At 42.8% G+C, this 516,530-nt stretch overlaps 1 protein-coding gene, 1 long non-coding RNA gene and 1 pseudogene across 5 annotated transcripts; 2 read left to right on the forward strand and 1 right to left on the reverse strand.

Moving 5' to 3' along the window:
• The first annotated feature begins 61,194 nt into the window (after positions 1-61,194).
• Positions 61,195-470,698, forward strand: Tnr (tenascin R). Of its 4 annotated transcripts, none has more exons than XM_029479707.2 (23): positions 61,195-61,657; positions 270,720-271,022; positions 388,918-389,477; positions 390,930-391,406; positions 397,261-397,524; positions 400,265-400,380; positions 402,984-403,134; positions 407,358-407,627; positions 413,484-413,669; positions 424,070-424,159; positions 425,375-425,638; positions 426,194-426,463; positions 427,581-427,700; positions 428,609-428,755; positions 431,379-431,498; positions 434,330-434,473; positions 435,070-435,200; positions 436,125-436,257; positions 451,886-452,037; positions 453,805-453,901; positions 458,060-458,221; positions 462,383-462,546; positions 463,218-470,698. In XM_029479707.2, exons 3-23 carry the CDS (start codon positions 388,979-388,981, stop codon positions 463,335-463,337), a joined length of 4,077 nt encoding a protein of 1,358 aa, XP_029335567.1. In that variant the 5' UTR covers positions 61,195-61,657; positions 270,720-271,022; positions 388,918-388,978; the 3' UTR covers positions 463,338-470,698. The 4 variants fall into 4 exon arrangements, with proteins under 4 accessions (XP_029335567.1, XP_021016648.1, XP_029335584.1 ...); XM_021160989.3 differs by having other exon boundaries at positions 270,720-270,820; XM_029479724.2 differs by lacking the exon at positions 390,930-391,406 and having other exon boundaries at positions 270,720-270,820.
• On the forward strand, positions 89,121-94,258 carry LOC147006178 (uncharacterized). The gene is made up of 3 exons (XR_015046545.1): positions 89,121-89,152; positions 93,352-93,437; positions 93,875-94,258. It is a non-coding gene; the product is annotated as an uncharacterized LOC147006178 (long non-coding RNA).
• A 41,243-nt stretch (positions 470,699-511,941) lies between the features above and the next one.
• On the reverse strand, positions 511,942-512,051 carry LOC115032495 (small nucleolar RNA SNORA17; annotated as a pseudogene).
• Between the last annotated feature and the right edge of the window lie 4,479 nt (positions 512,052-516,530).

The following is a 516,530-nucleotide window of genomic DNA, read 5'->3' on the forward strand; positions in this document are numbered from 1 at the left end:
AATTTTAGCATGAATGCACATGAATCTTTCTCTCAATATTCTCTTAAACAACACTTACATGATCTAAACCCTGGAAATGTGGCTTTTCTGGAAAAGACATTAGAGAAAAACAAACTTCAAACTCCAGTGTAAATGGTATTAGATACTGCTAAGAGATAGCTAGCACGATAGCTGAAAAAAAACCCTTTTGTTTGCTTGCTGCCATTTGAGGAAAAGCCTTCCTTCCTAATGGTTTCTTTTTGGTCTGTACCTGTAGTCTCTTACATCTTTGGACCAGTGAAGATATACCAAATCCTTCTCACACTTACCATTTTTTTCAGACTTCTCATCCTGCCTCACCTCTTCTACTTCCATATGCAAGGAAGTTTCCAGCTTTTTAGAGTCCTTGTGGTTAAATCACATCACCAAACAATAGCTGATAAACTCTTTCTTTCAAGTCTGTAACTTCATATATGCAAAGTTCCCCTTGCGTTGCCATGTAATGTGGCCTATTTGTTTGTGCCAGGGGTCAAGATATAAGCACCTTGAAAGGCCATTATTCTGCCTACTATCAACAGGAAAATGTAACATTTATAGAAGTAAAACCAATTATAATTTGAACCTGACACATGAATCTGTCACCTCAAATATTAGTGCACATATGAATGATCACATGACTAAAAGATAACCATTGTTGGTTAAAGCCATTCTCTATTCTCCAGCTCATGCTGAGAAATGGCTAAGGGGTATGTGTGTGTGTGTGTGTGTGTGACTAAGAATCAGACACCTGTAATGTCACTGTTCATCTATCAGTTGATTCAGGCAAGCAGTTTTCTCAGCTGGACAAACAGCTCCCCTATCCGAATGCTAATTTGCTTATCTCACAGATAACTTGCTTACAGAGCAAGAGTTTGCATATCAAGACATATCAGTACTCTTTGTCATGTCCACTAAACTTTTTTAAATTAGATATTTTCTTTATATAATTTCAAATTTCAAATGCTATCCTGAAAGTCCCCTATACCCTCCCCCTGCCCTACTCCCCTACCCACCCACTCCTGCTTTTTTTTGGCCCTGGCATTCCCCTGTACTAGGGCATATAAAGTTTGCAATACCAAGGGGCCTCTCTTCCCAGTGATGGCCGACTAGGCCATCTTCTGCTACATATGCAGCTAGAGACATGAGCTCTGGGGTTACTGGTTAGTTCATGTTGTTGTTCCACCTATAGGGTTGCAGACCCCTTCAGCTCCTTGGGTGCTTTCTTTCGCTTCTCCATTGGGGGCCCTGTGTTCCATCTTATAGATGACTGTGATCCACTTCTGTATTTGCCAGGCACTGGCATAGCCTCATTCGAGACAGCTATACTAGGGTCCCTCTATCAAAATCTTGCTGGCATATGCAATAGTGTCTGGGTTTGGTGGCTGATTATGGGATGGATCCCCAGGTGGGGTAGTCTCTGGATAGTCCATTCTTTCGTCTTAGCTCCAAATTTTGTCTCTGTAACTCCTTCCATGGGTATTTTGTTCCCTATTCTAAGGAGGAACGAAGTATCCACCCATTGGTTTTCCCTCTTCTTGATTTTCTTGTGTTTTGCAAATTGTATCCACTAAACTTTATTATCATGGGACTTTAATTCCAATTTGGTCTTCAATCGAAAAGAGTCACCTTAATTTTTTTGAGCCCATACAGCATAAGGAGGCTTCTTTCAAACATCGCTGAGAGTCTGTCAAGATAGTGTTCTTTGCTGCGGTAAGCTTAATACATACAGTTTTGCTCCTTGGACAGGTTTATCTGATAGACTATACAGGACAGTTGACATTTCTCTCTTTAATTCTTGAGCAATGTGTATGGGAGGAGGAAAAAGAATATAACAGAAACTCTCCCACTTTTCAGCCAATGTCAATAGTCTTAGCTGTGACATTGAATGGATGGACTGCCCAAGGGGCCATGTCTGCATAAATCATTATAGCTCTTCCATCCCATAACAAGTCTGCATAGTGCACTCAGAATCAATCTCATCAGCATAGCACCACACACACACACTCAGACCAGCCTGACCTTCTGATTGTCCAAGGAGGATGCTGTATGAGGAACTGTGCTATTTAGACATGGGGTTGCCAAGTAAGCCTGGCTTCTCTTGAAAAACTGATTGAGTCTAAAAGAAATGAAGGTGGAAAAGGTCTTTGGCCCTTGAAACAAAAATAACATCCACTTGTGGGGGACTAGAAGAGGATTCTTCATTGGTAAGCAGGAGTTTGACAATTGGAGATCAAGGCAGGAACATGGCAGCTTCCAAGCAGGCATGGTACAGGAGGAGCTGAGAGTTCTATATTTTCATCTAAAGGCTGCTAGCAGAATACTGGCTTCCAGGCAGCTAGAATGAAGGTCTTAAAGCCCACACCCACAGTGACACACCTACTCCAACAAGGCCACATCTAACAGGGCCACACCTTTTTAATTTAATTTTACTTTATTAGATATTTTCTTTATTTACATTTCAAATGCTATCTCGAAAGTTCCCTATACCCTTCCCACGCCCACCTTCTAATAGTGCCACTCCCTGTGCTGAATATATGTAAACCACCATCCCTACAGTGAAATATGGGTAAGAGCTCAGGTTTGAACTGGGGGCAGGTAGGGTGCGGTTAGAAATGGATTTGAGAATTCTAGAGAAGTCCACATTAAGGGGGAAGTAATGACTGATAGAACCAGCAATTTTTCCTTGACTCTGAGGATCCAGGGCTCCTGTTTTCTTTGAACACTATTCCCCTCTCTCTATTTTTCCTTTCCTTTCTTCCTTCATTTTTTTCTCTCCTCATTTCCTTTCCTTCCCACTCACCTTTGCCTCTTCTCTTCTTTTCTTTATTGCTTTCTTCTATTCTGCCTCTCCTTTTCTAATGCCCAGAAGCCATGAACAAGATACAGGAATTGGGAAAGCAAGGGAAATGATAAGGCTGTGTGATTTTTTTTTTTTTAAATAAAGGAAAGAAAGACAGAATGTTAAGCCCTGGGGAGCCTGGGAAATGTGTGTGCTTAGATAAGAGAAGTTATCCATGGACTGATGACTACTCCCTTGGAAAAGAGGACACTTTCTTTTCCCATGACCCACCACTGAAGAAATCCATCTCTTGGTATTTTCTTTTTTTTTTCTTTTTTTTTTAATTTTTGATATTTTTATTACATATTTTCCTCAATTACATTTCCAATGCTATCCCAAAAGTCCCCCATAGCGCCCCCCACTTCCCTACTCACCCATTCCCATTCTTTTGGCCCTGGCATTCCCCTATATTGGGGCATATAAAGTTTGCAAGTCCAATGGGCCTCTCTTTCCATTGATGGCCGACTAGGCCATCTTTCGATACATATGCCACTAGAGACAAGAGCTCCGGGGTTCTGGTTAGTTCATCATGTTGTTCCAACAATAGGGTTGCAGATCCCTTTAGCTCCTTGGGTACTTTCTCTAGCTCCTCCATTGGGAGCCCTGTGATACATCCAATAGATGACTGTGAACATCCACTCCTGTGTTTGCTAGGCCCCAGCATCGTCTCACAAGAGACAGCTATATTTGGGTCCTTTCAGCAAAATCTTGCTAGTGTATGCAATGGTGTCAGCATTTAGAAGCTGATTATGGGATGGATCCCTGGATACAGCAGTCTCTAAATGGTCCATCCTTTCATCACAGCTACGAACTTTGTCTCTGTAACTCCTTCCCTGGGTGTTTTGTTCCCAATTCTAAGAAGGTGCACAGTGTCCACACGTTGGTCTTCATTCTTCTTGAGTTTCATGTGTTTAGCAAATTGTATCTTATATCTTGGGTATCCTAAGTTTTGGGCTAATATCCACTTATCAGTGAATACATATTGTGTGAGTTCTTTTGTGATTGTGTTACTTCACTCAAGATGATGCCCTCCAGGTCCATCCATTTGGCTAGGAATTTCATAAATTCATTCTTTTTAATAGCTGAGTAGTACTCCATTGTGTAAATGTACCATAATTTCTGTATCCATTCCTCTGTTGAGGGACATCTGGGTTCTTTCCAGCTTCTGGCTATTATAAATTGGGCTGCTATGAACATAGTGGAGCATATGTCCTTTTTACCGGTTGGGACATCTTCTGGATATATGCCCAGGAGAGGTATTGCTGGATCCTCCGGTAGTACTATGTCCAATTTTCTGAGGAACCGCCAGACTGATTTCCAGAGTGGTTGTACAAGCTTGCAATCCCACCAACAATGGAGAAGTGTTCCTCTTTCTCCACATCCTCGCCAGCATCTGCTGTCACCTGAATTTTTGATCTTAGCCATTCTGACTGGTGTGAGGTGGAATCTCAGGGTTGTTTTGATTTGCATTTCCCTGATGATTAAGGATGTTGAACATTTTTTCAGGTGCTTCTCTGCCATTCGGTATTCCTCAGGTGAGAATTCTTTGTTCAGTTCTGAGCCCCATTTTTTAATGGGGTTATTTGACTTTCTGGAGTCCACCTTCTTGAGTTCTTTATATATATTGGATATTAGTCCCTTGTCTGATTTAGGATAGGTGAAGATCCTTTCCCAATCTGTTGGTGGTTTTTTTGTCTTATTGATGGTGTCTTTAGCCTTGCAGAAGCTTTGTAGTTTCATGAGGTCCCACTTGTCAATTCTCGATCTTACAGCACAAGCCAATACTGTTCTATTCAGGAATTTTTCCCCTGTGCCCATATCTTCAAGGCTTTTCCCCACTTTCTCCTCTATAAGTTTCAGTGTCTCTGGTTTTATGTGAAGTTCCTTGATCCACTTAGACTTGACCTTAGTACAAGGAGATAGGAATGGATCGATTCGCATTCTTCTACATGTTAACAACCAGTTGTGCCAGCACCATTTGTTGAAAGTGCTGTCTTTCTTCCACTGGATGTTTTTAGCTCCCTTGTCGAAGATCAAGTGACCATAGGTGTGTGGGTTCATTTCTGGGTCTTCAATTCTATTCCATTGGTCTATTTGTCTGTCACTATACCAGTACCATGCAGTTTTTATCACAATTGCTCTGTAGTAGAGCTTTAGGTCCGGCATGGTGATTCCACCAGAGGTTCTTTTATCCTTGAGAAGAGTTTTTGCTATCCTAGGTTTTTTGTTATTCCAGATGAATTTGCAGATTGCACTTTCTAATTCGTTGAAGAATTGATTTGGAATTTTGATGGGGATTGCATTGAATCTGTAGATTGCTTTTGGCAAGATAGCCATTTTTACAATGTTGATCCTGCCAATCCATGAGCATGGGAGATCTTTCCATCTTCTGAGATCTTCTAGAATTTCTTTCTTCAGAGACTTGAAGTTTTTATTATACAGATCTTTCACTTCCTTAGTTAGAGTCACGCCAAGATATTTTATATTATTTGTGACTATTGAGAAGGGTGTTGTTTCCCTAATTTCTTTCTCAGCCTGTTTATTCTTTGTGTAGAGAAAGGCCATTGATTTGTTTGAGTTAATTTTATATCCAGCTACTTCACCGAAGCTGTTTATCAGGCTTAGGAGTTCTCTGGTGGAATTTTTAGGGTCACTTATATATACTATCATATCATCTGCAAAGAGTGATATTTTGACTTCATCTTTTCCAATTTGTATCCCTTTGATCTCCTTTTGTTGTCGAATTGCTCTGGCTAGGACTTCAAGTACAATGTTGAATAGGTATGGAGAAAGTGGACAGCCTTGTCTAGTCCCTGATTTTAGAGGGATTGCTTCAAGCTTCTGACCATTTACTTTGATGTTGGCTACTGGTTTGCTGTAGATTGCTTTTATCATGTTTAGGTATGGGCCTTGAATTCCTGATCTTTCCAAGACTTTTATCATGAATGGGTGTTGGATCTTGTCAAATGCTTTTTCCGCATCTAACGAGATGACCATGTGGTTTTTGTCTTTGAGTTTGTTTATATACTGGATTACGTTGATGGATTTCCTTATATTGAACCATCCCTGCATCCCTGGGATGAAACCTACTTGGTCAGGATGGATGATTGTTTTGATGTGTTCTTGGATTGGGTTAGCAAGAACTTTATTGAGGATTTTTGCATCAATATTCATAAGGGATATTGGTCTGAAGTTTTCTATCTTTGTTGGGTCTTTTTGTGGTTTAGGTATCAGAGTAATTGTGGCTTCATAGAATGAGTTGGGTAAAGTACCTTCTGTTTCTATTTTGTGGAATAGTTTGTGAAGAACTGGGATTAGATCTTCTTTGAAGGTCTGATAGAACTCTGCACTAAACCCATCTGGTCCTGAGCTTTTTTTAGTTGGGAGACTATTAATGACGGCTTCTATTTCTTTGGGGGATATAGGGCTGTTTAGATCATTAACCTGATCTTGATTCAACTTTGGTACCTGTTATCTGTCTAGGAACTTCTCCATTTCATCCAGGTTCTCCAGTTTTGTTGAGTATAGCCTTTGGTAGAAGGATCTGATGGTGTTTTGGATGTCTTCAGGATCTGTTGTTATGTCTCCTTTTTCATTTCTGATTTTGTTAATTAGGATGCTTTCCCTGTGCCCTCTAGTGAGTCTGGCTAAGGGTTTATCTATCTTGTTGATTTTCTCAAAGAACCAGCTCCTTGATTGGTTGATTCTTTGAATAGTTTTTCTTGTTTCCACTTGGTTGATTTCACCCCTGAGTTTGATTATTTCCTGCCGTCTACTCCTCTTGGGTGAATTTGCTTCCTTTTGTTCTAGTGCTTTTAGGTATGTTGTCAAGCTGCTAATGTGTGCTCTCTCTAGTTTCCTTTTGGAGGCACTCAGAGCTATGAGTTTTCCTCTTAGAAATGCTTTCATTGCGTCCCATAAGTTTGGGTATGTTGTGGCTTCATTTTCATTGAACTCTAAAAAGTCCTTAATGTCTTTCTTTATTCCTTCCTTGACCAAGGTATCATTGAGAAGAGTGTTGTTCAGTTTCCACGTGAAGGTTGGCTTTCTATTATTTATTTTGTTATTGAAGATCAGCCTTAGTCCATGGTGATCTGATAGGATGCATGGGACAATTTCAATATTTTTGTATCTGTTGAGGCCTGTTTTGTGACCAATTATGTGGTCAATTTTGGAGAAGGTACCATGAGGTGCTGAGAAGAAGGTATATCCTTTTGTTTTAGGATAGAATGTTCTGTAGATATCTGCCAGATCCATTTGATTCATAATTTCTGTTAGTTTCACTGTGTCCCTGTTTAGTTTCTGTTTCCATGATCTGTCCATTGGTGAAAGTGGTGTGTTGAAGTCTCCCACTATTATTGTATGAGGTGCAATGTGTGCTTTGAGCTTTACTAAAGTTTCTTTAATGAATGTGGCTGCCTTTGTATTTGGAGCATAGATATTCAGGATTGATAGTTCCTCTTGGAGGATTTTACCTTTGATGAGTATGAAGTGTCCCTCCCTGTCTTTTTTGATGACTTTGGGTTGGAAGTCAATCTTATCAGATATTAGAATGGCTACTCCAGCTTGTTTCTTCCTTCCATTTGCTTGGAAAATTGTTTTCCAGCCTTTCATTCTGAGGTAGTGTCTATCTTTTTCTCTGAGATGAGTTTCCTGTAAGCAGCAAAATGTTGGGTCTTGTTTGTGTAGCCAGTTTGTTAGTCTATGTCTTTTTATCGGGGAGTTGAGTCCATTGATATTAAGAGATATTAAGGAAAAGTAATTGTTGTTTCCTGTTATTTTTGTTGTTAAAGTTGGCATTCTGTTCTTGTGGCTGTCTTCTTTTAGGTTTGTTGAGGGATTACCTTCTTGTTGTTTCTAGGGCGTGGTTCCTGTCCTTGTATTGGTTTTTTTCTGTTATTATCCTTTGAAGGGCTGGATTCGTGGAGAGATAATGTGTGAATTTGGTTTTGTCGTGGAATACTTTGGTTTCTCCATCTATGTTAATTGAGAGTTTGGCTGGGTATAGTAGCCTGGGCTGGAATTTGTGTTCTTTTAGTGTCTGTATAACATCCGTCCAGGATCTTCTGGCTTTCATAGTCTCTGGTGAAAAATCTGGTGTAATTCTGATAGGCTTGCCTTTATATGTTACTTGGCCTTTTTCTCTTACTGCTTTTAGTATTCTATCTTTATTTAGAGCATTTGTTGTTCTGATTATTATGTGTCGGGAGGTATTTCTTTTCTGGTCCAGTCTATTTGGAGTTCTGTAGGCTTCTTGTATGTTCATGGGCATCTCTTTCTTTAGATTTGGGAAGTTTTCTTCTATAATTTTGTTGAAGATGTTTGCTGGTCCTTTGAGTTGAAAATCTTCATTCTCATCCACTCCTATTATCCGTAGGTTTGGTCTTCTCATTGTGTCCTGTATTTCTTGGATGTTTTGAGTTAGGATCTTTTTGCATTTTACATTTTCCTTGATTGTTGTGCCGATGTTCTCTATGGAATCTTCTGCACCTGAGATTCTCTCTTCCATCTCTTGTATTCTGTTGCTGATGCTCGTATCTATGGTTCCAGATTTCTTTCCTAGGGTTTCTATCTCCAGTGTTGCCTCATTTTGGGTTTTCTTTATTGTGTCTACTTCCCTTTTTAGGTCTAGTATGGTTTTGTTCATTTCCATCATCTGTTTGGATGTGTTTTCCTGTTTTTCTGTAAGGACTTCTACCTGTTTGATTATGTTATCCTGTTTTTCTTTAAGGATTTGTAACTCTTTAGCAGTGTTCTCCTGCAATTCTTTAAGGGATTTTTGTGCTTCCTCTTTATTGTCTTCTACCTGTTTACCAGCGTTCCTTTGTATTTCTTTAAGTGTGTTATTAAAGTCCTTCTTGAAGTCCTCTATCATCATCAGGAGATATGCTTTTAGATCCGTGTCTAGCTTTTCCGGTGTGTTGGGGTGCCCTGGACTGGGCGAAGTGGGAGTGCTGGGTTCTGATGATGGTGAGTGGCCTTGGTTTCTGTTAGTAAGATTATTACGTTTACCTTTCGCCATCTGGTAATCTCTGGGGTTAGTTGTTGTCGTTGTCACTGTTTAAAGATTGGAGCAGAAGCTGTGTTCCACTCACCAGCAGTCTCAAAATCCTGTGGCTGGGGTCGTGGGTAGCTGGCGGTACCCCGGTGCTGGTCCAGCCGGAAGAGGCCTGTGGTCCTACTCAGGCCGGTTTTCTGCTTCCCTAACTAATGCAGTCTCAGGTCCCGCGCGCAATTGGATTGGAGCAGAAGCTGTGTTCCACTCTCCAGAAGTCTTAAGATCCTGTGGCGGGTGGTGTGGGTAGCTGGCGAGTGTCTGCCGACCCTGAGCCCTAGCTTCCCAGGTGCTTTTCTGACCGGAAGAGGCTTGCGGCCCTATGTAGGCCGGATTTCTCTCTCCCCAACCAGAGCAGTCTCGGGTCCCGCGTGATTGGACTGGAGCAGAAGCTGTGTTCCACTCACCATCAGTCTCAAAATCCTGTGGCGGGGGTCGTGGGTAGCTGGCAGGTGTCAGCCGACCCTGCGCTCTAGCTCCCCTGGTGCTGATCCGGCCGGATGAGGCCTGTGGCCCTACTCAGGCCGGTTTCTGCTTCCCTAACTAATGCAGTCTCAGGTCCTGCGCGCAACTGGATTGGAGCAGAAGCTGTGTTCCACTCACCAGAAGTCTTAAGATCCTGTGGCGGGTATTGTGGGTAGCTGGCGAGTGTCTGCCGACCCTGTGCCCTAGCTTCCCAGGTGCTTTTCTGACCGGAAGAGGCTTGTCTCTTGGTATTTTCGATTGGAAAGAGACTCTTATCTCTGGTTTCAGGGGTCATGAGCAAATTCCTTGCTGGACTGGGACTGAGGTAGGGTGCCCTCTGGTACCTATTATTCAGGGCCTATTCTGTGTAGATGTTACTTGTGGCAAGCATTCTAGGTGTTGATGTAGTGATGGCCTCTCTGTTGCTGCTGCCTCTGCAATCATGTCTATTTATCCTTCGTGATGAAGTAAATAGCTCAGAGCAGAGGAAGGATGAAGGAAAAATTCCCTGGTTCTCAGCTTCTAGGTTGTTGGCTGGCATTATAAACCCTAGTGCCAAGAAGCTTGACTGCATTTAATGATAACGTCCTTACAGGGATCATCAACTTACAGTGAGTTCATTAGAGTGGCCTCTAAGACTATGTGGTTGACATCTTCATAAGAAGAGGACATGAGAATGGAAGCACACACAGAACATGTGTGGAACTGACAAGAAGACAGCTGTTTACAAGCATGGAGGGAGACCTCAGATAAACCCTGCCTACACTTTGCTCTTCTAGCCTCAGGACTGAGAGGCAGAAAATTTCTGCTGTTTAAGTCACCTAACCTATGATACTTTGTTATGACACCTCTAGGAAGGGAATCCAAGATGTGTGTGTATTCATAGCTCTGGGTCTGGAAGCACACTGTCAATTACTGCTCTCTTTTGGGCCTTCCCTTCTACTACTGTGACTTCCGGTCCTCCAGACTCCATTTTCTTACACCCTTCTTCCCTTTTATTGTCCATATTCTACTCTCAGATTTGAATATACATATTCTGACCCAGAGATAGAGGAGACTGATTTAATTTTTATGAGTCAGAATAAATGGAGAAAAGAGAGCAAAATGAACAAAAGATGAAAGAAACTGAAAACATGGAGTTAAACGGAAAACCACATTTAATTTTCTCTTGACTGTTACCATGGACCCTGGCAGCTGGGATGAAAGTGGGTGGGAAAATGACTATTTAGTATGAGGGAAGGGTATCAGTTCTGAAGTGTTGATAGACCATTTTGCTGGAGGGAATCTTAAACCTGTCAGCTCCAACTTGTTTGCATCTTTACTGTTGAAGGCATTCTCGTCAGACAGTTGACTAAGATTTCTTCCCTCTTGCCTCTTGCCTAGCTTTGCCTAGAGGAGTACTATCTGGAGTTTAGAGGTGCCATGCCAGGCTATGCCAGCAGAGATGCTTAAACTGAATACAGCAGGTCCATTCTGTCCGTGACTCCCTTCTGTCTCTCATGGCCAACCATCTATTACTCGTGTGCTCTGGGTCTACCTGAGAAAGATGCACAGAGGAACCCTCTGTTTGATTTGGTGAGCATCCAATTTTTAAACATTTTTCTTACTAAGGAGCAGAAAAATGAGAAGAGAGAGTTCAAAGAGAGCCCCATATTCCTTCAGTTGACTTTGTTGGAGATCAGCCACACTGCCTTCAAGGGTTCCTCCTGAAGCAGTAGCCAGTGTATCTCATTTCCAACCTGGGTGGGCAGATGTTGGATACCAACATGAGACCTGTCCTCATTTCTCCCAGGTTGTCTGTGTCACCTCTCTAAGCCACATTGACGATGCCATGTGTGTGAGTGTGTGTGTATAGTGTATAGTGTGTATATGCATGCATGAGAGAGAGAGGTGGGGGAAGCATTTAGCATCACCTGATACATCTGAGGCCTCTGCTGCTGTTTTCTGTGGGCACTGGACAGTTATCTCATTGGGAAGTAATCCTATGAGGGTCTGTGCTCTGCTTCATTTATTGCCATGTTTCCATAATATGCCTGTGACATAAAAGAACTATTTCCTGAAGGAATAGGTGGACTAAGAAATCTGAGCTATATAGATCTTCAGGTTTCTTTGTTGAGACAACTTTATAGGCAGGTAACACTTTTCTTATCCACAATCCCTTTCCCTTCACTAATACTTAGCTTTTGTTATTATTACTTTTTTTTGAGATTGTCTCTAGTAGCTTATTTTGGCTTTGACTTCACTATATGGCTGAGAATGGATGACCTTGAACCCCTGATCTTGCTGTCACCTGCTGAGAGCTGGAATTATGGGTATATGCCACCATTCCTGATCTTACACGGTGTTGGGATTACATGCTAGGCAAGTACTCTACAATCTGAGCTACATTAACCCTTATTATTATTATTTTATTTATAATAGTTATTGTAATCCACATGGTATCTCATATGGTTTGGGTCTGCATTTTCCTGATTAGTGATATTGAACACATTTTTATATACCCAATGGTTATTTTTATGTAGTGGAGTGTCTACTCAGACCCCTTGCTCATATTTAATTGAATTGTTCATTGATTTACTTGATATTGAACCATATGGGTTGCTATATTTCGGATATTAACTCCTTATCTGATGTCTTAGTTCACTCGGTTGCTGCCTCTTTTGCTCAGAGGAAGCATTAGTTTGGTGAATTCTAGTAGTTAGTTTTGGCTTTTGTTGTCTATGGTTGTTTTGATGTCATGTATAAAACATCATTGTTAATAGCAAAATCTAGGAGCTTTCCCTTTGTGTTTTCTTCTAATGGTTTTACAGTTTAGGTCTTTATGTCATTATGAGTTGATTTTGGGGCATGATGTAAGATAAAGGTCTAGTTTAATTCTTCTGCATATAGATATACAGTGTTAAAAAGAATAAATGTCCTTTCCCCACTGTGTATTATAAATGATAATGTTGAAAACTAGCTGACCACATATGTGTGAGTCTATTTCTGCTTTCTCTATTCTGTACCTGGTTTTATGCTGGTTCTCAGGTGATACATTCTTGTTCTCATGTGATATAATATGAAGTAAAGAATTGTAGTAATTGTGTTTATTTTCCTCAAGGTTTTCTTTGGGGAAGTCAATGTTTGGGTCTTTTCATTGTTTCATATAAATGTTATGATTAATTTTTATATTTATATAAATATGCCATTGAAATTTTGATTGTAGTTACATTAAATCTATATATCATTTTAATACTATGAATAATTTAATACAATCTATAGACACAGGTTATCTTTCTACCTATTTTGCTGTCTTTAATTTCTTTTATTAAAGTTATATTTTATAAATTTGTATTATATGAATTTTTTTCTTCTGTGGTAAAATTCATTTTCAGGTACTTTGTAATACAACAAATAGAATTTTCTTGTTTTATTTTTCTGATAGATTTTTTACTAATACAATAGATAATTTTTTATGTTAATGGGCCTACACTCTTGCATATTGTATGCTCTCCCTTGAATATGAGTTGTAATTTTCCAACTCCAGAAGGAGCTGACCAAATCACAGGAGTAATGGCAGTCAGCACCAGTTTTGGTCCATCCTCTCTCTTCTATTCATCCAGTGTTAGGATCACCATATTATCAAAACCAGACAAAGCTACGATTCCTTCTCTGGTGCCAGTGCTTAGATGTCAGTAAGTCCAGAGAGCTTTAAAATGTTCCATTCTGTTCCCTACTTTCCACAAAATCGCTTTTGAGCCTATGCTTCATGAGTTGTTAGTTGAGAAGACAAGTGGGGCAGGAACATGTCTTGTGCCACTGATTGTGGAAGATGAGCAGCGGAATCTCAAGCTTGGTATTTTGAGTTTTAATTTAATTTAAGGTTGGGTCTCAAGTGGGGTTGAATGAGAGATGTTGCCTATAATCATGGCTATTTGAATACTCAGGCCTCAATTGGTGGCATTTTTTTTTTTTTTTGAGAGGTTTAGGTAGCGTTGTCTTGCAGGAGCAAGTATGTTACTGGGGATAGGTCTTGCTATTAAAATTCTACTGACCTTTCCAGTTTGCTCTCTCTGCTTCATGCTTGTGATTGAAGGTATAATCTCTCAGCTTCTTGCTCCTGCCACTATGCCTGTTCCTTGCTCATATATCTCCACCATGTTGGACTTTTATCCCTTTTAAAGTATAAGCCAAAATGAACCCGTTCACCCTTAAGTAGCCTTGGTTATAGTATTTTATTATAGCAACAGAAAAGTAACTAATGCAGTGGAAAGGTCCCCTGGGCAGGAGGAAATGAAAGGATGAGATCAACCTTGAAAACTGAGTTGGGAACGTCCTCGAGGAATAGCAACCGTCGTCAGCAGAGGCAAACCTTTTAAGTGTGAGAGGCTACTAAACGATTTCTTCTCTACTGCTTCCAAGAGGAAGGCTGTACAAATGATTTAGTACACCAGATCCATTCTATGGCCAGATAGATCAGGCTCAAATCAGAGACCAAACAAAAGCCCCGTGCCCCTTTGAAAATGATCAGTCTACTAAGTATCTCACCTAGGACCAAGGAGGCATCCAGCCAAGAGAAGCTGCGGAGCTTCCAGAATAAGGAATGTGTAAGAACAGAGATACTCCAACGAGCTCAGGGGACTGAGACTTATCAGCATCAACCAGGATGAGGCTTCTCAGTTACACTTACAGATTTTAATCCCTGTCTCTATGGAGAGGATCTTTCCCCGAGTGAGCCAATGTTACCAAACTGAGATGAGACATCTGCCTGTTGTGCAAGGGCATGACGGGATTAGCAGCCGCAGAGGCTGGAAGCTTGTTCAGTGAGTGGTGGAGAGGGGAGGAGAAGAGTGTCCAACAAGCTGGGAAAGGAGCTGTTAGATAATGGATCTGCATCTATGAAAGAAAGCCAGGATGGTATAGGGAGGTATGGTCAAGTGATGGCACCTAGGGGGGAGCAGGGCAAAGGTATCATGATATGAAAAGCTTTCGGACTTGGATGAGTAAGTGCCACAATGTTAGGTCACTTACCTAGTGTGTACAAAGCTCTGAATTTGATCTTCTGTACAAAGCTCTGAATTTGATCTACAGTAGCACTGCCGTAATCAAAACCAAACCAAACCAATAAACAAACCAACTAGCAATAAGCAAGCAAGCAAAAACAAAGACCTTTGAGTTGGCTGCTCCATCATAGTTGTTTAACTCCCTGAAAATTTACTGGGCAAGGAATGAGATTTACTAGAAATAATTTAAGGATCGTTTACACAGGAGTCAGTCTTTTTTCTTTTCAGGGTGAGGAGCAAGACTGAAGGTGGAATTCAAAAGTTTTTCACATGCCAGACAAGAGTTATACCATTAAACTGTATTTCAAGCCCTATTTCAAGCCCTAAAAAAAAAAAAAAATCAGTCTTTAAGAGGGTTAAAGCATTTCCTGATTAGTTTTATGACCATGTGTAGCTCTGTCCTCAATATGCAAGGGAAAAATCAATGAGGAAAAAAAAATCAACATTTTCCATTCATTGATTTTGTTGCCCTTCAGAGCTGTAGTCACTTTTTATACTTATGGGGCTCCTTATACAGAGTCCTGTCAACATTTGGAGCACCTCTGGAACATCAGTGGCCAGGGCTTCTCTCCAGAGGAAACTGATACTGCTCCCCAGGGCAAATAAGCATGTGTTCCCAGGCTACTACATGTCTGAGAAGCAGATGCTTCCAATGGCACTAACTACTTCTGATTGTTGCTTTTCCATCTTGCACCATTACTTTCTTCCAAATGGATATGCATGTTTTCTTCTCCAGGCATGGAGACCGCCTGACCATTGCACGTCCCTACCCCTTGCTTTCTGCTGGGTCCTTATGACATGATATGACTGTCCCTTCTTTTGTGTGCCAAGACTCCTGTATGCAACTCTCAGTGGTGGTGTTTTGTTTTGTTTTGTTTTTTTCCTCCTTCTTCTTAAGATTCAGGTCTATGATTTCTGCCTTTTTGAACTCCCATTTTCTTCAGCAAGTCAAGGCTTTGCTCTGACATTTGTCTTTATCTCTATAGATCTCTCCTCCATACTCAGACACAAGAAGTTTGGAGTAGTGACTGCAAATTACTTGAGGCTATTTACTTCCTATGTGCCTGTGACCCTTGAAACATACCCTCCAATTAAGCAGCAGACTCTCCTCATCTCTTGAATCTGGAACATCTTTGTCATTGTGACATGCTTAAGTTGGGAACATGACACTTCAGTGTCAGCCTTGGTATCTCTAAATGGCTTCTCCTCTTCTCAAAATTAGACAGGTGAGAGTGCATCTTCCCTGGGACAGTAGGATGAGAGTTAAACCTTACTAGAGTACTAAGTACTTGCCAATGATAAACTTTTTTGGAAGCCCCCTTTAACATTAATTTATTCTTGCCCAGATGCTAACTGTTGGAGGCATGGTGGTCTGACTCCATGACAATTGTTAAATTATTTCCTTGTGCCTGGCTATCTTGAGAAGAATTCTTTTTTTTTTTTTTTTTTTTTTTTTTTTGGTTTTTCGAGACAGGGTTTCTCTGTGTAGCCCTGGCTGTCCTGGCACTCACTTTGTAGACCAGGCTGGCCTCGAACTCAGAAATCCGCCTGCCTCTGCCTCCCGAGTGCTGGGATTAAAGGCGTGCGCCACCACGCCCGGCTTCTTGAGAAGAATTCTTAATATCTGGCGGGACTGCCCTCATGGCAGCTTGGCTGATTTGGACACTCAGGGGATGTCTTCAGAAAGCCACAAGACCACTATGTTGCTTGCTTTCTAGCATAGCCCTAGTACCAGAATACAATGTCCTAGCTATGATGGCTTAAAACAACTTACATGGGCCTTTGTCATAGCAAGATTTTGTGAACTCTGTTATCCATTTTCACCCAGGTGGGATGGGGGGCACTTTTCCTGATGGATCCATAGACTTGTGATTGATGTATGCATGGTCCTTCATGTGCATGAGAAACTGCTGTGACATGTGCAAACACCCTTGCATACCTTGTTTTAGCTATATGAGGAGACTATTGCCTCATTTGATAAGTTAGCTAGGAGACAACACTGTGCTGCTTCCCGATGTTATAATATTGGGCCCAGTGGTGGGTGGAATCTCCCTACTGATGATCTTTTCTTGCCTAGTCCTGCTTTTTATTAATAGTGGAGTGTGCTGAAACAGCAACATGAAGGGAAGACTATGGAAACAGTGGTAGAGTATAGCAGCCACTGCCTTAATGGCAATAACAGTAGCATATGTGAGTAGATGTAACAAGAAGAGATTAATAGTGAAGACAGGGTAGCTGAAGAGCCCCAGAGAGTGACAGGAGACTAAATGTCAAGAAGCAAACGTGGCAGAGTGTCAAGGTTGGAAAAAGAAGGCTGAGAAGAGCTGAGATGAGACACCCTTCCCCCCTCCATCCCCATCCCTGGAAGAGTTCTAAAGAACAACTAAGTTGACAGAATAAATGTCCCAGAGTTCAAAACTATAACACTAACCAGTGTCAAGGCCTAGACTCCCAAACTGTATGCCTTATTAGTACCTGTAATACCAAAAGTCTCCTGCTCCAGGACTTAGACCTTTGGCTCTAGGTTAGATGTATTAATTAGGCTTTAACCATAAGTCACTCCAGAACAAGAAGCAGCAGACGGTGCCTGCTCATGTTGAAGCTTACAGAGCGTGTAGCTATAAGCTTTTGGCTACCCTAATATAGTCTCCAGGCTCTGGCACTCAAGGACCAGGACTAACTCTCCTACTGGTGTAGACGAGATGCTTCTCATCTGCTCTTTAAATCCATCCAGGTAGAGCCAAAAGTCAGCTAATGATAAGAGAATCCCCTTGGTCATGACAAGCACAGGCTAGCTTGCTGGAAGATGGTAGCCAACATAGAGGGAGGCTGAGGTGTAGTAGCAGAGACCAGTAGAGGCCACCCCAAGGTCCTAATTCAGTAACTGGCCACAGATGCATAAACAAATCTACATGACCTCAGTCAAGCCTGGTCTAGAAAGAACTGCCTAATCTGCATAGAAACTCAGAATCAAAATGAAAGGTAGTTTCCATGGCTTATTTCATTTATTAACTGACTAGGTCATAGCATCTAGGTGTTTGCTATACAATATATGAATGCCTCTGTGAAGATATTTTTCAGATATAATTAACTTTTAAAGTGGTAGACTAGAGCAAATTGCCCCTTGTAATGTGGGTAAGCCTCATTCAGTCAGATGAATACTTTAAGGAAAAAGATCCTCTCACCATTTCCAGGAGTTCTAGCTATGAGTCTCTGATAATTTTGGAGCCTCTTTTTGTACAATTTCATGAACAAATTCCTGACAACACCCCTCCTCCCCTTTACTCCTTTCCACCCCTTTTATTGGTTTTACTTCTCCAGAGAGCTTGATTAACACAGTAGTGCTTTAAGCTAATGAACTGTGGGTGATTTGTCATGCAGCAGTAGTTACCTGATAGACATTTTCCCTCCCTGGGGCTAATCTGTGCCCAGCTATGTCCCTTCCCATCTCTGCAGGGACCTGGACCCCTCACTTCTTGATTTGCTGAAAGCCTTACCCCTCCCCCAGCTGCCTCTTTGGCTCATGCCTTTAGGGGAGAGACTCCCACCCCATCACAACTTCAATAGTCCTGCATTTTTGATCTTCATTGTTGATTTTGATGAGGTGATGGGGGATGCTCCCTTCAGGTTTTTAACCCTGACTTCTAACAGTTTGAGTGCTTTTCTGCAGACATCTTCAAGGAGGTTTTCGGGGATCATGGACCAGTCTGCTCTCTCAGAGGATCCACAAGGTCTCTTGAATGAGGGTTAACAGACAGCCTATGATCTCTGCTCTCTGCCCGATTCTCTAGCCACACCTTATTCTCTGACTACGTGGCTCGTCCTGTTTGTGTAAATACAGGCTTCTTCAATTTCCTATCACATGCTTGAACTTACTTTAGGTGCATGACTCATAAACTCAATCTAAAATCCTGGCTGCAAAGCCCATCCCATAATTTTAATGGTCTAATTAGACACCTCATTTGGCTGTTACCTCAGACCCAGCACTCAGAAGACCAGCCTATCTCCTTAAAATTATATTCACCTTCATTATTTCTATCTCTGATGTCTCCTCCATTAGCCCAGCCTGTATTCTTTGGTTTCTTTTCTGGGCTTTATAAATGCCTTTTATGAAATCTCACTGGATTTATCTCTTCCACCATCAGTACAGTCATCTTGGTCATTTGGGGATTTATGATTCTTGCCAAAGGACCACAGAAGCCAGTCAGCACCTCCCTCTGCTCCAAATTTATTCATTGCTTACTCCTTCTGACTCCTGGCTAGGGTCTCTTCTTTTCCCAACCAGTACCCTATACTTTCCATAACTACTTCTTTTTCTATCTCATTGCCCAGGTCCCTACTTTGGAGAGCTAATTATATGGGAAACCCTCCACTAGCGATGCCCAGGAAGATGTAATCTGGTTCACCTCCCCCTCTATGAGTCAAGTTCATTAGGTAAGCTCTGGAAGCTGGACCCCACTGTGCAGCCTCAGTTGTGAGACTCCTTAGAGACCTCTTCCTGACCTTTCTGTCTTAAGGAGTCTCCTCCCATCCCTTCCTCTCATCCCTTCCTCCCTTCTCCCCTTACATGGGTCCCCCTTTATCTAGGATCTTGTCTAACTTCTGATTTTCCATCCTGATGTTTGAATAACATCCCAGCGTATACCATTTGGATTAGATTTCATCCAGCCGCCAGTGAGCACCCCATGGAATTGCAATGCTTACATCAAGATCCTCCTCAGATCCGGGGATGCACAGGTTCTCATCATTGCCTAGCCTCTGAAACCCTACTTCTACAGAATGAGCACATTTTATGGATTGTCACACAGTCCCTTGGCATCAGATGCTTCTCTTCTGCCCTATATTGACCCAGAAGGAAACTTGTCTATTTTTTGTTGATTTATGGTCATGGAGTATAAAGCTGATTCTTGTATCAGTGTGGGACAGGGATGGAAGTGAAGATGGTTATTTACATTGCAACAATCTTGCCACTTTAAAATCAACAGCTAATATTTCTGTCCTGCAATGCCCTTGGCTGTCTGCCTTGAGACTTTTTATTTTTGTGAGCTTCTTTGATTGTGTGGCATCCATCCTCACCCCTCCCTCACTCTGGACTAGTACCCAGGCTCTGACTTCTTCTTTCTCTGTTTATACAGAGCCAGGCGGAGAGTGGTAGAGAAGGATGCCCAGGACACCCATGGTTTATCCACCTCCACCAGAAACTCAGCAGGCCTGCTTCTGCTTAGTGAACACTCTTTTCAGAAAACTGCAGGGCAAATCCCCTCCATGCTCCCCTTGGTTAACCATTCTTTCCTATGTCTGGGGTAAATGCTGCTTCTTCTAGTCTCTTCCTTACTGTTTTCTTTCTGATCATTGAAGCCCCACTGACTCAGTGGCACTAAGCATTATCTGCTCTGTGTATGTGGCCATTAATTGGAGTAATTTTCTCCAAGTTCAAAGTGTCTGTATCTACTTGAGAAATTGGCCTTATGAGCCTATTCTGTCCTCAAAGCTGGCACTCTACTGAGGTTAACTTGCTACGAGAGAGGAGCCCTAGGCACAGCACACCTGGCTTCATTGACTACAGGCTTTGGAGATAAGCTAACTCCCTGCCTCTGTCACCTGAAGTACTAGAGTTCTTGTCAATGGACGAGGAGCCTCTTTCCTTCAGGAGATCATTTTCCTTGAAAGGCAATGCAAAGGGCTCTTTGTGAGTCCTAGAATCATAGTGGACTGGATTCTTTTGGAGCATTCCTATGACACAAACTGACATGTTTATCTTAGATTGAAAAACAGTCAACAACTTGGGTGAATTAAATAAAAAAAATAGACACTTGCCTTTATTTTTATTTTTTCAAACAACATTTAACCATTTATTGAAGACATGGCCATAATGCAGAGCATGAGCCAGTGGGGTCTGTGGTTTTTCTAGAATTGTCAGTTTTAAAAAAAAACAACCATTTCTGAGCAGACAAAATGTAGGGGAACTTCATGGAGGGTTTGCAAGGCAAAGACTCAAGCAAATTGGACATGATATAAGAGCTACATGGTACAAGTCTAGCCTACAACTACAGGCAAATCACTGCAGTGACTGGGTGCCTGAGGGGAGCCCCCATCGCCTCTCTTCTCTCCCTTAGCCCATCAGCTGGAAGGTCACGTGCTCAGCTGATCCACTGTCTCCCTTTGCTCACTACACTGTGATGAGAACAGAACGCTGCCTTCTACTAATTGCTCAAATGTGCCTCTGTAGTTTTTCATTTGTTTTTGCCTTTAGGGTTCTTGATGCTTCTCATAGATCCTCAATGGATAGGGGCTGAGGCATATGTAGGGATTTTTCCTCTGTCTCTTCAAAGGCAGAACTTTAGATAATCAGGGGATGAGAAATAACCTCTATCAGGGCCTCTGTCATCAAGGTGAGGTGATGAGACAACATAGTGTCAACCTTCCTGTTTGAGTTGTTCATGCCATACAGCAGAGCTCCAGCAGTTGGACACAGGCAGCTGAGTGAGAAATAAGTTCTGCCCTCAAGCAGCTCACATGGAAATAGAAGACATGGGACTGCAAGGGAATTACCATATAATATGGTAAGGGCTTGGGTTGGAGCGTCTAAGAAGATTTCATAGGAGCAATGAACTTAGGTTTAATTTTGAAGGATTAAATGAGTTTTGCTAGCAGAGAAGGTGGTTCTGCCAGCAGAAATAACATCCAGAGCTGTGGAAGCATGTTGCCTGCAGTAGCTTCTAATGAGAAATAGAGAAATGGGGGCAGGAAAATGCTACATAGAGGACCTGCACTTAGTATAGGCAGGGAGAACAGATGGGAAGATGGAGGGAGAGAAGGAACAAAGTGAGATTAGTGCTTTAGGATGAGGACTGGGGAGAGGGCAGTGTGAATGGACTGGTGGGAGTGGAGTTAAGACAGCTTAGAGATGGGATAAAGTTATAATTACCTATGAATAGACAGGAAAGATGCCCATGTGATGGCACCCTCAGGGTTTGTGAAGTACTCAGATGTGTGACAGGGGAGAGAAGGGAAGAGAAGGGAAGAGGGGAAGGGAGAGGAAGTGGGGAGAGTTGGGGAGGGAGGGAGGGAGAAAGGGAGAGACAGACAAATAGAGAAAGAGAGGGAGAGAGAGAGATTGGGCAACTTGGTCAATCTGAATAAAAGCAGAGAGGGCAGAAGGCACATGAAATATTGATAATATTCTGGGAAGGTGAAAGGGGTTCCACAGAGCTGAGCGTACACTGAAAGGGGGTGCAGCCGGGCAGCAGGGAGCAGTGAAGGCTGATCTTGGAGTGTTTCACATGCTCAAGAAGAAACATCGTCTTCATTCAGCGGGGTTTCAAGTGCCACTAAAGAGTTTTAAGTAGAAGGAAAAAAAAAAACCATGAATGGATTTGTGCTTCTGAATTGTGATCATTTTTTAGGGATGGTAGATGAGACTGACTAGCTTCAAGAGGAGGAAGGTCAAAGACAGCCTTGTGAAGTATTTCATCTCAGTATAGCATGGGAGACTGGGAGAGTAAAATGGCGAGGAAGTGGTTGAAGTTCTGAAGTGAGAGAATCTGAGAAGGACAGGGGTAGATAGGCAGCCAGGACCTTATGAGTAGCAAGGCCTTGAAACATGGAGGCTATGAATGTGATACACATATCAGGGACTAGAGAGAGATGGGCTAAGAGTCTCTGTGATTTGGCTGTTTTCTCTGTGAAAGAAACTATGTGAACTCTGAGCACTGGCTGTTCTCTGGTGGGTGGCCTGGGCTGGTAGGTGATGGAGGACTCAGCCAGAGAAGTTCCTCAAGAGGCTCTGGTTGAGGAAGAACTCTTGAGTTTTCCAAAGGGAACCTGTATGGCTCCCTTGCAGAGTCTTCCTAGTTCTCAAAGCAACACAGAAGGTTTGATGCATCAGCTCCTCACCCTGGAGGACTTTTGGCATATAGCAGTGGACTGGTGGTGAGATGAAGTAGAATACTAGCATCTCTCAGAAAGGCATCTGAGGTGTGATGAAGAGCTGGGGGGTCCATAGAAAAGGCAGGGCTCTTTACTCTAGACGGATGCTTCTCCCCAGTCTTGTACACTCTGGCCTCATTTGTTCCTGTTGCTTTTGTGGCCTGACTCCTAGTTCATTGGTGGGTCACTTCAGTTCTGCCAGAGTGACTGCAAGTTATCACTGATGCCATGGGCTCTGTTTAGTCTAATGGCTTCTTAAAATTCTGGTCCCATTCCAGCATTTACACAGCCATTTCTGTTGAGTACTTAATCAGTAGGTCCAAGATGTGAGCTAGGACCACGGACAAAGGAAGAATCTTATCTACTGGGTTTTTAAACAAGATGTTGACTGGTCTGGGATCCATGCCAGTCCAGCCTGGTAACTTCCTCTCTTTAATTTAATAGCATATCAATGTAGCAAATATCAAGAATCCACTGTGTGCCTTGGGTCATTACTAATAATTTGCACCTTTCTCACTGTCTGTCTTCTAAGACATTAGACCCAAAGCTGTAGAGAATAGAGAACATCTATTAGAAATAGCTACTGCTAGGCCATAGGCTATCCAACGGACTAGCATAGTCTGTAGTACTCATAGAGTTTGGCATTCTGGGGGTATGAACATTACTCTTGGATGAAAAAAAATAGTCCCTCTCCTATTTCACATACTTTTTCCTTTTCTCCTAAAGTAAATAAACCTAAAAAGAAGATACCATAGCGCAATGTCAATGATGGAAGTAAGAAACAACGGGTAAATTACCAAATTGATTCATTATAGGAGCAGATTGTCACCTTCCAAAATAAGGTTTTTGGGGGCAGAAAGGTCAAGGATCATCTCCCACCTTGATCAATTACCAACTGTTGAATATAACAGTTATATAATCTTTCTTATATATCCTGAATGGTAGCCTTTGTTATAGGCCTTACAATAAGCTACTACATTTAATTCCTGTAACAGGTAGATGCTGTATCATTGGTTATATTAACCTTCATTGGGTGGTGATCAGAGTTAAAGGGGGTTTTGCTGAGAATACCAACATCACACCAGCATACCTACAATAAAGTGTAGCTAGGAGGAGAAGCAGGGCAGCTTGTATAGGGGACAGAGGATGAGCATGAGGGTGTTGTAGCTGTAGCTTACATGGTAAGATTAGGTAACAATGGGCCAGGAGGAAGAAGCACCATGAGGAGGTATTGAAGGTAACTTTGCTTATTTCATACATTTTATCCAGTTCTGTATCCTACTGGTGGTAGCAGAGACAGGCTGTGGTTAGCTTGGCTTCTTCATCATGAAGTAGTGGGTAAAAAGAGGGACACTGTGGGGCAGTTGACCATGCCAGGAAACTTGGTAAAGTTGAGTGGGTTCAGACACCCAGGCACCCATCTGAGGACGATAGGTTTCTCCCTGTTCCTACCAGGATTACTAGTCCGGAATATGGGACCACACTCCCAACAAAGGGTTGTGACTGATGGTATTATAGCTTAGAACAGAGTTCTCCATCCTAATCAGGTATCTGAAGGCCCTAAGGGTTTAACTAATATGCTTCCCTTCTTGAACATTCTTTCCTGCAAAAGGTATTTAAATTTTGGTCCACTCTGAGGAGGTGGCATGCACTCATTTTCCACAATAAAAAAATCAATAAACAGTTTGGAACCAAAGACTATTTCTTTCATCAAGGACTGCTGTGGGAACATGGAGGAAGCCTTTGTAAGTCTCCCGCAGAAGGCCCCTCTGTGCTCCCAGACAATCTCTGATAAGCTAAGGACAATCGTCAATGAGCTAAGCTGGAGTTCTTCATAACCTGGCTCCAGGCTTGTCCTCAGCCTGCAGACCCCTTCTGTTCTCAATTCCTTGTAACTTACCGCAGTGTCTGGGTTCCCAGGAGTTTGAGAACCCCAGGTTCAGCCTCAGCCCATGTTTTGTTTCACTTGGACCTGAGGCCCCCACCCAAGGCTGCGTTTCCTTACATTGGCACTTACCACAAGCCCGGAACTTGATGGTAGGCATAGGGTAAATGCAGTCTAGTGTCTCCCCATTTGCCTGCTCAAATGAATTTCCCACACCCCAACAGTGAGGCAGAATGTGTGACCACAGGACACTGGGCCATGAGTGCCCAAGTATGTATCCCAGCTCTGCATCTTACTTTCTGGGTAAATATTGGCAAATTTCTTAAACACTTTGAGTTTTAGCTTCCTCCTCAATGAAATGGTATAGTAACACCTTAGATTCATTTACTAATTGTGTGGGAGAGATGCAATCAGACATGCCAAGCTGTAGTGCAAAGCTAGGTATATGTTTGTTAAAAAGCCTGAATTCAAGGGAATCTGATATTATTTATTCACACTGGATTTGTCCAAGCCTCTGTAACTGCTCAGCTTTGTGTTAGGTTGTGTCGGAGGTACAGATTTACAGCATTTATACTTTCTTCAATAACTCTGTTCTCTTGGGTTGATTTACATACAATAAACTGTACAAGAGAAACAAGGACACCGTTCAGCTTCTGAGGCAATTTCCTCAATGACATTCAAGGGCTTCCAACCCCACAAATTTATTCTTGTTTGCATTTTCTTGGTCTACTTACACCTGGAAATAGAGAAATCTTAGCGTTAGCCTCCAGTCAAGATCATTTGACCAAAATTATCTCTTCAGGGAGTATTCTAGTTTTCTTTAATTTCTCTATTTTTCATTTTTGGGAAATTTCATATATCATATAGTGAATTTCAATCATGTTCATCCCCCTCTCCCCCTTCTTGCTCCCTCCTCTCCTGCTGAAACCCTTCCTCCTTTCAACAAGTCTCTCTTCTACTTCTGCATCTTCTTTTGAGTGTGTACCACTGCGTTTAGGTTGAGTAGATCATGTGGTCATGAGTGTCTGGCTATTTATAACAGCATGGGCAACTTACCAGTTAAGACAGTGCTGAACAATGCTACCTCTTTCTGAGTAAACACTGAGTGCCAGCAGTCCTTCAGGGAGAGGTGGGGCCTTAGGGCTCCTCTTCCATCTGTATGGAATGTTGACAGGCCTAGCCCTGTGTAGATAACCATAGCTGCATTGGCTATGCTGGGCCCAGAAAATGTCCTCATGCTGTGAATCTCCTGACCCTTGTTCTTCACAGTCTTTCTGCCCTCTTTTCCAAGATGTTCATTCCTTGAGCCTTGGAGAGAGTGATATATACACCCCACTAAGGAATGAAGAGTCCACCACCACTTAGGCCAGTTATGCACTAACCAGTTCCTGCTGCAGTAAAAATCATCTTTGATGAATACAGAGCACAAGATAAACCTCAGATGCCAAATGGGCTCCAGAAACTCTCAGAATGGAGCTTTTTGTCTGCTACTTTATTGCTTTGACATTGACTTTGCCTAGTAACTTTATAAAATCACTTATTTCTCTTCTAAAATACCTCTGTGGAAGAGCCCCTGTCTCCCTTCCCAACTTGCTTTCTTACTGGGACAACAGAACAAGACTATTCTGTGTGTGTGAGATATGTTAAGATCTTTCTAGTCCATTTGATTATTTATCTTACTTCCTTAATTCCCATGAATTAAAGTGAACAAAGAAATGACATCCTTGAACCCTTGTACATCTTTAATCTTGCCTCTGATCCCCTGGTTCCCAGCAAGGCTGTTCTCCCTTACATCCATTATCTCTTCATCTCATTAATTAATTTGAGTACCCATCAAGCATCTATAATGTACCAGGTATTTTCACAAATGATGGGATTTTAGAGATAAAAAGATACTTCCTATAATCTCTTGGAGAAATAAGTATGCAAACAGAAACAGGAAAAGACAACATGTCCTACAATAGAGATAGGGGAAACCTGCTGTGGGGACCAAATGATTGTGTCCCAAGCTTAAGGAAGACTTCCTGGAAGAGCTGATGCTTGAGATGCATTTAAAGGCTATGAAGTTGTTTGGGGATGGTGACAACACCAAAAGCAATTACAAATAGGAACTCATTGAATCACAAGAGTTCTATATTGAACAAGCTAACTATGTACTAGGAAGAAGGAACAGGGGTGGAGAGATGAACTAAGACCAGCTCACAAAGGAGGAGACCATGTGGACTGTTTCTTGAAAGCCAAGGTGAGACATTAAGAAATTTTAAGTAGGGCATAAAAGTGCTCTATCATTAAGAGTTTAAAAGTAGTATAGATAGGAAAATGTCTTCTTACATGCTTCATCAGGAGTTTTCATTTTGCTGACTATTATCAATGTTGGCTTTAGCAAGGGAATTCTGAGAGTCTCATATTAATGGATCTTGGCCCTGACAGCTCTACGGATAAACTGACTATACTTGAATTTGAAGTTGATACATTGTTGACCTCACCCAGCATCCCGCCACGTGAAATGAAGATGGGCAGATTATCTGTTCTGGGATAGAAGATGATTTCCCCTTCTTCCCATCCCCTTTCCCTTTCTTCTCCTCATCCTTCTTTGTTATCAATGTCATCATGAAAACCAGGGACCACTGACCACCAACATAAGCCAAACACTGTACTAAACACTGCTTTATATAATTCTCTCCCTTGAAGTTGACTGAATCCCAATGGGTAACTCTAAAAGGTAAATAATAAGTAATTGCAGCGCCATTGTCCGTTGAGAAATATAAAAGTGCCTTCAGTAGCCACACACTTGCTTCTTCAGCAATACACCACCAATTACACATTTCATAGGTTCTCCATGTGGATACACCAATAGAGATCCAGCCATTAGAAACATATGCATTCAGTTCTCACCACTTGAAACACAGAAGGGAGGAGCAGAACGTCAGCCAAACAAAGGTAAAAAGAGAGACTTCAGGTTCTAAGGCTTTTGTGAAGGAGAATCCAGGGAAGAAGCCAACAGAGCCATTTACTGAGTTTACTGAAGTCCAGCTGTTAGGCGCACTTTCATGACCTGTGTTATTTTCAGTGTTTGTTGCCTTGCACACTTCCATTTTCAGAAGGCAATAACAACAAGACTCTGAAAGATTTAGGTCGTGAAGACAGTATTCAAGCATTGTTCTACCGCAGAACTATCAAAGCTGCAGGGGTCTGAGAGGGTGGGCAACACAGGGGAGAATTGGGGGCCACTCCTGGCAACATCTGTCCTAGGGTCTTCACTGGAAGGAACTTCCTTTTTCTACTTGGTCCTGGAACCAACTCTAGGGAGTTTTTTTTTTTTTTTTTTTTTGGAAGATTTAGCCTTTGCTTTACAGTGGAGAAATTTACATGTACAGCAGCCAGCTGCTTTCAAGTGAGTGTGTGTGCTAGCATGTGTGCGTGCATGCCTGTGTGTGATGAGTTCTCTCCTAGATGTAGGCTTTGCAGGTAAGGAGTAGACATAACAATCTGGGAGACTCTGGGCCATGGGAGATGCTTATGCCAGGGCCATCCCTGCTCTCTGCTCTCTCCATTTTCCTAAGGACTGGGATTCTCATTCTTCCTTTCATCTGCTGGCCATGGTCAAGCACTTTTTGCCTGATCTCCTCTTCTACCCATTACCTCGGCACACCCCTAGGCACTGCCAAACTTACTAGTATTTTATTACTCACAGTTGAGATGATTCTACTGCTATTTATAGACAGGACAGAAAGCAGAGCTGGATGGAGGGCAACGGTGCTTCCATGTGGAAAGCAGTGAAAACCAGAAGCTAGAAGTAAAAGGGAAAAAGAAAATACAAAGTTCCCCACATTTCCTTATTTTTTTCTGGATAGTCTTCCATCTTTGCATAAGAATTACTGTATCTCCCACCCCCACCCTCCACCCCCTGCACGCTAGGACTTACTGCATTGTCTTTAAACATAGATTCTAGGAATATACAACCCAGCTCCATGTATCTTAACTTGGATGATGCCGTTGGAAGGCACTGAATATTTATAGTGGGCTTAGTCATATGATTGTGCTCAGATCTTTCACTGGCTGAGATATGGAATTAAGAGATAACTAAACAGGACTTCTATACCAAGATTTCCTCCAGATGTTATTTTCAAGGGTAAATGGGCACTTGGAATGTTCGAACAGTGTTACTAGGTTGCCTCCACTACTCTAGGGTTTGGGCTAAAGTAGGGGTCACAGATAAATAAAATATACCCATTTTCCTTCAGAAACCTGCAAACAGGCACACAGATCATTTCCATTGACTGTGGCAAAAACCTTTGAGTGATAGAATCAGACGCTTCTGTATGGGCTCTGTGGATGAACATGACTAAGAATTCTGAATATTTTTTTAATAGACATAATGGGTGGTTTTTATGCTCACTGAAATTTGAGAAAGATCACTCAAGTGGTAAGGAAAGAATTGTCTTTTGAGTCCTAATTATTTTTCACATAAGAATTATATATGTGTGTTCATTTGTGATAATGGTTGTTTCAGCTCAAAATTATTGCTGAATGGAAATGTAGTACTACGTATTAGTCACTGCTCACTATGCTCTAGGTATAGATAGCATGCTAGTCCAGCATAGCTTATCCTGCCAATAATTACATGACATGGACATTTCCACCTCATTTCAAACATGGCTGATAAGCAACACTGAGCAAGTCTTCTAAGGTAGTCTTCCATCTCTGGGTATAAATCTAGGACAACTACCCAGATCTTATGGTCTCCTGGGAGGATCAGCTTATAAACCTCAAGGCTTCCATATGGAGGAGGAAGAACACTGTTGGGAAAGTCAGCCATGTATATGTGACATGTTCAGTGTGTGACAGCTATGGGCCAGAACCCAAATGTCCGGGACCACTGAATGAGTGCCAACTACCCTTAGAGTCCCACTTCCCAGTGCTGTTTGTTTCCTCTGTTTCTCTATTTACATTTCACCTTGTAATTAAGCAATCAGCTTTTTCTCAGTGATTATTCACAGTGGCAACTGGCAAAAGTCACTTGATCTTTGGCTCTGAGCCTTCTAATCAGAATGTCACCAATACATATGCTAATCGCAGCACCTCCATGGCCTGCTTGGCATGCTCCCCTTGCAGTCAGGCCAAACAATGTGCCCTCTTTTGCAGCTGTCTTTCCCAGGTTGGCCAAGGTTATTGGTCCCCTGAAGTGTCTTCTGAGGAGGATAGACTGGGTGGACTTTGTCCATCTTGGCCAGTGCACCTCGGTTGAGGGTAAGGACATAGGACTTGTGTCCACATTCTTTTTACCCCGCCTTTGGAATGGAGCCAACCTGGGGGAGCAGGGAGGGGCTGCTAGTTAGGATATGACTGGCACATCTCTGCAGAGCTCAGGCTGGTTCCTGACATGCTTTAAATGGCACCAGACAAAGCACTGCAGAATATGCAGTGCCAAGCCAGGGCATTACAGCCCCTGGGAATAGACTGAATGAGAGCTGACCACCCTTGACATTTATGTGGCTCTGAACAAGCAGTCTACAAGCTCACAGCCTGAAGTTTCTCACCTGCTTACTAAATAGCTTCGAGGTAGCAGGTTTTAAATATATTATATATACTCAAGATTCAAAGTGCAAAAATTTTATGGTTGTAAAAGCCATGATTTCTCCCCACTTCTCCCTCGTTCTTTTCTTTTCCTTTATTGCTACATTTCACCCTCCCTTTGGCCCATGTGGTCAGCTCATATTCCCCAATTTCCTCTTCTCTCCCCCCACCTTTTTGGAGGCAGGGTGCAGAGAGGGAGAGTTGAGCTAAGATCTCGAATTATTGCCCAAACTGACCTGGAACTCTGTATGGAGCTAAAGCTACAAATTCACAGAAATCCTCTTGCCCAGGTTTCCACCGTACTGAAATTTCAGGCAGAAACCACAGCTGGCCTCCTCTCTGCTTTAATCACATATTGACACTTCCTCAATGATCAAAGAAAAATATTATGGGGGGCTGAGGTATATTTGGTTTCTGTGCTTCCAGGTTTATTGCCTGGGCATCCACAAGTTCCCCGAGGGCACAATTTCTTTCTTATTGCTTTCTATATTGTCTTCCTACTCTTCTGTGTTACTGGCATTTCACATATGCACATTTAATTAACAAAGGTGTAGAGGCCAAAGCAAATCTGAGCTCATTTCTGGTCTAGTGTCATTTAGAATCAGAAGCATGCATCTTTAAAAGGTGATCAAACTGAGCCTCTAAGTAATCCACGGGACCTTTTTATACCTGAGGCTCAAGAACTGACAAGTGAAGAAGATGATCATGGGAGCATGTGCTTGTTTTTTCTATGCACGGTTCCTCTCTGGAGCTACTGGGACTCCACACTTCAGCCTGATCTTATCCTTTATGCAGAGGAAGAGGTGGAAAGGGACGTTAAACCTCATGGAAAAGGAAGCAGACGGTAGAAGCAAATTAGAGTGCATGGTAAAACAGTTTACAGAGAAAGCCTGGAAACCCACTCTTTAGTTACTGAACAGCTAAGCACAATGGTTGGTTCTGAGATTCAGTGGGGCAAAACTGATCAAGGTGATAGCTTTCATGAGTTCATCTTATAATTTAAGGTGGGGCTCATCAGTCTGTCTCAGTCAGTGTTCTATTGCTGTGAAGAGACATCACGACAATGGCAACTCTTACCAAAGAAAGCATTTCATTAGGGCTTGCTCACAATTTCAAGGCCTAGGCCATTGTCATCCCGGTGCAGAGCACAGTGGCATACAGAGAGATACAGATACAGGGGCTAGAGAAGCTGAGAGTTCTACATAAGGATCAGCAGGCAACAGGAAGAGGGAGACTCTGGGTTTGGCTTGGGCTTCTGAAAACTTGACATCCATCCCCAGTGATGTACTTCCTTCAACAAGGCCACACCTACCATCAACAAGACTATACTTCCTAATCCTTTTATATAATGCTATGCCCTGGAGACCAAGCATTCAAATTTATAAGCCTATGGTGGCCATTCTTATTCCAACCAACACACAGACTTTAGTTGCACACAGGTTGCCTGGGGGAGGAGGTTGTTATATGCCTTTTCTGATATGACAGGTCTACATGGGATTTGAGATTCTGTATCTAGCTAATGCTGATTTCCTTGGTCCAGGGACTACAGATTGAGTAAGAGGGGTCAAGAGGAGATGAGTAACAGAGGGGTCAAGAGGAAGGGACAGATGACCATCATGGGTCAGTAAGCAAACTGGACAGAACAGCATGGGATAAAAGTAAAGGCAGACACAAAGGTAGAAATTGAAAGAGAAGTTATAGATAGATAGAGAAAGGAAATCAAAGAAAAAGATGGTGGATATAGCAACCTAGAGATGGAGAACGGCTTTTGGAAATGAAATGAAATGGCTCTTATTCTAAAAATAGTCCTACCACTGGCCAGGCCAGAGCTGATACAGTCATCTTTGGGTAGAGCCAGAAGAACTGCCAAGATAGGAATGATGAGGGCTTTTGAATTTGGAACACGGAGGGATGAGACTTAAGATAAGCAATTCAGTAATGTACAGATAATGTATGCTAAGAGCTATACAAAAAAGAAAAAAAAAGCCAGTATGGACTAGTGAAAAGTTCTAATTATGGAGGAAAATGATGCGTCCTATTTTCAAGGGGATACTGTAACTCTTTGTGGGTGAAACAAGCTTAGGTGGCTTGTAAACAACGTTTTAAACTAGAGAGATAAATGCTGTATTATTAGCCTGCTCACAAATAGAACTAAGTAAATGATCACTGTACTGGCTGGTTTTGTGTCAACTTGACACAGCTGGAGTTATCACAGAAAAAGGAGCTTCAGTTGGGGAGATGCCTCCATGAGATCCAACTGTAAGGCATTTTCTCAATTAGTGATCAAGGGGGAAAGGCCCCTTGTGGGTGGGACCATCTCTGGGCTGGTAGTCTTGGGTTCTATAAGAGAGCAGGCTGAGCAAGCCAGGGGAGACAAGCCAGTAAAGAACATCCCTCCATGGCCTCTGCATCAGCTCCTGCTTTCTGACCTGCTTGAGTTCCAGTTCTGACTTCCTTTGGTGATGAACAGCAATGTGGAAGTGTAAGCCGAATAAACCCTTTCCTCCCCAATTTGCTTCTTGGTCATGATGTTTGTGCAGGAATAGAAACCCCGACTAAGACAAATTGGTACCAGCAGAGTGGGGTATTCCTGTGACAACCTGACCATGTTTTGGGGAGGACTGTGAAAGGACTTTGGAACTTTGGGCTTGAATATCCATTCATTGTTAAGAGCTCTGTCAGATATTTTGTAGGAGCTTGGAAGATAATGTTGAGAACAGTGCAGAAGATGGAGGCCTGGCTTATGAAATTTCAGAGGGAAAATTAAAGACTCTTTTCAGGGCCATTACTGTTTTGATTGTGAAGATTCTGTAGTTCTGGTTAGCTGGGGCTGAAGAATCAGCTATGATTAACAAGATACCAGAACTACTAAAGCAAAAACTTTGCATTACTGGGACTATTGATGCTGGTTAGCTGGAGCTAAGAAATTAGCGGTGATTAAGAAGAGACCAACATCATTGAGGTGACATCTTCGGGGAAGTGTTTTCTGAAAGCACAAAGAGGCTGTGTTCCAGAGATAGCCAAGGTTGTATTCCTGCTGCAGCAGGACTTGGTAATATGTAAGGGTCATCCAGGTGGTACTGGTTTTGAAGGCATGAAGGGGTCATGCAGAACAGCTGAGGCTCGGCACTGTGAGAGGGCATGGAAGGCCATTGGTGAAGGTGCAGCCTCAGTTCCAATTGAAGGCCCAGGACTGAAGGGGTCATGCAGTGTTTTGGAGATGCCAGTACCATGAGATGACCACCAAGAGCAGCAGCAGCAGTGGAGTACAGCCATCTGGAGCCTAGAGGACGACGCGTGTGCTACAAAGGGCATGGCTGGAGAAGTGACCCAAGCCCTTGGAGGAGCCCAGAAGATCGTGAGTTGGATCCCAGACATTGGACGGTTGGAGATTTATTTTTGCTTTTGATTGTGACTGTGCCCTGATATTTTCACTCTTGAAGGAAGAAACTGTTTTAGTGGAGCCCACAGTTAAGAGACTTTTAATTGTAAAAAGACTTTGAATTTTAAAAGAGATGGATATTTTAAAGAGATTCAAAATTTAAGAATATGTAAAGACTGTGGGACTTTTAAAGTTATTTAGATCTTGGGGATGAGTAAGAATGTAAGGGTTGAGGATTACTAGTGATGTGTTTGTGTGTCAAGTTGACAAGGGGTTAATTGTACTGGCTAGTTTTGTGTTAACTTGACACAGCTGGAGTTATCACAGAAAAAGGAGCTTCAGTTGAGGAGATGCCTCCATGAGATCCAACTGTAAGGCATTTTCTCAATTAGTGATCAAGGGGGAAAGGCCCCTTGTGGGTGGGACCATCTCTGGGCTGTAGTCTTGGGTTCTATAAGAGAGCAGGCTGAGCAAGCCAGGGGAGACAAGCCAGTAAAGAACATCCCTCTATGGCCTCTGCATCAGCTCCTGCTTTCTGACCTGCTTGAGTTCCAGTTCTGACTTCCTTTGGTGATGAACAGCAATGTGGAAGTGTAAGCCGAATAAACCCTTTCCTCCCCAATTTGCTTCTTGGTCATGATGTTTGTGCAGGAATAGAAACCCTGACTAAGACAATCACTAAGGTACTCAAAAATAACGACTTCTTATAGAATCAAAAGCCTCTCCATATAGTTGTGAATGTTTGTGTATGCAGGGCTGTGTGTGTGTAAGCCAGAGGATCAACCTTGAGTGTTTTACTTCCAGAGCATTATGCCTGTTCTTTGAGAGAGAGTCTCTAACTGGTTTAAAACTGACAAAGTATGGTAGGCTTGTTGGGTGGTGAACCATGGGGCCCTGCCTCCCAAACACAGGGATTGACAGTATAACCCCATGGCAGGCTTTTTAAAATGAGCATTTGGTGGGATTGATCTCAGGTTCCTGTGCTTATAAAGCAATCATTTTTTGACTTTCCATTTATCCTTTTGTGTAGTTTAAATTTTATTAATACCTGTGTCTGGAGAAAGAAGGCTTTCCTGGGTCCCAGTCACCATGGTTGCCATCCCAGGCAAAAGTAGATCAGTGAACTGGGGACCAGTGACCTCTAGATTTGTTCTTTGTGGATCTTCCTTCCAGCCTTCCATTCTTCCTTTCCTATCCTTTCACCTAAGGCTTCAGTGGAACTTATCAGTCAATAATAACCCTGAGAAGAGGTTGGTGTCCTGTGCCCGGCTCTCAGTAATCAGAAAAGCCTATGCAACTAAGAACAGAGTTGTTAGAGACTTTGCCACCTATTCTTGCAGCAGAGAACACGCATCACGGACATCTGGAGAGGGAAGCTAAAGTCTGTTTATCTGTGTACCTGGCTAGTGTTGAACCCTTGGATATTTCTCTCTCTGGCCTCACAGTTGGGTTCTCTTGATCAGCTTATCACACACATATAATTAGAAGGATATAGCAGCACATGAGTACATTATATAGGCATATAGCCACATAGAATGGCAAAAGCAAGCCATCCAGGTTGCTTTCATTTCCTACAAAAGGGAAATGGCATGTGACAGAGATAGATGACATGTGTCAAAAGGTGTGCAGGAGCTCAGGCTACTATGGCACTGTCGTCTTTGAAGCCCAGGGTTCTTGAAGTTCAGGAGGAACGTGGTGGCTGAAGTGTGATCTCATAATGATCACTGAAGGCTATATCCTTCTTTCTCATGCTGCATTTCTTCATCCTGTAATGTTTAGGAATGACCAGGGATCTTACCAGCTGCAGAATAGGCAGAATCCCAGATTCCCATGTGATACATTTATTCAAGTACCTTTGCCTTCCTGGGTGAGTAAATAAGTCCCAGAGGCAACAGTACTAGGCTCCTTGGTCCCAGCCATAGTCATGTACCGTCTGATCATGCGAATGAACTGAGGTCGTAGATTCCCAAGGCTTCCTCAGCTACTAGCATGGCCTCTAATTCTTCGCTTAAAGAACCCAAGATAGAAATAAATCAATAGAATTCTGCAGTGACCATTTACAAGGCTTGAATCGGGGATTTTGAGGTCCACAGAGAACATGAGATCCCATTCTTATGAGAGCAATACAATGAATATGGCCTGCCTGAAAAGTCCACCCATATCCCTGAAGAGAGAAAACAAAACAAAGCCCCAAACCCAAACACAAAAGCAAAATATAACAAAACAATCTGTTAAGTAACCTCACACAAGGGCAAGATGACATCATCATGAGCCCTACACAAGAGCAAGATGCTGTTATCACACAAATGCCCGAGTCAGCATTGGCTCTGAATGGAGGTTGTAGTCTGTCCTTGGGGTGATCATACTTCACTCTTGTGAGTCAGCTATTAGCTTGGGGCTTCTGAGCCCTATAGTATCTGCCATGACATTCTTTGAATAAGCCTCAATTGCATTATAGTTCATGAAAGTTTGAAAATCTCCTGCAAGATTTTTGATGTCATGTGATCTACCAATCTAGCATGGTAATCTCTAATTATATATAACTGTAAGTTGTAGCTTTCATCTTTATGAAAAGAAAATTATCCCTCAGTCCATCCAATCAGAAGGTAGAAAAGTGATGCTCATAGCACCACACTAGCTGGGGTTATTTCTCTTCAAAGAGGGCATCTATTGAACGTAGGATTTGGTGAGCACTTAGGATAGAGACAGTCCTTCCTTACCATTCTCCACCAGGCTACATTGGTAAGTGGGAAACACAAGGTTTGGGGTCAGGCAGAATTAGTTTTAATCTTTACTCTGCAACTTAGTTTGATGTCATGTAAACTGCTTGATCTTTCTGAGACTTACTTTATTTCTTTATGGTTCCTGCCAGCCCTGGCTTGTTTTAGGTCAACTTGACACAATTTAGAGTAATCTGAAAAGGGAGAATCTCAACTGAGAAAATGCCTCTATAAGATCCAGCTGTAGGGCATTTTCTTAATTAGTGAATGACTGGGGAGGACTCAGCCCATCATGGGTACTGCAATCCCTGGGCTGGTGGTTTTTTCTATAAGAAAGCAGGCTGAGCAAACCAGGGGAACCAATCCAGAAAGCAACAGTTCTTTCCAGCCTCTGTGTTAGCTCCTGCCTGTAGGTTTCTAGCCTGCTTGAGTTCTTGTCCTGACTTCCTTGGATGATGAACAGTAATGTGGAAGTGTAAGCCCATTAAACCCTTTCCTCCTCCTGTTGCTTTGGTCATGATGATTTATCACAGCAACAGTAACCCCAAATAAGACACTGTTTAGCCACAAAATTGAAAGGAATAACTATGCAATGCATGTGAGTAGTACAATACCTGGCATAAAAGGAGCTTGGTTCATGATATATTTGGGTCAGACTCAAGGCCCAACAATGGCAGGCTATGTTTCCTCATGGCCTGACTGTGATAATACAATTAGCCTCATTTAGAGAAACAAAACCAAGTCAAGATATACATTATGTAATTTATTGTAAGAAATTAGAATATTCAGTTATGGAGACTGATTGACAAGTCTTAAACATGTACAGCAAGCCATGTAGCAACCAGGCAGGGTTGCTGGAATCCTCAGACATGAGTTGGAAACCTTTGCTCTGTTCTTGAAGCTTGTCCTCTGATTCAGACCCACCCAGCTTATCTAGAACAAGCTTCCTTGAGTAAAGCCAACTTTACTGGAGACCTTAATCACATCTACCAAGCAATTCCTCAGAAACTTCCAGGCTGGTATTGGGTGAGTAACTGGAAACTGTGGCTTGCCTTAATTGACATAACAGACTGACCTCCATGCCCAACATCCTAAGAACTCCCTGTGGGCAGAGCTATGATTCTGCCTTATGATTCCATCTGTGCATTCACAGGGCCTGGTGCCAAGTCATCACAAGACAGATATTCACTGTTTATTGAGTGATGTTTATCAGTGGGAGTCATATGCTAGAACCTCTTGATGGTTGTTTTAAACAGGTGAGCTTGCACACTAAGGGCAGCAGGGAATCACTGCAGGATGGTGACAGGAGAGGAGATGGGAGACAGTTTCCCTCTTCTCTGTTGAAGCCCTGTGTCTACTGATGGCTTTTTTCTGAGAGAGGAAAGAAAAAAGTGTGATCCCCACATCCCTGTGGGTGGACTGTGCCTGCTCAGGGAGACATTTCTCTTGAGTTTTCGCTAAAGGGTAGAGACACCCTTGGGAACACATTCCAGACAAGCTGCTAAATTTAATCCTCTGCCTTTTTACGGAGCAAACCCAAACAATGATATTTTACCCTAAAAGTACATCCAGGCTCTTGAAGAGAGTGAGCCTCCACTGTGGCTGGGGCAGAGGATCCTCTCCGCTATGACCTTGGAGGGCTCTTTCCTCATAGATCCAGCTCTGGAGGAAAGAGTTGATTATCCTGCCTGGTGGACAGTGGGACAACAGCCTGTGAGGGCAAGGACCTTGTGCAGAGCAGAAGCAGGAACAACTGCTGGCCTGCTGGGGTTCTGGCTCTTCAGGATTTTTATCCCAGGAAAATTAGTCATGTTCCACTAGAGAGTACAGGAGCTTCTTCATGCCATTCAGAAAACAAAGGATAAGGTGTCTACTTCATGGCTATCCACCCCCTGCCCTATCATGTGCAGACTACATACACCCAAGTCCCTCAAGGGAACTTCCTTTGAGACAATCACTGGTTACATGAAGGAGCCATGGGTAGTGCTAGAAGAAGGGAGCCCATGAGAGCCTTGTGGTACTTGAGTAAGATAATAGAGTTACTTAGACTCCACTAGTGAGGGACAAGTGTGAACATGCAAGTTCGAGTTCTAGTGAGCGAGCCATCTTCTACTCTCAGAAAAAAATATTTTTTTGCATTTGAAAAATACTATTATTTTCAGTAACACCTTTATTGTAACCCTGAATGAAGTTTTGTGTGTGTGTGTGTGTGTTCTTGCTGCGCCTGCAAATTTTTTGAGAATGTTTGAAGGTTCTCTTCTGGGTCTAGAGACCCACACAAAGGAACCCTACAATAAGCTCCAACATTTGCTTCTCCTGAACTCTGGTACATGGAGACCCTTGAGAGGAGGATCAGTTCATCTTGTAATCCCAGATGATCCCAGACTAGAATATCAGTGCTTATTAAATCCTCCCATTTCGTTCCCTTCAAACCAACAGATGAACTGAATATGACCACTATCATGTGGGGATAAATATGAACTCTATGATGGCAAGAGATGGTGCCAAGTGAGCCTGTAAGAAGGGCTCTGCACCCACTGTGGCTGTGGAAAGCTATCTAGTGATAGAACTACCCAGAGTAAGCTTTGAAGATTAGGTAAGAGCTTCCACATGATGGAGGGGGTTGAGGTAAGTCTGAGGAGAGGAAGTGCAAAGCACAGAGTGCACGATAGACACCTCTTCCTGCTATGAGAATGACTTTGCAGCCAGGTACCATGCATGCTGTCCTCAGCAATAGTGATGCATTTCCTGTTCATGGGTTTGAAGCAGGTCTAGAGCTAAGGTCTTAATGATTTCTCCACTGGACCATTTCCTTTTCTAGGATTTGCTGTCATTCAAACAGAATATGCTAAGCGTGGTCGTGGTCGGTAGAGCAGTCTTGGCTTCGTGCTTTGGGGAGTCCTGGATTCCTTTCCCAGTCCCGATGTTCCCATAGTTAGCTTCTCAGGAGAGCCATTGGCTATGTCACATGAGTGTGCCCCCTTCTTCCCCCCACAGACAAGAGGGAGCTACTTTCAGTCAGATGTCTCAAACTACTAAAACTTGGTGCAGAAATTCCAGTATGTGGGAATCTGCCAAAGTCTCAGTGTTGGAGACAGGCACAACCCTTATCCTTGTTGGACATCTGTTTGCTCATCTGTTAACAGAGCTAATAATATGTTCACTGCATAGATCTTACCAGAATTGCTGGATCTGAAATTGTGCCTATAGGGTGACACACATGACTGAGATTTTAGGATACTAGGTAAGATTTGACCTTTTTTGGTCACTTGCCCTGAAGATCCTCTCTTTGCTCCTCTAAAACCTGGGACACTCAGGTGAAACACCCTGGGTCCTACAGACATCCGTCATCTGGAGACAGGGGAGAGAGTAAGAAACTGCCTTACTTTCTGCCCATTCTTAGACCTGTGAATGAGATCACAGTATTCTTAATTCATCTTTCCCCACCCCCTAGTTTTAGGAAGCGCCATACTTTGTGGGTCTCACAGAATACCCAAGACTGTATAATCTGTAAAGTAGATTCTTGTGGTTCTGGAGGCTGAGATGATCAAGGTTGAGGGGCCCACATCTGGGGAAGGCCTTTGCTCATGAGTGATCTGTTGGTGGGAGGCAGGACAAAAAAAGGAAGTGTGTAGACATGAGGGAGAAAAGGCCAGACTCATCAGGAACCCACTCCAGGAACAGTAATCTATTCCTGTGCTAATCACATTAATGTGCCCAGGTGGGCAGAGCCCTGGTGAACTTCACCTCCCTGTGTCACTACTGAAGGAATTAAGTTTCTAATGCAGGAACTTTGGGAGCCACACTTCTGCCTCACTTCTCCCTCAGGAATGAAGGTGGACTGTCCCTCGTGTGTGTTAATTGAAGCTCTGGGCAAGCAAGTAGCTGCTCAACTTCTCCAAGAGGCAAACAATGAGATGAAAAGGTCCAGCTGTGGAGGGAGCTGAGCTCATTGCAGGCAGCCCTGAGTGCATAGGCAGCTCCTTACCACTAACAGCGAGGAAGTGGGGCTTCTGAGAGTTTCTAGAGAAACCCAAAACTCCTTTTAAATAGTGAGGAGACATGCTTACAGAAAGGAGGGAAAGTCTTACACATTATGATTTCTTTGAGGACACTGGACCTCACTTTTATGGCAATAATCTCTCTTCTGTGTTGAGTTGGCCAGCGTTCACATGGGAGAAGTGGGGAGTATTGCATAGGTTTTTAAGACCAGAACCCAGACTTCCCTTTGCATACATGAAGACAAAGAAGCAACACAGAATAATTGGAAAAGCATCACCCACTTTGATTTTTTCCTCACTCTATCAGAGCAACAAGAAGAACTTAAGGTGTTTCCTTGTGTTTTTACATTTCTCTGATCTCTAAAGAATTCTTTGGAGGTAGGCAGTATTATGATTCTGCCATTTTCTAAAAATAAAAAAATTAAATCATAAAATAGCATCGTTTGTTGAAGAGAATTACGTTGTGGATCAGAACATATGGGCTATGGTCATTTAAAGGGGTGAACCTGTTGACAACCTGGTAGGTGAGATCCATGGCTTTCAAATCACTCTACCTGGCATTCAATGTTCTGAGCTTACCAATGGGATATAGTGTAGCTGGGTGACCATGGCTTTACAACTACAACTTCTATGTCTAGTTCAGTCAGAACACTCTACTCTGGCCTGTTTTATAGTAGGAATTCCACATGGGATTTCACTTAAGAGATTATCTGGCTGAAAAGTTTGGAAACTTCTGGATTAAATAGTCCTTAATGTAGCATCACACTAACCTTTGTGACTCTCCTTGAGTCAAATCTTCTCAGGTCTCTAATGTGACCTGATACCTTTTCTATAACTTCTAGACAAGTGTCTAGAAAAGACTTGACTACAGGAAGGGTTTTCTTAAGAGATGGGACAGATTGCCACAGTCTAGTGGCCTTCATTTTGCTCAGAAGTGCATCTCCAATGGAGGTGGAAGATGAATTGCCAAGCTTTTTACCTTGCATTTCCAGTAGTCACTGGAAATAAGGCAAGGTAATTCTACTAAGAATGAAAAGACTCCTGGAGGATTCTCGTTACCCACATACTCACTTGATTGGTCCAATCCAGACTTCTGTTGTTTGTTTGTTTGTTTGTTTGTTTGTTTTTAGAAGTGAGGACATCCTAGGAGCCTGTGAAGACTGAGAGAGACTTGAGTATCTTTGTGCTCAAAACTCCTGACCTTCATTGCTACAAGGCCGGGGTAGACAGTAGAGTTGGCGGTAGTCAACATGTCTATTATGCCATTGTTCTTTAGGTTTGAGCATCTTTAATCTCTTTGCCACTGGCTTTTGTCTGATTAAAAAATGGAGGCATCTGTAGTAAAAGTGAAGACTGAGTCTTTACATTCACAAGAGAGAGCGGGTGGTGAGAGTTGACTGAACTTAAATCATACATCTTATCCCTTACTGTATACTCATTTCCAGAATTCTTGCTTTCCATAGTGAGAGAGAGAGAAAAAATGTAGAAGAGGGAGCTATGGTGGCATGTTTCTAATCCCAATACTCAAAAAGTAAAACAGGGTAGTTGTGAGTTCAACATTAGCCTAGACCACATAGCAAAACTTTACCTCATTCCCCACCTCCTACAAACTAGGCCAAGTGTTAAGTATACATAAGTAATTCAGGACATGTATCCAACATTGCTAGTTGATTAATGAAGCTCTTTTCTTCCTGAACATAGAGCTAAATGATGCCTCCCAAACTCCCCAGTAGTTTGTGTAGCTGCGTGATAAGGTCCAACCATTGAACATGAGCACAGAGATATTATTTCTATGTATGCTTTCCAGGATACCCTCTTGTGTTCCTTTCACCTGGCTACTGTCAAGATAATCACCCAGAATCATCTTGAGAGTCATATGCTGAAGATGTCTGAATCAAAGGAGCTTAGGCCCTGAATTGTATTCTGCAGGAGAGGTGCTTTCTTCGACTTTCGGGGGGAAGAGGGAAGGATGCATTTATTGTATAAAGCCATTGTAACTTTGAGGTTTATGCGTTTCTGGATGGCATTACCTTGACTATAGAATGTTATTAGGAAGAAGAATGGGAGCTGGGTAGCAAAACAATTAGCACATTTCTGCTGCCAAGACAGGCAAAATCAATAAGGGAGGCCAAGATCAGTCTCTAGAGGATCCTAAATGTCTAGGTGTTCAGTGCTAAGCACACAATGAACAGGAGGTATTTTCTGTCTTTGGTCACTGTGACATCAAGCAGAAGATTGGTAATACTCTTCCTACTGAAGGTGTTTACCTCTCAAGCCTGTGGGGCAAGTGGAACCATGTCACTAGACAAAAACTGGGAAGGTCCTGTGGGTTCAGAAACCCTGGTACTCTCATATCTGAGAGCAGTAGGTGTTTCATCTGCTCCCCACCTGGGGCCTGTCCTGGAGCAAGTGACTGTGACATCCCCTACAAGGATCATAATCACTAGTCACATAGCACAGAGCACAGAGTTCTCCATGCTAATAAGATATCTAGATGGTCCCTGAGGATTTAGCCAAAACAAACAAACAAACAAACAAAAACAAAAACAAAACAAAACAAAACAAAAAAAACCCAACTTATCTTCTTGGGCATTCCTTCCTATAAAAAGTATTTAATCTCTGGTCCATCCTGAGTAAGTCCTATGCATCTATTTTTACCATCAATAAACAATTTGGACAAGCAAGGACTGTCTCTGTCATCAAGAACCACCGTGGGGGAAGCCTTCATCATACAGAGCTGCACGGCTTAAGAAGAAGGCCCCCTAGCACTCCAGACACTCACCCCAGAGCTAAGCCAGACATACCCCTCATCCTCCTTCTCATCCCGGACTTGTAGCTGGCCTGCACCTGCACTGGCCCCCTCATTCCTGACTCCATGCATCCCCAGCAGTGACTGTACCCCTGGCAGTTTGGAAGCCCCTGCCTCCTCAGCCTTAGCATGTGCTGTTTCTCACCCTGGCTGGAGCCCCCCACCCCCACCCCCCCGTCTTAGGCTGCATTCCACCACCCCCACAATGGCAGTGAAATAGAATGTGGCCTAGTACCCCTGTTTTGTCAGCCTAGAGGAGTTCACACACTCCAGTGGTGAGGCGAAACTCAGAACCACACAAGCCAAGCTTTTCTTTTTCTGGGTGATGGCTAGTTTGTTAACCTGTTGCATGGATAAAACTCGACTAGGAAGTCAGGCAGTGGTGGCTCATGCCTTTAATCCCAGCACTTGGAAGGCAGAGGCAGGTGGATTTCTGAGTTCGAGGCCAGCCTGGTCTACAGAGTGAGTTCTAGGACAGCCAGGGCAATACAGAGAAACCCTGTCTCGAAGCGCACCCCCCCCCTCAAAAAAAAAAAAAAGAAAAAGAAAAGTGACTAGGAGATTAGGAAAGCTTGATTCTGGTTATGCCTGAGGAATCTTTATAGAGATGATTATATCACGAGGGTTCAGATATAGCCAATGGTTCATTCCAATCCACTGATGGAGGTGGAATCTGAATAGCGTCCAGGGAATGGGCAGAACTGTGGGAGGAGGAGCCCTGACTGGGGGAAGAGGGTCTCAGGGCAGGCTTTCTATTGCAGCTGTAAGCCCTGGCTCCTACTGTTTCTTTTTCTTTGTTTCTTGGCTTCATGCAGTAAACAGCCTTGCTTTTTCAGCACTGTCACTGTGATTGTTTTTTGCAAACACAATGGGTCCAGCAAACCATTGTCTGAAACCTTGAAAACCATCCATGAGCCCAAATAAAATTTTTGTTCTTCAAGTTGTTTCCCTCAGGTTATTTGCCACAATAACAAAAGCTAATACATTAGGCAAGCAGGAATACCAACAATGGAGACCCATTTGAGTTCCTCAGTTAGCAATGGTGTAATAAAACTCGAAGGGAATTGCTCTCTAGCCACTCAAGGTGATACCAGCTCCTAGGTGCTCGTGGGCTGGCTACCCATCATCTTCCTTTGTCTTACTACAGTCCCTAAAAGAGCACTAGAGGTGGAGTGTGGAAAACTAGCTTTGAGTTCCATTTCTGTCACAAGGAGTCACGGCCTTCCAAAGTCAGTTCTCTGGATTGCAAAATGAAGATGCTGGGCTTAAGTCAGTTTCTTTATTCCTCTTCCATTTTACCAAAATGGGTTTCTTAACAAAATCCCAGTCGGTCTCTTGGTCCTAGGAGCATAAACAAGCAGACTCCTTGGGCCTGCACAATTCCTTCTTGTACAGATTCATTGCTTCCTCTCTATCTAGCTCCGAAAACTTGCCAACTGGCAGCATTATTAGGTTCCCTGGAGCATGGCATTCTGAGGAGTGACAGGGGAGGGAGGCCCCTCCATCTTAGAAGAACTTGAGTTGGCTGCAGCCTTCCTTGAGTTCTTGCTGTGGCTTAGAGAATTAGAAAACGGGCCAGTACTTATACGTGTGCCCATTATACTTTGAGAGAAGGAGTTATATAAATAAATTCCACAAGGGCCATGAAAGCAAACCTCTGGGTTCCATCAAGTGTGCAGGCAGCTGGGCTCTGCCTGTAGAGGTTTTTGTGCTCTAAGAATTTCTTACTTCTACTCACTATGATTTTATGAAGTGGCATGGATAGACTCACAAGGGAGTACTGAGGGACCTTAGCTGCCAATTTAAAATTGGAGCGGAAGCCAAGGGGGTCCCTAACAGCTCCCATAAGTCACATTACCTTTCAAGGTTGTCTGACCTAGCTTTGCATTGGTAGTGTTATGGGTACTTCCAGACAAGGAGAAAGGAATGGCCTAGGAGGCCCTCTGAGACTGTCTTGGCTTGGAGCAAATAAACAACGGTTCTTCTTCCAATGGCCCCTGCCTTCAGTATCCGGTTTTCTCTTGTGAAACATCAACATCATCTTAGTTGTGTGTGCATGTGTGTGTGCACATGTGTGTATACCTGAGGTGAGCAAGAATCATGATAGAGAAGTTGGGGGAGTATATAGATATCTTGTCCAGTCTATGTTTTGTCATAGGTCTAGTGGCTAGAAAACTCAAGGTACGCAGAACCATGCTGCCTCTGAGCCCTGTAAAGTGTGTGTGTGTGTGTGTGTGTGTGTGTGTGTGTGGTTAGATTATCTTCTTAGGTTCTGCTGGTTAGAAGGACTGCTGGGAATTTCTTTGTCTTGGGAACATATCCCTCCATTTCTGTCTTTATCATCATTTGGCATGCTCCTTGTGTGTTTCTATGTTCAAATTCCACTCTTCTTATAAGAAAGGACACATGCCATCAAATTAGAGTCCACCTAATCATGTAGAACTTAATTTTAACTAGATTACATCTGCAGATTCTTTACTTCCAAAGAAGGTCATTGTAACAGATAAGTAGGATTGGATTCGAACATATCTTTGGAGGGGGAGTATAGTTCATCCCACCACACGACATCATCTATTTAAGCAATATTGTACCCCCAGTGAGGAGGGACCTGGTGATCTTTCTATTTTACATAGGCATTGTAGAAAACTCTCTGCAGCCTACTGAGAACTCATCCAAAAGGAAGGCATGGAAAGTAAAAAGTGAAGATATCTCTTGTAAACGGAAGTTCACAGAAACAACAACAACAACAACAACAACAAAAGGCCTTACCTATGTGAACAATCTTACAAGGTTGATGGACTGATTAGCATCTTGTGATTGTGAGGAGTTAGAATGTGGCAGGTCAAGACCTCAAATTATCTTAAGTTTTTTTCCCCTTAATAGCCATTTAGCATCGAACTTCTGTATCGACCTAACATCCTTGCAAATATCAGATAAAACCTTTGGAATGTATTACCTGAGCAGACCACTGGCTTCCACTAACCCCAAAGCTAAGTATGTCATCAGATAATGTGTGAAGCATATAGCAGAGACTTTATACTTTATTGTAATATACCTACCTGATATTTCTCACCACAACTATTTGGGAAATGCCTTGATTTGGGATTTTATTTTGTTTTGGAATTATAAAAACTTAATGAAATATAAAAATTTCTAATTGAAATTTATTATTTGGGATAGCACAAGTCCATAGTTCTTGTGGCAGCCATTCCTATTGGGCTCAGAGCACACTACATCTTATGCCCTTTGAGCTGATAGGTGTGTTTTGCACCATGACTCTCCCTGATTTTCTACCTTTTGATGATGCAATCATAATTTGAAAAGGATGAGTTGATAGAATTTCTGTACAATGAAACTATGTAATGCCAATAGTGGAATGGTGGACACATTATATATTTGTCCAAACCCATAGAATGTGCAGAACCAGGAATGAGTCCTGATGCAAACTAAAGACTCTGAGAGATAAAGATGTGTTGAAATAGGAGTTCAAGAGTGGTAACAAATAATACTCCACTCTGCTTGAGAGTGATGATGTTGAGGGGCACTGTGTGTCTGATGGGAAGAGGGTGAATGCAAGATCTTACTCTTTTTAGCATTGTTGAGAATCTAAAGTGATCTAGAATAAAGTGTATTAAACAAACAACAAGTAGTAGAGGGTTTGGCTTATGTGTCCATTCATTCACTCACTCACTCACTCACTCACTCACTCACTCACTCACTCATACTTTCTAGTGTCCCATGGGTCTTGTTGGTTATTTAATTCACTCAAGAACTTTGTGCCTTTTAAAGATAGGAGCCACATCTGAAGCACCCTGCTTCTCTGAGACACAGACTCAGCACTGTATAGACAGACTGAGTTCTCTATGTTTTGCCAAGGGAGACACTAACTTCACATTTTTTCCATGTCTGTCCTTGTTGGGCCTACCCAGAGACATATGGAGAGCCCTGCCTTGGCCCAGCTCTGTCAACAGGACCTGCATGTTTCTGCAGTGGTGTTGGCTCTAAGAAGCCATTCAGGGACAGTACCAATGCCATACTGCTGTGGTTTGGCCATGGCAGCTCTGCCTGCCTGTGGAAGTTCAGATGCAGCAAAGCTGAGGATTCTGCTGGTGGCTGCCCCTTACCTTTCTGGAGCCCATGGTGACTTACAAGAGTCTTGACAACTATGGCCATCATGCAGCAACAGAGCAGGCATTAGAAAGAACTTTACTTTAAAAAGAAAAGGCAGTGTACAGAAAACTGCACAGAACTCATGCCCCTTACTGGGGACAGTGAGACCCTTGAAAAGATAATATAAAGGACAAGCTAAGTAGACGGCACCAATATGGAGGCCACATTACTTTAGAAGAATTTTCTCTTCTCCTGGCCTTGCTCATGCTTTAACCAATTTCTTGATTTTTTTTCACTTTCCAGAGACTGAAGGGACATTGGCATAATGTGTTCCCCATAGCTCATTTTAGATTTGTCCAGTTGAATTCAACAAATATTTATTGAGTAAAACAAGCCCTATGCTTGAAATATGGAGATGACACAAAGAAGCCAGACACTGTTCTCGCTCCCCAGGGACTTTATGATTTCCTGGGAATAGAGGTAGAGTAAACCAAGCTCACATGTCTGTCTCTGTCTCTGTCTCTGTCTCTGTCTCTGTCTCTGTCTCTGTCTCTGTCTCTGTCTTTGTCTCTGTCTCTGTCTGTCTGTCTCTCTCTCTCTTTCACACACACACACACACACACACACACACACACACACACACCCATCACCATTCCGGATCTGGGATGCTCAGAGGCTCCCAGCTTTCTTGACTAAGAGTCCCAAAGTCTTGGCTTGAGATTCTGACTGTATTACCCATGCTGTGCTATCTCCGATTGCCTCTGACGCCTAACGACTCTTACCATGTGGGCTCTTTCACAAAACAAAAACAGTTAAGTGACAGATTTAGAATGAGAACTCCTTGGAGTAGAAGACTCTTTAAAAGCTGCTATCATTTTGGAGGATATTCAGGTCACATATTTCTCCCACTCTGCAAACATATGAACTGAGCAGATGCCTGAGGTGGAGTATGATTGAGAGGCGTGTGATCTTATTATTGGACTTAGTGACCTGGGAACGCATAGAAATGAGAAGATTTTTACTCCTGTTTTTTTCTTTAAACCCCAGTTTCTATTCTAGCTCCTCCTCAGAGGTGGAGCCCCACTCGTGTTACAAACCACAGGATATGTGGCCCTGCCAGCATACTATTCTTGAGGATGGTGTTCTCAGTACAGATCCCCAAACATGACTGCTGATGGCTAGGCAGATCCTTGCTGGAGCTGGCTGGCTGTACCAAGTTGGTACAGGACCAGACTGTTCTCATAAAACCACATTATGTCCCTCCCCCATCCACAGCCTGGCTCTGTTCATACATTTCATTTTCTCTCCTGGGGCACCTTGCAAATCCTGTGTTGATCCTACTCTTTCTTTCCCACCTGTTGACTGGCACATTCTTTCCCCACCCAGATTTCTCACTCTGCTGTGCCACCCACCTTTACTTTGTCTGTATTTTACTATCTATTTGGTTGCTCTTGATACAAAATCATCTGATTTTTGATTGCAGGGCATTAGAAGGATTTAAAGATGTCAGTTTATTCCCTTCTAGACTACAGCCAAAGCCCTGTTGAATGTTTAAATACAGTCCCCCATCTTCTCATGCTGCCACTTCCCTGGCCTCAATAGTCATTCTCTGTCAAGGCTTTCTTCTGAGTCCTGTGGACTGGATGCTCTGAGGGGCCTGGCTGGTGGGCAACATCAAAGGGACAAATCCCAACCCTCCCTGGCTCACACTGAGCAGAGGTCCCTACTGCCAGCTTTCTGCAGTTGATTTTTTACTCTTCGTTTTTTTAAGCTTTAAACAACAGAACCGTGGTGACCCAAGGAAATGACAAAGGTTTCATGACACTTTTTCAAGGGTTTGGCTTAGTTCTGTTTTTTACTTAAAAAAAAAAAGTATGTGTTTGGTTTGGTTGGAAAATGTTAAGAGAAGAAAAGTTCTATATTTGACAGCACAGGAACACAATGCTGCAGGCATATTTCAGGAATGAAAGTCCTGAACAAGGCATTGCTATTTGAATACGACTTTGAGCTTTATTTTAGCTTGCCTGTCCCTCAGTATCCTCATCTAAGAAATGGATACCTACCTACTTCAAAAGGCTCTTGTGATAAATGAATGAACAGAATATATAGTTACCATATATTTGTATTTGTGTGACTATATATATATATATATATATATAAAATGATGGTATATATAATATTTTATATATATATACATATATATATAATGATGGTGGTACTTGGTGAATATTAATACTAAATAAAAATCAACATAACTACTACATAACTACTTTACATAGAAAGACATTCACAGAAATATAGGACCTCAAGTTTTGTGGCATTTACTATAATAAATTATTTAATACTAGGCCATTATTATTTATCATATTAAGCCTACATTTTGGTCATAATATTGTTTATTATCAATTATTTGCTATTTTGAAACCTCTGCAACCTCATTGGGAATGACATTTAAGAACTGCTGTGCTGTGTCCTTCATAAAGGTCAAATGAGGTGTGATTGGGCTGTACAATCTAAAGTGATTCCTGAATCCCTTATGAATGCCAGGTAGGGGTGCTTCTGGCAGCCTCATGGAGATTAGTGTGTAGTGTGCTGTAATTGGTCTGTTTGAGCCAGATGCCAGGGAGATTCTACCAGCAAAGAAGTTCTTAGACTCTAAGATGCTAGAGAGTACCACTACATTCAAATGACAGATGCCATATCTGTCTTTCTGGATCTATGCCAGATCTCAGTGATGACATTGGGACCATACTGCACGGTGAAGTTGGTTGGTCCCAAGAGCACATGTACATAGAAGCTAGGGAAAAGACTTTCATCATAAGCCCTGGATCAGTAAGTCTTATCACCAGCAGTGAGACCTTTCCATCCATTGAATGTCAGTGGAGATTACCCAGTATACAGGCTGATGGATGGATAAGAAAGGTCTTTATGGTACTAGTAAAAATTTAATCTTTTGTCCATGAAACATGATGAATTAACAATCTGGTTGATGGATGAATGGGGACATATTTTCCTGAAAGACGAGTGGACAGGAAGTGAACATTAGCTATGTCTTGGATGGATATATCACTTCCTTTCTTGGGCCTCATCTGTAAGATGAAGCCAACAATGGCTGGACTACATGTGTTCCAGGGCACCTTTTAGCTCAAACATTCTACAAGTTCATTATTTCTTTTTTTCTAGATACCCCTGGCTAGCAGCCCAGACTAAAAATGGTCTCTATGAAGGATGACTTTACCTACTTTCTTACAGGGCTTTTCATTCATCTTCATTTTCTGGTTCAGGATAAATGTATGCTCTTAGCTACTTAGAAAACTCTCTTCCTTGATTTTTCTTCTCAAGCACCAAAATAAATGAAATCTGGTACGTGAAGTGCTTAGCACAATGTCTGACTCATAATAATGTACTCATACATATGTGTGTACAGTTTCCTAATACTTCATCCTTTCATTTTTTTCTCCAGTCTAAATACCCATGTCACTTAAAATACTTTATTTTGTAAAGCCCATGGTCATTTACTTTGTTATTTTCAGGAGAAGGTTTATTGTGGTTACTCTAAGCAGCTCATATAGTCAAGAACACTGCAGTATGAGTCTCAGTCTCTAGACACTGCTCAATACCAAATCAGGGTCTGAAGCTTTTACCCTCAGATTGCTGCACAAAGGCCTTAGGCATATATGTTTTCTGGAGATCCAGCCCTGACTCAATTCAAATAGGTTTGTGATGTTGGGCTGCTGATAAAGAAGGGACCCTTGTTGGGTCAGAATCTAACTCTGAGCTGTTGAGCTAATACCTTCCAACAGTGCTATCACATATGAGAAGACACAGATTTATCTCAAGTGAGCTTGTAAGTCTGATTCTAAGTTTTCCTCGTGTTGATAGAAAATATGGTATAGTCCGTATAAACCACAGGGAAATCAGGATGTTTTTGCTAACCCTTTATCAGGCTACTGAAACCCCAGTACACACTCTCAGGGGTTTAGACACAAACACAGATTATTGTTCTCATTTTTCAGAAGAGGAAGCACGAACTCAAGAGGCTATAAATGAAGGATAAGGGCAAGGACAACTAGCTTTGGGGACACTAGCAGTTGCTAGTTTGACCAAGATTGCTGAGCATAGTTTGTAGAGGTCTTAAAGGTGCTTCGGGTAACTTGGGAAGGCTAGGATAAAGTTAGCCTCAACCCAGACACTCCCTTTTCTTATTTCAGAAGCCCCCAGAAAGTACCTAGTCTTTGTATCTTGTGATGATTGGTGTTCACTGTCATCTTGCTAGCATGGAAGTATACCTTTGGATGGGTCAATAAAGGCATCTCCAGAAAGGTTTACATGAGCATGGAAGACCTACCCTAAATGTGAGTGGCACTGTCTCATGACCTAGGGTCCTAGAATCAATAAAAAGATGAAAATCAAGCTGAATACCAGCATCTATCTGTCTCTGATTCCTAATGCAACATGACCATCTGCCTCATACTCCTACCACCATGGTGGACTACTCAAGCTGTAGTAAATCAACCTTACCCTGACTTGCAACAAGAAAAGCACATAATATAAATTTGTTATAAGGCTCTCTGCTTGTTCACAAAATAATGAAGAAAATCCCATGGCAGTTATAGCCCTGTGTTTTCACTTCTTCAATATCTCGAGTAGGGAGAAAAGGATCTGCTTGTGTTTTTTAGCATCGAATCTTCTACCTCACCTCACATCTACATCTTAGAGTTTGACCACACTCCTTACACTTGGAGAGAAGCAGAGGGGAAGGTGACGGAGGAAGTTGAGAATAGCATGAAGGGCTTGCCTTATGAGATAATAAGAGGACAAGAGCTAAAAATAATAATAATAAAATAAAAAGCAATAAAGGATAGGGGACATAAAAATAAGAGAAAATGTCTTCTGCTAAAGAACGATAGATAAAAAGACGAAAAGAGATATAAATATTAACAATCTTATAAAAAGCCCAATGTAGAGTCAACATGCCAGTGGGTGTTGGCGATACTGTTGTGAAAATTGGAAAAATGTTCCTTTGGCCATTCTGGTGCCTCTGGCAAAATTTGTTCCATCCTTGTGGCACTTGAGCGAAAATAGTGGCCGACCCTTGCTTCAAAGGGTAATAACTTCTAATACTGATCCAGATTGCTGTTGCCAGCAGGGACTCGGCGAGACAGATGCCCTGTGGCTGAAGGATTAGCAGGATTTCCAGTGTGCTTGCCTTCGGGAGAGGAAAGAAGGGCCGAAGAAGTAAGAAGACCGACCGTAAGGTGAGAGATCAGAAGAATGGATTCCTTCAGTCTTTCCTTCATTTACTCACTCAGCAAGGATATAATGAGTTGATTCTGAGTGTCCGTCATTTCTGAGCATCATCATCTCCATTTACCTTCCAAAAAAACTCATGCTATATTTCTTCTGTTTTATAGAAGAAAACACAGAAGCTCAGAGTGCATTTCTTAAGGTAAAAAGAGAGAGAGAGAGAGAGAGAGAGAGAGAGAGAGAGAGAGAGAGAGAGAGAGAGAGAGAGAGAGAGAGAGAGAGAGAGAGGGAGGGAGGGAGGGAGAGAGAGGGAGAGAGAGAGAGAGAGAGAGAGAGAGAGAGAGAGAGAGAGAGAGAGAGAGAGAGAGAGAGAGAGAGAGAGAGAGAGAGAGGAGGCTTAAATTCTGTTCTGCCCAATTCCAAACCTTGCTGCTTGCTATAAAACATGGTATGAGGGAACTAAAAATGACTAGGATATAAAATATGTTCTCAAGTGGCAATATTTATGAAGCATGTTTGTGTGAAGCTTGTGCTCTTCTAGATTATGGCAGCCCGGCTCAGGCCAAGGCCCTGCCCTCTGGGAGAGGAACTGTGGTGGAAGATTGGACAATGAATAAATGGAGAGATGGGCTATAAAATGCTGACTGGTGCTGAGGGCAATGATGGAAAATATGGCTTGGGGAGGTCTTGGGGAGTTGGTGGCACTGATGACCATTAAGAAAGACCTGGCTGAGGAATGGTGTTCCTTCATTGAGGTGAGGAAGATCAGGCTTATGTAGGCAAATGTTAACTCTGCTAACACATCTATTGAGTTCGGACTGTGTCTTTGATGCTCTCAAGCTCTTATCCAGTGCCTCAGTTGACTAGTGCAATGTCATGAGAGGCAGACGGCATCAGAATTCTTTCTTGATGAAGGACTGGGATGTGGAGAAAGGTATGCGTGGGCAGAACTGCATAGCTCATCAGTGGCTTCACGGAAGCTTAAATCCAGGCCCACTCAACTTAGTCCTAGGCTACTGTTTTGCCCTTCACAGAGGTGCTCTTGCAGCATCTGACAAGGGTCCCCAAAGCCAAAGTCATAGCTAAGCAAGAGGCAAGTAGGAAGCTGCTAAATCTGCAAAGGACATTGATTTAAAAAGTCAAGATCAACCTAAGGTAAAAACATGGGCAAGGTTCATCTAATGCTCTCTACAGATGGATCTGCACAGATGTCCTAAGATGAGGATGGGACTATTGGGATTGCTATTGGATACATGAGGGAACTGAAAACAACCTTTTCTAGACTTCCAGAGCAGAAGTTCTGGAGTAAAGATCCATCTAGGGATGTAATTCCTTGGTAGAGCAACTTGTCTAACACCAGCAAGGGCCAGCAGCCCCAAAGCAAGGATCTGACCCCCAGTCTCCCAATACAGGAAGCTGTGATTTCCCCAGTAAGCATGAAACTTATTCTGCTCACATGTAGAGAAAGTGCTGAAGGAATTGTGAACATGGCCATAGCAAGGGAAAGATTCAGCTTCTAGAATTCTGGCTAAGAAGCAGGGAAGGCTGGGGAATCACAGAACAACGCCAACACTCCACAATGGCCCCTCAGTCTTTGCTCCCTATCCCTACACCATATTTGTGCTGCTGTAAAAACAAAACAAACCAGAAATGTACCCAAGACTGTTTCAGTTCAGTTACTTGTTCCCTTGCTGTGATAAAATACCACAACTAAAGCAATCTGTAGAGGAAAGGGTTTATTTGGCTTGTGGTTACAGAGGGAGAGTCCACAACGGCATGGCACTAAGTGGCCAGAGCAGGAAGCAGACTGATCACATCATTTATCCACACAAAGGAAACTGAGAAAACTGGAAGTTGGACAAAGCTAGAAACCATCACAGCACACCCTTGGAAGCATTTCCTTCACCAAGGCCCTGCATCCTAAAAGTTCCATAACCTCCCTAAATAGCCAACTGGGGGTTAAGTGTTTAAATAAATGAGCCTGTATGGAGGGCACAACATTTTCCCACTCAAACTACCACAGACTGAGTATAATTTATAAATATAGTCATGGGCTGCAAAATGTCATTGATGAATCAATACAGGACAATGATTCTCTAAGATTATACTGCCCAGTGACACTGTAGCTGTCTTCGCTTGCGTAAGCACACTCTGCAGTATTCACACAATGATGAAATTGCCTAATTATGCACTTCTCAGAAATTAGCCCTGTCACTGAATTACGAACGATTTTTAATAGAAATGTGTTGCTCTCTTTTCTGGAGGCTAAAGTTCAAGGTCACACTGCCAAAGATTCAGTGTCTGATTAAGAACTTGGTCTCTTTTTCTAGGATGGCACATAGAAGTGCCCATGGCAGACCCTGGCAGAAGTGACTGATGTTTAAAGAGGGCTTAGCTAGTTCCCTCAAGCCCCTTATTTGGCACCTAATCCCATTTCTGCCTTGTTTGGGGGTGGTGCTCTGTAACCAAAGGGCTTACCTCTTCATAATGTGTGGGGAACAGGAACTAAGTGTCAATTTCAGTACTGAAAGGGACCGGGACCTTCCAGTCACAGCAGATCTTTTTACTTCTGGTGAGTAGCTTAGCCTATTAAGCAAAAGGAGAAGAGCCAAAAAGGGAGAGGAACTGGTGTCTCCCCTGGGCAAGAGTCCATCTGGGAGAAAGGTGGGGCAAGGACTTAAAGTTTTTAAAGTGGCTGATGCGGAAGGTAAGACCTAAAATTAGGCCTCTGTTTCTCATTCAGAGGCCACAGAAAATGAAAACTAGGAATCTAAAGACAAAACAGAGAGTAAGTGGCTCAGAGGGGAGGAAACCCTACACAAAGTAGTCAATGAGGGGTGGGCATAGATGTGCTGACAGCCAGCCTAGCTGTGAAGAAGTCCTGGAACAGGAGTGACACCTACCCTGGGTCCACATCATTGCCCTTGTCTGCAACAAGAGTCGACCGCCAATCTAATCCTCTGCTGCACTGAAAGCAGACATCTGCTTTGCTCTCGCTAATTTAGTGTAGGAAGCCTGGCTCGCTCTCCGGTATAGATAACAATTCCTAGCTGGCAGGCAGGCTGGGGAGCCAGGAGCTCAGCTGCACCCCTCCTTAGCTAGCATTCCATCACCCAGAAGTCCTCCCTCCCCAAGCAGGCTGCAGCTGGCCAGGCCCTATCTACAGAAACTTGAGGTGCCAGGGGGAAGGGCAGGGTTAGTGACTCAGAGAGATGCTGCATACTTGCTCTCACAGGCACAGGACTGCAGTTCCCAGAACAGACTCTGCTCAGAACCGTCTGAACCAGCTCTGCCCTCAGAGGACCCAGATGAACTGGGAGGGAGGCGGTGTTTCAGGCTGGGCACGCTGGAAGTCTGGATGGAAAGATTTGTGGTACATTAATGGGCACTCTGGGACTGTTGTCCTCTTGTAGCTAAGCATTCCACAAAGGGTCTTAGAGCCTCCTAAATGCTGGCAGGTCCTGAGCACAGCATTCTTTCATCAGAAAGCCAAAAACCAAACAAAGTCCATAACTAATATGGACTCGGGGTCAGCTCCCTCCATACCTTCTACATGGGCACAGCAGCGATTGCCTACTTTTCTATACGTCCCACTGAAAGTTAGGGGTCTCATTACTTATCCCCAGTGGAATGAGAAAGAAAATAATTAGCTTTCTGCCTTGAAGCCTAGTTCATTCCTCAGTTCTGCTCTTAAACTCATGGTTCAAATGACAGTTCTGCGATTGCTAGAGTTTGAATTTTCCAGGAACCTCAAAAGGTTTAACTATTAAGCTATAGCTGGGTGTGGTGGTATCTAACGATAATCCTATAAATATAATGTAATATAAGATAATATAAATATGTAATATAAAACTAACTATAATATAAGTATAACTATAACTTTAACTTGGGAAGTTGAAGTAAAAGGATTACAGTTTGGAGGCCAGCCTGAGCTACATATAGGGATGCTGTCCTAAAAGACAAAAGGGGAAAAATAGTTAATCAAATAACCACCACATATTAACTTAAGTAAAGGAGCATAGATTACTCAACTCACTGGGATTCAGATTCCTGCTGGCGTTGGCATCTCAGACAGTATTGTCTGGAGCTTTCTTCCAGTCCTTGGCTCTACTTGCTTCTGGGTAAGTGTGAATGGGATCATTTTATAAAGCTTAGGAAATGACTGTGGTTAATTCTAGGCTCACATGATTGCTGTTTGGTAAGCTTTTAAGAGGACAATTCTTTCTGAACGTCTAGGATTCTGTTTGGCTATGTTTGGGGCACGTGCTTAGTCTTGAATCCAGTTTTAGATGTATTCTGCAGGTAAGGTAATAGGTCTACAGTCTATTGCAATGGCATCAAAGTAAGTAAAGGATTTAGGGCAAGGGTCTTTTCTATCTGCTGCCTAAACGCAACAGCAAATTCTACCTTTTCCTGGGGTTGGCAGTGTTTGGAGCTGTCCAACAGTGCTCTTTCTCTGTTCTGTCAAGTCTCTGCTCATTCTCCTAGGTTCTTTCAACTCAGTGCTGTTTTTTTTTTTTTTAAATATTCCCGAGCCATTTTCTACAGTTCTTCCCCTAGCCAATGTCCGCCTGTAGCTCCAGCCTTCCTGTCTCCATAGCCAGCAGCTGTCCCTTCAGAATTCTCTCCAGACATTATCCTCATCATGCAATGAGGTCACCAAGTCCTGCTGAGTCAGGCTGGGACAGAACCCAAGTGCAGTCTTAGCATGCAGGACCTTCTCTGCCTCATTGTGGGGGTGAGCACTTGAACCACATTGTCCTTATGGAAAGCTTTAAAAATCCATCTCTCTACCTCCAAAATCCTGAAATAGTTCCTTCTAAACACAACTTACAGAGATGAGGGCAATCCAACTTATATCATCTGAGTTGAAAGGCAGTGAGTGAGCCATTTTCTCCAATGCCTAAATGTCCCTACAATGTCTTGACAAGTGGCAACTTTTCTTGAGTTGGACCATGTTTAGAAGTCTCCATTATTGGATAACTCTCCATGTTGGCAACTTTCCTTTCAGCTCTTCTCTTCAATCAGACCACAAGAGCAAAATGAAAGGTGAGTTCCTTATGCTAAAGGTTTGAGAGTCCAAGGGCAGCTTCTACTGCATGGTCTGTATATGTGATGTTTCTTGATTATCTGTATCATAGATACTGAGTACCCATGAACTCACAGTCATTAGAGTGGAAGGACTTATCCAAGTATGCCCACGGCCAGGGTCTATGACAAGGAACTATACCTAAGGATTTAGAGACTGTAGACATTGCACACTCTTGTCTCTCATGCCCCAAGAGAGGACCTGGCTATTTCATTGCCTTAGAGGAACTGCTCATTTCCTAAACATTAAGCTCCCTACCTATATAATGTCATCCTGGACCTTCTACCTACAGAATATGGGAGCTGGTGGTCTGCTGTAGTCAGGGAAGAAGGTGCAGGTATAACCGGGATTTTCTTCCCAGTGTTGGGTAGAGCCATCTTAAAGTGACACGGGGTATGCAGGGTCCCTGACCTCCCCTGTGAGGAAAAAGTTGTGGAGCAACAAACACAAAAGAGAAAATTCCCACTTCTCGCCTCCCTCTATTTCTGTGCTCATTTGCTCTTTCCGTCTTCTGAAACATCGTCTTTATCCTGGACCCACAGAACTCCACAGTTCTTCAAATACTCCCTGAAGTCAAACATTGTCTTGGCCATCATGGAATTTATGTCCTCATAGGAGAGAAGGACAAGTATTTATAACCCTATAACACTGTAGCCATGTAAGCACAAGATTCTGGAGAAAATATTACAAAGAAAAGAGGAAGAGTTGCTCTTGACAACTTCTCCCATAAGATACCCTTGGGTAGTAACCACATAGACTGTCCAAGAGCCAAGTTTCTTGTCCCCTTTGTCTCATGTTTACAACAAGCTGTTTTCTTCTAGCTCACAACACTGCCGGGACAGCGGTTGGCCTTGGTTACCCTTGAAACCTAGAGCTTTCATTGCCTACTCTATATCTACCATGCTCCAAAGTGGAACCCTCATCTTTCCCCATTCTTATAAAAAAAAAGTCATATCTATATCTTCTGAGTTCTGTGTCTACCCTTAAGTTCCAAAACTATGGACCCTAGAACCTTCTGGAATGTTGGGTGGGGCATAGCTTTTCTTTAGGAAGGCAAACCATTGTGATGAACTATAGCCTATGGCTCCAGAGACTAGAGGGACTAGAGGTAGTTGGGTACCAAGGGTGAAACTCTATTTGTTCTGGATGCATAGGTGGAAAATGACAATATAAAGGAGGGTTTGGCAGCTGGAATACTGGCCATTGAGTCCCAGCTTCCAGAGGGGACAGTGTACCAGAGGAGCCTCATCTTTAAGGGGGATTAGACAATAAGGAACTAGTAATTGAGCTCAGCCCAATATTAAGTATAATTTACTTAGGCTACACTTATGAGACAGCAATGTTCACTTCCATAGCTATTTCCTGAGTATCCACCACTTTAGCTGCAAGGGTGAAAGAAACATAAAAGTTGACCCAGATTAAGAGTTGAGATCCTGTCTTCAGTCTTCTTAGCTCTCTTTCCTGTTGAGGTCTCCACTCAGTAGCCGTTATGAATAAGTAAATGGGTTTGAACCTATATATCCAACACCAGAGCACAGTATGAGCTCTAGACATACTCTAGCCAGCATCTAGACATCTCAAAGTTTGGACTTTCTTCAAACTTGACATATCCCAGACTAACTCATCAGTCTCATTTCATTTACATTCTTCCCAAATCTGTCCACCTTCCAAACTTTGGTATTTTTATATATATAGTGATCTACCCTCTCTTTCTTAAATGTTCCATTCTTCTTTCAGACAAATCTGATCTCATAGTTTCCATTCATGGATTGTAGACAGCAACAGAGGATAAGTTTCAGAACCCAAATTCATTAAGGTCCAGATTAATGACAATTTCCTGGTTGAAAACCTCATCAGCCTTCCCAGATCGAACTCCCTCCTCCAGCTCACAGAAGTTAACGTGAAATTCTCTTATCCTCTCTGTATCCTGCCCCACTCAAATCCAAGTTTCCAATATCTTAGCTGCTCTGAAGTAGTCCCACTTTTTTTAAAAAAAATGCATTTGGCAATTTTACATGTAGTAAAAACAGTTATTTTACCTTTGATTGATCCTGTTCTGAACTGACTAGTGTTTCTTTGTGGCTTTCTCTCCTGAAGTTCATTGATCACTGGTTCTGTGTTTTTGCAGGTGCCACATGCTTGTTAATGTGTGTGCTAGAATCCTTACAGAGCTGTATGTGCGCTTCAGAAAAGAGAAAGTGCATCTTACATACAATGATTTTAGAGTAAAACACACATGCTTTTGATTTGAGTCTACTCTTACAGCACAAGAGATCATTAGAAAGCTAGTTAATTTGTGTGACCCAGCCTCCTCATTTGTACCTTACCCTGGAAGGTTCACAACCCTCTCTCTTCATCCCCTTGAATTTGCCATGCCTTCAGCTTCAGTTTCTCATTGGCCCTTTGCTGAGATAACTCTCATGCTTCCAGTCTCAGCCTAGATACTGTGCTCTGTGGAAGCCTGCAGCCCTCTGGTCAAGTTAGTTTTCTTGCCTGTGTTCTCATTTATTACATTGCCTCTGCCTGTGTCTCGGCATCAACCTCTGAACTGCCTGGTCTCTGCCCTTTCTTTCCACTTTGAGAAACTGCAAACTCCATAAAAATGGGAACTGTGATTTGCAAAAACATCAAATCCCATCTTTGCTCTTCCTCATTCCTTTTAATCCAAAGATTTCTTAAAGCAAGTTATATGAGGTAAGGAATTCATGACTGAAATTCTGAAGAAAATACCCACGTCTTACTTGATTCTCATTAGCTGGCATTGCAGGAGTTCAGCTCACCAAATTGCTGGCTCCATCCTAGTACTGTATGAGGCTCCAGGCAGTGAGCTGCTTTAGGTGTAGAAATTAGATAATGTGTCCTGTGAATTGTTACTAATACCCAGTACTTTCCAATTTCATGAGATTCACAACTGGTTTTTGTATCTGTGAAACTGCCCAAATCACTAAGAGAATGTATTTTCTTAGCGGATTTTCAAAAGTAATAGCAATCCCCACAGTTCACTTGGCACATATAGTTCTAAATATTTTATTAAAAACTCAGCCACATGCAAATTCATTGGAACAACCTAGGCACTTTATTTAGAATACCAACAATGATCACTTGTAGGCATTATCTCATGTTTACCTTAAATGTTGTTACTTCTAAAGTGACATAAACGTTAGCTCCAGAAGAAGCAGCTCCAGGGTCCGTGGCCAGTGGCCCAGCCTCCTGATTTGCACTGGCTTTGTTATCTTGGACAAGTAATTTTATCCCTTTCTGCCTCAGTCCTTCAGTCTAAAAGATGCAATTGGAGCATTTGCACTGTAGGATTAATGTATGAGTTAAATGAGATGTTACCTGTAAGGATTAGTAGCAATGCTTAGCACTTGGTACAAATGCTGTATAAAGTTAGCTATTATTATATGTCAAGGGTGAATCAAATGTAAGAAAAGCCTTTGGACGAGACTGGAGTTAAATTTCCTGTCAGCTGTATATTACTCTGTTCCTTCAGCATTTCTATTCAGTAGGGAGGGGGCAGCATTATCCACATTTTACAAACAGTGGAATTGAGCCACAGAGAAGCAAAATATATATAGTGCACGCGTGGCAGCCGAAAACTAAGACTGACTTTGTAGACATAAGTTCCAAAGCACTTTCCAGGTGGCTGAGTGACTGGGCAGTTAACAACGAGTGTAAGCCTTTCCAAGTCTGAACAGAGACCTCCTTTTCCCCTTTTCTGCCAAACATTTATCCTAAAGACATACCCCTCCCCAATACCATATCATGTTTTCCTACTGCAACCACAGAAAAAGGATCAGCAAAAGACCCTGATTCTCCCTCTGTCTTCCTACACGCTCACCAGAGGGAAATCTTTGTCTCCATCAGGACCGGGACTGTTTGACTCTTTAGAAAAGCAGTCTCCAAGAGTTTGTGGGTGCAGGGTGCCTGAACTCAGACTGTTCAGGAGGACCAAAGACGCGTTGCTTTTCTGTCCACTAGGGGGCTACTTGTAGAAGGCTGGGAAAAAACAGCTTAAAAATATGCTGCTGAAATTTCAGTAAGAGGGGAAAAGAGAGAGCTTGTGAGAGACAGCAGAGCGGTCCCAGGCTTCCTCATCTCGTTCACGTCAGAGGCAGGAACCGACTGTGCTAAGGCTGTTGGCTCAACACGCAGAGACAGAGCCGGAGCAGCCTCAGAGATAGGGAAAGAAGAGGTCCTCCCTGACCCAAGAAATTACCACGAGTGGAGTAAAGCCATCTGACTTTTTGGTCTTATTTTGATTGCTTCTTCTCTCCTTCTACTGGTAGACCTACCAGCTGCTGTTTCGTTTCTTTCGTGAAGCCTTCTCTCTGCCTCTCAGAAAAAAAAAAAGAGGAAGGCAAGAGAGGGAGAGAGGTGGGCGCTCTAGGTGAGCGCATCAGCTGGCTCCAGCCCGAACGTACAAGAATTCTCTGCTTTGGAAGCTGCTCTAGCTCTCTGCTCTCCGGCTACCCACCCCCCAACCTGGGTAAGTCCGGAGTACTGCGCTCCTCTGTTTCCTTGCTAGCGAGATTTCAGCACCACGGAGAGCGATTAGATGCATGTTTGTTCTTCAAGCCATTTGGCTGTAAGGTTACATCTCCTTCGGCTGCCGGTAAAGCGGGGTTCTGCGTAGGGAGAAAAGAAAGGAGAAAGGCGCAAAACTGTGTGTCTACCGAATTAGAGGGGGATGTGGACCTTGGCCTTGGGAGTGAGCCTGAGCAAATGTATGTGTGTGCACTGTTGCATAAGACAGGTGAGGTCGGAGCTAGCAGGCTTGTAATTGTGCTAGTCTCCCGTGTGAGGCTGTCCTTTTTATATGTAGCTGGGAGGGAGGGTTTGGGGAAAAGAGTCCTGGGTTTTCCTAAATTAACTCTTTCATACCCAGCCATAGGTGGTGGGAAAGTGTTACAGGAAAAGCCTGGGGGATAGGAGTGGAGGTAGAGTTAAAAGTTGTGCTTCCATGAGGGAGCTTGGAGAAGCAATATTTTAAAATGCCACCCCCCCCCCCAGGATTACCTGGATTCTTGATGTAGTGACAGCCTAACCTGACCTTTTGCTTCCTTTCCTGGTGTCAGTTCCTGGTGGGCAGGTGCAACAGGTTAGCCCCAGGCTAGGGGTAAATTTGGGGCTGAGGTCTCTAATTTCACGCTTCAAGGAAAATACTCAGCCTGGCAGGGGCTGGCTGACTCGAATTATACTATATTTGTAAGCAGGCCGGGAAGACCATCCACTTCTCTCTTATCCTTGGTTGGAGAGAGGAAAAAAGTCTACTCTCCCGTTTCCTGGGGGCATTTGTCAGAGGCAAACAGCCCAGAGGAAAGGGTTTGTCTTCACTTGTCTATGGAGTCAGGAGAAAACCTAGACTGGCCCAAACGTGAAAGTCTCTCCTCCAGCTCCCACCCAGGGCCCCCAGGGGCTCACAGATGGTACACTGGCATTACTGCATTCTACTGCTTTTTCATGGTCTCTCTCCCTGTCTCTGTGTCTCTCTCTCTGCCTCTCTTGTCTTCCGGTCTCTCTCTGCTTCTGTCTTCCTGTCTGTTCTCCTCCCTCTCCTCCCTCCCCCATCTCCCTCTCTCTCAATACTTTCAATAAGTTACTTCTACCTATCTTGCTTTTTTCCTTAGAGACACTATCTGTCTGCCTTCATGTCCCTCAGTTCTACTCAAGCCTACTACATGAAGCTCCTCAACAAGTGGCCTTGGGGGCTTTCTTCAATCACCAAAGTTTCCTGGGAGCCAGTATCCCAAGAGGGATGTGCAGCTTCTTGCAAGATAAAGCCTAAACTTGGCTGGTCTCTAACCCTTTGAGGTTCTGCTCACTCTTTTCCTAATGGGGCGGGGGAGGGACAGGTAAGTAGAGTTAGACACAGACCTTCTTCCCAGTGATGTCTTGTGTTACGGTTTTTAATTCAAAATCCTGGGCTTTTCTCCAACATGAGGAAAGTGTTCCCTACTTTGGATTGTGGGAACCTTCTAGGTGGGAGATATAGTTCTGAGAGAAACAGTACCACCTTCCTAGCTCCATCTCCACCCTGAGATGCAGCAGATCTAGAAACTTCAGTGTGTCTTGAGAATGAATGGCAGAGAGTAGTTTTTAGAGATGGGAAGACAGAGATGTCAGAGGTTGTTATGGTAGAAAAAGATGGAAGCATGCAACTCTAGAGAATCAGAAGCCCACACAGACTCACTCATACTCCATCCTTTCCCTTCACATTCCCCCAGTGTGCACCAGTAAGTGGATGATTTCTCTACCCCAGGTCCCTGAATGCTTAAAAAGCAGCGCCCTTGCAAAGGAGCCTCTCTTAAAGACATCATTTGTTATAGATGTCACAATTATCTTATTAATGCTCCTAGATTCTCTCTGAAAAAAAGTGGCCAGTAACATTATTGGGTCCATTTTTAAACAAGCATTGGGTCAGAGAGTGGCAAAAGCAGAAACAGAACTTCTGATATACTCATCTCCTCACCTGTAAGTGCAGAAGTGCTCATGTGTGGGAGAGTGAGAGCCTGCTGTTCACTTATACCCGCAAAGCTTGTTAGTGAATTCACTGTGAAACAGTGGGCTCTTCCTGGGGAAGAATCGGAACCAACCAGACAACTTAACCATGTCGCTGATGCCCAGAAACCAAGTGAAGAGCTCTCTGTGCTGATGGTGACAAGAGTCCCTGGGATGCCAGCCTCCAGGATGAACTGAAGTCACATGCCCAGTGTTCACATTCCCTTTACCTCAGAATGCCAGGCAGAGGCCCTTTTCCTAGAGCACTTTGCCATAGCTGTACGAGTTTGGATGTTTGTTCACTTTGCTGACATGGGAACCTTCATGGGGCCACCTTCATTGAGTCCTCTGTGGTTTGGGATGTAGGAGGATGACCAAGGATCAGGTTGAAACAGTTGAACTTCTTTCACCTAGAGGAGTGAGAAATGGTACAAACTAACTAGACACATAAAGACTCTACTTTCCCAGAAGCCTCTTCTCTCACACCTGCCAGGATTCTGGAAAGAAGGCTACCACATACTCACATCTGTCTTCCCCTCACTGAACAAAAGAAATTCTGCTAGGCTGCTTCTGAGACAGAGTAAGGAGACATTCTAGGAAAAGATGAAACCAGCATCCTGCTTTATTCTCTGTAAATCACTCTAAGTGACCACCATTTACCTCACATGGGTAACCGTTCCCTTTTGTAATAGGCATATAATTCGAATTTAACAACATGGACAGAGGGTAACTACTTAGATTAGAGAGTTTTGACAACTGTGTCAAAATGAATATTTGACCTTTAGCCCAAATAAAATATACAAAAGTTTCTGCATGCTTCTCTCCAATTGACCTTTTTTTCTTCCACAATCCCTTTGCTTGTTCAAAGCTACCATCATAGCTCAAACGGCTGCACTGTGCAATATAAATAATGCTGACTGCATTTCATGGTAGATGTGTTATGTGGACCTTGGACTTTCATATGGACATCTCAGGTTCTATGTTTACTGATTCTCGATGGGTGGGAGGAAAGGTTAGAGAGGGGTATGTTCTGCACCTCAGCTTGTTGTCATGGTGGTAGTCCTTTCAATTGTGTGTATGAAGGCAGCAATTAAGTCCAAATAGTCTCCCCCAGAAGACCCTGCAAGTTCCCGCCTTTGAGATAATCTGAGTTCATTTGATGGTACTACTCGGGATATGAGGTAGAAATCATTATTAAAAATATAAAGTTAAGTTTCAGGTGTATGGCCATGAGTCACTCCGACTGGTCTCCCAAGAGAGAGCTGAGGAAAGAGTGCCCACATGAGCTTAGTAGAGAGAGAAAAGAGAGCTCATTCCCAGTGACAGTTCTTACCCACGAAATCCACTTTCATTCACAAAGACCTGAGTGGGCTGTGTGCATTTATCCTTATTATTTAAGAGTGGCTTTAAAACCAGAATCTATATGTTGGCCTCATCTATATCTATATCTATATCTATATCTATATCTATATCTATATCTATATCTATATCTATATCTATATCTATATCTATATCTATATCTATATCTATATCTATATCTATATCTATACCTATAATCTATATCTATATCATCTATATCTATAATCTATCCAGTGACACTCCATTCAACGTGCTTCTATCTCTGGGCTTCTTGCTCCAGTAATAAGTGCAGTTTCCTATCCATCATTAAGAAATAATGGAGTTATCAAGTTTTTGGTAACTTTGTGAAGTATTTTTGTTTGTGCAGATACGTGTCTCTGTGTGTGCGCGCACACGTGTTACTTTATTTTTTTTTTTTCTGATGCAAACCACAAGAGGACTTTTTATTCCAAGAGTGCTCTGGGGCCCACAGTCATATACCACGCAGGGGTAGAGGACTGTGGCACCCTGAGTAGCTGGATAAGAGGATATTTAAAGGAAGAAACCACAACTCAAGGGCGTGTTATCATGGCATCTTGCTAATTTTCTTCCATCCTATCTCTACTCTAAGGACCACTGGTTAGAGTTGAGGTACCATACACAATTGAACCTGAGGTCTTCAACTAAGAACAGAGTTTCTTCCAGATCAATCAGCACACAAGAGTCCTCAAAATTTGGCTATGTGAATCATAGATCCATTTACATGGTCAGTAGATAGCTCAGCCCTCTGCCTCCCTCTATTTGAAGATGTTCCTACAGTGCTGTCTTTCAGGATATTGTCCTTCTGAATTCACCTTACTCAGAGGATACATCAAGCCAGCTCTTCTACAGGAAGGGTCCTGGGTTATCTCTCTCAGACGATATCTCACAATGGGTAGTGTAAGTTGCTAAGCTACACAATATGAAGAACTAAAAGATGGCCAAAGGGTAGACTCCCTAAATCTAGGTAGAAGAGTGTGCAAAATTTCAAAACGTGAATGATGTCCCCAAAGGCACTTGGAGTAGGTGACTTGGCAGAAGTCGTCATTGCTTTATCTTGCTCTTGATTTTCATTGATAAAGACGAGATTTGCCACCTAAGTAGTATTGCATCTTCTGAAGAGAAGGGCAAGAGGGAATGTACGAAAGTTTTTTCACATCTATTTCTAACCACATGCAGGTCTCATTAAAGCTTGAGTGTTATTTTTGGCTACAACTGTATTGATACATCTTTATCATAGGGAGTGATATGTATATCAGTTGACAGATAGACCAATAGACCTTAACAGCCATACTTTCTTTGCTTTGCATCTTTTTATTTGCCCCAATTTTCATTTATTTATTTATTTATTTATTTATTTGTCTTTTGGGTGACTCCAATTTAGTGGCCTACAGTGTTCTCACTTGGTGTGTACCCATAACCAGCACACACATTCACACCATTTCATCACCCCAAACTGATACTGATAATAACTTCCATTCCCTCCTTCCTCAGTCTCCACCAACCACCACTTTGCTAGTCTAATTTAGGTACATTATATAGATGGAATCATCTAATTTTATCCTTTTGTATCCCACACTTACAAATTGTTATATTTATTACTAGCTTGTGTGTATGGAGAGGGTGGGGGCACACATCCCATGGTACACATGTAGAGCTCAGAGATAACTATGGGAGTCAGTTCTCCCTACCACCTTGTTTTTGAGGCAGGATCTCTTTCTGTTTCTGTCATACAGCATACTCTAGTGTAGCTGGCCTGTGAGCCTCTGTGATTCTCTCATCTCCACCTCCCATCTTGCCATAGGAGTGATGGAACTCCTGATGCTGATGTATCCCCCCATACAACTTTTCTTTGTGGGTTCCAACAATCAAACTCAGGTCAGCAGGCTGAGTACTTTTATCTTCTGAGACATCTCTTTGGGCTCCCCACTATCTATCTCTAAGTATGATATATTAAAAAATTCATCCATTTTACAGCAGGCATCAGAATTTTCTTCCTTTTCTCTCTCTATATATCACCATTCATCTGTGCATGAACACTGAACACTCAGGTGGTTTTTGTCACTTGCTTCTGTCTTACTCTCCAGACAATGGGCAGGGCACCTCCCTAATCAAAGCACTGATCTAAGTTTAAATCATTCCCTTTCCTGATAAACCTGAATAGGTAGTTCCTAAAAGCAAATGGGAGAGGCTACATGGAGCTACTGTATATGAATGGTCTGGTTCTGTTTTCCATGCTTAGGTATCACTGGTATGTGCGATAGAGACAGTTTAAGTGAACTGGCGTCCTAAATTTCTATCTGCTGACATGGCCCAGCTGTATCCCAGAGAAGTTCTAAGAGGCAGAAAGAGGCACATTCCTCCTACTTGAGCTTTGGACTGAGTAGTTTAAGTCCAACGTCCTAATGGCAGAGGGGCTTCTGAGGTCTGCACGAGGGAGTCCACAGACTCATTACAGTATTCTGAAGGATGCTACCCTGATCACCTAGGGACTCTTATCTTTTGGGAAGGGCACCTCCAAGCTCACTTGATGTGGTTTAATAGACGTCCATGAATTGGCTGTAGATGATTCAGTAAAAGGCCCTCACTCAGACATAGGAGGTGGGCATGTGTTCCTGTCATGCTATGTTGTGAGAAAGAGACAAAAAAGAAGACTCCTGGAACACTGATTCAAGGACAGCAACAACCAGGGTGGTTAGTACCTGACAGCCACTTAACAAAATCTCTAAGCTGGAATTTGGCCTATGATCCAAGTTTAGCTAAAAAAAAAAAAAAAAAAAAAGTTTCCTTTCTGGGTCCTAGCTGCTTGTAATTTTTCTATTGATTAGTTATAAGATTAGCCAACACTCATTGAGTATTAATAATGCAAGTTAATCAAGTACTTGGCATGGAGAATGCCTTTGATATATGCTTTTATTACAATTAATAAACACTTTTAATACTCTATATCATTTAGTTGGCTAGTCATGATGATAGATATTATTATCCCCATTTTACAGATGAGGAAATTGAGGCATTGCGGTTTCAGATATCTTGCTCAGCTAAAGTACAAGAGCTTCCACACTTTCCCCCTTTTTAGTAATAACAGCCATGATTTATGGAGTGTTCATGGTTTGCTTGGCTCTGGCCCAGGCCCTGCAGTGTTATATCTCACTTGGTTCTCACAGTTGTAAGTTCATCCACTGTCAAGCTGAAGTTGCTCCATGTGATTCACTGTGATGATGTTGCGTAGCAATTCTCTTATTTAATCTTTGCAACCCTGGAGACAAAACATCAAGGAGAACCTTATCCAGCCAAAGGAAAATGGGAGACCCCAAACTTGAACCCTTGTGATGGTTATGTAAGAGAATGCATGAATGAGCAGTGCAAAGCCGAGAGGTTCAGAGAGGTTCGCTTGCCTAAGGCAACATGGCTAATGGGCACAGGGCTGGCTTGAACCATTGACTAAGCTCATATTTCTTTCCAGACTGTGGCTTGCCTCTGTTTTCTTTCAACTTAAGTTACACATATACAGAACCCACAGAAGAAGAGACTGTAGGGGCATATACCAGTAGGTCAATGCTGAAAAGGTAAAGGCAGGCTTGAGGCCAGCCTGGGCTATACCTTTCAGGATCTGGAGAGATAGCCCATTCTTTAAAAGATTTGTTGTACAAGAATGGAGACCTGAGTTCAATCCAAAACACTGTGTGAAAAGTAGGTGGCGAGCAATTTAAAAAAAACCCTGGACTTCACATATACATGCACATACATACAGACATGAGTAGGTGTATTCACTAAAAAACACATATGCACACGAAGAAGCAAGAAACAGACTTGAAAACTTGACTTTAAGTTCCTGCTCTACCACATACTGATCTATGATGACCTAGGACAATTACTGAATCTATTATAGTCTGAGTTTCTTATCAAACTTCCTGTCCTCCATCAGCCTTCTGAAGCCATAGATACTATCATGTTATCTATAAGGAGATCTCGTGAGAGTTAAGTAAGGAACAAGTCCCAGTGCCTAGGACAGTGCTGATATGGTACCTGTTCCTTAAGATTGATGGTATCATTTGCTATTCAATGTGACCTGCAGACTGAGTGCAGTCCCTGTGTACTTGACATCTTAACAAGTGAACAATTATCTGGGTTGACCTGGATTTTATACCCTTCTCAAGGGCTAATGGGCTAGACCACCCTTGTTTTACATCGCCTTGACTTTAGGAGTATCTATTGAGCTATGTTTTTTTTTTCCTATTCTTTTAGCACACACTCACAAAAAGAACAGGCTAATATTTAAAAATATCTGAAAGATGCCTTTTGACAATTAATTATGGAGAAACTGTACCAGACTGAAATTAATTTGAAGCTTAAGGAGACACTTGGGGTTTGAGCCCTACTCTGCTGGAGACGTCAAGCCTTTGCCTTTCTTTCTTCCTCCTTTCCCCTCCCTCCAGATTCTTCTACCATTCTGAGTTTTATTTATGAAACATTTCCCTTCCTTTATAATTATGTTTTCCATAAGAAGAACATCTAACAGCCACCTCCTGGCTGGGCTCTAGTAATTGTTTGAATTTTTTGACGGTGTGCAGTTTCAAAGCCTTGGGTTTATATAGATTACCTTGAATTTATCTCCTCAAGTGCATCGGGAGAGAAGCTGCTGCTTGCCTGATAGAGTAATGTAAACCACGCCACTGCTGAGCACTAGCGACGGTGTGGATGGACGATTTATCTAAATGGATTTCTGTAGAACACACACTTTAATAAGCTAGGGTTTGCCTGCCTGTCCTGCATAAGTGCCTCCCGATGTCCCCTGTGGATGTGTCAATGCCAAGGTCAACAGCAGTGACTGACCAAGGGACAGGTGGGGAAGGAGTCAGCTGACAGCACCATCCCCTCTTTACCTCCTCTGACAGCTGGCCAGCTGTGAACAGGGGTGAAGATGCAGGCAAGCAGAAGAGATGGCAGCCCCGGGGCCAGAGAATTATGTTTGTCCTGTGTTGGTGGTAGATGTGGACATCCAACTGGGCAGAGGGACAGGGTCCTGAATAGCAGATGATGGCCTTGCAAATGACTGTGTGTTGAAAATGGTAGAGGCCAGTGCCATGGATAAAGAGGCTTTTCTCTCACGGTGACCTAGGTTGTACCACAGAGAGATGGAACTTATAAAGCCAGCCATCAAGGCTCCCCCTCAAAGCCATATATATTTATAGAGATATAAATGAACTTTAATGCTGGTGAAACTCACTATAAAAGCCAAAGACTTCATCTGTATCTACTTTAGGTGCAGATCAGCACAGGGCCTTTTGCCTGCTTCCAGCTGAGGGTGCACACCCCCACACTCTTTCAAGAGCCAGCTGCTTGGGCTCTGGAGCTACCAGCAGGGTAAGGAAGACAGAGATCCCTTGAGCATCTTCAGAGAGGCACCCAACAAAGGCACACTCCCCTTATCATCCAGGGCTGTTTAAGAACAGCAGCAAATAGCATAGACAGGCAGATGCATTGCCCAAATCAAGCAGCTTCAAACAGTCAGGAGTCTGGCTTTCAATAAAACAATTTGAGAAAGGTTTGCTTTTCATCTGCTTTGGAAGCTGCCAGTTTCTGCTCCTCATAGCTCCAGATGGGATACAATTGCAAAGCCCAGTTGAGCAGTCCGTGTGCTCTGTGTGCCTCTTCTGGCCCTGTCTCTCTTGCCATGCATGTTGGGCATGTGGCAACTCCGTGAAACTGTGCCTGACAGAAGTTGCATCCTGCCTCTGCCAGCTATCCCCGAGTTGTCTGGGGGAAATCAATCGACGTTTCTGAGCTTCTGCTTCCCCTCACTAGGGATGTGACAAATAGTTGCTGCCTCTCCAGATTGTTGACTGTCTTCAGGAAGATGCCAATTTCCACACGGAGACTTATAACATCCGATAGGTAGTGAGGGGCTTCAGTCCATGGAGTTCTCAGCTGGTGGGAATGCCTACAGCTGAGAAGGTACGTTTTAAGGGAGAGGATTAAGGGCTCAGACTGTCTTGACATATTTTCTCCCTCCAGGCTGGAGATGCACCATGTGATCCCAACCTGGCTTCAGGAGCAAAAGCCTCCAGGCAGTGTTGAAGCATCTTTCCTTTCTTCATAAGGTTTATTGACTTTTTAAAGTATATGTGTATGAGTGTTCACATGAGTGCAGGTGCCCATGGTGGACAGAGGAGGGGGTCAGATCCCCTGGGGCTGGAGTTACAGTCACCTAAATAGATGCTAGGAACAGAATTCAGGTGTTATTATTATTATTATTGATATTACCATTAATTGTTACTTTTTGGCTCTATAGAGATAGAGTTTCTCTGTGTAGCCCTGGTTGACCTGGAACTTTCTCTATAGACCTTGAACTCAGAGATCTGCCTCCTTAAGAGCTGAGATTAAAGATGTTTACTACCATTGTCTGGCTAGAATGCAGGTCTTCTACAAGAACACCAGTCAGCCAGCCAGCCACCTTCTTACTGTTCAGAAGACCCTGACATCCGATGCAGCAGCTTCCCTGGCCAAACAAGAGTGCTTATCTTCATGTGGAGGGGTGGAAGTAGGGGTCACCCTCATCTTGAGGGCCAGTCAGTGTCCTAACTGACTCATTGGAAAGATTAGAGGCAACATTATAGTTTCCTGGAGTACATTTCCCTGAGTGGGAAAATTTTCATGTTCCTTTGAACTTGACTATTAAGAAGGCAGGAAACTATAGCTGGGGTATAGATTTATACTTGGGTCACCCACCATCTGAGGGATGGACGGGGGTGGAGTTTTCTGGAAGAAGGACCAGGAGCTACTGATATGAAGTCTGATGGAAACTGAATAGGAGGTAGGGTAGAAAACATTATCAGTCCATCACTTATTAAAAACGGTCTGAGACACAGTGCCTGAGTGATTAAAATGCAAAGTAAGAATGTGTTGTCCCCACGCCCTATCCCTGTCATCTCCTTTTCTTATTTGTATTTTATCCACTTCGTGTAGTGAGAATGGAAAACAGCAGCTCTTCTTAGGGACCATGAAGGAAGAAAAATCAAACCCTAGGCAGAGTGCAGTGACTTCCCTTAGCGCTACCAGGCCTTGTTGGGATGTTCAGCGTTATCCTTCTTTGTGGCTCGAGGTTCCAGAGACAGCAGACAGGTGACCTCTGTATGCTTACTCTCTCCTTGCTTCTCTGCTCTCCTAGCAGGGTCTCATGGGCCTCTACTGACCACATTAGACAGAGGGGCCATAGGAGCCCACACAACATCCTCAGACTCTGAAATATGGGTATATTGGGAAGACACAGATATCTTGGGACTGAGTGACTATTGAGAAGATATGACACCTTGGCTCATGCATCTTGAACTGTACTGTTCTCTCTTAGTTCTTAAGGTTAATAAAGGGATTCCTCATCAGGGGAAAGACCTTTTTCATGTTTGAAGATTCACATCTCACTCTGGAGTCAGGCTCAGCTACCAGCCTATGTAGGCCCTGCCAGTGACAAGTTAGGATGTCTGGGGAGTGGCAACTAGACATGTTGGGGGCAGATGCTCATGGTGCCCTGGGTTCCTAAATCACAGGCTAGATCCACAGATATCTCTACCCAGTGTTTAGGAACACAGTCATTGTTAGCAAGAATTCCCATGAGGCTCCAGTACCTCTTGTGTGTGAACACGAACAAGTCTGCACAATTGCCTTTGAGTGCAGGGTTACTTTACTTCCTGTTTTATAGGAGGAAAACAGAGGCACCCAGTTTCTGATTTTCCTGAAGACCACACAAATAGAAGAACCTGTATTTGAACCCATGCCCTTCCTTAGTTCTTATTGACTATACTGCCTCTGTTTCACTTGGGAACATGGTAGCATCCCCTGGTTCTTGAGTGATACAGGAAAGCTGGAGAGTCAGTTCTTGCAAAAGGTTTGTTGAAAGGAAGACCATAGCAGCTGTGCTTTCTCTGGGGCTCTGAGCAGCAATCATCGCAATTCTTGACCTTTGTGGATTTTTTTTTTTAAACAAAGCACCACCAAACTCCACAAGATGAGGGAGATGAGGAAATCTCTGCTTTATGCAGCCTCACAGGAATAGGGTTCTTATCCAATGACAAAGCCTCCCTCACCTTGTGGCTTAGCCACCTGGGGATCATCTGGGACACTTTGTAACTAGCCCTTTGTGTGTGGAATGCTTCTTTCAACTCTGAAATGACATTGTGCAGGATGAGATTCTCACAGTGTCTTCCCAAATGACTGATGCAGCTTAGGGATGGGGGAGGGGGAGCTATGACAGATGCCACTTTACTCAGTTTGTTCCTTTTGAGGTTATTATTCGAGTACCAGTGGTAGCCAGGACCCTCCCCCCAGAAAGCTAAGGGGAAGACAGGTAGTGCTGTCTGGGGTGCAAAGCAGCTTAATGGCAACTCAGCCATGTCCCTGTCCTGCGACAAGGAGTGGAGACAACAGCAGGGAGTGGGACAGAGGTAGGTAGATTGTTTCATGCTTCTTAGCCACCTACCATGTGTCAGACACAGTGGAAATGGAGCCCAAAGCAGACTCATCCCAGAGGAGACATACTTGAAGATAGGGCTAGCCTGAGACTGGTATTTAGTTCTTATATTAGGTACTGGGTGGAAACTTTTGGGGAGGGATTTATCACAAGTCAAGGTGAGAAAATTCATGAACAGGACCATCACAGGGTTGGAATAACTACCTGCACGCAGGAGGATACAGACTTGGGAATAAAAGACTATGCATTCTGGACATTACAAACTTGAGCATAGTTTTTAACTCTGCCTAGCTATGCCCCCTGAGACCTCTGGGGCCTCGAATTCCTGGTTTGAAGCATTGGGTGAAGAGGAAATTCAGATTGTAGCCACTGATGAGGGGCTACCTAGATAAGGGGTGATTGTAGCGGCTGAATAAGGAAACATTTACTAGCCCCCAGTGTTCCTTTCCTGCTGTTTTTACTTTTCACGGTCCTGTTAAAATTTCACAGAAGATGGCTCAGTGAGTAAGAACACTTGACATGTAAGTGTGGGGACCTGAGTTCCTGTCTGCAGCACATGCACAGAATGCAAGACATGGCTGCACTTATCTGTAATCCCAGGATGGGGGCGCAGAGACAGGATGATGATTGGGGCTTGCTGGCAACTAGTTTCGCTCTAAACTTGTGTCAAGGGGATAAGGTAGAAGTGATAGGTTAGGATCCTCCTCCAGTTTCCAAGTGCACGCACAGGTGCACTTGCATGTAGATATGGACATATGACACACAGACACACAGAAACACAGACACACACACACACACAGACACACACACACACAGACACACACACACACACACACACTCACACACACACACTCACACACACACACACATTTTCAAAGTTCAACAATGTGACCATTTAGTTGCTTCTCTTTCTAGACTTTCAGTGAACTGTCCAAGGTGGTTCAGGTAATATGTTGCAGGATGGAGATTACGGCCGCCTGACCTTGTACCTTTCTGTTTAATTATGTATAGTCTCCTTTCTTGTGCTGAGATTGAGCTGGCCATCAAAATTATGATGGTCAAAAGACTCACTTGTCTGTGCCTAGAGGACAGAACTGATTCCCTAAGGCACTGCAGCAGCTCTATGTGTTATGGATAGGGCCTGGGGCAGCATTAGAGCCCCTCCTCATTCTTTTATTTTCAGTATTTTCCAGGGTAGCCCCTTGACAGATCAGTGGCGAATGTCTATGATGAGGCCATCTCCTGTGGCCTGGGTAGCATGGGCTCTCTTGATCATCACCACACACTGCAGTACCTCCACAGGAGCCTAGTCCCCTCCTTTGCATCAGAGCAGAGGCCAGGAGGCCATCAGGTCATCATCCTCAGGTGTCATCCCACAGAGAAGCCTCCTCCCATAACAGCTGTCTATACACCTTCCCCTGTATTTTCCTTTAGCACATTTATCACCAGTCAACACAGGACATCTCTCTGTGACTTCCTTTTTATTATCCCTTTCCTCCCTGTAGAATGCATCCTGGAAGACCTGGACTTTAACTGATAGTTGCACTCCCTGTTCCGAACTATCCTTGAGCAGTACAATCTGCCTGACTGAGTCAATGAGTGGGTGAGCCTTCATCCAGCATTATCTGTTCCAGCCAGTGGTTGCTCAAGGCTGGCTCTGAGCCACTCACTCTGCCAGTGGCTAGATTATGAGTTGGTTCTTTGTTTTTTGAGGAGCATCTTGTCTGGATAAAGTAGAAAGAGAGAGGTACATTTAGGTAACTTCCTCATTGTGTGAAGGCTAATGCTTCAGGAAAAACTGTATGTGTGGTAGGAGGGTAGTGTAGGGTGGGAGGGAGGGAGAAAGACTCATTTTGTATAGCTTCTGCAAAGGAGGTGGTATATGCACTATTCATATTAAGCATTGGGGTGGGGGTGACTACCAAGGTGCTGTGTTTGAGTAGCAGTACTGGGTCATGGTTGGGTAGCAGAGGGGATGATGGGAGATTATGTTGTGGAAGGAGACTAGAATTCATCTTTACTCTCACAATATGCATGAAGGAAAATTGCCAACAGCTTGGAGAACTTTAGCTGTGAAATCTGAAACTATTTTGTTCACGCGAGCTTGTCACCTCTTTCATATGAGAACAAAAGGCACAGCTTAACCAAAGCCTACCCACAATTGAGGTGTTCTTTTATATTAACCGTTGTCTCTAATCCAGAGACTGTGGACTTGGGGTTGTTGGGGGTTGGGGGAAAGGGAGACTGCAGAGCCTCCGGGCCCCTCCCATTGCTGGAAGGCTCTTCACACTTTAACAAGAGGCCAGTTTTCAGCCTTCCATGCTGATTCCTCCAGTGTCCTCAGAAAATGGCAACACTGTGATTGGTATCACATAAGTTAAAGACAACTCTGTTTAGTGAGCATGAGGAAGGGGGAAGGGGGGGAGAAAGGAGCTCTCACAGCAGATGCCTTGAATGCCCATTCTGTTTCCTTTAACTGTGAGTTATTGAAGAAAGTTGTCCATTCTGTTTACTCAACCCTTTCTCTTCGAGAAAGATGATAAGGCCGGAGGCTCCCATGCCAGCAGCCCCCACTCTAGGAAAATGTTTCACTATTGATCTGAGTGTCAGTAACTCAAATACTGGTGCTTACCCTGTGCTTGAACACCTAATAAAAATTTAAATTATTATTTTAAAAAATACACATGGTAAGATACAAACATCACCAAGGAAGAACTTCTTAAGCATTGTACAAAGCCAGGCACACCCACAACACAAGAGCCTTGGCAAGGAGCTGGGGGGCGAGTATTGTGACTTCCTCCATGATGGGCCTCACTGTCTCTTCTCTGTGAATGCTTCTTCTTTGATGTGGCCTCTTTGCCTGGCTCCATAGCTCTGATCTAGACCCTGGTTTTCACACTCAATAGTACCAAATGTGTGTCAATAGCAGTTATTTCTTTCTAACCATTTCTGTGATAAATAGGAAGAAAGAGTGGCACTGTGAAAGAACCATACATGCAACTTTTATGGACAGACCTTAGCACATAGTAGGTGCTCAGAAGATGGCCCTTCTTACCCCTGTAACGTGCTTCACAAGATCGCATATTCAGTTCCTTCCTCAAAATGTCCTGCCCCGTAGCCTATTAAAATCTGAGCCAGCCGCCGTCTTACTTGAAAGGCTCTGAGCACTAAATCACACCTATACATAAATGATTGATAAGGAATTAATAGGTTAGGTGGTAGCACTTATGGAGAGCAGCAGGCAAGAAAAGAAAGAGGCTTTAATAGCAAATGTCAAAAACCAGATAAAGGCCTCGGAGGGGACATTTTCAGTGACAGGTCTGCTGTAGAGTTCCTTAAATCATGCCCATTAGAAAACTATCTCTTGGGTCCTGAAAAGGACAGGTGATGCACAAGGTCAGGAAAGCAGAGAGTGGGGTCAGCATAGGATTGCATGGCATGGCCCCGTGGCCTTACCCTTAACCTTGCCTGTGACACTCTCTGCTCTTCTCTGCAGTGCTGAGTCCAGTCCCTCATGCTGGTGGCTCACCCCCACCTCCTTTTTCTCCTTCTGGCTTTAGATATCCAGCCCCTGGCTTTGCCTGTCTCCAGCAGCCATTGTTCTCCAGTAACTCACTTTACCAGAAATTGATAATCCCACCGATCATGATCATCAATCAGTGACTCGCAAAACCTTTCTGGACATTTTTCCTGTGCTCACCCTGCAAAACTCATGCTTGGTTAAACCCAACTGCTGGCTCTACATCCACTCTCATGCTTATATCCAAACAAGTGAACTCCATGAAGAGAATTGGAGCTCTGTTCCCTGTTATCACAACAAAGACCGTAACTCCCAAATGAGCATGAGAAACTCCCTGGCAGTCTCTCCATGCTCCAGTGAGTTCACTCTTACTCTCAGGATTTTATGTCTCCTTTCTGCAGGGACAGCTTGCTCATTCTTTTAAATCTCCTCTACCTTGCACTTTACAGGTAGGCACTCCCATGCCTCCCTTCCAGACTATTCTTTATGCCCAGCCTTTGGTCTGCCCTATTCATTTAGAAATGCCATGGTCCTGCTTTTCCATGGCACCCAAAGAACTGGCTCTTGTACTCATCACTGTTCCTGTCCCTCATTACTTTGTCTTTTTAAGAAGGAGAGGGATGTGCCCTGATAGTGTCCTCTGAGAAAATGAAGTCTGCTTTGGTTTTGCTTCTCACCTCTACCTCATTTCATAATTCTCATCCACAACAGAAGTGAATTGTAAATGATCCTAATTCTACTTTGTGCTGTCTTCACTCTTTAACATATCTACAGCTACCATTTTAAAGACATTCCACAGATCATCAAAGTTCCCAGGACCTTCATATTCCCAAATCTCCCAAATCTCAAGATTCGGCCCACCTTGTGTGTGTGTGTGTGTGTGTGTGTGTGTGTGTGTGTTTGATTAACTCTTTTGCATCATGGAGCAATTATTATTATCTAAAACCACTATCTTCTATTGACTTTGTGGCATGAACTTGCTATGTTTTCCTTCTGTCTTGTCAGCCACAGATATTCTGGCTTCTATCACTGTCTTCAATGGCTAAAACACTGAATATGTGATGGTTAATATTGACTGTCAACTTAATTCCTTGGCATGCCTGTGAGAAATAACCTAGATTAGGTCTTTTGGCACGGAAAGACTCACTGATTGTGTACAGCACTACTCCATGGCTTGGGGAAGGAAGAGAAACACCAGTGTTCATTTCTTCATGCTCCCTAACCATGCATGAGATGTGGTGAGCCGCCATGACTCCCCCACCAGTCCCTTTGTAATATGTGCTCTGCATTCACTCCCTCCTTCTTATTGATTTTAGGATCCCAGCCCATGGCTTGGTGCTCATCATATTAAGGGCGAGCTTTCCTTTCTTAGTTAAACCTCTCTGGAAATAAACACACCCAAAGTGATGTCTCCTAGAAGATTCCGAGTCCAATTAAGTTGATGATGAAGACTCTAGAATCCACAAAAATTTTGGCAAGTACACCATTCATTTTCCTGATTTTGTAGATTTCTTCTTTAATCAATGCCAAGGAAGGGTCATTTCACAGCAAATTAGGAATCTTGATTGTCTCCCTTGCTTACCTTCTGGATGCTGGTCTTGGGCTGGGATACAGGATAATGGAGCCACACTGGAGAAACCACAAAGAACTGGGTGTCAGCACATAGGCTTCGAGGCTTCTGGGTGAGACTTCTGAACCATAACAGGTCTCCCAAGAAGCTGGACTTACTGCTACCTCAGAATTTTGTTTGGAGAAGCTTCTTGTGTCAATCACCTGGATTTTTTCCAAACCTGAACAGGGCTTGACTGTACTTAAGTGGCTTCTGTCATCCTTTGATTTATTTTCTCCCTCTCTGCAAGAAGAAAAGATGTGAAACTTATGACTGTCTAATCCCATCTCTTACATGGCAAGAGGAAAATGTTCAGCAGGCCCTGCTGTTTTCAGGGGGGTGATTCAAATCAATTTTTAATTATCAAATGTTAAGTGAAATGCCTTCTTTAATTATATATGTATAACTGTGTGTTTGTGTGCATATAAACAGTTGCATACATATGCATCTGTTTCAAACATAAAGAACAAAAGAAAAGATTTTAAAAAGGAATTCAGACCGTCAATTTGTCACTTGTTCTATTCTAGCACACTGGGTGATCTCTGCCTATTGAATGGTGTATCAGTTATGGGTTACAGAGCCTTTTGCCTAAGTAGAGATGTCAGCCTGGGAGTTTATACAAGGCACACCCTACTGTCAGGAACATGCTCTGACTCTTATTTGGTCATCTGAAAATTAGTAGATGGGGATACTTGGATCAAATTTTCTCATATATTAGGATCTGGGCATAGACTGCAGAGAATTTCTCCATTCAAATATTTAACCTAAAAAAAATTAAGCACTGTGTTACTGCAGTGATTTGAATGAAAATTTCCTCCATAGGCTCAGATATTTGAATCCTTGGTCTCTAGTTGGTGAGGTGGTTTGGAGAGGCTAAGGGGGGTTGGCTTTGATGGAAGAAGTATATCACTGGGGGTGGGCTTTAAGATTAAAGCTGTGCCCAGTTTACTTTCTCCCTGCTTCATGCTTCTGGTTAAGGATATTAGTGCTCAGCTTCCAGCTCTGGCAGACACGCCTGTTGCTTGCTGCTATGCTTCTCCACCATGATGAACCCTCACCCCTCTGGAACTGTCAGCCCAATTAAGCCCTTTCTTCTATAAGTTGCCTTGGTCATGATATTTTTATCACAGCAACAGGAAAGTAACCAGTACATTTATTTTTCTCCTTTCTGTCATGAAATATTCAACAAAAGCAACCCTAGGGTGCATTTATTTTGGCTTACAGTTTGAGAGTGTGGTCTGCCCCGATGGAACGATGGGGTAGTAGGAACTTGAGGAATTGGTCACAGTGCATCCAAAATTAGGAAGCAGAGAAAGATAAGCATTATTGGTACTCAGCTTGACTTTTTCTTAGTCCAGTACTCCATCTCATGGGGTGGCCCACATTTAGGACGAGGCTTCCCACCTCAACTAGTGCAGCCTCACAAATCCCTCACAGACTTGCCCAAGGATTTGGCTCATATTATTTTAGATCTTACTAAGTTGACAATCAACATTAACAATCAGCATCAACAACAACTTGGACATCATTCTATTTCCAAAGAACCCCTTCAATTATACAGCCACTCTCTCTTGGATTCTCTGGCTTCCTGTAAGCCTACCCCCCCCCCCACACACACATACATACATGAACTCTATAGTAAAGACTATGGTAGATAGGTGTTATTTGGGTCCTTTATTCTAGTTTGGGAAATCTCTGAGACACTCTTGATGATTAGTGTTTTAGCATACTCCAAACTCCAATACCACTAATAGCTTTATGTGTTTTTCTTTGATCATGCTTATTATCATTTAAATAATCCATTTTCTGCTTCATTTATTTGCTTATTTCATGAAGGAAGTGTTGAAATCCTCGGATGCCTCTGAAATACTATGCATTCCTGGTCCTCACTGTGTGTTTTAAAAATGTATTTTACTCTGCAGCTTCCTCTGATGAATCTGGTTTCACTCCCTTGGCATGCCCTTGAATATGAAAATCTAAGTAAGACTGTGATTTCTGAGGTAAGGGGAACCTGGGTCCAGGCACTATCCTAAGTTCTGAACTTCCGATAGAGACAAAAATCTATTAGCTCACCCAACAAACGTTACCCACAAACGAGACAACATATCTATTGCCACACTTCCTTTATTTTACCTTTTCAGTTCCTCTCCCATATACACTTTCCCTTCCATCTCTAACTTGCTAGCATGTTATTCAAACTGGCATTATTCTTCTCTGTTATTATGGGTTACATATAATATTAGGCTATATTTATGTGTCATATGTTACTATATAAAAATTTGAGGTTATGAAGAAATACCTATAAGGTTCTATGAACATATATAGCGCAGGCACCTGACTGGGTAGGAGAACATTGTCATATTTTTCCTTCTTCTCCATCACCTCCTTTCTCTTCTTTCTTTTTTTCAAATTTTGGTCCTTTAGGTTTTCTTCTTTTGTAATGATTAGTTTTCGCTATTGTTATCAATGAAGGGACAGGTGCCATTGAACTTTTGTGGGCTGTGGTTATAACAGACATTGTAAATGTTTTTTGCAGAATAAACTGTATGGTGGTGGAAATCATATTTCTCTAGATCCCTAATGTTCCATTTTAGGTGTGTAGTGAGTGTTACTGTGGGGATTTGAGGCTAAGAAGAGCTACATTTTGGTAGCTACATGTTGGTAGAGTCGTTTGTATAGCCAGAAGGTGCTGACTTGATATTCTAATCTGGAGGCTGTGGAATCAAGGTGACAGTAGATTTGGTGCCCAGTGAAGATTTGCTTTAGTTTTAAGTATACTATTTTCTTATGTGTCCTCATGTTTTGAAAGCAGGAGAGGAGGTGTTCCCTTGTCCTAATCCATTCTCTACCTTTAGTAAAGACCATAGCAGTGTGGTCATCTGAGCTTGTCACTCTCCTGCTTAAACCATTTAAGCACTTCCTTAAAATACAAACAAAATCCTCAAAGAGATCCACCTAGCCTTCCAAGCTTTACCCAGTCCCAATTCTGGGCTGCAACAGTATTGGGCTGAGCATCCTGCATGTTTCTAGCTTCTGTTTGTTCCTTTGTTCTTTCCTTGTGGTCTTCCCCTTCCTCCATGTCCTCTCTCCATCTCTTCCTTTCTTTGCCTAATTCTTCAGTATGTGCAGGCCTCAGTTCACATACCTCTTTATACAGGAAGCTGTCCCTGGCTCTCCAGACCAACCCATGTGCTACACATGTTCATAGAACCTTCTAAGGTTTTCTTTCTAATCTCAAAATTTTACATGGTAACATGTGTTGCATAAATATAACATAAACATTAAATAAATAGTAATTCATTAGGCTCTCTATAACTATACTTCAGGTCAAGCAGTATGATACTAGCAAGACTCCATGGCATTCCTAGGTACCTCTCCTGCCCATAAGCCCCTCCACTCCCACCACCAACAGCCTTCTTGAATTTGCCAGTATGAATTTCTTCACTTTCAAGGATTTAGTATTTGTCAGCTTAGACACATGTATAATTTATATATCTAATGCCAAGTTTGTCACTTTGTATTAGAATACTAAAAAACATCAAATTTCATATGCATGTCAAATTTATGTGTTTTAACAGTTTAGAAACACATATGCCAATCATAAATACATAAGAACCCTCATTTGATGCACACGATTCCATCAATAGAACAGGGCTCATGTCTCTTTGGCTCTCCTTTGTATCCCCAGGGTCCTGCCTTACCCTAGAGCATACTAAATCTACAATAGCTATTTGGAAACTAAATGACTAGAGGTGACATCCACATTGACTCTGGATAAAGGCTGTGTTGTTATGAGAGTCCTGCTGTGAGCCCCTTTCAGAAGGAAACTGCAGAGTATTGGGGTATCCGTTGCATAGGAGAAACATGTTTAAAATCACATGCCATTTTCTCCCCAACAACTTAAAATAAGAAAAGTGACTGAGAGAGCCATGTGGGGAAGTGCTTACATCTGTCTACCTATTTGTGCATCTATCTATTTGTGTATCTAACCACTCATTTATTTATCTATCTGGCCAGCCAACCGTGTAATATTATACAAACATACATCTACTGAGGCAGACTAGAAAATTTGAGCCCATAAAAGAGCAGGGTAGGGGGATGATAACTGTCTCATAAGCAGGCATAAGTATTGGCCCCCATTCGTGACCTACAGGAATAAACCCTGTCCCTGTCAGCAACTCAGACAAGGAGATGGTGAGAAAATAAACTGTGTCTCGGGAATTTGATTCATGAGGGAGAAAAAACAATGGCAGGATCATGGAAACACATGAATTATTCACAATTCAAACCAGGCAAGGGGAAGGAGGAGGGGAGGGGAATGACCAGGAATTGAAGCTCTTGGGGCCAGGAAGGGACCCGAGGTGGCAGAGGTGGCAGAGAGAGTGCCCTCACCGGGGACTAAACCAGACAGGCAGAGGCAGAAAGGCCAGCTGGCTACATGAATAGGTAAACTGAGAATGCCTGGTGGAGAGAGCAGTTTGTGTGTAAAGTGAGGAATATCCCTAAGTCAGAAAGCTGGTTACAGCTGGGCAGCTCATGATTGAGTTTAAAAATAAATCCTCGTGCCAGGCTCATGGCTGCCCTGCGATTGCAAGAGAGGCAAAGCACATCTGCTGGGCTGGCAGTGTGGTGGGGGCGTGTGGGCACACAGCACTGATGGAGGGAGCCATGGCCTAGGGAGGAAGGGCAGGAGGAGGTCACCTTGTAGTGTGATGAACCTTGCCCCCCTTGAGTTTGGCTGTGTGAGGGAAATATGGGGGCAAGCAAATGGGAATGTTTTATTTTCTCTCTCAACATCACTGACAGACCTGGGTTATTCTAAAATGAAAGGGAACCCCTTGTGAGGACAAAGTACTGAGGGCAGTCAAAACTGGAGGCCAGGAGATGCTCAGCTCCTGGGCCATTGAATGGATACAGCCAGCCAGCCAGCCAAGGAGCTTTCTAAAACAGAACTACAGCTTCAAATTAGTCAGCTGGGAGCTAGTCAGGTGGAGTGCAGGCAGACCTGTCCAGTTTAAAATCTTTGGGGCAGACAGTGATATACTTTTGAGGGACCTGGAACTGCTTCTTGAACCTTTACTGTGTCCCAGTCTTGGCCCCCAAGAGAGGGAGAAGGGAGAGGCAAAACAAGTTATTTCAGATTCTAAAAGAAACGTGGAAACTCTGAGTTTGAGAGAATGTGGTGTGTGTTAGGAAGAAGAGGTAGTTAGCCCAGCCTGGCCTTGAATTCCCAGCATCCCTCCTGCCAGCCTCATGAGTGCTGGGACCATAGGCTTGAGCTGATTGATGCTCCTTGCTTAGGAGGTGTCCTTTGAGCACTGAAGGATGCTCTGGAGCCAGCCACAGACTGGGGAAGCACAGAGCTCAGCATGATACAGGCCATGAAGAAAACAGCGAACCAGCATGGATTCTAATCTAGGCCTGCCCTTATCCATTCTCAGTCCATGGAATGGGAAGGTTGGGTGGAATGATGGCTAGGACCTGTTTAGTGTGAAATAGTCTCAGCAAGTCTCAGTTTTCTGAGGGAAAGGCTGGATTTGACAGGCTAGGTCTTGAAGAGGGATTCCCAAGGCCCAGGGAAGTCCCTGAAACCAATAGCTAGGCTGTGCGGCCTTTACACACTGTCAGTACTGTGGAGGGTGAGTGGGGTCTGATCTTTACTCTTTATGCTCCTACTGTATACAAGAATGTGAATAACTCCCACGTTGTGATTGAGACACTAGTCACTACAGAGTGCTACCCAAGGCTGTGGCCTCCCTATCCTGCTTACCTTCCAAAGGATGTGCTTTAAGGAATGGTTGCTGAGGGTCCTGTGCTAAGTAATAGCCTGGGCTTCTTAGGCTTCATAGTTGTCATTCTCATATACAGTCAGAAGGGGAGACCAGGTGGGCACAGCCAGCCTTTCTGGGGCTGGGTGGACTAGACAGGAGGACTGAATCTTCTCTATAACCTCTCCTTTGAATTAGGGTTTTTCCCTCAGCCAAGCCTCTGTGATGGAGGGCAGAGGAAAGGAAGGGCATGGCAGGGAGAGGAGAATAGGGGCAGTGTGTGCAGAAACAACTAGGGAAATAAAGCTGCATAAGGGACTTCATGACCGCTAATAACTGGGCATGCCATAGACAAAGAAAGGAGAAAGGAGTGTATATCTTTGCCTAGAGAGTTCAGAGGAGCATTTCCCTTGTCCAGCCTGTAAGATGGAGGTGCAGTCGGATATTACAGACCATGTTACAGGTGTCACCATCCATCTTGAAGAGGCACCAACAGAGCCAATAGACCTTAGCTCTAGAGGTCTCCACCTTGGTCATGATCATATATGCACTCATAAAAATTATGTTATAGCTCCTCACTTGTTTAGATGCAATGGCCAAGAGGCAGCTCTCTGAGACCCTTCCTACTTTCACAGTATCCTGGGTTTGACCCTCGTACTAACAAACTCTCAACTCATCAGTTTATTTAGGAATAATGTGAGTTTTAATAGATTTGAGAGGAGAGCATGAGAGTCTCTGTGATTTTTGTCACGTTTCTCAATGAACCCAGCCTTTAGCCTGTCTTGTTTTGAAGCTCTGGCCAAGAGACACGTTGTAGCTTCTGTCTGCTCACCTCTTGCTTTTGCTTGACTATGGTGCTGGCTACCTCACGCCCTAGACCAGACTTCTGGATCCTTTGCTTCACCCTAGTCCTTGTCTCCCTCCTCTGGTTTTATAGAAATGGGCTCCTAGCACTCCTCATGGTGTGACTTCTGGGAGTCAGTTTAAGGGACCCTTCACTTACTTGTTTTGAGATATTATTCATCCATAAACATAAACAAGTATTTAAACGAGAGCAAAGGCAGAAGCAGGCAGTGTGGAACCAAACTAGGCCAGGGTGGCCGTGGAGGCTGACTAGCACTCTGGGAGCTGCTTGGTGGGTATCCTCTGCTACCCATGACATTTTGTTTGACCCATAATGCTAGGTTTCTAGAGCTCTGGCTTCCCTGATGCAGGCTTACACCCCTCTCTTGCAAAGTATATTTTATTGACTTACTTGCTATTGTAGCAGAAGGGACAAGCCGCAACCAGCTGAGGGTGGGAATGCACGGCACATACAGGGTGCAACACTTTGCTGTGGGTTACAGACAGATGTCGGCCATGATCTCTCTTGTCTTGAGCCTTTATGTAATGTGCTGGTTATGAGTTGTTTTCTGCAAAACCTGCCTTTCCTGATGGTGTGGGTGCCCATTAGTTGCACACACATGCCTTTTTCTGTGTGTACATGTGTATGTGGTTGTGTGTTGGTAATAAGTGGTAACCCATTAGTCCAGCCTGCATATATAGAAAAATAGTGACATCTATGTCTTTGGTTTTGATATGTAACACAAAGACCATGATTTAAATCTCAATGTTTCACAACTAGTGGCAGAGCTATTTAGGAAAGCAGATAGCAGTGTACCTGACTACTGTAGGAGGTACAAGGTCTATGACCCTCAATGTCATTCTTTAGCATATTCACTTTTCTATTACGTGATCATTTTCCAGTGGAGAAAATATTTTGTGATTAAAAACCCCAAACATATTTCTTTCTTTCTCCAGCACTCAGTCAGTAAGTACTTAATTTGTCTAAGCCACCGTTAAGCAACACATCAGACTATAATAATAATTATTAGTATTTTTATGAAAGAGATAGTAATCATGATTCCCATTCTACAGAACAGGAAATTGAGATTTTTTTTTAAAAAAATAATCCACTCAATATCTCATAGCCAAGGTTTTATTTGTGAGACAACAGGATGAAAACATAGGTCTTCCAACTCCAAGGTCAGTGCTTTGAGAATAGCTTAATATTTCAAGGAGGTGATGTTTAGTCAGAGTGGATGTGACAAGACCACAGACAGTGCAACAATGACGAACAGAACATGTATCATGAGATATGTATGAGCAAGGGCTATCAGGATTTTGGGGATCCTGAAACTTCCACAGGCAGTGATGTTTGGACTCAGTGTGGGAGAGTAGAGAGGATTTTCACTGGTGGAGAGAAGAGGCTGTTGCCCTAGGCAGAGAAAGGCGGGGAAGGACAGAACTGGTTGTACACAAGAAGCAGTCAAACCTTGGCTTGAATAGTGGTCCTCAGGCTGACAATGTAGCAACACCTGAGCCATCTGTAAAGTGATGAAAGTGTGTGGGCTCTACATCCAGCTATTCTGGTTTAGCTGGTTCTAAACATTGGTCTTGTCATTGACACTTTATGAAAAACTCCCTACGTGATTCTGTTGTATAGCTTGAGTTGAGACCTATTGGCAGAAGGGAAAGACTGGGACAGGACAATAAAGGGATGGTGTCTTACAGTAGCTGTCACAAGCAGGATCTGGATCAAGGCAATGATAAGAACCAAAGAAAGGATGGAGTGGCTTGATGATCATTGAAAGGCAGTGTCTATAGCCCTATATATGAAATATTCAAACTGTGAGGACTAAGGGCACTATTCACGAGAATGGGTTACAGTCGTGGCACCATCCTACATAAATTCCTAGCAAGTTATTCACATTAAAAACTCAGGTGTGGAATATGGGTAGGGGAGAATTCTGAGCAATCCTCTCTGTAGGTGTGGCAGCTGAGGTGACAAATTCACACTCGGAGACAGAGGAGGAAGACAGAGTGAAGGATTTGGACAGTAGTACCTCTGTTTAAGAGGCAGAAGGACAATGAGAAGCTTAGTCTCCATAATGGAGACTCTTTTCATTTGCATGAGCCAAGGCCAACGTCTGGAGGGGCGGGTTATGGGCAACAGAGTCATTTTTCATGGGTCTGGCTGCCAGCAACTCGAACATTGATCAGCCAAGTCAATAGCTCCGTGCTCAGACAAGGAGCTCTGGCTCAGATGTGTGCTGAAAGTGGGGCAGATACAGCCTAGTTCTCCCTAACCAGCAACAGCCAGCTCAAGTCTCTGGCAGAAAAATCGAGTCAGCTTTGCCACTCCCTTGAAGGAGCAATGAATCTCTAACAAACATAGGTTATGGACCCACCCGTCCCAGTGAAGGCCTTTATTTTGAACCAGCCTCAAGATGAATCCTAGCCTGCTGGAGAAAAATTCCACCAGCATGATTTTAAGGGAACCTCACCAGAGCATGATTCTAATGGCCTGACATCACATCATTGGACCAATTTAGCTTGAGCAGAACCCTGAAGATCTCCAAGAGACCCATCCTTTGAGGATTCTAAGAGTTGAAGAGGGCAGAAATGAAGACTTTAGCAGTAGTGGGGGTTGGGAACGAGAACCTATGTCTAGGCAGACGTTAGGTTTTATCTTAGAGGATAGAAGAGCCAAGGTTCCAGCATTGATGACTATTCATCAGTCCCTTAGTTTACTAAAAGAGAAACTGCAGAAGTGGAGAGAGAAGAAATAGTGATGCCACAGAGAAAGTACGTCTTAGTATCAATGAGTCTCCCTCATACCCAGGATGAAAAGATCTCCAAGAAACCTCCTGGGTGGCATGGATATTGACTGGCCATGGAATTGGACTGGAACATGGGTTCTACTTCCTATGAGTCCTAGTGAAGCGAAGGACAGCAAGCATTTTAAAGCGGTGCTTCTTATGCTTAGCATAGGGGCCGTGTTAAATGCAGAATCCAATTTAGTGTCTATGTTAAGTCTGCATCCATTAGGATGCTGAAGATGCTCAGTCTTCAGACTAGGCTTTGTGATGCAAGGCTCCCGAATCAAGAGCTAAGGAGATGGAGCTGAGGAATGGCTTTCTGCCCATCCAAGGACCCGCCCAGTTTGCCTTAATTTTTTTTTTTTGGGGGGGGGGACTATTTCCTTTATCTTCTGACCACGGAAAGGAGATCAGGAAGCGGGTAACAGGAAGATGGGCTGGTGGTCTCAGAAGGCTCCCCCTCAAGCCAGAGTCACAACATCCTGCACATTGCCCGGTGCCTAGCTGTCTCGGTTTATTGGGTCCTGAGGCTCTTGGCTCAGGCAGAGTAATTACAGTTGAGGCCCTGATGAATTGGGGGCCAGTAATTAAAGCGCCTATTGATTTTCTACTTAGGAGTTCCCTGTAGCTGGAAACAAACGTGGGGAGGGGAGCAAAAAATACAATTTGAGGAAGGTATTTCAAAATGGGGGATGATTCGGTAAGCATTCACTGGGTCTGGCAGTCACTGGGGGGTGGCTATGGAGGTGGGAGGGTGACCATTTATCATTAGCCCATCTCTCTGGAATCTGAGAATTGATCGGTTAATCAATATGCTTCTGGGGCACAGTGCCAGCTGAAGTGGGGGGAAGGAGGTCGGTCTTCTGCAGAGGGTTCACCCTTCGAGCTCCAACCCATGAATCTGTCTTGTTTTGCTGCTTCATTTAGCTTATTTTAATTGTGTGTTAAAGCAATTGCCTCGTTTCTATCCTCTGCCTTCATCAGGCCACATGGGTTTTTCCTTCACTAGAAATTTAGCTTCTGGGGCCAGACACTCCGGAAACTGTGGGCATGCTGGGAAATAGAAGGTTGCAGAAGAAGAGGGCCGCGGACAGAGCTGAGGTTGCCGGGAGAGGGGAGAGGCTTTGAAGGCTGGTCAGCTCTGGAGGCAGAAGGCATCTTTGGAGAAGAAAGTGTAGGACAGAGACAGTGCCCTGGATAAGGAAAAAGACTAGAAAGCAACAGAGAGAACAGGGGCAGGGATGAAGAAGGGAGCGGGAATTAAGTGAGGGAAAGGCATAGGGGAAGCAGGAAGACCGTTTGTGGGAAACGGCACATTTGAGTTGTAATGACTGCTTAAGTTATTTTGGTGCATTTAACTCTTAATTCATCTTCCTTTCACTGAGCTAATGGGAAGTGTGAAAGAAAAACTGATGAGAAGAGGGCCTAACCGGCAATTTTATTTTTGTCAGCTTTGGAGCGGGCGGGCGGGCGCTCTTTCTTAGCTCACGCTGGGTCACTTGATCAGAGAGGAATTCTTTTGTTTCTGACAGAAATGCCTGCATTCTGTTCTTCCCCTCAGCCTTTTTCCTTAGCCTGCCTGTTTTCAGGGCTGCAGCTGGTTTGCCTGCCTAATGATGAGGAAGTTAGATTAGGATCTGGGTTTGATAATGACTGAAGCTGGGCAAAAGGAAGCAGTTTAGTGTAATGCGTGTTCAAACACAATTACCCATTATTCCAGTCAGCACAGACAATGGGTGGTGGTGGGAAGAAGTAAGTGGTGGAGAAGTAAGCGGGCTGTTACTTGTTATAAGTTGGGGGTGGGGGGGATTCCATAGAAATCCTGAGTGGATTTATTCAGTGCATTCATCCCAAGTGTACAATGTGCTTGCATCAGAAAAAGAAAGAAAGAAAGAAAGAAAGAAAGAAAGAAAGAAAGAAAGAAAGAAAGAAAGAAAGAAAGAAAGAAAGAAAGAAAGAAAGGAAGGAAGGAAGGAAGGAAGGAAGGAAGGAAGGAAGGAAGGAAGGAAGGAAGGAAGAAAGAAAGAAAGAAAGAAAGAAAGAAAGAAAGAAAGAGAGAGAGAGAGAAGGAGGGAGGGAGGGAGGAAGGAAGGAAGGAAGGAAGGAAGGAAGGAAGGAAGGAAGGAAGGAAGGAAGGAAGGAAGGAAGGAAGGAAGGTATACTATACACAGTAAATGGCGCAAAAGGGATAAGAGGGGAGTGTGGCTTATTGTGTTACGTAGCTGCTGTGCAGAAATGGCTGCCAGGGCCTTGCACACTGCAGACCAAGGCCCTGTCCTCACAGAGCTACAGGGACAAGAGGCCTTGATTCTCACATATGCAGGGCTTAACTGGTTAGGGTCTTAAGGGCATGTTCGCCTGCAAGCAAAGTTAGGTTCCCAGACATCACAAAACAGGTCTTCCTCTATCCATCCCAGCTTCCTGCTTGATACTCTCTCTCATTGCTTCTCCACTTTCCCACTTTGTATCACCCACCGACTGGCTCCTTAAGTCAGCTCCCTTCCAGAAAGGCATTCCAAGTCCCCCAACTGCATGGTCCCCAAGCCTTGTACTACCTGGTAACTCTTGGGTATTGAGTTTCCTCTGCTCACTCCACACGAGTCTGTGCCTCTTGCTGAGACTCTTAACTGACCACAATGGTCATCTCACCGGCCCCACACTGTCCTCCTGTGCTGGCTGCTGTGCTGGCTTCGGTGAAGTTTATCTACAACAAACATTTGACAGCAGTGTTTTCAAATTTTAGTGGCTCCCCACTGCTGCGGCAGCAGGTTCTCTCCAGCTGTGTAAGCTTGGCTGTTTGTTTCACCTAAGAGTGTTCATCTGGGACCGCCACTGGTGGCTGCTTTGCAGGGTGGCTGTGAGCAGGGTTTGGCACATAAAACCTGCCAAAAGTGGGTGAGGGCGTTGATGGCAAGAAGCAGGAGAGTTGCTACTTTGCTGTTATCACAGAGGCAAGTCTATGTTTCTGACATTTACAGCTCCAGCTCCACGTTCTCTTGAACTCCAGATTCACACACATTATCTGTCACTCAGCATTTTCTCCTGCATGGTGAATAGTCATCATAAATTCAAAAAGCTCAGAACTGACCTCTTTATATTCTGTCTATCTCCCAAACAGGTCTGCTCAGTTTTTTCCAACAGAATGTATAAAGATCCCTTTTTATGTGGTGACTCTGATGGTCTCATTCGTCCATGGATTCCTCGTCAAATTTACCTACAAATCTTCCTTTTTATATCTGCAAAGGCCATCCAGAACTCAAGTCTTCTCACTGGCCCTCTGGCCCCGGCTGCTCCTTTGGCCCCCATCCACTGTCACCTGCCAGGGTCTCTACAGCAGCCTTTGTCCCACCTTTGCATCTCCTCTGACCTCTTCAGGAGTTATTGTCTTCACATCAGCCAGAGGTTGACTTTTACCCCGGAAGTGGGATCGCTCCTGTATTCTAAGCCCTCCGACCCTGCCATTACCACTCTTCATTCATGGCTCCCACTGTCTTCCCTGCCTACTGTAGACATATGCGCTTCCTTCTTGCTTCTTGGTCAGGTTTAGCTAGGATTTATGCCTGGCTGTGCCTAGTGTTGAAACACTCTCCAATGCTAGCAAAAGCGTCATTCCTCACCCAGGTCAAGTTTTTGATGAAATAATACCTTTGTAGTGTTATAGCCCCTTCCTGATCCACAGTTTTATTTCCAGGATTCCAGTTACTCACGGTCAGTTGCGGTTCAGAATGACTAACGCGAATAATGCCATCCTAAGTAGCATAATCCAATCTTGCACCATTCCATTCTTTCCTGTTATGTGAATCATAGCTTTGTCTAGTATGTCTACAATGGATGTGCTACTTACCCATCAAGCTACCTCAATAACCAGATCATCTATGGTAGCATCACAATGCTCAGAAAACCCTTGCTTTACTTACCAATGGCACCCAGACATAAAAGTAGTGGTGCTGGTAGTTTTATGACAGTATGCTTTTGTAATTGATCATTTTTGTATTAGTTATTGTTATTAACACCTATCTGTGCTTATTTTACAAATTAAATGTCCTTTTAGCTGGGTCTGCATAAGAGAAAAACAAGGGTTTGCTAGTCTCTGTGGTTTCAGGCATCTACTGAAGGTCTTGAAACATGTCTCCTACAAATAAGAGGAGACAACTATAAAGCTATAGTCTTTATCTCAGTGTTTATAAAATTGACTTTATATCAAATTGCAATCTCTAGCCTACCTTGGCACACAGCTTTGGCTCTGTATTTTCTATGTGGCACTTGCTCGTTCTGATAAAGTGCATGATCAATGTATTGGATATGTTTTCACCTGTCTCCTGACTTTCGTCCCAGGAGCACATTGGTTTTGTTCCTTTGACCACTGTCTAGAATTGTTCTGAAGATGTAGTGGATGGCAGCATTCCTGCCAGGCAAGTGTTCTGACATTCATACTCCTTGTTAGCCATGTGTGCTACCACTGGAGCTCTCATTGTGTGCACTGGGACATTTGCTTCAGCATCTTAGTTCTAGGAGGACTGTAAGTTGCACTTCTCCTTTAGGTTGCCTTATAGTGCCACACTAGTGTGTGTGTGTGTGTGTGTGTGTGTGTGTGTGTGTGTGTGTGTGTGTATGATTGACCACAATAACTCAAACAATTAAAGATACAAGTAGAATTTTCTTCCATAATATTCTTTCAAAATGAACCAAAGCTTCAATTTTCTGAACTAGATGGCTGTCAGCTGACACTTTTATTAAGATCTGCAGTTTGTTCCATTTGGCATCTCTTCAAGTCAGTGGTTCACTTGTCTATTGGCATCAAAGCAGCAGAGCTCACAGAGTGAGGGAATGTAGTGCCCAAGAGTAGGAATCCATCTCTAAGGGCAGAGCCACACCTCTCTCTCATTCTGAATATTTGAGTCTTTTCAGAATCCTCTGCAGGGTATATGAGATGAAGTATGGAAGAGGAAGTTAAGTGACTTAATCAAGGTCACATGTGCCACCTTCAATGGAGAGCAGAATTGATGGCATTAGCCAGGGCATGTCTATGGCCATATGAAGCTTGACTCCCAGGTAGAGTGACTGTGTTTTATTAGGCAGGAAGTGGGTGACAACGAAGGATTTTGGAGGAAGCAAAAAAGAAAGGAATCAAGCTTTAAGAAAATCAGTGCAGCAAACAGAAATGAAGATGTAGAACTCAGGAGCCCAGTTCATCCCCACCCTTGCTCTTCCACGTGCTCCACTCACTCAGCAAACCCTATGCATGTGCTTTATGTACATATAACAGCCATTTCTTTCTCTCTCATCTACCTTCACGGTAGGCCTGGCAATCCTCCTTTACACAGTTACAGAAGTCTCCTACATGGTCATCTGCATCAAATTCTTACAATTCTCCAGTCAATTCATGGTAATGTTATGTAATTTATTCATTTAAAATCCCTTATGCATGTGTGTACACATGCTGGTGTGCATATTCAATGTATGGGAGTGTGGGCATGCGTAGAGGGCAGAAGACAACCTCAGATGTTGGTAGTCTCTGCCTTCTTTGATGTTTGAGGCAAAGTCTCTTGTTAGTTGCTGGATCTCCACCTTTTAGAACTTCTCTCATCTCTGCCCCAGCTCACTACTGGGATTACAGATGCATGCTACTGTGTTTATCCTCTACATGGGTTCTGCAGTACATGGATCCAGGTGCAAATATTCATGTTTTCTCGGCAATGTCTATATTCCACTGGAGCACCTCCCCAGCCTTGAGCTATCCATTTTTAACATAAAGTATCTGAGAAGTGTGCTTCATTGTCAATTTTCCCCATGAAAACCCAGAGATTCTCATTGTCCTTGCAGTGGTCCACAAAATCCTTGCTATGACTTTGAAGTCCCATCTCGCAGCCTTAGCCAACATGTGTCTCCATGGTTGCAAGGATGCCAAGAGGACTGAACAGAGGTCATAGGAATTGGCATGAGCAAGAAAAAGACTGACGTCATAGGCATGGCACAACGGCGAGTAGCAGAAAAAGAGGTCAAGGAGCGAGCAAGACTTTGATTACTACATACTAAGAGAATGAGCTGAGCAATGTGTCTGCTTTGAAGAGCCAAGTCTTTCAATTTCAACCTTTGTTGGCAAAATTATTTCTTTCTACAGAAAAAAGTATTTCTCTAGAAATTGTATGAAGCAACTATCTTCAGGAATTTAACTAATTAGTAAATGGGGGATGTTCCAAGGCTCATAAGGACTTTTATAATCTATGCTTGAAGCAAAAGTAAAGAGTGTGCCTTAGACAGATTTTGAATACATTTTAAATATCTGCTTTTGTATGCATGGTTTTACTTTAGTGTGTGTTAGTGTGTGTGTGTGTGTGTGTGTGTGTGTGAAACAACTTTCAGGATCCAGTTCTTATGCCCTATCACATTGAGGCAGTGTCTCTTCTTTCTGCCTCTGCACTCCAGGCTAGTTGACTTAAGAACTTAGAGCAGATTCCCGTCTCCACCTGCTATCCTGTTGAAGGAGTACTGGGACTCCAGATACATGCCATCACATTTAGCTTCCACAGAAGCCTGGGGATTGAGGTCAGCTGTCAGGTTTGTGGGATGAGTGCTTTTATCCTCTGACATACCTCCCTGGCTCCAAATCTGAAATAAATTTTATGTGGTGTGTGTGTGTGTGTGTGTGTGTGTGTGTGTATTTGTAGACAAAGGCGGTCTTCCACTACAGCTGTGTGGCCACAAAGGAGCATGAAATAGGAAAAAGGCCTCTATTTTCTCTGTGATCTAACACTTGCCACACTAACAGCATAGACATGTTATGAGGATCATGTGAGTGACATGCCTGTGGGCCGGTGTTTAACACATGATTGATGTTCCCATTTGGTTACATGCACGATGAACCCAAAGTATGTGGGGAAACATGAACTGACACAATATACCCCTGCAAGATGTTCAGTGAAATTAATTTAGCATCTTTCTTGCTTTAAAAAAATTCCAATTTGCATATTGAACTCTTAAAAATTAAGAACACAACAACAGCAGTGAGGAAAGAAAAAAGTTAATTAAGGTTCTCGTTCACCCTCACCTTGTTTTTCATTACTTCATGAGAAGTAATGAAGTTGTAAAGGAAGGAGTGTTTGGGTTGAGTCATTATCCTCCTGCTTGCTCTACCCAGGAATGGTACCCCAGGATATACAGGCAGGAAGTAAAGAGAAGGTAAGGAGATGTCTGTGCTCAGGCTAAGGTAATTGTCACTGGGTGCCTAAGGCATGGTGGCCAGAGCTCTGCCTGACTTGTGCTTTTGGTTACTGCTGAGCCTCTCTGTAAGAGGGAAACAATAAGCTCTGCTGTGTCAAGACTTGCCCAGACTTGCTCCACTATACAAGATAGAAAGTAATACTTAGGTGGATTTTTTTATTTGCTTTATTTTTTTTTTATTTTTTTTTTTTAAAGAAAAGAGAAAACACATTCCGGTTTCTTTGTACCTGTTCTTAGTCATTAAAAATGTGTTTTTGAATTGCTAAATTTGTAGTTAATTGCACAGTTAATTCATTATGTAGCCCTATTTTATTCCATTTACAAAACACCAAACTGAAGTGAACACAACCAATTACTTGAAGTCTCTGAGATATCACAAAAGAAATGACTTAATTTTGTAAATAATTTTAACTTAAATAATTATTTATTGAGAGGAAGAGCTTGCCGAGTGCCCCAGGAGACAGCTCATTATTGGCCTCCCAATAAATGGTCCATGTAATTCTTGATTAATTACTTATACAAGCAACATTCTATTTACTAGGAACACGCTAGGTTTTTAAAAGGAGGTGGGAATATAATCAGGGCCCACAGCAGTATCTCCTGGTCTCTTGCAGACCTGTGCCACAGAGAGTAGGGGTGGGCTCCAATCCTGCCATCCTCGAAGGCCAAACATGAGAATTATTTTTTTGGATGGTCTATAGCTCGGTGTTTCTTTATAAATTGATACAGGAAAGTCATCACTGTTTGTGGTTTTTCACATGCCTCGAAGTCTCATACAAATGCCAGTCACTCAGATAAACAATAGCAAACACCAAACAGGTAGAATTTGCCAGTGGAAGCCTTTATAAAAACCTATAAGGGCTCATTAGGGTAGGGTCATTAGGATAGAGGCTAGAAATCAACGGAGTATTCAGAGACTGTTAGGAAAATGCGAGACAGTTACACTGGTAGTTTGGAACTGTAAGAGTAGCAGAGCAAGCTGGTGATTTCAGCTTGTTTCAGATTGCAAGACAGGCATGTTGCTAGTGCTCCTAAGGTGGTGTCAAGAATACATTTAGTTTTGAAGTTAGTGCAAACTAAAAGAATAGTCTAAGAATTTTATGGGAAGCAGAAGTGCTCTAAATTATGAGGAAAATCACACTTGGGAATGACTGCTTCATTTTCTAAAAGGCCTCAGATGTATGGTCAGGTGCTATATGCCCAGATCAAGCCACAGGAGCATCTCAACTGGTGTTTGCCTCTGAACTGTGTGGAGAAAAGACCAGGAGCCAAGCCTGGGCTCTGAGGCAGCCAGTCTGTAACCCAGAAAGGCAGGGAGTTCAAAAGCGATCTTGAGGCTTCATCTTTAAAAACATCCTTGTGAAATTTGAAACGTTTCTAGTTTTATTATTTATTTATTTAGCAAGAAGTGGGGTGGCAGAGATAATTAACTGCCTGTCTCCTCAATTCGTTGAAAGGGCGGTTTATGCAAAAGAGAGATCAAAGTTGACTTGTGAACTAGGTGTGGTGGTACACATTTTTAATCTCAGCACCGCCAGCAGGCAGAAGCAGGAGCATCTGCGTGAGTTCAAACCCAGCCTAGTCTACCTAGAAAGTTCCAGGCCAATGGGTTGCATAATGAGGCCAGTCCTGGAAAAAAATATGTTTTTGATTTGTGAATGCCAGGGTGCAAGAACCAAGAATTTGATCATGGAGAATGAGATTCCTACTCAGGTAAGAAAGGATTTGCAACAGATCTGCCAGGTAATATGGCCTTGGGAGCTAGTGTTGTCCTATCCAAACCAGGATGGACATCTCTGTGACAGAGCTGGGTGAGGATGATGAGAGGGAGGTGTCCTGACCACACACCTTTGAGATGTCTCACAAACATCTTGTCTTTGGATAGTCTTGGTCTGCTAATGACTTTCTTAGTGCCTGATACTAAACATGGTCTTCCCAATTCAAGGCAGGGTGTTGAGGAGGATGCTGTATTTTATTCATAAACCCTACCCTGTTTTAAGTTTCCTGTTGTACACAGGGCTGACAAACACCATTCTGATCTTTGTTACTGCACTGTGTTTAAAGCTGATTAAATCCCAGTGACTTCTTTATTTGGGCTGATGATAGATTCACCTTATAGAATGGACTTTTAAACCTCAAACTTTATAGCATTACGTTTTATGTCATTGATTTTAAACTATGATGTTACTGACATTGGCTGGGCAGAGTGATAATTCTGAATGCCGATTCTGTAATCCAGGCAGTACATTTTCTACCCCCTTGAGTCTTCCTGGCTTTATAAATGTGTCTCTTACATCTTATGTTAAGTCAGGATGGGCTTTGACAATTCTCAGAAAATATCTCTTAAAATCTTCTCTGAATAACACAGTCACAGGCTATGAAATATCCAGATATTCATGAGTATCTAACTCAACTAGATTTAGATAATTCACACTCTTTGGGTAATACTGTTCAGTCAACCTGAATTTGTTAATATCCTGATTCTACCCCTTGTCTTTTGACTCTAATTATGAAATAGAATTGATAAAACTCTGGCTGGAGTCGAGACTCATTGTCTTAGGACTGGGATGTAACTTAGTGGTAGAGCACTAGACTAGCAGGCATAAAGCTCTAGGTTCAATCCTCAACACAATACAACACAATAAGGGGTGGGAATCAAAATACACAATAGGCATGTCATTTGGTATGGCCATGCTGTAATATGACATTTGTCTAAGATCAGTTTAATGACTGAAGACAAACACAACTCCCTCCCCTGCTCCAACTGCCTGTTTCTTCCGCTGCCATTGGTTTAGCCTTTTTTTTTCCCTAAAGGTTGACATCCATTTCTTCATCTCTGTAGAATGAAGATCAATGTTGATTGTAGAGAACTTTTTTATATTCAATTATATATATCATGATAAGGGACTTAAGATTTGCAGTGCATGTCTTCAGGATTGACCATTTGGTGCTAGACAGCTAATCAGAATGCTCAAGGAAAAAACACCTTACTATTCCCAGGTTTTCTCCATTGCCTTTAGTTCTTTGGGTAGGGTTGATGTCCAGTAGCATTACATAAGGACTGTTCATTGATGTCCTCCTTGTTCAGCTCATGCTTGGGCAGTCATGTTGGTGAGACACTATGACTATAGCTTCTGACAGTCCTAGGAGACAAAAATATACATAAAAGTAATGTTACATGGACTGAACAGGTTATATTTAGGGATGTATATCTACATACATGTATGCATACAATAACAATTAGTGGGGGAAAGGCCATAGATTTGAAAGACAGAGGGATATATATGGGCTTGGAGGGTGGAAAGGGAGAAATATTGTTATTAAATTATAATATCAAACTCTAACAAAACAAGTGAAAGATCTAAGAACTTCAAGTCTCTGAAGAAAGAAATCCAAGAAGACCTCAGAAGATGGAAAGATCTTCCATGTTCATGGATTGTCAGAATTAATATAGTCAAAATGGCCACCTTGTTGAAAGCAATCTACAGATTCAATGCAATCTCCATAAAAATTCCAACTCAATTCTTCATAGAGTTAGAAAGAGCAGTTCTCACATTCATCTGGAATAACAAAATACCCAGGATAGCGAAACTATTCTAAAGCGGAGGCATGGAAAGGAGAAAACATTTGAAATGTAAATAAAATATCCAAGAAAAATATATAATCTCAAAAATAAATAAAAATAAAAGATTTTCAGTGACTGAATTCAAGACTCTCCTATGTCTGTTGAGCTTTCTTAAAACCAGTATGTCCTTGGTGTCATTCCTTGTTTCTTTTTTTTTTTTTTTTTTTTTGGTTTTTCGAGACAGGGTTTCTCTGTGTAGCCCTGGCTGTCCTGGAACTCACTTTGTAGACCAGGCTGGCCTCGAACTCAGAGATCCGCCTGCCTCTGCCTCCCAAGTGCTGGGATTAAAGGCGTGCGCCACCACGCCCGGCCATTCCTTGTTTCTTAAGTGAAGTTAGCTTAGGGTGCTGAGGAGTGGGTAGAAGTTTCCTGCATGAGATAAGGATTTTGTCATGTCTGTAATAAAGAACAAACCTGACCTGACTCAGGGATGAGCTTGGCTTGGCACGGTCAACTTCTGAGACGCCCTTCCTTGTGCCCACTGGAAGAGACACTAGCCATTTGTTCTAGGTCCACTCCCATAATCTTCTCTGTGCTTTGGTTTCTTATGTAGGAGAGAAAATATCGTCTGTTCTCTTCTTCCTCTCTGTTACTCAGAAACATGCATAGGAACCTAAAGGGCATGGAGGGGACTGTCGATAAGCCTCTGCAGGCATCTGTGAAGCACAAATCATTTGAATGACAGGTTTGCATGTAAACAGTCTCAACTCATGAAAATAGTTTTTAATCTGCTTGAAAGGCATATTCTCCCAAGGAGATCAAGCTCCCTCCAGGTGTGCAGAGGCTCCTTGGAAGAGAAGTAGCAGAAAGACAAGCCATTATGTAATGCTCCTATTTATGACCCATTTCTTTCCTGCTCCAGCTCCTCCCCATCTGTGAAGATGTTTCTAGGGATCTCTGACTAGGGAAAGAGGAAGCCAGGAATGAACAGAATGCCCTTCTCTCTCCTAACAGACCAAGTCTGTGTTCTATCAGTGGCCACCACTGGACATTCCCCTACAGTTTCCTTCTCCCCATAATACTCTCCTTTCTTTTCTCAGACCATGTGCTCTGTTCACCGAATCTCCTTTCTTTTTCCCTCTCTTTCTCTTTTTCTTTCTCTCTTTCTTTCTCTCTATCTCTCTGTCTCTCTCTCTTTCTTTCTTTCTTTCTTTCTTTCTTTCTTTCTTTCTTTCTTTCTTTCTTTCTTTCTTTCTTTCTTCCTTCCTTCCTTTCTTTCTTTCTTTCTTTTGTTTTTTCAAGATAGGCATTCTCTGTGTAGCCTTGGACTGTCCTGAAACTCATTCTGTAGATCAGGCTGGCCTTGAACTCAGAAATTCACCAGCCTCTGCCTCTCAAGTGCTGGGATTAAAGGCATGCACCACCACTGCCCGGCTCATCAAGTCTCCCTTACCCACTTTTAAAGGAATCTGATTGTCTGTGTCATAGACCAATATCTTTCTGGTCTTTTGTAATATGTTATAGCATGGAGCTATTTTTTTAACCTTAATTCTTATAATGACAAAGTACATACAACAAGACTTTACCATTTTTCCATTTCTAAGTGTATAGTTTAATGTGCATGTACCTAGTAGGACCCTCATATTGTTGTGTGGCCATGTTACTATCTACCCATCTCTAGAAAGTACTCATCATTTCAAACAAGCTCACTGTCCACCAATTTTCCATTTCCTCTTCACTAAATTTTAATTATGAAAATAAAAGGATGCAGTCTTTTAAATAATGGTATAAACCATCTCAAATCCTATTTGGTTGCTATCCGGGATACTGACTTGCACCTGTATATAGGTCCACACACACACAGAACCTTTAGGCTTATTTGGCATAGACATTGTATTGGCTACTTTTCTCATTGATTTGACAAAATATCTGACAAGAGCAACTTGAGAGAGAAAGAGTTTATTTCATCTTACAGTTCTAGGGGAAACAGCCTGTCAAGGTGAGGAAGCCACACCTGTCAAAGCTCTAGGCAGCTGGTCACATTGCATCCACCATCCAGAAGCAGAGTGGTGGACAGTGGTGCTAAGCTTACCTCTCTTTCACTCTCTGTAGCACCTCAAACAGAGCAATGGGACCACCCACAAGTAAAGTGGCTTTCCCCATCTCAATTAATCTGGTGTAAGTAACCCCTCAGGCATGCTCAGAGGCATGCCTAGATAATCCCTTATAGATGTGACCAGAGTCCCGAGTCTTAGGTGATTATAGATGCTATCAAGTTGACAATATATATTAATCAGCACATACATCCATATGGTTTTGTTCAAACACTATCAAAAGTTGTATGGATATAGGCTGTTTTTATTAAAACATATTAGAAACAAGGATATAACAGGACAGAGACATCTGTGTTGTTACATAGTATATAGTCAGTTATACTGTAGTTGGCGAGTGTTAAGTGGTTTACAGATACTTCTCATGATTCCTGATGCTGGCAGCTATCTGAAAAGTGAAACAAAGAAAAATGTTCCTGAGGGTCAGGCACCCAGAAACCATCTCAAGCTTGTGGAATGGACACACTCTTACTTTTAGCAGAGGGTATTGGAACACCTTCTGAAGTAGACAGTAGTAATTTATATTAGAGCAACCGTATCAGAAAGTTTAAGTGTCTTATATTATCAAAGCTGCTTCCTCCTGAGCACAATTCTGGATGCTTTCTTTATCAGTGTTAAAATCATTTAATGAGATAGATAATGCCGTTATCCCATTACAGGGCACTTTCAGGTTAAGAATCTTGTCCTGGCACATACATTAGCCAGTGGAAGGGTTAGGGTTTGGACTTACACTCTCTCCTTCCTTGGCCCCTGCTCTTTTCCTTAATGGATTAACTGTACAAGTTAATGGGATTCACTGGCACTTTTCCCCCCTTTCAATGGCTAGACACTTTTATTAAATATTTTCTTTATATACATTTCAAATGCTATCCCAAAAGTTCCCTATACCCTCCCCCCCACCCTGCTCCCCTACCTACCCACTCCTGCTTCTTGGCCTTGGCATTCCCCCGTACTGGGGCATATTAAGTTTGCTAGACCAAGGGGCCTCTCTTCCCAGTGATGGCCGACTAGGCCATCTTCTGCTACATATGCAGCTAGAGACACGAGCTCTGGGGGTACTGATTAGTTCATATTGTTGTTTTACCTATAGGGTTGCAGACCCCTTCAGCTCTTTGGGTACTTTATCTAGCTTCTCCATTGGGGGCCCTCACTGGCACTTCTGCTCACAATGCCACAGTGCAGTGGTGACTTCCATTTACCTGTCTTCTATCTTTCCACATCTGTGTTCACAGCCTAATATCCCTCCTGATCATTACAAACCACTCTTTGAATTACAGGTCATTATTTTTTGTTTTGTCTCTTTTCTCTTCTTTTTCTTTTTTGTTTCCATGTGTGAGGAATAATATGGCATATTTGGTTTTGTGGATTTCATTTGTTTGCTCACTGATATATCCTCTGTGCCATCAGCTTTTCAGCTTGATGTTATAACCCACAGCCTTCTGCTTTGTGTTGTTGTTGTTGTTGTTGTTGTCATCGTCGTCCACCTGGTAGATTAAACACAATGATTTCTGGAAGTTTTAATTTGCACTTTTTCCTGATGGCTAGTTATATTTACTTGTATTCTTCATTTTATGTCTTTTTTCATCTTTCTATTGGCTGGTTTATTGATTTGTAGTTCAAGAAGACTTCTCTGATGACAGATCTATATGTACAGCTTCATTAAGATGATAGCAATAGCCAGGTATAAACTAAGTCTACATCCTACCCTAGCTATAAATGCAGAGGTTATGAAATTCAAACATTTTATAGACATTTATTCAGGAAATAGTCATAGAAACATAAACATTGATTCATTCACTTAGTGAGCAATCTTTTAATTGAACGATGCCTCTGAACCAAGCACTGTGCAAAATATAAAAAAAAAACTATTAAGATTTGGAAAGAGTGTAAAGAAACATTATGGATTACAGAAGGGTTGGTGGAGATCTTACATACGACAAAGTGCTATTAACCTTTACAGTAAATTGATATGCAATGAATGTGTTACTAATTGTTTCCAATTGCAGTTGCCAACAGGCCTCTACTAAAAATATGCCGACTTTCAATGAACTAACCCAAGAATCTGCCAACATAAATATTTTTAAAGCTTATGGATTATTACCCTTTCAAGAGGAGAAATTACCCTTGGAAGATATTTATTTTGGTCTTCTCCCCCTCCTTTCTTTTTTTCCCTTTTCTTTTCCCTTCCTTTAAAAAAAAAACTTTAAACAATTTTCTTGGAATGTCAAAATATGGTGCTTCATACAGAGCAGATGCTGAGAATTATGGGTGGATATTTTGAATTGCCATATTGGAGCAGGATGCTGTCTGTGCTAGCAGACTGAACAATTTGGGAATTATGGTGCTTTTTAAACGACGGCAGAGGGTTTTAGGTGTTTTGTGAACATTTTCATCCTGAGCAGGAAGAAGAAATCCACCTCCTCATTTGGTATTGATCCAGAACAGCCCTGGAATACAGAAAGAACACTTAATGGCTCCAGATGTTCTCTGTGTATATCGAGCAGGTGCACCCATACCAAACCTCAAATACGCATGCACACACATGCACGCATGCGCGCGCGCACACACACACACACACACACACACACACACACACACACACACCTGTACCCTCACATACACACACACTGTCTGGAAGTAGGACCTCTCAAATGCATTTCTAACTCTGCCTCATTTCAGCAAGAGATATCCAAATCTTGCCATCTTCCTAGATTAATTTTCCTGCACTCACTTACCAAGGCAGAACCTGGATTGCTCATCTACAATAAGTCTGTCTTCTTACCCAGAAGTCTGGAGCTTGGAAGTTGCTCACATATCAGAAACCAATGTTTCTAACATCCGTTTTCTTTATATTATAGAAACTACTGACAGGTAAGCACCCAGAGGCAGCATGTCAGTCTAAGAATAGCTTGGGGCACTGTGCACTTGTGGGTGGGGCAGGGATCAGGAGTGGGATTCTGCATTTACCTGGCTTCACTGGTTTCTTTTTCACCAAGTCTATGCTCCACAGCTGTATTGCCCGTGGCCTCTTAGCACCCGAGGATGGTACCCAAACTACAAGGTTAATCCTTAGAATAGCTTCTTTTGGAAAGAATCCCTGCAAGAATACCTTGGCTAGTCATTATAGAGAAGACAAAAATAACTAAGGCATAGGACTGCTTGATGAATTTGTCAGTAAATAAAATTCATTCACTTCTGTTGTTTTAGAGAGCGCCTTCTACAGGTGACTACAAACTGCTAGCCATTTTCCTGGGTCTGTAGCTTTTCAGTGGGAGGTGGAAGTGCGGCTGTGGCTCTCTCCAGATTTGGCTTTTTAAATTTTATGGGCCTACAAATCAGCTGGGGAAGCCACTGAAATGCAGATTGTGACTCAGTAGGCCTAGTGAAGCCAAGGTTCTGCCCTTCTGGTCAGCATTCCCACAAGATTCTGGTGTTGAAAGCCACATGTACACCAAAACTAAACTCCACTTCATTGAAAGCATTGTTAACTTGGTTAGGATGGGACATCACAGACACCGATTGTAGATTTGCCAGTCAATAATGTGGAACCTTGGGAAGTCTACCCACAGTGGCTATTCTCACTTCCCTACGACTCCATCCGAATCCTCTGTATACCTCTTTCTTAAGGGTAAATTCAGGCTTATTGAATATTGGCCCTTCTACTGTTTTCATGTGTCCGGACTTGAAAGGATTTTTTTCCCATTTGTTTTGTTTTTGTTGGGGAAAGTAGTTCTAGGAATTATGATTATTTAAGGCCAGGCTGAAAGGAGAAAATGAGTAGGTCACCTAGAACAGTGAGATCCAATTGGCTGTGGACGGAAGACCGCTGAGCCCTGACTCAGAGAACACAGAGCAGTGAGGAAAAGGATTCAAAGTGGACTGGTAATGGCAGGAAGCAATAAATTGTGTTAGCGGAGGAGAGGCACAGCCAGAGCGTAAGCCGTGTTTTGGCAGCAGGCATTAAAGGGCAGGGATGACTTGAAGACGCTGCACAAATTACAGACCAGGCTGTGTTTGGAAAAGTGGAGTGCAAAGGGTTCCAGAGGGAAAGAGGAATCAAAGGTGTATTTTGTGAGGAAGATGCAAAACTGCCAGGGTGGTGAAGGGGGGTGTTTCTTTGGATGCCTGGCCTCTGAAATCAGGCAGAGAAGGAAGGACAAAGCCTTTAAGTACAGTTCAGTGAGGGCTGAATTTTCAGGTGTCAGAAGAGGAAATAATGGGTCCAAGAATCTGGCAGGACACAAAGAATACAGAAAAGGTAGAGGGAAAACAGCCCTTTGGTCTTCATGGAGTCTGCTAGTGTACACAGAGGAATAGCAAACAGAATTCCTGCCATTTCTGCTTCTGCCTCAGTAGGCAGCTGGGGTCTCCCACACCTTGCCAGATTCTCCAAGCTCAGCTGTGCAAATCCAGGGTTTATGCCCAATTCCACACTGGTGGGGCACACTCACATTACAGGCAGCCTGTACATAGTGCTCCTGTCAAAGGCACATAGACTTTCCAGAGTGTGAGTCAGTAGTAAGGCTGCTGTGTGTGGGGGGGAATTGTCTCGGCCTTCTCTGGAGAAGTTCTCAGCATCCAGATCTCAGCAAATGGCTAGATGACAATAATGAGCTAAGAGTGGTGGCCTTCCTTCTATGCACGCTCCTGCACTGAAGCAGTATGGTATCTATGAAAGCATGTTTCCCATGGATGGTCAGCAAAATGGACCAAGGTTCTCCCTTGGCTGTGCTCAGGACCCCGAGAAAGCTCTGCCTCATACTTCGCACAGGCTGCAGCCAGCTTAGAAACAACTGTGTCAGGCAGGAAAGGCAGACTATTTCTGGGAAGGAGAATCCTCTGACAGATACCTTACACTAAAGGACTCCTCAACAGACTTGCAGAACTTTTGAACCTTCCTCAGACTGCATAATCATCCATTCTCCTTTGCCTAGGGTAGGATAAGCTTGTACAGTTGTATGAGAGCTGAGTCAGCTTCCTCCCGCTCTCTACCTATTGCCTTCCACACTAATAATGCCTCTAATGACAAGTCTTGTGCAGTTAATCCATCTTTTATGAGGTACCAGACTAACCCAAGGTAGGATATAGGACACAAGCTAAATTTATATCAGCTAAGGATAATGAACAGCAGAATAGCAAAAATGGAGTCTTAGGAACACAGAGACACGGAAGAAAAGGAATTGGACCCTAGAAGGAGGTATCTGAGAAGATGATTCCAGAAGCCAATCACTGCCATTCCAATTTCTTTTAGTATTCAACCACTAATTTTTACATTTCATCAAATCTCTATTTTAAGCTTTTTATTCTCTGGCCACCCACCACCTTCTGTCCACCCAGATCCCTCCTTCTGTCTATGCCCACCCCAACAATTCTACCTTCCCAAAATGCACACCCCATTCACTATCTGCCAAGACCCCCCTTCCCCTGTTCCTGCTTACCCCTTCCTTATCCTGCCTAAATTCCATTGGTTGTATTTAGTTTCCTTCCTGTGCATGTAAACTCATTCCTTCCCTGCCTTGTCTGGGCACTGCAGACTTACTCATGTGTAACTTAAAATGACTAAAGAATCAGAACACAATGAGCAAATACATAAAATACTCACCCATGATGTCACTTAAAACTCATAACCACAGATGTAGCGTCAGGCCACAGAATTGCTAGGCAATCAGACTCTTTCCTCAATGGTTATTTTCTAGGGATGTCCCCTCATCCTCTTCACTATCACTTAAGTCTTCCTCTTTCACTATTCTCTCTATTTTTCCATCACTCAGACCAAAACTTAGGAGCCATTCACATCCACCCCTCTTCCTCTTCCTCTCTCTTGCTCTCCCTCTTTTCTCTCCATCTCTTTACATTCAAGTTACTAGGAGACCCTGATAGATCCACCTTCTAAACAGCTCTAAAACCACCCTATGTTTCTATTGTCTTATGCCTGGAGCTTCCCAGGTGAAGTCCCTGCACTGAAGGGGAAGTTCTTTGTTTTCTTGCCGCATTGAGGATCACACCTACAGCTTTGTATTTGCTTTTGTTTGACAAGTGACAAGTGCTCTCCCATTGAACTACAGTGTGCTTGCTACCCTTGCTGCCCCAGGATATTTTTAACACAGCAAACAAAAGGATCTGGACCTTCTTGTACAGATAACTCCCACCAACCCCCCCATCTCTGTTATTATAAAAAGCAATCTTCATCTTGGTGCTTAGCCTCCCTTCCTGGCTGATCTAATTATTCACAACTGGCTGTTTGTCTCTCTTCACTCCACTCCTGCCTCACCAATCCGTCCTCTGCCAACCCTTCTGCCTAAACTATGACTACCATGCCAGTCTCTTCCACTGTTTCATAGACACACCAGGGCCTTTAGCATCCTTGCACTTACTGCCCTCCACCAGTGGTGGATTCCCCAGTTCCTTTAAATCTACTTTCGAGGTCACCATCTTGATTCAGCCTTCCTGGCCCCCAATATTGAAGAGCAAGACCCTGCTCCATGACCTCTCCCTATGTCTTCCCATAGCCTGCTCTAACTTTTTGTACATTTTTTAAAAACAGGGTCTCACTCTATACCTCTGGCTAGCTTGAAACTCTCTCTGTAAACCAGGCTAGCCTCTACTGCTGCCTCTGCTTCTCTCTCTGTAGACCAGGCTAGCCTCTTCTGCTTCCTCTGCCTCTGCTTCCCTAGTGCTATGATAAAAGACATCTGCCATCACATCTGGCCCGCTTTTCTTCTGACTGCTGCCTGACAAGTGACCTGTTTTCTTGTTTGTTCTGTTTTCCTAAATCAGGGTATAAGTAGCATCTGTAAACCCACATGGCAGCTTCTCTGTTTTACAAAGCAGTGTGCAGAAATTAGTTGACTTACAAAAAGTTAAAGGAAGAAGTGCCGTCCTACTGAGAGGAAAGATACAAGAGAGACATGTTCTCATGAAGATATTTGAATCTGGGAAAAGCAAAGACAGTGAATTAGAGTCAGAGAGCTCAACATTGAATGGCAGAAAGCCAGGGCTCTCTGGGGACATGTAGCTACTTCTCTGAACCTGGAGTCTCATACTTGCAAAAATAATTAAGATGGTAATCTACCTCCTAGGTTACTGGGAGACTTAAAAGACGATGTTAGCATAGAATGGACATGTGAGTCAGATGATAGGAGTTTCTGGGCCTAACCTGGGTCCATCAGTTAGCTGGACTGGTTTATTCTAAGGGTGAATACCAACCATCATGAACAATTAACCAGTTTATAGACTGGTGAGGACCAAATTCCTTAGCATGGAATTTGTGGGGTTTGAAGTCAGCTGTAATAGAGAATGAAAACTTGGTTGCATTGAGATTGGAGGCCCATTTGGCTGGGTAGATCTGGGGTGGAGGTTCTCACCCCCCTGTCTGGGCCAGGGGAAGGAGCAAGCAGGGACACATTTCCTGTTCAGAATGATAAAGTTCTTCCAGAAAGAATTGAGAGGCTGTGTTGCAGCAAGGGAACTGCGTCTGTCATGAGCTCCAAGAAAGACAGGGAAAAGGGGATGTGGAAAGGAGCTGTGTGTTGCTCTTTGTTCAGGGTTTTATCTCAAGAGTCTGTTTATAAAAATGCTCTCTTTACCCAGGCGCTTTCACTCTGACCTGGCTTCCCTCCCTCCGTTCACCTCCTCCCCCTCCTCCCCTGCTCTGGTTTGTGCTAAAGCTCTTTCCTTGATTAAATAAGGAATAAAGGTTCTTCCACAGCCTGGCTTTCCTGGTCCTTGGGAGAAATTACAGATATATGTCCATATATATACATGCAAAACAGCCGGAGATAAAGAGGCTCTGGGTAAACAGCTCTACTCGTTTCTTTTCTTCCTTTCAAGACACATCGTTCATAAACCATACTCACACAGAACACGGACTTAAACTAGGGCCAACCGGTCCAAGTGCCACTAGATTGTGTGACTTAATTAAGGTTTAATTTAAAAATCACTTGTTTATTTCAAATTATTAAAAAAAAAAAAGATGGGAGCCTCTTTCACTAGTTTACATAGGCACTAAACTAGCTGTGTTGTCTGTACAGGAAGGATGAGCCAATCCCTGGCCAGCATTTGTAGCTGCTTTTATTCTTGAGACTCATCAATTAAAGCTCTTATATGTGTAGTGTAACATTTGCCCAACTTCCGTATCTCTAGACTAGAGGAACTTGCCTTGCAGAACCTCTCCTATATCAAACCTCTGCAACAACCTGTCCCATCTTCAAACAAGATTAACAATCCCAGATGCTTTTCCTATCTACCGATGGGCCTTTTCCCTTTCAGTCAGGGGGAGAATCCTTTTCCTATCCTGACTCATAAACAGTGGCATAATAGGATTTCAAAAGGAAACTTTTCTAAGATATGAACAGAAGGCAAAAATATTCTTAATGACATTAAATGCAAGCTAACCATATATGAATTTTTAGAGCCTAATTTACTCATGATTAGCTACAGCTGGTCGCAGTATTTGTAAATTCACAGAAGGTATCCCAACCAGAAAACAATAGTGAACTATGGGACTGTTTCTCTCTATATAGTGGTTCACTCCCACTCATCCTTCCATCCTTCAACCCCCCCCCCATATTCCCATCCTCCCATCCATTCATCCATCCATCTATCCACCCATCCATATAACAGCTATGTCTTAGATAATGCTATGGACAAATCACACTTTAGCGAGCCAAAACAGCTTCATTCCTGAATTCAGGGGCCTTTAGGCTAATGGGCAAGCAAGTCATCTGTCTAATAATTGCAATAATGAACAAATAGCAAGCAACTGGAGAAACTGCTCTGAGGAAGAGAACATTATTTAATGAGAATGCATCACTATATTTGGGACCAGGAAAGACTTCTCTGAGAAAATAATGCTGAAAATGTGATCGAAAGGACAAGCAGGGCTCAAATAAGGAAGACTGTAGGGGCGCACGCCAGAAAGAGGGCTTTGAGGACTCATACACTTCTAATTCCAGTGAGAAACAAGTGAGGCTGAGTTCAAAATGTGAGGGCTGGGGTGAAGGACACAGAGTTAACTTAGGAAGTTATGTCTGAAGAACAAAATGTTTCAGAGCTTAGGGTCCTGATTATCTTGGGTGCAGATTATCTCCCATTTCTGTTGGCCAGGAATTGAGAAGCAATAAGCTGAGATGTTTCAAGCCAGGCTCTCCATGAAGTTGTAGTTAAGACATTGGCGAGAGCTGTGAGAATCTGAAGGTTCATTGGCTCTGTGGGCCTGCTCACATCTTTGTCTGTGGGCAGGAGGCCTCGCTCTGCCTTCCTCAGACAGGTCTAGCTAGGGAGTTTCTTAGCACTTCTTATAAAGCTGGCTTTCACCCAAGAACAAGGCCCAAGGCAAGACAAGAAGGAGGCTACCATGCTGCTTGCTTCTATCTCAAACTTGGGGATCACAAAATGTCACTTCTTCTTTTGCATTCCATTTTTTTTTTAGAAGAAAGCATATAAAAACTCATCATATTCAGTGGGAGGAGCCTTTTTTTGATTTGTTTTGTTTGTTTGTTCCTTTGTTTTGAACAAAGGGGTATTAGAACATTTGTGAACATATTTTAAAAACCACAGGACCAATTATGGAAGACTCTGGAGGACTCTGGTTTGCTAGTTTGCCATAACAAAGAACCACAGGCCAGAAGGCATAAACAATAGAAACTAAGTTGCTTATCATTCTAGAGACTGGAAGTCTGAGAATAAGATGCTGATGGGTTTGCTTGTGGAGGCCAACTCTCTATTTGATTTGTAGGTGCTTCCTTCTCGTCACATCATCTTCCCTCTGCCTATGTCCTGATCTTTTTTTTACACTAACATCAGTTATGTTGGATTAGAGTCACGCCAACATCCTCATTTTTACCTTAATTACCTCTGTAAAAGTAAATATCAAGTATGGTTATATTTTTAGATGCTGGATAGGTATGGAGTAGTATTTCAACATCTGAATTTAGGGAGCTACAATTAACATTATAATGTGTGGGCTTTGCTATTTATTCTCAACGACAAGAAACAATGAGGCAACCTAAACATGGCCCAATGACGCTAGATTTGTATTTCAGAATCCCTCTGGTTGCAATACAGGGATCTGATTAGGGGAGAAATGTATAGGATAACTGAAAGTCCTTATAGAGGTAAGTAAGTCAGATATTATGGGTAGGTAGCATTAGAGGTGACACTAGAGACAAAAGTTAAATCAATAGATTCAAGAGGTATTTAAGAGATAAATTTGTTGGGACTTTGGGTAAATTGACCATGAAGGCAAGAACAAGACCAGTCAGCCAGAATGCTTGGGCTTTTGATTGTGCCCCCAATAATGGTAGAGTTACTGTTGAGATAAAGAGCAATGGGCAGGGTTGGGGGTTGGAGGTAGGGGGAGTTTGTGTTGAGTATGCAGTGCTCAAGAATCTACTAACAAATTCAGTAGAGATAGCTTTTGGAACACTACATTGTGTCTCCTTCTAAAACAGAGGGGAAAAAATTGAATTTCAGATATAAGTTAGTGAAGCACTGGCAGAGAGGCAATATTTGGCGAGAGGTCATGGGTGAGACAGGACAGTAATATATAAGTGAAGTGGTACATGCCTTTAATCCCAGAGGCAGAGACAGGCAGATTTCTGAGTTCAAGGCCAGCCTGGTCTACAAAGTGAGTTCCAGGACAGCCAGGGCTATACAGAGAAACACTGTCTCTAAAAAAACAAAACCAAAAACCAAAAAACAACAACCCCCCCCAAAAAAAACCAAAAAAAAAAAAAAAAGAAAAGAAAAAAGAAAAAAAAAGTCAGAACTCTAGCACAGACACAGACAGGGCTTTAAGCTTTGTTTATTTTATTTATTTATTTTTGGCATGCATTGAATTTAAAAGCATTATTTAGCTGGATATTTGTAAAACTACAGAATTTGATTATATATATATATATATATATATATATATAGGCATTGTGCTATTTATTCTTAGAGCAACATGTGGCAGTTGAAGTAATGTAAGCATGATGGCAAATGCACCCCCCCCCATGCACATACACATCTATCTATCTATCTATCTATCTATCTATCTATCTATCTATCTATCTATCTTTCTATCTATCTATCTATCTATCTGAATGTCCTGGCCCAGTCTTGGCCTCCCTGGCTCTCCTCAACATCTCCTATAAGACTCTACCCCAAGGTTTCCTGGTACCTCATGGCATGTTCCCCTTTCATTGTCATGTCCAATTTTAGTAATAATGCTTACAAAGTATGTCATGGGAACCCAAGTTCTTTGTGAGTACCAAGTGCAAAAATTGGACCTAATTAAGTATAAAAATTAATTATATCTGAGATAATTTCTGAGAGACTATAGAGACTAAATAGGTAGTTTTCTCATATGTACACATATACAAGAGAAGAAAAGCAGTCTAAACACACAGCAATGTGGGCCATGATTTTGTTGTGCAAACATGTTTTCATATACATCTCCCCTGGTACTAGACACATGGGATGGCATTGCTTTTCCTCTTATGACACTGTGCATGCACATGTGTGTGTATGTATGTATACATGTGTGCTAGGAATTGGATAAAATTAAGGCACTTTTAGTCCTTTCATATGACTTTTTTTTTTTAAAGAGCGCCAGTGTTTCACAAAGAGCACAGTGTTTACCTTACTGCCCCCATCTCTGTCTAACCTAACATGTGTCTAACCTAACGTGTGACCCAGGAGAGGAGGCCTGAGGGGTGGAGCAGAATCTGGTTCCTGGAAGACCTAAGTGGGAGAAATAGAGAAATCAAAGCAGGAGTGGGAGTTTTTTTTTTTTTTTTTCTGTCATCCCTGTAGTTATTTCTAGTCCCCCAGGGTAACATTTCTCACACATGACAGGATGTGAATGTAGAACTAGAATTCTATGTCCTGGAACAGATGAACAGATTCACTCACAGGAGGATTTTTGTTGTGGATGGTCTATGCCAAACTAGAAGGATTGACTTTGCCACACACATGACCACGCTCGGTCTCTGTACAGAAGACACGAGTAGGACAGAGAGTGCAGCTGAGGAGGGATGTGGCTGGAGGGAAAGGATGCTAATGGGGTAAGAGAGGTGGGGACGATGCTATTCTGGTCTCAGAGGTTCCTGGTAAGATACTAAAGACGAGCTGAGATTATGCACAATCGCGTGGTACTGGAGATATTCTTCAGAGGGGAAACTGTCTCTTATACAGATGTGGCTCTCCTCACCCCTTGCAGCCTACACAGTTTACTCATTATCTGTGTAGTTTGCTGCCCTGGTGTCACACTTGAGTTCTAGCTCCACAAATACAGACATTTGCAGCTGTGGTATCCAGTGGTATATTGCCAGCTCCCAGACAAGTACCTAGTCTTAGTAGATGTTTAACAAAATTGGTGTTGGGGGAATTGGTGAATGAGAAGACATGATGGAGGTTTCCCTGCAAATAAGGATGACTTTAAAGAACCTCTCCTGTGCCCAGAGTCATGTGGTATAAAAAATGTCTCTTTCCCTATTTGTCTCTGTACACAGGGGAGATGGCCTATTCTGCAGGCTTGCTTGGTTCTGACTCCTTTCCCTTGGTCTCCTTCTGCCCTGCATGAGCCTTTCCTCTCTGACCCACCCACTGATGAGCCACAGTCTCCTCTGGTCACTGCTGTGCTATTATGCACCAGACTGACTTTCCTTTTGTCTTCTCCCAGCCAAACCATGATGATTTGGGCTGTTCTTGAAGTCTCTTGACCATTGCTACGACTCGTTCCATCTGCCTATATATTAAGTTTTGGAAGAATGTGGCAAGTGGTGGGATACTGTAATGGACCCACTTTCCAGAGATCCCATCCTTCCTCTCTGGAGAACCAGCCAGTGGCATATGTCACTACAGAAGACTATGTCCTAAGGACTGCCAGAGCAGAAAGTCTGGCCCTTCACAGGACCTGGATATCCTGACCCAGCCTTGGTTTATCTGGCTCTCTATAATGTTCCTTGCCCCTGTAGGCTTCTACAACAAGGTTCAATGATACCTAATAGCAGTTTTTCCATTACTAGACATTTCTCCAACATTCAGGGGTACATTTTCCTCCCTTCACTGTTGAAGTTGCCTCTGGTAATAATGTTTTCAACTGGAGTATCATGGAAACTCAACCACTTTGCCAATACCCATCACAAAATTGAACCTTATTCAGTATGAAAATTAATTATATATGAAATAATCTGTGAGGGATCATTGTGTTTAGCACTGTCAGAAGAGGTGAGATTTGGGTGACTCTTGGGAAAGTATGTGAGACAGTGTTGGGGTGGTGTGGACAGCCCAAATGTCACATGAGGGGATTTAGCAGCTGAGGAAAAAAAGAGGCAGGAGAGAGATGATTTTGCTGCAGAAGAGAGAAAAATAAAAACCTGTTTACTCTCCCTAGTTGCTGCCTGCTGTCTGTCAGCTAAGCTGGCCAACTTCCCCTGATCTAAACATTGAAACCGACAAAGAGACTAATAAACCAAGTTCAGGGCTGAAAAGGCCAGGACCTGCAGAGAACTCAGTCAGTACCTGTTTGAGGCTCGGAAGTTGACTCACAGACCATGGGAGGAGGCACTCATTGCTTATTCCCCAACGAGCGCAAGGGGTAGAAAGACTGGTTGGCTTTTGAATGGCCATTTCTGTGTCTCTGTTGCCTCAGCTACAAAATGGAGAAAGTGATGTGTTTCCTTAGGCTACTGTGGGGTTAAATGAGGGCCTACAAGCTGCTTAGAACCTAGCCTGATTCATAGCCAGCTTTTCCTGCCTTCATGACCACCCTCTACCCAATGTTTATTGTTGCAGTCATTATTATCTTGAAACCTTTCCTTACACACTCTCTCATTGTCCTGGCATCCCATTCTCCAAGGTCTCTTCTTGGTTTTGGCCTCTGAACCTCTGCCTACTCCGTGATCCCCTCCCTTTCTCTACCTCTGCATGTCCTTGCGTGGCCAGGGAAGAAATGGGTGCTTTTCCTTTTCTGTACCTGAGATTTGGCTGACATCTTAATCAGAGTCCACATAGCAATATCCAATTCATTATCTGTATGTCTTTTTAAAAGTTATATATTCTTAATTCTTATTGTCTCAGTTTCATATATACATATGATGAATTTTAGTCATTGGTAACTCCAACTTCCTCATTCTCTCCCTCTCCCTTTCCCTCTGGGACTCTATTAACAGGCTCTGTTCCTACTTTCATGCCTTCCTTGTGTGTGTGTGTGTGGCCCAGTGAGTTTAATTAGAGTCTCTGTGAGTATTTAATTAAGATCCGAAGTTTTAAGTGGCCTGAACACATCTTTAACTCACTATCTCAACCAGCTTCCCATAAATTCATCTTGCAACATTCCCACCCCCACCCCACCCCCCACCTTGACAAATGGCACCATGATTCACAGAGATGATCAGTTCTAAATGAGGCTCGAGCCTTTTTTGATCCTCTTCCACACATCCGGTCCACCGGCCAGTCTGATTTATGTAACTTCCAAATACCTAGCTTGTACCCAGCCTTCCTTCATTGACTCCCACCCTTTCTTGGCCACCACACCTGCCGTAGCCTTCTAATTGACCACCTGTCTCTCCAGTGCTTCTCCCCTCAAAGCCAGAGGGAACTTCCACTAATTATATCAGATCAAGTCCAGTGACTTCTTATCACAAACAAAATTAAATTCCGTTGGCTTTTCTCTGAGCAGAGAAGCCTGGAGTAGACAGTCTGCTTGCTTCTGCTGTGTGCTTTCCTCTCACACTGCTGTGGGCTACTAGGCTAATTGCAAGCTCACCCAACTCACATCTTCCAGAAGCCAACAAGCCTGTGTCCAGGGGGTCCTGTTGCAGGCTGATTCTCTGTACCTGTAACTCAGATGAATGGTATCTCTCCTAGAGGGCTTTCCTGGTCACCCTGAGTAACGAAGCCACCTAGCTACTCAATGTCACTGTATTTTCCTCTCTACACATCTTTACCACCAGCTAATAGTTTTTTATTTTTATATTTTTTTGTGTGTGTGTTATGATGCCCACACTTTAAATAGATAAGGTACTAGCTTTAGTCATTTCAATATCCTCAGATCTCAGAAGACTACCTCGCACAAAGTAGATGTTCAATAAATATTTATTGCATGTATTGACTTGTAAGGACCCAAGGCAATATAATCATGTAAAAGCATATAAAGTTTGGGTCCAGACCTCAGCTAAAACCTTCGTTATAACTATGTGACTTTATTGTACTGCCAGTAACCATAGTGATAGCCATGTGACCACCCTGAGCCTTGATTTATTCATCTGTTAAATAGCAATACCACTTACCTTGATGGATTTGTGAGAATCACATGAAACAACAGATGTTTGGAAAGTAACCTTGTTTTCCTCTCTATTTTGCGTCTCCGACGACCAGTGCTCATTCTTATTAATGTTGAACCTTAGAGTAGCAGTGAAAATTGAAGCTTCAGGTACTGGTGAGAAGGAATTAGAGAGAGAAGCCCTTTCCCCCTCTAGTGAAGATGAAGCAGAGCATGAAGGTAGAAGAGCACAGCCTGAAGTCTTCCCTTGCTGCCAGGGCTGGCTACCCTGCTGTGCTGCTGCTGTTGGTAGTGCTGTTAAAATGTATATAAATATTGGTGCATTCTAATGGGGCCAGCATCGAGGCCAATAAAGGCAATGAGAAGCAAGGTTATTGATGTCTGTCTGAGGGCCTCCGTGGGCCCTGAGCCAGGACTATAGCAAGAATCCAGAAGGTGCATCAAGCCAATTGATTCTCTATCACCCCAGGAAGACAGGCATTTGGGGAGCTGGCAGCCGGGTCCACTACAGCTTGTGTTAATGAAAGCATGCAAATGGCCCTGCTCCCAGCACTTGTTCCCTCCCTGGAAGATTGCAAGCCTGCAATCTAAGAGGCATTTGGCATCTTAGATTTCTACTGATGAAAATAATGGAAGAAAATTGAAGGCGGGTCTCGGTATTTGGTCATGCTGCAGGTGTGTGTGCCTTCGAGAAAACCTGAGCTCCTTGTGATTCTTTTCAGCAAAAGGAAATGGTCTGCTGTGCGGGCAAAGGAAATGGTCTGCTGTGCGGGCAGGCGCTGAGGATTGCCCTAGAAGTCTCAAAATGACTTGCAGGTTGTTGCACTGCAGCCGCTAGCCTCTGGATTTAAACTCCCCATCCCTTGACTCTGAGCTTCGACATACTCCCTGTCAGTGAAAAGGTTTCAGACATGATGCCGGAGCCTTTGACCCTGCAGGGCCTCCCACACTGGAATGGCCTTGTGCTATCTCCCCTCTGGACCATGTACTCCTTGAAACCAGGTGTTCATTTTTCATTTATGTGTCTCAGGGCCTGGCAGAGTGCCAGGGATGCAGAGGTTCCTTCATCACTTTTGGTTATTTGTTTTGTTTTGCTGGCAGTGTAGAGTGAATGCACACACACCCATCCTCCTCTTACCCCCCACCGCCCCCCCCCCACCTCTGCCCCGGGCCCTGTCAGCTCGTGAGATAGAGGCTTACTAAATTGCCCAGGGTATCCCTGAACTGGCTTCCTGTCTCAGCCTCTCCTACAGCTTGGATTAAAAACCCAGTCTACCAAGTTTGCTTCGTAAAGGACAGATAACAAGTCTCTGTCATACACTTCGTGGCCTTGGTTTTGTGATATGGAGAAAAGACAAAAGCTCCTCTCTGAGAGGAGTAGGAAGGAGAGCCAGGGATCTGGCATCAGGGTGGGTGGAGGAGGGGAGACTACTTGAAGGAAACAAAGTAGCAAAAGGCCTGGCCTCACCTACCCCACCATCACCAAACACCAGTAACACTTGCAAAGTGCCTCTGGGTTCTGCTTTTGGCCACAGTGATGCTCTACAGGTTCAGTGGTGTCTTTCTGCTCCTTGGAATCAGTGCCATCCCCTCTGCCCTGTGCTACCTTGACTGAAACCAAGCAAACCTCTGGCTTGCAGAAAGCAAAGGCATTCTGGGTCTTTAACAAGTGCACACTTTTCCTTATTCAATGCACCATGCTCTAGACAGAGGCTTCCTGGGTCCTCCCCACACAAAGAAACAGCAAACCTCATGATAAGGATTTGGCAACTCTACTTTTCCTCCTGGCCTCATATTACAGGCAGAACTGGTTCTAACAGGTGCCTTCTTGAAGCCTGCCTCTTTGATGGAGCCAGGCAGTTCAGGCAGGTTTAATCATCACAGTTCAGCCCTGTGCCACAGGCCCTTGTTGTCCTCGGCACAGAATGCTCTGGAACCTCCGGACCTGGAAGAGTTATGGGCTAATATGTCAAAAGGCACCTAGGGGTTTAGTTGCAGAAATATCAAAAGGCACTCATTGGAAGTTGGTTTCCTCTCTGAGACAATGGGGCTCTCATCTTGCTAAGGGTTGAAGATGGGGAAGGGAAGCTCAGAACTGTGGCTTATCAGACTTAATTTATAACTTATGTCACAACAGCAATTAGTATGTATTGTTTACATTACCTCTGAACACTTTTCCCAATCCCTGGGTGTCTGAGATGGCTGGCGTAGTCACGCTTGGCTTGTTGGAAGATTTGAGTATGCTCTAGGGGAGGGGAGATTCAGTGAGGCAGGGGTACTGACAACAAAGATGGGAAGGACCAAGCCAGCTTCAGCCATCAGCCATATGGGATGTGTTTTGCTTGAGGCATGGGGCTCCTGACAGGAGCATCTGCCTCATATTGTCTGCAGCTCCTGTTTTCTCAGTGCAGGGGAGCTCTCATCTCCTTAGAAGAAAGGGAGGAACGCAGGAGAGAAGACTGGGCATGAGGATCTCAGCACATCACATCTCTTGTTTATTTTGAGTTAACAGTAATCATCTAAGTTTAGGAAGGCGGGAGACAAGGAAGAAGCAAGCTGGCAGTTGCCCGAGAAAGAAAGGAACATCATGTTGTTTTTATTTTGAAGGCTGTGTTCTCGCCATTAAAGCACAGTTCGCTTCTGTTAGTGGAAAGAGTTGATGGGACTGATACAGACTGAGATTTTGGTAGAATAAACATTTATAAGACCAATGCAGGGCTAAAGGTGGGCAGTGGACAGAGTGGGTGGATAGGTCCTTGAGGGGTGCACTGGGTATGAACTGAGCTCTGAGCAAGAGAACTGAGAAGAAAACGAGATGGTTGTTTGACAGCAGAGTGTGCTGTTCTTATCTTCCTCTGCTCAAGGTTCAACAGAAGGAGGTGGCACTGTGGCCAGGGGACTGAACAGAGACTGATCAGGACAGGCACAGCTGAGTCCACGAGGAGGATTTCCAGTCTCCCAGTGTAGCACTTGTGGTTATTGTGTATGTCTGTGTGTATGACTGTGTATAGGTTTGTGTCTGTCTATGTCTGTGTGTGTGTGTGTGTCTGTGTGTATGACTGTGTGTTTGTCTTTGTCTCTCTGTGTGTGTATGTGTCTGTGTGTGTGACTGTGTATATGTTTGTGTGTCTGTCTCTGTGTTTCTGTGTGTGTGTGTGTGTGTGTGTGTGTGTAAGAAGGGGAGGGAGGATTCTGCATCTCTGGTTGTATCTGAAGGGAATGTATTGTAAAAGAATATTAGCTAGACATGACCTGAGACTGTGTACGGTCTTTAAATTAATGTTTGGTGTGGATGCTACTAGTGTTTTCTGTAGCACGTCTTAATGATTCTCTGCTGAGAGTGTTGTTTGTCTTATATTTTAGATACTCCCAGGTGCTGTTGGGAGGCAGGAGTAATAAGCAATGTTGTTCAAAAATGATTCCCCAAAGGATTCCCTCAACACTTAGGTGGAGAAAAAAATCAACTTTTGCATTTTTCTATAAGGTACTGTGTGAGTACATACAGATACACCTATGTGTAGAGTCAACACTGTGAGAGCCAGTCACATGCTCCATGGTGGCATGTTTCTTGGGCAAGGGCCCTCAGCCTGGATAATCCTTCTTTAGCATTTCTTTAAAGACTTTTTTCTTCTCTCTCAGTTATTCAGGGCCAACTGGAAAATCTGGAAGCAATGCAAGTGAACCACATTGTCAGAGGAGAATAAAGCAAGCAGACAGAAACAGAAAAAGACTAGCTTTGTTTGAGTAAAGACAATGAAAAACTACTGTTAACCATTTCCTGGCAAAATAATTATGAGGTTTGGCCAAGGGTAATGGCGTGAGAAGGTAAACTGGAGAACTGGATAGAGGGGCAAGCAGAGAGAAGGGCTGATGACATTTCAATTGTGTGGCTCTGTTCCCAAAGTGTAGACTTCCTGTTGTTATTATCTTGGTTTTCTTCTTGTCATTTTCTTCAGAGATAGGAAATTGAACTCTCTTATACTGCTTTTCTCATGCTCAAAGACACCCATGTGAACATGTTTACCAGGATTCAAAGGGCAGAAGCTGAATGAAATTCAGACACAAGCAGAGGTCAAAACCATGAACTTAACCTTGTCACCATATTTCAATTGGAGGGATAAACTGAGCAGAGACCGTGGGAAGTTGTTTTTAGTGGGACCTGTCCACCAGCACGGAGTAAGTACTATTTAGCTCCATGAATGAACTCTCTAGAGAAACTCATAGTGGAAAAAGGTCAAAGGCCAAGTACTGGTCTGCAATTTATCCTAAGAACATGACTGATGACATTTCAAGTCCTTTCTTTGATACCTTTAAGAAAACATGGTAATTACTGAAGGGCAGAAGGATTGAAAGGCCTCAGAAGTAATTCAAAAAGAGCAGAAGGAAGGGAAGTCAAGAGGCTAGGAAGCCCTGATGCCAGGAAAGTGGAATATGCAGAAATGTGCAGATTAGTGGAGAGAATGAAGAATCTCAGGGATTCAGCTAAAAGGGAGGCACCAAAATTCCTACTGGAGGTAGATGTGGGGGTTAGAACAGGACCAAGAAGAAGCCAGAAAAGTCTGAATGTCTGAATGGCTAAGCTTTATTGATTGTGGGTGTCCCAGTGTTCTGAGGTAGAGAGTATGGGGTGCTAAGGTGTGTTGTGTAAAGATGTAGCCAAAGCAGTGTGAAAGACACAGGATTGAACATGATGAAGTGAGTTATTGCCATAGACCTGGGGCTTCAATACAGAAGATAGACATCTGACATTTCTGAACTTAGCTAACTCCTGTACATCCTGTACATGTGTTGTTTTTATGGTTGTTGTTGGTGGTGGTTTTTTGTTTTTTGAGGTTTTTTTTGTTGTTGTTGTTGTTTTCATCGAGCATTTGACAGAGTGGCTATTCCAAGAACATACTGCAGAAATGTTACCTATGCTGCAGATGTTTTTGTGCCTCTTTGATTCATGGCGGTGTAGTGGGGCATGATAATTGTTAAAGGGAGAATGGGATCTGACAGTCCTGTCCATGCTGTCTACTGCCTGTGTGACTTTGGATGAGTTCTTCTAACTCCCTGGGATTCAGTTTCCTCATTTGTTGAACAATGGCAGGGTAGATGTCTTAGTCAGGGTTTCTATTCCTGCACAAACATCATGATCGAGAAGCAAGTTGGGGAGGAAAGGGTTTATTCAGCTTCCACTTCCACATTGCTGTTCATCACCAAGGAAGTCAGGACTGGAACTCAAGCAAGTCAGGAAGCAGGAGCTGATGCAGAAGCCATGGAGGGATATTCCTTACTGGCTTGCTTCCCCTGGCTTGCTCAGCCTGCTCTCTTATAGAACCAAGGCTGCCAGCCTAGAGATGGTCTCACTCACAAGGGGTCTTTCCCCCTTGATCACTAATTGAGAAAATGCCTGACAGTTGGATCTCATGGAGGCATTTCCTCAACTGAAGCTCCTTTCTCTGTGATAACTCCAGCTGTGTCAAGTTAACACAAAACTAGCCAGTACAGTAGACAATGCTGATATTTTAGGTTTCTTAGTTCTCATTGGCTCCCTTTGGATACTGGAACCATTATGGGATAGATAGGGAAACCCATTCATCATAGAAATGTCTTCCTCATTTACTATGAGTTCTACAAGGGTATTATGGTCTGTATCTGTTTTGGTTCTGCTTCTTCCCACCCCAGACAGGTTCTTATGTAGGCCTTGAACTCCCAATATAGGTAACACTGGCCTTACTTCAGACCTTTCTGCCTCCTTCCAGAGGTTGGTACTGTAGTCGTGAATCACCACACATGGCTTGCATCTGATGAATGAATGGTTTCATATCTGACAAGCTGTTATGTGGTGATGTCTTCTAGAAAGGCAGATGAGGTGCTGATACAACAGATTCCAGCCTTCTCCTAGTGTCTGAGTCAACTGGCAATACTGGACCCTCTCAGGAACAGGGAAGGCCAGGCATGGGCATGCATGGGAGAGGCATGAGTCTCTCCTAAGCTGGAGGCATATTCTAGAGAGCATTCGAGATTTTATCTCCAGGATCGGAGTGTTTCCTCATTCAGCAAGTTGAGAACTAATACCCACTGCCATCCTATTGGTACATGAACAGGAAGCTCAGGAACTGCTTTCTCATAGGACAAGGCTGCCTGACAGCAGAGATCACTGCTTCACTGTCAGCCTCTGCAGAGTTGGTGGCTGGCAGTGAGAATCTATTTTCTCTTTCTAAATTAATCACTGCTGGAAACTGATCTCCTGGGGTTTCCTCACATGCTCTCTCCTGCATGTCTCCTCTCCTCCCTTGTCCTTTCCTTGTCTGGATACTTCTTCTCTGTGGCAGCTGCTGTTCAGCCTGAAATGGGACATGGCCAGACAGGTGGTACGTGGAAACCCAATAGATCTCTGTGTGACTGTACAGTTTGGGTTGGGGATGGGGAAGGGTGTGTCCACAAATCTCTCACAGATGGAAACAGGCTGACAAGTAGGCTAAGAAGTCCCACATGCTGGACCCACTCTTGTTCAATGCACATGGACCCATAGCAATTTCTAGCGATGGTAGAAAATCATTCCTAAGGAAAATGCTTCTACTCAAAGGAACTCTGATATGAAGATTGGAGGACTGGTCACTCCCAGATTGAATTTCATTAGTATTGATAACATAGTACTACTACTGCATGAAAGGAGCTGGGAATTAACCTGATTTTTCTGAGATAAAATTTTATTATCTTCCTTGATTAAACATCTCTGGAGTCTAATCTCTCAAGGAAATAAGGTTTGTGGTATCAGGGTGTGTCTGAATCTCTGTGTGTGTGTGTCTGTGTGTGTGTCTGTGTCTGTGTGTGTGTCTGTGTTTGTGTGTGTGTTTGATCTGTGTATGTCTCTATGTTCATAAGTCTGTGTGTATTGGTGCATGTGTGTGTGCCTGTGTGTGTGTGTGTCTGTGTTTGTGTGTGTGTTTGATCTGTGTATGTCTCTATGTTCATAAGTCTGTGTGTATTGGTGCATGTGTGTGTGTCTCTGTGTGTGTGTGCATGCATGTGTGATGTGTATGTGCATGTGAGTCTGTGTATGTGTATCTCTGTGTGTATGTGTTTATACACAGAAAGAATAGAAATATACAGAATTATAAATAAAATTCTAAAGAATTTCTATGAAATACTTTGATCATGATGGTAAGTAGACACTCAAGGCAGAGAGAGGGGAAATTAAGAACAGCTGTTCCAGACTCACGGACCCATATCATGATTGTGTCAACCATGAATCCAACTCCTCCATTCTTTCTGTAACAGTGGTCTAGAGCAGTTTGATCCTGTTGCAAAGAAATGGAGCCTCATGATTTTGTTTAACTATCTCTAGTTATACAAGGAACACTCCATAGAGTCATGAATCAGATCTCAGTCAAGGAAAAGAAATATTAGTTATCAGCAACATGCACAGCAGAGACCTTGTGTGGAGGATGCCAAAAAATTTTTGAACACCTTTTGATACTTCAAGCACTTGAGAAGGGATTCCTTGGTACCTGTGTGTCCTGCTTCCCCAGAAATGCAAGTTATACATGAGGGAGGTGGGCATGGAGTGAAATGGCATCCAGCTTCAGGCAAAGGCTCTCCTTCCCCTCAAAGTTCTGTGCAGAGGGTCTGATACCTAAGGATGCCAGCACATCCCACCAGAGGAGTGAAAGGCAGTCTGGAGTAGAAGTGCTATACAGGGATTCTGAATTTCAAGCAGATTTGGAAAAAAAGAAAGTTCATGTTCCTTGAGAAAGTGGGAGGCAAATTTCGTTTTGGAGAGTGGAGTCTCTGCAGCCACCCTGAGTGTAGAGGCAATTCCCTTGTCTGAGCTGAGTCCTCAGAACACAGGAACTGGCCTCTCTCCTCCGGGGTCCTGGAGAGGATTTGGGAGCTTATGGATATAAGTACCTGCACCCCAGGGAGGTTTGCAGTAAGTGACAGCTGTGATTACAATATTCATAACCGCAAATAAGCCCTGGCAGTTAGTAATTAATACATTAAAACTTTTTCCATTGTGTTCTTGCTCACGATGCTCCAGGCTCAGTTCCAGAACCCCAAACTAGCCAGGTTTAGCAAATGTGGACACATTCTGAGGAGAAATGTTACAGGGTCAGGGGAGTCTCACTGGATTCAAGAATCAAGCCTGATGACAAAATGCCTTTCATGGAGTATCACCCATTATATGCTGGGTACTGCTCCCTATTTGGTGTGCCACTGGTATGAGGAGGTACCCTCTTAAGGAGCGTGGAAGGAGAAATATTCCTTCCCTGCTAGGATGCTCACCCATGCTGGGAACATGAGCAGCAACTTCAAGTAGGGCTGGAGGATGAAGCTCAAACAAAACAAGCTTCTGATCCCTTCCCATCTTTCTCCTGTATCCCAGGTCTGCTCTCTGCACCCACTCCTGCCTCTCCCCTGTCAGTGGTTGAGGTCCGTGTGTGATCCTTCCCACTGGTGGATACCAAGGAACTCATTTCTAATGTGTGTGTCACATAACACACAGCCTGGAAGGCAGGGCAGAGAAGCAACCCGAACTCTTCCGGGGCTGTACAGGAGGACTCATGGGACTGGTGCTGCATCTCCTTACAGATGGAGTCTGAGCCCCTCTGGAGCACCCTGCCCCCATTCCCACCCTCTTCCTTCCTCTGTGTGGTATGTGCTGGCGTGGCTCTCCCTGACTTCATGCCCCCCTGTTCCTTCTGGCAAGCTTTGCTCTCACTTCTAGAGATTCTATTTGGACACAAATCTGAGCTTCCCTTTTCCTCATCTTTCTGACTTTCTCGGCTGCCCTGCTGCCCTGGCATATAGTTGAGAGTTTCTCTTTTTTTCTCTTTTTACCTCAGCTCCACGGCACACAACAAAAAGCCTGTCTACTAGAAGGAACATATTTATGCATGGAGGTGTAGCCAGTCTTTTACTATTTTGTAGGTTCTTCTTTCTTCTGCCCTTTCAAACCTCTAGTCCTAAGAAGAGAGACAAAAGGATACAGAGGAAAGGAAAGAAATCTCTGAATGAAGGCAGGGGTAGGAAAGGGGGTGACATTATCATTAGACTTCTTGACGATTAGGGGAATCAAGTTTCTTGGGAGCAAGTTTGATCTTCACCTTCGGGATATCTAATTACTTCTTTGTGCACAACTACCTAACAAACCATGAGCAACAACCAACCCCTTCTCCTGGAGTCCTAGGATTTATATACCCTCTAAAAACATCACACAATTACAGAAGCTATCTGCAGCTGCCATAATCACACTTGTACTATAGCACAAGGCAAATCATAGTCAGCTGCTGTGGACAATCACACTTGGGATTAAGACAACAAAATGCCCCTATATTCTGATGATTTTTTTCTGTGTGTTTTTTTTTTTAAATAAAGAAACCAAAATTCAAAAATTCTCATTGCAAAGAGGTGGACTCACCCTTTGATATCCTTGCTTTCAGCCTTCCTGTCCCTTTGAATTGTGTACACCTGCATCCTGTCTGCACTTGCAGACCCTTCAATGTCTTTTTATTATGCCAAGTACTGTTCTGCTATTCTAGATGTTTCCATTGTATCTATGGCACTATCTAATCTTCATGACAACCCTGGAGCTGGCAATAATATTCCCCCCATTTTCATGGAGGGAGAATTGAGGCTCAGACTAGTGTTACACTGTTGGGAACTGGTAGTCCCAGGTCTTACCTAGATAACCTTGGTTAATGGTTCCTATTCTGACTGCAGCATAAAGTGGTTTTCTTCACCTAAGGTCATAATACAAGACAGACAATGCTGTACTTTTGTTTTTAATGTGTTAGTTAGTTCTGACCCCTGAGACTCCACGTGACCACAGGGTCCATCTGTCCCTCCCTTTCTTCTCTGCACAATCCCTCTCCTCCCCATCTCTTTTTGCAGCCCCCCCCCCCCCACCTCTCAGCATGCTTGCTTACAACTTCTGGTTGTCTCTGTCCCTCTTGGTTTAGCCCCAGTTTCTCTCTTTAAGCTGGCTGCCCCTGTGTCTCCACCCATTCCCCTTCTTCCATTGCTAGGTCTGTAGTTTCCAGTTGTGACCCAGGTCCTGCCAGCTTTTCCTCTCTGTCTCTGTCAGCCTCTCTGTCTTCCCTATGCCCATTTCCACAGCCTCCCACCCTCCTTGCTCCTTCCCTCCCATGCTTCCATTTGGTTTCCCTCTTGTTCATTCAGTGGCCTTACTTATTGTGAGCGTAACCAAGTGCATGGCTGTGTGCATCTGCACCTCTCTAGCACCCTCTTTCCCGTCTCTGTGCTTCTCAGCTGCAGATGGGAACCATGTTCAATCTAAGCCCTGTTCCTCCCCAAAGAGTAACAATGAAGTCAGGAACCATAGAAGAGAAAGAAAGAACATCTCTGTATTTCAAGAGACATCTTGGCCTCTGGGACAAGAAAAAAAAAATAAAGACTTCTCTTGGTTTATTTATAAACTCTGAGGCTGGAGAATGCTATGCATACAGACACAGGCAGGCCAGCTGGCTGCTGGGCTTGGGGGATTGGTGAGAGGCTTGTACAGTTCTCCATCAGTACACCCTCATAGCTTTGGTTATACAGTCATGAGGTAGCCCCATCTCTCCTTGGGACACTCAACAGAGAGAAGCATGTGCCCAGAGGCTCTGTGAAGAGTGTCGTGACCAGTTACCACAGACCATATGCCATAGATAACTGTGTCACCATGCAGATTAAGTAATGAGTCCACAGCAATATGGAGACTTGAGCTGGAAGCAAAGTGAGGCTTCTACCCTCTGCAGCTTCCCCTGTCTTCCACACAGCCTTCTGTGAGAACCACATTCCCCGTGGTCTTTGTGTGAGTGGCCTGCAGTAGGACTCACTCACACTTTCCTGAGCCTGGCCTCTCCTGCTCTCTCCAGTCCCCCTCTTTCCATGAACATTGTTCACACAGCCCTTTGTCTATAGTTTATACTTTGGGGTAGGGATTGGTGGCATGAACTTAACAAGTAGACACTCTGACTACCCAGCTGAATTGTGAAGATGCTGAAGGCATAGATCATATCTTCTATTGCCATCTATCTCCTGGAGCAGAGTCTGCTAGCATCAAAGCACCCAGCAGATGTTCAGGCCCAGGAACCCTGAAGCTGCTGGAAGTGTGAGTTCCTCAGTGCATCTTGAAATGCCTGGTCCAGAAACCTGCCTCCCAGCAAAGAGAGGAGAGAGAGAGAGAGAGAGAGAGAGAGAGAGAGAGAGAGAGAGAGAGAGAGAGAGAGAGAGAGAGAGAGAGAAACTTTAGTGACTCAAGAGCTTCATTCCCAATCCCAGCCATGGAAACTGGGACTTTTATTAAATTCAGGCAACACTGCCCAGATGCTCTCCCTTACCTCCCTTGGACCCGCCCCCCCCCCCAGGCAAATTGGGTCAATAGCAAAACCCTGCAGAATGAACTGGAGAGTCCCCTTTCCTTAGTCCTTCTTAGAGCTGCTTTGGGGGGGACTGTTTTCCCCACCCCAGGCAATAGACTGGAGCCCAGACAGACAAAAGTGGAAAAGAGGAAACTGAATTAGGGTCCAGAACCAGAAAGATGCCATAGACTCTCCCCTCAAACAGTCAGTGTTTTACCTGTACTCTGGTGGTGCAGATGGTCTTCTGTGAATCTATTCAAATTCCTAGATCCTACAAAGTCTAAGGAATAGCCCTCCAATTTCTCTTTCGCTTCTCCTCCTAAACCAGCAACTCTTAACCTATGGTCATGACCCGTTTGGGAGTTGAACAATCTTTTCACTGGGGTTGGCTAAGACCATTAGAAAGCACAGATATTTACATTACTATTTATAACATTAGCAAAATTACAGATATGAAGTAGCAACAAAAATAATCTTACATTTGGAGGACACCACGACACGAGGAACTGTGTTAAAGGGTCGCATCAATTAGAAAGGTTGAGGGCCTAAACCCTTGTGGCTTGCAACTTGACCTTCCTCTCTCTACCCAGGCCTTTGACTTTAGGCTTGTTGGCTTATTTCTTGCTAACTCCTTTGCCCCCAGGCTTGATCTTTGAGTCTACCTTCACCTGGTGCCTTGCAAGCAGCCTCCTTCTCAATTATATCTCCCAGGACTGTTTCCGATTTAAGAGAGGCAAGTTAAGTATGAGAATCTAGGCAGGAGAGCTCGGCAGGGCAGGAAGAAGAATGTCTCAGGACTGTGTTCTCTGGTGGTTATCACTTTCTGTGTACCAGGAGTTGGCAGGAAGTTCGGCATGCGTGCACACCATTGTACTTGCAGAGTAGTTTGCATCGTGGAGAGATAAGGACATTTTCATGTGTGATTGACTGGGGACCTGCAAGAACCCAGGCTTCAGTCTTGAGTGAGGTTTGATTTTGGTAGGTTGGGCGTGGAACCAGGGAAACCTGCGATTTTAATATGTATTGCCCCTCCCCTTTTCACCTTAAACCAGAATTTCTCCAGTCCATCCCAGCCCAGCCCAATGGGGGCTCCATCCCTTCTACCTCCCTCAGTCCTAGCAGTGCCCTTTCCGGAATGGCAGAAGATAAGAAACAGGAAGTGTTGTGTACCAAGCTGGGGCTGGGAAATAATTGCAAGGATTGCGGTGATAGCTCCCCATCACAGGTGCCACGAACTAACTCTTAAGTCTCATAATTGACGCCCATTAGGAATAGCTTTCTCTTTATCATCTTCTAGAAAAAGAAGGAACATTTGAAAGTGCCTAATGCATTTCTCGGTGGGAAAGCACTCATTTCCGCTGGCACTTACTCCTAGCCCTCTGCCTTCTCCCTCCTCTCTCTCCCCGTCATTCTTGATCTTCCTTTTTCTACTTAATAAAAAAAAAATACCTTTCACTTTGGAAGTCCTTTGCGGTCTCCACTTTCCTATATATGATGTCTTCCGAACAAAAAACCAGTAAGCAAAGATTTTTAAATTTCGGTTAATAGATGCATTTCAAAAAGATATTTAATGACTTGGCCAAGGTCAGCATACTGGAGGTAGTAAACACCGGCAGGCTTTGTTCTAGCTCGAGTCTTACCCATCATCCTGTTCTTTTCTCTAGCTAGTCTTCCCATTTCTGTCTGCTTCCTCTTTTCTCCCGGGATTAAGTTGTCAGACAAACCGTTGTTAAAGGTTTTCTGCTGTAGGGAAAGGCCTGTGATGTTGTACAAAAAAGGGCCTCCACCGTGGTTGCTCAGTCAGAGAAGGGATGTGTCCTGACACTTGGTCCCCATGTGACAACGCCCTGCAGCTGCTGCTCGAAAGCAAAATAACAAGAGCCACTTTTCCTGACTCCACCTCAGAGTTGGTGGTGACAGGGAGCAGAAAGAGTAAGGTGAGGGCAGGGAATGTCAGAAAAAAGAGCAGGAGAGACAAACAAGAGGCAGAAACACATTCCCAGGCAGCATCCCCGAAGGTTCTCTGCCCACTGTGGAGCTGTGCCACTCTCTCTAGCTTTTCAGTGATGCAGATACATGAGGTAGTTAAGGAGCTACAGAGCACATGGCTTATCATTTCTAACTGGGTCCTCCTTACACTCCTCTTGGCCAACAAAGAGGAAGGAAGAGAAGAGGTATTCTATTAGGAATCCTCACACTTGACTGCAAGTCCCAGCTCAGCTTTGAACCACACAAGTGTCCTTTGATGTAACTGGTTCCCTATCTTGAGTCTGCATTCTCTCTTCTGTAAATGGGGGAAAAGACTGATTTCAGTGGTGTGGGGGAGGTTGGTGAGCTCTCAGGTAGAAGAACTCTCTCTGATGAGATTCAAGATTTGGGGGGGGGGGAAGAAGAGTGTTTGTTTTTGTTTTTTGTTTTTTGGATTTTTTGCTTTTTTGTTTTTTTAGTTTTTAACAGTTCTAAGAAGTTAGGCTCAGCTGCATCTTCCCAAATGCCTTTTAAAGAGATGAAGTGATGGCAGAGAATGAAGATTTACTTAGTGTGGCCACACTAGAAAGAGGAACAAATAAAAGTCTAGTGACTTCTACCATATCTGTCTTTGGCTACTGATGCTTTTGAGTTAAATGGCAAGTAAGGGGTATTTATAATTGAACAGTCCTGGTTACCTATTATTGTTTGGTCCCCAGGTAATCAGATAAATTTCCAGAAGTGTGTGAACTCTCTTGGAGGCTAGTTCCCCAGTCTTATTTTTTTCCCCCTTCATCGTGACATTTCTGGAGAAGTCCTAATTCTCTGGGGCTCATTGTTTCAGTAGTCTGATAGCACAAGTGTCTTTTGTCAGAAAACAAAACAAAACAAGACTAGTGACTAGGAGATCTAGGTTCTTGGTGTATTTCTAACTCTAACCAGCCCCATATGCTTTCTGGCATTGGCATTCAACAATCCCACCCATGTGAGAACTTCAAAGAGTGGAGAATCCCATGCCATTGTAAGGAATGCAGCTCAGTACCACTTTGTGACTTTCCCATCAATGATGGACCTGACACACACCTCCCATCAGATGGCGTCTCCTAGTGATATCAGGCACATCTTGCTGAGAGTGTAAGAGAGTATGGTTTCAGAACGGCAAAACAACAAATCACTGAAATTTGCATAAGGACACAAATTTTCTCCTTTGTTAGGTGGTGGGCAATTATAATTAGATATTGAGAAGAGACATGTAAAGAATAAAGGTTGAAATGAGATCTTTTCACTTCCTGGCCTTTGTGTGTGTGTGTGTGTGTGTGTGTTGTTTGTTGTGGTTGTTTCTGTTGGTTTCTCTATCTATGGTTCTGTCTTAGGACTTCTATTGCTGTGATCACACACCATGATGAGAAGCAATGTGGGGAGAAAAGGGTTTATTCCAGGTTACAATTCCACATCACAGTCTGTCACTGAAGGAAGTACTAAAGTCAGGGCAGAAACTTGGAGGCAGAAACAGAAGAAGAAGAAGAAGAAGAAGAAGAAGAAGAAGAAGAAGAAGAAGAAGAAGAAGAAGAAGAAGAAGAAGAAGAAGAAGAAGAAGAAGAAGAAGAAGAAGAAGCGGCACCATAACTGGCTTTTTCTCCAAGAATTTTTCAGCCTGATTTCTTATAATCCAGGGCCATCTGCTCAGGGGGTGGCATCACCCATAATGGACTTGGCCCTAATGCATCAATTACTAATCAAAAAAATACACCACAAACTCACTCACAGGCTTGTCTGGTGGGGTATTTCTTCAATGAAGTTCCCTTGTCTCAAATGATTTTTGGCTTGTGTCAGTTGGCAAACAAGACAAAAACAAACAAACAAACAAACAAACAAAACGAAAACAACACCCCCTGTCCCCAAAACCCTACCTACCCCGGATGATGTTTCATTACTGTCTCTTTTGGGTACTACCAGGAGATCTGTTCTTTGCTTTAATCCCATAGAAAGCAGCCTTGCCAAGTGCCCCAACAGCCAGATTTGTATGGCCCTGCCAGTGTGCTGGTCCCAGTCCTCATCTGTGTGGCAATGAGAAGCCCTACTTCTTTCCAGTGACCAGAGAGCATGGCTGTGAGGTCCTGATTTGACTGATCTGAGAACGGAGGCAGTGAGGTTCCCGGCCCAAAGAGCATCTTGTTCTCCACAAGAGAATGTTCAAGAAGCTCACCTTTCCTTCCTCTGAGACAACAGGCAGCTGAACCCCAGACACATTCCTAGCAGACTTGACAGATTAGTGCAGACAATGGGTAGCTGAACCCCTGTAAGATATCCAATGCCTGGGAATGCTAAATCACAGCTCTCTTGCCATATTCTTATCACCTGCCATTAAAGATCAGACTATAAAAAGCACAGGTTTGTAAAGCTCAGTGCCCGACATGTCATTGTGCTGAAGCAGAGGCTCAAAATAGTTCTCCCTCCCTAGCAGTTACTATGGCACCCTGTACATTAGGGACTAATATCCCCCCTCCCTGGAAAGCCAACCTGTCAATGATCCCTCCTTTTAGCAATCTCCCACTAGCAGGTGAGATGCTAGCTCATCATGAACTTCCAGGATACTCTACTTACCCATGATCTCCACATGCTGGCCCAGCATCTCTCTACCCTCCCATTCCTGGTGGTAAAGAGGGAAGGAGACACCTACCAGGATGAAGATCACACACAGCAGTCCCATCCAATGGCAAGCAGGCACTTAGATCTCAAGGATGGTGGTAAGATAGACCAACTCAGATAACAGCAAGTTTGGACCAGCTAGATAGGGAAAGATACCTGAGGGGACTTTGCACTAGATTGGGTGTTCACTGATGTGTGAAATATGTATTTCTATGTCATTAATTCTATCCACGTGTCACTCTCATGTGTTTGGGAATGCATGTCTTCTCAGTGGAACCACAGACAAACCCTGGTAGGTACAGAACAGACAAGTGAGCATCTATGTGTGGCAAGCTCACATGATATGCGCATGTGTGAGCGCTCTATGTAATAAAGGGAGTTACAAATAATATATTTGTGTTCACCAAGGGGCCATGGGGGGGGTGAGAGGCCCATTTACTCTGCTTTGGCAGTGCCAAGGCATACTAGCCTCTGTGAGGCAGGTTCAATAATGAGTCTCGCGACACTCGGCAGTTTTCCATACAGCTTTCTGAGATCCACAAAACCCTGTTCTCTCAGGCATTGCTAACAAGCCAGAGGCAACAAGCCAATGCGTACAATGGGACTGAGAGAGAAGCTGGGAAGAGAGGCTCCTGTCTGCCTGGCCACTCTGAAACTTGCCAGCATTTTGCTTCTCTCTTGCAAACTCAATGCATCCTCTATGCATTGCTCCAAACAGAAACAAAAATAAGCTCAGCAGGCATCTTGCAACTATAACTACCCCTGTCTCCCCCTCTCACACCAAATCCTGCTCCCCTCTCTCCTGGATCTCCCTTCTCTCTTTCTCAGCTCCCACTGAATTAGATTAGTCACATTCTTAATTAACTGTGCTGGTAAGAGCTCTATTAGGTATTAAATGTTTGTCACAATCCAATTAAAAAATCCATCACAGCAGGACAGGTTTTCTGAGGCCCAGCAGACCAATGTGCTGGGGCCCCCCAATATTCTGCTACCTGAGGAATGGAGAAAAGGACTAAGAGCCGAAAGAGTCAGAGAGGGCTGCTCGAGGGAGGTCACCAGGCCTGTGCTGGGGTGTCACAGGGTGTCTGAGTACCCCTAGTACCCTGAGGAATATCATAGGGACCAAGCATCCTTAATTGCCTACTGCTATCTCTACTTATCATAAGAGGTAGTTGTCCACCCTAGTTAATAGCATCCCAATATCCCATCTCCCTATGGAATGAGGGTGTACACTTATTATAGTGTGCATACGGACAAACCCGTGTATACATGCACACACAGGGAGGACTGGTACGAACTGACCTGGAGAAGGGCCTGGGCCAGATGGACAGCTTAAACTTGGTGGGAGAGAGTTTGATGTATGTGTATGTGTGTGTGTGTCTGTGTGTGTGTGTGTGTGTGTGTGTGTGTATGTATGTGCGTGCACACACACACGTGGGCAAAACATGGAATGTGGTGGCTACAGGTAGTGGTTTTAACAAGTCCAGCTCTAGTTTGTCACATACTACCCTTCCGAATCAACTGTTCCAGTTATGTTCAATAATAATAATTATTAATAATAATTTATTTTACAAATACTTACTCCAGAGGGGAGCTAATGTCCCAGGCCCTTTTCCTGGTGGGACCCTTATCCACTCCACCTCCTTTCTGGCCAGGCCACACACCTTTCAGCCCTGTTTACTGAGCAGTGAGTTTAATGAGCAGATCTCTAATGCTCCACATCATTGCTGCAGTGCCCTGTGGTTCTGGCAGCCCTGAGGGAGATGGGGAAGGAAGCTCATCTCTGTGCTGGGCTCACTATTACCACAGAAAACCTTGAGCTTTGCCAGTTTGAACCCTACCCTTGTATGTTTTTTGAGTTTCTTGTTCTTTGGGTATAGGTTCTGAGGCTTTGGGAATAGCAACAAATATACAATAACTGTGTGTAATCATGATTGGTATGCGAAAAATGCCTTTCACTTTATTTTTACTGTAGTATACTGTCTGTATGGGTGCATCTTAAAATTCAGCGTTTTACTGAAGACTGCCTAAATCTATTTGGCCAAAGGGAAGTTGTTTATTCATTGGGTTGTAAGGTCCCAAGGGACAGGAAATATGACTCATCCATTGGTTCACCCTCTGCACAGGATGCTGGGCAGAGTTCACGGGAGATGCTTCAAAGCATTTGTTGAGTGACTCAATGAATGAGCTCATATGCAAGAATCATAGTTTTAATTCTCTCGGAGCTCCAAGAAAACCTGCCATTGTGGGTCCTGAGCCTGCTCATTGGGCAAACCTGTCATTGTGGGTCCTGAGCCTGCTCATTGGTCAGAATGCTTCTGGATTCTCCATGAGAGTCACCTGGTCTGTCTTGACTTATGAGTCCTGGAAGGGCAAGATCCCTGTCTGTTTAATTGCCTTCTCTCAAGTTTAAGCCATGCTAATTCTCTGAACACATTACTGACCTTCTTTGTGACCCTTCTATTGCTTCTCTGCTCTCTAGTCTTCCAGTCGGTGTTTGCCCTAGGGGGCCACAGGAAGGAACTCCAACTGGAGGATGCAGGAAAGAGCCAGCAAATTCTATGCCCTTCCCACCCCACCCAAGTTTACAATCTGATTAGGAGACAGAATATTTGGAAGAAATTAAATAGCAAAACGAAGGCAGAGGGACAGTGAGATGAGTCAGTAGGTAACAGGCACCTGCCACCAGGCACAACAACTTGAGTTCAGTTCCTGGGACTCAGATGTTGAAAGGAGAGAGCTGATCCCGACAAGATGTCCCCCAACCTCTGCGTGTGCACCCTGGCACACATACACAGATAACTAAATATTTACGAGTTCCTAGTGAAAGACGTCAAGGAGACATTCTTGGGAATTTAGAGATAAGAAAGGACCTGTGGGTCCCAGATGCTGGCGACCCCTGTCAGGCGGAAGAGCAGAAGTTAAGAAAATGTCCCAATGCAGAGCAGCGGTGGCATTTCTGGGCAGAGGAAAAGCGCATGAGATATGCAGACTGGGAGTGAGCACTAAGTATGTTGATTGAGCAAAAGGATGACGACTGTAGCCTAGCAGGAAGCAGCTTTTCCGAATTGAGAGGGGATTGTGAAAGCATGCTGATGACAATGATAAATCAGACAGAAACCTGCAGGTTGCACAGCTCTCTCCTCAGCAAGCTCAGAGCATGCTGGGAGCCCAGGGTTGCAGGGCAAGGACAGCAATGTGAAAGTTTCTCAGTTCCTGAGAAAAGGGGCTGTGGAGTGTCCTCTGGCCTTGTTAGAATTCACCTCTAGGCCACATGGGCTTGTAGCTTGTGCACTGGGGATCTTTGCTGAGCTGGCTCGCAGATTCTGCCTTAGTAGGGACTGATGGCTGTCAGTGAGCGGATAGCAAGTGACAAAATCAGTTTGACAGAAGAGTGACATTTAGGATGGTCCCATCTTCTCTATGCTACATTTAGAAAATAAAATAAAATTGATAACTGAGGTTTGGTGACATGCAACTGCAATCCTAGTACTTAACAGGCAGAGACAGGGGAATCAGGAGTTCAAGGCCAGCAGTGGCTGCATAAGAAGTTCAAGGTCAGCCTGAACTACAGGAGACTCTATTTCAAAAACAATACAAAGCAAAACAAAACAATAACTACAAAGCCAAAAATAATAACATTGTTAATGTCATCATTTTTCCTCCTGAGGATAAGACCCTAAGTCAAAATGCCTTATTTGTGAGAGTCTCCCTTGTCAGTGTTGGTCAAAGGTGGACACATTAAGGACCAAAGCAGGTAAGGCAGGCTAGGCACAAGCAAGCGCCTGTGTTTGGCACTTTACTCAACGTATTTCATTTGGTCTTCACAATATGTCTGGAAAGAAGGTTTTATTGTACCCACGAGGAAGTAGCAACTGAATCTGTATCACTCCATCTGTTTCTTTATCCAAACATTTGTTGGCTGTCTACTGTCTACAACGAGCCAGCTCCTCTGCAAGAGCCAAACCTGTACCCTTCATGGGAAGGTCAGCATTCCTTCCCACCCCACCCCCCACACCACTGCATACAGAGAGCCCTAATTCACAGAGCTTCTTTGGATAAGCAGGGGCACAGACAGGGCTCTCAGATCCAGTTAGTTACTCAAGGCATTATTTCCTACTAGCAAGTACAATATTCTGAGCTTAATATAACCAGGACCTAAGGTGGACCTTGCTCTATTCCCTCTGGGTTTAGCTATTACGTTTTCAGTATAAATATATCCTGTTCACTCCTTGGGACATAGTTATACTAAAACATATTGGTTATATGGGATGACAAGTTAACTGGATGTCCCGTATTCTATTTGGCAGCCTTATCTCATTGGGTGTGATAGAGTTGTGTATATGCATTCAGGTGTCTTGGCACTGTGATAGAAGTTCCTGGGATGTTAAGTAGCTACTGCCTATGCATAAATGAGACTGGGTGCGACACCTTCACTCTGCTCCACATGGCCAGCTTTCCACCAAGTGGCTGACCTAGATGGGATTTGTTCTTGCTCCTTCTAGGTTCCTAGTGACTAGGAACAAAGGAAGAATTCTGTGGATTCCCCTACCTGAATGACCACAGGATCCTCAAAACTCAAAGCCAACATGTCCACAGTGAACTGCTCAGCTTCCCCCCAAACCTTCACTTTCCCCAGGTATCTGGACCCAACCTACAAACCTGAGTCATTCATTCTCTCTCTTGATGCCAGTAGGTGTTCAGTACCTACAACCTCCTTCCTCTTCCTTCTCAGCTCCCATCCTATTCTCTTCTCCTCATCTCCATCCATGGCCTTAGTTATAACCATCGTTGTATTTTCCCTGAATTACTTTAGCAGTCTTGAACTCATGTCCTTCTAATCTAACACCAAAGAGAGTACTATCAGGATGAAAATCACTAGATGTAAATTTGATTCTGAATTGGACCATAATCATATTTCCCTGTCTTCCCCACCCCATAGATTCCAGAATGCCATTAAAATCCTGAGCCTTGCACACAGGCCTGTGATGAACTGTGACTCCAACCCTTTTCTCTATTCATCTGAAACCACGTGCCTTCCTGAATATGGTACTGTCTTTCTTCACTAACTTCAATTTTAAACTTTAGCATAATTGTACTCTTTCCATGTGCATGTCTCTGGAACCAAGGTTTTCTAGATATTACTCCATGTCTCTCCCCTTCACCCTGGCATGCTGGTCTCCATCCCTTAGCATGGTCACCTTGCATATAGTTTCTCATTCCTGTGTAGCACTGAGTCTAACATGTGTTACAATGTACAATTAATGGTAGCTGAGAAGTGAATTAAGAACTACTAGGCAAGGCTAACAGCTCATTTCTTTAGCTTGGGATAAAATGCTTCTCTTCCCTCAGTTCCCAAATGCTACCCATTTCTTTGGTGTCCTTTCTTGTGCCCTAATGTAGGTGGCAAGAGCAGCCACATCTCAGTAGCTTTCTCTCACCTGGCTTTGTGTCCTGGATCTGAGTTCTCCGGTGCCACACGACTAGATCCATGCATTATTTCAATCCCCAGACAGGCTTTGACAGATCTCAGGGGTTAATGAAGCAACCAGCTTTGTGCCCCAGAAGGCAAGAAATACTGCAGTGGCAGAGGTCATAGTGTGAGTGAAATGAATTTCATGACCCCAATCTGGTGCCTGTGAGGACATTCTCTAGACTTTGCAAACTCAGAGTAGACCATTAACTGTTGGCTAGCCACAAAGGAGAGAAGATGGCTATGGAATCCAGGCAGAGAGAATGGTTGTACTGCAAGCTATAAATATAGAGAGGAATACTGCAGAATTCCATAGGGAGAACAGGGGCCCTGTCCTGCTCTGACACATTCCTTCCACAAAGTGTAGGCTGTTGGTAGCTGCTCTGGACTTGAAGATTCTCAGAAGCCAAGGAGGTTTCTGAGAATCTGAGGAGGACACCTTGCACTGCTGTGCTTAAGCACCCCCCAACTTCTCTCTCCTTGTTTACCACCAAGACTTCTCTTCACAACCAGCTCTATGACCTTACATCTGACGGCTCTAATGTTTCTCTCAACATTACTGGTCATTCACCAGAAATCCCAGCCTGGTTGGTGGTTGCTAATATTTGTACTTGTGTAGAGACTTTTTTTATTTTTTAAAAATCATTTAACTCAAGTTTCCCCTGGAAAACACCCACCTGGGTAATTACATGCTCTTGACGGAAGCATGTACAATTTTACTAAAATGTGGTTTATCCCTGAGCAGTGCATTGTGTGGAGGGGGGGAAGGAGGAGCTCTAAAGTCACCTCACATTGTTGCTGATTGCACTGCTGACCTGTTTCTTGTGGCCCGTGGCATATGGTTCAGAGAAGACCCAGGCCTGGAGTTGGATAGACTTTAGGGGTCCTATTCATTGGCTTCCATCCACCCTACTGCCAGCCAGGCTCTATGTTTGACTATGGGCTTCTGGGGAATTTGTTTTGTTCTCTATTACAGGGGAGGAGGGAGGTCTCTGCAGAAGCTGTAATTATGGTGGTTACTCCACTTTATTTTTCATCTGCTCTGCTCTCATTATCTCTTCATCACTCTCGGCCCCTGGTGAGATAATTCATTATCACTTACTGCTGCCTGCTGGGACAATATGGGGGAAACCAAGGCAGGAGCAGATGCTCAGGCTTCTGATGAGATGGGGATCTGATGACTCTGGGGCAATCTTGGCCAGCAGTGATTCCCAGTGTAGACCTTACTCAGCTCTGAAGCCTTCTCCGCTGCAGAGGCCTGAAGCCTTGGACTTGTGCAAGTGAACTGCCATCCCAGAGCATCTGTGCTGCTGGCAAGGAGACACGGGGCCACAGGAGACCACAAGATTGCAAGAAAGCAGGTCAGAGTGCAGCCTCACCTCTCACCATGCAATGGAACTCACATAAGCCACTTGCTTCTTTCTGCTTGCTCATTCTTAAAAGGGAGGCTATGCCTGTGCCTTGTAGAACTGTTGCTATCATCAGAGAGGATATATGTACTATTTACATGGTGCTAGTCATTGCAGGTATTCAAAACAAAACATAACAAACAATTCTTTCGCCTGTTAGAGTAGCATCCAGTGCTACCCTCTGGCTTCTTTTGAGATGCCAAGTGACTCTCAGCATAATTTGCCTCTTCCACTTTCTACTCTCAAGCAGTTGAGGCATTCTACTCTTGCCAGAATGGATTGTATCCTGGGACCTGGAAAGTTAGATTCAGATAGGCATGGTTAAAGGACATCACCTCCTTGTTGTGGGGACACAATGCTGCATATGTGGGCGGCATTGAAGGACCCATGACAGTTGTCAAAGAACAGCACTGGGCTGCCCACAACAGAAGACATTTCTCCTCAAACAAGTACCATCAAAATCATATGACTGCTTAGAAGTCCATCAAAGGGCATAGGACCCCTGCTTCCTTACCCTGTGTCTCTCATCCTGGATTCTTTCCTCAGACAGGATGCTTATAGGTATCTTAGTTAGGGATTCTATTCCTGTGAAGAGACATCATAACCAAGGCAACACTTATAAAGGAAAACATTTAATTGGGGCTGGCTTACAGTTTCAGAGGTTCAGTCCATTATCATCATGGTGGGAAGCATGGCAGCATGCAGGCAGACATGGTTCTGGAGGAGCTGAGAGTTCTACATCTTGATCAGAAAGCATAATTTGCCTCTTCCACTTTCTACTCTCAAGCAGTTGAGGAGGAGATTCAATTATGCAGGCATCCAGGAGGAGGGTACCTTCTGCACTGACCAGAGCCTGAGCAAAGAACCTCAAAGCCCACTCCCACAGTGACACACTTCATCCACAAGGCCACACCTATTAATAGTGCCACTTCTAATGGGCCAAGCACAATAGGTAATGTCACTCATACAGATTTCTTTGGTACATGGTATGTAGGATGCACCTAACCCACATCCCTACAGGGGAGAATTCAGAATCCGCTCCTATTAAAGCTGATTGAAATCCATTGATTATCCCAGAGCTTCTCAGATGGGAAGGAAGGGACTAGATATCACTGGGAGAGCCCATTATGCATGCAACTTCAGATCCAATAGGTCTAGAGTTAGGATGAAGAGTCTCCACCTCCTTCTACCCTTCCTCCTCCTGTTTGTCCCATTTCTCTTCCTTCTTTTCTTTTTCTTCCCCTTCTTCCTCTTCCTCCTTTCCCATCATCCTTCATTTTCTTCTGTTTCCTTGAGACAGAATCTCAATATATAGCACTGGGTGGAGCCTGAGTCTCCCTTCTCAGTCTGACCTTGAACACATGATCAGTGCTCTGACCTCAGCCTCTTGAAAGCTTGGCTTACATACAGGAGCCATCATTCACAGCTTGAGCTTCTACATTTCTAACAAAGTCTACTGGTGCCAATGCTACTAATCCCTTGGCCATACTTTGAAAGTGTGTTTATGAGGAAGTTTCTGGAATATTTTTACATAAAAGGGAAGACCCACCTTGAGTCTAACCATCCTGTGCATTCTGGTCTTGGGCTGAGAAAGAAGAAAAAAGCAAATAGAACAACAGCACTTATTTCTGTCTGTGTCTTGACTATGGTCTGTGTCCAGAAACCTCAGATGCCTAATATTGTACATTTCCTTGCCTGATGGACTGCACCCTTGAACTGAGCCTAAATCAGTGGGTCTCAACCTTTTTGATGCTACAACCCTTTAATATAGTTCCTCCTGTTGTGGTGACCCCCAACAACAAAGTTATTTTCTTTAACATTTCATAACTGTAATTTTGCTACTATTATGAATCATAATGTAAATAGCTGTGTTTTCTGATGGATGGTCTTACGCAATTCTTAGAATAAAGTCATTGGATCGCCAAAGGGGTCATTACCCTCAAGTTGAACTGCTGTTCACTCTTGTGTTTTCAAGTTGCTTTTGGCAAATATTTTGTTACTGCCATTGAAAACAAAGCCATCCTTGGGACCTGTGTGCCTGACTCAGGACACACAGACAGGATTCTAAGTCACGGGACCTTCAAACATGGGAAGGCTGGCTGCCAAGAAGAAAAACAAGTCAAAGAAGTTAACTGATCATCAGATAGCTACTGAAGCTTAGAAGTGACCTCTCAGGCCAGCCAAACTTCTTCCCCAGGGCAGGAGCAGCCATGTCTTTGTCCTCCATCAAAGAAGGTCCAGCCTCTGCTCACAAGACACCCACAAGAACCCACTCTCTTCTCCATACTCAGATGGCAGAGCATCCTGAAGCATAGGTGAAATGTATACTTCCTGGGTCCAGAGGACAGGCCAATGATTCCTTGCAACACTACTAAGTTTGACATCATTGTGACAGCAGAAAGAAGACACCCACTCCTGCCTTATATACCAGTTAGCATGAGATTCAAATCCATCCATCCATCACACAGTGTTAGCCATCTGTCAGATGCTCATACCAAGTCTGACTCTGAACAGGTACAAAAGAAGCACTTAGCCTGTCTGATTCCTTTCTGGAAGATAAGAAGACAAGTCTAGAAGACAGGGCAGTAAATTATCAGGATCTATATTGTGGTCTGGAGATACTCAGAGCAATGGGCATCTGCCAGGCTTAATGAAAGAGATGAGTCATGGTAGTGTCTGGGGGTAAGAAGGTTATGTCAAAGCAGGGGGCAATCAAAAGAGATCATCACATCACAGAAAGAAATAAGATACATAGGAAATAAGACACACACTCTGGCAGAGCTATGTGGTGAGCACAAGACCTATTAAATATCATGATTTATTGCCTTGGTCATTCTTGCCCAAACCTGGATATCTGACACTATCCTAAATATTCAAGACCCAAATATGCATCCTCTCCTTGCTCATCTGTGGTTTCTGATTGTAATCTCTATGCTCTAACCCTGATTTGTTCCTTAAAACATAGGAACAGGCATATTCCTCTAAACACTCACCTTCGTGTTAAGTGGTATTGGGTCTGGGGATGAAAATTGTAATTTCCCCTTGCAGATTGCAGATAGATTAACTTTGCATGCTCATAAGTTTATGAACATCGAATTTATCATCCGCTCCTGGCCAGAGAATGGCAATAGAGGACATTGCACCTGCTCTGAGAGGATGCTCAGCTGAGATGCCTAGAACCGGATGGTAGGAAGAGGTACAAAGAAGTGAGAATGGAATCCAAAGTCCGATAAAATGATTGGAATGAGTCATGGAGGGAGGGAAATAGGAGAGAGGAAGGATAGAGACAGTAAATATAGAAGAGAAGAGAAAGATCAAAGTCAGAAGAGAAGGTTCTTGAAGGGAGAGAGACATGTATGCATGATCATGGATGCAGCCTTAATCTCTTTAAAGTTTCCTTCATTGGTTGGGGATTTGTATCCCAATGCTTTGCTAAGGGAAGGCATTTACTTTACTTCCACTGTGCTGGCCTTGGGTGGAGTTGGAGGCACAGTGCAAGACCAGGTGAGAAGGAATTCTAGAAACCTCCCTCAGTAGAGCTGTCCTAGAATGTCCTTGGAATAAAGTGTCACTTGGATGCCCCACCCCAGTTTTGACTTCCTGTCTCACTATTTATCACACCACCATAAAGCCACTGAAAGCAACCTTTTACTTTGCCATTCCTCAAAGCCCAAGGATCAGGGATTCAGATAGGGCCAGTGAAATGGCTCGCTATCTCTTACTCCTCAAGTCAGTTGAGGCCGGTGTGGTCCAGATTTACTTTTTATGATTGCAAATTTAGCACCTCTGTGCAGGTGGTTCCTTCCACAATGGCTCTGAAGCCTCTACTCTTGATATTGATTGAGATTCTTGGGATACTGTGAAGCTGGTGGAGAGCAGGGGCTCTGTGAAGAATGCTGGTGACAGTGGGATAAACAAATCACTGGAGACACTGCCACAGAAAATGCTCTCAGACATCCTGACTTTCTGGACTAAGTGCTGTGATGACAAGCTAGTACGACCAACATAATAAATATAGTATATATTCAATATATACAATATATATACACATATACACATATACACATACATACATACATACATACATACATACATACATACATACATACATGTGTGTGTGTGTTCTTTTGGCCACCACTGCCTTTTTCCATCTCTTGCTCTAATCTTCTAATTTTGCTGGTCCTCTCTTCTGCTTCTGTGCCTCAACTGTTCCATTGCTTGCCTCTCTAATCTCTAAAACCTCTCTAATCTCTGTCAGGTCCAATCTAACAAATGCTCCATACTCTGAGGAACTGGGGCCTTCCCCTTCACTCCTTCCCTTCCTCCATCCCCCCTTCTTCTCTCTCTCTCCCTCCTTCCCACTGTCTATGATTATAACTGGGAATTTTTTGGTGATTTACGTAAATACTCAATGAAAAAAAATGATGAAGGCCCATGCTTCTTAAAGACCTTCGATAACCATCCTCACTTGTTACGCATGGAGATCCCAGGGGTAAACAAAGTCTGTTACTGATGGAGAGACTGGGGTATATGAAAATGAAAAGATTCAACTGGTCACTGACAATAAGGAAATGTACATTCTGTCCTATAGGTCTCTTTCTGCTGGTTGGATGGTCACATTTCCATGGGACTCGAGGGAGCTATGCTCAGTTCCTGTGCTGACCTGAGCACTGTAAGAACCAAAGAAACAGCTCATTGGCAAATGCCAGTCTTTCTTTGGTCAGGACTTCTGAGTCACATCTCATATAGCTTTCTTCAGAGCCTTGGGCTAATTCAGTGCCCTCATTGTAAAGGCATGGAAACTGAGTTGGAAGAGATTGGTGTGAGTTTCTGGAAGTCACTTAGGTTGTTGCTGTTGGGAGAAACATTTCTCTGGCAAACAATGAGTGTCTGGGACAGGGATCCTTAATTTTCTGGCACTCACCACAGATATATCTTTAAAATTAACTGTAGAAAAAATTTACCATGACAAGTTAATATTACTGATGAAGGAAAGACAAAACCATCAAAATTACCCAATTACGTGAACACCTGTGTTTTCCTAGCACCCGGCTACTTCTCTCTACCCTTCCTTCCAGGACATTGCCAGCTGCCAGGTTCTGCAAACCTAGGCTTTTTGCAGTTGTGGTCTCTGTGAGGCACCCAGGTCTCTGGGGTCAAAGGGAAGCTTTCTGTGGGAGCAGAGCTTGTGGGCCTATTCATTTCAGCTCCTCTGTCCCTCAAAATGTCTGTGATGAGAGTAAACCAGAGAACACGGCCCATCTGACTGCAGTGCATGAAGGGAACGGTCCTCTTCTCATCTCTTTGCCTTCTTCACAAGTTCTGTCTCCTGAAGCTTTTGCCAAGAGGGTTCTATGCTGTCTTTCCTTGTTTCCTCTAAAGGGTTTTATTCCCTGAGAGTATTGAAGGGAGGTGTTTAATGAGTTAACGTGCTCCATCAAGAGAGAAGCAGAGACTAGGAGCCTCTCTGCCCCTCCTCCCCATCCTCACAGCACATGAGGCCCAGAACATGGCTTCTGCCTAGTTACTTTTCTTGACAGACTCCTTGGCCTTTTCTTCTGTCTCTACTAGACTGAAGAGGGTCTTTTTCAGTAAGTTTAGGTTTCATTCTTTCCTTACCCCAGATGCTTGGCACTTTCTGATCTGGGTTTCTGCAATCTCAGGCCTCCTGGGAACCTGATTTTTATTGGGGGTGGAGGGGGAGGCTCATCTTATTTTGCCTCCTGAGTCCTGCCCAGCAGAGGCCTATAACACTGGTTAGGGCTTCTGGTTGCCTGAAATTCCCAGCACTCTGAAAATTGTATAAAGGAAGTGTAGAGGCAGAGACTTCTATACTGTCCTCTTTCTTCCCTCCCTCTCCCAACCTGACAAGTATGGATTTGTTTGAGAATCTCTCCCCAGACATTTGGTACCCACCTTATTGCAGTCTGGTTGGGTTCAGAGATTTTGAAAAAAAAAAATCTATGTGAAAACCAGAAATTGTACGTCTGGTCCACATTTTGAATTTGTTATCATTCTTCTCTCTCCTCCTCCTCTCTAGTTCAAGTTCTCAAAATGGGCTCCGGGGATTGGCAAGGGAGTGAAAGAGAAATTCTATCTTTTCCTATTGATTGTGGAGAGGAGAGAATTCCCTGTTTCTGAACCTCTGCTTTTAAGGAATCAATGGGGATGTGTTTATCACAAAGTGTGTGTGACCCAGTCAAAGGTTTGAGTGCTGTAAACAACTGAAGAGAGCAGGAGGGAAGAGGGGCTGCCAACTCTTAGGCACTGAAGAAGTCCTAACCCCCGGGAACACTTGAGAATGGTATCATTATTTGAAAGAGGGTCTTCAATGTTTCCAGCCAGGACTTTGCTGTCCAGGACTGGGCAGTTGCACCGCAGGTGGGGTATCAAGGATAGGGTTTTACTTCCTTCTCAGGGCAGGCTACTCTGGACCCTCTCAGCAGTCTATGCAGAGCACAGGGGCTGTGTACCCACCTGTAGGCTTGCCTTGCCTTCTAAGTTGTCATTTCTTACATCCACTCCCTTCTTGTCCTCAGGGCAATGGAGTGGATAGACCCAGCTCATTTGCATCACTTCTCCTACCCATTAAGGCAGAAGGAAATAGTGCATCCTTCCTCCCTGTCCTGTGCCTGATGCAGCAGATGCTCACACTGATAGACCAGAGAGCCGGGCTAGAAGGAACTGAGTCCTGATTATGAGTGGGGCTGCTGGCTTGACTGGGGCTGAAGTGGGGGCTTATCATCTGTCACAGCCCATGCTTTCTGAATGCCTTCTGCTGCAGCAGCAGCTGCTGCTTTCTCTCCCATTCATTAACCTCGGTCAGCAACGGGACCTTCAATGCATCCATCTACTTAAGTGTTCCAGTAGATGTCTGCTTCTAAGATCCATCATTCCTATAGAGTAATTTTCCCCTTCACGTTATCTTTCCATCCTTTATTAGTGTCCTTCTTCCTCCTTCCTGTGCCTGCCTCTTTCTGGCCTTCATCACATGTCCTGCCTCTCTACCTCACTCTCACACCTAGCTCCCTAGAACAAACCCAACAAAGACATCCCATAACTATACCCATAACTATAGGCATGCACAATCATGCCCACATCCTGTTATAGATGACCACAACCACATACACATACAGTGCTAAGCACGTGCACTGCACATAACACACACCATATACACAGCCATATACAGCCTTATTTGAAAAATGCCCCGCACCTTGGGAAATGCCACATACCTGCATTGACCTCACCTCACCTTTGCCAGCTCCCAGGGTAGGGCTGTCACACTATGTGCACTGATTTCATTTCATCTGGTGATGTTCTTATCCCTAGACCAGGCGAATGGGAACAAGAGAACACACAGGTGGTAGAATGGATCCGTTGGGGGATCCAAGCCTACCCAGGTTTCTGTGAGTCCCAAGCACAAGTGGTATCAGCATGGGGACTAGCCATCACCAGGAACAAGGCTGTGCTATGCTGGCTGCCTTAATGGGGTCAGGAGATTTGTACAGTGGGGCCACTGGTTCCAACCCAGCTCCGGTCAGCAGGAACTGACAAATATTTTTGTCTGACAGCTGATGACTGCCCTATATTAGCTGGCAGAGGTTTTTCTGCCTGCCTTACCATACAGGCAAGGTCATTGTGGGTCTGTGCTCACCTCAGGGTTCATTCAGGGCCGACAGAGCTTGGTGTGCTGATGAGGGTTGGGGGAGAGGGGGAAATTCGACTTTCTTCTTGCTCTCTCCCTGTGAGGACAAATTTTGAAAATCAGTCTTGTCTGGGCAAATGGAATTGTAGTTTGGTATATTAGTGGGATTCTGTTCTTTCCTCTGAGAGGTACCCTCCTGTATAAGACACAATGGATTAGTTATAGAGCCCTGACGATTGGAGAACTTGACCCTCATGCCTAAACCTGTGGATAAAACAGCTGGCATAATCATACAGGGCTTCCCACAACAGGAGTCACCATTACTCTTCCTTTCCTGAACTTGATGAGATTCCTTCTCAGGATGACCAACCTCCAAGATCTCCCTGCCCCCTCTTTTTTTTTTTTTTTTTTACAGGTTAGAGCATTGGGCCCTATGTACAGAATGGCTAGAACAACTTATCAAGAGAGGTCAGGCTGGGTCCTTGCTAACAGTAATGGGAGATGCAGTGGTAATTACAACCATTATAATAGTTACACGGATAATATACCTTCACAGTGTTCCAGGGGCTTATTGCACATACCCCGTATTTTTTGAGGTGGACCAAGACCTTGACGATTCCCACAGAATTCATTGCATCATTCTCTTTTGTCTATTGTGGTGGTGGTGATAGGAGAACTGAATGAAGAACTAGGCAGAGCTGGGTTTGAGTCTCAGTTCATGCCAATGACTTTCTGAGTAATAGCTTTTAGCCTCTCTGATCATTGGTTTATTTGCAAAAAAGTGACAACAATGCTATTGGTCTTCTTACAAAAATTAAATGTTTTGTGGTTATTGTTGTAGAGTTGGACATGGGATGAATGAATGAGAAAACATGGGGCTCCAGTAAGGAATTAATGTTCCAGGGGAAGGTGCAGAGATTTGACAATTTAAAAGAGACAGGAGAGAGAGAGAGAGAGAGAGAGAGAGAGAGAGAGAGAGAGAGAGAGAGAGAGAGAGAGAGAGAGAGAGAGAGAGAGAGTTTTAGTTTAATTTATTTCATGGGCCATTTGTGCCTATAATGAGTTTCATGTACATGGGTATATAGGCTGGGACAATGGGTGTGCCACCATCCCTGACTTGCAAGGGATAGCACTCATGCAGTACCAATGTACTGCTGCCCTAAACCAATCATTAGTGTCAAACAGGCTGAGGAGTAAAGAAGGAAGTCCCACATGCTCAGTGGAATAAAGAATGCTTTTGTGGAGATGGTTGAAGAAATTCATGGAGATAAAGTTAAATCTTGTTTGACAGATAGAAGCTAGATAGGAAGAAGGAGGTAGTATTTCCAAGGAGGGATGAACCCATAGAGAGTGAATGTGGAATGGTTCACTTTTACTGGTCCTTGGGGTCTGTGTAGCATGTGATAGTCCTCACTGCAGCAACGTGGAAACTGAGTGCTCCCACAAAGTCAGGAGACTCAATGCGAGACAGCAATATTCCTCCATGAATGATTGAAAAAAAAAGGCAATATCCCATAGAGGTTTAGACAGGCCACACAGCACTCATTCCCCAGACAAACCACTTAATAAAATCCTTCTATTTTTTCTGCATGTATTCATTCTCTGTTGTCCACTGCTAAGCTACTTTTAGATGTTTGGTTTTTGGTTTTTTGTTTTTTTTTTATATATCCCCAAGTTTCTGCATGTTGCCTTTGAATAATTCCATTTGAAAACAAAAACAAAAACAAAACAAACGTTTACATGAACAAATCAAATTGGGTGTCTTAGAGTCATGCAAAGCAATATGCAAGAAGGATTTGGGAGAATTTGAAGAAATATTCTCATGTATGGAAGGAACAAGAGGCTTATCTGCACATTTGGGGGCATCAAACCAGCTTGCCTGAAGACATCACTCAAGCCCCTAGGGGCACTAAAATTTGGCTTCCGAAGCAGCATTTGACACAAGGTAATAATGAAAAGAAATCCCCATGGAAAAATATTCTGAGTGACTCAGCATTTAGAGTATTCTTGTGATCAAGGAAGCTTACGTTCTTATGAACAGAAAATCAGGTACACATCCCCGGTGCTCGGAAATCTTGTGTAATTATAAAGCAAAGGCAAATTTATCAATTAAATCAAGACAGGAAAAAAAAAGGCCTACCTTCAACTTAATCACGTCAGTTTAATTTGGTATTTCCTTATCTTTCTCAGAATAAATGTTTGCATGCAAAGTGAGTGGCAAGGCTGACTATGGAGTAACACAATGCCAATTCTTTTCCCTCCCAGAGAGCCCGTAACTGCTATAGAGTGGCCCAGTGTCTCCAGCACATGTGTCTTTTTCTGCAAACTCAAGCTATAAAAATCGAATTAATTACATTTCTCAAATCATGGCAGACTATCCTCACTCACCCATAGCCAATGACTCTCCTGTGCTTGTCTATTTCAATTTTCTCTTCTGCTCCCTGCTCTCCGCCTCCCCAGCATTCCTCCCATGCCCGCTTGCTCTAGCTTGACTGTAGGTTCTCAGACATCTTTTATAAATTTATTGCAAAAATAAATATGTGCAGTGTTTTGTGGCTTGGTTTTAGTTGCTCTATACATTGAGAGATGGATAGAGTGCATGCTGCCTCTCACGTTTTCCATGGACTGCCATGTTTTCCAGAATTAACTATGCTACTGAGTATTACTAACCCAGGCAGCGTGAGAGTTACTGAATTGAAGAGGTCATGGAGCGCGGCTGAGGGTTGACCTTGTGAGAGGAGGACAAGAGGCCACTGGTGACGGAGCATCATATCATAAGGCACCTAGGTTCCTTCCAGTTTCTGGCTGTCACAAATAGAGTTCTATAAGTGTCCTTGTAGATCCAGGTGAGTGTTTCCCTCAAGTGTGTCTCCAGAATGGGCCGGGTGGTCCTCGAACACCTGTACATAGAGCCTTCAATGCACCTGTGCTCCGGAGTGAGGATGCACATTTGCACTCGCAGCAGCAGAACGTGTAGCATTACATTTGTCCCCCTTTCCCTGCTTCCCAACCAAACAGTGTCTAGTGCTCTAAAATGTTTGCCGACTTGATAGGTGTGCAGTATTAGCTCACTGTTTTAATTGGCATTTTAAAAATCCATAATGGGGTTCACTATCTTTGAAGCCCATGCTAGCCTGTTTGTTTTCTCCTGCAGTGAATTCTCTACCCACAGGTTTTTGCCTACTTTTCTGTTAGCGTTCCTTTCTGCTAATTGGCAGGAATTATTTATTAATGCAGATGTTCGCTTCTTGCTGCTTTTATAAATTGAAAAAATTTATTGCTGTGCTCCTGACCTCTTTGTGAATTTCACTCATCATGGCCACCAGTGAGGAGCGATTTTTAATTTTGATGTAATTGAATCTATTAATTTTTCATCTTGTTCCTTGTCCCACTCAAATCTTGTTCAAAAATTCTTTTCTCTGACTCAGATAAATATGCTCTCATTCAGAAATATAAAGTAATCTATTTACTTACGGGCACTAAATGTCTCCAGCCTTTTAGTATTCAGCTCTAGCAGCCTGAGAAAGTTCTGTTCTTATATTTTAAATTATTTTTAAATAAGGATATGTATGCTTCTGCAAATACTTTTACCATATTAAAATATTAGTACAATTATTCTTTCATCCATCATCAGTGACTTGAAGCAGATCCTCTGATGTTTAAATACTTTCTTCATGTGTTAACTCTTACTTGGTGGTAATCTTTCAATTCATCATTGTATTTCAATAACTACTATTTCTCCTAGCAGTTTTGTTTCTATATGTGTCAAACATAATGAATCTGTTTGGATTTGTCCCTGCCATTCTCTTTACTTTATTTGAAGCTCACAATAATATCAGCTTTCTGAAATAAAATTGGCTATCTCTCCTGTTCTACTTTCCAGAACAACTTTTACAATGCAGACATTATAACATGAACATTTACCTTCAAGTCTAGGACTGAAGTGCCCCAATTATCTCTTTCAGTATCTGAAACACACACATGCATACACACACACATCCAGAAAGAGAAAGAGAGAGAGATCAGTTCTATCTAGTATTTTCAATTTTATTTGAAACATCTTATTTTTCTTATACATATATTATGCATACATATTTGCTTGGATGTTTCTTCTTAAGGAAAATATTCTCTAGTTCCTCTCTGGATCTGATCCTCTTTATTTGCCACTCAATCTTCTCTGCCTGGATGACAGCCCTTTTCCAATGACTGGGTCTTTCGATACTAAGGGTCTCAACTTCCTCTTCTGATTGCTGAGGGGAACTTAGAAATGTGATTGGGGAAAGATGGGGCAGAGGTCTTATTGAGAGAGGAGGGATAATAATGAGGTGGGGGAGGGGTAATAATGGGGTGAGGATGGGGTAAAGGTGGGGAAGGGTAGAGAGGAGGTGTCCTAGCTTTCTGGTGTCAGGTCTCTTGCAGCTTTCTTAGTTTATCACATAATCTTAGCTTCTTTGTGGCTAAAGTTGTGGAGCAATAATACAGTATAGGCATTACAGTCACTGTGAGTACTTAGCTATGGTGTGGCCAATTTGATAAAGCAATGTACCCTTTTTTGTTAACTACTTTTAAAAGAGTGATCTCAAAATGAAAGCATAAAGTTTAAAACTCCCCAGGGTTCTGTTGACTGCAGTTTGAGAGGCTCTACTTGACTTCTTCCTGCATTTCTCTATTTGTTTTTGATATTAATCCTTAATCATCTTAATATATTAACAGGGGAAAGTCATAATATTTTACCAGTTTACGAAAAATGAAGAGCCACATCTTCTAGGTGAGTGTGGGGTGAGGTGTGACAGTGTTCACGGACTATGGGGGTGAGTGATAGCAAATGCAAGTAGAGACAATTCTCCACAGGTACACACAGAGTGATCAAGGTAGCTGGGCAGACAGCTGTGTGCCACCACATATGTGTGGAACACTGTGGAGATGAGAGGAGCCACTTGCCATATGCATGGGAGAGGGCACAGCCCCAATGCAAGGCTCAGTCCTTGGTTCTGAGGTAAAGTCAGAAAACGAAGGTGATGTCTGCCCTTACATGACAGAATGGTGAGGGAATGGGCTTCACACAAACAAATAGCACAATAACATCATTATGTCAGATAATTCCAAAATAGTGTTGAATGCTGATAAGCAAACAGCAGACTGTGTCATTAGGAGAGATACCAGGTGGTGGGCTGGGTGTCCTTTAAGCAGCAAGAGAAGGAAAGACTTCTATGGAGAGCATTATTGAGTTGAGGCTTGGCTATGAAGGAGGGTACTCTGGGAAGGAGTTTGGGACAGGAGATACTGCAATTCTATAACCACAAGAAGAGAGATGCAGGGTACCAGAGCAAGTCAGGAGGCTAGAACAACTGGGAAAATGCAAGTTTGGAAGAGAGGTTAGCTGGAAGCCTGCCCAGGGAGGCCTTGGATTCCATCTGGAATGATGGAAACCTGCAGAGGACTTCTGGCATCGTGTAGCTTGGCTTTGCCTATGGTGCAATCCCTCTTGCCCTTGGGAGTCAGTAGGGCCCCCAGGGTCAGAGGATAGCAGGAATGGTGTTTGGATGCTGTTGAGGTAGCATAGGTTGAAGCTACTGGGTATCTTTTTTGTGTGCAGAGAGTAACAGTAAGGGAGAGGAGGAGAAGGAGGAAATTTGGAACTGCTGTCTAAAGGCAGAGCCAAACTGGGATGGTCACCAAAGGGAAGGGTTAAGGTCCTGAAGTCTCAGGCTGAGCACCCGTGAAGAGCAGCCATGACAGAGGCAGAGGACATGGGGAGCTTGGCTGGGGGCTTGAGGGGAAAGGAAGACTTAAAGGAAGGTCGTTTCTGCCTCACTACTACAGAGGACAGTCTGTTTTTCTAGAAGGAGACCAGACAAGTGTGAGGAAGAGCAGCTGATGGTGTGGTCTGACAGGAGGGTTGTCAGGGTGGCTGGATACTGAGGCCTCAGAAGGACAGCACTCCCTTCTCTATGCTGAGAAAAGACACTGGAATGGCAAAGAATACAACTGGCTCATTCACATCTCTCACATAGGGTGCCAGAACATCGGCTACCATTTGGGGACAGCTGTGGGGGACGGGGAGGGCAGCGCACTTGAGTTGCGTTAAGCTGACTGAGTGACCTCGGGTATATTTCAGGATGAAGCACTATTCTCCCTCCTTGGCCCTATTCTCCCTCCTTGGCCTCACATGGCTGGTCCTTCTTGTTCCAAACATACAGTGCGAAAGAAAAGAAGAAAGAAAGAAAGAAAGAAAGAGAGAGAGAGAGAGAGAGAGAGAGAAAGAAAGTAGAGTCCTATTTCCATTAAACATTTATCAAATGCTTATAGTCAAAAAAGCAAAACAACAACAAAACCCTAGAGACTTGGGGGTGGGGGTGCGGGCATAAACAGCCGAGCCATTGTTCCCATCTTGAGAACCTCACAATCTAGTTAGGGATGGTGACAGCTGAGCCAGAGCTGTGCAGTGAGGCAGAGTACAATGTGTGTCACGAAGGAGTTACAACATCTCAGCAGCGAGAAGGAAAATGGAATTCTGATTGGTGGGAGTGCCATGGACCAAGCTTTGTGGAGGAGATAACTGAAGAGAAGGCTGGAGTCTTGCCTGCAGGTTGAACCCGCTGGAAGGAGGGATGAGGAGAACGAAGAAGGTTCCAGCCATGTGCAGTGAATGCAGAGGGGAGGGTGCTGTCAAGAGACTCGCCTGGGAAAGGCGGGGAACCAGGGGTGTGCTCCAGAGAAGAAGCCAAGTAATTAGCATGGCAGAAGGGGACTGGTGGGTATCCTTTCTGGGGAGCTGCTTTAGGGCTTCCTATCTGACTGAGGCCCTGGAACCACAGGGCTCCAGGAAAGGGAAGCCTCAGTGTCAAAGGCACCAGCGCAGGAGGATTCCGTCTGCCAGGCACTTGAGGCTTTCCAAAGCGCAGTGTGGACTGCTGTTAGGACTGTTTCCATTATAGTTCCCATCATAATTGGCATTTCACACACTGCCTGTTATCTCCTTCTGGTGTTTAGCAGCTTGGAAACGTTCTGCCTGTGATTTCTTCATCTAGGCAGAGCCGTTTCTTCCAGCTTCCCCTCCTCCTGTCATATTGCTCTGCTTCTAAATGAGAGCCCAAGATCATGAGCTTTTCTTTCTTTCTTTTTTTCTCTCCTCCTCCTCCTCCCTCCCCCTTTTAAAAGCACAAAATAGTGACAAACGCACTTTCAAATGTTCTAACAAAGAAAAACATTGTGTGCTGGGCAAAATGTTCTCAGAGAACCAAATTCTCATATACTTCATATTTAAATGTCCCTCCTCCAAGAAAACATACATTAACGATTTTGTTGTGTATGTGTAAATGGTAAATAATTCTGCTTGTTCATACATTAGAAAGGGCTTCCTTCTTTGCATATGCCAAACATTTTCACCCAGAGTGAAATCAGTTGCTGTTTTAAACAAATTGATTTTTCTGGAGGATGCTGTCAAATATTATTTCAGGCAAAGCCAGCCTGGGGCAAAATTGTGTGAATGGTGCAGAGTTTGTCTCGGGTGTGCTCCTGAGTCCTTTCCTCATCAAGAGCTGGCATGGTTCCATTCAGCCTGTTCAGGGTTTCAATCTGTGCTGCAGAGATCGGGGAGGCCTGGGAAGGCAGTGTCAACTCTTGGCTTGGTCAGGCATTTGATATATGACCTTGACCAAGGTCTCTTTCCCTGTTTGAGACAAGAATGAATGTACTGGATCAAGAATTAAAACTCAAATGCCCATAGAATGTGGCAGTTCCTGCAAATAGATAAAATGACTCTTGCAGAAGACTCTGGGGAATATTGGAACTAGAACAAAATAAAAGAAGCCTGCTGTGACCCATGGGCTGAGGTTATCCTGCTCCATCTGATCGACTCATAAGCTAGTAGCAGGCTAGGAACACAGCTTACTAGGTAAAGTGCTTGCCCAGCAAGCATGAAATCCTGGGTTGATTCTTAGCATGGCACAAACTGGGTATGTTAGCATAGATATATCTGTAATACCAGCACCTAGGACATGAAGGCAAGGAGATAAGAATTCTAAGGCTATCCTCAGCTACTCAGAGGATTCCAGGTCAGCCTAGGCTCTAAACATTTCTAAAACCCCAAGTCAAACCAAACCAACCAATCAAAAACCTAACACAGGAACATTGCCAGAGTTGCAATTTTTAAAGATGTCTGGAAGTTTTGAATTTTATGTGAAAAAATATATTGAAAATTCAGTCTTTAGGTCTATAGACATAATTTCATTTGTAGGTAACAAGTAGAAGTAGGTCCTTTGGTCTGTCTCTTTTCTGAAATTTTGTTTTTACAGTAAACTCTTAAAGACAGGAAGCTTGAAGAGTGAGCCCCTAGTGGGAGAACTGGCAGGTGTACCATAGGCCACCTCAAAGGTTCTTGACAGGAAGGATTCTAGGAGGCTCAGCCCTGCTGCCCCATCAGAATCAGACAGTGCAATCCCGGCAGCTTAGTGTTCTGCCATCCCAAAGGCCACCGTGACTGGGGCTTTGTTTCCAATAAAAAGTGATCTAGTCAAGTAAACAGGAATCCACTGTGACACTTTAACATTTCACTAACGGTGTCAGATGAGAGACCCTTGAGTCACCTTGGGTAGGAAATTTGTAGAGACCTAAATTGCGAATGAAAAAGAAAACCTTTCAAGAAATGTTGGATTATATGCAGCTGGAATATCATTCCCTCCCTCTTTCTCGTCCTAAACACATGACTCTAATTTGGGTGTTCGAGTGCAAAAGGCCCATGTTAAAGGCTTGGTCTCTAGGCTGGTGCTCCAGAGAGCTGTGAAACTCTTAAGAGCTGGCTCACATGGGAGGATCTTAGGTTATTGGGTCTGTGCCCTAGTGGGGAGTTCTGAGACTTTGGGTTCTCACTATTTCTCTCTTTGCTTTTGGGCTATGGACAGTTTGCTACACCCTGTGTTCTTACCTCCATCTGCTGCCTCCTTGGGCCCTAAGCCATGGGCACTGGTCATAGGCTGAATCCACCAAAGCCTCAAGCCTTTTCTAAGTTTATAACCTCAGGTATTTTGTTAAAAGTCTACACAGACACTCTTTAATACGGTAACCAAAAAACTCATCTTTCTGTCTTGGTGTGTGGGCACATTTCTACTTTAAGCTTCCAATAAGGTCTCTAGCAAAATAGCTGTCAGTGTTCCAAGTTTCATAACAAAATACCCGTTGGCCCTGTGTTTAGGGCTGATCTCTTAAACACAGTACTCTTCCCTTAGTATTGTTGTCCTTGTCAGTATTCAACGGTAATGCAACTGTCCTTTCAAATAGGAGGTTAGGTGTGGTAACTGGAAAGTGTTAAGTTGGGTCAAAATATATGCCAATTGTGTATTGCTTAATACTCCTTAAACTCTTGCTGGCTGCTCAGAAAGCTAACACCAGGACATTAACTTTATTCCCTGCAGAAATATCTTTATTGAGTCCTGTTGGCTATCCTGTGACTTTTATACAGTCACCTTAAGAAGTAGTCAAACGAATATACCATTTCTACATTTTTTCTAAAAATTGTTGTGGAAGGTATTGTTCATTATGTTATTCTGTGTTCCTGCTAGGATGATGCACATTATACATTCCCATAGCATTTAGTAGCAAGAAAGTGTTTGCTTCTCCTGGCAAAATAGAATATTCCCTCTTAGGTACACATGAAAACGGAAGACCTCAGGATGCTCATTTCCTTTTTTTGTCTTGGCTTCTAGGAATCTTAATTTATTCCTAATTTTGGCTCACAGTTATATCTCTGCCTCATTTTCTTTGTCTTTTTCAGGCTGCTGTTTTTCAGTTTGTTTTCTGAATACATGTGCTTTACTGTGTTCATTAAAATAGTTTTGGAAGTAAGCCACTGTCTTAGTTAGGGTTTTACTGCTGTGCACAGACACCATGACCAAGGGAACTCTTATAAGGATAACATTTAATTGGGGCTGGCTTACAGGTTCAGAGGTTCTGTCCAGTATCATCAAGGTAGGAGCATGGCAGCATCCAGGCAGGCAAGGTACAGGAGGATCTGAGAATTCTATATCTTCATCTGCTGATCTCTAAAAGAAGAATGACTTCCAGGCAGCCAGGAAGTGGGTCTTAAAGCCCATACCCACAGTGACACACCTACTCCAACAAGGCCATACCTCCAAATATTGCCACTCTTTGGGTCAAGCATATACAAACCATCACAACCACATATAAATTAAATGTGTCATGGTGATTTGAAACACGCTATTTTATTATTGTTTTCAAATTACTTCATTTATCACCCTTTAATCTTCTCAGCTGGAATTGTAATTAAAAAAAAAACCTTTCAATTGTACTTAACATGAGTTCCACACCCAGTTAGCATTCAATAAGTACTTGTTAATTTGCTAACTTAGCCATTGACTGATAGCTCACTCCCAAGACACTGAAATGGGAGTAAGAGTTTAAAATATGCAGAAAATGAAAGTTTATTCATAAATATGAAGTGAGAGAACAGGGAGTCTTCCCATTCACTTCCTCCTCAGAAACGAATTACGAACCAGGCGTCTGATATGGAAGTCGGAGGTGTGACTTATACAGGGGTGCTTCAAGAACAGAGAAGAGATCACACTTCTTTTTAAGATTTTCTATAAATATCAAGCTGCACTTCAGATTTGCCAAGTGTCATGGAAAAGCAATGATGATGGGGATTTGTCTGATCTGGAGGGCTGCAGAGAAATAAAAGCAGATCTCAGGACCATAACACATAAGCCATTCTCAGAATGTTATCAGTCAGGACCCCTCCCTTGTAGTTGCCCTGCTTTGTGGAACTGGGTCAGGGTCGGTGAAGAATAGAAGCAATGAATTCAACCGCAGGCCTTCATTACATCACAAGCTCAGTCCATCTTCACTTCTACCACGTCTGCCACCACTATGTTCTTGACTACAGCCATGGATATAAGGATGCCAGGCTAAGGCATAACACAGCTCATATCAGGACCACATAAATGCACATGTTCCAGTTGGGGATTATGGTGTGGTGTGGCACTGATTAGATCTGCAATAAACTGAGCCATCCCCTCAGAGCTAAGCAGTCTGCACTGCCAAGGGAGTAATGACATGCTGGATGGTGTGTCTGTTGATGCACAATTAAATTGTTTACTGACCCTTTGGGGTAACATGAATGCTAAGTAGCTCATACACCTCCTAATTTATCATGCACGCTAATGTATTAAGCAATTATTACCTGTGTACTTTGTCTGTTTTAGTAATAATATTCTTGGGTAAATACCAAATCATGATCACAATGTATTTCAAAGGGTGTTTAGTATTTTAACACACATCTGTGAAATGTGACTTAATCCTGGATGGTCTGTGTGCATAATTATATTTTAATTTGCACATGATTGCTGACTCTCATATCACATCAACAATTAGGATGCACCAAATGACTGGCTGTTGCCTTATAACATTCCGTTTTTCCCTTTGGATGTGTTGGAAAGAGACCATCTCATCCCATAACTATCTGCAATACCACATGTGTATTGCTGAATATTGAATAGATACTATGAGTATTGAACTTGGCATTGTGTCTGTGATTATATTTCTATATATTTTTCATTGCCTACTGAAAAGAGGGAGAAGAATGGATAAAAATTTCTCTGGGTTTTGCAGAATGGCCCATTTCTAGATCCTTTTTGCAATGGCTTTTGTTTTATGCTGCTCTCCTGTAATGACAACACTAGGGCCTTACCTCTGTGTGACATGGACATTTCAAAAGCATTGTCTGGGGAAAAGGTATGGTTGTTCTCACATTGACACTGTGAGATAGGGGGCAGGTCTTGTCAAACGTCCATTGTATATATTAGAAAATTGAGGTACAGAGAGTTGGCAGTTGGTAGAGACAAATATGAATGTTAGTGGTTGCTTACAAAAAGGCAAAAAAAAAAATGACTCTTATTTCCAAAATTTTCCTGTCCAGCTGAGTGCCTTCTAAAACAGGTTGGTGGATTTTTGGTCCTTCCTATCACTACATAGAGGAACAGGGAGCATAATGTCAGAAAGTCAGCATGGTTAGGAAATTGAGTGAAAGAGGCCAGCATCTATCCAAAAGAAGTCCCTTTGCACGTGAAGACCAGGAACATGGGTGTTCTTCTTTTGGGTTGCTTTGGTATCCTATCACAAAATGACAGAAATATCTTGGACCCCACATTTCCACCACTCAGCTAATAGGTCACAAGAGTCCAGTTACTACTTCTTTCAGGATTCTTTAAACTACCCCCTTGTTCCTCTTTTCAATGGCCATTGCCCTCTTTCAGCCCCCATCGTGTTTACTTGTTTATTTGTGAGATAGAGTCTTGCTATAAAGTCCATATTCAATTTATCTTCATAATACTTCTGCATTTTCCTCTAGTGTCTTGGAATTACAAACAAAGGCCTGTCACCCCTGGCTCAGCTCCAACCTTTTAGCCGGTCTCCAACTCTTCACTTTCCTCTATCACATTTGACTACCAACCTTGATTCTTCCTCTGTAGGACTATAGTGCTGCATATGAGCATGGGGAAAGCCATATCACTTCTTCATTTAAAACCACTTCAGTGACTTGACTGCTTACAAAATGTCCAAATCTCTTTCATGACCTAGCCTCTGGCTATTTCTCCAGCCTAACCCTCTATGACTCTCTGTCTCTAATATAAAGTTTCAGCAGTAAACAAAATTTCTTGCAGCATTATGGTTTTATGCTTTTGCATATACAGATTATTAACTTGCAACACTACTCCCCTCTACTCCCAACTACAAACACAAATACACATGTGTGTATGTGAGCACAGTACCCCTATACCTTTCACATGGCTTGTTTTTCTTTTGTAGACTAGCAACAAAACAATAATGGGAATGTTCTCAAATATTTAACTTATAGATCTTCTCATTAGAGTTGCCATTTCTGACCCCTCAGGCCTGGGATAGATGATTCTTTCTTTACCAAGTCCCTTTTAGGTTTGACATGACCCAAGATTGCTATTATTTGACCTAGCTCTCTGTTTCCTGATTATGAGCTACTTGGTAGCAGGGACAAGGTTTAATTCTTCTTCATCGTGTCAGCTTAACAGTACCTAATACATATTAGTTCTCAATAAGTGTCTGGAGCTGAAGTGAATTGAGCATGAAAATTCCATTTCCTTTCTGGTGTGATGGACTTCAGCACCTTGGATAGCTCATTTCTTTAACCTGAGCTATGAGGCTTTCCCAGTCAATAACTGACTCACCCATCTCCCCTCTGGGTTTAATAGAGAGGATTCTCAGCACAACCCCAGTGCCTGCAGCAAACCATTTGTAACCTAGCTTCATGAACAAAGGGCTACATTAGTGGAAAGTTGTTTTTTATTTCAGTGTCAGACTTAGGAAAGACTGTTTTTTGTTTTTTATCTTTTAAATTGTAGCTGAAAGACAAAAGCGTATAAGGAGTCTCAGCACAGCTGATCAGCCACTTCTCCTACCCACAGGGAAACTCCTTGCCCTTTATGACATCCTATAGCATGGTGAGTGATGGAGGATGCTGTTGAGCACATTAATCCTTACATTACAGTGTCTTCCCTAGAAGACACTTAGAGGCATTGTATGATATTCTTGTGGACAACTTATTTATTTTTTGTTTTATATACAATGCAAGCTACAAAAAAGATATTATTCTCTCTCTTTTCCCATCTCTCATTGGATTCTATGAAGATTGAAATTAAATGTATGTTTTGCAGCATATTATATATGAGATCCCAAAGCATGAATTCTGTTTATTAACTTTACCTCCAGAAACATTTTGACCAATTTTCAAAATTTTCGCCGAGTTCTATTTTGCTTCATGGGACACCCCTCACCAGCCTTGTTGAGATATTTACTGTCAGGATGAGACACTAATTCAGGAATACATGCTACAAAACATGTATTTTAAGTTAGAAAACCAAAGAACACAACATGGACATTGTATTCCAAATTATGTATTCCCATTTTCAACTGGAGCTGCCAAATTATATGAACTCATATAGTTCATATGCACCTGGTAGGTCACTGAAGAACGTTTATTTGGAGAATATTAAACTATTATATGCATTATTTCTTGGACTTGGTAATTTTTACTCTTACCATTCACACACACACACACACACACACACACACACACACACACACACACACACTGAATATATGTATTTTTACCAGCTAATTAGATGAGACTTTGCAACAATGATTGCCTTTTTTTCCCTTTGGTTTTTCTGAGACAGGGTTTCTCTGTATAGCCCTGGCTGTCCTGGAACTCACTTTGTAGACCAGGCTGGCCTCGAACTCAGAAATCTGCCTGCCTCTGCCTCCCCAGTGCTGGGATTAAAGGTGTGTTCCACCATGCCCGGCATGAATGTCTATTTTTGATCCCCAAAAGGTGGCCACATTTTTACTCTGCAAAGAGGAGACCATGTATTTTATTGTAAATCCCCTGAAAACCCAAGTGGAATCAAAGTAGGCTACAGAAACATGAAAATGAGTTCTTCAACATAGTGAAGAACCATTAAGCTAGGGCTCTCAATTAGTGTCTTCTAAAGTAGGCAAGAGAAAGCAAGCTTTCATAATGAGATTTCTCAATTAGGTGGACGGGCAAGCTTTAGATCAGTCATAAGCCAAGATGCTCTGGTTGATATTGGTGCTGGGAATAATGGTGCCAGTTCCTGCCTTAACAATGAAGCCTCCAAAATTCTTCTTCCAAGGAAGATGTCCAAATATTTTAGTGTGCCACTTCTGTGCAGTGATGATTTCGCTATGGTATACCCAGAGTTTGCTGGTACACACAAGCCTTGTGTAAGAAAGAGAAGCATGAAGCTTGAGGACCACAAACCCATTATTCTATGACCCACATCTCTACTGAGGTCATTTGATACACAGATCTAATTTTTTTTGAATTCTCTCTTAAAGAAAAGTCTCTTTAGAATGACCTACTGATTCACACCACCTTCCACTTTTGCAAGAAACTTTATCTCACTGACTTTATTTAGGTAGTCAATGAGTATTTGCTGAATATATGCTACCCTCCAGGTACTATTCTGTCAAGAAGGGACACAAAAGTAAAGTAAACTGAAAATACCAATGTAGAAATTTCTGTACAAGACTCTAAATAGCCCAGGAAATAATTGCAAGAATCGACTAATGTGACTGAATTAATGTAAAAAGACTCTTAATTGGATACAATGATCAGAGTTAAGAGTCAGATCATAGAATTTGAGATGTTTCCCACATTTGGGAGAAGTTTAGAATATGTACAAAAAGATACTCATAAAATTAACCAACAAAAATCACATAATAAATAAATGGGCAATTGATTAAACTTTCACTTCTCAAAAGAAGAATTACAAATATAAAAAATATTTGAATAGATGTTCAACATTCTTAGCTATCAGGAAAATGTACATTAAAATTCTATTGAGATACCTTCCTGTCTCTATCAGAAGAAGGTAGATGACAGTGAATACTGGTGAGATATAGGAGGGGAGGAATACTCAGTCACTTTTGGCAGGAATGTAAACTTGTGCAGCCTCACTGGAAGCCAGTATGGATACTCCTCAGAAAACTAAAAATAGAACTACCATATACTCTAGCTGTACCTAAGTCATCATATCTCAGAGATACTAAAACAGGAATGATCACTACAGTACTATTCACAAGTCAGTATACAGAATCAGTGTAGATCCCCATCAACAGATGAACTAATAAAAAGAATGTGGTATCCACTGCATTTGGCCATGGAGATGGATGAAATTATTTAATTTTTAGACAGTTGTTGAAACTAGAGACCACTGCATTAGTTGGGATGAGCTATCTCTGTGAGAGAGAGTTACCATGTCCTTTCTACCATAATACTCCTCCCTCCCCCTCTCTCTACGTCTACATCTATCTGTCTGTGTGTTGACATATGCACACATTTGTATATGATAGATGGATATAGATGTAAAGATATAGAAGGAAGATTATGTTGAGGTACTATGGGGACCAGTGGGCGTGAGTATAGGATCAAGGGGAGGGAAATGGAGGGTGTGCACACTCTAAGTACAGTCAATGTTATATACACATAAAAAAAGGTTAAAATATAACTCTTTGTTTTGTTTGCTAAGCAGAAAGCAAAAATAAAAGAAGTCTTTGTACTCAGTGAACTACATTTTTATTAAACTCTATAGAGAAAATTGAGCAAGATAAGGGGCCAGAGAATTAAGCTAAATGGTATGAAAAGAGCTTGTAAAAGACATTTGAGGAGCAACCAAAATGAAGTGAAAAAGGAACAATATGAGTGTTCAGAATATTATTTCAAGCAGAAGGAAGAGCAAGTTCAAAATTCCTAAGTGAACCTGGAAACCTATGGAGATGAACCAAAGATCTTGAGGGAGGTTGTAATGTTAGCTGAGACAAGGTCATGGAAATTCATACAGGTCTCGAGGTTCTTCCCTAATACTTTGTGGGAACTAAAAAGTCATTGAAGAGGAGTTACTTGATCTAACTTGGAATATAAAGGAACCACTCTGGCTGGATGAGTTGGCTCATACTCTAATTCTAGCACCCGGGAGGCAGAGATAGGAGGAGTACTGTGAGATCAAGGACACCGTTGTCTATACAATGAGTTCAGGGGCATGTAGTATTTAATAAAAACAAAACAAAGAAATAAATAAAAGAACCTCTCTGGCTATTATGTAGAAAATAGATTGCAGTGGAACAAAGTGTTTATGAAAGATGCTAGTGGCCCAGAGCAGGACATGTACAATAGTAGAGAGACCACATTTTGGTTATATTTGAAAATAACATTGTAAAATTTGCTAAATTTATGTGGTTAGTGTTGAAGGAAAAAAGTCAAGAATGATTCCATAGTTTTTGCTCTGAAAAACATGAATAAATTTGTGTGTCTTGCTAAGAATAAGTGAGAACTTAAAGGCAAATGAAATAAAGTGGTTGTTTTATACTTTCAATACTTTCATTTGGAACAAAGAGGTATTCTAGATGAGAACAGAGATTCTTTGCCCTAATTGTGCCATCATGTGTAACTGGTGAGCTGATACCCTGGAATTTGGACTTAATGACTATGTGTTTCTTACAGACACTTAGCCAATTAACAGAGGGATCTTACCAAAATGGCAAAAGTGATTAGTGACTTTCTAATATTGGCTATGGGTTTGGGCCCAGCTTTTTCTTTCACTAGCATATATGGACCCTTGTGTCTGGCAACCCCAGATTCCATATCAGTTTTAACTTCTCTCCCACCTTCACCGCTAAAGTTTAATTTAGCATTCAGCTGTATATTTGATGCTGCTCTTTGAGTAGAAGCTATATGCCCAAGACCCATTCACCAAGTAGCCATCTAAATAAGAATTTTTCCAAGTGGGTTTGAGGTATTAATGTATGAAGGAAAAAGAAAGATTAATACTTGCCCTTGGAGGAGTAGGGCACCCCTTGACTTTGATTTATAAAGGACATCTGATACTCTGTCCAACAGTGCTGCAATGACTATTGTTCATTTCTGAGAAACCTGGTCTACTAAATACCTGGACCAGAGCAGATTTGCAACGCATTTCTTCCCAATGGATTTTGCGCAAAGGAGGTTGTTCTTGCTGATTTTACCTTGTCCAGAGAATATCTCAGAATCAGAGACCAGAGGCTTGATCCTACTTCTCAAGAGCCTGGCTGACAGGGTCCAACTTCCCACATTATCCTTCTGTAGAGAAGACCAATTAGATGCTCACACCCTGCCTGACATGTCATGGAGGAACCTGTAAAAGCTGTGAGTCCCTTCTAAGTTTCAGTAGAAGTGGGTGAGAGGAGAGGTACATATTACTTTTGCGACTGACACTCACTTCCCCCTCATTATACTCAGTCCTACTTCTCTGCAGAGCAGTGTCTAATGGTGATTACGAGGCCACTTGTACAGATAAGAAGCCTGAGCAAGGAGATTTAATCCAAAGTCACAGGCAAGACAAGCCTTCGACAAGGAAAGGGAGCCCAAGTGACATTAGATTTGACATTTCCCCCTTAGTGGAAGATTTCTTCTTGGAGTTGCAGAGACGTTCATCCAACATTTAATTATTCAGACACTGATGAGCTGATACCTAGATTATTTTGGTCTCCAAAGACAAGCCTACCATGGAAATAGAAATGTACTACGCCTCCCTCATTGTCATCCACACATGATCCATTAGGCTGTAGATTACCCAGACTTCAATATTTTTTTTCTCTTTTGGATTTTGAATGATTTTGTAAGTTGGTCTCCTCTGTTTCCATGGTAGGGAGAAGCAGAAAGAAGTGCAAGTTTGTGTGTTTGTGAGCTAAAAAAATTAAGTGTAGGTATGGGGAAAACTAGAGGCTTAAAATAATGATGAATCTCTTTGCATTTTAATTATCCATGTTATCACTACTTTCACCATTATGGATCCCTGAGTGTCGGCAGTAATGGCTTCCCAGTTGACAACTGCACTATGTAATAACAAGTTGCATCTGCTCTATTATCATACTCTAGCATGCTATTTATCAGGGAGCATTAGAACTCAGGGTACTCTAGTGTAACACAAATAAGCTCAGAGTGCTTCTATAATTACCCAGCCACCTTCCATTATCCCATACTTTCTTAAATATCAGACTCACATGAACTAACTCTATTGTGTCTCATGAATTTTTACAATCACATCTGTAAGATTCACAATGGAACTGCATAATGGAACATTTTTCAATAATAATATAAAATGAGTAGATTTAAAATCATACCCAAATGCTTATTAGTTGTAGAGAAGCACAAGGAATTCTGTGTTGGACAGCCTGAGATCTTGCAATTTTTTAAAAAAGACTTTAGCCAAAGGCATCAGGGAATGAAGAGACGAGAGACCTAGAAGACCATTCTTGGGGCTCAGGGTCAAGAGGGGCCACTTGAAAGATTCAGAAAGTACAGAGCACTAGCATAAAACCAAGGAGCTAGGCTCAGCAAGGGGTCTATGTAGGGGGATTTGGGAAATGAAGCAGAAGAGGGTACAGTCATTATTTGGAAGTTCTGCCTCTTGCTGACTCTCAAAATGTAGTTCATGGGCAGCTCTTTGGTCCTAGAAGAACAAAAAAGAGCAAGAGAGTTAGGTATCTAGCAAATAATCAGAGGGGGAGTCCTGAGACCTGGGAAAGTGGGAGGGCTCTGGGGGAAAAGACAAGATTACATATAGAACACTTATGTACTTCAAATAGAGTTAGCTGCCTATAAGTCTTAGCTGTTATTACCACCACTCTTACTACTATGTCAATATCCTGGCAATGCAGGTCTTGGATCAGTGACAGAAATGGCAGTGGATAGTTAGTAGTGGACAGTGGATCTTAGTTCTGTAAGAGGTTCCACAATAGCTCCAAGTGTCATGGGCATGTTTCCTATCTCCAGAGTAATCTAAGATTTGGAAAAGTGAGTCACAAAGCAGAATGAACAGCAGCTTCTGTTTGGGAACCAGGAATGGGGATGGTGGTGGAGGTGGAGCTAACCTCTACCATGTAGCCTGGGAATAGCTTAAACAGGTGACTCTGGAGTGGTAACAACCCTACTGAACCAGGCATGCACGATTTCTTTGTGGGGACACATAAATCCTCTTGGATTGGAATTGATTTTTTTCTTGTATTTCTAAACTAAACACTCAGGAATTCAAAAGTGGATAATGCTAACTCTCTTTTTTGTAATCTATGGGCCTCTGTGGACTATAGGAGTTGGAAATGAATTTGATCTATAATTTGATTGAGTGTCTCTGCGGTAAGAGGAAGCACAATGACACACAGTAGCAAGGAAGCTGGCACGGTTGCCAAGGGTTCCTGTAACTAAATCCAGATTCTATAGGGTTAATGCAGTCTGAAGCATACATTTTCAATTCCATCTATATTGGTGGAACTGGATTTGGGGAGTTTTTATTAAAAATTCTGAAATCAGTGCAATACAAGAGAATTACCTCCTTGCCACTCCATATCTCCTGCCAAGTACTTGATAAAATGTGTTCTACAAATGTAGATGTGGAGTCAAGATAAGAAAACTCACTCTGACTGAATATTGGTATTATGTGGCTGACATTGCAGGCAAATGTTAAAAACCAGGACACACTCTGAAGAGAGATTTTTCCAAACTACCAGAGACCATTTTGTTGCCCTGGGGGCAAGGTTGAAAAGAGAAATTAAAGAGCCTTCCGTTTCTCTACAAGTTGGTGGACATATTCAAGATGGGACTTCTTCGGTTGCTCAGAACTTCTTGGAACAGATTTCTTTTTGTGTCCAGGTCTACTCAAGACTTGCAAGTCAAGGATGGCTTCTGAGTCAGACCCACATGTTGAAGTAACTTCTTGTAGCATGACCCTCAAACACACTATTAACTTCAGGATGTGTGTAAACATGACACATACTTCTTTTTGTCTACAGTATATATCCTGTTAATATCCAAACACCTGGAATCCTGTCCTTGATGCATGTGACCAGCATTATCAGCTCCTACGAAAGGCAGAGGAAAGGCCTGGTAGCACGTATGGTGTTGTTTTGGGGCCATATGTTGTGGGGGCAGGCACAGGAAATCTAGACAAGTCATGGCATCCTCTTTGAAGTTTTTGTTTGTTCTATGTGGGTATGGCAATAAGTAGCACCATAGAAATTTAGGAAGAACAAAAAGAACAGTTTATCATAAAAAGAGTATCAGCTGGGAACAGGAAACTTGGGACTGATTTCTGGTACTATAGATGAGAAAGTCATTTTTCATTTCTGTGACTTAGGATGGCAATGCTTGGAAGAAGACTAAGGGACATGCTGTGGTTTTTTTCCTACTTGAATATTTCAAGTTGGTATGTTCTCTCCCATGCCCATAAAAAAAGTCCCAACCAATATCCACATTTCATGCCACAGACTGACTGACATCCTTCCTCCATGCATTCCATTTTCAGAGACATTCTCAGGTTATTGAGATAAACCACCTACCCAAGACAGTCAGATAATCATTTAGCCAAAAAAACAAAATGTGAAGGAAAGTGAAGGCCTATCAGCAGAATAAATGACTTCCCACTGGAGGCAGAGGGACTCACAGGTGAGACAGAGGCCAGCTGATGGGGAGGCAGGATAAGGGTTATTGTATAGCTGGATGGATGGGATGCAGGGAAGGAGGTAGAACTGGCGACAAGTGGAGCAGGTGTCTCATCAGCAACAGCATCATCTTGCATACACAGGCCACCATTCAAAGGAACTAAAATGCAGGGACATGTAAGCTCTGTCCCCAGTATAAACAGTAGGCAGTGTCCAAAATCAAAGCATGGAATTGACAGTCACCAAGTGTGCCAGGGGCCTTTCATGGGGTCAAGTGGTTTACATATATTAGCTTCCTTCATCTGCATAGTGGCCTCCAGGGATTGGCCTTATTATTTTTTTATCACCATTATTGTGATCTAGCTGCATGAATGAGAAAAACAAAGTCAGGAAGGTGCACTTAGTTAGCAGTCAGTGCTGAGCTGAGCTTGGGTTTGTCTGACTGATGCACCCACAGCTGCCATCAGAGCCACTCCTGTGCTCTAGAATATTAACATGGTACATTTCCCAGCACATTTCTTCCTCTTCCCCTCTCCCCTCACTCTGAGACAAAGATCCCAGCTGATTAGAGAAGAAGAAACCATTGCTTCACTCTTCCTGCTTCCCCCCTCTCTCCCTCCTCCTCTCATACTCGTCTCTCCCTCCTCCCTCCCTTTGGCTGAGGGTTCCATTTATAACAGAATGTTCTCAAAGGCCATCCATCCACCACATCTCTAATTTTTATGGCATTTTTTGATTAAATCAACTCACAGGCTGTGAGAAATTTAGTAATTAAATAATTTAGGTAACAGAATATTTAATTAATTGTAATTGCATATGCCATATTGAAAACTATTTCTATTTTCATTCCAGCACTAGCTAGATTGTCTAAAACATACTTTGTCATTGCCATTAAAACCTTTCTTACCCGTTTTCCCTCCATCCTTCTACTCCTTTTTTTTTTAAAAAAAATCTTTCCTTTATTTTTGTTTTTTGTAATTTGAAGCACAGGCTATTAGTGCTGTGCGCTTGGAGTACTGGGAAGAGAATGTCAGAAAGTCTTGCCCTATATGATGTCAATAGTCCATTTGAGGATACTATCCATAGTGCATTAAAATGGGAGTAATACAAAATGCCCCACAGACAATAACTATGGATGCAATGGACTGTAGAGAATGAATCTCGGTATGGACCAGGTCTGCAGATATGTCTAGCAATTAAATTGACAAAGCAAATTAAGAGCAATTTCCCAGAAAGAACAGATTTAAATCTATCAAAGATGATCTACATGTATTTTTTTTCACTTGTGTGTTCATTTATTCTCTCAAGAGAATTTCAAAACACTACTGGGAGCCGTTAAGGGCCACTAAACCATCTCATTCAGATTCAAGAAAATCACCCTACCTTTCTGTGCTCCTCCGTCCTCCCCAAATGTTATAGGCAGAGCCAGTTGGTGTCATTGTTACATGATTTAACCTGGAATGGCCCCTACCAGCTTACGTTTGTTTGAATGACTAGTCTCTAGCTCTTAGTACAGAGCTATTTTAAAGCCTGTGGAGCCTTAAGAAATAGGACTTAACTAGTAAAAGTTAGTATCCATGGGTGGGGCTTTGAAGGTTACAAGTGCCCCTGGTCCTGGCCTTTCAGTGGGATAATCTACTATCTCGCAGTCCCACCTCCACGAACTTTGCCAGGCTGTCCCCACCATGAAGGACTGAACCATCTGAAGCTGAGAGCCAGAACAGACCCTTCAGGCTTTAAGCTGCCCTGTCAGGTATTTTGGACACAGCAGTAGGTAACACACATGGTAAGCCGCAGATACCCTCAGTCAGCTCTGAATCTCCTGCCTTTGTCTTTCTCTGAAAGAGGCAGCCCCTTGTCTACAGAGACATATGAGAGACTATACCCAGGAGCCCCTCAGTCCCTGTGCCATTCACTCAACCATCTCCCACTGAAGAGCCTTGGCAGGCTTCTGACACACTTGTGATTTCTTGGCCAGCAAGAGACTCATCTCAAAACCAGGCTCAGAATCTGCTCTGGACACTTAATGTTTTCTCATTCTTTATTGTTTTAGGTCTTAAGTCTACACATGAGAAGGAATTCTTATTTCATTCTGAAGGAGAAGTGAGTGATGAGCTATTCATGTGTTTTTAGTTCATTTACTTTTTCAGTTGTTCTACAAATGCAAGCTTAAATAGCTTTGGGCTGCCAGGCATTATAGCTCATAAGCGGGTAAAGGGTTTTGTTCTTATATAAACCCTTTAGAAACAAGTGGGGTTTATATAAAATCACAGCTCAAGCTACGTTTGACTATGTGGGAGGGTATCTCTAACTTAGTTTGGTGAGCTGATTGTCTAGAGATGGGAAATGAGTTTTTACAAAGCAGAGGAGGCCAGTATCCTTAAAAGGATAGTTTGAGTAAAGGGATGGCCAAGAATTTGAGTAATGATCATTTATCTGTTCTTCATAGTAAAAGAGTCATCATAGCCTTACATAGGAAGCCAACATCGTACAGCAAGAAGTTCTACCACAGCATTGGGATCTGTGAGGTAGATTTCAGTTGCTCTGCCATGTTCCATGGCCATGCAGAGGCCATAACCACCCCCCCCCAACTTCTCTTTCATTATCTGTAAAATAGGTACAATAAGGCCTCCAGAGCCATTCTTGAGATGAAATGAGCTCAGAAATTCAGTGCTGCATAGGTATTTAATAGATTTGGTATTAACATTAGTTTCATTTCTAATATGTAAAGTTCTTATAAACTATTGAGTATTTTAGAGATATGAAGAAATATAAAATCCCTTTTAACTTGGTTTTGTTGAGGGCTGTCTAACTTTATTTTTTTTCAAGGAAAATAAAATAATCTGACATTGAAATAAAAGCATGGGTGACCTCAGCAATCATGTGGACATCCTGCCTCATCACAGTCCAGTGCCACATCCCCTCTGTTCCTGGCAGCAGTACCCTGGTGAGCCTTGGAAAACAGAGAAGCCAGCTCTATTCACACCATCCACAGTTAGCCAATTCACTAAGTATATTTGCCAAAGCAGCTTTTTGCTTTAAACAAAAGCAATTTTGTTTGTAAAGTTTCCATGAAGTGAAGTGCCTGTTGACAGTGAAGTTCACAGTGTGCACATTAAACAGAACACTCTAGGTATGCCCCTAGGCCCAAGGTGAAGTCCTCCAGGGACCTAAGAACCCTTCCACAAAGTCTCCTGTGGTACCCTGTGGTATTGACCTCATATTACCCTGTCTCCTCTAATGCAAATTGTATTAATGAGATAGCATAGTGCCAGCATTATCATTGAATTTTGCAAACTATACTTGCCTCCAAGGTAATTTCTAAATAGAGTTAAATGCAGTTTTAAATTTTCACTCTATACAAAAGCATTATATTTTTAATATATAAAGCAATTCATGGAGATACACAAAAAGAGCTAATTCACCTGTAATACCTGCAGTCTCATCTGAGTGCCTTAAGACTGTTTACAATGTGATGTACACATCCATCCATAGCTTTCCCACATTCCCTTACATACAATGCTTACATATACTCATTCATATGCACAAACAGACATATATCATATATGCTTCCTCATTTGATTAGCTATATGATACTATTTACTGCATATTGCCCTACAGTTTGCCACATGCCCTACCCCATCTCAGCCTGCAGATCTGTAGGTAGAAGTAGTTCATTTTGAAACAAGCACACAGCAATCAGTTGTAAAGATAGTCAGAATTTAGCTGGCTGTTTTCAGAATGCTGAAAAATCCCCATTGTTTCAAGCATATATATATATATATATATATATATATATATATATATATATATATATACTATAGCTTATATATACTATAGCTTATATATATATATATATTCAGTAGATCTGTGTGCACACATATACATTTCTATATTAAAGTCTCATAATAAGGGTTGCTTAGAATAGTCATGCATTTTAATTATTGATAATAGCACATCCCACGCCCAGTGTTCTACATTCTTCCTCTGCAATGCTGGTCTTTTTAACTGGATGAATCATACCAACCTGAAGTCCACTAAGTGAATGTACTTACTTTCCCTCCTTTTTCCATTGTAGGCAGATGATGTTGGTAGAGGTACCACTGGGCCCTGCAGAGGACTGGGCCTGCCTAACTCCTTTATCTTGTGAGCTATCTCCCTGGTGTTTGCAGGCTGTTCAGCCTTGCTTTGCCAGCAGAGCTCAGCTGAGTTCTTGGGTCGTTTAAGGAGCACAGGTAAATTTAGTGTGAAATAGCCTGGCAGCTCTAAAGGGCTGTGTTTTATTCATTAAAGGCAAGGCTGACAGTGAAGTTAAGTACTGTGGTAGAAAGGGATTCCCCTAAACACCTGCACAAGTACATTTGAAACAGAGGCCAAAACCCTTCTAATCTTCCAAACTCTTCTATTTGCTACACATCAAAGAGAGAGGAAGGGAGGGAGGAAATGGGAGACTAAGAGTAGGTCTCATCCTGAACCATTGCAGGGTCAGTTATGAAGGCCACGGGGCTTCATTATAAGGAAGGTGATGGAGTATGTCAATGGCAACCTCGAGAATTTTCCATGAGACCATTTAGTAATTGCTGTGTCAATAGACAGCTAGCCAGCAATATAATCGTTTTCACCTCTCATTGGCACTTTCTCTGCACTCTACAGTTTCAGAGAGTTTGCCATCAAAAGGTTTTAGGGGGATGCAGTTTCTAGGGACAGAGCCAGAGTCCCTCTTTTCTATAGGCCAGAAGAAAAGGCTGTGCTCTTTACAGTAGAACAGGAACTCCCTACTCCTCAGATCTGTCCTCAGACTCCAGGGCATCAAAGCAACCTTTCACTCCAGATATGTTTTGAGTTATAAAGTCCCTAGAGACTTCCAAGGGGGGCAAAAAAAAAAAAAAAAAAAACCTGCTCCCAGATTTAGAGGCTCATAGTGCACCTACAGATACTGGGTATACATTATAGTAACCTGGGAAAAGGCCATGCCAGAAAGCCCCTCCCTGGGGTTCAATCAGAGTCTGAGGTTGAGCTAGGTATATCTTCACACTGCTGGTAGCCATGCCTCAACAATTACAGCCTGCCCGCCTGGGTTATGTATGGGTATCTATCTCTCTTTCTTCACAGTACACATGACCACATATGCCCCACACTGGGTCTTTAAAGACCACCCAAGGATAAACACAGCTTTAGACACTCCAAGGCATTTCCTCCTCAATCGTTTTGCCTCCTGCCTCTAACTTTACTTCTAGCTTATAAGGTTTCTTGGTCTTAAATCTCAGTCATGGCCTTTTGACTAAGATGAAGGCGTTACTCTCTTTGTGCCTTAAAGGGCTAAGATCTTGAAGTTACTCTAAGGTTCTGAAGGCCCTCTGGTTCTTGAGGCACCTTGCAGTGGTTGACCCCTGCCTATTGAAGGTAGGGACTTAGCTATACCAGTTCCTCCTGTCCTATCTACCCTTTCTCACCCACAGCTCTCTGTAGGAGGAAAGGCTTCGTTGACCATTTCACAAGCTTCACCTCACCATTCTCTGCCATGGTACTCTGTCTCTGTACCCCTCAAGTTATGGGGTGTTTATCAGGTGTTCTTTGCAATGCACCACCTTGGCCTGCCTGCTCCTAGAAGCCTGCTTTACTATGCCGGGGCCTAGCAAACACAGAAGTGGATGCTCACAGTCAGCTATTGGATGGGTCACAGGGCTCCCAATGGAGGAGCTAGAGAAAGTACCCAAGGAGCCAAAGGGATCTTCAACCCTATAGGTGGAACAACATTATGAACTAACCAGTACCCTGGAGCTCTTGACTCTGGCTGCATATGTATCAAAAGATGGCCTAGTCGACCATCACTGGAAAGAGAGGCCCATTGGATACTCAAACTTTATATGCCCCAGTACAGGGGAACGCCAGGGCCAAAAAAATGGGAATGGGTGAGTAGGGAAGTGAGGGGAAGGGTATGGGGGACTTTTGGGATAGCACTGGAAATGTAATTGAGGAAAATACGTAATAATAAAGAAAAAAAAAAAAAACAAAAAAACAAATGGTGAGCCCGGGTGTCATTAAGTGGCTAGGTGATTTGAAAGCAACCCAGTTTCCCCTGGGAACTTGTAATAGAAACATCTTAGGCTGGCCTGGTAAGACATTTCCCAGGCCTTCCTCCTGCTGACCATCTGCTAAAGCAAAGCACTGACAAGATCTGTGGCTGGTGATGGGGATAAGGCGACATTCAGAAACCTTGTAGTTAAGCAAATAGCTGGGGCGCATGCGCCTGCCATTTGAGAGCTCACAGGCACTATCAAAAATCCTATCTGATCCACTCCAACTGGGCTATTACACTCTGAGCCTGATAGGATCACACTCTCAGAACACAGGGTAAAATTAAATTTGAGAGAAAATGAGATTTCTTTTGTTTTCTACCAAGTCCCATAGATAAGTGTTCTTTACAACTTGACCTTGATGGCCACAGGAAGCCCCTCTGCCGATCCAGAGGGAACTTATAGACTAATTGAATGAATCATGTGGTTCCTTTCCTCTCTTGCTGGTGACACCACTGAGGATAACAGGCTCCTCTTTCCATTCCCCTTCAAGCTGACACCTGATGTATTATAAAGTACTAGAGAGGACGATTGTCCCTGGTGTCCCACTATCCTGAAGCAACTCCTCTGTTGTTTGGCTTCCAAGTGGCATCTGCCAGTTCCATACCCAATGTCCCCGAGTGTCTATAACCTCCAACATGAACCCACTTTATTTGAGCTGAAAGGTTAATAATGGTGCAAAACAGCATAGTACTACCTTACGCTTATATTCTTCTCCATGGCCTTCCAGCAAAATACTTGTTGGATTAGATCAGACTAGCCCCACTGATAAGGGAATTGAGCCTCTACTTTGCTGACTTACAATAGCATGTCTTTGAGTGTGGGGGCAAATGTACTGTGTCAGAATTACCTGGGATCCTGGTGACATGTTTAGGTTTCTACCCAAAATATAAAGCAGATGCTATGGCTTCCAAAGAGGTAGTCCTTACTCTTGCCTGCCAGGAGATAGATGTTAAAACATACTTTGATCGACGGCATTTGTAGATTTGGAGGTGTTTCTATCCAGTGCTTCTGGATCTTCTGACCACTATGAATTGATGGATGCTTCTGGAGCCACAGCAACAAAGAGCTTCTTTATAAACTTTTCTCCTCTCATGTGACTTCTACTATAGGGGGAAATAACATTGAAACACAATTTTAAAGTGGTGTAAGTGAGTGTGTGTGAGTGTGTGTCCTATACACATGTGAAGGTCAGAGGACAGTGCTCTGGAGAGAGTTCTTACCTGCCAAGTTATCGAGAGTCTCTCCCTTTTTTTATTTTGTTTTGTTGTTTCTGTTTTGTTTTGTTTTGTTATTTATTTATTTATTTATTTATTTATTTATTTAATGTATATGAGTACACTGGCACTGTCTTACACACACTACAAGAGGGCATCAGATAGTTGTAAGCCACAATGTGGTTGCTGGGAATTGAACTCAGAATTTCTGGAAGAACAGTCAGTGCTCCTAACCATTGAGCCATCTCTCTAGCCCTTTTGTTTTGTTTTTTTAACCTTTGTTCTGAGTAGCCTAGTTAGCCCACACGCTTCTGGACGAGTCTATCTCCATCTCATACGTCCCTGTAGAAATGCCATGAGTACAGATGCATGCCACTACATCTGGTTTTGTACTTATTTGGATTGTTAGGCTAGTATGACCAGGGTGTTTACCAGCTGAGCCACCTCTCCAGCTCCGAAGAACTTCATAGCTATCTCTCTCTCTATCATATCTCTCTCTCTCTCTCTCTCTCTCTCTCTCTCTCTCTCTCTCTCTCTCTCTCTTTCTCTCTCTTTCTCTCTCTCTAGCTCTAGCTCTCTATCTCTATAATCTCTCTATCTCTATCACTCTATTTCTATCTCCATCTCCATCTCTATCTCTTTCTCTGACAATTCTTTTAGACTCTGTATAGCAGAAAAGGTTGAATCCCTCCAAAGAACACATGTGGCATGTGTAGAAATGAAGAAGACCAAAGGTTAACTATGACACAAAGCCGCTCCTGCTCTTGAAAGTGGGGTGATGGTGACAACTCAAAATACAACCACTACTTACCCAAGGTGGATCAAGTCTGAGACTTGCTTTAGATTGTTTAGAGCTATAACCTTGTCACCTCCAGGTTAGCCTTGCATGCTGGACTCAACGTGAGCTTTTACAGATGAGAACATCATGGCTCAAGAATCACAGAAGTAGTAACTGGTGCAGTAGTAAGAGCCAGTGAGATAGCTCAGCAGCTTGCTGTGCTGGCCGCTAAGTCTGACCACCAGAGTTTGATTTTTGGAGCCCACATGGTAGAAGGAGACAAGTGACTTCTTCAGTTTGTCCTTTGACCTCCACAATACACACACACACACACACACACACACACACACTAAATAAAATGCAATAAGATTTTGAAAATAGACTCTCAGAATCTAGGAACCCTTTTCCAGGTAGATGCATATTTGTGAGCCAAATCCCATCCAATATTCTGTCTGATTCAATTTTTATGCCAAATTCATGAGGCAAACAGAACAAATTTTGTGAAAGAGAAAGCTGGAGATTGGAACGGTTAGTCATTTCAAGCAGGGCACTAGAAAGAAACTCAGTGCAATTTCAACTCAAGAGTATGTGCTTTTGACCCAGGGGTCTTCTTCTGTGACATTCTCCTCTGTCCTGAAAATCATTCTCAAGTTACACCCATAGCGGCAGCAATGCCATTGTGTTAGACTAACAAGCATATGGTTTGTTGCCTAAATTACCCTAGAGTTGCCACACCAAATTACTACAAACATTATGGCTTAAAACATCACGTTGTTTTGTTGTTGTTTATTTTGTCTCATTTGTTTGGTTTTGGTTTTTAAATTTTCTTACACCTTTGAAGGCCAGAAGTTAAAATCAAAATGTTGGCAAGGCTTGGCTGAGGCTCCCATAAGGGCTCAAGGGGAGTATTTTCTCTTCTAGCTGATGACTCTGCAAATTCCTAGGCCTATGACTGCATCCCCTGGAGCTGCAGTTATAGGCTACTGAGAAGTGTCTGACCTGACCTGGATGCTGAAGACAGAACCCCAGTCCTCTGGAAGAGCAGCAGTTAGTCTTAATCACTGAGAGATCTCTTTGGCCTAGATTTATACCTGCTTTAGTACCTCTTCCATCTTTACATGGCTTCAACTCTCCTACCAATGATTCTCCTTTTTTGTCCCTTTTATCCCTTGCCATAGGACTTAAGGTTGTCCTGAATAACACTTCTTATCAGATCTTGGGATCCTCCACTTGGACCACATCAGCTGTGACCCTTTTTGGAAATAAGCTCTCCACATGTTCCTGGGGTCAGAACATGATCATAGCTTTCAGGGGATGCCATTCATCCTTATTTTAAGAGGTCCCTAGTGGTTTAATATGTTCTCAGAGGCCGTAGTGCCAGACTGGCTCAGCCAGACTAGCGTACCCCCTTCTGTGGCCATCGAAGTGGGTGCAACTCTTGAACATTGCCTCCTCCTCATAGAAGTCACACCATGCCCTTTCCACCCACAAACTGCTGCTGTGGAAGGAAATATGAACAGATTACAATCATTAGTGAAAATAGGAATTTGGAAGGTGTTCTGAAAAAGTGAGAGGGAGATTACATGAGAGCATATATGCTTAAAACATATTTTATACACCTATGAAACTGTCAAAGGACAAACTTAACAAGTGAGATGGTTAGTGTTGATTGCCAACTTGGTATGGTACCATCTAGGGGATGCATCTCTGGGCTTGGTGATACGAGCATGTGCTGAGACGATTAACAGAGGAGGGCTGAGGGCTGCCATGGGTATGCTCATGAGTGAGCATCAAGAGTTCCTTTGGAGCATATATGATCAGCCCTGCGCAATGAGAAATGCAATGGAAGACCCCATCAGAAGGGAAAATGGAAGCTTAACATGGAGGGAGTGTCGGAAAGCAATTTGGAGGTGCTGAGATGCTTCTGGAAGCTGCAGCTCCACGGGCACAGCCTGCCATCACCTGTTTCTGTTAGGTTTCATATAGTTCCCACTCATGGGGAAATATTTACAGGGTGCACTGAGATGATGGGTGGAGGTAACAGTGTGCCTTCCAAAGCAGTGGAAACAGTCTCTGGGTGGGAGAGCACACGGTGTGAGTCCCACGGGAAGGCTAAGCTTAGAGTTGTACCCACTTCTGCAGCAATAGCGGCATATGCAGACTTGGCTGAATCAATCTGGCAAGGAGTTTTTTGGGGAATACCACAGTACTAGTTCCCTAAGGAGCAGAGGCAGCCTGAAAGCCAAGAAAACCCTTTCCCCGGAGTCCTAAGAGCCAGCATAAGTGGGTGCCCCTGCACCTCCACCTCAGAGTTGGGCTATCTGAGTCCTTTTGTGAAACTCACATGGTCCCTCCCACAGAGTCCAACTTCCGCTCTGCTGTATTCCGACATCCCGGACATTTGCTTCCTCTGGCATCTTGGAGGTGTGGTTTTACAGTCTGAGTGGGCAGAAAAATCACTCGGTTGTCTTCAACCGCTATGGGTTATCAGAAAAGAAACAACAACAAATATCACAACATATTTCCCATAACTTGAGAATTATAGAAGCCAAATGAGTAGATATTGGGGTGAGTGTGTGTGGGGAGCTTTCCCAGGTAAACAAGGGTCTCTTCCTCCTCATGGTCCTCACGCTGCAAAGGGCAGTGAACTCTTCTTTATCAGAGCATCAGTACTGCTGAGCTCTCCCCATCCACTAGCAACTCAGAGAGCTGGATCAAAAGGAAACACAGATGTGGGAGGTGCCAACGACAGTCTCCTGCTAGGACTAAGCAAGGGGCACCATCCTGTAGTGACTGTTCCTAAGCAGAACATGATTCCCTTCCAAAGCTGACTTTCTTTGTTGTCTATCCGTCTGTGACACTTGATTACCTCAGCATTAGGGGACAAACACAGCACTCAAGGCAGTCTAAAGGTTTCCAGGAAGACCTCCTAGCAGGAGAGTACCCAAACTGAAGCCTCTAGCTGGGTTGGGACTTGACAAAAGAGAATGTGGTAGTAGTTGTCTATCACTGTAACAAGCTGAGAAAATCAGTGTGTAAAGGGAAAAGGGTGGGGAGGCCTTGGGATGGCTGAGTGGGCAAAGTTGCTTGCCACCAAGCCTGACCAGTTCACCAACTCCTACATGTTGTCCTCTGGCTTCTACATGTGTACGATGGCTCTCACATGCTGAATGAGTGAATGAATGAATGCATTCAAGTAGGCTGTATGTCTCAAGGTTTCATGACCTCCCAATAGCACAGAGCTGGGAAACAAATCTGGGCTTTCAGGGATGTTTACAACCCAAACTACAGCACAGGATATGAGCAGCAATGTCAGAGACACAATGGGAACTGGGGGTGGTAGTGGGGTGGGGCACCTTTCAGGGGAAAGAAGTCCTGAGGGAAAGTGAGATGTGGGTCCTCCTGAGTTCCTGTGAAATGTGAAGCAGATAAAAGCAAAGCATCTGAGGCAGGAAGAGGGTCCAGATCGCTTGGGTGGTTTTCCTAAACATGAATGAGAATGAAGGCCCCCAAGACACAGCCCTGTCATGCTCCTGAAAACACCTGGTCCAGTGCAGCAGTGGCACACGGTCAATGGATTCTACAATGGGATGAGCACAGAGCTTTTCTGCATATAATGCTCCTTCCAGATCAGTCATCATGACTCAGGCATTCCCCCAAATACTGTGTTCATAGTTCTACTCAAAGCTCAAGCGACACATAACAGTTAATACCTCATACTTGCCCAGAGCATGTACTGAGCACCAGACTTAGTATTCTGCAGGGACTGATTCATTCACTGCACTGCTCCTGACACCTTCATAAGGTGCATGATATTATCACTTCACAGAGAAGACCAGCTTAAGGAGGCTAAGTTACTTGACCAAAGGGAGATGGGATTTGAACCAGGGTAGACTCAGTATGAGATCACATTCCCAGACTCTGGGAAATATAAATCATTGCTTCTAATGCTCTTATCATTTCGTAGGAGACATGGGACAACCCCCATTCAATGTGTGCTGAATATTAATATGCTGGATACAAGGGGGAGCAAAAAGGTTCTAGATGGGATGGGAGAGCTGGCCATGGGAGGTTGGAGCTGAGTTATATTAAGCAGTTTACCTTGCAGATGTTTTATGTCAGATCACATGTTGATGATTTATACAACCCTGTGAGATAGTTGCCATTTCTAATACATTTTGTAGGTTAGGAAAGCTGAGTGTAATTCGAACATCTCAGGGAAAGGACAACAGCCAGGGGAGAAAGCACCATTGACGGCACCCCAGGGGTATATCTGGAGCACTGCAAAGCCGAGTTTGGCAGGGACCACAATTGCAGGGAAGTAGGAAAGTTTAGATGAGTTTAGATGATGATAAATGGGAATTCAAGCTAAGTGTTTGGAATTAATACCAATGGGGAGAAATTAGAATGTTTTAATCAGGAAGATGAATCTGGCAGCAGAATACAGGCTGGAGTGAAGACAGATGCAGAGAGATGAACAAGGGACCTGTCTGTGTCCTGTGTTCATCCACACTCCAAACTAGACATGCACACTCACATCTCTGAGCTGTGTAGATCCTTTCTCTACACTGCTTATCACTGTCTTACAAACCAGAGGGAGATATTCTATTCCACAATTTATCTCCGAGCCTCTAAAGACCTTCTCAGTTCCTTTGCCCATAGTGCTAAATGGAGTTCATCGCAGACAGGACTCCGACTCAGATTGCACATATGCACAGTACACAGAACATTCTTTCCCTGCTTTGTGCTCTCTTTCCGTGTAAGCAGTGAGGGGGCTTTTATTATTCCCATTATGTGGATAGGTTAAGATTCAGTTCCTTATATAAGAGCCCTGGTCACTTAGGGTGGAAAGGAGTTGGAGTGAATGTTTTCTTATTCTGAAGCCAATGTTTCCATTCCAACACACAGTCTCTCTGTGTGCACCGTTCTTAGTGGTGATCTCTCTTATTCCATTTGTTTTCTAGAGGAAGAACAAGAAGTGGGTTTGATTATACCAATTCACACAGTATCACAACATGGATACTTCTGGCTCAGCCCTCACTAGTGTTGAAGTTGGGAGCAGATTCTGTAACACCCTTGGGCTCTATTTCCTCATATATAAGATGGTGAGTTCGGATCAGATGATGTCCCAAGAGCCAAGTTCTAAGGCCTATGCTTCCGTGACTTTTAGTTCACTTTCTTTTCTGCGCCAAAGATATCTCTGAAGATGCTTGTTCTTCCATAATTGAGCCTCCATCTAGTGAAACGAGAAAGCTGCTCAGCTTCATTTTATCCAATACCTCAGGTGGATTAGTTGTCTGACGTTTCTGGTCTCTTAAAGCAGAAATGAAAAGTGAAATAGCCCAATGCCATGCATGGTGCTCTGGGCCAAAGTCCTGGGGCCATTCCTCTGCTGAATTCTGCATAAACTTTTATGTATCACAGCTGGTAAGAGCTTCTGTCAATACTGTATGTTCCCTGTGGCCCTTTGGATAGAATTGAACAGTGTTCTCACCTTCAAGACTGTCTATACTCAAAAATAAAGCTGGTCAAGTTGAGACAGTCAAAGGTGGCCTCAGAGTTGTAAGCTTAGCTATAAGATGGAGGAATGGACCCTCTGTAACTAATAGGGACTCAATTAGCATCCCAGAGCAGCAGTGGTTTTATTTTTAGAGACTACTGACTTCCTAGTTACAGAAGTCATCAGGTCAGTCCTTAGCCCAGCTGAACAATGAGGCCATCAAGGCACAGAAGAACAGTAATGAAGAAAACAGATGGAAAACCAAATAGGTAAACTTGGTTCATGGCCAATCAAATCCTCAACTTTCTGAAATAAATTGCAATATGTGTTTTGGGTGCTCCTGGGTAGGAGGTAAGGGCAGCGTTAGCTCAACGACATTGCCCTAAGTATAGCCTCAAAGAGTCCTTGCACCTGTGTCAGCCTTTCTCCAGGGCTGTGTGTCCCTTGAGAGACAAGATTTGGGTTCCTCAGCAGACAAGAAAGCAAGTGTTTTCAGGCCAACTATGCTGAAATTCCTATTTCCTGAGGTCAGCAATGCTGCTATGGCTTTCTTAGTTTTCCTAAGCAAAGCAGCATTGCAAAACTCCTGGGTAACAAAAGGTGTCTGTAAACAGGGTAGATAGCAACAAACAAATGTTTTCCTCTTAGGCAGTTGGGACAGAAATTCCCTGAGTGAAACAGAACTGCAGTTTAGTGGCCTGGAACAAAAGAGTTAAGTGACTGCCAATGTACAAGCAAGTCAAGGCCAAGAACCTTAGAAACTCAAGGGGTGAGGGGCAAAATGACCATCTATGACAGTTGATTAGTAATGTCTGTGTTGATATCACATCCATATTTCTGGTTTCTGTGAGTGCGAGTTGGGCTCTAATGATATCACTTTAAATCTCCAGGCCAGAGATATAATCGCATGCTATTACTTCTTAATTACATGGTAACTACTATGCCATTACTTTCTAACTCTGGCCTAATTGCATCTCACTTATGATTAGCAGGAGATAAACATTCACAAACAGGATCCAGATCTATTTCCATAAAATTGACTCAGATTAAGCAAAGGCATGTAAACACACAAATTGAGTGACAACAGGAGTCAACCCCAATAATTTCATCATAAGGAATGTTAGTTGAGCCTCAATAATCCTCCAGATTAAATAACCCAAAGGATTTCAGGAGAAATATCAATACTTTATTACAGAGTCAAGATTTTCAGCCTGGAAATGAGTTTGGGTTCGCTCTTATTTATTGGCTATATGATCTTGGTCAAACTCCAAGTCTTTCAGTGTCTCAATTTCCTAACCTAAAAAGGACAAAACAGGGCTGAGTCAGTAGCAGAGTATTTACCTAGCATTTACAAGTCCCTGGTTAGATTCCAAGGGTCAGGACATATATCAATAACAACCATAAATCATAAATAAATGAGTGAAATAAGAAAAAGCTACCTGGTAAAATTGAAGGCTAGAAATTAATATATATAAAAGGTTCTGTGAAATTGTAAGTAGTTGTGTCGTTACCATTACAATTATTCCAAGGATGGAAAAATGTCCCTTGGTTGGGAAAAAATGTTGAACTCTGATTTTGTTACGTTTAACCAATGGTTCCCAGGTCTTTGTGTGTGTTTGCAACTCATCCAGGGTTTCAGATTTGGCTTCAGAATGTCTGAGGTGGAGCCTTGGATTCTACTTTGCCAACAAGCTCGCAGGTGATGCTAGTCCACTGAGCATACTCTGAGTAGAAGGCTATAGGTCAGTTACTCACAGGGCCAGCTATAGAGCGTGACAGGACATACGATGTAATGGCCACATAGTTACCAAATCACCTCAACAAATCGGTCAGGGCTAAGGTCTCGTTTCCCTTTTCCTCCCTTCTCTGGTTTCTGTAGTGATGCCAGGAGTACAAGCATTATCTGGGTGGACAGATGCGAGGCACCTGCTGACTTCAGGTCCTGAGTTTCTGGGACCAACACAAAAAGAGTCAATTTCCATGAGAGGTTACCTAGGTGAGATAACTCTTGGCAAATGAACCAGCATGGTGGGCTTGGACATGGGCTCCACTCAGACTTCTGTAGCCTCAAATTTGTGGGTTCCCAGGTCATGGGAGGGGTTCTAGCCCTTCAGAGAAGAAGGCAGGGAGGAGGGAGGAAATGGATTTATTTGTGAGGCAGTAGGAAGAGCAGACCTTGCTTCCTTCACACATTAATTGGTGTCTGGCAATCAAACAAAACAAAGCACCAGAAAGATAGGATGGCATGTTTGAAGTTGCCCTTTCCAACCTTTAGTAGACCAAGAAACTGAGATGAGGCTCCTTGTCTGTGGTCACACAGAGAAATGAGAGCAACTAGACCGCTCCTTTTTCAGTGTTCAACACTGTCTTGTTTCCCATGCTCCTCACACTGAGGGACCTTGCTTCCTGAAGTGTCCTTGCACACAAGGTACATGCACAGAACAGATGCCTGGCTGATGGAGTCACCCCTGGGGCCACCAGAGAGCTCACCTCTCCTTGACTCTGCCAAGCTTCTGGTCCTTTCAGCTCTCAATGCCACCTATTTGATTTCTAAGAGAAGCAAGTTTGTTTCTTCTGCTCCCTCTTACATGATGAAGAAATCTTCATAGAACCCCAAATCCTCAAAGTTCACATTCAGAGATGTGGTCCGCCCCCTCTGCCCCCCAGAGCATCTAATGTTACTTGCCAGCAAATGGCAGGTACAAGTCCTTGGAGAGGGCTAAGGAACAGTGACACTTTTCCAAGGAAGTTTACAGTGGTTCAGACTTGCAAAGGCAGGTGGCAACCTCATGGGCAGGACCAGACTGCAAGAGAAATGGTTTGGCAGCAAACACAGGGCCAGGTTAGGGTGAAGGACACAGTGACTTGAGAAATCTGCCTCCCTCAGTTGGACTTCCTTGGGAATCCCAAAATACTTCTCAGGGTTCTGTATGGTGAGATAGCTAACTTGGAAGTCAGTCAGGCCAGTGTCACAAGTCTGGCAGGCTCTTAGTCACGCACTGAAAAGCAGAGCCTACCCACTACCATTCTTCAAACACTTCTAAAAGTTACCTTAGTCTACCTCAGCTGAAGATATTGATGTGTAGCTATACCTCAGCAAGGCTTTTGAAAATTCAAGCACTGAGAATGGAAATTGGCTAACTATCCTTTAAGCAAAGACTTTAGGGAGATAGCTAACTTCTGTGTAAGATAAAATCTAAATATACATGAACAAGGATATTTTAGAAACCCAACTGAGGAATGCCTACTATGTTTGTAATATAGGCCGTAAATCAAAGGGTTTAAGCTTCCAGCTTTGTTTTATGCCTCCATTTAGTACCATATGTTGTTGCAGGGAGGGCCTCTCCTTCATCTATTGTTCATTGCCAGCTCCTATATGCACTGGGAGATGCTCAAGTTCAGAATGGTCAGGAGACTTAGTAACTCAGTGATGAGGCTGTCCTAGACTATCTTTCAGGTTTCCTATGTTTTGTTGCTCGGCATCAAAGCTAGGACCTTGTTAAGCTAGGATAGGTTAAGCCCATGCTGTGCTACTGAGCTATAACTCAAGTCCTGCCCTGGGCATGGAGTTCACACATCTGGGGTTAAGCCATGTGACATGTGACTCTGCACTTCAGTTAAGCCCTGGAAGTGAAGCACCCCAACCTCTCCAGGTACAGGACTCCTGCCCCTTCCTAGGGTGGTACCTGGAATCCTAAATGTCACCGAAGCATCTCTAGGTCTGTTTCTCCTGTACTAGCTCAAAATTTAAGGTCTGCTCAAAAATTACAGCTCAGAATTTACAGCTACTGCACCATCGTCATCCGCCAAGGCCTGAAATCCAGACTTAGTGTTCAGTATCTGTTTCTGGGGAAGCTCGTAGAACAAACTCTTGGCAGGAAGAAGGTCCCAGGGTATCTTCTTTTCAGCTGGGAAACATGAACCAGATGAAAGTAGAATTTGGTTACAGTTTACCTACTAGACTTTTATCAAATCATACCAAATACTTCCAAAGATGAGGAATTCACAATTCTGTTAACAGTTTTACTTCCTATAAAACAAAACAAAACAAAACCCAAAACCTTTACAAATATAATTAAGAATTAAGACAATTCTTTTCCCTTTTTCCTATTTCAGGATGGAAGCTGGGTTGTGTTTGTTTGTTTGTCTTAGGTTATAGGTCTCTTTGATGAGTTTAGATGATCCCACAGCTGCAATATTCCAGGCTTAAGCAAGCAGATAGAGTCCTGTGGCTCCATCTTTAGTATTGCTGCACATTGGTTTGTGGTCATAGCCATATTGCTAGCAGCCACCTGCCCTGACACTCATCAGCATATTACTACTGTGCAGGAGGATCCATATGTTGAGTGGCCTTCTATGTTCACAAAGGGGAGGATAAAAAAAGAAGTCAGGGCTGTCCTGAGGGGCCCTATGACAAGATCTCCCTTTGTTGGCAGCAGTAGATACAAAAGAGGAATATTTGGGGACAAGATTTTCAGGGGAAGATCTTGGTGACAGCATAAACACCAAAGGAGGTGCCTAGGTCTATGCCCTAAGTGGTGTACACTGGAATAATCAGGATTTGGGACTTTGGGAAGAGACACTAAAAAAGAGTCTTCAAGTGCTTCAATGGTTTAAACCAATCTGAGGTGATGATGAGATTTGGAAAGGGTGAAAGAAGTGAGCAAGGAATGAAGTCACGAGGCAGACAGGTGGTGACAGATGCCTAGGAGATGACAGACTTGTGCCAAGAAGCTTTAAGAGAGCGTGGTGTAGCCAGAAGTAAAAGAAGGAACCCTTCTCGATTCTGGCTAGAGTGGCCAGCTTCCTACAGCCAGCATGCATGGTAGCAGCATCTCGGCCTTGGCATCTTTCTAGCCTCTCACATTACTCTCCACAGGGTTCACATTTTCTATTCGACATTTCTCTTCTCTTTCTGACACATTCCAGTTTGACAACAATAGGAGTTTGATGGTGTATACTCGGTTGTTTAAGAAGGCAAATTACAAATAAGGGATATTTCAAAGCTAAAGTTGGTTGAACAATGCTATGCACATTATCCACAAAAATAGCAGCAGTCTCTCATATGCAGATAAGAGAAACAAGGAATAATAGGGTACCTGAAACCACAGAGCTAGTAAATGCCAGAGCAAGAACATGACTGTGTTCATGTTTCTCCAAAGCATATAGAATACTGAAAGACTTCTGCAAAAAAGGTAAGAGGAATAAGAATTGTGATAATTAATTTGAGGGTTTGTTTAGTTGGGGTTTGCAAGAGGCACACTTGAGATCCAGCCTCCCTGACCTGGCTGAATGGAGAGGGGAAGGGGACAGTAACTTAGTAGGATGCTAGAGCATTAGCTTGTTTAGTTTTTTTTTTTTTTTGGTTTTCGAGACAGGGTTTCTCTGTGTAGCCTTGGCTGTCCTGGAACTCCCTTTGTAGACCAGGCTGGCCTCGAAATCAGAAATCCGCCTGCCCCTGCCTCTCAAGTGCTGGGATTAAAGGCGTTCACCACCTAAAATAGGGATGAAGCAGTCTGGCTAGGAGATATAGATCAACACTATCTTTTAAAAGATCAAAGTGCCAAGCACCCTGTTGGTCCCTGTCATAGATATCTCAAAGGAAAGGGTTGTACACATACCTTAACATCTAGCAGAGTGCCGAGCTCACAAAAATATTTGTACATTCATTGGTAAAATGAGAGAAATCAAGTTCACAAATGTGAACTAAAATTTAAAGACAAACATGGTATTTTCAGGGATCGTGGAAGAGTGTATACTCCCATGCTATCTGATTATTGCTTTTTTTTTTCAGCCTTTCTCTTATCTCATAAGTGGTTTGGGAGTTTAAAAGTATTACAGTATGATTATGGGTACATTTATCAAGATTGGAAGGTCCATATTTCATGTGTAAACTATTATGTTATTTTATACCTTAAGAAAGGTCCTTTTTTCTTCTTTTTTTCTTTTCTTTTCTTTCTTTTTTTTTTTTTATTTGTTTGTTTTCTGAGACAGGGTTTCTCTGTGTAGCCCTGGCTGTCCTGGAACTCACTTTGTAGACCAGGCTGGCCTTGAACTCAGAAATCCGCCTGCCTCTGCCTCCCAAGTGCTGGGATTAAAGGCATGTGCCACCACTCCCGCCCCCGCCCCTTTTTTTCCTTTTCCTAATTGAAAATGAAATTCTATGAGTGCCAGTAGTGGGGTGTTGATAGAGAAGGAAAGTCTAGCACCTGTGGATCCACTCTTTGGCACTTCTGAAAGAGAAGGCCCTTACACACAACTTGCATTTTCTCAGTAATTCAGATGAGTCCCTATAACAGTCACCAGATGTGCCAGAGAGGGACTATGAAGAAGATGACAGATCTGAGCAAAGCTATGTGGGTCACCCAGAGCCTCAGGGGCCACCTTTCAATGTGTTGTGTGCAAAACCAAGGGATGGGACACAAAGATCAGCCTCACCTACTTAGAGCTCTGAAACCTGGAAAGAGAGGCTTCAAAGACAGGAGGCGATAGAGCGGGAGTCCGGGCCAACGCTCCCTTCCAAAACTCTCTGTTGACTGGCTGCTTTTCCAAAATCAAGATTGTGTTTGTCAAACCCCTTCCTAGGCAGATTCAGAAGCAGGTGACTAAAGATTAAGAACCAAATTATCCGGTTTGTGACCTTGAAAGAATATCTCATTTAAAGGGCCCCTGAGGGAGATTAAGTATTTGATATAAAACATGACACATTTTCAATTGTGGCTTGTGCATACTTTGTTCTTCTCCTCTATTGATTTAAATTCAATCCACAGCACGGCATTTCCCCTTCATATCTCTATTACCAGATTGATCATGTTGTGCTATATCATTTACTGTGTCTGTCTCCTCTGCTTTCTGTGAGCTTCTCCATGGCAAAGGCATTGCATCTGTGGGTTCCCAGGCCACGAGAGTCTCCCCAGCATTCAGATATCAGTCTCTGCATGCTTTTGTAATCAGTGAACCAATTAATTAACTTCTCAAAGGGTCAGGATGAGGGAGGGGAGAGAAAAGTGGGTGTAGAAAGACAGCAAGGTAAAATATGGACACCAGGACAAGTGTCTGGAAGGGAAGAAAAGCACATGTCAGAGAGGATCTCTGGGGACACCACACCGCTCAGAATGAGGAAATTTAAGAAACCCATCCCCTCTACCCCAGACAGCCACAAGCCTGAGCAATCAAAGCAAGAGCACGTTCTTCCCAGAGGAAAGAATAGGCTAAGTTAGTCAACAGGACAGGGTGAGGGAAAGTAAGAATTCTTCCCTGAAACATCAAGGTGGTTTGTTCAAGACCAGGAAAGAGAATTCAGAAAGTCAGGGTCCAGGTCAACAGAAGTTCCAACCCACTCCCAGGATGATCAAGTCACAGCCTCCCCATCACATGACACCCACAGAGGGGAAGAAAAAGACTATTAGACTGTAGCACCTGACATTGGGGGGAGGGGAGAGGGGAGAGCTGAAGGAGAGGAAGCCTGGGGTGAGAAGCTGCAAAGAATAAACTGAAGGTCTGAGAGTGTTGACCCCACAGCCCTCTTATACTCAGGAGGGGCTGGTAAAGGGAAGGTGGACTCAGCTACAGTTCAGAAACTGGGGCAAGAGATGCTTAACCCACGTTTAGTCAATAAGCTGTTTGTCTGGATGGATCAGACAAGAGGAGCAGCAGCTCAGCCAATCTCTTAGGAGACAACAGATGTGACCTCGGAGGGTCCCCGTGGCCTTGGGTAGGCAAACAAAGGGTTCCTGTGAATTAGAAATCACAGGAGGAGGAGCACTGTTCTTTGTAAGTCAGCCATTTTCTGAAATACCAAAGGTCAAGGGGATTTCTTAACCTTGGCTGCTTCCCAGGCTCACGGGGCTCTGGTAAAATTCAACCCTGCCAGGTGTGAGTGGCTTTTCTTACATTTACCCATTTACTGCTGACGGTCTGCAGGGACCTGGGCAGGTTTGTTCTGAGATCTGTTTTTCCAGAGGTGACTGGTTATATTATTTGTCTGGAATCAGGCTTCCACTTGTGTTTAAAATTGTGCAGGTCCCAGTCTTCAGCCTGTTTTTCTTCCTACCCAACTGAATTTAATTTGGTGTTTTATATGTGTCCACATTACAGCAGGTATGTAACCCTACTGTTACATTCCCATCAGCGAGACCATCCCTTGCCTGGGACAATCCATCAATGGCTTCTGGTTAAGTGACTTCTTTGAAGATCATTTAAATTCCTTTTGCTTTATCTCAGTCCCCATCAAAGGAGCCTTCTGATTATGATTTGGCTTCCTGTGTAGTTTGACCAAAGCGAGAGAATGCACTAATCAGACAGCTTTTAGCGTTCTGGTTGTGTAACAATTCCTTTTATTGTATCTGGATCAGATGGTCATCTGACAGTCCCCAGTTTGACATGCATCTCCGTTAATTCAGTTCAATCCCTACGGCCTCTGTCACCTGCCCTAGGATAGAAGCTTGTCTCCAGACCTGCAAAGAAAGAGCAAGCCAAACAATAGGTTAGGGACACCGGAAAGGTACTTCCTGGAAATGATATCCTGGGTTACACCACCTCTCTGTCCTGCTACCATTTTATGGAATCTTTGTTCCCTTCTACTAAAATCTGTCACAAAAGTACATCTTCCAAGTCCCTTTCACCAAAGCAAACTGAGAAAACATGAATTCCACTTCTAATGCTAATATGTTCCTTCTTACCCTATATTACTTATTTATATATTATCCTTTTTAATTGGTGTTTATCCTCTCACGCCTTCTCTTGCCTCCATAGACAAAGGTACTGGTGTGTTTTATACACATGAAAATACATACACGTTACCAATTTGTGCTTTCTATTGATGTGAGTCTCATCCTTCAAGTTCTTCCTTTTTCTCCTGAGCATGCTTTGGAAGCCGGCATATACTATTTACAGTTTTGAGGTGTCTGGGTTACCTTAGACCTACACATTCCTCAGAGACACTCAGAGTCATCACCGTACCTCCCAGCAGATGGTGCTCTGAGGAGCAGTCCCCAGTGGGCTCTTGCAGACTGTGGGAGGGTTTCTTGGTTTCAGGGACAGGGTTGTTGGGACTGAGAATACAATATATTGCTCTCTAGAATGGCTATACTACACAGAAGAACACCCCTGATTGCAGGCCCATGGGTTCTGATAACTCATATTCCTGCCAACATGTGGCATTTTTCATTTTTTTTATTGTTGCTTCTCCCGCAAGCTTTAATTGGTGCCCTAAGTTTTTTGCTTTCCATATTTGTGGCTGCTAAGGAGTTTGATCTTCTGGGATTGTAATGCTCTGGGCTGAAATCTTCTCTTTACCTCCTGTTCTTACCTTTCACTCACTGCTTCTTTGGTTGCTGGCTTATAGAAACTTCTGGCACTATTTATGAATCTTTTGTCAGTCTTAGAGATTAAAAGGAATATTTTCTGCTGGGGTCACCAGCCAACATTACCTCCAAAGCTTTAATCTCCAATTAGTCAGGTTTAGACTTTTGCCTTATCTGCTGTGATTTGGAGGTTTTAAACAAGAACTCATCCCTGATCCCAAGGTCAAACATTTATTATCATATTTTCTTCTATTAGCCTTCTACCAGCCTGTGCGTTAACTCCTTTGATCTGTCCATCATCATGGCTTCATTTAAAGGAATCCAGTCCTGTTCTCCTTCTAAGCTAGCTTCAGCAAATGTAGAAGTCAGGCAAGCACATGGAATCTGCTGTTTTCTCAATGCCACCTTCTAGGCATTTTATCTTTCCCTGTTGGTTCACAGCCACCTTCATCATATGCTACATTTCCAATGCCAAGTGTATTGTCAAGAAACTAATGATTAGATTCCTTTGTTAGAGAATAGAAAATTGGGTCAACAAAGACCTCTAAAACCCTGCAGGGTGACCAGGGTACACTGCCATGTAAGGAAACATTTGTGCAGATAGTGAAGCCCCTTGGGTCTTCCCAGTGAAACACTGTAGATTTGCATCCCAGAGCCTCCTCTGTCCTCTCTGACCACAGAACTGACCAAGCTCGATAGCAATTGATGTATCAGTTAAGGGGCTGTGTTGAGAATTAGTTCTAATGCTTTGTTTTATTTTAGCTCCCAAAAGCTACACTTCCAGGCCTGAGGGTTCCTGACCCAAGCTGCCTTTGATTAATAATAAAGAATTGAAAAAAAAAAAAAAAAGAATTGCCATAGAGCCAATGGCTGGGCAAAGAAATGGGATGGGACTTTTAGATTGCATGGGGAAGGGACCAAGAGAGAAGAAAGGAGGGAGAGAATTGCCATGACTAGTTGGGAGAAGGAGCAGATATAAGAGCTGCAGGAGAGAAAGCATCCTACAATATAGATGGAAAGGGAATTCAGCCCTATGGGGGGTGGGCTGGCCAGAAGGTAACAGGGCAGCAAAGATTAAAACATAGATTTAGAAGATATTAAGCCAGGAATACTGAAGGGAAATGTATGCTAGCCTCCGGGAGGATTACAAATACTCAGCTATTGAGCTAGTCAAGGCGTATCAAAATTGGCTTGTGTGTACATGTGAGTGTGTGTGTGCATGTGCATGTGTGGGTTTCATTCACAATCTAGAAAGCTCTAGGGCAGATGCAGAGCCTGTGCACCTCTACAGGGCTGTGATGGAAGTGTTCATGATTCCTTTAAGTACCTGAGCCCATTGACCTTTAGGCAAAGTTTCTTTAGCACTCAGTGCCAAGTCAGTTTCACAGATGAAGACTGGGGGGATGGCCTACTTGATTAAGTTCTTACCTGGAAAGTATGAGAATCTGAGATCAAATCCCCAGAACACAGGTAAAAAGCTGGGGCATGCTGGTACACACCTGAAATCTAGGCACAGGAGAAGCAGAGACAAGCAAATTCCTGACTGGCCAGCCAGCCTAACTGAATCAGTGAGCTCCCAGTTCAGTGAGAGATGATGATGATGATGATGATGGAGTTTGAGGATCTCACCCGAAGACAATGACTGATCTCCACATAGCTCTACAATACACATGCATACATATGAACACAAACACACAAATGTATACATGTGCATTATAGATACACATAAAATAGATGGAAAAAATCAGTGTTAAAAACAAAGAAGTTGAGGTTCATGGAGTTGAGGTAAACTCTACCCATTTGCCCTACGGATCAGACAGACCCAGGCTTAAGCCTAGTATGTACAACTCCATGACTGATGGACTTTCCCTGTGATACACCCTTCACTACATTGTATTATAGAACACCTATCTCAACTCTCAGACATGGTCTTGCTGAGTCCAACCTTTGTACAGGAAAGAGGCATCAGATGAGTGGAGTCTCTTTAGGACCATACCATGTTGTATAGAGGACAACAAACACCTAGAGCGAGGAGTAGGGAAAGAGAGCTACCTTAGGGGATGGCCGAGTTCTGTCCTTTGGTCAGAATCAGAGAAGTTTTTACAGTCTTTACCTTCTCTCAAAAGTTGTTCATTCTATTACTCTTCCAAGTACATTGCAATCACAAGCTTGGGCCGCGGAATTGCACAGGCTTCCTTTATGCCAGAGATTTCTTTTAGGCTTATAGAAACTGAAGGAGGTGGCCACCATCTGGCATGACACATCTTGCCCCTTGAGACAGTTCCAAGTTCAGCATATGACCTGTGATCTCGAGCCACTCAGCTTCAGTAACTCTCCACCATCTACAATAGTACAAGACAGAAACTTGTAAACTCTTGAGATGCAGAAAGGAAGGGGATAGATGGGTCTTTAACAAACAGACAATGCTAACTTGTTGGGTTTACAATGGGCCACAAGTTGGTCCCTCCAGAGCAGACCCCAGGATAAAGATACCTGGCCGAGTGTCTCAGTAGAAGCTACTCAGGGAGGGACTGAGGCAGGGCAAGGATGGGGACAAAGACAAGCAAATGTGACATATTAGGGAAAGTCTTGGTCTCAACCTGACCCAGAACAGCACATCACAGAGTGTGTTCAGACTCCAGTCAGTGTTCCTGGGGCTGTTATCTTCTGCCCTCCAAGGCATATTTTCTAAAGCAAGAGTGAAATGAAGCAGTAGGGTGCAAACACCAGACAGCTCTAGTGGTCCAGGGTCATCCTCAGAAGAGACTGGGACCAAGGCTCATGGTAACTAGGAGAAGGTGAAGCCTAGGCGCAGCATCCACTGAACTGCTGCAGGCAAGAGTCTGCAACTCACCACAAATCCAGTTCAGAACACTTATCAGCCTATTCCTAGGTATTCAGTTTACAGGTAGGAGTGTAGAGACAAGGAGAAGTAAAAGTACTTTCAAGTTCTATGTCTCTTACAACTGTTTCTTGTTACCTCCCTCCCCTGTCAGGAGCATGCCCTTCAGAGCCCGGAGGACCATCATACTGGCTGTGGAGTTCATGCTGTAGGCATATAGTTTTCTCACGCTTTACATTCTATTGGTACCCTTCTCCATTCAGTTCCTGGCTTCTCTGAAGCTGAGTGCCAGTCTTGCATGCCACAGCTATCCACTGAGCCTTGCTAACAGAAGGCAGGCTGCTTCCCTTGACAGAGGGCCCCGGCAGTCATCTGGAAGACTTATCTGGGCAGTTAAGGAAACCTTGGCGCCTGAAGAAGGCACTCAGAAGATGACAGGTCTGAATAGTCTGACAAATCTTTATTGCCCCCAAATTTCCAATCCTGTAAGTCATGAAATAAATCTCAGTCCACATCAAATAAATTATTGTCTGCTTAAGAACAAAGGAGTAGACGGAACAAAGAGTGTACAATCTCCGTCTGTCTCTTGCATCCCTCAGCTCAGTAGCAGGATCTTCTTTTTTTTTTTTCTTTTTTAATATATCCACAGCTTTGCCTAAACCATTCCCAACACTAAATCTCTGCTGCCAGCTCCGTGATGGATAGTTGGTGAGATGACATAGAGTCATGAAGGGGTTAAGCTTGTTTTTGAGGACACCCAGGCAGAGAGTAAAAAAAAAAAAAAACCACCTGGAAGATGAGACTGTTATCCTACTTGCTGGCCGAGCAGATGGGAAGATGGGCAATTCCTTAGGTCAGTGAAGATTAATCCACAGTAAGGAAAATAATCAATTCCCAGATAACCTTAGAAGAGGAGGAATGGGAGAAAGACAAATGACAGGGAAAGAATTTAAGAATAAAACGAGAACATCTTCTTCAGTCTCCCATAGCTCAGGCTAGCCTTTCCTCCTCCCTTGACTGTACCAGAATGAATCAGAATGACCAATTCATGTATCCTCCTCCTGTATCCTCCTGTATCCTCCTGTATCCTCCTGTATCCTCCTGTATCCTCATGTATCCTCCTGTAACCTCATGTATCCTCCTGGCCACAGTAGAATGCCCATCCAGAAGGAGATTCTGCTTTTCACACACACTTGGGGTACAGGAGGCCTGGTACAATGTGTGGTACCCAGAAGATGTTTGCTGTGTGTTCGTCAAATGAACAAGTGCAGGGATTAACTGGTAGTTTGAAAGTGCTGATATTGACCCAAGCACAGTGCTGGATGCTTGACCTCCTTCAGGCAAACACATCTCTCAACAGGGACATAGATAGTATCAGAGCCATTTTACAGAAGAGAAAATTGAAAATCAAAAAGGTTAAATAATTTTCCAGAGCCGGGCGTGGTGGCGCACGCCTTTAATCCCAGCACTCGGGAGGCAGAGACAGGCAGGTTTCTGAGTTCGAGGCCAGCCTGGTCTACAAAGTGAGTTCCAGGACAGCCAGGGCTACACAGAGAAACCCTGTCTCGAAAAACCAAAAAAAAAAAAAAAAAAAAAAAAAAAAACAACAAATAATTTTCCAGAAGTCAGACATCAAATAAGTGTTGGAGCTGGAAATCAAAGTCCCTCTGGCTCCAACATCTATGACTTTTCTTGTGTTGATGACTTATTTCTAGATCATTATGTTATGAGGGCTGACTACCAGCTGCCATGTCACCACCCCACCGTTTGCTCATGCTCCCCCCATTTGGTACCCTGGAGAAGAGAAAAAGAAGATATCCAAGCCAATCTCTTCATTAGAGTCTTGCAGGCTCTTCTGTCTGGGTTCTCCATTTATGTATGATTTTGCCTCCCCACTCCCTTCAACTCCTTAGGAGCAAAAGTCACATTTCCTGTGGTTCTGCAAGCACCTCCCCCAGGCAACCTGCACACATGATGCAGGTCATAGGCAGTGATGACATCCTCTGTTGCTTGGAGAGTGGCAGAAAGGTGGTGGCAGAAAACCCAGGATCTAAGGCACACCAATAGGAGGCGCACAGGAGTTGCTCTTGAAAGTCTTTCTGAGAGCAGAATCAATCCATCAGAGGTGAACAAAGCACAGGAGCTCTTTGAGGACAAAGGAGACTTCAACAAAGGAAGCAGAGGGCTCCGGCTGAAGTTCTGGAAAAACTGGACCAGAGTGGAGTCAGCCTGTCTGTCTCGAATCCTCTTTCCTCTCTGGGCAGCCAGATAGCATCAGGCACAAAGTGAGCTTTTATTCACTCCTCTTCAGCCTTACCACTGTGACCTTGGGTGACCTTTGTTTTTCCAACCCAGACTCCCCTAGGAACCCACATTGTGCCTTTGGAGACCTTTGATGTCAATGCTGCCAGTTTTCACTGCGAAAGGCGAGCTCCTGTTGTGTGTGTGTGTGTGTGTGTGTGTGTGTGTGTGTGTGTGTGTGTGTGTGTTGAGAAGTGCTGAATTAAGCTTATTATTAGAAGGCACCTGAGCACTAGCCATCCATCTTGGTGGGGCTGAAGGGATGCCGTGTGATTAATGCAGCTGGTTGGAGTGTGGGCCTGCCTCAGCCCATCTCCTTCTCTGGGTGCTGCTTGAAGAGCTCATTAGGGGAAAGCATCTGGGAGAGGAGAGCCGCCACTCTCCTCAGCTCCCTACCTCTAGCCTGCTCCTGTTTGCTTCTTCCAAACTGCCCCCCAAGGTCAAGGTTGATGGAGGCCGGTGGGTCCTCATGTAGGACTCAGAGATAATTATCACTGGACCTTCACAGGAAGGGTTAAAAGCTTTAGAATATATTCTATTAGAAATATATTAATGAGAATAATTCTCCTCCCTGCTGACAGAGCTGGAATCTTCTCTGAAGATCTGTCTCTGAAAGAGCATGGCATGTAGCCACTTTGAGAGAGGACAGGTAATTTCAATTTGGCATGCAAAGTACAGGACACATAATGATGTGGTGGGGGGGCAGGCAGAGGAAGGGCCATACCACATCCTTCAGTCCTCCTAGAAGGGGTGAAGTTCCGGGTTAGTCAGAGGGCTCCCCAAACCCTTCTACTTCCCCCAGAAGCCCAGAATGGTCCACATAGCCTACCACACAGCCAGTCCTCCCCTCCCCTCTCCTGCCCTCTCCTCCTCTCTCCTGCCCTCCCTTCCAGAGTTAGGTCCTGAGACATGGATACTAAGCAAGGCCTCCCACTCAACCACTCCCCAGGCCCTGTGGTTTTCACTCTGAATTCACCAAGGCATCACTTTTTTGTATTCTATAAAAATCTCACAGTGCTTGCCCTGCCGGCGTCCATTTAATTAAGGCTGGAGTGTCCGCTGAGAAGGGGGAGCGATTCTCATTCTCCCTCCCGACTTGAAAACATTCTTTATTAATGACTCAGGCCACCTTGCCACATTTTTTCCACATCCATGCTGAACCCCTGCCCTTTCCTTTGGGAGCAGGAGTAACTAGGCTTGAAGCAAACTCATTTTATTGATTCCTCAAGTTACACAACCTGATACCTCACACCAAGGCAGGAGCCCAGTTATCGAAACGTTTTATTCACAGGAAAGAGTAGCCAAAAGGGCTCCCGTCCCTGGAGCAGACAGATGTGCGCTGCAATGCCAACATGTAGCTGCTGGATCCTGGGTAAATTACTTTTGTCACCCACCACACTAATACAGACAGAAACACATGTTTACTGACACCAACTTCTGTTTCTGATTATTTCTTGCCTCGCCAGAACTGCACACGGACTTCTCCGTTATTTATTTTATTATTTATGTGTTTGTTTATTACCCTCCCCCGTTCTAGGAAGGATCTGAGAAAATTTTCAGAAGAAAATGACTTAGAGTTCTAGTTGCCAAATGAAGTCATATAACCCAAAAGAAGCAAACGTCCACAGTGATCTGGGGCATGGGGGGAAACCTGAGCTATTTTTCCTGCTCCAAGAACTGACAAAGATTTCTTTCTCAGTATTCTAATAAAAGGACATCGGAAAATGTAGGAGCTGACACTCTCAACAATTTCAAAGCGTCAAGATGCCAGAAATGTCTTAAGGCTGTTACGTCTGTTACTGCTCAATGCCAGAGAAGGACAAAGTGTCAGAAAGGAATTCAGTAGAAAGTCCTTAAAGATTGGGGATCAGAACCCTGTGCTCTAAGGATACATGTCTTTGCTTTAGGCTTGACCTGATAATACACTTGATGTTTTTTAGCCCCGTTCTTCTCACACATAACCCCAAACTTGCAATATCAGTAGCTCTTGGGAACTTATTAGAAATGCAAATTTCCTCCACTGAACAGGTTGACTGAATAGGAAATGCCACAGGTGGGGCAGTAATCTACGTTTTAACAAGACCAGATATAATTTGAGGAGTAGTGATATAGAGAGGAATGCGTCGACTGCATGTCCTTCTGACAATTACTGGAAACCTATTTCTTTCCTTTGAGTCTTTAATTAGACTTGGACAGCAGGCAGTTTGAGGATATATTCTCTTAGCAAAAGCCTGGGAAGCAAAAACTTATCTTCCTAATTTGAAGTAGAACCATAAACCTTCAAAGCCTGGTAGGCAGAAGAATGGTTGTCATTTTCCCTTTGCTGCTGAGTCTCTTCAGAGGATCCCCCAAGCTCTCTGCTTTGTGCAGAGAGGTGCTGGGGTAGGCCATCAGTGGGACCAAGCATTTCCCCTGAGATGCTTCATCTGTGATGGCCATGTCTTTCAGTGGCTTCCTTTCTGTCTATATGTGTTCTGCATGCATATTTCTTGTCTTCCCCACAGTTCCTCCCTCTAAAATTCTATTATTCCATTAGATATGAATAGAATAAAAAAGAGCCCTGAAGCTGAAGAGGACCGTAGTGATAATAGAATACAACCTCCTCATCTTACACATCATCAGCAAGTCCCATACAGGACCAATTTCTTTCTGTGGATAGCAGATCTTAGTGCCTGCTACATAAAAATGTACTTGGTGAATCTTAGTTGAATTGTTTGCTATCTGCACATGACATAACTTTCTATAACATGTCATATGATATTTAATCCCCCTATTAGCAAATACTGTTATTTCTATCTTTTCTTTTTTTATTGAGGCAAGGTATCATTCAATAGCCCAAACTGATCTAGAACTTACCATGTATGCAGGACAGCCTCGAACCCACAGCAGTCTTTCTGTTTAGTCTTTTAGGAACTCGGCCTTAGTTTCATTTTTAGAGCTAGAAATTCAAGTTTTCTTAGCTGGATATTTACAAAATCATGCAATTTCTAACAATATCAAGCTAGAGCTAGAACCCAAGGCTCTAAGCGTTGGGCCCATTTACTTTTCTCTTCTGTTGAAGTGGTTAACGCCATGCTAGCCTTACAAGGGACCCCAAAGAAATGCACATGCAGCAGTTTGAATGAACAGCTTCTGTGTAAATATTAGCTATCGTCAGCCATGGTGAGCCTGAGGAAACAAAGGCCAGACTTGAACTTTTCAGCCCCCCTTCGGTATCACTCACCCCTAACTGGTCCTCTGAGTCAGCACTAGTATAGCGCCTTTACCACCATGCCCTTCTCTGTGGTGCCACTAGGAATATAGTGGTTTCACCAAACACCTCTGACAACTGTAGCTGTTTAGGCTGTCGAAATCAGCTTGACATAAACTGAGGACAAGGTAAGAGCGTTTCTGCGTGTTCTACTTTCTGCATTAGCAAACATATTTCTGCTCACAGAAAAATACTATGGGTAAATAAGTTGAAATCACGTGCTATTTCTGTTATAAGCCAAATGACTTGAGCTCCTAGCAAAATTAACCTAAACGAAGTCTACATACCTTCTGTTAATCCAAAGCACGTCTGCATCAGACTAGCATTTAGACGTCAAGAGTAGCAGAGGGGACTATGCTCACAGACCCCTCAAATATAGCACAATGAAGACATACTTCTTTCATTGGAAATATAGGATACCCACCAATAGTAGCTATTTAGTCAAAGGCAAACCCAAAAGATAATAGCTCCTCTGGCCCACCCTCTTTCTCTAAGCCACTGAGTCGCCTACTGCCTGAGTCATTGCATCATTTTTCCATACACACACAAAAAAAAAAGCCCTCCTGCTATCTGGGAAACATGATTTTGTTTATTTAAGTAGGAGAAAAATTGTTGTGAAAACTGTGTTTGGTGTCAAGGAAACTGGGCTGCCACGGTGTGTGTTAGAGCTCCAGATCTTGCCTCAACTTGTATGTCCCCCTCTGGCCCTAGATGGAGCTGCCAGCCTCGGGACTTTGCCAATTTGACCTTTACTTGCTAAGACAATGCTGCTTTTGCCAGCATACAAGTAGCTCTGCTCGGTGACCATGAATGCACAGGACTAAGAGGGTCTCATTGGTGGAGGCCCATTTATCCTGCTGTGGCTATGAGAATTACTTCCCCCACTGGGCTGCAGAGACCCTTAAGACCCCAAAGCTTTCCTGTGTCTGCTGTAAGGCTCCAATGGTCTGCTTCTATCACCATGGCAACACAAACACAACTCTTCCAAGTACTTTAAGTACTTGAGGTTGAAAGAGAGGCATATTTGCCTCCAAGGGCTGTTGTGCAGTTGGCAGGTTGTGTTATCTGGCAGTGTGTTTGAATACTGTTCTGAATCAGGGTGCCCCCCCCCCCCCACAGCATCTGAAAGGACTAGCAATGGCCTGTAAAGAGCTCTGGTTTGGCAAGACTCTTCTGCCAGTCATTGCCCCACAAGCTGACAAACAATTCGACTTTCTCTGCCTCTGATCTTCCCTCCTCCACCTCACTGCGTCCTCAACCTTCCTCACACAAGGGCCTCCTGGGTCTGCAGGGATCCAGTTCACCAGGGCTCCTTTCACTGAACGTGAGAGGTCTGGAAGCACCACCACATTCTGCCTCTCCGGTGCTGAGCGTGTGACCTTATGGAGGCTTTCAGGACTAGAGATCTGAGACTTAGATTTAAGGGCCCATCAACCCCCAAAATCTGCAAATACAGCCAGCTTTATGTCTGCTGTCCCTCATGTAGCCTACTTTTCACTAGAGCATTCCAGAAAATGTGAAGTCTTAGGAGTCTCAAGCTATTTCATAGAGTGACCGGGGGAGTCACATTCATAATAACTGGGTGTCAGAACTAATGGAGACTGGCTGACTTGGTATTCTTGTAAAACGATTTCTCTCTCTCCCTCCCCCATCCCTCTCTTCACCAAAATCTCTGGGGCCACTATGAGATCCATATACCTTTCTGATAACTGTAGAGCCATATTACACACACACACCCCCACACACACACACCCCTATGTGTATTGATCTAATCTTATATGTTAGAGTCTCATAATCTTTTCTGATTGTGATTTTAATCGTCATTTCATATATGCCTCTCTTTTATTTAGCATGTACATACACTTTGGACCCATTTTTAGGACCTATAAAGTATGGGTCCTAAAACTACAGCTGTATTATATAAGCATGAATTAACACAGTATTTAATTCATACTCTGTGTCCTATGGAAACTAGCACTATGTGTTTCTTAGATATTTGTGGGGAAGGGAAGGAGAGGTGGAGATAGACCAATTGTCCCTCATAAGTAATACCAGCTTTAAACACATGGAGGGCCTGAGGTGGACCTCTTAAAAAGGTCTCCACTCATAAAGGTTTCTGAATCAGTGATGGCCCTTGCAAAGCAAGGAAGCAGGCCCAGTTAACTTAAGTGACCTGTACTATGGAGCATATACTGTATATTTGGCATACATATCTTAGGTATGATATATATCATAGGGGTGCTGGATGGGGGAGTAGGATTGATTACCTTCCATTCTTTCTCAACACAACCCCCTCCTAACTTCATGTCTTTTTAAAAAAATAATCTACTAAATCTGGTTCAAGCTGCTCATATGTTCATGAGTGTGGAACCTTTGACTGGAACACTAGAATTCTACCAATTGCCATAGCCTATCAAAAATGAATGATTCTCCCACTCCAGAAACTATCAACTGTAAATAGCTCCTCAGGGACGGGTGAGAACTAGAGCTTATCTGCCCCATTGATGCCAGAATTTTGGCAGGCTTGATCTTGCACATTTTATGAAAGGAATCTCAGCTACTGTTGAGCTCCTGGATGAGGCAACTGATAGTTACAACCTGTCTGGAAGACGGCATTTCAGAGCACTCCTCTGCATCCTTCAGCTCTTGCTTTCTTTCTGCCTCTCCCCGTTCCTGTGATGCTCTCTGGTCCTGGGTGGTGCTGGGGAGAGTTGATGCACATGTCTGATGGGCTGAGCACTGAGTCTCTTATTCTCAGCACATTGTCTAGTTCTGCATCTCTCCTTTGACTGCATCCCACTGCAAAAAGAAACTTCCAAGGATAATCCTTCCCTGTTCTATGTTAATGACATACACAGTAGAACTTAAAATAATTTGACTCTAGAGAAGTCAATGTTGACATTTCTATTGAAATTTATTTATTCTTTTCCTAATGCTATCTACTGATCTTTCTAGCTCAGTCCTTTGTCCTGTAGCTCAATGTATCAATGCTAATTTAATTTACATGACTGGTCTAGCAAATTGTCCTCTCTTGTGCCTTCATGCACACACTCCTAGAGTACTTCAACAAGAGCTTTGCCTCTTTCCTCACTTGAAATCATCAGCAGGTATAAAAATTTATGAACAACTCTACTGTTTCCAAAGCAAAGGGAAACATGGGGAAATTCATCTCCTGGGTACAATTTGAGCTTTCAGAATAATCAAGTGCAGCTGGACATCTTAAGACTAAACTAGCATTCATGCATTCAGCAAGAGCTGGTGAATGCCCCTTCTATCCACAGGATCTAAAAACAGTTTCAGATAGGAAGACCCAGATGTGGTTTCCCATTGCACAGGCCTCTAGAAGCTGCATATGGACACATTGGGGAACAAAGTCGAGTCTTACATCAGCTAGGAGACACCAATCCTTACACAAGACTCCATCTGGCATTGTACAGACCCAGACACTGTTTCTTGTCACAGGGCTACATGGACTAGGATCATGAGTAGCTCATCTTGCCTCTTGGAGGGAGATATTTTCCTAGGGATAATCTCTCTTGAGGTTATTTGTCTTCCTGGGATATCTGAGAGGATTTAATGAGATAATGATTGTAAATCATTTTGAGGGCCTCTGAAGAATGAATGGTGCTATATAAATCAGAGCATCATTATTGCAGTGATCACAAAGGCATTCCCTTAGTTAAAGCAAGGAGGGGGAACGTTGCTTCCATTATAATCTCCTCTACCCTAGAGCTGATAAGGCTCTGAAATATGCGCCTGTTTTCCAAATGAAATTCTCCAGTTTTATAATCGGCTCAGAGGTGAAATGTTTTCGGAGAAATTTTAGAAATTTCTCTTTAGGGTCTTCAGGGAGCAGAAGAACATTAAGTAAGCACACTTTGCAGCCGACAAAGGAGCTGTTTTCACCAAAATCATTCAAAGAGGCTCAGTTTTATGACTTCAAATTCTGCTGGTCTTTAGTCCCCACTGAGATAAATGGAGCAGCGTCGAATCTGAAAGGGGAAAATTGTCTTGGCAAGGTTTGAATGTTTGAAGCCGCCACTCAAGGGTTGCAGAACATAGGCTGATTTTTCCATATCACCAAATAGTTTCTTTCTTGAGAAATATTTCAGATGATTTTCCCCACATACACACTGAGGGAAAAAAAAGGGGTTGTTATTTTTGACAATTTCCATCCTTTTAATTTAGAAAGATCTTTGATTTTCAGAAGACTCCTGGAGCGCCTGTTTCATTTATAGACTCATTCCCCAAGCAGCGCAAATGTCCCTGGTAAGGTGTCTCAAACTGAAATGGTTCTGGGCACCAGGCACACTGACAGATGAGCTTGGCTTCTATATTAGAAGTGGCAGGAAGTGAGGGTTATGGGGAACCCCAGAGTCTGCCAAGAATCTGCCACCTCCAGCTTTTGCTACGTAAAAGCCCAGGTCCAGGATTTCTTCCAGTCTTCCAGGGGAAACCCCAAAATCAATAATTCTTATGCCATTATCCAACTATAAATAATGTTCATAAATTCATATCCTTTTTTTTCTTTCTGTTTTTCAACACTTCATAGTCACACCAAATATTTAGCCTCTGGGCTACCGTTTTCAACCGTGGATCTAAGCTCATGTGAATTTTACAATGAAACTAGAGTCTTAGAATAGCACAAGAATCAGGGAAATCTGACAGGTCCTTTTTCTCAGTTATTACATTCCTCCTTCTTCCATCACAAGTTGCTTAATCTCTCTGCCTCAGCCTCCTCCTCCATAAAATTAGCATAATGAGCCCGCCCACTGCATACCTCATATGGAGGGTGTGAGGAGTGAATGGGAAGATGTGTAAAATGCTAGAATGCTGGCATCTGTTGAGTACTCGGCAAACCCCATCCATCATTAGTTAGCCGGATCATGAACTGAGGGAGGAAAGCCCACTGCCATTTCTGTTTTATAGCCTGTCTCTCTTGCCTTATTCACTTCAACCCAATCCTTCCTGATAATTTTGAAGGACTATGACACACTAGTAGGAGGTATGCATCCTAAGACCTCCATAGGATGCCTAAAACCATAGATAGTAATAAACACTGTATGTATTATATGCTGTTCCAACTGTAGAGCTTTATAATTTTACAACTTCTATTTGTCATAACCAGATGTCAGTATCATTACCCTTGAGTTTTAGGTCTCTTATTAAGTACTTTGCTAACATGGTTGGTAGTGGCTCTGATAACTAAGGTGTTTACTAAATGATTAATAGGATATATATATACATATATATATATATGTATATATATATATATACACACACACACACCTCTCTCTCGCTCGCTCGCTCGATATATATATATATATATATATATATATATATATATCCCCATATGGATGGTTTGAATTCCAAGAAGGAAAGAGGTTACCCTCCTCTGTGTGAGCATGTCTATTGGTACACAACTATTGTCTTTGTTCAGGTCTTGATGAGGCAGCCATGCTGATGAGATTTCAAGGGTGTAGCTTCTCTGACATTTTTTAGGAGACAAAAATCTCACAGTAAATGTCCTCTGCCCTGATTCTTCTCATCAGACCTTAATGCTAGACAGGAACTACAGGCTACTTAGAAATGCTAAGTGCAGAAAAAAATTGTGTCCTTGGAAAAGAGGCTCCAAATTGGTTATCTAATACCAAGTGGTCAACACAGAAATCATATGCATACAGGTAATGTTATGCAGACAGAATGGGTTGATTTTGTACATATATTCACACATACAAAAATGTAGCACAATTAAAGAAATAGAGCCCATGAATTTGAAAGCAAGTGGTGGTGCATGGTAAAGGTTGGAGGGGGAAAAGGGAAGTGGCTAAACACAATTATTTTAACTTTAAAAAGTTTATAAAGTACAGAGGGGAGAATTCAAGATTTCATCATGCTATTCAAAATAGTGTAAACTTCTACTCATAAGCTATTATTTTGTTTTGGAAGTTTTCATGGAATGATTTTTGCCTGCGTTGACCTCAGATAACTGAAACTGCGAAAAGTGAAACCCTGAATAAGGAAAGGATGCTGAAGACAGAAAGGAAGTCAAAAGAAGCCAATCAGAGGCTACTCTTCTAAGGGGCTGAGAGGGGAAATAGTTGCTCAGGCCTCTAAGTCTGTGCAGCACCTGAATCTGAGAACTCAATCTTCTCCATTCACCTTACTTTAGGAAGAGATCTGTGATGCTGAGCTCCTGTAGAGGCCAAACATGGGACACAAAAGAAAGCTCTGACACGGGGCTCACTGCTCCTTTCATTTTCATCATTGACTTGGTTGTATACATGTGAAAGACCCCTGTGTTGGCTCATACATCTCATTTGTAAAATGAAATACCCTAGACAACCTTCAAGCTCCTTATAGCTTCAATCTTCTGTGATTCTGTGGCTTTTCTTTGTATTTTCTCTAACTGACTTATTCCCTACCACTCTCGGGCAATCACCAAATATCTATTCTCAGTAATGATTCTTTGTCCTAAGAGAGTATTTATCTCCCAGGGACCACTAATACTATAAACTTGAAACAGATAACAATGCAATGTAACATATGATTAAATACAAAGGAAGTGGATTCAAAGCAGCACAGGAGCTAGAAGTTGAAGTGTAAGATAGACTTTTAGTGATAATGGGAAGGTTGAATCACGGGGGACAACCAGAAAAGTAAAGACATAGGGCAAAGCTTACCTGATGCGAGCAAAGACTAACAGTCAGAAAGATGTAAGAGCATCCAGGAAGCCCTTTGCCTTCACATAGATGGTTAGGTAGATTGACAGAAGTAGGGAAAAATGGTCAAAGAGACAGAATTCTCCAAGGCTCCAGGAAAACATCTCTACTAGGAAAACTCCAGACAATTACATTATCTAGTCGGTACGATCAATTTTTCAGTTTCTTTAGAAACTCTGCACAGGCCTTGAGGAACTGAGGGAAGATAACAGAATTCACACCAGGAATTGGAAGTCTTGCAAGAGATATAAAGTAGAATCCCAGAGGGTTATCTGAGAAGAGGATGGCCCCACTCTTGCTGTCCCTCCTGAGATCTCCCAGGCAGCTTTATAGATGAATGATTACTACAGAATTAAAGTGTCATAAAAGGAGATCAGCACCACTGCCATTCCCGGGTTCTGAACCATCAGTGTGAAATATTCTGCCCATGCCTCATCTGTCTGGGAGGACATAGGCGCTGTGGATGGGAGCTAAGAATGTTTTCCTATCATAGAGAAAACAAATGATCCAGGGCCCTACTTGTCATGCACAAGACACCCATGTGCTTCTCCTCTGCTCAGACAAACAGTGGAGGACACAAGCTGAGGAGTACTCTGAGCTGGCCACAGACAAGGTCTGTGAGGGATGGGCTCTTTGAGTTGTAATTTTATTGATTTTTAAGAGAGGCTTATGGGATGAGGGGACTGAAAACCTATCAAATTGTGTGAGTCCCTAAATTCTGTCAGCTAAAACAGATTGACAGAGGTGCTGTGTTTCTGCCCTTAGACTGGTGTGTGTGTGTGTGTGTGTGTGTGTGTGTGTGTGTGTGTGTGTGTGTGTGCTACCATTATAGTTGTATATATTATATACATGTTTGTGTGTGTCATCAGGCTACTTCATAGATCTGTCTCCACCCTTCTGTTTAAGGCAGGGTTTCTCATCATACCTGGAAGCTGTTGATTCGACTAGCCTTCCTGGCCAATGGGCTTTGGGAATTCTCTTGTCTCCATTCCCTCAGCACTGGGGGTTATAGATATATGCCATCGACAACCAGCTTTTTATATGGGTTCTGGGTCTTCAAATTCAGGTCCTCATGCTTGTATGACAAGAGTGCTTAGTTAATTAAAACATCTTCTTCCCAGAACCCTCTCTAGACATTTTTTTTTGGTAGATATTATTTGCCAAAGCTACTTGGTGACTCTCAAACAACTACATGCAAGAGAAGCCTCTACTTTGTTGCTGCCTGTGGTAGTGTAAACTGTTGGCTTGAATTGGCTTGGAGTAGTCTACGCACTTGTTGACTTTTCTGTTTTTCCACTAACTGACTCAGTGTGGGCCTTGCTTTAGATGGCATTGTATATGTGAATGAGGAGGTTGGAGATGCATCTGTATGTTTATCTGAGAACTATGCCATTAGGTTCATGTTTATGCCTGCAGACTGTGTGTAGATATCAGAGGAGGTAGCCTTTGTGGGCCCGAGCAGTTACTGAGTGCAGGGCAGAAAGCAAGATATTTGTAGAGTCTGGTTATATGGGAAGGATATGAGGAACTGGTGCCAGAAAAAAAGGAAAGCCCTACCCTGCTCCAGCAGAGCAAGAAAGAGCTGTGAACCCATGGAGGGACATGCTGGCTGCTCAAGGAAGAGATGGAGAGTAAACTCAGGGGAGCTAAGCAACTAATGAAGCACCTGCACAGATGTGGACAGGAGCACCTCTGCAGGCTGATGAAGACAGAGGCCTTGTTCAGCCCAGCACCAGATAACTTGATACAGATGCAGACAGGCTCTTCTTGTCCCTTGTACCTCTTAGGGAAAAGAAGAAAATTGGGTGCATGTTCTTCTTTACCTACTGCTGTGTTTACCCAAGAATATTTTCCCTTGTATAATTTAATACATTGACATAATCAAGCATAAACAAGAGAAAACGATTTCCTCCTTTGTCATACTGTCTTCTTTTCAGTTTATGGTTTTCCTTTTTAAAAAGGAAAAGACTTTATGCAGAATCTTCTCAGTGGATTACCTTAGGAGGATTTTTTCGTTACTCTGGCATGAAAATGAATTTTCTCTTTGTCTTCTTTGAGCTGGGCTAGGCTGGAAGTTCAGAGCTAGCCAGTACCCTGGTTACTGGCTCTAAATTTAAAGAGATTATGTGACTCAAGATTTCAGTGTTTTTTTTTTCTTTTGCTCCAAAAAGACAGGACTTAATATCATTTTTGACATTAAGGGTCAATGAGTCTATGACATCATTCACAATATACCCAGTGTTTTCTGAGCATCTATTGCATGCCAAGTGATGCAAGCATGAACATGTCTTAGTTCTTTCACATACTTTGAAAAAGATATCAGGTGAAAGACAGCATCAGCTTTCAGTGAAAACTGCTAAAGGAGACAAAACAGAGATGCCACAGCCACACAGTGCCCAGAGCATGAGCAGTGCCTACCTCTATAGGTAGGCAGTTTCCACCAGGGACACAAGACCAGAAAGTAAGGGCCCAGTACAATTCAGGGACAGAGGCCTAAACCTCAGCTATGTGACAACCAGTTGTAAACTTGAGTTGTTATGAAGGTTATCACTGGAAACATTGGAAATGGCATGAGAATACAGTTCCCGTTTCTGGGGCACGACATGGGGAAGGTGTACAACTCCAGGCAGTTGTCAGAGGCCCAACACCTAGGACTGAGGCAAAGGAACGGCTATCTGTGTGTCACAAAACCACTATATAACAGTCACACCTGTTTGTAACTTACAACTTCGACTGGAACCATCCTTAGAGACTGGCATAGGGCTTAGTCTTACACAGATAAGTGGAACAGAGACTCAGAAACTAGAGATAAGACATAAGATGGAACCGTACATAAATATAATAATGATGATCATTGTCAGAGCTGGCACTCACTGAGTAGTTAAGGACCTAATACATGCTAATTAGTCAGTGTGAGTTGGTGCATGAAGAAATGAAGAGATCATGTGTCTTAACTTGCCCCATTCAGGATCACAGGACAAATCTCACAACCCTTCAAGCAACACAAGTTTCTTAACACGTTGGAAGCAGTCTAACAGAGGCCTCTGCTTAATCCTCATAACCTTAAATCCCAGGCTAAGTCACAATTTATAGATGTTTGCCCCACTGCTTCTGAAGCAGGGGATGGGGGAGGTGAGTATTGCACTTGCTTTTTGAAACTCTTATTTCCAATTCTCATCTCTTCGTACTACGTGGCCAAAGCAAGTCACATGGTCACACCGACTCCAAAATGGGGAGGAGAAGCACATTCTATCATGTACCCAGTTGGAGAATGAGAGTCTTTATCAATAATCCTTTCTCAAGCCACCTGGATTCACAGAACCAGTAAGTGGAGAAGCTGAGGTTCAAACACACATCGTTTGACTCTATATGCTAGCTTCTCTCTACCCTGCAAAAGGACGTCAGCCACCTGGCAATCTTTTGCCCCCTTCACATCCTACCCCATACTGTTCTTGTAGCTTCTTCCCTACAATCCATTTCAGGCTGTGGGTTGGGAGACAGGCACTGGGTGATTGATGGCTTCCAGCAATAGTTGGAGAAAGATTATCTAGCAGCATGTGCTAAAGGAGCCGTAGCTGGGAGCCTTCTCATAATAGCAGTTGAAGTGCCGGTTTCTGCGGGGTTTGAAGTGCCAGGTCTCTAGGGCTTATTAATCCCACAGCAGTCCTGGGAGGGGCTTGTTGCAGCTTTTATTTATAACTCTTTGCTGTGCTCATCCGGCAAGGCAAGTCAGCTGCGATTATGTTCCAGGGACACAGAGGCCTGGCTGCTATCCAGGCTAGGCCCGCGAGGATGCGTCCTCCTCAGCTGGTTCCCCGGCTGCATTCATAAGGAGAAGTGAATGGAGGCTTTTTAGTCACGGTGATGCATGCAGTGACGCGTGCAGCAGGTCAGGAAGAACCGGAAGATACAGTGTCTTGGATCTTTACTAACTTCCTTAGTGCCAGCCATACAGGATGCCTTCACCGTGATGTCCCCTCAGTAGTCCACAATAATTGTCTTCATCTTCCCGGAACTTGCTGTCCTCTTAAGCTTTGTCTCCGTGTCAGATTTTACTCCTTTTCTGTATGAAATGCTCTGTCTTCTGTAGATATGAAGAGTTTCTACAAGCATAGGTTATGACTAATGCTGGGGGGTGGGGGTCCTTAGAGCGGGACACACAGTAAAATTTGAAGTATCTGCATCTGCAGACCCTGGCGTCTGGCCACTTCTCCAAGCTCATTACCTGGCATCACTTGCTTGGCTTTCACTATGTACTCCCCAAAGTCAGAATGACAGCTCATGCTCTCGGCGGGTTCTCCTCCACCCAGCCCATGACTTCCTCTGGCCTTGAACATCCTTTGCTTTAGCCTAGAACACACTTGCTTTCTGCCTTGTCAACAGTATATCTCAACCTCCCTCTCTGTGCCATCACTGTCCTTTGCATAGCTTTATTACAGGAATAATTTCATTTCAATTAGTTGTTTGCCTGTTTCCTACTGTACTGAGAACACCCTGAGAAATATGTAATATATATATAATTTATGTAGTACTATATTGAATGTTTTCTTTAAAATAATAAAAATTATTATAAAACTCATTTTGACCAAAATATCAACATTTTGTTTCCCTTTTCAGACTTAAGCTACACAACTGGATATTTGATATTAATGCAAAAATAAAGTGATTACTGTAGATAAGTAAATTAACACAATGGTTGCCCCTTCTGGTTAACTCGTGTGTGTGCATGTGCATGCGTGTGTGTGTGTGTGTGTGTGTCCCCAGTAAGAGCACCTCAAATCTACAGTCTTTACAAAATTTTAGCATACAATATGAATATTATTAATGAAAGTCTTCAAATTTTAAGTAAAGATGGAAACCGTGACATATTGAGTCATACTGATGTTCAAAATAAAAACGAAAAAAATATGAAACATAGTTTCTGGCCTGAGGATGTAGCTCAGTTGGCAGAGTGCTTACCTTAAATGCATGAGGCCCTAGGTTCAAATCTGAATACCACCAAAAATATGGATCTCTTATTATTTCATCTTTTGAAATTTCATTTTTTAGATATTTTATAGTATTTTATGCATATTTTAAATATATTTTTTGTTTATCAAAGAGTGTCTAGGGCCAAGGAGACGGCTCAGTCCGTAAAAATGCTTGCTGTACATGCAGGAGGGCCAGAGATTGGATCCCTAGTGCCTGTATAAAAGTCAGGCTCTCCTATCTCTGGGGAGGCCAGAAGCATGGGGAATCCCAGGAGCTTGCAAGCCAATTAATTTTACAGAATCAAAGGTTCAGAGAGAGACTCTGTATCAAAAAATAAGGTGGAGACTGAGAGAACTCGAGGTCAACTGCTGGTCTCCACAGGCATGCATGGGCACACACAACCATCATGCACACTCAGCTATCTATACAGATCTACACACATGATCATGTATACTTTCATACACCACACACAAAAATCAATACAGAAATGGTGCCCAGAATGTCAGGTAAGCACCAGATGAATGGGTGAGACAGGACGTGCGTGGGTGAGAGAGAGCTTTGGTGAATGGTTGGAAAGCTTTTCCAACTCTATTTCCCAGAGTTTCTGTGTATAGTTTTATAACTGCTCATGTATCTTTCCCCACTCCTTTTCCTTCTCTGCCTAAACTCTTTCTTAAGTTGGGAGAAATCGAAGAAAAGTAAAACAATGTCCCACACTGGGACACTTTTCTCAGTGAACTGGAACTGGAAGTCAGGGATCTATGATTTGGGACAAAATTGGCGTGTGTGGAACAGCTTTTTGGTGGCAGAGTGCCACCAGTCTTTGCTCCAACTCTAGTTGATAGCTGTAGACTTGGCCACTGATATCATTGAATTAGAAAGTAGCTTTTGGAACAGAACTACCCCACCCTAAGAGACACAGAACAGCCACTCCTAGGGGAAGCCATCAGCCTTAGTTGAAATGTGATCTTGGGCTTTTACACATCCATATCACCATAGGCAAACGGCAAGAACTGACCTGGCACTGCGCTGAGAGTTGTTCTTCAGGAAAGCCTTACTGCGGGCTGATGGGAAAGGCACCAGGCCCAGAAAAAGAGGAGCTTGGATTTAGGCCCATTTCTGTTTACATAGGCTGTGTGACCTTATAAAATAATTTTATTACTCTGAAGACCCAGTCCATTCATTTGTAGAAATGAGTTGTCTATAAAATTATGCATTTCAGAGTCTGTGTTAGGGAGTCCTTGTATTATTAGCAGTTATCTCAGGGACCAATAGTAGGTGCGTGAAGAAGAATGAAAGAGCTGTTCTGTCCCATGCAGAACTGCTACCCTCTGACCAATTAGTATATTCTTTAGTGGGCAGTATTTTATGTTAATGAAAATAGGCTTTTCCATTTAACAAGGAGTAAACTTTGGCTAAGAGGATGTTGTAATTTACTCCAGGGCACTCATCTAGCCAGATGAGCAGATCTAGCTGGAGGTGTAGCGCAGTGGCAGAGTGATCTCTTAGCATACAAGAGACCTATATAGCAGCCCCCTTTCTATCATTCTCTTCTGTATTTCTGAATTCAATGAATGTCGAGAATCAGAATCTACCTTCTGTGAGTCATTCTAAGCCTGTGATTGTGTGAGCTGAGGTTTTGTGGTAATCTTCTAAGCTGAATTGGGGACCTGGAACATTTTCTGTTTTCATTCAATGATTTGTTTATAGGTACATTTTCTTGAAGGAAAAATCATGTCGACGTAATGCAGGCTTTGTAGAGAAATAAGTCTTTGATATTTGGTTGTAAAATAAATGTCAGGATAAAATGTTTGAGAAAATAAAGAGCTGTATATGAAATTACTTCCCACAGAGCTGTAGAATACCAAGGGACGATGCTGCGTGTGTTTCATTACTTAGAGTAAATTTGCTGCGTAAGGATGGGGCTGCTGTATACCCACCACAATCCAGAGGACTGTGATCTCCTTGCCAGGTGTGATGGCAGAGGAGTTTCACATTGTGTCAGCCACAAGCTTTATCCCATTATTTAAAGACCATCCCAAGTAGGTGACCCTCAGCCCTTCACTGACGTGACTAGCATCCTGTGGCTCTGTGAGTCTCACTATGCTGCTAGATTATTTTAGTCACTTTTTCCACATTAGATTCACTAAGTGGGGTTATGCACAGGGCTGCCTGTATGCTGAAGGCAGCAGGCAGGAACAAATGATGAGGTAATATGTCAAGGCAAAAGAAAAGGGGCAGAAAGATCAAAAGCAAAACAGAGTGAAAGGGTAAGACAGTGTACATAGAGCATTCAGTGTCTCTAAATGGGGATCCCCATGACTGTAAATACACTCCCACACAACATTCAACTCTCTTCTAGGCTGTCATGAGTTGTCCTTCAGAGACCATTTTGAAAAGCCCTTCTGCTTTGGGTGACTGTCCCTTCCATATTCTTCCAATGCTACGCTGACCACATCATTGGGCACACAGGGCTGGGTGGACACTGCTTTCTTACTGATTACTTTTTCTAGGAAGATCATGCAGGGTTGTAACATCCAGGTAACTTACCACTTTTCAGAACTGTACACTTATTTAGGTCATGTAAATTCTGGACCTCTGAGGAACAGCAAATGTCTGTCCCAGTGTGAAGTCAAACATCTTATTATTCTGAAACACAGAAAAGACCAGGAAACAGTTCTGAACCCACCTCAATTAGTGAGAGAAAAGAGGGATAGTAAGGAAGGGAGGGGGAACATGAGAGAGGGAGAGGGGGAGAGGGAGTGAAGGGGGAAGAGGGGGAGGGGGAGACGGGGGGAGGGGGAGACGGGGAGGAGAGAGGGAGAAGGCAAAAGGGGGAGCGGAGGGAGAGGGAGAAACAGGATGCCAAAGCAGAAAGAAGAATACTGAGGTTTTGGGGGACATTGTTTGTTAGTTTGGTTTGTTTTGTGTAAGCCCCACTCCCACCATCATGGAATCAGAAAGATGTGCCTTTAAAATCCCCAGTCTGAGGAAATGGTTGAGAGCCCTTTCTCAAGCTATTTCATTAGTCTTCAACCTCCTCATTCATAAGATGGGAATGGTGTAGTTTGCTAGGCTGTTATGAAAATGAACAAGATATTACTATCTCAATTTTCTTGACACACAGCAAACATATTTCCCCTACCCTGTAAGCTTGGTCCAGAACCTCTACATAAGCCACTTTTACAGAAAACGACAGTTCACATGCTAAGTGCTTAAGTCTGAGAACTTAAGTTCAAATCCCATTCCATATTTATGACTGATGGGACTTGAGGACAATTGTCTTACCCTCCTCCTGTCCCTAGGCTCCTGTCTGTGATATTGGTTCGAACATTTTATTTTCCTGCAAGGAGTAACTGTGCCCACTTCTCAGGTTTTGTGAAGAGGGAATAAAGATCTCAGAGCACACATGCAGGTCCTATGAGCTCACTTCTGTTAATATCAATGTCACGGAGTGGGAAGCAGAGAAAGGGAGGTGATGAAATAACAACCCACAGGCACATTGCAGCCCAGGCTGCTTCCATGTGGCTGGCTGTGCAGGAAGTACCAAGGCACCCTTCTCAGAGCTGTGAGGAGATTTAGTGATGTTCATTTGCAGTTAATATATATTCAGCTGTACTAATTAGTTATAAGCCCCAAAGGCTAAAAATAAATTAAGCCAGTCCATTTAAAAAAAAATGGGGCTGTAGACTAGTAATAATGTTGACAACTTCTTTTCATTGTTGTGCTCATTATTGTGAGACTGAAAATATTGACAGTAGTCAAGGTTGTCTGTGAATAGAAGATCCTCAGACCTTGTACCTGGAGTCGCAATGTGATATGAGCATAAAATAACACGGATTTCTTAGGTTTTTCAGAACCTTCTATGTGGCTGACACTTTTCAAACACACCATGCAGTCAGAGTTAGCAGGAATTTTCTAAGCCTGCCGTAACAAAGAACCAAAATGTATTTTGGTTAGAAAGAACAGCAGTTTTATTGTCTCACAGGTCTAGAGACTTGAGAATGCAAAGCAGGGGTGTGAACAGGGTCATGCTCTCTAACATTGCTGAGGGAGAATCCTTCTTGTGAACAGGGTCTAACCCTGCCCAGAGAGAAGCCTTCCTGGCCTTAGCAAGCATCTGTGTTTGCCACGATTTCTGGCACAGTTGAGAATTTAAATATATCACTTCTGATATATATATATATATCACTTCTGATATATATATATATACACTCATAAATATATCACTGACTGGCTTCTCCCTGGCTTCCTGTGTTCTTCCCTCTGTGCCTGCGCATTTGTGTCCCTTCTTCTATGGAAGACAGTCACATAGGATGAAGGTACCTATACACCTGCTTGCCTCACTGTATGGTATCCTTGGAACTCTATTTCTAAGTAAGGTCGTATTCTGAAGAGCTGGGGTTAGGGCTTCTCTGTGCCTTTATGGGAAGATACACTTTAATTCATAGCACCAATATTGATTCAAGATCTGTATTGTCATTTGCTTGTCAGACAAGGAATCTAAACCTCTGTGCAATCAGGTTCCACGGCTGTCACTTGGAGAAATCCCTTCTTTTCTTGAGACATGTCGGGTGCTGTCAGTTCTTGTCCTTCATTGTATGGACCCCACAGACAGAGCTCAGGCTGTCAGGCTTGGCAGCCAGCTCCTGATCCGCAGACTTAGGAATGTGGACTTATACTTGTATAGGCACTTTTCTTTTACCTTTGTTTTATGTTTGTTTGCTTTTGAACTTTTTAGAATTAGATATTTTCTTTATTTACATTTCAAATGTTATCCTCTTTCCTGGTTTCCCCTCCAAAAACCCCCTCTCCCTCCCCCTGCTCACCAACCCACCCACTCCTGCTTCCTGGCCCTGGCATTCCCCTATACTGGGGCATAAAACCTTCACAGGATCAAGGCTTCTCCTCCCATTGATGACCGACTAGGACATCCTCTGCTACATATGCAGCTAGAGCCATGAGTCCCAGCATGTGTTTTCTTTGGTTGGTGGTTTAGTCCCTGGGAGCTCTGGGGGGTACTGGTTAGTTCATATTGTTGTTCCTCCTATGGGGCTGCAAACCCCTTCAGCTCCTTGGGTCCTTTCTCTAGCTCCTTGATTGGGGACCCTGTGCTCCATCCAATGGATGACTGTGAGTATCCACTTCTGTATTAGTCAGGCACTGGCAGAGTCTCTCAGGAGACAGCCATATCAGGCTCTTGGCAGCAAGCTCTTGGCATTCACAAGACTGTCTGGGTTTGGTGGTTGTATATGGGACAGATCCCCAAGTGGGGCAGTCTCTGGATGGTCATTCCTTGGAAACTAATCAAGCCCCAAGGAACATGGGAATTGGGAGGAAGAGGAGGTATTGTCCCAGGCCCTCAGCCTATCCACACCTGTCCTGCTGACTTGGGTTGTTTCTTCTCCTATAACAGAAAACTTGAGGCTGGTCAGGGAGTAAAAACTGCTTTCTCACTATGAAGTCTAAGATGGCCTAGAGTAAGACACCAGCAACTGGTGACAGCCTTCTTTCTCTATCACAGGAGGGCAGAGAGCTAACCTCAGAGGTGTCTGACATCACATCAAAAGTAGGGTGAAAAGGAACTGCATATAAAGGGAAACCCATGACAAAATATTCAGAATATTGTTCTAACTTTGCTTTTGAAGCAAGAAAGAGGGTCCTTTTGATACCTCCCAGAGTTTGTGAATTTAGTTGGTTGATGAGCCCTTTGGATAAATCCTGCCCTATAGGGTTGTCTGGTATTACTATGGTCTAGGACTTGAACAGTTCTCCAATTCTGATCCAAGCATGAGAATAGATGTGGATGGATGGATAGGATACATCACATCATCTTATCTGATCTTTCACATTTTTCAATCTACAAAACGACAACCCAAGTGAAGTAAGAAACTTTGCCCTAAAGATGCCAAAGCCTCACTGTCATGGAGACAACCAAAGGCCTTGGTCTATATAAGCATCGGAACACCCACCATGGGTTCTCTCTTTACCCCCTCCCGGAGGAGAGGACTCCTTACACTTTCCAATCGACAGATTGTTTTTCAACTATAAATATCTGTTTTGGAGGAGGAGCTGGACAAGTGCAAATGCTTGACCCCAGGAAACCCCAATCCATCTGCTCATGGCTTCCGAAGATAGAATTTCTGACGAGCTAGGACCTGCTTCTGTGCCAAGAGACTTCAGTAAGATGCCAAGGGAGGATCAGCTTCCTGTTTGGATGGGTCTGAGCTTCTGGGGCTTACTCAAGAGGCTTCTTCTCATGCAGCCACAGCACACACTCGGACATCCCTTGCCCTGAAGGAAGACCCTGGCCATACAGAAACCAAGGACCAGGCTCCCTGACTGTATTCTAGGGGATGTCACTGTCGCACTGACAACCTATGCTATGCTTGGTCCTGCCTCACACCATGCGGGAGTTTCTATGAGTTTTTAAAAGGCAGCTGTCATGCTTGCTCCTCTGAGCTTTCAGATTTGATGGCTGGCCTGGCAGGGTTCCCATTTGGAAACCTGGAAGGACTTACCGTCACTCAGAACCGGGCACCTTTCAGATCACTGTTTGTTTTCAAAGAAGACTTCCCGAGGATGTGAAACCCTTTGTTCTTCTTAAAAAACTACCCAGACTCTTCCCATCCTCACTATGGAAAGACAGCACTGTGAATTTAAATAAATCCACATGCTATAAGATGGTGGGGGATCAGGAAAATATGAGCTCTCCTTGTTTTGACCCCCAAATACAAAATCCACCCCCCTCTACTCTCCCTCTCCGTTTGAAAATAAGAGTAGGTAAAATGTTACGGACATTGTGAGCCTACAAAATGAAACCTGCAAAGAAGATTCTTTGAAAGTGGGTAAAGAGTCCCACAAGCTTCCTTAGTTTGAGAGTTGCAGAAGGAAGAGAGCAGATTCCATGTGCCTGCCACGATTATAATGTGGTAAGACTGCTATTCTTGTGTGGCTCATTAACTAGCCTTAAAGATAATTCCAGGAGAAGTTCAAAGGATATATTGAGCAGTGGGAGAATCAGCCAAGGCATTACTTTGAATGACAGCTTTCCCTGGGTTTCCTGTAAAAAGTTAATCACATTGCATATGCAAGTAGACACCCCCAGGTGTACTGTCTAGCTTCATTCATTAATGATATTCATTTATGGTTTTTCTGAGCCCTTACCCAGTGTATCCTACCATGTCACGTGCTATGGGGCATACAGCAAACATGGTCCTGTTCATCTGACCCTTCGATCTTCTCAGAGGGGTTAGGTTGGAAAAGCACAAAACATATGACTGACATGGCAAGATTGAATTTGTCAAAATAATTCACCACACCTCAGAAACGAATGTCAAACTGCATTTTGCATCAGCTACCAGAACCACCTCCCCATTTTTTCTTCCCCCATAGTATCTGCCTGTCCAAATCAGTTTCTTGGTGTGAGAGAGTTCTGGGTCCACTCTATGAGAGAATGTCTGGAGAGTAAAGTTCTCTTCTTTGGCTTTGTCTTCTCTCTTTTAGCATCTTGCAAAGGGTTCTCTGGTGTGTCTAGGTTGCTATGGGGACCAATAACATCCTTAAAAACAGTAGCTGACCCTGGAAGGAGAAGTGAGAGGGGGAAAGAAAATGAATGGAAGGATAAAAGGCAGAACCTACCAGAGATAAGAATCAGAGTTGATTTCCCAAAGAGGAAAGACAGTAGAAAATAAGGGATTGGGGAGTGGTACACTTTTCTCCTCTCTAGTTTCATAGCTCTAGAAATCCACCCTGGCCTCTCACTCTCCTGCCCTGCATCCTCCTGGTCATTTTACAAACCATCATTCAGAATTCTAACTTTATCCTGCTTCTCAGAACTCTCTGTGGGTTACCACTGAGGCAAGCAAAGTCCAAGCTCCCAACTTTAACCACTCATTATCCATACAACTTCCCCGCACCATCCGCCCATTGCTGGACTTTCGAAACGTGTAGTTACCTAAATGCATTGTGTTCTTGGCCAAGCCTTCCCTTTTGCCTAGACTGCATTCCCTATCCACCCAAAGAACTCACCCACTCACCAGCTCACTTCAGACTTTGTCCCCTTCCCTTGACTCTTCCTCATTCCCACTGCCTATAGCACTCCCTAGTCCTTATAAAATGCCTTGTATTGTATGATAGCTACACAATTATTGAATCTTAATTGCAAGAAAGTAAGAAGGAGGGAAGTAGAGAGGGAGGAAAGGAGGGATAGAGAGGGGCAGGGGAGAGGGAGGGGGAGGGGGAGGGAGGGAGGTAAAACAGGAAACAAGATTACTCCCTTTATTTTCTGGCCCAGATTAAACAAATGTTTATAACGAGTTATCATGAATGATACTTATATTCCTCACTTGAGACAATTATGTGGATAAAACACTGAGTGGTGGTGGAGAGGCACATTATTTATTTAATTTTCTAGATTCTGATATAACTACATTTCTCCCCCCTGTCCTCTCTCCAAACACTCCCATATGAGAGGCACTTCTTGACACTTGGTAGCACTACTGCGGGCAAGGGACTGGGGTGATAGCTTCAGTTCTTGGCAGGAGAGAAGCGAATTTTCTGCCCAGAAAGAACACAACTCCACTAAGGCTGTTGACCACCCTAGCCCTGGCTCCAGCATCAGAGACTGCAGAAGCCATTCACCCTCTCTGCCAGCCACGGGGGCTGGCATCTCCTGACTGGCTCTCATTCAAATGCCTCTCTGTGACAAGTGCAAAAAAAAAGTGGTAAAGTTCAGACCAGATTTCCATGTGTTCTCATTCTAGCTTGGCTTTGGGGTCTCCTCACTAAGCCATGTCCTGGTGCCCTTTGGCATCCAGAGCCAGAGGCAGAAGGAGGCATGGCTAATCCTGGAGCCTCCCTCTCACTCAATGGTGGTCCAGCTGTGATGCATTCATCTCCTTCCTCCCTGCTGGTCAGAGCATCTATCTGGGTAATGTGCCTATCTTTCTGCCCCTGTCATTTTCACCTTCTTTCCACTGCACTATTTGCACTGTTTATATTTTCTGTCTATTCTGTTTTATGGGCCCTTTCCATCCGCAGCATCTATCCTGTTGCTACTGTGGTCTATTTATATTCCTTGCAGTGGCTGGCTTCCCTTTCCTTTTAAATCTCCTTTATCAATCTTGTTTACCTTCTCTATCAGCCCTTTCATCTTGCAATTATCTAGTTATCCATACGGCTAAACTGCCCTCCCCCTCCATCTCTGTCCTTAGCTTGTACTTGGATCTACTTGGAGCCTTCCTGCTTTATGCTTACCTCCTATTTCCTACATTTGACCAGTGACCCCTGTTCAACTCCCTTGGGCAAGACATGCTCAGCTAGACACCCGCTGCTATAGACAGGAGGTCTGAGTCCATTTACTACGAATAGCAGGAGCTGCTATGCATTGGGTATCCTGTTCACACAAGACCCGGAGCTGGGTCTTCATTTCCTGCATGCTGCAGCTTTTCTAGGCAATTTCCTCCCATGTTACCGAGGAGGGGTAGAGGCTCAGGGAGGTGAAGTGACTGGCTGAGGGTCTCACAGTTAATAAGTGCAATATTGACAGCCCACTCCTAGTTATCTGCATGAGCAATGGCATTGATAATCTTTGCCTGCAGAAAAAAATGTAAAACTCATCCCTAATAGGCTTGGGAATACAGCATCTGGGGCAGCAGGTTTTCCTCCTGGTGCAGCTCTCCTGCAGCTGATAATCAAACACGGGGCAAGAAAAGCTGATGTGTGGAATGTCAGTGCCGCAGATTCTGAAACCGTGAGATCCTAACATGAATGTGTCATGGAGGCAGTGTGGCTCTCTGCAGGGGAAAGGCCTGGATCATGGCTACCAGCCTCTGTGCCAGCCCTGCTGTCCCAAGCTCCCATCCCTAGTTCCGTGGCAGTTGCCATTCCACATAGCCATGCTGACCAAGCTTTCATATGGTGATAAAAGACACCTAGTAAATGCCAAAGGATGGCACCCCAAGATTCCATGGCCCAGAATAAACCATGGAGAGATCATTGATTAGCCCCCAGTGATGATTCGTATTAAATGCTAAATTGACAGAATCTAGACTTACCTGGGAGATGGACCATTGGACATACAGGTGTGTGTGTGTGGGTGGATTATCTTATTTGTGTTAAGTGACGTGGAAATATCCATTTCTATTATGGTCAGGAGTATTCACTGACAAGGGATCCAGGCCATCAGGAAATAGAGAAAGCAAGCAGCGTGCATTCGCTGCTCTGTGTTCCTGATTGCAGATTTGATATGACCAGCTTCTTCAAGCTCCTGGAGCCTTGGCTACCTCTCACCATGACGGCTGTATCACTCACCTGTGAGCCTGACTAAGCCCTTTCTCCCCTGTGTTGCTTTTGTTGGGGTATTTCATCTCAGCGCCAGGGCAGGAAACTAAGACAAGACTCCCTTTCAATGTGTTAGATAGCAAAGAGATTCCAGAGAGGAAATGGGATGAGATGGAAGCGAGTGGATCAGGCCAATTAGAAGTCAATCAATCAATCAATCAATCAATCAATTAATTAATTAATTGAGCAAGCAAGCTTGGTGAGCTAAACAGGGATCAGAAGGACAGAGAAAATCAATAAAGAAAGGAAGGCTAGCACGATATGGGAGAAGCTAGTGAGTTCTCTGAAGGCAGCCTTCTCTGAGTTTTCCCCTATCAGGAAGAGTTGGCCAGTGTGCATGCCCCTCCCCCATGGCCCACCTGCTGTATGGAATACATGTTTAACTCTGAGCACGGACTTTCTTCCCTAACAGATTATGGCAACAGAGCCCTCTAATTATAATCCATATAGCATACAGGAATACATTGAAACCCCCTGGGGGGCAGCTTGCTTTCTTCCCTAATCACTACAGTTTTATGCTAAGCCTTAAAGGGGTTTGTGTAGTACAGAGGCAGAAAGCTCAGTCACTTACATAGAGCAAGGCAATGAAGAGTTAGGAACACATCCCAACATTGACTGGGAGCACGGACAGGGGTGGGGGAGGGGTCTTATCCTGGTATGAGAGATGAAGAAGGCTCACTGAAGATGGTGGCATTTATGCTGGGTCTGTTAAAATACAGAAGAGAAATGCAGACATTTTAAATGAATGGACTTTAACAAGGTACAAGGATGCTCATGAAATATTCCCTAGCTTGGGGTGATGCACTGGGAATGTTGATAGAGGAGGAAGAGGAGGAAGAGGAGGAGGAGAAAGAAGAGGAGGGAAGTTGTTTTGTGTGAGGAACTGATTTTGGGAAGGATACATTCTGCCTCCGTTGTGTCTTTGTAGCCACTGTGTTTGGCACAGCCATGGTTGGTCCTCAGAGAACACGTTCAGTTGTGTGTGATGCAATGACCGAAGTAACCATAAGGATGCAGATGCTGCTTTCTGAGGCCCAGCCAACAGTCACCGTGAGGCTGAGTGGCAAGGACCAGAACCCTGAAACTGAGGGCGTTTCTCACTATACATTCCCCTCTCCTCCCAGCTTTCCAAACCCTCACCATCTGACTTTGTACCTCTTTCAAGTGAAACAGGTTGCATATTGCTGAGCTGACAGAGGCTCCCTACCCAGACTAATAGAGCCCGCCACACGGAAGTAATTTCTTGTTAAACTTCTATCCAGTGAAATCCAACCACTGCACACAGCAGGCCCGGCTGTGCTGGTACTGCCAGCCTGCCACCGAGGCGCAAGGGAATAAAGGAAAATGCTTAGCATTAAATTTCATGTAAATCAGACTTTATTTGCTCTGGTGACAGGTTATTACCTTCTGCAGGGAACGAGGGGAGAAATGGCTGCCACTGAAGACAGAGTTCCCCCAGTGAGCCTCTGTAGCAGCCTCCTGCAGCAGGCATGCCTAACTCACCTGTTTTGCCCCACCCATCCTCTCTGCTAGCTTCTCTGTAAATGGCCAGGGTCTACAGGCTCTTCTTGGCATAGTAGCCCTGCCTATGCAGCCTTCCTGATGCTTCAGAGATGGTCACTATTTGTGTGGACTTCCCCACTAAGGACATTGGGCACTCTTCGCCTTGCTTTGTGGCTCAGTCTATCTCCCACCAAGAACATTCTATATAGCAATAAACTTATTAAGACTCAGCTCACTCCAAAGCCTCCAGTCTTGCCTCGCCACCCAGCCTTTGACACTCCTCTCTTTGAGTTTTGTTCATGTTTTACTCCTGGTCCACCTCTCTTGACTGATACACTTCTACATGCAACCAACATGTTTATCGAGAAGCTGTATACTTAAAATGATGGTTTGCTTCTTCCTCATGTATATTACTGATCTCTTCAGCCAGGCTATGACAGATTCCAGGACGAGATCAGTACCCAGTGTGTTCATATCCACCCAGAGTAGATATTCTACCTTCTAGGGGACAAAACCTTCTACAGCACAGATTCGGAAAAAGGCTGTCAGGAGAAGCTAAGATATAATTTAATAACAAATGTCATCAAACTTTCATGGCTTAAAATAATAAATTATGTTTTTCTTTTCACAATGCATATAAATTGTACAAACCAGTTGCCTCTGCTTATTTTAATCAGTTATAGACCCAACTTAAATCACTTGGGAAGGTCTCACATTGGTTGTGTCCTGAAAACGGCAAAGATCACCTCCACTCAAAGCCACATGGGTCCAACAAGCAGCAACTGGCCAGAAAGTATAGTTCTACCATGTTTTCCCAGAGGCAGAAAAGTCAAAATACTTAGTGTCACCAATAGCCTCTCCAAAGTGCTTTATTACTAAATTAATTATTAATAGACGGTAAATTGCTACAACCATGTCTTCTGCTATTGTCTCACTACTTGACACATGATAGATAGATACCCAACTTATACCCATGCAGGGGCTCAGTCTCCCTCTGAGCCTTCATCCTCACATGGAGTCCACCTCATGTGTTTGGTTAGCTCTCATCTGTTTCCCTATTATACAGAGTATCATCTGTACAGGAAGCCAGCTTGCATTTACTGCTCTGCATAGACACAGGGTTAATAGGACTTATGCATATCCTTTCAACACCATAGGAGAAGCAAAGAGGCTTCCATCATCTATGAAACCTATTTACTCATAGTACACAGACACTCTTTGAAAAGTATGTGTATAGAAGGGGTGTGTGTGTGTGTGTGTGTGTGTGTGTGTGTGTGTGCAGAAAAAAATGGAAGGTAGGAAAACAGAAGGCAGTTCTGGAGTAGTGTGTGCCTATCTCCCACTGCTAGTTAACCAGATATAATATCTGATCATGGGAATTAGGGTGGGGGAAGAGTCTGGGAAACGTGGTTCTCTTCTGTCCCCCTGTGATCCATCTCTACTCAACTCTTTCTGCTTGATTCTCTTTTACCTCTCTTTTCTTATTTCTCTACTTTTATTATCCCAACCTTTTCCTACAAACCATAGTGGCAGATAAGAAATGCAGACAGGAAGAGTTGGGGAGAAAGGGGAAGGTTTGGAGAATATGAGGACAGGCCTAGGGCCTGGTTGCTAATGGGCATTAACAGCCAGGAGTCTGCTTTGAGGTTTTGTTTTGTTTGTTTCTGTTTTCCCTTGATCACACTTCAATATATTGGACTGAATTTTGCATCTCTGAAAACAGAAGTTTGCTCTTGAGACTCATGTCTAGGGAAGGTCCCTTTGGCTAGATGCCCCACAGCTATGGAAGAGGGAAAAAGACTGCGATTTGCCAGGTTATGTCCACGGCTTAGTTGGGCTTTCCTAGCAATTCTAACTGAGGACTGCACTTCAGAGAAGGCGAAGTCTGCCCAGTAGCATTGTTGCCTCCAAAGCTGGATGTCTGCCAAGTTCACCATCTGTGCCCTCGGGCCAGAGATATGCACTGCCAGCCCCTGCATCCAACCCCGCCCTTACTCCACAGCCCCTAGCCAGCTCTGGGAATTTGCCAGGGCCTCCGACTGAATCATGCAATCGGATAAGCTTTGCCAGGTTTATGGCTGGTAATTTATGGCTTTCTTTAGCAACATCTATCACACTGTACAGCCGTTAATCCCCGAGTCTTTGCCCACTTTGCAGAAAATAGCTTGCAATTCCTTACAGTGTAGCATTTGCTAACTTACCTGTTGTGCTGTCAGGGTGGGTGGGTGTGACAAGCCATTCTCCATTTCCTTCTTTCCATCTTACTTTGCTTGGAGAGGCTTTCTCCCTCCAGAAAACAGCAGCAAGGATCTCTATTATCTACCTGTAGTGTGCTCTCCCACGTGGCTGCCTCAGTGGCCTCTCCATGCCTAGCCGCCAAGATGATAGGATGCTGAAGATAAGGTGGGCTCTGACCTTGGCAAGGGCAGAGTGTTTTCCTGGCACAAAGGAGAGGGCAGATTCCAGAGGACACATACTTCCTACCCCTTGTGTAAAGTCATAGAGGAAGTGGGTAGAAAACCACCAGGAGTTGGAAGTGCCTACTGTCTGCAATTATAGAGAGTGTGAAACTACAGCCAAGCTCTGCTTAAGCCTGTTACCCAAAGGTACAATTAATACCACTGAACGTTATGAACAAGAATATCCAAAATGATATACAAATGCATTTGGCTTCAGGAGGAACTTTGGAGTATTTTTTACAGTCAACAGTTAAACTTAAGCTATTAAAATTAATATTTCTTATCTTAAGGTATGTTTCCCTGGGCAAAAGAAAAGGTCACTTGGGAAACTATAAATCATAGAGAGTGAGGTTAGGTAAGGCAAAATTATTTGGATTGAGATCATATGGAAGTAGAGTGGGATATATAAATATAGCTATAAATGTGTGTATTCTAGAGTGCATAAGAATTTACATAATAACATAATATAACTTAATATTAAGGTAGATGTGAAACAAACATGCTGGAAGAGAATACGCCAAAGCAATATAATAATTAACTGCAAATACTGAGATACACATATAAATATTTCATGTATTATATAATCTATAAGCACATATATGTATTTTCTTTTTTTTTAATATTTTTTATTACATATTTTCCTCAATTACATTTCCAATGCTATCCCAAAAGTCCTCCATAACGCCCCCCACTTCCCTACCCACCCATTCCCATTCTTTTGGCCCTGGCATTCCCCTATATTGGGGCATACAAAGTTTGCAAGTTCAATGGGCCTCTCTTTCCATTGATGGCCGACTAGGCCATCTTTCGATACATATGCAGCTAGAGACAAGAGCTCCGGGGTACTGGTTAGTTCATCATGTTGTTCCAACTATAGGGTTGCAGATCCCTTTAGCTCCTTGGGTACTTTCTCTAGCTTCTCCATTGGGAGCCCTGTGATACATCCAATAGCTGACTGTGAGCATCCACTCCTGTATTTTCTAATTTATTATTTTCTGTGCTTTTTAAGTTTTCTATAATAAACATATTTTTACACTTGAAAATAAATGCAAAGTCATCTATAAATGATGATATTTATTATGATTGACAGATTGGAGTTACATCAAAGGCAGATATTCTCTGGTATACCTTCCTAACAGTACCAGGAAAATATCAAAATGTATGTTATGTGGCCATTTTAGCTAGTCCAATTCCTGGTGGAGACCTTGTTCTCATATGAAAGCTTATGGCCTCAGCCTTCACTGTCCATATTTCTATCAGCATCCTTAGCCTCTGAATCCTTACTAGAATGGCTCAGGCAGCTCTGCTCATGGCACTTCAAATGTACTCTAGCAACAAAGAAGTTTCAAAGACCTATGAACCACGTGATCATGTTTATCATAATAAACCTCCCCTCCCTGGCTTGGTATCAATTTTCTGTATTGGTTACTTTTACCAGACAGAATACCAGATCAGAGTAAATGAAAGGAAGAAGGATCTATTTTAGCTCATGTGTTAAGGGGGTACATGACATCGTGGTAGGGAAAGCACATTCGTTGTTAATACCACGATGTGGGAATATGCAGCTAGAATTTTAACCTCCTCATATCTTCGCAGAACAGAAAGCACAGAGATGTTTGGAAGTGGAGCTGAGCTATAGACCTCAAGGACTGTCTCCTAGTGAGACACTTCTTCTAACTAGTTTCCCCCTTCCAGAGATTTCACAATCTCACTTAACAGTATCGCCAGCTGGCGACCAAGTGTTCAAAGTGTTCAAATACGTAGCCTATGGGGGACAGATACTTTTAGAATCAGAATCAGTATTCCAAGTCTCTAGAGTGTGGCAGGCAATGGTGCAAAGTAATGAAATCCATCCCTACAGTACTCTACACATCTCTCCTCTTCCCCTGACGAAGCTACTCCTTCCCCCTGCAAACCCCAGCCCTGCCTTTACACTTACCTTTCTTGTCCTCAGTCACAATTTTAATCAAGATTTTAAGGCACGACAAGAATAGGAAAGTAGTGCAAATGTCCACAACTCTCGGTCTGGAATTGGGGTAAGTTTGTAAATTCCATCCTGGCCCCCCGGAGATGCTCACAAAGATCGCAAGGCAGGAGTCTGTTCTTTTACACACAAATGGATGAAAAATGAAAAAAAAAAAAAGAGCAGAGTTTATGGGGGTAGGGAAGTAAGTATGAAAATCTGGATAAAATCCACAGATTTCCCTTTGTATCTGTAACTATGTAAGACAGGGGGGTTCGTAAGATGCATAAGGCCAGAATCATAACACATGTCACAGGCTCAACACAGCGACTCCAAGCTGCACACATTGCCTCTGCTAAGAGTGGTGGGCATAGAAGTGACTAACAGAAGTTGTAGCCTTTTGTCCTGGACTTTGTTGGTAAGCCCAAAGCAGGAAAGTCACCTACTCTTTACCTGAGCCTCTGATTCATCTATGGCTGAACTGCCTACTCAATAAGAATCAAATAATCAGGGTTTGTAGAAGTGTTTCGCAAACTGTAAAAATCATTGTAAGGGCAAAATATCCTTGGAGTAAATGTTTGATAAGTACTTGTTGGATGAATGAATAAACAGAATTCTGTTGTGGTATACCATTGATTGCAATGACATACAGATATCACTCGCAAGCGTTTTATCTTTTGCTGACAATTCTATGAGTTCTGGTCAAAACAAAACTGCACAAGCCACGAATTTCCCCACCAAGTGACATATAACTTTCTATTAGTTTTCTGGGTTACCATCTGTCCCTATCTTGTTTCTATAATCACAGTGCAGGATTCTTGAAAGCAAAGATTAGGTCAGACAGCTTGTCTGCTGTCAGCTAGGCACAGCAGCAGGCCATAGTGAATCTCTAAGAATTGATTCTTTAGCTCCTTCATGGACAGAGTCTGTGCTTGGGACATCCATCTGCTGGGTGGGCTGGAACATGGGCAAGCAAGAGGTTTAATTGGGGGGAACTCTTGCCAACATGTCGATAGAAACCTTCATCTCACATATTCAACACACTTTGCTTCTAATTAAGTAAGAGAGCAGAAGAAATGTCCACACAGAGCTGGCATTGTGAATGTTGTTTATTTCATCTGAAGAGAGTTTAGGTGGTGGTGAGCTTGATCAGCCCTCTCCTATCCCAGACTTTATTACTATGTTTCCTTTCCTTTCTGGCCAGAAAAAGTGTTTTTTTTTTTTTTCTTAGCAGTCTATGGCCAGGAAGTAGAAAAAAAAAACTAAGGGAAAAATCCTATACAACAATAAGGAGAAAAAAAGAAAATATAAAACAAAAGACATAAGCTAGTGGAATGGTCTGAGCAAAGTTGAGGAAGGCATTACAGGGAATGTTTGCTGAAACCTCAGAATGAAAACAAAGACACACCCCTTCTTCTCAGTGAATCCTGCAGAATAAAAATGAAGTTATTCTCCTTCCATGGCATCTAAAAAAACCAAAATCAAAACAAAACCCTTTGCTTCCTTCCCGACTCTCAGGTCACTAAGAAGAGTGTCTCTGTGAACTCCGGTGCCCAGTGCTACTCTCTGCTTTGTGAAGCACAGTAGGATTTGTCAAACGACCCATAGTGACTTACCAGGCTTCCAACAATTGATCCAGGCCTGGATGGAAAGCAGAGGGCTGGGTACATAGAAAACCAGCTCCTGATGCTTAGATAGCGCAGGGAAAGCTGAGGGGTGATGGGAAGCAAGAGCACTTTCAATGTCACAAACAGGCAGAGATAAAGGATACCACTGAGACTGATGGATGGAGAGAGAGACAGACAGGGACCATTTCAAACCTAAATGTAAATGCTTGAAGTGGGAAGGAATGTCTCTGTGGGGAGGGATGAAGCTATTAAGAGAAGATATTGATTGCTGAGCATGCTCACCAAGCCTGTTCCGTGGACCCAAAGCTCTTTAAACAATTACACGAAACAGGTAGGATCTAGCTACTAGCAAGGAAAGGAAAGCCCAGAGGTCAGGCTAGTTTGTTTAAAGAGAAAACTGCTGCGATTCATCATCATCATATTTCAGACAGCGAGATAAATATTTACTAAACGAGGGCAATAGTACATGAAGAGGAGCCTGCCAAGCAGTCCCTGTGGGGATGTCTGTCCACAGCTGCACTCCAGGGGACACTTTGCTCTGAGATCCCAGGATCCTGGCCATGAGAAGGTATATGAACTGTAGGTGCTGCTTCACCTTCAGTAAAGTCATGCAAGAAACCTGAGAAGGATTTTTGTTATTCCAGATGAATTTGCATATTGCCTTTTCTAACTCAGTGAAGAATTGAGTTAGAATTTTGTTGGGGATTGCATTGAATCTGTAGATTGCTTCCGGCAGAATAGCCATTTTGACTATATTAATCCTGCCAATCCATGAGCATGGGAGATCTTTCCATCTTCTGAGATCTTCTTCAATTTCTTTCTTCAGAGACTTGAAGTTCTTGTCATACAGATCTTTCACTTCCTTAGTTAGAGTCACACAAGGTATTTTATATTATTTGTGACTATTGTGAAGAGTGTTGTTTCCCTAATTTCTTTCTCATCCTGTTTATCCTTTGTGTAGAGAAAGGCCACTGATTTGTTTGAGTTAATTTTATATTCAGCTACTGTGCTGAAGCTGTTTATCAGGTTTAGGAGTTCTCTGGTGGAATTTTTAGGGTCACTTATATATACTATCATATCATCTGCAAACAGTGATATTTTGACTTTATATGCCCCAGTACAGAGGAACGCCAGGGCCAAGAAGTGGGAGTGAGTGGATAGGGGAGAAGGGCGGGGGCAGGGAGGATATAGGGGACTTTTTGGGATAACATTTGAAATGTAAATAAAGAAAATACCTAATTTTAAAAAAAGGTGTGTGTGGGGAAACCTGGGAAGGTTTTATGGTTAGTTGGTTGGTTGTTTTTTGGTTTTGGCAAGCAAGCTTATGTAATATAAGTATGTGTGGTAAGTTATATAAAGCTCTGTTTGTGAGTCATATGGGTGACAGGAAAAATTGAAATAAGAAATGGCCAAATTACATTTTAATAATTATTTTCTTGGGCTACTCATTCCCATGACTTTCTGTTTGCACACTATAGGAATTGTGAGACTAGAACAAAGCCAGAGAGACTATGCATGTCTCTTCACTTACAAGAAGCATCCGAGCTTTCGAGAGTGATCAGCTGTGAAGGGCCTTAGGAATCCCCAGGCTTGTTATAATTATATAGTTGAGGTTGATGCATCCCAGGAAAGGCAGAGGCTTCTCTGCACCACACAGTGGCTCAGATGTGAGAGCCTTGGTTCCCTCTCTCTCCTTCTCTTTCATTGGACCATCTTTCACTCCCTAGACATAAAAGCTCTTTCATTATTTTAGTTATTATTTTATGAATATAGGTGTTTTATCTGCTTATATGTCTACACACCCCACATGTGCCTGGTGCCACAGAAGGCCAGAAGAGGGCACTGTATGCCCTGGCACTGGAGTTAGAAATTGTTGTGAGCAGAGGAATGAATACAGAAAATGTGGTACATTTACACAATGGAGTACTACTTAGCTATTAAAAAGAATGAATTTATGAAATTCCTAGGCAAATGGATGGACCTGGAGGGCATCATCCTGAGTAAGGTAACACAATCACAAAGGAACTCACACAATATGTACTCACTGATAAGTGGATATTAATTCGCCCAAAACTTAGGATACCCAAGATATAAGATACAATTTGCTAAACACATGAAACTCAAGAAGAATAAAGACCAAAGGGTGGACACTGTGCCCATTCTTAGAATTGGGAACAAAACACCCATGGAAGGAGTTACAGAGACAAAGTTTGGAGCTGTGACGAATGGATGGACCATCTAGAGACTGCCATATCCAGGGATCCACCCCATAATCAGCTTCCAAACGCTGACACCATTGCATACACTAGCAAGTTTTTGCTGAAAGGACCCAGATATAGCTGTCTCTTGTGAGACTATGCTGGGGCCTAGCAAACACAGAAGTGGATTGTCACAGTCAGCTATTGGATAGATCACAGGGCTCCCAATGGAGGAGCTAGAGAAAGTACCCAAGGAGCTAAAGGGATCTGCAACCCTATAGGTGGAAGAACAACATTATGAACTAACCAGTACCCCGGAGCTCTTGACTCTAGCTGCATATGTATCAAAAGAAGGCCTAGTCGGCCATCACTGAAAGAGAGGCCCATTGGACACACAAACTTTATATGCCCCAGTACAGGGGAACGCCAGGGCCAAAAAAAAAAAAAAATGGGAATGGGTGGGTCGGGAAGTGGGGGAGAGGGTATGGGGGACTTTTGGGATAGCACTGGAAATGTAATTGAGGAAAATATGTAATAAAAAATATTAAAAATTAAAAAAAAGAAATGGTTGTGAACTGCCATGTGGATTCTAAGAATTGAATCCAGAGCCTCTGGAAGAGCAGCTGGTGCTCTTAACCACTGAGTCTTATTTCCAGCCTCCAAGAATAACTGATTTATCCAAGTCTCATCTCTTTGTCCTTGAGAGGCCAAATTAATTCAATGGATGTTTCAGCCAATGTTGGCTTCTTACTGTGCCTCTGAGGTTTTCTCGAACTGGCCACATGGCCCAGTTTCTCAGCAAAGTGGCCCTAGACTCTCCTGTAAGTCAGTGATGGGGAATCCTTGAAAGGGCTTAGTTCTCTGTGAGAGAAGAACCTCTAAAGACTGTTTATATCCAGGGAAGACCTCTTTGTCAACATTCTAGCACACCCATCTGCAACGTCATCACTACTGGTTACACACTAGTAGATGGCTCGGTGGACATGTGTGATGTTGGACACCCTCTTGAAGGGAGAAAAAAAATGTGCTTTGCCTCAAAGTTTGAGGGAATCCTGCCCATCATGGCAGGGAAGGCATGATGCCAGGTGGCTCCATGGTGACAGGAATGTGAAACTGCCTCCTCCTACCTCTGTGGATCTGGAGTAAGAGAAAGAGAAATGTCAGAATTTGATTGGCTTCTTTTAAAAGCCCTTTCCCCTCTTTTATTCAGTCTGGAAATATAGGCAAGGAGCTGCCCACACTCAGGCAAGTCTGTCCCACTCAGTTTATCCTCTCTGGAAAGATACAGGCTCCCCTCAGGTGTGCTTCATTACTAACTAGCCTAGGCATTTATTAATCTAGTCAAACTGACAAGCAAAAATTAACCAGCACAATTTGTAGTCCACACATTCAAGTCTCTCCCCACTCTCCTCTCTCTTTTAAAGGGAATTTACATTTAAATATTGTTCCAAACATAATTAAACATAATTACATACACAGATGATTCCGGGAGCTCTAAGATCTTAAATTGTTCATGCTATTGCTTGACCATGAAGAGTAATAAGAGGCTAATGTCTGCAGGCATCTTAAAGATCTTGAGAGATCATAAAACAATGTGAGCTTAGCTATGGGGAACAGGACAGAAAATAAAAACTTAAGCAATGGGTTTTGTAGAAAAGAATATAAGACCGTTGGGACTGATGGCAAACAGACGCTGCATTTCAGCAGGGCAGTAGCTGAAAACAGGAGTCGATGCTTTCTCTTTGTAGCCCCAAAAGAATACTTTGAAAAATAACAGTTTGGGGACCAAGGTTATCAGAGCTGATTTCTCCTTGAGAACAAAAACATGTAGATATATGATATTCAGGAGAGTAAAGAGATGCCGGAGGAAAGGTGTGAGCCACAGCTATGCTGTTGGCTGAGGGTGGGCTCTGGAAGCATTAGCACACCCCATTCACCTGCTGCCTTACCCAGGCCACTCCTGTGGACCCTTATCTTCACCTCAGGGCTCTGAAGAGACCTTGTGAGTAAAAAGTAAGAAGAGGCGAATCCTTATAATAGTTCATTTTCTGTTGTTATAATAAAATATCTGAGGGATTACTACTTATCAAAGGTGTGTATACTATTTTGGAAGCTGGCTGGAGTCAAAGATTGGGCCGACCTTATCAGTTTTGGGTCTTTGAAGGGCTCTGTTAACTACGTCACAGCATGACAGAGAGACAGAAAAGAAAGAGCTACACATTGGAGAGATCACATGATGGCACAGAAGATGATAGGAATTCAGGAGCAGACTGACTCAACACCTGCACAAAGCTATCCTAAGGCCCACCATCCAACTACATGTCCTGGCTCCTACCACCCAAAAGGACTTAGCACTGCTCTACTGGGGCCCACACTTCACCACACTGACTTATAAGGAACATACTCAGACCACACTTAAACTATAACAACCTCTTTCTACCTGAATCCTTAGTGACTTGAAATTCCAGGAAATATGGGGAAGGAATCGGATGACCAGGAGGCTTGTGCCTCCTAGGGTAGAAGTAGGTTGAGTCATTGGATATCTATGCAGTGGCTGTCATTGTTATGCTGGTCATATGTTAGATGTATTCTCCTGTTCACCCAGGGTTCTAGGAAACACACACACACATACACACACACACAAGACTCCAGGCCTTCACCACCACTCCACTCCATCGTTGTTAACAAGTAGCAGAAAAAAAAAATCAATTCATTTGAATTTTATCTCCTTTTTTATCTTGCTTGCTCAACCCATATTGGGGTTGCTAATAAAACCACAGCATAGGGGAAAGGCTGACAGCCAGGGGGGAAAGAACGAAAACTCAAGTGCACAGCTAATGAATTAATTGGATTTTGATGTACTAAGAGTCCATAATGAACCCTTGATTATCCAGGGATATGTTCCTAACCTAATGTAGTCCCCTTTATTCTCTTCCTGCTCTGCTTGAGGCTGAGTAATTTGGAACTTGTATAAAACAACAAGGAATTTTGTGGAAACAAAACAAAATAATTGATCATGGTCTAATTGTCTTCTCTTTTTTAAAAGCCTTTTCAAGATTCTATCTGTTGTCTGTCTCCTATAAAAAGACAAGCTTTTGAGGGCCAGGTGTGAGTCCAATTTACATTCACATCCTTCCTGCCTTCCATCCCCAACCCACAATATCTCATGAATAATATATTATGAGCAGGTCAACAGTTCACTTTGTAGTAGCTTCATGCTATCTCATTGATTCATATACCAAAATGTTTGTATCCACACTCTTAGGATTAAGCACTTGAGTGACTTTCATTTTCAGCGTCTCTAACAGCACTTCACTGGGCATCTGATACATTTTTTGAGAGTCCTAAACAGAAAGGCTGGGTCAAAGTCGATCTGTGTTTTGAGGGGTTTGACAAATTTCCTTACACTTCACTCCAAAAATATTATGGCAGCAATATGTGAGTGTTCTTTATTCCTGATACTCACTCTCTCCTCACACCCTCGCTCTATGGTTCCTGGGAGAGAACTTCCCAGAGTTGGACGCCAGTGAGAAACAGACTCTGGGGTAGTGTATTGTGCTCACAGTGGTGTCCTTATTACTCAGCTCTGTTTTCCAAAAGCCCTTTCATTAATACTCTACTCTCTTAAAGGTCAGTCTGCTGTCTTCATTCTTAACTGGTTTGCCTGAAATCATTTGTGGACTTACTCTACCCACTCAACAATATCACCCCCAGGGGTGATGGGGTGGAGGACTTAGGAGCGGACTGGAAAGTTGAGAGCTCCAGAAAGAACCAATGTCATCTAGACTGTTCTTTTAGAAACAAAATTGCAGCTTGGTGGGGCGGTCCTGTTTATTCTGACTTGTAAAAAAAAAAAAAAAAAAAAAAGAAGGGAAAAAAGAAAAATCTGATGATTTTCTTAAGATCTAGAACTCCACATGGCAGAATCCTCAAAAATAATTGTTCTCAAACTAGGAAAGGACCCACAGCCTATGGCCTTGGATGAGATGTCATAATTCTGGTTTTATGGAAGTCCACTGAATTCTCCTGCCTTCCAGCGAGTCTCTACTAGATTGAGATCAATAGAAGCCAAATATGGAGACAATGTTAGTGTCAGAGGAAAGAGAGAGCAGGCGTGCAGATGGAGAGCTGAGGGGAAAAACAGACACACAGGTGGCAACTAGCCAGGGAATGGATGAGAAACCGGTAGAGGGAAGAGAGATAAAGGATGGCTTATCAAAGTCATCTGGCCTTACATGATCTCAGTTAGGAGAGTAAAAAGTCACTAGGGATCATAATGTAGTGGCTGAGAGTATTCCAATAAAACCCAATCTTTATCCAGCCTTCTGTGCCCCAAAGCCACCTCCCATGAACATTTGACCACAGCTGGTTCCCAAGCCTCTCTTGTAGATTACATTCCTAAGCATTCCTATGTGGAAACAGAAGAACTATTGTCAAGAATACCTAACGTGGGCACCAGATATGTAACCAAGACAAGAGTCTCTCTACGTATTCTGGGCCCCAGGATACCATTTGATTTACTAACTATGTAATTTACTGATTAAGTGGATTAATCATGAGAGATTTCTACAGCTCTTGATGAGAAGTTTCTCCCCTATTATGAACCACCACAAGCACCAAGAAAGTATCCCAGCTGAATGCTAACACAGGAACTTCTGATGTCCCTATGGGTCTCAACTCCTCTGCTCGCTTCCTAGTTATCCTCTCTCATAGGTAAGAAAGTTGTGGACAGGAAAGCAGGAAAGATGCAGAAATCTTGGGAGGAAATTGGTCCTTTTCACATTTCGTAAGGTACCAGGTGCTGTGGAAGAAAGAGTTGGGCTACTGCTGTGCTGCCTTGGTGATGTATATAGGTCTAATTGAGAATGCTTTCAATGGTGACAGCAGTACTTTTGCTAATCGCAGTTGAATTTGACAACTGATTCACTGATCAGAAATGCTTATTATGAGTCTTGTCTAGAGAGAGAGGATGCAGCATATACCCACTACTGAAGTGACAGCAGAAAGCAAAGAAAGCCACTTCTTCCCTGGCATTTTGTGAACTTTGGAAATGAATGACACATACTGCAGATAGAGCACCTTACTAAAACACAGGGATGCAGGAGAACACCTTTACTATCCAAACTGTCAGGGAGAGCTCCTGGCACCTGTTTGATTAGAAAACAGCAGACAGTAGAGAGCTCTCATAGACAATACCAGTGCTCACAGTTCTTCCTTATGAATTCAAATAGCAGTGCCTTCTCCCTGCTGCAGCCTCCACGTTATTCCCTGCCAGAGCACAGCAATGAGCTCAGTGTGGGCCGAAAGAGCTTAGAATGCCTGTCAACGCGGTAGAGAGCTTTGCAAGGCTGTCCTCTTTTAAATCAATGAATAGTATCTCTTCACTGAGGGCTAGGGGCTTTGAGAGGAATCCTGAAGCCCCATAACTGGTATGTATTTTAGTTCCCCTTGGTAGGATATTGAGGAGCAATAAGTAGAAAAACTGTTCTGGTGTTCACCAGCTTGCTAAGCATTGAAAAATCTTGTCCAGAAAACAATGCAAGTCCATTTGGGGGCCTCAGGAAATAATTTGACCACTGAAACACTTGTTTAACCACATTGTAAAGTCATTCCCTTGTCCTTTATTGGTTTTAACCACACTTCTCTCTTTCCTTCCCTTCCTCCAGCCCCCTCTCTCCCTTCCCCCTCTTTGTGTGTGTGTGTGTGTGTGTGTGTGTGTGTGTGTGTGTGTGTGTGTGGTCAGTCAGAGAGAAGGCAATTCCCTCCCTTTCATTAGTTCTATGAAAGTAGAAATTACACCTTAGTGTCAAGAAAGGGAAATCCCTGTGGGATGTCACTGAGGCCAGTGCTCATGTTGTGGCTGCTGCAGACTCTCAGGAGATCCTTTGGTTCCCTACCATCTTGCCTTGCTTGGCTGGTTCTGTGTGGGACAATGGGGATCGATCATGCCTTCTGCTTGGGCATGTCCATTTGGTCAAGCAGCTGATTAAATCGATCTCTTCATGGAACGAGGCCAGTCATTTGACTGAATTAACCAACCTGAGTTTCTGCTCTGGTTTACTTCTGTCTTTTTCCTAGCTTTCAAGGCCAATGCCACGGGTTATCATCAGATGTTTTACTTTTGGTGTTAGGGGCCTGGCAGAGAAAAAAAGCAAAATTGACTCCTCATGACAACAGCTGAAAGCTGGCAGCTCTTCATAGCCATCCAAATCCCCTGTCACCATCTGACAGGCCTCCTAGCAGCCTGCTTATGCTGAATTCCAATGGCTTTCCTTGGGCCATGCATGCCACTGTAGCATCCTGGCTCCTGCTCTCTGCAGGGTCCACGCAGGATTTGTATTTCTGCAGGAATTCCTTGGGTGTGTTGTGTGTTCTCCTCTGCTTAGTCATTCAGCCATAACCTTTCCATTCGAGTCCTGGCCTGCTGATGGTTCAGCTCCCTAGTTCAATATTTTACATTTATCTCTATTGAATTCCAGTTGCCTTCTGTTAGAAGAGGCACTTAAATTACCCAAGCCTCGCTCCACAGGCTCAGACTCCAAGTCCAAGACAAATCTGTTGAGCACTTAGGATCACTGGCTGTATGAGGAGCTTGGGAGTGAAAATGTATCTGAATTGGGCATTTCTTAATGATAGTAGAGACCACAGACTTGGGCAGAAAACATGGGAGACACTGGGTTTATAAAATCTTAATCGCACTTTCTCAGTATGAGATGAAAATGACCAGAAAAATTTATTTAGAGACTGAGAAAATAAATATACCTACGTAGTCTGTAAGGGATGAGCAGCTAGCACATTGTGAAGCTCTATTGACTATGACTACTATTAGATACATCAAAATATAATATGGTCCTTTGTTCTCCTTTCTCAAGGAAATTTGTAGATAGTGGGTTATTAGCCTTCTTGTTACTCATCTACTAACAATGACAGGAAATCATGATTTTTCTCGTTTTTCTGGGAGGAATCCCCAGCTCGGCTATTCTATTCTAATAGTTTTGCCAGTGGATCATACTCACTGAAAAACAGGAAACATATCAAGGGACTAATACCTTAGAAATCTCCAAACAAGGAATTCAGTACCGTACCATTATGCAGAGGAAGCCATGATTGAGAAGTCTGTTTTAATGTGGAAAGAAATGAATAATGGATTGTTCCAATTGGTTTCTTTCCCTAGATAAATCCTCAACAGTTTGCAGCCCAGGTTTTATCGACTTTCAGGTCTAAATGCAGCATTTCCATGGCTTCTACAACTTACTCCTCTAAACAACAAGTTCTAATTCAAGTTTAAGCTAAGGAGTATGAAATTCAGTGAGGCTTTTGAATACTACAAGACATTACCCACCAATCAGGGAGCCAAAAGCTTATGGAGGCTGCAAATCCCCTTACATCCATGAATCAAATTTTCTTCTAATTGTGATGTCTTTTGCTTCTGTGTGTGTGAGAGGAGGACAGAAGATGGGAGGAGGGGCCCGGCATGGGTGACAGTTGTGTGGCTTCCCAACAGCCTGCCTGTTGAGAACTCCTCATCCCTCATAAGTAAACAAGACCCTATTGTTCTGAGGGGGTGGGGAGGGAAAGAGACAGTACCCTGAAAAAACCCAGAGAACATGACAATGATTTTACACATTTCAAAGCCAAGCACAGAGATGGAAGGAGAAGCATATAAGCCAAGGACAGATAGAAAAGGGTGTCCTCAGCTTATAAGACAGTGCCAGGATGAAGAAGCCTGGACAAGCAGAGGCTTTGGGGAAAATGCCAGCAACAACACAAAAGCTTTCAATGTTCAGGATTAGAAGAAGTAGGAAGGGGCAGGCATGCTCTTTGGTGCAAGGCTAAAGATGGAATGAAAAGGAAGGATCACTCAAATATTTTTATTTCTTTACAAACAATCAGAGTCTTTCAGCAGAAAACAATGGAATCAGTGTTCTTAAAGGTTGTTTGATATTCAAGCAGGGTAAACAAAATGTAAATGAATACCTGGAATAGTGAAAAATTTCCCCAACCTGACAATTTTGGTGCTGAGTTGTTAAAGAAATACAAATGCTTGCTTTAAAAAAAAATCACAAATTAGAAATGATTATGGGAAAGAAACCAGAAGACTAGAGGTAATAAACCCTGTTTGTGAATTTTTTCTTTTTGTGGGAAGAAAGAAGATTGTAAATTGTACAGCCTAGTGAAGTTGGTACTGATGGTTATAGAATGAGTAAAATGAATTCTTTTTCAGTGGGTTGTAGGGCTTTAAAGGGGAAAAATGATCACTATAGGCTAGGATGGGTTCAGTAAAGACGGGACACACAGTAAAATCCCATTTTGACCAGATATCTAGACATAAATCAGTCAAGCACTGTAGATAAGGCAACCTCCTTCACAAAGTGTTACTTGATACTTTTGTGGATGGAGTGGAAAATTGGATGCTGCAGAACACTATTAGACAGCATCATGGTTAACTGGCCAGGAATGGCCAGATAGTTGGTCATGTCAATGATGTGAGAATATTCTGTACTATGTTGGAGGGGCTCAGGCTTTGCTCTATCATCCATATTTTATCAATGATTTAGGTGAAGTTTCAGAAGGCAGACTTTTCAAACTTATAGGTGGGATAGTAGGGCTGGAACTCAAAGCATCTACAGTTTACAGGAATGGTTAAAACAGACAAGGTGATATTTAATACAGGTAAAATTACAGCCTTGCACTTATACTTGAAAAGAATCATCTATTCACATAAAGTACATTTATGTGTTATTGTTTGATTAGGACCAGCCATAGAAAATAATAGTGTGTATGGCCACTGAAGCATTGGAGGACATGTTCTGTCCAGGAAAAAAAGTGAAGCTTTCTGGTTGTCTTTCTACATCACTGTCCTTGAGAGGTACAATGTTTCCAGGGAATTAACACTCTGGCAGGGTGTCTTGAAACCTCATTATGAGAGTACCTGGACGATATCTAGTGAAGCTAGAGATGCCTAGGTGTGTATAACCTAGGAAAGTTCTCACAGCCACGCACAAGAAGCTACATAAAGAATGTTCACGCACAAGAAGCTACATAAAGAATGTTCCTAGCAGCATTCATTGTCATAACTATGAGAAGAAATGACCCAAATGTCCATCAACAGGAGAGAAAGAGTGACTGAAGAAAATGGGATATATTCATGATTCTCACCATTATTACTGTAGAAAAAGGAAGTTAGATGGGAATATTTTTGGTATAAGGCCATTTATGTACATTTTGAAAATCCACATACAAGAATGCTATGTATTAAATATAACAATAAAAAATTGATGTGATTGAGAAATATCAAGTCCAGGGTGATGGCTGCTTCTCCGCTGAGAGAGAGGATAAGGAAGACACACAGACACTTTTCCTATTGACCAGTACCAAACTTTAAAACTGGAATGTTGGGTATATAATGATTTAATTCATTCTGTACACCAATATCATGCATTTAAAATAGCAAAAATACATTACACTAGTTTGGGGAAGGTTTTAAATATATCTTTAATTGGCATTCAGATATCATAGAATTAACTATTTTAAAGTGATCCATTCAGTAAGATCTAGCTCACAATGTATTATAGCCACCATCTTCACCTAATTCCAAAACATTTCTATTACTGAATAAAAGTCACCTAAACACTGCTCAACTTCTACCCATGTTTCATAGAAGGCTTTTGTTTGTTTATACAAAGATAACTTTTCATAAATACACTTTACTTATTGACAAAGTTTTGGGATTACTGAAGAACTAAGTGGAAGACACAGTGGTTTCCCATATACTCCTCACCTCCACTCACATAGCCTCCCCACTAGTCATACCCACAACCATAATGGCACAGTTGTTACTGCTGATGAACCTATATCTACACATCTGGATGGTGAACAGTTTTAGACAATTTATGATGTGCAGTTTAGACATATGTATGAGTATGATGTGCACCCAGCATCGTATTATCACACAGAATAGCTTCATTACCCTAAAATTCCTGCTTTGCCTATCCATGCATTTCTATAATGCATTTTTGGGGGAAGGTGCTTTTAAAAAGTCATAAGATACAGAGGATACATAATAAAAATCTTTAAACATTTAAAATCCTTTCTTGTAGAAGAGGGTTTCAATTCCTCCCTGCAAAGCTCCCAAGGGACCGATGAATGGATATGAAGAGAAAGAATTTGGTTTGATATAAGGGGCTGGGGTGGGGATTGATGCAGTTTATCAAGTAGTTCACACTGTGACTTTGAGTTAGACAGAGCTGGGGTTATGTCTGATGTGTATTCTTTCGGGAAAGTTCCCTAACTCCTCTGAGCTTTCATTGTCTCGTATTTATGAAATAGGTTGTAATAATACAAAGCTAATAGCATCATTTAAAAAACCATTACAAAGAAGAATAATAGGCTTTAGGAAGAGCAAAAATTTTTATATGTGTGAAAAACATATATATGAAAATTATAGATATATGAAAATATATATGAAAATTTATATATGCATATATACACACACACACACACACACACACACAAGACCTATATAGAGGATAGTTGCTCACTCAGTAAGTTATCTGAGGTCAAGTTGATGCTGAATGATGAGCTGTCCAAGGTCCTGAAGCAGAAAGTGCTGCATCAAAGGGAGACTTGGGTCTGTATTCTCTTCTGCCCCTTTCACACACAGACACATAGTATGTGTTTGTTTGAAAGATAGGACAGTCCTATTTGGGGGTAACTTTTCAGTCTATCTTCCATGGGCTAAAGAAATAAGAGTGCAGCTACTTCCCTGTGTACTACAGAAGAGATGGCAAAGCAAGATATTGGTGAACATACCAAAAGTACAAGTTGGACCACGAAGGAACAAGAGGAGATGCATTAAGGAGGCTGACAGACAAAATAACCAGCAAGTTAGGGTTCAGAGAAGGTGAGGATCAGGGGGCATCCAGCCTGACTGCACAGCCTCTACAGATAATGAGTTTTGTTTGGTCGATATGCTAACAGGCTAAGCCTGGAAGTCTTGCCAAAAAATGATCCTGCTTCCACAGAATCTAGAGAAGGAGATTTTGTCATAATGTGTTTAAAGAACAAAGTACATTTAGAAAAAAAGAAAGGATATTTGCTAAAATCAAGCTTACTCTGTACCAGGCAGTAGAGCAGTCATTTGTCTGCTCAAATGTAATTCATTTATTATGGGAATTATTTATAGTTTTACTGGATAGGGCCAGGGCTGCCTGCCCACTGAACTAGTGTGTTCATATTGGTGTTTTAGATCATTGGCCCTTCTTTAAGGAGGAAAAAATAAGCCCAAGAACACATGATAAAGGAGATAAGGCTAAAGATATAGAATTGTATCCTAGTGAGCAGTAATCCTACCTGCAGAAAGGTTCTGTTTTGGTTTACAAAGCCAGTGAAAATATAGCTTCTTAAAATTATTTGGAGAAGTAGTTATTAAGGAGCCCAGAAACCATAGCTTCAGCCCTGGTATTGAAGACAGAAATAAGCAATTGCCTGAGATTATTCATGATTTTATGTGTCTGACTTTTGTTAAAAAAAATAAAGCTGGGGGTGTGTGGCGCTTTAAGTCTATGAGAAATAGAAGTTCGAGAAGTAGGAAGAATAGCATAGATTTAAAACCCGGTGATCTTGACTGTATTTTCTCCAGGTAACCATCTGAAAGTATGTTTCAATAACCCTGCCCTCAGCTAATTTTGGCATATTGTCAGTGTCTCCATCCCCAGCCAAACTTACTCTACACTCCAGTTATGGATGTCAGACAGTGTGGTTAGATGAGCCATGTGAACAGCCAGTGCACTTGAATAGAGGGGCATCATGGTGCCAAAGCTTCCCACAACTGCCAAGTGAGTTCTTATAGACATGTGCCTGACCTACAAGGCATTTTGTCATACAAATTGAAAATATGCTTTTAATGGAGTAACAGGAGCTATCCACCAATGCTCTTTCAGACAGCTGTAAGAACATGACTGATTCATATCTGAGATTGTTCTAGTCTGTGTATCCATAGATGAAATGTGACCAAAGTCAGGTGCTGTGTAAGAATATCACCATATTTGGTTTCAATTACTTTGTATACTGACCCTTCTCCATTGTGACTTTATTGAGTTTTCTGATCCTATCTTTATATTTAATTCATGCCAGAAATTCCATAATAGTTGCTTAACTAAAGACAATTGAATTAATATGTAGAGAAGTAAAGTGTACTGAATTCTTCTCTTTCTTGCTGCTGGATGGGCTTAGTCTAGCTACACTGACGCTTATATTCTTTACCCATAATTTTATCTATCTTTCTATCTATCTATCTATCTATCTATCTATCTATCTATCTATCTATCCATCCATCCATCCATCCATCCATCTATGGTGCTGGAGACCTACTATAGATTAGATAATCCTTCGCTCAGAGCTACATCCTGGTCACTCTTCTGTTCCTTCTTCCTCTCACTTGTTGTTGTTGTTGTTGTTGTTATGGTTTGGTTTTGAGGTGTTGTTGTTGTTGTTGTTGTTGTTGTTGTTGTTGTTGTTTTGGATACATGGTCTCACTAAATTATCCAGGATAGCATTGACATCACTCTGTAGCCCTGGAGGGCCTTTGCACTGATGATCCTCCTGCCTGGGTCTCCTATGTTGCTAGAGTTACAATCCTGCTTCATCCGTAATTTGAGAGAGACACAGAAACCTGTAAGATCAATTAAATCTTCATAGTGACAACATAACTAACAACAAGCAAAGCATTTTACTCAGCACATAGCCCAGAAATGAGGACTAGAGGGACAATGTAGTGAGCAGTCCATCTTTGTCAGGGCCAGTAGCCCCTATGGTCGTACCTCCATTCTTCATCACCAAGGAAGACACAGCCCAGCTCTTGGTAAGTAACTCTGCTGGAGCAATTCCAAGGTAACTAGTTACAGGGGAAATAACCACCAAATTGCCTGAAATAATAATGCTTTCTGAACAAATAAACCCCTGTGCACACCTGTCAATCTACTGGCAAACACACGTGCCTGAAATGACAAGCAAAGTTTCTTTTCTTGAACCCTTAATGAACACCAGCCTCAGAATATGATAGGATTCCAAGCAGCCAAGCTGCAATGAGGTTATCCGTTTTGTTTTCCATAGAGTAGGCCCTCTGTTGCCCCCTCTGGGGTTCACATAAGCGTGTATTTGTGGCTCCTGCACTCATAGAGTTCAAGAGCATCCTCTCTCAAATGGAAACTATAGTGCCATTGACCCTTGACTCAGCACTCAGTGTTAGATTTTTGTCTGGTGATACAGCTCCCGGAGACCTCCTCCCTGCTAAGCAAGAGCAAAAGCTATCCTACGGTGAATATACATAGCAAGCCTGGGAAGTGTCTTGAAAATGCCAAGTCCCTGGGTGTCTAACCAGCAAGGAAATTTGCCCAATTTTAGCATCAAGAGAAGGGAGCCGGCTGCTCTCTGGCCATGTTTCATTAGCACACAGCTCACTGAGACTGTTCATTTGTGGGATGCCTGCGGATGCAGATGATTCATTTGTTCAGCCCACAGGATGGTGGTACTTTCATTAGTGCATTTCAAACCCTATTTTCTAAGAAATAGGTAACTATTCTGTTTCTGTGTGCATAAGAATATACACACACAGTAAGTAATATATGTTTATGTATTTGTGTGAAGGGCATGTGTAAACAACCATGTGTGTTCTGTGTATATGGGCATGCATGTATGTGCACAAGAGTGGGTGTTGTTTTAAAGGTATGTTGAGATTAATTTAAGTATAGCAGAGTCAGGCAGCAGAGTAATTCTCTGTTCTGCTTCCTGCTATTGTATTTTTTTCTATCCAAATCAAACATGCTGCAGAACAGAGCTATTCTCGTCTTAATTACCGCAAAAATATTGCTAATTAGAAACAAGGGAAGTAGTGTTAGGGATTTGCCTCAGAATCAAAGGAAGCATTATTTTCCAATGGATATTAAAAGACTTGCAAAAGAGGCTAAGATGATGTGCTAGATAGAGTTGTGAAGTGTGTTTAGGGCCCCAGCGGTAGGACGTTGTAAGGGGAAATTAAATATCTGGGAGGAAAGTGTTCTCAGATGTTGGAATTATGCCTGCAGCCATAACACTGGATGCTGTGATCCTGTCTACCTCAAACAGGAAGTGGGATCAAGAGCTCTCCAAGAAACTGGAGGCTGGAAAAAGTGCTGGTGTCTCTAACTTCAACCCTCTAAACACGTTGTCCCTTGGCTATGTTTGCAATGACTGTGACCTAAATGCCTGGGGATGGAGGATGTTCCTGCCTCTATTCACATCACTGTGTCAGTCTGGTTCCTTTCACTATTCCTTTTTCAGCCTCAAAAGAGTAAAAGGGCACGAGGAATCTATCTTTGGGCTCTATACTGTGTGACTAGGTCCCTGGGTTTGTGGAACATAAATCTGCAAAATGGGACTTCAAGTTTCAGTCAAGTCTCCCAGGTCCAATCTGAACTCAAAGGCTATGTGCAGACCATTTTGTTAGCTATCTCTAACTAGAGCACCATGCCACAATAATGATTCATCTGATCACTTACAGCATTTCAAGGATTCCAGTCCCTCAAGTCAAAAAGTAAACCTGGAGGCATCAACATGAGAGCCAGAACAGGAGTAACATAGGGATGGGAAAGAAAAGGGTAGGAATTTATGTGGTGGAAAAATGGTGAAGATGAAGAAATTAATGTCTCAATATCTCAAATAGGTAGTATAGCAGAAGAGATACAGTCTATGGTAGATTCCCTTGCCTAAGATACACGGCTTCAGTAGTTCCATAAAATAGCAATGAAGAGTCTATACTGTGTGGCAAGGAAAAGGGCATGCCAATCCTCTGTTCTAATTTCCTTGTTCATATTCGTTCACATAGATGCTCTGAAGATCAAATATGGCAATGTGTCTGCACAGGCTATTGTTGACTGACAGAAGATGTGAGGTTAGATGTGTCTCAGCACCACACAGACAAACTACATCATTTATAACCACCCAGGGTTAAGAGAAAGAATCGGGGGCATACACACATGTATACAAGCTTGGCTTATAGCCAGGCTAAATTTATGAGAAGTAAAGTTTTTCAATCGTCTACCCCAAGCATGGAATAAAAGAGAAGCATTCTTACTGTCAAGGTGCCATGTCAGTTTGTTTTCTGTTGTTTTCTAATGCTGGCCAAGAATTTAGAAAGTCACACAGAGTTACAGGGCTCCTCACAAAAACAGTAATTCCCCAGTTTTGAGATCTGAGCTTCATTTGCAAACAAACACTGTTCTCCATTTATTTCAGCATTTATCTAAATAAAAATTTATAATGTATTTATACTGCTGTTATACTTATTACAATATTACAATATCTACAACTGTGGAAGGTAAGGCTTTATTTCTGACAACCATTGCTCTACCACCAATGTAGAGTACAATGTACACATGCTAGCATGCTTCTCCATCTTTCCAATATATTTTATCAAAATTATCACAAATTTACAGTTCTTATTTTCACTATCTTGCCTTTATAACTATTATTCATAACAAAGCTGTGTATAATGCTGTGGTCATTTTTCTTCTTCTATACAACTTTTCAGATCTCTCTTGAGTTCAGTTTTTCCTCTGCTTATTTTCTTGGTGCTTACTTACAATATTAACAGACTCTTTGACATATCCATAGAACATGAAAACTGCACCTTAAGTCATGTATCACTTTTGAATTTTTAATGAGGGATGATGTTCTGAAAGCCTACCTTTCTGCCCTGTAAGTTAGTTGGTGGCGATATCTGTAGCACTCCAATGTTTCTGGAATTTCTTTCATCTCTATCTCAGTAATTCATTTCTTTCTCTGTACAATCCTGTTTCCTAGATTTAAGGTCCCACCCTCCCTTCTGGTATACTTCCTCTGTCTTGTGATGTACATCTTCCTTGAGCATCCTCAAAAGTGTCATGTCAAGGGTAAATTGTCTGAAAAAAAGATCTTAAACATACTTGATTGGTAGTGTGGATGGTTGTAAATGTTCACCTTGGAAATTATTATCTCCCAATTTTTGAAGAAAATATTTCATTATTGTTGTGTCCGGCCAGCAGATCACAGCCTGGGTTCTAGCCTGGAAAGGCATTTTGGAAACCTGGAAGAGAAGAGGGGCTAGGCGGCGAGAGAAAGAAATTCAGCTAAGACAGGCATTCTGATCAAAGCTCAATTTTACTTGTTCTGGCACTCAGTTATGAAGGAAGGGGGAGGGGACCCGATTCCCCCCAAATAATCTTGGGGTCCAGGAGCAGGGTGATCACATGATGGCTTCGGAACAGCAAAGAGGCAGGTTCCAGCAGTGGGCGTGGCAGAACGAATGAGCAAGAAGCTCCACCCCTGAGCAAGCAGGTTTCAGGCTGGGGGAGGGGAGACTACACATTATCTTTTAGAATCCAGTGTTCTGTTGAAAGTCTGAGGCCAACCTGATTTCTGGGTTGTTGTTGTTGTTACTCTTGTGTTTTGGCAGACTAGGATTGACATAAGACCTCATATGTAAGAGATAAGTGCTCTATCACTAAAGCTATAAACCCAGCCTGATTTCTTGTGTATTCCCTGCCTTTAAAAAGAGTTCTCTAGATTTCTTTATCCACAATCTTCTGAAATTTCATGACAATGTACCTTGATCTGATCCTCAGTTTTATTTATTATGCTGGGCACTAAGTAAGCCCATTTAAAGTGTGAGATCATCTTCTTCAATATAAGAATATATAATTGGTTTTTTTGTTGTTGTTTTGTGTGTGTGTATGTGTGTGTGTGTGTGTGTGTGAGAGAGAGAGAGAGAGAGAGAGAGAGAGAGAGAGAGAGAGAGAGAGAGAGAGAGAGTCACTATGTAGCCCAAGCTGGCTCAGAACGCACAGAGCTCTGCCTGTATCTGCCTCCCCATTACTGGGGTTAAAATCATGCATGCACAACCATCTCTGCTCTATATTCTGTTAAGATTGATCATCCCTCTGTTTTGCTTGTAGCTCTTTTCTACCCCTTCTCCTTTTCCCTCTCTCAAAAGTCAGAAGTTGGTTCTCCATGGATGGATCACCTAATTTTCTCATCTTTTTCTGTTTTCCATCTTTTGTGTATTTCTTAACAGAAGATCATATCACTGTTATGTTTTATATATCCTGATGATTTTAGTTTTTCCTTCATATCTCTTCTTTAATACCCAGGAGTATTTTTCTTATTCTTTAATATTTCCTTTACAAACAACATCCTATTAAATGTTATTATTTTGCATAGGGTTTTCACCCCTATTCCCTAAGTCTCCTGTTTCAACTCTTGTTTCTTTGTATAGTTTCTCTACAAAGGACCTCAAAAGTCTGATTATTTTCTGTTCACACTTCAACTATGAGTAATATAAAAGAGCCAATTAAGGCTGTGTGTGCACATGCTCACACGAGTGTACAGAGATAGTGAGTGGAGAGGAGGTAAAAGATGAAGTGCTATCTCCATTTTTTTTTCCCAGAGAACAATCTGAGCCTTCTTCCTTGGACAAGAGCCTGTGTTGGAGGCAGAGGGCCATAGTTCAGCATACGAATTGTACTCAGTACCCTTGTTGTCATTAGTCTCCCCATATCCGATGCTAGCAGAAGTAGACATCCTCAAGTCCAGAGTGTAGCTGGTGTAGTATATCCAAAGAACCAGCCTCTGGTGTTTCCTGGATGTGAAGGTAGGAAACATGGAAGATTTCTACACTGCCTTCCTATTGACAGTGATACTTGCATTCCATTCTTTAGAGGCATTCAGAGTTTTCCCCCACGTCTCAAAACAGATAGTTGCTTTGGGGGCTTCCTCTTCTCTGAGTCCTTTGTCTGCTCTTCTAAATAGGCACCTGCTTCCCTTCTTGAAAAATACTGTGACAGCCCCTCCCTTTGTGATGATCTCTGCATACATTTAAGCTTTTCTTCCCTATAAAGAATTCCTAAGTTTTCTATTGTGGCATAGTAAGTAACCAGAAGCCTAGCAACTTAAAACAATACAGATTTGATATTTTTGAGTCGGGAGTCTAGTGTGTTTTAACTGTGACCTCACCCATGTCCTTGTCTGAAGACTTCACTGGGAAAGATCCACTTCTAAGCTATTTCAAGTTGTGGTGGGATTCTTTATGCTGCAATTATAAGACCAAGGTCCCAATGCCATTCTAGATATTGGAAAGTCTCTTCATATTGACCATTTAGACTCATCCACGAAGACCCTCTCATATCAAGTTGCTCTCATGCTTCATAGCTCTACAACAGGCCAAAGAAAACTCTCTGCTATCAAAAGGACTCTTGTGAGTCAGCCAGGTCCACCCAGGCAACCTCCCTATGCTAGTTACAAGCACATCATGTAACATGGCTTCATCGTAGGAACAAAGTCACAAGTCCACAGCCTCGGAGACTACACAGAGCACGCACATCTGGAAAGGGCAAACCTCAGAAAGTCTTAGCACTGGGCTATTGCCATACAGCAATTTTCAGAAGGGAGCAGAGGTAACTATTTGATTCAGTATGTTTAATTCCATGTCTCTTCTCACTAACAGTATTGTTGCTGTTGTTACATTTCAGTTATTGAAGTCAGTATCCTGGACATTACGACAAACTTGGTTTGCCATGAGAGTAGTACTCCATTTATTTAAAAATTCAAGAAAACTGAGATTTCTTGTTTTTAACTTTCACACAAATAAGTGAGCCTTTAGGTACCTATGTGACTAATGTGTAACCTAAGCAGGGTCTCATGTGTTCTCTTCTAAAGCCATGGGCTTGCAAGGAGCCTAGAAGCCAGCTTTGGATAGCATGGTTTTGAATGCCCTCAGTGGTCCTGACACATAGCTCAGACGCATATACTGTTCCTTCCATATACAGCTGTCATATACTAACATACCACTGCATGAAGCTATTACCAATGAGAGACAACACCTTGGCACAGGGACATGGTGATTTATCCTGACTTGGCAGGTCCCAGTGGTAGTTGTTGTGCTTGGTGATGAATCACTAATTTCTAGAAACCTTGACTAGAACCTGAAGGCAGGAGATAAATGTGAGTGAGGGTATTGCTTGGAGCATTCTGGCAGACAAATGGCCAGTCATGACTAAAAGATGGTTTTACATTTTCAGAGTGTAATCAAGTGAGATGTAACCAATATTCTTTAGTTCATTAGCTTCATGTCTCTTAACCTTCACTGTTGAGTGCTTCCTTACAGAGTGACTCCTTGTTCATCCTAGTGTTTTAAAACAAAGTTTTTGTTTTTGTATTTTTTTTTCTTTTTTAGCTTGGAGTAAAAATGATGGGTGAGCCACTGGCAAATAGCCAGGAGAAGGGCAGAAAAAGTGGTCCTAAGGGGAGGAAAAGCCATACACAATTTCATCTTAAAAGGCAGAAAAGTAAGAAAGGGAGAGGCAGGCATGGAGGCAAGATTGGCATGGGGAAATAGTCTGATTTCAGTATCGTTCTCATGCTAGTGTCTTTCTCATTACAGCCAACTGGGCATCAGTAAATCAATAACACATGCAATCTCTGGAAGCGATTCAGGGAGACGCCTCCTCATGCTGCTGCTGGATAGAACAGATAGGTAGAGTGAGATAGAGCGGCAGCAGGGCACACCTTATTCTAGTACATATTTAGCTTTCACTCCTCGGGAAGGTCTCTGGACTTCCTCATCAGAAAAAAATAATCTGCCCGATTCATCTATTCCTCTGGGAAAAACACAGGTGGGAGGTTGAGACTCTCTCCTGGGGGAGTGCCAGGGTATCCTGGGCAGAGCTTCTGTCTGGTATAACTGCTGTACAGCCCACTTAGTCTGTCGTGAACATGAATCAGTGCCTGGCTGAGATCCTTCCTGTGTGGGAGCTCCTCGTCAACCTCCCAGCTAAGTCTTAACCTCACCGGCCTGGCTTCTCATTAGAGTCACTCTGTACAGTTGCACTCTGGTGTCTTTGTACACACCCTCCTTCCGCTCAGATCACTTCTCATTTCTCTATGTAAATGTCACAGAGCTTCCACTCATCCTGAACGTATCACCCCCACTCTCATTTCCCATGAAGATCTTTCCTTATTACCAATTCCCAGTTGGACTTTTCCTCCCTTAGGCATGCAGAAATTTGGAGTGAGCTAGCAATTAATTAAGAAAAAAAAAAAAAAAAGATCGGGTAGGCTCAAGATTGTGTAGGAGGAGTGACATGGACTCCTCTAAGGAGGACAAGTATGACCTCATAAAATGGATACAGGCAGGAGACTTGCAAAATACTTGTAGGAATGTCAGTTGAGTGCACAGAGCAAGAGATACTAGTGTTAGAACTTGAGGGAGCTGGAGCTGGAATCCCTGGGCCAACTCTCTGCTGAGCATTTTTAGGGATTCCAGCAACTACCTGGGAGACCAAGAATCCTGCTATCCACAAGACAGCTAATGTTTTCCATGGGTCTCTTTGGACAGTGGTATCTCTTAATGGGGAAGTGGAATGAGCTAGGAATTCAAAGTATAAAATACAAAAGAAAGGAAAGAGAACAGCGGGCACTCTATACAGTACTGCTGATTGTTTATTCAAGTCCAGGGCTGCAAAAGAAAAAGATTTGGAAATAAAATAGACTCTGGCTAGAGCTGAGCCTCTGCCTACTTGCTGGAGCGTATGACCCTATCTCTACTCTAGTCAATATCATCTATGGAGACTGACTCATTTCCCTGAACCTACACATATGGGTCCACAGTAGAGGGAAGACTTTAGACTTCTAAAGAGGCTAGAGGAATCCTCTCCAGTTCAGAGCATCCTCTGAATGCTCAGGTGACACAAGGTGACCTGACAGCTCACATGTCCCACAGACTCTATAGGGATAAAAGGCCATTCATTGCTTTGTAAAGCCTCCCTAAAGGCAAGCCGAATTTGGGCATTTGTTTGTGTGGATAGCATTAGATTTCTCCAACTCTAAATTCTCTAAAGCAACTCTGGCCCCCAGGGCCTCTCTACCGTTAATCAATGTTGGAAGGAAGTTCCATTTCCCATGAGCCATGTCCTAACATAAAGAAGTAGCAAAAAGATTAATAATCTTTGGGATAGCAATTGTTGATATTTTTGTTTCTTCCTCCATGGACAGCAAGTTCTGACCTTCTGTGACTTGATTCCTCATATCCTGACACACAGAATATACAACCTCATTCCAATGTCAAAGCAATTTTTTTCTTAGTATAGAGGAACTCCTCTGGGAAAAGACAGTCTCTCTCTCTCTCTCTCTCTCTCTCTCTCTCTCTCTCTCTCTCTCTCTCTCTCTCTCTCTCTCTCTCTCTCTCTCTCTTGCTCTCTCGCTCTCTCTCAGTCCTGAGAATATGACAAACATTAGTGTGGCTTCCTTCTCTCTTCCAATACTTTGATTCTTTGGTTCTTGTGTCTTCTTTGTAGTTTATTTTTCTCTTCTTCTTTTCATCATTTCTCACATCTCTGAAGCTGAGGACAGACTGTCAGCAAATCAAACTGGCTCAACTGGAAGGCTCCTTGCTCCGTTCCAATTCCACTGTCCCCCCAAACACATAGCTTTCTCCTTGCATGTTCCTAAATATCCCCCCCCCCGCCATGTCCTCCATGCATGATACATCCAACCCATTACTGCTCCAACATCTTTCCATGCAATCTTAGAACCTGGGAAGATTCAGAATTTCTTAGTATATGTGTGGTTGTAGGGGCTATGAAATATCGAAGACCTGCTGTCTGAGGTTGGATGACTTCTATTTGAATCCTGGCTTTATGAAAACCAGGACTCTGTTACTTTTTAGCCTTGTGGTCACAGGTGGGTTAATCAAATACCCTCTGGCCTCAGTTTACTCATCTATAAAACAGAAATCCTAATGCTAATACTTCAGAGTTGCTTTGAAGGTTAAATTAGTGCACAAAAGGGAATCAGAGCAGTGCTGAGCATACAGAACTATATAAACTAGATATTGTTAATATTGTGAGGGAATCAGAAGAAGTATTTTTAGGCCAGTGACCTCAATATTTACAATGTTGCTCTTTCTATCTTCATATAATCTTTCTCATCAATCTAGACTTAAAAATGGTTTCTGCCCCAAATAAAACAGTCCTTCTTGGCTATCTATACTTCAACCTGTTCCTTTCTGTTTTCTTCTCTCCAGCTTCAACATCATCATGTAAACAATCTCTACAACAATCTCCACCTTGTCACCTCTCATTCATGCCTCAATCCCTGGTAATCTGGCTTTAGCTTCCAACATACTGCTAAAATTGTTCTCCCAGAGATCACCAATGACCTCCCTATTGCTAAAGCTAATTGCTTCTCTCGTTACTTTTGACCCCGCTGACCACTTGCTTTTTCTGGAAATGTTTCTTTCATTGCTGAGACACTAATTTTTTTCTAGTTGTAGCATTCAGTGTTTGTTATGTTAAACATTAATCCTCATATCTCAGTGGCTTATGATAATGAAGGTTTTCCTTTAGGCTCAACTCCCACATCAGCTGAAGGCTAGATATAGCTCTGTTCCTCTTCTCTCTCTCTCTCTCTGTCTCTCTGTCTCTGTCTCTCTGTCTCTGTCTCTGTCTCTGTCTCTGTCTCTCTCTCTCTCTCTCTCTCTGTCTCTGTCTGTCTGTCTGTCTGTCTGTCTGTCTGTCTCTCTCTCTCTGGTAATCATAGATGGAAAAAAACCCAGGAGAGATTATAGAGTAGCCATGGATAATTCTACTTGACTATGGTAGACATTCCATTTGCTAACATAGCATAGGTCACACCAGGTTGTGACCTAGGCCTGATCTCAAGTGATCAAAGAAATACACTCCTCCACTTTCATTGAACAGAGACATGCAATAATTATCCAGGAAGGACAGGAAATGGCAGGAACAAATAATGCCCCATGAGTTTGCTTCTACCTCTCTAATCTTTTACTCTTAACTTCTATCACTGGGTCATCAAGTTCCATCTATTTAATACTTCCTAAATGATGTGCCCTCCCAAGCCTCCTGCCTTTTAAATATGTTTCTTAGGCAATCCTATACATGACTTAGATGTTTATAAGATCTTATTATCTTATGACTTCAACTCTTTAGAACAGCCTACATATTTATCTACACATATTTATCGGTTCCCCTGAAATTCATATGTTAAAATTTTAATCTATATTCTGGCCTCCCTATTCTTTTATTGTCCTTCACAGTTGATGAAAACATCATCAACCCAAATGTCTATATCAGAAACATAAGAACTGTTGTTCTTCTCCTCATCTCTTCCAGTGTGTCAACTCAGTTCACTGTACCTTTAATGCAAACCTCTAGCCTCTTTCCTACTCACACTATTTGTCTTATTAGCGTTTCATTGTGAAGAAGAGACACCATGGCCATAGCAGCTCTTATAAAGAAAAACCTTTCATTGGGGCTGGCTTACGGTTTTAGAGGTTTAGTCTACTATTGTCCTGGCCCGAAACATAGTAGCCTGCAGGCAGACATTCTGCTAGACAAAAAGCTGAGGGTTCAACATTGTGGTTCTTAGGCAGCAGAAAGAGACTGCGTGTCCCACTGGGAATAGCTTGAGCATAGGAGACCTTAAAGCTGATTCCCATAGTGACACACTTCCTCCAACAAGGCCACACCTCCTAATAGTGCCACTCATTATGGACCAAACATTCAAACACATGAATTTATGGGAGAGATAGTTATTCAAGCCATTACATTCTACTCCCTGAACCCCATAGGCTCGTAGCCATTTAGTCTATCTTCAAAAGTCACCATAGTCTATTTTAGGGGTGTGTGTGGGGGGGGGAAGCATTTATTCAACTTATACTTTCACGTTGCTGTTCAGCACCAAAGGAAGTCAGCACAGGAACTCACACAGGGCAGGCTCCTGGAGGCAGGAACTGATACAGAAGCTATGGGGGGGGGTGCTACTTACTGACTTGCTCAGGCTGCTTTCTTATGAAACCCAAGACCACATGCTCTGGGATGGCACCACCCACAATGGGCTGGGCCCTCCCACATAGATCGCTAATTGAGAAAATGCATTACAGCTGGATTTCATAGAGGCATTTCCTCAACTGAGGCACCTTCATTTCTGATGACTCTAGCTTGTGTCAAGTTGATACTTAAAACCTGCCAGTACACTATTGGTTAGTTGATTTCCCATCATAATAAAATGTATCTAAGACAATCAACTTGTGAATATAACAGGGTTCTTTTGGCTCATCGTCTTGAAGGTTGTAGTCGGAAACAAGTTGGTTCTATTGCTACTGGCTTGCATAGACAGCATCATGGTCTAAGTGGACATGGAGAAACAAAACCACTCACCTCAAAGTAATAAAAAATAGCAAGGAAGAGACAGGGACCCCAAAATATCCTTGGTAGGCATGTTCCCAGAAACCTAAAGACTTCCACCAAGCTCTACCTCTTAAGGTTTCTGTGACCTTCCAGGAGTAATAAGCTGGGATCTAAGCCTTAACAAACACATGCACACACCTTTGGAGGACATTTTTGGTCTAAATTATAGCACTAACCCCTGCTTGAATTTTAGTTATTATCTACCTATCCAGGATATTTTAGTTATTCATCACTAAAGTCCAACTTTGTTGCAATAAAAGATAAGTACCCCATTTGATCTTGATCCTGTTTATCAGGGAAACCACAAAGGTTTGCCTGCAGTGACACTCCAAGTTCTTCACATCCAGATCCCATGTGTCTTTGCACCACTTTTTCCTGCTAGTCATCTGCATGGACTTTTCATTGCTATCAGAATAAGTGATGATGTTTCTCAGTCCTACGCATTTGCTTACACTCGTCCTTTTTATTGCCTTTACTTGGTGAGTGACTTGCAATCTCATTTCTTTACTTGGTGAACTCCTCTTCCTGTTCATTCAAGAACCAGTGGGGGCATATTTTTTCTAAAACGTTCCCCAATCTTATCCCCATTCTACAATGTATGACAGCAACCATATTACATTATTACTAATGTGCCATTCCCTCATATAGATTATGAGTTCCCCAGAGCAAAGGCCGATGATTCATTAGGCTCTTTGAAACTGCCCAGGATTTAACACAGAATGGACACATTAGATATTCAATGTTTGTGGAGGGAAGGGATAAACAAATGCATGACATAATGCAGCCTATCTCATTAGCACAATGGTCAGATTTGCTGCTTGTTACTTTTCGTCCCTGGCTACTGGCTGGCTCCGGACTTATAGGAGAAGAAAATCCTGCTTTCACATCCAAAGCACTGTGCAGCTGTGGTGTGCTGAACCTGACGGGTCTAGCCTCTATGGATTCTTTAGCAAGCCTCCCTTTCCTAGAACCTGCCTCTCAGTTTAAAGGGCTCCTCAGAGGCCACAATCTCTGCCCCCTGGCTTTCCTGAATGACGCCTCACTGGTCAGCTCAAGCTGTTTTCTGACTCTTTCCCAGAGTTTGCTCCATCTACCATTCTCTCAGACTCCATTTTAGTTTTTCTCAGTTTCTTTTCCTTTCTATCTTTACCAGGACCAGTAGTTAACTTTGCAAGGCTAGGTGCAAAATGAAATTAAGGAGAGTCCAAGTATACATCAGTAAAAAGTTCAAAACAAGCAAAGCCAAAACAATAACACAAGCAGGGTTTTGTCTGAGTCCAGGACCCTGGGTAATGTGTATAATTATTTGATGAGTGAAGGGTTTGAATCAATGCCTTGTAGACAGACGTGTTTTAATGCAAATAAGCTGTCTTATCAAAGGCATTTGTAATTATGAAGGAATTGCTCATCATTGCTTTTATCTGATCAGCAAATGGAAAACAATTGTGTTGACTCCATGGCTGGGAGGGATAGGTGCAGAAGGAACTGGGTACAGCATGCCTGCATCCTCTATTGCAGCTCTGCCCAGTGGCTAAAGGACGGAGGACTTTGAAACCTCACTACCTTGTTCATCCATTTACTAAAATAGGAAGGATGCATTTCTTACCAGCCACTCAGACTAGAGAGTTTCCTTATGCAGGTAAGGGATCAGATGTGGGGCGCTGGCCTCAGAAGTCTGGCTGGATTCATTCTATCCACCCATGCATGGCCACCTCTATATCTACAGTCAGTTCACAGGAAGATTGCCAGCAAAGTGAGACATCTGTGGACAGAAGGGCCGGCAAAGGGCCAGCCTAAGTTGGAAGTAAAGAAATTCTCTTTTTTTGTTGTTCTCTCTGTGTGTCTCTCTCTGTCTCTGTCTCTCTGTCTCTGTCTCACTCTCTGTCTCTGTCTCTGTCTCTGTCTCTCTCTCTCTACACACACACACACACACACACACACACACACTTTCTTTTTCTTTAACCTAACAATTGGTGTGAATGAGTGACGATGCTCTTAGTCCCTAGGACTCCTCCTAACTATGGTGGCTTGCCTGACAAGCTGAGCATCACGTCGCCTACCCTCAGTTGTCTCACTCTTACCCCAGCACTAGGGGGAGCTTTCCTGTGTTCTGCACAGCTTGTAAATCACCTTCAGAAGTCTAGACTTTTCAGGGATCATCTCTATAGTTCTTAAATCACCTGCAGAGTTCCATCAACCCTGTCACAGTCTTATTTTGATAAATTTAAACTCAAACTTACCATTTCTGTAGGCCAATAGGGGTCAAGGGTCAGCAGTTGTTATCCCTATCCTCTCAGGCAAGTACAGATGCTCAGATAGACTATGTTCATCTCACTGAGCCAGGCTTGGTCCCCAAGCAGAGTCTGAACCTGATTCATGTTCTCTGTCTATATTAGGTGTCAGTAAATGGGCTCTTGCAATGCACACAGGTTAAAGAGGCTCAAGTTAATGTGCTTCAGCTGCCTTTTTTTTTTTTTTTTTTAGAGCCCTACATTCAGTAATGGTTCTCTGCACAAACTCATTCATTTTTAATCAGTTGACTGTAATGATTTGTTACAAATGATCTTTAATTCTCAGCTGTGGTTAATCAGTACTGAAAGGCACTTTTCCTGTTATTTTATTTGGATAGGATTCTTAGTGAAATACTTGCCTGCCGTCACATAATCACTTATTTGCCTTTCCTTGGCACACACTTCCTAGCAGCACGCAGCAGTATTTAATGTGGACATTTTCCTCTCCTTGGCGCCGTGAATTGAGTTCTCAAAGCTGTAGGGGTGGAGGCCTCCTGGGAACCCTGAGGGTTCATGGTCTAGCTTGATATTTACTGACCCTCTTCTGCCAGGCAAGCACAGAGCCGGGAGCTACAATATGCTGGCTTACATTGAGGAATGGTAACACACCTTGGAAAAGGTGGTCTGTGAGAACTTAACAGGGTAAGGAAGGTAGAAAGGATGGCATCTAACCCATCACTGGACTGGCAGACTCTTCCACGAGGAGGGGGAAACACCCACTAGGCAGGTATTTCTAGGCAGATGGGACAACAGATGCAGAAAGGCAGAGAGAGTGAGCCCCAGGTTGGGCATATGCATGTGATGAACGTAGCTGGAGTGCAGAGCAGAGATGGAGGTGGATGGTCAGGATGAGGGGAGGGGAGGAGCGCAACAGCCCAGATGTAACAGGCCTTGGGCACACCTTAAACGTTGTGGCACACGCCTTTAATCCCAGCACTTGGGAGGCAGAAGCAGGCGGATTTCTGAGTTCGAGGCCAGCCTGGTCTACAGAGTGAGTTCCAGGACAGCCAGGGCTAGAAACCCTGTCTCGAAAAAACAAAAACAAACAAACAAACAAAAAAATAAACAACAACAGCAACAAAAAAAAAGTAACCTGAGAAGCTTTGCTTTAGAAAAGCCCTTGTGGTAGCAGCATGGAGAGTGGACTAGAAGTGGGCTCAGAGGGGTGGCAGGACCCAGGAGAAAAGGAAACAGTGGCTGTCCCGAAACCCTAGCAGGCTAGTTCTGAAGCAGGGACTGTGGACTATGTGAAGGGAAAGATGGGCTGTACGGCAGGCAGGTGTCCCCTGTTTCTCTCTCTCTCTCTCTCTCTCTCTCTCTCTCTCTCTCTCTCTCTCTCTCTCTCTCTCTCTCTCTCTCTCAATCTCTCATGTCTGTGGCGTACTTGTTTGCTTTCAAAGACATTTAAGCGCCCATCTAGAGGCCAGAGTGTTCACGAGTGGGACGGGGCTGCAACCCATCAGGTGTGAAGGTCTAGGACCTTTCCTCCGCGGGCTGTCAGCTTCCTGGCGTCAACTCTGAACCTTTCTTAACAGGAACCTGATCAGTTAAAGAAGTTGAATTTTTTTCTTCCCTCCCACAATCTCCAGATTCAGGTACATCTGGTTTCCGCAGAGGACTGGTGCCAACTGAGTCTAGCAGGTTCTGTTGGAGATTGATTTTGTGTCGGGAGTGGGGTGGGGGCTGGTGGAATATGCCTGTAGAGGGCTACCTGCACTTCAGGGAAGGGGCAGCCCACCTGAGATTCTTGCCAGACTCCACAGCCTGATGACTGAATGCAAGAGGTTAGGGAAGGCCTGTTATCAGAACCCCATTGTCAGACTCTCAAGGAAGAGCTAGCTGATGAGCGGATCACCACAGCAGTAAGTGGACTGACCACAAAAGCAAAACCCAAAATCCCAACATGGCGTCAACTCCCTCTCCACACCAAGGTCGGATTTGCCAGCTGGAGCCTCTTTTCGAGAACAGCAAACAAAGTGTAAGCAAGACTTATCATGCTGTCTTTCTCTGCTTTGGTGTCCTCGCCATGCTCCCTCTAGTCCCTTACTGGCTGTGCAATCAGACCTTAAATTGCTCTCCTGTCCCATAAGGCAATAGATAAGATAGATTCGCACTATATGGTCGATAACAAGATTTTGTTTAAAAGACAAAAAATAAAATAAAATAAAATAAAAATCCTGGGGATGACAGCAACACAAAAATATAAAGTTAGAAAGTGAATTTGTAAAACGGGGATTTGATTGGTTTCGTGATGACTCCAATATTGCTTTATAAGTAATCAGTTGGCTTCAGAATATTCTTTCTTGCTTCAGAAACACTCTCAGAAGGCTCTGTGGAGTTTCTTTAGAATTTCATGGATGTAAATCTGAGAGGGTTTCTTTTCCCTTCAACTTTACTCTTAAGAGACAAATCTCAAGGAAATGCAAAGATTGCTATCAGTGGCTAGTCTAACTGCTTTCCAAGGGCATTTTCAGGAACTGGCAGGTCTCAGTTCCTAGGTCTGAGTGGGACTTGCCCATTTCTGAGCTCAGCATTGCCCAGCAGCCTCCTCAGACTCTATGCTTAGATTTCTGGGAAATGGTTTTTTCATCTCTGTTAAATCCTTGATGCAGAAGCCAGGTGGAAATATCTCTATGTTCACAGGACCGTGTCTTCTTCAATGCCCTGTGACATTCTCCGCCTAGAGCAGGAGTGTCTTGTCATTCATCTCTGTCTTTCCAGCCATTTAGTTCTTGCAGGTATTAAGTGATAAATGCAGAGGTATTTTTGTTGTTTGCTTGTGTGTTTTTGGTTTGCTTCGTTTTCACCTTCCATTTCTTGGTGTAAAGTGGTAGTCAAGGCTTGCAATGTGAATGCCAAGTAAACGTATCCCAGGTCTTTCTCAACTTTCTGCAGTTCTCAACATCAGGCCCTCACTAAAAAAGATGAGGATTCAAAATCTCTCAATGTCTTCAAGGGTCTAAACCTGAAACATCAATTTAAGCATCACTGCCAGAGTATGAAACTCTTCCAAGTACAAAAAGACATCTTGTCCTGAAAACCCACTGCTGAGCAACTGCCCCATACCTGAAACCTCAGGCTTGGTGAGGTTCCCACGCCTTCTTTTCATGTTTCTGCACATAAAACAGCATCTGGGAAATTACTTACCACGCTGTGGGACACAGGAGGAGCTGGACTAACCAGAGGTGGTCTTAACCTCTCAGAGTGGACATATTTGGGGGATGTTCTGTTGTCAAATGTTTGGCAAGGAGAATGATGCAAAGGGTGGATGGAGGCCAGGGAAGATCAACATAAAGTGCACCTGAAATGGTGGTAGTACACACTCTATCAGGACCAGTTTATACCTTGGATCATACCAGAACCCAAGGAATCACATTGATTGATTGATTGATTGATTGATTGATTGATTGATTGAACCAGAGGCTGACTCAAGCAAATAAAGTCTCATTTCTGGTATCCTCCTCCTGCTAACCCACCATCCATTCCCCTCATACTAAATCAAACTACTTCACTTCCACGTTAGGAGGTTACAGAAGAACATCTTCAACCTCCTCGCATACACAGATTTTTCTGACCTGGACACAGGTCTTGTCAAGACTGAGACTCTACTTAAGCATTTGTAGTCTGAAGGACAGAGCTTTGTGAATCATGCCATAGTTGGCTATTCACTCTGTTCTAATCCTTTGTCTCATCTTACACTTTCCAATAAGAACGGTATCTGAGCAGACGCCTCAGAGCTGGTCTTAATCCAGTAGGCTCTCTTTTCATTGTTCCAGTCTTGAATTCACCATCCTGGGATGTGTGTGCTTATCAAACTCCTTATTTCCTTCCCCAAATTTGCCTTAGCTCAGATTTCTTAGATTTTTTTTTTTTATGTTTTTGAATAATTTGCCTGTGTGCCTGCATGTGCCTGGAGCCTGTGGAGGCCAGAATAAGTTGTTGGCTTCCCTGGAACTAGAGTTACAGGCAGGCTTGATCTGCTCTATGGAAACTAAACTTAGGTTAGCAAGTTTAGCAAGATCTTTTTAACCACTGAGCCATCTGTCCAGTCTCTTGGCTCAAATTTCTTAACTATGCAACCTCCCCAAACTTTGACCTTCATGAGTCTCACATAAGAGAGAATTATCCTACTTCAAAGGTCAATAGTGTCTCCAGGGAGTATCCTTGGTTGAATTCCTTTCCTGCCTGACTGGGCTACTCCACCTGTTCATTTCTAGCTCCTGGGCTGTGGAAACAGGCAATTGTCTGATTCTTGGTAGATCCTGATGAGGGAGAGGAAGTCACTGTCATTTGTGCTTTCTTCAAGTTCTTTTTTCCCTCCACACCTCATGTTGATTAATGAAGGAGCAACAAGGGTTTTGGCTCATCATCCTATAGATTCCTATGGAGAGTTCTTCATCAAATGCTTGGAATGTTTATTGTTTATCATTCTAGCAGTTGAATCCCCCCTTAATTGCAGATCCAAGAGAGATGAAAGTATCCAGAAAATTAAAAGTTGGACTTGTTCTGAGAAGACAGGATTCCTGGACCCACCATCCAGTTTCTCCTTTAGTTGGGTCCCTCGAGAAAAAAAAAGATGCTATCTTTGAGCAGGGCCAGATAGCCACCATCAGAAACAACGTACTTTGTCTCCCACCTGAGGTCACATATTTGGCAGCCAACAATGGGTACACCAGGTGTACTCCTAGAGCCTAAAGGAAAACCAGACTCACCCCTTGGGTCTACATATGGCAAGACAGGACCCATATTGGGGAAAGTCCTGGGCTCCCATTCCCCTCTGGGCTTCCTTTGATGGACTTGCTCACAGAGAAGCACATGTCTTCAGACAGGAAATTACCATGGTGATTGATGACTAGCAAATGCAATTAGGCTCCAGTTAAATCTTCTCCAAGGGGTGCTCTTCCAGTATAGTCATCCAGATTTGGTGATCGCGTTAACAACTGTGCACTGGAAGCTTCTGGTAATGAAAGATTTGTCTCTGTCAGGTTTCAGCCCCTGGAACATTCTGTACCCTTCAGATGCAGAGAAGCTGTAAACAGAGAGGAGCATGAAAAGGGAAATGGGGAATTCTGCATAGGAGGGGGTACCCTTTATATGTACAGTCAACACACAGGATGACTGGGATTGTCAATGTGAGTTAAAGGACAGAGGTGCTTTGAGAGATCACAATTCAATGGTGTTTGCTACTCACTTTAAAGCTTGGAACATACTTATTTAATTCCACTATTTTGGATCTTTGGAGTGATAAGCTTAGAAAGAAAGAAAAATCCTCCCTTGGACCCTGCCCTTGAAGTATTCATACTGCAGCTGCCAAGCTCAAGCACACCCCATCAGATTTCCAGGCAACGGTAGATAGCAATGGCCACTTAGAAATACATGAATTAGTACATTAAATATTGACTCATCTGCAGGAAGGACAAAGGAGTCATCTGGACTTCTTCCTGCCGGAGCTCTTAGCCCAGCTCTGCACCTTTACAGCTAAATAACCTTGAGAAACTTTAATTCTTTGTTTCTCAATTTTTTATTAGGAAAAAAATGGGGCTATCGTAACTAGTTTTCTATTGCTATAATAACATGCCAGAGTCTGGGTAATTTATTTAGCTCATGGTCTAGAGGGAGGGTATTCCACCATGGTGCTGGCACCTGATTGCCCTTCATAACAAGGTTGAAGATATCATGAAAAAAAAAAGGGGGGGGGGGTGTGCAATTAAGTCTTTCTTCCTCTTCGTATGAAGCCATCAGTATTGTCATGAGAATCCCATGTGATCTCATCTGACCCTGGTTACTTCCCCCAAAGCCCAATATTACTAAGATGATTTTGGGGACCAGGTTTCTAGCATCAGAGCTTTTGGGAGACACATTCAGTATAACAGTGGCTAATAAGGGTAGCTTCCTTAGAGTCTCTCCATGGGAATTCATCAGGACAATGCACAGAAAGCCACAGCCCCGATCATGGCAGCGTCAACAAAGCCAGTTCCCTCTCTTTCCTCCTCAGCTGGAAGCTCTTAACCTTTTTCACACTGTGAACTCAGTTAGCACCTGCTGAATCTGTGCATCATCCCCTTCCAGAAAGAGTAAGAAAGAACACACACACACACATGCACACACACACACACACACACACACACACAAATATATATAAGATTGCAGAGGAAATTGCATTTTTATTGAAATATAGTTCTCAAACTGCTGAAAAACCAAATTTGTAGTATAGTAATATATGTATTTCTTTATTAACATAGTAAATAACAAGATCTACTGGCAAGCCTAATAACTGCTATAATTTTGAAGTAGTAATAAGCTTAAACAATATTTCAACATATCTACAACTGTAATGAGATATGAAAAAATCTTCAGTTTCTATGGGTGACAATATTATAGCTATTGTTAATAACACAGTGACTTGTTGCCTAATTCAAAATTAGAGATACAGCTAAATTTCCCCCAGAAATTGGTAAAAAATAAAGTTGTTGCTTTTTCTCAGCTAAGCTCATAGAATCTGAGCTAAGACCTATTGCTGTCTGGCTTGATAAAAAACGGGTCATAAGCATGATTTCTAAATATTTTAAGCAATATTTATTTCATCTTTACTAAAGCAAAAAAAAAAAAATAAACATAGAAAGCTTAAGAAATGTAGCTTAAGGGGGAAACAAAGGAAAGCATTAAAACATCACCTAAGAGCTACAGCAAACAATGGCTTAGTGAGGCTCATGGGCTCATTGCTGGCCCACTTTTCTATACACTGGGTCTGCTCCACTGAGTACTACTTTCTGGCAGCCATACACAGGAGGATGTCAGGTCACAAGAGATACTGATCCAGCTCCACCGGCCATGGTCAGAGTCACTGAAAGTCCCAAAGGAGAAGTGGTTCTGCCCTTGACAGCTCAGGACTGTTGCCATGGGCGCTCAGATGGCTCACTGAATTCCAGCCCTACTAGTACACGCTACATCATCTTATTGATCTCAAGTCTCTCGTTAGATCTGATAAATTCCCTCAAGTCTGAACTGTGAATTGTGAATAATGGAAGCTGCCCACTTGATGAAGGAAAGAAAACAACGGACTCCACTTCAAACCTGCCAGATATTCAGATCAGGTTCCGGATGCCTGTAGCACATGGAAGACTCATCCAAACAACCCACTTAGAGTAATGATAACAAGGCAATTTATACCAACGCAGTCATGTGTGGCTAAGGACAGTATTTTATTCCATCCAATGTGATTTTTCTGTGACAAGCCTCAGCCAGCTTTCCTCTGAGGCAGGAAGGTAGTTTTGCATATGTTCCGTGATTCCCAGGTCAACTTGCAAAACCAGAAACTTCCTTTGGCTTAATTAGTCACTGTTAACATCTGTAAAGACCCCACTGTATATGCTCAGAACACAGAGTAGGTCAGAACCCCAGCCTTCCTCAACTGCCATCCTGCTAGGGCAGCATAAGGGTATATCTCACCTGAGGGCTTCATACTCCTCCCAGATGGGACCACCAAGAACCTCAGACATCACTATAGCAAAGCACCTCTCTGCTTTTTGGAGCTCAGCTCTTAAAGGAATGCCCTCTCCAAGGATGTGTTAATGAAACACTGTCAGCAGATTCATCAAAATCTAACTGTGTGCTTTCCTACTCTGAAGTAGCATATCTCCCTCCCTCTAAGCCTAGATAAAGGTCACAGCTAGAGATGACTGGCCAGTTAAGCTGCTAAGCACAAAACACCACATTTCGAAATATTTTTTATAAAACGATGTGGAACAGGCAACCTGTTCACTTTATTTTCTACCAAAGGCATTCATTTAAACATTAGTTTCTGGAAAAATCTGAACCCTCCACCATATTTTCCATTAGTACTAATAATAAATGATAATTACTAAGCCTGCCTATCAGATGTTCCAGATAACAGTAGCTCTACTTAATTAATTGCTAATTAAGATATGAAAGAACTGGAGTGCCTTTCATACTTTCTCACTTTATTAAGCCACAGAAAATCTTTGTCAGATTGAGTCCTTCCTTGGCTTAACCAGTCTGGTGAAGGGTGGGAGGAGAGGGTGCCCCAATATGGATGAGGTTACTTTAACTGCATCATCCAACTATAATCACATAAGCAGAGAGGAAAGGCACACAAGAAGGGACCAGAATTGACAAGGTTTGAGACTCTGTCTTCTGCTCTATACTGGCTAAGTCTTTTACAGACATGGTAAATCTTGACTGAAGTCCTACAAGGGACTATTGCTATGCCCGTTTCACAGATTAAGAGAGTAAGTAAAGGCTACATTAATCCCCTTTTTCCTTTCCTGTAGCAAAATGCCTGTCAAATGCAACTCAAGGAAGAAACGGTCTATTTTGTCTCACAGTTTGGGAACACAGCCCCTCATGGCTGAGTAGATGTGTGGTCGGGGCTGTGAAGTGCTAGTGACATTAAAGCTATAGTCAGGAAGCAGAGAAAGAGGAATTCTGGTACTTGGTTGATTTCTTCTTTTATTCCAGTCCAAGACCTTAAACCATGGGATGGTGCCATCCACGTCCAGGGTGGGTCTTCCCTATTCAGTTAAACTGTTTGGAACCCCCTTCACAGACAACCCCAGAAGCACAATTGCATGGTGATTTTAAAAATCCATAAATTAACCATCAAGATTAACCATCGCACAGGCCCTATGTACCTTCCCTTTATTTGTTTGTTTGTTTGTTTGTTTGTTTGTTTGTTTATTGAGACAGGGTTTCTCTGTATAGCTCTGGCTGTCCTGGAACTCACTTTGTAGTCCAGGCTGGCCTCGAACTCAGAAATCTGCCTGCCTCTGCCTCCCGAGTGCTGGGATTAAAGGTGTGTGCCACCATGCCCGGCTCCTTCCTTTTTTTCTAAGTGTGCGTCTGGCAGGGATAAGATTTAAGCTGGTTTCCATGCTTTCTGTTTCTTGCTCTAGGGCCAATCAAGAAACAAACAAAAAAAATTAGCTTATTCTATACTTTCATGATTATAGACAAAGCAAAAGCCATCTGTAGTGACTGGCATTCAGATATCCACTAGCTGGTGCAGTCTTGTATTTATATCTTTATTCTGGCTTTTTCCACATTAAATCAACCTACCATGTATATTAGAATTGGCAGAAATGATGGCAAGAACAGTTACAAAAGGCGTGTGACTCCCAACTTCTCCCTTAGACTGCTAACTCTGGAGTAAGCCATCATCTTGTTGTGAAGAAAGTCAACTAACCCATGGGGAGAAACTGGGAATCAAAGACTACTAATGTTACAACAATACCTATTCTGGAAATAGACTATATCTAGTGGATCTTCAGATGACTTTGGACTCACCAAAATATTATGAGAACTCTGAGGCAGACCTATAAGCCATTATTTGAAGTCTCAATGGTCCCACAGGAACTATTAGACAACAAATGCTGGTTGCTTTAATCACAGGCATTGGCTAATTTTTGCATGTAAGTGGGTAAAAAATGGAGAATTCATAAACTTCTACATCCTGCACACTGAATCACAGTTTTGCCAATACCAGTTGGTCAAACAATTCCTCCTAAGAAATATTCACATATCCATGTCTCAAAGTAGGTGTCTAAAGTAGTAGGCATTCAAGATCCCTCCAGGTAAGAAACTTTGGGAGACAGAGAGTCGGATCACCAGTAACTGCCTGAGGTTCCTGTTTTATTGTGTTGATGACTAAGCACAATTTATTGATCATTCACAATCTGGTCCATTGTTCAGCAACAACCTGCTGGGAAAATTGAGAGAGAGAAAAAGAATTGATTATGCTTTCAGATACTGGTTGATTTTTGTCTAGAGCTGGTCGGCATCCTTAGAATCAATGGCCATTACTAGACTGTCAACAACAGTTAGCAGTACATAAATCCATGCCAGTCAAGTTCAAAGATTATACGGAATACCAACATGAACTCTTGCTATGAAATCGGAAACCTGGGCAGTGTTTGATTGCTGTGCCTGGCCTGGCAGGTGCCTTTCTTCTGCCCATGTTTCACCTAAGCCACAGGGGAGACACACGCCAAGCTTTGAGACAGTCTATGATTGAGGTCAATGTGGTCTCTTGGGCAGTGCTCCCTGCACTGTGCAGACGCTTAGATCCTGCCTGGTCAGTCAAGAAAAGGGAGCGCATGTTACAAAGACTGAGCCAAGCCCCTTGGGTAGCTGAACTCATTTTTAGTACAAGAAGGTCAGCATTTGATGAGGAAGGGATATGTACGAAACCTTTTCTGGAAATATTTCTTAGATATTTTTTTCCTCAAAGGTGAACTGTTACAAGTTGACCTTAGAAAATGCTGGGCATCAGAAAGTGTATAGGTGAACAACGGGAGAGAACAGATGCAAACAAAACAAAACACCAAACCCAAACAAACAAAAAAACATACATACTGGTATGTTGCCACTGAAGTTGCCCAGTCAGGCGCCCTTCCCATTGACCTTTGAATATGCCTCTGGTTCCCCCTCACCTCTGGACTCCCTAGAACTGGAAAGGTTGAGAGCATTTGACAGCATGAACCCAGATGTGATATGTACTTCAGCTAAGCCTCTGGGACTTACCACAGGTCAATGTGCCTCTGTTATGATGTGCCCTCTTCACTTCCCGTCACAACAATCCTTCTTCTCTCCAGCTATATGAAAAATTTCCCTAAGATAAGGCCCTTGTGATAACACAGAGCTGTACAACTGGTTAATCAAATTAATTGGACCGATTCATGAGCTAATATGTGTTAAACCACAGGGCTGGTATGTTGGCTTGATGGTGAGCTACATTCTGACAGAGCAAATGTGGTTATGACTGCAGGAAAACTGGCACAATCTAGCTCAAATTCAATATGACCCTTCCTCGGTCCGCCGCTTAAACCATGCTTTAAAAACTGGTTAAACAGAGAAGAGCACCATGCTAGACTCACAGTGCCCAATGCATTGGTTCTAACCTTCTAGATGAACTCGCCCTGTATTTGGTGCATGGCTCCAAAAGGAAATTGCCTTACAGTGCTGTAACTGCCTGGTGCCACAGGGAAGAACTCCTTGACAACAGAATCTACGTCTGGTTTCACATGTTTCACATGTCTTAACGGGCTTCACCAGTGACCACAAAAGGAAATCGTCTCATGCACCCACATTCTTATAGGCCTTATGTAGTATACTCTGAATGAAAGTCTAGAAGGATGTGCAGCAGATGTGGAGATTGAAGATACATTGCTCAGGGAAGAGGAAGTAAGAGAGCCAAGTCATAGGGAAGGAAGGAGACTGCCCTGAAAATTACTTAATGTATATTCTGTTACAGGCTGTATATGGATACACAAATAAAATAGTTGTTGGGGGGGGGGGTCATGGTGGTTGTATGCTTAGTCAAAGCAAGCTGAACAGGATTTTAGAATGGCTACTAACAAAACCACCCTGTATACATGTGGTATCTGTGTAATTAGATTTAAATGAACAATAAGGAGGGAAGGTATACATTGCTGGTACTAGGAGACACCTCAGCTGGGCACTGCCCCCAACAGATACTGGAAAAGGTGGCCCAAGAATCCCCTTCAGCCATAGGAACTTTTTTTGCCCAAAGTTGTGCCCACCTACTCAATGGTGGCAGCTCACATGCAAAGAACTGATCCAACGGTCTGGGCTTCTTCCCAAAGTAAGGAAGCACCAGAGGACCCAGTCATTTCTGTGTCCTCTGTCCCAGCTCAAACTGAAAACAGAGTGGGAGAATAGAGTCCACTCTATTAAAGAGCCACATGGTGAGAAATGACAAGATTTCCCATGTGTGTCTTTATAATGATTCCCTTATACATGCTCATCACTTCATAATTTAAGAATATCAAGTGGAAATTTTTGAAACATGATAAACATGTAGTTGAGTGAAATATGACTGTTCCTATATTTTGTTAGAGAGGCGAGTAATAACAGGCACGTTACAGGTATTTGGAGTTAAGTGAACTGAACAGAAAGAGGATTTCACCAACACATTCAGTAACATTAACATGGTTGGTTCAAAAGAGATTAGACCAGCTCTCTCAGAGTGAAGTGACCACACACCTAGAGGGCAATGGGTGGGCAAAATAGGAGAGGGGATTTTAATTCCATGGAAAGAGAGATTGCTTAGTATTAGAGCTATCTGTTCCATGAGTAAAGGGAAAATTCTGTATAGATCCAGATTTACTCTCAAATCACCTGCAGTACTTCCTTTTGGTGAGCAGGTAGATTCTAATTGGAAAGAGGAAAATACCCACCATGTATACAATCTGTAACCTCTGTCCCCACTACCAACAAACCCGCTTCTAATGATGTAGCCCCACAGTGCCTGTAGCCCCACTCTCCAGGCTGACCCTTCTAAGACCAGACTATCTTTACACTTCCTACCCCCGGGGTTCCAGGAAGGCCTCCTGGGAAGGAGTATTCATCCAAGGACAATTTAAATAAGATGCCTAGGTCTTAGCAGAACACTTGCTGCTTCCTTCTTTAGATTGCAACCAATTTTTGCAAATGCATCCTCTTTAGGCATCTATAAATGAGATCCCTAAGGCTTAGTGTCCCTTTTGGAGAAGGCTTAGTCGCATTTGTGAGCGGGAAGTCCTTGAAGGCATAATTATCAAGCCACCAACTCCATTGACGGATCCTTAGAAACTGTGTAGGGGGAGCCCCGTCCAAGCTCTGCACAGTGCCCCTGATTAAAAAGGGTGACAATACCCTTATACGGACGCTTCCACTTGCAGTAGATAGCCATGCTTTAGGGTGACGGTGTGTCTAGCCAGACAGGAGTCTTCTGCATCCGTGTGTTCATTATTTATTGAGCTTTCTTGTGTTAGTATTATGCTTGGACAGGATCCAATAAAGTAGGAGGAGGACAAAGATTCTGACCTTGAGGACAGTCCAGAAGGTCCTTGGGGATCTGCAATGATAAGTTGAACAGACAAAGAGACTGATAAACTTTCATCATGAAGGAGTGATCAACGTGCTGAAGGCATTAAGGGGATAAAGGGAACTCCAGTTTGTGGAAGGTGTTGGATGGGAGGCTTCTTAGAGGAAGTGGCAAACATTTGTTGCTATCAGATCAAGAATTTGCACCACCACTTTTAAAGTTGCTGAACTTGTGATATAAAATATATTTCTGGATTTATAATGATTCCACAGTTTTGCCTCATATATTTGTCATTTTTTTCAAAAGGTTGAGAAACATAAGAAAAAGAATTAATAAAATATATAAATGAAACTCTGGAGAGAAACCAATCACTTAATAAGCAGTAATTTCCTTTCTTGTAGAGAGCTACGTGGTCTGCCTCTAAATTCACTTAAAAGGAAAGAATAGGGAAACTGAGGTTCTCCTCTTAAAGCTACATGTTCATTCCTGTTGCAGGTGTCTGCATCAACTCATTGCTCAGAGGTCGGATCTCATCTGGAGTTAGAGTCACAGAGCACGTGGTCAAGAGAAACCATCAGAGAGGACGACATCACGAGGTACTGTGTGCTGTGGACCTTTTCCTATCCATCATGCCAATGGCCAGTTTAAGGCTTTCAGTAGGAATTGCGTATTCCCCGGGACCCGAGACCTTTTGTCACTGAAACAACAGCCTTGGGGATACTCTCCATGAAATGAGTTGGCCAACAGCGTCAGCTCCTCTGGGCTTCACATGGTCCCTGAAATCACTCAAGAAACCAGGTACTAAGATTTTGGCTACTCATAAAATTGTTCTGAAATGCATTTCATGATGTAGTTGGTAATAAAAATGTCTTAGAGAGCTCAGTCCCTCTAAAAAGCTAGACTTGATTCCCAGCCCAGGGTGCCTGTACCAGGCCTGCATGAATCAATGCTAAATTATTCACCAGCCTGACTCTAAAAATTCCAGCGTTCCAAAACCCCTAATAAAGTATTATGAAAAAATATCCATCTCTTTATCTCTATCCATAACTATTTATATGGCTGGAAGAAAACCTGTCGTTTTATTTCTTTTAATTTAAAAGCTTTCCTAATTCCTTTTTCCTACCACATATATATGTCTGAAAAAATTTGGGTTTGAAATAATAACCTCTAAAAAATGGTCCACAGGAAAGGCTCTGAGGATTCTGAGTTGACAGGCACAATGAATATTTTGCTCCCTCAATCTTGCATGGGCAATCAAACCTTATTCACCAAATGGAGAAGTTTTCAAACAGGTGTGTCTGTTTTGTTTTTCATTTCTTGCCTATTTTGTTATTGTGAAAAGCAATGATTATATTATATCCACCAACCTTCTCTCGTATTTATTTACACAGTTCTGAAAGTTTATTGAGGAAAAACTCATTTTCTTCCTGTGCCCCATTGTGTACTTGCCATGTGTTCGATGTCCCTCCCAGCACTCTACAGACACAATACCTGTCTCCTCTGAAGCTCCACACTGGAATCCACCCATAATGTCCTCAGCAGCATCCTGCCTCAGTTGAGGACACTTAACCATAAAGTATCCCTTGGCCATTTTCTTTCTTAGTTCTTTGAACATTCTAAGCCTCAAGAAACTTTATCATATTTAAGCAGGGTGCCAGCCATTCATATTTCAGGGTGGGTTGGTGAATCTGATGGTTCAAGGCTACCAGCTGAGTGAGATAGATATGCCTGCAACCACGTAGAGCCGGAACAGGTTGGACCAGCTAGGCAGTAGTGGGAGCTACCTGTCACAAAAGTGTCCTGTATTTAGATAGATTTACTTACCTGAACTCTACTCTGAGAAAACAGTTGTATATATGAAAAAATAGTGTCAAACCATTTGCACTGGGGAAAGACTAAAACTCACATCCAAAAGACTTCCTCAAATAAAAGCAGTTGATTTGTGAACCAACCTCTAAGGGTTCAATGCCAGCAGAAGATCTAGAGTCTCTTCTATACATAGATGTTGAATAAATGACTTAAAAATATTGCTTTAGATATGAGGAAACCCTTAATATGATAAGAATTCCTCATATCTCCATCCAGCCCTGCTATCTGAGGCTTTTGCTCAAGGAATTAAAAGGATTCGAGAGAGGCCCCAGGTTCATGAATGAGACCCTAAGTGGTAAAAGAAGTACATTGCCTAAGATGAGCATCAGGAAAAGACAAGTGTCACCATCACATTTGGAAATGGCATCATCATTCCAGTGTCTAGTCCCCTGGCCTCTCAGTTGTAGCCTTCAAAATGATGCAGAGGCTGAAGCATCTAGACTTGATATAAATAAGCCTGTTATTTAAAGAGGACCCAGAGGATAAAGCCAGATTTCACGAGCACAATATCCACACCAGGGTTATGATCCATCTCAGTCTAGGGCTGGTTGAAGCTCCTGTTCCTAAGGAAAGCCAAATCAAGATGGAATGGAGAAGATTCCGAAAGGCAGATAACAGGGGCCCAGGACAGGGATGGTAGTTCTGCTGGGTCCCCTGAGGGTAGAACATCTTAGAACTCTCCAGAAATTGATTCAGAGGTAATTCTCAGAATCACCATTTTCTGGCAGTTATATCTGAAAGCCACCCCCAGGCATAGAAACCAGCTCATCTTTCCCTGCCAAGCCTTGTCACATGTGCACGGTGGGCCTCTCCAGAGAACATGGCTTATGTAGATTAACTCTCTCTCCCACACACTTATAAATCTCTTTTGCAAATGCTGCTTGGCATAGACTTGCAGAAGTTACCAGAGAGGAAGCCAGGTGACCCCGTGGCTCTTTAGCAATTTAGACCAAGGTAAGCTCACCAGGCTGGGTCCAACTGCCTGGATCAACTTGCTTCTCTCTTACCCTCGGTCCCCATGCATTTGTGAGCAGCTTATTTTAAGAGCTGATTAGATGAGCCCTTAATAACATTAGAACTTAAATGGCCCCAGATAGGCTTTCAGCTTCTTGCCAAATTGAGACAAATGTGATATTTGGGGCACTGAGCTCCCAGCTTCATGGCTGCTCTGGACTACAGACAGGTTCTGAAGCATTCTGCCTTCTCCCTTGATGCCCTGAAGCCTACAAGTGGGTTCGTTTGCATCTTTTGGGGCCCTTTCATCTCTAAGGGGCTAGTATTCTATGTTAATGGTCTTGTTGATCCTATATTTTCAAGGAAAGTTAGGTTGGTGATGAGGAGCCCAAAGAGTTGTATATTTTCATTTCGAGAGTCTACAGGAAATCCTCTCAGTGCCCTCCCCATACTTTCTAGGAACTTTAAGTTCAGGAAACAACCTTTGTTGAGCAACTACTACTTCATTTAGCTCAACGTTAACGTCAGTAATAGCAGAGTTTGGGTGGATACAACAGAAAATGATAAGACACATGCATTTCTGTTGCCTGAATATGTAAATCATGGGTTGATTCCTTTTTAGGAAAAACAGATGTGTTGATCAAATAAATAGATAGAACATTCCAATTTAATACTCTTCTGTAATTTTGGGGGTGGGGTGGGAGAGGTAAAAACAAAATGGAAAAAGCAAAGAAAGTCAAAAGTGAACATAAAAGGAACCCCTGGAATTGAGGTAAACATATTACAAACCAACCAAACAGGTGGGCATGTCTTCCCTTTTGTCTATTCTCACACCAGATTTTGCATCCCCAGAACATAGTGAAACTCCTAACTCAAGCTTTCTCCTGTTGGATGTGGATGGTCTAAGCTTCCTTGGAAATGCACAAGTGCAGTCTACAGCACAGCTTTCATCTTTTCAAAGCAAAGTAAACTGAGTTCACCCTTGCACTGGGGTAAGGAGTCTCCTGTTGAGGTGTTTCCCTGAGCAGAACCAAGGAGCCTCAGGAGACAGCAAAGAAGAGGAAACTGAGGCCTGGGTAGTAGGGTGGACAAACCTGTCCTTCCACTGTGGCCCCACAAGTTCCCAGTTTAGCCCAGCTTTCACTCCCAGATTATTGGGTGGTTTCTAGTGCTTTAAACCATGGCCAGAACCAGATATCTCAGCTGAGTAGGCATAGCTTGCTTTAGCTGTGGGGATTGCAACAGCTCAGTAGAGGTCAGCCCCCTGGATCATGTTTGATTCTATCTCAAACTCCAGTCAGTATGGGCTCAAAGACTGTTTGATGTGGAGGACTACAAAAGAAATGTCAGGGGCCTCAGCCCCTGAGTTCAGCCCTGTACCCCTGAGAAGTTAATCACCCATCCAATTGTGATGCACTTTCATGGCGAGCACATTGCCTGGAAGGTCACTTCTCATTACAGTGTGTTGCTAGTGTTGTATTTGTGGTTTTCTTTCAACATCTATGGCTGTGAAAACTCAGTGCTGTTAGGTACATGAGTTTGCTGGCCAGCCCTCTTCCCCTGCCAAACCTTGGGCTGTATACAAAGACTTGTTTCACTCCATCCTCTCCTCCAACCCTTGCCAAGGCTCACTCCCCCTCCCCAAGTCCCTGCTTTATTCTTCTCCCCCAAAGTCTGATCCAATGTCTCTTTTCTTATTTATATTTTATTCTCTGTAAGCCTTTCTCCCTCTGTTTAGAGAAGACTTGTTTCCATTTAAACAAATAGAAGCAGCTTTCTCTTGCTCCACTGAACCTCTGTTGCCTCCTCTTTATCTAAGCTCTGTGGAAGAAGGTTCTACATTACATATCACATTACTCCGTCTTTAACTGTGTGGACAAAAACAGGTGGCCTACTCACCCACGCAGTGAAGGCATTGTGACTTGGCAGAAATTCATTTAGTAAGTAGCATGTGCCATGACCAGTGTGCATTTGGATCCCATGCAGGGTAGACTTATCAGGATATCAAGGATGCCTAGCCTCTGCCCCAAATGACCCAGTACTGGGATAAATGGAGAGGTGGTGCTGAATACAATGGAGAGGTGCGCTGAGAATCACCACCTGTGCCTTCTGGATAGGAGCCAAGCAAGTTGGACAGGAGGGGACACATGAGGGGAAAAAAAAAACAAAAGAGAGAGTGGATCTGTCTGTGTGGAATGAACGGCATGGAAAAAGGAAATGAGGTCACTGGGGCCCAGGTAATGTGAAGTTTAGTGGGCACTGTGCCCACCAGGGAAGTAAGGCATACTGAGGGTGCACATATTATGTGACACATTAGAAACTCTAACTCCTTGTCGAGAGTAGGGGAAAGAGAGAATTTAGAGCTAAGGCATAGCACAATCAAATTGCCTTTTTAGAAAGATCACTGTGGAGCAGCAATGTGAGGGGACATGAAATAGGAAGCTGATCTAACAGGTCAGACAGGATGGTTGGGACCTGAACCCAACACAGCTTTGTACATAGATGAGAGCTCCAGACTTGCCTCCTCCATCCTCCACAACTACACCAGGACAGATGATGTCTCTTCTGTCCTAAAACCCCAGAGCATGTGTTGTGCTGTTCTTATCGAGCTTACTCGATGTGTACTGCACTTATTGTTCATTTCTGTAATGTTCCTGATCAAATTGTATCGTTCTCTCCTCCTTTGCAAATTACAGTACCTTGCTCACCGTGAGCACTGAAAGAAAGGTTATTTAGTTGAATTGAATTTTCAAGAGCCTTCAAACCATGAATAATTGAGGAATCAGCCATGTATAAGTGCTCATCATTTACATAATTGTGTAAACAAGCTGATAAAAAATTTTTATTTTCCCCACTACTTTTATTATCCCAGAATGCCTAACTTCACAGCTCTCCAGGTTTCAGGGAAATAATTTTTAAAAATATGTTCTGTAAGCCACACAGTTTGCATCTCTCTGGGAAAGGGAAGCGGCTGAAGGGAGGGAACACATGATCACATTGGCTAAACATACAGCCATGTACAAACATTGAGAACAACATCGCCAGAACAGACAGAATCACAGTGTGCACTGGATGCCAGGAGCCACGAACACAGTCCCGAAGGTCGATGTGCAGATACAAATTGATTAAGCTAAGTGCTTACTGAAATTGCCTTGCAACATACAGATGAGAATTGGTCAAAAGCAGGAGTGGTGTCTATGTTGGAAAAGCTCATGTAGACTCATCCGTTGGCATGTATGTCATCAAAGCAAGTTTAAATTATCCATGCTTTGCCCCAGATGAAAATATCTGTGCTGTAATTTCAAAAATAGGTTGCAAGGAGTTAACTGGTACTTACAGGTTTATGATTGAGTTCCTTTATGTGTAAACTCTGTCAATCTTCTGTCAATCCTCTGCTACCATGTGCTCTCTCTTCTCTCTCTCTCTCTCTCTCTCTGTCTCTCTCTCTCTCTCTCTCTCTCTATATATATATATATATATATATATGCCAAACCAAAGACAGCTTTGTGTAGCACCCACATTGTCAATGCAAGCTATAGCTTCCTCCAGGAATCAGGGATCAGAACTCTCCCATCTAGCATGTGTACTGAGTGGCTGAGTATGACTGACCTGTGGCATGTGGGCAGCAGAGAAGAGAAGAAGAACATGGTGGAATGAATTAGATAAAGTGAAAGGCAAGATCAATGTGGGGAGTTGGGAGAGAGGGGTTAAAGACACAGCAAGTCTTTGGAGTAATTTTGAATGGAATATAAATTTTTGTACTTTGGGCCACAAACTAGAGTACAAATCACACTTCCTGTTTTGTGGAGAGCTTAGGGTTTGGTCAAGAGAGCAATTATAAGCCCCTAAGACATTCAGAACATCACAGTGCATGGCAGAATATCCAGTACTGTCCCAAACAGGACAACTATCAGAAGATGCTTGGAGCTGATGACCAAAGGCAACTTCAGAACAGAAGTTGTGCCATCAAGCTGAGCCTTGGATGCATAGGGGAGATACACCCAGGAAGGGCATGTGAGGCTAGCACATGGGGCTTTGGAGGAGTGGGTTTGGGGAGACTAAAGAGGAAGCAGGGAAAGGGAACAGAGAGAGAAAAGGTGGGCTATAGTGATGGGGTGATGATTTCAGAGTAACTGACATAACTGCTTTTGTCTCCATGAGTGCCTGTGCCAACCCTGGGCCAAAGGCCAATGCTGAAGGGAGGCGATGCCTTTGTGATCGGAGTCACCTCTGTGACATTAGCCCAGAACTGGCCTGCTCTGTCTCTGTGATGACGTAGTGAGGCAGCCTTTCCTCAGTCTGCTTAAGAAGGATGCTGCTTGCCCTGGTAACCTCACACCTTAAAGACTGAAATAAAAAAGATCATTTCTGACACATCGTAATTGCACATATTTATAAAATGCAGAGTAACATTTCACCTCACATAGAGACCATGTAGTGATCAGGGTAATTGGTGTACCTATCACTTCAGTCATTTATCATTTCTTTGTCTTGGGAGTTTTCAAAATCTCTCTTATAGCAGTTTTGAGACATTTAATTAATGTTTGTGAACCATGGTCACTCTACTATGCTCCAGACCATTAGGAATTATCCTTCTCATCTAGCTGTACTCCGTACTTGTCAGCATCCTCTCGAAATCTGCCTCCCACACACCATTCATGGATGCCAGAAAGCATTATTCTATGCCTTTCAGTGATATCAACCTTTCAGCCTCTACACATAAGTGCAATGTGGTCCTTGTCCTTCTGTGTTTGACTTATTACCATCACCAGACTGGCACTGACACCTGACTGCTCTAGAGATTAGATATAAAGACCCTGCAGAAGATCCTCAACAAGTGTTTTCAGTTGAAGGATCTGGAGTCCTTTGCAACAAACGGAGAGGTGAGTATGTTAAGGACAACACACCAGACAGATTTCAAGATAATTCTATGGCCTCCTGAAGTGTATTGTAATTGATGTTGTGAAACATCCCTGCCCAGAAAATTAACCATCATGCCACCATCAGCCCCACCCAGATTTTTAGAAAACAAGTAATACCAGTTCCACAATATTTCCTGAAACTCTGCCATACATCTTTGTGAAGGTGGAGCCTGCCAGGTTCTTCTTTCAAAGCAATTATACCCCAAGATACTTGTTTATCCACACTGGAATATTAATGATTTTAATAGATATTTTGTTATTGTCTAAGAGCCACTGGAAGAAGTTTATACACAGAAGAGATGGAGAAATGATGATGGAAGAGGGTGAAATGGATGTAGGGCATGGTATTCCTCCAGAAAAGGCAGAGCTAAGGGTAAGCATGGTACGGTACGTGGATAGATTTGGGGGATGGTCTGGATAGCTACCAGGTAGAAACTATCGTTAGTTGGGGGTGGGGGAGTAGAGGGTGAGGTCGAGGAGAGGTGGGGGCAGCAAATCCGTTTGAGCAGCTAAGATCGATTCTAACATTACTGTTGACCATGTTCAAGGGCCACCCAAGAAAGCTTAGCCTCGCTCCAGCCAGCAGCCGGAAGGAGGAGGAGTGCAGATCAGGGATATTTGTGAGCCTTTGCCAGACAGTGGGCAGGCTCACAGAAAAGTCAGACCCAGCCACAGAAATACCGCAGAAAGTGTTCATCAGACCTGGGGAGGAAAGCTCCCAGCGATCTCTCCCATAACTGTGGCCACGGGCCAAGGAACGGCTACAGTTTCCTGCTGAGTCAGCAGAGAGCCCTAAAGTCAGAAAATGATTTAAGAACTGTAATGATGAGAACTCTGATAATCTGCTACCAGAATTCAGGCACACTGAATGTTCTGTCTAGAACTTTAAGAATCATTTCAGTTCAGGGGGAATTTAGGGCCCCTAGAAGTTACAGTTTGTGAATATTGTCCCTAGTCTAAGTGCTGTTTGGGTTACTTTATATTTTATACTTCATATTTATTCACTCATTGTACCTCCCAGTAACTGATAGTATAGGGCACTGTTATGATTTCCATTTTACAGCTTAGAAAACCAAGGTCTAGAAAAGTATTAATAAATAATCTTCCTACACCAGGGAGTAGCAGATCACAGAATCAGACCCAGGAGGTGTCAGTTCAGAGCTCTTTCATATAAGCACTGCCCTGAATAATCATATAGTCAGGCATCAACAGGGTGAGTGGGATGGTCTTTGTCATTTGAGTCTTGTCACAGTCAGCTTCGTGAGTACATATCACTAGTGCAATAAGAATTTCTGTTAAGAGAGTGGTCATGACATAGCTGGTGGAAAAGAGACCCTGGCTCCTCGTGGGAGTGGAAATTTGCTCTGGAAGGGAAGCAGGACATTGTATCAGAGTACCCTAGCCCCTTAATCAAGGATTAGCTCTGGCTATAATGGAGCCACTGTAACTGAAGAATGATAAATATCGAGATAATGACCTGAGGAGGGAAGAGCAGATGTATTCATCCTTAGGAGGTAACAGAATGATAGAGGGTATCGATGAGAGTTTCATGTGATCAATGCAACAGAAATTGATGGTGAGTGTGAGGATACAGGTAGAGTAGTGATATATGTGCTCAATCAGTAAGCTGTGCTCACTGAATCCTAACTCGGGCCACTTGCTAAGTGCTCCTGGAAGGAAACGAGAGCCAGTCCACCAGCAGCTCACAACTAAATGAGCAAACAACGGCACGCCATGCCAGAACACCAGAAAAAGGATGACCCTGACTGCTTTGTGAGGAAGACACTGAAGGTCCATCAAGGCAGTTCATAGGTAAAGGTATTTGTTGCCGAGTCTAATAGTCTGAGTTCAATCCCTCCAGTCTGTATAGTGGAAGGAAAGAACTGACTCCTCCCTGGGGAATGCATTCATCCCTTAGCCCTCTACCTACGTGATTTTGAAAAACGAGAGAAGACATTGGCAGTTAGGTCTCCTTGAGTCAGGCCACTGCAAAAGAGGCCTGCCTTTTCGGATGCGTTGTCTTGAAGATGAGCATCATTGCTGTTTGGTGTGGAAGGAGATCTAAGAGTGGAGGAGAGAGCTGTAAATAAGAGTAACGGAGGAGATGGTGGAATTACTGTGGAAAGTGGCCGATCTTCTGCAGTTAACATTATCATGGGTCATTTGATGAAGGAAAGGAAAGGACTTCTAACACTAATGGAGATGTTGGGGTACATGTCTAGTGTATAATGGGAATGCCTGGAGCTTTATCAAAGGTGGCCAGGGTCTTACATTGGAGAGGGGGTGGATAAAGATGTTAAAATTGTTATGGGAGCAATTATGATTGTAACTGAGGTGATAATAAAGATAATGGACCTGTAATTGAAAAGCTGGTGGCTGTAAAGGAGATGGCGAGGGCAACTGAAATGTAGAGGGGGCGATAAGAGAGGTAATGGCAGCTGTGTGAAAGGTAATGGAGTTCTAATGTAGATGGCGCTAAAAGGTAATGGAGTTGTAATGATGACTAGGGAGGTGGGGGAGCGATGATCATCTTAATGGAAATAAGAGGGATGTGTGATGCAGGTGAGAACAGTATGCAGAGCATCCATCACCACAGCTGAAGCTGTGGGTGACTAGGGAAATAATGACCAGCTGCACCCCAAATCCTCATTAGACCAGGAGTTCTAATGGACCCTGGACAAAGATAATGATCTTAATGGAAACACGGATGGCTACACTAACATCAAGAGCTTGTGATGGCATTTGCAACGAGAGTGGGAGAAACCAACAGGGAATGGGGCTTGAGGGTGAATGCACGTAGACCCTCAGGTAGGTCTCATGTGTGAGGTGAGGTATCTGAGAGAGTTTACTAGGGCCTAGCTTCACACAGTTTCTCTTGCTTATACCAGCCATGTAACACGCACAAAGCCCAGTCCAGGATATAAAGACCTGGCTGAAACATCAATTTGAGTTTACAATCTAAAGTTTGCATTAACATAGGAATGATAACACACTGGCTCCTATATAGTACTTCTGTGAGCAGATGTGTAAACAAGTCTTGAAATTGTGTAAGTTTTCTGGAAAAGTGAATGAACAAAGCAACTGACTGTCTTCTCTCTTTCCATATATGTATTTCTACCTATCATTTATTAATCATTTATCTATCATGTATCTGTCTGTGAATCTATCATCTATCCACTCACAGGCACACATACAAGTGCCCGTACACATGCACAGCACTAACACTCCTTTTATAGAGGGCAGCAGCTGCTCATTTCTCCAGGGCTTAGTGCTCGACCCTAAGTTATCTGATGAGGAAGAGCACCTGTGCCAGCTTGTGCTGTTCTTCTGTTTTAAGCTCTGGGAAGGAACTAGGGAACTGCCACTACTGCCTGTACTGCTGTGGAAAGAAGCCTGGGGGAGTGACCAAAGGTCAACCAGCTCTGCATAAATGACCCCAGAGCATCCCAGGTATCTGGAAGGCATGACCAAGATACAGGCTTACTAAAGAATCAGAGACAGTTAAAGAGGTTCATCACCTGCCCCAGGAGATATGGAAGGAATCCAGATGCTTTCTGCCTCTGGAACCAACAGCATCAAAACCAATGAGAAAGATACTACAAATATTCAGACTCCTAAGACTCCTAAGGTTGCAGGGGTGGAGGAGATGGGGTCTGATTCTGTATTTTTAAAACTTGCTATGAAATGTTACTATTTTTCTACAAAGGGTCAACCTATATTCTGTATATGGTTAGAAAAATGGGGAGGAAACCATATTTCGTGACAGTATACTCGAGTGGCTCTCCCCTAACAGTAGGATTTGATTATCCTTGACTGCCTGCCCCTCCTTCTCAGCCTGCATACAAGGTCCTCTGCCCAGTGAGGAATCACACAACTGGCTTAAGCAATCTTCCAGCAGCAAATGATTTTAAGAATGCCAAATGGTAAATGTTAGCACGGGAATCCTACTTTTTCCAGAATGGAAGAATGAAGCAGTACAAGAACGAAAATCTGTGTCAGGGGCGTAGGAAGGAAAATGTCCAAATAGAGATTCAAATTACCTCTAATTATGGGGATGGATATGAATTATGGAGGGGAGGGGTTGGCACCTTCAGGTTATATTTGAAAGTCTCTCCTTACCAGCCTTCAGATATACTGGTTTGCTCTTCCAGATACTCAGAGATTAAAAAGTGCCAAAACTATAGCAATATTCAATTTATGTTTCAAGAAGTACAGATCATTTCTGCCCTTAGTTGGCACAGAGGTTATACACATGTCTCAATCAAAGTTATTTAAAGGAGGGAATAATTGCTTAACAATGTATTAAAAATAAAACTATGCTTTCCATTCCTGAATGAAACAATAAAATATTTTCAACAGCCCATGTCCCAATCCTTCCTCATCCTTCTATCCTCCACTCTTCCCCGAATCAGCAGCGTACCAGGAAGTTCAAGTACAGTGTCGGAGTTACTTAAGGAGAAAATTTCAGGTCCTGTTGATGCTCCTTTTTGCCTTAGAGAAAGCCAGAAATGCATCCTACTCCTCCGGTGAAGATTAGGCAGTTCAGTTCTACCTGATCTACTTGGGAATCTCTCAAGAGAATGAGGTCACATGGAGGGTCCCTCCCCCTCTTTGCCTATCACCCCCTTTTATGGGATGTGGGCCACACAGTTCTTAAAATGTATTATTTTCTCAGTGATGTTGACCTATTGCTTAAGAATCAGAACCTTTCCCCTGAGCCGTGTTGTCATTTGTTAGCCGCTAATTGCTCGTTAACCTCTCAGGTACCTGCTGGAAGCCAGGACCTCGCCTCTGTTTGTCAGGGTGGTTCACTGGGTCCCCCTTTAATAAAATTACAACATCAGGAAACAAATCATTTATATCAAACACAGCCCCATGGCTTCCGCTCATGTTAATCATTTCAGGCAGGTGCTATTAGGTAATTCAATCACTGGGCTACGCAAAGCTGCCACTGAATTAATGAAGAATGAACTCAAATTCTAAGAAGAGATTTTCTGAATAAATGACTCTGAATAAAAATGTGGAGCCAGGCCTGTAATCACAATACACAGCAATAATAGAAAATGCATGTTAAGTATAGTATGGTCTGTCTCGGTGAATAAAACTCTTTAAGAGTCATAAGAGCATATTGTGGCCACCACCAACAATGTTCAGCATTCTACACCTTTTCTGTCACTTCCTAAAGAGCAATGTAAGTCGAGGAAATCTTGAAAAGCTCACTTCCCCTTGGAATGTTGACTTATCCCCATGGTAAGTCTTTCCTTTAAAAGAGTGTTTGGGTCTGCAGCCCCATTCAGACTCTGGAATTCTCTTCCTTTTGTCTAGCCCACCTGTATGCACCCCTGCCCCTGGAATACTCTGCTCATAGCCACCAAGGAAGCTTTCTGAACCCCGCATATGACTGCACTACTTTCTTAGCTCTCTCCAATTTCCTTCATATCCAATATCCTTGCTGTTCTAACAAGTCACACACAACAATTGGGGATCGGGCTTCTTCTTAATTTTCCAGCCTGATCTCATAATAGTCACTTAGTGGAGTACACACTTTGGCTCGCCCAATCCTGAGTAGCTGCCTTCTCTCACAAAACTATGCTCTATCCCCTGCAGGAACGCCTGTTTGAACCGAATTCTCATCTGTAAAGGTTATCTCAAACATTGCCTCCCCTTCTCTGACTCCTTCTCTACACTATTCTTGGATTGAATTAGGACTTTCCTCCATGATTCCTGAGCACCCGGGAGCAAAACTCCAGTATTGATCTGAGCACTTGGCACTGTAACCCTTGGAACATAAGTCTTTCTCTCTAAATATCCTGACAGCTCCTTGAGAATGAGACAGCCTAGCATTTACCCATACGTCGTTGGTGCTAAGCATGTGGTACATGCATAATAAATGCATGATGAATGAAAGAACCAGGGATGGAGTATACAAAACCATGACTGAATAAATGAGAGAACTCAACAGCATGATTTATATGAATTCTAGGAGCCACATGTCCGTATATATACTCAGTATATATCTCAGTAGATAGTCTTTTATAACCAAAAATTCAGTTAAGGGAGACTTAGCCCAGAACAGGTACATCTCCAGACAGCTAGGGAAACATCTTTACCCTTATGCTCTTTCATGAATATAAATGATCCCACAGCCAGCATGGGTAGGGTTCTTCCCTGCATAGGGAAACCACTGTTAGCACTGACGCTGTGGTGACCCTGGGCTGCTTTTCTGGAGCCCAGGCTTCTGCCCAGCTCTGTATACTGCATTCACCTTTCACAGCACTCTGGTCACCTGGCATTTGTCATGCTGTGCTTCATCAGAGAGTTAATCAGGTTTGAATTTTTAACAATGTGCTCGCTTGTCATGCTCACTTAAAAAATCAAGCCTGCTCGGGCATCAGTCGGTCCTGTTCCCTCAGTCTGGTAGTTTGGGCATCTAAAACTTTAGGATTTATCACCAAGGAATACTGTACATCTTGACCAAATACACTCTTGTCCATAAATCCTTTCATCTGGTTGAAGTAGTTCAGGTTTAGAGACAATGCTGCCATTGAGAAAGTGTGTGTTTGTATTAACTCATCTTGATATCTTAACACATGGCCACAGATCTGGGGGCTGCAGACAATATACATTCATTGTCTTGTGGTTTGTAGATCAGAACTTAGACTAAGGCAAGGTGTCAGAGGGGCTACATTCCTTCTGGAGGCTCTAGTGTAGACCTGTTTCAGGGCTTCCCTCAGCTTCTGTAGTTGCCCACATTTCTTGGCTTGTGCCCTTCCTTCCTATACAAAGCCAGCATTGACTGATGGAGTCCTCTTTCCATTGCCTTGCTGTAACCTCTTATAGCTACATCTACATTAGAGGGCTCATGTGACACATGAACACTACATATCTAGTTCAGGAACACGCTAATATATTGACAGCTAACTAGCTACCTCAATTCCTCCTTTCCATAAAAAAATAGTATATTTGCAGACTCTAAGAGTTACAGTGTGGGTATTTTGGGGGCCATCTCTCTCCCTCTCAATAATCTCTATGCGTCTACACATATTGGGGGTGGGGTGGGGTTATTTAACAGCAGTGTTTCCAGTGTGGACTTTCTACCACCAAATGTTAAAGATACATAGAAACTTGCTTATAGTATAAGCACAAACTCCATCCCAGATCTTCAGAATCAGACAGTTCAGTATCCTGGGAGACAAGTATTTGTGTGTGTGTGTGTGTATGTGTGTGTGTGTGTGTGTGTGTATGTGTGTGTGTGTGTGTGTGTGTGTGTGTGTGTGTGTGTGTGTGTGTACTATAAGTTTAGGAAGGAAAGGAAAGGCCTTAGGTTTTACTAAGAGTTATCTTAGCTAAAAGCAGGTATACAATTGGGGAAGTACCTTATGGAAGGAATCCCATAGATAGCATCTTTCTTCCTTACCAGAGTTCTGAACAAACAGGTATAAGACAGGGCATGGTTCAAGTTGGGAATAGTGTTCCATCTTGATACATCGCTTAGTAATGCATGTTTGCCTGCAGCTCTAACACCGAAGATCCCAAAGAAGAAGACTTCTTCTCAACCAGTGATGGCTATCCCAGGAAAAGGAAGTACTCCTTACCATGTACTCTGCAGGCAGGCAAAGAACCCATGGGGAAGGATGTCTAGTGTATCTCAGAACATATGTCTGCCCTCTGTAGACAGACTAGCTTCCAAAGGAAGATTACTATATACACTCTGTGTCTCTTTCTAAACCCAAATGAGCCAAGGGATAAACTGGGGACAAGAGAGTGACAGTTGTCAGAGCTGAGTCTACAAGGATGAAAAATACCAGGAGAAAGAACCCAGGGTTCCCCTAATAAATAACAAGTATATCACAGGGACTGGGGAGGGAAGCAACATGGTACATAGGGCAGCAGTTGATAGTCAATGATAAGGATATTGTGTGTTCCAGCAGGTCTGGTAATTCATCAAAATAGCCTAAGAATTTGTTATATAGTATGAGTAACCGGATCCCATGCTATAGGTTTCAGTAAGTATAAGGTATCAACAAAACCAACCTAAAATCCCACAGTGTGGGCATAAGGAGAGGCCACAGGGAGTGAGAATAGGCATTATGTTCTTTCTGGGCCTCTACCCCTCCACTTGAGGGAAGATAAATCTTAGAAAAATCACAACATGTTTGGTGGATATCCGTATTTGAAAACTTTGACTTTGAGGGTCTGATTAGGTTTTCAAAGTATTAAAATAAACTATTATATTTTGTATTTACTTGGGAGTCAACACCATGGCGCACAGGTAGACGTCAGAACAACTTGTGGGAATTGGTTCTTTCTTTCTGCCATGTGGTTCATGGGACACAAATCCAGGTCATCAGGCTTGGAGACAGGTGCCTTTACCTGCTGAACTGTCTTGGCAGGCCCATTTGGGGGTTGTTTGTTTGTTTGTTTGTTTGTTTGTTTGTTTTGAGACAGGGTTTCTCTGTGTAGCCCTGGCTGTCCTGGACTCAATCTGTAGACCAGGCTGGCCTCGAACTCAGAAATTCGCCTGCCTCTGCCTCCCAAGTGCTGGGATTAAAGGCGTGCGCCACCACGCCTGGCTGGCAGATCCATTTTTAAGCTCGAAGGGGAACACCAACTTCAGTGAAATCTTTAGTGGACCCTTTCCAAGTTATTCAAAATATCCAGAGATGTTCAATTCTATCCAAAGGCTGCTTCTACTTCTCAGTCGTTTCATTCCTTCTGACAGAGCTCAGGGAGGGACCTGCCACATGCTTCTCCCTTGAGTGAAACAATTCTTTTACGATATCTTTCCTAGAAGTGAATGCCAAATCTACAAGTGTTAAAACTGTACTTTTAATGAAAGCCCACTACCTATACCCTAAGTCTTTCAAAGTCCAAGATTGTATCTCGCTATACCTGGTTCTGACTGGCTTCCTGTGTGTTTGTTTACTTAGGAAAGAATGTGAATCACTGTCTTTCCCCACCAGCCCCCAGCAAAGTGACATCAATATATGCTTAAAGAGAAGGCAGCTATTACCAAGAAATGATGCTAAGAGACAGCCCCTAAGTTCAAAATTGCAGTACCTTCTAGGAAAGAGAGTCTACAATCCCCTTCTTATGGGTTCCAGGAAGAAAATGAACTCCTAGAGATTTGATGAGAAGTCCAAATCAGGAGTTAAAAAGTATGCCTTCACAGCTCACAGATAAAATTCTCCTTTGGACCTCCTTCCTCTTGGTGCTCTGTCTGGTCAGACCCATGCTTCTCACTGTAAAATGTACCTCAGTCATAGGAACAGGAACTTCTCACAGGTGGTGACTAGTACCTGTCCTAAATACTCACAGGGAGAGAAGGGCATGGAATCTTCAGGAAGGTTTATTTTAATTGTAAAAAATAAGACTAGACTTTACAATTCTTCAGTCTGCTGTAAAAGCAATATTGTAAGGCTCAAATATCTTTATTATGATAATATTTTATTCTAAAATGTGTTTTCTGGCTTCTACAATAATAAAAAATAGTTTGGGCATGACAGTCGCCTGGCATAAATGAAAACACAGGGTAATGAAATGGCATTTTATAAATTTCAACTGAAGCAAATATTTGACATGCTTTATTTAAATTAATTTGTTGTGCATGCTATCCTATTTTGACAGCACTGAGGTTTGTTTTATTGTGTGTTTACTGCATTGAGCTCTGGGGATTGCTCTAAAGAAAGAGAGGCTGAGGGGTCTAGGGAGACCTCATCCCAAGGAGGGCCCCATGGACCCCCACACTGATTCTGTTGGAAGTAGCAGTTTGAAGCATTTGGGGTGGGAGATTTTTTAACAAGACTGCTCCATCCATTTTGCAAGGCAAGGCTAAAATGCTCATCTCTCTGTTGATGTCATGTTTGCCATATAAAAATCCTGATTCATTTGGTAGTTTGCAGTAAGTCACAATGTCCATTATATACATTGTAAACTGAAAATTTTCATATGCATACTATAAAAATGTCTTTATCAGCATGCCAGAAAAAATGATCTGCCAGTTCTAAAATTATTACTACATTGCTCACTTATTGTTGGTATATGTGTGGGTGGCTCGATGGGTGGGTGGAAGGGAAAGGGCTGTACGTGGTGAGAAGAGTCTGAGAACGTCTATGGATATCTCAAATTGCATATGGTAGCAAGCCTATATTCATCGTGGTTTTGTTGTTGCCTGTTTGTTTGTTTGGGGGTTTGGGGGTTTTGTTTTGTTTTTGTTAGGTTGGTTTTGTTTGTTTGTTTGTTTTGAGTATGTCATGTGGCATTGCCACAGAGAACTGGAGTTAGTCTACCCTACTTTATAGCTTGATACATCCTGCTTTGTATCACTACTCCTGCACATTAAGACAGTGAGGGTTATTTGAACAGCAGCACAATAATATCACAACAGCAGAACTGATTATACACAGTTCAGAAATGAATAACAAGACAGTAGCTTCTACACCTTGGATACTCTGGACAAAGTGATGGTTTGTGTCCTGGATAAAATGGATCTAAACAGAATGAGATTTCCTCATGCCACTCAAAATGATGTACAATTTAACATGAGAGTTGTTGGGTTTTGGAACTTTCCATTTAATATATTCAGATTTCAGTTAGCCATCAAAAACTGAATCAGAAAGCAAAATCTTGAATAATAAGAGCCATTTTATTTTCCCCTTCAAAGGGAAATCAAGACTGATAATTTAATTAATTTACTACTTGGCCCTTAAAAGGAGATGTGAACAAATGATTAGACTTATAGAATAAATTTGAAATTAGCAAATAATAGTGCTTTGATTTGAAATTCCAGATTGCTATAGTTGGACTGGAATGTCCCCTAAAGGTCCTTGGTATTTAGCCTGTGGTGTCACTACAGGAATTGGGGAGACCATTAGACAGTGGGATGATGAAGAGGTCCTTGTATCACTGGGGCATGCCCTGTAGGAGGATTGTTGGAACTTATTCCTTCCTTCCTTTCTTTTATACCCTGGCCACAATGAGCAATTCTGTACTACCACATGCACCTCATTGCTACAGACACAGTTAGTGTGGCAAGTCAATCATGGGCTGGAGTCTCCAAAACCATGACACAAAACAGACTTCTTCTCTTTATACATTTATTATCTTGTGTTTTTAAAAATAGTAATGGATAGCTGATTAATATATAGATACCAATCCATTTTTTATAGAACCTTAAATGAGTAATTTGTAGCTCTAACAGTGGTAGAAATATACTGGAGCAGCTATACTTGATTATAGTTATTCCCTGCTTTTTGAATCCACTAACCTGGAATATTGAGACTTAGCCTGACAGCGGACTTGAATAAATAGTGAAGATGCTGACAGGCATCGTGTGCAAGGTCACAGTCACCTCAGGATAGAAGTTACAATCTGGTTATGGGTCTTGATAAAATAACACATATACCTTCACATGTTTGTTTGTTTGTTTGTTTGTTTGTTTGTTTGTTTGTTTGTTTTTGAGGCCCTGGAGAATCAAACCTGGGGCCTTGTACATGCTAGGCAAGTATTTTACCACTGAACTACACTCCTATCATCTTCCATACATTTTGAAAGTAAGTGTATCTCTTTCAGTTTTTACTTTTGGTTACTGGTGTTCACAAACCCAAGATCAAATTCACTTAAAAGATGAGGCTATAATTTATAGACAAGATAACCTGGACTCAGGAGGCAAATGCAACTATGTACTTTATATTTAATATTATATATTATAAACATGTATGGCATTTCTTTAAGGACTTACACACAGAGAGACAGAAAATCAGAGAGAGAAAGAGTGAGAGAGAGTGACAGAGACAGAGAGAATATAATGTCTGTCTATGTTACTCTATTGTTTGGAAAATTTAGCTCCAATCACAGGACAAAGAAGGAAATTTTAGAATCCTCTTTACAGTGGTTCTTGAGCCAGTATTCTATACTGTGCAAAGCATCCGTTCTTTATCAGTCATGCAGAGTTCAGTGCTTGCCTTTCAAACCAACATCAGGAAATATAAAATGTTAGCACCTTTGGTTTACTGTTTAGTCAAGTCAGAGTCAACTAGAAACGATTTCTTCCTAGAAGCCTCCTGTCTGTCCCTGGATTTTTGTCACCCTAGGGTCAATCATGAGATGTGAGGCATTTTGGAAGTGCTATGAACAAACTCTTGAAAACAAGCGTGGAGGGAAGGAGGAAAGAAGTTCTTCAGATGCCCAGGCAACTGTGAAATAACGAGAGGAGATAAAAGTCAACAAACTCAGAAGGCAGGGGAAAAAAAAAAGAGGAAAAAACACCTCAAAGCAAAAGACTACAGTGGATTACACTTTTCTCAAAGACAACCTGGGAACAGACTTCGGTATCCTGAGACTATTTTCTCCCATCTCGAGATCACAAAGAGGAGGCAGTCAGCTCTACAGCTAGTTCAGCTTAAGGAATCTTACCAGATAATTGAAAAGTGCTCATGTATGGGTAAAAAAAAAAACCATGTCTATGGTTATCAAATAATGATATAATAATATTACTAATGAGAGTGGTAAATCATACTTTCCCAGGAAGGTCCAGAAAAAAAGGGAGCACTCAAGAACCAAAGTAACCTCCCCAGTGTGTGTGTGTGTGTGTGTGTGTGTGTGTGTGTGTGTATGTGTGTGTGTGAGTGTGTGTGAGTGTGTGTGTGAGTATGTGTGTGTATGTGAGTGTGTGTGTGAGTGTATATATGTGTATGTGTGTGTATGTGTGTGAGAGTGTGAGTGTGTGTGTATATGATATGTGTATGTGTGTATGTGTGTGAGTGTGTGTGTATGTGTGTGTGTGAGTGTGTGTATGTATGTGTGAGTGTGTGTGAGTGTGTGTGAGTGTGTGTGAGTGTGTGTGTGTATATGTGTATGTGTGTGTATGTGTGTGAGAGTGTGCCTGTGTGTGTGTGTCTGCACCCAGGTGTAGACTTCAGGTGTGCCCAATCATGCCAGCATATGTGGAAGTAAGAGGCTAATGTCAAGATTTCCTCTTTAACTCCTTCTCCACATTTATGTAAAATACTGTCCTGTGTCCTCAGGACCTTCTGGTCTCTACCCGCTCAGGCCTTGGGTTGTGGATACATATCACCACACCTATTTTTATGTGGAACCTGAGCGCCGCTCCTCATGTCTGTGCATTGAACATCTACTCTTAAGCCATCTCCACAGCCCCACCAGCTTATTTTTAAGATATAGTGCTTACATATAAAGATTTTAATTTCAGAGGAAGAAAGAAACATAACAGCATAAACCCTTTCTACTCACTCACTCACTGATATGGTGATATAGAAATATGAAGGTAGAGCAAGCAGGGAACAGCTTGGAATGTTGCTAATTATCTGCTAATTATCCATTTCCAAGTAGTAAACAGTATCCTAAAATTTCATCTCTTGTGTCAGGTTCTAAGGGCTAAAAATCTGGAAAGACCTCAGGGTCCCTTGAAGGATTTTATGTGGGTCTGTAAGCATCTTGGGATCCAACAATAAGAGGATCCATCTCCATAGTCCCTTCTGAGGCATGTGAGAAGCCTCAGTTTCTGCTACACAAGCCTCTCCACAAATCCTGCTTTGCAATTGACTAGTGGGCTCCACTACAGTTATGAGAGAGAGAGAGAGAGAGAGAGAGAGAGAGAGCAAAAGCTTTTTTCAAAAAATTGGATTTTTTAAATTTACATTTCAAATGTTTTTTCCTTTCCAGGTCTCCCCTTCTGAAACCCCCCATTCCATCTGCCATCCCCTGCCTCTATGAGGGTGCTCACCCACCCACTCCTGTCTTCCTGCCCTAGCATTCCCCTACACTGGGGCATCAAACACCCTCAGGCCCAAGGGCCTCTCCTCCCACTCATGTCCAGTAAGGCCATCCTCTGCCACATATGCGGCTGGAGTCATGGTTTCCTCTTTGGTTGGTGGTCCAGTCACCGGGAGCTTGCATGCGGGGGGGGGTTGTTGTCTAGCAAGCCCCGGCTTTTTTATAGCCCAATCCTAGAATGAATATGCTATTACTCTGAGAAGAGAGACAGTTAACCAGGTCCATACTCCAGGAAAAGAAATTATTGGAGAGTATGAATACACAGAGGTGAGATCATTTAAGGTCCCTCGTAAGGTGGCCCCCCACAACAATCAAACTGTGTACTTAAGGCAGGTTCAGCAGATGACAGCCAGAGGAGCCAGCTCCCTGCTTTTGATCAATAAAATTGTCCTGACTCACAGGCACACAAATTTGATTACCTGTCGTCTACAGCTGCTTTTGTACTACAACAGTAGAGTTAATAGCTGTGGGAAAGACTGTGGAAACCATGCCTTTACAGTATGCCTTTATGTTGTCTGAACATTCACAAGAAAAGTTTTGAAGAACTTTGCTCTCCAGCAGAGCATTTCGAATCCAGGCACACCACCTAGAGAGCCTGAGAACATCTGGGCTGTTATCCAGTCAGGCTGAGTAGGATCTGAACCCCTGCATTTATCATGAACTTTCAGCTAATACTGACACTGCTGGTCAAGGACCACATGTTGAGTGGCAAGGTTGCCATGATCCCCACAGAATAAGAAAGCCTTGGTTAGATATAGAGGACCTTAAAAGAAATGAGAAATGGCATGAGAAGAGCTAATAAAGAAAGGGGGTAGTTTCAGGAATGATGACAAGAAAGAATGGTCGTAGAACACACAGCCCCATCTTCTCCGTGATGAATGGTTGGAAAAAAAAATACTTGGCCCTTAAATGGAGAGGCTAACAGAGAGAAAGAAAAATAATAGTGTTCGAGTCATCATGTTTCTAAATGTAGTCCTTTTAAAAGGGGGCAAAACTATAACAGATTCTAAAATCACTAGAATTATAAAAGAAACAAATGATAGAAATAGTAAAATGAACCATGACACAGGATTTATCTATCACTCATCACTGGTACTGGGACAGAAAGTAAATTAAATAGTCTGTCCTCTCTCAGGATGGTCGTGAATGGAGATGTGTAAATACCCTGGAGGTGACACACTCTGATAAGTATTTAATATAAGTATTTGCCAGGTGCTGCAGGAAAACAAAGAAAGAAGTGGGTGTTGAAGAATGAATAGGAGCTCGTTATGCTTGGTGGGTGCAGAAAGCATTTGAGACTAAGGAATATTACAGAGGTGGGCAGGGGGAGAGAGCAGAGGCTGTGTCAGATGGAGGAATGGTGTTGTGTAGCTCTTTCCTCTGAGTTTAAACAAGCACTTCTGGAGGAGGGAGCCTCATAAGGCTCTGGAAGCTAAGAAACTCACAAGGTTCATGAAGTTACAGGATCCACAGTCTCTCCAAAAGCTATAAAAGCAGCAAACAATTGCTGGGAGGAGAACAGTGGAGGGAGCTGCTTACAAATTGTAGAGAGGGCTCTAGGGATACAGCTTTCATTACCCATGCTCGGGTGGGCTTTCTAGTGAGCAGCTGTCTTTGAGACACCTATTTTGATGTATCTAATCACACACCTTCTATGTAACCCAAATAAACTCATTGGTTCACCAGGCTAGATTTAGATGGAATCAACTTTTTGTCTATAGTTGGTCCCCTATCTGGAGGTAATTGACGCCCATTCATGTCTCCTCAGGAAAAGTTGATGCAACAGATGATGACAGGAAGAATGAAGGGACCAGACAGGAAGTTAACAGAAAAGCCAGGAGAAGTATCCCCACAGCCCTAAATAGCACAGGAAGCCTTGAATTCCCTTACTTACTTACAGGAGTGTGGGTAAGATGCCACTTACTGGAGCATGGGTGAGGGGTTACTCAAGGGACCACAGTGTCTCAAAGGAAGTTGATGCTGTAGCAGATAACAATGACATGCATAGTTGCATTCAGCTATAAGTCATTGTGGTTCTAAGTTAGAAAGAAAACTGGTGGTGACTTGAATGATTTCACATCTGGGAGGCAGAAAGAGGGGAGGTCCTTATTCCATTTGGCTGGCAGGCAAACATTCAGAGGGTAATGCAAATTAGGATTTCCAGGCAGCCTGAGCCAGTCTACACCAGAGCATCTCAATCTCCCTTGGCTCTAATCCCAGCATGCTGGCTCTTCCCTCAGCCAGCTGCAGGCTCCTGTCTCTCCTAACCTAGGGAGCACAGGCAAGGACTGTGCACCTAACAGAGGCTGTATTGATCTAGTACAGACTCTGCTTCTCTCTCATTGACATCACTGGAACCCTGGGGCCCACAGAGTCCTCCACTGCCCTGCAACTGTCCTGAGATGATCTGCATGACTGTCCTGACCACTGTCAAGTCTACCTGCCTTCAATGCTCTATGGGGCATAGGCTATGTCCAGCTTGTCCCGAGTAAAAGAAATCCAGCCTTGAGCCAGAGTAGGAGCTAGGAAATCTGTCAAGTAAGTGAAAGAATGAAAGTGGGGTTGATAATATTCCCTATCTCACTGTTAGTTTCAAAGATTGTATTCCATTTCTTGGGCTGCCACAGCAAATTACTACCCACCAGGTGGCTTTACAAAAACAGAAGCTAAACTTCACATCATTCTGGTTGCTAGAAATCCTACACTGAGGTGTTGGCAGGTTTGATTTCCCCAGGGTTTTCCTCTTTGGCTTGTATATAGCCACCTCCTTCATGCTTTTTCACATGGCCTTTGCTGGGTCTGTGTCCTCTCTCCATGTGTTCTAATATCTTCTAAGGATGCTAATGGGACTGGATTAGAGCCCCAGTGGCTCAGCATTTCTTTAAAGGTCTTATCTCAAAATAATGGTTATATTCTGAGGTCCTGGGGGATAAAGCTGAATGGGATGGGGCATTTGATTGACAAGTAGAAACCAATGTGCCAACCAAGGATTTATAATGTTTGCATCGTACACAGAACCACAAAAGTGCTCCAGAGGACCACAGGCATTTTGTAAGGAAAATATAGAGACAGCATCATTTGCCTTCGAACCAGTTTTACCAAGGGGTACTTTGGGCACTTTGTAGAGAGTCTGAAACTTACTCAGAACACCATCAGGGAGTTCTCATCAGCATTCCTGCATTGGATTCTCCTCCTAAAATCCTATTCCCAACCCAACTCACCTAGCAGACAACTATAGCATCTATCATTCCATCTATCCCTCATTTCTCACGTGATCTTCACAGTAGTGCTATTCACAGGGAAAGGCAAGTGGGTCTAAGAGAGATCATCTGAATCCACACAGTTAGTTAATCTAGAATTACCAGATTACAGGTACTTCTACACAGCACACTGTTCACAGATGGGGATGTAGAGAAGGTGTGAGGACTGACTCCACACAAACTAAGCTTTTCCATCAGCCCAGGGGTTCTGACACACCTGACCTCTAACACTGGTAAGATAATGGCAGTCCTGGCATGCCAGCTAAAGGCAACAGCGATCACCCCTTAGAAGAGAAGAAGGCAAAATCATAGCTTTTGTGAAATAAGTTACTATTTCCACTGCCCTTGTGTAGGACATTGCTCAGCTGTCATCCATGGTTAACCAAAAATGCATCATGCCTGGGGATGCTAGGAACAAACTCAAGGGAAATAGGAAAGACAAGAGTAGTGGAGAGGCTGGCTGGAGGAACAATGAGCAATAATATTTGCATTCTTTTCCAGAACTGTCCTGATAAAGAACCATGGGCTGGCCTTAAAAACTAGCAGTCTCTGTAAAACTGTTTTCTCTCTCTCTCTCTCTCTCTCTCTCTCTCTCTCTCTCTGTTACTCTCTTAAGTCACATGTCTCTCTTTCCTATCTGTTCTTAAGAGAGTTAGGTGTATCTTATCTCTGGCTCATTCTGTCAAATCTTTCTCTGATTTGTCACTTTGTCTGCCCCTCAATTAAATGTCACTTTCAAACAAGGCTACATCCTTTTACAAACTTTATCTTCATTGGCATGTCTTTAGTCCAGCCAGAAGGATTAAAGGTGTGTCATTACAGCTGGATGGCATAGGCATAGAAGGTCTTTGGATATCATCGCTTGCCAGAGCAGCCATGGTGCTGTATTAAAATTCCTCTACAGATGCCACTTAGGTCTGGTATCTCAGTTGGTAGAGTGCTTATCTAGCATGTATGATACCGTAGCCTTGATTTCCAGAATCCTGTAAACCAGGTGTCAGGGCACAAATTTGTAACTGCAGCACTCTAGATGAAGAGGATTAAAAGTTCAAAGTCATACTTAGCTACATATTATGTCAAAGGCCAATCTAAATGTGTGAGATATATCAAAAGAGAGAAGGAGACATAAGGGTGCGTGAGAGAGAAAGACACTACCTCGGCAGTTCAACTCAAGCAAGATTTTTTTTTCATACTATAAAATAAAACTTCCTTCAAATCCCAGTTCCCAATAGGACCAGCCTCAGCATGGGCAAAACAGTATAGCATTTAAAGAGTCACTAAGCATCAGTCTCCCTTAATACACCCCACCCTCTCATCCATCTCAGTATCCACTATCAAAGCTACCCTATAGAGGACTTCAGAGGCTAGAGTCCTTCGTGGACATATATGCTTGACATTCTGTCCAGAAAGGCATTCCATAGGGGCATCATTTTCCTGGGTCCACTTCTGTATAGCCTTTCTATGTAGTGCAAGTGGTTCCTACAGAAGACAAGCATTGCTGAGAGGTCTCTGCTCTCTTGCTTCTTCCTCCTCTTGCTCTCCCTCCTCCCAGGATCTATTACAGGAGTCTTATTCTCCTTAATTTGTTCTCTGCAAATTGCTCAGCTAGAATACTGTTATTCTAGGGCTCCATGAATGGAGCATTGTGAGATGTCAGCCTACTTGCTCTGCACGCAGTGCTCACTCTGCCAGTGAAACTGCCCTTGCTGAGTAGAAGCCAGGGCCTGCCTGCCTCAGGGCTCAAGGTACCTTGTAAAATACCTAATTAAGCAGCTTCTTATTTGTTCAGGGATTTACAGTTTCCAGAGCCCTGTCGTTCCTCTCTGCTCATTTCTGTAAATACCAGAGAAGAAGACATAATACCTCACATCTCCACATAGAGCTTTTTTCATTTCCCAAGCACTCTCATGCATATTACCTAATTTATAGGTAATATATGATAATATAATACTCTAAAATTATGTTGATTTCTTCTGTATGAATAGTGCTATTACAATCCATTACTGAAAAAAGAACACGGGCTTGTCACGACCTTACACTCCAAGTACTGAGATGTAAGCCCTGTCCTTGGTTGGGATCCATCCTTAGAGATTATTGTTGTTGAATACAGTCTTTCGGCAGCCTTTCAGCTGGGCTTTCTACCTACAAATGCCTCCCCTTCCTCCAGCTATGGCCCAGCAGCTCTGTCAGTCAGCAGCAGCAATGCCTCAGTGTGGTTCCTGAGAACCCAGGTCCACTCGAGCAAAGTTGCAGCAGAGAGCATTTTGCTTCCTGTCGCTCTCGCAGGTGGCAGCTGCTGTGAGATGAGCACGCGCTGGCTATGTTTGAGGGAGTTTCTCGTGGCATCCTCACTCTGCTCTAATATTTAGGGCTGTAGAATTCCTGGGGAAAAAAAGTACAGGATAGCAATAGCTGTTTCCCACAGATCCAATTCACCCTGCAGCCTGGGAAGCTTTACCAAGAGGGTATGTGATGATGCCCTCCCTGCTTTTTGTCCTTTTCTACCCTCCAATTGACTGACTTGGCTCCTCTGTGGCTCAGCATCCTTGCTCTCATCAAGACTTGTGTCTGAGCTATTCTCTTCACCAGCCTCTCACTTCATCCTTTATTGTACTAACTCTTGGTTTTGCTTTAGACTAATTTTCCCTGAAAACACATTCGGAGCCAGGGATCTGTGTACAAAAGATTTATTAGGGAGAGCTCTTAGACATGAGCTTGTCACAGGCTAAGGAAGACAAGATGACTCACAGGAGAAAATGACTCAATACAGTTTTAACTGAGGCCCCAACTGACCCTGCAGGGATTCTGGGGCCAGAGTGATGCCTTGCAACTCTCTCACACTGTGGCAAGGGGATGGGTCTTTGTATCCTGCAAATATCTGAGAGGGGGGTGTTTGCATCAAGAAAGTTCCTATTTGTTTTGATTTTAATATGCAATGTTACCTATGTCAAAAGCTCCTGTGTTAAAGGTGTACATTGTGCCAGCTGCTGGGTGGCTAGAATTGGTGATTGGATTATAAGTTCTCTAACATCATCTGTGGATTAATCCATTGGTGAATTCATAATTTGACACATTATTAGGAACCAGGAGGCAGGGCCCTGTTGAAGTAGTCACTGGGGATTGGTGGGGAAGCTGTATCTTTCCCTTGGCCTTTTGCACATGTATTTTCACCTCTCAGCTGCCATGAGACAACTGGTCTTCCCTGCCACAATGCTACTATTATGATAGTCTCTCTTGCCACAGAATCATAGCAATGGAGCAGACTGATCATGGACTGAAACCTCTGAAATCATGAGCCAAAATAGATCTTGTCTCCTTTCAGTTGTCAGGTCAGGTATTTTGCTACTGCAATAGAGAGAAAACAAACATACTTTAGGCCAGGACATTCTCATGGAGGGCACAATTTTTAAAGCTTTCAGCAACCAATGTTCTCAAAATGGATGTTGAAGGAGACCCTAAAGAGGGGTCTCAGCAAAGCAGCCCACCTTCATTATATCAGCAGTTCCCAAACTTTGCAGCAATTATGATCCCCTGTAGAGCCTTTTGAAATCTTAATGTCCATTTCACATCTCCTACCATTTAAATTAGACCCATTACCCCTGAATGAATTAATCCGGTGATCCTCATGTTCAAGCCCAAAGTCCCTGACATATGCTTGAAGAATCAAAAGAGAAACTTCTTCCACCAAGAAGCCTCTCTACTGCCCCAAACTGTGATGTGTTACACCCTCTTTAATCTGCCCGGTGTTATCATTTGTCATAGCATCTGTCATACTGAATCTTGTTTGTATTCCCCTAGTAAAATGTGTTCTGGTCACTGTGTCTTGTACCTCAGTAAAGTGCCTCGCTATGTTGAATATATGATTGAAAAATATATAATACGTAGCTGGATGGACTGCTGCACAATGGGTTTATGGCAAAAGGGGAGAGAAAGAAGGAGCCTAAAAGGAAGGAGAAAAGCTAAGAAGAGATGCCCCCAGCTTGCAGCACTTAGCTGGATTGATTAGTTTTCTACTGCTACATAGAAAATCCTCACAAAACTGCTGGCTTAAATGAACTGGTTTACTCTGCCATGACTTCTACAGGCCAGAAGTGTAGACATGGCATCCCTGCTCTTCAGCTAAGACTCATGAAACTTTCATTAATGTTTTGGCTGAATCAAGTTATCCTGTGAGGCTCAGAGTCTCTTCCAGCTTCATCCAGATTGTTAGAAGGATTTGGCTCCTTGTGTCTAATGAACTGTCCCCTGTTCTCTTGTTGGTTGTTGACCAAGCTTCTGGATCTTGCCGTTATGTCCTAGCTATGTGGCCGTACCTGTACATTTGTTGCACAGCTGATTATTTTGTTATTATTACTGTTGTTGTTATTGTTGTTGTATACATTTGAGTCATTTACTTTCTTTTAGGCCAGCAGGAGTATGTCTGATACTTTCCTTTCATTTAAAAGTCCACTTGATTAAATCAGAGCTCTAAAATAATCCCTCTTTGGATTAACTCCAAGTCAACTGATTAAGAACCTTACATACATTTAACAAATCCCTTTGACCTACAATGCAATAGAATCCCAGGGATGGCAGTTTCATATTTCACAGGTTCCCTGTCATGCTCCAGGAGCTGGGGTTATATAAAATGTATATTCCACAAGGAGCTGATATTGAGGCCACATTGGAATCTGCTGCACACCCTGAAACAAGCCCATTTGCCACTGAGCCTGGTCCTGCTTTTCTGCCCTCATCTATTAGGGCTGGATATTTCATTGCCAAGACCACATTTAGCTGGAAGAAGAATTGCTAAAAGGAGAATGGCAGGCAAAGGGTTAGCCAAGCTTCAGCCCCATGCTTCTTCTGTCCTGCCCCTTTGAACAGGATGACTCCCCTTCTGCGACCTGATCTTCATCAGGCTTTTCTAGGGCATGCCACAGTCCTTGTCCTGCTGCCTCCCTGCATGGAGCCCTCTTTTCCTAATTTATTTTCAGCCCCAAAGCTGAGCTCAGAAGCAGCATCCGGTTCTGCTTTTAAAACAAAGCTCTGCCTGAGTCAGGGCAGATGTACAGAAGTCAAACACACACTTGTCCCCAAGGTCACTCAGCCACAGTTCAGTCTTGGTTTTTGCCTGTCCACACGAATCCCTCCCAATATCCTTTGTCATCAACACATAAATGCTATAGACCTGGGCCTATTACAGGGCTCTGGGGTTACTGGGTTCACAGTTTAGGTCAGTGCCACTGGGCTTCAGGGGTTCCTTCCAGACCCTGAATTCACTTAGAAATGCTACATGCATACAGGGAAAATAGAGGAATGTGCCTTGAAATAGCTGAGCTCTGATTTGTAGCTTTCTCTCCTGGCAAGCCAATGGTCTACCTGCAACTCCTTGGGCTTAATATATAATTTCTAGATGCTCAAGTAACTATTATATCTGCACAGAATCCAAACGTTGCTGAGAGAGAGAGAGAGATTGGGGGAGATAGCCTACCCATTCATGACCCCCAGTGGGTGAGGAGGCACCCTTGACTTCCACTAAGGCTATTATTTCCACGTGACTGGTGTTAGCATTTTTGTGTAAATTGCAGGATGGTCAGAGTTTTTATTGAGGAAGGATTATCACTGTGGAGTGGGAGGGAAAGAAGAACATTCAGTGGGTCAAAATCTGAGGTGGTTGAAGAACTGATGATAAACATATGATGGACATGGTCAGGGACACTGTATTTTCTGGGGCACTTTCACTTTCAAATATTCTACTGTGTGTCACCAATTTGTACTTGTCAAACCAGTTCAGTCTTATTCTAAAAATACGGTCATGGTAGCTCTGTAACACATAGCTGACTGGGAACAGGGTCAGGGGAAATGTCATAGGAAAATAGAAGATGGGACAGGTATTCTTTCTGTTAATAAAACCCACAAGGGAATGTAGGTTCTTCCTTCACCCTTCCCTGAAGCTATTACCATGCTCTAAAAAGACTTGGAAGGCACTGAGGACACTAAAGGCATACTTTGCTATGGGGAGAGACTTGCTTGGTTAGCCATTTCTTCTCCAAAGAGCCACAAGGAAGACCTGTGGATTCCCCTAATGTGCATTTGGCGAGGCCCCCCCATACTTGTTAAATCAAGGGCTCCTAGAAGGGAAGTGGGTAACAGCAGGTGAGTAGAGGCAGACAATACAAAAATATACATAAGGTCTAGGTTTAGCAGGCAAAGCAAAGGAAACAAAGGCAGCAGACAAGGGAGCCCTGAGAGGATGGTAGCTCTCACACCCTTCACAGAGCACCCAGGTTTGCTTCCAGTATTTGACAAATGAAGTCTTTAGTGCTAAGCTGGGCCCATATTAAATCTTCAAAAACGTCAATTATTGTTACTGTAATTAGTATTATTACACACGAAGCGTGCTTTCCTTTGTTCCTTTTTAATTGGAGGGGAGGACGGTGCCTCTGCCACTTTCTATGCTGAAGAAATGTTTTTTTCTACTTCTTTATGTGTTTAGAAAGGAAAAACAATGATAAAAACAAAGCCGGGACTGAGGCTATAGCTCAATAATGGTAGCATACTTGCCTAGCATGCGCAAAGCCACAGGTTCAATCCCCAACACACACACACACACACACACACACCAGCAACTAAGCTTGTGGTGGAGAACTACCACACAAGGTCACAAGATCAACTCTGAAGGAACCAGAGCCAAGACGAGTGTCTTGTAGTATGACATCCACAGGTTTTGCTTTGGGTTAATGCTTTCTCTGTTCTTGTTTTACTTTTTAATTATGATCAAGTAACCTTGTCATATAAAGTGTGCTTCCCTGAATACGAGCAACAGAAGGCTGAGCAAACAGACTTTAATGCTACCATCAAATGCAACTTACAACCGCGTTAACATGGCACATATTATTGATGGATGATGATACTAATGACTCCATGTGCTGCATGGTAATGGGTCCCACCAGAGAAGCAGTTCACTTAAGTTACTACTTGGGATATTACCATCATGGACTCAGGCTTGAGTCTCCCCTCCTGCCTTTCTGCTAGTCCTCCCTGTATGGACTCCAGTGGCCTTGCTCCAGAATACCACATCCCTTCCCTGCTTCCCTTGAAACTAAGGGCAATGAGCTTGCCTGCTTGTCAAAAGAAGGGGAAGCATTCAGTAACAATGAAGATTGGAGCAGATGCCCACATGAGGATACCAGGAGCTATAAACTCAAATAGGAGCCCCACCCAGGATGAGAATTTCTCTCTGAAGATTTTTCTCGCATAGCTGCAGGCCTTCCTTGACCTAGGAGTAACATGAATTCATCTCCTCCCATCTGCGAGAACTTAACTGAGATGTTGGGAGACTGGAGAAATGTAGCCTGTGGCAAGGTAGCTAGCTACTCATAGCAGCAGTTCATGCTATAGAAATGCACTATGGGTTTGTAATAGATATACCCCTCCCCCATTTCTGTGAAAAAAAACATCACACGAGACCCAAGCAGAATCTGTCTTGTGCAAGCCCTTGATTACTACCTGACAGGAGCCCTGAGGGATCCAAGAACTTGCTAACATAAGTTCTAGCAGGGGTCTAGGGCAGGGGCCATGTCTGTGCCACAGGGAGCCCCAGAAGCCTGTGTCTCCACACAATGTAGAAGGCTGGTCCTCTGGCAAGATGGCAAAACACAGCAGTGTCATGGCAGCTGCACCACATGAGCTCCAAGCCTCATTGAAACACAAATGCTAACTTGATCGCCCTTTACAGCGAAACCTTGTTACACAGATATCGGTTTATCTGAGAAGATATGCAATCGGAAACAATTGTTGTTCCCTAGCTAACTGGATACCCTGTCATGCTTCAGTGGAAATATCAGATTATCTGAACTAGTTAATTCAAAATCCATTCTTTCTGCTCCCTTGCCTTTCAAATTAATGACATTTGCCGTAATTGATGGCAAGAGAAGGGGAAATGGGGGCAGATACCGGAGCACATGGTCTCTGGAAGTTCGTGACTGCTGCTCACGCACCCTAAGACTGAGCCCTGAGAGGAAAGGACAATCATAAAGTATGTGTTCTGGAAAATTAGATTTTAAGTACTGGGTTTCCCCTGAAGGACTCTTTAAAGGAGAACAGAAACAAAGCCTAACTGTGCAATTAATATCGTAATCAAAAATTCAGGGGAAGGTAAGTGGTTAAGTGTTGTTTCCTCTTGGTGAGTTTTGTTCAGGATAGAGTCTCCACTCCAAAGCTCTTGGCCTGTGCAAGTGTGACTTGAAGTCCAGGTGCTATATGAAGACTGTATCAGAGGATTGTACCTTTGCCATTTGTCAGCTAGATGATCATGGCAAGTTATTTAACCCCTTTGTGCCTCCTCCCCTTATTAGATAACACTAGTTAGATAGACCTCGAGAGGCTATCATAAGGACTGTAAGTATAAATGTTTTGGAGTGGCTTCTAAAACACAGTAATATGAACAGCAATTTAAAAGGTTTAAAGGTTTGAATAAAAACCCTCTATCTCCCATTCATAGCTAGGAGATTTGGGGTTAGCCCATTCATATCCCTTGCCTCAGTTTCTCATGCATAAAATGAGGGTTAATTGAAGCCTCACAGAATATTTCACAGGTGATGGAGCAGCTGAGTCTGAAGGTAGACATGGCTTGATCTGGATCTATCATAGAGTGGGCAGCCAATCAATACTGAGAGCTTCCTCAGACTGAATGTTTTAAGTATTCCCAGATCCCAGCAGGACAGAAAAGAAGAGACTTCCATACACAGTGCCAACGAAGCTCCTGCATATGGTAGCCCCAGTCACCAAGAAGAATATGTGCCAGCCAGTGTTTCATTTTTTACTTATTCCAAAGAAGAAGGAGCCATGTATGTGCCAAGCCCCACTGGGTTATTAAAGAGACATATGTGTCACATCAACACAGATTGGCAGGGTGTGACAACAAGGAGGAGCGAGGGAATACCTGGCGGAAGGTACTTAAACAAGCAAGATGAGTCTGGCTCCCACAGCCCTTACTAGCATGGATGCTGTGGTGCTAAAATTGCAGACACAGCTACCAGTTTTGAGAGTCTGCAAATCAGGCACTCAGAAAGTAAGAGCGATGAGCCTTTCTATTTTAATATCAGGAAAACACAAGAACATGAACTTCTCTATATAGAAAAACAACACAGATTGCCAACATCAATTCTAAAATGCCTTGAAGAGGCTAGGATGCTAACATCAGCCAGCAAGATGCTTTAAGCCTCTCTTTCTCTCAAATTTTATTCCTCTGCCTCCGTGCAGCACAGTGGCAGGATGTAAGAAAGTGGCATGATTTATTATTTAGACATGAAGCGAGACTTCTACATTCTGTTCCTCTCCCTGAATGAGTTAAAAAAAAAAAAGGATGGGTGCAGTTTGTGAGTGTGGGGATTGATGTTATTGTCTGTTCAAAATGTCTGATGTAGGCCCCTGCTCACTGCATCACCCACGATGCCATGATTTATTACCACACTGTCTCCAGGTGCAGTCCAGCTAGTCTCCCCTGTGATGCTCATGCAGAATGTGAGAAGAGGTGTCCACTGGTAGACTATTTCCAATGAACTCTTGAATCATCCAGACAGAGAGGCGGACGATGAGCTGACATCTGGTAGAGATTGTCTGGTTGCTTGGGTATCCCCATGTGGAATAAAGTGGGGGATATGGAAGTTTGAGAAATCTCAATGAGAAAGTGATTGTTGGACATTTGCCCTCACTGCAGCCATTGATAGTTTGTTCCCAATACAAGTCTCTGTACCATCTATCACTTTTGTCCTAAGGACACCTTCATTCTTTCATTCAATAAACATCCAATGAACCCTTGCCAGGAGCCAGGCACTATGCAGCCATGAGATGACGATCACAGGACTCTTTGCCTTTAAGGAACCTAGAAGTCTCTTCCAACTTTGCCTGTTCTGTTAGATGCCATCCTTCTTCCTCTGGGTTCCCAGAGTTCTTTGCCTAACATATCTTCCTCTCTTCTGCACTGGTCTGTGAAGTCCTGAGACAAGGAAGGGAAATTCATCTCTTCATCCTTACCCGGAGAGGTGTGTTCACCTTGCAGGCATTAGAGGGGTCTGGAAGTCTCCCAGGATGGAGAGGCAGTGATGAGAGTGAATACCTGTCTTCACACATGTATGCCAAAGCTAGCATGTGAGCTAATAGCAGACTAAGGACCATGAAGGATGTTTCCCTGGAGTACCACATTTGCACATTTCTCTTATTTTTAACTCCTCTAAAATATGAGATTTGAACTCATCCTAAGGAAGAGCTACATCCTCATAGTCAACCCACATGTTTCCTAATGCTGAAATATTTTAGGCATTGAGAACAGCATGTTCAACATTCTCCCAGCAATCTCTCCTTGGAAAGAGTCTAGATTATGCTTTCTGGTATCATTTAGGCTTTGTCCAAGCTCCACTAGAATGCTTGGTCTCAACAGTCCGAACAGAGGGCATGTGGTACACTTGGCATGTATCTTAACATAGACCAGCACATGGATTACTAGTCTGTATGTGAGGACCTGGGAGACTTTTTAGCATTCAGCACATAGCCAGACATATAAAAAGGAAAGTGATAAACAGGCATCCAGGAGCCTGGTGTCAGGTATCTGCTTGTTCTACAGTCTGTCCAGACCCACCAGTCAGGCATCGACCAGTGTAGTGGATCCTCCAAAGACATGACCTCCCTAGCAGACAGCAGTTTCTCTGGCCAGAAAGCCCTACCATGTATCACCCCTAGAGCAAATGCAAAAATCAATGCTTTCCTCTCAGGGCTGACCTTTCCTGGCCACTCAGCCACCACAGAGTTATATCATCAATGTCGGGCTCTGCCCAGGGGCCAGTGCTGGGTGGAGACTGTGAATCAGCTCCTACCCCAGATTAACATTCAGACAGAGACCTCGGTAATGAATATTTTAATATAATGTTGACTGTTTACCCAGATGAATGGAAAGAACTTACATCTGCCAGAGCCACCTGTGCCCACAGAACTATAGCTCAGACAGCCGTGTCCCCCAAGAGCCCAGCTGTGCAGAAAAGAGAGGGGGTAGGTTGGAGAAAAGAGCAGGGGAGACAGGATAGTCTGGGTGGCCATGGCCAGCAGTTGACCAGACAGCTGGGAAGGGGACACACACACAGAACCAGTAGGCAAAAGACAGAAGTGGGGGATGGGGGGGGTCAGCTGCCAATGGAAAGCAGGTTGGAGGCAGACATCTAAGAAAAGGAGCGTAGTAACTTCTGAGTCGAGAGGATTTCTGTGACTGGCATCAAATGGAGGAAGAGAGCAGAACATGTCTGACTCAGGCACACAGATCCTCCTCTGTGAGGAGTGGGCGTCTTGCTCAAGTTGGCACAGCTATTTGTGGCCATGCTGCCATACGGAATCTCTGGAAAACAGCTAAGGTTCTCACCTCGTTGCCCGGGCACTGGCTCTGCTGGGAGCTGGAGCAGCTGTCGCAGGAATAGAGAAAAGCTGACTCTGGACATCCGCGGGTGCTGGGAGGGATCATCCAGAGTGTTGGTTTAGAATGTTCTGTGTTTGGGAAGAATCTTGAAGGGGCTGCCCTGACCGGAAAGAGAGACATTACTATTTTCATCAAGGCTATTAAAGGATGGGTGGATTCCCTTGTGGGTGTAGGACAGAGCCAGCTATACCCAAAGAGTGCCAGGAGGCATCAGGATCTCTTCTAATGACCTGACGTACATATCCCTCACCTCTGGCACCACAGGTGGGTGGCTCAGGTAAATCTCCACACCAGGAGGAAGTCCCTTCCTCTGAAGATGCCTTGGTCCCCTTTATCTGATGATTGCTGTTACCATTCTGCACCCCTTCACCTTTTCCTCTATGTTCAGTTACTCCATAGGTTATTCCTTGGCTCCCTAACACAATGTGACTTCAGTGCACTGTGACATCTCCAAGCCTCTTTTCTGACTATATTTCAAGTCTCTGTGTAACCTCACACTTCATGGGGGACTGTAGAAAGAGAGGGGAAAATATTCGTGGTACGTGAAGAACAGGCAGCTGCCTTATGACAGGAGAGGTTTGCACCCACCAGGCAATCTGTGGCATGCCTCTTCTCTTTCTGTCCCTCTCCTTTGCCCCATGGATGGCTTGCCCAACTCCAGTTCTGCTTGCTGCTTGGATTTGTTTCACACTTCAGTGCCACTCAGTACCTGGAATTAACAAGAGACTTAAATTTCAGTCCTGCTTCTGGGGGTCCATATGTAAGAGCAGATTTTGTTTTTAACGTTTTATTATGGAAATTTCCAAAATTACATAAAGTGTTCAATGAATTTGGTATAACAATCACTTTACTATAAAAATCTCCACTCCAATATATCTCTTGTTCCATCCTTACTCCTAAGGTCCCTGACTTCCTGACATAGGATATATTTTTTTTTGAAACAGGGTCTTGCTGTATAACCAAGGATAGCCTGGAACTCGTGATCCTCCTGCCTCAGCCTCCAGAGCTGCAGGGTTACATGCCTGTGTCACTATGCCTGGCTGTGTTTTTTTTATAAGTATTCCTAATCCATCAAGTTAGCTGACTCATAAATATTCATGAATGTGATTTTGTATCACTAACATTCCAAACTCTCTCAATTCTGAAAACCAGCTCATGCCTGACCACATACCTGCTTTTGAGGATGGGAATCCTGGGACCACTCATTTACTTTATGTGCATATCTTCTATCATCTTTTCCAAAGTGCCTTTGTCAGAGGAAAAAAAATGTTAGAAATAAGTTAACACCCTCATCAAGGACAACTACCTCTCACACAGTGGACAATTGTTTTGTATTCATCCCCAGAGAAATCAAGTGGTAAACAAGCCATGCTTTCAGAAAACACATCTGCATGCCAGATGTGCACAGCTGTATGTGAGCAACTTCAACTCAGCCGCAGAACTACCTACACAATCGGACCACCAGATAACTCCGGGAAATGAGAGTAGCTACACAGCATCTTAATGCAACAGACTGAGCTAATAAGGTTCCTCCAGAAGGGGAAAAATGGGAAAAAAGTTTTCTTTTTTTTTTCCCCTAAACTCCAAAGTTAGATGAAATCTGATGTTCATTGATGAGGATAACAAAGCTGGTTATGGAAATTATTCCTAGGAGGCTCAGGTTAGGGCCCCTTGTCTGATTACCACCAATGGCTCTAAGCCCCAAATGACTGGCCTTTCTTTACAGAACCCTTTAATAATTCATGGAACCAACCAATAAGAAGATTCTTAGTTTCAAAGGCTAGGCTAGGAGTTTGGACATAATTACTCAGATGCCTGTGCTGCGTTAGAAAGGGCATTATTTAAACTCAGAGGTCTGGGTGCCCCCACTAACTGGTGTGATCCTGAGAGAGAGAATTGCTTTACTGCTCTGGGGCCCTGTTTCCTCATGTGTGAAAATGAATAAATCATCATAGCTTGCTCTTCCTTACTGGTAAAGAAGTCAAAAGGTGAAATGCTGGCAGGATTTTGTGAAAGGAAGAAGGAGCATATTCATATTTGAATTTATTATGTTTATGAGAAATGTATATACTACAGAATGAAAATGCATAGTTATTTTAGTTAAAATTGACATATATTACATAATACATATATACATTCATATATATGTGTGTATATATGTATATATGTGTGTGTATGTGTGTGTGTATATATATATATATACCTGTTATACACACACACACTTGTTATGCACAAGCAAAGAAGATAAAAGAGCCAAATGGTTCTGGGTTCTGTTCCTTCTTTGGACTGGGTGACCTTAAACTGTTAAACATTTTAGGCATAGCTCAATGTGCCCACCTAGTTGGCAGGGAAAGTAAACTCACCCTTTTCCACCTTCTCAGCATTAAAAGGTGTCTAGAATCCTGCAAACCTTCCAGCAATGGCTCCCTGTTCTACGATGCAGGATGCAGTCACCATGACTTACTCTTTGACAGTTTACCCTTTAGGTTCAAATCCTATAAACAGAAACATACTTTTAGGTCAAGCTTTCTAGTCTCTCTTGCCATACTCTCTGTTATCTCAGGCCTTGTCTGTAAATGCTCGTGACTATGCCTTCTCATTGTGTTAGTCAGCTTTTTATTACTGTGACGGAACACCTGAGATGATCAAGTCACTGGGAATAAAAAGCTTATTTCATAGCTTTAAAGCTTTCAGCGTATGTTTCAGCCTGGACCTTTGAACTGTGATATGACAGCCATACACCATGTTATAACACATGACAGATGAAGCTGTGCACTCTGCTGCATCCAGGAAACAGAGAGAGGGGGGAACTTTGCAATTCCCCCTTCAAGATTATTCCTTCAAGACCTAATATTGTTCAGTCAGGCCCTAGCCTTTAAAGGTGCTGCTACCTCCAAATAATGCTACCTCCAAATAATATAATAATCATTATATTTTGAATTTTGGGGGGGGGTTACATATCAGACCTAAATTATAACAATAGCCCACCCTACAGCCTTTGCCTTACCCATGCTTCTAGAAATGTCAACCACACCCCATTCTTGTTTTCTATCATCACTCATGTGATTCACCAGCTTTTCAGGGTGGCAAGCAGAGTCTTAGAATTTCATTCACCCTATTGGTTTTCTTTGAGTGGCACATGCACCAGATTTACTGAGGATCCATAACCAGGGCTCTGATCTGGGTGACTTTCTGAGAGAAAGATGCCTGGGAAGCATTAGAAGCTGGGCCCAAGAGCAACTCGAACAACTCAGCAGCAAAGACTGCAGAGCCTCTGAGGACCCCTGCCCAGCTCTGCTTAAATCAATTTCCCAACCCAGCAGAGAAACTGGGCAGGGTTGTATTGAATCTATTCCCCTCCATTGCCCCTCACTGCACTCCCAAATCGTATCTGCCTCCTAGCCCCTCTTCCAACCAGTATTTAGTCCTTGGTGGCGATCCTTTTAAGAAATTTAATTTCATCCTCCACCTTCCTTCCCATATAACTTTGCTCATTAAAAAAAAAAAAAAAAATTGTCATGGGAATTTCCAGATTCTGACATCACATAAAAACGTCTTTGTTCTGCAAAGTGCTCGTTCCTGATGCTTAATTCATCTCTGAGCCTCTTCCCCCAGTGACACACTGCATGTTCCCAGCGTTTATAGATCTCTCATGTGCTGGCTGCTCCTTACAACAGACTGGAAGTCCAGCCTTTTAGGAATCAATCTGTCTCTCTGCTTTCTTGAATCTCACCTCACAGTTTGCACGGAATAGCAGTCTGCTCACTGAAGTCTCCCGAAGATGCCATTAGCTCTTTTTTTTTTTTTTTTTTTTTTAAATCATCCAAAGCCTGCTAGGAAACAGCTTGATGCTCTCCCCTCGGGACTCACACACACACACACTTACAGGCATCTACACACTCTCTTGCAACACTTCATCCCTTTTTAGGGTGGAACATTTATAGACATGTGAGTGGTAAACTCAAAGGCCTGGGTACCATCAGAGAGTTATAATCTAAACCTTGTGATTTTATGCGTGATCAGGGGAAATAACAATTAACATGCAAGCATAGTTTTTCCATTGGAAGTTTACCATAGGTAAACAACACTATGTGTTTTTTACTTCAACAACAGTTTCACAAAAGTTTTGGTAAGAAGTGAAATTATTGTTCCCATTTTCTAGATAGAGTTGAGCTGTGAGAAAATGAGCAACTTTCTTGATATCACACCACATGAATTAAGGGCATTCTGGCTAAGATTAGGTGGTTGGGTTCCAAAGCCTGTGTATGTATTCCCTGTGCTATCTCACGCTCTTAAAAGGAGAATTAGAGGTAGCAGAAGCAGAGAGAAGTCTTTCTTAGAAGTGTCCTCCTGACCTAATGGAACCAAGAATAATAAACTAGGCCTCTGGGGCTAGAAAGAGGACTCAGTGCATAAAGTGATTGCCAGCAAGACTGTTAACCTGAGTTTAATCCCTGGGACCCATGATAGGAAAAACTGACTTCCAAAAATGTTCTCTAACACACACACACACACACACACACACACAAGCACAAGTATACACACACACACACAAGTAAATAAATACTAAATAAATAAATGTGTAAATTTTAATTTTTTAAAGAAAAAAATCTAGAGCTTCTACAGCCACTAGGACTTGAAGGCTATCAGGGTAGTCTGAGCCTGTGACTCTTTTTTCAACCCCTTCACAAGAGGGTAAGGTCTTCATTCTTTCAGGTCGTGTGGTAAGTATGGTTGCCACCAACCTTCAACTCATCCCTGTTTTGATTTTAGCCTAATCTTGCTATCCCTCCCCCCCGGTGGTGGGGAGAAGGAAAGCACACACACATGCACACATGCAACACACAACACACACACACACACACACACACACACACACACACATACACATGGGAAAGGGAAGTTCCCAGAAAGAAGGCAGGCAGTTCCCTAAGGGAGAGATGCTAGAAGGGCCATTAGAGTGGCTATGAATGGTTTAAATTGTCTCTATAAATCTGAGTTCCATCAAAAATATAGCCATGATATGTATAGTACATGATAGTATGTCCCTCATACAACTTTTTTGAGGGTAAAATATACATATATATGTAAGATGCTTGGCAAGGTGCCTGACACATGATAAATACCCAATACATGTTAGCTGTTACTCTTAGTAAGTCTGAGCTGCTGCAAGCTCACAGTGCCTGCCCAGCTCAATTTTATTCCTTATAAATAAACATTATTGTACTAAATCCCTGGGCACACGTGATTCTCATAACCAGTTCCTTGTCCATCTTGAAAACATGGTGGTGAGACAGGGGATTGGAGAGGATCTAGCAGGTCTGGTAGGATCTTGTGGCCATACGGAGATGTGAAGGTCCTGTTGTGGTTGTGAGACCTCCCATTCTGACTGCCCCTCTCCAAGCCACCCTCCTTTCTAAAGCTCTAGGTCATCCTTGGGCTGCTTCTCAGCCTCTGAAATGAAAAAGGTTAGATGAATCTGGAAGACTGGTACGCTCAAAGAAAGAAAATTAATTCCTTGCTATTTACATCCTGTCCCCAAAGTCATCTGTAATTAGGGTAACTTCCAGTGTTGTCCAGACCTCTCTCCTCTCTGCAGCCCACTCAGCTCCAAGTCAGTGAGTCTGCCTCCGGAGAATACTCCTTGGTTGGCAGGTTGAGACTGAAGGAGGAAATCAGACTCTTAGAGCCCTGAATGCCAAATGCATCCGTCTAATTTATTCAGACAAGTTTTCATCTGGGTATTTTCTATACTATCCAACTCTGTATCCTTCAGTGAAGACATTTGTCTTAGCTGAATAAAATCTCTTAATGGTTTAATAAAAAGCACTTAACTTAGTTTTCCTAGTTTTATGAGTGCCTTGAGGTCCTTTAGGAGAGCAAACATCTTTGCTGGGATCATTGAGGGAAACGTAATTATTTTTCTGCCTTCTGATATATTATTTTCCTGGAAGGAACAGTTCCAGATGCTCATCATATGCTCACGTAGCCCCTGAAGTTTCCTTACAGAGCAGAGAATTCTCCGTGATGAACCAAGTGGCATCCCTCCTTCCTTCCTCCTGACCTGCCGGTCCCTTCAAAGACGCCCTCTACATCTCTATGCCTTTATCTGATGAAACAGCACCAAGGCCATTATCATCTTCAATTTGTTCTGTCCCAGATAAATGGAGAACAGAGTCTGGAGGTCAGTTAGAACCAAGTGCCTGGAGCAAAAGGCCAAGCAGGAAATGAGGTTAGTGGAAACATCATTAAGATAGAAACAATTGAAGAAGGGAAGGAAGGTTCATCAGAAAGAAAACAGGGAATTCTGAGGGCTAGAACAGGCAAGGAAGACACAGGCAAGGGGAGGTGAGCCCAAAACAGGAAAGGGAGTGGATAGGTGGGAAGGGAAATCACCAGCTAGAAAACCAAGAGGGAAAAAAAAGAGATAGAATGACAAACTGGCAGGAGAGATTCGTGCAGTCAGGAACAGAGAGAGGACTAGACAGAGGAGAAGTACATGGGTAGAGAGGGTGTGTGGGGCAAGATGGAGGATAAGCGGTATACTCGGTCCACTTGTGGGTTTTAGACAGTTGAGGGGAAAGTTTCCTGATGAGAAAGAAAGCATTGAGGTCGTTTTCATTTGACCAATAGATAAACAAATCTTCGAGGAGAGGAAGAGACTTCACACATCTGTCTACCTGTTCATTTATTTGAGTAATGTGTTTATTTCTCAAGTATCTTTTACATATATTTGAATAAAATGAGCGAGACGAGTGCCCGTTAGGGCAATGGTTCTCAACCTGTGGGTCCCTTTGGGAGTCAAAAGACCCTTTCACGGGGTCTGACTAAGAACACTGGGAAATACAGATTTTTTTTCCATTATGATTCATTATGATAGCAAAATTACAGCCATAAAGTTGAAACAAAATAATTTTATAGTTGGGGTTCACCACAATATGAGGAAATGTATTAAAGGGTCACAGCATTACAAGGCTGATAACCACTGCTTTGGGGGCTCACAGGCCAGTGAAAGTCCCATAGGAAAAGGGTTGAGATAGGAAAGAGCCCTGGGAACCTGCAGAAAACCCCTGACAGCCATGTGTGTTCAGCATGGACAACCACCTCAGTAGGTAGAGTGCACTTGACAGCCCAAAGGCAGAACCAGGAGCCCATAGCTTGAGAATTGAGTACGTACCAAAGACCACATATCTGCCATATCTAGCTGCCTTGATCCTCAGCTTCAAACTTCACCATCCTAACATTGCTCATCTGGGTACAGAGAATTAAATCCGATAGCATCACCTTTCCATCAGTCATGAAGTCCTACCAGATGAACCCTAAATGCCAGCTCACCCCTTCTCCCTTTAACCTGGGATATTTACCCATCACCTACTCTTGCCTGCTGTGTGCTAGCCACACTGATGTGCAAACCTGTGAACGGGCCTGTGAACGGGTAGTCTGAGCCTGTGACTCTTTTTCAACCCCTTCACAAGAGGGTAAGGTCTTCATTCTTTCAGGACGTGTGATAAGTATGGCTGCCACCAATCTTCAACTCGTCCCTGTTTTGATTTTAGTCTAATCTTGCTATCCCTCCCCCCCGGTGGTGGGGAGTAGGAAAGCACACACACATGCACACATGCAACACATATCACACACACACACATCACACACACACACACACACACACACACACACACACACACACACACACACAGATGGGAAAGGGAAGTTCCCAGAAAGAAGGCAGGCAGTTCCCTAAGGGAGAGATGCTAGAAGGGCCATTAGAGTGGCTATGAATGGTTTAAATTGTCTCTATAAATCTGAGTTCCATCAAAAAGATAGCCATGATATGTATAGTACATGATAGTATGTCCCTCATACAACTTTTTTGAGGGTAAAATATACATATATATGTAAGATGCTTGGCAAGGTGAACCTCCCATTCCAGGGCTCCTTTCCCTGCCTCACCCCATTCTTATAGAACCCCTAAATAGGCTTTAAACTCATCCCAAGACTCAGCCCAGTCTCTAGCTCCCTTTCTTTCACTCCTAAAAGTCTCTTTCCCAGCAACCTCTCACCTGAGCCAGTGCAGATCAAGTATCCCTTCCCTGCATACTCTCTGGTAACAGTCACCGTGGCTATTGTTTTTAAAATCTGATCTGCCTACTTCTTTGGTGGATTGCAAGGCCTTTGAGGGTCATCATTGAACTTAGCCCCTTCCCTCTGCAAAGTGTTTACGAAATGCTTGGGGGTGAGTGTGAAATGAGTCCCAAAGGAGTTGAGTCACAGGTAATCCTTAACTCAGTTCAAAACAATTATCCTCTTTCTCTTCTCACAGGAGAAAACAAAATGTGATCTGTAAAGCCGACTGGAAGGTTTCTACAGGAGTGTGTGGAGTGGAAGGCCTCAGTCAGTTTAGTCCCTTGTATCTCTCTCGGCTGTGTTGGTGCATATACAGGGCCAACAGAGAACAACAGGCTTTGAGCTGCCTTGGTGCTAACACCATAATTTATTGAGCCTTAGAGAATTTCTACTGTGTTTTTTGACTCTACAATCAATTATGAAGGGAGCAGAGGAAGCTTCATTGAATGCCTGGTTCTTAGCTAGTTCATTCATTCATACACCCAGCTAACACATGCTAAGCGTGGTTCTAGACACTCCTATTCTTGCTGTGTCTTCTCAGCATGCTCTTAGGTTTCACAGGCTCCAGGAAAAGTGCGACTGTTCTTTGTTAAGTAAACTTTAATCAGCATTTTCCTCATTAGCCTACAGCAACATATAAACTTATGATTCGTGCAATTCATTTTATCTTACTAAATTTAATAAGGCACAAGTTGGATGGCCATTAAGGGTCCCCTGTTGTGCATACATAAGCCCAAAACAAACAGGAGTAAAACTCACTGTGGTTTGTTATATTAGGGCAGGAATGAAGGGTCCGTTGCCTCCAGCTGTCGGAGCAAAGGCAACAGAAGTAGTGTGAGGAAAGCTCTTTCCTCTCCTTCAGCCTTCCTCTATCTGGGAGACATAAGCAATGTGACAGTTGAATACCAGACCAGTTCTACCTTGTTCATTGTAGCTGTTCACTGAGATCACCACAGGACACCCCACTGCACATCATTCATAAATTCTTTCACTAATCAGACAGGTGTTGGTGGCTGCTCCTTTACCCAGCACTGGCCCCCAAGGATGGACAAAGCACAATAGCTATTGTCCCTGAAGAGCTCACAACATATATGATGAACAACAAACCCTTCACTGTTGGTGTGTGATGCTGAAACTTCCATGTTTGTTTTGGACTCTTTCCTGCACAGCAGGAGACCCTGGAGTAGATAAGGGTTGGAAGGTTGGCTGTGCCAGACAGGTCAGTTGGCCCTAACACAGAGGAATGTCACACAAGACAGACATAGTCCCATTCCCAATAGGATCAGTAGGACAGCACTTTTGAGGTGGAAGAGCATGCTTGCTCCTTGCAAATGTTTTGAATTAATCTTGGCTCACTGATGTCTGCCTGAACCACCATAGTAAATGGTAGAAACTTCAAGGTGGTTTAGAACACTGTCATCTAACTGCACTCCATCTGAAAGATGTGCCAAAGAACATGTAGCCAATAGCCACTCTCCACCCTACTCAGCCACCTACCTTTCCATTGGAGCCACCCATTAGTAGAAACTTTGGCCAGGCTCTTGCCTAATAGATATACTGAATTGTATATCATTTGTTGTGCAGGTCCTCTGTATACTGCTCCTCTAAGGCCTGAGGAAACCTTTAGTGTTCTCTCCAACCCATGGAGAGCAATTGCTCATCTGTGCTGGCAAACCCCTCTAAATGGGGTTAATGAGAAGCACACTGATGTTCATCTCAGAGCCAGGATTTCCCATGTTCCAGGCTTCCCTCTGTGATTCGCCCTACCATGGGTGTGGGCAAATGTGAACAGCAGCCCCTACTGCCCAGGTCCTGTATTGCCAGATTCTTAAATGAAGACTTCAGTGGTCCAGACACAATGCCTTAAATTTGCAAATCCTGTTTTCCTGGTATTAAGGTTGTCCACAAGGACAGGACAGAGGATTTTTCAGCTCAAGGAAGAACATTCCTTAACAATCATTAGCACTATATCAGAGATTGATTTAATATACCAGAAAGAAGCAACCTTGGGTGAACAAATACAGGACCATGTGACTTTGAGCTGATAGACTAGCAGAAATGCACTAAGAGAAATGGCCTAAGGTTTTCCTTGTCACAGCATAAGGTACTACAGTGAGACTCAAGGATGTGGGAAAGGATAATTGGAATACTAGACATCTGGAGAAAAGAGGGGCATCAGAGAGAAGACAGTATAACAGTGCTTTAGGGAAGAGCTCTGGGTTCAAACTCATTTACCAGAATGATTTTTTTTTTTTTTTTTTTTTGGTTTTTTGAGACAGGGTTTCTCTTTATAGCCCTGGCTGTCCTGGAACTCACTTTGTAGACCAGGCTGGCCTCGAACTCAGAAATCTGCCTGCCTCTGCCTCCCGAGTGCTGGGATTAAAGGCGTGCGCCACCACGCCCGGCTCAGAATGATTTTTTAAATGTAGTTGAATTTAATTTTTAATTAAGATTTAATAACTGCACACTTTAGGGGGTATAACAATCCATTCATACACAGTGTCTACTGATCAGATGGGGTAATTCTCATGTCTATCTCATCATTTCTTTGTTCTGGGAGCCTGCAAGCTCTTCTTGTCTAGCTCTTCAGAAATCAGTTGGTTACTGGGAAATCTTCCGGTGGACTGAACTCCTCTCTGAATTGTTGGTTAGCACAGGGTTCTGTGATGTCCTGTGCAATACTCAGCAAGGGGTTAGGCAGAACGTGAGCATTGGGTGAGCATTAGTCTAATACTCTGATGCAAAGGTGGAGCAAACTTTACAGAACCCATGAGGGCCATGGAGGCAGCTCAGCTCCCACACTCAGGACTGTGTCCAACCCTTCCTTCCATGCACTGTATTCTTTGGGGCAGTTGATGGCACTGATGACTCAGTTTCATTCATGGGCACAGCCTTGAGGGCACTTCAAGTCCTGCCCATGCAACAGGAGAATAGGCTGAAGGTTGGTCCAGACATGAGTGGAAGTCCACAGGTCGCTGTCAGTTCTGGTGCCACTGTGAAGAAGCTCAGGAAAAGGGCCCCAAGGGACTGTAGTCCACATGAGCAGATGAGTACCTGTGACCCAGCCTGCCTGTTCTTCCCCCACATGGTCTACTGGCTGCTGTGACCACTAGGCCTTCTGATGATGATGATGATGATGATGATGATGAACTCAAAAATAAAAGGAATACATTATCTCTCTAGAATCTCACCAGAATCCTATCCATTGGGATTAAGAGATATTTGTCAATGAGTATGCTGCTTCCAAAATTAACAAGCCTTATAATACGGCTCAGAAATGACTGGAAAATGCATCTATTTGCAGCAGCTGGGAGTGTTTTCAAATGAACCCTCTAGTCACAAAGCATATCAGAAGATGTCTTAGTCCATGTTGTGTTGCTATACAAAAATACTGAAGCCTTGTGACTTTATAAACAAAGAAGTTTTTTTATCTTCTGGTTCTGATGACTGAAAGTCTAAATGGCACGATACCAGTATTCAGTAAGGCCCCTTGGATGTGTTACAGCATCTGGAGAAGGGGAAAGAGACACTATAGCTGTATGCACTAGTCAAGCATAGAGAAAGGTCTTACTCATAGGAATGGCTGCATTTTCTCTCCTCAGCTGCCATGAGGTGACCAGCCCTCCATGCCACAGACCCCTACTACTATGATGGTAGTGGTGCTGCTGGTTAAATTACGTGCTAGCAGACCCCACCTCAGTACTGCCTTTGAGGGTCAGCCCATGCCCAGAGATACCTACACCTCAGACTCTGCCTCTTTAGAGGAGACAAATACTAGACAGGAGCAGGGCTTCTGATTTAGCTGGGAATCAAAGGCAGTGCGGGGCTGTTAGGAAACCCTGCTACTTAAGGTTGCAGTCTTCTATCATGTCTGCATAGCTCCTCTGAGCTCATGGCAAAATGGCAGACTCCTTTCTCCAACAGGGCTTCCCCATCTCTGACTTTATCTGGGGACCTGGACCCCATACCCTCTACCTGAGGAAGGTCACATAGTCCTAGGTAAACCTATGTTCAATTTCCTTCTCCCCACCCCCATAAGAATGTGCCCAGCAAGTAACTGAAATTCCTGGAATGCCTTCCCAGAGAAATGAAGCATTCATGTTTCTTTAGGCAATGGAGCTTTTAAAAACAATGAATTCATGAAATACTTAGGCAAATCCTGAGTGAGGTAACCCAATCACAAAAGAACATATGTGGTATGTACTCTCTGATAAGTGGATATTAGCCCAGAAGCTTGGAATACCCAAGAAACAATTCTCAGAACATATCAAGCTCAAGGAGAAGGAAGACCAAAGTGTGGATACTTCAGTCCTTCTTAGAAGGAGGGACAAAATACCCCTGGGAGGAGATACAGAGACAAAGCTTGGAGCAGAGACTGAAGGAATGACCATCCAGAGACGGCCCCACCTGGGGATCCATTTCATATACAGTTACCAAACTCAGACACTATTATGAATGCCAACAAGAGCTTGCTGATAGGAGCTTGATATAACTGTCTCCAGTGACTGACAAATACAGAGATTGATGCTTTCAGCCAACCATTGGACTGAGTACAGGGTCCCCAATGGAGGAGCTAGAGAAAGGACCTAAGGAGCTGAAGGGGTTTGCAGTGCCATAGGAGGAACAACAATATGAACTAACCAGTACCCCCAGAGATCCTAGGGACTAAACCACCAACCAAAGAGTACACATGGAGGGACCCATGGCTTCAGCTGCATATGTAGCAGAGGATGGCCTTGTCAGACATCAATGGGAGGAGAGGCCCTTGGTCCTGTGAAGGCTCGATGCCCCAGTGTAGGAGAATGCCAGGACAGGGAAACTGGAGTGGATGGGTTGATGAGCAGGGGGAGGAATGATGGGATAGGGGGTTTTCAAAAGGGAAACCAGGGAAGGGGATAACACTTGAAATGTAAGTAAAGAAAATATCTAAAAAAACAAAAAAGCAAAAAACCCTAGCTAATGATTTACATTCACCCTGAAAATCCCTCCCCACACTCCAAGGTTCATATGTAGCTTTGTCTACCCCAATAAAGTGCATATACACAAGCAGTCTCACTGAAGATGATCAGAGAAGGCTTTCTCCCCAGCCCTGCCCCCTACCTCTCATCCCCACACTCTTTCCAGGATCCATCTCATCCTTCCAGCCAGGTGTGCCACTGCACCTGGACACCCTGAGAGTACAAGCTGGAATGTGGATCTGTAGCTGGCAACCAACAAAAGCACGTAGGCAGAAACATGTGGGTCCAGTATGAAGCCTGAAGAAGTCTGCCTATCGGGAGCCGATGTGCAGTAGGAGCTCGTGGCGATCACAGAATTGAAGAGACAGATCTGGGTACCCAGTGGCTAGGGTTAAAATCCCTGGGGAGGAACAAAAGACCCCATGGAGCATCTAAGTAGAGATTAAGCAGCTAGACTCTACCTGGAAATATCACCTGTGGGTGGGAGGAACCTGTTGCCAGGGGGGACCTGCTCTACCCTTCAGCTACAGTCTAAGAGGCAACTGGGTGTTCATGAAATACATTATTAGGCAGGAAAACTGAAGCATAGAGAACTTCAGTGCTTTGCTCAAGTCCAGATCACAAGTCCGTGTTTGCATAGGCTACTGTTCCTCTTGGTTGCTTTCTGCTTCCCCTTCTAAATTTGTCCACCTGTGTTGGGTCTGCTCCACTCCCCCACCCCCATTCCTCTCCTTTTTCTCTTCTTCTCATTCTAACATGGCTCCATCTGGACAATGTGTGCACACGTATTGAACGTTGGAGTGCAAGCTTTCTCACCTAAAAGCTGCGTAGGCCTGTGTATATAAATTAAACTGGGAGCATCCAATTACCCACCCTACTGAGAAGTGCCAGGGAAGTGCAAAATCCAGGGGAGCCATCACGAATAACTCCAAAAGGTTTATTTTTAGTTCTAGGATGAAGTACATGCCCTTCTCTCTGCAGCACCTCTAATCCTCCTATTATGCCACTTTGCTATCAGTAATACTGAAGCAAATTTGCATTCCTTGAACACCCCACAAGTGCCAGCAGAGACAGACAGCCACCCAGAAGCATGCTGGGTGGCAGAGGAGGCCAGCTGGAGATTAAACACTTGCTTTGCAAAAATCCACACTGACAGGGCCTATCCCCCATTACTGTGGATGATCAGTCAGGATGCTAGAAGGCTTTGCAGGAAGCCTGAAACACTCTAAGATGGGGGGAAGGGGCAGGGACTATGTAAAAAATCCCCCCCCAACCTTGTAATTGTATAGGAACTGACAAGTGTGTGGTGTGTATGTTCCCCCATCTAATTTCCTTCCAAACATTTCCTTTTGTTTTCATATCTTCTGTCTAAGCCCTACCTGGCCTTACTCGATTCCCAAACCCAAAACATACTTCTAGATTTTATATTTGTATGACTTCTAGTGTGCTGGGCTTGTCTGTTTTCATTAGATGGCATACTCCACAGGGCAGGGAACTGGGTCCCCTGTGTACCAGCAAAATGCTATGTATGTCCAGCTCTTTACAAACAATACAAATGACAAGAAATTGGCTAATGCTTAAGATAAGCAGTTGACACAAAAATCTGCTTGGAGATGGCATCGTAATGAGAGGTAAAAGCACAACTCTCCATGTGGGGTTACGGAAAGCAAGCTCTTCAAAAAGATAAATCTTACAACCCAGGAAATTTCATCAGCAAAAATATTCTAAGCAGGTTCCTGCGAGTGTGTGTGGAACATATGAAAATGGCATATCTCCTCTGACACGGAAGCTGGGAAAGAAAATGTTATTAATAGGAACGGCATATGTGAGCTTCACTATGAATAAATATACAGATATTATATATATATATATATATATATATATATATATATATATATATATATACACACACACATATGATAATAACACCTCAAATCTATATGGTGCTTTTCCTCCCTGGAACTAAGAATAACCCATGGTTATTATTATCTCGTTTATCCTCACAGATTATTTTCACTTATATTTTGATACAGTAATGCCAAAATACAGAAACATTTAAAAGCCATTATTTCAGCTCTTCTCTGCCATGAAGTCCTACCTTTCCATTATATTCTCCTTAAAATGCAGTTAAGGGAAGGAACTCTACTTCTCTAATAGAGGCTGCAGTTTCTTCCTAGGCCTAGAGAACAGATGCCTGCCTGGTGCTCTTGTTGGTCTCTAAAGACCAACAGTTGTTACTCTGCTGCCCTCACCCCCATCCTGAGCTCCCAGGGTTCAAACTCCCCGCAGGGCCACCACTTAGGCTACATAGAATGTGTCACCTTCTATGTAACCTTACAGAAGACAAGTTGTACACAACTGCCTGACAGTGCTTCTGCAGAAGTCGGTTGACAGGTAGATGAATCCACGTGGCAGCAAGTCCAGGAAGGACTGTGGAATATAGACTGCTGAGGGTGTTCTGTGCCCAGGAGGGTGCAGATCTGGGAAGCTGAGGAGGAAGTGCAGACTGAACTAAGCAGGTTCCTGCGAGTGTGTGTGGAACGTATGAAAATGGCATGTCTCCTCTTACACGGAAGCTGGAAGAGAAAATGTTATTAGTAGGAATAGCATATGTGAGCATATATATATATACATATACATACATATATATATACATATACATATAATATATATATATATATATATATATATATATATATCAGACAACCTAAAGGGAAGAGGGCAGCCCTCTGAGGCAGACATTGAAGGTCCCTGAGCAGAAAGAAGTCATGGGAAATTGTGCATCAGATTCTCAGAAGAGTAAAAAGTAGAGACAGAGAAACAGGCTGAGGGTCACCAAAGCCACATACATTCTATCACTGTTACTCTCGAAAGCAAAACAGAAGCCTAGGGAGTGTTGGGAACTAGTAAGCCATTGGGCTCACATCATCTACTTGGCCCTTTGGGCAATATGGCATGCTGGGCTTTAGAAGACCATTCTGTAGATTGTAAACTGACTGCTTTCCTGAGATCACCCTATCCAGTGGTCATGCACATCCTATGCTGCTTCAGACTCTAGAGGACAGTTATATGGTCATCAGGGATTACTGATTGCTGTTTGCATTGCCTCATGGAGGGGTCAAGTGACAGCAATATAGCATGTCAGCAGACATAGGTGTGTTGATGAATTTCAGGCCATTGGAGAAGTTAATGTGACATTTGCAGGATTCTTTCTTTGGGCTGCTCTGGTCCTCCTGACTGACTCTTTTACCCTGACAGACATCTTTACACCATTGACTTCAATGCTCCCTTTCTAAAAGAGATAGCTTGTTCCTTAAAATGTCATTTTTGCTAAGGGACTCTAGAGATTTAGGGGCACCTAGCTACCCTGGAGGAATTGCTAGTTTAATCTTTAGATGAATTCAATGCCCTCATTATGTCTTAGGTTCTCCTTAAGTTTACCGACCAGTGAAGACTGAGTTGGGTAGAAACATGTTTCATTTTCTGATCCTAGGTAGAATGGAAACATTTTGGGGGGCTGAGGTAGTTTAAATAAAATGGCCCTCATAGGCCTATGGCACTATTAGAAGGTGTGGTTTTGTTGGAGTAGATGTGGTCTTGTTGGAGGAAGTGATTTAGCTAACTTCTTGCTTCCTTGGGATCAAGACATAGAACTCTTAGCGCCTTCTCCAACCCCTTGTTTATCTGCATATAACCGTATTACCTACAATGAAAATGGAGCAAACCTCTGAAAATATAAGCCAGCCTCAGTTCAATGCCTTTCCTTTATAAGATTTGTTGTGGTCATACTGTCTCTTCACAGCAATAAAACCCTAACAAGACAGGGACTCTCAATTCTCTTTCAGAGTTACTAGGAAGATCTTGTTGCTCTGTTCACTTAGAAGCATAACTAATTTAATCCTTGTACTTGTCGATGGAGTAAGTACTGCATCTCCTACCACTGAACAGCAAAAACCCTAAGCTCAGAGAAGCCAGTGATTATTCAACAGTAGAGCCAGGGTTCCAATGTCACTATACTATGTTGCATCTCGGCTAATTCTTCCATTCAACATGTAACATCTGGGCCCCACTTCTTGTTCACCACCTGGCCTATGATTGTGAGCACAGCTTACCCACACAGCTGGGTCTAACATATATCCTTTCTTATCAGTGCCATCATTTTTGGCATTTAAAGATAGAATTCAACTCAGTCATCCACCTCATTCTCTACCTTCTATAAGTTTCCAGATGCTCTCATAAACCTCATCTTAGGACAAACCTAGCTGTAAACTGACCTCCCACACCATTGGCTCATTTTAACTCTCAAAGAATGAATTCAGAATCCTTCTCTCCAATCTCAAACTTTGTATCTTTGGATAATTTGTTGCCACAACAAATGACTACAGACTTGGTAGATTAAACAACAGAAATTCATTTACTTACAGCCTCTCTCTGTGATTTGTAGATGGCTATCATCTTGTTGTCTTCTCACATGAACAACTTTCTCTAAGCACACACACACCCTGGCTGTTAGAACACCTTTTAGTGTTCTAATGTCTTCCTCTCACAAAGGCACCAACCATATTATATTAGCACCCACACCAGAGGCCCCGTTTTCAGTTACTCACCTCTTGGTAGTCTTAGTATCCATAGATGATTTCATACCAGGGTCCTTGGGATCAGGATTTTCACATAAATCTGGAAGAAAGTCGAATCAGTTCTTAACCACTACTTTCTCCCCATTATCTGCACCCACTTGATTCACAGTGCAATTGTCTCCCATGAAATACCTCTGAAAAGCCCTCATCTTGTAGAAACATTGAATAATGTCCATTAGTAACACAGATCCTTTCACAAATAGGTAAGTTTTTTTATTTGTGATTCCTAAAATGACATACTTCTTTCTTACTTCCACAGACCAGCTTATACGGTGACAGCTCAAGGGGAGGCAATAGTGATAAAAGCACACAGGCTGGCTATGAATCTCCTCATTTTAATACACTTCATTAAAACCAGCATTTTTATTACAAAGACCTGCCAAAGTGAATATTAGACAGAAATGCGTGTTAAGCTGCCATTGATCTTTTCGGGTAGACTGTACATTAAAGAGCACAGTTTCTCACTCTGTTAGCTGCTCACACATAAAAGGGAAGTAGAATCAAAGGCAAAACCCCTCAGCCTTATCCCTCCAGCATCACTATGGCTACCCAGTAGGGTTGATGGTAGAACTAGCCAAGGGGTAGAAGCCAATCAAATACTCTTTCCAAGGCCTTTTATACCTTTTCCCAATACTCTACAGATGCCTTTCTCCTTCCTCCATCACTAGAAGGTCAATACGGATGTATTCTTGATTTGTCCAACCTGGAACTTCCATTCCCCAGGAGAAATATGTGTTCTTCCATATCTTAGCAACAGCTCATCTTGAAACATTTTTTCCCATCATGGGAACTAGCACTGATTCAGGATGAGCGCGCTGAGAGTCACTTCGGAGGTCTGCTGGTGAATAGTAGTAATAGTAGTAGTAATAGTGTGTGTGTGTGTGTGTGTGTAGGTCTGCTGGTGAATAGTAGTAGTAGTAGTGTGTGTGTGTGTACATATGTATGTGTATATATGTATGTATGTATCATGTATGTATTATGTATGTTTTTGATACCATGTGGCTAAAAGCAGAAATCATATATGTGATGAAAGCAAGAGGAAAATGTACTTGGCAGCTGGGAAAAGAGGCTGGATGAAAAAATTGTGTTCCTGGGGTTTAGACAGCCTGAGATGGAGTTGTGGCTTGTCTTCCAATAGTCAATCAGACAATCCTCACGAGGATTCCTGCTGGCTGCAATATAACAACTCCAGAGGAGTGCATAAGGTTTAAGTGCTGGGAGCTAATCCTGCCCAAACAGTGTCGGTCCAGGGCCACTGCTTATTTTAAAATATTCGCCTTTCCCATCACTACTATATTCTCTACGTTTACTCTTTATCTTTTTGTCTTTTCATCCTGTCTTAACATGCCCTCACATCCTCAGTACAGAGACAAAACTGGAGATTGCCACAGCAGGCTTCCCTGGTGCCGGTTCACCATCAGCTAAACTGGTGCTGGTAAGTGTTAGAAATCAGACACAGAATGGAACTCAGAGCACTCTGTACCTGCTTCATTGAAGGTACCATGCCCTCAGACAACAAGTACCTCCTATGCTCATAAATCAACACATAACACAAATTATGAATATAGCAACATGCACAGACTGAGGCATCCACCAGATCGATAAAGGACCTAAATGAAGGGTTTTGTTTTGTTTTGTTTTGTTTTGTTTTGTTTTGTTTTGTTTTGTTTTGTTTTGTTTCTTAACAATATGAAGATAAGCAAGAAGGACATAAAGGAATTCATTACTCAAAACAATCCATTAGCCAGTCTTCAGACTTGTGAGACAGTTCTTCTGTTTTCCTTTAGTGGTGTATCTACTGCCTTTCTCTCTTTGCTGCCTGATTCTGAGGCATCAGCGCACATCAGTGAGTCACCATCAGAATCAGCCTCCTTTTCCTGACCGTAGAGATCTACCCTGGAATGGTCCTGCATTTTCTCCCACCACCATGTTGAGAGCCCCAAAACTCCTAGTGTGTCTAATTGCTCCTCCATATTTTACCTAACTGAGCTCTTATTCAGAGACTGACCAAAACCAGTAAGCTCTCATCTTGTTCCCAGCCCTGTACAACATTTTAAGGCAGCAGAAGCAGTGGCTACCAACTGTCAGAATGCAGCAACTAATAGAGAAACAGGTCAGTGACCCACCACAAAACACAGAGACTCATCCTGTGTTGGAAGGAGACCTGAGCATACCAGGGGCATCCAGAGAAGGCACATGTCTTCTACTGACATCTATAAAGTCCCTCTGTGTGTATTCTCCTTTGACCTCTCCATCACTCTTGTTCTGTCCTGTCTTCCTCTGATAGCCCTTTGTGTATTGATGGCTTTACCCCTGCTTCATCTTCTGCCTTCTTTTCTTCTCACTCTGTACACTTTTTTAATGATCTAGTCCATTCCCATGAATTTATGCTGCTGCCTTTTAGGTCTGAGCTTCTTTCCCAGTTCCAAATCCACAGGCTGGATGCTTATTAATTAGACATCTCCATGGATGCAAGATATCCAGCTTCAAACTCACGTTTCACAGTCCCATTTCTCCAAATATATTGCTTCTCATAGTTTTCTTTCAAAAAAAAAAAATCACACTACCATCTTGGTTGAAAATCTCCCAGTCATCCCTGCTTCACCTATACTCTGTCCATTATCAATGATCAATGCATACATACTTTAGTTTTTCTACCCTGTGGCAGCTGATGCTGCCACACATCATCTCTTGCTTGGATCACTACAGTAGTCTCTAGGCCACTCTCTATGCCTTTGTCCTGGTGTATCTTAACTTTAGTCTACTCTACACTGATCCCAAACAAATATGTCTTGATTCATGAACCTAAGCCTTTCATTTTTAAGACCATTACACAGATCCTGTTTCCTCTACAATCATGTCTGAGTTCTTTCACCTGCCTTCCAACTGCTCTTAGAATTTAATTCTCGACCTTACCCACACTGTCATCTTGTATTTCTACTTCTATTACAAAGCAATAGTCCTGGTCCAGCCACAAGAGACTGCATAAAATTCACGTCCACAGTGGAATTCCTGAAAAGTGTTGTGTGTCTTCCTACCCATTGGTTCCCTGCTTAGTGGATTTCTACCCACTCTGGAGGGGGTCCTGTTCAAAACACTGCTGTGCTCTAGGGCTTTGCTGACCCAACCACACCTCATTAGCTTCCTTTTGAGCTGGGTTCTCTGGGAAACTTGAGACCTCTCATTTTCCTTCAGATGTTTCTCTCCTGTCAAGCCAGTGGTCGCCTTAAAGACAGAGACTACATCTTATTTAACTCAAAGCCCCGAACTCCCCTCACAGAGACCCAGTTGCATTTATCCAGCCCAGCACTGTATGGTCCCACACTCGCTGGGCATTTCCAACCAGCAGCTGTGTAGGTCCATCAGACTCCATAAGCCCTCAGCTAAGTTCAGCATCTTCTTCCTCCAAAGATCCTCCTCCAGAATTCTCTATTGCAACTGGTGCATAATCTCTGAATTGAAAAACCACTGTGATTCCTTCCTCTGGCCCATATTCTACTCATTTTTCTTTCTGAATCTCCATGGAGTCTCCACCCTCCTCTCCGTCCTATCAGCAACATGGTGTTCTGACTTCTACCAAGTCTCCCTAGACTATTCTACTACCATAGCCTAGTCACTCAGCCACAGCCTCCGCAAGGCTGACTTCTATCTACATCCTGCCAGTGTTATGGTCACATTTGTGGCTGAAAGTCCTCGAAGAGTTCTTCTTCATTACATAAAAGCTTCTCACTATCCTTTGCATAAACCCTCCATGATCTCTGCTGACCACATTGTTTCCTCTCCTCTTCCCAGACTCTACCTCTTATTCCAACCACACAGAAGCTATTGCAACCTATTTATATGCACTTCTGATTCTCAGCAGCATGCCTCTGCGAAGGCAGAATCCATCCTAGAGAGCCCAGCCTGGCCTACTCCTGCCTGAACTTCAGACTAAACACTGATCGTTCCTCCTCTTGGCCTTCTCAGAGTCTTCCTATGTCCTCAGAGTGAATTCGTCTACTTCAGTGTTTCCATAGTGTCCCCTGAATGCCATTGTTGCTATATCTACCACGATATCCTTGTCTTCCTGGAGTCAGAAGCCATCTTACCAAAAATAGGAACTTGATTATTGTCTATTAAATGGGCATATCTTCTTGAAAGAATCTGTAAAGGTAAAATAAATAAACTAATATGAGCATATAACAGGTGCTTTATCTGTATTAAGTCTCAAAAAAAAAAAAAACTCCATGAGGTAAACATTGTTGTTGCTACTCATATACAACAGAGGAAATTAAAGTTTACAGAGAGTGAATCACCTGAAGATACAGCAGAAGTTCCAAGCCGCATCTACACTTCCAGCTTGTACCTGCCCTCCTGCATCTCCTTTTTCTCTCTCTTGCACACCTCCAGAGGATCCCAGTGGAGAAGGTATCCCCTAGGCACCCAAATCAGATGCTCCTCAAGTCACTCCTGAACCCTGAAAATGACCTGGGCTCTGCATGTCTGCAAGCACGGAGCTGAGCCCAAGCTGCCTCTGCTCCGTAGCTCATTGCAAACTTCTATCTAATTTGCCATTCCTGCTCTCCCTAAGGACACATTTACGTTAGTACTTTAAAGGCAAGCTTCTCTCTATGAGGCAGGCATGAATCCATTTTTCACTGGCATTCACATTATAGGAAATGCAGGGCTTTATATATTAACGAGTAATTTCCTTTGCCCATTGCAGTTCAAAAATTCAATAAGTGCTATTTAAGCCTAACTCCCCCACTTATAGGTCAGAGAGCAGCCTTGTGGTAGTGGAGAGAAAATTCTGACACATTTCCTTTTCTTTACCACTTGCTTTGCAGCTACTGTACCTTCAGACAGCAGTGTGACTGCCACTAGTACTCAGCATGTCAGCTGAAATTTCCAGTTTCATGGTTCAAGGTGGCCTCACCTCACACCTCCAAGGACTCATTAGTTATCTGTCTCTGTCTTCTTGTGTATAAACCCACCAACCACTTCTCTGGTGGGCTGAAATCCTGCTGCTTAGGAATGTTATTCATTGAAGTATTGCTTAGTTCTTCTATCCTCTTTTGGAACGGAAACTCTCCACAACGTCACTTGCATCTAAACTCCATAGAGTTCACTGTTTTGGCAAACCAGGTCAACATATCATTTGAACTTGAATTTTAGGTGTTAGAGGAGACAAAGGATTTGATTTCTCCCTTTCTGAGGCTAACACTTGGTGGGGGTGTGATGGAGGGTACAGGAAAGGGGAACCAAGAGGCTATCTCTGCTCCCACATTGAGGAAAGTGGATGTCTCCTTTGAACACACTACTTTCGCCTAACTCCCATGACAAGACTCCTAGGGTACATATGAGCATAGGTCTAGGTCTGCCCTGTGCAGGAAATAATAATTCAGTAAAATCTCAATTAAAACCAACTCATAAATCACATTTAATATTGCCCTGATGGGTCGAATCTAATATGCCAGACCTATTAATCATTTGCCAGACCCTGGAATCCCAGGCTCCTTCTTCTGAGATTTAGAGGTAAAGGCTGAATTTCTCCTACCTCTGCTACAATGTAATTATGCTTCAGAGAGCAAGGGCCAGGAGGTTTGGGCCTATGTTGTGGCTCAACTGTGGAATGTGGCAGTACCAATGGGAGTCCAAAAGGAGGTGGGAGCCCAGATTCTAGACTCCTGAACAAGTTAGTTTGTCTGCTGGTGTGGACCATGTCCAGTGGGGCAGGGTAAAGTATAAATACAGTCACAGGACCTACAAAAGAGTAAAAGATTAAACAAGCCCCTCATAGTGGCAGATAATACCAAGTGGTCCTTCAGATGAGTAACAGACTTGGAAAGTCAAGAGAAGAAACACAATTAACTTATCTAAGATAAGTTCTAGGGGTTTTCACATTAGAGAACTGGTAGATAGAATGGCCACCAATATGGATGGAGAGGCCTGGTAGCTGGGTGAAGATACAGGGCCAGGATGTTAGCCTATGGGAGGAGTCCTAGAGCAAGCCCAGGAAGACGCAGGATACCACCTATAGATCATCCAGGGAGATGAGAGGAGGGAAAGGTTGCCCAGCCAAGACAGAATTAAGGATCTAACTGAGAAAGTAGGCCTTCCACCCTACGTAGGGCTGGAGAATCTTCCAAATGTCTTCTGGAGACGCTCAGAGCAAGGTTTCTGGGTCTCTGGTGCAGCAGAATGGAATGTCTAGGATAAGAATACTGAAGCCAGAAGCCAACATCTGATTTCCAGGTGTTTAGAATTGACCCTCCATTTCCCTGCCTATAAAATGAGCTTCTTACTATTTAATCCATAGGACCTACTTGGGTTCAAAGCAGAGGTTCATACCAGAGCTACTGTCAGGTCCACAGGCAGTAAGGAGGGGCTTCAGCATAGGAAGATCTCATGCCAAAGCGGGGAGGCTGCTTCTGCACAGCAAGTTCAAGAGACTTGATGCAAAAGTGAGGTTGAGGTTGCAGAGCCAAGTCCAATCGGTAAAGTCAAGTTGGAATACAAAACCAAGCCTGAGGAGGAGGAGAAAGCTAGCTATCTCAAGCTATCCCACATTACCTTGGGTCTGACCATGATAACACAGGTATTTATAAGAGGAATGGGACTTGAAGTAGCCAGTGTTGGCAGATTACCACATTGATGTGAACCTTAAGAAGACATTCTGGCTTCAGAGTTTTGTCCGTGCAAATTGACAAATAACAGTAAGAACAATGTGATCCTAACTTCCTCACTCTTCTTTTCTTCTGAGTTTCTTTGATGTTTCTGAACCATGAACTCTATGCCAGCCATTAGAGGCCTGAACTAGAAATCCTGGCAGAGCTAAACCTTAGGGATGAGGACACTGGAAAGTGGGCTTCCCCAATACCAAAGGAAGAGTAAACACTTTCTCGTGTGTAAAAGACTCATTTAAAAAGCAGATATGGACACTTACCAGCTTTCTGATCAATGCATGTTAAAAATCTACTTTATTAATGGATGTGACATCAGGTCTCATTTTGTGACATGGATTCACACAGCATTCTATCTGGCTCATACCAAGCATGGATAATAGACCACCACTGCTTCCCCAAATTATAAGGGGTATTTCTTAATCCTTGTAACTCGGGGACAACAGTGGCACTCTCCTCACTTTATAGATCAGAAAACTGAGGCTAAAAGATGTGAATGCATGTGCCCAGGTTTTTTTAACGAGTAAGGAATAGTTAATTTTTTCTACCAGAGACAATGCAGTTTGTTTTGTTTTAAGATATTTGAGACAGTGTTTCACCACATAGCCCAGGCTGCCAGAAATTTGTGATCCTTCTGCCTCTGTCTCTTGAGTGCTGAATTTACAGATGGACATCATCATGGCTGGCGTCAGCCACGTTTTGAGATTTTAGCAGCTGTGTGTTAGTGAGTTTTGGGACCTCCACAAAAGCATCTATGACTCCTCCTCCTTCCTCCATGATGGCAGATGCCACCTGGCACACAAGGCTGTAGAATATTGATGCTTCTCTTACCAGCCTCTGAGAGTAAGCAGTGCAGCAAAGAGATGACTATGGCTCCCCCTGCTTCTCTACCTCTGATCTCTTAGTTTCTCAGCTTCCTTAGACCCAGCAGTGTCTCCTAGCCCTGATCTACCAACAGTCTATTAGTGAGCTTCCTTTCTGAGACTTTTCACATTGTATTCAATGCTCTCATACTGGATATTGGATTTCTGAAGCCCAGTGGCTTCTGGGACAAAGGTTAACGTCTGTCTATTTAACCTGGTAGGCAAATAGATGTGTCCCTCACTCTCAAGCACTGAGTGTGGTACAGGTGCGGTTTGTCCAGTTGCCAAATGATTCCATCCCTTGATGGTGCTCCCTTTCAATTCACAGCTTTCTGCTAAGTGTTGAGCAGAAGAGGGTGGTGGCTTAGTTTCCGTGAGGAAATGATTAGCAGTATTGGCATCAAGGGACCAACTATTTGGGAGTAATGCATCCATGTTATTACTACATATTCTTTTTGACAGCATGCCGGTGGCTCAGATTCAAGGCTCTCAGGAAGATTGGAACAGGGAAGGAAAATCACCACCCCTTGGCTTCCCACTCCCATGTGCTCTGTTTTTATTGCCAACTCCCCCTGGAAACCACATAACCTGGGATTATCTCTCTATCACCCTTCATGTCTTCTTTGCCATAGAATCTTGACTTCATTCAATTGTCTGATGACAGTTCACTGTGAAGCTGGGTTATACTCTAGCCCATGATGGGAATAAAGATATAAGGATTCACCTAAACCTATCATGATGTCTCTGTTCCCCCTTTCAGGCAACTGCCATTGAAATGGCACTATTTGTTCAGTAAATTTTAAGGCAGGCTTAGGGAACACTTTTACTTTTAAATAAATAATAAAATAATGAAAGATCACTCTCACCCCACTTACAAACTTTGATATTGCTAGGCAAGAGTGATAACTTGAGCTTTGGCAACTATTTTGAGATCAAGAGGCATCTAGCGTGAGAACAAAAGTCAGTGTAATGAGGACGTCCACGCAGGAAGCCAGAAATAACCCTGCTCTTTGATGATGCATTGAATGGCTGCATAGATTGAAATTGTCTGTACTTTTGCTTTTGACAGCTTACATGTATTGAAAGAAGAAAACCTGATGGCATAGCCAAGAGGATGCTCCAAATTATAAAACAAAAGGAGCCACGGGCATGCCAAGGAGGTGGTACAGGAGCCTTGCTTCAGACACTAGGCTGTCCTTAGATGAAAACAGACACAGAGTCTTTTAAAGCAATGCACTTATGCTGCAATCCAAAGAAGGAAGTCCTTCTCGCCTGGCTCCTGGCTTCTAGAAAGTTACCATTGGCCTACTTTTTTCTCAAATAAGAGTCAGACAACCCAATTCTACATTCTATAGAAGTACTTCCCAAACCACAGTCAATAGCTACATCAGAAAAAGATAGATGACCTTGTTGGCAAAGCAAATTATTAATAAAGGAAAAAGCTACCATGATGAGTGCAACCTTCTGCTCCTCCCCTGCCACCCTTTTAACCACTGCCTATGTTGTGTGACCGCTGTTCCTGTCCTGTTGCCATTGTTATTTGGGGTGGGAGTGGAGATCATGGGATGTTCTTGTTGCTGGTAAGGGTTGCATGGTATGCATATCATCAAACTCACCCTGTCAGTGTGAATTAATTAAGTATTAAGGCAACTAGGGCATTCCCACATTTAATCATCATTACAATTCTGGAACTGGTTCCCAGTGAACCCAAATATTGAGATTGCTTGTTTTACTGCAGAATTCAAATACACAAAATTAGCAAGATCCGTGCTCAGAGTGTTGGCTGCTGCCAAATAAGAACTGGGAGAAGTCCTGTGTATATTATTAAATTGTGCATAATGATGGTGTGTGTCTAGCGCCCAGCTTTCATGGATGAGTACATCTTTATCTCCCAGGCTATGACAGCTTATTTGAACCAAGGAGCACATTTTGATTTTTTCCCCCTCTCCATTATCAAGATATTTGCAGTGTGCATACAGAGCATGAGCAGACTGACCCCCCTTGCCCTGTCACTTCCTTTGTTGCTTAAGTCACTGCTGTTTTCTTCAGGCAGCACCAAATCAAAGCAGTCTTGTTAGTGATCATCCTCCTACAACAAATTAGACACTGCCTGCCCCATGAAACCTGGCTAATCCTCATAGCCTGTTCCATGTGACTGATGAATCTGTAAGGGAACATGAATGAGTATGTATTTTTGGAGACAACTGGACATTCTTTGATTACCTATCATGTGTGATGTCTGAGGACAAGTGCTTCCAAGCAGGATCTCATTTGATTCTTAGTACATCCCTACACTGTAGCTATAGTAACCTCAAATTTCTGATATGGCAATTAGGGTTTGGGAGTTTGAATGTGTATCTTGTCAAGGTCATGCGGCTAGTAAGGTGTGAGAGTCTGGGGTCAAACTAATGTGCACTTCAATCCCAAGTCTGAAGCACAAGGGACAAGAATCAGGGGGAAAAGGCAATGTACAAAAAAAAAAGGGCAAAATAATTGGCAGAAATATGAGGCTATCAGAAAGAAACCATTAAGAATTTATGCAGTAGGAGGAAAGAATATCACTGAAAAGGAAAACAAAGAAATTGACAGAGAAGAAAATTACGAGGAGCAGTAAACATCCTACAACATAGAAAAGTAAGATTTCCCATGAGATGCTTCCAAGAGAAATCAAAATAAATGATGAGAAGACAGGAAGGAAAACAGAAGATGGATATGGAAGCTTCATTCTCTGTGGCTTCCTGGAAAGTTCTTGCGGGTTATTTGAGTGGGGACTCTGATAGAAACATGATTTGGCTCTGACATTAATGTTATCTAGTCTTTGGGGAAGTGAATCTAATATTTAAAATTTTAGACAGCCTCTCATCTCTCAGAGTGATTCCTTAAATCTAAAGGTGAGTCAGGGGAGGAAAAACATTTTCCTGGGAGCAAAAGCTGTCCTCCTGTGAGGTAAATTACATCTTCCTGGACACCGAGCGCTATAAATCTTAGTCCTCACAAATTGTAACCACTGACTGCTATGAACCCCAGTGAGGGGTCAGCAGCTAAAAGAGGCTCTGTATCACGATTCTCCAAAATTGCCGACCCCTGCAGAGTGGAAAACATTTCCTGGGGCTCCTGGTTTGCTCCTCCCGAACCATCTGGGACCAGGGAGAATGTGATTCCTGAGGCTTGGAATGATGTTATTTTCCACTGAAGCAAATGAAAGCATACTGAACAGCAGAAACCATCCCTTGCTGAGATGCCGCTGACTTCAGCCATGGCAGTGTACATCCGTATGTGTGTACATGTATGCCTGCATGTACAAGTGCATGCGTGTGCAACACATACATGCTTGAGAATTCAAGTTGTACATATCTGTAAAGATATGTAGATATGTGCATGTGTATGTGTGTATGCTTATGTGTGCACCAAAATGATTTTGTGTGTGTGCACATGTGCATGTGTGTGTCTAGGGAACATGTGTATTTATCTTAACTTTGGGGTGTATGCTGCCCTTACTTTCCCCCTATACAAGTAGCAACAGGGCTCTAGAGAGGCAACTTATATAAAGTAAAGCACTAACTTAGAATCTGAAAAACTGAAATGCAGTTGAAATGAACGCTTCTTCCTACTGTTTTGCTATTTTTTGGACAAGCCACCAGGCCTATCCAAAGCTCAGTTTCCATATTTATCAAATGGGATAGGAATTCCCACCTCATTATGGTAAGGACCAAGTAAGGTAACATGAAAAATAATGTGTGCTTTCAAGGCCTTCAAGGCAGACATGGAAAGTAACCAATGATGACTAAGAGCACTGATGGCACATGAGCCCAGTATTGTCTCCTTGAAAGCCAGGCCCCAACTGGAGAGAAAAATCACAAAGGCTGGGCAAGTTTTCCAATAACCATAGGCAAATCAGGAGCCTCCCATGGCTTTTGGACCAGTCCTTCTTCCAGGAAAGCTTGGGATCATATCTCTGTATTCTTCTCAGAGTCCATGGGGGTCACTGGGACTAGCTTTGATGCTGAGGCAAAGAAGCCATGCTGTGATTGCAGAAAGTCCTGGTCCCTCAACCTTGGGTAAATGCATTATCCTGATACCCATTCCTAGGTACCCAGAGCAAAGCCAGTTCTCCCCCATCATCTGCATTTCTCTGAAAGGCAAAAATACCCTGCCTCTAGCTCAAGGGGAAAACCAAGTTAACCTTTGTAACACTACAGCAAATGTTAACAGTCTGCCTTGCCTTTCATAATGCCAGTCCAGGCACCAGTCAGTAACCGTCTGTTAGAAATACAGAGAGTATATGTCAAAACCGACTCACACATGCTGAATCGAAAAAGAGCAGTTATTACTGCAAACTCTATATGCATTATTTATCAAATGAACTCTCTGCAGCAGGAATACAATTCATTTCTACTCTCTCTTTCTCTCTCTTGCTCTTTCATTTCAATAGAAGATGAAAGGAACCATTTATAGGATCTTTCTGAGCATAACTCATGCAGCAGGATCCCTTGCTAGGGTTTAACGTCAGCCCTTCCTGTGGCTTGAGTAGAGAAGACAAGAAACCCTGTCTGGCAGACTTTCTCAAATTTCCTGTCAGTAGCCACTACAAGCACCCCATCCCATCTCCTGGAATTTTAATAGTTAGATTTCTCTTCAACATGCATTTGAGGAGATGGGAGCCTTGACTTGGAGCTGGCATATGCCTTAAAATGTGGAACATTCGTCTACATAATTACGTAGGCCAAAAGTTAGTTTTGCTTTGTGGAAATGGTGGTGGTAATGGTGGTATTTGAGATGTTGGTACCGTTATAGGCAATAACAATGGCGTTGGAAAGGATAAAGGTAATGATAGTGATGTTATCAGAAATAGTGGAGGTGGTAATGGTGGTAGAGATGGAAGTTGTGATAATGCCATTGATTGTGGTGAAGGTGAGATGGGAAGAGCTTGTAGTACTGTAGTATAGTGACAAATATGATTGTGTTTTATGTGTACTTCAATAGAGTCTAATGGTTTACAAGAATGTCCAATAGAACACATCTTTTAAAAGAAGGCATCTCCCTCCTACTTCACATCAGAACTCCAAAGAGCCTCTACTTTTAATTTCTATCTGGTTTGTGGCTGTCAGAGTAGAAGTTACACAAAGTCCCATTACTGAGGGACTACCACCTGCCTTCTGTTCCCAGAAATGCTTTCTCAACTTAAGCATTAGGTATTTCAATCACTCTCTCTCTCTCCTAAAATTCAAATCCTGATTGTTTTATACTCCAGCTATAGCTCATATCCATACCTCTGGAGCTTGGTGATACCCTGTTCAAAGCTTGTCCATTGGACTTGGACAAGTTATTTCCCTGGTTAGTATTTAGTTTAAATTGTATGGGTTTGGCCACTCCAACCACATCTGAACATTCTTCAAAGAAGGGTACATCCTTTACGTATCTTCAGTTCCACATCCTTAAAATAAATATGTTAAACAAATGAATGGATGGACAGATCAATGAACACATGCAGGGAATTATAGTTTTCTCCAAAAAAATATGACATACAAGCATCTAAAATAGTTGAGACATTAAATTAAGCATTGTTACCATTTTAATCTGTCTTACTTAGCTATAAACTGCATCAACTACAATACTAACCTGCAAGGCAACATATATCTACTTGTGTAGTAGTGGCACGATGGTTATTGGAGCAACCAATCACCATCTACTTGCATTTGATGCCCATTTCACCATCTACACCTGGTACTACAAGTCTGGTCAATAACTCATGCATGGAAAAGTCATAGGCCCAAGGGAGAAACTTATTGCTTAAGTTGACTCAGCATCAAACTGCCTTCTTCTAGATGTTTATGTTTATACTCATAAGCAGGGTCACATTTTGAATGCTTTTTCCCCAGCTAGTAGCACTACTTTGAAGTCTGTGCAGCATTTAGGATATAGAGCCTAGCTGAAAGAAGTAGGTCATGAGGGGCAAGTCTTTGAAGATTAAACACACCCCTAGTTCCTGTTGTTCATACTGCTTTCTGGTCTACCACAGTGTTAATAGCGTCCACACATATTCTTTTTAATATGAATGGAACTGCTCTGCCATGCCTTCTTTATCACAATGCACTGTAAACATAAGACAAAATGAATCTTTTTCTCCAGGAATTATTTGTGTCCCATGTTGTGGTCATAGTGCATGTGCAAAAGTAATAGATATAAGCACAAACATCTTCTCAGGTCTTGCAAGAAAGAGGAAAGTAAAGTACGGCAAGCATGCTACTCTACCAGTCCACAATCAGGTGCTATGCTAAACACTCCACGTGCTTTATCTTTAATTATCACATGGAGCAACATAGAGCCTGTGAAGTGGCTATGAGTTCTTTGCTTTCAAGATGGAACACTTAGAGAATTGAAACAGTTTTTATTATAGCCTCAGCATGCACTATACTTTGGATTTGTATTCAGATATAAGTTAAATGATAACTGTCACTGACCACTTACATGGCTTTTCTTGACCAATTCTCATCTCTGAATCTTTGTATCTGCCCCTGAAAAGTGGGACGACAACACTGAACTTCAGGGGGAGGGAGAAGAAATAAAGAAAATTGTTCTTTCTTATACACAATAATAATTAGAAATATATAATTGATATATTATAAATTTTGTGCATGTGCATGTGTATGCACACACCCACATCTCTGTATTCCTGGCCAAGATTACAGATCAGATTGTAAAGTCCATGCTTTCTTAAAAATGAGCTCTTTCCCTGGTAACAGAAGGTGAATTCTGGGGCAGTTCTAGGAATGTGAATGCCCTGTGATCCACTGACGACAAAGCATGCAGACTAATTTAGCCAGTCAGCTCACTCAGCATAACTTAAAGTCTTACCCAGCGATCCTCATGTATCTGGGCCACAGGAAAGTCAGGAAAGCCACTACCATCCTTCTAACTGCCTATGAGCACAAAGTCTCCCAACACAGCTATGTGATATAGACATTTGTGCAGGCCAGCAGCAGCTGCTCCCTTACCAAGCAACAACCTATAAGGGACATCTCTGGGGCTATTTTTCTCTCCTGCTGTTCCACCCAAGTGTTAAAAATTAATTTAACTCTCACTGCACCAACAGAGGAAAAGTTAACAGAAGTTTTATTTTTAATATATGAGGAACCTTAACAGGATTTAAGCTTAATGCCTCAGAAACAGGAAGAACAGCTGACAATTTATCTGCCTAAATCTGTAGACTTTAGTGTGGAGCTAAAGAAATGGAAGAAATATTATTCTAGCAGCGAGCAACAGGATTGAAATGCCCCCCACAGCAACTGGGAGAAATCCCAAGAGTCTGCCAGCCTGAGAAATTGAATCATAAATTGTCCAAATCCTCAGTTTCCCCCTTTATCCAGGAAATATATCATCTCAATTTTTTAAAGATATAATGGAGCTTGTCACTTAGAATCAGAATCTTAGAGTTGATTTCTTCCAGCTATAATAATTTATGACACTAAAAGATGGGAAGAGAAAGTTTCTAAGAGCAAACTCTGCTGAACATGGGCCATACATTTTCTTTTAGACATGGCTCTTGGCTGTTTTCAAGTGCGACTAACAACAATAACAACAGAAAAGTTCTCATGCAAAACATTGCTCTATACACTTAAACCCAATGGCTTCAGCTGCTCAGTGTTAGACTGTTTCATTAGGAAAACTCTGAGCCACTTTTATGTAGGCTTTCTTTTACCAAATATTTCTTAAGCATCTACTCTGAGTCAGACACCACTGTAAGCACACAGGGAAAAAGAAACAACTGAGACAGTTGAAAACCTTTGCCTTTCTGGAACTTTCACTCTATGAAGAAGAAACAAAACGAGGCACCAAATAAGTACAAAGTTGTAGGGCATAGAAGTAGGTGGTATGTGCCATAAAGAAAACCAAATAACAAGGAAGAGGAGGCCATTGGTAGAATTCACTTTATGCAGAGTGGACCCACAGATAAGCAACACTAGGTGAAAATTAATAAGTGAAAGAGCAAGTCATATGGCCTGCTAGGACCAGAGAATTCCAGAGGAACCCGGCAAATGCCGGGGTAAGAGAATCACCTGGAAAGCATCATGGGATGTGAGTGCATCTGTACACATGAGATAGGAGATGAAGCATGAGGCAGTATGGCTAAAGAGATGCTAAAGGCCAAAGAGCTGGCGGAAGCACGGTGACCACACTTCTTAGTTGTCTAGGACAACCTCACAGTAAGTAAGCCTGATCTCTTGGAAGTGGCATCAACAGTGTCCCTACTCACTTTCAAAGCACCTCCATTTAGGTGACAAATTATGCATTCACTCTTGACTCTGGGGTCACATTTAGGACATTGGCTTTTATTTGAGCAAGTTGTTTGCAAAATATTCGAGTCACCCACATAAGAACTATAGGTTTTTGTGCCCCATTCTCCCAAGTCCTTTATAAAATCTAAAGTTATAGCCTCCATTGCTTTGTGTTTCTTCTCTCTCCCTCTTCCTTGCCTCCTCCCTCACGCCCTCTGTCCCCTCTCTCTTCCTCCTTTCCTTCTTTATCTCCATCTCTCTCTCCAGTTCCTCCTTTCCTGGTCCAAATGACCATCACTTCTTACTCAGACTGTTAAGTTGCCTCTTCACTGTGACTGGTTAGTTGGGTAGGCTTAGGGACACTTATTCTTGCCTTCCCACTATGGATTTCCACAGAAGCCATGAGCCGCTTTGCTTTTGCTTCTTCTTATTTTGTTTGTTCCATTTTAGTAAAGTGCATATAATGAAAAGATTATCATTTAACCATTATGGCTCATTGGTATTCCATGCATTCTCATTGTGAGACAACCATCACTACCATCCACTTCAAGAATATTTTCACTCTGTCAAGCTCAATCTCTCTATTCATTAAACAGAAACTCCTGAACTTGATTTGTGATTGGCTAATTTTGCTCAACAAAACAATCATGTGGTTTCTCTACACAGATGCATGTACGACATTTTATCATGTGTTCCAAAACCAGTCAACATCTGAGCTGTTTCCATGATCCATGGTTGTGTGTAACATGGGTACAGTGATGTACAAACAGTGATGTCTTTAAAAATTAAAAACCAGTCGCTGTCATTTCACACCTGCTGAAAGCTCTCTAAAACTTAAAATCCAAACCTCTTTCTCAGTTCACTAACCGCCATCACACCCCACCCTCTCTTTCTTGCCTGTCTACCTACCCCTCACTTATCAGACCCCAGCCTCAGCAACCTCTGCCCATCCACAAATACATAGCATGTCCTCATGAGAGCCTCTGTGGCTGCTCTTCTCTTGGCCTAGAATACTTTTGATCTCTACCCAGAGCAAAACCAGCTTCTTGTCTTCATCTAGGCTTCTGCTGAAACATCTCCTTATAGGGCTTTGTTGGCCATCTGGGCTACAGTAACTTGATGGACATATGCAGTCTCCACTCTACTGTTTGATGGCGTCAGAGTTGTCAGTTGTGTTTCCATGTTCTGCTAGCCCATGCAGCAGTCTGAAATACTTACTAGAGCAAAGTAGTCCCTGGAACACAGGAGGTTTTCTAAATGAGTAAAGTTTGCACGTGTGGTTTCACTGCCCTGAGTAGAGTAAAAGAGTCTCAAGACTTCCCCAAGAAGAGCTGATAGGAAAGCAACACAGAGTGTATGACATTGGGTCTCATTTCATTCTCCATTCACTTGTAGCTCATGCTTCCTTTCCCTTTGGCTGTTGTACCAGCTGCCTCTAGTGAAATCCTGGGATACATAAACATATGGCATATCAGGGTACACCTGATACTATCCAAACACCAAATAATGGTGTACAGGGTCCTCTTTTTAAAAATTACAAACCAGTCCCTGTCATTCTACATTATGTCAAGTGTTGTATTCTCAGACAATGTAGGGATGACAAGTAAGACCTGACTGGATGTGGCCAGACCAATTCTTTTTTTTTTTTTTTTTTTTTTTTAGGTGCAACATAAGTCACTATGCCACATAACACATAGAAAGAAAGAGTCCATTAGTCTGTCTCTCCAACATTCAAAAAGCTATGTCATTTTTCAGGTTGGGCTCGATTTTCTCCTTCATCAATAAGAGTGACAGTCCTGCCAAGCTGGCAATAGATAGCTCTGCTTCCTGCCGAGATAGGCTCCATGAAAGACTAGGAAAACGCCAGCCACTACACAGCGCTCAGCAGTTCCATAGTCTACTCTTAGGCTAGGATAGCCTAGTGGGAAATGTCCTCTCCATCGTAGTGCCATGGTGACAAAATTCTCCTTGGTAGAGGCATAGCCAAGGCTCCCCTTTCTAGAAGTAATCTAGTATGGTAAAGGGCAGGTCTAGAGATGGAATATCCTCTAGATTGCCCATTCTACTTCCCATGGGATCTTGAGATGGCTTTCAAACTCTTTGGGCCTCAGTTTCTGGAAAGGCAAAAGTAAATCAATGTGTTAGGGTGATCTGGATGGTTCCTCTTGCCTTAGAGATTCCTAGCCTTTGAGAAGGCAGTCAAATTCAGCAAAAGATGCAAAGGCGTATGAGGGAGAGAAGGGGCAGAAAAGCCTTTGTAGTCCTGACACCCAGAAGCTCACAATTGAGAATATACATCAGGACTGTATGCTAAAAGGAATTTTTTCTTTGTTGGGATTGGGGAGAAGGAGAATAGAAATGTTAATCCTCTTACTACTAAAATTACCATTTGTAAATCCAGGTAATCCCAGTGGATGTCAACAGCGTCTTGTCATAGGATGCAAGTCGCCATGCTTTCAGATCCCCATATAATTCTTCAGGCAGATAATTCTTCAGGCATCCCTGAATGTTCATGAGTCCCTTCAGGGAGAAGCCCTAGACCTTCATGGCTCTGTCCATATCCTGCACTTAGTCAGAATCATGTGTCCATAAAGGGTGTACATCAGTTGTTCACTCAACAAACAGAACATACTGAGCACCTACTGTGTGCCAGTCCTGGCAACTACAAAGGTTATAGGTGATTTCATTCTTTAGGACTTGATGTCCAGAAAACTAAGCAAATAGAATGAGCAAACCACTCTGGAGTGAGCCATGCCAGAAGCTACAGGCTGTCACCCAAGCTGCAGTGGGATCCCAGAGTATAGACCTTAACCCAGAGTTCAAAGGTATCTTTTCCAGTAAGGTGGGTCTCTCTGGAAGATGTGACAACTTAGGGGCCACCTAAGTGGAATCTAATGGTCTGTATACTGTCATTCCTAAAAGATCAGCTCACAGCTGCTGGGGACTCTGAGAAGATGGTCCACCATGTCTTAGAGAAAGGGGTGAATGTCTGATTGGGGAGGGACAGAGAAACAAAAGTTATGAAACCCTGCCAAGGGCCTAGCTGAAACTGGTACCAAATTACAATCACCATTTTTCTCTCTGGTGTCACATGAGGCAGAGCCCCTTGGTGAACTGAGGTTTGTTCTAGAGATGCCCAAGCTGGATAAGAGAATAAAAGAGCTAAATTTCTCACCAGAATGATGTAAGTTAAAGGCTTAGGCTTGGAGTCCTGGAGAAGAGGGGAAGGGACTCCAGAAAGAAGTGAGCAGGGAAAGAAAATGGAGAGCTGGTGCCACAGGGAGCATGTGTGGATGGATGAGCAGCTACTCAGAAAGCCACTCCAAGTACCATGGGGCTCCAGCTGAAGCTGAAAAGTATAAGCAGAAAGTATGAGGCTCCTGGGGCTACAAAGTAGGAAGCCAAGAGGAGAGAAACCCTGGCAGGCAGGTCTCAAATACAAGGTAACAGAACCCCATTCTCTCCTGTGACTTCACAAAGTCAACCCAGTTCAGTGAGCACCCAGTGTGCTAAGTAGCAGAGGGGAGAGCCCCTGCTTTCTCTGGCACATCAGGGAAGCCTCTCTATTTCCTTACAGCCATGTTGTTTTGCTCCACCATGCACCTTTATCTTCACAAATGTCATTTTAAGGGATGTGTGACTACCATGAGTATCTAGTTTTCAGGGCTCATTTAATGCTGACCCAGCACAAAATGTAAATTTCTCCTAAATGGTTTATAGAACCACCCAATATATTCATGACTCTGACACTTGCAGAAGAGATAGGGAAAGAAGGAAAGGAAGAGGCTGATGCCCAAAGGGATTTGTGTAGGATTAGCTTTCCATGAGATACCCCAAGTGTGGCAGTGCCCTATAGACATTGCTGTGGGTATAGATACCTGTGTGATCGCCTGTGTGTATTTGTGTGTACATGTATGTGTATTTGTATGAATGTGTATTTGTACATATGTATGCATGTATGCGCTCCTTTGTAAACACCTGTGTGAGAGGGAAAAGGACAGCAAAGCTCCCTGAGCAGATACAGGTTTTTGTGGCTGGTTCAGTGGAGGTCTGCAAATGGAATAGGGTCAGGCTGCTTAGGCAGGCAACACTTTCCAGTGCTTTCTACAGCTCCATTGGGTCCTTACTGTTGAAGTCAAAGGTTCTAAGCCTTTGTAGAACCTCCTATGATTAACTGTCACTTAAATACGTCAGCAAGTAGCTACACCAGCAGGCTGATCAACGTGTCAAAAGTCAGGGACTTATAAAAATTGACCCTCAAGCATCGTAGCCACGTCTTCCTTAACTCCAGAAATGTCTAAGGTGTTTCCAAGCCGCTGTAGCATTTCCTGGGCTGCCTACAGTGGATACAGTGATGGGCCAGTCCTTTCTAGATGTAGAAGAAAGCCTACTAGCTTAGAGCCACACTGCGTTTCTTTCCCATGCACCTCTGCCTGCCTTAGGGATAGGAACCGCTCCAGGTCTATCTTGTGCTACAGGTCCACTGGGGACCTTTCAGGGGTCACCAGCTAAACATGAGGAACCTTGAATGTAGAAGTATCTTACCGGCTTCCTACATGGGAGGACATGTGACTCATCAGCTTTCTCTGTAGCTTTCAGAAGAACAGCTGTGGTCACTGGTACTCTATAGGAGCTTCTAAACCACCTCTGCTAGGGGAAGGGCGTGGCTGAAGAGGAGGGTGTGGCTTGCCAAGAGGGGTGTGGCTGAATCCTGGGGTCTGTTTCCTTTCCTCCCCCCTTCCTCTTCCCCTCCCGCCCCACCCCCCACCCCCCACCCAGTGGACAGAAAAGAAGCCGCAGGGCTCAATAGGGATACTAAATGCCTGTTACAATGGGAAACATTTACTGAGCCCTTAGCACATACTGCCCAGCCTGTGTGTTAAGTGTTTCTCCAGGATTCTCTCATTAAATCCTCATAACAAGCTAACACGATAGATACATAATTGGCTCCACATTACATGTGTTAGGACGAAAATTTGGTGCTATTAACTGAGGAATTTTCCCTTGAGTTCTGCACACCTCCCTGACTGTGCAGAGACAAAAGCCTTTCTTGCCTCAGAAACCATTCTTTGTCCACAAGTAGGAAGTTAAAAAATCAGACTAAACAATGAAAACGAGAGGGGATTGAGAACAGCAAGAGCAAAGGAGGGAGGAAGGGGGAGAGAGAAGAAGGGGGGACAGAGGTGAGAAGGAGGAAGGGAAGGAGGGAAGGAGGAAGGGAAGGAGGGAGGAAGGGAGGGAGAGAGGGAGGGAGGGAGAGAGAGAGAGAGAGAGAGAGAGAGAGAGAGAGAGAGAGAGAAGACAATAAACTCTGAACATGGGCAACAGGCTTGAAGTCTCATGCTTTCGATTGCCAAAAGAATTTAGGCTTTTTGACTTGCTGTTTAATTGAGAAAATGTTTTCTCATTTCTAAAAGCTTGACTTGTTTATTAAGAGCTGCAAGCAAAAGAGGGAATGAACTGCTTGCTGTGCAAGTGTAAAGACCTGAATTCAATCTCAAGATGGCATGGGAGCATAGGCTTCTAACCCCAGCACTCAGGGTTGACAAGAGGATCCCTGGGGCTCCTTGGCCAGCCAGACTAGCTGAATTGGCGATATGATCCTCTGATCCTTATATCATAATAATAATAATAATTAATAATAATAATATAGATAGTTCCTGAGGAGTGTCACCCAAGACTGACCTCTGACCTCTATAGGAGCATGCACACAGCACACGCATGTGCGTTACAGATTACATTTCTGTGGTGTGTACATATCCATAAAAATAAAAGTAGCGTTAAAAAGAAAGAGACAGAAGAAACTAAAGGTTTCTTTCTGTTACCGTTTGAATGTGAAGTAACTTCCCATAGACTCACATGTTAATACTTGGTTCCCAGGTGACAGCATTCCTTTGAAAGGTTCCAAAAACTCCAGGAGGCAAATCCCAGTGTGAGGAAGTAGTTCCAGAAAGGCTGGTTCTCAGTCCCACCCCTTTTGCCTACTTCCTGTCCACCATGAGGTAAATGGCCTCCTCCTCCACGTGCCTCTGCCTCTGTGATACTTCACCCCATCACAAGCTCAGAAAAGAAGCCACCATGGGAGCAGGAGCTGAGCCTTTGAAGTCACGGACCAAAATGAAACTGACTCCCTTAAACTGTTTCTGTAAGGTCATAGAGACCATGGTCACTAATCCACAGCCATCAAAATGAGGAAAGGGAAGTCTGTGGATGGTGTAAGAGCCACCCTCCCCTCCTCAAAAGGATAAAATAAGGAGGCAGGTGAGGAGAGTTTACAGAGCAGCTGAGGAGTGATCAGGAGAAGGAGGGAGCCAAATTCACTGCTGGTCTCTGGGAGGAGCCAGAGCTCTCCCCTCCTCACACCACTCACAGCACCCAGCCTCACCTATACTGCCTCTGCTCCAGAAGATAAGAATCCAAGGTAAATGTGAAGAAAACTTGACAAGGAGTCCTGGCTTGGGGTTTATATCTTAGGGAGACACCAGAGAGGGCTCTGTGCCTCTACAGCACAGACACACATATACACAAACACACATGGTGGTACTGCACATACATACACACACACACACACACACATATACACATACATGCAGGCACTGCACATGTACATACACATATACACACATATCCAAATGCACACACAGGCATTGCATACACACAGAGACAACAGACACACAGGAACTACATACACATACACCCTTACATATGCATGCAATCACATGCACATGTGCACATACCACATGATGTCATGAGTTATGAATATCCTAGGGACTACTTGCCTTAAAATTGAAGGGCCCCACGGACTGTCATGTGTGTGGGTGTACCCTGTGGAGGCCAGTGGCTGTTTTATAGTCTCCTCCATCGCTCCCTCCTGACTCTTTGACACAAAGTCTCACACTGAACCTGGGGTTCACACGTTGGCTAGAATGGCTGGCTAGTGAGCCCTCATGATTCTTCTGTCTCCACCTCCCAGTCCTAGGATTATAGACACATGTCACCACATTAGACCCTCTTCATGGGTTCTGGGGATCAGAACTCAGGTCCATAGGCTGGCACAGCAAGCACCCTAACCACTAAGCCATCTCCCAGACATGGCAGTCTATTTTGATGTTCACCATTTCTTCTCTTCCCCCAGTTTACTGTGACTGCCAGTTCCCTTGTTCTAGCCACCCAAAGGAAAAACTTATCCTTTGCCTTAGTTTTAATTATTAAACAGATCATTTAGATCTATTGCAATTTAGAAAATATAAACAAATGGAGTAAAATTTAAGGAGAGCCATTACTAATAATTGGTATATATATATATATATATATATATATATATATATATATATATATATACAAATATGTAGCCATAGACATACACAGAGGATGTATGTATTTCTTTTTTTTTTTTTTTTTTTTAAATATTTTTATTACATAATTTCCTCAATTACATTTCCAATACTATCCCAAAAGTCCCCCATAGCGCCCCCCACTTCCCTACCCACCCATTCCCATTCTTTTGGCCCTGGCATTCCCCTATATTGGGGCATATAAAGTTTGCAAGTCCAATGGGCCTCTCTTTCCATTGATGGCCGACTAGGCCATCTTTCGATACATATGCAGCTAGAGACAAGAGCTCCAGGGTTCCGGTTAGTACATCATGTTGTTCCAACAATAGGGTTGCAGATCCCTTTAGCTCCTTGGGTACTTTCTCTAGCTTCTCCATTGGGAGCCCTGTGATACATCCAATAGCTGACTGTGAACATCCACTCCTGTGTTTGCTAGGCCCCGGCATCGTCTCACAAGAGACAGCTATATTTGGGTCCTTTCAGCAAGATCTTGCTAGTGTATGCAATGGTGTCAGCGTTTAGAAGCTGATTATGGGACGGATCCCTGGATACAGCAGTCTCTAAATGGACCATCCTTTCATCACAGCTACGAACTTTGTCTCTGTAGCTCCTTCCCTGGGTGTTTTGTTCCCAATTCTAAGAAGGTGCACAGTGTCCACACTTTGGTCTTCATTCTTCTTGAGTTTCATGCGTTTAGCAAATTGTATCTTATATCTTGGGTATCCTAAGTTTTGGGCTAATATCCACTTATCAATGAATACATATTGTGTGAGTTCTTTTGTGATTGTGTTACTTCACTCAAGATGATGCCCTCCAGGTCCATCCATTTGGCTAGGAATTTCATAAATTCATTCTTTTTAATAGCTGAGTAGTACTCCATTGTGTAAATGTACCATAATTTCTGTATCCATTCCTCTGTTGAGGGACATCTGGGTTCTTTCCAGCTTCTGGCTATTATAAATAGGGCTGCTATGAACATAGTGGAGCATGTGTCCTTCTTACCGGTTGGGACATCTTCTGGATATATGCCCAGGAGAGGTATTGCTGGATCCTCCGGTAGTACTATGTCCAATTTTCTGAGGAACCGCCAGACTGATTTCCAGAGTGGTTGTACAAGCTTGCAATCCCACCAACAATGGAGGAGTGTTCCTCTTTCTCCACATCCTCGCCAGCATCTGCTGTCACCTGAATTTTTGATCTTAGCCATTCTGACTGGTGTGAGGTGGAATCTCAGGGTTGTTTTGATTTGCATTTCCCTGATGATTAAGGATGTTGAACATTTTTTCAGGTGCTTCTCTGCCATTCGGTATTCCTCAGGTGAGAATTCTTTGTTCAGTTCTGAGCCCCATTTTTTAATGGGGTTATTTGACTTTCTGGAGTCCACCTTCTTGAGTTCTTTATATATATTGGATATTAGTCCCTTATCTGATTTAGGATAGGTGAAGATCCTTTCCCAATCTGTTGGTGGTTTTTTTGTCTTATTGATGGTGTCTTTAGCCTTGCAGAAGCTTTGTAGTTTCATGAGGTCCCACTTGTCAATTCTCGATCTTACAGCACAAGCCATTACTGTTCTATTCAGGAATTTTTCCCCTGTGCCCATATCTTCAAGGCTTTTCCCCACTTTCTCCTCTATAAGTTTCAGTGTCTCTGGTTTTATGTGAAGTTCCTTGATCCACTTAGACTTGACCTTAGTACAAGGAGATAGGAATGGATCGATTCGCATTCTTCTACATGTTAACAACCAGTTGTGCCAGCACCATTTGTTGAAAATGCTGTCTTTCTTCCACTGGATGTTTTTAGCTCCCTTGTCGAAGATCAAGTGACCATAGGTGTGTGGGTTCATTTCTGGGTCTTCAATTCTATTCCATTGGTCTATTTGTCTGTCACTATACCAGTACCATGCAGTTTTTATCACAATTGCTCTGTAGTAGAGCTTTAGGTCCGGCATGGTGATTCCACCAGAGGTTCTTTTATCCTTGAGGAGAGTTTTTGCTATCCTAGGTTTTTTGTTATTCCAGATGAATTTGCAGATTGCACTTTCTAATTCGTTGAAGAATTGATTTGGAATTTTGATGGGGATTGCATTGAATCTGTAGATTGCTTTTGGCAAGATAGCCATTTTTACAATGTTGATCCTGCCAATCCATGAGCATGGGAGATCTTTCCATCTTCTGAGATCTTCTAGAATTTCTTTCTTCAGAGACTTGAAGTTTTTATTATACAGATCTTTCACTTCCTTAGTTAGAGTCACGCCAAGATATTTTATATTATTTGTGACTATTGAGAAGGGTGTTGTTTCCCTAATTTCTTTCTCAGCCTGTTTATTCTTTGTGTAGAGAAAGGCCATTGATTTGTTTGAGTTAATTTTATATCCAGCTACTTCACCGAAGCTGTTTATCAGGCTTAGGAGTTCTCTGGTGGAATTTTTAGGGTCACTTATATATACTATCATATCATCTGCAAAAAGTGATATTTTGACTTCCTCTTTTCCAATTTGTATCCCTTTGATCTCCTTTTGTTGTCGAATTGCTCTGGCTAGGACTTCAAGTACAATGTTGAATAGGTATGGAGAAAGTGGACAGCCTTGTCTAGTCCCTGATTTTAGAGGGATTGCTTCAAGCTTCTCACCATTTACTTTGATGTTGGCTACTGGTTTGCTGTAGATTGCTTTTATCATGTTTAGGTATGGGCCTTGAATTCCTGATCTTTCCAAGACTTTTATCATGAATGGGTGTTGGATCTTGTCAAATGCTTTTTCCGCATCTAAGGAGATGACCATGTGGTTTTTATCTTTGAGTTTGTTTATATACTGGATTACGTTGATGGATTTCCGTATATTGAACCATCCCTGCATCCCTGGGATGAAACCTACTTGGTCAGGATGGATGATTGTTTTGATGTGTTCTTGGATTCGGTTAGCAAGAACTTTATTGAGGATTTTTGCATCAATATTCATAAGGGATATTGGTCTGAAGTTTTCTATCTTTGTTGGGTCTTTTTGTGGTTTAGGTATCAGAGTAATTGTGGCTTCATAGAATGAGTTGGGTAGAGTACCTTCTGTTTCTATTTTGTGGAATAGTTTGTGAAGAACTGGGATTAGATCTTCTTTGAAGGTCTGATAGAACTCTGCACTAAACCCATCTGGTCCTGGGCTTTTTTTAGTTGGGAGACTATTAATGACTGCTTCTATTTCTTTGGGGGATATAGGGCTGTTTAGATCATTAACCTGATCTTGATTCAACTTTGGTACCTGGTATCTGTCTAGGAACTTGTCCATTTCATCCAGGTTCTCCAGTTTTGTTGAGTATAGCCTTTGGTAGAAGGATCTGATGGTGTTTTGGATGTCTTCAGGATCTGTTGTTATGTCTCCTTTTTCATTTCTGATTTTGTTAATTAGGATGCTTTCCCTGTGCCCTCTAGTGAGTCTGGCTAAGGGTTTATCTATCTTGTTGATTTTCTCAAAGAACCAGCTCCTTGATTGGTTGATTCTTTGAATAGTTTTTCTTGTTTCTACTTGGTTGATTTCACCCCTGAGTTTGATTATTTCCTGCCGTCTACTCCTCTTGGGTGAATTTGCTTCCTTTTGTTCTAGTGCTTTTAGGTGTGTTGTCAAGCTGCTAATGTGTGCTCTCTCTAGTTTCCTTTTGGAGGCACTCAGAGCTATGAGTTTTCCTCTTAAAAATGCTTTCATTGCGTCCCATAAGTTTGGGTATGTTGTGGCTTCATTTTCATTGAACTCTAAAAAGTCCTTAATTTCTTTCTTTATTCCTTCCTTGACCAAGGTATCATTGAGAAGAGTGTTGTTCAGTTTCCACGTGAAGGTTGGCTTTCTATTATTTATTTTGTTATTGAAGATCAGCCTTAGTCCATGGTGATCTGATAGGATGCATGGGACAATTTCAATATTTTTATATCTGTTGAGGCCTGTTTTGTGACCAATTATGTGGTCAATTTTGGAGAAGGTACCATGAGGTGCTGAGAAGAAGGTATATCCTTTTGTTTTAGGATAGAATGTTCTGTAGATATCTGCCAGATCCATTTGATTCATAATTTCTCTTAGTTTCACTGTGTCCCTGTTTAGTTTCTGTTTCCATGATCTGTCCATTGGTGAAAGTGGTGTGTTGAAGTCTCCCACTATTATTGTATGAGGTGCAATGTGTGCTTTGAGATTTACTAAAGTTTCTTTAATGAATGTGGCTGCCTTTGTATTTGGAGCATAGATATTCAGGATTGATAGTTCCTCTTGGAGGATTTTACCTTTGATGAGTATGAAGTGTCCCTCCCTGTCTTTTTTAATGACTTTGGGTTGGAAGTCAATCTTATCAGATATTAGAATGGCTACTCCAGCTTGTTTCTTCATGCCATTTGCTTGGAGAATTGTTTTCCAGCCTTTCATTCTGAGGTAGTGTCTATCCTTTTCTCTGAGATGAGTTTCCTGTAAGCAGCAAAATGTTGGGTCTTGTTTGTGTAGCCAGTTTGTTAGTCTATGTCTTTTTATCGGGGAGTTGAGTCCATTGATATTAAGAGATATTAAGGAAAAGAAATTGGTGTTTCCTGTTATTTTTGATGTTAAAGTTGGCATTTTGTTCTTGTGGCTGTCTTCTTTTAGGTTTGTTGAGGGATTACCTTCTTGTTGTTTCTAGGGCGTGGTTCCTGTCCTTGTATTGGTTTTTTTCTGTTATTATCCTTTAAAGGGCTGGATTCATGGAGAGATAATGTGTGAATTTGGTTTTGTCGTGGAATACTTTGGTTTCTCCATCTATGTTAATTGAGAGTTTGGCTGGGTATAGTAGCCTGGGCTGGAATTTGTGTTCTTTTAGTGTCTGTATAACATCTGTCCAGGATCTTCTGGCTTTCATAGTCTCTGGTGAAAAATCTGGTGTAATTCTGATAGGCTTGCCTTTATATGTTACTTGGCCTTTTTCTCTTACTGCTTTTAGTATTCTATCTTTATTTAGAGCATTTGTTGCTCTGATTATTATGTGTCGGGAGGTATTTCTTTTCTGATCCAGTCTATTTGGAGTTCTGTAGGCTTCTTGTATGTTCATGGGCATCTCTTTCTTTAGATTTGGGAAGTTTTCTTCTATAATTTTGTTGAAGATGTTTGCTGGTCCTTTGAGTTGAAAATCTTCATTCTCATCCACTCCTATTATCCGTAGGTTTGGTCTTCTCATTATGTCCTGTATTTCTTGGATGTTTTGAGTTAGGATCTTTTTGCATTTTCCATTTTCCTTGATTGTTGTGCCGATGTTCTCTATGGAATCTTCTGCACCTGAGATTCTCTCTTCCATCTCTTGTATTCTGTTGCTGATGCTTGCATCTATGGTTCCAGATTTCTTTCCTAGGGTTTCTATCTCCAGTGTTGCCTCATTTTGGGTTTTCTTTATTGTGTCTACTTCCCTTTTTAGGTCTAGTATGGTTTTGTTCATTTCCATCATCTGTTTGGATGTGTTTTCCTGTTTTTCTGTAAGGACTTCTACCTGTTTGATTATGTTATCATGTTTTTCTTTAAGGATTTGTAACTCTTTAGCAGTGTTCTCCTGCAATTCTTTAAGGGATTTTTGTGCTTCCTCTTTATTGTCTTCTTCCTTTTTAGCAGTGTTCTCCTGCATTTCTTTAAGTGTGTTATTAACGTCCTTCTTGAAGTCCTCTATCATCATCAGGAGATATGCTTTTAAATCCGTGTCTAGCTTTTCCGGTGTGTTGGGGTGCCCTGGACTGGGTGAAGTGGGGGTGCTGGGTTCTGATGATGGTGAGTGGTCTTGGTTTCTGTTAGTAAGATTATTACGTTTACCTTTCGCCATCTGGTAATCTCTGGGGTTAGTTGTTATCGTTGTCACTATTTAAAGATTGGAGCAGAAGCTGTGTTCCACTCACCAGCAGTCCCAAAATCCTGCGGCGGGGGTCGTGGGTAGCTGGCGGGTGTCAGGCAACCCTGCGCTCCCGCTACCCTGGCGCTGATCCGGCCGGGTGAGGCCTGTGGCCCTACTCAGGCTGGTTTCTGCTTCCCTAACTAATGCAGTCTCAGGTCCCGCGCAATTGGATTGGAGCAGAAGCTGTGCTCCCCTCACCAGAAGTCTTAAGATCCTGTGGCGGGTGTTGTGGGCAGTTGGCGAGTGTCAGCAGACCCTGCGCCCCAGCTGCTCAGGTGCTTTTCTGACCGGAAGAGGCTTGTGGCCCTGTGTGGGCCGGATTTCTCTCTCCCCAACCAGAGCAGTCTCAGGTCCCGCGTGATTGGACTGGAGCAGAAGCTGTGTTCCACTCACCAGCAGTCCCAAAATCCTGCGGCGGGGGTCGTGGGTAGCTGGCGGGTGTCAGGCAACCCTGCGCTCCCGCTACCCTGGCGCTGATCCGGCCGGGTGAGGCCTGTGGCCCTACTCAGGCCGGTTTCTGCTTCCCTAACTAATGCAGTCTCAGGTCCCGCGCAATTGGATTGGAGCAGAAGCTGTGTTCCACTCACCAGCAGTCCCAAAATCCTGCGGCGGGGGTCGTGGGTAGCTGGCGGGTGTCAGGCAACCCTGCGCTCCCGCTACCCCGGCGCTGATCCAGCCGGATGAGGCCTGTGGTCCTACTCAGGCCGGTTTCTGCTTCCCTAACTAATGCAGTCTCAGGTCCCGCGCAATTGGATTGGAGCAGAAGCTGTGCTCCCCTCACCAGAAGTCTTAAGATCCTGTGGCGGGTGTTGTGGGCAGTTGGCGAGTGTCAGCAGACCCTGCGCCCCAGCTGCTCAGGTGCTTTTCTGACCGGAAGAAGCGATGTATGTATTTCTAATGATAGCCTTTTGAGTCAGTTTTAAAATCAGACAGGAAAGGACAAGAGGTATAAATTAAAATATCCACCAACAGCTATAAGGTACCCCTTACTTCAGGAGTTTCCATATAGTTTAAGAAAGCTAAACAAACAGGCATTTCATAGAGGGGACAGTGTACCTCAAGCAATAAAGTGCCATGGCTGCCTGGGGGCTGGCATCATGGCAAATATCATTTTCCTTCTGCATTGCACAGAACAGGGATACAATTCATTTTAAAATGTGTACGGTGCCTTCTTGCAGAGTGTTCTGAGTTCAAAACTCTCCTCAGGATCAGGTAGCCTTTTATTGAGAAGCAAGGTGGAGCTGGAGGGAAGATTGACCCACAAGAGAGACCTATGACTCTTTGGGCCTAGAAAGTTTGGAATTGATCTCCAACCCAGTCTTAGATAGCGGTGTGAAACAATCTAAAAAGCCAGACACACAGGAACCGTGTGCTCCACATAATGGCTCAAATGAAATTATATAGTCCAGAACATTTCAAAAGCAAAAGCTTATTTCAAACAGGGGCACATCCAGGCTACCAGTGTACACTGTGAAAACTCAATAAAAGAGAGCATCTAATGAAAACAGATAAAACGTACAACTGCAATCACAGGTCATGCATGAATTATTAACCTCGGGGAGTTTTCTATCAGTTTGTGGAGCTGTGGATCGCATCTCTGCTATATAATTTGGGAGATATTGGTTCTCCATTTCATAAGAGAGCGCTCGAAGCAGGAAATGTAGTTATTTCTTCTTTAAATATACACTGTAATTACCAGCCGCTGACGACTAAATGTTATTATCCATCTGTTGGCTGCTGGGAACCTGCAGCGAGTAAACCTGAGGAGGGCCAGACCATCACATGCAGCATACATGGCTGTGGCCGGTATATGCCTGTGAAGTGTCGGGAATTTATTATTGAAAATCTTTGGAGAGAGAGAGAGACCATGAAACAAACAAACAAAACTCTTGAATGAGTTTATTAGTTGCTCAGACTCTTGGTAGATTTGTACCACAGTCGTGATAAAACCTAAGCTCTTCTTCCTTTGGTGTCTAGTACCTTAAATGATTGGATCCAGCTGTTCCTGCAGCTGGGACGAATGCTTCCTGTTAGTATCCTATGCAGTGTGTCAGTTAGTCGGTTCTCCCAGAGTCTTCAAACAGGTCCAACACAGTGCCTTTAGGAATGCTTTCTCCTCTCTCTGAGTTATATCGCTTTCCTCTCTGTGTAAGTTTTCCATTTTTCAGGTCTGGGTTTAAACATCACCTAGGCAAGGCTTCCCCTGAACGTCTTCTTTAGTAGTTTCTGCCTGCCTCACAATCTTCTCAGCATCCTTTTAGTCTCCCCCAGGGCACTGATTACCATGTCGAGCTGCATGCAGTTGTACATCTGCATGCTAGGCTGCTGGGTCTCCCACGGAGCAGGATGATACAGGCTGTCTGCTTTACTTACCTTGGGAATCCTAGCAATGAAAACGCTGCTCCCCGCCCTCTACTGGTTGAAGGGAGGATGGGTGACTCATGTTTTCTGTTATTTCCTGGCTGTGGTTTGGAGAGGACAAGTTTGAGTCAGGTCTCATTCTGCAGAGATGAAGCTCAGGAAGCTTTGTTCATAGACCACAAGGTAAGGGCTTAATGGGAAGCCAGGCAATATTTGTCATACTCCCATGGTACCTGTTTGTGTTCCTCTTACCCATTCCCCTCAGCAGACTCAAACCTTCTAAAAAAAAAAATCTATTAAATCTTACATCTTTCTTACAAAGATCTTAGACTGCTTGGTCAAAAACTCAAGCACCTCCTTCAAGACCTGCCTTACTTAGAGGGACTCTTCCTCTTTCAACTAGCTAGATCCCTAGCTCTCAAATTATCACTCCATTGCATTCTGTCTCTACCCCCAGGCTTTAATTTTGATGTTGGTTTTGACTTTCCAACCAAGATGGAAGTACTTTGAAATCTCTAAGTCTGATTTACCACAGAAGTTGGCTGGAATCGCTTCATTCTAAGAGAAGCAGATTTAGTGGATACAGACCCTCAAGTGCATGGTTATGAAGCTTGGGTTTTCCTATGGGTTTATGTCTCTGTGAACACTGTGTCTCAAACTCACGATGTCTAGAGACACAAACCTGCTTATTGCACTCCTCTGCATAGACCCTCAGCTGAAGGAGGTCAATTCTTAAACAGAGCACTTGTAAGATCAGCAACATTTCCTGAGGGACATGAAGCCATAAAGAAAATCACATCTCAAACCAAAGAATCCCAGAATGCACCTTTCTGCATTCCTTTCTTCTCAACTCCTTTAAACGACTTCATTATCATTCATTTTCATGAGTCCCCCTTCTTCTAGATGGCATCTTTTCTCCCCCTTTTTCTGAGACTAAAACAATGGAGGGGAATCCACAAACACACTAGATGTCTCATCCTCTCCAGCCTCTTAGACACACATACACATACACACGCACACGCACACTCACATATATACATATATATATATATATATATATATATATATATATATATCCCAGAAATTGCATTTGAGTTTCCCCACAATACTACCACAAAGCTTAATACACAGTTGACATCCAGGACACATGTTCAAACCATTAACAAAAGAACCTAGTTGACCTGGAACCGTGGCGGGGGGGGGGGGGGTCAAATGTGGCAAGCACTTGACAATGTAAAAGCATGTGCCCATGCCCCTGGTCTTTCTGCTGTGCCGGACAACAATATTGTTCTCTAAATCTCTCTGGGTAGTCAGGAGATGCATAGCTCAAATTAAAATAAGACGGCAATAAAGTGACACCCAAATGTGTGGTTGTAAACGCTGAAGGGACTTTACTTAATCAAGTAAAAGGGCATAGCTTCCTTACTGCCGCATAATGCAAAGGCATTTTATTACTCTAGCAATTGCCAAAAAATAAAAAAAAAGTCAAATGACTTTATGGGGGCTTCTTCTAAATTACCTTTATTAATGCATGTAATATTATTGAAAAATTATACTACAGAGTAAATGTTCCATTGAGCTACAAGTTGCCTGCAGGAATGTGTTGTAAATATACATGGGTGAATATGTTACTATCTTTGCAAGCCACTTTGCACTTATAACAGCCTTCGAAAACCAACCTAGCAGTGAGCACCAGCAAAGGTAGGGGGATTTTGCAGTGAATATCCACCACAGATAAGCCTGCAATGCCTGGAGAAAGATGCATTGTCTTTAAGCATGATAACTTATTTGGGAATTGCTTCTGGACATTTTTGCTGTCTCCTTGGATCTTTCTGATATGTTGGCATTTGCTTTTAGAAACCTGTTTGGCTGATTTGAATAAATATGATTTGGGGCCGTTGACAGGATGTTTCATATTTATTGCAGTTTAATGCTTGAAAACAGAATGACTAATGGCCGAGGCCTGCCAAGGTGAGGTGGGTGAAAGCTTTCTCCTCTTCTCTTCTGTCACTCTGTGTACATCTGCCTCCATGGGGGGAAATGAATTTTGTTGTGACTTACAAGATTTCTAACATACTTTCTTCTCACCCCTTGAGTCAACCCTAAAAGCTTGCTCTCACTCTTAGCATCCAGTGAGCCACTGAATGTAACTTTAAAGACCTGGGTCTCAGAACAGGTGTTTAAACTCGCCTCTCTTCTGCTCCATCTTCAAGCTCCTCCTCAGGACCCCAGGGCTCTGCCTTCTAACTCCCTTTCCTCTGTTTTTTTGCCTAAGCCTCCAACCACTCTGTGTCAAACTAATGGGAGTCATCTTGTCCTAATTTATGAGGCTATTTTACACGTCCTGCTGGCTTTTCTCCACAGTGACGCCTACAAATTGTTTGAAAAGGGATACAGGAGGATGAGGGAGGGGGAAACAACAGAAAGCACGATGTAAAAGAAGAAGCTAACCCAGACTGCCTGAGCTGCCTGCCTGTACCCTTCCAAGAACCCCCATATCCCAACTCACATGATGAGCACGCAACCACTGTGCAATGAAGCCACAGCCTGGAAAACCTACTGACAGATGCTGCTCTTCCCCTCTGTCCCCAGTGCAGCTAGATTCTGGCTGGGAAGACATCCAAATGCAAAATGCATCACGCTGCTACCTCTCTCCACAGTTCTGTTTAGTAATTCACACTCCTCTTCTTTGCTTGCTGAATTCCCACTGTCTCCATTTTAGGATTTTTTTTTTAAGCCTTACGTTGGTTTTGTTGTTGTTGTTGTTGTTGTTTGTTTGTTTTGTTTTTTGGATTTTGGGGATTTGGTTTTGTTTTTTGTTTTTTTTGTTTTTTTTTTTTTTTTTTTGTCTCAGGAATATGATGGAGTATTATGGAAGAATAGAGGATGAGTTCTCCAGAAAGGGAGAACAGAGCATGGCTGGACCCAGGCAGTCCTAGGACTGGACTGCTGCAGTGTTTTCCCTAAGCAGCTGAGGAAAGCTGGAGGCTCCCTCTACTACTGACCACTCCAAGGACCTCAATTCCCACAGTCTTTAAATTGATGTAATTTTAAAACTATGGACAGTGTGCACAGTGTGCAAATATTCACTGTGTGTGTGGGGTATGTGTGCATGTGTGTGTGTGTGTGTGTGTGTGTGTGTGTGTGTGTGTGTCTACTGAGAACTAAACCCTTGGTCATGTAAAAGTCATGAGTAACTTCAGAACAGAGGAAAATAGATGGTAGAGAGCTGAGAGGATATGCATTCCCTCAAAGCTGAGGGTGACCTAGATTAGTTCATAAGCAGTTCAACATAAGAATGAGGTTACATTTTCCAGAAAATGTGAGGATAAATAACCCTAATGTCAAGTCACTTCCCAGAGCCTGAGTTCACTAACTTACCATCGTGTGTTAATGCCAGTCATGTTTGAGGCACAATGCTAATTGCTGGAGGCACAGAAATAGCACAAAGTAAATTACATGTGATTTACTCATTTGGGGGCTCAGTTGGTAGGGGGCTAGTCATAGTTTGCATGAAGGCCTAGGTTTGATCCCTAGCACTGTATAAACCAGGCATAGTGGCATATGATGCCTGTGGTTCTAGCACTCTGGTAGTTAAGTGAGGGAGATCACACGTTCAAGATTATCCTTGGCCACATAGCAAGTTCAAAGTCAGTCTGGGCTGCATGAGAGCCTGACTTTAGATAGATAGATAGATAGGTAGATAGATAGATAGATAGACAGACAGACAGACAGACAGACAGACAGATAGATAGATAGATAGATAGATAGATAGATAGATAGATAGATAGATGAAAGAGGGAGGGAAAGGGAGAGACAGACAGACAGACAGACAGACAGACAGACAGACAGACAGATAGATAGATAGATAGATAGATAGATAGATAGATAGATAGATGAAAGAGGGAGGGAAAGGGAGAGACAGACAGACAGACAGACAGAGAACCCATTGTCTACTTGTCAGGATTTGGATCATCCAGAAGGCACACACACCTCTGATGATATCTGTAGGGGAGTTTCAGAGATACTTAACTCAGGATAGAAACCCCACACTGAATGTGAACACCATTCAACTGCCCCAAGCTCTTACCATCTTAGCTCTTGGTCCCATACCTTCCTTACCCCACACTGTGAACCAGAGGAAGTCCTTTCTTAAGTTGCCTTTGCCAAGTAATGTGTCATAGCAATAAGCACCAGTAGAACACACATAGTCACCTTCATCCTCAGATGAGTTCTTTGAGAAATAAGAATAACCACAATAGGGATTCTGCCATTCCCACTAACTCATCTTCCAGCCAGCTTTCTTTCCTAGCCATATCCTCTCCCTCCCCATCAGAGACTTGGCTTTTCTTGGAAAGCAGTCCTTTTACTTGAATACTAGGTCCACCCTTCCTTGCCTACTCAGGCCCTCAACCCAGTGAAAATCCTTGTAGATCTGTTTTTCTCTGCTCTAGAGTCATTCATGACTTCCACACTGCCAAGCCCAGTGATCAGTTAGTTCTCAGAGGCCCATCCTATTGGATCTGTTTACAACTCTTAATGCAAATGGATTCCCCATCCTCTTTCAATTGTCATTTACTTGATATTGGAATCTACTCTCTAGATTCCCCTCTCAACTTCAGCAGGTGCCTCTTCTCATTCTTCTTTACTAGTTCCTCCTCACCCATCAAATCTCTAAGCATTGGTATGCCAAGAAAGATGCCCTTAAGATTCCAATGCACACGAAAGAAGTGTAAGCAATGTGCTAACTGCTGGGGAAATGGCAGCAAGGTTACAGTTTTATATTTCAGCAGGGGATACCAGGAAGCAGCTATAATGTGAGAGGAATGAAGTTTGATGTTGGTCAAGTCTCCTCTGTGGCTCAATGGATGGTGGCTGGGAGGCAAAGGGGGATGGATGAGAGATTCACTAGAGGCAGGAGATAATCCATTACTTGGTCTAAGAAAAGAGCCCAACTTTCCAGGGTCAGTTGTCACCCCACGTGTTACCATCATAAAAGGTGGGGCTCATCTGCAATCTTTGCATCTAGAAGATACTCTGCCTCGGTACCTGTTGTCTAAAAATGGATGCGCCTTACCCTCTAAGCTCCTTGAGCCTTCCTTGGGAAACCAGCATGTTGCTGGATTTTGAATAAGTAATCTGGGTACCTCTTGAGTGCTTCACATGTCTGTTCTCTGGGACCACACACTGAGACACTTAGAAAATTTAACAGAAGACAGATGGCAAATGCCACGGGGCCTCACACAACAACAAAAAATAAAAAAAAAATAAAAAAAAAAAAGGAGAAAACAAAAAGAATGCATCCCTTTGAGGACCAGAGTTCCTAGAGCAGGCAGAGAACTGGTCACTTCTTCCTGCCCTTTTAATGGCCTTAATGGACCAGCTAAGGTCTTGGTGATCCAACAGATGAGCTTGAGGTTTATAGATTAGATTGCCCCACATTTCTTCATTCTGAATATTCCTTGAGCTTATTACATTGGCTCAGAATGAACACTCTAAATTTAGACCCAAACTCTTCTGTGTTTCCAAGGGAACTGTAAATTACTTTGTGAACGTACATACAACACAGCCAGCAAAATCTGGTTGATGAAGCCTTCCCTTACACTCGGTGTCAAAGGCACCTCATAAATTGTTGCCTTGCCTAGACTCCTGGACAGTAGCTGACAGCCCAGACAGATTGCCTTTGCTTCTCCACACACCATGTCTGTAGGAGACTCTGAGTCTGGGGCTCTCAGCTACTACAGCTCACAGGCCCCCAAAGTCCCACACTGAGGCCACAAGGGAATGTAGGGCGCAGAAGATAGTCAAAAATGCTTCATTGCTTATGATGTGCAATCTCACATGGCGGAGCTCAGGCACCCATCAAAGTTACACATTTGCCTTGATAACAAAAATGGAAGAATAAATGGCAAAGAAGGAATAATGAAGTCTGTGAAGCATTTTTTATGAGGTTAAGGATCACTTGGCACTGAATTCTGTTTCACAGAAGGCAGAAATAGCAGCACACCATACAATATTGAAATTTACTTATTTCTCATGCAAAGAAGTCAAGACATATCCAAGCTGCGATCGGTTTCATGGACACACAGTACTATTGTGAATCCAGGCTCTTTCTTCCTTCTCTCCAGTCTTGTTGGTGTGTAATTTCCACTTGCAAGTCCTCTGGGAGTCCAAGATGGCTCCTATAGCTCCAGACATCATGCTCATGACACCGGCCAACAACAGGAGGAAGGAGAGTAGAAGGGCTAAGTGGGTGCAAATTTCATCTGGCCCACTCACTGTAAGTGCAGCTTACTCACATTCTCATCCATACTGTTGTCCCTGGCTTGATCACCTGTCCACTCCTAAGAAGACATAGTGCAGGCAATGCATGTCCCCACATAGTATGTGTGAATGCCACAAGGAAAGGTGGCAATGAGTCTAGCATCCTTGACTCCAATTATGCTGCACTCAAGTGAGGAGCAGAGAACCCATAACATACTGTATAATATAACATAACGTATCATTATCATTTTAAAAAGAAAACCACGATGGTAGTGAACACAGGAGATGTAGACCCTAAAAAAAATGGAAAAGAAGAAAGGACTTAGGAGAAAAGAAAAAGATGATGAAGACAAGGAGAAAAGATTAAATAAGGAGGGAACGACAATGAGGAAATAAGAAAAAAACAGAAGAAAGAAAGAGAAAGCTGCATTAAATAGGAGAGAAAGTGTTTCTGAGATGTTTTGGGTGACCTAAGATGTCAGGCACTTCCTTATGAATATTTGCTATGTAGGTAAGATTTTGCTTTCTTTTTTAGGGCTGTGTTTGTTTGTTTGTTTGTTTGTTTTCTTTTGTTTTGTTTTGTTTGATTTGATTTGCTTTTCCCTGTGCTTTCCCAGCTGTGGGGTTCCCTGTTTCTTATACATTAAAAATATCCCAACTCCTCTCCTGTACGGCCTAGGAAAAGGGTTCCCTATTCCTCTATCTTTGAGCCTCCTTGATCATCAGCTTTCACCAGATCAATACTCAGAGACCTTTACCCTAAGTAAGGTCAGGTGTGTCCCAAATGTTGACATGACTGCCAAGTGGCATGACTCCTTCCAGATCAGCCTCCGAAACAGTATTCCCTGTGCTATGCCCTCCACCTATGACACACAGCTCGTGCTTTAAGACACTCCATCAGCAATCTCAGTTCCTCTCCATCTCGTCGCATAGGGCTTTCCACTTCTTACCCATGATTACATCTTAGATCTTGCCGTTAGAGCAATAATATTTCCAGCCTTGATGAAAACACCACCACCACCCATAGCTTTCAGAAAGAGCAGGAGAATAGTGATCTTCTCTGTGAGATCCAGGACTGGCCAGTCTCCTTACTCGTTCCCTCTGGATAATCACCTGTTCCAGCAGCAAGCATGTGTTTCCCTCAGCTTTGTGTCCTGGATTTTAGGAAACAGAAAATCATCACAGTGGCTACCACTGTCCTATGTGACTCTGCCAGAGCATTGGTTCCTCCTCTTGTGCCTAGAATCTGACTCCACAAGAGAATCTACAACTAGAGGAAGTTGTCCTAGCTGTGTGGAGGGAAAGATGCTGTACTGTTTGGTTTTTGTCAAGTTGACATAAACCTAGACATATCTAGAAAGAAGAAATCTTAATTGCGAAAATGCCTCCATAAGATTAGCTGTAGGCAAGCCTGCAGGGCATTTTCTTCATTTAATGATTAATGTGGGAGGGCCAAATAAACTATTTCTTCCCCTGGTTGTTCTAGGTCATAGTGTTTGATAGCAGCAATAGAAACCAAACTAAGACAGATGGTCACTCCTAATGAGATGATTTTTATTCTGGACCTTCCTAGAACCTATACTACTGAAGCAATGTTACTTCAACCCTCCACAGTAGGGAGAGAAGAGAGAATAAAGAGTGTGCTGTCCACAGTAAAAGCTTGGGATGTTAAGCTCATGTAGAATAACCTGTGTTCTCCAATCTGTTTTACATGATCATAACCATTGCTCTCTACACAGGATAGGAAACTAGTAATTCTTGTTAAACACAGAAAATCATGTCTATTATTTCTCAGCACCACATATCTGAGATGCAAACCTAAATGGCCTTTAAAATAACAAACCTGTACCAAAAACAGCATCCAAGGCAGAGCTTCAGATTCTGAGGTTTCTCCCAGTTGATTTTCTCTTCCCTAAAGGTCCATTTGATGCAGTCTCTAAAAGAAAGGCAGTTTGGAGAATGTCCATGCTAAATGTCATGCAAATGAGTATACAGGATGTAGGCCTTATGGGAACTTCACTCTTGAAATAGGTACTCCAATGAGAAAAAGTAGATGATGAGGTTAAACACTTCCCCCAGTCCACATACATACCTGCAAAATAAGGATTCTCAAATTGGACCCCAGAGAGACTTCAAAATGCTGAGTAGAATTAAAATGAAATTTCTTCTCTTACAAAACAGTATTTTTCTGTGGCAAGCTATGAAAGCCACTTTTATTCTGGTATCCATTTTTTCTCTAACAGCATTTCAGTGAGCCTTCTTCACTATATGGTAGATATAAAGAAACATTATCCAAAGACAATGAAAAGGAACGAGAGAAAAATATTTGAAGGATTTGAGGTGTGAAAAGCATGACATTCTTCAGGCACAGAGGAAAAGCGCCAGTCAACATAGAAGAGTGATGGCTATGTCTACAGAAGCGCAAACACGGGGCCACTACATCACGACAGGACTAGAATACTCTCAGTTCTCCAGCTAAGTCTCTTAACTTCCTAACACAATCCCCACACACTATTCTCTAATTCCATGATTTGAAGTCTATGTCCACTGTACAATCCTATTCCTAAGCCCATTTCATAGATAAAGAAACTGAAGCAAAAGAAATCACCCAACTAGCAACTGCTGTGTTCGGGGTCCAAGGCAATCCAAATCTTGAATCAACTCAGTTAACTGCTATGTGATGGTCACCTCCCATTCTCTGCCTATATTCACTATCTGTTTCCTCATCTGCACATCTCTCCTAAATCTGCCCTTACATCTATATTTACCTTGCTGACTTATAGAGCATGTTTGTATAGTAGGGACTGATATTTTCTATAAGGAAATTTATTTGAATTCTGTTGATTTATCAGATTCTCAAATTTATTGACCACAAGGAAGCCCCTTCAAGCACTTACTTTATTTTTGTTTGTTTGTTTACTTAGCTTCAATTAAGAACAAGTGATATAGAGGGTTCTAAAGCATCATGAAAAATAAGTTTGGGGGACTCAACTTTGAAAACTGAAGGGTAAGACTTAACAAAAGCCCAGGTTCAGCTTTCTGTTTTAGTTCTACCAGTGTAAATGGAGATCACTGAAAATCTAGAGCAGGGTTGTTCATTTCCCGGGAGTAAAATGAGTGTAAAGTAAGCTGGTAAGACGTATGGAGAACAATACATGCTGTCTTTGGATAACCAATGAGTTGCTTAAATAGCTAATGATGGATGTTAGAAGAGTTGAATCAAGACTAACTGAAGAGTGTCGTGAGCATTTCCACACACATGAAATGCAGCGGATGGTGGAAGGAAAAGCTTGAAATCCTGACAGGGAGAGACTTGTGTTTGAATTACATTTTCAACAACAGCTTTAAGTTTATCTCCTGTTATACGACCACCGTGTGATGTTGCGCCTGGTGAGTGTTCAGAAACTATTTGCTGATTTAAGCAAATGTACAATCTTGAGCAATTTACTTAACCACCTGGAGCCTTAGTTTCCTCCATATAAAACAAAGATGATAGTAACAATGTCAACTTGTAGGGCTGCTCAGAAAATTAAACCAGATGATGTATTCGTAAGCAAGTTTTAATTTTAAAGGCTGGTGTAAATATCAGCTGCTAGTCTTGCCATCATCAACAATAATAATCTTAGCAGCATTTGAAACACAGCCACACTCGCTCCATCAATCCTCTTAGTTATGTCTCCAGTACTTGCACAGAGAATAGGGGATGTTGGCCAGCATGGGCATGCAGGAATGCATGAGCTATTCCACAATACAGAAAGAGGTCACAGAAAGACTAACAAAAGAGAGGCAACCCATGAAACAAATTAAGCTCCTAGTAGTGAGGATAAGACACCCTCAAAAAATCCTTCAGAGAGCTAGTGAGATGGATCATGGAGTAAAAGCACCTGCCACCAAGACTGAAGACCTTAGTTTGATCCCCAGGGTCCATAAAGTAGAAGGAGAGAACTGACTCCTGCAGTTTGCTCTCTAGCCTCCTCAAGCATGCTGTGGCATAAGCATAAGCACAGACTCACACACACACACACACACACACACACACACTACAATTTTTAAAATCTTCAATGTCAACACATTGATCTACTACTGGAACACAATTACTGTCTAAAAGTTTCTGCTCCCTTCTACATTTCAAGGTTTACTTGTAAAGGAAGAATGCCATCTTCTTAGCTTTTTCCTATGCTCATCCCCAAAGACACCCAGGTAGATGAATAGGGCACTTACTAGTAAGCATACATGCCAGTCCAAAGTTTTTTCTTCTGCAATGCATTTATTTTTGGTGCTGGGGTAGAGGTGCATAGAAATTGCAGCTTAAAAAAAAAAAAGGAATGGAAAAAAAAAGGAAAGAGAAAACTTGTCAATACCTCATACTGTAATATGGAACCTCATACCATGATCATGGAAAACACCATGATACATGCTTGGCTCATTTTCCCAAAGTATCTGCTACAGCCACCCTAATTCATAACCCAGCCCTGCAGGACTATTGGACACTTAAGGTATGACATATCCTTGCTCTAAGTGAGTAAGATACGCATCCAAAGACAGAAGAAAGATACCACACTGGTCATTTTTATGTGTACTTAGTACCAAAAGATTTTATTTTAACTAAATAATATTTTAGCAGTGTAAAATATATTATCAAAATGAACTGTACATGTTCACTTTTACCCACTTAGTTTGGCTTCTAGAGAACTGAAAGTTGTGTCTGTGACTCACATTCAGTGGTCTGCACTATATGTTTATTGGACAACATTCTTCTAAAGATTTTAAGATTGTATGATATACCCAAGAACTACAAAATCAATTTAGTAGATTAAAATTTGTATTTTAAAAGAAGGACAGGATAAATAGAAGGAAATTGAATTATGAAATTTAGTTAAGGTAAAACTTGTTCTATGAAATTTTGGTTTCAATTAATAATGTATATGTACATATACATATATATTGTTTATATGTCGGATATTACAGATGTGTCCGTACATTACTAAGAAAGTGCATTTTTACAGACACTAGAGCAAAGGTGTTTGAACATCCATTTTCTAAATCATTTGTGGTGAGTCAAGGCTTCCTTACATCATCAGTACATTCTAAGCCGGGTGTGGTGGCGCACGCCTTTAATCCCAGCACTCGGGAGGCAAAGGCAGGGGCAGGTGGATCTCTGAGTTCGAGGCCAACCTGGTCTACAAAGTGAGTTCCAGGACAGCCAGGGCTATACAGAGAAATCCTGTCTCAAAAAACCAAAAAAAAAAAAAAAGAAAGAAAGAAAAGTACATTCTCACATAAACCAAAGGGCTATGGTTTGTGTCTGACTAGGGGGATTTAAATAAAAGCCAGGCTAATGCTAGCTTTCAAGTTCAGCCCACAGAAACTATCCCACTTCCCCAGGGCTTGCACTAAATACCAGCAGAGCTGCTCTTTACACTGTTTTAATCCATCTATGAGTCACAGAAGTACAGAGACTACATAAAGCACAAATGTCCAACATAGGCAAACACCTGCTGTAGTCCTGGTAGATGACTCAGTGAGCCAGCACAGCATCCCACTATCAAGTTGCCCAGCAAGCATCTCATAAGCAAATTAGACCTTCAGTTACTAGTGTTTTACATGGAGATGTTTTTACTGGTTTTATACATAGAGATGTTTTTACTGGTTCTATTCATGGAGATGTTTTTCTTCCTTCAGGCCATACATAGTATTCTTCTGCAGACTATTCTCAATTTCACAGCTCCAAATTCCCTGTCCCTTGGGGTAATTATATTTTTTAAAAAATGAGGTGGCTGTTCCTTTCTGGAAGGTGAGTCTCACAAATCACAGCAGGCTTCCAAAACAGCTTCCTTTGGAGAGTCAAAGGCCCTGTCTCTGGTTGGTGTAGGACCCAGCAGCACTCTGCTAATCCATGAATAAATAACCCCTGCCTTACAGGAGCAGGCACTGAAGTCATCTAAGACAATGATCTTGACCTTACCCTGTTAATGCAAGGCTACAGAAGTCATGGCCTCCTGAATTATGACACTCACTTGCCCTCAGTATCGCTTTGGAAAAGTTAACAGTGGGGCCTTCTGTTTCTAGGCACAAGTCTGTAATGACCATGAATAAATGCTAGACTATAAGTTCGAGTGCAGAGGCAGTAGACAATCCACGGGGAGTAGGAAGATGAACAGGGCACATTGCTCCTAGCTACCATCATTGTCACTGGGAGACTGTCTTAGTCGGGGGTCTCTATTCCTGCACAAACATCATGACCAAGAAGCAAGTTGGGGAGGAAAGGGTTCATTCAGCTTACACTTCCAAACTGCTGTTCATCACTGAAGGAAGTCAGGACTGGAACTCAAGCAGGTCAGGAAGCAGGAGCTGATGCAGAAGCCATGGAGGGATGTTCTTTACTGGCTTGCTTCCCCTGGCTTACTCAGCCTGCTCTCTTATAGAACCAAGACTACCAGCCCAGAGATGGTCCCACCCACAAGGGGCCTTTCCCCCTTGATCACTAATTGAGAAAATGCCTTACAGTTGGATCTCATGGAGGCATTTCCTCAACTGAAGCTTCTTTCTCTATGATAACTCCAGCTGTATCAAGTTGACACAAAACTAGCCAATACAGAGACACTTTCCTAGTTTGGAAGGACACTTCGTTAAGAACTGAATTATAGGTTTTCCCCCAAATTACTTCTGTTCCCATGCTCATGAATGACCCAAGATGTTCTATTGAGCATGTCTGGAAGCAAAAGCCCATTCAAGCCTGAGTCCCACAAAGCCTCTGAAGGGACCTTGCCAGATGGGCTCCCCCATTTTTAAGACTGCATATTTTATGGTAGTCGCTGTGTAAATGCTTAATATCCATTATGTATTAAATGCTTGAAATAGCCATGTGAATTAAATGCTAAAAAGATAAGTGAGAATCCAAAAGTAGATCATTTGCACACAACTATGCATTCAGTACATTTTAACTAGACTTCAAGCTTATACGATCCCCAAGCCTCAAGCTATAGAAGTATCTTGTCTCTCCAAGTAGTTTTTATTTAAATATTTTCAAATATTTTTTTTTCTAATTAAAATATAATTATAGCATCCCCCCTTTTCTTTCCTCCCTCCAGCTTCTCCCATGTACCCCATTTTCTTCCTCTCAAATTCATTGCTACTTTTTCTTTGATATTGTTACATATATGTATTTGTATGTGTGTGTGTGTGTGTGTGTGTGTGTAAACATGTACACCTAAATATATATAAATACAACCTTGTTTGTCTGTTTAGTGTATGTATGTAAATAATTATATGTATATTATTTCTTAGCTGATCACTTTTTGTTAGATAACCAATTAGGGGGCTCATCTCTGGGGAAGACTATCCCCCACTACACTGGGAGCCATTTGTAGTTTGTATTCTTTGTCTAGTGCTGGAACCCTATAAGATTTCTGTCTTCCATGTTATCAGGAGTTGATGTAGATACATCATTTGTGCATAGGCTTCCAATAATTACCTGCTCTCTGCATTTTGACCAGTTTTGGTTTTCTTTAATGATATCTGTGTTGCAAAGAGAAGCTGCCTTGATGAAGAAGGGTAAGAGCCACAGTTATCTGTGGGCATCAGGATAAATATTGGTGATGGTGGGTTCTCCCTAAGCTATGGCCACACTAACCCTGGTAGTTGGCTGGGTTTCCAGTACTAGGCATGACTCCCCACCTTGTCCCAGCCTTAAGACTATTTAGACAGTTTTCGGTTACCACGAAGATATGAGTACCACTATTGCACCTATAGGGTTATTGTTGCATTCTGGTCATTACTCTGCTCCATAGGTGTCCAAAGTAAATGGTGTCTTCAGCAATAGAGGTTTGCCTTCAACCTCCGGGAGGTTGAATCAAGGGCAACAGAAATGGTCTATATTATTGGGGAGTCTCTTGGACACCCCTGAACTCAAAAGGAGAATCTCATAACTGGTATTGTGGGTTTTGTTAGATAGTTGATCACTCTTGGGGGGGGGGGAATATTGTCAGCCCAAGTGCTGAGTATTCTAAAATCAGGTCTTAGAAAATGCTTAAACAAGCCTGAGCCCTGGGGTATGCTTATAACATGTAGGGTGAGAATGTTCTCAGAATGTCTCTAGGAGATCAGAATCCATCCTGTCCTGGACACAGGGAAGCTGGAAGATGGATACATTACTTCCAGAGCTCTTGGGTTTGACTTACCCTCTGTGGTCTTGGAAAGGGCATTTGTTGCTTGGTCTCTAACTACTCCAAGATCTTTTTGAGCATACCTTCCATCCTAATGAGCAGTTCCTGCCTCACTTAGACATACTCCACTCTTTCTAACTCCTTTCAAATCATTCTTCTCTGTAAAGCCAAAGGTCCAATGTGGAGAATGGGAACCCAGGGATTTTCTCCATTTCCACTGGCCTCTGCCTGCAGTTGTTTCCATTGCTGCTTCTGCAGACCCTCCGGTCCACCTGCCCAAGGACACTACTACTCAGATTGGTCAGAAAGGACAGTCCAAATAGAACATGCTTTATCTTCTATGGGACTTTCTCTAACATACCTGACACATTATTTTGATTGGACCTACATATTGTGCTATATAGCACAGCTATGGGTTTGACATAATTCCATATATATTTATCTCAATAAGGAGAAATGTAGAAAAGCTCGTTACTCTACCAATACATATCAAAACTTTACAACTTTCACAAGTGTGTGTTTGTGTGTGTGAGTGTGTGTGTGTGTGTGTGCTGCCAAACAGGGAAAATGGAAAAATCATTCTCTTGCAGAGATCTGTGCAGCTCTCCACTGCTATCTGATCAGCCCTAACTTCTGTCTGATTTTGCTGGGTGCTCAGCTCAGCATGGCTTCTGATGTAAACCAAGGTCAGACTTAAGCCTGCCTTCCAATCCTGACTAAGCCCAGCATCACTAGACAATGCTTCCCTAATGACAGTAACCCCAAAGAATTTGCTAATTTGAACTATCAATTGGCAAGAGGGCACAATTTCAGTTATGGAGATAAACACACACACACACACACACACAAAGATACAAAGAAATATACTCCCTGACTTTGACTGAACTAGGAAACTAAAACTACAACCCTCCTTATTGTGCTGTTATTCTACAATGAATACTTGTTGTTTTTCTAATCAGGTTTTCCCTTTAACAACATAATCACACTGATTCAACATTATGTCATTGGTGCCAGGATTCTGACTCCCAAGGCCTACAGTGTTTACTGGCATTGCCGATACCTTGAACCCCTTGACTTGTAGCATTCCTACACTGCTTGCCTTGGGGCCCTACCTCTTCTTTGAGTTCTGGTTCAGCTCTTGTCAAACTCTGTATTAATTTATCCCGGCATCACCTCAGATTTGCTACATTGTTGTCTCACGCCATTTTCTGTTGTTATAGAATATTCAAGATGAGAATAAAAGTCTACTTGGCTAACAGTGGTGGTGGCTAGGAAGTCCAAGATCACAGAGATCAGGTATCTGCTGGCATTTGCTGCGAGCCTCTTGCTGCATTGTCACACAGGCGTCTCAGGAAGTATGTTAGCTTCATCCCTCTTCCACTTCTTAAAAAGACAACCACTGCCCTCATGGGAATCTGTCCCTCGTAACCTCATCTAATACTAAACCCTCCAAAGCCCTACTTCCACGTGGGAACTAAGTTTCCAAAGTGTGAACTGTAGGTGATCACATTCAAACCACAGCACATTATCCTCCTCAGTCCTGCCTAAGATTGCACTCTCATCCAGGTCAGGGCCAACCTGTGGCGTGGACCCCTGCTGTTTCCCTCTAAGGCTTTACATGTAACTGCTATACCTGAGTGAGTAGCTTTAACTCCTGGTGCTTTATGGCTTCTTAAAGTCCCATTTCAGGGATCGTAGAGCCCAAGAACAACCAATGAATAATTTAGGAATCTTTGGAATCCCTAAGGGATTGTGGCCTTGATTTATACTCTAATCGGTCCCACTGAGAAAGGAGAGTTGGCTGTTCCTGGGGGTTGTCAATCATCTGCATGAAACCATGTTCTTTCACTTATGGGTCAGGAAGCACTACCACAAGTGGCACCAAGGGATTTGTCACACAAAGTTCCCCAAGTATCCTCTGCTCTGCTCAGTGCAATGATTAATTTAGCAGACAGATGACTCACTGTCCTGTTTGCATGTTCTCTGATGCTGGTGCTGAGGGAAGGAGGAGGGAAAATGACTCCACAGCTGGATGTCCCAGAATGAACCTGTGGTGTGCAAATCAATGGAGAACACCTGCTCTTTCATTTTTATCTGTTAACAGCTGATCTCACCTTACAATCAATTGCACACCACACCATAGTTCGTGTAATAAAATACTTCCATATGCATTTGATTCCCCATAAAGTCAGCCCCACTTCGCAGATAAACAAACTGAGATTCAAAATTGTCACTTCGTGCCCAAGCTCATGAAGTCACATAAGGAAATGACAGAAGACACAGACACTGGGTCCCCAAAGCACAGTATCCTGTCCATCAGACAATCTCTCTCCAAAACATCCCTGAGATGGCCCCTGGGAGGGACCCATCCACAGTCATCTAGCAGACAATAGCCCCCATCACACCCAAGGGCAAAGAAGACAGCTCACTCCTTCATTTCTGAGAAGCAAGTAAATCTATGGGAGACTGACAGGGTTGAGTAATCAAAGAAACAAGCCTTTCAGTGAAGATGGACATCTGATGGGTAAAGACAATTACGAGATGTGGGCAGTCTGGCAGTTGCCAAGGTCAGTCATAAGCTACAGTGTGGCAGGCAGCAGCAATCAAAACAAAAGGAAGGGTGGAAGACCTATAATCCAGGAGCTCTCAGGAGAAAGCCTGGATCCAGGTCTGTAGGGCATGCCTCACCCAGAGAGTGCTGATGGCTAGCAGGACAGTGTGTCTTGGTCCTCTCAGGTTACTCACACCCCAGAGCATCCTCCCCCAACCCTTTGTATTGGGGCAGAGAGGAGCATTTAAGAAACTTGAGAATTGGGAAAGACATATTGGTGAGGATAGGTGGGTAAGTCTGATTGAAATTATACCATGTGCACTGTGTATAAGAGTAGGGGGATGATATATCAGACTTAAGGCACTGTGCCAGATGCTGGTATAAAAGATACCTCGTTTATTGCCCTGCCCTCTAGGGAGTTTTTCTTCAGGGGAAATGAACAACTCTGCAGATAGCTGCTATGAGAAGTGTAGTAACAAGTTCCGCTGGAGTTCAGAAAAGGAAATGATTGTCACATTAAAAAAAATTATTAGAAGACTGCTTCCCAGCCCCCAGGAGCATCACTTGAAACTCAAAGACTTTGGAGTAAGGTGTTGGAATCTTGGTACCTATGTCTGAGGGCTTTGTGATTCCTAGAGGCAAATCATTTTACCTCCCCCCTCCCCCCATACCTCCATTTTTTTTTGTGGCTGTTAAACTGGGACAATAAAATGGTTTATGCAATTGCTGTGGGAATTAAAGGAGCAAGTATACAAAGACCTTTAAGACAGCTTGCTATGTGCCTAGACTATGCAGGTGTCAGTCAAAGCCCCCCCTCATTCTCATAGGTTCTTCATGGGTGTTGCAGGATGGTAGAATGCACAGGCTTTGAATCCCGCAATTCTGTCTGATAGGTTTTCCTGGAAGGTGATGAAGATTTTTCCCTTCCTAAATCAAATGCAAAGCCAGCTACCACTCTGAGGGCTTCAGTCTTCTAGGCGGAAGCCCAGTGATTTTATTATTTTAGCGAAAAACAATAAATATGTATTGCTAACTTAATACTGTAGATTTGTCTTGCAAATAAAAAGTTTGGATTATTTGTAGATCTAGGCAAATGGGGATATAATATTCCAGAATAATCTAAAGAAATATCACTGCCGATTTCCTAATTTGCTTCAAATACAAGTCCCGATAAACAAGGCATAGAAAATTGTCAGAGCCATTTTGGGAAATAGCTCACCTTCCCTGGGCTTTCCACTTAGAGAATCAAGCAGATTCCTTGCTCAGCAGAGGGGGATGCTAGGCTAATGATTTCCCAGCGGGAGTCCTGTTTGACAATGCAAACAAGGATCAAAAGGATAGCTTTTTCCTTAACAAACTCCCAAGAAGGAACCGAGTTTTGAGTTGTTGCTAGGGAAATCTGCAAGCCTCTGAGGGCACAGTTCACCAATCTGGAACAGGAATGTTGAGTATATTCCTTACAGAGAGCTAAGAGGTGACAAGGTTGCCCTCTGCTCATACTTGGGCCTAGCCGGTTAAGCCTTTCTCAATGCCCACTGCACCACCAGGCCTGGGATTTAGAATCCACATTGATGAGCCTTCTTCCCACCAGTCCGAGCCCACTGTCCATTCAAGCACCGGAAGTGTCCTGACATCAGAGACAGTGCAGTTTGAAGTTGTTGTTCTGTTTTGTTTTGGTGTGTTTTTAATTTAGAAGATATTTTCTTGCAGAGACATAAAACCAAATAAGATTGTGGGTTTTTTTTTTTCTTGTTTTGTTTCGGTTTTTGTTTTTTTAATGTCACGATATTTTTCTAGTCTCCCTGTGAGGTAAATGACTTCATAAAAGACAGGGACTACACTTCTTTTCAGAGAGTGAATTTATTAGAAATAGCAGAGATTGCCCTCAGAAAGCTAGGTGTCTTCAGCGGTAGTTTCGTGACTGATTCATAGGAATAGTCCTGCCTTACTCATCTGTGAGGAGGAGCAGGGCACTTCTGCCATATCGGTAGAAGAACCAACCAAGTTGATGTGTATGAAAACATCTTGAAAATTCGTAAGGAGCTCCACTAATGCCAGGTGTTCTCCTCTGACCATCTGAATGGTTTTCCAAGGGGTGAAAGTAGAAAGATCAGTGTGAGAGAAAATGTTGGGACCTTTTACTGCCCATGAATCTTGCTCTCTGCTACGACAGGAAGCCACACGAAACCATGTCCACTCTTAGGTTAGTTGAAGGCTGTTGTTAAAATGAAAATGTCATTGTTATTTATGGTTTAAGGTCTACCTCTTTCCAAACAGGTTTTCAGAAGGCATTAATTTATTGCCAGTACCACCGTGTCTGCTATTACTTTGGCATTTGACTAACAGAATAAGGGAGGAACCATGGAAAAATGAGTTTTTAGCAGAGCAGAGTGAGGAACAAACATCTAGGTTTAAAACCCATTCTCAGGAGGCCAAGGGCCTGCATGGAAAGGCAGAGACAAGCTCTGGCTATCCATGGCCAGTTACTGAGGTCACTGCATACAGGTCTGTGGCTGACAGAGCTGAGCTGTTACCATCTGTAAGTTCCCAAAGGGAGAAGGGGGCTGAGTCAGAAATCAGGGAACCGTCCTGTAGAGAAGAAGCACCGTGCCATTCATCTCAGGGTACAGCCTGCTCTTGGAGGCCTCCCTGAAGAAGGAACAGTGATCTCCCTACCCTCTTCACTGAGTTCTTGCTGGGCAAGGCTCCCTCCTTCTTGGCTGGATAGGAAACTCTGGGAAAAGGAAGGAGAGCGTATAAAGGAGAAAAGAAGCTATGGGTGAGCAATGGAAGATCTCTAGTACTGTAGAGAGGAATCAGGTATAGTAACGTATGCTGAGAGCAAAGGCTGGGAAGAGAGGAGAAGGCTGGGTAAAGGTACTTGAACATCACGTTATTCCAGTAGATGTCCCAGTCTGCTGGAAGCTTCTATAGCCGTGCAGTGAGCGGGTTTTGTACCCTGACACGTAACCTCTCTGAGCCCTCGGCACATCTCTTACTTACCAAGGTCACCCAAGGTCACAGTAGCCCTTGCTACGCTCAGAACCCACTCCGTACTGTTTTTAACTTGTCAGCCAGGTGGTTCCTCGTCACTCAATGGTCAGTTCTTGTCTTTGTTCAGATCAAACACATTGAAAAGCCCAATGTTGTACAATACATATCCTGGACTTGATGCTTAATAAAAATGGCATTTGAATTCCTCAGGCGCCTCCCCCCTTAACAATGAGGATGCGCTGTGCCTTGATGAAAACCAAAATGCTTTTTATGCAAAAGTTAGTGAGAGAAAAGAAATAAAAAGGAATTAGGTACCCTGAAAAACCATGCCCATGATGGAGAAAGCTAATCTGAACCTTACAAGTTAAGGAACTGCAATTTTAAGAAACCCTTTTATTTTCAATTTGGAATTGATCTTTGGGACCAATTATAAGTACAAATGTCACTGGATTTCTTAATCATGTCAGGCTCTAGAAAAAAAATGCCAGTGATTCATCAGGCCCGCAGACACAGAGAAAACTCATTTATTTACTGATTATCTTAGAGTTAATTTATTTTTGTTAGCTCTTACAAATTGTACAAAAGGATTCCGTCAGGACATTTTATGTTTATGTAACGTGATTATATCATCCCTGGTTACTCTTTCTCATCCCTGACATCTCCATTTTCCTTCCTTCTCCATGTTCCTGGTCGTATCACCTTTAGTTCCACATTCTGTTCCCTCCATCTGCGTAAGAGAGAACACATGAAATAGTTGTCTCTGGGACGCTGCCTTAGATCACTAAACCTCATGATCTCCATTTCCATCCATTTTCCTACGAATGGCCCGATTTCATTCTTTGTACAGCTGAGTAAGCCTCCAGGAAATTTTCTGAAGATACCAACCAAGATAATCTGACATCTGAGTCACCCTTCACCTCTGCAAAGAGACACCCCAAACATTCCATTAACCCCAGAAACCATGATTATTGTCTTCCTCATTCTCTGCACCTCTCATTTCGTCTCTTTCATTTGCCCCTCCCCTCAAAATGTTTAGTATTCTTCAAGCCCCAGGTCAAAGGTCACCTTTCCAGTTGACCTTTCTATAGTCTTCTAGTGAGTCAGAAGGTGCTGTCTGCTGAATTTCTAGAAGAATTTTCTGTGGCTCTGATATGGTACTCATCATGGTCTGCTGTTTATCCTTGCCCAACACATCACTAACTGCCCCCTGGCATCTCAGATGGATCCTAGCACAGTTCCTAGTGTGCAACCAGCATATAACTAAATTTAATTAAGCAAGTTGTGCGCTATACAGCACTACTTTCAGACCTTCTTAAAATTTCAAGTAAAAAATGATTATGTTATTTCATGCACTAGAAGACATACTTCACCTGCTTGTAGTCTCTGGGTCAGGATGGTGCTATTTCATGCTCTAAAAGGCATAATTTACACAATGAAGTCAATAACTCCCATAGACCACTACAGCCAAACTTTAATAAGTTGCCACTGCCAACATTCAACTCATCTGAAGAAACTAATAGCAAGCCAAAGTGAGTATAATTATTTGGTTCCTGCTAGAAAGATCACCTCCAGTATAGCTATGCCAAATAATTGGAAATAGCATGAATTTGATATGTGAGCTTGTCATTGTGTAGTTTTCTAGCCGATGAATTTGTGTGCTGTTCTGGATACTGGTAAATATCATTTTTAAAGGTACCTTCTCCTAAGATTTCTTTTCTAAAGAGTTTGCTGCCATAAAAATCAAACAATAAGTTCCTATAGTTACATTTAAACTTATTAAGAATTGCAATCCCAGACTGGCATTCAAGATCCTCTAGTCTATACACACAAGGCTCTGGAAACATCATTAATGCATGGCTGGCCCCTTTTCTCATAGGCACACTGGTACTGGATTTTAAGCCTTCATGAAGAAAGAAGCTGATGCCTTTGGAGGCCAGATGTCTTTACATCTAGTTTTTTCTGCTTACACTACCATTTTGTCCCATATGCTTCACCGTCGTCTACAACACTTACATCTGGACTGAGACTCTGCTGTTTCGGTAGCCGTCTCCCACACTGATCTCTACTTGCTCTGGGATGCTTGCAAAACTTAAAATGAATGATCTTCGGTTTACTACACTGAAATAAAGTACTTCATCTTGTTCCTCAGGTTCATGTATCTGGTCACCTCAACTAGATTATAAGTTCCATGAGAGCAGAGACCATGCCTTATATTCTAAAGCAATCATTCAATTTGTTTTGAAAGAAATCTTGGACAGGAATCAGAAGCCATAAGTTTGGGATACAGGCTGGCTAGCCATCTCTCTTGAAATAGACCTTTCTTCGCAGTTTGTTAAATGAAGAGAAGAGAGAGATGAAAGGTGATGTGGGTCTTCAAGAAGAATAATTGAACAGCAAATGGTGACACGCTGTTCTCCAAGCTGAAGAAACACAGATGAAAAATAGTCATTAATGATGGAGAAAGGTCAGGATCTTGAAAGTACACTTGACCAAGACGGTTAAGATTAATTAGCAATCCATTATTTATACCCCACCCATTTCTAAAGGATGAGGGCAACTGATGGGGGAGGGAGGCTGCACCTCTGGTACTCAATTAAGAGCCAACCTGCTCTTCAGTTGGCTCTACCTTAATGTGGATAATTGTGCAAAGCACCCTCAGACTTAAGCCTCACCTATAAAATAAGAATAGTCCTATCAGCTGCTATGAGCATCAAATGGGGCCATATATAATATAGAATTGTCAGTTGCTCTACAGATGTTAAGAATTCTCCAGAGTCTACAAAATTGGATAAATTCTTTCCTAAATAGGATTTCTATCTTTAAAAAAAAATCATAAAACTCGAGATCATACATCATAAAATTTTGCGGCTGAAATTACCAGGCAAAATTTTCTGTCCTGCCATGGTGGCCAGAAGGAAATGTGTCCACAGTAATAGATTTTGTTCTGCCCTGCCATTTGTGTTTTGAAGTTGGGGTTGAAACCTGGATAACCTCCCCATCACTTGCACTTCCAGTCTGGAGATTTTGATCACTCTGTATCATTCCCTTCATTGCTATTCAAGACCCCATTTCTTTCAGATGAAGAAGTAGCTGCTCCGGAAGGTCGGGGCAATTAGTGTTCTCCCAGATAGTACAAGATGGAGCCAGAGGACAAGAGCAGCAGCCAGATTCCCCTCCCAGACACTATAATACCTGTAATCCATGCTGACACAAAGCCCACATCATACAGGGCTCTGGACATGTGACAACAGATGAAAGGTGAATCCATTAGACATTGAACCAAAGACTTCCTACAGATTCCCATAGGTGGGGGCATCAAAGCGCCAATTATTAGGGGCACTGAGCAGCCAGCCCCAGTGTATCATCTTACCCAATCCATAGTCCTTCTGTCAGCTCCTAGTCAACCATGGATTCCTGTCTGCTGGGAGTTTTCTGCCCTCAGGTTCTTTTCAGAAATCTGACAGGCCCAATAAAGGCCCAGTGCTGATGGAGACAGCCAGTTCTGCCTTCTCCCAACAGCCCAGCACTGTCTCCACTGACACAATGGGGCCGGCTGTAATCACATTACACCCTCGTCTTTCATAATTACCCTCTTTCCCTGAGTGACAGAGCATCCCAATGGCAGAGCGGGAACTATTTTTAAGCTAATTCTAACTTACAGAAAAAAAAAAGCACAAGAAGTATCATTTTCCCACAGATATGCTACTGGTTTATAAATCATCCCGAGGGACTAAGCAGAGACTAAGGTTGGCAGAAGCAACTCTAAACAGAACACTGGCTATCTACCCCCAGGGGAATGCCCTTTTCCTGCCCACCTAACACCTACGTACTCATTCTCTCCTGTTTTCACCCTGAGGTTCACCTGCTACTCTCCAATATTTCTAAGCAAAAAATAAAGAGAGAGAGAGAGAAAGAGAGAGAGAGAGAAGAAAGGGAAGGGGAGGGGAGGGGAGGGGAGGGGAGGGGAGGGGAGGGGAGGGGAGGGGAGGGGAGGGGAGGGGAGGGGAGGGGAGGAGAGGAGAGGAGAGGAGAGGAGAGGAGAGGAGAGGAGAGGAGAGGAGAGGAGAGGAGAGGAGAGGAGAGGAGAGGAGAGGAGAGGAGAGGAGAGGAGAGGAGAGGAGAGGAGAGGAGAGGAGAGGAGAGGAGAGGAGAGGAGAGAAAAAAGAAGGAGGAAAAGCCAGAGGCCTGCTGGCTCCTGGCTGCCTCTCTTCTTCCCCCTTCCCTCCCTCTCTCTTTCTCTTCCCCTCCCCCCTCTCTCCCTCCATCTTTCCTCACTCCTGTCCCCAACCTCATCCCAGCTTCTGTAGCCAGCTCTTTCCTTCCTTCACTGTGTCTGTAAAAGCTCATAGAATATTTTTCCAAAACCTTCAAAGATCCCTTAAGTGTGAAGAAAGAAATCCAAAGGAGGATGCAGAGGAGGGGCAGAGAAAGAATAGCCATGTCAGAAGGACTTTAAATTGTACGAGAGGCTTCCATCCAACTAAGGTGACTTGACCTCCCCACAGACCTCCCTGGAGACAAGTGAGCAGCACCTCATTAACTCGGCACTAAATCAGCCTTAAGGACAATCCAGTTATCCACCTCTTACAAATTGCCCGGAGACACCTCTGGTATGGGCCATGATAATTATATTGATAAGGAAGCTGGAGCAGAAGAAATGAATCAATAGAAGCATACAATTTCTTGAGTATCAATCTATTGAGTTACGGCAACTCTTTCGAAGTCCCATTTGTCTGGTCATTGGCCATCTATCTTGCTCATGACTGTTAGTGTGTCATTGAACCTGGGGTGCATCATCTACCCTTAGGGATTATGTTTTTTCATCCTACCTGTAGAATTGCTGCAGGTTTCTTTTCCTAAGCAAGTGTCTTCCTAGTTCCTCCCCTGTCTCCCCTTCTTTGCTTTCTTCCTCTGATTTTCCTCTCCTTTTCCATTGCCTGAATCTACTAGGCAGCTACAGTAAAATAACATCACAGGGTGGGCAGTTTATAAGCAACAGAAATTTAATTAAAACCATTCTAGGGGCTAGGAAGCAAAGAACAAGGTGTTAGCAAATCCTGAGTCTAAGACCTTATTCTTTGGCTCTTACAAGGCATGCAACTTCTAGCCATGTCTTTACATGGTGGAAGGGTCAAGAAGTCTCCCTAGAGGAATATATATATATATATCTCCACTGATCCTATTTATTGGGGGCCTTTCATCACGTTGGGTGTGAAGATATCAACGTTAAATCTGTGGAGGTGAGAGGGGAATGCAGACCACCCTGTTCCTGTCTCCTATCACTAGTCTATGTCATTAACAGACCCTCTGGGCTCCAGTTTTGACTCTTGCTAGTTTATCTGACCACCATCTGATACATAGGCAGAAATAAGGAAGAGAGGAACCACTGAGTCTTTAGAGAAGAGAGTCTGTGCATCAGTGGGTGCCCACCACTTTACACCAAAGGTGGGGCACCTCGAAAGAAGACAAAGCCAGGTAATGCAACATTTCCAGCCATAATGCAGCAGACGGGGTCTTCCTGGAAATGTTTGCAAAGCTCTACCCACCACCGTTATTTAAAATGTACACAAAAGCATCCTTCTGCATAACGTCCAGCATTCTCAGTAACAGTGAGGAGGAGGAGGAGTCAAGAGAAGAGAAGGAAGCCAGGCAAGGGAAGCTTTTGGTGACATAGGAAGAAAAGCCACTTTGAAATAGTTATTGACATAAATTTGGAAAAAGCCAAAGGCATATTTGATGAGCAGGTACTTCATATACCTTTGTTTCTGACCTCTTCTGCTGGAGCTGACTTTGGCTAGAGCCTTCACCACCACCACCACCACCACCACCCAAGCCCCCACCTCCTTTTCTGTCTCATTCTAGAGAAGCAGCCTAAGAGATGAGCAGACCACCAGTGGTCTGGTCAGTGTGGCTTGTAACTCCTGAACTTCAGAGGAAGTTCAGAGGTCAAAGGGAAATGAGAAGGAGCCACGTAAGCCAAGGTCTGGCTCTCTGAAACAGCTAGCTGAGCCAGACTCTTCCTGGGAAGGAGCGGGTTTCAAAGCTGCCTCCTGTTCCACCTCTAGTAGCAAAGTTTACTGGTGGAGATTTTTTTTTTCCCTGATGCTTGAGTCGAAGCAGAGACTGGGCACTTATAAATCAAAAGCCATCAGAAAAGTTTTCCCCCAAGGAGGAGAGACTGAAGCAATTTCAAGGGAAACAGCCTGGATTTGTGGAGAAAACATTAAACTAAAAGTCACGGCTGTCAAGAAGCCCTAAATCTGAACCCGGGAGAAGAGAGTGTTGGTAATGTAAGAGCGAGTCTTTTCATGAGAACAGTATGTGGGTGCTAATTAAAGCCGGCTGAAGAGTAGCTGTTCAGACCCCAGGCTCCAGTCAGCAAGATCTGGGTCTAACACCAACTCCTCTATTCATTAGCCATTCAGTATTGGTCACGTTACTTGGCCTTTTCTCCATCTTAAAAAAAAAATAAAGAAGAGAAAGGAAGGAAGAAAGAAAGGAAGGAAGGAAGGAAGGAAGGAAGGAAGGAAGGAAGGAAGGAAGGAAGAGAGGGAGAGGGAGAGGGAGAGGGAGAGGGAGAGGGAGAGGGAGAGGGAGAGGGAGAGGGAGAGGGAGAGGGAGAGGGAGAGGGAGAGGGAGAGGGAGAGGGAGAGGGAGAGGGAGAGGGAGAGGGAGAGGGAGAGGGAGAGGGAGAGGGAGAGGGAGAGGGAGAGGGAGAGGGAGAGGGAGAGGGAGAGGGAGAGGGAGAGGGAGAGGGAGAGGGAGAGGGAGAGGGAGAGGGAGAGGGAGAGGGAGAGGGAGAGGGAGAGGGAGGAGAGGGAGAGGGAGAGGGAGAGGGAGGAGAGGACCTACCATCACAGAATATCACCATAGGAGTTTATCTACTGTACATCCAAACTAGAGTGATTGATGTCTCCTTTACATGTGTGGGAGCCCCATTCTGATTGGTTACGCCCCCCAAGTCATACTTGTGCCATAAATATCTTGAATATCTTAAATATTACTCCTCTCTAGCTTACAGATGTTGCTGCAAGAACACATAACATAGCACAAGGCAGGTACACAGCTTGTTCTAATGACTCCTGGTATGTTTTTTCTTTTTTTTTTAAATGTTTTTATTAGGTATTTTCCTCATTTACATTTCAAATGCTATCCTGAAAGTCCCCCATACCCTACCCCTGACTCCCCTACCCACCCACTCCCACTTCTTGGCCCTGGCGTTCCCCTGTACTGAGGCATATAAAGTTTGCAGGACCAATGGGCCTCTCTTTCCACTGATGGCCGACTAGGCCATCTTTTGATACATATGCAGCTAGAGACAGGAGCTCTGGGGTACTGATTAGTTCATATTGTTGTTCCACCTATAGGGTTGCAGATCCCTTTAGCTCCTTGGGTACTATTTTTTTTTATAGATTGAGTCTTGTCTTCTCATTGTGTCTAGGTTGAAGTCTTAGCCAACAGCACTTCAGGATGTGGTTCTACTTGGAAGCAAGCTCATTATAGATAAGGTTAACTATGTTAACATGAGGTGAAGCTGGAATAGGCTGCAGCCCTCATTGAACACAACAGCATGTCTCAGAAGATTGCTATGCAAAGACTCTGATATGCAGGCAGACAGTTTGCACTGATATATCTACTAGGCAGGAAATGCCAAGGTGTGCAGGTCATCAACCGAAGCTTAGAAAGAGACACAAACAGAGTCACTCAGAGTCCTGGGGAAGAGACAACCTTGAGGATAACTTGATTTTGAAGTGCTGCTGTTTTCAGCTGCCCTTTTATGGGACTCTGTTATGGAAAGTCAAAGAAAGCAGCATGCCCAGGAAGTGAGTAGATTCCTAAAAACCCACTAAGAGCAGGACTCTGTAAAATACTGGAAAACATTTACCATTGATTTTAGCCCTGTTTATTTTCCTCTGGTGAATAAAAACCCTTCTTCAGAATTCTCAAAATATTTGACCTGTACCTGGATACCTCCAGTGACCAGACAGACATATACTACATGCCATCACAGACACTAGCTTACCCAACTAGGAAAGCTATTGCTTACATATGGAAACCATCTTTCCAGGCCCTTGTGTGGTGTAAAAGTCCAATCCCTCAACACCAGCAGCCCTTTAAACACACTCATTGAACACACCATATTCTGAATATCAGTTTCAGCAAGTACAGTTCTAGAATGAACTTCTTCTTCTTCTTCTTCTTCTTCTTCTTCTTCTTCTTCTTCTTCTTCTTCTTCTTCTTCTTCTTCTTCTCCTTCTCCTTCTCCTTCTCCTTCTCCTTCTCCTCCTCCTCTTTCTTCTTCTCCTTCTCCTCCTCCTCTTTCTTCTTCTTCTCCTTCTCCTCCTCCTCCTCCTTCTTCTTCTCCTCCCTCTCCCCTCCCCCTCCTCCTTCTCTAACTATCATCCATCTTCTCCTAACCTACAGAAAAATTTATTAAGATCCATGCTAATGTTATACATGGGTAGAGTAAGTTATATGTGAGAAAAATCAATCTCCAAAACTGTGCTTCCAAAACCAAACACTGTACTGCAATTACTAGCATGGAAAAAGGGTCTCTGTTCCATGCAGCCACTTAGAGACATAGAGGAATAGAGCTCATAATGATTCTCTAGCCAGAACCAGAGATGTGGTCTCACACACCCAAAGAAGGTTAGAAAATCTAGTCCTATGATGTGCTTGAAAGCCAGACCAGAAATATTTGACAAACAGCACCAAGAGTCCTGACCTCCTCAGGGTCACTTTTCCTGCTACAGGGAGGACCTATAGCCATCCTCTCAGGATAACGGGAATGCTCCTTAGTCATGCTCATCACCATGCACTAGCCTGCTTGTGTTTTACTTCTCTCTGAAGCTGGGAGTTTCTCAAGGAATGGGAGCTACTCATAACCAATGGTGGCACCGGGAGCATTTGAGGACAGTGAACATTAACGGCAGTGAAGGACAAAGCCCTGTTCTACAGGACCTTTCCACATCCCCTTCCTAACCTTGCCCCAGACATCCTGTTACACAGATGGCTGAGACCCACCCCTGCCCAGAGCCCCTGCATTTGCTGTTCCCAGCGGTTGAACTGTACAGCCCCTCTCTTTTGCTAGACACTCTACCCCAGTTCTGTCAAGTATCTGCTCAGCCGTGAGCTGATCAGACAAGCCTTTCAGGATATCACTCTATAAATATGACCATGAACTCTCACCTGCTTAACTCACAAACTCCTTTCATCAATTTTTTTCCTCTCCATAATAGCTATCTTTTCTTGACTGAAACAAACACAGACATATGTATCATATAATATATGATTATATGACAAATATCAAGTAATTTATTTGTATATATAATATTAAGTTTTGTATTTATTTTCTCTGTCCCCTTATGCTACACCCTTCCAATCCCATACATATGAATGTAATTTCCATAAACACAGGGCAGGGATTTAATGACCACTCAATAAATATCTGTCAAATGAATGGGTAATAAAATAACATGTGAACGTCCCATGTTCTCACCTCTCTGAATGAAATGTTAAATTTCTCTTCCTCAGATGACAAGATTTGCACTCTTTCAACATGCCAATCATCCAGAAATGACCAATTATTGGTGCAGTAAGGACAGACAAGCTCCTGGTTTATATTTCACCCCCTATTTCAATTAATAAAGGCTACATTTAAAAATAAATTTGGTCTTACACATATTACATGGTCAAGTTACTTATATAAGTGTAGATATTGACTAAAATATTGATTGTTTTTCTCATACAAAACTCCAACTTTCCTTTTCTCTACAATTTGTAGTGGTTGTTTTGGACCTACACATAGAATCTAGCATCTCTCTCTCTCTCATAATTTCCCTATCATTGGTCCTCCTTTTCATTTATAATATCACTTATTCTTTTACTCATTTTTAACCTACAATTAGCCAAAAATTTATATTAAGTGCTATAGAGTATTATATAACAATTTCACAAGTTCCATAAGAAAATATTATTCAGCAATATCAATATGAATCAGGTAAACAAAGTATTGTTTAAGAAAGACAGCAAGGCCTTATGTACGTGGGAAGGACTATTGACAGACCCACTGTGAGAATGTTGTCACGACATAAGCATGGAAGTAGTATCCAAGGATGTAATAACTGCAGCAACTCAAAATGGGAATTAAAGTGTAACTAAGATTAGAGGGGCCTGGGAAGAGCTTACAGCTGTGCGGTAAATTTAGTTTAGACATGTCTGTCCATCTATTCCCAAGGTAGATTTGCTTTATCTAGATGTGACCAATGGATTGGTATCTCCCAGAGTATTTCTGGGACTTCATCATCCTTGTTCAAGGATAAACTATGAATTGGGCTTTCCTGATGCCAACTAGTAAGACATGCTACATGCCTATGCATATTTGGGGAAGATGCATAGAAGAAGAACCAAATGGTCAGAAAACAGTATTTATTTATTTGAGTCAGTGTTAGATACTGAATACTTATTATATAGATAACGGTGGTGTCATCATTCTAATCCTATAAAGTTGGTACCATTCTTTAGCTCCACTCTACAGATGCAAAGCTGAAAGAGAGGTTAAGTGGTTTTCCCATAGATAAACATTTATGGTGATGAGGTTTGAGCCCAGACAGTCTGGCAGTCTCAGCAGCTCTGGTCTGCCCTGCTTCCTCTCCATATTAGAAACAGGGGGAGAAAATAATACAATATATAACATAAGGGCTGAGTAATAAGATATGATTTTTATGCTAGTCACTAATACCAGTTATTCCTAATTCAATGAAGTCTTAGACATTGTCCAGAGTTGAAATTAAACAGAACAGTAAGTAACTTAGGGTTAATGGAGAGAGATTAAATGAATTGGAGAATGATTCAACCTTTTGCTCACTGAGCACTTACTCATTAAATCATCGATTTGTTCATTCTTTCATGCATCTGCCCGTCCATGCATTCAACAACTAAATACTGAGTACTTTTATATCCTAAACACACAGCAATATGCTGCAGTGAAGACACGGTCTGACTCAAATCCACTTAGCAAGCTGGGTAGGAAAGTCAGGCATAGGGAGTACATGGTCTAGCATGGTAAACACTACAAGAAGTGTACTCACATAAGAATATGAAGGACAGGGAATTCAACTTGCATTTAAAGAATGTATGAAGGGACAAGAAGCAAATTATGGAAGAAGAAAAGACAGTAAACTACGCCCTGGCAAATTTTCTAACTTTAGTGTTCTTGAGAAAGTTCTAGAATGTCCAGGATAAGAAATAATTGAGCATTTTCTTTAAAAAAAAAAAAAGTCTTATGCATCCCAGGTTGATCTTAAACTTGTTATATAGAAGAGTTTGGCCTCTGCTTACCATAAGCTATCAATAAAAAATGTGTGCCACCATGCCCAAGTTTGAACATTTTTTTAAGGCATTGAAGCATTGTAGTTAAGAAAACTGAGCCGGGCGTGGTGGCGCACGCCTTTAATCCCAGCACTCGGGAGGCAGAGGCAGGCGGATTTCTGAGTTCGAGGCCAGCCTGGTCTACAAAGTGAGTGCCGGGACAGCCAGGGCTATACAGAGAAACCCTGTCTCGAAAAACAAAAAAAAACAAAAAGAAAGAAAACTGGTTTGGGATCAGCCTGGCTAGCTTTCACATCTCAACACTTCTAGGCAGAAATTGCTCTGCGATGAGATGGGTATCATTTTAAGACTCTCCTAGGGATCAAACAAGATCATGTGTGTGTGTTCAGCTTCATCTGTGCCCTGTGTAAGCCAGTGGGTGTTTAACTGACATTGACCACCTTTTTCTTAGCCTCATAGTTATGGCTACTTGGCTCCTTAGTCCTTAATCTTCTTAGTAGCTCTGACTTTACTTGAGAACCGAAGTGTCTAAATCTCTCTCTCTTTTTTTTTTTTTTTTTTTTTTTTTACACAGGGAATAGAAAAGAAATATAATTTTGTAAAAACTGATTTTTATTACTGTAAATTTATTATACTGCATGGTTCTTGGTGACTAGGTAGCCAGCAAAGGAGCTAATTCATTATTTTAGCAATTTAAACAGGACCTCAGAAGAAAGGCACCCTGTAGTCACAGAGCATGGGGACTATACTAATAAGAAGATTAAAACAAAGCTTAGCTCACATCATCCCAGATAAATCACAAATGTACCCAAGGATAATTAACAGTCACAAACTGCCTAGGACTACGTTATTTGGCTGGTTGGGTTTTGTGAAGTCAACCCATATTGAATAGGTGAGTTTAAAGGAGTTGATGGATAAGTTATTTGACATGACCACTGAGGTTCCTTCATAGTAAATATTTGAGGAGACGTGGGAGTACCCTAAAGTTTCTGTGATTCACTTTATCCTAATCCTAATTTAGAAGTGATGAAAAGCTTTGATCTCTTCTCAGTAGAAGAGGCTGTTCACAGAACTTCCATTCCTGGCATGTGTTCTAGAAATTCCTTATATACTATGGGGACAGGCTACTGTATTCTATGCTGTGACAAAAGACCAGAAAGAGCAACTTCAAGGAAAAAACAAATTTTTGTCTCATTTCAAAGGTTTCAATCTATCATGGCAGAGGATGTGGCAGAGCAAAGATGCTCACTTCGTGGTGGCTGGGAAGCAAAAAGAAGACAGAAATGGCTAGGGATGAGATATAGCCATGTCTTAGACACTGTCCTGTTGCTGTGAAGAGATGTCATGACTAAGAAAACTCTTATATGTGAAAGCATTTACTTGGAGGCTTACTTATAGTTTATGAGGTTTAGCTCATCATCATCAAGGCAGAAAATATGGTAGCATTCAGGCAGGTACTGGGCAGTAGCTGAAAGCTATATCCTAATCCATAGGCAAAGAGAGACTCTGAGCCTGGCATGGACTTTTGTAACCTTAAATCCTACCCCCAGTCACACACATCCTCCAACAAGTCCATACTTCCTAATCCTTCTAATCTTTTCAAATAGTAGCTCTTTTGGTGACTAAGAAGTCAAACATATGAGCCTATGGCGGCCATTCTTATTCAATGCATCACAACCTTTGAAGTAGTGATCTGCTCCTTCCAACGATTTAATGCTACAAATGTATTAATCCATCAATTAATTATTAATCTATTGATGAAATCAAATCCTTCATAATCCAATTCTCAGATACCTCCAGCTGTCAACCAAGTTTTGGGAGGGGACCATTTAAAATTAAAGTCATAGCAACACCCTTACATAGAAGTGATGTCCATTATCAAGAACCTAGTCTTTGAGAGAAGACCCAGATTTTTGACTGACAACCACTGTCTCCTCCCAATTTTTCACACAGCCCCAGAGAACTTCTGTCTGTATGTGTTCTAGCTTTACAGAGTGAGAGCCACGGTGGCCTGGCACAGGTTTTCAGGGTCATATGTACCCTTGCTTTCTCTTGCAGATTCCTATAACTCCATGCTGGCTACTACTGAGAGCTCTTGAACCAAGGTCTGGCTGAGAAGATGGGGATCGATGGGGAAACAGTAGTCTTGAAGAACATGCTCATTGGTGTAAACCTGATCCTATTGGGATCCATGCTCAAGCCTTCTGAGTGTCGGCTGGAGGTGACTACAGAAAGGGCTCAGAGACAAACTGTGGAGGAGGAAGGAGGGGCTTCCAGTTACAACACTTCCAGCAAGGAACAGCCTATGGTCTTCAACCATGTGTATAACATCAACGTGCCACTTGAAAGCCTCTGCTCCTCAGGGCTGGAGGCCTCAGCTGAGCAGGACATGAGTGCTGAAGATGATACTCTGGCCGAATACATAGGCCAAACCTCAGACCATGAAAGCCAGGTCACCTTCACCCACAAGATTAACCTCCCCAAAAAAGCCTGCCCATGTGCAAGCTCTTCCCAGGTACTGCAGGAACTGCTGAGCCGGATTGAGATGCTGGAGAGGGAGGTGTCCTTGCTGCGAGACCAGTGCAATACCAACTGCTGTCAGGAAAGCGCTGCCACAGGTAGAGTCTAAAGGGCCTGCAGCCTGGTCCCTGGTGGATAAGGAGAGAGCTGAATGGAGAGGGAGGTGGGACGAGAGGAAGAAAAACCCAGCATCTTTTCACGGGGTCATAGAAAAACATGCCCAGTATATAGCTCCTGCTTAATGTGTCATCTGTAAGATCTAAATGCAGCCATCCCCTGGGGATTTGGTTCAGGGATTTTCAACACTGCTTACCCAGTTTTAAATATATTAACCTGATTTGGAGGGGTGGGGGAGATGAGTCAGGTAATGGTGCATCGGCTCAGCACAGTAACTTTGATGGCAGGCAGGGAATTTGATGTTTGTCTTCCTTCATCTTTGGTCTTCACAGGCTGCTGAGTTGATATCTCTTCATGTTAACCTGACTGACTAGAGAATGCGGTGCTCTGTTCATTCACTCACAGCCTTTCTCCCATCTGAGAAAATGGTAGTCATTTAGGTCCCAGAGGACAGTCACCATCTTCTCCAGCAAGATGGAAGTTTTATCTTGGTCCACCCCATGAACATAGGCATATGTGTTCACTTATGCAACATGCGCGCGCGCACACACGCACACACGCACACACGCACACACGCACACACGCACACACGCACACACGCACACACACACACACACACACACACACACACACACACACACACACACACTATATCCTTTCTCCAGAAGGCTGAACAGTCAGTGGATTTGCTTCTGTCTTTGTCTCTCTCTTCCTCACTATAAGATATGAGCAGTACTATACATTTGAGTTCAGATCTGCTCTGCTGCTTCTGGCTTGTGAGCTAGGGCAGTCACATGGCCTATGACTTTTCTTCCTTGTCTACAAATAATGACATATGAGAGCAATATGGAGCTATTAACTATTAACTCACCCAGTAAGTATCATATAAGCAGCAGCTATCATTAGTTGTGCATCAGCCTTGCACCCAGTTTTCTCTATCCAAAGCCACAGACTCATGTATCTCAGATCCAGGCAGTCAGGTGATAAGGAACAAGCATAATATCATCTTGGGTGCAAGTGCTCACCTCTGGAGGAACCTGAGTCACTCTTCCAGGGACTTTGCATAACCACACTCCGGCTCAGCCATGTTTCTTCCTGATCCCCTCACCCAAACCACTATGGCAAATTTCTTCTGGGAACATTATTTCAATAAGTCACTTCTTATGAACCCAATCTAAGGTACTCTGAAAGTGATCTGTCAAAGGACAATGGCTCAGATCTTATCCATCTTCACCCTCAGTGCTGTCTTAGACGTAGACAACTGCAGTGGGTGAAAGTATGTATTAAGTTGAATTTGTACCAAACTACATTGTAGTTAACTCTCAGCAGCACCAGTGTGTTCAAGGAATGAGTGCAGGTCTCTGCTCACCCCTCCCCAGCACCATTTATGAGAGGCCACTGCTGCCCTTTGACCTTCTCCTTGGCCATTCTAGGACAACTGGACTATGTCCCTCACTGCAGCGGCCATGGCAACTTTAGCTTCGAGTCCTGTGGCTGCATCTGCAATGAAGGCTGGTTTGGCAAGAACTGCTCAGAGCCCTACTGCCCACTGGGCTGCTCCAGTCGGGGTGTGTGTGTCGATGGCCAGTGCATTTGTGACAGTGAATACAGCGGAGATGACTGTTCAGAGCTCCGGTGCCCAACAGACTGCAGCTCCCGAGGGCTCTGTGTGGATGGGGAATGTGTCTGTGAAGAGCCCTACACAGGCGAGGACTGCAGGGAGCTGCGCTGCCCTGGGGACTGTTCAGGGAAGGGGCAATGTGCCAATGGTACCTGCCTGTGCCAAGAGGGCTATGCTGGTGAGGACTGCAGCCAGCGAAGGTGTCTGAATGCCTGCAGTGGGCGAGGTCACTGCCAGGAGGGGCTCTGCATCTGTGAGGAAGGCTACCAGGGCCCTGACTGCTCAGCAGGTAGGAAGGGGAACGTTCTGGGTTCTAGCTCCAGTTGGTTGGGGAGGAAGAATGGAGAGGAGGGGACAAAATAATTCCCAGTTTGGTCATACTCATTCGCTTGCTGTAGCAACTGTTTGCAAGTTCATAACAGTTGATGAGGTCATATTCAGAATAAGATCTGGGTCACTACCCCTGAGACTAGAACCAAGACAATGACAGTAGAGATGACAACACCTTAAGGTTCTTAACTACTATTGTCCTTAAGGGAGGGTGCCTGGTTTATTAGCCTATTCTGTTGTCAAATAACACAAAAACAGTTGGGGCGGTTATAAAGAGGTTTATTTGGAATAGCACTTCTAGAAGTTCAAGGAAAGGTGGCTACATCTAGTGATAGCCTTCTAATTGGCAAAGTATCCACATAGAACAAGGAGTCTCATGAGAAGAGATAGGGATTATGGTGCATATTGTCTCATTTCCTTATTACGCTGCTAGGATTCAATCATGGGGTCCACTCTGATGAGCTAGCTAGTCTGGATCACTGAGTTTTACTCTTTTTAATAAGTCAGAATGAGCACTAAATTTCAATTCTTGAAGGCTAGAGGAATACACGCAAGCAGTATTCAAATCACAGCAAACAGGAAAAGATCACTGGACCATACTAGGTAAAGCTGGCCTTTAACTCACCTGCTGAAAAATATCTCCCTTGCCCATCAGCATCTTTTATCACTGCTTAAGGGAGGGTGGCTCCAGTTCTTTGTTTATCTGGTTAGCTTACAGGTTGTAGGATGGAATTGATTTATGAAATTACCAAGGAGCTCTCATTCTAACAATTAGTATAGAATATTAAACAGACATGACTCATTTTGTTCCAGATGACTATAGCACAGACAGTAACCAACTCCATATGTCATTTCTATATTGTAGAAAATGACAGAAGAGTCATGTCTTGCCATGGGGTTCTAAATCCTAAACCCAGCAGCAAGGGAGATGACCGTATTTCATGGGTCTAGTGGTTATTTTTACATCTTTTTGCTCCCAAATCATATTATTCCTACAGGTTTCTTTATTGTTCATCTCCTACCAACTAAATCAGTAACCATTGCTGATACATTTGTGCTCCTACAAGTATAGATTACATAATTGATCCTTTTTGTTATGAACTCAGAATACCTTCTGGGAATTTTTTTCAAATAAATAAAAACAAACCACATTTTTAAACCTCCTAATTGAGCAATTCTACTAATTTCTAAAGGACAAGTCCTGGGAAGCCAGCATCCATAGCTTTCTGTTGTTCAGCATCTGCATTTGTGGCTTCAAATTAAGCCCTTCTAAAGGATTAAGGACAATAAAGAGAGGACGATAATAGTTCACTGCTTAGAAAGAAATATTTTTCTATGTTTCATTTCTTCTATAGTCAATTATTTCATCTAGCCTCTCAATTCTGTTTACTGAATTGAAATTCCTTTCTAAAAGTATAGTCATTATACCAATTATTCAACTGAATCTAAAGTTAGCCCTCAGTATTTCTGAATCTCAAGCACAAGGGCAGCTGCTGGAAGCATGAAACATAACCTTGTTTCTACCAAGAGGGTGAGACTCCTGAAGGCCCCATCCAAAGGATGCCAAGAGTCAACTTGAGTCAAGCTGTCTTGATGTTATTCTATAGCTTGAGCACTTCTTAATACAATCAATATCTATGAATCTGCATATACTTATCATGTTCTAGACATGGGTTTCCACAAGGTCAGGTCTATTTGTAAAACGACAACAATAACAACAACAACAACAACAACAAACCAACTTGATCTGATCCACTGTTCAAACTGAACTGGAGACACGAGGCCTTGGTCACATCCGACAAGATTCAGCAGCTACTCATACAGCTGAATCTGGGTCAAGTGCAAACCTTGCATCCCTGCTACCTCTGACAGAAGGGCTCTGCCCTGCTTGGGGAAGACTTCAGCAAACCCAGATAGATTTTCTTTACTGCTTCAAAGTCCATGAGGAAGGACAGTTGCATAATCTCCATCTGTTTCTATAGCAACCCTGGAGCCACCTCTCAGTGCAGGAGGTACTCCTCTTAATGCCTGCCTTTAAAACCAAGTGCCATGGGTCTCTTCCAGAAAGGGATGTGGGCCATTATCTAAAGTGCTACTTTACTAGCTCTTTGTGAAGAGCACGTAGGAGTGGGGCCTATTTACTCACTGTTTGACATTTTTGGCCAGGTGCGTGCAAGACAGCTCCCAGGAGTGCAGAGCGAGAGGGGGCAGAAGGGTCAGAAAGGTGAAAACATCAAGAGCCACAAAGTAGACTTCCTTGTAGGTCACTATTTTTCTCTGGCAGGACATGGAGAGTAGCTGCACACCTTGTGGATTTCATTATGAGGCCCCCTCTATGGCAGCATCAGTACAATTGACTAGTTGACAGCAAGGCCATTACAGTTGACTTCTAGCCTTGATCTCTGCTTATGGCATGCCAATGAGTCTTTCTTCCTTGTCCTCTGCCCATGCAAAGATAATACAACAAAAGCTCTTGAGTTCTAGTACTTAAAATAAGCTTGGGGGAGGGGGGTTACGTTGAGCTTCTTGTTTTACAGATTTGAAAAGCAGAAGTCAGACACAGGTTTTTCCCAGAAACAACAGTCCATTAAGAGCAGAGTAAGAATGAGTACCCTGGTCACCCACTAACTTTTTGAATTCTCTAAACCTCTTTGAGATGCTAAACCACAGTTTGCAAAGTAAAATCCCTGTCATCAAATATACAATGAGTAGTCTTTTGACATAAATGCTGAGACCAGCAAATGGTTTTTGTTTGGTTTTGTTTTAATGAGAAACACCTAGAGTCCCTTGTGAACATTCACCCCATGACAGTGGTCAGCTCAGGAAATGGTGAGTGAGCTGTTGAATGCTACCTAAGAGTGGATGGGCAAGGTTCCCTGGAATTCAGTGAGATGTGTGAAGACTTCTCAGCATCATTGTTCAGCTCTGTTGAGACAAGTTGCCTGACGTCTGGCTCCTGATACCACTTGCTCTCTGGACCAAAACACAGCCTGGAACTGCCTTCCAGGGTGCTCACTAAGATGCTGTCTATGTCTCACAATGAATGCTGTAAAGGAGTGAGGTTGCAAACACTTGGCACTCCCCACCCACTCATTGTATGCATCGCTTTCATTGTTTGTTTTATAGTTCTGTATTGTTTGGTTTGATAGCAATGACGGACACCTTCATTGACCATTACACCTTCACTCACCATAGCACTTCCACCACAGGTGACAGCAGATGCTGTCCTCCTGTTCAGATGTGAAGGCAGTATTCACTGTCTGAGATGAGGAGGATAAAGGCTTTATGATTCTAAATGCCCTGCTTACATCACCCACCACTGTCATCATTAACTCTGTTTCTCTGGAAGAAAGAATCAAAAATGGAATACACTGACTAGTTCCACGGGCCCCAAGAGTTGCCTTGAAATTTAGAATGACCATTTCTGCCTCTGACAGGAGGTATCCTGTCAGTAAGTCTCAGAGAGAGTAAAGGTGTTGACTCACAAGAGGAGGAGGTAGCACAAGAAAAAACTCTGTCTGGGTCATTTGGACTCTTTCTTACGGAGCTTCTTTGCAGTCCTTGAAGCTGTGCATACATGAAAGAAGAAAGCAGGTGCGATGTGTAGCCTTCTCCATGAAAGATCTGAGTTTAAGTCACTTTGCTCTGACTTGGTTCCCTGGATTTTGGCACATCCCTCCACTCAGCCCTCTTCTGTGATGTTAACATTACTCTACCTACCTACCACAAAAGGATTTTTAACTAGTCAAATGATAGGTCTGACATCTTTATAATTGAAATAATTTATAACTTCAATCTAGAATTCTGTATTGGCGGACAGCTTCTCTAACCATTGTGCCTGGGTTCAAATTGTCAATCCTGTGTTTGCTTGCTGTGTGCCTCAGTTTCCTTATCTGTAAATTAGGAGTAATAATAAAACCTATCCTGCTGTGCTGGTAGGAGGTTGAAATGGGATGACCCAATGTAAAGGGTTTACTGTTTTCCTGGTACATAGCAAATACACACACACACACACACACACACACACACACACACACACACACCATAAACAAAAACAAAACGAACAAACAAAAAATCATGCCAAATACCATGGGTTCATTTACAAATTTTTTAGTTTTGAAAGTTTGTTTAGGGTAAATTTTAAGACATGCATGGAAATAATGGTACAAAGCAATCATCCCAATAATCAGCAAGATGGGGTGAGGCAGGAGGATTCTATGTTCCAGTGCTGCCTGGGCTACCTCGTGACTACCACACTGTGAAAACAAAGATAAATAAATTGATTAAATAAGAAAAAAGTATAGACTTACTCTTTCAGATAAGGTTTCTCTTCTTCACTCAGAAGAAATTTTATTTTCTCACCTGTTTAATACAGAGAATGGTTTGGGGCAAAAGTAAAAGTAAATATGACTATTATATTATAGCATTATAGACTTGTGATATTAGTCTTTTCCATGAATCTTGGATCAGTTAAAGGAATGTTCAGTTCTCTTAGGCAAGAATTTAAGGTTTTCCATGTGAGCTAGAGGAGGCAGGTGCTATCCTCTGGCTTGCATGCCCCTGTGAAAGCACCCAGTCTGGCCCTGTTTGTTTTTAAAGGTGAAAGTGTTAGATAACCCAGACAGAAATTCAAAACCAGTAGCAGCTCTTCAACTAGTGGGAACCTCCATCACATACCAACATGGAAGTTAATTACGATCACTTAAATCTTGGCCTGATCTCTGCTGTAATCTATGAGCAGATCCAATTATAGACACTAGAGTTAGCCTTCTAATTAGTCTTAAAGGTTCAATGATTTGATGCCCAGCCTACAGTGAATCCTCACTTCCTATGGGAGCTGTACAAGAGAGGCTATTTCAATATGGTTTAACCTTTGGCAACTCTGCACAGCGTTTGCAAAGCTGGACAAGTGAGAAAAGCAAAGCTCTCAAGAAGGCTTTCTGGTCAACCTCTCCAAGGTCAAGGCTAATGAAAATTAGCTTGAAACTAGTTACATCTGCTTCAAGACTTAAATGCCATCCTATTAAAAGGAGGAATGCTATAAGAAAGGACTACTGAGCATCTTCATTAGGCCATGAGGTACAGGACATCCTGTTTTGGCTTCTTATAATTTCTAAGAAAAACAAGAATTAGTCTTTATTTCCACTTGCTAAATCAGAACTGGCTGTCAGGACAGTCTGACGCAGTAATTTATTAAAGTACCAAGCTGCTTAACTGGTGGTGTGCTGTGAAAAAATCTCACATCTGGCTGTATGAAGGAAAACAAACAAGTAAGCCTTCATTTGTAGCCTTTGCAAATGTCCATTGTGTAAGCACCTCCATGACTAGTTTCAAGCTACTCCTGTGACAACATTAAAAGTGCCGTTGGGAAGAGACATGCAACAGAACACAACTATGTTTTATCTCTACCAGAGATGCAACACATAAAAATCACCTTTTAGGCATAGCTAATTGTAAGATGCAGTGAGATGATTTTAAAATGATGGGTCTTAAATAATTATCTTTTAGACACAATTTGCTTAATTACTGCTTCATAATGTTTTATCTTTAACAATGACAATACCTGTGAGCAGTCAGGCAGAATCCTTAAAAATTTGACAGTCAGCCTTCACAAGGCAGTTAGGGACCAGCTCCAGCACCACAATCATTTATGGCCTTATGAAGTTTGGAATCTTTCAGTAGAGAACGAAGCCATGGAGCCCAACAGAACTTCAGACATGGAATGAGGGGGTGAGATGTAGCAAGAAACTTGAGTCCGGGCTGGGAATGGCAATCCTCTGAGCTCATGCTGTCTGTGTATTGCCTCCTGGTAGTTGCCCCTCCAGAGGACTTGCGAGTGGCTGGTATCAGCGACAGGTCCATTGAGCTGGAATGGGACGGGCCGATGGCAGTGACGGAATATGTGATCTCTTACCAGCCGACGGCCCTGGGGGGCCTTCAGCTCCAGCAGCGGGTGCCTGGAGATTGGAGTGGTGTCACCATCACGGAGCTGGAGCCAGGTCTCACCTACAACATCAGCGTCTACGCTGTCATTAGCAACATCCTCAGCCTTCCCATCACTGCCAAGGTGGCCACTCGTACGTACCATTTCCCCATCCTGCTTCATTTTTATTTTCTCCTACATAAGACCATGGGCATTCATGAAAGTAGTGTCTTTTCTTAATTCTTTACGGATGCCTGCAATAGCTTGCTTTTACGGGGTAGAGGTTTCAGGTGTGGCACATTTTAAAAAAGGGACCCACTGGGAAACAGGCACTTCTGATTACAAGAGCTTCCAAATTCAGGCAACATCTGAGAACTCTATAACAGACAATATTTTAATGATTGAACACTGATTTGTTATAAGCTGGACTCTGCTGAAAGTCCAAGGAAGTGTGAGACTTATACCAACCTTTAAATCTAGTTAGGGATTCAAAACTAGGAACTTTGAAGTATAATATAATAAACAAGGGCTAAATGTTACAGGTGGTTGAATGCTAAACAGAGCAAGGGGAAAAAACAACAATAACAATGTTATTTTAAGCTACAGATGATGGCATCTATCTCTAATAAAGATGTGGCATCATCTTTTTATGACCTTTTATTTTACCAAAATACCCTACTAGTCACTTTAGGAGTATAAGTTGAGGTTCTAGAAAATAATTTAGAAAACTGTAATGGAGAGAGTAAGAGCAAAAACATAGACTCAAAGCAAGCTGAACTGTCTCCGTGACTCAGAACTTCTGGAAAGTTTTTATTATTTCTTAATAACATGGGGGCTCCTCTAGATTCTTATCTGTGTTCTATGTATGCTTAGTTCATCACAGAAAAATATGAGATAGCTTACCAAGTAATAACATTGAATCTGCTCAAAAATAAAACAAGAAAGGAAACGCTATTTCTATTCTTTGTATACTTCTGAACTCTTAAATTTTTACAAAGAGTCTGTATCACTTTTAACTTTCCAAAACTAAGATGAGAAGCTCTGAGGAAAGAGATTTCCAGTAGCAGCAGGCTGCATTCTTCTACCCCAGTTCTAGTGCAGAGTCTACACTGCAGATGCCTGTCCACCTTATAGAGACAGTGATGTAAGACTAGATTCTACAGAGAGAAGAGCATCTGAAGGATACAGGCTGAGAGGTGCAGACTAGCACTAACAAGAGACAGGAACAAGAAGTGGTCCATGAAAACAGGGACCCTCAGAACTCAGAAAACCCTTAGGGTCTATAAAGAGAACTTATGGCCATATAGGGAAATACAAGCTCTGAGCTCATTTTATACAGGTCTCAAATGACAAATGACATTTGGATAACAAATGCCAGGAAAATTCAGAAAAAAGAAAATGTCAAGTTAAAAGAGTTGGTCTCAAGGTTCTCAAAGAGGTCAAAGACTGAGATTTGAAAGATGTAAAGACAGGGACACAGACTTAAGAAGTCACCTTGCTCCACTGGCAGGTGGCTAAAGTCTTAGGATAATATTGGACTTCTGAACAATGAGTATGTTAATCTACTTATAATTATCTCTGTTTATATCTGACCCTTTAAGAAAAATCAGGTGCCTGATAACTAGTTTTAAATATCTGCAGCGATTGTGTGAAGGCAAGTCACCATCTGCTGCCTTTCCCACTGTGCTGGGGCAAGAGTCACCCCTGGAGTGCCTGGCCTATCCAGAAGCTATTCCTCTCTGATCCACACCCGTGTCTTGATGTGGTTTCCATCTCTGATGGCTTTCATTGTGCCCATTAGGGGCATCCCCTCAGGCTAGCTCCTAGGTGACAAAAACAAAGTCCTGTAAGCTCACCTAACATTCCTTCAAGGGGCTTCAGATTCAGCCTTGCCTTCCCACCAGGGAAGCTAATCTACAGGAAAAAAAAATAATAAATTAAACAAGTATCTGTCCTTTTCCAGTGGGAATAGCCTGAGAAGCAACACTAACAAAGGAGCAGGCTTCCTAGAGAACTGTGAAAAGTCACACTATCGTATTTCAGGGCTGGTGACTGGAACTCCATCAGGACAAGCATACTTCCACCTCACCAAACCTGTGTGTGCACGTGCGCGTGTTTTGTGTGTGTGTGTGTGTGTTTGTGTGTACGTGTGTATTTGGGGGGAAAGGGACAGAGAGAAAAAGAGACAGATTAGAGCAAAACAAAACTAGGTAAGCAAGGCAAGGTGAGCAAGAGAAAAAAGGAGAGAATTTAGAGAGGATGAATTGAGAGCAATACTCTGTATATCCCTATGCTTCCTTGGTGTACAGAAAGTGGCAAGTTCAGACCATCCAAGGTTTAGTGGTTTGAGGCTCAGTACATTCAGTACACCTCAGATACTCAAGAAAAGTATCCAGTTTTATCTTGAAGCTGGCTTATCCCATATCTCCAACCAGCCTCCTCTGTGTCTCCCTTTTCCTGGGTGTCAAATAGGAACATTGAGATCAGATACTATCTTGCTTCCCAGGAATCCTGCACGGTACCTAAAGGTAGCATTCCAGTCCTCTGAGAAAGGCTTTTTATTGAGTGCCAGGATCTACCACATGAGAGAGGAAGAGAAAACATGATTCTTTCAGATTTTAACGTTAAGATTTTCTATTATGAAATAGAAAGGGCAAAACTAATGATTACATTTGTTAAGCTTGCTCATGTATTCACTTGCACTGAGCACCCAGGCCACATGACAGTGTGCTGGCCCTGCCATGGAGACTCTGTCTGCAGCAGGATTGGGATTGTCCACCACACCTCTCCTCACCCAGGACACCAAGGGAGGTCACAAGACACAGCACCAGGAAGCGATCTCTACCCCTGCCAGGGATGGCCATGACATTGCCACCCACATTGCTGTGTTCCAGATCTCTCTACTCCTCAAGGGCTACAGTTCAAGACGATCACAGAGACCACCGTGGAGGTGCAGTGGGAGCCCTTCTCTTTCTCCTTCGACGGGTGGGAGATCAGCTTCATTCCAAAGGTAACACTCAACTGTGAACTCTCTGAAACAAGCCCGATTTGGTATATTCTGATCCTCAGCTTAGATTTAGGGGCCGCAAGGAAGGTACTATGCTATGAAAGGGCCAGAGCTACCAAAGATACAAGACATGTTGTGAGTGTCTGGGCTATAGGATACTGTTCTTACACAAACCAGAGGACTATCCAAGACATACATACAACCCGAGCTCAGCTCTAGGTATTGGATGATGGGGCATGTGGGAAGCAGTGCTAATATCTAGCTGCCTGCTGAGAAGGTTTGGAGGAGCTGTTTGTAGTGAGCCTTAAAACCAAGCTTTAGAAAGTTGAAACCTCCCTTAGCATAAAAGAGCAGCCAAATGGAACCAGTCACACAGTCAGTCAGTCCACAGGTAAGTGTAGAAAAAGTTAGTCTATGGGCTTCAGCCTCTGAAGGTCAGAGATATAAAACATAATCTTGGTTTTCCCAAATTAGTCAAAAATGAATTTCCACTCCATTAAGCAAGATTTTCATTAAACAAATTCATTATTATAACTTGTGAGCTAAGGGTATGCTAAGAGTCCTCTCTGGTCTTTAGAGCAGTGTTTCATTTGATGAGTCCCAGAACTGTCTGCAAGTCACCAGAGCTGCTCCAGTTTCCAGCATTGTTGGCTCTGCTCACATCCCCTCTAAGCATCACTCATGGATATGGAGTTCAGCGCACTCCTCCCCTCTGTCTTCATCCTTCACCATCAGAAAGCATTTTTTGAGTCATTCATCAGACTTAATGACAACTGACACATTTTTGGCTAACAGGACCATGGTTTTTTTTTTTACTGTTCTTCTACTCCAAAATTCCTGCAGCCCTGACTGTTGTAGCTACAAAAGACCTTCCAGTAAATGGAATATGAGCCTTCATTTTACATTTAGTTTTGTTTAGTCTGTGGAGACCAAGACTCAGAGATCTTAAGTGACATCATCTGCCAGGTTTAAGACAAATACTCCAAGTCTTGGGCTCTACTCCAGAGTTTTCATACCCCCGTGTGGGTATAGTCATGTCACAGCAAGCTCAATATACCTAACCAGATGTTCTGTACAAATCTGTTAGGATTTATCGTATATGAGTTAAATGGCCAATAAAGAATTGCAGGCAACTGGGTTTATAACAAGGCAGGAAGAATCATGTCATCCTGCTGCTCAGGCAGGAAAAAACAAAACAAAACACCAGGTTCTCCTGCTCTACATATAATGTATAAAATTTTGACTGAGAGACAAGCCACCAGGGCAAGCCAAGATGAAATAATACATGGCTGTGTGGAATAGATGCCATAATGTGTAGGTTGAAGCAACGGGGAGAACATTTATCACATTGATTTATAAGAACATGCCTATAGGTTATACATGGGGCTCCCCATGACATAAAGACCAAAGAACACGGAAGAATAGCAGGGTTACACAAAGGCTCTCTGTCTCCGATATTTCCAAAGCACAAGTAGGTAGATGGGTAGATGATAATTGGAAGGATGCAGGGAGATAGGTAGGTAGGTAGGTAGGTAGGTAGATACGTGCATAGGTAGGTACATACCTACAGAGAGGGGAGAGAGAGGGCAGATAGACTAATGCTGACAATAAATTTGAAATCATCCATGTACCAGCACAGCAGTTCCTAATCCAGAGAAAAAGAAGACAAAGAAAAAAAAGAAAGATGCTGAAGACTAATGTAAAGGAACCATAGTCCTGTCACCCGAACACATCATGCTTAAGATTCAGTTGGGAGCAGAGCATATCAGATGCTCTAAAATAATCAAGGGAGGTTGAATATCTATAGCTTTTCAAGCCTTTTTGTGTCTTGACATCAACTGTTAACCTTAGAGTCTTTGATACACAAATAAAATATTTTCTTTGTATTATAAAAAAAATTGAAATCATCAAATTGCTTTTTCACATTTCCTTTTCCACAATTCATCTCCTTTCTCTCTCTCTCTCTCTCTCTCTCTCTCTCTCTCTCTCTCTCTCTCTCTCTCTCTCCTATTTCTATTTCATTCTGTGTTTCTTTTCTTTTTCTTTATACCTCATGTTATGAGTGAAGGGTAAACATGACAATGACAGATTGGCACCAGGGTAGCACCATAAGGAAGGGAATGGAATAAGAAAACAATTCTGGGGTTTGAAGCAAATCTGCTAATGTCGTATATTTGAATATTACATATATATGTATTATATATATGTATTACATATGTATATATACATACAAATATATACATATATACATAAGCAAGTATTATTATTAACAGCTAAGGACATAATCATCACAATAGGTGCCCCAAAAAATCTGATAACATTGATCATGACCATAGAACATTAACTCTTTGCCAAGAGTCAATCTGCATCACTGCATGCCTAGATTTTATTGGCAAACTTAGAAAATCCCTGATAGGCCAAAGAAATGTTCTCGAGAATTGGTTCTTATCGAGTCTGTTGGGCATGTTCCTGGCCCCAAGCACTCCTCTGACAGTTCATGGGGAACAGATGTAGTCTGCTTTTTAATTTCCAGTCTGCACAATTTCTCTAACCCTATTTCTGTCCCAGTGACCCCTCTGATTTCTCTGTTTCACCCCACTCTCCAGAACAATGAAGGAGGGGTGATTGCTCAGCTCCCCAGCGATGTTACGTCCTTTAACCAGACGGGACTGAAACCTGGGGAGGAATACATCGTGAATGTTGTGGCTCTAAAGGAACAAGCCCGGAGCCCTCCTATCTCTGCCAGCGTCTCCACTGGTAAGTGCCTCCAACTCTTCCGTGGCTGCCCAGAGAACTGCCAGCCATGGACGGATGAAAAAGATTCTATGATTCCTCAGACAGCTGAAATGATACAGGGACTTGGAAATGGATATACTCTGCCAGATCCTAGCAGAACATATTCCTTAGTGCTCACCCTTGCAAGCGTACAAACCGGAGAAAGTGTCCCATGGAGGAAGTTCTCTATTAATAGTTCCAGTATGTTTCTATTAATCTCACTCATTAAACCTCAGACACCAACCTCCAATTGTCATAAACCTTGAAACCAGCAAGATCCAACCCATTCTTGCTTACTGTAAGGCTTGGAGAAATTCAATCAAATTTTCCCAAACCTCAATCTGTTTTATAACACCCTCTCCACTGAATTAGTGTGAGGATTAAATTTGATGCAGTGCACTACATAATTAGCACTATACTGATGCATGCTTAATACTTAGTATATACATGAGAAGTAGAACCAGTAGGGGGCAGACTATTTGAAAGCAGTAAGCAGAGTTGAGTCACTGAGCCAAGTGACGGTGCAAGTTGATTATTCTTTTGGTGCTCACAGTTTGTCTCATTCAGGATCATTATATTTTCAAGATCAATTCATTAATCATGTCATATTTTGCCTTATTGTCCTCTTAGCTGACAAAGGATGTTCAGCTTCGGTGCTGTAACTTAGCAACTGTGATATACACCTGTGTGACTCCTGAAAGTTGCTCAGACTTGATAAGTAGCACGTGGTACTAGGTATTTTGTCTCTCATTTGTTGATCGAGGTTAGATGTGAAGCTTACGCAAGTTTCCTTGTTAGCAACAAAAACTAAGATGAGTATTCTTTTTCATAAACAGAAATTGATCTACTACAAAGCCAATCTTAGGTCAAGAACAAAATGTTGGCTTGGGTAGAACAGGTAACCACAGTACTATTCAATAAAGCTATGGGTGTAGTTTGATTGCTCAAATTTAGATATTTGTGTCCAAACTAACAGCATCAGGTTCTAAGACTTAGAGATTTAGTCTAGAAAATGTTGATTTTTTTTTAACTATTGTGGCATTAGCTTAGGTTGTGTTGGTGCATCAGGGTTCCAAAACCAAGTCTCAAAGTCAGGATCAGGAGGAGATCTGCACCTTTAATAATTTTTCTCTCATATTATCAGTCAGGGAAGTTCTGTTTTGATCTCTTTTCTATTTTGTTCATCCATTTAAGATTATTTTTTCTTAAAAACAATATTTCACTATGGGGAGGAGGCTCAAGAAAGTGCTGTTATAATAAAGTGGACTTCAGAGGAAACCCCGTGGGAGCAAATCCATGATGATCTGGAGGACTCTCCAGAGAGCCACAGGCACAAATCCATCCTCCAAGGTTATGCTGGATTCTGAAAACTAGACGTTTGCTACCAGGATAGATAATTCACTTCTGATATGAAGTGTCAGCAGACCATTCCTATTCCTGACATTAAAAAAATAAATATACAACAACAAAAAACATTATCAGGTAAAAGGCTAAGAAGGAAAGATGCCTCAGAAAGAAGAGAAACTATTTCAGTTGTGTAGCTGCTTCCCCAAGTGTGGAGGGCACTTAAAGAAGCAATCCAACTCTGTCTCAGTTTTATATCCAAATGAATTTTTAAAATAAAATTTGAAGTGCTTTTTAAGAGTTCCTTAAAATTAAAAGCTCCAGATTTAGAAAGCCATGGGAAAGCTGAGCAGCTTTCAATTAAGAAAAGAAGTCCTACTTAATGGCTTTGTGCAATGTGCAAAATTACAAGAAAAGTGTAAAAAAGAAAAGAAAGAAGAAAAAAAAACCACAGAACAAAATTGTATTTGTTTAGAAATTTGTGATGAAATTGAAATCAAGGTTTCTACAGTCTTGATTGGAACAGGTCATTAAGACCAATTGCCCAAAGAAGAGTGGTATCCAAGATGCAGCAGGAAAAAGTGGCTGGCTCCCATCCCTGTCTGCTGCTTTTAGGAAACAATCATTTGATTATTTCCTTCTGCTAAGGTCTGACCTACACCAACCCCCTCCTGTGAAGCTCTGAGTCCTCATCTGCACTCAGACTGGCTTTTTCCAGGCAGACCATTTTATGAATGCAAATACAAGACCTCCTGCAGCTAACGCCCTCTGTGCTACATAATCACATTCTAATATGGCCAATCCATTATGATTAGGGTTTTTGGATCTAAGGAGTTGAAGGACAAAAGCCTTATGTGGTTATCTGATTTTCTCTGATGCCTTTTTTCTTACTCCCTCAAAAAGCTCGTTTAAAAAAAAAAAAAAGTTCTCCCATCCCTTTTGCAAGGATAAAGAGGCTTGTCCATTCCTTTCATTCACTCATGAGTGTCTACAGCATTTCAGACATTGAACTTAAGTCATAGCTAGGAGGGCACCTAGCCTCCCTTCACTAAAGTAAGTGAAATAGCAAAGGTCCAAGTCACCTAAACCTGCAGCGTGTGGGGGAAAAAATCAGATGTTTTCTATTTTCTGTTTAAATACACGGCTACCTCAAGTATGATAAATAGAACTTCAATTAACTCCAAATCAGACAGCACCAACATGATCTAGTGATTTTCTTTGTAGCTGATACTAGACTGTTCACTAGGAAATAGCAATGGGCTGAGAGTCAGGCATCTAGAGAATGGCTCACATTTGAAAAGTTGAGGAACTAACTCTAGGTTAGCCTGCAGTCATCCTAATGGAGACACCCATGCTGGAGACAGAGGTGAAAGTGTATGAGTTTAAAAACAAATCCTAGCCAAAAATTACAGAGGAATCTATGGAAAGAAACTAACTGAAGCAAAAAAAATTTACTGGAAGGACATAAATTGCTTCCTAGAAACCCAGGACCAGAAATATATGTACCTGAGACTCATAAAATATTTGAACCATAAAATGAAGTATCAGAAATTGAGTTACTCTCTGTATCTTTCCATAAGCCCACATAGTCACTCATTTCTGCTTGTCTGTATACCTATACCTACCTCCTCTCCCTCTTCTCTTCTCTCCTGCCCCCTCCTCCTTAACCTCCCTCCTCCCTCTCCTCTCTCTCCTTTCCTCTCTCTCCTCTACTCCTCTCCCTTCTCTCCCTCCTCCCCTCTTCAGTTCTCTGCTCCTCACCCCCACAGCTAATGCTCCCTATTTCTCTGTAAGTATAGTAGAGAATCTCCACACCAGCTCAGCCTCTACACAGGCTAACTCTAGAGACAATTTCTAGAACCAGAGAACTTGGAGAACGCTTTGTGTCCTATGTCTTCAGTCTCAGAAAAATGCAGGCACTTGTGGAAGGAAAGAAAGAAAGAAAGAAAGAAAGAAAGAAAGAAAGAAAGAAAGAAAGAAAGAAAGAAAGAAAGAAAGAAAGAAAGAAAGAAAGAAAGAAAGAGAAAGGGAGAGGGGAGAGAGGGAGGGAGGGAGGGAGGAAAAGAAGGAAAGAAGGAAGGAAGGAAGGAAGGAAGGAAGGAAGGAAGGAAGGAAGGGAGAGAGAGAGAGAGAGAGAGAGAGAGAGAGAGAGAGAGAGAGAGAGAGAGAGAGAGAGAGAGAGAGAGAGAGAGAGAAAGAAAGAAAGAAAGAAAGAAAGAAAGAAAGAAAGAAAGAAAGAAAGAAAGAAAGAGGAAAATGGCTCACAGAAACAACTCTAGAGTAGAAGCCCTTTTAATTCAGATGAGCACATTTTCTTGACTGGCATGTTTCATGTCCACACATGCAAATGCCCGTCTGGTTATCCAAGCCAAATAAAGCTAGATAGGAATAACTTCTGAATTCTCATAATGAGACTTTGGCAACCACGCCTGGGTCTCATTTGTCTCTATTAACTCATAGAGCTTTCATCTGGGCCCAGTGAAGATAAGATCTGGGCCACAGGCAAAGGCCAGAAGTTTCTTCTCTCCACCTGGGCCATGGCCTCTGAAAGAAGTAGGTCAGAGTCATCCAAGCTAGTAAGTGTCTTTCCCCTGCCCAGACTGTGAAATGCCAGTGCCTGAAACATATTCAGTGAATGGAGAAAGAGTCCAAGTTCCAGGAGAACTGAATGCCAGTGTCCATGGTGTCAACAAATCTGTGCTTCAGGAAAGGACTTCTTCTTTTGTATCTCATATTCCCCATCTATACAATAAACGAGGAAACCCATCCCACTGAGCAAGGGAGTGTAAGAAGTAAAGAGGTAAACAGAGGCCAAAGAAGGTTTACTCCTGAATCAACATCATGTTCTGTTTCTCGTGCAGTCATCGACGGGCCCACACAGATCCTGGTTCGAGATGTCTCTGATACTGTGGCTTTTGTGGAATGGACCCCACCTCGAGCCAAAGTTGATTTCATTCTCTTAAAATATGGCTTGGTGGGTGGCGAAGGCGGGAAGACGACATTCCGGCTGCAACCTCCCCTAAGCCAGTACTCCGTGCAAGCCCTTAGACCTGGCTCGCGCTACGAGGTGTCCATCAGCGCAGTCCGGGGGATCAACGAGAGTGATGCCTCAAGCACCCAATTTACAACAGGTGAGACTGAGGTGGAGAAAAGGACTGGGACTGGGAGACAACACGACGATGTTATTGTAGCCAGGGGACATTAAAAAAAAAAAAAAAAAAGGAAATGATGAATGTGGGCAGCCCTGTTAATGCAAAGGCTACAAGAAGAAAGTTAGAGATTTTGGGAGCTCCTGCTGGTATTCCTATTCCAGCATTAAGAAAAGAATATCACCAAGTAGGGAGAGCTGGGTTCACATCCTCAGTCTGCCACCCAGATCTGTGACTTAACTTCTTTTTTCCTTCCATGAATCTCTGATTTCTCATTTCTAAAGTGATAAGTTTGTCCAGAAGACATTTGAACATCCAAATTGTTGGCCTAAATGGCAAATCTGTGACAGTTTTGTGCCTGAAACAAAAGGTGCAAGAAACAGAAGGTGCCTGTTTCTTGAGACACTTTACTGCCATTTACAGGATGCTGTAGAAATACTCTAAGCCTGAAGTGGTTTCTTTACAATGAACACTCTTCAGTCTTGTGCAAAGCTCAACCTGCATAGTCATCAGCAAACTGAGGTCCCTGAGTCAATCTGCCATTTGCAGCCTCTAGCAATGAGGCCAATTGGTAGAAGATAAGCCATAGACACAGCCGTGAGTAATAGAAAGATGAGTTAAACCCATTATAATTCTTTTCACCCTTGAAATGATACCCACAAGAAAGCTTCCTAAAAAGCTTCCTGGAAGAGCTTTATCAGCAATCAGAAAAGTCAGGCCTCAGGCTGACTAACTTGTTCATTCAGAGCTCAGAAGCCTGACCAGTGGCTGAGAATGATAGACCTCACTCAAGGAAGCAAGGTCCTGTGAACAGGTTAGACTAAGTTCCTTTGAATCTAGAGTGTTAGTCTTGTCCTCTTTTCCTTGAAGAGGTTACATGTCAAAGAATGTTTTTTGCCAGTTCCAAGTTGCTCCAAGGATCAAAGAAAACTGATCCCATCTAGAAAATCTAAGAACCATTGTCTTCTGAAAAAACACTAAACCTGTCTGACCTGGTGTTGTAGTAGCTTCAGAGTCTGCTACAAGACAAAAGCTCCAAGAATATGCAATAACCAGCTCACCTTCTTTATCTAGATTTTGCACCTGCAAAATCAGAGCTCTATTATAGCAGATGGCTTAGTGTTACAGTTGGACAGATCTGCAAACTGAATGACTGGGAAAGACATGGACTAGTCTACCCATTGGAAAGCCTGGCATACTACTGAGGTTAGGACTCAGGAACAGCCCGAGACTGGACCCTATAGCAGTGGCCCCATGAGAGAGGGGAATGGATTCTCAGTGCCCAGACTTTGCTGCACAACTCACCACTTAAGCAAGCCCATCTTTCCCAGCAAAAAAGAACAGCCAAGAGTCTTAGGATGACTTAGTGTGGACACTAGTCAGCTTTCTCCCTAAAAACAAGTGTGGATGCTGGCGAGCATCAGGAGGCAGGTAGGGTCTGCCAGACACTCTTTAAGTTCTTCTCGAAATCCCTGGTACCAGATGCCACTGCCTTGCCTGGAGTGTAGCCAATGGACTGTTTCAGCAAACACATCTTGAGATTCCCCCAAAGGCTGAGTGTGCTTCTTAGAAAAAGCAATCAAACTATTCTCATTTTTCTTCCTTTCTCCTCCAGTTACGCAAAAATGTTCACAAAATAGCAAGGGGAAGGGTGGTCCTATAAGATCCATTCTTGGTCATGGTCAACCTCCAGTGTGCGTGCGTGCGTGTGTGTGTGTGTGTGTGTGTGTGTGTGTGTGTATACACTCACGCACAAACTGGTATCTGCTGTGGGCCACATGTTCTACATTCTTCTCTTAATTTCAAGATAGCTTGAATTGGAAAGTGGCTCCTTTGTGCTCTGCTCCGATAACGAGTTTGAAGAGACAAGAAAAGAGAAGGGGGCTCTCAAGAAGCACAAGCAAACTCTTGATGTTCGGGTCGGCAAGATGGATCCACACTGGCTGGTAGCCCAGGAAAATTCCAATCAAGACAATTGCATCCCATCTCCTCTGAGGGAGCTCCCCCAGAGTCTCTGTTCACTGTGGCAGGAATTTCAGTTTCAGGTCGCCTAGTGGATTGGCAGCTGTTAGGTGGCTGCTTTTCCATGCAACCTTCAGTCTGTGCCTCAGACCCATGCCTGCTCCCTTAGTCTCCCTTAGGAGAGAGGGAAGTAGGGGCGGGTGGAGACAAATAGCTTTGCAGACAGATTCTCCAAGTCCAGAGTTGGCAGATGCCAGCGGAATGATGAAAGGTTTTACAGACCCTCCCAGGTAGGGCCCTCAGTCATTTCAGAATTCCGCTTAAATTCAAATTAAGCAAAGTGTTTTTCCAGGTGATGGCTTCGACACTAGGAGCGCACTAATTGCACAGGCAATTAAAACTGAGATTTGCTTCGTGCATGGCGAGTAGGATCTTAGTCTGGGTCTTAGAGCAGCGCTGCAAAGAAGCACCCTGGTGCAAGGAGCAAAGGCCAGTCATTAGAAGGAAACCAGACTCGGAAACCTGGAGTCCCTCCCCACCTCTGCAGCCTCATGAGGACTCTGGGGACAGTTTCTCTCTCATGGAGGACTTCACTCTGAGCAGAGTTCTCAAAGGACTTAGGCCCCTGTGCGTTTGACCTGGATGACCCATACCTGTGCTTAGTGCTTCTTATGGGTTGAAAAGATGCTAAAGCTCTGACCCCCTGTTTGTTTGGAGATAGGGTCTTCGCAGATAGGCAGATCGAGGTAAAGTTGTTGGGATTGGCTCTAATTCAACAACTGTGTTGTTATCAAACGGGGAAACCAGGACAGAGACAGGCATGCACATAGGACGTGCCATATGAAGACAGAGGCAGAAAATGGTCAGGGGAAACCCAAGATGGCTAGAGAATCACATGATGCTAAGAGGCATGCCATAGACTGCCTCACAGCTCTCAGAAGAAAACAACCATGGTGTGCATATACCAAGTGCATTTCAAGAGTCTAGGCATTGCTTTCCTCTGCAGACCCCAGCTTGGGCTGTGTTGTGTGGCAGCTCCAGGCAACAAATACAAACATCCAGAGTTGCATTTCCCTCTCCCTCCTCACTGGTGACTCCGTTCTGGGATTCTCCAACATGTTACTTTACAAATTCAACCCGGAAGCCTTTGACCTCCCTCAGCCAAGATGCTGGTTGTGGAGAGCAGAGAGACATCTTGTTTCTGCAAGGCTGGCTGCCTTTGTCACAGCTGTTCTGTGCCATGCACCACCTCACCTCAGGCAATCTCAAAGCCCACAGCTAAACATATTTAACAAGCCATTTCTAAAGGCTTGGAGGGAACAATTGAGGTTGAGACGTGGATGGGACACATTCAGTTACTTACCATGTACTTTTTGAACATCCTCTGGGGCCACAAGCACTGTTCTAGGCACAGAGACTATAGAGTATACAGATAAGAGCCATTTCACATAAATGGCCTCCAAGTGGGCAAGAGGACTGGGTGGTCACGAGAAAAGCAGAATGAGAGATCATTTGAATCATGATTTCTGCGATAGGAAGGAAAATGGATAAGACAGAAGGAAAGCTTCCCTGGATTGAGGCTACCCCTCTGAGAAAGTGGAATTCCAGCTAAGAACTGTAAAACCTAAGTCATGCAAGAGCCAGAGAACATTCCAGGCAAACATAGCAGCTGGTCCAAAGACTCTGGAGTACAAATTAGCTTGATGTGTCCCAAGAAGAACAGAGTAGAAGTGTTAAGGTCTGCCCACTCAGTGCCCAGTTAGACCACCACTGTTGCAATTAGAGCATGAAGCAACAGAAAGTTTTAAACAGAGAAATAAAAATCTGACCTAACGAATATTCTCAAAACTAGATAGAAAGGTTAGTACCAGAGTTCACAGACACAAGTCCCTCCAGAAAGGCTCCATTGTCCATCTGTTTTTGCTGCTGTGTTTCAGAGACCTGCTCAGTCCCCTCCTATATGGATGTCCTCCAGCTGTTCTTTCTAGACCCAGAGAGAGCACTGATCTCAACTCTGCCCAGTTCTGACACTCACTGCCCGAGCTCATTCTAAGAATGAGTACTTCTATAATTACTGAGAGCAGAACAGCTGTTCATTTCAGATAAAACACTATCCCCTCCCGTAGAGTTCAGGGCCTACGGCCATTAGATTGCACTCTATGCCCTTATAAAAAGAAGAAATCTCTAAGATAACATTTTCTAAGTATAAGATAGGTCTCCACCTTGACCCTGATTAACTGTCTTTACCTCTGCAGTGGTTAGTATGCATCAACTTGACAGAGTTTAGAGCCATCTAGGAGATGTGGGCATGTGCATGATGTTTTTAGATTGGGTTAACGGAGGTGCTGCTCGCCCCTAATGGGAGGAATAAATTCTGTGAGCTGATGTTCTGGATTGCATGAAAAGGAATAAGTGAGCTGAGCATCATCCTACCCTTCTTCTTTCTCTACATTCTGGTTGTGGATAGATACAGAGTCACCAGCTGCCTCAGTCTCTGAACTCGGAAACTGGGAGCCAGAACAAACCCTCTTTCCTTAAGTTGCTTTTATGAGCTACTTTGTTCCAACAAAGAGAAAAGTTACTAACACAGTCCCCACTCAGTTCAGGCCACAGCCTCTTTGCCATATCTGTCTCCCTATATTTTGTTTTACCTCACATGTGTCTGCCCCCATGCTCTCTGTCCATCTAACTCCTGGAGAAATCATGTACATACGTTGCATCAAGAATGAACAGTATCCAGTGTGATCACACAGGTTGAACGAAGACCAATTTCTCAGAAAAATAAGCTGCAAAGACATCCATCTGCTCAAGATCCCCCACATCCACACTCAGTTGACATCACACAACAGAAGCCTCTGTGTTCATATGGATTTACAGCAGTCTCCTCTTCCACAGGAACAAACGGGGGTGGGCTACTTGCCTGACGTTGGCAGATTACCACAGTCTACTTAGAACAGATAACTGGACCATCTCAATGTTAAATTCACGTCCAATATCTGGAACTACTTTGGACTTTTTAAGTGACAGATTTTTCAAGTCGATACTTTCTTACACTGCATGTTCTTACATTGCCCCTCCTCAAATAAGACTGTGCAGGTAGCCAGGCCTGGGGAAGAGAAGTGTCACCTAGATATGATGGGAGGAAATGCCAATAGTCATTGGGGTTCTTAGAAGACTAAGAGCACATATTTAGGTGCCAGGAAGGTCACTAGAGATAACAAGTCATCCATCCAGGCTTGGACTCCTACATTTGTATCTGGTGTCATATTGTACATTTTACATGCACATCTAATCTGTAGACAACTACAGTGTCTTCCCTTTCCCAAAGATGGCCATTCAGTTCTAAGACCTTGAAAGAATTGTCGGTGGTGCCATTGTTTTAGGTGTCAAAAGAGGTTCACACTGAGCCTGACTCCAAAGCCCACTATAACACACACACCATCCAAATTGTAAATTTCCAACTTGCATGCTGCTCAGTTGTACCAATACAAGAAAGCCCACTGCAAGATAGCTCAGAATCAGCAATCTATTCCATTTTAACCTCTTGAGATTGTCCCTTGTTTTCTCCTACTGGGTTATCTTTTACGGTGCTTTTAAACTTCTGATATTAGACAGCTCCTTTTCAAGTTTCTAGAATGCTACTTGAATTTTCAGATGGTATAGAGGAAACATAAAATTCATCGACATCCAATTCCACGTCATTGTGACCTACCCAAAGAATCGTCATGGTAGAACAAAAAGGGGAAGCAACACCTTCAAACTTTATTCAGATGAGGTCAGGAGGTGTGGGCTCCCTCCTTAGAGATTATTAGCTCTCAAGATGCACCCCAAATGTGTAGAATTATATACAATGTTGGTGATATTGCTTATTTTTAGAGATTGATGCTCCCAAGAATTTGCGAGTGGGTTCCCGCACAGCAACTAGCCTTGACCTGGAATGGGATAACAGCGAGGCCGAAGCTCAGGAGTACAAGGTTGTGTACAGCACTTTAGCTGGTGAACAGTACCACGAAGTGCTGGTACCCAAGGGCATTGGCCCAACTACCAAGACTACTCTCACAGGTGAGTAAGACCTGTCTTTTGGTTGTTGAATCTGTATCCTCATTTCTCTCTCCCCTCAACTCATTTATCTCAAACTACTCCACCAATAAATCCTACTGACTTAATAGGTTAAGTGTCTCATAAATACATCCCCAACCTTAGAGTGCACAGCTATCAATCATTCCAAACTACTGTCATCTCTTTTAACCATGGCAATAATCCCCTATATTTTTCAACTCAATCTAATCCACTCTTTATTCCAGCAACATTGAATAATTTCCCAAAGTACACGTTTATTATCTATTATATGACATTCTAGACATCTAGCATTGCCTTCAGGATGAACGGTCCCCCAAGGCTGGCCTATTTTTCTTTACTTCCCCTAGTCTACCTCGGCTTGATGCCCTGGAGGTCTCTGTGCTCCTGGTGCACAGGTTCACTTCCTTTATTTCCTCAAACACACTGTGCCTCCTACCCCAGGGCATTCTCACTGTATAGCTCATGCCAGATTCCCTTTTAGCACCTGAATTTACACGTTACTGACTGAGGGGCAAGGTCAAACAAGCCTACACTCAAACAATCCCTCTCTGCACTGTCCTGATACACCTAGGCTGGATTATTTGATCTTGACCCTACACATCTAAAGCTCCATAAAAGTCAGTCCACGTTTGTTTTGTTCATTGTTGAATTCAGGGTTTAGCACAATGCCAACCACATACTGGATCCCAGATCAGCACTTTTAAAATAAATGAATGATTAAGTTAATGAATAAAGCTGCAAAAACTTACAGTGGGAGCCTGGTCATGCCTTCTGTATCCTATAAAGAGTTAGAGCTATACCAGAGGAGCCTAAGGAACCATTGAGGGATTTTAAGTATTTATGAGTTTACCTACTTACTTTCTGAGACAGGGTCTTAACTGTGTAGCCTAGGCTGACCTCATCTCATGATCCTCCTGCCTCAGCTTCCTGAGTGATAAACTATACAGTAGGAGCATAATGCTGGGTAAGGGATTTTAAGCAAAGCAGTGTAATAAGTAGGTATGTACAGACAAAGGTCAGAGCTGAGACAGACTGGCCAGGAGTATGTTAGTGATGTCAGAGAGGAAAAGATGATGTGTGGACTGAGGCAGTATGCTAGGTCAACACAATGCCTGGCTGGAGTTAGGGAGGTAGGTGGTGACAAATCCTGGGGGAGATGGGACTCAGTTATGGCTCCTCCTGATCCCATGGATACCTATCCAAGAAAATACCTCTCCTAGACCTCACCAAAAGGTGGGTGCTTGAGGAATGGCATATGGCTTTAGCATGAGGGATGAACGGCACAAAATGCTGTGGGCCAGAGGCTGCCCTTGAGCCCACAGACTTTATTTGACTTGTGTCTTGGCTTTCAAAAGCATTTGCTGTCCTACAAGACCAGGGACTCGGCAAGAATGAGAATCGTAAACAAGAACATATGAGCAAAGCTCTTTTCCTCCTGAGCTGAAATCCCAGGCCTCCTTGCCAAATGAAGCTACTTAAAGTAAACATTCAAGAACACCTTTTCTAAACAGATACACAGCTGGAAATCCAGCAAGGAGATCTGCCGATAAAGCAGATTAACAGGAGGGAATCGGACACAGAAGGAACAGCAAGCCTTGCAGAGAGCCAGAAACACTGATTTAAAAGAAAAAAAAAATCCCCATAACAAAATGCTGACCAGTACAGGAGGAAGCAGTAGTCCTTCGCCTACACCTATAGGCTGATTTGGCAAGAAACAATGTTTTACAAGAAAGGTGGCTTGTTGCTTGGAATAGAAGCTACACTGCAAAAAAAAAATCAGAGAACCAATCACAGTCTAGTTATTATTCCCCATTATCAGGAGGAAAAGAAAAAGGAGAAGACTTTGTGTTCACTGATACATGTCTTACACCACATATCTGTAGCTATGAGCACCCCCATTGTATGCATGATAAAGCTGAGGCTCGGAGGCTCTGGAAACTTGCACAAGGTCACAACATTAGCGAGGGACATGGTGGTGACCCAGAGAAGCTTCTGAGTCCCTGTGAAGATGCTTTCCTTCCATTGCTGCTGCCAATAAAGAAGAAAAATATAAGGGACAGTCCAAATTTAAGAGCCAAAGACTTTTGAGGCAATAGGAGATTAATCACTGAGTAATGGGCTCAAGTAGGTTGATATTTATGTTTGAGTTGTGCTTATAAACTATGTATATAATAATACACACATGCATATGTATGTGTGTGTGTGTGTGTGTGTGTGTGTGTGTGTGTGTGTGTAGTATGGATCTCTCATAATTTTCCTAGGAAGTTCACTGCTGAGGAGATTAATAAATGCAAACCACTGCATAATTTAAGGAGGGATTATAGACATATAAGAAAGCCAAGTACCGTATGCCCCTTTGCTGAGCCTAATTCCAAGGATCACTGCTCTCTCACCGCAGTCTCAGGGGGAAAGAAAGTCTCAGGAAGGGGAAACAGGGAAATGATTGGTCCCAGGTCTATATAATTGTATGTCCTCACTCTTGCCCTACTTGGAACCTGAAGAGGAAGGTTTGTCGGCTTCTATGCCCTGTTGTGCGCCTCCTCCAGAAACCTCTCATTTGACCTGGACCCAGACTCATCACTTTCCATGTGCCTGGATCAGCTGATCCCCTTTCCAAGCCTCTGTTTCTTCATTTGTAAGTTACAGTGCTCATCTCATAGAGCCATCATGAGAGTCATATCTTTTTTTTACTCTTTTAAATAATAAAAAAGAACAAAAAGAGAATAAGATAAAACAAAAATTATCACACCTGAGTTGGACAAGACTAACAGAAGGAAAAGAACCCAAGGGAAGGCATAAGAGACCCCCTTGTTCACATTCTCTGGAATCCCATAAAAACACACTAACTGGAAGCTGCAGTATATACACAAAGACTGGGTGCAGACACATGCAGGCCCTGTGTATGCTGCTCCAGTCTCAGTGAGATCATATGAGCTTTGACAAGGTTGATTTAGAGGGCCTTGTTTCCTTGGTATCCTCCATCCCTCCTTCTCTTACAGAGTCATATATTTAATGAGTTTGAGGTAGTGCTGCTAACAGGGAAGCTGTATACACATGATGATGCTGGAGGGCAAAGGGACAGCAGAGGTCTGCTAGCTGGTGGCTGATTTAGGATGACCTCTCTTTATCAGCATGATGTCCCGAGTGAATGTGGGTACCAGCAGAGATGTCCCTGGGGAAAATGTTAGAGGCCTCTTCCTCCTGACCCATGGAGTCACAGCCTCAGGAAGTGGGCGGACACATGGACGCACACATTGACAGAAAGAAAAGAAAGCATTTATTCAGAGCTCGGCTTTTGATGTCCCCTCTCAGATTGGAGGCACACAGCTTCACAGCTTTGCTCTTTGACCAGGTTTCCTACCTTTTCTATGCTTCGGTTTCCTGCTGTCTACCACAGAGCTATCAAGAGGGATAAATAAAACCCTATGTGCCACTGTGTGTGAGTGCTGAGGTTGGAGCCTGGAACACACTGAGTCCACATCAGCCATCGGATTTTCACTGTTTGCCTTTCCACAAAGTTCAGTCTTAGCCCCACTGCTGCCTGGTCTTTCCCTGGCACACCTTTAGACCCCTTCTATCTTCACGGGTGATTGCTACAATTAGAGGCAGCGGTGCCTGTACTTACAATTATTGACAGAAGCTCTTATCTCTGAAGCCACCAGACTCTTTTGCTGTGAAACCCATGCCCTTCTTGGCTCTAGGGTTCTTCATCATTTAAAAGGCTCACAGAAAGCACACACCTACCAGTCCCCTTCCACAGCTTTGTTCCTTACAACACCAAAACTAGGTTCAGATCTAGACTCCCAGACATTCCCTCATTACTCTCTATAAGGCAATGCCCAGAGAATTCCCCCTGAGGCACAAATTTGTTTCTAAACAATAGACTCTGCATCTGTGGTGGTTTGTTTCTGCTTTTCCTTGCTTGGGTGACTTCTGAATCTTAAATATTAAGAGTTCTTTTAGCTCAGCCTCTGAGTCCTGTTCATTCCCTCTAATCCTCTCTCTTCCCCCTGGATACCTGTGACCAGGAGAGCAAGTGGAAGGAGCTGTTCTCCATGGTTCCTCATGAGTGCTCCCTAGCCTTCTGCTGCTCAGTACCCACCGTCCGATCTGTAATCAGCAAGCTGATAGTCAGAGCATCAATCAACACTGGAAATGTAGAGCCTGTAGATATTGTGCCATAATGTAAGTTGTAGAAAAAGTAAAGTGACAATCAGACATACATGCCACAACTCACACATACATACATGCACTCAAATGAAAATCTGTATACATATGCCACACCTACACAGATAAGTGCTTCTGATTGGTAGGGAACATTGGATGACAGCCATCTACTAAACCCATCACTGCTTTCTCAGGACCCAGATGTAGGTCCAGGGATGGGAGAGTGAGGTTTAAAAGAATTATGTGCAGGTATACTATTCACAGGGAGATTTTTCATGAAGGAATTGGAGACTTTAAAGGGAAGACAGCTGTCAAATCAACACTGACGTGGACATTTGTGTCCATTTCACCCTGACTGCATTTCTCTGCCATCCTGGTACAAAAATCATCATCAATGATAGGCCTTAGGCACTTGTGACTGGGAGAGGTGTGGGCTAAGGGTCTAAAAGTTCAGACTCCTTTGGGCAAGGTCATAGTGACCCCAAGTGGCCATTTTGGTAGGGAATCCTTAAAAAAAAATGTGACCAGTTAGGGAATAGGAAGATGTAGGGTAAGCTGCAGAAACAAGAACACAGACCTCCTCATAGAACGATAGAACCAGTTCCCTTAACTTGTGTGAGAAGTCCAGTAAAGAGATGCCAGGAGAAGAGACAGAGACCAGAATGTTTGTATCTTACTTGGCTCCTTCAACATTTATTTACACCAGAGAACCAGAAGTGGGGTGTTACTATGAGACTGGGGTGATGAGCCGTGTTCCCTATCAATTTCACTGGCAACAAGAACACTCCATCTGGGAACTTTATATTACACTCTTTTAAAAATTACTTAATATTACATCTTTAATACTACTTCCTTTTAAAATATGGCTTTAAAGTCAAGATGGAGTTGGCTGCCTCTTTTAGTGCTTTAACCTTATCCATATCCCCAGAGACAGAGTGATTTCATTGAAAGCCTGATTCACTTGAAGAACACTGGAGTTATCCAAGATGGGAGGCTGGTGCCAGGCAACTTGGCTCTCCATTTAGCTAAAAAAAAAAAAAAAGGTAAAAAGAAAAAAGAAACAACAACAACAACAACAACAAAAGCCAGACCATTGTCCATGAGGTGTGGTTTCAGGACATCTTGGAAGGTCTCCAGACCCCTCTCCACCTGTGACATCTCTGCCTCAGAATTTCACCACTAAGGGATTTCAGTGTGCTTGGGACATGGTCTAATTTTCGTAAATAATTTTGCCAGATACAACTTGACACATGCTGCCAAAATCAAGACAAAGACTGGTAGCTCCTTAAAGGAAGGGTTCTCAGTCTGTCCCTCTCTATGAAAGCAACCAGTGAACTGGGACTAACTAACCCCTGAATCCTGTTTGGTGTCATTGAGCTTCACAGGCTTGTGGGAGATAGACCCAGGGATTTAGGGAGGGAAGATCTATAGTAACTCATGTTAGTCGAAGCCAATCAAGCCTACAGTTGCCAGATGACTTGCTTATGTTTTTGCTGGCAAGAGACAGCTCCTGTGGCCTCCTCCACTTCCCTGATTGTTCCCCAGCAATAGCTGCAAGCATGACTTTCCTGGCAGGAGCAAGTGACTTACTCTCCCTCCATCACAGCAGTTCTTGCAGTGCAGCTGAGAACACTGCTCACGCCCACTGCTCTCCAGCCTATAGTAACCCAGTGGTGCTTGCTATGCCCGATGCTGACCACAGGAAGACCCCACATTTCTTCTCCACTATCTGTTTTCACCTTAGTTGGATTTCAAAGCCCAGTCCAAATCCCCTCTTCTCTGGCTGCTATAGCCCAACTGAGTCCATCTTCTGAAGCCACTCTTATTAATAACACACAGTATTGTCATAAGCCACTCTTAGATTCCAGTTTGTTCATGACAGTCCCCAGAGCCAACTTATGTGACTCTTAGGGACAGATATTAGAAAGCACAATAATTGGGTTGTAAATTTAGCTCTATCTTGTACTAACTTTGTGTTCAAGGGGTATCTTTCTCTGAGCTCATATTTGTTCATGAGACAAGGTACATGGAAGCTCATAAGGACATGAACAGGTCTGTATAAAAGGAACACTGAGAACTGTCCTCTTCATCACCAGACACTCAAAATCCTTGTTTTAATCTTGTCTCTCTTCGCCTTTCTTTATTCTTCTTCTAGATCACTTAATACTTGCAACTCAGTAATTAATTTACACTTCCAGGACAGATGCTTTTCTGACCCTCAAAAGGTGATGCCTTATCATCAACTCATTTCACATCCATGGCCCACAGCCTTGTGCCTGACACAAAGGGGACCCTCAGTAATACTTGCGAAGTGGATGAGCTATGTGCTTTAGGGATTCAGAGAAGAATGGCTATGTGGTGAAAGAGTTTAGGGAAGTGTCAGCCCTCAAGCAGAACAAAGGATGTTCTCTAAGGGACGGAGAATAGTGACTTCCAATGGGATGAATTTTCCGAGCTTTTGTTAGGAATAGGAACAGAGCCATTTATATGCTCCCACTTGCAAGGGTTGAATGGGAAAATAAAGGGAGCGTTGATGGAGAGCAATGAGGTCTTTAAAGTGAAAAAGATCCTTCAGAATGCTCTGTGCTGAGAGAGAAGTATACCAGATATGCCTTGGATACACATTTTCTTCTCCCCCAGACCTGCTTTTTACTTGCTGGCAATGAGCAACAATTCTCTTGTAGCTCAGGAAGAAAGCTGCAGAAAATCAAAGGGAACCAGCAGGCACAGTCCTATAAGAGAGTCCTGCTTCCCTGTGCCCTAGACAGAAAGCCTGGGAAGAGCACACTAACTGCTGCTTTTTTTTTTTTTCTGGGAGAAAGCAATTCTGTTGTAAATAATTGAACATTTCATTTAAGCTTCATAAATAAGAAACTTGAATGGAAACATTACATACCAGAGCCGCTCGGCAACATATAATTTCTGCCTTACTCCCTTGATCTGCCAACTTTTGCCTACGTTGGAAATTCTCTACTTCATGATAATCAAGCGAAGGTCTTGATCTTGAGTTTGTGCCCCAAAGGTAACCTGATTTCTCCAACCAGGGATGTTCTAGGAATAATGAGATATATTGATGGTAACGAATGTGTGTTTTAAATGAGTCTGTATGCACAGAAATCACCCATTCAGTGTAGAGACAGGTACTGAGATCAGCCAGAGGAACTCCTCACTAATGCCCTTATGTAACCATAAATCATTGGTTTGCATCAGAGTCAGGAGCAGAGCTTTATCAAGTCAACAATAAGATGTACCTAAAGCCAACACGAGCCTGCCTGTGCACATTTTGATAATGATAGGGCCACTTAACTGAAAAAGATTTAAAAGTTCTAGCATGTCTTCCTGTGCTGGATAATGCCAGTATTAACATCAACCATTATGGACAGACCCATACAGAGAAAATTCACAGAATCCCTTCAACAAACCTCTGACATTGAAACCTATTATTCCCATTCTATAGACACAGGCCTGCACATGTTAAGTAATGAAAGTTATATATGGGGAAGGTGGCCAGGCCTGAATATGAAATGTACAGAAGACTCCAAAGCCTGTTACACTTCAAACTTTACTCAACTTAGACTGACAGTCTCAGGAGAGAACCAAGCAAATGTTAGAGAAGGGACAAGCTGGTTGGAAGTGGGAAAATGAGGCCTAATTCTAATGCTGCCCAGCTAGGATTCAACTGTATTCCTTGAAGGGAAACTTATGGGTAAGACCAGGTAAGATTCTGCTGTAATCACACAGAGTGTGAACTGAACTAAAGCTAGAGACAGGTGGAACCTTCTATACAGCATTCTCTGTTGTTAAAAAATAAGCCATTGATTAATGAGAGGCTACTCGAACCATCCCCTATGAAAAATAATTTGTGTTACCTTAGGAAACCATAATAGCCCAGAGGACCAGAGGTAGCTAGGACAGGAGAAATTGCCCAGGCCTTTAACTCTGAGGTTAGAGGTCTGGGAATCTTCTCAAACTGGTCATAAATTTATTCCCATTGTGTGTGTATGTGTGTGTCTCTCTCTCTCCCTCCATCCCCCACTCTCCCTCTACCCCCTTCTCTTCCTCTATCACTCCCCTGCTTCTCTCTTAGTTATACTAGGTTTAATGGTGTTGTCCTTAAAATCCATGTCCACCCAGAACCTACAGAAACAGCAGTATTTTAGAAAGGAGTCTGTAGTTTATATGATCAGTTTAAAATGGGTTCATCTGAAATTCCAATCCAGTGTGGCTGGTATCCTTTTAAGATGAGGAAATACACACAGAGAAGGAAAGTCACAAGGTAGGAGAGGTAGAGCTTGTAGCAGCACTGTTGCAAGCCAAGGAAAGAAATAAGCATCGTCACCAGAAGCCAAGAAGGGGCAAGGCAGAATCCTGTAAGGCCCTGGGAGGGGTATGGCCCTGCCCATACCTTCTTCTCATATATCTGGACTTTTGAAGAATATGTTTCCATTGTGTGAAGCCACCAGTTTGTAGTAGTTTATGACAACAGCCTCAGGTAACTACTAAGGATGGGTAGCAGACTACCTATTGATCTTCATGGGATTGAGATGAAGCTCCGGACTCATTCTTGTTTGAAAAGCACTGTGTTGCGCAAGTGCAAGAAAGTCTTACAACCTACAGTTCTCCAGACCCCTGGGCAGACCACATAATAAGCCCATTGGAAGGACTTAGCCTGAACATTGGAGGCCCCCAGGGGTGGCAATTAGACTGTTGCATTTTTCTATAATCTACATCTTAATAAATGAGGGTGAGTTTGAAGCCAGTTGTAGTAGAAGGTAGTGGTCCCCAAAGATACACATATTCTAATACCTAGCATCTGTGACTATGTCACCTTTGGTGGTAAAAGGGACTTTGCTCACACAGTTAGAGATCTTGAGATGGGGCAGCTGTTCTGCACTATTGTGATGGGTCCTACTTACTGACGCTGCTCCCTGTAAGGGGGATGTAGGGAGGACAGAGCCAAAGTAGACACATCAATGGAATGCAAGATCAAAGAGCGATCATTACCAAAAGGGTTTGATAATGTTAAACTTTAGTCTCTGAAGGTAAATTAAGAGACAAGAAATGCATGCAACCACTAGAAGCTGAAAAGGCAAAGAAATGGGTCCTCCCTTGGGACCACCAAAGGAATACAAACTTCTGAGCCATCTTAGATTCCAGACCTCCTCAGTTAGAGGATCACTAATTTGTATTGTCGTGAGCTACTAAATCATGGCAATTTGTCACCGCAGCAATAGGAAACTATTACATCAATCAAGCCAGCTGATTGGAAAACAAATGTGGAACAGTGGAGAGAAAGACTCCAGAGAATTTCAGATGCTCTAGAAACCTGCCAGCGATCCTTCGTAATGAACTCCCAAGGGATTTCCTGTGAGGCTTATACCCTATGATTTTGAATTTCCTCCAAATTCTGAATCTACCAGAAGTCACTGTAAATTGTAATTGATCCATAGTTTAAATACCCTAGGCAGAGTTACTGCCTTGCTGGGGAATTCACAATTACTGGACTTCTGCACAAATCTATGTTAAAACCCTGAAAGTCCCATGTTCACAGGAAAAGTCCATATAATATGGCTTTCTAGAAGTGACCCCCGTCCCTATATCGCCTCAGGACTTGTTTGTAAAACATACAATATAGTCCTCACACACACAGTCAAGAAACTCTTCCCAGGCTCATGTCCCCAATGTCCCTATTGGTGATGTTCTCTTCATACCTTCACAGTTTAAACAAGAGACTACGTCACTGTTTTAGCTAACCTGAGACACAGACACACAGGAAAATATTCTAGACGTAACTACTATTCCCACGGATACAATTAGGGGCAGCCTCCCTACCTTCCTGAGTGGGACCCATAGCAAAAAGTCACTTTACTCTGGCCAGTTCAATCCATTACTTCATATGTGTTTTTCCAAGTAGCAAAATTGGAATTTCTTAATAAGTAAAACTAGGAGCAAACTGAAAGTGGACTAAACAAAATCTGAACAGGAATTTATGATCATTCTCTTCTCTCCTTTCAGTCATCTTCATTTCATGCACTTGTGTGTACATATATATGTGCACATGCGTGCATGCATACATGTTCACAGAGAGAGAGACAGACAGACAGAGAGAGACACGGGGGAGAGAGAGAGAGAGAGAGAGAGAGAGAGAGAGAGAGAGAGAGAGAGAGAGAGAGAGAGAGAGAGAGATTGATGTTTGGTTTTGCATCTATATACAGATCTGGTTCCAGGCACAGAGTATGGAGTTGGAATATCTGCAGTAATGAACTCAAAACAAAGCATTCCTGCCACCATGAATGCCAGGACTGGTAAGTAGGAGAATGGTTAAGAGGATGACTAGGCTGTAAGCATGTAAGACTGGGGGTGTATGAAGGCTTGTACTATCAGGATCACCATGGGATACCCCTCCCAGTGAACAAGGCCCTGTTGATAATTCTCGCCTAGTGACAGCATCTACCCTATTCCTGACCTGACATCAGAAATCCCACCCTACTCACCACAGATCTGTGTTTGATCCACAACCAAAAGGACTGCAGAGTAGATGTGAAAATTCCCCAACAGGCTGATGCTGTAGCAGATTGTCTTTCTGTTCAATCTACTTCATAGCAGGCAGAGTGTGTGTCCTCAAGTTTGCAACACAGGGGCTCTCAAAAAGGTCATTGGAAGAAAGGTCTAGACTTGGAAACATTCTATACAATCCCAGAGCAGCAGAAAAGATTCCACATAAGATTCTTACTGCTCTGACTCTAACAGTTTCCCTTCCAAATCCTTGGGAAATTTCAAAGTCCCTTCAGTAAGCTTAGATATAAACATCCTGGACTGAGCAGGGGTTGGGGTTGGGGATTGGATCAGTCCCTGTCCCCAAGGTTCATCCTAGCATAAACAAACATGCTAGAAGAGCACACCAACAAGAGTCTCCATTGGTCCTCAGACCTGTACACCTGAGGTTAGGACAAGCCAAAGAAACCTCCACGTCAGGGAGGGGGAGATGGGAAACTTACTTGCCGTGAACACCTTATCTTATGTGGTAGTGGCTCCTCTTTCCCCATTTGGCTAACCAAGGGAGGATGAATGAAAACAAGTTTAGAGCTCTAGCAAATCAGCAGTTAGATCTATCCCAGTGGGGGATGCATGCGAGTGTCACTGCTAATAATGCCTTTCTGCAGATTGCCCATCTGTTTGCCCTATCACTGGCCATCTTTCAAAGGGAAGCCGTTAAACAAAATGTGAGAAAAGTACCAGTCAGCCATGACAAGCTGGGGCTCATGGTCATTAGGTCTACTTGACAGCCTGGAGATACAAAGGGTAGTCCAATAACTAATGACCGTCCTATGGAGCCAGTGCGAAGTAGGCCAATTGCCAAGTGAGGCAGTCTTTGCCTGTAATCTCACACTTGGGAGGTAGAGGAAAGGGGATCAGAAGTTCAAGGTCATCCTTGGATACATAATGAATTCAAGACCTGTCTCGTCTAAATAAGACTTTGAATGAATGAATGAATGAATGAACCTTATTTTAATCCACAGAACTTGACAGTCCCCGAGACCTCATGGTAACGGCCTCCTCAGAGACCTCTATCTCTCTCATCTGGACCAAGGCCAGTGGTCCCATTGATCACTACAGAATTACTTTTACCCCATCTTCTGGGATCTCCTCCGAAGTCACTGTGCCTAGGGATAGGACTTCATACACACTAACAGATCTAGAGCCTGGAGCAGAGTACATTATCTCCATCACTGCTGAGAGGGGACGGCAGCAAAGCCTGGAGTCTACTGTGGATGCCTTCACAGGTACCAGAGGAGCAGACATCTCAGTGAGGTCCCCAAGTAATTAGATCTTAACATGAGGTTATTCAGATGTCCCAGTCTTCCAAAAAAGAAAATTAAGAGATGTGTAAGGGGAGGGGATGGGGCAGGGACTAATATATGCATGAAAAGAAAATGTTTGAGAGTAAAGGGAAAGAATGAGCAAAGATCTGAAATTTTATGTCAGATCGTTATAGCCTAGACACAGGAGCTAATTTGTCTATTTCTCCTTTCCTGCATTAAATTAGTGGTAAGGCTAAAGCTCTCTGTCACATTTTTCCAAGTTAGAGGTTTTAAAATCCGGGACCCAAAGTATGAATATTTCACAGAGCTGGTTCTAGTTTTATTAGACTGCACTGTTCAGTAGATGGCTTGGAAAGAGTAGCCTAGCCTGAACTGGAGTGGGAGAGGAGGTAGGACCTCTGAGCCAGCAGGTGAAAGTATAGCCCATATCAGCATAGAGGGAGATTAAGCATCTCTGCCCAATGGCCTGCTACCAACACATGTGTTTCAGAACTTCCAATCTTTTCTACTTTGCAGGCTTCCGCCCTATCTCCCATTTGCATTTTTCTCATGTGACCTCCTCCAGTGTCAATATCACCTGGAGTGACCCATCTCCCCCAGCAGACAGACTCATTCTGAACTACAGCCCCAGGGATGAAGAGGAAGACATGTTGGAGGTCCTCTTGGATGCCACCAAGAGGCACGCTGTCTTGATGGGCCTACAGCCAGCCACTGAATATATAGTGAACCTTGTAGCTGTCCATGGGACAGTAACCTCTGAACCCATAGTGGGTTCTATCACTACAGGTGAGGCTAAAGAGGTTGGTCAAGAGGGTTCTCACTTCAGCTTTTGACAAGCCAATGCAATCTAAAACGGCAAACTTTCAAGAAATAACAGAATGAGTCTATAGCTAGAGACTTCTGTGAGTTATTCTGTGGCAGGTACTTCTTTCAGCATTGCATAAGAGACATATGATGAGAAACATCCATTTGCAAAGTAGGACAGGCCCATTGCTCTGCATGCCCAAGTCTTGAATGCATTGGTCCTAGATTTACCAATCTAGGAAAAAGGCCTGGAAAAAGCTTGTCTCCAAGGGACTCTTTCTAAGTACAAAGATGATATTTCTATTCTGGATAGCCATCTCTTGACAGCCTAATAAATGATTCTTCCTCAGAATCAACATAGAGCTAGCATGTAACCATGTAGCTACCTGGCATTCAGAGATAGGAGCTGATTTGCACATTGGAAGACATAGAACTTTGAGATGAATTGGGCCATTTCCCTTTGGTCATTTGCAAATGTAATCCCAAATATGATACATTTGTATATAAAAAAACACCTATAATTAGATAGTTCCCTACATACTGACAAGAACTCACAAACTGGAAAAGTATGTTAAGTAGTCAGCGAATTTGACCCCACAGTTTAAATGCACCATAATTATGCACCATAAATAAAATATAACTTAGGAAAGTATATTCGTTTAGGATTTGTGCTCTGAAATCTCTCTACAGTTAATGGGCAGCTTTTTCCGAGTTGAACCAAAAGTAGCTGCTAAAAACTAAGAGAGAGTAGCAGAGTTAGGTCTTTGCAAGAGAAGTTTCCCTTAGAGAAGATAATTATATGATCCTCTATTTGAAATAAAACACACAAACTTAAAAGGAAGGTTCTGGTTGGTCTAGATGGTAGTAGCTGTGGCACAGAAGTGTAGATCTTGCCAATTTAGCTTCCTGACTTTGGCCATAGCTACAATGTTACAAGTATGACATCACACAGACTGTCATGTTAGGGATGCCCAGTTAGTTATGTAGGGTCATGCCTGCCTGAGGGACACTAGTGGATCAACAGAAATCTAGGAATAGATAGATATTCCACTTTCAAACTGTGCTTCTGTCTTTTCCCACAACTCCCTGGTCTTTGTAGGAATTGATCCTCCCAAAAACATCACAATTGGCAACGTGACTAAGGACTCCCTGACGGTGTCCTGGAGCCCTCCTGTTGCGCCTTTTGATTACTACCGAGTATCGTATCGACCCACCCAAGGTAATGATATGATTTTGTTTCTCAAACATAAATAAGACTTGAAGTTGATTAGAGATTATTATGGGTGTATGATCACAACTACACGGCATACACCCCCATACCATACTCCCTCAAAATGAGAGTGTATTGATAAAGAACAACAGAGAAACCATGAGTTCACCAACTTCTCTCAAAATAGGCTCTCAAAATATCACCAAGAGAGCCAAACACTTTACCATGGGAAATAACTGGACACCGTTAGCTAGGCTGCACAATGAAAAACAATGAAGTGAAGCCTAAATGGCTTTACCAAGAGCCAGAGCTATACATACTATGCTGAGCATAAAGACTAAGACTAGAATCCTGGATATGGATAAAGACCCAGCAGAGCCACATGGAACCCTGAAGGGAACCATGGTGATCCTAATTCTGCCATTGTAGCCAATGTATGAGTCAGAGAAGTTGGCCGAGAGCTTGCCTGCATACTGCCAGTTCTTGCTGGTATATGAGGCATTGTTAACAAAACGGAGAGAATGCTCACTTCCAGCCAGAGGTAGGACAGTTTTCTAGACTACCTTTCTCTGGGCTGCATAGGGCACTTTTTGCGGCGGCTCTGCCCACTCCACTGCCACTATACTGATATGCCCACCTCAGAGAAGACCAGTCTGATAGAAACCTACATAATAAACAGCTCATTTACTTTTGTTCTAAAAAGCCCATAACATGAAAGAGTGAGGCCAGCATATAAGATCTATTTAAACTCCACCATTACCATCTTATGAATCATGTATCTGCCTTCCCTTCCCTATTGCATGCTGAGCCCACACCCATCTGTGCCTCATGACCCACTGTCCCAATGTACACTGAGCCATGGACCCACCGATGAGAGAGCTGTTGAACCTTTAGTGATGGATTTTGTTCTTCCTCAGTGGGACGGCTAGACAGCTCCGTAGTGCCCAACACCGTGACAGAGTTTACCATCACCAGGCTGTATCCAGCTACTGAATATGAAATAAGCCTCAACAGTGTACGGGGCAGGGAAGAGAGTGAACGCATCTGCACCCTGGTGCACACAGGTAAACACAGCTCCCTTGCTGAGTGTCTGCTCAGGACATAAGCAGCGGCCTTGAAACAAACACAGGAAGCAGAGTGAAATCACTCCAGCGCATACAGTGGATACTGGCTCCAGGGCCTGAGATGCCATTCTTTGGCTCCTCTGACTCACTGTGTCCTTCAGGACAAGTTGTGGTTTTTCTCCCCACAGACTGTTCTTTCTAATTATAGGAGTTCGGTGAGTCACACTTGAGGAGTCTTGCTGGTTCAGGTTCGGAATGTTCATGGAACTTCCACTACGAAGAGTGCCCTTTCAAAGACGCATGATGGAGACAGATTCCACAGCAAACATTTGAATCATAGGATCTCTTTAAGACTGGGGGGGGGGTGTGAGGAAACTTCAGAAAAGCATTGTTATTCCAGTTTCAGGAAACTAGGGGTGGATTATTCATCATATACAGCCACCCCATAGGTGTATTGCCTTTGCTCCAGGGAAAAGGCTCTAAGTCCATCACCTGTATGAAGGCAGTAGAGGTGAAGGTGACCCCTTGTGGCATCCCCAGCTGCTGTCAGGAACACTATGTAGTTCTTGTTCTCCTGTAGGCTGACTAATTGGATCGAAATGTCCTCTGTGTCCTCAGGCCCCTTCACCGAAGGAGCTCCAAAGGAAGGAAGGTGGGGAAAAGAGATGGGCTTTAATATGGAAAATAGGGAGGAGAAAGTCTCCTACCTTGCCTTTTTTTTTTTTTTTTTTTTCAGAAAACTGGCTCTTTGGGATAAGCCTGAAGATAGGGCTCCTTTTCAGTAACTCCAGTAGCCTCCCTTCTCTGGTCCTTAAGCAAGTATACCACATAGGATTAGCACAGATTTGCTCTAGATGGCAGTGGAAGGCACAGCCATCAGTTTCTATCCTCAACATAGAGAACCTTCTAGTTAAACCACAGTTTCCACTACACATAGGAAATCATTCAGCCTGCCTCAATAAGAGAACACCTGGATATCCCAACGTTGCTTAATTTCCCTAGAGATGGTGATTTCTGAAGAAGGAGAGTATGCCTAAGGAGTCCTCACTGCTTTGTAAATACTCTCACAAGCGCCAAAACAGCATCTATTAGCAGGGTGACCAAAACGTCGTTCAGAAACATAAAAAGGTACCTTTCGTAGTCTCCCTCCTTCTGCGTCTGCAGCTGTAGATGCACTAACTATGTTTTGTCAGTGATCATTAAAGCAGGCAGTGGATAAATGTTGACCAGAAGTAATGACCATTCAGCCAAGAAAGACTGAAAATTCTGCCATATTTTCTGATTGAAAACCATAAAATGGATTTTGAGAATATCGTGTTCCCAAGATAAGAGTGTTGTGACTCAGCCCAAAAGCTAACTCCTGGGATTCTTGGCCACAGGCAGCAGACATCACAAAAGCAGAAACTCACCAGGCCACCCTGTCATCTTTCAAGTTAGTCAGACTGGTTCTGGTAACTTCCGGTCACTGTGCCACACTCAGAAGTGTCTCCGGTTGTTCTTTTCAAGTCATCACAATAATCTTAAAACTTGTAGAATGACAGCTCCTTCAGAGATGGTACATATCTCAGAAATCACCCAACCATATACTCTAATAGGAGTTGAATTTAAAGATGTTTTTGAAAGCACAGATTATGAATAAAATTCAAAATACTGAATTGAAAAGTCTTTATTTCTTCTTGATACATTGGGATGAGGAACATAAGCAAAAAAAAAAAAAGGAGAAAGAAAAGAAAAGACGGCAAACACAGCTCATTTAATCAAAGAACAGAGGTAGGGTGATGGTAGGTCGTGGTTCCCAAACATAAACTGTATGACTTACATTGAGCTAACGCTTAAACTGTTCCAATGCCATCCATTTTATAAATAAATTCCAACTTCATGAAAAGGAAACACATAAGTAAATCCAAGAGTTACAGAATACATGGATGAGTAAAAATCATAATTTATTCATGAGTAAACTTTCTTGTCCTGCCTGACAGGCAATCTTGGCTTCCCTGAGTTTAGACACCATCCCCCCAGCCTCACCCCCACCCCCCCCCCACCCCCGCTCTCTATGCAACACAAAGGATGCTTAGAACACAGTCCAGAGTGAAGCTTGTGGGTGGTAGTGTAAGAAGTGGATACGACTCTGTGACCACTGGCACAGGTGCCCGTACACTTCCACCACACTTCCTGAAGTTCACAGTCAGCGATCTTCCCACAAAACTCACTCTTGCATGTGTGAAAGAACAAATGGGTTGGAAAGCAGGATTATCTCAGGAACTAATGAATCAGAAAATTTTCTATCGCTTCTTTACGCCATGTAGATTGAAAGGTCCAAAGTACAATAGGGTATTTTGAATGTCCAACTTCCCATAGAACCCATCAAAGAATTCTGCACACAGTAATTTAATGAATTAATTTAAAAGAAGGGACTTAGGGCAATTGGGAGAGAAGTGGATAAGATAGGAGAAAAGGGTGAAAAAAAAGGTATCAGACAGGTAGAAAAAGAATCAGTCTCCACCCCATTATTTTACCCAGCACAGTGACAGATGGTTTCCACATAGGAAAATTCTGATGGTTTGTGGTACTTACACCTTGCAGTTCTTTTTCTTTAGCCTGATCCTCTCCTGTTCTTTTCCAGCCATGGATAGCCCCATGGATTTGATCGCTACCAACATCACACCTACAGAAGCCCTGCTCCAGTGGAAAGCACCCATGGGTGAAGTGGAAAATTATGTCATCGTCCTCACACACTTTGCAAGTGAGTGTCTGCAGGTTGGGATGGTAAGGAGTGGACCTATACAAGCCAGTATGAAAGTAAAGAAGTGATTCATTTTTCCCATCTGAAAATCAAATCAGAAATTACCTCAAGTTGGGGAAATTATGCAGCCTACAAGCCCTATAAAACCAGAAAGATATCCCCCAACTCCCATAAACAACTGATGAAGAAAACCACAAATTCTCATTCTGAAAAGTTCAAAGAAGGCAAGCAACCAGAACAAAAGCAAAATCGGAGCTAACACTAAAGACAAACCTCAAAACTGAGCAAGGATGTTCACCAAAGTACTACGGCAAGACAGAGGAATTTTCTAGATGTTTACAGAGCAAGAAAAAAATACTAAGCAATGTTTCTGTTGTACTGGTCTTTCCTACCCACACCCAACCCAAATGTTTGAATCAATACAAAAATCTGAATATCAGTGCTGGTTTTATTATGCTCATTCATGTTACACTATTTAAAGTTGAATAGAGACCTCAAAGCACCTGGGCAGTAGCCCTGATGGCAGAGGCAGGCAGATCTCTGACGTTGAGACCATTCTGGTCTATAGTGTAAGTTCCAGCACAGCCAAGGTTACACAGAGAAATCCTGTCTCAAATAAAAACAAAAAACAAAAAACGGGGGGTAGGGGGTGGAGGTGAGTCTCAAAGCAAAACAGAAGCATATTCCAAATATCTAGGCTTAGGGAAAATATTTCTTGGCCACAATTAAACATGTGATCACAGAATTGTTGTGAGTTACAGTGAGGAATCTAGGGAACAAAGATACCAGAGAACAGAAGGCAGGCAGACGTCTCGACTTTCAGAGACGAAAGAGAAAGCCAATTCTGCAAGCTGCAAAGAATAATTTATCGTCAAAGTTTGGGAAAATGAAAACTAACACAGGCTATCAAACTGGAAAGTCATTGCTGTATACTAGCAGGTTCACAGAGCTTCTTTGTTGGTGTGTTTTATTTGCTTTGGTTTTGCAACTCTATTAGCACATTTGCATTTCAGATAGGCATTAGAAACCTGAGTATCATTTAATCTTCAGTAAAGATAGAAATGTACATGATAAACCATGAGTTTGGGTTGATAGGAGTATGGCTGGCTGCATAATCCTGCTCAAGGAAGAATATTCTGGATACATCGCAATCCCTCTATGCTCCTGCACAGCCCGTCTCAACTCCTACCATCCCTCTGTGTGTATCATGATCCAGCATTTTTTAAATCAGCATGCCCTTTTAAGCCTTTTCAAGCTTACATGCACAATTTTCCCCACCAAGAAATTCTCTCCCCAAGAGTCAGTCTTAATGGCAGCCCTATCTTTTATAACAAAGTATCCCTGATTCCCCTAAGGCAGTCAGGCACACCTGCTCCAGGTGACAGCGCACACTGTTCCATCCTGTCCATTCGCATCCATTCACTCAGTAAATGCCTTTGATAACCTCCCATGGGTCATGTACTCGCTAAGCCTAGAAAAATTCCGAGGCAAAGCGTGACTTCTTGTCTTTATGGAACTCACTCCTAGTGATGATGCAGAGAAGAAGTAAATACAGCTTGCCATGAGCTGTGGTGTAAAATATGCAAGACAGAGCATAGCGAGCCTCACCCAATGGGCCACCATAGTTTAGGATCAGAATAATGAGGGGAAGAAAGGAGCAAGATCTCAGAGGAAGTGGAAACGGCAAAAGGGAATTCTAATGGAAAGTTCACCCTTTCTGTATTTGGAGAGAGGTAAGCATTTGAGAACCTGCCATGGTTTAGTGCAGTAGATCAGTGGAACAGTGATGGACTGCAGGGTATCACAAGGAAGGACAGCAAAAGGATGGGCATTATCTACAGTCTCTCAAAGACTTTTAGATTGTTTGAACAACCTTCTCTACCTCCTTCCATTTGCCATTAGAACACAACAAACTTGAAACATCAGGTCTGACCTAGTTTGGAAATATGCATAATAAATTTTCTTAAATGCTGAGTAATTCAGAAATATTCTAATTGTCTAACAGAGGGCTTGGCTATAATCTAATGAACAGTTTCATTAACAGCTTGAATGGACCCCGAAAAGACATGCTTACAAAATTTGTATATAAAACAAAAACCATAATTGATTGAATCCACATTAAAATATTTTAATAAACTGAAACTGTGGTCCAAAATTCAACCAAGGCAAAAGATGACAGATATAAAGGCAAACTCTGCCCATGGGTCAAAATAATCCACCAGAGGAGTGGAGATAATGCCATTGGTTGTTTATAAGTTCAGCATGTGATGGCAGTGATCTATTGATGTCCTAAAGCCTGGAGTCATACAAACGACAGACACAGAAACAAACTAACCTGTTTATAGCATTGATCAGGAACACCAACTCCTGTTCTCAGTTCTCCCCCAAGTTCTGCCTTTCAGCAACGGCCTTGGTAAACTTTCTGGTCCAGAAAAAAGCAGTCAGAACTATAGAAGCTTTAGAACTGTCATTATAAATGTAATGAGAGGCAGGGGCTGTATTTTCTCAGGCTAAAGGAGGGAGCAATTGATGGGGGAATGTGGATAGAAGGAAACAATCAGACAAACAAGAACTGTTCTTACTCTTTGCTTCCAGAGGCCTGAGTAGAAGGTAGAGGCACTTTTGACCTCCATATACAGAACACCGTTTCTTGAATAATAATAATGATAATAGTAATAATAATAATAATAAGGATAACGATAAAAGAGGATCCTTGTGTAGAGCCATAAGCTGCATCATCTGTAGTTTTTCCAGAATTCTGGGGTACTGAGTCCATGTGCAATGCTTTAGATGTAGTAGGATTTTCCTCATCTGTGTGCATCTGATTTCAGTTGCGGGAGAGACCATCCTGGTTGACGGGGTCAGCGAAGAATTCCAGCTTGTAGACCTGCTTCCTAGCACCCACTACACTGTCACTATGTATGCCACCAGTGGGCCTCTCATGAGTGGCACCATTGCCACCAACTTCTCCACCCGTGAGTACATGGCTGGCATTCCTGCAGGATTATGTGAGACCTAAACTCGATGCTTCCTTGTAATGGAGTAGATAATGAACTAGCTTTGGGTGATCTGAGCATGTTTTGGCTGAATGTGGTCCCTGTATCTCTCTGCTAGCAAACACTTCTGTTTTATACTCAGGAACTATGTGATAATAGCAGAGCCAGACAAGAAAGTCTGATATGAAAACTGTTATCTGGTACAAGAAATGCTGAGCAATATAAGAAAGCTTGATACATTAGTGGGGAGCTGCTGGGTGAAGTCAGAACTGGGAGAATATTAGAACAAATTAAGATACAGGACTGCTTCAAATTCAAGCACAATGTGGTTAAATGGGTTCAGGGTCCTCGGCATAAAGAGTTGTATTGGAAGAGGCCATGCCCAAGCTTAGAGTCCTTCTTGGGGAGTAGGGTGGGAAGTAGCTTCAAAGAAGCACCCTTTATGCTTCCATCCAAGCGAGAACTAGAGTCACGATTCGAGCAGTGCTGTGTGCAAGATTACCATGCCTGGAATTAAATCAAACGAGGAAGAACTGGGGAGGCAGGGCCAACCTAGCATTTTCTCTTCTTTGCAGTCCTGGACCCTCCTGACAACCTGACAGCCAGTGAAGTCACCAGGCAAAGCGCACTGATCTCCTGGCAGCCGCCCAGAGCTGCGATTGAAAACTATGTCTTGACATACAAGTCCACCGATGGAAGCCGCAAGGTAAGCATTAGCTGGAAAGGGACGGGTGGCGGCGGGGGGGGGGGGGATTTCTTCCATTGTGAGGCCATGTGAAAACTGACCAGTGGAATGACCCATGAAAATTGCAGGGATGGAGAAGGAAACAATTCACAGACAACCAGTGAGGTTTCAGATCCTAGATACACAGCCTGCTCTTAAGGAGAGAGCCCATGTTTATGGGCCCGGAAATACTTAAGTTGAGGCTTTTCTATTGCTCTCTACCCATACCGAGGTAAAGTACAGACCCTCTCTCTGTGTCAGTGCTCTCTCTAGAGAGTCTAAGGTGCAGCATTACCAGGTGGTCCACATTCAGGTGCAAAACACGCTGACCTCCTAATCCTGTGCTCTCAGAACGATCTCTTACCCCCAGGGCCAAGTAAATATGAGCCTGATAATAAACCTCAGAGGTGTTTATGCCTCGATAAGCATTATAAAATCAACATCTATGTAGCCTATAGTAAGGAGATGATAAATTGTGGTTTTATGTCATCAGTCTACACAATCCACTAGGCCCCTAGTTAGCATATCTTCCCCTTGCTACAGGATCCCTTTTAAAAGTGAAAGCAGCAGGAAGGAAGTCAGATCTAGAGGGCAAGTAGAGCAGGTCTGTTTGATGGTGTGGTAGAGCGGCCTAGGATTCTGCTTCCTCAGCCTCTTCTACTCTACAGCAAACCCAATACAGTCTGAAGCTACTGGTTCAATAATCCTGGTACCTAAATTTATCCCATGTGCATTTGTGAGATAGGAGCTGGTCTAAACCTCACGTGGAAGCTGCCCTCCCTGCCTCTTGGCAGTTTCCTCCTTACTATGGGACGGAGAGGACAGCATTGCTGACCCAGCTTCCGTACTGTCCCATATTGCAAGCTGGCTGCTCCCTCCAGCCTCCTTTATTCTGGCTCTCTTCAGGAGCTGATTGTGGATGCTGAGGACACCTGGATCCGACTGGAGGGCCTGTCAGAGAACACAGACTACACAGTGCTCCTGCAGGCAGCTCAGGAGGCCACAAGGAGCAGTCTCACCTCTACTGTCTTTACTACAGGTAAGGGACTTGGAGTCAACTTTGATGCCTTCTTCTCCCTACATGACATCTGTCTCCTAGGCACCTCTGCTGAGCCTTGGCCTGGAAAGAGCCCATCAAAAACACTCAACTTCCTTTCTCTTCCTTTCCCTTTCCCAAGGCCTCGGTAGAAAATCCCTATCATCAAGGTTACCATGGAGTCACCAACCTAAATCTGTGGTCCATGAGGACCAACTAAGTGCTCCAAGTAGAAAGGTCAGGTTGCTTCTTGTTCCAAATTGCTGCATGTTTTTCTGGGAAAAAAAAATCCTCCTTCTCTCTCTCCTTCCCTTGATGCTGTCCTCAGCAACACCTCTAGTAAATATAGCAGAAGAAACCTTCAGTACTAATCCCTCATAAATTCTCAAAAAAAAGTATTTTTATATATTCAGTGTCTCATTTAATCTTTAAAATTACTGATAACACCATTTGAAAGGGCGGGAATAGAAGCTAGCACATAGCTCAGTGGCAGAGCATTTGCTTAGTGGGTATGAGGTCCCAGGTTCAATCCTCAGCACCAGACACACACACACGCACATGCACACACACACACACACATACACACACACACACACACACAGAGAGAGAGAGAGAGAGAGAGAGAGAGAGAGAGAGAGAGACGACAAGAGTATGGCTTAATGGAATACTTTTACCTAATATATTCTAGGTCCTAGGTTTGATTCTTGGCTGCAGAGAAAGAAGAAAATGGTATTGGTATTCAAAGACTTACATGGCTTTTAAGCAAGTATTGTCCTAGATATAATATATACATTATTTAAAAGTATTTAATCTCACCCTCACAGCATCCTCTGTCCTATAGATTATTCCCCTTTTGTTTTTAAAGGCAAGGAAAGTAGGGTACAATAGAAATGAGACAACCCATCCAAGATCCTATACCCTTTAAGTTAGAAAGTTGAGAATTGATCCCAGATAGTCCCTAGAATCTGAACTGTTAATAGTCCTTTCTGCATCTCCATGGCATCCCTCTACAGTTTGTGATTTGTAATTGCCCACCCAGCCCAGGCTGACTTTCACGTTATGGGGATGAGGGTGTGTTCAGGCTAATATGAGCACATCCCTTGCCCCTAATTACAGGTTTCCTGTATCCTACGAGTAACATATTGGCTGTGTTCTCCTCCATGTCCCAGAGCCTTCTCTACCACCCCAAAAGAAGCAATAGGAAGACTCACCCCTCATACCCTTCTCTCAATATACTTATTCTAGATGACAAAGCAAAGAGTTGATCAAACTTCAAAGTCACTGTTGGACAGTAAAATAGTGAACAAGTCCCTTTCCCTTATTTTATTTTTTGTGTTGTTGTTTATTTGTTTTTATACTTTTCAATACATTAAAAAGTGCCTTCAGTGAGTTCCTTAGTCAAAAGCAAATATTTTAATGGGAAAATGAATAAACTGTTATCACACAACAAGTCATGAATCTATGAGATATCTTTACTGAACTTAGAGAACACTTGATCACGTCTCTGTTAAGGCTGAAGCCCATTTTACTGTTTCAAAGATACCTTCTTAAGCTTTAAGGTGCTGCCTCTTGTTCAAGTCCAGTCTTGCATATTCACAGGCTAATTAAAGAGTCCTTTATGAAGTCACCACTTAAAGACTAGTTGGGAGAAGTTTTCTGCTGAATTAAGAATTTTTTCACCGTAAGAAGAACATAGTGAACAGATGCACAGAGCTCCTGCTTTGCATGTTTATTGGGTTAAAGGAATCATTTTGTCACCAAAATGAGCTTTTTATTCCCACCCTGCTAATGTCACAGCTGACAGTAGTAAGTGGTGTGTCAAACATCTAAAGTTTCTGTGGTATCTACAGCTGCAGTCCCTTTCCAGGTCTCTCTGGACAGAGAAGTACAGTGGTTTCTGTGACCATCACTGCCTTGTCTTAGATGCAGTCAATTGTGGGACTCCAGATCTAGCCAGGGTCCTGGGAGGATTAAATCATGTAATAATTAACAACTTAAATGGAAATCTAGAGAGGCAACTGACTAGTGACTTGGTTCGATGGGCAGTGCAGGTGACAGTTGGTGTCTATTTGGGTTGGTTTGTTGTTCTTTCATGATGCCTTTGACACTGGGCTCCTTAAACATAGCCAGTGTTGACTCAGAAAAAAAAAAAGAAAGAGGGAAAGAGAAAGACAGACAGGCAGACAGAGAAGAAAGAAAGAAGGGAGGAAAGAAGGGAAGACAGAAAGAAAAAGAGAAAGGAAGGGAGAAGAGAAAGAAAGAGAGGGAGAGGGAGAAGGAAAGGGAGAGAGAGGGAGAGGGAAGTGGGAAGCCCACCATCTATGCAGTAAATATAACTACCAACTAAGCCATTCACTCTCTGTAGTGTTTAGGGTACCAGCAATGGACTCAACACTATCCCCCTGATATGTAGAAAAGGAGTATCCGTGTTTGGGAGATGTTGTGGTTTTAATGGAAAGCTGAAATTTAAGTCACTGAAGCATCCCAAACCCTGCTGGCTTTGTTTTAGAGATTTATCAGAACCCACTGAGACAACTAGATGCTGAGTGCTCAGTGAAATTTTCTTGGGCAAGAAATAATGCATGCCAATGTCCCAGGTACAAAGGCTGGTACCTACAGACATGTGAGATGCACTGGAGAGTTAAATCTCAGCCTCAGAGTACAGAAGTAGACATCTCTTGATGTTAAAAAAAAAAAAGACAAAAACAAAACAAAACAAAACAAAAACTAAAACTAAAGAAGAGTCTTATTACCCTATGCAGAGGTGCTACAAAGAGGTGCATCTTGCAGAATATGAAGGCAAAACCCCTTTCAGGTTCTGTCTGCCACTGCATACAAATCTTTCTGGGTACATCACCCTGGGCTGCAATGTCAACTTCCTGTCCCAGCCCCTCTACCCTTTCTGCCTCTGCCAAGAGGAAAGTTAACGAAAGAATAAAATACAAGGGTGTTTGCTCCCAAATAGTGGGGTTAGGGGTGTTACAGAAAAGGGAAAGCAGCCAAAGTGAAAAGCAGAATTTCTTCACCCGATCCAAGATCGAAAGGCAGCCTGTCTGGACCCCATGGGTGCGAGTTTATCCTGCCAAAGAAGACTGGGGAACACTGAAAGTTCCATGACAGTACACTAAGGCTGAAGGAGTTAGAGGCTAATTTCCTTTTGGCTGCTAGCATCCTTTCCAACTTACTTGGCAGTGTCTGCATTTTCTACTTACCTGCATCTTATTCTGAGGATGTGCTGATCCTGTGAGAGGTTTTGGTGCCTTTTCTGATAGACAACAGAGTTTAAAGGTTGCCTTCAACGTGGCCTCTGTGACTGACAAACACTCACCCTGTCCTGGGACAGGACTCACTTGAGCAGATGCTTGTATAATGGTCTGGGAAAGAGTTGAGATGTCAATAATTAATAATATTTTTCTATTTATTGAAAATAGATTTTTTTCTCACACAATATATCCTGATTACGGTTTCCCTTTCTTCTGATCCTCCCAGTTCCTCTCCAGCATCGTGATAGAAAAGGCCTAGCTGGCCTAGAAACCTCCCCTGATCAAGATGCCTTTTCTTATGTTCATACCACATGATACGAGCCCATTCCAATCTTTCCATCATGTTAATAGCTTCCTGTCCTCTTGTCTCTGGTGTTTGCACAAGACTCCAGGGGGAATTATGTACAAGTGGTATGGGAGAGAAAAAAATATAGATACATTATTTATAATTTGCTGCCTCCTGAAATTTCATCCAAGGTCTACTTGTCTTTTAGAGACATGAATTTAAATGAGGAAACAAATATTCCCTGCAGAGCCACGGGGACTTGGCGAAATGATCTTCGGAGAGGCAGGTTTCATTGTCTCTTTTAATACTATAAAAGGCAAACAAGACTCACACTGAAGCTCATCGGCAGAGTCAGTAAACACTATAAAAGGGTTGTCTTGACCTTAAGGTTAAGTGAAGAGGTAGCTAGAGATGAGTAATGAGATGAGGTTGTGGTTTTGTTTATTTTGCTTTTGTATTTTTATTCTTGTTTTATTGCCTTTGCCCCTGCTATCTTCCTTCCAGGTCAGGCTGTTCCATGAAGCTCCATGGGTCTCCTCTGACATAAAACACTTTTTTTTTTTTTTTTTTTAGGTTGTAAAAAAATGAATGAAAACTGGCAAATTCTAGACTCCAAAGCAGTGGGTAGTGGACTTTTAAAAGAAGTCATGGTTACCAGGACTTCTGTTGGAAAAGGAAGCCTGGTAATCTGTACATCTGAGCATCACAAGTGCCTCTACCCAAGCAGCAGCTGGGGGGATTTCCCACTGCTCTGCCACTTACACACAGTTTGATGTTTTATTTCCCTGAGAAACAAAAAGAACAAAAGATGCCTGGCAGGAGAGACAGAGACAGAGACACAGAGAGAGACACAGACACACATGCATGCACGAGCTCGAGCACACACACACACACACACACACACACACACAGTCCCAGACACACAGAGGAAGGTCTGCCTTCACCTTTCTCTAAGGCTACAGAGAAGGTAGTATACTAATCATACCATATGAATATCCCATCCCAAGCAAATTATCAGATCAAAGGTTTGGATTAATGAAACTTCCCCCCCCCCCACCTTTATTGTGTGTTCTCGGTATCAGCCTCCAAAGTCCCTCTCCATATTCCCTCAGTTATTTCCTTTTGCCCTGGCCCTTTTTCTGTCTTTGACATACAACCATCAAACATGTCCATCTGGAAGCCTCTTGTTCCTGCCTTTGAAAAACATACTCTTATAGAACTGTTTGTGATTACCAATGATCTAAATGTGTCTAACGTGTTTTGGATTATATAACTCATCAGACATTATTTTCTGTTTGGGCACTTTTACATTCATGTGTCCTTCACTTCAAATTACTGTGAAATATTACTTGATGTGTGCCCATCCGTCACCTTTGGCTCTCCACTCTCTCAGATTGTCTGCAACCTTTCACAGTCCCAACTTGCACTATGTGCCTTCAGAGTATTCATCTGTGAACCAGTGAGGCGTGCAAAGGTTGTATACCCAAAGAGGAATTGAAATGTGGGTTATGTGCTTGTACAGTTTTAAGTACTTACAGGTTGGACACACAGGGATGCTCTTGTTTTCTGGACACACCATTCCTAACAACTTGACACAGTCCAGCCTGGTCCAGCCTTGAAATTTTGGGCAGTCTGATAAGTATAGTCGATGTCTCGTTACTTTTGATGAATCATGTTAACAGTAGGTTTGAATTTAAACCTCTCTCCCCGTTTGTCAGACATTTGATTTTCCTTTGGTGGTAAATTACCTGTTCGTGTCATTTGCTTATTTTCCCATCAGGGTTCCCCACAGTATTATCCAGCATTACTTGAACCTCTAACATCCTTAGTACAAAGGCTTTTCCTACCAATAGCTCCAAAGATTTTCTTCTATATTCTTCTGTTCCCTTTGTGATCTATTGTCATGCTTTGTCCATTTCATATGTGGCATTCAGCTGGGATACTGTTTCATTTTTCTTTATAGAGTGAACCAGTTTTACCAGCATCATCCACTAAGTAAGTTCATTGATTTGAATGCTTTCCTGTATATTACATTCACACATGCATATGATCTGTCTCTGAACTCTGAATTATCTATTTTATGCCATGCTCTGTTCATCTGTGTTTTTTCTTAAATCAAAGCCTAAAAATTTTGTGTTTATATCTAGAGTTAATCTTAACACGTTGACACATGGTAAGGCAAGCTTCCTTGGCTCTCATTCTCAAGGTTCACTTAGCTATTTGATGGCACTTAATTTTCTATGGGTGTCATGTCATGTGCATTATCCCACTTAGGTATGAAGTCCTCCAAATGAAATTTACAGTAGAATTGAAATGTACTTACTTGTAAGTTAATTTGAGAAGAACTGACAGCCATATGATAGCAAGTTATCCCTTCTAAAATGCATAGACTGGATCTTCATTTATGTAAATAATCTTTATGTTCCTCACAATGTTAAATTTTCCCCACAGCATTCCTGTGCTCTTGGTTGATTTCTGGAAGCTTTATTATTTTTTATTGGTTTGTGACTTGTATCTAATTAAAAAAATATTTTCTAGTTGATTATTGCTGATGCAGAAAAATACTATTGATTTTATATATTGATCCAGTATCCAGCTATCCTGCTAACTTTCTCCCTAATTGTAATTATCTATTGTTTCTATTAATATTTTACGTAAATATGGAGCTGGGGAGGTAGAGGTAGTAAAAGTATTGCCTGTTGTGCACTTATTAGAACCCAGGTTCTAATCCTGAGCACCCACGCCATTGGTGGGAGGTAGGGGCTATATCTCGTCACTAGGCGGGCAGAGGAGGAGGACCTCAGGGATTTGCCCAGACAGCCAGTCTAGCTGAATAGAGGAGTTCTGGGTTCAGTAAAAGACCCTGTCACAAAAGACACTGACTTCTGGCGTCCACATACCCAAGCATGAACACGAATACACACGCTCAAATGTTTTCTGTGTTTTGTATCATTTATGAATAATGATTTCATTTCCGTCCTTCACATTAACTGGAATCTCCAAAGTTATCAGTGACTGCGAGGCTAGCTAACCTTGACTTGTTCACAGTCTTGAAGAGAATACAATTAAAACTTCAGATGTATAATCCTCACTAACTCCTATTCACTGCATCTCTTTAACCCTGCAATTGTTTTCTAAAATAAAGAAAATATGTAATTGGAGGAGCCATATATAAACAAGAATAGTACTTGCTTAGATCTGTGGTATGAAACACTCATTATGTTACAGAATTTTCCTCTATTTCGAGTTAGGACATTTTGCAATGAATTTTACCAAATGGTAGTTTAATAAGTCGTGTTTTTTTATACTCCATGATACATACCTGTAGTTTTTTAAAATACATATCTTTACTATCACTATTTACTATTAATTTAAAAAATTTCCCCCAAATATGAGTTTTTAATACATTCAGATTTAGTTAACTGTTTACACAGTTTACATGTATGATCATAAAGAAAATTGGCCCATGCATTTCTTTGTTTATATCTTCATGTTTCACCAACTTCATGAGAAATAAAAAACTGTCCAGCTTTCAGTCTTACTACTGTTTTTGATTTAAGTTTTTTTCCTAAGACAGGAACTCACTATGTAGCCTGACTATCCTGGAAGTCACTATATAATCCTAGCTGCGAGTCTCAAATTCGCAGAAATCTACCTGCCTCTGCCTCCTAAATGCTGGGACTAAAGGCATGTGCCTCCACACCTAGCTCCTATTGGCTTTCTGGGTAAAGTATTGCCTTCACAGAGTCTAATATCAGTTAGATTTTGTCCTGTAGGTGACTGAACTTTTCTATCTGGAGTCTTCTAGAACACGCACATGTGCATGTGCATGTGTGTGTGCACCTGTGTATGTGTGTGGTGAGGAATTTGTACTTGTGTGCATGCAGGTGTACATGCACATATATGCATGTCGAGGCCAGAAGTCAACACCGGGTATCTTTCGTGATTACTTTCCCATCTTATTGTTTGAGACAGAGTCTCTCACTGAAGAGCTCACCAATTTGGCTGGAAGGGCTGGCCAGTGAGCTCCTGGGACCTGCGGCGCTCTGTCTCTCAAGTGCAGGAAATCACAGACATAGGAAAACATGGTTACAAGGTCCTCCTGAATGTATAGCAGCACTTTGCCCACTGAGCCATGTCCCCAGCCCCATATTTTTATTTCTTTTTGATAGTCTCACAGTTCATTCTAAGAGTTTATGTATCTTTTTCTCTCCAGTTTGACATTTAATGATGCTTTTAAACTGCCACATTTTATCTGGCTTTTGTACACATTTGTCTTTATTATTCACTTAAGTATATCCTCCTATTTGTAATACTTTTTTCTTTTCAGGACTTCTATTAACTAGATGGTAGAATGTGTGCATTGTTCTCCAAACCTTTTAGTGTTCTCTCTCTTTACTCTTCCCTCTTAGCGTCTAAAAGGTGGACTCAGTCAGATACTTCAATTCATATTTTACCTGAGTCTAAAACCTTTATTTATCTTATCTATTGCATTGTTACTTTAAACCCTTTTATCTGGGCTTAATATATTTCTGCTGGGTTTTAGTTTATTTTTTTGCATGGTATTGATATTTTTCCTTACCTCTGTAAGTCAAGTTAGCATATCTAATTAAGATGCTATTCTAATAAACTGTACTAGATAGTCAATGACACATCAACTGTGCTCTTTGTTTCAGAGTAGCTTTATTCCTCGGGGCATGGATAGATACTCCATCCTTTAAGCCCATTCTCTCTTCAGGTTGTCAGGCTCTCCTTCTGATAGTGTATGTGGTCGAGAAAGACCAAATGCAGATGAAAGGGGCCAGGCAATGAGTTCTCTGTGCCAACATAGGGAGAAAGAGTAGACTTCAAAACCCTCATCCAAATACCCAAGGAGCTAAAGGGATCTGCAACCCTATAGGTGGAACAGCATTATGAACTAACCAGTACCTGGGAGCTCTTGACTCTAGCTGCATATGTATCAAAAGATGGCCTAGTCAGCCATCACTGGAAAGAGAGGCCCATTGGACTTGCAAACTTTATATGCCCCAGTACAGGGGAACGCCAGGGCCAAAGAGTGGGAATGGGTGGGTAGGGGAGTGGGAGGGGAGGGTATGGGGGACTTTTGGGATAGCATAGGAAATGTAATTGAGGAAAATACGTAATAAAAAAAATATTAAAAAAAAAACCCTCATCCAGCCTGGGCTATCCCCTTAATACTGTTTTGTCTAACTGTTTATTTCAATAAGAATAACTCTGGCCTCACTGAGCAAATTGAAAACTTCATTTCCTTTTACCACTTCTGTTTCTTGAAAGACGTTTTATAAAACTAATGCGAGTTCATCTTCAAGTTCCCAATCTGTTCTCACTAGCGAAGACATCTGAGCCCGGAGACTCTTTTTAATGTGGGATTTTTAACTACAAAATAAAATTTGAAAAAAAAATAGTTATCATACTCTACACATTATATTATTTTAGTTTGGGGGACATCGAGGAAATGGTGGTACTCAAGGAATGGTCCTCTTCTTTAAGTCACTGAACTTATTTATAGAGTAGTCGCACTAGTGAACAGGGCACAGATACATGGGCAGCCTTTTTTTTGAGAGTAGTGAATCCTCTTGAACAGTATAACTATTTACTGTAGATTATACTAATTGGTTCTCAATCTATGACTTGCAACCCCTTTGCGGTCATATATCAGATATCCTGCATATCAGACATTTACATTCCAAATCCTAACAGGAAAAAATCACAGTCAAGAAGTAGCAATGGAAATCACTTTATGGTTAGGGGTCCCTACAATATGACACACTGTACTAAAGGGTCAAAGCATCAGGAGGGTTGGGAAGCATCCCTGTAAGATGATCTTATAAATGCTACAGAAAAATCTCACATGTCACTAGTCACAGGATTTGATTTGGCCCATTTTAAATTGTGTCATTGCACATGTCTTCAGAGAATCTAATTTTGTGTTCTCTGTTATTATCATAGGGGATGGATACTATCACTCATGTGACACTAAACATCTAATAAATATTGATGGGCCACCTAGTTCATGTCAGGCTCTGTTCTAAATGCTAAGGATAGTGGTAAGAAACAAGTCAGATGCAAATCCCTGCGAATTTTAATAATAAAAGATTTCTTTTGCTGGCTTACATGATATAATCGAGATAGTTCAACAATGGCTGCCTCTCACTGGAGAGGTTGAGATTGTATAATTTTGTTTTTAAGATTTATTGATTTATATGAGCACACTGTAGCTGTTTTCAAACACCAGAAGAGAAATCAGATCTCATTACAAGTGGTTGTGAGCCACCATGTGGTTGCTGGGAATTGAACTCAAAACCTCTGGAAGAAGAGTCAGTGCTCTTAACCACTGAACCATCTCTCCAGCCCTGTATAAATTTTTACTCAAGGAGTGGAGGCATCAGAAAAACACACTCCCGCTGGGTGTGGTGGCACACGCCTTTAATTGCAGCACTCTGGAGGCAGAGGCAGGCGGATTTCTGAGTTCAAGGCCAGCCTGGTCTACAAAGTGAGTTCCAGGACAGCCAGGGCTACACAGAGAAACCCTGTCTCAAAAACAACAACAAAAAAAAACCCACACACTCCCATCTCCAAAGGGAAAATTTGTTTAAGTAATGCTACATCTACAAAGATAGAGAAGGGTATCTACTGGCTTCAGAAGAAGGTCTCTCTTCGTACACAGCATGATTCAGTCACTGTTATCACATCCATCCAACACAGTGCTAATTAGTTAGGTAAATCTTCAGTTTTCCAATTGGTCTGTGCTTCTCCACATGCCTGCAATACCGTCCTCTACCAGTATGTGGCTGATCTCTGTCAGTTCCTAAAGTAAGAAAGCTTGCTGATCAGCACTTGTCAAATTCTACTCCATTCTAGAACCCCACCTCTCAGCCCCTCTTCAGCAGCTCCCACATTCACTGCCCTTCACCCACTTTGATGCCCTTCTAACCTCCCATCTTGGTCTCAGAGCTTGAAGTCACATTTGTTTTCCCACAAGACCATGAGCCACTTGAAAGATGTCTTTTTTCCTTCTATGTTCTCCCATCTCTTAGCCTGGTATTTAGAAATCAAGGGACATTTTTCTATATGTCTTTTAAGTGAGTAACAAGACAACAAGCTAATAAATTTGAAGATTATCTGAGAAAATTGAAGTGATGGATTAAGCTCATATGGGCTAGGCTCTATCCACAGCCTCGGTCTGCACCCCAAAATCTTATCAGCTACTTTGCAAATACGAGCCATTAATTTTAACATAGTTAAAATTAATTCTGTGGAGAAAAACCATACTTTATTTTGCATTTACTGAGAAAACTGCTGTGGCTGTTCTTTGAGGGGGATGCTGACATCACAGCTTCAGCCCTGATGCTGAGTCCATCAGAGTGGACAGTGGGCAGAGGCTCTCTAGAGCTATTAAATCTGATCATTTTAAAGGCTGTACCCAAGGACACAAAACAAGAGAGGGCTGGGAATGGACAGAGAAGCCTCTCCCACTCCCCACTGGCACAGAGCCATCTGATTGCCCTGTGTGTCATCATGAAGATAGCCACTCACGACTCAGCAGGCAGCCTTTGATGCCCAATACAAACCAATTTCAGAGTAATTCTTCTGGTGAATGCCCTGGGCCTGTGGATCTCACAATTACATCTAGAAATACTTAACCATAAGACACTTCACTGTGGCAATCACTTGGCTTTGTTTTCCTTCTAAGTTGGTAATAGCCATAGCCTGTGCTTAAAAAACAAAAAAAGGCTACCCTATCCACCCAGGCTCTAGTTACTGCACCAGGAGGAAGGAGGGAGAGCCTTCTACGTATGTGCTTGGTCTAAAATAATTATTAGAATGATCAGGGTTCAAGGTAGATACCTGATTAGATTAAATGGCATCCAGAGAGCTAAGGATCAGCCCTGGTAGTCTTCTAAAACATATGAATTCCAAATCAATTGGAACATGAATGTGTTTTTATGATTTTTAGCTGAGTCAAAGTCCATTACCACCAAAGCAGTAGGGTGAAATCGCAAAGACTAGAATACAAGGCTTAAACTCAAGGCCAAATATCCCCTCTTCTTTCCATCCCACCCCAAACAGAAAGATGGGGTGCTCAGGATGTGCTTCTTAGAGACAAAAGATTATGAGAGAGAGAGAGAGAGAGAGAGAGAGAGAGAGAGAGAGAGAGAGAGAGAGAGAGAGAGAGAAGACAGGAAGGTGTGTGTGTGTGTGTGTTTAAGGAGAGGAGAAAAAAAAGGAGAGGAGAAAAATTAATTCTGTTATTCGCCCAGTCATGTGGATCTAAGCAGGGAGAGCTGGCCAAGAGGCCTCAGGTCACCATCTCATTTACCATTTCTAACTCTTGGCTTCTGAGAAGAGAAAAATGCAAACTACAAACAGCTCTATCTGAACTAAGCTCTTTAGTCAGATACTGAGTCCTGAGACTGTCTCCCTGCTCGACTTGGTAGACCTGGGTGGAGCGCAGGAATATGAAGGATAAGGAAATCCATAACTTGAGAACCCTCACCAAGCCTTTGCTTTCTCTCATCACATTAAAGGGACAAGTGTGTTCATGGAGGACTAGTGACTCTGAGACAAACTTGGGATGCTTTCGAAGCTGGAGCAAGATGGTGAGAAGCTTCATGTGGAATCTTCTCCAAGTTCCCAGGGAATGAAAAATCCCAGGTTGCTGCTTCTGATAGTCTGCAGAAGCAAAGTGCTTCGTGATTGCCTTTCCACTAATGCCATAGACTAAATTACAGTAAATTGAATCTATTAACAACCAGATGGCCTTGTAATTTGTCAAGGGTAAGGCAAGTGCACCCAGCAACCATGCATCAACCTCCCACACACTTGGATAGTGCTTCCACCTTCCAGCTAACTATAGGAGCCCAGAAAGCAGGGCATATGGTCCTCCCTCTCCCAAGCTTCATCTGAGACCTTTATCCCATCCATCTTTGACACTCCTTAGACACTTATCTCTTCAGTTGATCTTATTCTTATCTCCAAGCTTTAAAGATGATGAATGCCTCTTTTATGACAGCATCTTAGATACTTAAAATTCCTCTTCCTCAGAACAAGTCATCTCAATATATTATTTGTGCTTACATTAGGTCTAACTTTAGAAAAACTAAGAGTGGATCTGAACCCCCTTCAAGTATCTATAACATACATTCTAGTAGTTATCAATAAAGGGGTTTGTGTAAAATTGCTTGCTTCTCTATTCTCAAAATGGGTCTGGTTTTATATGTGTATTTGAGAGATGTTACTGTGGTGAGTTTTGAGAAAAGTTTTTTGTGGGGGAAATCCATGGACAACTGAGACATGCAGAGTTCTGTCTCCCTAAGAAACTGGGCTGGTTTAATGATGATCTCTTCCTTTGGGAAAAATAGTGTATAAGGAAGCAATAGGCTGGATGCCAAGCACATGATATGCTGATCTAAAAGGAAGACCACAGACAGTGAGAGAGGGGAAGGCAAGTAGGCACATTGGTTGCTCTGGAGACCAGGGTCAATAATAGCCTAGATGACCAGAAATAAGGCCAGTGTTCCCAAAGCAACACAGAGAAGGGACAGAGTCATTCATGTCTGTCCCCTGAAATGAATGGAAACCTCAGGGACAGGTGAGATGTGAGCTTTCATGATGTCTAGGACATGCTGGAGATACAATTCAATAGCTTTTATAAAGCTACTACAAAAGTCACTTTTGATGGGAAAACACTTAATTTGAACATAATGCTTTCTGGGGTAACTTTAGTACTTGGAGTATTATATGCTTATGTTAAATAAAAACTTAGTCACTCATTGGAAAGATGAAAATCTTTAAGAAACTAGAACACATTTGAAGGGTTGTTTTTTTTTTAAGATTTATTTCACATTTTATTTGTGTTTATGTCTATGTGTATGCACCTCATGTCTGTAAGTGCCCAGAAAGACCAGAAGAGGATGTCAGATCCTCTGGAGTGGTTGTGAGTAATCTGATGTGGCTGCTGGGAAAACTTGGGTCCTCTGAAAGACCAGCAAATGTTCTTATATTCATTTCTCCATCCCTGGTTGTATTTATTGTTCTAATAGAATATACACTTGACTAAGCTCTGTAAACTTGAATACAAGCTATCTGAAAAAGCCAGTCAGGGAATCTTTCTGAGCAGTTTCCTTGTCTGTTAACATAAGTCTCAGCTCTACACTGGCCTGCCTTCCTCTAACGTCTCTCACAAGAATGAAATAGAAACAACAATACACCTTGTGAAATATAAGTTTTATAGAAGCATATCACCAATCCTTGGGTGAATGTACTTGAAGTGTATTGTTCCCTCACACTATTTTTGACAGACCTGTGGCAGCAATCTGGACCATAGAATTAAGAGTTAATCCATCTCTGGGTCAGGTGGCAGGTAGAGGGTAGGACATAGGAGTAAGGGCTTACATGGAAACTATAAAACTTCGGTAGCTTCTTCCTAGAACAGAATGCTTTACAGATAACCTGTGATGGGGACTCTCAGGAAAGTTCATGTGTCATCTTTTTTATGTGACATGCTATATCTAAATGGTTCACTGCCTGGCCTTTCCAAGGGGCTGAGTGTCACATATAGCATAGGAGTAAAACCACCAGGAGGCGCTGTAGTAGCTAACACCTGCAGTTTGCCTCACCCTCCTCCCTTCATGTCTACCTCACTTATACACAGAAACACAGTACTGTGTCGTACTATGTTGTCTGACCATATTCTTCATTGACCCAGAAACCCACATTTACAGAGCACTCCAGCCACCATGCCTCACATGGCAGGCTGTGCCTTTAATTTCCCCTCTCAGCAAAGTCCCTCCAGTAGACTGCTCTCAGTCTGCCTGATAAGCACAAAACTTATCTCGGAGCAAAGCACTTCAGGATTGAAGCTTCTCTTACAGCTAATTAGGTATTGTTTTACAGATTGGGCTGTTCCTTCTGAAAGATGAGCTGCAATTTATTTCCCCTGCCCTGTCCTTGAATTAAAACTGAACTGTAAAACATGGCCATTTGATTGTTTAGTACAATCAAGAGATTGCTTTGTACAGGGACTAGACATTCATCGCTGTGGTAATGCTGAGTGTGTGTGAGCATCCCTTCATGGCTGCCACGTGGATGACATGACAGAGGCTTTCTTCAGATGCCTTCTTACCTTTGAATAGGTCCCTACAGTGCTTCACTGGCCCATCTTATAAACAATCACCAAGGGCAAGGGGGAAGTCCTTGTTACCCCCATTTTACTGCTGAGACTGGATGTTCAAGGCCTTTAGCTTATACTCAAGCATCTTGGTAAGCAGAGAATCTACACCTTTGGTCCTCAGAGGCAATAAGTTCAACATGAGTTCAGATTTCACACCCACACAGTCTGAATTCACTTAGAACTTTTTACAACTCATGATGAAGGACCAACCACAGGACTCCTTAAAACCTCCTCTGATGCGAGGGTTCCTGTGCATAATGGGGAAGGGGTTTGCAACCCCATAGGAAGAACAATATCAACCAACCTGACCAACCCCACTCCCCTTCAAGCCCTCCACCCCCATCCAGAGCTCCCAGGGACTAAACTACCAACCAAAGAGTACACATGGAGTGACCCATGGCTCTAGACACTTATGTAGCAGAAGATGGCCTTGTTGGGCAGTGGTGGAAGGAGAGGTCCTTGGTCTGTGACGACTTGGTGCCCCTGTGTAGGGGAATGCAAGGGTGGGGAGGTGGAAGTGGATGGGTGGGTGGGGAAGCACCCTTATAGAAGCAGGGGGAATGGTATAGGGAATTTCCAGAGGGGAAACCAGGAAAGGGGATAACATTTGAAATGTAAAAAAAGAAAATATTCAATAAAAGAAAAAAAAAAAAACCATTTCTAAAAATTGCTTTGGGGCTGATGAGTTAGCCAGCAGGTACAAGGTATTTGTGCCCAAGCTTAGCAATCTGAGTTCCATCCCCAGGATCCAATGGTGGAAAGAAACAACTGGCTCCCTTGAGTTATCCTCTGACTCCAAATGTACACTGTGGTCCTGAATGCAGTCAGGCAGTACACACATGCACCTAATAAATAAATGTAAAAATTTCTATTGCTTTTCTTCTGCAGGGGGCCGGGTGTTCTCTCATCCTCAAGACTGTGCCCAGCATTTGATGAATGGAGACACTCTGAGTGGCGTTTACACCATCTTCCTCAATGGGGAGCTAAGCCACAAGTTGCAAGTATACTGTGACATGACCACAGATGGGGGCGGCTGGATTGTAAGTATGTGCTGCAGGCGAATGTCTTCAGGCATCTAGTGTACCTGGCTGGGGACCTGGGGATTACCATGTCGCCATCCTTCCAGATGTTCCATTATCTAACCACTTCATTTGGGTTTGTCTCGTCACCGCCTTCAAGACCCTCATTCAGTAGGCCACTCACAAACAGAGAAAGGAATAACGTTTCATTCTGTTGCTAGGATAAGCACCATGACCAAAAGGGACATAGAGGAAAGAAGTGTTTGTTGGCTTATACTTCATAGTACATCACGGAGGGATGTCACGGCTAGAACGCAGAAACTAGGGCTGTGAGCATGAAGGAATGGTACTGGCTCACTCATTGGCTTATGCTCAGCTATTTTTCTTATATAGACCAGGCCCACCTCGCTTGGGATGATGCTATACTCAGTGAACCGGGCTCTCCCACTTCAGTTAAGACAATTCTTCATAGACATGGCCACAGGCCAATCTATTGGAGGCAATTTTTCAGTTGAGGTTTCCTCTTCCAAGGTGACTCTGTGTTGGGTCAAATTAAAAATTAAAAACTAACCAGGACTCATATGAAAGATGTAACGGCCTAGCCTAAAGAAGGGCTGTAAGATGAGACTGTTTTGCCTTGAGCTCCTGCAAACAGACTGGATGCAAGATGTGCTGCGGAAAGGAAGGAGTGAGGCACATGGATCCTGCTTACCAGGGGCTGTAGCTAAAGTAAAGAGGAGAAGAGGAGGCCACTCTACAGAAGCACATTAGCTTCCCAGAGTGAGGCAGTTAGTAGCCTTGTCTTGGAGTCACATATAGTAGATTAGATATGGGGTAGAATGTGGGTGGGCCTCTAGTTACGAGAGCTACTTGTGTTACATTCTGTTTTAGACCCCTAGTTCTTCCCTAGAACTGTCATAGCCTTCAGGAGGTAACAGTGGTAGGGAGAGAGACACTACTTGCTGATACCACCTCCTCTCATACATGATAGCTAGCTTATACAGAGCAGAAGAAATAAGGCAACCTGGAGATGCTAACCACTATGCCCATGAGCAACTTCCTGAAGCTGTCTCTAAACCAAGCAACAGGGGTTGAATCCGTGTGAATGGAAACTCCACCCTGCCCACCCTCCTGTGCACACCCCTTCCTAGCACTGCTCAGATACAGCACCAGAGCTTTCAGAATCCAAAATGGGAAGGTTTTCTAGAGTTAAATGGTGACTGCACTCATAATCCTCTTGGGAGACATTTTCTTTTATGTTTCTGACATATTTGTGCCTCCTTCTTAAAGCATAATTGGAAATTGAAGCCAAGGCTGATGTATTGGAGGTTAAATGAAATTAGCACTTAAACAGCTTGGAAAGTGAATGATATGCAATTGCTTTGCCTGCAATAAGATGATGACAGTGAGTAGATGATTTGAAGTTGGTCCCAGTCCTTCGGTGAGAAATGCTTCCAACTACTCTCTGCAGTGCAAAAAGATTAATTTGAGAATCAGGCCCATTTCCCCTGACTATTGGGAGCTTGATATGTATCCTGAATCTTTTCTATATTGCAGGAGTGCAAATTAGTGTCGATATCACACCCCTAGTCTATTTGTCAGATGCGTCAGCCCTTCAGGAAGAAGGGTTCTGAGCATGTCCTGCAAAATCCACCATCGAAACGTGAAACTCACTTCTCAAATGCTTCTGATCCTAGCTGATGCAGAGCCCAGACATATCCATGTATTAATTATTAATTCTTGCTTTTTAAGACCATATCCTCTCTCTTTTTCTCTTTCTCTTCACAGGTATTCCAGAGGCGGCAAAATGGCCAAACTGATTTTTTCCGGAAGTGGGCAGATTATCGTGTTGGCTTTGGGAATCTGGAGGATGAGTTTTGGCTAGGTAGCATCCACTTTGTATTTTCCCTGGATCGGTTGCCCTGGGCTTCTGTCCATCTCTCTCCTTTCTGTGTCCATCTGGGATTGTCAGAAGTCTGAGTCCATTGAGAAGTTGACAGCTTGTGAATTGCTTTTGTGCCTCTTGCTCTGTTTGGCTCCGCTATTGATCTGTTTTTATCTGACTGTGGTATTTTCCTCTTTGCTCTGTCTCTTCCCATCCTCATTAATAGTCTTTTATGCTGATGGATCTTGACATGAGGCAAGTACAAAGGCGGGGATCTGCCTGGTAGGGAACAGGGCACAGGAAGCAATGAGCAGGCTTGCCCCTCTAGGAAGCTAGGCAACCAGCTAGCCAGCCTGCAGGTCAAGAGAGAAATGAGAAGCTGTTGGGTTCCTGGGATAGTGCTATTATCTGACTTGGGAGAGAAAGGGGAGAAATGAGAATGGCATTAGAGGTGATTTCCTAGAGGTCTGACACAGCAGGGAGTTTAGATGGAGGTTTCCATGGGTATAGGAAGATAAACACCAAAGTCAGACTGGTGGAGCTGATGCTAGATCATAAAGCAGTCATTGTGTGAATGCCTCCATTTCTCTGTAAGATTTTCCTAATGGTTGATAAAGGGAGGCAGAAAGGGAAACAAATAAATGATAGTGTGAGATGCTTGCACTTGTTGCTGGCCCACCCCTACCACATTCATGTTCAAGCTTTAATGCCTGCCTTACCTTGGGCGGCAAAGTAACAGCCTTCCATTTGGGACCCTGCCTCCAAGACTACCCCATTGTATACATGGCCAATAGAAGGATCTCCCTCATACACTGAATCTGAGTGAAGGGTAGCCCAACTTGGTAAAGGCTTAGAATGACTCTGTTACTGCCCGGTAAAAGCCAAGCTCCTTACCCGGCTTCCTCCTCTCCTTCTGCATCCTTCTCTCTACCACCAAGCACCTTACTGTCCTGTATCCCACTTCCAGGTCATCCATTTTCAAACCTGCACAAGTACTGACATTTCCTCTGAAATAAACACTCCTTTAGCCAACTGTTCCCACCTTGGTGTTTACCTTATATCCAAAGGCCCAGTGAAGAACCTCTTCCTTCATAGAAGCCATACAGACTCTTTTCTTCATCCATTGCCTATGGGGATAATTGGTCATGTTCTCTGATATGGCCTGAATCATGGCATCTATTTGACTTTATCTGTCTAGTCTCTATTGTATGTTTCTTGGGGGCTAGAATCTCATCATTCATCTTTAAATATCACTACCTAGGACTTTCTATATCAATCAATGATAAGAATTTATTAAATACATGTTAGCTAGTCAAACCTATATTTGCCAATATAAGAAATAAACATGTATGTTAAGAGCCATATAAACACATTGGGAGGAAATTCAAACAAGCAGCCAAATGTGCTTCAGTTTAAAACATTTTCAAACATCTTGGGAGTCAGTAATACCTATGAATCAATGTAGACACGAGTAGTCAAGACTTGCATCTACAAAAACCTAAGCTGCTGTGTATCAAATTCACAGTTTCTGTCTTTTTTTTTTTTTTTGAGAGACATGTGAACCATTTGGCACTTAAATGTTCTATAAATCACTTTCTATTTAATTAAATATATGTTTTCAAGAAGCTTTATCCATTGTCAAAATGGAAAGCTAGTTGCTGTGTGCCATAGATAAAAGGATGCCTCAAATGTAAAAGTATCATTTAAAAATGAAAACGGAAAAGAAAAAGGCAATATTAATATGATTAAGTGACAGATACATCCAGGAGCACCAAGTCTGCTGCTGCTGCTGCTGCTGCTGCCCTTGAGAATGGGGATCAGAACATGCTCTGTGTTCAACCAGCCATGAAATCCTAGAATAAAACTGAGATGGGAGTTAAGATTAGGGTCAGGGTTATAGATTCACTTTCATCTTTTAAGAAAAACTGAAATAGAATGGGGACATCCCTATTTGTTCCAGGTTATTTAGTGCCTTGTTCCTGTGTGTCCCATACCACCATAAACTTTTGCACTGGTAAATAACCCAGACTAACTGATGAACTGCTGACAGAGAAAGAAAAGAGCTGAGAGCTAAGACACTGAAAGATCTGGAGAAGGGAAAAGAAGAGGAGAGAGAGAGAGAGAGAGAGAGAGAGAGAGAGAGCAGGAATGCTTCTGACACATGGAAACTGGGATCGGAAGGAAACTTCCCTCACCAGATGGACAGTACGAGTCAGAGATGGAAGAAAATGTGTTCAGTTAGGCAGCAGTGCTCTATGGCCTATATAACCCTGCCACCCCACAGCTTATGATCTAAATTGGGTTATCTAGGACCAGATCCTAAAATGGGGGTTCTCCTTCAAGTTATTTACTGGGATGAATTCTTATTCAAGTGGGTTGTTGGGTTAAATTATCTGAGAAGAGAATTGAAAGATCCAGGAAAATCATAATACTGACTGCTGATAGAAGACTCCCTTTAGACTGAGGCAAGAGATGCTCTGGAGCATGAATTACTCCTCTGAGTTGCCTCCATTTAGGCAAGGAGGCTAGACTTCTTTGCCTCCACTTCAGTCATTGACCAGCGTCTACTCTGAGGCACGAGAAGGAAGGAGTGACTCTCATTTGGTTGGGGAAATGAACCATCCAAGAGGTTGCTAGTGAGTGACTCACAACATTTTTCGCAGGGGTTGGGTTCTCCAGCTACAGGCATCCAGGCACTACAGCACCAGCAAACATCACAACTGCATAATTCAGGGACAGGCTGTGGGTCAGCAGCTCCACAAACAACATTTGACAGCCTTCTGCTTGCAATCAAGTTAAAGTCTTAAATCTTAAGCAGGTAAAGGAACCAAAGACCCAAGCCCTTGGCCACCCACTTCACTCTCTGAACTCTCTCCAACAAAATGGAGAGGGGGGTTAAAGTGAGCTCTAAATTTCTTTATACTCATACCACATTTTAGTTCTAAATTGTGGTACACTAAGACATATAGCCGATGACACAATAAAAAGAAAAAGCTCTAACTTAACTGGGAAGAAAGAAATATGGAAGGGTTAGCATCCTTGGCAATACAAGGTCAGTGGGTCAGAGTTTAGACAGGTCAAAGTCACAGAAAAATGGATACGAGAAAATGTCCAAGGGTATCTAGGCTCTGCCTGAACTCTTGACTTATAGGGTTTTGTACCTTATAAGAATTTCTTGCCCCAAGGCCTGAGATGCTTAGAGGGCAAGTAAGTGTGAGTTTAGAAAGACCAGTGAAGAGACAGCAATGGTGGATAAACATGTAACATATGGATGACACAAAAGACATCTAGAGTCGGGAGGCAAAAAGCAACAGAGATGCACCCAACTTATGATAGGGGGCTACACCCTAGTAAGCTCATCTTCAGTGGACACCATCACTAAGCTAAATGGATGTTCAATACACTAACCTACCAAACTGTGTGGGTTACCTACACAGTACTGTGTACAGTGTGGCTGTTTGTCCCTGTGTTCACATTAAAAGACTGTAAATTCATAAGTTCAAGTATCATAAACTCAAGAAAAACTCATAAATTTATTTCTCTGACCTATCTTTCGGGGGTCCAGGAACTCTGGACAGAAAGGAAGGGCTGCACAATGCGAGGTGGACTGAACCCTCTCTGAAGGCTGCTAGGAAGCCCTACTGTGTCTGGGTATCTTGTGTGCTCTGCCTGAGCAGAGCATGTTTCAACCTGTTGCTCCCTACAATTCAAACCAAAAGAAGTATACCTTCTGCAAGGATTCTTGAGCTTTTGCTAGCATAACTGGTAGGAGAAGACTGTGGAGAAGAGGGTCAGAAAATTTGAAGCTTTAGGGCTTGTCAGTTACTATGTCAAGATTAGATGGCCTATCCATTCAGGGGACTTGGAATCAATTTCTTGGGACCTTTTATAATCTGGGGAATTATAGTGGTGATGTCATCTGAAAAATTATAATAGTGATGTCATCTGCTCCAATGTTGTCTGAGGTGGCACTCCTCAGTAGACCTGGGGTAGCCTATACAGGAGGCGATTCAGAGTCTGGCAGGCTTGACACCAGCCCAAGAAAGGGAGGAGGCAGAACAAGGTGGATGGCCCACTCTTTCTCCATAGCATGTGTTTCTATCCAATTCCCAAAGCTTCTGGGTCAAGACTCAGTACACAATCTGTCCTTCTCCACAGGGCTAGACAACATCCACAGGATAACAGCCCAGGGCCGCTATGAGCTGCGTGTGGATATGCGGGATGGACAGGAAGCAGTCTTTGCCTACTATGACAAGTTCGCTGTGGAGGACAGCAGAAGCCTGTACAAGCTCCGTATAGGAAGTTACAATGGCACTGCAGGTACTTGTGGGCCCTGTGATGACCCCAGGAGCATTGGGTATGTATTCCAATGCTCCTGGGGTCATCCTAAGCTGCAGCAGAACCAGCAGAATTCACAGAGTTCATAAGCTAACTACTAGCCAGGAAGGAGGCATGGCTAGCTAGGCCACTGGCTCTGATCCTGCCTGTCCATTCAAGAGACTTGGAATCAATTTCTTGGGAGTATCATATGGAGAATTATAATAGTGATGTCATCTGAAAAATTGTAATAGTGATGTTATCTGCTAAATTATAATGATGATGTCATCTGCTACATTATATATAATGCTAATTATAATAGTGATGTCTGTCTCACTTTACAGAGTAGTCAGAAAAGTTTCTATAAGCTCAATGAGTATGTCTGAAAAGTTTGCTCACAAACAATGCAGGTTGAGGGCAAAAAGTTGCTTATTTTACCTAGATTAACCAGAGTGGACTCCCATTTAGCAAGGGCAGAACTGTTTGTCACCTTATTTGACATCTCCTTGCAATGGCTGCTGGAAAATGACCTTTGAACTATGAAACAGTTTAGATTCCCCATTCTTTGAGCTGACCCTCCCCCCCCCATCCAACCATCAGCATTCATCATAGCACCACACATGAAGAGGCAGAGGACATTGCTTAAATGTCCCTCACTGGCCATGGTGCTTTTTTGTTCTACCAAGTGAACCATACACCTGGTTGGGTTCTCAGTGGTGGGTTTTAGGGCATTTTTACCAAGCAGAACAACCATCTGTTTGAGCTCTATGTACACATAGTTTTTTGAGAACATACCGCTGAGCTAGTCCCTGGCCTTGGGCTAATGTGCTCTATTACACTACCTTCCATGAAGCCTGTTGTGCCAGGTGTGTTACTGTTTGGTACATGGAGTTACCAGACATTTCATGTCTCCAATTTTAGAGCTAAAGGCTGGTGTTTAATGTTAGCAGTATTTCCTATGACTCTTGGAATTAAAATGAACATCAAGGTGTTACCCCTCCAATTACTGCATCTGCTCCATTATTTCCTTTCTCAGCCAGATACTGTTATTCTAAAGAGAAGACATACTTATCTTTGTTATTGTTCACAGTTGAGCCATTCTCAATCGCAATCAGAGAAGCCGGAAGAGCCCCAACAAAAAGGTCCAATTTGCCACACTTTGAGCATAAAACAGCCATTGAAATGGACATTAAACAAGATGTCAGACTAAATCATTTCAAAATGAAATGGATACTATTCACTTCCTAGAATTAGAATTGTGTCTACAGAAAAGGCTTTCCTGTTTCTCCTATGGGAAGAGAAACAAGCTCACCTACCACAGTTTCTGTCTCCCCTCAGTTCCCCCTCTTCGTCCTTCTCTGTCCAATCCCACATGTTGTCTGTCTACCTTGGGGCCAGCCCTTGAAACATCTTCCCCAGCCCAGTCTCTGTGCCACACCTCATAGAGGGCAGAACCGTTAGATTACATTCCTCTCCCTGTGTCAGAGGTCAGTGTGTCTAGAGCTTGGCTAGCCAGTCATGGACATTAACAACAATTCATCCATCACCTTATATATTCAGGTCATCTTTTTCAGTAAATAAAACCCTTGGTTTATTTAGGTCATCCCATCTCTAGGCAACTACACACCATTCATATTGGATAGAAAACCATGCCATCCTTCCTGGCATTTGTAACAGTTCCCAGTTCTTCAAGCTGTTACCACTTCTCCAGGCCTCACTGGCAATCAGCCACCCCAGGGCCTCCAGTCCAATTACAGCCCTTTACTCCACATTTCTGAAGTCCCAAAACTTCTAAAACTCTAAATAGAACTCTACTGGGATTCAAACTGAGACTTTTACACTGTGTCTTCAATAAAAGCAGAGCCACACTCACTGTTCTGGTTTTAGAGCATCTAACAAGAACATAAAACATGGACTCTGTAAGAGTAACAGCCTAGTTTAAAGAAAACACCAGGAAATGGCTCTCTGCAGAATAAATAAGGATACCCATAGGAGGGTTTCTGGGGTATGTAGAAAGAATCCTTGAAATCAGCCTATCTGACTGAAACCACTGAAAACATCTTCTGGATGAGACATACTGGAAAAACAAAATTTTGTGGAAGGGGAAGGCTTGATGCATTACTCTCTTGGTCAAACTCTGTGATTGGAAGGATCAGGAGCTGTGGGCAGTGACACACACCTATAATTACAGCATGGGAAAGGCTGAGATGGAAAAATTGAGCATTAAAGCTAACCTGTGCTATATAGCAAGATGAAGTAGAAAGGGAGAGATGTGGGTAAGAAAGAAGAAAGTGGAGGTAAAAGGTGGAGGAGAGAGGGGGAAGAAGGAGGGAGGGAAGAACAGAAATGGGGAAAGGAAGAGAAAGAAAGAGAATATTAATTATGGAAAGTCTTGACACTGAAAGAAAAAATTCTTTTTTACATGGCTGAAGGCCTTGTAAGTCCTGAATGACATAATGGGATTTGGATTTTAGAAAGATCACTAGGACAGGTCCAATCAAGATAAAGTAATTCTGAGTGAAGAGCAGTGAGAGCAACTGGTGGCTGCATTATTAATCCTGATGGGAGATAACAGGAGTCCGTGCTAATGTCAGTGCTACGAGAAAGGCATGAATATGAACAGGTGGTTCAAGAGCGAAAACCCAGACTTAGTTCATGTATGGAATATATGAGGTAGATGTATGAGGCAGAAAAGATGAGGGAGGATACAAAGACCAAGGGGACCATCTCTGTGACAATCAGTTGGCAACATCAAAACAGAAGCCAGAAATAATTGTTGGGAGAATAATGAGGATACATTCTAGTTTGCAGAAGGTGAGAGGATAACAATGCAGGTAGGCACAACACAGTCGATGAATAATGATTAAAGCATGGATTGCTGGAGAGTAAAATTGATCCAAAAAATTTAAGGTAATAGGTATGAGTATGACTTGAGATAAAGGAGATGAAAATGATATTCTTCTGGAGAGGGAAAGTAAGACCCTTTTCAAGCAGAAGTAGATAACAAAAAGTTGTTTCAGTTGGTGGGATTGGCTCTGGATGGGCATAACATCAGAATCCTTCAAGATTATATGGAGATGAGAATGGTGTGACACACTGCCTCAGGACCCTCTTGAGTGGTGAAGGCTTCCTTGGAAGACCCAATAGCCCAGAGTTCTGTGGCTGCAGAAAAGAAGGTGCTAAAGCCTTATAGCTTCTATAGCTTGGAAGCCATAGAATCAAAACAGTGTCCCTCTTAGGGGAAAGCAACCTTAGCTATAGTGAATATCACTTTCATTTGATAAATAACTTGAGTCCCCTTCCCAGCATCTCTAACCACAAATCCTGCCAAAGGCTTCACCCAAATCACTGTAAGTGCATGATGGTCTGGTCTCTCACTGTAAACCCTGAGTTCACCTGAGCCCCTGAATAGCACTCCTGCCAAGAGAACACCCAGTCTCCACTTGTCTTTGAGAAAGAAAATCTCACCACAGGGTCAGGCAACCTAGCTGGTAGTATTAGGCAATTTCTCTTTACCTATTTAGCTAAATATTTTCCTCTTTACAGTCTCTCTGTATTCATCCTGACACTTCCCCACCAGGTTTAGTTATGTGTCCTTATTTATCAAAGCTTCCTCACATGGAAGCTTTCTCACCTACCCACATCTCATTTGACATGGTTATGTTTCTGTCACCCTGTTTCTTGTTTATTGGCACTCTGGCTGCTGTTGTTCCTCTTCATGGGCAGAACCAAGTTCTCAGTGTGGGGTATTGGGTACAGGCTGATCAGGGACAGCAAGCACAGGGGAAAGCCAGGATGAACTTACACTGTGAGATCCATAAGGGTCGGAGGCGTCGTGGCTCCTTACTGTCTCCAATAGACACAGTGGGAACATGAGTGCTCTGTGTCTCAAAAAGGCCAAAGGGAAATAGACGGAGATGCTAAGATGGAGCTGTCTGGTAAAGTTCTCAGCAAATGTTCAGTGATGAATAGAGTGGGAAACAGAGAAGCGGTTCCTCCCTACCCCTACCCTATGAGGTAATAGAGAGGCAAAGGTCCGCATAGCCATGATGCAGCTCAGAAGGAAAGGGGGAGGTGAGCCAGGGTTCCATGTGAGAACCAGATGTCCACAGCAAATGGAACAGCCTCCGGAATGGTTTTGTTTACATTTTTTGTTTTTGGCAGGAGACTCCCTCAGCTATCACCAGGGACGTCCTTTCTCCACTGAGGACAGAGACAATGATGTTGCAGTCACCAACTGTGCCATGTCCTACAAGGGTGCTTGGTGGTATAAGAACTGCCACCGGACCAACCTCAATGGGAAGTATGGAGAGTCCAGGCACAGTCAGGTAGGCCACACTCTCATTGCGGGCAGAGTGGTGGAAAGGGCAGAACCCAGGTCTTTAGTTCTGTGTCTCAGCACTGGTTCCTCTTTAAAAAGAAGTACTCTGGGACTGAGAAAAGACCATTCAAGATGCTGTGGGAGAAGTTCATCAATTCATCATAGGCTCAAGGGCACTCTAGCACGGGGCCCAGAAGGGGAGAGACCAGAAACCTTAGTAATCTAAGCTATTTCCCCAAGAGACTGCAAGCCCCCAGTCTGGGCTCAAGGACAAGGAAGCAGCTGAAACACAAACCCCCAGAGGTTGCTGACCCCAGGTGGAAACCACCCAAGTCTCCTCATCATGAATGAGCTGCCCACGATTTCACTATTCACCTAGTTGTGATTTTAACATTCACCACAGTTCCCTAGTACCAGAAACTCCTGAAGGCAAATCACGAAACTGGCAATAAGAAATAACCCACAACTTACCTTTTATAAAGACATAGGCCTCTGTAAAGGGGATGCTGGGATGAGACTCAACTCTCTCCATCATCCTGGGAACTCTGTCTTGAACCCCTTCTTAACTGAAAACAGCTAAACTCATAAGTGAAGCCCTCAATCCAGTCATTCTTTTCAAGCAGGGTGCTCTGCTGAGCAGGGAAGGTGATCTGACATGTTCATCTTTCTCACACTCAGGGGATCAACTGGTACCATTGGAAAGGCCATGAATTCTCCATCCCCTTTGTAGAAATGAAGATGAGGCCCTACATCCATCGTCTCACAGCCGGGAGGAAACGGCGAGCCTTGAAATTCTGAGCACTGGGCAGCCAGCCACCAGCCAAACAATCTTTTCTGTCATTTGTTTGTATTTTATAATATGAGACAAGGAGGGAGGGGCAACAGTAATGTGCTTCACAACATATTCAGACTATCTGAAGGAAGCAGGGATCAGTTAGGCACCATCTGCTCCTAGTTTCTGCTGCCTTGGAGCCTGACTCACAGGCTATGTGCTCCCTGCTAACCAGTCCTGACTGATCACCCCCCCCCCTTTTCTCACAGAGGAGGAAAACTGGGAAGTTAAAAAAAGAAAGAAGTACAGATTGATACGGTGATGGGCACACACACACACACAACTTTCTCTATCCCTTCTTCTGAGATACCTTCCAACTTCTATGTAAAAGTAACCTGGTCACCACTGACTATGGCCAGGTGACCCCACCATCCCAGAAAAGCTTCAAGAAAAAACCTTGGCCAATCTTCTCTTAAGAGGGAAGATGCCCACCACACCCTGGCGCAACTGTCCAAGTTCATTGCAATGGGCTAAAGATTCTCACATTCTGACAGTTAACTTTTAGGAGGCATGGCCTCTCTTCCAGCCCCATCCTCTCCTTACTTCTGTCCCCTAGATCCTATTAGACCTACCAACCCAACCATTGTTTAGAACTCCAGTTACCAAAGCTATCTGAACCTTGCCCTGGGTCATGCAATAGCTGTGCCCTGTGTGTCGTAAGTCATTGTCATGGAATAACTTTCTTTGGTGGTGAGACTTGGGGGAAGGGTATTGTTTCTAGCACATTTGTATCAGACATTGACAAAGGACAGGAGTGGAAATAAGGGCACCTACCAGTGAGCGTGTAGGTCTGATCAGAAACGGACCTGACTTAGTGTTGCCTTGTGCATTTGTGATCTCATTTACCATGGATTCTTTCCCTGACTCCTAACTCAAGGTCTCTAGCTCTATACTCAGTCAGGCTATCCTCAGTGCAAGTGGCTTCAGAAGAATCATGGGGGAAGTTGTATGAGCCATTCCCCTGACTGATTACACTGGGAGGAGACAGCATGCTTGTCCTGGTCTCTTGTTGTTTGCTTTGATCCTATAGTAAACAGAACTGACCCCCTCAATGAGGTGAGACCATGAGAAACATTTTCCATCTCCCTCTGTTATCCTGCTTTGAGAAGAAAAATGAAAAGTGCCAGAGGAAATTGCATTTAGAACTGCAAAGGTGAGCGGAGTGATCTCCCCACCCCCACGTGATTTGATTTTTTAAAGCCCCGGAGAACTGGAGGCTATAGAAGCCATGACCTTTCAGCTTCTCCTTAAATAAAAATCCAGCCAGTCTTTCCTGCAGCATCTGCCCAAACTGTGCCAAGTTTCTCAGCTGTCTTTTCCCTGTCTCCCTGTCCTCTCCCATCTCTGAGGACCCAGTGTGTGCTAATAGGGCCCATGGCTACTGTCTGGGGCATCTTATACCTGTGCCAACCAGTTGGCATCTTGAAATAGAAACAGCCACCATCTAACCAAGCTTTGAGCCACAAGCAAGAGTCCTCCTGGGCTGATGATCACCTGCTTAGCATTGTGACATTGGGGTTAGCTTGCCATTTTTCTGTCACCTCCCCTGTCTCTGTGATATAGAATCACTGACCTACACAAGGCCAAAAACACAGGTGGAGTTTTCACTTTTTAATCCATCATGGGCTTCAAGCAGCTAAGAGAAGGAGGAAGAGGGGGGAAGCCTATAGGTTATCTGATATTTAACTAGATGTGGGCCAACTGTGCAGGACTGGAGGTAAGCACACTTAAAGAGGGAATTGAAGGGTGTGATATGAGGTTGCCTCTGCCACCATGACATCTACAAGCCCTTGATGGGTTTGTTCAAATCTCTGGGCCTTGGTTTCTTCACCCAATTGAATCAGAGTTTAGACCAAAAGGATTTCTAATGCCCCTTTAGGTTTAACCATCTGTAATAGGAAAGCAGAATCAAAGTTGGTCTTGGTGAGTCATCGCAATTAAGGGAAAGCCAGAATCCCTGTGAAGGACATGGGGAAAGGGAGGGAAAGAGAAAAGGGGGAAAGAGACTGACTCAGAACTCTGTGTTTCTCATAGACACCACACACACACACACACACACACACACCACATACACACATATACACATACACACACACACACACCACACATACACACCACACATATACCACATACACACACACACACACACAAAATGCTAAAAGAAGCTGAAGCCATTACGTCTATGAAAGCAGAGCCAAGGACCTGGATGTGCCTGAACAGCCCACCTCATCAAGGGAGCTGAAATGGAACAAGATTTTGTGTCATCACTACCAGGAAAAATCAAGAAACATCAATGGAAATCCAAACCTGCTTTTCATTGGAACTATTTTATCCTGCAGAACATTTTTTTTTATAAATAGCATCGGCTGCATCGCCTAGATTCATTTAAAGGAATTTTAAAGTAAGAAAGAAACTTCAAAGATCAGCTCACCCAACCTTCTGTAAGAGGGTTTAGAGAACCCTTTTGTTAAGTAGAGTGAGTCCCCCCACACTCTATGCTTTGAAGAGTCTGTCTTCTCAGGATCAACGGGGAGCTTCTCTCAAAGCCTCTGGACTTGACTGGCTTCACTTCTTCCTTCACTGGGCTTCCTAACTGATTCCAGTTTTTAATCTGCTCCTTCTCACGCCTGCTTTTGTCCCTGAGGAGCAGGCAGCACTACTTGGCACCCATCCTAATCACCCAAGATTCCCATAAGGGACTCAGAATGACTGAACGGGGGCCCTATCAAGAAGATGGTGCAACTGTAGACATGTTAGAAGGTACGCTTACACAAAAACCCCAACAACAACAATAACAGTAACAACCAGTCACCAGAGACTGCCATGGATTCACTGCCTAGAATCAAGAGCCACTCTCCCTCTTTGCATGCCCCATCATAGGAAGATTGTTTCTATACTGAGTTCTCATCTTCCCAGGGCTACTTCTGGAAGGTGAAGACATTACCTGTGAAGACTCTTTGTTAGGGATGACAACCATGTAGAAAGCGTTGGCCTTCAGACCCGACTTACTGAATAAAGGGAGACTTGGTGAGAGAGGCAAAGTGGTGCTCCCAGCTCCCAGATGCCCACTGAATCACTTATGAGAAGTAGGGCAGGAGGCAGCATAATTCTTATGATTCTGTTAACCTCAGACCAAACCAGGACCCAGAACCCATTTGTATAGAAGACTGATTTATAAAAGAACAGCAACATGGCAGCAGAGAAAATTGGAGCAAGCTCCCAGATATCTAAATGTCCCCTTCCCCCAGCTACTTAACACCCTATCTCTAAAGAGGTGAGAGTCACCCCTAATATCCTTGTTGCCTTCCACTGGGGAGCCAATCAACTCCTCCGAGATAGAAAATTCTCATTTCAAAAGCAAATTTAAAGGACCAAGATTGCCTTGCCAGTAAACTCGATGCCTATACAAACTGTCCTAAACACATCTTTACCTTTAAAATTCAGTATCAGGACAGAGATAGAGATTATGGGACAAGAGGACATTGTAGAATCTTTTCAACAAGCTTTTTCGAAGCATCCATTGAGAAAGGTTTGATAGTTTCCCCTTGGTCCTTTTCTATGGAGAAAGAAATGTGGGATTTGTGAGAGCTGTGAACATTTGAAAACAGCCCCGGAGGCATGGCCTTTTCTTTTCCTTCCCCCTAGGATTTCAGAAAGGGGGCAAAGCACTTCCCCGGGATACATGCTTTTCTATCCATTGCTTGATAATCATTGCATCTAACTCCTTGATTGCATTTCTGTCCCTCTGAAGACAGAGAGGGAAGATCACTTTTCACCTCTATTTACATCCTACTGTCTACACTGAAATATTCGTAAGAAGGACTAATATCCAAATAAATCCTAGCAGAGGTGAGATAATGCTTAGCTTACCTCAAACTTGCCAAGGCTACACAAAGATGCTTGGTTTTCATCCATCCTCCCTGGGTGGTTTCTTTCATTCATATAACTAAGCATTGAAGGTCCACTCCTCTGGGGGAAAGGGGACAGAGCTGGCTTCTGGGCTGAGGCTTGTAGCTTCTCTTATTATCCCACTGGGCCCCCAGAACAAATTTCTGAAGTTCTTTGACTTGCCTCTTCCCTCTAAGCCTTTGCTTCTTCCACACCCCAACTCTCCCATATGCATCTCTCCTAATAATACTACAGCATTTTGGCACTGCCAGGCAAAATGAGAACTCGCAGAATGAATGAAAACTCCTCAGATTACAGAGGGAAACAACTCTGATAAGAAATGTCACAGGGATGAGAGGAGGCTTCGGTTTTCAGAGGATGTGTGTGTTGGTACAGATGAGGGTCCCTTTGGAAAGAGTGGCTTTGGTTCATCCTAACTAAATCCAGCGTGGATTTAGTTAAACCAGTTTTGTCTTCTTCAGGATCTGAGAAAATAGCTAGGGGAAAAAAAAGTAAGTTAAATAAAAGAAGCTGATGGAGTCTTATAAAATAAAAACAAACCTTAGAGGCCCCACAGTGGAAACACAAAAACCACATGAGTGGCCACATCATCAGCATTGGCTTCTCAAACTCTCGCCTCATCTAAAGAGCCTATGCATTCGCCCCTGCGCCTGAGATAGGAGGCCATTAGCAGCCTTATGCACAGAAGTAAGAAGGATGGCTTGCTTTGCTGCTCGACCGACCAATCTTGCCTCGACCTCACATTTCCCTTCCCGGCTAGTACAGCCTGGTTTGTCATCTCAAACATTTCTGATTTATTTTTTTTTTAAGGTCACTCCTCACCCAAAGCATGACTTCAGTGCACTTGCAGCATCCCATTGTCCAAATGATGTCCTTGGCAAACCTCACAGTCTTTGGACAGTGTTATGTTTTCTTCCCAAACAGGAAATCTTTATTCCTTCCCCAGCTTAAGAAGACTATTGCAGGATATCCATACAACAAGGTCCTGGCTCCTAAGATCTCCTCTATTAACTTAATAGAACATCTCCTACTATTTGAGTGGTAAGACTAGGTTAAAGCTTAACGTCTAACTTGGAAATATTGGATCCTTTCAGCCCCTGACCCCGACACTCTCATGGGTATGGTCATTGGCTAAGTTGCTACCATGGCCTCTGAAGAGAAAGTACAAGATTCTTTGAGATGTAGGTACATTGTACTCAGGAAGCCTGGGCCACCTCAGGACGGGGTTAGTGTTGTAGGGCAGACTTATAGTAAGAACTGTTTTTTTCTTGTCAGTGCTTTTACAACCCACAGAGAAACCTGTAGCCTTTAAACAATCTGTCATTGAACACTAATATACTCAACCCTGTCTCCTAGACCAACATTAAAGAACACTCCTTCAGAGGCAAAGGACATTCTGGACATCACCTAACATGACTCTCTATGCCATGCTCAAGGAAAGCAAGGCTGACGTAGGCAGGCAGCTTGCTTGAGTTCACAGCCAGTTAGACATAGAAATGGGGGTAGCCTGGTACATTTTTAAAAAATATCTGTCTCTCCTAATAGAAACTGAGAAAAACAGTATTTATTGTATACCTATTGATCAGATTCTGTGCAAAGGGCTTCCCATCAATTACTTTATTGAATCCTTACCCCAATCCAGAGTAAGTTTTAATCATTTTCTAGAAGAAGAAAGTGAAAGCATGGGATTGTTAAATAGCATGTGTGAAGTCACACAGTTTCTGAGGAGTACCACTGTCTCTGTCTAATACAAGCAGCCTTAGTTCTCCCAGTTTGTAAAGCTGCTGTCACATTGACCACATGGCTGCCATCTTGAACTCACTACCATTCTCATGATGTTTCTAACTCCATCCACCTCTCCTTTCCCTTTTAACAAATGGAAATTTTTGCTTGTTTTTTCATGCTATGCTGCAGAGAAACCCTCAGCCCCAACTGTCAGAAGTAGTAAGAAATAGCCCAGAAACAATTCTTTTTTCTTTCTCTTTAAAGTTTTGAAGATGGTGTCAGACACAAACATAAATTCCCACCCCAGGGCCTAGGCAGTACAGCTGCTTCTCTTTTCTAACACAAACCCCTTTCCAAACTAGGACAAAAGATAGAACCAGTATCAAGGAAGGAGAAGCCACAGGATAACACTGTGTAAGTACCTAGGGTATCAGTTTGACCCTAGAGTTTGCAAATGAGTGTGTTCGAACAACTGCAAACAGCAGAAAATGCAAATATCCTGTGAATGTCTAGGCTAAAACCAACAGATTGCAGGGAAAATGAACACGACCACCTCCCAGATCCCAGAATTCCCTGAAGGAACATGGCAGGACATTTGTAAAGACTGGAGCTACAAGAAGTCAAGAGAGGAGTTCTCTGTGTTTATTTTCTCATTTCCTTTCTCTCTCTCCTTACCCATCTCTCATCCCAGTGAAAGAGAAGTCTAGGAGAACAGTTTGCTACAATGCTGACTAGGTTTGCTACTTTGGAAGATCTAAAAAGATATCAGAAACTTGGTGGCTTCATCTATCAGACAACCACTCCCAACACTGAGTTCTGTTTCCCTCTTAAGATATTTATGCTAAACGGACTAGGTCTTCCCAAGAGTGAATTGAGGTCCCCTCAAATGGTAACTCCTCTGGAACACCCCAGACACTTATTAGATACAGCAAGCACTACAGTTCCTGCAAAACTGTCTTTCAGCAGAGGAATCCTATGCTACCTACTTTCTTCACTATCCTTCCTTAAGGCATAGCGATGCTACAGGGACTCACAAACAAGGGTCAGAATCTGTAAGAGTCTAGTCCTTCCTGTCTCTCCTCTCTTTAATATACATGCTCTTCCCTCCTATATTTACACACACACACACACACACACACACACACACACACACACACACACACACCCCAAGTACCCTCAAGCCTATAGAAATTTCCAGGTGCCCAAAACAAGTCACTGTGACTCTGAGGGGTTTTATTGCCTGGGGCTCCAAGAAGATGACACTCATCCTGGTGGTCTCTCAATTGCTGTCCCGAGAAATCATAAGCACCAAATCCTCCATTCCCTCCGAATTTGAATTTGTGGTTTTAACCTTTAATAGCCTTTTTGGGTAAAATAACAAAGACGAACGAATTTACTGACTTTGTAGCTACACTGTTCTTGAAAAGGCTTTTTTTAGAAAAAAAAAAGGCCAGAAGGAAGAAGAATAGAAGGGGTATATGGTATAGTCTCATCAGGTGGTGCACACACTGATGAAATCAAACAAAAGGCTATAGAGGATTGAAGAGGGAGAGCCAACTTGTTCCATCCTTTCATGGCGCTGTAGCTCAAAGACTGGAATCTGCTTGTTAACCATTGTTAACTAGTATTTTTAGTCCCAGTTGCTTTTAGCCTCTGTATAGTTCCTTTTTTAAACACATTTTCTATACGTTAATAAAAGATCCTGAAGGAAAGGTCACGTGTCTTCTCCATCCTTTGGGGGAATCATGGAGGCGTGCCCCTTTAATTGTGCCTTCTCTAGGTTCTCTCTCTTAAACAGTTACCAGCTCCTGTGGACCCACATGTCTCCTCGGCATCACCCTTTAAAGTGAGCTGTCCTCCTTCCCAATGTCCCTGCTCCCTGTTCCGTGACCCAGATCCACTCTGTTTCTAGTCTGCCATTACAGATTTGCCATGTCATCCCTCTCCGTCATTCTACTCCACAGCTGGCTGTGCCTCCTTCCTCCTCTCTGCATCCCTCTTCCTTTCTCACCTCCTCTCCATCTCTTCAGAACTCTTAATCTCACTCTTTCCTCACTATCACACAGGTCACTAGTGAAAAGAAGGCTCTGGTATTATCTGTGGTTTGGTATCCTGGATCAGCCATCACAACAGTGGTCCAGTCGGCCTCCTGCCTCCTGCCTCCTGCCTCCTGCCTCCTGCCTCCTGCCTCCTGCCTCCTGCCTCCTGCCTCCTGCCTCCTGCCTCCTGCCTCCTGCCTCCTGCCTCCTGCCTCCTGCCTCCTGCCTCCTGCCTCCTGCCTCCTGCCTCCTGCCTCCCGCCTCCCTCTTCCTTCTCTCCCTGCTCTCTAGACCCTCCTTTGCCCAGTGGAAGCCACATTTCCAAATCTTTAGTGCCACCTATAGGTGTTGTCTGAGACTATTTGACAGACCTAATTATCTAACCCTTCCTGCCTTCCCTTAGTCCATGCCCTGCCCTGACCAGGCCATATCACTCCACCTTGGAACTAGTCCAGCCAACCTATCACCAGCTATTCTAATGATGACTCTGGTGGCCAATTCTTTCTCAACTTGATCACCCACTGTCTCCCTTTATCTTTCTGTTAATGTACAGTATAAAACCAACCTCTGGATTATAGGAGATATAATCTCGCCTGGGAAATAGCTCCAGTAAGAGGATGGCAAGAGAAAAGCTAATCCTGCCCAGTTTCATAAGGTCACAAAGTCAGAAAGTCTCAAGGTAACTGACCCATAGACTGCATTAAGTGCATTAAACTGAAAGAGCTCTGTCCCTGGGAAAAAGAAAGGAGGTTTTTTAAAAGCCTGGCAGCGGGAGGGCAAAGAGGCCAGGTCCCTCGATAATGCAAATCATCAAAGGAGGAAAACCCGCCAAGTAGCATGAGGCAGTGTATATCAAAGCCAGGAAGAGTTTGCTATAAATGTTGGCTGACTCCCTGGGACCACACGAGATAGCAGGAGGCCACAGCACGGGCCGAGCATTGTGAAATCTCCAAACCAAGGAAGAGAAAACTTCATATTCCTTGATAAAATGGAGAAATAGTGAGTACTTGAAAGAAGGGAATAAATTACCTTTCAGAGCATAAGCATGAAAAAGGATTCATTCTTGCCATTTTTTTTTCTGGTGCCAACAAGCTTCTCCACACCTCTGAGCCATCCTCTGAGCACACGGAAGGAGCCTTCTATGTCACTGTGTGCCATTTCCCCATTTCCTTAACACTACCCATCCTCCCCATCGCCCTAGGATGTCACTCAAGGAAGGTCTTCATAAACAGCCACATTTTCTGGCCCTGCTTTGAAAAAACCCCCTGGAACCCAGGCCTCAGTATTTTGTACCAGAGGAGTATTGCAATAATATTGAGATGAAAGTCTGACATCTGAACCTCAGCTCTCTTGCCGTCTGGATACAGAAGTAGAAACTAAAGGGATCTAGTGGAATTTAAAGGAACTTCAGTAATTAGTATTTATTCTGAGAGGGCTGCATGGCAGCATTATGTTCTAACTTAAATGGGTATAACTCACCCATTGCTTAAGACCTCTGGGTACATTTACAACCATCTGATCGCAGACTTAATTATTGCTGTGTTGTGGGAACTACAAACTGCCACGGGTAAAATTAAAAGTGGATTATTAAGCAAGAGAAATGTTCACAGCATTAGTAGTCAGTGCAATTACCCTGTAGTATCTTCTCTCCCATAATGCCCTGAGTAGCCCTGGGGACCTGTGCTTCAGCAGTGGTTGTTCTGCCAGTCAGCAATAGGACATCATCACAAAATGAAAGGCCTGCAGTTCTGGGTCCCTCCTTTGCTATAATAAGTAGAATGTGCCCCATTGCCTAGGTTTTCAAGGCATTCTAAAACAAATATACATTGCACTCTTAAACATATACATACACTCCTGTCTCTTTTCAACCATCCTACCATCAACATTCAATGGATACCCAGATGCTGACTTTAACTAAACAGATGGATACTATTGGCTGAAGAGGCACCTCATAAGCATATATACTGCTGGTGTTTATTACCTAAGTTCAGTTGCCAGCACCCACATTGGGTAGCTCACAGCTGCCTATGTAACTCCAGCCACAGGAAACGCAATGCCCTTTTCTGACCTTTGTACTGTTGAGTATCCATACACACACACACACACACACACACACACACACACACACACAGAGACAGAGAGAGAGAGAGAGAGAGAGAGAGAGAGAGAGAGAGAATTAAATATAACTCATGTTTTTAAACAATAAAGACTTCCTGGTGACTTTAAGATGCCTCCTATCCCTACCTTCTTAAACAGATTTGAGCCCCCTTTCCTTTTTCCAGTGAAGAGATATTATTTATCCCCCCACCATATGCCAAATAAGTCCATATTAAATGCTGGGACTTTGGTAATGATGTGCTAGAGTTCTCCTAAGAAACAGAACAAGTGATAGATCCCAGTGGGGATGATAGAAAACAGACAGACAGACAGACAGACAGACAGACAGACAGCAATTGACCTATGTGACCATAGAAGCTAAAAAGTCTCATGATCTGTCATCTACAAGCTGGAAATCCAGGAAATCCAGTGGTGTAGCTTCATTCAAGTCTAAAGGACCAGTAATGTCAATGCCAATCCCAGTATAAAGACAGGAAAATACTAAGGTCTCAGCTCAGCAGACAAGCAGGGACAGATAGGAGGCAAACTCCTCCTGCAGCTTTTCTTTCCCATTTCCACAGTCAACTGTTGAGACGGTACCCACCCACACCAGGAACACAATCTATTTCCCTAAGTTATTGGTCCATGCCTGTCTTCTGCAGTAGCTCTCTCATGAATACACATATGGAAATAACATTTAATCTTGGCACTGTATGCTATGGTCAAGCTGACACAAAATTAACCACCATGCTAACAGTTTGTAAAACACATAGGAACGGCTCTTTTCCCATAGATGTTCCTCTGATGGGAACATCATAGTGCAGATGAAAGTTTAGCAGGTCAAACATTTACTCTCTTTTCGCCTCTTTCCCTCTCTGCTCATTTGTACTGAAATCCCTTCTTTCTGATCCAGGTAGTCCATACATAAGCGAGTCCCCTCAAGGCTTGTCAAATGAAATAGAGCAAAAAATTTCCAAACTTATGTTTATGTGTTCATGGGGAACTGGAAAAAGACATGCGGTGAAAGAACTCAACTAATTAGGATAAGCGTTGTCATTTCAATATTGAAATTTCTTTTGAAAACTCAGGCACATTTCAAACATTTCAAACACTGAGAAAAGTGGCAATTAAGGAACTCCTTGTCTCTGAGAGCCAACAGAACCTTCTTGAAGAACTGATTGCTCCTACATCTTCCTGAAGGGAGAGAGGGAGCGTCCTGAAAGGTGATGGCACTTCGCTAATATTGATGGCTTTTAAAGCTTTAAATAAATAATATAAAAAATGCTGTCATCAGAGATGACTGCTGGGTGTCCCTTCATAGCTGTGTAAAATCATTGGGTCTGCTCTTCGTGACAATCAGCTTTGGAGAGACTTCTGGGAAACAAATGGAAATTACCAGAAATGTAGTAGCAATTCTGAAAATTCAATTTGCTAGCTCTAGAGGAAATGCTAAGATTAAAAAAAAAAATACACTGAGCACTGAGGCAGTGTGGGTATTATGTATAGATTACCTATAGGTTACCTAAGGATTCAGTCAGTACCTTGCTTGATTTAGGAGCCACCTGCTCACTTTTTATGACTTAAGCTAAGCTCATGGAGCAGCTACCCCTGAAAGTCTTGGCAACAAGGTCAATCCAGGATCTTAAGGGTAACTGGGTGGGCCTATTGCCAGGAGGAGTTGTTAAAGAAGTCCACAGAGATCTACTTCTGCCCTTCTATGCCATTCCCAGATGTGTCAGTTAGGGTTTTCATTGCTGTGAGGAGACACCATGACCAAAGCAACTTTTATAAAGGACATTCAATTGAGGCTGGCTTACAGGTTCAGCGGTTCAGTCCAATATCATCAAGGCAGGAAACATGGCAGTACCCAGACAGGCATGGCATGGTGTGGGAGAAACTGAGAGTTCTTCTATATCTTGCTCCGAAGGCAAACAGGAGAAGACTGGAGCTAGGAAGAGGGTCTTAAAGCCCACACCCACAATGACACACTTCCTCCAACAAGGCCACACCTACTCCCACAAGCTCACACACCTCCTAATAGTGCCACACTCCTTGGGCCAAGCATATTCAAACCATCACACCAGACCCTACCACATGTCGTTTAAATTCTGGAATATTTGGGCAGATGTACTTGCAACCCACACCCCTTAAAGAAAAAAAAAACAAAACAAGATTCAGATAACAACTAAGTTTTAAATTCCCATGCTTATAAGAGAATTGATATTCAATACCCTATTGCTATTGCTAGTCGGATCAGATATTTCTCTGTCTTGGGGAACTGTCTTGTACATTGCAACATTTAGCAGCAGTCAGGGCATCTACTCACCAAATTCCAGTAAGACCATCCCCATCCCACTACGTAGTAACAACAAAACTTGCCCTGGCCAAATAAATGTCCCCAGATCACCCTCTATAGAGAGACACTTATAAAGGCATTGTAGAGTCTGGAAGCAACAAGTTAGTAAGCATCAGCCAGTTCATTTCAGTTCAAAACCCAAACTGCATCCCCCAGCTGGAACACTGTTGCAGTTTTCTATTAAATTTGTTTTATATAATTTATAAATGTTTGAAAAATGTAGCTGTGTTTTATTTAGTTTATTTTACTCCCCTTTTGGGAGGAATTACTCTGGGTATTTTTATGGTCCAAGATTAGATTCCAGTTGGTATCTTGTGGGGAATGGAGTCTGACTTAGCTTTACCCTGGCTCTCCTGAAGTCAACTGGGCTTCAAACCAAGAGTCACTGTAAATTAGCCCTTTGGCTCTGTTGTTTTACCTGATGGACAATGACAAATGGTAGAGATTGTGTGAGGTCCCCAAGTACCTCACAGTCTCCAATGCCCTGTTTCCTTAAAAGAAAGAAATGATTGGTAAGCTCAGCACTAAACTTTGTAGGAAAGATTGTATGTCTTTCTTTAAATCTCAAAATTTTACCTAAGACTAGGCCCTTGGTCCAAGATTCTGCTCAGCCATTTGTTTTTCTTAATTACACAGACCAGTCTAGCCCTCAAGAGAACCCAACGGTGTCTCCTCATGCTGGGCTGTGTATAACCACAGAGCTCATGGGCATGGAGAGTTATCACTACACATCTTGGTGCTATGGGAGAGAGATATGCTGTTTCTCACCACATTCTTGGTTGCCATAGGCCCTTGGTCTGGATGAATAGCCACTGAAGCAGCTCGCTACTGTCAGAGTCTGACTGAAGCCCATTCCCAGATTTCCAGAACCATTTTCTTTTCCTCTTCCCAGATCAAGACAGTCTAAGGAGGCAAGACCTCCGGCTTGGCAAAAGAAATTGTTTCTTTTCTTTCTAGAGGGCTGAAGGGCATTGGAAAAGGGTTGGGAAGACGTCATTGACAAGAAAATTTCCCTCATGTCTGAGCTCTATGAAGGCAGAACTTGGATTTTCCTACTTCTAATCTCAATATTTAGCCCAGAACCCTGTGCCAACTGCAGTAAAGTCTATGTAAACTGCATTGGACCAATTGCTTCTTAGACTTCTGAAAGACACTTAACAACTTTAACTGTGCTAAAAACTACGGTAGATCCCTAAACTATTCAGGGATTGCTTAGCTTGAGACTCCCTAAGTATTCAGAGAAACAAGCATTATACTTAAAGTCAAAAGGCTTGTGGCTAAATAACTAGTGCTTCAGACAGGTGGAATGCCCCGGGTGTGTCCTCCTGACTCCCTGAAATGCAATATCTTTCTCTGTAAAATGAATAAAGACAGCCACCCCACAGTTCTCAAACTGTTAGGGGAGGCAACCATTTTAATATATAGGAAGTACATTGCAAAAGACATTTATTAGAACTGAGAATGTGATGACTCAGTAGAAATTAAAAGATATCATAAATCAGTCTCAGAGCCTAGGGGTGTAGACAACTGGTAAAGTGCTTACCTAGCACACACAAGGTGGCCCAAGGTTCAGTCTTCAGCATCATATAAAACCAGTCGGGGTGACACAAGCCTGGAATCCCAGCACTTGACAGGTAAGGAAGGATGATCAGGAATTTAAGGCAGTCCCTGGCTACAAGGTGAGTTCAAAGCCAGCATGGGATACATGAGACCCTGTACCAAATCAGGGCTAGTGAGATGGCTCAATGGATAAAAGAGCTTGCCAGCCTGACAGCCTGTGTTCTGTTACTCACATTAAAAAAAAAAAAGACAAATATAGTGATGTGCATGTGTAATACCAGAATTCCTAGTTGACATGGGGGGGGGGGACAGAATTTCTGAAAACCTTGTGGAACAGTTATCCTATAGTACATAGCATAGCAGAAATGACACTAGAGACCCTGCCTCCACAAGGTAGGAGGACCAAATGAATCCTAAAAGATGTCTTCTGACCTCCACACTTGAATACACATAGAGAGACACTCAATGATACATCATCATCATGAATTTAAAAAATCAGCCTTAAATCATAAATTCCTTCATATTGTCCCAGTAGTGAGATGGCCTGAAACTTGACTAACATAGTTCCTCCAAGCAATTGAATTGCTTAAAGAAAATGCTTGCTGTCAGTAGTTAGCTGATAGTTCCTTGAGAACAGAAAGAGGTGAGGGTGGAGGAAGTAGTGATGAAAAGTGACTCATACAAAGAGGTGGCTCTGCATTTTCAAAAATCCACAGGCAGTTATGCAGGTGAAAAGACCAGAGAAGTTCCAGTGACTGGAACCTGTTAGAGTGCCTGCAGGACTGAGAACTTTAGAGAAGGGGTTCTGGTTGGCGTCTGAGGACCTGTGGATTTCTGATGTGTTGGGTGGAATGTCTAGATTTATCTCTGGGTTATTCAAGTGACCATCCTTCCCATTCCTCCACACAAGCTTAGAGCCTTAGTCCCTCTTTGATATAAAGATATAAATGTGACCAGATGTTTATGAACCTTTATTTATAAAGTTATTCTGAATTCCCCCTCCATGTCTTAGCAGAGTCTTGCCCCAAGTCTTCTCAGAAATCTCACATAGGAAAAACATTTCTTCCTGTATCCCAGAATGAACGCAAAACATCCCACTGATAGAGGCACAGGCTCCCTAAGAATACTCCAACCTTGCTCCCATTTCTACCTCACTGTGGGTGACCTTTCACGCTCTTTTTCTTCAGTGTGCTAGGATCAGGACAATTGTCACAGATGCCAGCCCTGAGTCCTCATTTTGTCTGGTACTGTAAAGAGGCCCAAAGCTAACAGGCACAAAAATTCAGGGTCTGCATCTTGAAGGTAAGGGCTCACTTCTCATCGGTATCACTGACCATCGTCTATTATCATCATCTATCTGTACTTACCTGCTCTAAGCGCTAAACCTGTAAAAAGAAAAATGGGATCATCTGCCCTCACTCCTGCTAAGCAGCACCAGGTGGCCTGGATGCATCTTACCTTCCTGTGTCTGTTGTTTTCAGACTGCTGGTCTCATAGCCACTCTCACAGGTGCACAGAGGCATGGAGGCTCTCTGCTACAGTTCTCCCTGTTGGGATTACCACACTGAAAGTAAAACAGTGCTTCCTCATGCAGAACACCTGCCAGAGAGAGCACCAGCTGGGCAACACAGGAAATCATGTCCTCTGAGCACAGCATCTTGCCTGAGCTAAATTCTCCCAACCTGGCATATTCATTCCTCCCCTCATTTGTCCATGGAGTCATTTGCTCACTCATCAGCAAAGACATGGGAAACGCTCCCTGTCTGTTGGTGCTGTGTGGGAAAACAAGGGAAAGCCAGTGAAGCAGGAACACTGATGGGTAGGCATCAGTACACAGATGCAGCTGGAAAAGAGAATACTGACTGCTCAAAACCCTGCCATCCACATAGGGATTTTGATCACGTTTGAAAAGAGTGAAGAGCCATAGTAGGGTCTTGAGCAGGTGAGTGAAATGACCGAGTTACAAATGCAAATATTCACTTTAGACATAGAAATGGTGGAGGTTCTGGAAGAAAGTTTCAAGTAGTTTAGGTAAAATATTATAGTAGCTTGGACTCATGCGATTTTACCTAAGTTGTGAGATAGATTTTTTTCAGGAGATGTTTAGAAAATAAATAGCCAGAACTTGAGAGGCAATGAATTTGCAAGAGCAGAATATAACCTCTGAAAGGCAACAATGGAGTGCCACCTTGGACCTGAACTCAGTGGACAGCCCCAAAGTCCTCACAGGACTCTTCACACTACAGGTTCCTTAGCACACCCAGGATCTTAGGAACACTGATGAGAGTCACCCTCCAGGGAGGGCTCTGACCCTGGGACTCAGGTGAGAGCACCATCTTGTATCCCAGGTCTCTCAGAGATCAGTCCACACAGGAGAGCACATGGGCCACAGAAGCACCAGAGCTTCTTGGACAGGGTTCCTTCGGGCCTTCACCCTCAGCCAGGAGGCAAAGCTGAGACCCAGACCTCTGGGCACCTTCCCAGCCAGAAGAGAGTCGGCCTCCAGGGAGGGCTCTGACCCTGGGACTCAGGTGAGAGCACCATCTTGTATCCCAGGTCTCTCAGAGACCAGTCTGCTCAGGAGAGCACGTGGGCGACAGAAGCAACAGAGCTTCTTGGACAGGGTCCCTTCGGGCCTTCATCTTCAGCCAAGAGGTGGATTTGAGCTCCAGACCTTGTGTACCTTTCCCTGCAAGAGGAGAGCTTGCCTGCAGGGAGTGTTATGACCACTGGGACTCAGGAGAGAGTTGGACTCCCAGGAGTGCTGACAGAGGCTAACAGAATCACAGGAGGAACAAGTTCCAGCCAGAGACAGATAGATCATCTAACACTAGAGATTACAAGATGGAAAAAGGCAAACATAAGAATCTTAATAACTGAAACCAAGACCATTCAGCATCATCAGAACACAATACACCCATCACAGTGAGTCCTGGATACCCCAACAGACCCAAAAAGCAAGATTTAGATTTAAAATCATATCTCATGATGCTGGTAGAGGATTTTAAGAATGGCATTAATAACTCACTTAAAGAAATACAGAAGAACACTGCTAAACAGGTAGAAGCCCTTAAAGAGGAAGCACAAAAATCCCTCAAAGAATTACAGGAAAACACAACCAAACAGGTGATAGAATTGAACAAAACTATCCAAGATCTAAAAATGGAAGTAGAAACAATAAAGAAAGCCCAAAGGGAGACAACTCTGGAGATAGAAATCCTAGGAAAGAAATCAGGACCATAGATGTGAGCATCAGCAACAGAATACAAGAGATGGGAGAGAGAATCTCTGGTGCAAAAGATTCCATAGAAAACATGGACACAATAATCAAAGAAAATGCAAAATGCAAAAAGATCCTAACTCAACACATTCAGGAAATCCAGGTCACAATGAGAAGACCAAACCCAAGGATAATAGGTATGGATGAGAATGAAGATTTTTAGCTTAAAGGGCCAGTAAATATCTTCAACAAAATAATAGAAGAAAACTTCCCTAACCTAAAGAAAGAGATGCCATGAACATACAAGAAGCCTACAGAACTCCAAATAGACTGGACCAGAAAAGAAATTCCTCCCAAAACATAATAATCAGAACAACAAATTCACTAAATAAAGATAGAATATAAAAAGCGGTAAGGGAAAAAGGTCAAGTAACATATAAAGGCAGACCTATTAGAATTACACCAGACTTCTCACCAGAGACTATGAAAGCCAGAAGATCCTGGACAGATGTTATGCAGACACTAAGAGAACACAAATGCCAACCCAGGCTACTATACCCAACAAAACTCTCAATTACCATAGATAGAGAAACCAAAGTATTCCATGACAAATCCAAATTCACACAATATCTTTCCACGAATTCAGCCCTTCAAAGGATAATAAAGGGAAAATTCCAATGCAAGGAGGGAAATTATGCCCTAGAAAAAGCAAGAAAGTAACTCTTCAACAAACTTAAAAGAAAATAGCCACAAGAATAGAATCCAAGCTCTAACAACAAAAATGACAGGAAGCAACAATTATTTTTCCTTAATATCTCTTACTATCAATGAACTCAATTCCCCAATAAAAAGACAGAGACTACCAGACTAGCTATATAAACAGGACCCAACATTTTGCTGCATACAGGAAACCCACCTCAGGAACAAAGACAGACACTACCTCAGAGTAAAAGGGTGGAAAACAATTTTCCAAGCAAACGGTCTGTAGAAACAAGCTGGAGTAGCCATTCTAATATCGAATAAAATCGACTTCCAACCCAAAGTTATCAAAAAAGACAAGGAGAGGCACTTCAAAGGTAAAATCTTCCAAGATGAACTCTCAATTCTGAATATCTATGCTCCAAATGCAAGGGCATCCACATTCATTAAGGAAACTCTAGTAAAGCTCAAATGACACATTGCACCTCAAACAATAATAGTGGGAGACTTCAACACCCCACTCTCATCAATGGACAGATCCTGGAAACAGAAACTAAACAGAGACACATTGAAACTAACAGAAGTTATGAAAGAAAAGGATTTAACAGATATCTACAGAACATTTTATTCTAAAACAAAAGGACATTCTTCTTCTCAGTACCTCCTCCAAAAAAGACCATATAATTGGTCACAAAACAGGCCTCAACAGATACAAAAATATTGAAATTATCCCATGCATCGTATTAGATCACCACAGATTAAGGATGATCTTCAATAGTAACATAAATAATAGAAAGCCAACATTCATGAACAGCACTCTACTCCATGATACCTTGGTCAAGGAAGAAATAAAGAAAGAAATTAAAGACTTTTTAGAGTTTAATGAAAATGAAGCCACAACATACCCAAACTTATGGGACACAATGAAAGCAGTCCTAAAAGGAAAACTCACAGCTCTGAGTGCCTCCAAAAAGAAACTAAAGAGAGCATACACTAGCAGCTTGACAGTACACCTAAAAGCTCTAGATCAAAAGGAAGCAAATTCACCCAAGAGGAGTAGATGTCAGGAAATAATCAAACTTACGACTAAAATCAACCAAGTGGAAATAAAAAGAACTACTCAAAGAATTAACCAAATCGCAGGGTGTGGTGGCGCACACCTGTAATCCCAGCACTCGGGAGGCAGAGGCAGGTGGATTTCTGAGTTCAAGGCCAGCCTGGTCTACAAAGTGAGTTCCAGGACACCAGGACAGCCAGGACTATAGAGAGAAACCCTGCCTCGAAAAAAACCAAAAAAAAAAAAAAAAAAAAAAAAAAAAAAAGAATTAACCAAATCAGGAGCTGGTTATTTGAGAAAATCAACACGATAGATAAACCCTTAGCCAGACTCACTAGAGAGCACACAGACAACATCCTAATTAACAAAATCAGAAATGAAAAAGAAGGCATGAAAACAGAACCTGGGGAAATCCAAAAATCATCAGATCTTACTACAAAAGGCTATACTCAACAAAACTGGAAAACCTGGATGAAATGGACAATTTCCTAGACATATACCAGGTACCAAAGTTAAATCAGGATCAGATTAACAATCAAGACAGTCCCATTTCCCCTAAAGAAATAGAAGCAGTCATTAATCGTCTCCCAATCTAAAAAAGACCAGGACAATATGGGTTTAGTGCAGAGTTCTATCAGACCTTCAAAGATATAATTCAAACTCTTCTCAAATTATTCCACAAAATAGAAACTGAAGGTACTCTACCCAATTCTTTCTATGAAGCCACAATTACTCTGATACCTAAACCACACAAGAATCCAACAAAGAAAGAGAACTTCAGACCAATTTCTCTTATGAATATCGATGCAAAAATACTCAATAAAATTCTCACAAACAGAATCCAAGAACACATCAAAATGATCATCCATCATGATCAAGTAAGCTTCATCCCAGGGATGCAAGGATGGTTTAATATACAGAAATCCATCAACGTAATTCACTATATAAAGAAACTCAAAGACAAAAACCACATGATCATCTCATTAGATGCTGAGAAAGCATTTGACAAAATCCAACATCCCTTCATGATAAAAGTCTTGGAAAGATCAGGAATTCAAGGCCCATACCTAAATTTAATAAAAGCAATATACAGCAAACCAGTAGCCAGCATCAAAGTAAATGGAGAGAAGCTTGAAGCAATCCCACTGAAATCAGAGACTAGACAAGGCTGACCACTCTCTCCCTACCTATTCAACATTGTACTTGAAGTCCTAGCCAGAGCAATTAGACAACAAAAGGAGATCAAGGGGATACAAATTGGAAAGGAAGAAGTCAAAATATCACTTTTTGCAGATGATATGATAGTGTATATATAAGTGACCCTAAAAATTCCACCAGAGAACTCCTAAACCAGATAAACAGCTTCAGAGCAGTAGCTGGATATAAAATTGACTCAAACAAATCAATGGCCTTTCTTTACACAAAGGATAAATAGGCTGAGAAAGAAACAACACCCTTCACAATAGTCACAAATAATATAAAATATCTTAATGTGACTTTAACTAAGGAAGTGAAAGATCTGTATGATAAGAACTTCAAGTCTCTGAAGAAAGGAATTGAAGATCTCGGAAGATGGAAAGATCTCCCATGCTCATGGATTGGCAGGATTAATATAGTCAAAATGGCTATCTTGCCAAAAGCAATCTACAGATTCAATGCAATCCCCATCAAAATTCCAACTCAATTCTTCACTGAGATAGAAAGGGCAAATTGCAAATTCACCTGGAATAACAAAAAACCTAGGATAGCAAAAACTATTCTCAACAATAAAAGAACCTCTGGTGGAATCACCATGCCTAACTTCAAGCTGTACTATAGAGCAATTGTGATAAAAAAAAAATGCACAGTACTGACAGACAGATAGATCAATGGAATGGAATTGAAGACCCAGAAATGAACCCACACACCTATGGTCACTTGATCTTTGACAAAAGATCTAAAACCATCCAGAGTAAAAAAGACAGCATTTTCAACAAATGGTGCTGGCTCAACTGGCAGTTACCATGTAGAAGAATGAGAATTGATCTTTTCTTATCTCCTTGTACAAATCTCAAGTCTAAGTGGATCAAGGAACTCCACATAAAACCAGAGACACTAAAACTTATAGAGGAGAAAATGGGGAAAAGCCTCAAAGATATGGGCACAGGGGAAAAATCCCTGAACAGAACAGCAATGGCTTGTGCTGTAAGATTGATAATCAACAAATGGGGCCTCATAAAATTGCAAAGCTTCTGTAGGGCAAAAGATACTTACTGTCAATGAGACAAAAAGGCCACCAACAGATTGGGAAAGGATCTTTACCAATCCTAAATCTGATAGAGGATTAATATCCAATATATACAAAGAGCTCAAGAACCTGGACTCCAGAAAATCAAATAACCCCATTAAAAAATGGGCTACAGAGCTAAACAAAGACTTCTCAAATAAGGAATACAGAATGGCTGAGAAGCACCTGAAAAAAAATGTTCAACATCCTTAATCATCAGGGAAATACAAACAAAAACAACCCTGAGATTCTATCTCACACCAGTCAGAATGGCTAAGATCAAAAATTCAGGTGACAACAGATTCTGGCAAGGATGTGCTGAAAGAGGAACACTCCTCCAATGCTGGTGGGATTGCAAGCTGGTTCAACCACCCTGGAAATCAGTCTGGTGGTTCCTCAGAAAATTGTACATAGTACTACTGGAGGATCCAGCAATACCTCTCCTGGACATATACCCAGAAGACGTTCCAACTTGTAACAAGGACACATGATCCACTATGTTCATCGCAGCCTTATTTATAATAGCCAGAAGCTGGAAAGAACCTAAATGTCCCTCAACAGAGGAATGGATACAGAAAATGTGATACATTTACACAATGGAGTACTACTCAGCTATTAAAAACAATGAATTTATGAAAGTCTTAGGCAAATGGATGGATCTGAAGGATATCATCCTGAGTGACATAACCCAATCACAAAGGAAAACACATGATATAAACTCACTGATAAGTGGATATTAGCCCGAAACTTAGAATGCCCAAGATACAATTTGCAAAACACATGAAACTCAAGAAAAAGGAAGACTAAAGTATGGATTCTTCGTTCCTTCTTAGAATGGGGAACAAAATACCCATGGAAGGAGTTACAGAGACAAAGTTTGGAGCTGAGACAGAAGGAAGGACCATCCAGAGACTGCCACACCCGGGAATCCATCCCATAAACAGCTACCAAAGCCAGACACTATTGCATATGTCAGCAAGATTTTGCTGACAGGTCCCTGATATAGCTGTCTCCTGTGAGGCTATACCAGTACCTGGCAAATACAGAAGTAAATGCTCACAGTCATCTATTGGATGGAACACAGGACCCCCAATGGAGGAGCTAGAGAAAGTACACAAGGAGCTAAAGGGGTCTGCAACCCTATAGGTGGAACAACAATATGAACTAACCAGTACCCCCTGGAGCTTGTGTCTCTAGCTGCATATGTAGCAGAAGATGGCCTAGTCGGTCATCATTGCGAAGAGAGGCCCCTTGATCTTGCAAACTTTATATGCCTCAGTACAGGGGAACACCAGGGCCAAGAAGTGGGAGTGAATGGGTAGGGGAGCAGGGCAGAGGGAGGGTATAGGGGACTTTTGGAATAGCATTTGAAATGTAAATGAAGAAAATATCTAATAAAAAAAAATTTAAAAAGAACCTCATGCTTCAATAATGTCTTGGTCTTGATTCAATATTGTATTAATAGTTGTGCATGAGAAACCTCATAGTCCTTTGCTTCTTATAGCTATAAATTTCCCTCTAAACAGATTTCGCTGCATTGAGTTCTGACGTGCTGTGCCTTCATTTTTGTATAGGAATTTTAATCCAGAAACATGGCTGCTTAGGCAAGAGATCATATCCAAAGACCTTCTAGGTCTGTGTGATCTGGCTGGAATGCAGAAATACTACACACCTTTAAACACACCTATAATCCCTCTAGCTAGAATACACACAGGCCTTTATTAAGTACCTTTAATCCCAAACAATGACATGTGGTAGAGGGCAGTTCAGTGAGGTCAGTTCACTTGAGTTAAGACATCAGAGCGGAGTGAAGTTCATACAGTACAGGGCAGGTCATCAGAGGCAGTTGAAGCCACAGTATGAGGAACCAGAAGATTAGAACAAATTTTCAGAGTTAGTTTGAGGCCACGCAGAACAATTCAGTGAGAAGCTGAGAGAAACCAGACAGAATTAGTCAGCTTGGAGAGGAGTTTGAGTCAGAAGAGCTGAGTTCAATCAACCAGTCAGAGTTCAGAAAGAACTAGAAAGGGTGAGCTTATTCAGCAGTAAGTCTCCAAGATGACAATTACATCTGTGTTGGGGCCAGCCTGCTGCTCTCATGTCCACGTTCGAACCTGGGAGGTATCTTGGAGCTGAAAGAGAAGAGGGAATCTAGGAGGGTAGAGAAATAATGGAACCAAGACAGGATTCTGATCAAGGCTCAATTTTTTAATGGCGAACATGCTTTATAAAGGACAGAAGAAGCCCATTCCCGCCAAATCATCCTTAAAGCCCAGCTGCAGGTGACCATGTGTAGTCTCAGGAATAGCTAGGTGGACTCTCAGCAGGTAGCGGCAGTGGCTGAACAATAGAGTGATCCAGGGAGGCAGGCTCCACCCTAAGTAATCTCCTTAGTGGAGACAAAGTCAAGGTCTGGCTCAGCTAGCTTCAGGTTGTGGGATGGGGGGTGGGGTGGGGGATGGAGGGTGGGGGTGGAGGGTTACACATCTGGAAATTAAAGAAACCTTTATACATTTTCATCAAATACAAAGTGTTTCTAATTTCTTTTGTGCTTACTTCTTTAAAGTATCTGTAATTTAGGAGTGTTTAAATCCTCACCGGCTTGCAAATTTCCAAGCATCCTGCAATTTTAGATTTACATTGAAGACAGAGAGTATGTTTCATGATTCAGATAATGTCATTAAGATTTGTCATTAAGATTTATATGGGGCTATTGTGTGGTCTAACCTGGAGAATACTGCACATACTCAGTATTTTTGAGGAAAATAAGTCATTTTCTAATGCAAGCTAGATTGTTCTCTAGATGTCTGTTAGAGACACATCACTTACGATGCTAGACGGCTGCTTCTTCCCATTTTGACCTCCTTAGGGATTGCTCTGCCTATTATTGAAAATAGAGCATGAAGTTCTACAACTATTATTGTTGAAGTTTTTATTTCTCACTGTAATTGTGTTTGTGTTTATGATTGTTCTACTTTTATGACAGAATGACCTTTTGAGCTTATAAAATATTTTTCTTTGTCTGAAATTTGATATAAAATATCAATTCTCATTTTAAAGGTGAATCTTGATACCAGCTGTCTTCATTATTCTTTTTACAGTCTGGCTTTGATCATCCATTAAATTTAAACCTATCATTGTCTGAGTCGAAAACATGTTTTTGTAAACAGCAAAGCTGTGTGACATTTTCTCATTTTGATTAAAGTGGTTTTATCCCTTTATATGTAATTAAACTACAGATAAGGCAGAAATCATCTAGGAACATTTCAATGCATCATTTCTCTTTTTGTTTGCTTGGATTTTATTGTTGTTGTTTGTTGAGACAGAGTCTCTCTACTTAGCCTTGGTGACCTGGAACTCACTACGTAAACCAGGTTGGCCTTGAACTCAGAGATCCTCCTGCCTTCCTTTGCCTCCCAAGCACTGGGATTAGCATCACCACTTCCGGCTTCTTTTACTTTTTTTTTCATTTTTTTGATTACTGACTGTGTGTGTCTATGTTAATTATTATCTCTTTCTTTTTAGTTTTTTGTTGTTGTTGTTTCTTTTTTTGTTTCTCAGCAAAGTTTTTAACTCACTCTTTGTTTCTCAGAAAAAATTTTAATTCACTCTTTTTTCTGATATAATATTTTTATTGATTCTTTGGGAATTTCTCATCATATACCCTGTCACCCTCACTTCCCAGTGCTGTCATGTCTGCAGCCACCCTTATGACCATCCCCCACAGCATGAAAAAAAAAAAGAGAAAAGAACAAAACAAGTCCAATTTGTGTTATCTATATCTTCAATACAACTGAGTCCCTCAGCTCCCACACTCCCCTGGCCATCAATTGAAGTAACATCAAAAGAGCTAACTTCCGTAATATAGCCTTTGTATTGGTTTATTATTTCTGGTATTGCATCTTGAGCTGTTTTCTTCCTGGCAAGCCTGGGGATTAGAATTAGTAGTGGAGAACTCCAACTTTAAGAGGCCAAGGAAAAAAGAACATGAAAAGGAAAGGGTAGGGAAGTGAGAAGAAATACAGAAGGCCTAAAAACCAGGAAGAACCAAGGCAAAGAAAGATCAGCTGTGCCAGATGCTGCTAAGAGAGCCAAAGCGAGGACTCAGGACTATAAGATCAGCTTGAGGTCATTAATCTCAGCACAGGAGCAGAGGCAGGCATATCTGAATGAGTTCAAGGCTAGCCTGGTCTACATATTAAGTTCCAGGCCAGCTAGAACTACATATAAGACCCTGATGCAGGGATTTAATTAGAATGGGTGAAACTTGTTGTGGAATAGCTTTGGGAAGAGGCAGGGATATACATTCAAGATGACTCAAAAAGAAGCCAAAATAAAAATAGCAAAGGCATTTTAAGATCCTTGCCTCCTTCCCCCCCCCCCCCTACGAATTCAAGTCAAAATGAAAAAATACCATGTCTAGGGAGCAGGATGGATTGAGAGGATATTTCCAACAGTCTGGGCTTTCTCTTGCTTGTAGAGAAAAGTACCATGCAAATCTTTTGGGAGCTCCATCTTACAGAATCTAGTATTATAAGAGAGTTTGATGTGAACATGGAATCAGCTTCTTTCATATCTAGCTGGTGACATGGGAGGCAATGAAACCAGAGACAACATAATAATAATTGGAGAAATCATAATTCTTAGGTCTACCTAAGGTAAGTTTATATAAACTTCTACTTCAGATATTACCATACTTATTCAATCAACAACACTTCAATCCCATTCATATTTCTAGTGAAAAGGGAAAAAAATGGGTTCTGCTTTCTCAAGTGGGGTTTGAGACTAGACAAATGATTCTTGAGTTTCTAAAGGAAAGACTCTCTAGTGGCCTAGAGCCTGGGAAATGTGTGTGTGTGAAGACTTGATGCTTGTTTCCCCATGTCCATTTTCTTTCCTTTTGCTCCAGTTTCACCCTGAATTTGACATCTTCCTGTGGGATTGCATTTCCCATTCTTGGCACTACTGACAGTCTGAACAAGACAATTCTCTATGATCATATAGTGGTTTCTACATGGCATTATAAGCAACAGGACAGGAGGTTCTGTGCACTGTGGGATTTTCCTATGACCTCTGGCTCTACCAACTAGATGCCAGTTGCAATCCTCCCACCCCAGTTAAAACCAAGGAATCTCTTTGAGGAAAGTGAGGAAAGACCATACCTCCTTTACAATATGACCTAGGGACACAGTTGTCCAGGCCTAAACAACTCAGCACAGTTACCAGTTCAGTGGTGACCACATGTCCCATATAGGTCCAAAAATATTACACTAAATGTTTTTGGTTGGCCTCAAGAAATGATATTCTAACTACCTATGAATTTTGTGGTGTGTGGGTGAAGCCTTTAGAGCCAATGGCATACATTTCTTTTAATGAAAAACAAAAACAAAACAGGCTCAGCAGGAAGCTGATACTATATGAGGCTAAACCAAGACAGCAGGAAAAGCTGGGCTCTGATTACATTGCAAAGAGGCTGGGTCAGCTCTGACCTGGATTTTGAATACATCTCCATCTTTTGGTTGTTGTTGTTTCCTTGTTAAAGCCAGTTTCTGTTATTTGGAATTTTCAAGAGAAGAAGTTCACATACATTAAATTGAACAGAGTTTGAATAAAGGCAAGTTAGGCAGCCCTCAGAGCCAAATGAAGTTCTGAGAACTTTGCTTCAAACAGGGGCAGCAGTATTTGTGGACAAAACCAGAAATGAGCATCAGAAACAGCTTGACTGGGTAGCATTCACACCCTGCTGTATTTTAACGTGGCCAGTCTCTCATCAGTGGTAGACTACAGTCTCCACTGCATAGATCGGCTGAGGCTGAACCATCTTCCTGAGGAATCCTTCTGAATAAAGCATTCAATTAATTCATGTTCTAAGGACTCAAAGTTCTGAGACAACCTCAGGTCAACCTTAGTTTAAAACACTAAAAGCATTTTAACCTATAAAATAAGTATATTATATGGTGTAACGAATAGGTTAATGACATCTTGGCCAGTCTTTAAGAGGGAAAGGGGAGGGGCTTAAGAAAAAGCTGAAACATGACCTTTCTTTCTCCTCCCCCCCCCCCAATTTTTGGCCTTACTACATTCATCTCTAAGGCCCTGCTGTCATGTTTTCAAGTAGGATATGTTAAGAAAGTGCCATTGAAAGGCTCATGTTACCCTAGCGTTGGGGTGTGTGCCTTTAATCCCAGCACTTAAGAGGCAGTGTTGAGTGGCTCTATCTCTGAGAATTCCAGGTCAACCTGCTCTACAAAGCAAGTTTTTAACCTGACAAGTCTCAAAAAATAAAATAAAATAAAATAAAATAAAATAAAATAAAATAAAATAAAAGGTTAAAAGGTACCCATATTACCAGGTCAGCCAGAATGGTTCTGTGTCATTCCACTGCTGAAAACTGAACGAAAGAACACCTGTATTTCAAATACCGTTCTTGTCACCATGTTGTAGATGCTGGAGAAATCACCCACCTGGTGCAGCCGTTGTCAAGTGCTACAAAGCCACATCTTCAGGAAACCCATAAACTATGCTCAAGTAACTTATGATGTGACTTCACTGTTTTGACATTTGTACTAATAGTGGGCCCAACATCAGGGCTCTATTGTCAAGGCAATGACAATAGACTTAAAATGATTATATTCTTTACTTGAAGAAAAAACATCCAAATGTTGGTTTTATTTAAGAGTGACCCTGAGCCTGGCAGAGTGGGACATCCCTTTAATCCCAGCACTCACTCAGGAGGCAGAGGCAATCAGATCTCTGCAAGTTCCAGGACAGCCTCATCTACATAGTGAGTTCCAGGACAATCAGAGCTATATAATAGAGAGAAACTGTCTTGGACAGGAAAAGAAAATAAAAAAGAGTAACCTTAATAAAGAAGTAAAATTGTAACCCAGAAGGCATCTTTTACCCATGATATGAGCAAGCAAGAATAATGTGGACACACACACGTCTACAGCCTGCCAAAGCAGAACAATTGTCACAGGGGGCGTTAAAAGTAACCTATGCGATTGTCTGAGTCGCCAGCTGTGCTAGCTGTGTTTTCTGAAATAAACACCATTTTCACTTGGAGGCACAAATGACAGGCAAACTATGGTGTTTTAGATTGGGTATTTGGCAGACACTTCTTCAAAAAAAAACCAACTGAGCCTGTCACTTCAAGGAGAATAATCAACAGTATTTGATTTTTTTTTTTTCGCCAGTGATCCAATCTGAGCTCCACGGAGAAAATTAGAATGTTGAAAACCGTATATCTGCCACAGTAGGCTTGACAGCTCCCTAATACTTAAGAACTTGTCTGATGAGATCACTGTGATGTTGAGAATGTGCCTTCCTGATATTGTATAATAAAATATGTCAAATTTGGAAGATCTGGGTAACTCATTAAGGCATTTTCTACTGGGCTCCTTGTCGCTTTCTTGTTGACGTGAGTTATTTTTGGACATCTGCACAGGAAGCGCTTGTCAGTCGTGTGCATTGCGGAGATCTCGCTGTGGCTTGGGTTTGCCTTTCTTCCTTTATGGTGTCTTTAATAAAAATAATTTCCTGGTTCCATGGTACTCACACAGTAATTGTTTGTTGGTCTGTTTTAAACCTGAAACATGAATCTATTCTCCCACTTTCAATAGCTTTGTGACTTTGCTGTCACCTTTTGGGTTTTTAATCTACCTGGGTTTTTTTGTTTTTTGTTTTTTATTTTATTTTTATTGAGAATACTTACATGATGTCTCCTCTATTGGCCTGATTTAACCATACAATTCTGTTTACTGCAGCACAGTATATGAAGCCCAACTGTATTCTGACTCTGCTTTTTTTCTCACTTCTTTTCATATTCCCAGGATATTATCTTGTTATGATTTATTTGAAAATCTACCATTACCTGCTGATCTTCAACGTCACCTTTCTCATATTGCCTTTCTGCCAACCTTGTCCTCAGTACCACACCATTGGAACGATTGTGTGCTATCTACATGACAAGATTTTTTTTGTCATATAAGTGTGACTGTTCATGACTGTACATATCCAAATTAACTATCTAATCTATGAAAGATCTGTAATATTGAACCCGTATATCGACTCAGAGTCGGAAGCCTCCTCACCATGTTGAGTGCACCAGTCACTGAGAATCCCTCAGCTTGCCTGACTTCTCTAATGTCTCCTAGTGAAAGGTTGTAGTTTTTCCTCGAAGAGATTTTACCCATCTTTTATTAGATTAACTGCTGGGTACTTTTGGGGATTGAGATTTGATTTTACACTACTTACAAGCTAAGAAGTTGTGCTATTTCTGCTCTATGATGCTGGCAAGAGACAGGAAGCTCCTGCAGAGATGAAAGCGCTATTACCCATGCAGAGCAAGCAGCCTGCATTTTGACTTTCCTCAACCCAAGTCTGCCTGGTGGATGATACATACAGAGTGGCTAGACTTTACAGTCAAGGAACAACAGCCTTGGGAAATCCACTGATCTACTATTGCAAGTAATAAATACACTTGAAGCTTTTTCCAGAGGAAGGGTTCTCATCCAAGGGTTCATGGCAAAAAGGCAACCCTAAGGTCTGGCCCATGTGAAGACTTCTCAAGGTACTGAATTCTTGATACATCCACTGCATGGCAGACTCAGTATGTCCCACAGCCTTGTAAATTACTCCCTTTTACAAAGTGTTTCATAACATTGTAAATTATTAAAGCAGTACTTCACATAATCTTGTGTGTAAATTTTTTATTTTCTAACTGTTGCTGACATACAGAAATATAATAGAACTTTTTATGTGAGGTCTCTATTTAGCAATGTTACTAAATTTATTAATTCTGATAATTTATGCTGAGAGTCTACAAAACTCTCTACAGTATTTATATTTTTGAATAATGCAATGTTAGGAGTTTGGTTCTATCTGAGCTATATATATTTTTGGGTGTATTTCATTGGCTGGACTCTTTAGGCTTTAGAATGATGTTGGAAAAAGCACTAAGAGCCACCATTCTTATCTTTTCTAGATTATTTCCTTTTTCATTAATTTTCGGGTCAGCATATGCAAAAATAGGTTTGATTGTGTCATGTCAATGTATATATATATATATATCATTATTCTCTATATCCACTGCCCTTTCTATAGTATCTTCCTATCTTAGTGTCTATTTAAAAGATAATGTTTTTGAAGTTTAACCATTATGAGTAATATTTTCTCTACCCCCTTCCTTGTTGAAGATTCTCCTTATTTTATTTTTAACAAACTCCTTTTTACTAACAGTTTGCTGAAAGTTTACAGTAAATGATGACAATTTTTGCTCCCATTGAGGCTACTATATAATTTCCATCCATATATCTAGTAATGTAGTGTAATGTAAAAACACAGTACATTTTCTACGTTAAAATATTGTACTCTTGAGATAAAATCATCATGCTGTGTTGGTGCCTTCATACTGCTATGTTCAATTAACTTTTTAGTTATGTAAAAAGTTTAGTAACACAATTCTCACACATTTTGGGTTGCAATATTTTTATTATAATAATGTTTTCTAAATTCTATAAGGACCTGTATTTTGCAGAAGCACTTTCTGATTCTAACTAGATGCTAACTCTTTTGGTTATCACTTTTACTATTGATTTCTAGCTTATTTGAATAGTACTCAGAAGGGTCACACTATAGTTTTCAACTTCTAGGATTTTGTTAATCAGCTATGGTGTCACATTCCTTTAATCTCAGAACTCTGGAGGGGGAGGCCTGTGGATCTCTGTGAGTCAAGGCCAGCCTGGTCTACACAGTGAGACCCTATGTCAAAAGATAAACAAATAAGAGTGTCCTCTAAGATTTCACTAAGACTTGCTTTATGTCTCATAACATAACCACTGTTGGTAAATATCCCTTATACTTTTAAATATTGCATACACTATGCTGGTCAAGATGATATATATCAATGAAGTCAAAAGTTTCCACCATGTTGTTCAATACTCTATATTCCAGTGCTTTATTATCAGCTTGTTATGGGGAGGGTTATTAAATGACAAACCCTGATTTATGGTTGTATCTATTTCCACTTGAAGTTTCATTTTCTTGACTATTTAGAAGTCCTGTTATTAAGGTATGCATACTTTTAAACTCTCTCTCTCTCTCTCTCTCTCTCTCTCTCTCTCTCTCTCTCTCTCTCTCTCTCCCTCTCTCTCTCTCTCTCACCCCTTTACCCCTTTATCTCCAGGATTTTGGCTTTTCTAATCTTAAAATAGCTGTACCCATTTCCTTTTGGTTAGGTTTCACCTATATGTCATTTTTCATTTTTTAATTTTATCCTTGCAATGCTATCATATTTTAGATGTTTCTTTTATAGCCAAAATATATTTAGAGTTTGTACTTTATCCAGATTACTATCTTTTTATATTATCTGTAACATTTAAAACATTTATTTCTTTTGGAAACTCTATTAAGAGACTTTATTGTAAAAGTTTCAGGTTTAGAGAAAAGTTGCATCTTACATGAATTTACTGTGTTTATTGTAATTATTGAAGCAATGTAGATGCATTCTTGCTATTTATTAACATCATATTTTCTTAGTTTTCACCTAATCTCCCTTTTCTACATAAAGATACTAACTTGGATATAATGTTACATTTAAGAACAATGTTTACCTCTTTCAACAACAACAAAATTCTGTGTTAGTGCATGTTCGTGTGCAAGTTCCTCTGTGTCTGTGGTTCTCTCTCTCTCTCTCTCTCTCTCTCTTTCTCCCTCTCTCTATCTCTCTCAATGTGTGTGTGTGTGTGTGTGTGTGTGTGTAGGTCAGAGGATAACCTTGTGTATTCCTTAGAAACAAAGTCACCTTGCTTTTTTGAGGCATGGTCTCTCACTTCCCTGCAACCCCCAAAGTAGACTAGGCTGTCTGGCCAGGAAGCTCCAGGTATCTGCTCTCCCTTTCTTCTCTACACTGGGACCACATCTGGTTTTTCCTGGTTTTTAACATGTGTCCAGGGAATTGAACTCAGGACTCTGTGCTTGAAAGCAGTGTTTTAACCACAGAGCCACCTCTCCCACTAAGTCATAATGTTTTTTCTGGTTCCTATTGGCTATGGTAATTTCTTAGGTTTCTTTGTTTTTGATTGCCTTTACAATTTTAAAGATGAAGAGTCATGTATTCTTGCAGCTTTATTTCACAGCCAGGATCTACCTGCTGCTTTTCTCATGATTAGAATTGGAGCACTTGTTTTGGGAACAAAACCACAGAAGCAAAATGTTATTTTCATTCATTGATGTTGACCTTACTCGGATGGCTGAAATGCTCTGACAGGTTCTCCCACTACTCATTCTTTCCCTACATCCATACCACATTCTTTGAAAGGAAGCCACTGTGCGCAGACCACATTTAGGCAATAAAGATTATAACTCACCTCCCTGGAGGAAAAATACCATTTAAATTATTTGAACTGTTTCTGGATGAGAAAATTGTCTTTATCTCTCATCTATTTATTCATTCAATAATTTATTTATATGTTTACAGGCTTGTGGGCATTTATTTTGTACTTTGGGTTATAAACCAATATTAATCTTAACTTTCTTACTCAAATTACATTGTCTTTGGGTGTTGGGAGTTCTTGCTGATCTCTACACCAGTTTGGTCTGCCTACATGGCTGGGGAGTTTTTATTTATATGTGTTTGCTGTGTGAACACTTGACATCTGTTTGGTACATTCTGAACATTGCTTGTACCTGAGAGATGTCCCATACTCATATATTTCCTACCCCAGTCCCAGGGTCAGCCATTTGTCCGAATGGTTTGATAGCTACTCTAGGATAGTGGTATTACAAGCAAAGATCTGTTCATCATTTCTGGGATGACACTTATTTTAGGTACTTTCAGCTAACAAAAAAATAAATATTTGGATAGTAACTCACAAGAAATTGCTTTTTAAAACTTTTAAAGTCTTTAATTATGTGTAAATCTCTCTGTGTGTGTGTGTGTGTGTGCATGTGTGTGTATATGTGGATGTGTGTATGGATACATGTACATGAGCGCCCACAGAGGTCAGAGGCATTGGATCCCCAGGGGCTGGGGTTGTAGACATTTGTGAACCACTTAAGCACCTAACACAATGGTGCCCAGAACTAAACTGACATCTTGTGGAAGAGCACTACATGATCTTGGGCAGTGACCCATCTTTCCAGCTCTAATATATAATCATTTTTTTATTTAGTTTCAGCCATAGGCTTCTAACTCCACTGAATCATCTCAGCCTCCTTTCCTTTCTTAAGTGTAAGAATTGAGAAACCTATCTCTACCCTCTACCATACATTCACTCACTCTGTTCTAGGATATGTGCACAGTGCAGTTACTTTATACCTGCATGGACTCATTTTCAGCTACAATGTATTGCCTGCATCTTTTCTCCCACACCCATGTTGTGGTGACCCCCCACAATACAATTATTTTTGTTGCTACTTCATAACTGTAAATTTACTACTATTATGAATTATACTGTAAATGTCTGTGTTTTCCAATGGTCTTAGGCAACCATTGTGAAAGGTTGTTAGACAAACCCCACACTTCAGTGAAGCTTCTTAAAATCCATTTGTGAGGGCTCAGAATATCACTCAGTAAAGTACATGTCCCATATGCAGAAAGCACTTGGTTCAATTCCCAATCCGAACAAAAGCTAAACGATGGATACATATAGAGCAATGATGTCTTCTTGATGTGGCACAGCCAGTGCACTTGTGAATTCACTAAAGACTGGAGCCCATCAACATTTCATTATGGATGGAAGAGAGACCCATAAGACTCCACCGTCCTTGAGAACTATAGGCAGCTAATGGTTGTTAGGGGAAGAAATTTCACTTACTTCTGTGGCTTAGCATCTGAGAAGTTTCTCTAGCTCCAGAAAATAATCCACCCATAATCAGGCTAGGAACTCTCTAATTAAATTCAGTGGAGTAAACACACACACACACACACAGAGAGAGAGAGAGAGAGAGAGAGAGAGAGAGAGAGAGAATACATAAAAATAGGGAAGCACTTGGTGTGATAAAGGGTTCCAGAGGAAAAGGAAAAAGCAGAGTGGATTGAAAATGAATAAAATTCATTTTATAAATGTCTAAAATGGTCAAACAGTTAAAACCATTTAAACCCCTAGCACCAGACACACCAGGTGGTGGTGGCAGACCCCTGTAGTCTCGCATTTAGAGAATCAGAAATTCAAGATCACCTTTAGCTTCATAACCAGTTTGAAATCAGGCTGGGATATATAAGAACGTGTCTCAAAAGAAATCATAATACATTAAGGAAATTAAACACAGTTGTGGTAACGTCTGAGATGCTATTGCCACAGTTTGCATTCTCCCAACAACCTAAATGACTTTTTTCTTAATTTACATGCACTGAGGTCCGCTGTGCTATAAGTTCCATGAATTCTGATTAAAAGCATCAAGTTACATGTCCACCATTAGAGAAGATGATATGCCAGAATATCATATGTCCTTCCTCTGTGCCTCTACTCCCTCTGTGGTAACCACTGGTCTTCCAGTCTGTAGCTTTATTTTTCATAGGCATTTCCTTTAATTATAATCAAAGAGCACATGTGACTTTAAGAATGGCATCTCTCATTTCAAAGAATGTTTGTAAAGTCTTTAGATAACGTGTTTCCTTTTACTCACTGACTAAAGCCTCATTGCCTGCACTCCCAGTTTGCTTATCCGAGTCCCTGTTGAAGGGCATTCTGGCTGTATCTAGTGTGAGGTGGTTATAAAGAACACTGCAGTGATTCTAACTCTTCTATACAGCTGTACCCTTTTACCTTTCCACCAGCAATTCGTGAATGTGTTGAGTCTTACCTGTATTGTGTATTGTAGTTGTTATTTTATCTTGTTGTTTTAGGGGGACTGAGGAGTTTGGAAGGCCATGCTTTCTTCTGGTTATGGACATGCTAAAATGAGTCTAGTAGGATGCTCTTGTTTTAATTTGCAGCTCTAATGTCGAAGGATGTAAAGCACCATTTATCACTGGCTTGTTTTCTTCAGTGAGATGTCTCTTCATATCTGTGAAGGTTAATATTGATTGACAGCTTGGTGACTCTAGGACCACTAAGCCTCTGAACGTGCCTGGGAGAGATTATCTAAACGAGGTTAACTGAGGTTTGGGGAGACACATCCAAAGTGTAGGAGGCACCAGTGTGTGAAATGGGGCTCTGGGCTACCTAGAACAGTGGTTCTCAACCTTCCTAATACCGTGACCCTTTAATATAGTTCCTTATGTTGTGGCAACTCCAACCATAAAATTACTTAGCTGCCTCTTCATAACTGCAAGGTTGATACTGTTAGGAATCATGATGTAAACATCTGTCTTTTCTGAAAGTCTTAGGCAACCTCTGTGAAAGGCTCATTGGACAACCCTCAACAGGGTCGCAACCCACAGGTTGAGAACTGCTGGTCCAGAAGAAGCCTGACTGAACAGGAATACCCAATTGTTCTCTGCTACCTGACTGGGGATACAGTGTGCCCAGTTGCCTGCTGTTTCAAGCCATCCCAGCATGGTAGGCTGTAGCCTCTGGGACTATGGGGAAAAAATAGGCCCTTCGTCCTTTAAGTTACTTCTTACCTGGTATTTTGTCACAGAAATGAGAAAACTAATATATCTTACCCATTTTCAATTATTATTGTTATCATTATTCAGGATATGTAAGCTAAAACTTCACTTGATATATTGTTAAAATTTCTGAGTCTTTTAAATAACTTCATTTAATCTTTTTAATTTAATAAAATGACTGACATAGTTCTACTTTTATTTATTCACTTATTTTTAATGATGTGTGATATGTCGGTCTGTGTATGGGTGTGTGGGCACCCACAGAGGCCAGAAGAGGGTGTCATATCCCCCAAAGCTGAATCTAGAGGTGACATCAGCTGCCTGGTGTGTGCTGGCAACTGACATAATGCCCTCAGCGTAAGCAGCTTCAGGTCTTCATCCCTGAGATGCTCAGCCCCAATTAGTTTGTGCTTCCTAGTTTTGCTCTGCTTGTTCTGTTTCTTTTCTCACACTTGTTGATCTTGTTGTAAACAAGTGAGGATTTTTTTAAAGAGTTTTTTTTTTCCTCTTGGACTCCGTGGGAAGTTATAACTATTTCCCATTCCTTCTTTCAGTTATGTGCTGATAATTATCAAAGTATAAATTTAATGAACACTCTTTGTAGGGCAACACACAGACTTCCTAATACTCTAAACGCTCATCTTTCTCCAAACTAACACATTTTTAAATTCTATTTTGGTCTTATTATATTTCTTATTTCTACTTGGTCTTATTTTCTTTTATTTGCTTTTATTAAGACAGGGTCTGTGACGCACAGGCTGGGCTCTAATTCATTGTATCGGCTACTTTTCTGTTAAAACTGTTTTCTGATAAAACACCATAATCAAGACAACTCCTGGAAGGAAGGGTTTATTTTGGTTTATGGATCTAGAGAGATAAGAGTCCCTCATAATAAGAAGACATATCATTAAGTGGCAGGCATGGTGGCTGGAAGAAGAAACTAGAAGCATGAAGCAGAAACAGTGAACTAGAAGTGGTTTACAGCTTTAGACCCGGGAGGCCCACCTCCAGTGATGGACTTGTAGCAAGGTCACAGGTGTGCTTCTGCTCATTGCTTCTCTACTCACAAGAGCTGGGAAATGGAACCTAAAGAAGCTAAATGTCCCTCAGCTGAGGAATGGATCCTATAAATGGGCTCTTCATACAGCATAGAATATCATTCAGCTCTAAGTAAAATAAAATCATGCCATTTGCAGGCAAGTGGATAATACTAGAAAATAGATTGAATGAGGTAACACAGGTCCAGAAAGACAAATACTTAATGGTCCTCCTTATTTGTGAATCTCAGTTCTGAACCTTTAGATGTGAATATGTAACCTGGACTAACTGAAGGGATGAGGAACAAAAGAGGGATGAAGTGGGGAGAGGGAAGAAGCAGCTCAGGACAGGGAAATAGCAGGACACGGGCATTATGAAGAAGGAACCAGAAGAAGAAGAAAAAACCTACATCAGACTTACCTGGGAAAAGTAAAGACAAGAAACAGAAGCCCTGAACAATGACAATACTATTTGACTGCCAGTACATGGTGGAAGTTGTGCAAGAGTCCACCCCTAGAAGAAGAACTGCAGGCAATAGATGACTGCAGAGGGAGGGGTCAGCCTCCTCCAGGGACAAGCCCCCTGGTAGGTGATCCAATCCCACCTGATCAACTGTGAGCAAAACAAAATGAACCCAACAGGTGAATGCATGAATTGAATGTGCATGTGTTTAACAAGAATAACTAAACACGAAGAGGCCATGAGTTCGAGGAGAGAAGAAGGAGACGGGAGAAGGTGAAGGAGGAGAGGGAAGGGAAAGGGTTTGAATTCAGTATCCGTATATGAAATTCTCAACAAAAGAAATAAATAAAATGTTTTCTATTTGCAACATTTCAAAGTCCACGTTCTACCTGAAGCTCTTTTTCTCTAGTCTGTCTTGCACCACCACAATAGTAATCACATGTGTGCTCTGACTTTCATGATCTCTTCTGTCATCCACGTCCTAAAATTTCATTACAGCGTGCCTGGATGGGCACACATTTCTACTTCTTTTTCCAGCGACTGGGAGGAAGTTTGAACCTGCAGATTTATTCTTTAATAGTTATGCAAAGTTCTCCACTCTTACCTCTTCACACATGTTCTCTGGATGTTCTCACCTGTGCTGATGTCCAGGGAGATGTGAGTTCTTCCCAGTGTCCCTATGTGTCTCCTGTTTTGTGTCTCTGTGCTGCCCCGAGGATAATCTGCTGGACTTACCTTCCAGGTCCCCACCCTCCTCCCACCTCTCTCTAACTGACATTAAGTCTATTCACACTCTGGGTCTTAATTTTTATTAAAAAAATTCACTTCTGGAATTTGCATTTGGTTCCTCTTCAAATCTGCTTAGTCCCTCATTATAATTTTATGTTCCCTACAGAAACTTTAAGCTCTTCTTTAAACATGGTAATCATATTTATTTTGGATTATGAACTTGGTCATTATGGTACCTAATGCCTGTGGAAACCTGTTTCTTCTGTCTATAGGTTTAACAATGTGTATTAACTGTTCTTCTTAGAAGAATTCTTCAAGGCCTTCGGTAAACATGAACTTTTTCTCTTCTTTCCTTTTCTTTTCTTTTCTTTTCTTTTCCTTTCTTTTCTTTTCCTTCCTTTTTGTATGTAAGCTTGTTTTCAAACCAGATGTTTGAGATAGTGCTACTCTGGGAATACTTTAAAACTAGAAGTATTTTGGACTGCCTTAGAGCACATGAATTTGACTTAAATGTCCACATGAAGAGCAAAGTAAGTTTTTAATTATCAAAAGATTTGCTTTTCAGTCTTTAACCCCTGATTTGCTTTGTGCATAAATACATTGCCTCAGAATTTGTGTGTAGAAGGGATAAAATGAAGTGTTAGTTCCAGGGCACATTTATAATTAGAACAGGCATTGGACTCTCTCCCTACCCTGCATGTGTGTTTCTTTTTTCTCTCACACAGAGTTGTTATACTGAAAAAATGAAAGGAAGAAAGGAAGGAAGGAAGGAAGGAAGGAAGGAAGGAAGGAAGGAAGGAAGAGGAGTGGGAAGGGGAGAGGAAGAGAGAGAGAGAGAGATCAAAGATCAAGTGTAAGTGTGTTGTAACTGTGTTGGCAACCACCCTCAGGGTAAAGAAGTTTCCAGACTTCAGTTTGCTGTCCTTGGCTCCCATCCCCTCTTAGATAAGAACCACTAAACATTTGCTGGCTTATTTTACAAAAGTCATCCATGTCTTAAGACGTTTAAAGACTATGCATTCGCTAGCGTTTCTGCTGTTTTGTTAGGAAAATTGTTCCAGGTACTTAGCCATCATTGTGCTAGAAACAGAGCCATTCATTTTCTGAATTTGTAAAGGAGTCAGAATGAATTCCTTCTCGATAGAAAAAGGCAGAATCAGTGCCTGACTTCTCCCAGGAATGTAAGAAAATATGACCGTAATTACCTTTACATGCCTGCACACACAAAAGCAGGCTTCAGGCTGCTGGAGATGAGACGGGCTTCAGCCTCTGTGTGGGGCCTAGCCACGCCAGGTCTTCTCTTCAGACAGATTATAGTAATTCAGCAAACATTTCTAGCACAACTGTTGTACATCCTGCAGATACGGTGGCAAACAAAGGTCCCTGTCCTCACTGAATATGAACATCATAAATTGATAATATAAATGTAAATGCTGTGCACAGATTCCTATCAATACCTTTCAGTACCATGTTCCAACCAGCAGAGAGGTCTGTAGCACAATTGGGACACAGCTATCAGTTAGTGTCATATTTCCCAGTGCCAGCTCAGCAGGTGGGGAAAAAAAGAATGAAAAGGCTTCATTTCTCATTTAACAGCCAGTGGTCCATGGATGATCCATTATTTTTCTTTCCCTTGAGTTAAATTTCTCCAAATCGCTGGCCTTCCACATTGGGCATAATTGGGAGCAACAAGGTTACTTGGTCTCCATTTGCATGACGAGCCCTGCTGCAGTTGGTCATGTTTTGAGTTTCTTCCTTTGAAGAAAATCGGGTTTTCTTGCTTTCTTTATAGTCTGTGCCAAATCATGCTGAGAGCTTCACCCTTAAGCTATGGGGTGGATAAGAAGTTGAATATAGGTTGTAGTAAGTTGGAAATGTCTGAATAAATTAAGTTCACTTCAGGATTTGGGGGTCTTAACCTTGCTTTAAGCTTTGACAGTCAGCATCTATCAGAATATACATGAGCAAAGACTAAGTACCTGAGCTGGAGCTGGAGAGATGGCTCAGCCTTTATGAGCACTGACTGCCCTTCCAGAGGTCCTGAGTTTGATTCCCAGCAACCACATGGTGGCTCACAGCCATCTGTGATGGAATCTAATGTCTTCTTCTTTTGTGTCTCAAGACAGTGACCATGTACTAACATAAAGAAAAATAAATAAATCTTAAAAAAAAAAAAAGACTAAATACCAAGAAGCAATCTGCTGGCTCAGAGCAGGGACTACTACCTGGCCAGAATAACTCAAGCTAATACATGATGACCCAAGAGAAGATTCTTCAGTGCTAAGCGTATTCAGAGTGCATATGCTCTGCGCTTACCATTATGGAGATGCCATGGCTAGACAGAGGGAGGAGAAGCACCATTTCTCGGCATCATGTGTGCCTCCAGAGCCCTGGAAGTGCTCCCGGAATGAAGAAAATGTTCTTTGTTTATCTCTGTCTCGAAGCTTTTTGAGTGTGTTAACATTCAAAAGATTTTTCAGAAGAAGTTATGTAGTCATGAAAGCCACTTTACTTTTATGATGTTTTTCCCCAGAACATTTTCAAAATTTCCAAAATGGTTTGACACAAACTTTTTTTTTTTTCTTCTGTCCACATGACATCTAGAGTTCAGTGAAAACGTTCCAGGTTTGTGCTGTCAAGGAGACGGGCTCACTATTTTTGGTTGTTGTTGAAACAAGAGAATTAGAAATGCCCTTCCTTTCCAAGCATGTTGCATCCCAATTTGTGTATTTGCTTGCTTGCTTGCTTGCTTGCTTGCTTGCTTGCTTGCTTGCTTGCTTGCTTTTGCATCTGGGTTCAGAGATGTAATATGATGGACTGTATTTTATAGTTGTTCATGGAGTCTCTTAAGGGTCAGAATCAATCTGAAATACATCCAGCTACCTTTGACATGTACCTTCTTCAGACAGAGTCTGTGTAGCCTTAGCTGGGTCTTACTCCTCCCTTCCAAGTTAAAATCCACCCTGGTGGACTGGATTCAACATGAATCATATGTCTGTGGTCCAAGTGTGACAAAGGTCAGAAAGCTGAGCTTCTAACAGAGAGAAGACTGCTCTGTGCCAAAACAAAAAAATCCCAACATCCCAAGCAGGGAGTGGTGTAGAAAGCCAAAATAATACCAATAATACCATATTTCCTCTTCTCCCAATTAGCTTTTCATCTCCCAACTTCCTTATTTCATACCAACTTAGATTTTGTTCCTTCATCCCCTGTAACACACATCTCTGTCTAGTATACATCTTGAGGCAGTATAAGACATGGCAGACATAAAGTCACACGTGGCAGAGGCTCCCCAGCAAAGCTGGAGTAAGCATGCCATTTAATAATCCAAGCCGATGAAAATCTGTGCTGCCTGCCACTGCCCTGGTGATAGCTCAAGTTGAAAAGTTCTGACACAAACTTCCTATGATTTTTCCCTCTTCTCCATCAGCCTCTACCCCAGGGTGCCCTTGTAGGCCACACTGGACACATTAGCATTCTAAAAGAGAATTATATGGGTTGGAGAGATACCTCAGAAGTTGGCTTGCGTCACAAGCATGAAAACCAGGGTTCATATCCTGGTGCCTGGTATAACAAGCTGAATGTCCCTGCAAATAACCCGTAGATACCTCCAGCTCCAAAGAAGAGCACTGGGGCTCGATAGCTTCTAGCCTAGCCAAGAAAATGCAAGTCCTAGATCCTGCCTTGAAGGCACAGAAGAGAGTTACAGACAAGGACATCAACTCCACTCTGGTCTCTGTACACACACAAGCATGAACACCCACACACATGTGCAGGTATATTCACACAAGCACATACACACACAGCCAAGCATAAACAAATCTTTTTTAAAGATCTTTTGGTTCAAATTTTTTTTCATGTAGTATATTTTGATCATATTATTTCCCTTCTCCCAGATCCTCCCTGTCTCCCTACCCACCCAACTTTACTTGTTTTCTCTGTTGTTCAAAACAAAAAATAAAAAACAAAAGCAAATGGAAGTTAAAAATCAAATAAAGAAAAACCCAGTAAGACAAAGAAAAAAAAAACCAAATAACAATAACAACAAAAAATAACAAGCATGTGCTCACGCGCACTCGTGCACACACACACACACACACACACACACACACATACACACACACAGTGTGAGTGATATACTCAGTGACACTTCATTGGGAAAAAATACCTTTCTACTTTCCAGCAGGCATTGACAGCAAACAGCCTCTTGGTTAGGGGTGGGGCTTTGTGTCCACTTCTTCTCAGTGCTGGAACTTTGTGTGGTATGGACCCATGCAGGTCTTATGCAGGCTGCCACCGTCTTCATGAGTTTTTATGGGCATCAGTCCTATCGTATCTGGAAGACAGTTTCCTGGGAATCATCCATCACCATTATGCCTCCTCTTCCACATAGATCCCTGAGCCTTGAAAGGAAAGGTTTGATGAAGACATCCCATGTAGGAATGACTGCTCCAAAGTCTCTCACAATGTCCAGGGTCTCTAATGTCCATTGTCTCATAATGTTGTGGGTCTCTGTGTTAATTAGCATCCATTGAAAAAAGACCATTTTCTGATGAAGGCTGAATGAGACACTGATCTACAGGCATAGAAATATGTTGTTAGGAGTGACATTCTATGGCTATGTTCCTTTAGCAGAGTAATAGCAGTATGTTTTCCCATAGGGTCCATAATCTCTCTAGTCTCAAGTTCTTGGACAGTTTAACCATATCAGGTATAGATTCCATTTCATCTCATGGAGTAGGTTAGGATAAAAAACCTTTTAAACAATTTTCTATTTATATCAGTCAATAACAAGTAAATGTATCCTCCTCCCCTAACCTCTAACCAGCATGAGCACACCACAGCCTACCCTGTTTCATCTAAAAGTTCTTGGTATTCTCTGAGTTAGCTCTGGAAACTTATGATATTATTAAAGGGTTACTGAGCAGGTGGATGATCTCCCATCCAAATCATGAGAGGATTTGGGTGATAGGAATTCTCCTCAGAAGAGCTCATATAATTGTCTAGTGAAGTACTGTCATGTTTAGTCTCCATCAACAGAGCTAAACTGATCTTGGTGCTAGCAAAAGCCTAGGATTCAGAGAATCAAAGGTCTCCGAGGAGGAGCAGAGTGTAGTTTGTGACAATACCCAGCAACCCATCCCAGATCTGATAATCACTCTGGAAGGCGTAGGTGGGGAACAGGACAAAGGAGAGGCTCAGCAGCTCAGTCAGGTAGAGAAGTTCCAACAGATCTGGTCGGAAGAGGGAAGAGAAAGGCGTTCTCAGGGATAAGCCTGCCAGAGGCCACAGGCAGCTGAAGGAATGCACTGCATTCCACATTGGCTAATGACCTTGTCTGTCAGAACTGTTGGCAGAGGCCCTGATTACAACTGTGAGAGACTGCTGCCTCCCTAGGGTGATCCCCCCAAACCAAGGGAAACATTTGAGATGTACTAAGAAAAGCTGTGAGAGAAGGCCTAGAAATATCTGAGGAGAGAAACTCCTAGAAGCAAGGGGCCTCTTGCCTGTCAAAGATGGAGTTCTAAGCCCTGGTGTCTGGAATATGGCTGTAAATCCAATTCATTTTAATGTGTATAGATGAGTGAATACAGAGCTTTAAGTCACAAAAGTCGAGACTTCTTCTTAGACTTGATGCACTATTGGAGTATCCAGCAAAGAAACATATCACTTTGCCCATGTAGCCTGATTCTTACAAGTGGGATATTATAAAATATACATTTGATCTTTGGACATAAGAATACCTAAACCTTGCAACCTCTATGGTGATAAACATATCTTTAATGAGATCACTTGTGGCTGAGAGCTATGAATCCTTTAAACTGTAAGACTAGGCTGTCAGGAAAGGAGTGCCCACTTGTGCAGTAGTGGCTTTATTGTTATGATGGAGGTAGCAGCCAAGTGCTCTATGACTGGAGTTGATGCCCACACTCCACAAAAAGGACTCTATCCCTGGTACTATCAACATGGCCAAAAACCCACTCTGAAGGAAATAATAAGCCTGGGGGAGGGATGAATACTCTTCTTTAACTAAGACAACACAATATTAAATTGCCTTCTAGTACTTTTCATTTATATCCATAGACAAATGTTACTCCCAGCCCCAACTGAACAAGCAGTTCTTTTTACTGGGACATGTCCAGATCCATCCCCCTCGGCCTCTCCCTACCACACCCCCCATCTTCCTAGATAGCCAGAAATGCTTGTTTCTTTTCCTGTCTTACTTTCTGGACTATAAAGACATGCTTACAGATTTCTCACTGGTCTTCGTCCTCCAGGGATGCCTCTGGCAAAAGGAGAAGGCTTCTCACTAAGTAGGAATCTAGAGACTGTAGGAGATGCTCCCCCACGGCAATGTTCCTGGCCAATAAAAGACCTCAGTTCAAGCCATTAAAAAAAGTATTATTACCACTACTATAAAAATCTTTTCCTAGATTAGTCTTTAAAGTTAGATCAGACATTAACTACCCTAGAAATTATGCATAGTGTTTTTTGTATAGTCAAAGCACTTCCGCATCCATCAATTAATTTTGATAATTTACCATCATTAGCTAGCTAATTAAATTTGAAAATGAACCTCTAGAGGAGAAAGACCAATTTGAAAATATTACTTCAGGCAGATGTCCATGGGCTCAGCTCCTCCTTTCTTGACCTTCCATAAAATTAGTGAGCTCTGGGATGGAACTGGGCCAAGCAAGAGTCCCCTGGGTTTTTCCTCCTCCTGATGTAGGCTAAGCCCAATACTGGCCTCTCCAGAGCTTCCACAACAAACAGGCAGGAGAGACTCCTGAAGTGTCGTCTTCATCAGGATAACATCTTTATATTCAGCATCTCTACTACAAATGCATACAAAATATAGAACCTCTGGCCCTTGCTCTTGCAACAAAACTGGGAACAGGGAGGTAAATTGGCAGTGATTGGACACCAAGCAAGCCTCACAGTGTTTAGGGGAGACTTATGAAGGGGCTGCACAGCACTAAGCATTTGTGTGTCTCCATACACTGAAACTCTAACCCCCGATGTGATGAATCATTAACTGTATCCTCTGGGAGGAAGATAGCTGTATCCCTAATAAATGGATGAAGCATCTCTATGCAGAAGCCCCATGGTTAAAAAACATAAAAAGTAAATGTCTGCTATATCTAACACCTGCCTGGTGCTAAGGCTGACACTATAGGTGTGTCAAGGAGTGAGAGGAAGTATCTTAATGATTTCTCTGACAGTGGCTGACAAGATTGAATAGAAAAGTACAGGGAAGATGAAGAGAGAATTACTGCCTGTGTTATTCCAAAGAACTTAAATTTGGGTTTGCATGAGGAATGATGAAGAAAAGAAACAATCTCTCAACCACTCTCCCCCCCCCATTGATTATACCTTGCAAAGGTTAAAGGTAATTATTAAGAAGCAAATGAAAATTCCTATTGTGTAGACGTCACCCAGTCCATAACAGTTCTCATTGCAACTCAAAGATAGTTGCCTGTACAAGGCACCAAGGAGGATAAACGCTGTGGAAGAGATAAAGGTACCTTACAAAGCTCTGCTTGGGGAACTAAAGCTGCATATTACAATACAAGTCTACTTCTTAAATTTATTTCTCTGTCATACATCGAAGCCAGGACCTCTCACCTGAAATCTGTGGAGTGTCCCACTGCTCAATACAAAGGAGAGTGGGAATTCCCTGGCGCGCACACACACACACACACACACACACACACACACACACACACACACATTGCAGTCACATAAGCACTGGGATGCTAGAAACACTTTTGTGGAATGTTAGCCCCGGATGTAACTTAATAAATTCCCATTTGCTTACCAAAGATGTTACTTCTGCAATCCGTTAAAGAACTCTGCAACCCAAGTATACAAACAAGCCTTACACCCACAGCAACCATCAACACTCCTGGAAGCAGGCTTACACCCTGCTGGCTCTGCTCCAGGGGCAGGAAACCATGTCATACTGTCCCTTTCATGATCAAGCTGGACTCTGCACTTTTCCATGTGCTCTAAGGGAAAAAAAGGGGGGGGGGGAGACAAAGTCTCTGGATGCAGTGATTTTCCTGGAAGTGCCAGGAGGTTTCACAGTATGCTTGGTGCCTATGGAACCTGACGGTGGCACTGCTACTTGCATATTACATACTACTAACAAATTCGACAGGATCGATAGCATTTTCAGGATCATCATGATTCGCAGTAGAACTTCACCTTGTGAAGTGGATAGCTTATTATCTCCATTTACAAGGCTGGCTGGTCCTACAGCTGAGACTGACTCCAACTCTGGCTATTTGCTGGTGGTGTGATAGAATGAATCCCAGTGGCTCTGCATTACTGAAATGTTTCTAAATGAAAGCCTAGGTAAAGTTTCAGAGGAAGAGCTTGATTGATCCTCAGTGACATCGGCAAGTGTTGTGATTTGTCTCCTTCCCCCAGACAACTCGCATTGAGTCCAATGACATCTGTTCTTAATTACAAGATGTTACTACTGTTTCCAGCCTCAGTTCTCCTGTACTTCACAAGGTTTAGTGGGAGAAATGGTGTTATCTGCGTAATGTATGTGCTGTAAAAGTAAAAACAACACCTCCTCCTGCCCTGTGAGACCCAGTTAAACACATCCTCGCAGCAACTACTCATGGGTCGTGATTTGTTCATCCCAATCAAGATTCAGTGTCCAAGATAAAGTCTGAAAAATGGCCCCCCAGCCCCTGCAAACAAAAACAAAGACAAAACATGGATTTCAAGAAGGAAACCAAAATCCACCACAAAAGAAGAAAGGATAAATATGAAAGATGCAATGGCCGTCGCTACAGCCAATTCAGCAGGTCATTTATTTTCTAAGCATCTTAGTATGAAATAATGAAGCATAGTATCTAATAATTGTGTGGCCAGATATGAAAAGTGGTGGTGGTGGGGGGCAAAGGTCATGGTTCAATATGATTAAATGTATATAGTGCTATAAGGTGAAATTATAAGCATAAAGAGAACTGAGTTCTTACCTCATCTCCAACACTAACTCACTAGGTGATCTCAGCCTGCTTGGCTGTGATCTTCCTTATCACACTGATAGTGATGCTTGTCACAGTTTTTTCTTTTCTTTTTAAAAAAACAAAACAAAACACTTTTTTATTGGTTCTTTGTGAATTTCACATCATGCACCCCAATCCCATTTATCCCCCCTCCCATCATATTTGCTCTCCACTCTTACAACCTCCCCATCAATAGAGAAAAGAATCTGTGGAAGCTTTAGTCTGTCACAGTGTGTCCCACAAGTATACCTTTTCCCCACATTTCTGTGCTCGCAAATGTTCATTGCAGTGACTCATTGGTCTAGGAGGAGGCCTCTGGCTTCTGCTACTCTATCAATACTGGAACCTCACTGGGACTCCTTTCAGATATTCTGTTGTTACCCTGTGTCATGGAGATCCTGTAGTTTTAGATCTGTAGGACCAGTCCCTTCATGCACTCTAGCAGTTCATCTATAGGGTAGATGTTGGCCTGGGCCAACCCAGAACCCTGGATCTGGGCCTAAGAAGGATCTGAGCTTGTCAGACCATCAGCTCTCCTACCCTCAGGATCAGCTCCCCAGCAAATACCCTGCTGTCCAGGCAAGGTGTGGGGCTCACTTTCCCAAGCATTGCAGCTGGTGAGGGACATGGCCAATTTTCTGCTCTCGTGATCCCGGGGCCAGCTCTTCTGCCTGCCGTACATGTTAAGGGGGGAAAGGGAGAGGGATTCCAAGAAGGAAAATCCACAACAAAAGGAGAAAGGATAAATGTTCAAGAAGTAGTGACAGCCATCACTACAGTCAACTCAGCAGGCCATTTATTTTCCCTCATCTGTGCCACTGAGAAGTCAGGGCTAGCTTCTCCTACATTCATCACCTAACACCAGCTAACCCATGCCCCCCCACCATCACCAGGCTTGGTTCTACTGTGCTACTCAGGCACGTTGTGGGGACAGGTTTCCTGCTTGCCCCAGGTATCAAGGAAGTAGGTATCTCTTCCTTGTCCACAATACCCACTCATAGGTAGGGCCAGTAGGCTGAATCACCAGCAAGTACTGCAGCTGGCTAGGGACAGAGTCAGCTCTGCTATTCTCATGCCTCCAGGGCCAGCTCTCCCATGAAGCCCAGGTGAGGGGTGGGCCCAGTTCTGCACAGCCCTCAGATCTCAACAAGTCCCCATGTAGCAGCTCAGACCAGGGATATCCACCTGGCCTTTAGTGGTAACAGACCCCTACTGCAGGAGGGCCATGGACCCAGATGCCGCCCCAGGTGGCATCACTGGCTACTCACATCAGGCTGTTCCTCACTACCCCCGAGTCTCCAGTTCTGCCTCTCTTCATTGTGCCCACATCCTTCTGTTTCTCTTTCTCTTCCATCTCTCCATCACTTATTGGTGCCTTTTAGTGGTGCCCGGGGTCTCTGAGTGTCTGAGGTTGGCTCAGGAGTGGTCCCGGAAGTGCAGCGCCATGGCATCAGGCACGGGTCATCTTGGGCATGGTCTTTCTGTTTTCTGGGCCTGTACAGCGCCGGACTAATGGTCATCTCAGGCTACTCAGGCTAGCTCCCCGTCTGGACCCCATGGTGCTGGCCAAGTGGTTGTCTTAGGCTTGTTCCTCACCTGGTCACATGAGTGACCTTTTTACAAGGGTCGTCTGTCTCCAGCTCACTCCCAGGAGGGGCTCATATTCCCAGGTGAGGTTCTTCTCATCTCTGGCTTGCTCCCCATCCTGGAAAGCTATCTGGGCCTGCCTGGTACTCAACTGGTGATCATCTCAGGCTAGCCCCCTGTCCAGGCCCCCTAGTGACTGAAGGGTGGTTGTCTCAGGCTTGCTTTTTTTTTTTTTTTTTTCAGAGTGTTAGACTACTAATCATGATCAGAGCACTGAGCATAGGCATAGCCTCTGTCACCTACTGACACACAAGTGACACAGCAGCCATACCTACAATGCCTCTAAGGGCATTCAATGTTTTCTTACTATCAAATGACTTACTGAACAGTTATTGACATGAAACTGAAATCAGTATTCCATTGAATACATGGGGTGACCTTTGGTTTTGAAGGTCATCTGGGTGCTCATCTTGCTGCCCCCCAGTCTTTATATACACCTGCCACTGTGCTATACACCTTCTACTCTCTATGCCTGATCTAAAGTCAGCACTAGGATGTCTATCAGTCAATCTCCAAGTGGCTCTTCAGATGGAACTGTGATTGATCTACCTGAACCTTATCTTTGTATTTCAAATGCAAACATCGAAGGAAGTGATATAGACCACAGTGACAGCGTGTTCTCAAAATAGTCAGGGATAGCTAAGGAAACAAAGAGGGCTAAGAGGGCACTAGCTCCTTTTGTTCCTTTGTAGTATAAGAGATGCTTCATTAAGTGCTGCTACTCTCATGGGGTCCCTGGTCGTCTTCCTCCCACCCCTGAGCCTCCTTCTCCCTGGACACATCGTTTTGACTAACATTTGCTTCCCGATTTCAACGTGGCTATAGGTTTCTTACTCAGTGTGTACAGCTAGATTTGTTTTATGGACTGCCCCAATGTCTGTTAATTTTTTGTAATCACTACAAAGCTCTTGTAATTGCTTCACCTTCATTCTTCCAGGACAATGTTTTAACTGCTTGTCTGTGAAACCAAATATAATTGAATTGGAAGAGACAGGAAAATCATCTAGACCAGTGGTTCTCGACCTTCCTAATGCTACCACCCTATAATACATTGGTGACCCCCCAACCATAAAATTAATTTTATTGCTACTTCACAACTATAATTTTACAGCTGTTATGAGTCACAATATAAATATTTGTGTTTTCTGATGGTCTTAAATGACCCCTGTGAAAATGTGATTTGATCAAACACACACACACACACACACACACACACAGAGAGAGAGAGAGAGAGAGAGAGAGAGAGAGAGAGAGAGAGAGGTTGTGACCCACAGGTTGAGAACCGATGACCTAGCTCCTTACCATTCAAAGTGTGCAGCATGTTTTCGATATGAAGTGTCCTCGGGAAATACTCACATATTGAAGGCTTTGTCCCCAGAGGGTGGGTGCTATTGAAAGGAGATTGGGACATGCAGATGCTGACTTCAGTGAGTTAACACATTGATGAGTTCAAACCCTGAGGAGCCATTAGGAAGTGGTACCTAGATGAAGGAGATCACTGAAGCCATGCCCTAGAAGGATTTATCTTGTCTTTCGGCTTTCTCTGCTTCCTGTCTACTGTGAGCTGAGCTGTCCTGCTCCATCACACACTCCCACTGTGATGTTCGGCCTTCCCGGACATCTCAGAAGCAATGTAGCCACATAAGCAAGAACTAATCCCTCTGAAATGACAAGCCAAAATAAGTCTCTCCTCCTTCTAAGTTGTCATTCTTGGGTATTCAATCACAGCGACATAAAGTAACCAACATAATCTAATCGGTAGATTAGTAACACTGGAACAGCCTTACAGGCTTATTAGAAATCCCAACCCACATGAAGATCCTTATTTCAACAAAATTCTGGAGTGACCAACATCCATTTGATTTTGAAAGTAAATGTTGTAGAAATACCACCCCATTTCACAGAGAAATAGCACATCTAAAGTGAGTGGTTGAGACGGACTAGACCCCACCCAGGTCTCTTGGTTGTTAACTAGGTACTACTTTAACTCTTAAATACTCTTGATCCCTATAATCAGCTTCCAAACGCTGACACCATTGCACACACTAGCAAGAGTTTGCTGAAAGGACCCACATAGAGCTGTCTGTTGTGAGACTAGGCCGGGGCCTAGCAAACATAGAAGTGGATACTCACAGTCAGCTATTGGATGGACCACAGGGCCCCCAATGGAGGAGCTAGAGAAAGTACCCAAGGAACTAAAGGGATCTGCAACCCTATAGTTGGAACAACATGATGAACTAACCAGTACCCCGGAGCTCTTGACTCTAGCTGCATATGTATCAAAAGATGGCCTAGTCGGCCATCACTGGAAAGAGAGGCCCATTGGACACGCAAACTTTATATGCCCCAGTACAGGGGAACACCAGGAACAAAAAAATGGGAATGGGTGGGTAGGGAAGTGGGGGGGAGGGTATGGGGGACTTTTGGGATAGCATTGGAAATGTAATTGAGGAAAATACGTAATAAAAAATATTAAAAATTACAAAAAATACTCTTGATCCATTTTTATGCTTAACTAGCTTGTCAAGAGTTTACTTCCATGTGAATTGGTAGACACCAACACACACACACACACACACACGCCAGTATTTAGTTTTCAAGTTCATCTTGTCTCATCTACTATGACTTTGTTATTTTAAATTATGGTCTCACTGCATAGCCCAGGCTGGTCTCAAACTTGTGGTTCTCCTGTCTTGGTTTCCAAAGCACTAGGATTTAGAGGTGTATTCCACTATGCCCAGCTCAATCTATTAACATAGCTTCATTTTTTTTCTGCAGCCTTATTCCCTTTCATGTGCTCATTCAATTTTCTCACTAGGACCTCCAAGAAATGAATTCAGTAGAGCTTGTCTTTCATGTCTTATTTTCCTCTCCCATTTCCCTCCTACAATGCCCTTGGCTAATTATTAACTAGTCTCTCTTTGTACTAAAATTTTATTTAGAATAAATGACTGAAATGAAATGGATGAAAATAGTCTCAACTTGATTTTATTCTAGTTCTTGGCTAAAATACTGAAGTTTACATTACAATTGCTTTATAGGATGGAGAGTTTGATAGTCCACTTTAGAACCTATGGACCCCATAAGTCAGGGATACAGGAAATTATTACTTATGACTTACTCCAATTTTGAACACTTTTATATCATCGCAATTTCCTACTTTCAAAGACAGCATACACCATGATTTCACCTTGGAAATTCCCAAAGCACATTGAGAGAAATGAGACAAATAAAAATGTATAGAAAAAAAAAATGTCTCTTTCAGACCCCTACCCCTGACTCCTTATCTCCCTGCTGCATTCTAAAGTCCACAGCCCTGTGTATCTTGGATGTTGTTCTTCTACCCATTGTTCCTACCTATACAGTCTCCATTAGTGTCCCCCCCCCCGATTCTTTTAACCTATAGCTGAGAGAACCTGGCCTAGGACCCTTAGGGTCTACAAAAATTCTTGGGCATTTGCATTTCAGTGTCCCAAAGGTAGAGAGAAAGGAGATGGACAGATAGCAATGACACTCTGGCCACCTGACAAAGCACACACATCAGCAGGTGACTCTGAGGCCCTCCCTGAAAGGCATGACTCTGACTCATGTGTCTTCAGCAAAAAGGGGAAGAGACATCTGCCCCTGGCATCTGCTCCTGGTTAGCAAGTGCTCCTCGTGTTCCTGTCCTCACTGTCATCTCCAGTTTAAGATTTGTGAGCAGCTACATTTGAATGTTTCTGAAACAAACAAGCAAAAACCCTATTTTTCCCCACTACCTCTCCCTCTCCATCTTTGTTTGCTTTGAGAAATTTTCATGATCAGAAAAAGCTAAGAAATATGCAAGATGTCAGAAAATTCTTGAAACTTGCTTCTAGAGACAAATTTCTCCTTGTCCTAATAAACAGGAAAGTAGAAAATTGTTTTCTAATGTAACTTGAAGTCATTTACAAACAGAAGGCCCCTTTCCCATATATTTCCCACTTCTTTATCTGAAATCCTGACATAATTTACTGGTAGAAGTTTCCTCTGCTTTCTTGTTGCAGGGAGAATGGGAAGGGTCATGTGACAAGGCACAAGAATCCATGTATTCTACTTTGTCCAAAATTACACTTACTTTCAGTTTTCCACATGTGTTTAGAAGGTTAGAAAGGGTCCTAGTTGGCCGTTGCAAGCTTGGGGGATGTATGTAGTAAAGGGAAGCACAGAGGTAGGACCTTCTCCAGACCAGAAAAGATTCTATTCTTATGCAAGACTCTCTTAAGTCCAAGAAGAAGCGAAGTTCACAGTGACTGCTTCATCTCTCAGTCTCCTGCAGATCCAAACCTTCCCTTCTGTTGATCGGGGATGGCTCACATTCAACAGCCATAGGTAATAAGAGAGGGAGAATGAGTAATGTATGGAGACAGAAGACAACCAGAAACAACATCCATGGTGGCCTGAAAATAAATAGCGCAATTTGTTTATACATGTTTGGGTTTTGACAAATAACCCCAGAATCACAAGTTGCTTGTACTGTCTCCTCCATGTGAAGAAATCTGTCTAGGATCCCATGGCAGTGTCAACACAAAAACACAACTTTCACCTCAAAGAGGATAAAAGATGGTTTAGTCTTAAGCCACCTATGACCATTGCCTGGGAAGACAGATTTGGGTTATCTTGCAGTTCATGTTCCAACTTATTAACAGTTTCATCATGTTTCTAACATAACAGAGCAACAACAGAAAACTTCACACCTTTCAAATCATTTGATGGAAACATCAGATAAGTGGGTTGCAGAAGACCAGGGAAAT

The sequence above is a fragment of the Mus caroli genome, unplaced genomic scaffold (assembly GCF_978045245.1).
Source record: "Mus caroli unplaced genomic scaffold, Mus_caroli_1 scaffold_1, whole genome shotgun sequence".
Classification (NCBI taxonomy): Eukaryota; Metazoa; Chordata; class Mammalia; order Rodentia; family Muridae; genus Mus; species Mus caroli.

What these genes read in the sequence shown, in the direction of transcription:
- Tnr (XM_029479707.2), top strand. Translation starts at nt 388,979, where the DNA reads ATGGGGATCGATGGGGAAACAGTAGTCTTGAAGAACATGCTCATTGGT. An exon ending in AGATCAGCTTCATTCCAAAG is followed by an intron (nt 400,381 to 402,983) that starts GTAACACTCAAC and finishes CCCACTCTCCAG; the next exon opens with AACAATGAAGGAGGGGTGAT. An exon ending in CTCTGCCAGCGTCTCCACTG is followed by an intron (nt 403,135 to 407,357) that starts GTAAGTGCCTCC and finishes TTTCTCGTGCAG; the next exon opens with TCATCGACGGGCCCACACAG.